Source organism: Dromiciops gliroides, chromosome 3 (assembly GCF_019393635.1).
Source record: "Dromiciops gliroides isolate mDroGli1 chromosome 3, mDroGli1.pri, whole genome shotgun sequence".
NCBI classification, from domain to species: Eukaryota; Metazoa; Chordata; class Mammalia; order Microbiotheria; family Microbiotheriidae; genus Dromiciops; species Dromiciops gliroides.
Genome location: NC_057863.1, coordinates 632,173,212 through 632,749,927, shown reverse-complemented (window position 1 = coordinate 632,749,927; position 576,716 = coordinate 632,173,212). Strand labels below are relative to the sequence as shown.

At 38.7% G+C, this 576,716-nt stretch overlaps 1 protein-coding gene and 1 pseudogene across 3 annotated transcripts; both read left to right on the top strand.

Annotated features, from left to right (window-relative positions):
* Positions 1–100,584: 100,584 nt before the first annotated feature.
* On the top strand, positions 100,585–101,387 carry LOC122750937 (annotated as a pseudogene).
* Positions 101,388–106,687: 5,300 nt separating this feature from the next.
* Positions 106,688–377,888, top strand: AJAP1 (adherens junctions associated protein 1). Of its 3 annotated transcripts, none has more exons than XR_006355763.1 (6): positions 106,759–107,967; positions 212,115–212,893; positions 354,618–354,705; positions 358,460–358,702; positions 361,386–361,517; positions 372,950–377,888. XR_006355763.1 is itself a non-coding variant. In XM_043997816.1 (5 exons), exons 1-5 carry the CDS (start codon positions 107,939–107,941, stop codon positions 372,969–372,971), a joined length of 1,161 nt encoding a protein of 386 aa, XP_043853751.1. In that variant the 5' UTR covers positions 106,688–107,938; the 3' UTR covers positions 372,972–377,888. The 3 variants fall into 3 exon arrangements, 1 of the variants encoding a protein (XP_043853751.1); XR_006355764.1 differs by lacking the exon at positions 372,950–377,888 and adding an exon at positions 366,341–366,359; XM_043997816.1 differs by lacking the exon at positions 361,386–361,517 and having other exon boundaries at positions 106,688–107,967.
* The last annotated feature ends 198,828 nt before the right edge of the window (positions 377,889–576,716 follow it).

The window sequence follows — 576,716 nt, the reverse complement described above, 5'->3', positions numbered from 1 at the left end:
CAAGAGTCTCCCTAAAATATTGCACCGAATAATACATAAAGATCTCCAGATGTAGTTTGGGCAAGGACAGCTGAGCTATCATCGACATCTTTCTGTACACTATTCTTGCATTAATATAGTTGTAGTAAGCTTTGGGCAAGCCCTGTTAGGACCTGATTAATGTATTTCAAATGAACATAAAAAAGAAACCCAAGGGTGGTGGACTTCATATGAATTTAACTAGGAGGGAGTAATGTTGAAAGCTATGTGGGAGGGGAGAGTCCAGAAAAATAAGGTTAGAAAATAAAGGAAAGAAGAAAATGTCAGAAAAATAAAGTTGCAAAGTAGGGGAGAGAGAAGACATTCCTCAAGTTATTGTTTTGACTAGCACTGGCATGAACACTTGGCTGATGCTGCATCTCACATTTCAAAATAAAAGCAATTACAGAAAGTGAGCCCCTTGGTCAACTCAGATCTGATGAGTCCTTCACTTTCTGTAGACTGCACCAACCGCTGTTGTGAATATAACTAAAATCCATATAGTACTTTGAAATTTCGCAATGCACTTTATGTGAATTATCTCCTTTGATCCTCATAACAACCCTGGGAGGTAGGTACTATTATTTATTTATTTTGGGGGAGGCGGGGCAACGGGGGTTAAGTGACTTGCCCAGGGTCACACAGATAGTAAGTGTCAAGTGTCAGAGGTCGGGTCTTTCTGAATCCTGAACTCAGGTCTTCCTGAATCCAGGGCCAGTACTTTATCTGCTTTGCCACCTAGCTGCTCCAGTAGGTACTATTATTATCCCCATTTTATAAATAAGGAAACTGAGGCAGAAAGAGTTTGAGACTCACCTAGGTCATGCAACTAGTAAATGTTTGAGGTGGGATTTGAACTCAGGACTTCCTGACTCCAGGATCCTTTGTATTGCATTACCTAGATGTCTCTATAGGGTGATAGAGTAGGGAAGGTAACAGAATTAGAACCAGAACCAGAATTATCAACATATATCCTTGCCCTGCGTTGATAACAATATCCTTAGATGCTAAGAAAGTATGATTTTTAAATCATTTGTCTGTCTCTGTTCCGTTGTTTACATGAAAGCTGTCAAAGAAATGGCCTGTGGGCCACATTGCACTATACACCACTCCCTGATTGTGACCTTAGTAATATTTAATAAAATAAATACCAATATAATAGCAAAAAGAAAAATGGCAACATGTGGTTTTCTAAAGCTGTTGTGCATATTGATTCCACAGGGATCCTAACTTACACTTTAGTGGCCCCCAATTCTATGTGAGTTTGACACCACTGATTTACACTTATCCTAATGTATTGGTGTTGTGGCAGCTAAATGGCACCATAGTGGATAGCGCACCAAGCCTGGAGTAAGGATCACTCATCTGCATGGGTTTGGTTTCAGCCTCAGACACTAACTAGCTGTGTAATCCTAGGCAAGTCACTTAACCCTTTTTCCTTAGTTTCCTCATGTGTAAAATGAGCTGGAGAAGGAAATGGCAAACCAGTCCAGTATCTTTGCCAAGACAACCCCAAAAGAGGTCACAAAGAGTCAAACATGACTGAAATGACTGATCAACAACAACAAACTTATAAGTCTTAGACAAGTACTAGCATCCTCCATAAGGCAACCTTTTATGATCGCCTTATCCCTCTCCTCTTTTTGGAGGAGGAAGAATGCCTTTTCACACGCTAGAATTCCCTTCCTTAATTGATACCAATTGCCTCTCTCCCACTCACTCTATCCAAGAAATGCTCACCATTCCGCAGACTAAGAGATATGGTTCTTAAAGGGTATTGTGAGAAATATGGTCTCCAGAGTCATATTCATTAATAATTCTACCCCCAAAATTTCTAAACTGTACTTGATCATTTCCAAAGGCTAGGAAGAAAGTTTGCTTTACAACATGGTTCTCTCTCTCTCTCTCTCTCTCTCTCTCTCTCTCTCTCTCTCTCTCTCTCACACACACACACACACACACACACACACACACACACAATTTTGTAAATTTGAGACCTTTTTTCATGATGGGTAAACCAAAGCAGATCCAGTCTCTTCTTCCTGCAGATTAGAGGTAAGAGTTACCCAGCAGAGAGGGCTGTGGAGTGTTGGTCTCTAGAGCGCTTTAGTGAGAGGACACCATATGTCCCACATGGATTCAACATTCTCTTGTCTGGAGACAGGGGACTGGACCAGATGTTCTCCTAGATTCTTTCTCACATGAACATTTTTATGACATTGGCCTTTCCTTTATTTTTGCAATCAACAGCTGTGGGTTTCAATCAACATCTTTCACTGGAAATTCAGTTCCTAGCAGGAAAGTGGAGAAACTCACCAATATTCTCTTCCCAGACTACCTGGGATAATCTAGGAGAGTCCTATACAAGAGGAATAAAGGAAGATATTTTGAATGCTTTTCAAACACATGAGTTTACAATCTGTTCAGTTGCTGAGGCCTCACCCTCTTGAAGGAAAAAAAAAAAGAATACAAAGCAAAACAAAGCTTTGATCCAAGGAACATAAATATCTACCATATGCACTCCTTTCCTTGCTAGTACCCCACTTCCCACTCAGCCCCACCTTTGTTTCATTCTCTCTCCATTTGAATGTGATTCTGATTTCCTAGGTTTTCTGTATTCACAGCATCCATATCCAATTTCTAGGCCTTTGTATAATTAATTCCTCTCCCTCCTTGTTCTGCTTCCCAGAATGTCTACCTTCCTTAGATTCTTATCTTGAATCACAGATCTACAAGATGTTCTTTCCTAGCCCACCAGTTGTTACAATATCACACCCTCAAAGTCACTTCTTATATATTCATTTTGACTCACCTCTGGATATGTTGGAAACCTCCAGTAGAATGCTGGAATCCCAGAATCTGAGGACTGAAAGGAACTTAAGTGGCCATCTTAACCAACTGATACTGTGGAAGGGAAAACATATTGTACTAGTATTCATCTAAACTCTGATCAAAGATCTCCATCCATGGCAGAGGAAGCCATTATCTCTTAAGATAATCCATTACACTTTAGGACAGCTCACATTATTAGGGTTTTTTTTTTTTTTTGGTCATCAGGTCAGTATTTTCTCTTTGTAAATTCCACTCATTTCTCCTCAGTCTTCCCACTGGGGCAAAATAAAATAGAACTAATCCACTTCATTCATGTGTTGTTGTTCAGTCATTTCAGTTGTGTCCAAATCTTTGCGACTCCATTTGGGGTTTTCTTGGAAGAGATACTGGAATGTTTTGGCATTTCTTTCTCCAGTTTATTTTACAGATGAGGAAACTGAGGCAAATAAGGTCAAGTGACATGCCCAGGGTTACACAACAAGTAAATATCCAAGGCAAGATTTAAGCCCAGTTCTTCCTGACTCCAGGCCCAGCACTCTATCCATGGTACCATGTAGCTTTCCTCATGCAGTAGAAATAGACTCTGCTCTGGGGTATCTATAGAAAAATGGATTTTCTATGAGTATCATAGGATCATGAATCTAGAGCAAAAAGGGACCTCAGAAGTCATCTAATATCACCGACTTATACAGATGGGGAAAGTGAGACCCAGTGTAGCTAGATGACTCACCCAAAGGTAAGTAACAAACACCAGAAGTGGGATTTGAACTTAGGTCCCCTGTTTCTTTGGACAGCTCTCTTTCTATTGGACTTCAATGGCTCCATATAAAAGCTAGAATTGATGCAAGTGAAGACAAGGTGCATATGTAGTAGAAGGGTATACCTCTAGGAAGTCATCAGAACCTTGACCTTAAGTAAGACCCCATCTCTACAAGATCCTAACATGGCTAGGTCCACATTGGTATGAATGACAATCTCATGAAGTGATTGTATTATTGAAATTTGGACGACATATTTCCATTCGATGGAACCATTGATCATATTTTATATAATTATAACTTTTAATAGTTCAATTTGGAATTGACCACAGTCACTGATTTCAAAAGTTATCATTGGGGCAGCTAGGTGGCACAGTGGACAGAGCACTGGCCCTGGACCTGAGTTCAAATATGACCTCAGACCCTTGACACTTACTAGCTGTGTGACCCTAGGCAAGGCACTTAACCCCAATTACCTCACCAAAAAAAAAATATCATTAAGTATTTATTTTGTCCTAGGCACTGTGCTAAATGTTGAAGATCTAAAAAGGCAGTCCTTGCCTTCAAGGAACTTAGGTTTTTCTAAGGGGATACTTGTAAAGGTGAGTGAATATAAGATAGTTCAAGGAAGGAGAAGACAATGACAAGAAGCAAAGACTTTTTTTGTGTGTGTGGGAGGTGACACCTGAGATGATTCATGAAGGAAGCTGAGAATTGTAACAGAGGAGTGAGTTGCTTCCAGGAATACAGAAGAGTCTCTACAATGGTATAGAGGTGGGAAGATCAGCGAAGTAGGCCAGTCTAACAGAAACATTATATATGTAAGAAGGGAATGTTACAAAATAAGTTTGGAAAAGTAGACTGGGGCCAGATGGGGCTTTAAATGACAAGCTAGGCATGTGGTATTTTAGCCAAGGGGCTAAAGGAAATCACTGAAGATTTGTGAAAAGGGGAGTGATGGAGTCGGCCATATGCCCTACCAAGATTACATACTCAGTGAAATGGACAATAGATCAGAGAAGGGAGAGGTAAGAAGTAGGATCCCATTTGTTTGCCCAAGAGAAAGGTAATGAAAACTGAATTGAATGGTGTCTGTATAATGGGAGAAAAGTTGGCAGAGGCAAGAGTATTAATGGAAAATCTAATATGTGTCCTCTCCTACACAAGGAGTATCCTAATTCACCCAGTTATTAGTGAATCTCCACCCCAATAAATCACCTTATGTTTATTTTGTAACTAGGTGGCACAGTGAATAGAGAGCCAGGCCTAGAGTCAGGAAGCCCAAAGTTCAATTTGTATTCAGACACTTACTTAGCCATGTGACCCTGAGCAAGTCACTTAACTCCCTTTGATTCAGTTTCCTCATCTGTAAAATGAGCTGGAGAAGGAAATGACAAACCATTCTACTATCTTTGCCAAGAAAACCCCAAATGGGATCACAGAAAATTGAACAAGACTAAGAAACAATACTTCTATTATTTCTAATAGAATGTGAGTGCATTAAAGACAAGGACTATTTCATTTCCCCCCACCACCTTTATATCCCAGTACCTGCTTATTGCCTGGAAAATAATTATTAAAGAACTGCTTGTTAATTGAAGTACAATCACTAAAACTTTGCAACTAATAGGGAATGTGAGTTGAAGGAGAAAGAAGTGTCAAGGGCAAGAGTGAGTCCAAGGTGACCTCAATGATGGAATTGCTTTTAGGAGAGACTACAAAGTGTCCATCCCTAGAATACTCACCCTCCTCATCGCCACCTCTTGACTTCTTTCAAGTCCCTTTTAAAACTGCACTTTCCACAGGAAGCCTTTCCCAATGCCTCTTAATTATGGGGCCTTCCTTCTTTGACCATTTGCAATTTATCCCTCAAATAGCTTGTTTGTCTATACTTGTTTGCAAGTTTTCTCCGCCATTACTTTATAAGCTCTTCAAGGTCAGGGACTATCTTCTGCCTTTCTTCCCCAATGCTTAAGGCAATGCTGGGTACATAGTAGGCATTTAAGGAATGCTTACTGACTGGCTAAAAGTTGAGAGGAGTTGAGAGCTCAGAGGCAGGAAGATAATGACCTCCATTTTGAACATATCGCATTTGAGAGGCCTAAAGGGCAAAGAATTATAGACCTAGAACTGGAAAGGATCCCAGGATCTATATAGTGTCAGCCCCTCATTTTATAAATGGGGTACCTGAGCCTTAGGGAACTGCTGATTTTCCCAATTGTGTACAGGTAGTGAACATCAGAGGCAGGATTTGAACTTTATCCTCAGGTTTGAGTCAGTTTTCTTTCCACTGAACCACACTGCCTTTAGGTAGAGCTATCCAGAGGGAAGGTGGCAGCTTAGGACTGGAATTTAAGAGAAAGATAAGAGATGCCAATAGAATTGTCTTCCTTCTTCTCTATCACTACCATTTCTACATTGTTCTGTATAACTCCCAGAGAAAAGCCCTCTCCCATATTGAGGAGAAAAATTCAGCCTATCCCTCTCTTCAAATCAGCAGACTTGTAGGTATTTCAGTGACTGCTGGGTCAGGGGGAGGACCCATGGGCTGGTCACTGCCCTTTAGGAAATGGACACAGATGAGTGGTTGTTTGGGAGATGGGTAAAAAGCTTATGCCATTTGGGTCTTTTTCTGCTGATGAGAATTTGAGAGAAATTTCCCATTATCCCAGTAATGTCAGGCTGGCTTTTTATATAACTGGAGGGGAAAAATCAGAATTGGAGATGAAAAGAAGGAGAGTGAATCACCATGGTAAGACTCGGAAATGATATGACCACAAAATGGTTCCAGAAATGGAAGCAGTAACTAAGTACACAGTCGCATTGCCCATCCTGCAGGCCATTCATATTTCCCAAAGAGTTATGCAGGAGAGGCCCCCTCTAACCCACATTGTCCTAAAAATTCTTACCAAGGAATCCTAGTGGGACAAACACAGGCACAATGGAGGTGCTCAACATTCTTCCTGCCTCCCTCCATTCCTTCCTGCCTTCTTTCAATCTCTCCCTTCCTTCTCTCCTTCATTTTTCCTTCCTTCCCTTCTTTCTTCCTTTTCTCCTAACTTCCTCTCTTCTTCACTCCCTTCCTAACTCCCTCTTTCTCTCCTTTCCTTCTTTTTCCTTTTTCCCTCTTTATTTTTTCTATCCTCTCTCCCCCTTCCTCCCTTCCTCCCTCCCTTCCTCCCTTCTTTCTTTCTTTCTTTCTTTCTTTCTTTCTTTCTTTCTTTCTTTCTTTCTTTCTTTCTTTCTTTCTTTCTTTCTTTCTTTCTTTCTTTCTTTTATGCAAGAAGCACTATGGGTCATTAAAAATGCCAGTTCATTTTTCATATCTTCTTGGAGCTTAAAGAGTCTAGTCCTCCTGCTTCCTGGATACCAGCATCATTAGTGCCTATCATCATTATCACCATCTTTACCACCAGGAGCGTATTTCTTCATTAGAATCTATATTTGTTCATTCATTCAGCAGATATTTATCAAAATCCTACTGTGTGCAGAATACTATTAAGATGATGGAAATTATATGAAGTTTAAGCAATAGTAATAGCTCACATTTAATGCTTTACATTTTTTTTAATTTAGTGAAGCAATTGGGGTTAAGTGACTTGCCCAGGGTCACACAGCTAGTAAGTGTTAAGTGTCTGAGGCTGGATTTGAACTCAGGTACTCCTGACTCCAGGGCTGGTGCTCTATCCACTGCGCCACCTAGCTGCCCCAATGCTTTATATTTTACAAAGGATTTTCCATATACTATCTCATTTGATGCTCCCCAAAACCCTGTGATATAGGTACTCTCAGCATTATTCTCATTTAACATATTAGTAAACCGAGGTTCAGAGAGTTTAAGTAAATTGTACTTGCTCAGACTGCTGGTCAAGTGTCTGGAGGTAGGATTGTATTCCAGATCTCCTGTCACTTTAGCCTTATTCCATATAACTGCCTTCCATGTACCTTTTTTCCAGCTAAAGTGAATCTAAGGACTTGTTCCTTGATTTCAACCTATTATTCCCCAAGATTCTGAATTGGGTCAGGCCATCTTCTGTGCCTAGAAAGTGTTCCCCCTCTTCCTTCCCCCATTTGTCAGAATCCTTTCTTTTCAAGGCTAAGCTCAGGTATAAGCATTAGCCTTTCTCAATCTTTTCAGCTAAAAGATAAAGCAGACCTCAGAGGCCATCTATTTCAATTGCCTCATTTTACAAAAAGGGGAACTGAGGCCTGGAGTACTGAAATTATTTGTTCAAAGGCCCACAGGCAGAAATTAGAGGTGATGATATTTGAATTTAGGTTCTCTGATTACAAACTAATGCTTTTTTGATTGTTTCAAATTGATGACCCCTGAGATTACCCATAAGGAGGCAATCAAACCTTAAATTGGGATTTGGGGTAAGAAAAAGGAAGGCTTTATGAGGGGAAGAAACTACAAATAGGTACACACAGAAGTAAGATAGAATTATTACTATAGAAAAAGAAACAATGAAAAAAAAGCCTCCCATCTTCCATACTAATGGTGTGTTGATAAAGATTAGGCAAGTGTATCCTGAAAGTATCCTTTGTGGCTCACAGCTTCTCAGCAGGAACTCCACATGGAATTCAAAGCTCCTCTTAGCAGGGACAGGGAACTACCTATGTGTTCAACAAGTTAGACTGAAGAATTTTTTTTTTAATAGCATTAATGCCCCACACCCTCCCAACTTTCTCCCTAAGTAAATGATACTAAAACAGTAGGAGAGTATGCATGTATAGAAATAGTGGGGAGGAGAGGCTCTTTAAGGCTCAGTGCTTGGTGGTGATGGTGGGAGAATAATTATATTGCATAATGCCTTGGACATAACCCCTAGAAGGTTCACACCTGTGCCCTCAGTTACTGATGCTCTTTTGAGCAATGGAGTCTGTGTGCAGGACCCCTTTAAAAAAAATAAACTTTTCAGAGACCTGCCCCCTATGGGATTGAGACATCCATGGCATCACCTGCCAAGTGTGGATCCCACAGGCAAGAAGCAAAGGGTTGATGCTTTCCTGACCTGTCCATGTCCTCTGGCAGAAGGCTGAGCTTTCTGGGAATGAACTTGAGCCCTCTAGTGGAAATCAAAACAAAAGAGACTTAGGAAGGAGAAAAATATATTTAGCCTCCTTCCTGCAGTACTGGGGGCTTCCCTGCTTCCCATTCTGAAGTTCTCCTCAACCTCCAAAGCATTTGTTACCTGTACCTAACAGTATTCTTCCAAGGCAGAAAAGAGAGACGGGGGCACACCAGAGGTATTTTACCATCCCTGGCCTCGGTGGAGAATTAAGCAAGTCCTAGTACTGCCTGAGGTGGAGATGGGGTCACAGTGGCCTTCCAAATACTCAGAAAACCTTTTGCGCTGACTTCATATCCACACTTCCAGATTGTGCTGGCTTGACGATCTATGATCAAAATGGTCTTCCCAATGTTTATTGCCTGTGTCACTTTGAACAAGTGATTTCAACTCCCTGGGCCTCATATTCCTCACCTGTAAAATGAGGGGGAAGGGCTAGATGGTCCATGAACTTCCTTCCAGCTCTTGATCTAGGACTGATGAGCCTGTGAAATCTACAAAATATATCAGGGGGAAGGAGTGACGGACAGCCAAGACAAGAGCTTTGGAAATGACATCAATGACGGCTTACTAAATGCCTTCGCTATATCTCACAGATGCTTCCTTCACTCTGAACACTGATAATGAGAAGTCCACTCAGCCAGGGATGTAGAGTCTGTGCATCAGAGATATATGTGGGGTAGGCATTAAGTACCATTGGAGATCAGAGTATGTGGAGTGGTCAAAGGGTTGCATTAGTCAACTACCATTTCTATCATGTGCCAAAATCCTACCTGTTCATCAAGGCCTAACCCATATACCAACTCCTCCGGATCATCTGCCCTGATTTTCTCAGTCAGAAGTGATGTCTCCACCTACATCTGGTAAGACAGTTGGATACTGACTCATAGATGAGTCAACGTGTGTTTATTAATCACCTACTGTGTGCCAGGTAGCATGCAAAAAATACCGGCCATACAAATACAAGCAAAAAGAAAGCCAGTCCCTGCTTTTAAGGGGCATATGTTCTAATAAAGGAAGGCCACAAATAAAAGGGGGCTGAAAAGCTTGGGTTGAAGGGGAGAAGAAAATAACCTCTTAGGGGCATGGTGAAGAAATAAATGTCTAAAGTCAGATTGGAAGAAACAAAGGAGTGATCACTTCCTTAATGTGGAGGTTTAATGAGGAACTGTCCAAATAGAGGAAGGACTATCAGGGATGATGAGATGTTCCAGGGTGAGAGGGCTGCTGGGGACTTGGTGGATTCAATTATTGGAGCATTTGTCCTCTCTCCTGGGCTTCTGCATGTGGTGCATGTTCCTTTTCCTGGGTGCAAACATTCCTCCTTATAGGATCTGTCTGCTCTCTGCAATCAATTAATCATTCAATAAGAATTTTTTAGCACCCAGATGCCAGGAATTTTGTTGTAAAGTGTGGAAACTCTATCCAGTGACAGGGAAGAGTGGGTGAGGTCATGGATTGAACACCAAATACTGGCTAGACTGTGAATAATTCCAGACCAGCACAAGGTAGCCAGGCCCAGCTTTCCCCAATCATCTTCTCTCCCAATCTTGGGAGGAAGGTGAAGAAGATGGGGGAAGGACTGAATCAAAGGGAATAGAGAAAACTATGAAGCCTTTCAGGTTCTAAGAACTGAATCCCAACATGCAAATATTGCCCTAAATTCCCTTCAGTTCAACATATGGCTTTCAGGTTGATTGCTTTGGAGGAAAACCCAGATTAAATTCTCATGTTTGGTAATTACTTGTAGCCACACAGGCATTGTTATGCACACGTGTGACTGGGTCTATATGTGTAGTGTGCTTTAAATACCCAACATAATTAATTAAACATGCCTTTATTAAGCACCTCCTTATTATCCATAAGGAGCTATGATAAGGATAGAGATACTAAGATTAAAAATGCCACAGTCCATGTCTTTGTGGAATTTACATAGTAAGAATAGATCACAATTATAAATGTTAATGTTTTCAAGGTATTTAGCATATATTATATCATTTGATGTTCATAATATCCCTATGAGGGTTCTTTATTTTACAGTGAGAAAACAGGTTGAGAAAAGTTCAGTGATTTGCCCAGGGTCACAAAGCTAGTAAGTATCTCAGACGGGGTTTGAACTCACGAAGAGGAGTCTTCCTGACTCCAGGCCCAGTGCTCTATGCATTATGGTGACACCTAGCAGCCTGTCTAAGGTTATCTCCCATCCACTCCAGTCACATCAAACTCAAATAGAGGGGCAGCTAGATGGCGCTGTGGATAAAGCACTGGTCCTGGATTCAGGAGTACCTGAGTTCAAATCCAGCCTCAGAAACTTAACACTTACTAGCTGTGTGACCCTGGGCAAGTCACTTAATCCCAATTGCCTCACAAAAAACAAACAAACAAACAAAAAACCTCAAATAGAAACCTGGGCCACAAAGCTGTATAAGATTCCCGCAGGGGCATATTGACTTAGAAAACCATATATTCACATAATCTAGGCTTTATTGTATTTTCCTTTATTTTGTTAAACATTTCCCAATTCATTTTTATCTGATTTGTGCTTCATTGGGAGTGTTGTTTCTGACAACCAGCAGGGCCTCATCTTTGATATGTCTGATCTACTCTATATTTACCCAGTATATTCTGATTTAAATATATCTTATCTCCTATTAGAATATAAGCTTCTTGAGGGCAGGAGGTGTTTTTTTTCTATCCTAGGTATCTCCAGCACTTATTCATGACATATAGTAAGTGATTAGTAACTGCTTGTTAATTGATGGATTGATAAATATGATGCAAGATAGGGTGTGATGGGCAGATTGTAGAGGTCATTTAGCAGAGTGAAAAGCAAACTAAATTTGGAATCACAGGGTTTAAGTTTGAATTCTGCCCCTGATACTTGCTTTCTGTTTGACCCTGCAAAAGTCATTTTATTTTCCTGGGATTTACTTTCCTTTTCTTTAAATGGAAAAGGTTGATTAGGTGAATTCTGAGACCTAGCTCTAAATCTATGTTCTCAAAAGGTATTCAATAGATCCATGATGATTTGAGAGACTCAGATTTGATTTAGTCGAGAAGGATGGTGTCCCTTTCTCCTGCTGGAAGGAGGGTGTGGGACTACACAGAAATAGCCACAATGATTGACAGATTCATGACCCTCCTTCCCCAACCTCTCTTGTCTCTGTACTTACTTATCTAGCTGGCCCCTGATGGATGTTTGCAGATACCTGGGATCTGATGGTGACTTTGGAAAAGGCTCTTCTTGCCTTCTTCAGTATAAAATAGTGTTCATTCTATCCATGATGGCTGCAACCTAGACTTTAGTACTAGGATGGGGGAGGTCTTTCTCCTGAGAAAATTTCATGTATGGTTTTACATCTTGCAGACAAGAAATAAATGAGAAAATTGGTTTACTAACATAGTAATTTCTTATATGTATCCTTGCATCCCTTGTATATAATGTCATTCATTCACATATTACTAATAAGTCCAAAGGGAAGCCACATTATACAGGGAGAAGCACACCAGCTCTAAAGGCAGAGGTCCTGGGTTCAAATCTGTGCTCTACCTCTTGTTGCCTGAGTGACCACAGCTAAGACACTTAACCTCAGTTTCCTCATCTTTAAAAATGAAGGGTTTGGACTATATGGAATCTGAGGTGCCTTCTAGTTCCATCCCATAAGTCCAAGTTTAAGGAGTGAGCTGCTGTTTCTAGTTTTTGAGGCACAGAGCTCAATTGAGTACCTCAATAACCCCTGAGGAGAAGAAATAACTTTAGCCAAGCATAGGTTATCAATGAAGGCTTCCTGGAATAGATAAAATCTTCATTAGGAGGGACTATGTTACAGGAATACACAGGTATAAATGATAGCAAATGCACAGATACAATGACAAAAACAGGAAAATAGTTGGGATCACTTAAAGTAGTTTTTTAAATTTAACTACTCAGGGCAGCTAGGTGGCACAGGGAATAGAGCACTGGCCCTGGAGTCCCTGAATTCAAATTCCACCTCAAACACTTATTAGCTGTGTGACCCTGGGCAACTTAATTAACCCCAATTGCTGCCAACATCTGGTGCCATCTCCAGTCATCCCGAGAAAAAGAGAGAGGGAGAGATGATAGAGATGGCGATATGTTATAGAGACAGAGATAGGGTTAGATGTAGATATAGATAGCTATAAATGTAGATGTAGACATAGATATAGATTTAGACATATAGATATACCTTGTCATTGGACCCAGGTGGCTCTGGTGGAGAGAGTGAGGTTGGTGACCTTGCACAGCTCTCCCTCACTTAAATCCAATTCACTATAAGTCATGACATCACCCCTGTGTCATGGTCCTCTTTGAGAACAAAGGACAAACATACATACCCATGGCATAGAGTGAATGAGAGAGAGGAGCAAGGAATAAGCCTCAAATACAAAAAGAAGCCACATTGGCAAGGACTATAAATGCTGGGCAACGTTTGCACTTTTTATCCTAAAGGCAACAGGTATTTGTTAAGATGACAAATGAGTCTTCTTCTTTTTTTTTTTTCTTTCCCTGAGATAAATTGAGCACTGATTCATAAGTACCTATGTACTAAAGCAATACAGACAATAGGAGACTTGGATTGATATATACAGGTCATCATGACTTTAGGAAGTCAGTATTGTCCCAAATAGATTTGTAAAAATCAGACATTCTGGGAACCAAATAATATTTTAAATTCTCCAGGACTCCTACTATTTACAACCTCTCTCCCTACCCAATTAGAGCAGAAATTCCAGTCACAGGAGGGGGGTTGGGAGGAGGGTGGGAGTGGGTATTCCTCATGGAAGACCAAAGCAAATCGGTCCTGCTCTGAATCTTATAATCTTAGAGCAAAGGTTCTTAACCTGGGATCCATGAACTTATTTTTTTTTAAATATGCTAATAAAAGTATTTCAATATAATTGACTTTGAAATCATATGTATTCTATTGAATATATTTAAAAACCATGATTCTGTTTTATTTTATATATTTGAAAACATGCTTCTGAATTTTTTAAAAACATGATTCTATTTTTATATAGATTTAAAACATGCATCTGAACAATTTTAAACATTTCTATTTTATTTTATATTATTTAAAAGCATGATAGTTAGAATTTTTAAAACATGATTCTATTTTAGCCAAAAATAAAGGTTGAAAACCCTTTGTTTAGAGAGTTGTTTGGGATATGAAGAGGCTACTTAAGTCACTTCACCAGAGTTACACAATCTATATATGCCCAGCAGAGGTAGTGCAGTATTGTTAGGGAGGGAAGAAAGGGGATTAAAAACTGTAGCAAAAAGCACTGGGTTTAAAATCTCACCTCTGGTGATAGTTACTGTGTGAGACCAGTGGGAAACATCAGAACTGGGATGGAGGTGAACTCTCACCCCTCACTTCTCTTCCCTAGGCAGTCCTATCTACTACCCACCTTAGGAGGACCCACCATTGTGATAATGAAAAACAAGCTACAGTAACAGCATCTGGCAGTTGATACACTTTTCTGTCCTTGTTGTCTCTTGCTTCCTAGCTGTGATGGGCAAGAGAAACCCTTCAGGCAGAGGGATGAGAAGATAAAGCATATTTCCAGAAGTGTTGGTCCATTTCTCTCCAAAAAAACAGTGTAACGATTGGAATGACGCCACCTGCTGGAGACTTACTGTAGAAAAGCTCCACCGTGAGGTGAAGGTCTCTGAGGGCAGACCATGTTTTTTCTTTGGAGTCAGGAAGTGATGATTGCTTGTGGGAGGAGGAAGGGGGAGCCTGGCACTCTGACTCGTTCTATTTCCTGTGGACTCTGGTGGAGAGCGGAACTAGAAATGTGCTCTCCCTTTAATAGGTAGATGAATGTAGGCCTTTCTCTCTCTACCAAATTCTTATTCTTCTTAATAAATGCTTAAAAGTCCAACTCTTGCTAAAGCTTATAATTTATTGGTGACCACTCATTAGATATTTTAGACAGACTAGCTAGAATTTTAGCCTTAACATCAGTCAAGTCACCCAGCCAACTCATGTGCTCCAACCCAGATTGGATCATCATGGCTACAAAAGCAGCACATAGCAAATTTCATGCTTCAACCATTAGGCAAAGAAATCACCCCTTTTTTGTACCTAGACAACAACTATGTCCTTGCCATGCTTCACATGGTTATCTTAATCTTGACTGCTTGACAATGAGTCTGCCATTAATAGTTTTGAAATATGAGACAGGGCGGGGATAAATCATGAAAACAATGAACAAAAAAATGTCATAGCTATTGCTTTTCTCTTTACTTGCCCTTCCTGTCTTATACCAATCACCATGGGTCCTCAACATTGGTCAGAGGCATCTAGTAGTCCTGAGAACCTGCCCAAAGTTTTATAAGATGGCATCACTCTGAGTAACACTTCAGTCAGCAACTCCTTTCCTGATCAATGGGCTAAGGTGTGACCACTCACAGAACTCAAGGTCCCAACTCTATATGAGCATCTAGGTTGCTCAGTGGATACAGCACTTGGCCTGGAATCAGGAAGACCTGAGCTCAAATCTACATCCAGATACTTACTAGCTGTGTGACCATGGGTAAGGCATTTAACCCCTCTTTGCCTTAATCCACTGGAGAAGGAAATGGCAAATCAGTTCATTATCTTTGTAGAGAAAACCCCATGAACAGTATGGTCCATGGGGTCATGAAGAGTTGGAAACAACTGAACAAGGCCAGGTCAGGGATGTACCTTTGCCAGTAAACCACTTCCTGTCCCTCTACTCCCCATTTGATTTGTTGAAGTCTTGCAAATGCCCATATACAAGGTCAGGTCTAAAATTTTCTGGAACAGAACCACAATTGAAGCATCTCTCTAACTGCTGGCTCAGAGTTCCACCTTTGAGAATATCAGACATGGCCCATGGGGTCAAGTTAAACCTGGAAAACCATTATGACCTCTTCACTAAGGCAGTAGCTTCACTGTTAGGATGCTTGGATCACTAGTGTGGTTCCCAGACTGCACTTTAATCACATCCCAGTCCTAGGACCAGGGCCACATTTACATGTTCACCATGCCCCAAACACTGGCTGATAGTCTCAGCTATGCTATTAATGGCATTGTAAAAGCAGGCTTGGGCAGTGTGTATCACCATTACTAGGCTTAAAACTCTTAGCCAGAAGAATAAATTTATCCTCTACTAATCTTGGAACAGGACAGGTAAGTAATATAGTGGATAGAGCACCAAGTTTGGAGTCAGGAAGACTCATCTTCCTGAGTTCAAATTTGGCTTCAGCCACTTACTAGCTGAGTGACCCTGGCTAAGTCTTTTAACCTTGTATACCTGTTTCCTCATCTGTAAAATGATTTAGAAACATCAAACCCCTCCAGTATCTTTGCCAAGAAAACACCAAATGGGGTTATGAAGAGTGGAACATGACTGAAAATGTCCAAACAACCACAAACATGGGACACAGTCACAGCCCTTTTTGCACCTTTCACATTCCTTGCCTCCATGACAAAGATCCTCTAAATAATATTCAAAAAATAAAATTTAAAGGAAAAACCTAAAACAAAACAAAATACTTAAATTGTCTCCATAGCACAAGCCAGAGGTTGTACTGGATACCATCACCAACATACTTTGATTCAACAAAAGTCACAACACAGAGACTTCAATGCTCTCTCAAAGCCAGATACCTTCATTGTTAGGCTGTGGGGCGGGGGGGGGGGGGGGAGAAAAAGAAAAAATTGGCCCTTCTTTCTAGACCTAATATCCCCTAGGTTTTGAGCACCAAGCTGAGGTTCTATTGTTTCTGAAACCCTATGATATAGCTTCTCTAGGCCTGAACTAATGAAGCTAAGCTATGGGGCATTGTAAAACTTCAAGTCATGTTTTCATTCTTCCTGGATCACCAGGCCAGAACTCTCCAGAAGGTTCTAACCACTAAGATGTCACCCCTGTCCTATATCCCTGACCCATTCTTCCAAAAGGTGTGGGTGAGTAGTATATAACTCAAGAGAATCTTGAACACTGGATTGGAGTTTTAATGGATCCCACAACCAAAAATCTTTTGTAGTTGGTTTGGGTATTTATAATAATCAAAATGACTTATTCACTCAAGAGAACTGAGTCAAATTTATCAGAATACAAGTCATTTCCCAATTGATAAATGGTCAAAAGATATGGGCAGTCACTTATCACATGAATAAATCAAAGCTATCTGTAAACATATGAAAAAATACGCTAAATCAGTATTGATTAGAGAACTACAAATATAAATAACTCTGAGGTGCCACCTCACACCTATCAGATTGGCTACTTTGACAGAAAAGGCAAATAATAAATATAGGAGAAAATGTGAGAAAATTGAGATACTATTGCATTGTTGGTATAGTTGTGGTCTGATTGAACTAGTCTGGAGAACAATGTACAACTATGGCCAAAGGGCTATAAAACTGTTCTTGTTGCTGTTTTTTTTTAAATGATTGCTACTAATTGCTATTTTATAAATTAATTACTATTCCTATATTAATGACTATTGCACCCATTTTGGCAGTAAGCATTTATTATTAAATAATATATATATACCAGTGAAGAATTGACCACATTACAGTGAGCACAAACAGGAGAAAACCCCAAGATGCCTTTTGTCTCTCAGAGAGACAGTACATGGACTCTAGGAGAGTTCAGAAACCCCCCAAAACCTGCACTGTCCTAAGAGGAAAAGTGGGAACCAAAGCAATAGCACTTCAGGCCAAGGGAGCAGGTCCAGTGAGCCAAGAGAGACCTGAAGCCTACTGTGGTCAAAGGTTTTATCCTCTTTTGATAGAGGCAGGTCACCATGCATCGATCAAAACTAATTCATTAGCATCATTCAATTCCATTGGTTGACATGACTTGAGAGTGGTCCAAATTAAAAGTAACTCAACTAGAAGACATAAGGCAGAAGTATGCAAAAGACCATCCCTAAAGGGCAAAGGTTAATTCCAGTATCTAGGTGTGGTTTAATCAGTTCACTGAGCTATACAAAAGAATCCATCATCATTCCTTTTGTTACCTTGGGCTTGTCCCAGACAAGATTTGCTAAATTCTCTGGACTTTTTGGATCTTGGGACAGGGAAAGGACTGAAACTGATCTCTGGGTCCCCCCAAGAAATTCATTATTAATAACTATTTTCTCACACTGTGCATACCCTTTGACCCAGCAATACCACTGCTGAGTCTATATCCCAAAGAGATCAAAAAGAAATAAAAAGGGAAAAAGATCTATTATACATTTTTTTAATAGCAGCTCTTTTTGTAGTGGCAAAGAACTGTAAATTTAGGTGATGACAATCAATTAGGGAATAGTTTTTCAAGTTGTGGTATTTGATTATAATGGAGAGTAAGATCTCAAATTCACAACAGTATCTCTCCCCAAAACCTCCAAATAATGCCATAGGACAATTCCTGGAGCAGCAAAACTCATAAAAGAACTTGCTGAGATCATTTTCCAACCAGACAGCTTAGAAGGTCAGAAGGAGGGGGCTGCTGTGCTGAGGAAGGAGTGGGACCCAACCCCACAGTCACACTAATGCAGATCCAGTCCCAGGCAGTCCAAGCCAAGAAAAGAGACCCCCAGAGTCTCTGAATCAGTTGCAGCACCAGTGTCATCTCCAACTAAGCTTATGGTCTGGTGAGAGGGCTGAGCCCTTGGGGGTGGGGGTGGGAGTTTATAAGGGTCTCTGCTAGTGCTGAGGAAGAACTTGGGTTTTTCACCCCTGCTGGCAACCAGGAAGTAGGCTTGAGTAGCAGTGGCCCAGTTTGGGATGGAACAGAGGCTGGTCGGAGCTAATAACCATAGCACAAAAGGTTTTGCTGTCTGGTTAATGAGCAAGGTGGACTGGGGTTATCCGCAGACCAGCGAACAAGCCAGGCAAGTGAAAAACCTGCCCTCCTTAAATCATACCACCTGGGATCCCCTGAAGCTTGGGACAGTGCAGCCTGGAAACAGTTCTCCACTTTAAGTAGCTAAAATACAGTAAAAAACAGGCAAGATGAGCAAACAGAGACAGGTGAGGACCATAGAAAGTTTCTTTAGTGACAAGGAAGATTGAGGTGTACCCTCAGAAGAGAATAGCAATGTCAGGGCTCCTACATCCAAAACTTCCAAGAAAAAATATGAATTGGTCTCAGGCCATAGAGGCACTCAAAAGGACTTTGAAGATAAAATAAGAGAGGTAGAGGAAAAGATGGAAAGAGAAATGAGAGCGATGAAGGAGGGTCATAAAAAAAAGGTCAACATATGTAAAGCCAAATTGGCCAAATGGAAAAGGAGGTACACAAGCTCTCTGAAGAAAAGCATTGCTTAAAAATTAGGATTAAGCAGGGGGCAGCTAGGTGGTGCAGTGGATAGAGTACCAGCCCTGGAGTCAGGAGGACCTGAGTTCAAATCCGGCCTCAGACACTTACCACTTACTAGCCGTGTGACCCTGGACAAGTCACTTAACCCCAATTGCCTCATGAAAAAAAAATAGGATTGAGCAAATAGAAGCTAATGACTTTATGAGAAATCAAGACACAATAAAATAAATCCAAATTAATTTAAAAAATAGAGGGCAATGTAATTGTAATGGAATACAATTTTTCTATAATAAATGAAGAATAGGAAGAATAGGATATTTTCTGAAAAACCTGGAAAGATTTAGATAAACTGTTGCAAAGTGTGAACAGAACCACGAGGACAGTAATAGCCATCTTGTAAAATGATCAACTGTGAATGACTTAGCTCTCAGCAATGCCATGATCCAAAACAATTCCTTCTGACTTATGAAAAATGCTATCTACCTCCAGAGAAAGAACTGATAGAATCTGAATACAAATAACAGCATACTCTTTTTACTTTATTGTATTTTTTTTAACTTTTTTATTTTCTGGTGGGGCAATGAGGGTTAAGTGATGTGAGGGAAAAATCCATCCTCTTCTCAATAATTCTCAGGAACTCAGCAGCGAGGTGACAAAGGCTTTATTTTCTTCTCATGAGAAGGAGGCACCCTAGTGTGCAGCTAGTGGGTTCCCTGATAGGGGCTCACAGGCCCTGTTTTTATACCCTAGTCCCTAACGCAAATGGACCCTCCCCTTTTTCATCAATGGTCCAATTACTCAAGGGTTACAATCTACACGCAAAAACTAGCTAATCGGAATGCAGTATTCCCACCCCTCTTCGTAGTATGGGCATAACTCAGGAGTGAACCTTATACTTCCTTATATGGACACAACTCTGAAGCAGACCTTATTGAGACCCAGGGCTCCTTGAACCATGTGACTTTGCAAACCTGAGGGGGAGGAGGGGATCTGAGACCTTTGTCCTACAAACAGGTCAGGGGGAGTATGGCTGACTGTTATATCCACATTGAGAGGAGACAATTAACCTTTTCTCACAAGTGACTTGCCCAGGGTCACACAGTTAGTAAGTGTCAAGTGTCTGAGGCTAGATTTGAACGCAGGTCCTCCTGAATCCAGGGCTGGTGCTTTATCCACTGCGCTGCCCAGCTGTCCCCTTTACTTTATTTTTTAATGTTTTTGTCTGTTTTGTTTCACAAGATGACTAATATGAAAACATGTTTCTGTGATTTCATATGTATAACCTATATTTGAAATCAAAATCTTAAAAAAAACCCAAATGTTACAAAATGTTTGTATGCAATTCAGGAAAATATCAGAAGATGAAATAATAATAACTTTAAACTAAAAATAATTTTTAAAAAAGAAGTCTCAGGGTTAGCTATGTGGCACAGTGGATAAAACATTGGCCCTGGATTCAGGAGGACCTGAATTCAAATGCAGCCTCAGAAACTTGACACTTACTAGCTGTGTGACCCTGGGAAAGTTATTTAAACCTCATTGTCCTGCAAGAAAAAAAAAAAAGTCTCTAATTTTTTCCTGAGAGAATCATCCTTTTAGAGTTGGAGGACACCATAATTCTAAATACATAAATCAATAAGTAAATAAGTTCGTAAATAAATAAGTAAATATGAATGAATTTTCATGGGGTGCAGAGCGCCCCAGAAGTTCTCTGAGGCACATCAAGGAAACTTCTCCTTGAAAAACTAAACCAGAGGACAGATAATGCCTAGAGAGATAAGTGGAACCAAATCAGACTGAGCTAGTTTTGGATCCCCACCCTTCATTCTGGTCTCCCTTACCCTGGGGAGATAAATTTGGGTGTGGCCTATGGCCCTTGTGTCCTGAAGAGGGATCCATAGCCACCCCTCACCCAATTCCCTCTAGTCACTACCCAGTGGGGGATGGTCCTCCCTCACTAAAGGAACTTTCCACAGTCAAATGGTCACCCCTTCCCCCATCAGTCTTCTATACAAGTACCTGCCAGTCTCCTGTTCGAGGAGATTGGTACCTCCGAGCCATGCTTTGTGCCTATCTCCCCATGAGAAGTCCAAGGATTTCTTTCATGGTTTCCCTTACCCCACCCACCTTCCCTTCCCTTGCCCCTAAATAAACTACCACCTTATTCTAACTACTTTTGTGTGCAAGAGGGTGTAATTCTTTAAAGAGGAATTCCTAAGAACCCCAACCCCTAACCAAACCCGTACCCCATTTCCCCCCATTACAGAACAAATGAATGAATGTTTTATATATCCAACCTCCTTATTTTACAGATTAAAAAAAAAAAAGAGGCACAGAGAAGGGAAATGAATTTATCAGGGTCACACAACTAGTAAATGTCTAAGATGGGATTTAAATCCAGGACTTCCTGATTTTAAGTTGTGATGTCTAAAAATCTAATGTGTGGTCGCCTCAAAATAGAAGCTCATAGCACCAGTCTTTGGGGCACTAAGCATTTATTAAAGTATTTAGAAGTTAGCAAATAGAGAAGAGCACATGTAGTTCAGAAGGAACCTAGCTACCCTGTGACTCCTCTGGGACCTCCAACCAAAAAGGAAGAAAGATTCCCTATACTCCCTGAGTGGAAGCTCCCTGCAGGCCCACCCAGGCATGGTCCCCACACAAAGCTCCAAGCTAATTGGTTGGTAACATTGATTGACATGACTTACAGGTGTTTCTATGAATAGATGTAACTTTTGGACACTAGTCATGTGTTTTTTCCTCAGGGTGGCACTGCCTTGGTTCTCACAATCTCTTTCTTAGCAGGGGGGGTGGCACTCTGAGTCTTACAAAGTTCAGCAAACTATCTACTATTACACATATGACAGTGAGAGAGGAGGTGGGGAGTGATGAGAGGAATAGGAAGGAAGGCAAGACTGGTTTGTCTTTTCTTTTTCAAATTAGACCTGCCCATTCCTCCCTAACTTGAAGCCCTAGATATTTTCTCATTCAACACTCTTGCTGTGGTCTTAGTGATTTAGACTCTCAGCTCCCTCCATCTCCATTAACTCCTTTCCCAGCCAGTTAATGAAAACAAACAGCATCTGAGACCCAGATTCATTTCTCTTATGTGGATTCAGTTGCCCTTTCAAATTAACATGTCTTTCCTCCCCTCTCCCCAGACCCCCTCCACTTTTCTTTTCTTTCTTAAACAAATAGACCAAATTACATCCTGTCTGATTCCTGATATACCTAATTCCCCCAAACTAATGGAGCCATTTCTATTCTGTTCCCATTAATCCAATCAGTGTCAGGTTAGTGTTTGGCAATGAGAACAGGAAAGGTGAGGTTCATACTCAACATGGCTCAGAGAAAGGTAAAGAGAAGGAAATAGGGAGTTTTTAGTGTCTTTCCCCATGGACAATCATTAGTAGCAGCTCAGTCATGGTTAGGTCCAATGCATGAAGAGGGTCCTGTTTATCCCATCCCTCTGACTCTCTTCTTAAATCTCAGGTAAGTTTTTCAATGAAATCATTAAACCTACAGAGACAGAGGAATAGAAAAACTGTAAATGTGCACCTTTTTGTCATTTTCCAGCAGGTGAGTAACTTGAGCCTGTGTTTGCTCTCTCTGGGCAGAGAAGGTAATCTCCACATGATTGAAACGAAGGAAGGTGAATTGATTCAGCAACAGATCTGACCCTTTCCTATAAGCATCCCTCCACCATAAACATCTGAGGAAATCCCCCCCCCTGCTTCTACCCTCTGGTTAACCAGTTAAATGGATCCTAAATCTTCCTGCAAGGAGGTAGGAACCCTCTTGGGATGGGAGAACCCTTATCCTTTGTAGAGCATTCTGAATACTTGGTAATGGAAAGTTGTCTTTCTGAGTAGTTCTATTTTGGATTCATTGTCTGATATTCTCTTCCAGAGTAGGAAAATGGGAAATTAGGCAGTATGGTTATTATCATCATCATCAATAATAAAATTATTCTCTCAAATGAATATTCATTGAGCATTCATACTCTACAAGACACTATATCAATCCAACCTCTACACCCCTGTGTAATGTCCCAAATCTTCTAACAAATACACACATGTTTCTACAGAGCAGACAGCCTGTGCTCTCCTTGGCCTGTGTTCTAAAGAAGAAGGACATATATAATAGCATGTGAAGAATAGAAATGCTGACCCTTTTGTGCAATGGTGCAGATGTCACTGACTCAGCATTGATTGTGCATGAGATTAGATTCCCTTTCCTAGGAGATGGCTTTGCATTGAGTCATTCACATTTTCTCTTCTGATCTATTCTTATATCAGCTCTGGTTAGTAACAAAGGGGACTGGGATTAGGGATATGTCTGTATTGATAGAACAAAAGTTGCCCATTGATCTACCCTAATACTAAATTCAAAAGATTATAGATTTAGAATTAAAAGAGCCTTGAGTGTTCATCTAGTTCAAACATCTCATTTTACAGATGAGGAAACTGGGTCTCCAATGAGGTTAAGTGACTTACCCAAGGTGACACAAGGTAGGGCAGGGATTTGAACACCAGGATTTATCCCATGCCCTTTCTTCTATTCCATGGTTTCTCCCCTTTAGACTCATTGGAAGTATTTGCCTAATGACCTCTAAGATTCCATTTACTTCTAAGGGACAGATAGGTGGCTCAGTGGATAAAGCACTAGCCTTTGATTCAGGAGGACCTGAGTTCAAATCCAGACTCAGGTACGTGACACTTACTAGCATTGTGACCCTGGGCAAATCACTTAACCCTCATTGTCTCACAAAAAAAAAAAAAAAGTAGAAGATTCTATTTACTTCTTAATTTTATTTCTGATTATAGCTAAAATTTACATAGCTTTTGAAGTCCTATGAATACTTGACATAAGTGTCATCAATCAACAAGCAAGCATTTTACTGCCTACCTTAGGTGGAAAGCATAGTTTCTAGGCACTAGGGTTACAAAGATAGAAGGGAAAATAGTCCCTGACCTCAGGGAGCATATAGTAGAAGCAGGAGACACAGATGTTTGCCAACACAGTAACTCAAGAATGTTAATATCTAAAAACTCAATTAAGATTGTTGGTATACATTGTATACAGGTATATCCAAATAAGTGCAAAATAAAGAATGGGGTGGGAAGCACAAACCTCTGTGAAATAGACATTTCTCAAGTTACTTTCCTTCTTATAACAGAAAAGAAAAATAAAACTCATGGAGGAAGTGGAGCCAAGATGATAGAGGAAAGACAACAACTCACCTGAGCTCTACCCCAAATCCCTCTAAATCTCTTTAATGCTATTAGACAATTCCTGGAGCAGCAAAATTCACAAAAAGAGGGAGTGAAATAATATCCCAGCCAAAGAAACTTAAAAGGTCAATAGAACAGGTCTATTGTACCAAGCTGAGAGTACACAGGCTGTGCCAGAAGAGAACCAACCCCAACAAACGAAGAGCAGGCCTTAGAAACCACTGAATCAGCAGCAGCAATGGCTGCTTTTTTGAGCTCTCAGCCCACAGACAGTAAGGCAGTTGAACAATTGATCAAAAGGAGATTATAGGGGTCTCTTTCCTGGTACTGAGGGAGGACTCTGTTGTTTTACCCATACTTGGATCCAGGTTGAAGTGCCAGGTCTGAGGGGGTGTCCCAGGGGAAGGAGGAGTACTAGCACAGCAGAGCTTGCAGCAACCACAATGGAACAGAGACCCTTATCACAGTTCCAGGGCAGAAAAGAGGGCTTCTGGTCACTCACAGACCAGAGCACAGGCCAGAAGAGTAGTAAATGCACATCTCCTTAGATCATACCACTTTAGAAGAACTGAAAACTTATAGGTCTCTAGAAGTATTTCTGAAAGCAGCTGCAAAAAAACCCTGAAGACTGGGACTGTGTGTCATCTACCCTGGAAACAGAGCCTACTTTAACAAAGAGGTAAAAATCAAGAGGTAGGCTGGGGAATGAGCAAACAATGGGAAAAAATATGACTATAGAAAGTTACTGTGGTGACAAGGAAGATCAGAAAACACTCAGAAGAAAATAACAAAGTCAAAGTTCCTACATCCAAAGCTTCCAAGAAAAATATGAATTGTAATAAGGACATGGAAGTGCTCAAACAGGTCTTTGAAAACAAATTAAGAGATGTAGAGGAAAAACTGTGAAGGAAAAAAAACATGAAAAAAAGCCAACATATTGGTAAAGGAGAAACAAAAAAATAGTGAAGAAAATAACACCATAAAACACAGAGTAAAAGAGGTACAAAAAGCCAATGAGTAGAAGAATGACTTGAAAAGCAGGATTAACCAAATGGAAAAGGAGGCACAGAGATTCACAGAAGAGGAAAAAAAAAACAAAAACAAAACTCCTTAAAGAGTAGAATTGGCCAAATGGAAAATGAGGTATAAAATTTAGAATGGAGTAAATAGAACCTAATGACTATGAGAAATCAAGAAACAATCATACAAAATCAAAAGAATGAAAAATGTCATTAGAAAAACAACTGACCTGGAAAAAAAAAATCCAGGAGAGATAATTTGAAAATTATTGGACTACCTGAAAGCTATGCTCAAAAAAGATCCCAGAAATCATCTTTCAATAAATTATCAAGGAAAATTGCCCTAATATTTTGGAACCAGAGGGTAAATTAGAAATAGAAAGAATCCACTGAGCACCTCATGAAAGAGATTCCAAAATCAAAACTTCCAGGAATATTATACCCAAATTCCAGAGCTCCCAGGTCAAGGAGAAAATATTAAAAGCAGCCAGATAGAAACAATTCAAGTACTGTGGAGCAACAGTTAGAATCACACAATATTTAGTAGATTCTAGATACAGGATTAGAGGGCTTGGAATGTAATATTCCAGAGTGCAAAGGAACAGGAATTACAATGAAGAATCTCCTATCCAGCCAAACTCAGTATAATACTTCAGGGCAAAAAATTAGGCATTCAATGAAAGAAGATTTTTAAACATTCTTTTTTTTTTTTTTTTTTTTTTGTGGGGCAATGAGGGTTAAGTGACTTGCCCAGTGTCACACAGCTAGTAAGTGTCAAGTGTCTGAGGCTGGATTTGAACTCAGGTACTCCTGAATTCAGGGCCGGTGCTTTATCCACTGTGCCACCTAGCTGCCTCCATAGGCATTCTTGATGAAAAGACCGGAGCCAAATAAAAAATGTGAGTTTCAAATACAAAACTCAACTATGAAAAGGTAAACAAGAAAAGGAAATCATAAGGGATTTTAAAAGGTTAAATATTTACATTCCTATATGAAAAGATGATTCTTGTAACTCTTAAAATCTTTCTTTTTTTCTTATTATTAGAGTAGTTGGAAGGAGAATTTATAGACAGATGGCACAGATGTGAGTTGAATATGAAGGTTGATGTCTAAGAAAAAAAATAAAAGTAAGGGCTGAGAATGCAATGCATGGGATAAATGGAAAGAGAGAGGGTGAGTAGGGTAAATTATTTTATCTAAAAAAGCAAAAAAAAAAAAGTGTACAGTGGAAGGGAAGATGGGAAAGGTGAGGGAGAGCTAGTGAACCTTACTCTCATCTGAATTGGATCAAAGAGGGAATAGCATACACACTCAATTGGGTATAGAAATCTAGCTTACCCTGCATGAAAGTAGGATGGAAAGGGTATAAGTAGGAGGGCTGGGTGATGGAAGGGAGGGCAGATTGGGGGAGGGGATAGAAGCAAAGACCTTTTAAGGAGGGACAGGATGAAAGGGGAAAGAAAATAGAATGAATGGGGGAGTGAATAGGATGGAGGGAAATACAGTTGTTGTGAAAAAAAATTGAAGCAAATTTATCTGATAATGGCATCATTTCTCAAACATATAGAGAACTGAGTAAAATTGATTTTAAAAAGTAAGATAAAAAATCTCCATTGATAAAAGATATGAACAGTTTTCAGATAAAGTAATCAAAGCTATCTATAGCCATATGGAAAAAAAATAAATGCTTTCACTATTAATTGGAAAGATGCAAATCAATTCTGGAGTACTACTTCATACCTATTATATTGGCTAACAAACCAGAAGAGAAAAATGACAAATATTGTAGGAGATGTGGGGGAAATGAGACATTAATGCACTGACGGAGTTGTGAACTGATTTAACCATTCTGTAGAGTAATTTGGAACTATGCCTAAAGGGTTATAAAACCATGCATACTCGTTGACCTAGCAATATCACTATTAGATCTGTATCCAAGTAGAGATAAAAAACAAAAAGGAAAAGGACCTATAAATACAAAAATATTTATAGCAGCTCTTTTCTGGTGGCAAAGAATTGGAAATAGAGGTGATGCCCATTAATTGGGAAATGGCTGAACAAATTGTGGTGTTTGATTATGATGGAATACTATTGTGTTGTAAAAAATGATGAAAAGGATGGTCTCAGAAAAACCTGGAAAGACATAAATTGATACAAAGTGAAATGTACTCTGTACAAAGTAACAACAACATTGTAAGATGATCAGCTGTGAGTGACTTAGCTATTCTCAGCAATACAATGATCCAAGATAACTCTGAAGGACTTATAATAAAAAAATGCTATCTATTTCCAGAGAAAGAACTGCTGGTGTCTGAATACAGATTGAAGTATATTTTTTACTCTATCTTTCTTGACATTTTTTTCTATTTTCCTTCACAACATCACTAATATGGATGTTTTGCATGACTACACATGTATAACCTATATTGGATTGCTTGCCTTCTCAAAGGGAGATGGGTGGGGGGAGGGAGAGAATTTGGAACTGAAAGTCTTAAAAATGGATGTCAAGGTGGCACAGTGGATAAAGCACCGGCCCTGGAGCCAGGAGTACCTGAGTTCAAATCCAGGCTCAGACACTTAACACTTACTAGCTGTGTGACCCTGGTCAAGTCACTTAACCCCAATTGCCTTACTAAAAAAAGAAAATGGATGTCAAGGGGGCAGCTAGGTGGTGCAGTGGATAGACCATTGGCCCTGGATTCAGGAGGACCTGAGTTCAAATCTGGCCTCAGACACTTGACACTTACTAGCTGTATGACCCTGTGCAAGTCACTTAACCCTCACTGCCCTGCAAAAAAAAAAAATGGATGTCAAAAATTGTTTTTACATGTAATTGAAGAAAAATAAAATACTAAATAAATAGGTAAGTAAGAAAATTGGCAAAGAACCGGAAGAACTGGAGCATACTAAAAAACAAACAGACAAACAAACAAAAAACATGGAGGAGACATAACTTGACCAAAGATACACAGCTAATTGGTGGAGATTTTGGAGTTAGAATGTATGTCCTCTGACTTGAAAACTCAATGTTCCTTTTATTATATAATATCTACCATTTAGTTTAGCTGATAGCTTGCTAACTTGGTGAATTAGGAAGACCTTGATTCAAATGTAATTTCACAAAGCTACTAGCTATTTGACTATGAGGATGTCTCAACATTTCTGAGCCTCAGTTTCCTCAAATTCGAAAGAAATAGGCTCACTACCTGTAGTAAAGGCTACAAAGGGTTGTTGGAAGGATTGCCTGAGGTAAATGCTTATCAAAATGCTTTACAATCCTTAAAATGCTTGAGGAATATTATAGTTGTGGTTCAGTCATCTTTCAAGCATGTATGACTCTTTGTGACACCATTTAAGGTTTTCTTAACAAAGATATTAGAATAGGTCTCCATTTTCTTCTCCAGTTTTTTTTACATATAAGGAAATAGAGGTAAATAGAGTTAAGTGACTTGTCCAGAGTCACACAGGTATCTGAGGCTAGATTTGAACTCAGGAAGATGAGTCTTCCTGACTCCATGCTCAGTGCTCTATCCATTGTGCATCTACATAAGATGATTATTAGCTATTTCCAAACAAGGTCATATCATTTGTATTTTCACTTGTATTTTTTTTTTTTGTGAGGCAATGAGGGTTAAGTGACTTGCCCAGGGTCACACAGCTAGTAAGTGTGAAGTTTCTGAGACTGGATTTCAACTCAGTACCTCCTGAATACAGGGCCGGTGCTTTATCCACTGCACCACCTAGTTGCCCCCTTTCGCTTGTATTTTTACAAATGCAACTACCAAATCTGAAAGTTGGAAGGAACTGAATTTAGATGGAGCAGAGGGTACTGGCTCAAATAATGATTATGCCACTTACATATTATTTGTGCATGAGTGAGAAAGTCACTTAATATTTCTGGGCCTTGGTTCTTCATCTGGAAAAATGCCAATGTTATACTATATGACCTTTGAGGTCCCTTCTAGCCTTAAACATATTATCTTGTGATTTCATGGTCTCAAAGCCATCTAGTCTAACCCATACCTCAAGAAAAAGCACCCCTAAGTGGCTATCCAGCTTCTGCTTGCAGATGAGTATAAGTTCCTGGAAATAGTTCTCCAATTAATACATATCAGGGACACACTTTTGGGGGAAAAAGAAAGAAAGAAAAAAAAGAGGCCTGAATAAGGAGATAAGCAACCAAGATTTAACTTTTCTGTCACTTGTAACATTACCCAAATCATTCACATATTTAATTATCCTTGAATGAGAAATTCAGTATCTCTCTTAAAGATAGAGACATCTTGCCAAAAAATCAAGCAAACTAAAATACAGTTGAATGTAATTAGATATATTAATTTAAAGTGGGCAAAAGGAACTGAAGGGAGTGAACAATTCAGGCTTTTATCTCTAGCTGTACCTCTGTGGTTGAACCTGGCAAAGCCATGGTTTACTGTTGGAGACCAAAGTAGTAGAAGCTTCATCTAGAGAAAGTTTGTGCTGGGGCAGCTAGATGGCACAGTGGATAAAGCACCAGCCCTGGATTCAGGAGGACCTGAGTTCAAATCCAGCCTCAGACATTTGACAACTTACTAGCTGTGTGACCCTGGGCAAGTCACTTAACCCCAATTGCCTCAGAAAAAAAAGAAAAAAAAGAGAAAGCTTGTACTAAGGAGACTTCCAGCTTAGCTTGAATGAAATTGACTAGGTTGTTTTTCTGGACAGCCCCTGGTGAGGATAAGATGTCTGGCTCACACGAGAGATAGAAAGGCCCTCAGAGGCCATTAAATTCCACCTATACAGGAACAAAAGTTCTTTCTACAATATCTCCAACAAGAGGTCATCCAGCCTGTGCCTGAAGAACCTCGGTGGAGGGGGGAGTTCACAACTTCTTGTATCAGTCCCTTCTGAACTAAATGTTAGGACGTCCCTTTGATGTTGCCCTCCATCTTAATATGGAGCCTAATTCTGCCTCTCTGAAGTACCCACCCATTATTCTTAGTACTCCTTGTTCTGCCACAGTAGCCTCCTCATGGCTGTTCACTCTGCCCTGCATATCTCCTCATTTTGGAAGTTCATCCCAGCCTGATAGCAGCCCCTTCCCCTGATTATTTTGTCCTTCCATTAGCTCCCCTTTTTAAGCAAAGCAACCAGGCTAGTCATGTCTTCATTCCTCTTGGATCTTGAACCTCTCTCATGCTATAAAACATATTGATATCATATGGCAGTAGTGGTATTGTAAGTGCTCATTGATTTAGAAAATACACAATGAGAAAAAAAGCTGTTATTAATCCAGCAAGCAACACTTTTCAATCCATTTGCACATTATTAATTACAAGAGCCTCTTCTTATATTTGAAAAATAGCAATACCTATATGTGTGAGACATGTTATTTATTCAGTCTACAGGAGTGTTTATTTATCATACTGGGTCACACTGCATATTTTGTTGAAACTAAATAAAGACCCAAGTGACAATCCATGCTGAGCATATAGAAGCAGGGTCCCCTATGTGATGATGCCTTTGTCCCTTCCCCGTATCCCAGGTATCCTGGGCCCACAGGTTGGAAGCCACTGCTCCTAATAGGAGATACCTGAGCCAAGTCTTCTGAAGGAAACTAGGACACATCCCATAGCAGACAGTGAAGTCAGTATTTGGTCCTCCCATCTGGCCGTACACCAATCTTCTGTCCCCTGGTGACACTTTACCCTTTTCTCTAGATTTGAACATGGCTTTCCATTGTTTTCCTTGTTACTCAGTTTGGTAAGTTTCCAATTGTTTTAAAGCAATCTTGTGTTTGAAGGGAAAACGGACAGGGCCCAGCGGTGCTATAAAATCCTGGATATCAGCTGGCAAAATGCAATTCCTTTAAAGCTTGAGAATTACAATTTCTGAGATGGCTCATGACAGAACCTTAACAGACAAAAACATGCAAAGGCGGCAGTAGGAGAGATATTTGTGCCATTATGCAGACTTTCAAATTTAGGTACGTGCTGTGGAAGGCTGGTCTGAGGCAACCTCCGAGTGGCCTCTGCGGTGCCCCAAACTCACTGTGTCAAAACACAGCTTTTCCCATCTTTCCAAAAGACAAGGATAATAAGAATAGCAATAATCATGATGGTGGTGGTGGTGTTGATGATGATAATGATGATAATAACAATAAGAATAATAACAAGGAGAACAAGAACAACAACAAGAAGAACAAGAACAAAAAAGAAAACGAATAACAAGGATGACAAGAACAAGAATGAGAAAAAAGAGGAGGAGGAAGAGGAGAAGGAGGAGAAGCAGAAGGAGAAGGAGGAGGAGGAGGAGGAGGAGGAGGAGAAGAAGAAGAAGAAGAAGAAGAAGAAGAAGAAGAAGAAGAAGAAGAAGAAGAAGAAGAAGAAGAAGAAGAAGAGTTTACTAGATATGTGATCAGATGCAACTCACTACTCTGGGCCTCAGTTTCTACCTTTGTAAAATGAGTATTATAATATTATCTACCTTGTGTAGAATGTCATTTGAGATAGCTGCCCTGAAGAATTTTTAAAAATAGGTTATAATTTCAAAATATAATAGTAACTTTAAAAGCCTGACTTTTTCTTCCCCAGATGTGACATTCCATTGTTCATCTTTGAGTTTTTTCCCTGTCCCCCATGACTGAAATTTTAATATTCTGCCCTGTCCAATATTACTTGACCCATCCACCTCCTAGTCTATCAAGCTTTCCCACATTCTTGTCCTGCAACATCATTCCACATCAACAATGTTAAAGAATGGTTTTCCAGATGCTACTATCATATAAAACTAGGTGAATGTAATGATTTTTGTTGGTGAAATGCTCTTAATATAACCTGCTTTTCTTTCTGCTCTTTCTCTTCCCCATTCCTCTTATTGCTAGCTTTCATCTCATTATGTATTTCATTCTCTCTACCCTTCCCTGTCTAATCATGCCATCACATACTTCAGCCTCACTTTCTTCAATTCATAGGCTGGATAAAGTAGTCAATCAGCTAAACTATATACATGTTTCTATACTTGAATCTGGGGTAGTTAGATGGTACCATAATGAATAGAGTTCTGGACCTGGAGTCAAGAAGACTCATCTTCCTGAATTCAAATCTGGCCTCAGACACTTACTAGCAGTGTGATCCCGGGCAAATCACTTAACCCCAATTGCCTTAAACATCTGGGGTCATCTCCAGCCATCCTGGAACTAGAAGGCTCTGGAAGAGAGAATGAGACTGGTGACTTTGTACAGCCCTCCCTCACTTAAATCTAATTCACTGCTAGTAATGACATCACCTTGACGTTATAGTCCTCTTCAAGAATGAAGGACAAACACAAAAACAATAAGCCTGGGGCAGCTAGGTGGCACAATGGATGGAGCACCGGCCCTCGAGTCAGGAAGACCTGAGTTCAAATCTGGCCTTAGACACTTAACACTTACTAGCTATGTGACCCTAGGCAAGTCACTTAACCCCAATTGCCTCACTAAAAACAAACCAAAAAAAAAAAAAAACCCAACAATAAGCCCACCTTCCTCAAAATTCCCCCCACCCACCCACCCACCCAGGCTCACGATCTCCATGTTCCTTAACTCTTCTCTTTCCCTGAACCCACATAGCCAATGGATTAGTCATCAAATCTCATTGATTCTAATTGTACAGTAGTCCTGAAATCCATCCCCCCACATATATAGCCAGTAGTTTTTTCTCACTTATGTCAAGATTTTCTTCTGAATTATTTCCCACTTTTACAGTCACTTGATTCTCCAAATCCATCCTTACATAGTAACCAAATTAATATTCTTAATGTGCAGGTTTGATCATGTCACTCCTCTGCACGAAATCTTCAATCCTATTGCATCTAAGGATAAAATACAGACTTTTCTGCTTGGAATTTGAAGCTCCCCACACTTGGCCTTCAATCATCATTTTAGACTTATTTTCTATAATTTTCCTTCACGAAATGTCCTTTTCAGCTAAAAAGGACTACTAGCTATTCCTCTTTCAATGGCTTCTATGTGGTTACAAAGGTCATGCCCCATGGGTGAAATCTACTACCTCCTTATCTCCTCTTCTTAAAATCCTTATCTTCCTTGGATGGGAAACTGAAATTCCATCTCCTCCTTGAAGTCTTCCATAATACCTAGAGATATTAGTACTACTGCTCTCTTTAAATTTCCACTGTATTTACTTATCTGTGTTCATGTTATATCCACCCTCTCCCTCCTCCTCCTCCTCCCCTTCTAGTAGAAAGTAAACTCCTTGAGGTCAGGGACTTTCAAAAATTTCAGTCTTCAGTACCATAGTCTCTGAAGAGGTAAGAGCAAAGGAGAGGCATGTGGTAGGTGTGAATAGGCTATACGGAATTGTTCCGAAGAAAGAGCAGAAAGGATGTCACCAGAGAAGAAATATAATCGGGGAAGGGGAATTTTTGTTACTTGTAAAGCAAGAACAGTCAATAGCCAGGGGACAAATTGGGATCTGTCTAGGGATCCACAACTTTTTCAGTTCCTGTATCTCTCGGATATGAGCAAAGCTTCCCATACCCTTTTCATCCATATTAAAGGAAATAAATTCTATAATTTACCCTGAATATACATATAAGAAATAAAAAGGGCAATTGATTAATATTAATAAGATATGACAATAATTTACCAAATAATCCCCTTATCAACCTTCTTGTATCCCAAGTGGAGAATACTTGATCTACAGAAAGGCCCTTAATATGGTGGATGGATTCCAAAGAGGAAGCATTATGAGAGATCACGGGCAGATAACAGGAAAAGAAGTCATGACCTTCAGTTTGTACCATGATAAAGAGTGCCCATGTAAATGGAATCAGAGATCCTCCAGTGTCTCAAAGTCTCCCGTGTGCCAAACACAATGCCTTCCATGGAGAAGGTTACTAGGAAAAAGGTTTTGAACTGAATTGAATCAAATTGGATCATATTGGGCTCAAAACACCACAGAGATGACCTAATATTGGCAAATTCCCATGTGCCTACTGACTCTTGGGATCAGAGAGAGAACCAGTGTTGATTATGTGAAGCAGAATCAGTATAGGAAGTGGCCCCCTGACAATGCTGCCAACCTAGATACCCACCCAATCCAAAATAATTCATGTCAATGTTAATTTGGGAGAAGGAGACAATCAGGAGAAACTGTCCCAATAGCCCTCTGTTCCCTTTCCTCTGCCTCTCAGGGGACCATCTCATTTCTGTAGATTCTGTGCAGAAAATGGGCTGAAAGGTAATGAATTTGAAATGTACACACAGACATGAACACACACATGTGTGCACACACACACATGATATTCAGTCTCTCAGCCATGTAAAATTTTTCATGACCCCATTTGGGATTTTCTTGACAAATATACTAGAGTGGTTTGTTATTTTCTTTTCCAGGTCATTTTACATATGGGGAAACTGAAGCAAAAAGGGTAAAGTGACTTGCCCAGGGTCACACACCTAGTAAGTGTTTGAGGCCAGATTTGTTTGAACTCAGGTCTTTGAACCAGGCCTGGAGTCAGGTCAGACCTAGTGCTCTATTCCCACAACACCTCTGTCTCTGTGTCTCCCTGTGTCTCCCTCACCCAACCTCCCTCGCTCCCTTTCCCCACCTCCCTCGCTCCCTCTCCCCACCTCCCACCCTCCTCTCCCCTTATCTATCTTCTAAACATAACAGATGTAGCAGCTCCCCACATCTGAGCTTTCCCTAGGGGTTGTCTGCAGTGTACAGACTTCGGCACACTACTTTTGTGTTGTTTTCTCAAATAAATGAGAGGCATTTCTGACTTGGAAAGAAAGCAGCATCATATTTTTCATGGAAGGGTCCTGTATGAATGTCAGTCTGTGTGAGTGTGAGTAGGGGTTTGTGTGTATACATTTGTGAAAGGGGAAATAGTGGGTGAGAAATTCCTGCTGGTCAAAAAATCTTAAATATTACCAACATGACATTTGAGGCAGAATTCTCTGCCTGATGCAGGAGGAGTGTTCTTGTAATGAAAAGATAAGACCTTCATGTTTGTATAGAAAATAACATTTCTGCCCTTCACTGAAGGACAGTGGCTCTGGTATTGAGAGCACTGGGGGATGTTGCATGCAACATGCAACCCCCAGTATGGGATGTGCCTTTTTCTTCACTGGCCCAGCCTCCAAACCTTGAAGTGGTGAGATTGGAATCATTAGAAACAAATGAGGAATTGACAGATACTCACTCAGGAGGCATGGGGGGGGGCTGGGGAAGAGAGAGAAGAGAAGGAGGGACAGAAGAAAAAGAGATAGAGAAAGAGGAAAAAGAGAGAAGAAGAGAGAAGAGAGAAAAGAAAGAGACAGAAGAGACAGAAGTAAGCAGGGAGGAAAGAGAGAGAAAAAGAAGAGAGAGAGGAGAATGAGAGAGAAGAGAGAAAGGGAAGAGGGAGAAGAGACAGAGGAGGAGGGAAGGAAGAAACTGAAAAAAAAGAGAGGAGAGAAGGGAAAAGAAGAGAGACAGAAAGAGACAGAGAGACAGGGGGGAAGAGAGAAGGAGAAAGAGAAATGGAGATGGAAAGAGAAATAAGAGAGGAGAGTGAGAGAGAGTAACTCTTTCTGCAAATGAATAAAGGGGTTTGATCATATGCTCCCTAAAATAAACAGGAATTAGAGAAAACATCAATGAGGCGGTCCTGAAATAGGATACCACAAGCCGAGGGTTCAAATCTCTCTTCTGACAATTAGTGCTATTTGGAGAGCAGTTTGTTGTGATTTCAATGATATAGAGAACTCCTGAATGTGGGACCACCCTCTTCCAATACAGATGAGCCCCCTCTCTGTGACTTAGAGAACTAGCTAGAACACTGAGGGGACAAGTGATTTGCTCATGGTCACACAGCCAATATGTTTCAGAGAGGAGACTTGAACCCAGGCCCTCTGGATCCATTGTCAGCTCTCTATGTATGAAGCATCTTTTGCTAGCTATTTGGCCATGGGCAATTCCCTGATCATCTTCCTTGGGGAGTTGTGAGGCTTTGAATGAGAGGATATATGTAAAAATCCTTGCAAATTTTAAAGCCCTAACTACATGTTAGCTATCTCTATTATTAAGGAAGGGAGAAGGAGTATATGGCTGGATTAATATAAGGAGCATTGAAAAGTGTTCTATTTTCAGCTCTGCTCACAACTTGCTGGGTGTCCTCAGGCAGGTAGCATAGCCATTCGAAGGCCTTTGTTTGCCTATCCATTAAATGCCCTTTTAAAGCAGCATGTGAAAATTAATAAAATTATGGGATTTATTTTCCTCTTTGAGCCCAGAGGCATCTTTTTTAGACAAAAAGGAGCCCACAGAAGCCAATCTCCTCTTTTTGCCTTCATCTGAGACTATGTCGTGGTGTGTCACCAGGAAAGGATGGGAAATGTACATTGTGTGTGCAACATCCACCCAGTGAAGTCTCCATTTTCTTCTGTTTGTCTGCTACAAGTAAGCTAGTCCTCAGATCTCTTAAGACCCCCGACAAGGGTCTTAAAGTCTGAGGTTAACTGTCTACCCACATTGACAAATTGCTCTGCCTTTTATAAAAATGGTAAACAAAGTCATTACGAATCCCCAGTAGCACTGAAGATTTAGGTACTACAACTGGAGGGAATCAGAGAAGGTCTCATGTAAGAGGTGGCATTTTTGTTGCTCCTATTCCTTCTTCTGTTTAGTGTGGATCCAGGGGCACAGCAGGTGTTCAGGAAATGTTTGTTGAATGCATGCCTGCATGAATGAATGAATGAATGAATGAGTGAGTGAATGATTGATTGAATGAATGAATGAATGAATGAGTGAGTGAATGAATGAATGAATGAATGAATGAATGAATGAATGAATGAATGAAATCTCCCAGGCAGACTCCATCCCTGTCCCTAACTTAACTAACTGCTCCACCAAGATTCCCACTCATATTTTTAAAAGGTTTTCCCTCTTCCTGTAACTCTGTTGAGTCACCCTCTGTATCTGTCAGCCAGGAGAGAAAACACAACTCTCTCTTTCCACAGTATTGCTCCCATCTGACAATATCCCCAGTCGGACTGTATTTGCCTGCATTCAATAATTGAAGCGGTAACTATATGGTGCACGTCCAGGGGGAGGCAATAAATGGCACTCTCAGTCCCCCCTACAGCTCTGCTCCATGCCTTCAAGACTGCCACTAATCAGGTGTTCTGTGCTTTGGCTTTGGAAGGGCCCTTGGAGACTCACTCCATTTCATCTTTTGTCCTGTCTGGCTTTCCTCTAAGCATCTGAAGGTGCTTTCCTGTTTTTTTTCTTTTTTCAAATAAATAAAAGAGTTCAGGGATGGATTGCAGCATCAGCAGGACTCAATTACAAGAGCCAGCACAGGCTTGGAGTCAAGCAGATTACTTCACACAGGGGAAGAACATCCAGGTTATCAATTTTGTGGGGATGGGGACCTGTAATAGGCGACAATAATTATGTGGTAAATAATGGGGTCAGTGTGGAAATGCAAGACAATCCCAAGGTTCAATGGATTACAGCTCTGTTACTGTCTATAATAAAACATTGGGTCCAGTTAGTTAGCCCAACCTTTTAGTTGAATATGTCATTGCCCTGCAGTGGGCAGGATGGATCTTTGGGATTTTTACCTGCCAGGCAATTTGTTTCTAGGGTATAAGAGGCAGCACAGCATAGAGGATATAATGGTGAACTTGGTGTTGAGAGCCCTGGGTTTGAATCTGACCTCAGACTTTTGTTACCTATAAGATCAAGGATACATTTGCCGCTTCCTCAGTTTCCACATCTATAAAATAGGGGATAGCATATTTACCTTATAGAGTTATTATAGGAAGATAAGTTTGAAGAACTAGTGTGTGGTGACTGGGGCTTTGTCCCAGGGCACATTATAGGGGCACACTTAGTCAAATGAGATAGAATGAGAGCATATTTAAATTGCTTTGCAAACCTTAAAGAATGTTACTGTTGTTGTTAACATCATTATTTTTACTATTTAATCTTCTGTGGCAATTATCTGATCCAGCATCTCAAGGTCCCCTCCCACTCCCATGTTATGTAGCTTTACCCATGAGGGCATCATCTTTCTCTGGAGCCTTTCCTTCTCCCCTACCTCAACCAGCTGCTTCCTCCCACTACTGCCATGTCCGTGGAGATCAAGGGTCAAAGTTCTTCAGCTAGTGCTATAGAGGCTTAGGGCACATCCAGGTGCCATGGACTGTCTGTCCTCTGAAAGCCTCCTTCCACCTCCCCCAACTCCCAACTCAACTGATTTTGCAGAAAGCTCCAGCACCCCTAGTTATGTAGATGTAGCTTTGCATGTCTTAATACTCTTGAAATGCAAATCCTCCCAGCGCACTCCCACAGCACCTGTACAATCAAGGTCAGAACCCTCTCAACAGGACACGTGCTTGTGCTACTGGAGTGGAGTGGGTAGGAATTTGGAAGGGAGTGCTTTAACATCTCTGGGTCACCATCCCAACCAAGGCACAGGTTCAGGATATGACTCACTTCTCTTTAATCAGCTCATGGCTTACAATTTGGCTGCAACTACAGCCAGGAAAGGAGAGATTCTCTAGGTGACCTCCCATGGGATCAAGAAAGATCAATTTCTCGAGATGAAATGCTCCTGCACTGTAGACCATTCCCCCATAGAGTGAGTCAGTCAGTAAGTATGTGTTAAGAGCCTACTACGTGTCAGACATTGGGTTATGTGCTGAGGGTATGATAAAAAAACAGACTTGAGGAGCTCAAAATCTAATGGTGAGACAACACCAAAGAAATATAGCCACATACACTATGTATATATATGTATATACGTGTGCATGTGTGTGTATGTGTGTATAACACGCACATATATACATATATATGTATGTATGTGTATATATCTATATACACATACATATATATATATACATATATATACATACACCAAAATACACACACATATAAGATAAAAGGAAAAAAAAACACATACAAACAGGAGAAAAAAAGGAAAAAACACAAAGCATTGAAATTAAGAGGGTGGGGAAAGTCTCCTATAGAAGGCAGGATTTTGGTTCTAGATGTGGGTTACTGCCCATATTTGCATCCATAGTTTTCAACAATGTCCAGGTTACAGAGAAATGCTGATCATTGCTCAGCTCTTAGGCTCATGCATTTTGATCTGGAAGAGATCTTAGAGGGTATTCATTCAAACCTCCCCATTTTATAGATAAGGATATAGGGACCCAGGGAGCCAATGTGAATTGTCCGGGTTTGATTAGGCAGAGCTGAGATCCAAACCCAGGTCTTTTGAAAAACCTACTTCTCCAGTGCCCTGTCTTCCCTGTCCTTCCTCCATATGCTACCCCAACCCTACCCCACCCTGCCAGGTTTCAGCTTGGCCCATCCCCAGGTTGGCCAGCTGCCTGGCTGCCAGTGAGTTAAAATGTCCTCTTTGGAGTAATCCACTGGATAATAAAACATGGGAGATTTCACGTGTTACTGGTTTTCATTCCTAATTCATTATGACTTTATCCTTTAGAAGTGTTCTCATATAAATTAATAGAAAGATAATATTAAACTCAGACACCAGAGGAAGGGGGGGAAAAGGCCAAATGAAAACACACAAATTGTCAGGTGCCCTCGTTGAGGCAGTAAATTAGCAGTTTTGCTGTAAATCAGGTTTATGCTTTGCACTTTAAAGGTAATTGTTAAAATCATTCCAAAAATAAGTAACCGATAAAATGAATAATGGGCCAATTTGCATCATTCGAGCTCAGTTAGCTCTGCAGCCTGACGTAGGCACACCTGCTCTGTCTCACACAGATCACTTGGCTATGACAGAGAAAACACATTTTCCCCAATTCTGGAATCTGCTGGAGGCAGGAGAGAGCTATATTCAAAGGTCAGCCTGGTGAGCATAGGATTCAAGTTCATTCACTTGGAGCTGCCTGCTGTGGGTCTGAGATGTTGGTAGGACAAGGGCAACTAGCCAGCAGAATCCACAGGCACAAACTGCTGCTGTGGTTTTTAGATCTTCAATTCAGTCTCTCATTAAATCAACAATCCTTTTCCACACGTATTTTTTTTAAGTCCCTATTGTGTCCTGGAGCAGCTATTTGGCACAGTGAATAGAAGGTCAGGGCTAGAGGTACGAAGACTCCTCTTTCTGAGTTCAAATCTGGGTTCAGACACCTAATTGTGTCCCTGGGCAAGTCACTTTACTCTGCCAAATTTACCTCATCTGTAAAATGATATGAAGAAGGGGATTAAAAAAACAAACAAACAAAAAAAACCACTCCAATATCTTTGTAAGAAAACCCCAAATGGAGGTCAGGAAATATCGGACACAACTGAAAAATGACTGAACAACTACAGCACTGTACCCAGAAAGTTGTGCTGAAACCTCAGAGAAATGAAAATATAGGAAAGACAAGATTCCCTATCCTCATAGAAGCATAAAATCATAGCCCTGGAGTTAGAAAGATTCTGAGAATTTGTCGAGTCCAACCTGTTCATTTTACAGGTGAAGAAACTGAGTCCCAGAGAAGCAAATTGATTTATCCAGGCTTTATTATTATTATCCTGTCTTACCTTATTATTGTCATTGTTGTTGTTGTTAGCGTCATTATTATTACTATTTTATCTTATGTGGCGATTAGGGTTAGGGTTAGGGTTCTGGTCCAGCATTTCAAGGTCCTTTCCCACTCCAATATCATGTAGCTTTATCCCTGAGGGTATCATCCCTCTCCGGGGGTTTTTCTTAGGATAGAGTCCTGGGTCTGAAGTCAAGGAGACCCGAGATCAAATTCAGCCTGACATGTACTAACTGTGTGATCCTGGGCAAGACACCTAACCTCCCTTTTTCTCAGTTTCTTCATCTGTAAGGTAGAAATAATAATAGGCACCACCTACTGGGGCTGTTGTGAGGATCAAATGAGTTCATATGATAAATTGTTTAGCATAGAGTTTGGCACATAGTAAGTGATACAGGAATATTAGCTATTGTTGTTGTTGTTGTTGTTGTTGTTGTTACCACCATCCATACTTTTATGGTAACTAAGGGCTATGTGAGAAAATAATTATTGATAATGAGTTTTCTTGGGGGAACTCAGATAAATTTTAGCCTTTTCTCTCCCCCACCCCCCCCCCACTTCAGAAAGGCCAATTCTTTTTTTTTTTTTTTTAGGCAATGGGGGTTAGGTGACTTGCCCACAGTCACACAGCTAGTAAGTGTCAAGTGTCTGAGGCCTGATTTGAACTCAGGTACTCCTGAATCCAGGGCCAGTGCTTTAACCACTGCGTCATCTAGCTGCCCCCAGAAAGGCCAATTCTTAGGAGGAAGTGTTAATCTTGTTTCTGGCCTGCCCAAGGGAACAATAGGAATGGAGATAAACTTGGACTTCTCTTGCCTTGCCTTTCAGTGATGGTTTTTTCCTTACTTCTCCATTAGGCCATGAGGTCATGGTAGAGTTCATTTTAATATGGACCACCCTTAAGTCATGCCAACCAATGGAAATGAATGATGCTAGTCAATTAGCTTTGATTAGTGTGTAAAGACCTGCCTCTATCAAACAAAGATAAAAGCTGAGATCACAGCAGGGTCACAGCTTCTTGGCATTCTTGGCTTCCTCAATGGGCTGTAGGTTGGTGAGCAGGGTAGGTTTGGAGGCCATTTTCTCTCTCTGATAGACAAAATGGCACTGGGGCTTTCTCCTGCTTGTGCTGAACTGCCATACAGTCAATTCTTAAATGTTAATTAATAATAAATGATTACTGCCAAGATGGATGCAATAGCCATTTTTATAGAAATTGACATATATATTAGCCACAATAATTTTGGAAAACCCATCCTAGCCATAATAATTTTAAAAAACACAGCTATGAGGGGGCAAAGTGGGTTTGCCTGAGTAGCAAGTAGACAAACAATGATAATAACAAAATAACAACAATCATAATAGCAATCATAATCATAGAAGCAGCCATAGTGAAAAGAGTGCTGAACCTAGAGTCAGGAAGACCTGAGTTCAAATCCAGCCTCACATGCTTACATCTGTGTGACCCTAAGCAAATCAATTAACCTGTTTGTTTCAGTTTCCACATCTGTGAAATGGGGATAATAATAGTACTTACCTTTCAGCAGCATCTTGAGGATCAAATGACATAATAATTATAAAGTATACATAGTAAGCTCTTTCTTATTCTTATTACTATTACTCAGACAGATAGTTAATCTGGAGTAGGGATTTGGATTCTTGTCACTTACTGTCTCTCTAACAATGGTCAAATCACATTACCTCCCTGAGATTCTGTCTCTTCATCTGCAAAATTAAAGAATTGGAGTAAATCATCTCTGAAATCTCTGATAGCTCTAGATACCTGACATTACGTGCCTAGGTGCTCTAACCCTAAGTCCGGCTTTCTTTGCACTGGACCCTACTGCCTTCCACATGGAATTTAAAGTCTAGTAGGAGGATCACACACACACACACACACACACACACAATGTAGTATCTGCACTTGGAGTCATAAGACATGGGTTTGAACTCTATCTGTTCCATTTAATTGCATGTATGACCTTGGTTAAATCACTGAACCTCTCTACACCTTGGTTTTCTCATCTATAAAATGAAAAAAAGTTGGGCTAAATGACCTCTAGAGTTTCTCTTGTGGCTCTAAATTTGCCATCCTTCCTTTAATACTTTATGGATCTCTGATTTCATTGGTTTGGGTAGTATTTTTTTCCAATGCAGATTTCAACCCTTCTATATACTGAGAGGTGGTTGTTGAGAGGTGCTGTGGTTGGAAGAGCCATCATCCTAGTGATGAGGGTCTATGTCCTTAGCTAGCTTGGCCACCAGATGACCAGATACAAGTCCCCCATTGGAAGCTGTTAAAGTTCCACAGGTCCTGTTAGAACCTATGCTCCAATGGATGAACCATCAAGAATTCAGGGTCACCTCTACTCTGTAAAGAGGCATCAGGGAAGATTTTACTAGAGGACAGAGAGCTATAATACACAATAACTCTTAAATGCATTAGCAGGATAAGGATAAATTGTTATACAAGGTCAGAGGAAAAAGATTTTCACTGATGACCTGGACTGGAGTAACTTCTCTCTCCTTCCTCACTCTATGATGCAGTCAAAATGTCCTTACCATTCCTCATACATAGAATTTCATCTCATTGCTGTATGTTTGCACTGGCTATACCCCACATTTGAAAGGCAATTCCTATTCATCTCTACCTCAAACAGTACATCTCTTCTTCCAAGACGCAGCTCAAGCACCAGCTTCTGCATAAAACATTCTTGATACCCATTTTTTCATTTTCTCTTTCTTTTGTGTTGTTAAAGGGGAGTTTATTATAAAGTGATTTGGCAGGAAATGGGAAGAACTGCTATGTTTGGAAGAGGCTTTCTAATTGTCTGAGAGAATTCTGGTATATGTGAATAGGGAAATGAGTTGGAGCCATAGGAGCCAGATCAGGGAATCCTAATTAAATTCTAAGTTGTTCTGGTGTGGGTGAGTCAATTCTCTTCTGGGACCAATGGGAACCTGGATGGTATTCCTTGGTTGTGTTACTTACAATATAATGTAATACCCTTGATGGAAAAAGCTTTCATTTTTGTGTTTGTATACTACTTGCCTAATACAATAGCTAGCACATTTATTTATTTAGACTGGAGCTATTATTTCATGAGTGAAAGATTTCTCCTATTGGGGGAACTTCTACCAGATGAGATCAGCACTTTCTCTATGACTTGGTCTTTGATAATAGCCTGGTGCACTGAGTGCTTAGAGGACTTGCCCAAGGTCACCCAGTAGGTCTTTTCACAGTGCTTTCTGACACATGGACAAATCCCTATCTACTATACCACACTGCCTCTCACTTGGAACAGATTAGGTGCTTAATACACATACATTGATTTGATAGGAATTGAAGGTCAGGGTTCATTAATAACTAATATTAGCATAATTCTTTAAGATTTGCAAAGCACTTTACATATGATCACTTTTCAATCAATCAATCAATAAATCATTAAGCATTTATGAAGTGACTACTATTTGTTGGGAACTATGTTAGTTGCTAGAGATACAAAGACAAAAAGTTAAAAATCCCTGCATCCAAGTGCCTTAATATTCTATTGAGACAAACAAAATGCACATATGTAAGTATGTGCATACAATACATTCAATAAAAACCATGGTCATTTTTAGGGTGGAGGAAAGGCAGTGAACTCTTGAACTCACAACACAATTGGTCCAAAGAACCTCCAAATAATGACATATGACAATCCCTGGAGCAGCAAAATCTACAGAAGCACGTGCTGAGGTAATTTTCCAACTAAGGATGGCTTGAAAGGTCTGAAGGAGGGAGCTGCTGTGATGAGACATGAGTGGAGCCCAACCCCACAGTCACTCTGACACAGATCCAGTCCCAGGAAGGTCTTGCCAGAGAAAGAGACCCCCAGAGCCTCTTAATCAGCTGCAGTACCTGTGTCATTTGGAACTAAGATCATGGTCTGGTGAGAGGGCTGAGCCCTTTTCAAGGGGGAGATTACAAGGGTCTCTGCTGGTGCTAAGGCAGAACTTGGGTTTTTCACCCCTACTGGGAACCAGGAGGCAGGCTTGAGTAGCAGTGGCCCAGGTATGGGAAGGGCACCGGCTTATCAGAGCTAACAACCATAGCAAACAAAGATGGTTGATTAGCAAGTTGGTCTGGGGTCATCTACGGACCAGGGAACAGGCCAGGTGAGTGAAGAACCTGCCCCTCCTTAAATCATACCACCTGGAATCCCCTGAAACTTGGGACAGTGTAGCCTGGAAAAAGTGCCCCATTTTAAGCAGCTAAAAGTAAAGTAAAAGAAAGGCAAGATGAGCATACAGAGAAAGGTGAGGACCATAGAAAGTTTCTTTAGTGACAAGGAAGATTGAGATGCACCTTCAGAGGAGGATGACAACATTAGGGCCCCTATATCTAAAGCTTCCAAGAAAAAATATGAATTGGTTTCAGGTCATAGAGGTGCTAAAAAAGACCTTCAAAGATAAAATTAGAAAGATAGAGGAAAAAATGGAAAGAAAAATGAGGGTAATGCAGGAAAGACATGAGAAAAAAAGTCAACAGCTTGAAAAGCCAAAAGAAAAGGAAATGCAAAAGCACTCTGATGAAAATAATTGTCTAAGAAGTAGGATTCAAAAAATGAAAGCTAGTGACTATGAGAAACCAAGACACAATAAAGCAAATGCAAATGAATAAAAAAAATGGAGGGCAATGTGAAATATCTTCTTGGAAAAACTGCTGACTGGGAAAATAGATCCAGGAGAGATAATTTGAAAATTATTGGACTACCTAAAAATCATGATCAAGGAAAGAGCTTAGACATCATCTTCCAAGATATTCTCAGGGAAAATTGCCCTGATATTCTATAAGCAGAAGGTAAAATAGAAATGGAAAGAATCTACAAATCACCTCCTGAAAAAGATCCCAAAAGAGGAAAACTTCCAGGAATATTATAGCCAAATCAAGAAGCAAATATTGCAAGCTGCCAAAAAGAAAGAATTCAAGTACTGTGGATCCCCAGTCTGGATAGTAAAAGATCTAGCACCTTCTACATTAAAGGATGGGAGGGCATGGAATATGATATTCAAGAGGGCAAAGGAATTGGGATTACAACCAAGAATTACCTATCCAGAAAAACTTAGTATAATCTTTCAGAGGAAAAACAAACTGGGACTTCAATGAAAAAGAGGACTTTCAGATATTTGTGATGAGAAGACCTGAACTGAATGGCAAATTTGACTTTCAATTCAAGACCCTAGAGAACCATAAAAAGTTGGAGTAAGGTGACATGTTTGGGATTGTGAAGTGGGTGGGTGTCTTCTGTCTGAGGCCACACTGGGGCTGGGGTCCTTCTGGGTCCAGAGTGGATGCTTTGTCCACTGTATCACATAGCTGCCCCATGATGACATCTTTAGGGTTAAATTGGGGGGTGAGAGGAATGCACTGGGGGAAGGGGAAGGGCATGGTAGCATGGGGTGAAACCCCACATGAAACAAACGCGAAAGGGCTTATGGAGTTGGGGAAGAGTTGGAGGAGGAGCAGGGTAGCAAATGAACTTTACACTCATCAGAATGGGCTTGAAGACCTTAATCTCATGAGTTGGATTAAGGAGGGATTAACACACACACCCAATTGGGTAGAGTAATCTATTTAAACTGGGCAGTAAATTAGCCTAACACTCATCAGAACTGGATCAAAGACCTTAATCTCATGAGAGTTGGCTCAAGGAAGGAATAACATACACACTTAGTTGAATGGAGTAATCTATCTAAACCTGTAGGATAATAGGAGGGGAAGGGGATAAAAAGGAAGGGACAAAAGAGGGGAGGGCAGATTGGGGGAGGGGATGGTCAGAAGAAAACCCCTTTTGAAGAGGAATAGGATGAAAGAAGATAAATGATAGAGTAAATATCATGGGGAAGGGAATAGAATGGAAGGAAACAGTTAACAATAGTAATTGTGAAAAAGAGAAAAGAGAGAAAAATTGTATAAAAATATTTATAGCAACTCTTTGTGGTACCTAAGAATTGGAAATCAAAGGAATGTCCATCAATTGGGGAATGACTGAAGACACTGGTATATGATTGTAATGGTGTGATGTTGTGCTGAGAGAAGTGACAGGCAGGATGATTTCAGAGAAACCTGGAGAGACTCATGAACTGATGTATATTGATGTGAGAAGAACTGGGAGGGCACCGTGCACAGTGACAGCAGTATTGTTCTATGAGCAATTGTGAATGACTTGACTACTCTTAGCAATGCAATGATCCAAGACAATCCCAAGGGACTCATGATGAAGCATGCTATCCAGTCCCAGTGAAAGAACTGATATTGATTAAACACAGACTAAACAAAAGAGCACTTGTAGATTGTACATATATAACCTATTTCAGATTGGTTGCTGTCTTATGTAGTGGGGAGGAAAGGGAGAGAGGGAGAAAAATTTGGAACTCTAAGTCTTATGAAAATAAATGTTGAAAACTACCTTACATGTAACTGGGAAAAATAAAATAAATGGAATTTAAAAAAGAAAACAACTCCCCCCCAAAAAACCAAGGTTATTTTAGGGAATGGGAAGGTTCTAATAGGTTCAATAATTAGCAATATATTAATGAAGAAGGTGCAGCTTGAGCTGAACATTTAAAAAGGGAATAGGGGATTATAAAGAAGCAGAGGTAAGCAGGAGGTACATTTCAGGAATCTTCAGAAATGACAAAGGCCCAGAGGTGGGAATTTAGAGAGGGTTATATGCACATGCTCTCTCTCTCTTTCTCTCTCTCTCACACACACACACAAACCCCAGCAAGATGAAGGTAATGTTACATCATTCAGTTTCACTAATATGGAAATTCCTCATTTGGAAACACTCTCCATTGATATAAAACTGAAGTTTTTTTTTCCATACTTCTAATCTGCAAGATTTAGCTGGGGTCATTGAGACATGAAATAAATGGCCCAGGGTGACTCAGTCAATATATGTGGGGAGAAGGACTCAACCCCAGATCTTTCTGACTCTAGGGCCACCCCTTTATCCACTATCCCCTGCTCACTTTTCTTATAGGCATTATTATTACGATTTTCCAGATGAGGAATTAAGTGACTTGAACAGGGTCACACAGCTAGTAAATGCCCAGTGTCTGAGGCCAGATTTGAACTCAGGTCTTCCTGAATCTAGGGCTAGTGTTTTATCCACTTTGCCACCTAGCTGCCCCCCTGAAGTAGAATTTCTAGTCTGATTCCTCCTTTTCTGAAGCCCAGAATTCTTATTTCATGGATGAAAAAAATGAGGCTTATGGAGGATAAATGACTTGTCCAAGGTCACACAGGTATTAAGAGACAAGAAAATGATTGGAATTCATGTCCTCTGACTCCAACAATAGCCTTCCTACTGTACTATTCTTCCAAGTCTCTTTGACTGACATCATAGGATCATAGATCTGCATCTGGGAGGGTTACCCCAGAGCCTACCTAGTACAACCACTTCATTTTATAGATAAGGAAACTGAGCCCCAGAGAGAGAAGGAGATTGACAAGATCATAAACAAGTCCTGAGGTCTAGCACTGGATCATTCATAGACCTTTTGTTCAAACTTTGACTCCTTCTGCAAACCCGCCACAAACAGCCCTGACACTCTGTTTGTTGATATAATTGGATTTAGCTGTAACAGCTGTCTCAGGTTATTTGTTCTCACCTGAGTAGCCTGTGTAGATCATGACTGATTAGCATTTCTTCTCCACCTTGTGGCCATTTTCTATGGACCCAAGGGCCAAGAGCTGAAAGCTGAGGGCAGAAGCTCTTTTTTTTTTTTTTTTTTGGCCAGGGCAATGAGGGTTAAATGACTTGCCCAGGGTCACACAGCTAGTAAGTGTCAAGTATCTGAGGCTGGATTTGAACTCAGGTCCTCCTGAATCCAGGGCTGGCGCTTTATCCACTTTGCCACCTCGCTGCCCCCAGAAGTTCATTTCTAAGCATCAGACCATAGATTTATAGCTGGGAAGTCATCAAGGCTAAGTCCATCAGACTTCAGAGATCACCTAGTCTAACCATTTGGGAGTTTGGACACTCTGGGGAAGCCTATGGCCCCTTTCTCCAAATCATGTCCTTAATGCACAAAATAAAATACAGAGAAGTACAGAGGAAATCAAACATGTTGAAATAGAATTACCAGAATATTTCTTTTAAAAAATATGTCTATGGGCCCCCAATTATGCATCTTTTATCTTGTCCAACTCCACCATTTTAGGGATAGCTAGATAGCTCCAGGGGGCACAGAGTATCAGGTCAGGAGTCAGAAAGACATGAATTCAAACCTGATCTCAGATCCTTGTTAACCGTGTAAGCCTGGGTAAGTTCCTTAAACTCTGTTTGCCTCAGTTTTCTCAACTATAAAAAAATGGGAATAATAATAGCACTTACCTTGTAGGATTCTTGCGAGGATCAAGTGACATAATACTTGTATAATGCTTGGCACAATGCCTAGCACATAGTAAATACTATATAAATGCTAGCTATTTATCAGTATCATCATTATTTTTTAAACATTTTTATCATCATTTTTTTCATTATTTATTCATCATTTATTCATCATTTATTTATCATTATTTTTTATCATCATTTTTAACAAAGAATACATTCTTTCTTTTGAGTTCCAAATTTTTCTTCCTCCCTCTGTCCTTCCCCAAGGTGGCAAACAATCTGATATCGGTTATACACGTGCAATCATATCAGTATTGTCTTTGTCATTGTCATCATGGTTGTCATTATTGATATCACTGCCATGGTGGTGGTGGTGATGTTGAAGATGATGAAGAGCAGGAGGAGGAATAAATAAACAGAAACCTAGGCAGCTAGATGGTACAGTGAACAGAGTGCAAAACCTAGAATCAGGAAGTCATGAATTCAAATTTGGCCTCAGACACTTCCTAGCTGTGTGACCTTGGGAAAGTCACTTAACCCTGTTGGCCTCAGTTTCCTCATTTGTAAAATGAGAAGGAAATGGCAAACCTCCCTTGGATCTTTGCCAAGAATACCCTAAATGGAGTCACAAAGAATTGAACAGGACTAAAACGCCTGAGCAACAACAAAAGGTTCCTAGAAAATGGAATTGACAAAGTCACACAAGGCTTAGCCAGAATTAGAACTCAGGTTCTCTGACTCCAACAGCAGTATGTTTTCCATTGCATTGGGCTGTCTCCTGAGAAAGGTCCCACGCAAATCCTATGGCCTCTGTGGCCGAGATTTGGAGTCAGACGCCCCATATTTGAATTCCTCCACTAACACTGGAAACAACACTCTTTCCATCGCTTTATGATGACCATCCCACAACCTTGATCGTCTCCCCAGGCATTAGTAAGGACAGAACTCTTTCCACATTGGGGTCTAAGGAAAGTATCAGTGCTGGTCTGTGACTCACTTAGGAGGCTGCTGGATCAGACAAGGAATTACAGCTCATCAGCTTTAGAGCCCAGAGGGACGCGTCAGCCTCTGCTAACGCAGCCACCCGACTTTGTAGGAAACATGAGACAAGGTGGGGATGGGAACTGGGCCTGCAAAGGGGAATCAGAAAAGCAGCAGCTTCCTCCATCTTGCCACACCTGACTCGGGCACCCGTGAGTCATTAGCAGAGTGTTTTGATTGGCTTGTTTCAAAGGGGTTCATTATTTTTACAGGGAACAATTTCTAACAATTTTACTTGTCACTCACGGTGGCTGCTGCTAAGTGGAGCTATGCAGGCCGTTATAAATACATTATCTGATACCTCCAACAAGCCTTTGCAGGTAAAAATAATCCTCTTGGCATTTACATTTTGTAGCCCAGATGTGTGCTTCCTTTTTGTTCTGATGGGAATGTTTGCATCTGTTTCTATACCTCTCCCCTCTGACCAGAGACAGAGACAGAGACAGAGACAGAGACAGAGACAGACACTCACACAGAAAGAGAGAGAGAGAGAGAGAGAGAGAGAGAGAGAGAGAGAGAGAGAGAGAGAGAGAGAGAGAGAGAGAGGTTGATAAAGATGGAAGTGGTTCCTGGATCTGTCTAGCTTCCTGGAGGAACTGGGTCCAAGGACTTAGGGCCTAGGACCATCCACCCCCATTAGCTATTACTACAGGGAAATGGAGAACTTCTCCCTTATCAAACCCAGCCTGACAATGAACGTCTCACCAAGGGGAGGCATGGACTTTCTTTTTCCTTCTTCAACTAACCTCATTGCCTCACTCTCAGCTTCTCACCAGGCTCACAATGCCTCTTGCCAGTCTTATGCTGGCCCATAGATCCCTGGAATCTCTGTTGGAAATAACACAGAGTCCTATTCCACTCTAATCCTTAACCCCCCTCCCATCGGTAGGGGACCATCTGCTGTGTCATGCCTCCCCAAGATCCTCTGGGCCTTGCCATCTGCCTTTCTTCCTTCCCTCCGTCAGTATTATTTGAATTGTTTCTATCTTCCATGACTAGGAATCATTCTTGAAGTGTTTTCTCCTCTAGTTAGAATGCAAACTTCTTGAGAGTATGGTCTATCTCAGTTTTCTATATATCCTCAGCATTTGGCACAATGCTTGGCACAAAATCAGTGCTTAGCAAATTGTTTTTGTTTGTTTGTTTGTTGATGGGGGTTCCATCCACTCTAGGGAAATTGACTTCCAGGATAAGTCAGGGGAACGCCTTTAGGTGTGCTTAAAATCCATTCCTTCTCTGGGCAGGAGCATATCATTACAAATGGATTTACAAAATGTGGCTTGATTTAGAATCCTTTGTCATCCATTCCAGCTCTAAATTTTGTGATTTCATATTTCCTCTCTGTAGCCTTGGTTTGAAGACCAGTTTGTGTGCCCTAGTGCTCCAAAGCCTACATTACATCAAGTGGTGGAAGATGAAACATAAAAGGCAAACTGAAGGGGAGGAGAAGACATTCAGCAGGGCTAGAGTAAGGAGAGGAGCCTAGAGAGGAATGAAGACAGGGCTGGCCTGGTCTCTTCCTTTACAATGGAGATCTGGGAGAAACACTGTCCAAGCAGGCAGTCTTAACAAGGTACTTCTTTATTCAAATGAGACAAGGCAAAGAAGTCTTTTACAAACTATCAAATGGTATATAAAGCAAGTAGTTATTATTATCAGTAATAATAATAATGGCTGGCGCACCTAGCTGTCCTTATTATTATGATCACAATGATTATTACATCATCATTAACATTCATTGTCTACTTGCTCCTCATGCATCCCCACATTGTCCCCTCACAGCTCTTGCTTACCCTAAAACATGTAAAAGCACAATGTCTTAATAAACACAGGCAGTTTTGCCAAGTGGATAGAGAACTGGACTGAACATCCAAAAGACGTAAGGTCAAATCTCACCATAGATGTTTACTGACTGTATAACCATTAGCAGATCACTTCATCCTTTTTTTTTTTTTTTTGGTTTTGTTTTGTTTTTGTTTGTTTTTTGTTTTTTTTGTTTTTGTTTTTTGCTGGGCAATTGGGGTTAAGGGACTTGCCCAGGGTCACACAGCTAGTAAGTGTCAAGTGTCTGAGGCCAGATTTGAACTCAGGTCCTCCTGAATCCAGGGCTGGCGCTTTATCCACTGAGCCATCTAGCTGCCCCCATCACTTCATCCTTTTATTTCAATATCCTCATCTGTAAAATGGGAGGGTTGGACTCAGTGGCCTCTAGGTTCACATGTAGTCTAAATCTTACAAAGTGATGAACAGATGTTCTTTTCCTTCTTTTCTTCTTTCCCATAGGAGATTGACATTAAAACTTTTCCAGGTGTGGTCCAAGGCCAAGAACTCCACATTAGATGACCAAATTGTCAGGGGCCAAAATTCTAGCTATACTGTCTACAATATCTAATGAGTGGTCACTGATAAATTAGAAGCTTTAGCAAGAGTTTAGACTTTTAAGCATTTATTAAGGAGAATAAGAATTTGGTGGAGAGAGATAAAGAGCCCTAGATTCATCTATCTCTCAAAGGGAGCATGCATTTTAGCTCCACTCTCCACTGAGTCTTGATGACAGAGTGAGAACCACCCCTTCTTCATCCCACAAGCCCCCTGTGAAACCAGGAGCATCCCATCCACATGCACACACATCTCCAAGCTAATTGGCTGGTAGCCTTGATTGACAGTACCCACGAGCAAACATCACTTCCTGATGCCAAGGAAAGGCCGCATGGTTTGCCCTCAGATGCCTTCTCCTCATGGCAGAGCTTTCCTACAGTAACTCTCCAGCAGGTGGGGTCACTCCAATCATTACAAAACAAAAGGAACAGTCAGGACTCAGGGTCCGGATGCCAGTGTCAGAAATACAGACTTCAGACATAATCAATGGAAATGCAGTTCAGGACACAGAATGAGTCAATTTGTCAAGCCAAGATCAAAGTCAAGAAGGGGCAGTAGATTATGCCATGGGCCAGGCTTATGGGGTAGGCAAGATCATAGAGGCAGATCTCCATCAGGGAAGAAAATACCATGATGGACTTTATTGCCCAGTTGTCCCTTTCGAGTTTTCCTCCTCATTCATCAAACATATCTAGAAATATGCATGAAGTATCTTGTATAATGTTATGCTAGATCTTTGCAGACAAAGACATATGTTCATTTTTGTTTGTTTGTTTGTTTGTTTGTTTGTTTTGCGGGGCAATGAGACTTAAGTGACTTGCCCAAGGTCACATAGCTAGTAAGTGTCAAGTATCTGAGGCTGGATTTGAACTCAGGTCCTCCTGAATCCAGGGCTGGTGCTTTATCCACTGTGCCACCTAGCTGCCCCAATAAATATGTTCTCTAAATAAAACATAGTCCCTTCTATCATGGGCTTAAGCTTGTAGGTAGGTTGGTACCTTCATCACAGGTCTTCGAGCAGAGATGACATAGCCTCTTGTCAAATGTTGTCTGCAGAATTCCATTCATGAATGGGCTGATGACCATTGAGGTCCTTTTCAAATCTCAAAGTCTCTGATTTCTTCTGTATCTCACCTGGACACATGCTGGGGTCAGACCCCAGTCACAAAACTAGGGTTCTCTGGAATACTGGCACCCCAATAAAAAACTAAAATCTGCACTCCTCATCCAATGCTTGAGAGTTATTTTACAGTTATGGGCTTTTGCTTCTCACATTCTGTACTGAGACTTCCCTCCCACTGTCACCACCAAGAGAGTAATATTCCTTGGGGAATGGCAGCAAAGAGGTAGCTGAGGAGTCTGGAATGATCACTTCCACAGCACCCTCCATGCAGGTATAAAAAATGGGGAAAGGGAAACATTTTGTTGGGTATTTAATTACTGCCCAGTAATGGAGTTACTAGATTCACTTAGTGAACTCCTGAACGTTTCTGCTTCCCTAGTAAAGAAACCGCATCCTCTGATCTATAGGAGCAAGTACAAACATCATTCTCATTTACAGAAGAAAATAAATCAATAGTCCCCTCAGGTGCACTGTCCGCAAGGCAGGCGTGGAGAAAGGCTACGGAGCCATTTGTCCAAATTACAAACGGGAAGGATTTCCAAATGCATCCAGGGCTGCTAATGAAGATGGCTTCATCAGGGGCCTTTCATGGGCACAGATGACATTAAACCTGGATGGAACCCAGTACAGCCTTCTACTGGAGAGGACTGGGGAAAAAAGAACCATGGTTAGGAATCTTGGCATTCCTAGTCAAAGTCAATTAGGCAGCGAGTCAGCAAGGACCCGCCATGTCTAGGATGGGGAGAGGGACAGCTTACAAATGAAATCAAAGACTCAATTTTTGTCCCCAGGGAACATCGCAGTGACAACTTGCATTGCACATATTAAATGCTTAATTTTCATTAACTCATTCATTCATTCATTCATTCATTCATTCATGGTGGAGGGGGTTGTTTATTTACAAAGCTCTTTTAATCAATCGATCAAAGGAGCATTAATTTAGAGCTGGAGGGTCCTTAGAAATTATCTAAATCTACTGATTTGTTTACAGGTGAGGAAACTGAGACACAGAGAGATTAAATGACTTGCCCAGAGTCATGCAGATATCGAGTGTCTGAAGTCAGATTTCAACTCTTGTCTCCCTGACTTCAATCCAAGGCTCTACCCAAAATGAAACACTTGCCACAAGCCATCTATGAAGTGCCGTGCACTGTCCTAAGCACTGGGGATACAAAGAAGCAGAAAACAAATAAAACCAAAAAATTGTCCACGTGTGTGAATGTGTGTGTGTGTGTGTGTGTGTGTATAAGAGAGGGAGAGGGAGAGGGAGGGAGAGAGAGAGAGTGGTAGGTTGTAAGGAGTATTGGCTTTGGAGTCAGAGGAATTGGGGTTTATCTTCTTGCTCTGGTTCATCTTTACATGTGGAGTATTGGGCAAGATATTAAATCTCTCTGGGCCTCAGTTCCTTATCTGCAAAATGAGAGAGAGAGAAGAGAGACAGAGACAGAGATAGAATCAGAGACAGAGATAGAATCAGAGACAGAGAGAGATTTTTTTTATATATATGTGTGTGTGTTTTTGTTATACACACATATATACATATACACATTATATATGTACACACATACATATATGTATGGGTTATACACATGGATGTATATTATATATATACCTCTCTCTATATTTAGATCTATTATAGGCACATATGTATACATGTATACATATGCTGTATGATATATATATATATATATATAATATGTGCATATTTCATGTATAGCATATATGTATATACAGATACATAGGATATATGTGTCTCTATACATGTGTAATATATTGAGTATATCTGGATATATGCATAATATAATATATGCATGCATGTCTATATGCAAATTTATACGACATATGCATGTGCATAAATGTACCCACATTTAGATTTACACACACGTGTGTATGTTATATATACACACATACATATAAACATGCATACATGTGTATGTATAGACACACAGATGTGTATGTATAGACCACACTGGATGCATTGTGTACAAGCATTATATATATGATAGTCTAGATTTCATGCATTCATATGTCTATGTGTATATAAGCAGGTATATGATGAAAAAATAAATTTAAAGTCACACAGGTTGGATGGTCCATTAGCAACTAAAGGAGTTAAGTATAGGCTTCCCATATAGAGTGGTATTTAAATGGAATTTTGACGGAAATAAGATATTTTAAGAGATGGAATTCAAAAGGAAATGTATTCCAGGCATGCAGGACAGTCAGTTACTAAGTCTGGCGATGGGGGATGAAAGGGCCAGGTAGGCTGAAAGAAAAAAAAAAAAAAACTGGACATGGATTCTGTGACAGGCTTCATAAGGCTGGAAAGGGGAATCAGGCCAAACTTCCTAAAATGGATATAGCAAGTTGAGAATGATATTATAGATGATGAAACTGCCACATGGGTAAATTAGCAGATGTTTCTAGGACCACAAAGTTTCAAATCCAGGTTTCCTAACGCAAATCAGGGCTGTTTATACTGCTCTTCATTAGATTGTAACCTAGAATTCTCCTTGATTGGCATACTCTATGTCAAACAAAGCGAGTTCAAGTAAATGGGAGGGTCAATTTTTAACCTAGAGAAGAAAAGATTTAGGGGGCCAGGGTCAGGATCATTGTCTTAAAGCTTCTGGAGTGAGGACATGGGAAGAGGGGTCAATTTGTTCTGGTTTTGGGCCCCAGGGTGCCTTTCTAGAAGCAATTACAACTAGGCAGCTGCCCCAGAGTAGAAGGAGTATCTTGAGAAGGAGCAGGCTCCCTCTCAGTTAAAATCTCAAATGGAAGCACAGGAGTCATGCAATTATTACGTGTCTGAAACCAGATTTTGTTTAACCCAGTCAGCCAGGACTTTTTACCACAATGCACCACTGCCCACAAACATTGATTAAGTGCCAGACTATGTAGGTGAAGGGTTCTTGGACCAGATTCCTTCCCTGAGATTCTATAATTCTGAGATTCATTCCAGCTCCTTGTTATCATTGATCTGATATGTTCCTTAGGATTTAGCACTTTCTTGGGGAGTTGGGGATTATCTATTTTTTTTTCAGGGAGGAAAATCTCCCAGTCAGTCCTTAAACAATCAATTAATAATCATTTGTTCAATGCTTACTAGCACTTGGAGATAGCAAAAAAGGAAAACAAAACAGAAGATTCGTCCCTGTGCTCAAGGTGCTCATGTTCTCATGCACTCATTGAGGAGCTATTTTCTGCCTAGACCTGTGCTAGTCTGGGCTGTGGGGCCTTCTGGAGATCAGTTGCTTGTCCCCAAGGTGTTTAAGTTCAATTTAGGAAGGTAAAACCTGAGAATTATAAAATACAAAAGGACTTGTGATGTCTCACAAGGATTGCTGAATGTACTTGTTCACTTAAAATCTGGGTCTGAGTCTCTGAGTGGGTATGCAGATACTTCCTGGTTCTATGACTTAGGTTGAGCCATTTATTGTCCATGGACCTTAGTTTAAGCCTCTGTGATCAAAAAATGATGCTCCTGTTCCCTGTGGGGTATGTTAGAAAGGACAATGCAGGATTGAGAGACAGATAACCTATATTCAAAGGGCAGCTAGGTGGCTCAGTGGATTGAACACATGTCCTAGAGTCAGGAAGACCTGAGTTCAAATCTGACCTCAGACACTTACTATTTGTGTAACCCTGGGCAAGTCACGTCACCCTTTTTGCCTCAGTTTCTTCATCTGTAAAATGAGCTGGAGAAAGAAATGGCAAACTAGTCCAGTGTCTCTACCAATGGAAACCCCAAATAGTTCATGAAGCGGTCAGGAACAGCTGAAATGACTAAACTACAATGACAAAAACTGTATTCAAATCCCAACCTGCCTACTTCCTGGTGCTGTGACCTTGGTCAAAGTATGATCTTTAGCTCAGTTTCCTCATCTGATAAAATGAGCATTGGATTAGATGGCCTCTGAAGGCTTTTCCAACTTTTAAATCTATGATATTATGATATAATAACTCATAAGAGCTGTGGGTAAGATCACACCAAATGATGCTGCTTAAGAAAAGAGGGAACTCCTATTAAAGCGTGCCTAAATAGAGTGGGCCACTTCAGTAGGTATAAAGGGTTTTTTTTCCATGGAGGTGTTTAAGGAAAGGGCTAGATGGACCCTTGTTGGTGGTAAAAGCTTGCAGGGATGTGGGCCAGAATTCCCCTCCATGTCCACACATGATTTGTGATGTCTTTGGATTTGCAATCATTTTGTGGGTAAATAAGTGAAAGTTTTTAACATATTTGGTTACGTGATAACAGAAAGACGCCAATTTTTTGAAGGACCGACCCTTTCAGGGAGGAGACCGTGACGAACCCCCCAGATCCGTCTGCTAAGCCGACCCACTTCCTGGGGTGCGAGCTTCAAAAGGCAAGGAGAGTATACGGAAGTGATGGTCTTTTGGTCGTGCTTCTCCTTGTCCGCTGTTTTGAGCCTGCTGCCACCACCGCCACTGCTGCTGAGGAGACTACCGGGCTTGAGGACGTCGCTTGAGCCACTGCAGAGGTGGGCCGGGGCTGGTAGCTGCATCAAGCATGTGCTGTTATGACAAACCGGGCTGAGTAGAACCTCAGTCAGCATCTGTGTGTGCAGCACAAACAGTGGACAAGGAGAGCCGACCAAAGACCTCACTTCCCTTCCCTCCTTGCCTTTTAAGCTTGCACCCCAGAAGTGGAGTGCTTAGCAGATGGACCTGGCGGTTCGTCAAGGTCTCCTCCCTGAAAGGGTGGTTCCTTCAAAAAACTGGCGTCTTTCCGTTATCGCTAACCGAACTGTTTAAAACTTCACTTTTTACCATATTATTATTGATAAAACCAGAGAGTCTTGAAGTTAGTATTACTAAATGGAAAATGATTGCACTAAATCATTACTCGAACACTGGACCCCTGACAAGCCACTCACTTCTCTTTGTGCCTTGGGCTATTCTCTATGTTGTGTGACCAGCTGCCAGGAAGTCTCTATTGGTTCGTTGGAGATTGTGGGATTTGAATCTGGTGTGTGCTTCCTGGTTGTATAACTTTGGTCAGGCCATTTGTCATCCCTGGGCCTCAATTTCATTCTCTGTAATGGGATAATAATATCTACATCTCCTGTATGGTATTTTGTTGTTGTTCAGTCATTTCACTCAAGTCTGACTATTCGTGTCCCCATTTGGGGTTTTCTTGGCAAAGATACTGGAGCGATCTGCCATTTCCTTTTCCAGCTCATTTGGCAGATGAAGAAACTGAGACAAACAGGGTTAAGTGACTTGCCAAAGGTCACATAGCCAGTACGTGTCTGAGACCAGAGTTGAACTCTGGTTTCCCTGACTTGCTATGCCACCCAACTGTCCCTCTCTGTGATATGGTAGAAAATAAATACAGGTTTTGGAGTCAGATGACTTTATTCAAATTCCAACCTTGCCATAAATTTGGACTAGATTTATGGGTCCATTTCTTTGTCAACATTCTGTGATTGTGTGAAGACTTGGTGGACATTGTAGGATTTGAACATGAGCTTTAGGGATGTATAAGAAAAAGGAAAGCGACAGTTAGATGCACAGTGGGTAGAGCCCTGGCCCTTGAGTCAGGAAGACCTGAGTGCAAATCCAGCCTCAGACACATCCCTAGCTGTGTAACCCTGGCCAAATCATTTAATCCCTTTTTTCTCCAAACCCTACCCCCTCCCTTTAAAAAAAAAAAAAAGGAGAAATTCATCTCTCCAATCCTCTCAACAGTACACAGGTCTTCAGGGCCCTAGAGCACAATCTGCCTGCCTCCCCACGCGCCCCTCCCCCCCCCCACCGCCCCGACAAGAATAGCAGTCCCCGAGTGCTAACTATTTAACACTGCATTGCTGATGTTCATAGATGGCTCATTATATCCTAATAAAGCAGGGGAAAATGGCTTTATCTAGGGACCTGCTCAGTTGAAACCATGGTTACTGCTTCCTAAGAGGATTGAAACCACATCACAAGCATCCTGCCTGGGCCCTCCCTTTCTGAGAACCTGCCCATGAGACTCTGAATGGACCATACACCACATCTGAAATGTTCTTGCTCCTCAGCTGCACTTTTGGGAAATTCTAACTCCCTGTGAGTTTCAGCCCCTGGATCACCTCCTCCTTCTCATTGTCCTCTCCCTCCTCAAAGAGCATGCCTTTGCTCTTTATATATATATTATATATATATAGATATATATATATATATATATATATATATATATTTATTTTTATACCCCACCAGGAAAGCAAGCTATAGGCGGGAAAGGGTTAGTTCTATTTTTTCCTCTCTTTGTTTTTGCCCCCTGGCTTGGTATAGTTCCTGGTCCATAGCAGCCAATCGACATATTCTAGTTTGTTTGGATTATATTGAATGAAACTTGCATGGAAAGTGGTAGTGGTGTCGAGGTGGTCCCTGTTAAAGACTGTCCAAAATAGAGTAGACTGAATAGAGATGGTAAAGATTACCCCCTTGCTAGCAACAAGACAGTAGATAGAAGGACAGGTTCAAGCCCCATGTTGTACACACCCTGACTGTGTGACCTAGGGTAATTCATTCAACCTCTCAGTGCAATGGGCAACTCTCTAGCACCAGGGACCTTAACCATTTTTGGTCATATATCTCTTTGGCAATATCCTGAAACTTATGAACTCCTCAGAATAATGCTTTGAAAAACATGAAGTAAAACAATTAGGACTCTAAAAGAAGTCTTTTTAGTTATAAAGATTTTTAAATGGACCCCGGTAAGAACTCTTCATCTAGCTCTACAGGTTGCAGAAAAGAATGCAATCTGTAAAGATAGAAGAAGCAAAAAGCTTCCTCTCATTGGGAGTTACCTAGATCAATTACAGACCTGAATTCCCCCTCCTTAACAAACAAGGAAAAATTAGAAGAGGAAGAGAGAGAAAGAGAAGAGGAGAGGAGAGAGAAGAAGAAGAGAGAGGAGGAAAAGAACAGATACAGAAAAAGAGAGACAGAGAGTCAACAAGCATTTATCACACAACTATTATGTGTCAGGCACTGAGCTAAGTTCTGGAGATACAATGAAAGGTAAAAATAGCTGCCGTATTCAAACAGTTCAAAATCTAATGGAAAACAGTAACAGCATTCAAACAGCTCTGTACAAAGAAGATGTATACCTGGTAAGTCAGAGAACATCCCTGAGAGAAGGCATAAATAAACAAGTAAAAATGCATGGTGCTTTGCACATAGTAGGTGGCTAAAGAATTCTAGCTGAATTGAACCGAGAGCGGGGATTCTTTCTTGTCCCTTCTCTCTCTTTTTTAATGCCCATCTTCTGGCACAGCACCTAATAAAAAAGAGGCACTTCTGTCCACTAGATTGTACTGAGAGAAAGATTTTGCCCAGCATATTTTGCTATTTCAGAAGGTCTGGTCTCTATCCTTGGGCCAGACTTTCCTACCACCCACATGGAAATGAAATACTTTCAAGCAGGGACTGACCACAGATCCTCCAGACTATGGGCTTTGATTCTGAGAATCTGTGATTTCAGATGGTGTTACCACCCTGTGGGGGCTTGAGACCGATTGTGACATGTCTGAAGGCCTCTCTGCATGGGTGGGGTGGGAACTAGCACATATGGCAGCCAACATCATTAGAAGTAGACTAGACTACCTAGACTAGGAAGTCTTATGTGCTGGAGCAAAGAGCTCATTGGGTCTCATTTATTACCCTAGTTATTGGTGCTTTAAAACAATAGGAAGAATGGTGGTCTTCCTTCCTTCCTTCCCCCTTCCTTCCTTCCCTCATTCCTTCCTCCCTCCCTTCCTTCCTTTCATTATTTTGTTCTTTCTTTCTTCTTTCCTTCCTCCATCTCTCACTCTTTCTTTTTTATCTTGCTACATTAAATTGAAATCACTTTATTTTGTAGGCCTGTCATCTGCTGGAGGAAATAAAACTTTGCTTGGGCGAGATCATTTAAATATGACATTTCAAGATGGGCGGGGACATACCAAGGAGTAAAAGTTATTCTGCTTTTAGAACAGATGGAGGGGAGAACTGATGATTCCCCATAACTTTCCATTTGAGGGTTTAATGTAATATGCCTGCTATGCATTGATAAATAGTGCAGCCAGAGACAGAGGGCCTCGGGCAATGAGAAGAGGTTTCTAGGAAGGGAATAGAACTGTGTCTGCATTGGTAAGAAGTCTTGCCTGACACTAGTATGGAAAATGAAAGGGAGATGGACCAGGGGAGGCCCTGGGTTGAGAGATGTTAATACAAATGTACAGAATTCAAAGTGCAAAGAGAGGATCTTCTGTCCATCCTCATTCCTTCAACACACATTCATTTATTATAAGTTACATAAAGGCCAGGCAGACTGAGTAATGTGTTGTCTGAAATTGAGTCTCCCCCAGTGTGTTGAAGGGTGATAAGTACACAGTATTCCAGTGGATCCATGATTTCCTAATCATAAATGCTTTCTCCCAATCTTGGTCATTGTGAGTCATCCATGAAAATCCATCTTCAACAACCCTTATCCATGTCTTCTCATAGGTTCAATCCAAGGGATCATCACTTTTGACAGACATCTTGAGCTCCCTCTCCGTTAGTGCTGACATTTTCTGTTCTAAGGCCTCTTCTAGCTCTAACATTCTGTGTTCTAAGGGTCCCTCCATAGGTCTGGCATCTGTTCTAAGGCTTTTCCCAGTTCTGATATTCTGTCATCTAAGGCTCTTCCATCCTAGTCAACATGGTAAGACTTCCCTTTCCCTCAGCTCTGACATTCAGTGTTCTAAGTTACTACAGAATTCAGGAATTCTCTATTCTAACCTTTTCTATTTCTGACATTGGAATGTCTCAGTTTCCAAGCAGTTATGATATTCTGTGTTCTCAGGTGGCTCTCCATTACCTTTGAAGTGCTTGATCCTAATGTCCTTAGCAGATATGATCATCTATGTTCTTGGGTCCTTCCTTTCTCTTGGTCCCATCTCTAGAGATATATTTTATGGATGTCCTTTGAATGGGAAAGTGGTATAGAGGAGTTACCAGGAAGTAGCTGCAAGATGTGTCAGGAGGACTTTTTAGAGCATAAAGAAAGAATACTGGGTTTGGAGTCAGAGGACCTAGTTAGAATCCCAGCTTTGCTATTTCCTGCCTGTGTGGCATTGGAGAAGTCATTGACCCTATATGACCCTGAGTCCTCTCCTCTGAAAATGAAGGTGTGGGACTTGGAGGAGGGGGGGGGACAGCTTTTCCAGTTTATAGATCTATAATCCCATTAAACATATCTGTAGGTGAATTATGGGGTGTATGCTCACAGAGGCTCAAGATAGGGATAAAGAAGAAAAGAGCATGCAGAGGATACAGAAAGAGAAAGGAAGTGTAATGGCAACTTAGCACAGGTGTTTGGCTCGGAGCCCAGCTAGCAACATTTCTGAACATTGCAGGCTAATGCAGTCTTGATGCTTTCAGAATATTTTTTTAAATTTTTTTTGTATGTATGTGTGTGTGTGTGTGTGTGTGTGTGTGTGTGTGTGTGTGTGTGGTGGTGGTGGTGGTATTGTATATGGCTAATTTTAGCCTCATCCATGAGATTTTTCCCCTCTCATTTTCCAATTAAGGACCAAATCTGTATCTTTTGGACAGCAAGTGGTCCTCTAGCCATTTTTCGTTTTCTTTTTAAATTACTGCCCCGTTCAGTCCTGATCTTGCACAGTAGGAAATCTGCATTTTTAATGTTCAGTGCTGCATGTATTGATTGAAATTATACCAATTTGCATTTTAGAGGTGGTCAGTGACTGGAGCTGATTCCCTTGCTCCCATTTTAAAGGGAGAAAACTAAAAGCCAGAACAATTAGTCGCTAAGGACGTGGAATAGGAAAGCAGCCATTTGGCCCCCTTTGAGTTCTCAGTGAGGCCTCATTAATACTAAAAAATAGGGAAGGGATGGAGAAAAATCAGAGTGGGAAGGGAAAAGTCTCCAGTGAAATGTTATGCCAACAGTGCCACTGAGGCCAGTGAAAAGCATGCTTAGAGACCCTGTCCAATTTAGGGCTAATCAAGTAAGGACTACATATGTCATTTTATATTTTTTGCTCTCTTACAGCATCAACATTCTGTGGTATAAGTTCCCTCCTGCTGGTTCTGACATTCTAAAGTCCCTTCCAAACTATCATCTATCTATCTATCTATCTATCTATCTATCTATCTATCTATCTATCTATCTATCTATCTATCTATCTAATCTATTTCTTCATGTTTATGTTTATAGATGTGTGTATGGATATAGATATAGATATAGATACAGACACAGGACACAGACACAGACACAGATACAGATACAGATACAGATTCAGATACAGATACAGATATAGAAATAGATATAGTTCTAAAGTCTCTCTCACCTATGTCATTCTATGTTCTAAAGTCCCCATCATCTCTAAAATCTTATATTCTAAGGTCCCTTCCAGCTTTTACAGAAACAGCATACCAGAATTTTAGAACTGGACTCAAGTGAACATCTCTAGTATAAATCACACACCAAAATGAATCCCCATTGTACCATATATGATAAGTCATTTACTCTCTATTTCATAACTTCCAAGGAGGGAGGGCAGAGTCTAATCTCATGATTTAGGCCATGCCACTCATATTTGGCATAAGGATTAGAGAGTTTCTCATAGTATTAAGTCTTTATTGACCTTTTGGCAGCCTGACTTCTTTCCTCTGGAACCAAATAAATCAAATGTAATCCATTTTCCATATCATGGTCTTTCAAATAATTGATGACAACTATCATATATCCTTTGGGTCTTCCCAAAATTAAAACTAAAACTTCTTCAACCAGCCCGCATGTAGCAATTACAGTATTGTCTAATCCACATTTCTCCATCTTTCCCACAAGGATAGCATGGGATTGATTCTTTATCAAAGCTTCATTAATATCGAGGTGAGTTATCTCTATTTCCCCAGATTATCAGTTTAGAGACCCTGTCAAAAAAGGAAATAAGGTTTGTCTAGCATGATCTGTTCTTGACGAAGACATGATAATACATTTTATTAATGGTTTCTTTTTCTAGATGTTCATTAACTCACTCTTTAATAATACATTACAGAATATTTCCTAAAATATAGTTCAAGCTCAAGGACTTGGAGTTGGCAGACTCAGTTCACTTCCTTTTTTTTTTTTTAATTGGGATATTTCTTTTCCTCCAGCCATGTGGTTCCTCTCCAATATTCTGATCTTTCATATATTACTGACAATGGCGCAGCAATCACATCTGCCTATATGTTGTTGTTATTACATTTTCTTTTCAGGAATCAAAGCTCTAATCTACCTAGGAAAGGTCACTTGTATTGACTTTATCAAGTAAAGCAAAGATCTGTTTTACTAATGCCTAACTTAACTTGGTTATAAACTCCCTATAAACGATTTTTTCCCTCTTTCTTGTCAAATATCATTCTCAGTTAGTTGGCACAGGGGACAGAGTCTGGAGTCAAGAAGACTTGTGTTCAAATCTGACCTCAGACCCATACTAGCTGAATGATCTTAAGCATGTCACTTAACCTCCTTTTTTCTCAATTTCCTTATCTTATGAGAATAATAATAGCACCTACTTTCTGGGTTCTTGTGAAGATAAAGGAAGATATTTGGAAGGAGGAAGAAAAGAAAGAAGGAAGAAAGGAAGGAAAGAGGGAAGAAAGGAAGGGAAAAGGAAGGGATATTAGGAAGGAAAGAAGGAAGAGAAGGAGGAAGGAATAAGGGAAAGAGAGGGATGGGGATATGGGGAAGAGAGGAAAAAAAAGAAGCAAGGAAGGAAGAGGAAACAAGCATTTAGCAACTTTGCCTTTTCTTCTTTGCCCATTTTCTCCTCCAGAAATTGCTCCTCATATCAATCCCACTTTCTCATTAATCTTCCACATTTCCCTGCCTAGCTGTTCATTTCTTACTGCCTTCAAAAATGCCCACATCTCTTCCATCCTCAAAAAAAAAAAAATCTCACCTGATCCTTCCATTTTTACTCTCACTCTATCTCCTCCTTTTTTGGGAATAAACTCCTTGAGAAAGTGATCTACAATAGGTTCTGCCACTTCCTTTTCTCTCACTCTTTTAACTCTCTACAACTTCCTAAGTCCCAACTTCATTACTCAATTGAAACTGCTGCCTTCAAAGTTACCAATGATCTCTTGGTTGCCAAATTTAATGGCCTTTTCTCAATCCTTCTTTCTTACCTCTCTGCAGCCTTTGACAGTCTTGATCACCTTCTCCTAAATACCCTTCTTTCTAGGTTTTCAGGACACTACCCTCTCCTTATTCTTCTCTTTTCTGACTAGTCCTGTGGCAAGTAAAATTAAATGTGGTCACCCTATTTCTGTCCCAAGTTTAGGGAAAATTAGCAGGGGTTTATCATATATTTGTTACTTAGAAATTAGAGGCTACTGCACCAGTTTGGGGGCATTAAGCATTTATTAAAGTATATTAAATATTAGTAAAGAGAGCACATATGGCTCTAAAAGACAGGGGAGGAGAGATAGTGGGGAACCATAGTGGGCTTTGTCTGCTCTCACTAAGTTCCAGGGCCAAGAGAGCAAGTCAATGTGTAAGCTTGCTGTGGGCAGGAGGAGAGCCCTCCCTTACACATTGCTTAAAGCCAAGCCAATTTGCTAGCATCATTCAAATCCATTGGTTTACTGAATTTGAGAGTGGTCTAACTGATATCAGAGTATGGAGCCCACTGAGGGGAAAAAGCCTTCAGGTAGGTATTGTTTTAATCCCTATTCACAATCCAAGGTCCAACCACATTTCCTTTGAAATTTTCTTGACTCTGGGCTGGCCACAAGAAAGGTCTGGCCAGGCTCTCTGGGTCTCATAGAACCCCAAAACACCCTGTTATTAATAATTTTCTCACAGTCCTCCATCTCCTTTGTTGGATCTTCATCCAGTTCATACTAGATAACTAGGGCTGTTCTCCAGGCTTCTGCCCCAGCCCTCTTCTCTTCTCCCTCTACACTCTTTCACTTGGTGATCTCATAGGCTCCCATGGATTCAATTATTTCCTCTGTAGCCATGATTCTCAAATCTACACATCCAGTCATGAATTCCCTCCTTACCTCCTTTCTCATATCTCTAACTCCCCATTAGACATTTTGAACTGGATGCCCTGTAGACATATTAAACTCCACATACCCACAATTGAGCTCTTAATCTGTGCCCCCTACCCCACACAAATCCTCCCCTCTTCCAAACTTCTCTAGTATAGTACCAGTCCTCTAGGCTAACAACCTAGATTTCATCCCATGGCTCCGCACTTTCTCTATCCCCATGTAATTAACTGTTTGCCAAGTCCTGTCAGTTTGCATTTTTAATATCTAGCAACCACCTCTTTTCCCTCCTTGGTACTTCTACTAGCGTGGTGCAAACCTTTACTACCTCACGACTGGATTATTGCTATAGCCTACAGGATCTCCTTCCTGTTTCAAGTCTCTCCCCTCTCCAGTCCATCTTCCACTCAGGAATCAAATTGATCTTTTTAAAGTGCAGGTCTGACCATGGGAAACCTGCCCCCCACCCACTTGATAAACTTCTGGCTCTTTCTATCACTTTCGCATCAAATAATAAAATTTTCTGTTTAGAGTTCAAAGCCTTCTTAATCTGACCCCCTTCTACCTTTCTAATCTTCTTACACTTTACTCATCCCCATATACTCTTTGATCCAGTGACATAAGTCTCATTATTGTGCCTCAAATAAGACACTATCTCAGAAGTCAGGCACTCCCTTCTAACCTCTCCCTCTTGGCTTTCCCTGACTTCCTTCAAGTCACAGCTAAAATTCTATGTTCGAAAGAAGTCTTTACCAATCTCCCTTAATACTAGTGCCTCTTGGCTCTAATTATCTTGTTTGTATATAGTGTTTACATTCTGTCTCTCTGATTAGGCAGAGAACTCTTTGAGGTCAGGGACTGTCTTTTTGTTTCTCTGTGTAGCCTCAAGTGCTTAGCAGTGAGCTTGGCACATACTAAGTGCTTAATGAATGCTTGTAGACTACTGACTATATCATCTTTCCAAACAACTGGTCCTGTGCCTGCTTTTATACTTCTATTTCTCCTATACAGCTCATCTGTGACCCCTCCTCTTCCACCTTTTTTTCCCCCACAGGGGACTGTTCTTACAAAGAACATTATGTGATTTAGTATTCCTGATTTTTTTAAGTGTGGGGGATATCCACAAACATATAATGTATATTTGTGTATGTGTTATATGCAGAAACATATTATGTGGATACGCATATGGACATATATGTGTGCACACAAGTCCATATACAACCATGACAATCATATATACAGACTCATCTACATATATTGTGATGGGTCTTCTACTGAAAGTTTAATCTCAAAGCCTTTAATTTGATGCCAAGTTTGGGATCCATTTAGATTTTTATACATTTAGCATAATTTGAAAGCTCTTTTAGTCACTCCCTCCATTCCTATATGGGAAGTCTCAGGCCAATATGTTTCCCTAAGGATGTGTCAATTTTTTTTTTATCTAATAGTATTTTATTTTTTTCCACTTACATGGACAGTTTTCAAATTTCATTTCTTTAAGATTTTGAGTTTCATTTTTTCTTCCTCCCTCCCTTCCCTTCTGATATAGGGTTAGATATGTACAATTACATTAACAGATTTTCACATTAGTCATGTTTTAAAGAAGAATTAGACAAAAGGGAAACTTAAAAAAAGGAAAAAATATATAAAAGAAAAGAATAGTATGGTTCTATATTCATTCAGAACCCACAGTTCTTTTTTTTCTGGATGTGTGAGAACATTTTCCACCTGAGTCCTTTGGAATCATCTTGGATCATTGTATTACTGAGAAAGCTAAGTCTATCACAGCTGATCATCACACAATGTTGCTGTGACTGTATACAATGTTCTTCTGGTTTGCTCACTTCATTGAGCATCAGTCTACTTAAGTCTTTAAAGGTTTTCTAAAATCTGCCTGCTCATCTTTTGTATAGAAAAATAATATTGCATTATGTTCATATACTACAACTTGTTCAAGCTTCCCCAATTGATGGACATCCCTTCAATTTCCAATTCTTTGACAAGGGGTGCATCAATGTAACACCACCCTCTCACCCTGGCCTCAAGCCAAAATAAATATTATCCAAAGAGGAATCCTTTGGTATTTTATATTATCAAAGCCCATTGTTCCCTTAAAGGGAGTATCTCCCAATTCATCATACCATTAAAGAATATATCATATTTTTAAAAAATAAAAAAAATAAAGAGAATACCATGTCCTTAGTAGGTTGGGGGTAAAGTGTCTCCAGAAGTGTGGGGGTAAACTTACCTTAACTCAGAGAATTTGAAATTGAGGAAGAAGTCCAATTTCTGGGGGCAGTCTTTTATGATGATATCCAGCAAAGAAGAGTTTGGAGTGTTCAAGGGAGTTTTTCGGAAAGGCTGTCCTCCTGGGGGTCAGAGTCCTGACTCAGCCTGGCTTGCTTTCCGAAACTATGGGGTAACGGCAGCTAGGTGGCACAGTGGATAAAGTACTCGCCCTGGATTCAGCAGGACATGAGTTCAAATCTGGCCTCAGACACTTGACAGTTTGATAGTTGTGTGACCCTGGGCAAGTCACTTAACCTTCATTGCCCCGCAAAGGAAAAAAAACACAAACAAACCTATGGTGGGTTAATCTGAAATAACTGAAGGAATACAGATTTAAGCTCCTGAGCATATCTATTTATTAAGTAACGCATGATGCTTGTGTAACAAATTGGGAGCAGGCCTTTCAGCTTGGGATTGGACCTCAATACAGAGGGAGACTAATTTTTATGCACTAAAAGAAAACACCAAGCGTATATAAACCAAAACACAAGATTAGTTAATCTGATTCTAATTGGAGGAAAGATGATGGATTTTCCAAGTTGGAAGGGGGGGAAGAGTGAGTTTCAGTAGAGCTGGAAGGGGATGAGTAGGTTTCAAGGTCTTTGCCAGAATTGGGAGATGCTAATTAATTGCATACACCTGCATTTATGAAACCATAGATGGCTTATACCATTTAGTTCCTTAAGGATTATTTGAAAATAACACTATGAAATATAATACATGTGGCCAAACAAAATCAGGTCAAAATTCATGAGATAGAATCCAAGTGGTTCTCTTGATTCCCACCCCAAACCAACTCCATTTTGTAACTGACCTTCCCTCTATCTCACCAATATATGTTTTTATACTAATCTATATTATAAAAAATGCATATACACATCTGTACAAATATATACATGCATATACAATGTAATATGAAGTATTTGTTAAGGGCCTACTTTGAAAGAATGCATATATCAGGCTATACATGGCATTAGTAGAAATATCGGTGTCTGGTATAGGGGGGAAGGACACTGAATTTGGAGTCAGAGGGGATTTGGGGTTCTATTCACACTACTTTCCCGGGGATAGGGTGGTTTTTGTTTTTATTTGTTTGTTTGTATTTGTATTTACTCTGGGAGCAAAAAGTCTCATTTAAGTTTCTGTCTGTAGCTATCAGAGAGAGCTTCAATCAATCACAAACATGGCACATACTTTATGCCAGGTTCTAGTACTATTTGAAGTTATCTAAAATTCTTGCACTGACACTTATATCCGTGTTGCCATGGACAAATCACTTTATTATTAATCAATCAAACATTTATTAGGCACCTACTATGTGTCAGGCAGGGAACACAAAAAAAGGCAAAAGATAGTCCCTGCTCTCAGTGAGCTTACAATTTAATGGAGAAGACAATATGAAAACTAAAATAGTGCAAAGTAAGCTACATAATGAACAGAGGAAAGGCAATAAAAATTAAGAGGGGATAAATACAGTTTTCAGTAAAAGATTAAGGTTTTAGTTGGGATTTAAAGAAAGTCAGGGAGGTCAGTAGATGGACTTGAGGAGCGACAGTTAGAGAAAATGCCTGACCAAGAGATAGAGTGTCTTATTCATGGGAGAACCAGGAGGTTAGTATTACTGAATCAAAGAGTACCTGTCTGGGAGTAAGGTGGAAGAAGACTGGCAAGGAGAGAGGGGAAGATTATGAAGGGCTTTGCATCCCGAAATTCAAAATGATAAAATGCATTTTGCATTTGATCCTGAAGTCAGGAGGAAGCCATTGGAGTTTATTAAGTATGGGACTGACATGATCAGACCCATACTTTAAGAAAATCATTTTAGTGGCAGAATAGAGTATGGATTGGAGTTCGGAGAGTGTTGAAGCAGACAGACAGACCAGCATGAGCTAATGAGTGTTTGCACTAGACTAGTGACAGTGTCAATAGAGAAGAGGGCATATACCAAAGATGTGCAGGACATGGCGAAAGATGAGAGTTAGGAGTCAAGGATGATACCTAGGTTGTGAAGCTGAGGGACTGGCAGGATGGTCTTTTCTTCTACAGTTATTGGGAACATGGAAAGGGAGTGGGAGATTTCTATGGACATTTAGTTTGAGAGATCTGAAAGGCAGTTGGAGATGATTGGAAGTCAGCACAGAGTTTGAAGCAGGAAAGGTAGATCTAAGAATGATCAAGGTAGAGATAATTAAATCCATGGGAGTTGATGAGATTTTCAAGTGAAGGGGCATAGAGAGAGAAAAGAGCCTAGGACATAACTCTGAAGGTGTACCTATGGTTAGAGGCCTTGATGTTGTGGAGGATCCAGTAAAGGAGACAGAAAGAGCAATTAGATAGGTAGGTAGCATAAGAGACAGGAAAGAGAAGAGAGTATCAAAGACAGAGTGATCAACAGTGTCAAAGGCTGAAGAGAGGATAAAATATGAGTATGGAGAAAAGCCACTGAATTTCGCAAATGAGAGATTATTTACTAACTTTGGAGAGAGAAGTTCCCAATGAACAATGTCAGAAGCCAGATTCAAGGGATTAAGAAAAGAAAGTGGAGGCACCTATTTAGATGGCCTTTACTATGCATACAGCAAGAAAGGACAAAAGGGATATAGGAAAAGGTAGAGGGGATGGAAGTATCAAGAGAAGATTTTTTTTCAGGTGGAAAGGAGACATGGGTCTTTGTAGGCAGTAGGGAAGAAGCCAGTAGACAGGAAGTATTGGAAATAAGTGAAAGAATGGAAAGTGGAAAGAATGGACATGGCAGAGAGTATAATGTATTAGAGAAGAGGAAGTCCCCAGAACTCACAAGGAAACTTAACTTCTCTATAGGACAATTTCTTTCAGAGAGAAGACAAAATAAGGGTGGTTACTTTTCTGGCTGCCTTTCTCAAGTTGTTTAGAAATCCCAGTCTACTTGTTCAGTAAGTCAATACACAAGTTCATAAGTTTTAGATATGTAAGACATCTTGGAAATAATTGAGTTCAACCTCTTCCTTTTTCACATGAGGAAATAGAGACCCTGTAAATTAAATAAATAAATATGCCCCAAATTATATAAGTAGTGAGCAGTAGAGCTGAGATTGATTCAGTCCTTCAAATTCTAAGCAGTAGTCTCTTCCAATTACACTCCGCTCTTGTAGTCAGAGTTGTAACTAGGGCAATTTGAATGGGGCTTTGTCCCAAGGTGCCTAACTTAGTGGGTACTGACAGTATATGCTTTTATTCAGCATCATAGCAACAGCAAGAATTTACATATAGTTAGCAAGAATATTTTGTTATAATAGAAACTAATTAACAAGTTAAAGTAAACTCTCCCTTTTCCTCCAACTTCCTTTCATGTTGCTTGCCCTGGAAACAGACTTATGTACTTGGCCAAGAACAAAAGGCTTCTTAAGGCTTTCTCTTTACCTAACTGAAAATTTCAATCTCTCTCTCTCTCTCTCTCTCTGTGTCTGTCTCTCTCTCTCTCTTATCTTTACCCAGAATAAAAGGGTTAGTTCCAGTGAGAAATGGAAATATTTATTCTCTATCTGTATATCTATGCATTTATATATATGCATGTATATGCATATATGCACATATCCTATGTGTATGTTTATATGTGTGTATATACTATTTTTTATATATTAAAATTTATTTTATATTCAGTTCCAGATTCTTCCTTCTACCAACCCTTCCCCCACCCATAGAGAAATGCAAGAAATACGAAACCATTACACAATATGGTCATGTAAAACAAATTTCTACCTTAACCAGATTACAGAAAAAAAGAGAAAAAAAGGCATATATTTCTCTCTCTCTCTCTCTCTCTCTCTCTCTCTCTCTCTCTCTCTCTCTCTCTCTTTCTCTCTGTCTCTGTCTCTCTCCACGCATATATTCATAGATAGAGATATGTAGATAGGGGCAGCTAGGTGGCGCAGTGGATAGAGCACTGGCCCTGGAGTCAGGAGGACCTGAGTTCAAATCCGGCCTCATACACTTAACACTTACTAGCTATGTGACCCTGGGCAAGTCACTTAACCCCAACTGCCTCACCAAAAAAAAAAGATATGTAGATATATGTGTGCATGTACATGCACAAATACATATAGACATCTATGCATATAGACATATACATACATATATTATTTTCAATGAGAAATTATTTAGCAGCTACCAAGACCTGTACTAGACTCTAGGGATATGATGATAAAGATGAACATGTTCCTCCCCTCAAGGAACTTCCATTCCTTTTGGAGATACAATAATTACAGACATAAGTATATGTAGCATACATGCAAAATGAATGCAAGATGACTTAAGAGAAAGGAGGGCACCATAACCTCTGGGAATCAAAAAAGGCTTCATGTAGAACTTATTGCTTAAGCAGACTTTTTTTTTTCTTTTGGTGAGGCAATTGGTATTAAGTGACTTGCCCAGGGTCACATAGCTAGTAAGTGTTAGGTGTCGGAGGCCGGATTTGAATTCAGGTACTCCTGACTCCAGGGCCAGTGCTCTATCCACCGCACCACCTAGCTGCCCCTTAAGCAGACTTTTAAAGGAAATAATGGTTTCTAAAGTAGAGGCAAAGTGAAAAGACTGGATGTTCTTGGTGCTGGTTATCCAAAAAAGCTTCTCCCTTGTTCATGGCATGATTGTATAGAAAGTTTCGAATGCCCAGCTCAAGATTTTAGAAGGTTTTTGTTCACCTTCCTATGCCAAGAATAAGTGCTTGCCTTCTTGAAAGACTAGTCCTACATGCAGGTGTATCTATGGTTCCTTTCCCTAAGGGAAATGGGAGAGGTCAAAAAGTCAGATGCTCACAGGCCCAGAAAAGAAGAAAAGAGAAAAGGAAACCCAAAACCGAAAGTCTGGTTCTCATCCTTTTTGCTTGTAACACATGAGTTCAGAACAACACCATCTCTGTTCTCTCAACAACTGTCACTCTCCTGGGATGCCGGGCACAGAACAAATCTTGTTAACTAGAGAAAACAAAGCAGATGTCTCAGACACCTGCAAGAGTTCAGGGCTTCTCTAGGGGGTGGGGAGGGGCTGCAGTTATTAGCTTTGCAGGTCGTGAGCTTGCTGGCAGCCACTTAAGGAACCCAGGGAGGAAGAAAGACAGGACTGGTTGGTCATGACATTTAAGTCAGTCAATGCTAGAGTATCTTCTGGGGTGTTTTAGCTCTTGCCAACCCTTCCCAATCCAATCCACATCCCCCCTTCCCAGTGTTGGGATTGTCCCCAGTGCATCTCTGTTTCTTAGTTGTCACTGGTTTACTCTGGGAAGAGTCATAACAAAGGCATTGATGATATATAAAAAAAAACACAAAGGTAAAAATAAATAGAGGCTCAATATAAACGAGTCTGTCTGAGAGAGGTGAATTCTCCTTGCTAGACCTCCAGCATCATTTCTTCCATGTTTCTTTATCTCTGGTCTTCCCCTTTGTCTGCCAGGCAGTTTTGGCTACTGCTGTGGGCGTCAGGCATCCACAGCTATTGTGCTTAAGGTTTAAAAAATAATGTTTCCAAAGCTCTGGGTAGAATAATTTTCTTGGCCACATAAAGGCAGTTAGTGAGAAACACAATGTCTATCCAGCATGTATTTCACAGAAGAGAGGGACCTGGGAAATTCTGACTGTAAACATGTGGGGCTTATCTTTTCTTCAATGAGATTCCCTTTAAAATATGCCACTGGCTGCAGCTTCTCTCTGGCCTAATTAAAAAGAGAGAGAGCTTCCCCAGGAAGGGTCTCTCTGTTTCCAGAAATATAAAACTACACTATGAAACATGACAGTATATTCCTCTGAGTCCCAAAGGAAGCACTAACTCATTCAGAAGGGTTTTGTGGCCATTTGCAGGTGGCAGAGGGGGATCATACCTTTAGATGGTATCAAGAGTTCTGGACCCTAGAGTCAGAGGGCCTATGTTCAAATCTAATACCACCTGTGTGTGACCCTAGGCATCACCTTAACCTCCCCCCATGTCTCAGTTTCCCCATTTGGAGAAGGTTGGCTTAAATGGCCTTTGAGGTTACTTATAGATCTATAACTATGATCTTATAGACCCAGTGTGAACCCTTCTCTTCAAACTGACCCTGGGCAAATTATTTTACTTCCCTGGGAGCACATTTTCTTCATCTTAAAATGAGAGGGATGGATGAGATAGTCCTTGAGCTCCTCTCCAGTTTAAGAGCAACAATTACAAATATCCCACAGCCTCTTTTTATCCAAGCTCTATCTGGTCACAATGTTGATTCAATATTTCATAGAATTCAAATTCAAGAATAACTATTGAAGGGGATAATTTGAATATAATGATTACATGGGTTTTGTTTATTTGTTTTGCTTTGTCCCTCCTCCGCATATTAAACCTAAATGTAGGGACAGCTAGGTGGCACAGTGGATAGAGCACCGGCCCTGGATTCAGGAGGACCTGAGTTCAAGTCCAGCCTCAGACCCTTGACATTTACTAGCTGTGTGACCCTGGGCAAGTCACTTAACCCCATTGCCTCACCAAAAAAACCCAAAACACTAAATGTGTTTTGGTGTACCCCTTGTACTGTCAGGCCAGTCAGAACAAGTAAAATCTTTCTTCCATTGGACTGTTCTTCAAATGATTATTAGATCAGAAAATAAGAAAAAAAAATATTAACAACTGGTGCTTTTAGCATTACAAAGAACTTGACAGATATGCTCTCATTTGATCCTGATAATGACTCCATGAAGTAGATGTTGTTATTTTCCCCATTTTGCAGATGAGGAAACTGAAGTAGACAGAGGTTAAATGACTTGCCCAGGGTCAGGACCTAGTAAGTGTCTGAGTTAAGATTTGAACTCAGGTCTTCCTGACCCAAGCCCCCAGCACTCTCCAACATACCCCCTAGTAGCCTTTAAGAAGTTTGTAGACTTAGAGAAGGAATCATGGAAATCATCTATTCCCACTCCTTCACTTTGCCCATGTGGAAACAGAGACTCAGAATGTTAAGTGACCTTCTCAAGGCTATACTGAAGACTGCTATCATGCCTTCCCTATGTCTATTTTTTTTTTTTTAGTGAGGCAATTGGGGTTAAGTGACTTGCCCAGGGTCACACAGCTAGTAAGTGTTAAGTGTCTGAGGCCGGATTTGAACTCAGGTACTCCTGACTCCAGGGCCGGTGCTCTTTCCACTGCGCCACCTAGCCTTATGTCTATTTTTAAGCTTTGCAAGCATCTAGGCAGTATAGTGGATAGCGTGCTGGACCTGTAGTTGGGAAGACCTGAGTTCAAATCCAGACTCTGACACTTAATAGCTATGTGACCTCAAACAAGACGTTTAACTTCTCTGTGCCTCTGTTCCCTCATTTGGAAAGTTGGGATAATAGCATCACCTACCTCATGGGATTGTTGTGAAGAGAAAAAATGAGATAATAGATATGAAGTATTTAAAGAGTACTTAAAATCTTAAAGTGCTTTGCAGTGTGAGTTATTTTTATTATTATACAGCCTAAACATATGTGTAGCACAGTGGATAGAGTGTTGGACATGAAGTCTGGAAGACCTTAGATTCAAATCCTACTTCAGACACAAGAACTGAATCAAGTCACATAGCCATTATCAGACTCAGTTTTTATGAGGTGGCTAGGGGTGCCACAGTGCATGGAGCACCAAACCTGGAGTCAAGAATACCCAAGTTCAAATCTGGGCTCAGACATTTGCTGTCTTACCCTGGGCAGGTCATTAACCTCTGTTTATCTCAGTTGCCTCAACTATAAACTGGGAATAAAAATAGCACCTGCTTCCCAGAGTTGAGAAGATCAAATGAAAAAAATTGTAAAGCACTTAGCACACTTTCTGTCACAGTAAACATTACATAAAAGTTCACCATTATAACTATTATTATTAACTCATCTTCATAGCTGTTTTCTATCCTTTTTGCCCTATGGGATAATCTTAATTTCCTCAATATCCTTCAAAAATATGCCACATAGGATTGAACACATTATCTTAGCTGTGGTTTAAATCCCAGCTTTGTAATTTACTACTTCTGTGACCATAGAGAATTTGCTTCATGTCTCTCCGCTTTGGCTATATTCTCAGTAAAATGAGGGGCTTTGATGGCTTCTTTTAAAATTTTTTATTTATGGAATAAAACAAGCATTTCCATAACATAGTATTTTTAAAAAAGTTTATTGTCCATGAAAGTTACAAATCTATTATGTACAACTTGCTATTCCTTTTAAATATATTAGAGTTAACATGTAAATTTCTTCCCCCACCCCTTTTCCCTCTGCTCTCCACCTAGAGATGGCTACTACTAGATACAAATATGTAGATAGAAAGAGAGAGATAGAGAGATAGAAAGATAGAGATACATGAGAGAGATACATAGATAGATGGAAGGATAGAAAGATAGATAGATAGATAGATAGATAGATAGATAGATAGATAGATAGACAGATTTTTAGGTAGGTAGGTGGATAAATGATAGATAAATAAACAGATGGAAGGATGGATGGAGAGATAGATGATAGATAGATAGATAGATAGATAGATAGATAGATAGATAGATAGATACAGGCTGACTTACAGACAGTCAAAATGACTTGTACACTGAGGTGTGTGGATTCTCAGGTTCCTTAGAACCAAATAAATAATTATTTGATTCTGTCTAAGCCAAGGGTTCTAAACCTGGGGTCCATGAATACATAAACACATATAATGTATATGTAATTATATGTATATCATGTATATAAAATACATATAATTTTATATGTGTGTATGTACATACATACACATACATATATGTATGTGTGTGTGTATTTCAATCTCATTGACTTCCTTTGTAATCTTGTGTGTTTTATTTTTTGAATTCTGAGCAGGGACCCATAGATTTTACTAGATTGCCAAAGGATTCCATGATATCAAAGAGGATTAAGAAGTGCTGCTCTGGGGGCAGCTATAAGGCGTAGTGGATAGAGCACCTGCCCTGGATTCAGGAGGACCTGACTTCAAATCTGGCCTCAGACACTTAACACTTACTAGCTGTGTGACCCTGGGCAAATCAATTAACCCCAATTGCCTCACACACACACACACACACACACACACACACACACACACACACACACACTAAAAGAAAAAAAAAGTGCTGCTCTAAGCCCTCTTCTGTGTAACAAGTTGTTAAATACTTTCTCCTTTCTATTAAGTCATGCATGTGTATGTGTCTGTGTGTGTTTTCAAGGTTGTTTAGGGAAATAGATGGTTTGTGGGGTCCCTAGACTACAGGAGAAAATACTTTGAGAATAATAGCCAAGTCCCGAGGGGCTCCATTATTCTGAGTTTTGGAGTGCCTAGTGCGCAGTCAGCTCATTGTATCAGATCTGGCTGATCCCAGCCATTCTTCATCTTTCTCCTTGGTTGTCTCCTTTTTTTTTCTTATGTTTATTTATTTTTTATTTTTTTAAAGTATTTTATTTTTTTTCCCATTACATGTAAAGATAGTTCTCAACTTTTGTTTATACAAGCTTTCCAATTTCAGATTTTTCTCCTTCCCTCCCCTCCCTCCCCCTTTCCCTAGACAGCAGGTAATCTGATTTAGGTTGCATATAGACCCATATATATATATACACACACACATACACACACATATATACATACACATGCATATATACATACACATACACATACATATACATACACACACATATATACATATATATATATATATATACACATAATAACATTAAACATATTTCTGCATTAGTCATGTTATAAGAGAAAAATCAAAGCAACGATGAAAAACATCCAGGAAAAAAAAAAAGAACTTTGGAGTAGAGATGTTGAATGAACCATACTATTTCTTTTGTTTTTGGTGCTGTTGTTTTTCTATTCTGAGGTTTTTCGTCATAGCTTGGTAATCTCCTTACCAGCCTTATCATCATGGTGTATATACCATTTGATTCCCCACCTACTCTGCCTCTGTTCCACTTTTGGAACCATGATAAAATAAATACTACCATTGTGACTTGAAAAGGCTGTGTTAATCTCGTCACCTGTGGATCCACTGATATACCTGTTCTTTTCCAAACCACTATGTACCTCTCTACCCACTATTCTCCTTTCTATGTTGTCTTCCCCTGTTAGAATGTAAGCATTTTGAAAATAGTAACTGTGTGTAAATTTTGTTTTGTATCCCTGGAGCTTTATAAAGTGTGCTTGGCACAAAGTAAAAATTCAATAAATACCTCTTCATTAATTAATTAGTTCATTTATTCCTTCCTCCCTTCCTTCCTATTCATTCACATAATCATTCACAACTCTAATATTAACTAATCATATGTCCTTGATAAGCCACTTAATTATCCTGAGCTCAGTTTTCCCCATGTAAAATAAGCATATTTGAACTACCCCCTTCCGTTCCAGTTCCTGCGGTCCCTTCCAGTTCTTATTCAATGGTCAGGCAAAATAGTCTTCCATATGTTCATCTTCCTTGAAATCATGCTTGTTCCATATTTCTTGTCGCCACAGTATTTGGGAAGCCATCATCTTTGACAACCAATCCTTGTTCCCACAATTAGCAGACACATATATCCATTTGGACTGATTTTCTGGGTGAATTCATCATGCCAGTGGGAAATCAGATTTCTTCCATTAAAATATGGGAAGCTGGGGAGCCAAGATGGCGGAGAGGAAGCAGCAAGCTGCTTGAGCTCTCCTTCTGTTCCCTTAAAACGAACATTAAATCAAGCCTCTGGACGGATTCTGAAACTACAGAACCTGCAAAGAGACAGAAAGACACAGTCCTCCAGCAAGAGATAATTTAGAAGACTTCAGGAAAAGGTCGGCCTGACTCGGGCAAAGGGAGGCCAGCGCAGGGGCAGCAACCCAGCGCCAAGGGGGGTCAGGGCAAGTCAGCAGGAGCTGCGGGCCACAGCCGAACAACTGAGGCCCCTGGAACCTGGTTCAAAAATCTGGTGGCCAAGAAGGACAGTGGAAAAAACCTACCTGCACTGGCCGAGAGGGCCACGAACGGGTCAGGTGGGATCAGACGTTGGGGTCCGGCACCTGGCTGGCCGAGCACAATCAGACAGGAAGTTCAGTGGCGGGAGATCTCCACACACCATAAAGGCCTCCAGAGTAAAAACCCGGTCACACAGCACCTATACCCCTGCACAAGAAGCCCAAAACAGGGACCGTGGTGCCTCCAGAGCAGACCTCAAAGAATAAATAAATAAGCTGCAATAATGAGTAAGAAGCAAAAAAGAGCCCTCTCCATTGAGAGCTTCTGTATCAATAGGAAGAAGCCAACACAAACTCAGATGAGGACAATAGCCTCAAATTGCCTACATCTGAAGCCTCACCAGGGAAGGTGAATTGGTCGCAAGAACAAAATGCCTTCCTGGAAGAGCTCAAAAAGGATTTTAAAAACCAATTGCAAGAGGTAGAAGAAAAAAATGGGGAGAGAAATGAAAGCAAAACAAGAAAACTGATGAAAAAAGAATCAGCAGCTTGGAAAGGAAGCACATAATTTCACTGAAGAAAACAAAGCCTTAAAAAACTTCACTTGGCCAAATGGAAAAAAAAGGTACATAATCTCACTGAAGAAAACAATGCCTTAAAAATTAAGTGGGACAGTTGGAAGATAAGGAATCCATGAGACAACCAGGAATCAGTCAAGCAGAATAAAAAAAATGAAAAAATAGAAGAAAATGTGAAATACCTCATTGGAAAGACAACTGATCTGGAAACAGATTGAGGAGAGACAATTTGAGAATCATTGGACTGCCTGAAAGCCATGACCAGAAAAAGAATCTAGAAACCATATTCCAAGAAATTATTAAGGAGAACTGCCCTGATATCATAGAATCAGAGGATAAAATCATCATTGAAAGAATCCACCGATCACCTCCTGAAAGAGACCCCAAAAGGAAAACTCCAAGGAATATTGTAGCCAAATCCAGAATTATCAGGTGAAGGAGAAAATACTCCAAGCAGCCAGAAAGAAGCAATTTAAATATCATGGAGCCACAGTCAGGATTGCTCAGGACCTGGCAGCTTCAACATTAAAGGACCGCAAGGCTTGGAATATGATATTCCGGAACACAAAGGAGCTTGGATTGCAGCCGAGAATCTATTACCCAGCAAAAATGTGCATTTTCTTTCAGGGGAAAAGATGGACATTTAATGAATTGGGGACTTTCAATCTTTCCTGGTGAAAAGACCAGAACTGAATAGAAAATTCGATCTCAACATACAAGACTCAAGAGAAGTTTAAAAAGGTAAACAGAGGGGGGGAAAAAAAAAAGGTTACCCTATTAGGTTAAACTGTTTATATCCCTACATGGGAAGATAATACTCATAACTCTTAAGAATTGTAAATGTATTGGGCAGAGAGAAGGACTTTATATAGAGGGTATAAATATAAATTGTCTTTGATGTGATGATACAAAAGAATTAAGGGGTTAAAAAGGGAGTCTATGGGGAGGAGAGGAAAGGGAAGGTGGAATGGGATGAATTATATCATATGAAGAGGTGGAAAAAAAACCTATTACAATAGAGGGAAAGAAAGGAGGGGGGAACATTATTTCAACCCTATTCTCATTAGATTTGACTCAAAGAGGGAATAACATATACGTTCATTGGATAAAAGAAACTTAACTCATGCTTTAGGGAAACAAAAGGGGGAAGGGAAAGGGGGGGGACTGATAGAAGGGAGGACAAAAGCAAGGGAGAAAAGGGTAAAGAAAAGAGAGGGGGGTGATAAAAAGGGAGGGCAGATCGGGGGAGGCAGGGGTAAGAAGTAAAACATCGGTGAGGAGGAATAGGGTAAAAGAAAGGGGGGAAAGTACAAAGGGGTAATAGAATGGAGGGGAATAGACAGTCAGTAATAATAACTGTGAATGTGAATGGGATGAACTCTGCTATAAAATGGAAGCGAATTGCAGAGTGGATTAAAAACCAGAACCCTACAATATGCTATTTACAAGAAACACATTTGAAGCAGAGAGATACACACAGAGTAAAGGTAAAATGCTGGAGCAGAATATATCATGCCTCAGCTAAAGTAAAAAAAGCAGACGTAGCAATCCTTATCTCAGACAAAGTGCAGGAAAAAATAGATCTCATTAAAAGAGATAAAGAAGGAAATTACATCTTACTTAAAGGTACTATAGATAATGAAGTAATATCAATATTAAATATGTATGCGCCAAGTGGTATAGCATCCAAGTTCTTAGAGGAGAAGTTAAAAGAGTTACAAGAGGAATTAGACAGTAATACTATACTAGTGGGGGATCTGAATCTCCCCCTCTCAGAATTAGATAAATCTAGCCAAAAAATAAATAAGAAAGAAGTGAAAGAGGTGAATAGATTACTAGAAAAGTTAGACATGATAGATGTCTGGAGAAAATTGAATGGGGATAGAAAGGAATATACCTTTTTCTCAGCAGTACATGGCACATTTTCAAAAATTGACCATGTATTAGGGCACAAAAACATCATAGTCAAATGTAGAAAGGCAGAAATAGTAAATGCATCCTTCTCAGATCATGATGTAATAAAAATTACATGTAAGAAAGAACCAGGGAAAAGTAGAATGAAAATCAATTGGAAACTGAATAATTTCATTGTAAAGAATGAATGGGACAAACAAAAAATCATAGAAACAATCAATAACTTTATCCAAGAGAATGACAATAATGAGACAACATACCAAAATCTATGGGATGCAGCCAAAGCAGTGCTTAGGGGAAAATTTATAGCTCTAAATGCTTACATGAATAAAAAAGAGAAAGAGGAGATTAATGAATTAGGCATGCAACTTAAAAAGCAAAAAAAAAAAAAAAAACAAATTAGAAATCCCCAATTAGACACTAAATTAGAGATCCTGAAAATTAAAGGAGAAATTAATAACATTGAAAGCAAAAAAACTATAGAATTAATCAATAAAACTAAGAGCTGGTTTTATGAAAAAAGCAATAAATAGATAAAATATTGGTTAATTTGATTAAAAAAAAGAAGAAAACCAAATTACCAGTATCAAAAATGTAAAGGGTGATGTTACCACCAATGAAGTAGAAATTAAAGCAATAATTAGGATATATTTTGCTCAACTGTATGCCAATAAATTTGACAATCTAAATGAAATGGATGAATATTTACAAAAATACAAACTGCCCAGGTTAACTGAAGAGGAAATAAAATCCTTAAATAAACCCATATTAGAAAAAGAAATTGAACAAGCCATTAATGAACTCCCTAAGAAAAAATCCCCAGAGCCAGATGGGTTTATGGGTGAATTTTACCAAACATTTAAAGAACAATTAATTCTGATATTATACAAATTATTTGGAAAAATAGGTGAAGAAGGAGTTATACCAAATTCGTTTTATGACACAAATATGGTGGTGATACCAAAACTAGGCAAAGCAAAAACAGAGAAAGAAAATTATAGACCAATTTCCCTAATGAATATTGATGCTAAAATCTTAAATAAGATATTAGCAAGGAGATTACAGCAAGTGATCACCAGGATAATACATTATGACCAGGTGGGATTTATACCAGGAATGCAGGGCTGGTTCAACATTAGAAAAACTATTAACATAATCAACCACATCAATAAGAAAACCAACCAAAATCATATGATTATCTCAATAGATGCAGAGAAAGCTTTTGACAAAGTACAACACCCATTCCTAATAAAAACACTAGAGAGTTTAGGAATAGGTGGAGCTTTCCTTAGAATAATAAACAGTATCTACCTAAAGTCATCAGCAAGTATTAAATGCAATGGAGATAAATTAGAGGCCTTCCCAATAAGATCAGGGGTGAAACAGGGATGTCCATTATCACCCCTATTATTTAATATTGTTCTAAAAATGTTAGCTTTAGCAATCAGAGAAGAGAAAGGAATTAAAGGAATGAGAATAGGCAAGGATGAAACAAAACTATCACTCTTTGCAGATGATATGATGATATACTTAAGGAATCCTCGAGAATCAAGTCAAAAATTACTTGAAACAATTAACAACTTTAGCAAAGTAGCGGGATATAAAATAAATCCACATAAATCATCAGCATTTCTATACATGACCAACAAAGTCCAGCAGCAAGAGATAGAAAGAGAAATTCCATTTAAAGTAACGGTAGATAATATAAAATACTTGGGAGTCTACTTGCCAAGACAAACCCAGGAACTCTATGAACACAACTACCAAACACTCTTCACACAAATAAAATCAGATCTAAATAATTGGAAAGATATCAATTGCTCATGGATAGGCAGAGCTAATATATTAAAAATGACAAAACTGCCTAAATTAATTTACTTATTCAGTGCCATACCAATCAGACTACCTAAAAATTATTTTATAGAGCTAGAAAAAATAATAACAAAATTCATCTGGAAAAACAAAAAAATCAAGAATATCCAGGGAAATAATGAAAAAAAATTCACAGGAAAGTGGGTTAGCGGTACCAAACCTGGAGCTTTACTATAAAGCGGCAGTCATCAAAACTATCTGGTACTGGCTAAAAAATAGAGTGGTAAATCAATGGAATAGGCTAGGCTCAGGAAATGCAGTAGTAAATGACACTAGTGATGTAGTGTTTGATAAACCCAAAGACTCCAGCTTCTGGGATAGGAACTCAGTATTTAACAAAAACTGCTGGGAAAACTGGCAGATAGTATGGCAGAAATTAGGCATAGACCAACATCTTACACCTTATACTAAAATAAGGTCAAAATGGATACATGATTTAGACATAAGAGGTGATACCATAGGTAAATTAGGAGAGAAAGGAATAGTGTACCTATCAGATCTTTGGAAAGGAAAACAGTTTTTAACCAAACAAGAGATAGAGTATATTATAAAATGCAAAATGGATGATTTTGATTATATTAAATTAAAAAAATTTTGTACAAACAGAAGCAATGCATCCAAAATTAGAAGGGAGGCAGAAAGCTGGGAAACAATTTTTGAGGCCAGTACTTCTGATAAAGGCCTCATCTCTAAAATATATAGGGACCTAAATCAAATTTATAAGAATCCAAGTCATTCCCCAATCGAGAAATGGTCAAAGGATATGAACAGGCAGTTTTCTGATGAAGAAACCAAAGCTATCTATTCCCATATGAAAAAATGCTCTAAATCTCTAATGATTAGAGAGATGCAAATTAAAACAACTCTGAGGTACCACCTGACACCTATCAGATTGGCTAATATGACAAAAAGGAAAATAATGAATGTTGGAGAAGCTGTGGGAAAATTGGAACACTAATGCATTGTTGGTGGAGCTGTGAACTGATCCAACCATTCTGGAAAGCAATTTGGAATTATGCCCAAAGGGCGATAAAGCTGTGCATACCCTTTGACCCAGCAATTCCACTTTTAGGTCTTTTTCCCAAAGAAATCATGGAAGGGTGAAAGGGACCCACATGTACAAAAATATTCATAGCTGCTCTTTACATGGTAGCAAGGAATTGGAAGTTGAGGGGATGCCCATCAATTGGGGAATGGCTACACAAGTTGTGGTATATGAATACAATGGAATACTATTGTGCTGAGCAGGAGGAGTTCAGAGAAACCTGGAGGGTCTTATGTAAGCTGATGATGAGTGAGATGAGCAGAACCAGAAGAACATTGTACACAGTATCATCAACATTGAGTGTTGACCTACTGTAATGGACTATATTCTTCTCCCCAATGCAATGGTACAGAAGAGTTCCAGGGAACTCATGATAGAAGAGGATCTCCAAATCCAAGAAAAAAAAAAAAACGAACTGTGGAGTATAGATGCTGATTGAACCATACTATTTCTTTTGTTTTGGGTACTGTTGTTTTTTTTTTTCTATTTTGAGGTTTTGCATCACTGCTCTGATTTTTTCTCTTGTAACAGGATTAATGCAGAAATAGGATTAATGTTATTATGTGTATATATATATATGTGTGTGTGTGTATATATATATCTATATGTATATGTATATAGATATATAGATATATAGATATAACCTATATCAGATTACCTGCTGTCTAGGGAAGGGGAGAGGGAGGGGAGGGAGGAAGAAAAATCTGAAATTGTAAAGCTTGTATAAACAAAAGTTGAGAACTATCTTTACATGTAACAGAAAAAATACAATAACTTATATGTAAAAAAAAATATGGGAAGCTGTACTTCCCAAGGGTACTTATTGCACAAATGCATAGCCATCTTCTTATAAAGTATTCTACTTTGAAATCCCTGGCTTAAAGGCACTGAGTACAAGTGATTGGTCTGATAATAATAATAACAGCAAAGAGAATCACACTAATGATATAAGAATGCTTATTTTGATGTGAGGGAAGGACCAATTATTATTGTCTGTATCCCTGCTTGATATCAGACATGGCCCTGCTTACACGCAGAAATGACACCATGTGGGGAAGGGACTGTCAGACAGAAATTGTCCATGGAAGAAAATAACTTATTCCTTGAAATCTTTGTCCTTGCTTTGCCTTCCTATATACCAAGGCCAATGTAAGGAGAGCTCCCTAAAAAACTCAGAGCACTATAAAATTATGCACATTAGCATCATCATCATTATTATTATGACCCTTCTTGTTATCATAGCAATTATAACCATAATTATAACTGTGGTTATGGTGATCGTGATGATGACGTCAAATATGGATACTGGGGTTTTGCTCTAAGACTCAATATTTCATAGATACCAATGCAGCATATGGGCTTTCAATTGATTATTCCCCTCATCTCATTGCTCACAATACATATTTGCTTTTTTTTTTCAGTCATGCATGGCTTGGCCAAATGGATAAATCATTGCACTTAAAGTTGGGAAGACCTGGACTTAGATCCCACCTCAGACGCTTACTTAGGTTCTGGACAAATCACTGACACTCTCAGAATCACAGCTTCCTCATCTCTGAAAGAAGAACAATAACACCTACATCACCAGGATGTTGTAAGGATCAAATAAGATAATGAATGAAAAGGACTTCGCAACCTAACAGTACAATCAAACTGTGTCATCACCACCCTCGTCATAATAAACACTATCTTGTTCTCAAGACAGAGAAGTAGAAATTTGTCCAAGAAGTCACTATCTTGGTATTATTATTTTCTATTTAATGTTCTGTGGATTATTATGGAGGTAGATTAAATGCTTTTTTTTGTAGTTGCACAACAGGAATGGGATGTAAGGAAGCTCATCTTCTGTAGAGTCACAGAAAGTACCCTATGGATATAGTAACATAGGTTTATAGACATGACACATATAATATGTTGTTCTCTTATGATTTTAATCTCTTCCATTAAGGCTGTATTTTGAAAGGTTTTCATTTCATATAGTTTAGAGACTTAGATAATTTGCTGTGTTATTATCTATTAAAAACACTTTTTTAAGTTTTTTGGCAGGGCAATGAGGGTTAAGTGACTTGACCAGGGTCACACAGCTAGTAAGTGTCAAGTGTCTGAGGCCAGATTTGAACTCAGGTCCTCCTGAATCCAGGGTCAGTGCTTTATCTACTGTGCCACCTAGCTTCCCAAAAAACACCATTCTTATTTTATTTTATTTTTTTACAGGGAAATGGGGTTAAGTGACTTGCCCAGGGTCACACAGCTAGTAAGTATCAAGTGTCTGAGGCCGGATTTGAACTCAGGAACTCCTGAATCCAGGGCCGGTGCTTTATCCACTGCGCCACCTAGCCACCCCCATTCTTAAATATTAACAGATAAAACTGTCTGAGTGGTAGCAGTGACCAATTTTGCCTTTATCAATGATCTGGTCTTGGTATAAATTTTTTCTTCTATTCTTTGGGATATTTTGAGTTCTATATTTTTTATATTTTCATATAATTGTCATATTTTTCATTAACTAACTTCTGTTACTTAAGGAATGGTATATTTCTGATTAATAATTTTGGTAATCAGGTCATGACTTGCTAGACATTGGATATGTACTATATATTTTTTTGCAGCTAGGAGGAGCTAAAGGGATAGCTTCACGGTGCACTGGATAGAAGTCTGGCCCTGGAGTCAGGAGGACCTGAGTTCAAATCTGATCTCAGACACTTACCCGCTGTGTGACCATGGGCAAGTCACTTAACCCTGTCTGCCTTAGTTTCCTCATCTGTAAAATGAACTGGAGAAAGAAATGGCAAAACCATTCCAATGTCTCTGCCAAGAAAACCCCAAATGGGTCACAAAGGGTGAAATGACCAAACAACAGCAACCGTTTTTGCGACCTAGACTAATAATTAGTGGAATTTTCTTTGTTGCTGTTGCTGCTTCTGCTTTTGTTATTGGCAGACCAATCATTCATGCTCAGTGTTTATTTTTTAATCCAGAGATTTTAGAGCAGAACACTCTAAGAGTAGATGGTGATACACTTGCATAGTTTGTATGATTTCCTTGTATGGTTTTCATGGATAAAGAAACTGGGACCTTCAGTGGGCAGCTAGGTGGCACAGTGGATAAAGCACCAGCCCTGGATTCAGGAGGATCTGGGTTCAAATCCGGCCTCAGACACTTGACACTTACTAGCTGTGTGACCCTGGGCAAATCACTTAACCCTCATTGCCCTGCAAAAAACAAAAACAACAACAACAACAAAAAAAAAACTGGGGCCTTTAAAGGTAACCTGTTTATAGTTTTTGATGTTGATCATGTGAGTATAAAAGCCCATCATTCAATCATTGTTTGACATTTCATTGTTGAAGTAATATTGATTGACTTCATGCAGATTTTGCCTCTGAAGGCCCTTGGATTCAATTTTTGAACTGAACTGATTCCTTGGCTCCATATAGAGGTAAGCCACTTTTTTGTTACATACACCCAGTACAGGTGTGCACCTATAGTTAAGTGTTACTGTTGTTTTGTGAAGTTATGACTGTCCAGAGTATTTCCCTATATTTTAAACTACTACTACCATAATCATTACCACTATGACTACTGCTTCTTCTTCTGATACTGCTACTACTGCTGCTACTGCTACTACTACTACTACTATTTATCTTATCCTCATTTTTAATATAATTCCAATAGAAACAGTTATGGCATAATCCCATTATTCTTCTACATATTTAGTCCTAATCTCTGAGGATTCCCAGCTCAGCTCACACTCACATTAATAGATCTGGTCTCCCAGAGCAAGGATACATCTTTTTCTCAACATTCTAGGGATATTCCTGAGGTTCACTGGGGCAGGGGGGGGGGGATGGTGGGAAAGGAGGATAATGTTCTAATGCTGTCAACTCAAATTTCCATTCCAATATATTTTCCCCATTATCATTTGCCATTTATGCTTAGTAACTCTCAGTATCATTGATTAGCACTCCAATATCATTAACCAATCAGCAGCAATTAGCTTTTACAAAGGCATATTTACTGAGAATATTGAGAAAGAATAGAACTACATTTTCCTCCAGCACCTGGGGATGTATTCTCTTCTATACTACTTTGTTCCTTCAGGAAGGGAGGCTCACACTTTATGCAGGTGCCCTACCAAGGTCACTTCTGAATGGGCCTTGACTATTGAAAAAGTGGTGGTTGCTACCTTCTGCAGGACAGGTTCAAACAGGTCACTCCCTCTTTAGAGCCTCTGCTGTAGCTCTGCCTGTTCTCAACCTCCATCAAACCTTGGCATGAACACCAGCTCCCAGATTTCTGACACTTGCTATTCTCATCTTTTGAAGGTCTCAAAGTCATAACCATCTCCAATACTCCTTCACTTAAATCAGGAAATCAGAGACAGAACAAAGACAGAAGCAGAAATAGCATCATATCTTCAACGACCACTTGGTTCGTGGCCTGTGTTGGGAGAGAAAGGTCTAAGGGAGGTCTTTCTCCCTACTGAAGATTTGCAGGAGTCATCTCCTCCTTGCTCAAACATAAGTAGCTGGGAAAGAGGAAATACTTTGACCAGCTAGTACTTTTGAAGAGATTCACAGTTCAGATGAAACAGCCAATCAAAAAAGCTTTTCTTCTTCATGTGGTAAAGGGGCCAGGAATATTCAGGATATCTTCAGATGCTTTGAATGTGAATGTAGGAACCTTCTATTACATATTATTGCACCTCTACAGAAATGAGGTCCCCAGACTCTTATACTGGTATAACCTGGAAGCAGGCAAAGCTTGGGGATATTCTCTGAAAATGGGTCCTACATGAAGTATACATTTAATGCCCTATGGATTAGTGCAAAGGTAGATAAAATGGCTGCTTTTATAATTGAATAAGAATACTGGATATAAGCTCATCTTCTGTTAGGCAGCATTGAAACAACTCCATTAATCATCAGGTATATATGGACCTCCTCCTGCTCACACACGGCTTTGTTTTCTTTTATGAGGTTCCTAGATTTTGAAAAAAAATGTCTTCCATGTAGTTTGGGAATTACAATTATTTGTTGTTGTGAAGTCTACTTATTACAAATATTATTAAATTTTTATGGTCAGTTATGACCATAAAACTTGTGATAAAAGCTTTATCTGCAACAATGTAGCAGTTTGATTGAATTTTATTTCTTGAATTTTCAAAGATAATTTAAAGTTCATATCCGTAGTATTCACAGAGGGCAGCTAGGTGGCACCATAGTACATAGAGTACCAGGCCTGGATTCAAGAAAACTCCTCTTTGTGAGTTCAAATCCAACCTTGGACACTTACTGTGTGACCCTGGGCAATTAACTTAATCTGTTCGCTTCTGTTTCCTAATCTGTAAAATGAGCTAAATAAGGAAATGGCAAACCATTCCAAAATCTTTGCCAAGAAAACCTGGAATGGCATCACGAAGAATTGGATATTACTGAAAAACAACTCAACAACAACAAAAATCCATAGTACAGGAATTTGTTTTTGATTCATTTATGAAGTGATAATTACTTTGGGAAGTTTCCAGTGTATAAAACTGGCCACTCAAAAGTGATTTTAGTTAGGATTAGAATTTAGCTGCTTATTTGTTTCTTTAATCTGCCATCATATATTGGGCAGTTTCAACCTTTCCTTGCACATTTTGCTGCAATAAATAAGTCTGTATCCTTTAAAGATAAATTTTATATCATTTCTGGTTACAACAGTTCAGTCTTGTATCACTGTCACATGGCCCTCTCCTTTCTGCTCCCCAGTTGTTTTCCTGAAAAAGTCCATGAACTCACCATTTGTTCAGTCTTCCTTCTTTGTGTGAGTTGGTGTGCTTATAATCCAAAGAGGCCCTTTGGGTTCTGCTTTTGGAATGTCATCATTTTGTAGGTTCACAGGTTCTGTGGTGGCTCAGTCTTGAGAGGACTTGTGGTGAATACTCAAAGCAAACAAAACAAAAGTTTCAATTAGGGGATAATGGAACCTAAATCCTGGGCTATCTCCTGATTTGTGTTTCCTTTCTTCATTTTAGTTGAATGAGGATCTCACCCAGGACAGATATATCCAATTGTGGAGTAAGCCTTCTAAGCTGGAGAGAGTCAGAGGTTCCTGATCCTTTTGATTGGATCTATCAGTTAGATAAAATATATCTGAGTAAGAAGGGGAAAATGACAACTTAATGGCCATTATAAGGAAATCTTTCATCTTATACAATGTCAATAAATATCCTAGAAAGTTGCCTTGGCTACTGGTGATATTAAATCATCCACTTTTTGGTGCATGTAGAAAATGGTCCGTTGAGTCAGAGACACCTGTCTTATCTGGCAAATCCTCAGCTCATCTTTAAACATCAGGGAACATACGGAAAGTTAAAAAAAAAGCTTTATAATTTTCGCTTGAACAATTGGGCCAATTACATTAAGATGCTCTCCTCTGTTTTGCAGCAGGCTTTCCTGCTTACAGAAGCCCTTCTTCAATTGTACTTTGAGGGAACAGAGAAGTAGACAATTGGACCAGGCTCATCAGATAAATCACAATATGTTTAAAATCAACAGATTGTTCTTGTGGAGCTCTGGAGGAATAAGGGTAATCTTGGAGAAAATGAAGGAAACTGGTCATTTGGGACCTTAAGACAATCTGCTACCATGAAACTCATTTATACATGTTCACCCTGTTTTCCAGACTTCAGAAGAATAGCTTTGTTCAGTGTGCAACATCTATTCAATGAACAGGTCATGTCAGGTGCTCTATAGAGCTTTGCTTCCTCGGAAGAAGAGGAGAAGACTAAGGTAAGATGTGAACACCGCCTTCAAGTATTTAAAGGACTATGATATGGAGGAGGGTTTCAATTGTTCAGCAGAGCCCAGAAGCACAGAATCAGGATTAGGAGAAGTAGCAGAGAGGCTAATTTGTGTTAAAAAAAAAAAAAAAAAGGCCTAATAATGATATTTGTTCTGTAACGATTGGAATGACGCCACCTGCTGGAGACTTACTGTAGAAGAGTTCCGCCCATGAAGCAAAGGTCTTTGAGGGCAAGACCAGGAGTCTCTTCTTTGGCGTCAGGAAGTGACGCGGACTAGTGGGAGGAGGAAGGAAGAGACTGGCTCTCGGTCTCACTCTCTTTCCGGAAGACGCTGGTGGAGAGGGGAGCTAGAAATGCGCTCTCCCTTTAATAGACAGGAATCTAGGCCTTTCTCTCTCTTTACCAAATTCTTATTCTCCTTAATAAATGCTTAAAAGTCTAACTCTTGCTAAAGCTTATAATTTATTGGCGACCACTCATTAGATATTTTAGACAGTTTAGCTAGAATTTTAGCCCTTAACAGTTCCAAAATGAATCAAATTGCCTCAAATGAATATGGTCTTGAGGCAATGGTTCAGGGACACTTCTCAGGTATGATGTAAAGGGGGTCCTTGATTCCTTATTATATACTATTATAGAGAAGCACAGACTCAGAAAGAGAAAAAAATAAACTTCTGAGCATTTGGAACAAATGAGTGAACTGTCTATTCTTGTGACAGTGGTCTTATATGACATTGGAGAAGCTGAATTCATGACCTTCTGGATACCAAAGGAGTCAGATAGAAAAGAAGATGGCTGATCAAAAGGATGATACGGAAACCAAGTAGAACTTTGATTAAATAGGAAATGGGATGTCAGAGAGTGGGGGTATTGGTGATGTGTTTAGGTTAATTGACATTTCTCAATGAAAGCCAGAAGCAATTTCTGAATGAATGAACCACTGGGCATATGACAGTTTAAAAGGATGGGTGTATGTATGCATGTATGCATGGATGCATGGATGCATAGATGGGTGGATGGATGGATGGATGGATGGATGATGGATGGTTGGATGGATGTATAGATGGATGGAAAAAATGAAAGAAAGAATGTGTGATGCAATGAATGTTTGGAAGGAAGGAAAGGATGAGGAAGAAGGAAAAGAGATGGGAAGGGAAAGGATTGGAAGGGAAGGGAACGGAGATAAGCTGAACCATTGCATAAATGAATCTGTAACATTTTGGACATCAATGTACATGGCTTGTTTAACTTTTGGTATAGAATTGTGTGTCCTTCTCAGTGGTTCCCAGGCTTTTCCAATGAGTGTTCCCTTTTAAACATTACAAATATTGCACAGATGTCCACATGATTGTAGTTTTATTCTTAATATCTGTTGATTGAGAAAATACATGATGACACAAAAGCTCCCATGAATTCACTAATGCCTATAAGTTAATTTGTATTTCCTCCATCGTAGCAACTGCACACATTGTTTATTCTGCTTTAGCAGGGTTATTCACTGGTTCACTTTATTGTCAGGCTTCATATTTTTCTAGAGTTAAATAAAGATGGAAATATTGGCTTACAGCAACTCCTCAGCTTCCCTAACCCCTGCCCCCAGCCCTGAACTAGAAACGAAGTTTCATAAGATGGGAGGTATTGCTCTAAGCTGTTCAACTTGAGTCTAAATTTGGAGACAAAAGGTAGAGCCAGCTTTCATTAAATATGGACTAGACATCATGATCACCACCACCACCCCATCTGAAGAGAATATTAAATCCATGTAAATCATTGTAGAATCTGGATATTGCTCACAAGTATCTATTCTCCTTGCTCCCTCAGTCAAGTGCAGTATGGGTAATATTCTGTTTTCTAACCAAATCCTGGTGCCCTGTGTTATCTCTGAAGTGTTCATTGGTGGGTCAGGAAGTTCTCTGCAACCTTAATGCTATTAATGATGATAGCTGAGGTTTCTATAATGCCTAAAGTTTCACAAAGTACTTTACATTATTACATTATCTCAAGATGCTTGTTCTTGATAAGTTCTGACAGGAAAAGAATAGGGGTTGTCCATATGTCCAGGGTTACTGATGACAGATGGAGATCGAGAGTACACCACTGGTATCTTGCAGATATCAGGAGAAGGCAAGGCAGGTCTTCAGTATGTTGCTTTGATAATTAATGGGAGAATATGAACAGACATCAAATAGGATGGTAAGACATGAAAAGTCTGTAATCTACCTCATTGGAGGAAACATTCACATAGACAAGATCTCAAAGCCACTGGAATAGTTTGAACTTTTGAAAATTTTAAAAAGCAGGTGGGAGCAAAGGAAGTGTGTAAGATTTGATGGCAGAGAATCTGGTTTGGGGTTCAGACTTTACCAATCACCTGTGATACCTAAGGAATTTAACCTTTCTGGCTCCCAATGACCTAATCTAAAATGAGAGGGTTGAACTTTGATGACCTTGAAGATGAAATTTAAATAGAAGATCATATCATGCTTGACAACAGCCCCATGAGGTATTTACCAAAGTTATTATTCCCCATTTTAGAAATGAGGACAGTGGGAAGGCCATAGTCATACAGCTAATAAGTATGGAATATAGATTTGAACCTGGGATTTTCTACCACTCTCCCTTTAGGTACCTACAAGATGCAAATGGTACTCCCTCATTCCCATGGGAGTAGTTTTTTATTATTCAATCCCTTTCCCTGTTGATAGTGGACAGCCTTGATGTAAAATGAGTTATCTTGCACAGATAATACCAGCCACTTAATAGCAGAGAATAAAAATAAATCAAATTGTCAACAATGTTATATACTATTAGAATGGGATTCTTCCCACTTTCCTTGGAGTTTTTTCTTCTTAAAATAGCTCTGACCTGTGGGTATTAGTGGTGGTGGTGGTGGTGGTGGTAGAGGTGGGAAGAAGAAGAAGAAGAAGAAGGAGAAGAAGAAGGAGAAGAAGAAGGAGAAGAAGAAGAAGGAGAAGAAGAAGAAGAAGAAGAAGAAGAAGAAGAAGAAGAAGAAGAAGAAGAAGATGGAGAAGGAGAAGGAGATGGAGAAGGAGAGGGAGAAGGAGGAAAAGAAGAAGAAGAAAGAGTCACTAAGTTACATTTCACATGCATTCATTTGCTTAAAATTCATTGATTTATTAGTATTATTAATGCCTACTGGGGGCATATAAGGCAGGAGAGACACTTTTCTTATTTACTGACTTCTCTCTGATGGGCAGATGTTTAGGTTTCCTTTTTCCTGAAAAAGAAAACAATCAGGAAACCATTTAACCTTAACATTGCTTAAAGCTTTCATCTTATATCTGTCTTCCTTTTCACAGTCCAACCCATAGATTGAAAAAAAAAAAAGCTATCTATGCATTCCCTGACTGCATTTCCACTCCTTTCCTCCTTTTAGTGTGGCTCCCATTCTCATTACTCAGAAAAATCTGCTCTCTCCAAAGTTCTCAAGAACTATTAAATTGACAAATTCCAAAGAGCATTTTTACAGTTTTTAGCCTTTTTGACCTCTTCTTGGTAGAAGGTTGGTTATCCTCCTCTCCCAGATCTTCCCTCCTCTCCGGTTATATTTTTTGTTTTAATGTTCCATTCTCTTAGTTTGCCTCTGAAATTCCTTGTTGCTTCTTCTCAGTCTCTTTGCCATTTCATCATCCATGCCCTACTCCCTAACTTTTTTTTTGGCTGGGAATTGAGGGTTAAGTGACTTGCCCTGGATCACACAGCTAGTAAGTATCAAGTGTCTGAGGCCAGATTTAAACTCAGGTCCTCCTGAATCCAGGGCTAGTGCTTTATCCACTGTGCCACCTAGCTGCCCCCCCCACTGCCTAACTTTTGATATCCCTGTCCACCAAGTCTCTGTTCTGGGCCCTCTTTTCTTGTCTGTCCATTCACTCTCTCAAGGTAATTCACATTAGCTCCCATTAGTTCAATGATCATCTCTATAGAGATAATTCAAGATCTATATACTGTGACAAGTAAACCTAAATGTATGGTTGCTTTAAATTGGAAGCTTTTAGCACCAGCCTTTGGGCATTAAGCATTTATTAAGGCATAGTCAAGAGAGAACACATGGAGTACAGGAAGTTAAGAAGAAGTCTATCTACCCTAGGGTTCAGCCTGTCCTCTTTCTTCTTCCTTTCTGCCAGCACAAGGTTCCAGCCACGGAAAAAAGACAAAGTCAGGGAGCCAACCTTATTTCCTATTTCCTGCCTCCCTCCCCTGAAAGAGGCTGTCTTTCAAGCTGATTGGTCAGATTGGTTCACTGGACTTGAGAGTGGTCTTGTTGTTGAGTTCAAATTCCTTAGCTTCTGAAAACATTATCCTATTGAGGGCTGGCCAGATGCAGTTTCAATTTAATTAACTTTAAGTGGGTTAATCAGCAGAGTCAGTTAGTGTCACTTAATTCAATCATTCTATATTATTCTGCTCTGGTTGGGGCTTTTGGGTGTTGACAAAAAGTCCATTATATCTTACATTCCCCCCTCTGCTTTGGAAGAAACATAATTTCCTTAATGAAGCAATAACATTATGGATAGTTATTACTAACAATGTAAAGGAAATTAAATGAGAGAAAAGAAATTCAGCAACACATTGACAGTAAACTAAAGGGGGCACTCCCCTTTAGTAGGTGGACATTACAAATATTGTATGAAATGGGAAAAGGAAAATAGGAAAATGTCAGTATAAGTCTTTGGAAGTCTTTTCTCAGATGATTCTTGGGATGTCCTCTGGGTGTAGTTGTGGAGTGAAAGTCTTTCAGGTGTGGATGCTGATGATTAAATAACAAGTCTCAGCTGGAGAGTTTTGGGTGTGGTTGTGAAGTCTCTCAGGTGTTTATAGATGCTGATAATCATCTAGAAAGTTTCCTACAAAATTGATCTTAACACAACTTTAAATAGCTTTGCCAATAACCAAATCAAACAATGAGAGTTCTCAAAAACATGTCTCAGGAAATTTAGGATATTTTAGAGCCATAATAAAAAGAAAAATTGAATCTTTTTTTAACCTAATATTACTGTAAACCCTTCTGTGGGGAATAAATTGAGAAGACAATTGTGATATTAATTAAGAAAATAATTTTATCTTTGTTTCATTACTTTTTGCATCATCTGCCTAATTATCTTCATGCCATTATGAGAAATTAAAGAATCTAATATAACTGGTAACAGATGTCAAGGCCAAATTCAGCATTGTGTTTATCATGACACCTGAGATAATTATGGGGTTACCAAAAAGGAACAGAATAGGAAGAGACATGAGCATTGCCAAACTTCATGGCTCTACATACAGCCAATGCAATATGAGGAAGGGAAACTGAGTCAGGCTTAATCAGCTCCATGGTATTGAGACATCCATGGCATTAGCATTATAGTAGGGGGAATCAGGCATAGAATGAGATGGCATAGCCTGGCTTTCTGGTGCTATGTGAGGGGGGAAACTAAACCAAGAAAATCTAACCTCAGCTTTCGCCAATAGCTGTTCTCTTGGCTCAGATTTCTCCCTTAGGTCAGGTAGGTGGTGCCAGTAATATAGTTGGACCTTGAATCGGAAAGAACTGAGTTCAAATCAAGCCTACTAGCTGGATTCAAACCCACTTACTAGTAGTGTGACCTTGGGCAAGTCACTTAAGCTCTGTCAGTCTCAGTTTTCTCAACTATGAAACGAGGATAATAAGGACAACCATCTTCCTGGGTTGTTGTAAGAATCAGATATTTATAAAGCACTTACACAGTATTTGGCAAATAGTAGGTGCTGTATAAATGCTCATTCTCTCCCCTGTCTCCAATTCAAACATCCAAATCCATCCTTTCCATTGCTACCAAAGGAATATTTCTATATCAAAAATCTGAATTTCTTATGGAGGGGTGGGGAGGGATGGAGGAAGAGAATTTGGAATGCAAAGTTTTTTAAAAATCAATGTTTTAATCACAAGTCTGAAAGCATCAATCTCCTGCTCAAAGGGCTCCAGAAGTTCCCTATTACCTCAAGGATAGAATATAATCCCCATTATTTAATCTCTTTATAATCTGTTTCCAGACTAACCTTCCATGTTGATTTCAGATTACTTGCCTTCATGTTTGGCACATTCTGGCCCAAGTGGCAGGCTTGTTTTTATTTGCACACAACATTCTTTCTTCTGTCCCCATGCCTTTGCACAGACTGTCCCCCATCCTCGGATTATACCTCTTAGAATCCTTTGTTCCCTTTAATGCTTGTCTTTAATGTCACATGCATAAAACTTTCCCTGATTCTCCCTTCACCCCTGTCTAGTACCCCTGCCCATTCACCCATACATAATCTATATGTACTCTATATCAGTAGATAGAGCATGCAATAAGGAGTCAATAACACATGAATTCAAATTTGCCTTCAGATATTTACTAGATGTGTGACTGTAGGAAGTCACTTAACCTCTCTCTGCCTCCGTTTCTTCTGCTGTAAAGTGGGCATAATAATAACTCCTCCCCTTGGGTTGTTGTAAGGATCAAGTATGATGGTATTTGTAGAGCATGTTGCAAACTTGAAGATACTATAACTAATAGCTACTATTCTGTCTTTAGGGCAGCTACAGAGCATTGTAGATAGAGCAGCAGGCCTGGGGTTAGGAAGACCTGAGTTCAAATGTGACCTCAGATACTTCCTACCTCTGTGACCCTGGGCAAGTCACCAAACCTTTTTTAACTGAATTTCTGCATCTGTAAAATGAGCTAGAGGAAAAAAAAAGGTAAACCAATCCATTCTCTTTGCCAAGAAAACTCTAAAAGGGTTCACAGAGTCAGATATGACTGAAAAATGACTGAACAACATTGTGTTATATGCTTAACATGCAGTTTCCCCTTATTGAATGTAAGATACTCGAGGTTACAGACTGTCTTGTTTTTGTCTTCGTGTCCTCCACATCTCTGATTTTGTTTGGCATATACAAAGTAAAATAAAGGCTGTTTGATTGATGGCTAAGACTGAGTAACACCTTTAGTGGAGTTGGTAACCTAGTAGAGCAACATGGTATTACATGGTAAATGCATATGGAGGTATACAACAAACTGCAGGTCTAGGGTGGAAAGGTCATTATTGGCAGGATAGATGAGGGAAAGCTTCAAGTGATCTTTTGAGTCCTCCTATGTTGAATGATGGATGGGGATTTAATAGTTATACTAACTTATATGTTTATAAATGTTAAAATTTTTCATAATGTTTAACACAGAGAATGAATTGGCTTGCTTCGCAGTCTAACTAAAATTACACCTTTTAGAGGAACCCTTTCCTAACTTGCCTTAGTTTGAGTGCTATTCCTCTGATTATTTCCAATTTATTTCACATATTGCTTCTTGTACAAAATTGTTTGCATATTGTTTTCCTCATTAGACTGGGGATTCCTTGAGAGAAGGGACTGTCTTTTTGCCAATCTTTGTATTCCCAGTACTTAGCACAGGTCCTGGTACATGCTATGTGCTTAAGATTTGTTTATTGATTCACTGACCAATTGTCTTTTTGAGCCTCATCACAGCCCTGTGAGTAAGGTAGTAGAACAATTGTTTTGTCTATTTTATATAGGAAGAAATAGAGTTGACATGACTTGCCCAAAGTGACACTATTAGTAAATGTGAGTGGCAGGATGTAAAGCCAGGTCTTCCTGCCTCCAAGTCTAGCATTCTGCCCATTATGCCAGACTATAGAAGATGAGGCAGAACTTTCTAGGAATGTGAAATGGTATTTAAAAAAAAAAGCAGGAGGATATATGAAGTATTCAGGAGATAGAGAGTTGTCTAGATCATTTGCAACACATAGGGGTGCTTCATATGGGATAAGGCTAGAAAGATGGTGCCATGTTATGAATAGTCTAGATAGGAGGTAAATGAGTTTGAACTTCGATAGGTAATAGGGAGCCACTGAAGATCTTTGAGCAGAGGAGGGGCAGGATAAAAACAATATATAAGAAAAATCACACTGGTAGGGTGTGAAATATGGCTTGGAGAGAAGAAGAGGGCTATTGTTAGCTCATTGTTATCATTATGTAAGGAGGCTATTGTAGTCATCCAAGTGGGTGGTGATGAGTGCTTGTGTTGGGGAGGTGGTAGTGGGAGTAGGGAAGAAGGGACACATGGGAGCAATGTCACATGGGTAGATTCTTACAGGGCAGGGTTCCAAATGAGTCTGCTTCCTTTTTAGGCACACCTGCTCATCTTGTGTTTGGGTAGTTTTCCAAGTACCATGTGTACTCAATTGCTGCTTGTTCCTATCAGACCTCCTTTGGGGTTTTCTGATTTGGCAAGGGTCCAAATATCATGTACACACATCAGAGACCCAGCTCAAATGACAGCAGATTCAGTGTACACTAAATTAAATATTGTAGTATCTAAAATAGCCAGCAAAACAAAGGAAAAAATCCCTCCTTCCAGAGGATCAAAAGGAACTTTGCAGAAAAGGTATTACTTTGGTGCATTAACCCAACTAGGAGTACAATGGAATAAGCACAATCCCATAGATATTGTAGAAGTTTATGACTCACTTCATTTCCTCTACAGGAGGGCTATGAGGTCCCCTTGCTGGATTGGGTCTTCAAGCAAATGATACAAGGATGACATTAAAGAGTGTATTCTCGATTTTTTTTTTTCCAGGGCGGCCTCAGCCATGGTGGACGGGCAGGTCCTGGTGATCAACGGGCGAGGTCAACTCCTGGGCCACTTGGTGGCCATCATGGCCAAACAAGTCCTCCTGGGGCGGAAGATGGTCGTGGTTTGCTGTGAAGGCATCAACGTCCAGGAAACTTCTACCGGAACAAGCTGAAATACCTGGCCTTCCTCTGAAAGCGAATGAACACAAACCCTTCAAGAGGCCCTTATCACTTCAGAGCCCCGAGCCACATTTTCTAGAGGACTGTTAGAGGGATACTTCCCCACAAGACCAAGCTCGGTCAGGCTGCCTTGGAACACCTTAAGGTGTTCCATGGCATCCCCCCACCCTATAACAAGCGGAAACGCATGGTTGTCCCAGCTGCTCTCAAAGTTGTCAGTCTGAAGCCAACTAGAAAGTTTGCTTATCTGGGGTGCCTGGCCCACGAGGTTGGCTGGAAGTATCAGGCAGTGACTGCTACTTTGGAAGAGAAGAGGAAGGAGAAAGCTAGGATCCATTATTGAAAGAAAATAAGCTCATGAAACTATGCAAGCAAGCTGAGAAGAATGTGGAAGGCAAAATACACAAATACACAAAGGTGCTGAAGAAACACGGGCTGCTGGTGTAAGTCCAAATAAAGTCTATCCTCTACAGCAAAAAATAAATAAACAAACAAACAAACAAACAAACAAATAAATAAATAAATAAATAAATAAAATTTTTAAAAAGAGTGTATTCTCAGGCAAGTATAGGGCAGCCTAGAAGATCAGTACCTTCCAATATTTAAATTCCATGGTTTTGTGGATTCCATTTCTTCTCTTTCCTTATCATCATCTGGCCAAATACTACTCTTCCTGCTTGCACTACTGCCCTGCTTGCATTCAAATTTTACCATATAACCCTTTAAATTTTCATAGCATCCATTCTTACTGCTATTACAGCAATTATTTGGTTATATTAATAGTGTCTGGATGGTACTCTCATTTTACAGATGAGGAAACAGAGGCAAACAAGGTGAAATGACTTGCCCAGGGTCACACAGCTAGGAAGTATGTGAGGCCAGATTTGAACTAAGATCTTCCTGATTCCAGGCCTGGTGCTTTATCCACTGTACCACCTAGCTGCCCCAGCTACGCCATGTTCTATACCATGATTAGACTTCAGAAGAGCATAATACACTGTATTCTAATTACTTACAGGTTTCATTTCTCCACTACCGAACTGTTAGCTCATTGAAGACATGGATCCATACCTTATTTGTCTTTGTGTTTCACCACAGAGTCTAACATAGTGTTTCATGCACAGGAAGTAGTTAACAAAGCTCTATTGAACTAAATGAAGGAATGAATGACCTTGTGATTTTTAATAGGGTACACACTCTGCCCCAATTTTCTGAATATTAGATATTAAATTACAATTTCATATTTTCTAATAAAAATTATGAAATACCTACTGTGTATAGAGCACATTTCTGAAGGAGCTAAAACCCAAACCTTTTGATTTCAAGAAAAGTTGCCTCATGAACCCCCATAGAGAAAGGGACTAAATAGAGGACCCACTCAGGGTAGACTTGATAATAATCCTTGTGAGGAAATTAGGAATGGTTTCCTCTCAATAAGAATATAATAGTCACCATTCAAATTATACTCCTCCAGAACTGTTTTAGGACAAAGGTCTCAGATCCCCTCCTTCCCCTTCGGCAAACAAAATCATATGGTTCTAGGCACCCTGAACTGGTCTGAATTAGGTCTGCTCCTGACCTATGTCCATATAAGGAAATATTAAAAAATTGTCTTTGTATCACCTCCCCCATTGGCTATGAACCCAAAGAATAATTATGGAAATTAGGGTTGGGAATACTGCTTTCCAATTAGCTAGTTTTTGCAAGTAGATTGTAACCCTTGATTAATCAACCAGTGATGAAAAAGGGGAGGTTCCATTCATGCTATGGTCTAGGGGATAAAACAGGGTCTTTGAGCCTCCATTCTTTGCACCCACCAGCTGGGTTGCCCATTCCTGCAAGAATGACATTCGTGTTCTTCTTTCTTAGAAATAGGGATATAGGGGCAGCTAGGTGGCGCAGTGGATAGAGCACCGGCCCTGGATTCAGGAGTACCTGAGTTCAAATCCGGCCTCAGACACTTAACACTTACTAGCTGTGTGACCTTGGGAAAGTCACTTAACCCCAATTGCCTCACTAAACAAACAAACAAAAAAAGAAATAGGGATATATTGGAAAGAGAAATGAGGGACTACCTAAGTTCGCATTCCCATTTTGAAACTTTCATTGATGTCACTACACCTTTGTTAATTCTCAGTTTCCTCATCAATAAAATGGGGTTAATAATGTTTATGATATCTATTTGGGAGCTTCCAATGAAGAAGGGGCTTCATAAGCCATAAAGAATTATAGAAATGGGAATTGTTCTTTTCAAAGAATAATTTTAGACAGTGGTAAACTTGCATGTTTAGCCAAAAACAATGGCTAGTGCAGACTTGAATTTAATGTTGTCTTCTATGCCCTGGGCACTTTCTGCTAGCCTTCAGTCACGTGATGAGTAGCTCAGCAATGGGAAACAGCTCTTTTTACTCACCAACACAAGTGGCCATACTAGTGGAACAATAGATGTACCCTGCCTCCTACCTGTCCCCAGGGGCATACTTTCAAGGTTAAGCCCCGTCTGGCCCCAGGGGTGCCCTGGGGTGGCCACAGATGCACAAGCCAGTTGCTTGCCTGTTCTCAGGAAAGAGTGGTCTCTTTATCCATCCATCCAATGATATAACACAGGCAATCCCTGTTACCGGAAGATGCCAATTGCTCTTTTTGTTGTTAACGAGCAAGTTTTCTGATGGGTAGTGGAAGCATTGAGTGTTTCGTCCATGTATTACAACTGTTGCATGAGTCACTCGGGTTGCTTACAAAGTGAGCCTGTAGTTTTGCCTATTTCTCAAAGTGCCATTTAAACTACAGCATCTTGATGCACTCAGCTGGGGTTTGCAGCTGTGGATTAAGGTCACCTGTGGAACAGCTCAGTGAAGGCCCAGATGCCACAATGGGGGATATTACCAACCTGTCTCACTCATTGATTGCAGTAGAGAAAAGTAATTGAATCATGCCACACCCTACCAACCAACTCCTTGGGTCTGTATGTTCATTCTGGAAAACAATAACAATGCTAATGGACACCCTCCATTCCCTGCAAAATGCAAGCTTAATCTTATAAATAAACTGTCTTCTTAAAGAGTGATTTATTTTTTTGGGAGAAAAATTACAACAAGATGGTGGATAATTTGGGCTTTGGATCAGATTTTAAAATAGCCAACTCTAAAAGGAACATGAAACACATGAAGAAAAATAGGAATATCATAAATGGGATCCTAGACATCCCACCCCTCAGCCATTGCATCTTATAGATCTGAGGTATATCAGGCAAAGAGAAGTTACATTACTTCCCAGGATCACTCAGGTAGCAAGACCTGAAATGTGATTTGAACTCACATCTTCCTGGATCTAAATCCAATCATCTGTCTATCACTCTACTGCCTGTTGGAAGGGCAGCTAGGTGCATCAGTGGATAGAGTATTGGCACTGGATTTAGGAGGACTTGAGTTCAAATCCTCTCTCAGACACTTGACACTATCTGTGTGACCCTGCTCAAGTCACTTAACCCCAGTTGCCTCAAACATCTGGGCCCATCTCCAGTTGTGCTGATGTATATATCTCTTCCAGAGCCATCTGGAAGAGAGAGTGATGATTTAGCACAGCCCTCCCTCACTTAAATCCAATTCACTTCAGGTCAATTCATATCACCTCCTGATATCATAGTCATCTTCAAGGAGGACAAACAACAACAGCAAGTAACTGTTGAGATGAAGGAAAGAGGGCCTCTCCTGAAGAGCTAACCTGGGGGTACTACGAGGAAAGGGGGCCAGATTAGGTGGCAAGGACTCATCTCTATTGCTTATTTTTCCCTTTTTGATGAAGATGGTTTGATTGAGGTGGGAGGAACTAAGGAATTGAGTCTGTAGGTGGATTAAAACATCTAGTATTTATATAGCACTTTAAGGTTGGCAAAGTACAGTGCTTAATTAACAGTATGGCCATAAGCCCTTTTCATGCTAAGAAAGTTCTTTGTTCTATAGAGGTAACTGTTTGCAGAGTTGCTTTTGGATTTCAGATCCAGATGTCCCCCCACCTTTATTTTTGCATCTCTGTTTCATAATAATAACTGGCAGTCATATAACCTTTTAAGGTTTAGAAAGTGCTGTTATCTACATTATCTCATTTGTGTCTCACAATCACCATGTGAATCGGGAACTACAGTTATTATTATACTTATTTTCTAGAAGAAACTGAGGCTCAGGAACTAAAGTGATTTATCACAGCTTGTTGGAGGCAGGGTTGGTGGCTTGGACCCAGATCTCTCTAGGCTTACATTTTCTACTACAACAGACTGGGATTCAAGGTGGGTAGAGGGATTTCATTGGCTTCTTATATTTTCTGGTTACTTGTTATTTATAACACATACTTGCTATTTCCCAAAGCAGCCACTGCCCCCGGCATGTGAATAAAGGGTATTCTAGCCAGCTAGGGACTTGCCTTAAATTTGGATTTGAGATCTTGCAGCCCATTTATGTGTTCTGCCTATACAGGTGTGGGGCCAACCAACTACTTGAACCATTCTCACTGCCCCGTAGTGCCCGAGTAAATGGCAACGTGTAACAATGCTAATCCTTCTTGGTAAGAGAGAATAAATAATCATGAGGTGATCACCTATTACCTGGCATTATAATAGTCTCAAAGATCTCTGTGAACAGCCTGGAGACTTGGAGCTGTGTATTTGCAGAAAAAGAGTGGAGGTGAAAGAAATTGAGACAATGAACTTATCCAAGGTTGTACAAAGCATCAGAGGGTGGAACGAGAACTCAGCAAACCTGCCACTGGAGGTTTTGCTGTGTATGTCATTTCTTTCTCAACAAAAGGACTATCATTCCCAGCCACACCTCTCTCTCTCTCTCTCTCTCTCTCTCTCTCTCTCTCTCTCTCTCTCTCTCTCTCTCTCACTGATATGTGAGCAAAGGCTAGTTAATGCTTCGGGGTAAGGCAAAGACAAAGAAGGATTGGTAGGCTAGAAGGAGTTAGAGACTACGAAAAGCTAGAGTCTATCTATGTAGTACTGTTGAAACCCTAGAGTTTGAGGGCCATTAGCTGAATCCCAATTCAGAGGCACTATAGGGTGGTGGCTGGGGATTATGTTTGTTTGTGTGTTTGTGTGTGTGTGTGGGGGGGGGGGGGATCGGGCTCCATCCTCTGGAGTAGTTGGTTGAGGAAAGGTCAAGGGCCTGGTAAAAGCCTCCAAAGATCAAAATAAAAAAGCCAGGCAAGAGCTAACATCTTAATCCTGGTCTCTTCCTTCCTGATCAGGTTATGGGATTCTACCAGGGGATGCCCTGTTCTGGCTAAAGGAAACTTTTCCCTGGCCCGGAGTCCTCTTTTATCGTGCAACCTATGCCTCACCTCTGGTTAGTCACCCCCTCCTTAACCGCATCTCCTCCCCCGCCCCCCAACACACCAGCATCCCTGCGTCGCCTGCTTAGTCCACTGCCCACCCGGGAACCGGGTCGGAACCTCGAGCTGCTCCACGTTCCATCCGGTTACCGTGGCAACACCATCCGGCGGAGCCAGGCGGTCCAATCGGAATCTTCCGTATCTCCGAAGCTGTGTCCAAGGTGGGGACGTGGGGGGACGAGGAAGGAATGAGGAAGGGGGCGGGAGGGGGATCTGTCTGTCAGGGGCGCTCGGACGATGCAAATAACCCCACTCGCCAGAGTCCAGGAGGACGGAAGAGGGGGTGGGGACCAAGAGCGGGGCAGGGGTCTCAGCCTCCTGTCAAAGGGGCGGGGGAAGGTCGAGTGACGCGAGACTGGATTGGAGCAGGCGGAGTTGGGACCTGCTTGGGGGAGGTAGGAGGGGGCTGGATCCAGAAAGAGCAAAAGGCGGAGAAAAGGAGGAAGGGAGGATAGGGCGGCTCACTGGGGCTGACGCTGCCCGAACGGCTCAGAGGCCCGGGAATCTCCGCTCCTCTCTAAGCGGAAAAGGCGCCCCCCCCCCCCCTCCCCACTCTCGGCTCTCTCTCCTCCTTCCTCTCGCAACGCAACTTCAGCTCGGAGCGCACCTCCCTCTCCCCGCCTCCTTCCCAGCCTCCCCAGGCTTAGATTGTCTGGAGAGCTCGCCCTCGGACAGACCGGGAAACTTGAGCCCCTTGGAGCGGCGCTGGGAAACCTGCCTCCTCTACCCGACGGGCGGACGCTGCAGTCTCCGAACCCCCTCTTTCCCCTCTTCCACTCGGACTCGAATTCGACTGTTCACTAGTCCGCGAGGAAAGTCTTTCTTCTCGTCCACTTTTGCAGGCGCAGCTGGGTCCCCAGCCTCGGCAGCCTCCCTAAGTCTAGGGGAGAAGGATCCTACCCGCTAGGGAAAGCTGCGAACTCCTGGAGCCAGTTCTTCGCGTCCTTCTTCCCTCCTCCCTCCGCCACGCATCTCTCTCCTCTCTACGTGGGGCTCAGGCTGAAACCCAGAACAACAAAACGCAGATCTCTCCCGACCGCTGCCTTTTCTCCTTTTCCCTCCCTCCCTCGTTCCTCTTTTTTTTTTTCTTTTCCTTTGGAGGAAAGATCCGTGGGCGCCTCCGAAACTACAGACTCTCCTAGAGACCACTTCTTCGGAGCTAAAATAGATTCAGAGACGTGGGGTCTTTCTCGTCTCTCCGAACCTCCTCCCCGGTCTCCAGCCAGCTATTGAAAGAACCCAAAACAACCCCTAGACAAACCCAGGACCGTTTCGGGGAAGGGAATGTGGTGGTTTTGAGAACGGAACCCCCCTTTCTAGCCCCCAACTAATCTATGCAGCTATGTCTTCATTTATAGGCGCTTCTGCCTGGTCTAGGCTTCCCAACAGCTGAGACGCGCCCAGGACTGGCATGGATCTCTGCGCGGCGACTCTCTGATCCTACCTCCAGGCTGCCCAGGGAGCTAGCCGAGGGAGCGGAGCCGCCAGACGGACCGCAGCGGGCGCGGATACTCGCAGCGAGTCGGGTTGGGGTGCTGGGGGTGGGGGGCGGGTAGGCGCCGATGGACGGGGAGATGAAGGTCTGAGGCTCGGTTCTGTGAAACGTGACCATGTGGATTAAACAGCTCTTAGGAATCAGGTGAGAAGTCCTGTGTGTGCGTGTGCGTGTGCGTGTGCGTGTGTGTGTGTGTGTGTGTGTGTGTGTGTGTGTGTGTGTGTGTGTGCGCGCGCGCGCGTTTGGGAGATCTTGGGCAGTACTTTAATTAATGATCCATAAAGACCAGGCAGAAGATCTCTCTGCTGTCTTCCTTCTTTCTTCCTAGTGTCCGCCGGGGGTTTCTCGGTTAATTTCTAACCAAATGGGGAGGAGGGGAAAGCAGATCACTGAAGAGCTCAGCCCTTCTCTTAGGGGACGCTCTAGACCTCTCTCAGGCTCGGCCAAAGGCGAGGAAGAACTGGAGCCTTTGGGGTAGCGGTTCCCTATTCTCCCCCCCGGCTTCAGCGCAGTGTCCTGGCCGTCCGCCCCAGCCAGACTCCTCTCCTGCCAGACCGGTGTCACCTACCGGAGGGTCACTTGCTGGCGGCCCTTGGGAGCTGGGTAATAGAACAATCTGGGCTGAGAGGCCAGGCTCCTTTCTTTCGGAGCGCACTCCAGAAGGAGTTACTAAATTCAACGCAAAATCACCAAGCACTTGCCTAGGCGGTCCCCAGACCCTAAACGGGGGACCGTTCCGTAGCCTAGCCTTGCTAGGAACAGAGGCTTGGAGCCTCCCTAGTTCAGATGAGTGCTCATAGCCGTGGGCCCTGGGAACCCCTCGGGCAGAAGGGCGAGCATCGTCAAACGTGCATGCAATCTCCCGGAGATAAATGGGACAGGGGGAAGCAAGTGCCAGGCATGCACGGCGTGTGATTCCCAAGCCACTCTTCCACCTGCGTGGACACCCGCGTAGGTGAGGGCGGGGACCTCCGCTAAGATCGCTGGAATTAGCCAGGGCTCGGAGGACCCAGCTGCCTACGAGTAGAGCCGCCGCTGCCTTCTGTTTCCGAGGCAAACTTTGTCCTATAGCTCCCGATGGCTGGCCTTGCCGCCTGCGCCCTGCTCTCCTGGGTCAGACTCTGGCTGCGGTGTATGACTCTGGTCTGGAGAGGCCAGGTCTCATCTAGCACCAAGGATAGGGCCTAGGAACGCGGTCGTAGCGGGCAGCCTTCAGAAGCCGTCGGTGCGGAGCCCGGAGCGCGCCTCTGAGCCAGGCTGACAGAGTGCGAACCCTGGCTGAGCAGGGCGGGGGCGGAGGCGGAGGCGGAGGCAAGCAAGCCAACTTGTCCTTCCGCAGTTTGTCCACTGGGATGCACTGCACTCCCGCTTTGGGAAGAATAAGAATGGGAAGGAAGGAGGCTGAGACAGGAATACTGCCCTTTCCTCCTCCGGTCCCCCCACCCCCAGGGCAACGGGGGGGGGGGGAAGGGGGAGGTGAGGAAGAGGGAGGGGGACTGGACCCCCTGTCAGGCTCTAATTTGAGACTAGAATTTGAAAAAAAAAATGTAAAGAAAGGGTTGGGATACTTCCCAAGCTATTCAAGGGACTCTTTTTATTTTCGAAAATCCAGTCTCCTACCAATTAATTTAAATGCCATCGCCTTCGTAAAAATAATATATTTAAATCCCTCAAATGTCACTATTTTCCTTCCTCCCAAAGCTTTCCTTCCGTCTTATCCCTCTGCCTAGTGCTCCTCCCAGGGGTCTAGGTTGAAGCAGGAATCTTATTTACTCACTTGGGTTTCAAAGGGTTAATAATGAAGCCAATTGAATTGAGTATTGGCTGGAAGAGGAATCAATACTGGTGGGACCCGCTAGATAAGGAGTCAGACATTGGGGAGGGCCTGTCCAGGGCAGGAGACACACTGGAGTTGCTTGTTTTCATCTCTCTTCTGTCCTCATTTTGCAACAGTATCCTAATTCATGGTTTATTTTGTTGAATGTTATACTTTCCGTCTCCTAATGGCTGAGGTCTCTTCCCAAACCTCAAAGGTTCTGGGTCTGGGGAAAGAAGCTCATTATCTAACCTTTTTCTCATTCACATTTTGTGTTTTCTGATTGACATTCGCTTACCTTATAATCCATGCATTTTTGGTTACATTTGCGAAGTTATTTGGAGTGAAGTTCTATTAGGATTGTTAAACTGCTAGATCAATAAACCTCTGCATTTTTATAAGGAAGGAAGGATGCAGCTACTGGTGGTGGTGGTGGTGTGTGTGTGTGTGTGTGTGTGTGTGTGAGAGAGAGAGAGAGAGAGAGAGAGAGAGAGAGAGAGAGAGAGAGAGCATATAATTGACTCCAACTAAGGGTCGGTCTATTTGTTTCAAAACAACACTTCTAATATATGTACTAAGTGATAAAAAATTGGGGGTTTTGCTTTAGAGAATGGAACTTTGGCATTGGTTTTTGAAAACATCTCTAAGGCTTTTTGAAATGATATATTTTCTTCCCAGTTTTATCTAAGGTATTGTTACTGAATTTAAGTTTGTGTTTCATCTTGCCTAAATGCTGACATCCTGAGATAATATAAATGCCATTTCCCCATCATCTTTCAGTGCACCAAGGTTTGCAATAAGCATATGTACCTATTTAAATACTAACTAGGACTCTATTGTGTGTCAAGGTCACAAGAGGCATTTTGCAGCTGAAATAGGTGTGTGGTCAGCTAGCTAACATTTTTGATCCCCTTTTCTTTGAAGGAATGCTTCTGCTTACCAGGCTAACATTGCCTCCCCCCCCACCACCACCACCCAAGTCCAAGTCAAGATAGGGCCAGTAAAGCATGGAGAGAGGCAATGAACTGATGACTCTGATGGATGGCTCAGCTCTCTCTGGACTGTTTGGTTCCAGTTTCAAGGATGGAGCAGTTTGAGGACTTGATAGGATTAGTTGGTTTGTGACCTGTGAGCTGAAGCAGAAGCACAAGAGAGATTCTGAAGGAGGAAGAGGGGGAGGAAGAGGAGGAGGAGGAGCAGGAGGAGGAGAAGGGGAAGGAGGAAGGGGAGGAGGAAGAGGTAGCCTGAAGATTGTCTTTCCAGAGCTAAGCTGTTTAAGTGTCACTGAAACAAAACACAACAAACAAACAAAAGGAAAAAAAAAACAACAACAACCAACCAAACAAAAAACAACCCTAGAAAGTAACTTCCCACCAATTCTAATCAAGCAACCTCTCTAGGATTGCTTGGTTACTTTTAATTTGATTTTGCATGCTTTTTATTTATTCACTCAATTTGGGATCAGAAGCTTACCGAGGGACTTATGAGCTCTCTGGGCCTTTGCTCTTATTTGTGAAGGGAATCTTTAGCTTTAGATGCCAGACAATTGAACAAACATCCTAGAACAGGTTAATCCCATAGCTCTTCTCCTAGACCTAGTCTTTCAGCAGGACACCTTTATTTTAGAATGGGAAGTGGCTATATTCCCCCAATATTTGTGCTCTGGAGAGCCAGATACTTTTCCGATGCATGCTGAATATCCATCCCAGAACAAGGATCCTTTCCCCAGGGGGAATTCCTGTGGAAAAACCCCTTTGGCTAACCTGTGGGCAGGAACACTGCTTTGGAGGTTCCTGTAATGACAAAATTAGAAACGATTGAGTTCTGGGCATCACCAATATTCTCTGTAAACCCAGACAGCAGCTGGCATTGTCAAGCTTGACTTTTAGTCTTTGAATCAAGTGTTCCTTCCATAAGCATCCTCATCCCAGTAAATCCAGGCTATCTCCCACTCCTAGCTGTTACTGATGCTGCTGAAGGTGAAATTGATCACAACTAGAATCTATCTAGTGCCATTGACAATGATACCTACCAGTGGACAATCCTCCTTGAACAAAGCTCACTTTCATGCAGCAACTAAACCTGATGCTAACACATTCCCTTCCCTCCTTGCAGCCCCAATCCTTCTCCCAGGGGCCCCACCTGGGAAATTGTTGCTAGGCAAGGGGGATGTAGCATTTTCTCAGGAGATGAAAAAGAGTGAAATTCCTCTAGGAGCCTCTTTTCATCTTCCTTTTATTAGATGGATTCAATAGTGGGATGAAGCTCCATTCAAAGGTTTTTTTAGATCTCTCTCTCTCTCTCTCTCTCTCTCTCTCTCTCTCTCTCTCTCTCTCTCTCTCTCTCTCTCTCTCTCTCTCTCTCTCCTCTCTCCTCTCTCCTGGTTATTGATATCATGGATGATAGTGGAACAGGTTTCATGTGTTTTTTAATCTGACAACTCTGACCTGGACTTCAGTAATTTGGCTTGTTATGGGTTGTAGATTAGATATTCAAAGATCTCCTTGAAGTATCTTTTGGGGAAAATAAGGGGGATATTGTATCTCAACCATGTCAATTAAAAATCTGTCCTGTATCATCCTGTGGGCAAATACAAAATTGGCTGTATCCAGTGGCCAGCCATCTGCTAGGCTTCTGTACCATGTTTGGGGTTAGAGAACAGTCATCTGTTTAAAATAAGTAGTTGCTAAATTTTCTTCAAAGGGTAACAAGTCAGCAGAGACCAAACTGATGTAAAGATTAGCACTGAAAGCCAAATATATCTTTGATCTAGATTTTTTGTGTGTGTCTGTTTGAAGTCTGACACGAGAGAGTTTCATCTTCCCTAATGCCAATTAGACAAAAATGTCATGGAGGCAAAAGAATTGTTGCTGGTCACCTGAAGCAATCCAACAACACCTGGGGGAAAAGAGCATTAGATTTGGGAGCCAAAGGACTGGGTTCTAATTCCTACTTTGCTGTGGAGAAGTCACTTAATAACTCTGGGCCTCAGGTGATGCAGTTGGTAATAGTCCTGGACATGAAGTCAGAAAGACTTGAGTTCAAATCCTGCATCACACACTTACTGTCTGGGTGACACTAGGAAAGTCACTTAACTTCTGTCTGATGAAGTTTCTTTATCTGTAAAATGGGAATAATGATATCACCTACACACCAGAATTGTTGTGATGATCAAATGAGCTAATTTGTGCCCTTTTCAAATTAGATATAAATGCTAGTTATTAGTGAAACAGAAAGTATGTGTTGGACTCACTGTGTGCATACATGTGTGTGTGTGCATATGTGTACTAATAAAATGTAAATCCCTTTATGTCTGGGACCTCTCCCTCTCTTTCCACTCCCCTCATCCTGTCTTTACATCATTTTATTCCAGTGTATAGCATAGTATCTGACACATATCATTCTCTTAATTAATGTTTCTTACTTGATTAGTCATTGAGGCCCCCATCAATAACTTAGTAGTTCATCCTTTAAAGAATTGCTTTAGGAACAGAGAGGTTAAGTGACCTGTTTAAGGTCACTAAAAACAGGGTTTGAACTCCAGTTCACTCTAAAATCTTGCTGGATATATGTGGAAAAAAATCCACAAAATTCAAAATTCCTTTTCAGGAGGGAAGAAACTGATGAATTAAAATTTCCTGGCCCCTAAGAGAATAAACTGTAGAGTCTCCAGCAGGGCACCAGTGACCAAATATGGTGATGTGTCCTCCACAACAGGTCTAGTAGGTATGGAGAAGGACAGGCTACCTTAGTCACTTCCTCATCTCTCTAGTATATTCTCTAGCTGTAACACAATATAAATGGGCCACTGTTTCAGCAGAGCTGAGTCCCCAAAGCCCTTTACAGATGAACCACTGAGAACACTCAGTTCACCCAGTGCCAGGGAGGAATGAAGCAGCTGCCTAACTGTCTTGTAGCGATCGGACTCAGCAGCAGGGCAGGAAGGGAGCAGGCTCAGCCTTAATTAGAACAAGGAGGAAAGGGGAAGGAGGCACAGTGAAGTCTCTCAGCCTAGAGTTTCTCTGAGGTGCCCTATTCCTCTTCTCAAGAGACCCTAGGGACTTTGAATAGCCAGACGACCAGTCTTTATCTATGGGTTTTAATGGTTAACAAATTTAAATTCTCCCAAATCAGTCCTGAGCAAGGAATTCTTACACATTGTTGATGAGGTGGAGTTGCTTCATTAGCTACAGGAAAACCTGCCCAGAGGTGGCTGGCATATTTAAGAAATCATGTGCTCTGCCCTTCTGCTTACTTTTTATTGCCTGGAGTCCTGGGGAGTTGGGGAGTGAGCTCCTGCAGCCTCCTTTCTTTTAAGGCTCCACTCCACTGAGCTCACTCTGAAAAACGCTGATTTAATCTGGGGCCAAGGAGATGTTTTTAACCTAGGCAGTCCTTTGCTATTAGTTTATACACCTTTATCCTAGGCTGCACCAATTTTAAATTTGCCAGTGTTTCCTAGCAAATGAGAACATGTAAAGGTAGGGGTCTTTCACCTCTTCTTTCCTCTTTATCCCTTTAATATATAATAGAAAAAGCACTGACTAGAATCATAACACAAGGGTTCAAGCCCTGCATGTAACACCTTTTTCCTATGAAGCCTTGGGACACATTACTCCAATTCCGTGGGCCTCAGATTCCTCATCTATAAAATGAAGAGATGTTAAGTACTTCTGTGGTACTTAACCAGCTCTGGATATGAGTCTAGGTTAAATGACTTGTACAAGAACGGGTAGAGCTGACTTTTTAACTCAAATCCTTTGATTCCAAATCAGATATTTCTCCCTTCACAATACCACATGATTAACCTAAATCTTTTCCCATCCATGAATGTCCTTGATGGTGTTTTTTTATACCACTTGTGATTTACAGGTCATTGTTTGCAATATCTGCATCAGTCTACTTAAAACTACCATGCCTCTTTCTGCTGGTCATTATACTTTAGTACTTCTGGGGTATATGTTTATATGCTTCTTCCCCTGCCCCCCACTGAGTGGTACAAGATATTTCTTGACCATTACAGTAAGAAACCTGTAACTTTTAGTAAATAGTCTTTGAGAGTTTTCATGGTGGTTTTCAAATCATCAACCTCCAAATTCATCCATCCACTTATCCTTCCTTCCTTCCTTCCCTTGTCTCTCTATTGCACATCATCTATCCCTCCCATTTTTCATCCTTTGTACAAATATTGATTACAGGCCTACTAGGTGTGAACACCAGATGCTAGGGACTATAGATATACATATGAATACAATATGACCCTTGTTTTTAAGGAGTTCAAAGTATGGTGGGAGAGAAGAGATGGAAGCAGAACGATGTAATAGAAAGATAACTAGATTTAGTGTGAGAGGTCCTTGGTTTATATCCTGTTTCTTCTGCTTATGAATAATGTGAATGTGAATAATCCCGTGTATGTATTGGAGGCTCATTTATAAAAAAAACAAACAAACACAAAACAAAACAAAACCAGAGGGTTAGACTGAATGTATTTCTTTTCTTTATTTCTTTTTTTGGGGGGCTGGGGGTGGGAATGATTGTGAAGTGACTTGCTGAGGGTTACACAGCTAGGGAGTGTCAAGTGTCTGAGTCCTGAATCCAGGGCTAGTGCTTTATCCACTGTGTTTCCTAGCTGCCCAGACTGAATGTATTCTGAGGTTCTTTCCAACCTTTATTCTATCATGAACTACTCCACAACATAGAGTAGCTTATGTCATATGAATATTATTTTAGAGAGTAATTGTTGATCTCAGAATTCTATAGTCTCAGATTCAGAAGAGACCTCAGAAGCCATTGATCCCAATCCCCAGAAGAATGAGGATCCCATCTACAATACACCCAGGCTCTGCTTGAAGACCTCAAGGGAGGGAGAGCCTATTACTTCCTGATTCAGCCCATTTCACTTTTGGAGAGTTTTAATTGTTAGGAAGCTGTTATTTTTATCAAGGCTAAATTTGCTTTTTTGTAGCTCCCACCCATTGTTTTTAGTTCTATATTTTGGGGCCAACCAGGGAAAGTCTAATTTCTCTCCCATATGAGAGTCCTTTAAATACTTCAAAATAACTTTCATGTCTGCTTGAACCACCCCCACCCCCCAGGCCTCCTGATTAAACATCTCCAATTTCTTTACTTAGTACACATCTAGCACAAATTCAAGTTCCTTCTCCAATCTGGCTCTGCTTTTCTGGATACTCTCTAGTTTATTAATGTCCATCTTAAAACATGTAATTCAGAACTGAACAGAATATTCTGGATTTAGTCTGCCTAAGGCAAGAGAACAATGGAACTACCTATGATCTCCGTTGTCCTAGACACTAGGCCTCTTTTAGCCAGCCTAACATTTATTAACGTTCTTAGTAGCCACCTCACATACTTGATGCTTCCTGAGCTCAAAACCCATTAAACCCCTGGGTCATTTTCAAATCAACTATCATTTAGCCAAACCTTCCCCGCATAATACTTTTGAGATTGATTGTTTGAACCCAAATGCAACACTTTCCATTTATCCATTTTAAATGTCAAAGAATGTCAGAGTAAGAAATTATATTGTCTAACTCATGCCTCAACAGGGACCCCATCTCAGCCATCCCAAACAAATGATCCTCTAATATTTGCATGAAGAATTTCAGGGATGGGGAGTGCACTCTCTCATAAGGCAATTCATTTCATAATGCTTGAAAAAGGCTTTCAGGAAAGCCTTCTTATATCTAGCTCAAATTTACCTCTCAGCAATTTAATAATGGTTCACATTTGCATAGCTTTGGTTTAACCTATGTCAGCTAAAGAGTTTAAGGTTTTCCAAGCTCTATACATATATTAGTTGACTCTCACAATGACCCTATTCATAATTATTATCCTCATTTTTCAGATGAAAACTTCAGAGAACCTATATGACTTATCAAAGGTCACACAGCTACTAACAACTCTTCTCAATTTCAAGTTTAGCATTCTATTCACCACATACTATGCTTCCCATTTGCCTAATAGTCCTAATTCTTCCCTTTGAGGTGAAGCAGAGCAAATCTAATTATCCTTCACACATCAGTGCCCTATAGTACCTAAAGACAGATAAGCCTTGTCCTGTCCAGGCTAAACAACCCCAGTCCTTTCATGATAGAATATAGTATCTATTTCTCTCATCATAGTCACTTCCTTGCCCTGGATATACTCCCATTTGTGTGTGTGTGTGTGTGTATTTTTTTTCTATATGGTTCTGTCCAGTGCTAAATGAAAGATAGATGGAGTCTGACAAAGGGAAAGAACTCTGAAATTCCAAATGAGCAAATTGAATCTCAGGAAAGTTAAACAATTTGGTCAGTCAAACACCCAGTATATGTTTATGACAGGATTTAAGCCTAGAACTCTCCTGATTTCAAATATCCAACTCTTTTCATTCAATATTGTTGCCTCAAGAATTTGTGAGTGCTTGCACTTCAGCTGTAAGTGCATAAATCAAATATTTAAATGAAAAAAAAAACAAGAAAAAAGGAAAAAAAGAAGAAAAAAACCCATTCATTGAGGGAAATATTTGCTTGGATGAAATAAATGTGTGAATACTCCTACAATGATAGAATTGGCACTTATAAGTAGCTTTAAAAGAGATGATCATTCTCTTTCAAGTTTGCTAATATATATTGTTTTTTGAATATCAGTAGGGAGAAGGCCTTGCCTCTCTTATGGAAATTTTCTATAAATTCTGTTGAACTGGCAAGATGATCTTGGTCTTTCTTATAATGGAGACTCCTATGTAAGAAAAATCTTTCATTTGAGTCATTCATCCAGCACCGGTAATAGCAGTGCCAAATACTTAGTGTGTCCTAGCTAATCATACATGGCTGCCCCTCCTCAAATACTCCAATGAATCTGTGATCTCAATGATTTGCAAATTTCCTCCTACTATAAACATTACAAAATCCCCAATGCCTATCCTTCCTGTGAAACATCTGAATTTCTTCCTATAAGTCCCATCAGTCTTGTAGCTTTCCTCACTTTGTCCTGATGTTTTTGTTTGTCCTTCATTCTTTAAGAGGACTGTGACATCAGGGTGATGCATGACTTGAAGTGAATTGGATTTAAGTGAGGGAAGGGCTTTGCAAGGTCACCAACCTCATTCTCTCCTCCAGAGTCATCTAGGTCTAGTGGCAAGATATACATCAGGATGGCTGGAGAAAGCCCAGATATTTAAGGCGATTGGAGTTAAGTGACTTGTTCATGGTCACACAGCTAGTAAGTGTCTGAGGTGTATTTGAATTCAGGTCCTCATGACTCTAATACCAGTGCTCTATTCACTGTGCCACCTAGCTTTGTCCTGATATTATGAAGTATAGAGTATAGCTTTCTCTGGTAACACCATTCAATCTCATTCTTCTTTGACGATCTTGATTTCTTCTATGTTATAGCCTGATCTCCCATAGCTTGAGCTTCTTATTGCCTTCTGAATGTTACTAATATTTAAATCTTAAGAGATTATTATATTATCTGATTCATGGCCATATTATACCAGTTACATGTTAATATTTAAAAAATGGATATTTGTTTCTAGGAGAAGTTTGAAGCTATCAAAAGAGCTGTATAATTTTATGAAAGTAACAAAGGCTATTGTCCTACTTAATTCTGAATCCAACTAATTGTTTACATGTAATATATATGATGTATTTTTATTATATCTATCTTCGATTTCTATCCATGTCTATATATGTATCTATGTCATCTCTACCTCCTTCTATCTATGTTATCATCACTAGTAACAAAATCTAGAATTTATACAACATTCTAAGGTTTTCAATTTACATATATTGTGTCATTTGATCATCTATCTATCCATATATTTATTTATCCTTTTATCTATCAATCTATCGATCTATCCTTATGGATGATTTCTGTGTTTTCCATTTTCTGGAAAATACTCATTGTTCATCCACTTGATTTTTTTTCTGTGTGGATGGTTAGTGTTAATTCTTTGGAATGCTTATCAATCTCTTTCCTGAGAATGTGCATCATTTTGAAGCTTAATGCAAGCAACAAAATGACATCTGAAAAGAAGAAAATACTAAGCATCCCACTTCTACAGGATAGATATTAGAACTATACATTTGTGGTATGAGTCTTTCGTTTGGGAAGTCTGTTTATGTTAAGAAGCAAAACCATGAATTCTCAGATAGCACACTTTAAATAACTGCATTTATGAAACTTTGAATTTGTCGCATTGATTTTAAAAAAGCTCGGATTCCTGTTTTAGATTTCTGTGCCCTACAATAAAGGAATTTTCAGGCTACAGGAGGCCAGGTGATATGTACTGGTAAAAAGTGATGTTATACCACAGCTCTATTAGACAATGCAAGGTATCAGGAAAAAGAAGGCTATAGATAGTAACCTGTCAGTTTGGATATCAGGTAATATTCTGACAGAAAGGGGAGAGAGACAAAGACACACAGAGAGAGAGAGAGAGAGAGAGAGAGAGAGAGAGAGAGAGAGAGAGAGAGAGAGAGAGAGAGAGAGAGAGAAAGAAAGAAAGAAAGAAAGTGTGTGTATGTGACAGAGACAGAGACAGACAGAGAGAGAGACGGAGACAGAAAGACAGACAGAGAGAAAGACATGCAGAAAGAGATAGAGAGACAGACAGAGAGAGAAACAGACAGACAGAGGTAAAGAGAGACAGAGACACAGATACAGAGACAAACATAGAGAGACAGAAACAAAGAGACACACAGAGAGATAGACAAAGAGACAGATAGAGAGACAGAGACAGAGAGAGGTAAAGATAGAGAGAGACAAAGACAGAGGCAGACAGGCAGGGTGGAGATAGACAGAGGCAGAGAGAAAGGCAGAGACAGACAGAAACACCGAGAGATACAGAGACAAAGAGAGACACAGAAAGAGACAGACACAAGGAAATGGGAGACAGAGAGACAGTGACAGATAAAAAAGACACAGAGTCAGAGATAGAGACAAAAAGACAAAGAGATATGTAGAGATAGAAGGATTGAGAGATACACAGAGACACAGAGAAAGATAGACAGAGGGACAGAGTCATACAGAAAAGAGACAGAGAACAAGAGAATGGCAGTAGAGAATTGTTATCTTCCTAGAGAGAGCAGAGGGCACACAACACTGATAGTAAAAGGGGTGTGTGTGTGTGTGTGTGTGTGTGTGTGTGTGTGTGTGTGTGTGTGTGTGTGTAAGAGAGAGAGAGAGAGAGGGAGAGAGAGAGAAATAATTTGGGGGGGGGTTCTTAAAGGGCTGACTCAGCTGACTCAACAAATCTTTCACATCTTGGCCAGGTTGCTATATTTTTTGGGGGGATGGAGTGGGGGGAATAATTCTTTCCACCACTCACAGCCTCTTGGCAGAAGAAGAGACCCCAGGGTCCATCCAAGATAATCCATTGCTTAAAAATAATTCTTCCTCCAATGAGTGGTCATTCAGACCCTGTTTGATGTCCTTTAGTGAGTGGGGATCTACTGTATCTCAAGCCAACCCATCCAATTGAAAGCGCCTTGATGATCAGGAAGTTATGCATTATGTGGAATCAAAATCTGCCTGTTTGAATAAATCTCATCTATCTTCTGGCAACAACCTTAAAAAAACTTGAAGAGACTGAACCTGAATTTTCTCCCACCATACTCCAGGCCACAAATATTCTCTAAGCTAAAAAATTCTAAAAAGAGAACATGAAACAGACCACATTCATAATACTTCCAACTTGGTTGAGGAGGCACTCAGAATTGGGGAATAAAGGCAATAATCTCTCTGTAGTGGATCAATGGTGAGGTCAACAATGGCACTTAGAAATAACCAAAGGTATTAGAGAAAGAACAGGTCAACTAGATCATCAATTTCCCTCTCCTAAGGTGGGTGTCACAGAAGCCTTTGTCCTAATGCTCTGTTTCCCTCCAAGTTCCTTTGACTCTGAGAATCTTAATAACTTAACTTGCTTTTGACAGAATGGGGCTGTAATTGCCCACCTAACTAGACTTTAATCAGAAGCACAAAGAAATGTTCATCATCTCACAGGATACAGAATAGCAAGGGGCCCTAGGTATCATCTAATTTCCAACAGTCCTCATTCCATAGATAAGGAAATGGAATATAGGGGGATTTGTTACCTGATACCCCATCCCCTCCTCTCAGTTCTTAAAATTCTCACTCTCACTAAATATCTTGCATTGACTTATCTGGATACAGGTTGTGCTCCTCAATAAAAGGCTAATTTCTAGAGAGAAAGGACTATATTTAATTTTTGTTTTTATATCATGGCCACCTATGTTAAGACATTGCACCTTATAGGTGTTTAATAAAATTTTGATGAATTTTATTATTTGAACTCATACATGCCATAAATAGCTGAGTCCACATCCTCTGGTTCCATCTCTTGTCTCTTTCCACTCCATGTATGAGGAGAAGAAATGTTACTCAGAAATATCTAAAGGCTGAAGCTCTCCTCATTCCCTTCCCCTGAGATGGCTTTTTTTGTTTGTTTGTTTGTTTGTTTGCAGCTATTTAGGAAATTGAACCTGGCAAAGAATAGACTCAGGGGGCATATGATAGCTGTCTTCAAGTGTTCAAAGGGGTATCATGCCTTGTTCTGATTGGCCCCAGAGGGCAGAACCAAGAGTAATGGGGAGAAGTTGCAGAGACAGATTTAGATTCCGTTTCACAGGAAATGAACAAACAAATAACATTCCTGGCAATTAGTGTTGACCAAAAGTTGAATGATTTGGTTCTGTAGTGAGTTACTTACTTACTTACTGGAATTCTTCAAGCAAAGGTTAGATAACTATTCATGTGGGATATCTTCTAGCTCTGAGAGTCACTGATTTTGCTGATGTAGGGTAGCAGTATCTTTTTTTTTTCCATTTTCCATCATTAAAAAAAAAAATGGAAGCTTTTGTGAATTCTCCCCAAACTAAATCTTGACCTATCTGCTTTCCTCTCACCCATATCTGGATCTTGGTCCTTGTATTTAATCCAGAGGAAATTCCTTAAAGCACAAGGAGTCCAGGACTCTGAAATAAAACTGTTGCTTTCCTGTTCAACTATGAAAACAATCTCTTACCACTTAGGAGGAAGCCCATTTAGGCAACTTCGGTAATATTACTAAAAAGTCACACCTCACAATCTCCTATCCTATCACTTTTTTCCTTCTCTTCTGGAAAGAGACAAGTTGAAACAACCAGCCACAGAGAAAGCTGTGTCTCCTGCTGAGAGTTGGGTGGCTTAGAGAACTATAGGATTCTTTAGGGAGCCAATTACTGGAGATGAGAAAATGTGTTTATTTTTCTGACACTGCATTCCAGAATCCCTGAAAATGTTGATGGAACATCTACATTAGAAAACCTAGCCCACCCTGGTATCTTACAGTAATATTCTTATACACCACACAAACACACACACATACACACACACACACACACACACACACACACACACAAACACACACATGCTGGGCCAGATTCCAGTGGCCATTCTGCTAGCTGCTTTATTAAGGCTCCAACAAAGGCCTAATTTACTATCCTTTACCACCCTGGAGGGCTCTCTTAATTCTCCTGCCTTCCCTAGTTCCTCCTTCCCTCAGCATTTTCAAATCTAATTTAGTTCTGTCCACAAGAAGCCTGATGCTCTATAGAAAAGTTAAGCCAGAAATTGCTTTAATTTAGTCCAATTTAATTCGATTTGTTAATAAAAAATAATGACTAACATTTCAATAGCATTTTAAGGTTTGTTAAATGCTTTACATGCTATTTCATTGAGTCCTTGTAACAACACTTGGAGGTTGTGTTACTATTACCGCCATTTTACAAATGAGTATGAAACAGATTGAGAAGTTAATGACGTGCCCAGGGTCACCCAGCTAGGAAGCAGAAGTAGGCAGATTTCAACTTAGATCTTTCTGACTCCAAGCCAGGCACTCTATCCATTGTCACCTAGTTGTTTCTTGATGTTCATATCAGTTCAACTTCAGTCAATTCAACCAACACTTGTCAAACATGTGCAATGTGCTTGTTATTTGGAATTCAAAGACATAATGAAGGGGGCACCTAGGTGGCGCAGTGGATAAAGCACTGGCCCTGGATTCAGGAGGAGGTGAGTTCAAATCCACTCTCAGACACTTGACACTTACTAGCTGTGTGACCCTGAGAAAGTCACTTAACCCTTATTGTCCTGGGGGGAAAAAGACATAATGAAATAACCCCAACCTTCACAGAGCTTGCATTCTAGGCAATAGATGTTGTCTATGCAGGTAAATAAGTATAAATTGTGCACAAAGTAATTTTAAGAAGGAAAGATTGAGGTGGGGCAAAAAAAGTCTCATACAGGATGTATTGTCCAGCCTGGGTTTTGAAGGAAGCTGGGAATTTCATGAGGCAGAGGTGAAGGAGGGCGTTACAGATGTAAGTGGAAAGGATCATTTGTGCAAAAGGATGGAGGTGAGAGATTCCATATCATATATAAGAAACCTCTAGGAGGCCAGTTTGATTAAAACAGAATTCATGAATGGATCTTTCCTAATATCCTGATTCTTTGGACCAATCAGACTCATGGCAACTAGGTGGTATAGTGGATAGAGTGCTGAATTTGAACTTAGGGAAATGACTTGAAATCCAGCCTCAGACACTTACTGGTTGTCTTACCCTAGGCAAGTCATTTAACCTTTGTCTACCTCAGTTTCCTTAACTGAAAAATGGGGATAATGATAGTACCTATCTCCCAGGGTTGTTTTGAAGATTAAATGCGATTGGATTTGTGTTTGTTTGTTTGTTTGTTTTAATTTTAATTCATTTGACAGGTAAGGGAATCTGAGATTTAGGCAAAGAGCTAGTAAGTGGCAAGACTAGGAATTGAATTTATGCTACCATAATTGTTAACCCTTTATATATTAACAAACATTTCTGCTAGGAAAGGAGTAAGGAAACCTATGCAAATAAATATGGTAGTGAGGACGGTAGATTTGTTAGAAAAATATAATGCATATTAACACTAAATATCATGCCACTTTGCACTTGTGTAGCATTATTTTTAAAGAATTTTCACATTTATTAATGAGATTGGATTTGTAAAACACTTAGCACAGTGCTTAGCACGTAGGGGACACTTAGTATAGGGTGTTTTTTTTTCCTTTCAGATTAGAGTATTTTGGGTTTTGTGCGGTGTCTAGACTTTAAGGAAGTTTTTGTTAGTGCCAGAAAATCTGGGGTATCTTTTGAGGAGTTGAAGATCAACATGGTTGTTAAATTTGGACAGATAGGAAAAAGTCCTTTTACAACAGTATGACTTCCCTGTCTGGTTTGATGAAGGTAAAGTAAAGAGGGGGAGATGCCTCTTTTTGATCTGTGTCTGAAAGAAAGGCAGAAGGGGAAGATGGAGGTGATTTTCCAGATAATCTAGGTTAAGCTCCCATATACACTGAAGGAAGCCAAAGTTTCTAGGGCACAATATTCTGCTGCCTTCATTACTCAACTTCTGAAACTTCCCCTATGCCACCATTCCTTCTTTTTTTAAAGGAAGATACTTTCTCTTTCCTCAAGGGCCTCACACAGCTTTGGCACATAGTAGGTGCTTCATACTTTCTTGCTGAATATAATGGAATGTGGGCAGACTTCAGGTCCTTTTTAATACTGACTCATGGGGGCAGCTAGGTAGTACAGTAGATAAAGCACTGGCCCTGGATTCAGGAGGACCTGAGTTCAAATCCGGCCTCAGACACTTGACACTTAGGAGCTCTGTGACCCTGGGCAAGTCACTTAACCCTCACTGTCCTGCAAAAATGAAGAAGAAGAAGAAGAAGAAGAAGAAGAAGAAGAAGAAGAACAAGAAGAAGAAGAAGAAGAAGAAGTAACTAAGTATTGTTCTTAATGACTGAGACACTTGTGACCCTGGGCAAGTCACTTAACCCTCACTGTCCTGCAAAAATGAAGAAGAAGAAGAAGAAGAAGAAGAAGAAGAAGAAGAAGAAGAAGAAGAAGAAGAAGAAGTAACTAAGTATTGTTCTTAATGACTGAGACACTTGTCTTGTCATCCTCCCTACTTTTCAGCCACATGTAATGGTGAAAGAGAGATTCTGTGTTAGCCACCCCTTCTGCTTCCTCTTTGCATCCTGCTTCCTGTACTCTCTCTTCTCTCCTCAGTCTGCTACTGCCCCCAGAAAATTCCCAGTGTCCTTCTGCCATCCTTTGGCTTCCCAGAGGCTCTCTACACAATCCTGAGAATGCCTTTCCTACTAAACAAGGCAATACCCATGCTCTGGGCATCTCCCCATCAAAACTTATATGTCCCGTGGTCCATTGTTTCAAGAGCTTGATCCTTCAACCATGCATTGTAGTGGAAAAATTGTTGAATTTGGAGTCAGGAGATTGTTTTGTCTCTGTCCTCTGAAATTTACTATTTTATGTAACCTTGGGTAAATTGCATAAATGCCCTGCCCCTCAGTTTCATCCACTGTAAAATGTGAATAATGCTTTGGACTACCTACTGAGGTTACAAGATAGGTAATTGTGTGTATTTGTGTTCATATATATATATATGTATATATGTGTGTGTGTTTATGCATGTTACCTTAATTTTTAAGCTATAGAAATGTTCTATTATTGATCAACCATTATTTATGATTCAGATGTAAATGTGGGATACTGATTCAGGAAAAAGATATTTGCATTGTAACAGGCATTTTTGGGCTCCATACTACCTTAAAGGAACAATGGCTAATGGGATTAATTCCAATTGCGACAATTTCAGATAAAATGGAGGGCATGTGTGGGAGAACATATTTACATTTGGTCAGGGAGTATGGAACAGGGGGATTAGTCATGTCATATACGTGGCCATCTGATTCATCTTTGGGTTATCCCTGCACTGCTTCTCAATAAAAGAAAAAGAATTTGAAATTTGTCTCCTCCAAATAACCTAGAAGGAGAATTGTTATAACATATTTTTGGTGAGGCATCAGTGGATTTGAAATTCATCAATTAACAAATCTTTGCCCTTTTCATCCATCAGCTTCCCAGTGATTCAGAAACCTTAATTAACAGAGACTCTTAACAGTCCTGTGAGGTCAGAAAATATTATTAACCTCATTTCACAGATGGGTAAACTGAGGCATGAGAAGGTTAAGTGATTTTTCTAAGGTCACACTGAAAGTCAGCAAAGGAGGATGCCCAGAATTTGAGGTGAGTTTTTCTCAGAGTGATTGCAATCTTACATTCAGCTTTTGTTACAGGAAAAAGGATCATTGCTAATGGGGTACTGGGTTTCTTTGTTATTGTTTTTGCTATATTATATGATAATTTTCATCTGTAAAAGGAGTAAATTGAAATAGATGCCTTGTGAATTTTCTTCTTGGTGTAAATCTAAGAACCTATCATCCTATGTGTTTGCTTTAATGATGTCTGGGTGCTTATACAATAAGAATATGACTTGTATTTATCAGGATGAAATGTGTGTGAGATGTTCAACTCTGGGCCAAACTTTCAAGTCAAAATTTTACTCAATAGCTAGAAAGACATGAGTTCATATCCAGGCTCAGACATGTATTTTCTGTATGACCCTGGGCAAATTTCTTAGTTTCTGCCTCAGTTTCCTCATTATTATGTTAATAATATTATGCCATATCAAAAATGATAATAATAGCTTGCACTAACTTATTATAGTAACAAAATAGTAACAAAATCATTCCCGTGCTTCTTTTCCAACTCCTCATTTTTCAATGTCATAGCTAAAGACTACATCTCTACTACTGGCCTATATGCACTTTGAACATAAAATGCCTTATATGTGTTATCTCATTTCATCTTTACAACAACACTTTGAGGTAGGTGCTATAATTATCCCCATTTAATATGATGAGAAAAAAATGGGCAAATCACTTCAACCTGTTTACCTCAGTTTCCTCATCTGTAAAATGAGCTGAGAAAGAAATGGGAAGCCACTCCAGGATCTTTGCCATGAAAACCCAAATGGAGTCATGAAGTGATATACACAAACAAAACAAAGGAACAATAACAAGAAAGAACAAAAACTGTACTAGTAAATGAGCTAGGTGCCAAGACAAAAATGAAGCAGTCCTAGCCTTCAAGGAGCTTATGTTTTATGGAATCCAATAAGATCATAAATCTAGAGTTAGGATAGGTAACTAAGGCCATCCAATTGAACCCCCTCATTTTATAGTTGAAGAAACTGACATCCAGGGATTTTGTGACTTGCTCAAGCTCATACTGGGAGTAAGTGTTGGAAGCTCTTGGACTTTAGGATTGAGGGACAACCTTCTTTCCATTATCTCCAGATTGTGAGGGATTTCAGAGGTCATGCCATCCAACCTATATATTGAATATATCCGCTCTATGACATCCAATGACATGTGGCTAAATAGACACTCCTTAAAGTACTCTTGAATTTTCTCCTGGCACTGAACTTTGATGACTCAGGGAGAGTGAGGCTCATGACTTTGTGAAATTCTTCCTCACTTAAATCCAATTCTCTAGGAAGTCAAGACATTACCCATCGTCTACTATTTTACCCAGACATCATGATTTTTTTGGCCTTCTTCCAAAAGGAAAGATGGACAGCAACTCAAACACTGCTAGTGATGGGCAGTGTGTTCCATTTTTGAAATACTCAAATGCTTAGACATGTTTTCTTTTCATTGAGTTTAAGGTTGCCTTTTTGCAGTATTCACTAATGGTTGCTACCCTTGAGACCAAGGAAAGCAAATCCATACTCTCTTAAAAATGACAGCTTTTGAACTTCATGTACAATTATTGTTAAGTATGATCTCATATATCTCCATCTATGACCATAAAAAAGGAGTTGGGAAAAATGAGTTGGGGGCACATAATATTGACACATTCCATCAGAGACTTAAACTGTCACAGTTGAAAATATTTCTAAAGGGAATTAGTACTATTTTAGGGTTAGTCTTAGGAAGTCCAGTACACTGAACAAAATCAGACCCTGAGTTGGCCGTGAAAGACACTATTTTAGGAAATTCATTCATCTCTCTTGTCTTTTTTCCCCTTCATGTATGCATGACTTACTGTACTTCTCCTTAGAAGACAGAACTAAATGAAAGGGCATTTTATAATGAGGTTAAGACCTCCAGTCAAAGGTCAGATAACTTTTCAGATTGAGATGGTCAGCAAGAGAAGGCTCTTTGTGAGAAGAGCCATCTCAGTTCTCCAGCCATTCTCTTTGTCCAATTCAGTCATCAGCAAACTATAGCAAGAAAGATTCAGATAAAACATCAGAAACCTTCCTTTGCTGTATGAATGAATAAGTAAATGTGGAAACCAATCATCCAGGGAAATGGGATTTTCCATTCCTAGAAAGCTTCTAAGAGGACGATCAGCAGTCATTTGTCATGGGAGATTTAGGTTCATCCTGCTTTGGAGAAGGGAACAAAACTGGGAGCATCTTAAAATTCCTTCTTATTCTAGGTAGAATGGAGGCTATCTAGTTCCTTCCTGTTACTTCTGATGGACTTTTTTTTAGAGAAATATTAGGCAGAATTGAGATAACAGACTTGACTCAGTAACATTTCTTTAAAAATATTAATATCCTTGCTTTTTACATCAGCTAGATTCTCCCCCTTCTTTTTGCATACTCCTCCCAGGAAGCCATTCCATAGATATGTATGTGTGTGTATGTGTATGTGTATATCTATCTATGTATATGTATATATGTATGCATGAATATGCATGTATATATGCATATGTACACAAAACACATGTGCATATGTATAAATATATATCAAAAGAAAGGAGAGAAAATAAATAAGCAAAGTGATCAGTACTTTAAAGAACACCTGATATTACATATAGTGTTCCACCCCCAAAGGAACCCTCCTGATTCCCCCTAACACAGCCACCCACACAGACACATGTATACATATCTTGATAGATCAGTCAATCAAATAACATTATTATGTGATCACCCGGTATGTTGCATTCAGGGTGTTGTGCTAGGCCTGTAGGGAATTCAAAGGCAAAGAAAGCTTTAATAACATGATTTTCCCCTCATCTTTCAGGAGCAAAGTATAGTTGTAGAGATAGAAATATGGAATGGAATGGAATGAAATCTAAGTGTTTACTGTGGGCCAAGGAAGATACCAGGGGAAAGTAAGGTACTACCAGCTCTCTAGGGTCTCACAATACTTTCGCTGAAGGAGCCAACCCAAATAGGAGGCTGCAGATACAGGGTACATGTAAAGGTTCAATGGTCTTTGGAGGGCAGCGTGGAGTGGGGAAGAAGAAAGAAGAAAGAGGAGACAAAAGAAGAGGAGAAGAGGAGAGAGAGAGACAGAGACAGAGACAGAGATAGACAGACACAGAGAGGCAGAGACAGATGGACAGAAAGAGAGAGACACAAAGAGGCAGAGAGAGATAGAGAGACAGAGACAGACAGAGAAAGAGATACAGAGACAGAGAGAGACAGAGAGAAAAAGAGAGACAGAGACAGAGACAAACAAAGAGACAGATGTGGAGAGACTGAGAGACAGAGACAGAGAAAGAGACAGAGAGAGAGAAAGAAAGAAAGAAAGGAAGGAAGGAAGGAAGGAAGGAAGGAAGAAAGAAAGAAAGAAAGAAAGAAAGAAAGAAAGAAAGAAAGAAAGAAAGAAAGAAAGAAAGAACATGGACAGAGAACTGAAAAAGATGAAGGTCTTTAAGTCAAGGCTACTTGACCTCTGGCCAGGTATGTAACTCAGATGATAAGTGTTCAGGTGGGCATATTAGGTGGCCTCTGAAGTTGATTCTATGACAATATTAACCAGATTTACTGATTCCTTCACACATGAAGGTTAGGCTAGATTTTACTCTATTAGTGGGAGGAGGCAATGCAGTATAATGCAAAGAACAATAACTTTGTTCTTTAAAAGTTTATATTTCATCTCTGCTTTTGCTATTTATTTCCTGTGTCACCTTGAGCAAGTCATTTCCACCCTTGGCCTTTGTTGGCTTTATCTTTAAAATGTAGAGTTGGGGGTAGGTGGCAGGGTCTGGGCTAGATAATCTCTAAATTCTCTTCTACAAAATTGTTTTCAAGCTGCCCTCTAAACAAGAATTTTCTTGGCTCATCTCCAATGCTTCCTTTTAGATAGCACCAAGTTCTCTACCACTGCCTTTGGTCAAGGGGCCTTAAAGTGAACAAGTTTTGTTTTGTTTTATTTTTTTTTTGGTGAGGCAATCGGGGTTAAGTGACTTGCCCAGGGTCACATAGCTAGTAATTGTTAAGTGTCTGAGGCTGGATTTGAACTCAAGTCCTTCTGAATCCAGGGCCAGTGCTCTATCCACTTCACTACCTAGCTGCCCCTAAAGTAAACAAGTTTTAAAGCTAAGATCCTTACATGGGGTCAGCAGTCCTAGACTTGGTGTAAGTACTTAATAAATGGGCACTATATAAATGTCAGCTACAGCAACAAAAACAACAACAATAATGTAAATCATTATATTCGTGGTATAATAATAACTATTATTATTAAAAAAGAAAGTAATGCATGTCTTTTTAAGCCATCTTAAGTACAGACTTTTGAAATCAGATAGGCCTTTCTGCCAAGCCTGGAGAATTGCCTAGATTTGCTCACATGATAATGCAGTTATCATGGTAATCCTTCATCTCTATCTGCCTTGGACTTAAGGCTTCTCCTTTGGACTGAGGCTTTGTAAATGACTATTGGAGATAACCTAGGAGAACTTCCTTCTTGGGTGAGTGAGGAGAAGGCATCCCACAGAGAGGACATGACTTGCCTAAACTCACATAGGCTGGTGGTGAGTCACAAGGCCCAGACTCTGGCCCAGGTCCTCCACCTTCTTGGAAGATCATGTTCTGTGGGAAAAGCTTAAAATTTAGAGTCAAATTTAGGAGGCAGCTACATGGTTCAGACGCTGAGAGTGTGGGATCTGGAGGCAGGAAGTTCAAATGTAGCATTGAGTACTTAACTAGCTCTGTGACCTTGGACAAGTCACATCATCTCAGTCTGTGTCATCTGTATTCTCATCTGTAAAATGGAGATAATAATAACATCTATCTTCCAGGGTTTTTGTAAAGATAAAAATGAAATAATATTTGGAAAGGAATGTGCAAAAGCAGCTATTATAAAATTAGGGCACCTAGGTGGTACAGTGATAGAGCACCAGGTCTGGCATCTGGAAGACCTGAGTTCAAATCTGGACCAGTCATGTCACCCTGTTTGCATCTCTTTCCTCATCTGTAACATGAACTGGGAGAAGAAATGATGAACCACTCTATTATCTCTGCCAAAAATATACCACAAATTGGGTCACAGAGATTTGGGCATTTCTGAAAAATAACTGGACAACAAATTATTAAACCACAGCTATACCTTCTACTGCTTTTGTGACCTTGGAAGAGAATCACATTGTGTCTTTGTATCCATTTCCATAACTGTAAAATGTAGGGAATAGGTGGGTTTGATTGCTTGTCAGGTCCTTTCCAGGTTTAAATCTGTGCTCTTAAATATGAACTCAGTGTTCTTCCCAGGTGGAAATATATAGAGTTTTGAAATATAAATTGGAGTGCAGAAAACTGATATGGCTTTGAGATATAGCCTTCCAATGGATGTGATTTCTTTCCCTCTGAGTGCCTCAGTATTTTGTTTCTACCTTGCTCAATCATTTTTAATTCAACTCTTTCTTTTTCTGCAAATAGGGAATATGAGGCACAGAGATAGAGGCAGTGATGTAATCAAAGTCACAGACTTTAAAAATAAGTTCATATTGATGTCTTCTGGGTCCATTTGTTTGTTCATTTATTTGACATCAGAATAATTTTCTTCTGTTTCCTTTTTGCTATGTAACAGAGACAGTTATTAGAAGATCTGGGATTTAGCAATAGAGCTTTTGTTTCCCGGACCACTTCAGTTTCCACCACCCTATTCTACCTCTTCTAGCCTCATATTACTTCTATCCTAAACAGTGGTGTGAGATTAAAATTGGATATTAGATCATAAATCTACCCTATTTAACCTTTCCCTTAATTTATCTCCCAGACTAGTAAATGGAAGAAGCTTCTGGTTTTCTAGATAGAGCTTTTATTGTATCGTAGTCACAAGGTGATGTTGATTAGAAGGATAGGAAAGTAGAAATACAATACAAATCATCTTAAGTCTAGGCTTAGTCTATATTCTGTATAAAACTCACCAAAAGCAGAAGGCCACCTTTAGGGCGAGAGACAGAGTCAAGCGTGTGCTGTTAACCGGGAGCCAGGCCGTGTCAAACTCCAGTCCGTGTCTGTCTGTGCAGCGCAGCCAGGAGACCAGCAGAGCAGGAAAAAAAGCCCCACTTCCATTCTCTCCTTGCCTTTTAAGCTCGCACCCCGGAAGTCGAGTGCTCAGCAGGCAATCTGGCGTGCGTCGCAGGCGGACTGGTGTGCGTAGCTCATGCTGTTGGTCTCCTCCCCAAAAGGGTGGTCCTAAGAAAAAACTGGCATCTCTCCATTATCTAACCGACTGTTAAAACTTTTTACCACAGTGGCAATACTATTCTCTCTAATATATCTTGAATTATTTCTATAATGTTGCAAATGAGAAGCAATGTTGAACGGAGTGTTGGGTTTGGAACAAAGAACTCATGGATTTAAACACTCTCTCTGATATAAACTGACTGTAGGACCTTGACAGACATTTAACTTTGCTCTAAGAAGCTCTCTAGGGGTAAGTTGCAGAGATGGTGTCAATAAGTATTAGTAAAAGAGGAATTCTCTATATCTGATGACATCATGAATGCACCAATCCATTGAAGCACTACATTCATGAAATGTTAGGTCCTCTTCATATTCTCCACCTTATGAGTATGATAGGAAGAGAAGAAGGAAGGAAGGTAACAGGCAATTATTAAGAATCTACTATATAATGAGTAGCTTAGGTGTTATTGTGCTTAGAGCACCAGTGCAGGAGTTAGGAGGACCTGAGTTCAAATCTGGACTCATATTCCTCATAGTTATGAGGCCCTGAGCAAATCAATTAACCCTGTTTGCCTCAGTTTTCTCATCTGTCAAATTAGCTGGAGAAGGAAATGACAAACCATTCCAGTATCTTTGCCAAGAAAACACCAAATAGGTTCACAAAAAGCCGAACATGACTGAAATTACTGCAGAAGAACAAATGTGCCAGGGAACTGTGTTGAGTAATTTGCTAATATTAATTCTTTTAACCCTCAGAACAACCTTGTAAGGTAGGTGCTATAGATAAAGGGAAAGTGAAGAATGAATGGGTGTCCTGCCCATCCCGATGCCTATTATTTTGCATAACTTTCACCTAATGCTAAAAAATAAGCAACAATATTTTAATGAGGATTCCATTTATTCATTATTTCAATCAAGAAATTTCCATTAAACATATTCTTTGTGTGAAGTGATGGAGAATCGGGGAAGAGTTTAGACTTTTAAGCATTTATTATAGAGAATAGGATTTGGTGAAGAGAAAAAAGAAAGGTAAAAATCTAACTATTTCTAAAAGACCCCATCATCCAATGTGCCATGGCGAGGTCAAGAACCAAAAGGACCCAACACTTCCTCCTTACTCCCAGAAGCCTCCTTTCAAACTGGGAACATCCCCCATCCATACGCACACACAGTTCCAAGCTAATTGGCTGGTAGCCTTGATTGACAGTACCCACCAGCAAATGTCACTTCCTGATGCCAAGGAAAAAGCCACATGGCTTGCCCTCAGACGCCTTCTCCTCATGGCGAAGCTTTCCTACAGTAACTCTCCAGCAGGTGGTGTCACTCCAATTATTACAGTAGTAAGATAAGACACATGGGGCAGCTAGGTGGCACAGTGGAAAGAGCACCAGGTCTGGATTCAGGAGGACCTGAGTTCAAATCCAGCCTCAGACACTTGACACTTACTAGCTGTGTGAGCCTGGGCAATCACTTAACACCAATTGCCTCAAAAAAAGAAAAAGAAAAAAAAAAGATAAGACAAAGTCCCAATCAGCATGGATTTCAAAAATTAGAGAAGGAAAGACACAGATAAATAATTCTAAAACAATACATATCGTACATATAACATAATTATATATATATATATATAAACAATTGAATAATGTTGTATTATTATACGAGTGAATTGCTTCAATGCATCGATGGATTCTTGGTGTTGTCGATATCCCCTAGATAGGTTAGTGTTCTTTAGGCATACTTTTTAGAAAAGACATTGATAATCTGACATCATACCGGATTAAGATGAGGATGTTGAGCCTGGAGAAGGGGACATTTCAGGGTAGAGGAGCTGGATGGTAGTGGAAGTATAACTTTCTTCAATCATTTGAAAGATCATCATTTAAAAGGGGGATTGCATTTGTTCCACCTGGCCCTGGGGGATAGAAAGAGAAAAACAGTTGGCAGGAGAAGACAAGATCTTCATTCTATAACTTCAAAAAGATTAATAACAATCATAGTTGTCCAATCAAGTGGGCTGCTTTGGTACGGCAGAGGGCTCTCCCCTTCCTAGAGGTCTTCAAGGAACTACTTCATGAACCACATCGGGTAGGAATCTTATAGACTTATAAAATAATTGTTCAGGTCTAGGCTGGGTTCAGTGATTTCTAGAGTCCCCTCTGCAGATGGGGTTTTGTGTTTTAGAGAAATGGAAACAATTAGGACTTTGTGAGGTCTGAGTGGAGAGAAAGCTGTTCCCAACTGGAGTATTAGGGACTTAATTGTCAAACCAGGATGATCATTTTCCTACTCCAGGAAGCATCAACCAAGCATCACAAGAGTCTGTTCTGTTGGAGGCCTCCAACTGAGCCCAGACATGAACTATGTGTTCACTCTCTGGGAGAGAGGGAAAGGGATGATTCAGGGGATAGGAACCAGGCAGGGAGGAAAGACAGTAAGGGCAGGGGTAGGTCAGAGAGAAGAGTCAATAGTCCTCAAATCTATAGAGTTTATAGAGCAAATGGAAAGGCCAGGATTGACTGGGAGGAAGAAAATCAGCTAGATTACAACAGGAGGTTTTGTGAAACTTTTAATGGCCCTAAGTTTTTATACTCCTTGAAACAGCATCCAATTTTTTAAACATTGATGTCCTTCTAGTGCTGTGATAGGAGCACAAGGTGTCAACATACAAAGGGCAATGGAGAGAAGCATGTATGTGTAAGCAGTTGACCAAAATGATTAACAATGGATGTCCTACCAAAAAAAAAAAAAGCATAATCCATATGATTGGGGAAATGTGTGATCAGAGAGGAGGCAGGGTCAGGTTATTTAGAGAGGAACAGCAAGCGATCAGGAAACCAACACTGATGTATCAAGTGCCTAGTGTGATCCTAGTCCTGTACTAGGTGCTGGGATAACAGATGGATGGATGGCTCACATGCTACATTGTCTTCGACATAAAGAAGGATAAGAAGAGAAATGTCTCAGCTTGTTGAGGGCAAGTATCTTGTGAAGAATTTATTTACTGAAAGATTATGGATAGTGAATAAGAAAGTGGAGGGTATGCTGCAATATGTACCAGTAGAAGGATTACCCATACCCATTAGATCAGAGATCCACCGAGGCTTAGCAGCCTTAAACTATGGAGTGTTAGCACAGATATAGTAACTGTTTGTCACTGGTGCCAATACTTATGTGACCCAGAGCAATGGGAAATATCTTAAAGGTACCACAACAAGAGGTTAAGTTGGGTCTCAGGAGAATTTCCAGACCTTGAAGACTGCAAGACCAATGATAGATTTCCAGTGATGGAATAAACCATAAAATGCCCTTTCTTGGCTATGCTTTCAAAGAACAAAATGGCTTATATCATCAGTGTACTTTCCTGGCAGGACACAAAGGCATAGATTAACTAGCTGTTGGCTCCCATTTTGCATTTGCAGGTGGGGCAGTATAGTAGAAAGATCAGTAGACTTGAAGTCAGAAGATCTTGCTTTAAGACTTGGGTCTACTGTTGACTGATTGGTACTTTTTGGTAGAAATTGTCCTAACTCTCAGAGTTTTAGTCTCCTCATCTATAAAATGGGGATAATCATATCAGCCATATTTACCTCACAGGTTTATGAGGATCAGGTGAGGTCATGTGGATAAAGTCCTACAAATGTCAATTGGGATATGGGGATAATGATGTTGTTGTTTATGATAAGCAGTATGGCATCATGGTCAAAGTTAGCTTCAGAGTAAGTGAATCGGTCAATAAACATCTATTTAGTGCCAGACACTGTGCAAAATATTAGGGATACAAATAGGACAAAAAAAGGAAATGCAGTCCCTACCCTCAAGGAGCTTACAATCTACACAGAGAAGGCAACACACAAAAGAAAGCTGAAAACAGGATGACCTGGTTTTAAGTCCTGCCTCTTAAATATCTTGGCTTTCTGAGCAAGGGTAGGTCACTAAACCTTTAAGATCCCCAGAAATATATTACAAAAGACTCAATAGTTTACTTGGGGGAGGGACAGGAAAGAATCGTTCCCCTAGGTACTCCCCAATGCCAATGAACGTCCAGGTGTAGATTTCCAAAAAAAGCCATTAAACTCCCACCAAAAATAAAGGAAACATAAATCACCAGCCTACATAACACTTTAATATACACATGATCTCCCCTCACCTTTTTGTGAGTTATATACTGAGTGTATTAAAGGCACTGGGATTCAGTGAAAAAATGAATAGACTGTTATCATAAGGCTTGAGTATAAATACTCTGTTGACCTTTGTGACTTTGAGCAAATTACTTATACTCTCTAAACCTCAGTTTCCTTATCTGTAGAATGAGGAGGTTGGTCAATGTGGTGTCTGAAGTCTTGTTTGATGCTAAATTTATTGCTCTAGGGAACTGGGTTCACACCTTTTATACTTACAATATCAGTATGACCTTGGACAAGTTACCTAATATTGGTCTCAGTCTCTCCATTTGTCAAATGAGGAGGTTGACCTAGATGGTCTCTGAGGTCATATCCAATGTAAAATCTGTGGTCCTCGAGCACTGGGTTCAAATTCTACCTTTGATGCTTATTGCGTCTGTGTGACCTTGGGCATGTTACTTAATCTTTTCTTTCACTCAGTTTCTCTATCTGCAGAATGAAGAGGTTAGCCTATATGGTTCCTGAGTTTCCTTGCAATGTTAAAAGTTTCACCCAATGTTATATCTATGAAGCTGTGGCACAAAGTTCATAAGCCCACCCTTAAGGCTTATCATACTTGTGTAATCTTGAAAAAGTCACTTAATCTCCTTGAACCCCATTTCTCCATCTATAAAATGAAGTTGTTGTTGTTCAGTCATGCCCAAATCTTTATGACTCCATTTGGGGTTTTCTTGGCAAAGATACTGGCATGGTTTTCCATTTCCTTCTCCAGCTCATTTGAAATATGAGAAAAGTAAGGCAAATAGAGTTAAGTGACTTGCTCAGGTTCACACAGCTATGAGGCCATATGTGAACTCAGGGAGATGAATCTTCCTGATTCCAGGCCTGGCACTCTATCCACTGAATGACTTAGCTGCCTTATAATATGAAAAGTTTGCCCTAGCTGGCCTCCCAGGTTCCTTCTAACTCTACATCTATAGCACTATATTGTTATAATGCTATAGATCAGGAAACTAAGTTTAGAGGGGTCAAGACACTTACCCATCACCCCATAACTGGTGAGTGTCTGAGGTTAGTTTTGAACCCTAGGTCTTCTTGACTCCAAAATCAGAGCTCTATCCACAGGGGTCTACTGCCTTCCAAAAATGAATGGAAGTTATTCTTGTGATGCCATAGTTCTGTGAGAGAGGTTTCCAGAATTCTGTTTCCCAGCCTGGAACCTGTGGGCAGTGTAGTAACTGGCAAGGCAGGTGACTGAGCATCTGCCCCTCCTCCACAGGGTTTTGTGGGCTTTAGAAGAAAGTTGCTATGCTAACCACCAGCATCATTTCATCTGGATGTGCCTATTTCTGTTCCGCTGCCTCCTTCTTTTCTTCCTTTTTGACATTCAGCGTTTTCAAACACAGACGCAGCTACTGCAGTGTGATTCATGCCCTGTGAGAAGTTCTCTTGGGTGGCACTCTCAGTGAGAACACAATCTCATCTTGACTTGGGTGTGTTCTGCCCAATCCTAGGAATGTGTAGCTCAGGTAGGGCCAGCTGGAAGGAGGGGGTGCTTGACTTGTGCTGTTGATTCAGAGGTTCATGGATCTTGTGCTAGAAGGAAACACTGTGGCCATCTAGGGCAACCCACTCATTATTTGGATGAGGAAAATGAGACCCAAGGAGGGGAATGAGTTGCCCATGGTGATGAGGGTCATGAGTCCAAAGGTCAGAGCTGAAAGACACTTTAGAGATCTAACACACTCATTCATTTTACAAATTACAAACTATGCCAAGAAGGGAAGGGGAGCTGTCCAAGGTTATGCAGTCATAGGTTCAGAGTCCTAGCTGAAAGGCACTTTTGAGATTATCTAGCTGATGACCTTATTTTGTGAATAAAGAACCAGATACCTGTGAAAGAAAGTGACTTGTATAAAAGTCACATAGTTCATAGGATCTTAGAATTGAAGCCAAAAAGGGATAGAGATTTAGAGCTTGAAATGTTAATCATCTTTCCTTTACAGTGGAAGAAACTAAGGCTCAGGGAGTTTTTGATATAAACAAGACCACTCAGATACTGACAGAGCTAGGATTTGATCTCAGGTCCTGGGCTTTCAAGTCCAGAACTCTATCTTCTGCCCCACATTGACCTTTTGTTCACTAAAAGTTTCCTTGTTTCTGCCTTGTTCATTTTTCACAAGACTAAACAAAATAGTCCCTGCAGAATCCAAATAATGGACAGGCTGCTGTTCAGTTGTTTCAGTAGTGTCTTATTCTTTGCAACTCCATTTGGGGTTTTCCTGGCAAAGATACTGGTGGCATTTTCCATTTTCTTCTCTAGATCATTTTATAAATGAGAAAACTGAGGCAAACGGGGTAAAATAACTTGCCTGGTGTCACATAGCTAGTAAGTGTGTGATGCCAGATTTGAACTCAGGTCCTCCTGTCTCCAGACCTGATACTCTATCCACTGTGTCCCCTAGCTGCTCATAACACACATGATCATAGTCCATTTAGCAATGATGATGATGGCTACAATGACATATATTTATGTAACGTTTTAAGGCTTGCAAAGTGCTTTTCAGACATGCACTCATTTGAATATTGCCACCACCCTATGAGAGACCAAATATATTGCTAACACCATTTTTTCAGATGAGGAAAGCTGAGGCTTAGAGAGTAAGTGACTTAATCCATAATCAACCAACTGTAAAGTGATAAAGGTGAGATTTGAACTCATTTTCCTGGACTCTAGGCCCAAGTCTCTTTTCACTCTCCCACTTTTTGCTACCTTCTATGACCCTTTGGCTCTGGATAGTTCTTCAAGTATGCCTATAAGTAGCTGTCTGAATATGAGGAGACTGCCAATACTTCAATGATCAAGAATTTCATCAATGTGGGCAACCTTTCAACCATGCAGCTTACAACTCTACTGTGTATAAGTTTGAGATTTTCTATAGCCAAAAATGTTCAAACAGCCCACATTTTCTCTTTTGACTTTTTTTTCCTAAAGTTTTTGTGCTCAATAGAATCAGCCACCGGAGTCTGAGTTGTTGACCTAGACTTCAAGTTTTGTCACCTCTGTATCTACAAGGCATCATACATAGAAAAAAAAAAGAAAGAGATGAATGGATAGATGGATAGATAGAAGGATGAATGGATGAATGTATGGATAAAGAAATAGAGATATGGATGGATAAATAGATGGATGGGAAGATAGATGATAGATAATAGATGATGGAGAGTTAAGAAGATAGATAAATTGATAGAATTGATAGATTGATAAAGATAGATTGATAAAGAGATAGAGAGATAGGTGACTGGATAGAGATGTATAGATGCATAGATAGAAAGATAAATTAATAGACAGGCACAACAGATAGAAACATGGAGATAAGTATAGATAACTATAGATACCTACATGTAGATAGATCAGTATAAAGATAGAGCTATATCTTGTTTATACATATTTATTTGTGTTGCCTCCCACATTAGATTGTGTACTCCTTGAGTGAACAGACTGGTTTTTTTACCCCCTTGGTATCCATAGCACTTAGCATCATGCATGGTACATAGTAGGAGCTTACCAAATGATCCCTGAATAAGACTTCCAAAAAGGACTTTTGGAAAGAGTAGATTGTTAGGGGCCGCTAGATGGTGCAGTGGATAAAGCACTGGCCCTGGATTCAGGAGTACCTGAGTTCAAATCCAGCCTCAAACACTTAACACTTACTAGCTGTGTGACCCTGGGCAACTCACTTAACCCCAATTGCCTCACCAAAAAAAAAAAAAAAGAGTAGATTGTTTCTATCTATTGAGGCTAGGATAAAACATGAAACATTTTCTCAGAAGAAAGAATAGGTCATGAGGGTAATGATATTTCCATAGATCAACTGAGTATTATGTAGGCAAATTGGGGAGTCTCTGAGAAGAAGCCAGAGTCAGAGAAGTAAGCATTTGTGTCAAAACTTGTGGGATCAGGGGCAGCTAGGTGGTGCAGTGGATAAAGCACTGGCCCTGGATTCAGAAGTACCTGAGTTCAAATCCGGCCTCAGACACTTGACACTTACTAGCTGTGTGACCCTGGGCAAGTCACTTAACCTCCATTGCCCCACAAAACAAAGCAGAAACAGAAACAAACAAAAACTTGTGGGATCTGTACTGGAAAACTGCCAACTTATTGCAGGTTCATAGCTAGGCTAAAGGCAATGTGGTATGGCAGAAAGTACAGTGGATTAGAAGTCTGGGGACCTGGCTTCAAATTCCATCTCTGTCACCATTTGTATGATCCTAGAAGTCACCTTCTCTATTTGGGCATTGGGATTATCCTCTTTCAAATGTTGATGTTTGATTGGAGGCTCATTCCAGCTCTGCATATATGATTCCATGACTTCTGCAATATTGGAAAGTAATTTAGCCTAATCTGATCCTTGCTTTTTTAAAATGTAAAATGAGGTCATTTGCTTTAGATTACTTGTGCCCTGCCTCCCAGCTATAAATCTATGGTGCTCTGTCACAACAAACCTTGGATTCTATGGGCTAGAAAGATGAGAGGAACATAGAGTTAGTCAATCAATAATCATTTATCTATCACCTACGATTTGTCAGGCACTGTGCTAAGCATAGGGGACACTAATGCAAAAAGAAAAGCTCCCTGTCCTCAAGGACCTTACAATCTAATGGAGAAAGACAATATGCAAAAACCTAAAATGGAGGTTGAGAAAGGTACCTGATTTGAAGGTGGGGTTGTGGCATGATTGAGAAATCCAAAGAAATGTTGGAAGGGACTTTAAAGTCTGTGGAGCACAACTGTCTTCATAATACAGTGGAGGAAATTGAGGCACAGACAAATGAAATGAATTTACCAGGGTCAGTAAACTAGTAATGACCTTAGGGGTAGATTTGAACCACATTTTCCTGATTCCTATAAGGCAACCATAGGTTCTCAAACACTCTCTCTCCTTTTTTTTTTCTTTTTGTTGTTGTTGTTTATTGGTCGATTTGGGGGGGGGGGGTTTGGTTGTTTTTTGGGGGTGGGCAGGGCAACGAGGGTTAAGTGACTTGCCCAAGGTCACACAGCTAGTAAGTGTCAAGTGTCTGAGGTCAGATTTGAACTCAGGTACTCCTGAATCCAGGGCCAGTGCTTTATCCACTGTGCTACCTAACTGCCTCCTGTGTGTGTGTGTGTGTGTGTGTGTGTGTGTGTGTGTTTTAAGGAGCCATTTTATGCTTTTAAGTATAGTGACTTTCCTTGCTAATGTAGTTTCATCTAGCTATTTGCTTTTTTTATGTGCCTACCTCTTCCCCTTATTTTGCTAGTGAACCAGTCAGAATCCAGTGCTTTCTTTTTTCCTCTCATATTCACTGCTTTCTTTTTAGCTAGTTAAAGAAACAAACAAGCAAAAAAAAACCCCAAAACAAACAAAAAAACCTCTTACTTGATATAAACTGGGAATCAGCTATGCCTGGTACAAAATAAGTAGAAACACTATATATTGACTTAATGGTGCCTGACGTCATACCCTGAAGTCTTCTTCTTTACCCTTTATTGTCGAGGCGAGCCTGGCTCTAGAATGTTCCACAAGGAGAGCCCAACTTCTGGAAGGTCCCATCAAGGTACAAAGGCTCTGGGGTCAGCTAGTGCCTAAGACTTGTCATGTGCCTAGGGAGGAGGCAGGCTATGTGATTGTGGTATGATTGGAGGATCATTAGAAAGGTAACACTCACTCCCTCCATAATCTCCCTTCCTTCACTGAAAATTGACCTTATACTTGGGAAACATGGCACCTGAATTTTTGCCATAAGAAATTATTTCTCCATTAGAATTTAGATATATATCTATATGTAATTTACACATATTTATATGTTCACACACGTGTGTATATAGCTCCACACTGGGTATATATTTATATGTGTATACATACACATATATGCACACATGTAAATATATGCACAGTGTGGGCACACATATATCCACATGCATGCAAATATACATATGTAAATTATATACATAAATATAAAATTTCTACTATACACACACAAACACAAGGGGGAGAGAGAGAGACAGACGGAGAGACAGAGAGAGACAGAGAGACAGAGGCAGATACAGGGAAAGAAACAAAGACAGAAGAGTGGAAGAGATGAAGGGGTTATCTAATAAAGTCTCCTCCTTTTTATTTTTATTTTTTTATGTTTGAGGATTTTCACAGCCGTAGAGGGGAAGTGATTATGAAAAGTCACACAGAATAATAGTATTAGGATGTGAACTCAGATCTTATGTCTCTTAAGTCCAGTGGTCTTTCCATTCCACCTTACTGTCTCCCTCTCTGATGGACCCTATATTTATTTTTGAGGACCAGTCTAAATACAGAGAATCTCAGCAGCAGAGATGAATCATGGTGCCCTGAAATGCTAATAAGTAAGATTTTTGGCTTATCATAGGTCAGGGTTTTCACCTTTTATCCCTTTACTAGTATTATTATATACTATACTTCCTGCTCAGTGATGGAAATTATTCTCTAACCATTAGTATATTAAAATCTGACACAAAAGTTCCATATTTCTGCTAATCTCTGCTTATCATTATCTTCTCCCTCAAACCCATCCTTTTTCCAAAGTCCCCATTTCTAACAAGGACACTGTTATCTTTTCCAATCATCCACCTTGGTAACCATGAAGTCATCCTTGACTCTTCCCTCTCTCTAAACCCCTATGTCTAATAAGTTGCCATGTTTTGTCTATTCCACCTCCATAATAGCCCTCTCTGATTCCCTTCTCTCCACTCACTGCCACTGCCCTAGTTCAGGCCCGATCACCTCTCACCTGGACTATATGAACAGCTTTCTAATTGGACTCCCAGTTTTCAGTCTCCTTTGCTACAGTCATGCAGCTGCCAAATGAATTTTCTTCTCAGTCAATCATGAATATAAGTGTCTGCTCTGTGCCAGGTACTGTGCCAAGCACTGGAAATGCAAAGAGAAAGCTGAAACAGGTCGTGCCACAAAAAATTTATATTCTATTAGGAGAAATGAGCACAGACCAACTATATACAAAACACAGTTCAGATGATGACATATCCCTGACTCAGAACATCAATGGCTCCCTCTTACCTTCTGGATCAAACACCAGGCAATCTGCCAGGCAATGAAAACCATTCATCTCTTGGTTTTAGCCACCCTTTTCTGCCTTATTGCGTATACTTCATTCAATACATATTGTACATCCTTCCCATACTCTATGTGCCAGCTATATTGTCTCCCATACCTGAAATTCACTTCTCATCTCAAGTTTTGAGATACCCTAGGTGCTTTCAAGAGGCATCTCATGGGTCATCTCTAGGAACAGTTTTTCCTGACTCTTCATGTAGCCAATACTTACTATTTTTTGCTACCCATATATAGAATATATATGTGTGTGTGTGTGTGTATGTGTGTGTATATATACACATACATATATCCACATGCATGAAAAATATGTATATATTGACATACACAGTATGTATATAAATACACCCACATACATACACAATTTGTGTATATACACGCATATACACACATATACAAGGGGACAGGGGGAGGGAGAGAGAGAGGAGTAACTGCTTTATATTAGACAGTATTGCATGCTATATATTAGAACATACTAACTTCACATATTTAATAAATTTATAGATATATGATTATATATAATCTATCAAATATATTATATCTAGGTATATAACTACATATTATTATATTAATAGTATTATATTATAAACATGAAATGCATGTATATGTATATTTATTATATGCAATATACACAATTATATATACTTATTGCATATGTTTTATAGGTATGTGTATATTACATAATACTAAAGGTTGGTCTGATATGTAGTTACATATATGTCATATAATATACAATTATCTATATATAAGAAAATGCAAAATCATATAAGAACTAATATAATACAATTTTATATTTATTCATATATACATATACATTTGTATATTTGTGCTTGTAAATAAAGTAGATAAGTGTATGTGTATATGTTTCTGTATAAGCTGTATGTTATATATATATATATATATATATACACACACACACACACACACACACACACACACACACACACACACACATACACCCCCCACCTGCCCACCCCCCCAATTATATATATAAATGTACACCTGTGTATGATATATAAAATGTATGTTATATACAGACTTATCTACTTATCTGTTCTATTCCCAATTATAACATAAAGTCTTTGAGGGAGAGTATGATTATAATTTCTTCTTGTATTCCTTTTGCCTAAGCCCATGGTATAGTGCATATTTGGTACTTAATAACTAGTTCTGGGATTGAATTGAACTCTAATACTCCAAGGGTATATATATTTAGAGGCAGCTAGGTGAGATAGTGGAGATAAAAATGATAAAAGTGGGCATGAAGTCATAAAAACCACAATTCAAATTCTGCCTTAGACACTAATGAGATATGTGGTCCAGGGCAAGTCACTTAATGGCTCAGCCTCAGCTTACTCATCTGTAAAAAGGGGGATCAAAGAGGGATATTGTAAGGATTAAGTGAGATAAGGCAGGCTACAAGTCTTAGAGCCTATGTAAATGGTAGTTATTATTCACTTCTCATGGAAGCTTCTTTTACAGATGCAGACACAACCCTTCTACCCCTTGGTAGATAATCTTCAGGAGTTATTGTGACTGAAGTTATATCCTCTGGTGGCTAATCCCTTTTTAAAGATGTTGAAATACACATCATTTAAGGAATAGTTGAGGCTCACATCTAATAAGGCTTGTGTGTGAATTAAAAAGAAAAAAGGTGAAAAAAAGAGCAGTTCACAAAGATGTAGCCTAGGAAATAATTGAAGAAATGATAAGGACATGGAAGTAGCCAAGAATGCATGATTGAAGCTGGGAACTTGTCAGGAAAGCAGCTCATTTTTCATTTGTTGCTTCAGGGAAAACATATCCTTCAAACAGTCTGCATTTATCAGTGTCGGTGCCAAGGATGCCAACAAGCAAAAATTGGCAACTTTGGTTTCTCAACCTTTCGATAAAAAGAGGGATGTCACAGTACTTAGCTTTTTAAGATGGGAGTGGGAAGGTGGGGTATCAGGGGAAAGCAGATAAAATACTTTGGGGTGCAGAATAAAAAAAATTAAAATTAGAAAATCCCACCAATATTTTATCAGTGGTTCGAGATTAATTAGGAATTCAATTCATTTTTTAAAATGGATTTATTTTCAATGATCCTGAATTCAAATCCTAACACTGGTACTTATGTAACACTGTTATCTATGTAACAATGGACACGTTTTTAACCTTTCTTAAATCATTAGTTTATCTTCACAATAAAGGAAATTGACTAGGTGATTAAGTTCCTTTTTTCACTAAATAAGCTGATTCTTATGAATTCAATGTAAATCAGTCCAATTTAATTTACATCTATCTCTATATGTATCATCCATCCATCCCTTCATTCAACCATTCATCAATGTACATATGTACCTGTCTGACTCTCTCTCTCTCTTAAAGAGTCTTCTTACTTATCTTCCCCTAGGAAACAATCTGGGATTGAAGTTAGAAACAAACAGACAAACAAATAACAAAATGTATTTAAATGCTTCCTTTGATACTTATTAGTTGTAAGAACTTTTTGCAAGCTTCTTAATTTGTGTGTTTCAGGAGACTCCATTTGATCTGTCTATCAATTCATAGATAGATTTAAACCTGCTTTAGTGGAGAGTGTGATACATTGGGACCTCTCCAAACTGTCTAAATTATAGATCTTTCCATTGGAGTCACCCAAGTTTCCATATCTTCCATTGGTAGTCTGGATGTACTGGGTAGCAGGAAGGAGTTAGAAAGAAGAGGGCCCGCTCAAATTTGAGGAGAGCCTAACATTCATAGAGTACTATCATCAGAAATAATTCATTAAGTCTCTACTATGTCTCAGGCACCATGTGTACATTAAGGATATTTACCACTACCCCACCAACCAAAAAAAGGGGGTGGGGGTAACAATCTCCACTCTGAGGGAATTTCTTTGAACTAGAATCAGCCTGGAGTTGGGTTTTGAATTCCTTTATCATGTATTCCTTTCTCTATAACTCCACCAAATGCCACCCCATTCCCAATGAGTAAGACACAGAAAGAAAGAGACAGAGAGAGACAGAGACAGAGACAGAGAGTGAGACTGAGACAGAGTGAGACAGAGACAGAGACATAGTGACAGAGAGAGAGAGACAGAGACAGGGGGACACAGAGAGAAACACACACACACACACACACACACAGAAAGAGACAGAGAGACAGACTGAGACAGAGACAGAGTTCAGAAAGAGCATTGTACAGTGGCAATTTCCAGGTTGGAGTGTCTGGGTTCAGGCCCAGTTACTGACACATTCTCTCTCTGTGATTAGAGCAAGATCTTTTAGCCTCCTGGAGCTTTATCATCCTCATGTAGAAAAATCCACATCTCACAGCACAATAATATTAAATATTAATGCATAATAACAGCATTATTAACAACCACTATAATTTCTATTATACTTTAAAGGTTGCAATGTGCTTTATGTATATTTTTTTATTTGAGTCACACAAAAAAGCTTGAGTCATCCTAACCTGGCAAGGTTGTCTCTCCAATATCCTTCTCTATCAAGGTAGTATGGTGCAGTAGAAAGAAGTCACAGGCCCTGGGTTCAAATCCTGCCTTTACTGTCTACATGGATAGTGCTTTTTATACATTTTCTATTTCCCCCAGGGCCTGGCACAGTGATTTGTACACAGTAATGGCTTAATCAGTGCTGCTCATGTTATTATTTAATCTGGTGCATAGTTGTTGTTCAGTCATATGTGACTTGGTGACCACTTTTGAGGTTTTCTTGGAAAAGATACTGGAGTGGTTTGCCATTTTCTTCTGCAGTTCATTTTATAGATGAGGAAACTGAGGCAAACAGTGTTAAGTCACTTGTTCAGGGTCATGTAGCTAGTAAGTGTCTGGGACTGGATATGAACTCAGGAAGATGAGTCTTCCTGACTCCAGGACTGATACTCTATCCACTGTGCCACCTAGCTGTCCATAGTAGGGACTTAATAAATATTTGTTAATTGATTATGGATTGAACCCCCCCTCCCATCCCTACATGTAAGAAAGTTGCAGGTCACCAGGGAATATTCTTGGAGTCAATCCCAGTGGGAAATCCCTAGTGCCTAAGCCCCTCACACAGCTATCACCTCCACTAACAGAAATATTTCTTCCTGTGCAGTCAACCCTCAGACCATGCTGCCAAAAGTAGGTGTTTTTATTTGTGGGACTGTTTAGTAAAGGATAGATTTAACAGTCACTGGCCAGGGGAATTTCCCCGCTCTCTCCAGAAGCCTTGGCTCTCTTCATTTCCCACTTTGCTCATCTCAGCAGAGGACACAGTAGACATTTCAGGATGGAAGGATAAAACTCTAGCAGGCAAAACAAGAGCTTGACTCATAGCAGACTCAAAATCTTTGTGGGAGGAAGAGAATCATTTCAATTTGGTCAGCAGAGATAGCAGTGAGGTTGAAGGGAAAAGGCATATGAGACAGAATGAGCTAATAATCTGGAATAAACAGACCTGAAATTCCAAAACTGTGTAAAGACTTGAGTCAGGAAAAAATAATAGCTAAATGTTACACAGTAGTGGATGGAAGTACAATCTGGCACTGTGTATGCAGAATCCCTCACGAGAGGGCATATAGAGACTGGAAGCTCCGTTTGGGCAGGCTCGGTCTCCTCATTAGAAGCAACACCATGTTAACAGAGGAATTTATACTCATAATACATTTTACACTGATTTATTTTTTTAAAAATTCAACAAATATTTACCAACAGCTATGAAAAGATGTTCTAAAGGAAAGTTCATTGAAGAAGAAGAACAAGAATGAGAAGAAGACGATGAAGAAGACAACAAAGTAGAAGATGAAGTAGAAGACAACAAAGATCATCATCTAGGACTTTCAATGAATTGCAAGCTCAATCTGAGATAAACATGTGATATGGCAGCTAAGAAAGCAATTTAGGTTTCAGGTTCTTTTACAGAAGCTTAATGTCTGGTATCAAGGTACTTAATGCAATATGTCCTATCCAGATCAATTCATGTCTGAAATGTCGTCTTCACTTCTGGATGTCCCATTTAAAGAAGGACAATGAGTAACTCTGGCTACCCATAGAAGAACAGCCAAGATGGTTAAGGTCCTTGAAGTCATATCAAGTGAGCAACAGCTGGGATAGAGAAGACTTGAGTGAGGAGGAGGATAGCTGTCTTCAAGTATCTGAATGAAGTAATTAATGAGAAAAATAATCATGGCTAGACTTTATATAGAATTTTTAATTGTGCAGAATGATTGACAATTATTATTTTATCCTCACAACAACTCTGTAAAGCAGATGCTGTTACCGCCATGTTTGAGGCAGGCAGAAGTGTAGTAACTTGTCCAGGGTCACAAAGCAAGTAAGTTTCTGATGCAGAATTTGTATAATAAGAATAATAGTTAACAGGTTATATACCACTTCTTACTATGCGAAGGCACTATACTAAGCACTTAAAAATTATCTCATTTGATCCTTACATAATTGTTGTTGTTTGTCCTTCATTCTCTCTCTCTCTTTTTTTTTTTTTTTAGTGAGGCAATTGGGGTTAAGTGATTTTCCCAGGGTCACACAGCTAGTAAGTGTTAAGTGTCTGAGGCCGGATTTGAACTCAGGTACTCCTGACTCCAGGGCCGGTGCTCTATCCACTGTGCCATCTAGCTGCCCCTGTCCTTCATTCTCAAAGAGGACCAATGACAACAGGAGGGCAATGTCTCAACTTGCAAGTGAATTGGATTGAAGAGAGGCAGGACTGTATCAAGTCATCAGCCTCACTCTCTCCTCCAGAGTCATTTGGAGTCCAGTAACAAAACATAGGTCAGGACTACTTGATCTTCACAACTAATCTGGAAGGTGAGTGCTATTATTGTCCCCATTTTACAATTGAGGAAATGAAGGCAAACATAGTTTAAGTGACTTGCCTAGGGTCACACAGCAAATAAGTTTATGAGGCAGGGCTTTAACAACAACAACAACAATTAACATTTATATAGTGATTACTATAAGCAAGACACTATATTGGGCTCTGAGGATATAAAGTCAAAAATGGAAGTAGGTATTTCAGTCTTTAGAACTTTGAACCTGGAGTCAAGAATACCTGAGTTCAATTACTCCATAAGATACTTAATGGCTGTTTGACCCTGGGCAAGTCAATTATCTTCTCCACTTTCAACCTGGTACAACAGACCTTTCCTGCTGACCCTCTAAGCCATCATTGGGCTGGGAAATGACCTCACCCCATCCTTTTGTGGGTTCTGCTGCCCCAGGAATTATTTTATGGCATTATATGAAGTCACTGCCTTTCCTCTGCCATCTTGGCTGTGTCCCACTTATCTTCTCTATGTCTGAGTTTCCTCATCTGTAAAATACGAACAATAATAATGCCTTCTCATCAGGATGGTTGTGAAGATGAAATGAGCTAATATTTGTAAAGTGCTTTGCACGTTTAAAAGTGCTATGTAAATAAATGCTAGCTATTATCATTAAAAACTGGGGGTGGGAGGAAATCCAAAAAAAAAAGTCCCTAGGTCATTTGATTTTGATCCTATGGACTAAGTAATAAAAAGCAGTTTCGAGAAGACAAAACCAGAGACGACTGAAATGGGGGAAACAGAGTTATGATTTAATGAGGAAGCTGGACATTCTTTGGGACAGAGATGAGGAGGAAAGGCATTCCAGGTAGATAGGATAGCCTACACAAGGGTGAAGAAGGAGCTACCTGTCTTTAGAGGGAAAATCAAGAAGTCCAGCTTGACTGTGTTGTTGTTGTGGTTGTTGTTGTAGTTGTAGTTATAGTTGTTGTTGGATCATTTCAGTCATATGGAGTCCGACTCTCCATCACCCTATATGGGGTTTTCTTGGCAAAGATATTGGAATGATTTGCCGTGTCCTCCAGTTCATTCTTCAGATGAGAGAACTGAGGCAAACAGGGTTGTGATCTGCCCAGGATCACACAGTATCAGACACAAGTGCCTGGGGTTAGACTTGAACTCAGGAAGATGAGCCTTCCTGACTCTGTGCCACCTAGCTGCCCCTGACTACTTAAGAAATGTTTATGATTTTTTCTTTCTTTTTTTGATGGGGCAATGAGGGTTAAGTGACTTCCCCCGGGGTCACACAGCTAGTAAGTGTCAAGTGTTTGAGGTCAGATTTGAATTCAGGTCCTCCTGAATCCAGGGCTGGTGCTTTATCCACTGTACCAGATAGTGGTCCCTGTGTTCATGAATTCTAGTCAAATGAATTGAACTGGCTGATGAGCCAGAAGGCTTGAATTCAAATACCATATCTGATGCTTATTATTTGAGTAATCTTGGGCAAGTCAATCACTTCCCCTCTCTGGGATTCAGTTTTCTCATATGTAAAATGAGGAGGTATCTTTCAGGTCTAGAGCTATGAGCTTAACTCTCCCCTATTCCCACAGCTTGCCATCACTCTACCTGATTCATTCTTTTGCCCTGGTATGGAGGCCAAACTCTTTACAAGACCAAACTCTTATTCTGTGGCATTCAGACTCAAGCAATTTTTCTCATTGCTGAGTAGCCTAAGCTTCCAGTGTAAGAGTATGTGGCTTGGGAGCCAATGGGTCAGCTGGGCTTTCCCTTTGTCAAGCAGCCTCGCTCAGGATTCCATAGCAGGGCCAGGCACCGGTGGCCACCTTCCAAGCCTTTCAGGATCTCTGTGTCTTCCCTCCGATGTACCATAGAATCAAACGCAGACGCTAGGGATGAGAAACCTCTCCCGCACATAAAAAATGTGTGGCTGGAGGTCCCCCCCCCCCTCCGCCCACTTTCTGCTAGCTCTATAGCTAGCTAGCTAGATATAAAATTGTTTCCATCCTGGTAAAAATCGTGAAGTTAAATGTAGCAATGCTACTTAGTTTCTGAGATTTGATCTCAGACAGCCTTTCCTTGGCAGTGTTTTTATATGGACTGCTCGCTGAAGGGGAATTGAAATGGACCATTTCTCGGCAGGATTACAGTTTAGTGTTTTATAACCTGCACGATATATGAGCTAAATAATAGGGCCTCGGCACTGGAATTCCGGTGGATTTGGAAATATTGCAAAGATAAACTTCTGGGAGAGTTCTGTTTGAACTGAAGTGTTCTCCGGCCCCTGTTATTGGTTTAAAATCCTGGGGGGAAGAGTTACATAAATCAAAGAGACAGGTGCAGTGTTTAGATTAAGCAGCCAAACTCATACAGAATCCCTTTGTCTAGACTGGACAAACATCGAGTGTGACTTCAGACAGTTTGATGAAATGCCCCACTGTGAACGCCCAGCGCGCTAAATGCCCGCAGTGTTTGGCGAGCTCCGTTCGGAGCCCATGTTTTCAGCAGCCCTGACAGCGGGCAAAATTGCCACAGACTGCAACAGAGAATCGTGTCAAAGGCCACGAACGGCCAGTGTCTCCCTCAGCCAGCCACAGGCGGGAGGAGGCAGGATGCTCACCAGAGTGTGGCTGAGACATGCCAACTCCATTCAGTCCCCGGAGGGCAGTGCCCCCGGGCGTTCCCAGGAGGTAGTAAAGAGTTTGGCACAATCTCCATATTGTTTCTGTTTTCCTGTGGTTGACAGAGATTGTGCAGGGGGGGAACAGCATTTCTTGTAGTGTGGGGCTCTGGGATTCTCTGTCAGCTCAGGTGCTTTTCTTTACATCTAATACAGAGTATTACCACTGACTTGTTGGTCATGTGAGACGTAGCTTGCGGCTTCAAGGAGAAGCTTACCATTCATTCCTTCATTCCTTCATTCCTTCATTCACAGATGTGTGTTAAGAGCCCATTATGTTAACAGCTCTACTATAGGCACTGAGGAAACGTTTATCTAGATTTTTGGTCAAATTTATATTGGGCGTTAGGTTCTTCAAAGCACATTATATAAAACCCTAAGTCAGGTGAAAGAAGATTCTTTAAAGTTATCTCATCCAATCCTCTCAATTTATAAGTGGAGAAACTGAGACACAGATAAATTCCTTGCTTACTGCACTCCTGATGCCTCCGAAAGAATTTCTTCACATTGCTAAGAAACCTCTTCACCATGAAAGCTCTTTTTTTTTTTTTTTGGTGAGGCAATTGGGGTTGTGACTTGCCCAGGGTCACACAGCTAGTACGCGTTAAGTGTCTGAGGCTGGATTTGAACTTAGGTCCTCGTGAATCCAGGGCCAGTGCTCCATCCATTGTGCCACCTGGTTGCCCACCATGGAAGCTTTTTCCTTCCCTGCACTCCTTCCCACATTGGAAGTATCCTCTGCTCCTAAACCTTCTTCCTTTGATTGACTGGTTCCTCTCAAGTACCTCCATTTTGAGGAGAATGGGGACTCTTGGACAACAATGTGCCCATTAGCACTTACTCCCTTTCATTTATTGTCTTCTCCCCATTAGAATGCAAGCACCTTGAGGGCAGGCACTTTTTGTTTTATTTATTTTTTTTTCAAATTGCTTAGTACAGTACTCAGCATATATAAAATGCTTAATAAATTTTCAAGTCCTTTACTTGACATGTGAAATGACTGGTCCAAAGGCCCATGGGATGCTGGACTTGAAGTCAGGAAGCCCTGAATTCACTCCTGTTTTAGTTACTCACCATCTGTGTGACCCTGGGCAAGTTTCTTCAACATTTGGAGCTATGATTTCATCATTTGGGGGGGGGTTGTTGTTTTTGATTTGTTAAAAATAATATTTTTTTTCAGTTACATGTAATGACAATTCTTGACATTCCTTAGAAAAATGTTCCTCATCTACTAAATAAGGGGATTAGACTTGATGACCCCTTGCATCCTTTCTTGCTCAACATCTATGAATCCATAAGTGGCAGAGATGGAATTTGAACTCAGTTCCTTGCACCCAATATCTAAAACTCTCTTCATTTTACCACCCTGCCTCTCCTTTGACTTCCCATGATTCTACAAACCTGCATATAATGGTTACCTGTGGTCCTGTGTGATATCCCCTAGTAAAAACATGTACGAGCCTTGAGGGGCAGGACCATTTTTTTATTATTATTATTCTTGAATATATCTCCCTCAGCATAGGGCCTTAGGAATCTAGTTGTTTGCTGACTGAGTAAGTGAATGGATGAATAAAGTCTGGATCATGGTCCTTAGCCTTGCCTATTTCTATCTTCTCCCCAAACTTTTGTTATTCAGACTTTTTGGCAGAATTAGCATGGGAGCTGGGACACTGCTTAATTGTAGGAGGGTTTGAGCTCTCTGTAGCACAAATATTAAGCATTAGAACAGACATGTGGTGCTAGAGCTCAGCTGAACTTGACCCACAGTTTTACCTTGCTACATTCTGAAGAGCTTCAGGGAACAGCTCTGACCCAGAAAGGAAAGAATAGAGGACAGACTCAGAGAGCCATCATGCCAATTTAAATGAGAAGGATCTGACAAAATGAACCCAATAGAGAATACAATTTTTATTGTTTAAGGGGAAAATAATACTACCTTAGTAAAAAGAAAAAAAATGTTCAATGTTCATGTTATAGTGTAGGCAAGGTTGGCCTTACAAGTAAGTGCTCATTTATATGATGTGAACCTGGGGGATTATATGAACAGTTCCCTCTTGTCCTCCCTCCCAAATCCCTTCTTCATTAACTACCCATTTATGTCACCTAGATTACTGTAATGGTCTCCTATGTTCTTTCCCACTCTCCAATTTTTTTTTTCTTCTTCTCTCCATTCCTTCTAAATTGAGATGCTTGAAAATACAGATCTGATCATTTCATGCCCTTATTCATATGCCTTAATGGCTCCCTAGTGCTACTGGGATAAAATACAGTACATGCCTGCTATGCAAAACTCTGTACAATGTTTCCTACATAGTCCTCTGAATTTATATTACCCCCTTTAATGAACTCACCGTTCCAGTTAAACATTTTTTTGTTTTGTTTTGTTTTGTTTTGTTTTGTTTTGTTGTGGTGCAGTGAGGGTTAAGTGACTTGCCCAAGGTTACTCAGCTAGTAAGTGTCAAGGGGCTGAGGTGGGATTTGAACTCAGGTCCTCCTGAATCCAGGGCCAGTGCTTTATCCACTGCACTACCTAGCTTTGCCCCACCCCCATTAAACCTTTACACACTCTCCACTCCAATTAAACTGGCTTAATAGGAGTTCTCTAGACACAGTAATCCATCTCCTGAATCTGTGACATATCTGTGACATTACATGATGCCTTCCATTTTCTCCTCTGTCTCACAGTGTCCTTAACATCTTTCAAAACAGAATTCAGGAGCCATCTCTCACACAAGACCTTTTCTATCACCTCCCTCTTCCATTAGTAGCTCTCTCTCTCTCTCTCTCTCTCTCTCTCTCTCTCTCACACACACACACACACACACACACATGCACATATACAATTATATTTTACTACTTTTATATATTCTATGTTAATTCACGTGTGCATATGGTATAATGTAAACTTTCTGAGGGCAGTGACTATTTTGTTTTTTGTCTTTCTAATGCAGTCCTACTATAGTGTGCTAGACATTAAGTACTTAATAAATGTTTTCTGACTTGAATTGCATTAAATTTTCATCTTAGGGATGCATTAATTTAGCTTATGACGTTGTCCTATGGAAGCTAGGTTGTACAGTGGATAGTGTGTTGGACCTGGACTCAGGAAGACTCATCTTCCTGAGTTAAAATCCCATCTCAGACACTTCCTAGCTGTGTGACCATAGGCAAGTCACTTAACCCTGTTTTCCTCAATTTCCTCATTTATAAATGAGGTAGAGAAAGAAGTGGCAAACTTCTCAAGTACCTTTGCCCAAAATACCCAAAAGCAGTTGCAAAAAGTCAGACATGACTGAAAAACTGAAGGGCTAAACTGATCCTCAGTCAGAATATAAAATGTCCTTGGAAGAATTAGCAAAATCAGCATTATCAGGCACACATATCTTAGTGTGATTGACTTTATAAGATCCTCTTGTGAAAACAGGATTTGATGATGGAAGGATAAGAAAGCCCATGGGTTCTGGTTACAATGGGAAGAATGAAGAAATCCATGCCTTTGTAAGGGGAAGAAGGGAGGAAAGTTGTGTCCCTAAAACAAAACAAAACAAAAAACCCCACACAGACAACACTTTTATTTTACAACTTTGCCACAGCTTGATCCTTTGTTGTATGGATATGATATGAGAATTTCCTCCCCATTGCTGGAAGTGTATGCACAACACTCATAGCTACATACTAACTTATTGTGTATTTTAAAATTCTAAATGTGGGTTCTAATCTCCCCTTCCCCCCACCCAGTTTTGGGGGAAAACTGGCTAAAATCACTGATAAATGAGTTTAGGCTTTTTAAGGGTTTATTAAAAGATATAAGATAGTAAAGAGAGAGAAAGATTGAGAACAGATTTCTTATAGCATGGAAATCCTAGCCTTCCTTATCCTTCCACTTGACATCCTGCCACCAAGCTGATGTATCCAACCAAAAGAGGAAGAAGTCCTCCGACAGCATCAATTTCCTCCTTCATGTTCTCCTCCCAGAAATGGGAGGTTCTTCAAGCTGATTGGCTAGTGTCATTCAAATTCATTGGTTCACTGGACCCAAAGGTTGTCATTCAAATTCATTGGTTCACTGGACCCAAAGGTCGTCTAGATGTAAAGTTCAAAGTTTTTAGCTTCTGAGAACAATACCTTCTTAAGGGCCAGCCAGAAGCACTTACAATCTAGTTAAGTGGAAGTAGGCTAATCAGCAGTCAATCACTCTCACTTAATTCAATCAGTTTACATTAATCTCCAGGTGGGCCTTTGAGTATCTGCTAAATCCCCTTATCTACCACATTCCATTATCTTGACACATTATGAAAAGAAAACCCAAAGACAACTGGGCCTGGAGAATGGACTCCTGATTTTCTTTCTTATAGTATTATTTCCTTTTCACTTCTATCCATAGATAACCTAAATTTACCCCAGATGAGCTTTGTGAAAATGATCAATCAATCAATAAATAAATAGTTGCAGCTTCATTTGCATCAATCACTAGAAAGCTGAAGTTTTCTAATGGAGATCTCTCAAATGAGCTTGGCCAAAGTGTTCATGTAGGGGAAAAAACATACAAAAAACCATAAACAAAACCAAAAGCAAATGAGTGAAGGATGCCCATTGTCCTGCTTGTGATGGAAAGTTGTATAGATGGTCTAGAGTGCTGGTCCATCAACACATACATCTGGGGTAGATACTGATGATGGATGATGATCTGGGCCGAGAACTGAGTGGGAGGAATAGAGTGGGCTAGATTACATTTGGAAAATTATACTGTGCTTTTGTGTCCCTGAGTTTCTGTGCGATGCAAAAAGTCACCTTTTTTTTTTAATACCAATGTTCTTCTGGCAATTCTAGATGGCTATGAATCATGGAATGCCACCATCTATGAGGAATCAAAAATTGAAGGTCATTCATCCAAAGTATAATGGAGAGACAGATATGTAGTGGGTGTAAATAGGCTGGAACTTATTACCAGTGATGAACCACGGACAAAAAGAAGAAAATAACATAAAATATATTCATAAAGATGTATGATGGGGAAAAAGTGGGTCACATTATGAGGACAAGGAATCATTGATGGACAGTTGGTAACCTTCATTGCCTAGAGACCAAGAGTAAAGTCTCTAGCATGTTCAGTAGCTTTTTTCTCCCTTGAGAGATTATTGGAGGTCATGGACAAAAGTAGAGTAGGATTATAAGGCAGGGGGTAGATAAGTTCCATATTAATAAAGGGGATAACAACATTAATGAGATCACAGATCCATTGAAGCACTTAGGTATGCAGTCAGCAAGTCTATTTTAGGGTGACTAAGGACAAAGGAAAATTTAGAAATATGGATGAAGATGAAACTCAAAAGAGATTAATTTAAAATTCTACCTTTTGCTTCAAAGTTCAATATGAAAAGTAGAGAAGAGACATCAATGCATGTGAAGAAACGAAATTATTAGGTATTTAGTGGACTAGAATACACAATATAAGACAACAGTATAGATTGTAGGAAAAAAAATAGATTAATGACTTCTTAAGCTACATTGGGGGGACTCTTGGATTCAGTTGATGTGTTGGTTAGTTTTTATGAACATTTTTACCCTTTTTTATTCTTTCTTTCAAGGGATGGTTCACTGCACAGAGCAGAGGATGAAATGTATTAGTAAAGGAAGGCATTGTCAAATGCAAAAGATAACCATCAAAAGAAAAGAAAAAAACAACAAGCCTCTCTTTTGCAAAAAGTGAGTCATGGGATCCAGAACACAAGAGTTGATGTCACACAATCCTCAGTCCTGATAGACAGCATCTGGAATACTATGTTAAATTCAGGGCATCATATATTTGGAAGGCCCTTGATAAATGGGAGCACATCCAAGAAAAAAGAACAGAAATGGTGAAGGATTTTGGGATCATGGCATAGAAGGAAAGGTTGAAGGAACTGAGACAATTTAGCCTAGAGATAAGAAGTACTTGATATACTTACAGGTATCATAAAGGCTGATATTTAGAAGTGGTATATATTATTAGTCTTACTCAGCTTGGCCTGAGGAAGCCAAACAGGGAGAAACAGAGAGAAGTTGCAGAAATGTAGATGGGCTTAATGCAAAGGAATGCTTCCTGACAAAATGATAGCTATCTAAGGTTGTAATAGTTCCTACTCACTATAATGCTTTATGCAAAGACTTAATGACCACATCTTTGGTAGGTTGTCCAGGGCACTAATTTTTGTGAAAGGGTTGGACTCTGAGGTCTCTTCCAATTCTGAGATTCTTTGGCTTAGATGAATTTGTATTAATATTCCACACTTTTATCTGGAAAAGTGTTTTTTAAAATGAAATAGTAATACATTAGACGTATATTATCCCCAGCATTCAGAGATGTGCCCATTTCAGAGAAGTCTTTGATCCATTGCCTTCCTTAGGAGATTGCATTCTTTCCTCATTCTCATCATATGACTGTGTTGTGTGAGATATTTAGTTTGAATTTAGTTCTATTTCAACAGTGGCCTTTTTTTTCCTATTGTGTCCCCAGGCTAGATTGGGGGCAAATACTATCTCCCTTATGTCTGTGTAGCACTGGCAATTAGCTGTCTGTCACATAGCAGGTGTTAAATGAATAATTGTTTATTGATTGACTGCAAGTTTTCATGCCTTGCAAATATTGAAATTCTTATGAGAATGACCTGGCTGCTTATTATATCTTCTGTTTTTTGGGCCACAGTTTCTGTAAAATAAGATTACATTGGATCAGAGGTTCTTAAACTGGGGTCTGTATTTTTTAAATTGATAATTGTACTCCAGTCGACTTTGTTTCTTTTGTAACTCTATGTATTTTCTTTCATGAATTAAAAAAAAACAACATAAAAAAAACAATCTTAGAATAGGTCCATTGGATGTAGGAGACTATCAAAGGGATCCATGACCCCCATGAAGCCTTAGAACCCCATGCACTGGACAATTTCCAAGGTCCTTCCCACTGCTAACTCCTTTCACCCCATATGGAGTGCATGGCATGACTTAGAGATCTGTTTTAAGAAGCTGATATGTTCATAGAACCTAAGAATCACAATGTTAGAGCTACAAGAGCCTAAGATCATTTTTTCCCCAATTATCTTATAATCACTTTTCAATTTACGGGTTTTCTCCTGGGTAGATGATAAACTCCTTGAGGGCAATCAATGCACAAGTGGTTATTAAGGGCTTGCTCTATGCCAAACACCTGCTTGATGCTGAAAATACAAATACATAAAGGAGATAATCCATGCCCTCAAGGATGGATATATTATATTCCACTTGAATATTTCTCCTTTTTGTTTTTGTTTCCCTTATATCTAGGGAGTACTTTGCAAACAATCAAAAGAATTTATACAACAAAAATAGCCTATGCCCTCCAGGATCTTATAATCTAAGGGAGGAAACAATTTGAAGACATACATACTTATTTACTTATGTACGCACATATGTATCTATGTATGTATGCATGCGCACACATGGATGTGTATGTAGACATACATATATACACATATGTGCTGAAACGCACATGTGTATGCATGTGTGTAGACATACATGTATGTTTGTGTGTGTATGTTATATATATCAAGATGTACATCTATCTACATATGTATGCGTATTTGTATATATAATAAACCCAAGTTAGTCTTATAGAAGGAACCACTCTCCCAGCAGCTGAAGGGAGTGGGAAAGATCTACTTTTGAGGAATCATCTGTCTGAGCTGTCTTAAAGGGAGTCAAGGATTCTAAAAGGCAGAGATGAGAAGGGGGGTGGGACATTCTAATTATGTGCTGGGGATAGAAATAGAGCCTGAAGTGACCTGTGTAAGGAATAGCAAGAAGGCCAGCAGAGCTGGAATATGGAGTGTGTGGAGGGAGAAATGTGTAAAAACATGGAAAAGATGGGAAGGGAAAGACTATGGAGAGGCGTTTTTTGTTTGTTTGTTTGTTTGTTTGTTTGTTTGTTTTTTGTGGGGTAATGAGGGTTAAGTGACTTGGCCAGGGTCACACAGCTAGTAAGTGTCAAGTATCTGAGGCTGGATTTGAACTCAGGTCATCCTGAATCCAGGGCCTTATCCACTGTGCCACCTAGCTGCCCTGTGGAGAGTTTTAAATGCCAAACAGAGCATGTTATTTTTGTTCCTGGAATTAATAAGGAGCCAGTGAAATTTATTGAGTAGGGGAGTGAGGTGGTCAGACCTATACTTTAGGAAAATCACTTCTGCAGGTGTGGAGGATGGATTGAAGTGAGAAGAGAGTAGAGGCAGGGAGAACATTAGGAGTTTATCATAAGCTTAGGTTAAAGGCAGCTAGGTTGAACAGTGGATGGGGTGGGGGTGGGGCTGTCCTCAGATAATTGACACAGTAGTTAAATGACTCTGGGCAAGTTGCTTCACACTGCCTCAGTTTACTCATCTGTAAAATGAGCTGGAGAAGGAAATGGCAAACTGTTCCAGTGTCTTTGCCAAGAAAACCACAAATGGGTGCAGAAAAAGTCTGAAATGACTGAATAACAGCAAAGGTTAGAGGTGATGCAAGCCCAAACGGTGCGTTGCTTGTGTGAGAGGACAGGAGGTATATTGGAGAGGTGTTGAAAAGATACAGATGACAAGATTTGGCAACAGATTGGCTGTATGGGGTGAGGCATAGTGAGAGTGTGGGATAATATCATGACTTTAAATAATAGAATATGAGTTTCTGGTCAATAAATACTATTCCTTTTGTTGTATACACCCAGAAATGAACACCGTATGCGATTAATAAGTACTTGTTGATTTATTGAGATTGATTGATTGATTAAGATGTTACTAGATGTTTGTCAAATTGAATTAAGTTAAACTGAATTTACATATGATGAGATTGAGGCCCAGAAAGGAAATATTTTATCCAGAATCACATTGAGTTAGTGACAGAGAAGGAACTAAGACCCAAGTCTCCTAACTCTTTCTTTCCAAGAAACTTTGTCTTTGAGCACCGTGGGGAAGTTACCTCTCCTCTCCAGGCCTCATTCTTCCCCTCTATGAAATTAGGGGGCTAGATTAAATGGTATCTAAGGTCATTTTCAGTTCTAAATTCCTTGATCCTTATCTGCTCTCACCGTTATATTTACTCAATTGGATCCTGAAAGAGAAATCCAGAGGTTCACAAAATATTATTTTTCTGTTCATGTCCATGAATGTGTCCCCAGCTGTTGGTCAGGCAGCTCTTAACCAGTTGATAATTTTCCTCCTAGGAAACCACATCTAATCCCATTTACTCTAACTCAGCAGTTCTCCCCAGTTTAAGAGTTCACAGGGGCAGGAAAGAATGAGAAGGCTATAAAAATTCTCTTTTGTGCCAGGGTTGAGAAAAGTACGTGGTCTACTTTTTATAAGATCCAGAATTCTGACTCATCCGGCAAAGGAGCTATTAAGAGTCAGTGATCAGAGTAAGGCTCCAGATGTGAAGGGAAGAAAACAGACTTAGCCTCCTGGGCAGCAGGGCCCAGAAGGAAGAGGAAGTGATGGGAACTTTTGTTGTTCAGTCCTTTAGTCATGTTAGGCTCTTTGTGATCTTGTTTGAAGGTTTTCTTGGCAAAGATCCTGGAGTGCTTTGCCATTTCCTTCTCCAGATCATTTTACAGATGAAGAAACTCAGGCAAACAGGGTTAAATGACTTTCCCAGGGCCACACAGCTGCTAAGTGTCTCAAGTTGGATTTGAACTCAGGTCTTCCTGACTCCAGGCCTGGTACTCTAATGGACTGTGGTGCTACTTAGCTGCCCCCCTAAACAAATATACTGCAGATATTTGTTGTTTTCAGTTAAAATAACATCTTAGAGACCATCAAAATCAACCCCTTCGTTGTAAAGATGAAGGAACTGAGGTGGAAAGAGATAAAATGACTTACGAAAAGTTACCTAACGGGGCAGCTAGGTGGCGCAGTGGATAAAGCACCAGCCCTGGGTTCAGGAGGACCTGAGTTCAAATCCGGCCTCAGACACTTGACACTTACTAGCTGTGTGACCCTGGGCAAGTCACTTAACCCTCATTGACCTGGGGAAAAAAATAAAAATTTACCTGAGTAGCAATTGGCTGAATTGGGATTTGAGGCCTGGTCTTCTGACTCATTGTACCATGTTGCATGTATATAATTCTCATTTATTATTATTTATGAAAGAGGAGACAACACGTTACTCAAGCTGTGAAGTGAGATGTCCAATACCCCCTGACTCTAATTCCATTGTTCCTTCCATTCTATCATGCTTCCCTATATTCTTCCTAGATCTCTTGCCTTTCTAGAACCCTGAACCTTAGAGGAAACTTGAGAATGCTCCTAACCCAATAATCAATCAGTGACTCAATCAATAAGCATCTATAAGTGTCTGTTATATCCAAGACATTCTACCAGCTGTTAAGGAAAGACACAAACACAAAGAATGAAACAATTCCTACTTTGAGGAAACTTATATTTTGACAGGGACACGAGATCATAAATAAACAAATGACTGACTGACTGACTGACTGACTGAATCAATCAATGAATTGATGATGGAACTATGTGGACAAATCAATATAGTTTACCCCTATGAGTCTCAGTTTCCTCATCTTTCAAATGAGAACAATAACCCTTAACCTCACAATCTACCTCTCAGAATTATGACAAAAGTACTTTCTAGCACTGTCTCATGCATATTAGGCACTTAATAAATGTTTCCTGATTGATTAATAAGCATTTATATACATATATGTTATCATTTATGTATATGTGTGTAAGATGTGATTGCCATCAGTGAACAAAAATAAGCATATTCAGTCCCAATTGTTTTTTTTAAATTTATTCACTTGAATGCTGTTGATTTCTCTCTCTCTCTCTCTCTCTCTCTCTCTCTCTCTCTCTCTCTCTCTCTTTTGCGGGCAATGCGGGTTAATTGACTTGCCCAGGGTCACACAGTTAGTAAGTGTCAAGTGTCTGAAGCTGGATTTTAACTTAGGTCCTCGTGAATCCAGAGCCAGTACTTTATCAACACCTAGCTGCTCCCATGCAGTTCACTTTAAAAACAAACGTATTTGTTAAAGTACTCCTGTGTGCTATCACTGCATTTAGCTCTGGGGATACAAAGGCATAAAATAAAAATTTTCCTGTTCCCAAAGAACTTTCATCATCTCTGGGGAATATGACATGTACAAATATCAGTAACTACAATACATGAGGAGAAGGGCAAGGATGGGGTGTCCAGAATCATGATTTCATTAATATGTGGGATTCAGTGCATTGAGTCTCCCTCCACTAAAACCTGTTCTCAAGAAGCTTACATTGCACCAGGGCAAAAAGGGGCAGCTAGATGGTTCAGTGGATAAAGCACCAGCCCTGGATTCAGGAGGAACTGAGTTAAAATCTGACCTCAGACACTTGACACTTACTAGCTGTGTGACCCTGGGCAAAGTCACTTAACCCCAATTGCCTCACCAAAAAGAAAAAAAGAAAGAAAAGTCATATGAGAATGTGCTATTTATTTTGTTTTGTTTTTTCTTATTTTAGTGATAAGGTGGTTAAGGTTGTGCTTGTGAATTCATTGTACAGGAAGCAAGATCAACTCATTTCCAACCTGGAGTCTTAGAAATGGCCACACATTAGAATATGTCAGAGATCAGACTTGAACCCAGGATTTTCTTCCTCAAATGCTGGCCTTCTATGCACTATACTCCTTCCCCCTACCTGTCACCATTACCAACTATGTGTGGAGTAAATTAAATTAATTCCAGGAGCGAGAAAGCACTAACACAGAGGAGACAGGGAGAATCTGAGGTCAAGAGGGCCAGACAAGCAGCCTGTCCCTTCCCTGGCTCCTCCTCTGTTTTGAGCAGGGCTCCCCTGAGGGAATCATTTTCATCGGGAAGCCAGCCTAGAATCTACTTGACATCAATGCTTTGTGGGCCCTGGCTGGGAAGGCTTGCCATCCTCATCCCATCCAGAATCAGCGAGTATGAAGTGATCCAGGCCCACAAATCACCCAGAAACAAGGACATAACCTTCCTTCTTTCCGCAATATCAATGCATTACCTAATACAATTGTGGACCAGGATCATAACTCCAAAATTCTATAAGGAAACTCGGCAGAGCTCTGCATTTTTAATGCTGCCTATAGAACCAACCAATAGGAACGAACTTGGGGTGATCAGCACTGAACAGGGAGAGACTTCTTTTCAATCGGAAAAGATACAGCCAGACAAGACACGCTTATGTTCCTAGGTCACCACCTCCTTGTGGGATTCACATTTAAGATCTCTTGGTAAATCTTAATGGGGGGATACCGTAGCAAATGGATGGCAAGCTGCTAACGGGTTGTATCCTGTGTTTTTTTCTGAGCCAGGCTGGCTCAAGTGATGCTACTTAATTGTTTTGACAGATTACCAAATTCTTAGCTATAAAGGCTAAGGGGATGACAAATGCTTGAAAAGATGAAAGGTGACTCTTTCCCAGGGCTAGAAGTCAAAACTCTAGTTTCAGAGCAAAGCCATTCCCCTGTAGCTAGGGATAGGTAGCCCTATGGAGAGACAGAGAGAGAATATCAGGGCCCTCCTTGGCCCAGTTTGAGAGTTTTGCATTCTTCTCTTCAACTATTTCCTATAATAGCGTACCTTTCTAGGAAGACCATCCTGTTCTTAACTTGAGGGTAACAGGGACTGACGGACAGTTTATCTGTTGACTAGGCTCCTCTGCCAGACCGAGGGATTTTGAGAGATGGCCGATGTTGCGGTAAGAAACTAAGAGATGAAATCCAAGGCACACTAGGAGGTGACCTCAAACTTCTTAGAGGACTTTCCTGGATCCCAGTATCCTGTGGGCAAATGTCTCCATAGAGTAGATACTCCCCCAAAGAAGGGATCATCTCTTTTCTTACATCCCCTGACAGTGTTGAACACAGACCTGGGCATAGAAGAAGGGCCTCAACTGAAATGGCATAATCAGTTTTCCAGGAATAAAGAAGGGATCATTGAAGTACCCCATGCCCTGGTCACACATCTGAGGAATTGTATTCACTTTTGGAAAACACAGTTTAAGAAGGACGTGGATAACTTAAAGGGCAAACAGAATGGGGATGAGAGGGGAATAATTAGCATGGAGTACTGGCTAGAAATTGCAAAGAAACAATTTTAGTTTTAATGTCAGGCAAATCTTCCTAACAATTAGAAAAAAATGGACTATCTTTTACAGTTTAGCATTTCCCCTCAATGGAGGTCTTCAAGTAAAAACTAAGTGATGATTTCAACCTTTCATGCAGATTGTTATCCTTTTATAAAAGTTGTAAAGGGGTTTCTTTGGGGGCAATAGGTTAGACAGATTGTGTCTGAGGGCTCCTTTAACCCTAACTTTTTAATGAAAATATAAGTCTCTAAGTGACAAAGCTGGTATGTGAACCCAAGGTCTTTGGCTCTAAAAATACTACTTAATATACTGTTATATCGTTTCTATTCAGATAGAGAAATTTATCACAGTGTCTACACATAGTAGGTGCTTAAAAATGCTTACTGATTGATTTCAAAGGTCATGCTCAAGGAAGTAGAACCCTTCTGGGTTATGGTAATTTCAATGTGGAATGGAAGTGTAGGTCTTGGGATTTGTGACTAAGGATGAGTAACTTAGAGAGACATGGATGGGACAAGAACACAAACTTGGAGCTGATGACCCTAGATTATAGACTTTGTTATGAAAAATACATTTGCATTCCCAATGTATCAATCCTTCTTCCCCTAGAATCTATAGCCATATCTATAGCTATTGAATCAATATCTATATCCATACTTATTCCCATACTCAAAGCTATATCTATATATCTATATTTATATCTATACTGATATCAGATTTATCTGTATTAATAAAACATTCCCATATTCAAACACATCTATATATCCATCTATCTAATCTTTACCTATATCTCTATATATACTTAAATCTATACCCAAACCTACAACTCTGTATCTTATATCTATACCTATATCTGTCTAATCTATCTATATTTATATTCTTACTCATACCCAGAGCCAAACATATCTATATATTTATCTATCTATCTATCTATATATATATATATATATATCATCTATAGCTACCTCTACCTATGCCTCTTTATCTCTACATCTTTAAATACCTACACACACATACACAAATATCCATATACCCATATATATGTGTATTTTTATGGGTATGTATATGTATGTGCATATATGTGTGCACACACATGTATAAGTATATGTTTATTCACTTAGGCAAGTACATGGCACAGTGTTAAGAGTACTAAGCCCTGAGTCAGGCAGACTTATCTTCATGAGTTCAAACCTGGCCTCAGAGAAAAGGAACTACCTTCTACAACTGCTCAGGGAACTTTTGCATCGTAGAAATTACTACACAGTTTGCATCCTTCAAGCCCAAATTTGCTTCCTTGTATCTTCAACCACTGTTCTCAGTTCTGCCCTCCGGGACCAAGCAGAATAAATCTCATCTGTCTTCCACATAATAGTAGAATGTCATTTGAGATGACAAATATTTGGAATAGAAGGTATTTTAGAAAGATTCATATGAGATAATATGAAGGGAAAAAAGCAGAACAAGACAAATACTCTTCACACTGACTATATATGAAAGGAAAAAATCTATACATAAATTCAGAAATGCACAGATCAGCAGAGGCTGTAAGGAGATACAGAAGAAGTAACTAATAAGTTCCTATGATCATACTTTATTTACAACATTCATTTTAAGAATAAATGGTCCTGGGGCAGCTAGGTGGCACAATGGATAAAGCACTGGTCCTGGATTCAGTAGGACCTGAGTTCAAATCTGACTTCAGACACTTGACACTTACTAGCTGTGTGACAGTGGGCAAGTCACTTAACCCTCATTGCCCTGCAAAAAATAAAATTAAAACAAATTTCAAAAGCATATTCAAAACAAAACAAAGGGCAGTTAGGTGGCACAGTGGATAGAGCACCGGCCCTGGAGTCAGGAGGGCCTGAGTTCAAATCCGACCTCAGACACTTAACACTTACTAGCTGTGTGACCCTGGGCAAGTCACTTAACTCCAATTGCCTCACCAAAAAAACCAAACCAAACCAAAACAAAACAAAACCACAAAAATAATAAATGGTCCTAAAAGTAACTTTCATTAGTTTTCTTGTTGTTTAAAGTCAAGTGTTTAGAAAATAAAATTTTTGTTAACATTATCAGATGTGTAGATTCGGTCTTCCTTTTGACAAAATAAATGGTTAGATACAAATTCATCTGAAAAATTATCTGGGGGCCTTAGTGATGTTAAGCAGATTTCACAGAGTGATATGACAACTCAAAAAGGAAATTGAGTTTGCATTAAGAAAAATAACATCCTTTAGGAATAGCATCTTCTTAAACTGGGCATTTCTTTCACATTAGCCTCAAAGATCTCTTTGAAATCTGAAATTCTGTGATTCTGTGCTAGACTTCCTTTACCATAATAAAGACCAATCTGGCATTTTCAGCTCTGGGCACCATATTTTAGAAAGGACATAGGCAATCTCTCAGAGGAGAGTGACAAGGAAAGCAAAAGACCTTGAGATCATATCATTTAAGCCTTTGTTTAAATAGTTGGTGGATGATTAGCCTGGAAAAGAAAAGATTTAGGAAAACTTGCTGGCTGTGTCCAGGCATAGGAGAGGCAACTGATTTGATATATGCTTGGATATAGAGGGCAGAACTAGAAGTATCACTGTGTAGTTTACAAGAGGTAGATTTTCAAATGAAATCAGGGGATAGATGACCTCTTATTTCTTATTGGGCAGGTTTTATAGAGGATCATAATGATGGGGCTAGAAGGCCTTTGGTTTTCTTCCAAACCTGTCATTTTATTACTTTGATTCTGAGCAAGTTAGATCTCATCAAAGGCTTCTAAATAGATTCCTAAGTTATGCTTACTCAGTGATGCTATCCTGGTCTAAGAATTTGATCTTGCAAATACTTTGGCAGAATATGTCATAGATGTAGAATTGAGAAAGGTCCTCACCTAGTTAACCTCATAATTTTAAAGATGAGATCACCGAGACCTGAAAGTTTAAGCAACTTGCTTAAGGAAACACCCAGTAGGTGGGAAGTCCATACTTATAATAATGAAGAAAAGGAAGAGAAGGAAGGAAGGAAGGAAGGAAGGAAGGAAGGAAGGAAGGAAGGAAGGAAGGAAGGAAGGAAGGAAGGAAGGAAGGAAGGAAGGAAGGAAGGAAAGGAGGGAGGGATGAAGGGAGGGAAGGAGGAAAAACAAACATTTGTTAAAATTAGTTCATCAAAACTAGCCATAACAAACAAATCTGGCTATATAAGCTGTGTTTCATGCTCATAGTTTCTTAGTTCTGCAAAGAAAGGAGGGAGGCACAGTTTTATATCCATTCTTTAGGTCAGAGTTGGTGATTACATGCAGGCTTTCATTGTTGTTCCTTCAGTCAATTCAACAAACATTTGTTAGATGCCTACTATGTGTTAGGCACTGTGTTAAGCACTAGGGATACAAAGTAATGGGGTGAACTCCTCTCACAGTCTGATGGGAAAGAAAACAAACAAATAATTATGTACAAGCAAGATATAAGCAGGGTAAATGGGAGATGATCTCAGATGGAAGGCATCAGCATTAGGGAGATTAGGAAAGGATTCTTAAAGAAGATAGAATATGAGCTGCGACTTGAAGGAAGTCAGGAGGCAGGATATGAAGAAAGAGAGTATTACAGGCATGAAGGCTAGCCAGAGAAAATGAAAGGAATACAAATATGGAATGTCTTGCTTGAGAAACAGCAAGGTCAATGTCACTGAATCATTGAATAAGAAGGTGGCATGGCCTGCTCCTGACTTGTGTGACTTCAATTGGCTTGTATGTGTGCCACTGGCTTGTTGAGAGAGTCCTGAGCGCCTGACTTTCTGGGATACATACTGTTGCTGGCTTGCTAAGGCCTGACCTATGTTGGATTGCACTTTACACTCACTCAGTGAGACATATCTTTCCTGTTAACCTTCTAAGTTGTCTTGGGATGGAAAATTGTTTCACACTGTTCTTTTGTTGATTATTCCCCTTCAGAATTTATTTTGAGGAATTATTTTAAAGTTGTTTGGAGGGTAATTTGGGCAAACTCAGGCAAGTTCTTGCCTTTATTCTGCCATCTTGGCTCCTGGGATTACTTTTTTTAATTTTAAATTAAATATTTTTTTTTTTTTTACAGAACTGGAAAGACATGGGCATGTCTCAAAGCAGGAGGGAAGTTGCCCTTAGTAAAGGGCAGGTTCATATCCATGTGACCCAGAGTGTTAAGCCATTTCTGAAATGATAAACATCTATTTGTTTCTAGTACTATGCTGCTACAAAAATCATTGCTTTGAATATTTTAGTATATATAGGGCCTTTCCAGTTTTTACCTCCTAGGAGTATACACCTTGCATTAATATTTCTGGTTCAGAGCATATGTAAATTCTGAATTTACTAAGGAGTTTTCTTCTTGGGATTTGAGCGTCATTTAATTTCTCTATTCTCTTGGCCAGTGGTATCCAACTCAAATAAAAACTGATCCCTGAGAGCCATGTGTTGACTCAGAAAACCGCACATTAACATTATCTACATTGTCTTATATTTTACTTTACTTTGTGAAATATTTCCTACCAACATTTTAATATGGTTCAACCAGATTATCTTGCTGGAGTCTGACTCATCAGCTCTTAGCAACTCTCTAAGACATAGTGTTGTTTAGAAGGCTTGAACTTCCACTTTTAGAGGTATTTCTTCATTTGGGAATATATCACAGAATCACAGATTCAGCCCCTATCCCTACAGTTTATAAATTTTTATGTATATGTCTCCTTGATAGAATGTAAGCCCTTGGAGAGTAGGGATGGTTTCTTTCTCTTCTTCCCATCTTGAGTGCCCAGCATAATTCCTAGTGTTTGATAGACCAACTGCTTCTTCTCTAGAAATCTTTTCTACTCTTTTTCTCAATATGTCCATGCATAAAATGAAAGAATTGTATAAGATGATTTAAGGCCCTTTACAGTATTATTTTTCTAAGTCATACCTTGTTTTCTCATGTTCTATTTGCATCACAGAGATGGGACTATTTTGTCAAGTAGCCCAGGTTATAGATGTGTATGTTCGTTGCTTGGTAAGTTTTAATCAAATTGATCTGTCAAACTCTAATACATCAGTTAAAAGGTCAGCTATCACATGCTTAGTTCCTCATAGCCTAAACAGTACAACCTTTTCAACTCATGAAACATTGCAAAGTCTCATTCAGTTGTGATTATGTCAGATAGCAAACAGAACGGGAAGGAGAGTCCCTCTATCTACTTCTCTGGTCAGATCACAACTAGATTATTTAAATTCATTTGCAGCAAGCCCATTTTAGGAAAGATGGTGATCAGCTGGAGAAAATTCCAAGGGAGGCAACCAGCACCTTTATTTCTTTTGATAGAGGGATTAGTTGAAGGAACTAAGGGTATTTTGTCTAGATAAGAGAAAAATGAGGGATGTGAGAGTTGTCTTTAAGTATTAGAAGTGTTATCAAAGGGAGAGAAGGGGAAAGACAGATTTGCTTTTCAAAGTGGGCAGTACTTGGAATCAAATTTAGAGGTTCTATAGAGCTGGATTGGTAGCCAATGAAAGTCAACACTCCTTCACAAGTAGAACTTACCCAAAATGCCCAGCCACTGGAATTTGATGACTCAGGAAGAGGGAGAGGGACTGATAATTTTACCCAATTCTGCGTGTCTTAAATCCAATTCACATGCGTATCATCACCTGTGATGTCATTGATCCTCTTCAAAAAAATGAAGGATGAACAATAACAACAACCCAAAGTGTTCTAAGCTGTCACAAAAAAATGGGTTCCCTCTCCCTGGGGGTCTTCAAGTAGAGGTTGATGAAGAAAGAAGAGGAGGAGGAGGAGGAACAGGAGGAAGAAGAAGAAGAAGAAGAAGAAGAAGAAGAAGAAGAAGAAGAAGAAGAAGAAGAAATACATTAATATCATGCTTCATGGTTGCAAAAGTACTTTAATTTTCATGAGCCTGTGAATTCAGAAGTTTGTTATTGTTGTTAAGTGTCATCATTTATTTATGTCAACACTGCATGACCCCATTTTTGGTTTTCTTGGACAAGATACTGGAGTAGTTTGCCAGTTCCTACTCTAGTTCATTTTATGGATGAGAAAATGAGGCAATCAGGGTTAAGTGAACTGCTCAGGGTCACACAGTAAATGTCTAAGCTGGATTTGAACTCAGGTCCTCCTGACTCCAAGCTTGATACTCTATTTACTGTTCTATCCACTGACAAAATTCAGAGGTACAATTTATTTATTATTGTCTTTTTACTTTGGAACAATCTAAGGCTTAGGGGCTACATGATGCCCATGGTTATATTAATTTTTGAGGTTAAACCTTGATGCCAGGTCCCTGAATTCCAGTCCTAGTGCTTATTCTTCTCTATCACATTGACATCCACATTGTATAAATGCTACTTATGTTCATTCTCTGAACAAGTAGAAATTGTTGTACTCCCTGAGGTCACAGACTCACTGGAAAAATCATGTACTATATTAATAATGAGCATCTTTAACAACAAAATGAAAAAAGCATAAGAAAAGAAAAAGGAAATCAACTATATGCATAAATATTGGGGAATAGTTGTGTAAATTATAATGCAGGAACATCATGGATTGTTGTTGTACCATCAGGAAAAATAAATTTGTGGAATTCAAAGGAACACAGAAAGCCTTCAATGAAGTGCTACAGAGGGAAGAAAACAGAGCCAACGGAACAATGTATACTATGAGGACTGGATGACAACTAAGTAAATAGAGACAACAATGATAGCAAGAAAACCCAATGAAATACACAGAAGAACCTCAGAAAGGGTTCACAAAAGCCAATGCGATGACTTGTTACTGCTTTGTTAAAGTTAAAATCCACATCTCTCTTTTTCTTTAAACTGGATTTGTGATTTCATCTTTGTGGAGAATTTCTTTACCAATCCGTCCCTTTTGGGTCACTTAAATCTCAGAGAGTTGTCTGTGGCACTGGGAGTTAAATGACTGGGTCAGGGTCACATAGTGTGTGAGAGAGGAAGGATTTGAACTCATCTCCCAAATCTGATTTCGATATAGCACACTGGGATGACCCTGTTCATTTATTCCTTTTAGACAAAGATGTGTAAATAGAAATGTATAGCTACACTTACACACACACGTAGAACCTTAGAATTTCACGGCATGTCAGAGGCATTCTACTATTTTTCTATTCCATTGTTTCTTTAGCATCTCATTTTTGAGTCACATTCCTCTTGTGCTCAATATTCTAGAAGCATTTGTACCTATGGACTATTACCGCTCCCTTACCCAGAACATTTTATATCTGCTTTCTGCAAATTTATTGTGAATGTCAGACCATGCCCACATTTCTTTCTCATCACAATACTTGATTCTAGAAACCCTTGCATAATATTCCTGAAAAATGATTCAACTTTTCCCTGAAGAATCCTAGTGAAGGGTGATTCTTCCTCAACTATTTCCCAAGATTGGATGGGAAAATTCCAAATCACAGAATTTAAGAAGTTGGTAAGACCTCTGTGAGAACCAGCTAGGCCAAATCATAAACAAAGGTATTCTCCTCTATCATATACAAACAATTGATTATCCAGCATCTGCTTGAAGATTGCCAAAGTGAGAAAACCCACCACGTGTGAAGGCAAATCATTCCACTTTTATATGACCACAATTGATTTTCATTTGCCCTTATTTCTTTTTTTGGTTAAGATTCCATCACCTATTAAAACTTTGGAAGGTATAGGATCTACCTCTCTTGAATGGTATTAAAGTGAATTTCTATTTGCTTTATGACAGAATCTTTAATATTTAGATTAAAAATAGATTTTGAAGTGTTTTTTTAATATGGGGAAACTTTCACCTTCTAAGACATCCTACTCCACTCTTGGACAGTTTTAATTGGTAGGAAATATTTTCTATATTTGCTTGTTTAATTGTTTTTTTTTTCCTGGCATTAATCCTAAATCCAGCTCTGTGCAACTTCTATTCCTTGCTCCTGGGTCAGCCTTTTGGGAGCCAGGTAGAATAAGGCTCTTCCTCATGGTGGCCTTTCAAAACTTTAAAGTCAGATATCATGGCCCTGATGAAATTTCTGTATTACAGGCTAAATATGTCTAAAATTTTCAAGCCATTCTAATTGGTAATGAATGCAAGACCCTGCACCATACTGACTGCTGCCCTTTGCACACTCTCCAGTTTACCAGTGGTTGTCTTTTTTTTCCTATTTGTTTATGTGTTTGTTTGTTTGTTTATTTATTTACTTAAATATTTATTTATTTATTTACCAATGGTCTTCTTAAACCATCAAGCTCCAAAGTGAAAACAATACCCCAGCTGAGGTCTGAAATGAAGAGAATACAGTGGAATACCTGGGGCTGCTCCTGGAATCTATGTCTTTCTTCACATAGTCCAAGATCACATCAGATTTTGACTGCTGACCCATGCTGACCTTATAGTCCACCAAAAAACCTCAGACCTTTGCCAGAATGGCAATTAGCTAACCATGCTCCCTCCCCATTACATTACACACATGAAATTTATTTTTTGGTATCTAAATGTAATATTTTAATTTATCCATATTGAATCCATTTTATTTGGTTGAACTCAGTGCTCTAGCCTCTCAAGCTCCATTTGGATGCTAACCCTATTAGCTCTCATTTCAGTCTGGTGTCAGCTGCATATTGATGGGTGAACTATCTGTGTCTTTTTCCAAATTGTTGATAAAAAAATATGTAAAATGGCACATGCAAAAACACAGATGTCTGTGATACTTCACTGTGGATCTCCTGTCACATTTGCATTAAACCATTAACAGCCATTCTTTGATTCTAGGCATTCAACCACTAATGAATCTACTTGATTAAAAAAAATGTTCCAGATGCCTCCCTCTTCACAAAAATTACATTCAATACTTTATCCAAAGCTTTCCCAAAATCTAAATGAAGTATAGCCACAACGTTCCCTTCATTTCCTAGTTTACTCATCCTATTCAAGAGAGGAATGAGGATAGTCTGGAATGGCTTGTTCTAGAGTAAGTTGTTCTTCCCCTTTGTACTCATTGCTTCTGTTTCTCAATCTTTGACAACTGTTTCTAACTAGTTTTTAAAAATATAATTTTTCAAATATTGCTGAGAGTGGCCTAAGGGATCACATCTATCAGTTCTTTCAGACCATGAGGATATAGCTCATCTGAACCAGGTGACTGGAATCTATGAAGGCAGGGGTTCTTACCCTCTATTTTTGTGTTAGGGACCCTTTGTGGGGTCTAGTGAGGCCTATGGACCCCTTCTCAGAATGATGTTTTTAAATGCATAAAATATAATGGCATTGGATTACAAAGAAAACTGGTTGTATTGAAATGTGATTATCCATCTACCGCATGGAAACATCACCTAACCATGTTTGCCTCAGTTTCCTCATCTGTAAAATGAGATGGAGAAGGAAATAATAAACAACCTCAATATCTTTGGCAAATAAATACCAACATGACTAAAAACAACTAAACAACAACAAAATCTATCTCATAGGCTTGCACAATATGTATGCCTACCTACATGAATGCATATATATATATATGTATATATATAAATTAATAAGCCACAAGTTAAGAATACTTGCTGTCAATTAAGTAGTGCAAATATTATTGTTGTTACTCCCATTTTCTGAACAAAGAGATTGAGGCCTCAGAGTGTGTTTCAATTATTCATTCATTCATTCATCCATTTCTTCATTTATCCATTCATTTGTTTATTTATTTATTTTTGGTGACACTCCCATTCATCTTTTCTGTACGTTTATTTAAGAAAAAACAAAATAACCCCCCCAAAACAAACAAACAAAAAGAAAACAAACAAACAAAAAATTGTTCAGTGAGTGGTGAGTTTTTTGTCTATCCAGATCAGTTACTTTTGACAATTCCCCTTTATCCTTTCCCTCATTGGAGTTGTTTTCCACAAGACACTTTTGTTTATCTAATTGGATCTCCCCATCTTATAGCTCTTTGCAGCTAATCTCCAGATGCCTCTTTTACCAGATACTTGACTCTATGATTCTGATAATGTTAAAAATAGAATCACACAACCAATAAAATGATTAAGTGCTAAACTGAGTGACAAATACTATTGGAGTTAAAGGGGGAGCCTGTTTTCCTGGGCTGGATTAGCTTTTGAAGGACTCAGTGGAGGGAGTGATAATTAATCTGCTCCTTGAAGGATGGCTTGGGTTTTAGTAGAGAAGACAGAGAAAGGAATAGCTAATAGTTTTGTTGTCATTTAAGTATTGCAAAATGCTTCACATACATTGGAGCTAATTCCCTTTTGTGAATAAATAAAGTCGCAAAGAAAGCTTATTTGACTTGGCCATCACCACACAGATAAGTGCTAGAGGTGCATTTTGAATCAACAAGGTCAGCCAGACTTTCATTCTAGCACTATATTCTAGGTCAGGGAAGCTAGGTGGTACCATAGTGCATAGAGCACCAGGTCTGGAGTCAGGAAGAGTCATTTTCATGAGTTCAAATCTGGTGTCAGATACTTAATTACTGTGTGACCCTGGCCAAGTCACTTAAAGTCAGTTTCCTCATTTGTAAAATGAGCTAGGGAAGAGAACACCAAACCACTTTAGTATCTTGGTCAAGAAAACCCCAAATAGAGTCACAAAGAGTCAGATACAACTGGAGTAACTGTACAACAACATATTCTAGGTCAAGGAGGACCCATATAAAGAAAGACTTGGGTGAGAAAGCAGGGTGGTTGGCATAGTTAATTTAGGAGTCAGTGATAAGACTGTCCAGTTAAACATTTTGTGATTACTTCCCATGGGTTTGGAAAAAGCTCAAAGCAGTCCCAAGGGTTAATCCCTCCATATACACTACTCCCTGGATGGACCATGTTCTGCCAAAGTATGTTAACTGAGGCCATATGCTTGGATTCCATGGTGTTCCTATGGGAAAGTTTTAGCTGAGCTTTTGCTCCTGCTGTTAAAGGCAAACACAGTAGCAGGAATTCAAATCTATTCTCATTTACTTCTGGCCACTGAAAGACTTAATCACAGCTGAGCTTCTTTCTTGAAAGTAAATAGATGGTTCACTTTGCCAAGAGATATTTAAACAAAAATCTTTAGTCCTTTTCCCCATGATATAGACATTATAAATGGATATACCTGGTTCATGGGGAGAGATTGGACATATGGTATCATGGGTAAGGAAATTTCCACTACTCATGCAGGTTAGTACCTCCTACACCAGATATAATAATGAAGAGGTCTCTAGATCACTGTGATGTTAGACTATTGGCCCAAAGAACACAGCCAATATTTGTCAGAAGTGGGTCTTGAACGTTTCTCTTCTTTGCTCTTGGACCAGCTATCTAACCACTTTACCACATTACCATTTGTGATACATGAAGCTCATATGTGGTTAAGATATCCATATAGAATAAATATTGTCTCCATTTTGCATAGTGGGTAACAGAGATCCATAAAGGTTAAAATGAGCTGTTCAACCTCATTTAAAAATCCACCTTGGCCATAATAAAGAAATTGAGTCTCTTTTCGGTGAGATGGCTTACTGTCCAAATGAACTTACCTTCTAAAATACATCCTTGTTTTAGGGTTTAGGGACACAGCAAGATTCCAGTCTTCTTCAGGAAGAGAGAATGATCTATAAGGCCTTTTCCCCAAGATGATGTCAGAGAAAATAGGGCATGTGGAATAGGAACTACCTTAGAATAAAATAAGAGGAAAACACACAGCATGCCATTCCTTCCCTCAAATAGATTTCCAAGGCTATTACCAAAAAAAAAAATTAGAATTGCCTGGCCAGTACAAATTCAACTGATTAGGGCAGTTAAATTGTTTTTTTCCTTTCCCAGTGAGTTGTTCCATTGACAATTGTAATACTGTTTGTCCAAACACCTATTTTCTGATTTAAAAGGGGAAAGTGAACCCATCAATAGCTCCTTGTTCTTTCTTCTCCTCCACTCAAAAAGGCCTACCTTCTCCTCATTCTAGAATGCTCAGCCTAAAGGTTATGGCTAGACCTTCATATCTCCCATAGATTGTGAGGAGGGGCAGCTAGGTGGCACAGAGGATAGAGTACTGGTTCTGAAGTTGGAAGGATATGAGTTCAAATTTGACCTGAAACACTTACTAGCTGTGTGATTCTGGGCAAGTCACTTAACCCTAACTGCTTTAAACACCCAGGATCATCTCCAGTCATCTTGTACTATGTCTTGTTATTGGTACTACTTGACTCTGGAGGAAAGAGAGAGGCTGGTGACTTTGCATAGCCCTGCCTCACTTAGATCCAATTCACTGCAAATTATGACATCACCTCCTGATGTCATGGTATTCTTCAAGAACAAAGTACAAACAACAAGATTGTGAGGAATATGTCCAACCTAGGATGTCAGAGCTGCCAAGGAACTGAGTTATTCCAAAAACAATGTAGTCATAATCGTCATCATAGTAGCATCAGTAGTAATATGTAGTATAGGTTCATAATTTTAGAGCTCAAAGGGAATTTAACAGTAATGTGTCCAATCTCTTCATTTTACAAATGAAATTGAGACCCATATAGATTGAATGCCTTGCCTGTGGTAACACATGTAGTAAATAGGAGGCCTAAAATTCAAGACTAGGTCCATCTGACTCCAAATTCCATGATTCTTCAATTATATCATGTTTATTTTTTTTTTCATTCTTTGTATTTTGGGGAGAGATGGAGCCAAGGTGGTAGAATAGCAGGAAGAAGTATATCAAGCTCCTCTCCAAGCTCAATTCCTCCAAATAGATCTAGTAAACTCACCAGATTGAATCCTATTTGGAAAAGAAAAGAAAAACCCCAGTGGATCATTTCCTTAGTTCAGGTCAGGATAAAGAGAAAGACAGAGTCATCTGCGGACACTGAGGATAGGGTTTGCCCTACAACATACAGTGAGAAGCTTGAAATTTACTATTCAAAAAATACATAGGCTTTGCCTCTGCAAAATAGTAGAGGGAAAGAATAGAGGCTTATGACCAAGAATAGCTCATCCAGACAAGCTGAATATAATCCCATATGGCAAATATTCGATTTACTGAATAATAAAAAGGGACTCAGCATTCCCGAAGAAAAGACCAGAGCTATGTAGCAACTTTAAAATGTAAACACAGGTGTCAAGAGAAAGATAATAGATAAACAAACAGGAATAAGCCTTTATAAGAGCCTCTATAAGGATAAACTGTTTACATTTTAATATGGGTAGATGATCCATGTGTCTTCTCTGAAACCTAGCATGGGGGGGGGGGAGTCATAGAGAGAATCTAATTAGGTAGAAGGCCTGGGAATGATTGTGTTCTGCTTGAAGAATCTTAAAAGAAGAATGGAAAGGGAAAGGGGGAAGATATACTGGGGGTGAGGAGGGAAAGGAAAAATAGGGAAATTATCTTAATTATAGTACCCAAGTACCCAAGTTACCAAAGGTAACTCAAACAAGGAGGAAAGAAGGGAGGTGAGGGTGGGGTTGACATTTAAACCTTACTATCATTTTAATTATGTGGAAAAACAAAGAATATACTAATTCTTTGTATCGCACCTAACTGTTCATAACACATAGGTCCTTCATAAATGCTTCTCAGTTCATTGATTATTGATAGTAAAAGTATAATAAAATAGTAGATGACAATAGTAAAAACTCACTTTTATTTTATATATTTTTTTAAATTATAAAAGTATTTTATTGTTTTCCAGTTACATGTAGAGATAATTTTCAACGTTCGTTTTTATAAGCCTTCTAGTTTCAATTTTTTCCCTCCCTCCCCTCCCTCCCCCTCCACCCCAAGACAGTAAGTAATCTGATATGGGTTATATATAAAAAACTCCCTTTTAAATTAGGGCATGCAAGCATGATTTCCCCCATTTTATAGATGAGGACACTGAAGATTGTGACTTGCTAAGGGTTGCACAGCCAAGTATCAGATCTGGTGCAGTAAGGATCAAGATTTGAACCTAGGCCTCCCGACCATAAGTTTACAGGTCTTAGATTAGAGGAGGAAGATTATTTTTATAAAAGTATCCACCACAAGATACCTAAACACAAGAGGGACAAGAACTCATCTACCTGCTCTTCAACGGCCGCCCTTCTTCCTAACTTTCTTATTTCCATCCGAGAGTAACACCCTTCAATCATATAGAGTCACAAGCTCAGCATCATCTTTAACTCCTGAGGCCTGGGGAAGAGCTTAATTTAGAAAGACCATGGTCATGTACTGTATCCCTGGCCATCACTACTCATCATGACTTTTGTCTTGTCACTGAACTTTGATGACTCTGGAGGAGAGAATGAGGTGGATGACCTTATACAGCTCTGCCTCACTTAAGGCCAATTCATGCACAAGTCAAGACCTCATCCTTCTGATGTCATTGGTCCTCGTTGATGAATAACAACAACAACAACAAGAACGACAAGACCTGTCAACCACCTGGCATGAACTCAAAAGGGAGGATGCATTTCTATGATGTTTAAAGGTTCCCCAAACTGCTTTCTCTAGGCAGAGGGAGGGCCAGCATGCACATAGAATCCCAGCCAAAGACTTTTTAAAAGATAACTTTCTTTTTATTTTCCCAGGAGACAGTTTCCACTTCATCAAAGCCAATTGCAATATTTACAATGACATTAGAGGGACTTTGGCATTGGGAAATGTTCAAACTTTGCTCAGTTAAAACAGATTTCCAGTCTCTTGCTTCACATGACCTCAGGGCTGCCTTTATTCATTATTGACAGCAGTTTTACTTAAAGGCAGCACTATTCCCTTTAGAGACCTGGAATGGAAAGGCAGCAATGTCTGTTTGTCCTCTTTTTTCTTAAAGATCATAGGCAGGGGGGCAGCTAGATGGCACAGTGGATAGAGCACCGGCCCTGGAGTCAGGAGGACCTGAGTTCAAATCCAGCCTCAGACACTTAACACTTACTAGCTGTGTGACCCTTGGCAAGTCACTTAACCCCAATTGCCTCACACACACACACAAAAGATCATAGGTAGAATATAGTGGCAGCCTCCCAGTTAGGCACTATAGAGGGAGAGTCTAATTTGGGTGGGGAAGGAGCATCTTGCATAAGTTTTTACATATATATCTATGTGTAAATATGTTAAAACCATACATATATACACTATATAAATTCATTGATATCTTATTTTTGGATCAACTCCATTTTCCAGTTATATCTTAGCCCTCTCCTCTACTTAGTAATCCATTCCTTGCAACCCAAAATAAATAAGAAATGCGAAATGAGGAGCATGAGTCAAGGTATCACCATTTTTGCATAATCCATATATTAATTGAGTTTGATATAGACTCAGTTTCCCCATTCATAGTCCCCTAATTCTTCAAAGAAAGAAGGGAAGTTCATTTTCTCATTTCTTCTTTGGGAACACAATTGGTCACTGGTATTATAGAATTTTCGTAATTGTCAGTCTTTCCATGTCCATCATTTTAGTCATCATGTTGTTTTTCTGAGTATTGACTTTGCTTGGCATCAGTTTATATGTTCTCCATTCTTCTGTGAATTTGTTATCTTCATCTTTTCTTACAGCCCCGTAATATTTTACTGCGCGCATGTACCACACATTTTAGTCATTATTCAAGTCCTGTGTGTCTTTTATTTCCAGTTCTTTGTTTCCACAAAGTGCTGCTATTAATACTTAAGTGCATATGAAACCTTTCTTTTAATCTTTGCCCTCTATGAGGGAATATACATACTTAGGATTTAAAAGCAGGAAAGGTTCTTAAAGACCCACTAGCCCAACATATATATTTTGCAGGCCAGGAAACTGAGATGACACCTGACTAGCCCTACATCACAATAACATTTGCATCCTTTTTTTTTTTTTTCTAATTCTGAATCTTCTCTCATGCCCTTTCCTTGAGCCCACATCTGGCTTCTGGTAGTAACCAACTTTTCTCCAATGAGCCTGATTTTGATTACTGTCAAAATTCTAGAATGTGTCAGTAAAGAGATGATTAGGGACAAGTTAAAAAAGGAAGCAGTCTTGGTGAAAAGGAAAATATGGCATCATCCAGAAGAGGTCATTGTAGACAAACCAGCTTTCCTCCATGAGGGAGTTATAGGCATGTAGGGTAGGGTAATATCACAAATAATGTTTACCCAATTTCAGAACACCATTTGGCCAAGTCTCTAATTCTCTTGAACAAGATAGAGAGATCAAAGTAAGGCTAAAATATAGTCATGTAGTTTGATCAAATACAAAGAATAGAATGAATAGTTTTAAATTTGCCTAGCAGAATTTCTCCAGGGTGTTGTGGTATATATATACTTAGCCATATGGTGTTTAATAACGTTTAGGAAAAGGCATGAACGGTGTCTATATAAAATGTGCAAAGGACACAAAGCTATCAGAGAGAGCTAATAGGCTGGATGACAGTCATTCTCTAAGGTGATATTGATAACCTAGAATACTGAACTGAGTGTCATATGATAAAACAGTGGAGTTTCATATAAATTTTACAATTGGATTCCAAAATTCAATTTCATAAGTATAAGATGAGAAAGACATGCTAAAGAGAAGTTTGGAAATTTTCTGAGTGTTTTAGTAATAATACCATTGATAGCTAGCATTTAAGATTTGCAAAGAACTGGAAGATAGATGCTATTATTATGTTTATGTTACAAATGAGGAAAGTGAGACAAACAGGGTTAAGTGATTTGCCCAGGGCAACACAGCTAGTAAGTGTCTGAGGTCTGCTTTCAACACAAGTTCTTCTTGACTGCAGGTCCAGCAATCTATCCACTGTGCCACCTAGCTGCCCATAATAGATAATAAATGGATGTTTTGTTGAATTTTACTTGAAACAACAGGCAGAATTTGCTGAGAAGTCCAAGCAAAACCTTAAAAGGAATGACAACATTCTCTTAGAATTGGCTACCTTAGGAGGTAAAGGACTCCTCTATACTGCAGACCTTTAAACAGGTTTAACTAGACTTTGCAATGTGGAAGAATATTGGAAAGTAAAATGTTGCTTACAGCCAAGTCGAACTCAGTGGCCTCTGAGGTTCCTTGCAAATAAGAAATTCTGTGATAGCAGACATTTATATGGGGAAATGTCCTCATCACCAAGTCACCCTTAACTGAGATATGTATGGGTGGGGCTAATGAGAAGTAAAAGTTATTCATAATAATACCTGAAATGCTGTACATCCTTTTCTCTTTTGAACTTCATTGCAACCCTTAGGGGTAAGCACTTCAAGTTTTATAATTCCCATTTTCAGATGAGTAAAACTGAGGCTCAGAGAAATTAAATGACTTTCCCATGAACAATATGTTCAGATTTGGAAGAAAAAATCTTGATTACAAATCACAGCTCCCACCCCCTTCCTCCATATTGTTGCTCAGAACATTCTAAACAAATTACCACATCTTAATGCCAGTAAATACTTTGCATTTTATAGCTGGACATTACTGCTTCATTTTGTAGCACCAAGCACTCTCCAGCAGAGAGTGAGATGTACTAGTGCCTTATCAGGAAATCCATATGTCACCAGGACACCTCCAGCTCAACAGTCCCTCATTCTTCTCCCCTTCTGTCCCTCCAACTTTTGTCTCTGTCTCTGTCTCTCTGTCTCTCTCTCTCTTCCCCTACCCCCTTCCCTCTATTCCATTTCACTCAATTCTCATCAGCTCTGTTTAACAACACTACTGTCTTGCACCATGGCAGAAAGTCAAGACAAGAGGTTGGGGGGCCTCAGTCCCATTCCTGTCAAAAGAATGGAGCTAAGAGGAAAAAGAAGAGAGGAGACCTCAGGAGAGAAAGAAGAATAGGGGGGAAAAGGAGGTGAGTTACAGCTGAAGGGCAAGTTCATCTTTCCATGTTTATGTTAATCCAAATATTTCTGTATTATTCTTTTTTGTCAGGAAATTCAACTCTAATTAGTGGCCCTATGTCAAGCTGCCTTAAGGGAAACATCGTTGTTGTTGCAGAAGTGAATTGCCCTAACTCCCAGGGAAGCATTTAAGCAGTTAGCAACATCGGATAGAGAGGGCAGTGAGGGGTATGCGTTGTCACATCACTGACTTATTGACGAACCCCCATAGAAGTCCTGACTGAGGGCACAGGTGGGATGGGCCATGTCCTCACCATCAATTTGCAGATTCTGGAAAGTGGATCTCAGCTTAGCACTCCTCATTGGAAAGACTAAGAGCTGGGAAGGAAAGGGAATCTATTAGAATCAATGAATGTGAAAGATGGAATGAGATCTTAGGATCACAGATCCTTCAGCGGAAAGGGACCTTCTAAGAGGAAGAACTTAAGTGGTTGTGTTCTACAGATGTAGACTCATCTAAGGTCTCGATGTGTTTGAGTGGCAGAGAAGGGATTGACCCCAGATTGGTCCTTGAACTCTAAAATCATTTTCTTTTCCACTATATCAAAGAGCTCATCGGGCCTGAATGGTTCTTAATCTGGGTCCTAGACTAACAAAAGAACCATTAAAATATTTTCATGGGGTCTTTGTACTTGACTGGAAAATCACCTCCAATGACAGGGAACTCACTATCTTTCAAAGCAATTCATTCAATCTTTTAGTAGCTGGTTCCAGTCAAGCTGAAATCTGCCTTTCTGCTATCTTCACCTCTACTTCTTTATTCTGTCTTCTGGGGGAAAGAATGAATCTGATTCTCTTTCTCTTCCTCTCTCCCCACTGACAATCATCCAAAGCTTGGAGAGAACTATCATTTTATGGGTACCAAGGTGGGGTGGTGGATAGAGCACCTGGTCTGGAATAGGAATACCTGAGTATAATTTTACCTCAGACACTTTCCAGCTTTGTGACCCAGGACAAATCATTTAAGCCCTATTTCTCCCTCAGTTTTGTCATTTGTTAAATGAGCTGAAGAAAGAAATGGTAAACCACTCCAGGATTTTTCCCAAGAAAAACCTAAATGTGGTCATGAAGAGTCAGACATGATTGAAATAACTGAACACAACACATAACTATCGTATTTCCAGGGAATCTCCTTTTCTCCCATCTTAAACATCATTAATTCCTTCAACCAGATACTTGTATGACATGGTGTCCCATCTCCTCATGCTCCATATTGTTTTTGTTAGGTTGCTCCTACAGCTTGTCAATATCTTTTCTAAAATGTGGTATGCAGAACTGAACAAAACACTGTAATCATGATCTGATCAGTGTTGAATGCAATGAGATGATCACCTTCTTTCACATTCTATTCTCCCCTTAAAGTAGCCTAAGAGAGTTTTTGGTCTTTTTTTGTTTGTTTGTTTTGCTTGAAGCTATAAAAAATTTTCCATTTTTATTACTATTATTATTATTATTATTATTGCAGGGCAATGAGGATAAAATGGCTTACCCAGTGTCAGACAGCTAGTAATTGTCAAGTATCTGAGGCTGGATTTGAACTCCTGAATCCAGGACCGGTACTTTATCCACTGTGCCACCTAGCTGCCCTTCATCTTTTTATTCTTAATATTATTTTTCCTTTTTTTAAGTATGAATTATTCACCACAGCATTCATACTATTTATTCATGAATTTACATGTAAATTTTCATGGATTTACAACATGTAAATATACAAACATCAGAAAAGATGTTTGAATATGAAAATGTGAATGTCATGTGAGGTATTTTGTTTTGTTTTAAGTATATTAAATTTAGCTAGGCATGGTAGAACACACCTATGCTTCTGTCGAGGCATAGAGGCTGGGTGGATACCTTCAACTTCAAAGTTCTGAGCAGCATGGGGGCTAAAATCTATTGAGGGGCCACACTAATTCTATCACCAGTGTGGTGAACCCTTGGTAGAGGAGAGCCACTGACTGTCTAGAGATGGGCAGACTGCCCCAGACTAGAAAAATAGAGCAGGTTAAAGCATCTGAGTGAATCAAATTTGGAATTGGAGTGTGATAGACCTTCCAGCCTGGATCAAAATAGAGAGACCTGGGCTCTAAAATAGTCTCCAAGACTTTAGAGACACCTTATATGTAGAATTTAACAAGGTAGTAACAAAGTTGTCATCGTTATGACAGTTACTGAACTCTTCAAATTTTTCTACTGAACTCTTTCTACTGTCTACTTCTATTTAGTTTTATGTTTGTTGTTCTTTCCTTCCTTCCTCCCTTCCTTCCTCCCTTCCTTCCTCCCTTCCTCCCTCCCTTCATTCTTCCTTCCTTCCTTCCTGCCTTCTTTAATTCCTCTCTGTCTTCCTTTCTCCATGTCTTTATTCCTTCCTGCCTTCCTTTTTTTCTTTCTATCATTATCTTTCTTCACCTCTGTCAAATATTAAATACTTCCAACCACCACCAGTAAGAAGAATCCTTCCTTTACAACAAATAAAAATAGTCAAAGTAACCAAATCCACACACATTCTGAAAATGTCTCTTTCCATAACTTCAGACTATCACCTCTCTTCCAAGAGGCAGGAACATATATTAACATCAGTCTTCTGAATTTATGATTGCTCACTAAGTTGATTATTTCTGAAGTCCTTACAAGTGCTTCTCCTCTACATTAATGTGCAATTTGTTCTCTTGGCTCTGCTCATTTCACTTTGGATCAGTTCATAAAAATCTTCAAAAGTTTCTCTGCATTCTTCATGTTCCTCATTTCTTACATCACAATAATATGACATTTCCCATGACATGTAGACACTATAATTTTTTTTAGCCATTGACCAATTGATGAAAATATATATTGTTTTAGATTCTTTGCTTAAAAAAAGCAATGATACTATAAGTATTTGTGTTTTTCTGGTTCCTTTTCCACTATCTTTGACTTCTTTTGGTCAAATTCCTATTAGACAATTACTAGGTCAAATAGTTGCCTTTTAAAGATTGTTTCTGGGGGGCAGCTAGGTAGTGCAGTGGACAAAGCACCAGCTCTGTATTCAGGAGGACCTGAGTTCAAATCCAGCCTCAGTCACTTGACACTTACCAGCTGTATGACCCTGGGCAAGTCACTTAACCCTCATCGCCCCCCCCCACATGCAAAAGAAAACCTTTCTCGTGGCCTTAAAGATTGTTTCTGTATTATTCTAAATTGTTTCACAGTGTCACCAATATTCAATCTAACAAGAATTTAAATGCTTTATGTTGAACACTGTGCAAGTTGTCCAGAATACAATGAAAAGTACAAAATAATTCCTGCCCTCAATAAATTTAAAATTCTGTTGGATTGGGAGTGTGTGTGGGGGTGAGATACATTGTCTACCTAGGTAAATAGACACATAATCTGAGAGAGAGAAAGCTAACAACTAAGAGTATCAGAAAAGGCTTTTTGTCCAGGAAGGCATGAACTTAGCCTTGAGAGAAGCTTGGGATCCAAGAAAAGAATGTAACATTTATATAGCTCTTTAAGGTTTGCAAAGCACTTTAAAAATATTATCTGAATTTATTCTTGCAATAACCCTGGGATATAGGCATTATTGCTGTCCCCATTTCAGACAGCCAGAGGCTAGGTAATCTGCCTAGGGTTACACAGCTATTAAATGGCTAAAACAGGTTTTGAACCCAAATCTCCTTTATTCCAAATCTGACACTTTCATTTCTGTCTGGATTTTTCAGGGACATACATGGAGATCCATGGGAACATAAATACAGCATATAGATGTGTGGTTTGAGATAGATATTGAAAGGTAGTTTTTGAGTAGAATGAACAACCTTCATCTTCTGTCTCAAGTCAGAGGCTAGTTTCTGTCTTGGTATGCACAATGGCTAGCGTGGAGTCTGGAACTTAATTAGTATGATTGTTAAATTGATTTGAATTGAATTGAGTTGGCATGAGATAGCAAAAGGATTCTGGGGGATCCGGCTTCAGGACAGCACCACAATCACTGTTGGACCAGGAAGCAGTGATTGAAAACATTAGAGCTATCCCTCCAATAGGCCCCAGAGTGGCCCTTCCTCTTGCAGGTAAACCAGACCCAGATCTCCATCCTTGATTCTCAGAGAGAGAGTTGCTAACTGCCTGTCAAAAAATGATTAGTGGGAGAGGAAAAACTGAGCATCATTCATTGACATCAGGGGGCAAATAAAGGAGAGTGAGACAAAAATGGAAACTGTTAACCTTTCAGCCCCCACAAGTATGGTTTATGAACCCACTGTCTTTGCTTTTGCTTGATGCTGAATGTATGTTTAAGGCAGGGGACTTAAAAACCAATTTTTTCTCTTTTCTTCTTCTCATGACTATCGATGTCAATGATACATCAAATTAATAAAAAAAAAACATTAATCACCATTTATAAAGTGCTTTAAAGTTTGCAAAGTTTTTTAGATCTATGATGTCACACGATCCTCAAAACAACCTAGGTTATGTCCATTTTACAGATGGCACCAAAACTGTGGGTCAGAATGGTTAAGTGACTTTTTTATAGGCCGATTCATACTAAGTACTGAGACTGGACTTTAATCCAGATCTTACTGAACAAAAGGGGTCCAGAACTATATCTACTCCATGTATCTTGCTCCTCCTTTGAAACATCAATCTGTCTTAGATTCTAAGAGGGTGGCTTGAAGTTGTCTTTTAGGTCTACCTTAGGTAGCGAGGTGGCACAGTAGATAGCACACTGATCCTGGAGTCAGGAAGATCTGAATTCAAATCCAGCCTCAGCCACTTATTAGCTTTGTGACCCTAGGAATATCACTTAAACTAACTGTTTTCTCAAATGCAAAATGGGGATAATGATTGCACTTTCCTCACCAGTACTTAGATGTTTGTTAAATGCGTATGTCCTGCCCTTGCCCTCTTCGGAGTAGCTAAGTTGTGCTTTTTGTATAGTATGTCAGTATAGAAAAATTAAATTTATTTAGAATGTCTAACAATAATTAAAAAAAAACCACAAATTCTAGAATCTCAACCAAATAGGATTCGACTTATCTTTAATTCTAGTGGGCCTGTTTTGCACTCCCAGTGGGAATAAAAGATATGAGACCCTAAGGTCAGGCCTGAAAAAGAGGAGTGAATCACACTGATGATTAGTGGGAAAAGCCCTGGATTATGAATCAGAAGATTTTGCCTTTTAAATGGTTCTGCCATTTAACTCTCTGTGTAGCCTTTGGGAGGCTGGCCATGTATCTCAGTTTCTCCATCCATCCAATGAAAATAGTAATCCCTATCCTGACTGATATTAAAAGTTTTGTGTGAAGTGGGAGCCTGAAAGCCGGGAGACTGACCTAAAGATAGTTCCTCTGTCATTCTCCAATATATTTGACCTACAGTTGGTACAAGAGAGTAGATTGAAAACCACAATGGAATTGTTTGGCTTTTTGGATTAAGGAATTGAAGAGGATATGTGAAGCAGAGCAGAGAAGGCTGATCACGTGGCTAACCTGAGTTTGACTTTTGATAGGCGCTATGCTAAGAGATCACAAACCTGACTAAATTGAAAAGATGAGGCAGATTACATGTCTGTTTTCTTGGAGATCAGCCAAGCTAAGTGATGGAAAGTTCTCTCCCCAAACTTGTACTGAACATGATACATACCTACATATGTGCATACATACATATGTACATATATATGTACAAACACATTTATATCTATATATCTTATCTATATCTATAGATCCTGATCTTTCAATCTCAGTCTCAATCTCTATCTTTATCTCTATCTATACAACAAATATATTTTTGGGGGAGGCAATTGGGGTTAAGTGACTTGCCCAGGGTCACACAGCTAGTAAGTGTCAAGTGTCTGAGGCTGTATTTGAACTCAGGTACCCTGACTCCAGGGCCAGTGCTTTATCCATTGCACCATCTAGCTGCCCCATATTAAATACCTTCTTAAAAAAAAGCCAAGGTCTCCCACTGCATTGAGGGTCATCTCTAGTCGTCCTGACTTATGTCTTGGCAGTGGATCCAGATAGCTCTGAAGGAGGACTCCAGGAACATCTATGGGAAGATGACTCTAGAGGAGAGAATGAGGCTGGTACCTTTGCACAGCCTTCCCTCACTTAAATCCAATTCACTTGCAAGTCTTGACATCAGCTTCTCAATGTTTTGGTCCTCTTTAAGAACAAAGGAAAAAACAACAACAACTATGTATTGGGTACTGTGCTTAGTATTTTACAAACACACACACATATAAACATAAATATATACATATATTCATATGTACACACATATATAAATATGTGTATGTCTATACATATTTACGTATTGGTAGAGAGAGAAAAGGAGAGAGGAAGACAGACAATATATGCTTATATATTTTATATATAAATACTTATCTGTATATTACATATACTTATATATGTCCATGTATAGTATAGAGAGCTGGCCTCAGAATTCAGAATAACTGCATTGAAATCCCACCTCTGATATGTACTGATTATATGACCATGGGCAAGTTACTTAACATTTCAATGCCGCAGGTAACTTTTTTTTGTTCGTTTTTTTTTTTTTTTTTTTTTTTTTTTTTTTTGGTGGGGCAATGAGGGTTAAGTAACTTGCCCAGGGTCACACAGCTAGTAAGTGTCAAGTGTCTGAGGCCAATTTTGAACTCAGGTTCTCCTGAATCCAGGTTGATGCTTTATTCACTGCGCCACCTAGCTTCCTCTCCCCAGGTAACTTTTTAAGGTCCAGAGAAGGTGCTGATCTGTACTGAGAGAACATTCCTCACTGTGACTTATCTACACCCATGAACGCACAGGTCCAGTTGAAAAAAAAATGTAAATGTCATTTAGCCTATTTGACTCTAAGCTCCTTTAGAGGACATAGAGTTTCTCCATATGTCTTTGTATTTCTAGAGTTTCTCATAGTGCCTAGCATACAGTAGGTGCTTAATGAATGCTTGTTGATTGATCCAAAAAAAAGAAAGGCATTAGGAGGTTGAGTGTTGGGCATTAAATCTGTAAGTGACAACAGCTATCCAATCATATTGACTCATTCTGAAAGGCACAGTGTTCTGCAGGCTAAAGGGAAAGCCCACAATACATGAAATAAAAAATGTTTGAGGCTTTGAAAAAGTAAATTCAGATTTGCTTCCCCGTAGGCTTCCTGGAATGATTATTTAGAATTCCAGATATTTCAGCACTAATTTTTCAGACATGAGAGCTTCTGGTAACACCTGTCTCATAGGATTGTTCTGAGATCAAATGAGATGTTTTGAAAGCATGAAAAACATTATACAAATGGAAAGTATTAATATTATTTGAATCTCTCTGGTCCCACTATCATCACAAGACTGATACCTGAAGGGAATGCAGCCTACTCTGTCTCAGTGACTGCTCTCTCTGCCCTTGATAACCATTTTTTTCCCCTGTATGGCAGTATCATGCTTAAAAATATTTTCCTGTTGTGTCTTTGTCTCACTGAGTTCTGTTTTTATGAGGACATGAAATTCTAGGTCTAGGGAAAGCAGGATAGTTTAATTCGAATACCCTCTGTAAAACAAGGGAATAGATGGTCTACAGGGTCCTATCAAGGTCTAAATCTCTGCTTTTGTGTCACCGATCCTCTAAGTAGCACATTTTGTTTTTGTTGGTCACTGTTTCAGTCATGACTGAATCTTATAACTCCATTTGGGGTTTTCTTGGCCAAGAAACTGGAGTGGTTTGGCATTTCCTCCTCTAGTCCATTTTACAGATGAGGAAACTGAGGCAAACAGGGTCAAGTGATTTGCCCAGGGTCACACAGCTAGTATCTTAAGACAAATTTGAACCCACAAAGATGACCCTTCCTGAATCCCAGCCCAGTGTTCTATCTACTGTGCCACTTAGCTGGGGAAACTGAGGTAAATAGGACTAAGCGACTTTCCCAGGGTCACACACCTAGTAAATGTCTAAGGGTAGATTTCAGCACAAGAGGATTAGTCTCCCTGGCTCTAGACCTGATACCCTATCCACTGTGCCACCTACTTCCCCCAAATATGACATTGGATTTCTTTCAGCCCTCCTCCCTACCTTCACCCCAACCCCTAACCCATTCCTCTGTTATTGCTGTTTTCAAGGCCTGGGCTTTGGACACCAAGAAGGGGAAAAAAATCCTCCTTTTTTCTTCATTCTTCTCTTCTCTGGCTGACAATGATTTCCTCTGTTCCCTACATTCTTCACATAAAGGTACCCCCTCCCACAGGTGGGAAAGGAGAAAGCCCAAAGTGAATATGTATAACATGATTGGGAAGCGGCACCAGTGAGAGAACCAATGTGGTCAGGGAATATACATGTCTGGGCCAGCTCACACCTTCAAGGCAACTGCCTGCCCTCCTTTCTGCTTTGGTGATGTCATCAGACCAGCTGCTTCCTTTGCACAACCGGGTCCACTGCTGCTCTGACAGGCTACTGTCCCACTGAAATTCAGAGCTGCTCTTCCCTTTCTCTTGCCTCTGCTCAGTTGCTGTTCTCTGCTCTGCTCAAGCGCTCCTCAGCTGTTTTGCAGGTTGTTGGGATGCTCTTTTACCATTTCTTGGTCTTTTGCTAAATTGCAACAGTCTCTCCCCATAGGGCTAAGTTCTTTTAACTATTCTTCAGTGCTATTGGTTCCAGCAAGGCAAGAAATCTCACTTAGATGAAGTTTATATATTTTTTAATTTAATATATTTTATTTGCCCCCAATTACTTGTTAAAATAATTTTAACATTCTTTTAAAGTTTTGGATTCCCAAATCTCTCCGTCCTCCCTCTCTCCCCTCCCTTCTCCCTGAGACAGTAAGAAATCTGATATACATTGAACATAGATAAAATCTGTCTTTTTAATGGTTTCCCCCTTGCCTGATGGTGCTGCTAGGATTCTCTGAGTCCAAACACTTATCTGGGTAAGGCAATCAAGAAATTCCTTTTAACATGTATCAAACCTTTATGTTGGGAGTCTTTATCTCTTTAAATCATTCTGTGGCCTCCTCTTAGAGGACTGCAAAGAAGCTGGAGGAGGGGAGTCAGTGAATTGAGGAGAGCCCTTTTAACCCTACAGCATACATGGACAGAGCATTGTCCTCCCACTCCCTTATCTCCACTGTGCTCTCCCGGAATGCTCCTGGAGATGTTGCCAGGGCAACTAAAACTTCTGAATGTCACTGTTCACACTGAGAGATGTTCTTCACATTGACTGCAAACACCTGTGAAGATGAGGGTATCGGCTAACACTGTCTCCAGTGGGCTCATTTCCCTGATGACCTCGAGTCCCACCCTTCAAAAGTCAAGGGGACAGACAAGAGGCTTTACTGTAACCAATAGGTGTAATCATATGACGGAAAATGTTTTAGCCACAGATCTTGGGTTCTAGGCTCTGGTTTAGGCACTCAAGGTTCACAGGGATGCACAACATACAAATAACACATAGGTATAGAAGTGGGTATTATCTTAGAGGTCTGGTTAGTCCAGTGTCCTCAACATGCAGAAGAGGAAGCTGACGCCTAGGAAGTTCAAATAACCTAGAATTCAAACCCAGATCCAACCTTCCTATTTTAAAATCCAGGGCTCTTTATACTATAACATCCTGCCTTTTAATCTTCAATTTGCATTTAGTCAGCCTGCTGGTCAATAAATAATTTTTAAGTGCCTACTATGTGTCTGGCATTGTGGTAAAAGGTAGGGATACAAAAAAAAAAGCAAAAAGAAATGTCTCTGCCTTCGTGGAGTTTCCAGTCTAATGGAGGAGATAATATGAAAACTACTATGTACAAATACGCTATAGACAGAATACAATGGAGATAGTCAATGGAAAGAAGACACTAGCATTAAGGGGTGGAGGGGAAGTGTTTACTGGTTTGTTTCATTGTTTTTCAGTCATATATGACTCTTTGTAATTCCATTTGGAGTTTTCTTGGCAAAGATGCTGGAGCGGTTTGGCATTTCCTTCTCCCACTCATTTTTCCAGATGAGGAAACTGAAGCAAATGGCATTAAGTGACTTATCCAGGGTCATACATCTAGGAAGTATTTGAGGCCAGATTTGAACTCATGAGAGGAGTATTCTTGATTCCAGGCCTGACTGTCTATCCACTGTGCCACCTGGCTACCCTGTGGAAGGTGGTGTTTTAACTGAATCTTGATGGAAGTGAGGAGGCAGATATGAGGTTGGAGAGAATTCCAGACATAGGGGACAGCCAATGAGTATGCCCAGATTTAAGCAATGACATCTCTTGTCTTCAGACCTTCATGTAGGTGAAGTAAGTTGCCTGCAGTCAAAGGGCTTTTAAATGTCCAGGCCAGTGCGTGCCAAGGCATAAAAACCTCAAATAACAATAAATTCTTTACAGTTGGGATTCAAACCCAGAACCTACTGATTTCAAACACAGTGATGTTCCCTCTGTACTGTGTTACTCTTAAATAATCTCATATTACTTTGTAGAAAGTAACTTAACCAATAGGCAATACTTTATTATTATTTTTTTTGTGGGACAGTGAGGATTAATTGACTTGCCCAGGGTCACAGAGCTAGTAAGTTACAAGTGTCTGAGGCTGGATTTGCACTCAGGTCCTCCTGAATCCACGGCCGGTGCTTTATTCACTGGATCACCTAGCTGCCCCGCATTTTTATCTTTATCTACAAATAATGAGAGTTTTTTCGTGTGTGTGTGTGTGTGTGTGTGTGTGTGTGTGTGTGTGTGTGTGTGTGTGTGTGTCTGTGTCTGTGTCTGTGTCTGTGTTTCTGAGTATAGGGGATGAGTCTCTTGTTCCCACGTGAGAAGGTTAGTTCCAAGTAGAATATAAGCTTACTGAGGGCAGGAACTATTTAATTTTTGCCTCTCTGTCTTCTGAACCTGACAAATATAGTTTAATAAATATGTGTTGTGTTGTTAGACAGATGGCATGTGCTTAAAAGATGTTTATTGATTGAATTGGTGTTTGACAGAGGGGCTGGTTTCCATACTGGGATCAATCAGTCACTATGTATTCATTAACCATTTAAGATCCTAGAATACTAGATCAAGAGCTGAAATAATTTCAGAGGTCGCCTAGTACAATACCTTCACTTTAGTAGCTATATGGCAAAATCAGTGGAGCGAGGAATGCTAGATAGGAATGCCCAATGTGCAGATATGAGGGGAACACAAATAGGTCAGGAAGACCTGAATTCAGATCCTGCCCCAGACACTTATTAGCTGTGTGACCTCGGGGAAATGACTAATTCTCTGAGCCCCAGTTTCTTGGTCTGGAAAATGGACGTAATAATCTATATTATATGGATTTATCCATACTTATCTCACAGGTTTGTTGTGAGGATCCAAAGAGATACTATGTGTAAAGCTCTTTACCAACTGGAAACCATGATACTAATACTAGCTATCCTTATCATAGGGAGGAAACTGAGGGCTACAGAAGCTGAGTTACCATAATCAGGTAGTAGTTTCATTCCCAAAGTGGGATTTGAATCCAGGTCTTGGGACAACTAGGTGGCACAGGTGATAGAGTGTCAGTCCTGGAGTCAGGAAGACTCCTTTCATGAGGTCAAATTTGATCTCAGACACTAGCTGTGTGACCCTGGGCAAGTCACTTCATTTGTTTGCCTCAATTTCCTCATCTGTCAAATGAGCTGGAGAAGGAAATGGCAAAAGACTCCAGTATCTTTTGTTTTTGTTTTTGTTTTTGTTTGTGGGGCAATGAGGGTTAAGTGACTTACCCAGGGTCACATCACAGCTAGTAAGTGTCAAGTGTCTAGGGCTGGATTTGAACTCAGGTCCTCCCGAATCCAGGGCTGGTGCTTTATCCACTGAGACACCTAGATGCCCCCCAATGACTCTAGTATCTTTGACAAGAAAACCACAGATGGGATCATGAAGAGTTGGACATGACTGAAAAAATGAGTGAACAACAAAACATGTGATTCTAATATCAGTGTTTCCCCCAGCCACTGTAGATATAAATACAAATAATCATGTAATCCCTACTTTCAAGTATCTGGGGTGGGAACCATTAACAAAATCTAGTTTGTTGAGAGACTATGTGAGGGTTGCCCAGCAGATGGTAAGGGTGGAATCAAGTCAGGCAGAGACCCACCTAAGAAGGAAGAGGTCCTTAACCTCCCGCAGGCTGGACAGAAAAAGGTAGGAACCTGTTGTGGAGGCTAAATGAAGAAAGAGGCTCAAAGTAATGTGGACCCATATCAAATGCTTCTCTGAGAAAAGTGGAGTGCTATTGGGATAAATGCTTCTTTAAAAAAAAGCCCCCAATTTCATTCTATTGCTTATCTTCTTACCAGAAATGAATCATTCATACTCTATTCCTTTTCTCTGAGTGAAGCATCATGGGTACTTCTGACATGTACTGGGGCTGCATTAAATGCTTGCCTCCTAGGTACTGCTGAGCTTCGTCCCCTAAAGGGAGAATTTTTGAATCACATTAAAGCATGAGAAAGGGAGAGGCTGACAGGTCATTGGAATGACATCGGGCCTGGGAATGCTATTAAAGTAAATCAGGCTTTAATTTTTTTTTTTTCATTAGAAAATTGAACCCGTCAACTGCTTTCCAGAAGGAAGTGAGTGTCTCCCTTTTGGCACCGAATTTAAGAGAAGGAGTCAGGGAGACAATTATTTTCCCTGAGTGAGGTGCGGCCTCTCTCTGCTCCCCAAATTCAGCAGGCAGCTTTGACGTGTGTCTCATTAATGATCTAGGATGAACAGGATAATAGAATGGAGCCAAAACTCCCCATGATGCCGTAGCAGTTTGGCCCGTTTCAAATATTATTTCTGGCCTGACAAAATTTTCATTAACTTAGATTGTTAGCCTTGAATGGGGGCATGTGAATCTCCCACCAAGCCTGGAATTAGGTATTTTGGTTTCTTTTAGTCTTTTTCCTCTTGGGGAAAATTATATTTTTCTGCAAGGAAAAGCCAATGGAAGGGAAATATGCATACCTGAAATTCTTTATGTGTTCCCAAAGGTGAAGGCTAAGCCATGAGGCCAAGATGAGGAGGAAATAGGAGGCAGTGTAGACTGGGAACTGGGTAGTGTCAAAAAAGTTAAATTCTAGTTCTTGCCCAGGAGGAGTATGGGGGAAAGGCCAAGAATGTAGACTTTGATGTCATTAGGCTCAGCTTAGCCCTCCTTTTGGAAGACAGAGATCTGAAGGAAAGGGAATCATTTAGAAACAAAGAATGTGAAAGATGGAAAGAGACAATAGGATTATAGATCTTCAGCTGGAAAGGTCCTTCTAAGAGGAAGAGCTTGAGGATGTGTACTATCGATGTAGAAAATAAGGTTACTAGTCTAAGCTTCCGATGTCTTTGAGTGGCAGAGAAGCGGTTTGACCCCAGATAGGTCCTCGAACTTTAAAATCATTTTCTTTTCCACTATATAACAAGAGCTCATCAGGCCCAATGATTCTTTAATCTGGGGTCATGTATGACTCTTTGTGATTCCATTTGGGGTTTTCTTGGCAAAGATGCTGTAATGGTTTGCCATTTCCTTCTCCAACTCATTTTTGAGTTGACCAAGAGGCCAAGATGAGGACATAATAGGAGGTCGTGTAGACTAGTTCCTGTCTGTAAGGAGTATGGGGAAAGGGCAAGAATTTGGTATCATTAGGCCACGTTCAAAGCCAATCTTTTTCAATTACTAGCTCCATTTGTCAAGTTGATTCCTCCATTTAAGCCTTAGTTTCCTCATGGATAAAATGAGATCCTTGGCCTTGAATGATTCCAATGTTACCTTCTTTAATCTCACTAGGGTCGAACAGTCCAAATTTTACCCTAAGGCAGAAAATTTCAAGGGTATATACTCTAATTTCCTTTCTTACCCTTTGCTTGGCTGTCTGCTAGAAGACCTGGAAGGTATAAGATTTAGAGCCAGAAGAGACCATAGAATCCATGTAATGCAACCCCCTCATTGTACAGATAGAATAATCGAGGCCAAGGGAATGAAAATGAGTTGGCCATGGTCAGACAGCTAGTCATTATCTGAGACAGGATTTGAACTTAGGTCTTCCTGACTTCATGTCCAGTGATCATCATCATCGCTATAACATGATCATCGCTTTAACATCAAATGAGATAGCATCTGTAAGTACATTGCGAAACTTAAAATTATCAAACTGATGTAGGGGTGGATTTAATTGATCAAATTGATCATGAGGCATGCCAAAGAATTACAAAACTCAGTGACTCAGTTTCCCAAGTTTTATTGAAATACTGTGAGTGACCACAGGGAGACCACCAGGAGGTGTCTCAAATAGGGGGATGAAAATGGTTATATTTATAGTGAGAAAAAAGTAGGTTATCTCCTAATTATCTTAATCTCCTTAAGGAGGTTTGTGGGAGGTCTTATCCTAATTTGGACTTCTTGGGGTCCTAAGACAACACCTGTGGTGGGTACATTTTTCCTTGGAGGTGTATTTTTTGGGTTTACACGTCATAAGGTGAACCAAAGGACACATTTGGCTTTTTCTGCCCATGTTCCTAAAGACATGCTCAAACTTGTCAGACCCAGAGGGTATCTGTGTTTATAATATTTCTTTACTTAAGATCTAGTTTCTAGGTGTCCTGCCATGTAGTGATATTAATGGCTATTAATGGTTAATTGTCCGTAGTTACTGTCTCTGTTCATAGTGTTGCTTGATAGGGAGAAACCCTCTTGGTTACTGTAAGAACACAAACCCGAGTTTCTCTATTAATTCTTTTAGGTACAACTGATAAGGACTCAAGCCTCAGTTTATCTGTTAACCCTTTTCAAATCTTAGCTAGAGCTCAGATCTTAGGTTTGTCTGTTAACTGTTTTTAGCCTGCTCCATCAGAACTGCTTGTCATTATCACTGCTAGATCATACTGCCTCTCCACAAGTATCCCTTTTTCTTTCATGTCCTTGTATCCTGAGTGCACAGCACAGAACCAGAGAGATAATAAACATTTAATAAAGGCTTGATGACGGTGATGAAAATAGGCATCATGTGAAAGGAGGAGGCCTTGCCCTATGAATAGTGATGGGCCTTTTTCTAATTTTCTCATGGGATTCAGAGCTGTTCATGTCACTAAATTCATATACTGACTAGCCATGGCAGACACAGTAACATCAGCAATGTTGTTTTCCCAGAAGACAAAGTCTGGAAAGATCAGGGCAAAGAAAATTGGCTTTCCAAATTGACCCAATGAGGCAGTAGGAGGACATGGAGACTCCATTATCTTTGTCCCTCTAGGGCCTACCACTCCCTTAAACCCATTTCAAGATATTCCTGGTGAAATGTGGGCATCTAGATGGCTTGGTCTAGAGTCAGGAAGACTCCTTTTCCTGAGTTTGAATCTGGTCTCAGACACTTAATAACTGTGTGACCTTAAGTCAGTCACTGAACTCTGTTTGCCTCAGTTTCCTCATTTGCAAAATGAGCTAGAGAAGGAAATGACAAACTATTCCAGTATCTTTGTTAAGAAAACCCCAAAAGATTTCATGAAGAGTTGAACATGACTGAAAAAAATGACAAAACAACAACAACAAAGTAAAATGTGAGGACATGGCTTGAAAAGAAATAGAAATTCTCTAGAGCTAATATTCTCTGAGATGTCAACCCTGATTGTATTATGGATGGAATATTGTGCTTTGAACCAGGAAGGCCTGAGTTCACATCCTGCCTAAAATAATTAGCATCTGTTTGAATCTGGGCAAGTCACTTACTGTCTCTTAGCCTCAGTTTCCTTGCTTGTAAAATGAGTTGGTTGGACTCAGTGGCCTCTAAGGTCCCCATTATCTCGAAATATATGATTGTAAACTCCAGAGAGTTTAATGACTGAATGTACTGAGTCCCAGAGGTATGCAAAGTGTTTTATATTAATTATCCTGTAAAGCCACCTTGGGTCCCTGAGATAGAGAGTACTATGATAGACTCTGTCCCCCTACTTCTATTACTACCCCTGTCTCAGGTCAGCAGATATGAGTTCAAATCCTGTTTTCTGAGACATCCTACTTGGGAGACCTTGGGCCTTCATGAGGTTACTCACAACTGTAAAATATGGGGTCATAGATTAGATAAACTGTAATTTCCCTTCTAGCCATGATTTTGTGAAACTGTGTGCATGTGCATACGAGTGTGTGTGTTGGGCTGGAGGCTGATTGTTGTTGCTGTTGTTGTTCAGTCATTTCATCCTATTTGACTTTTCATGATGCCATCTGGGATTTTCTTGGCAAAGATACTGGAGTGGTTTACTATTCCCTTCTCCAATTCAGTTTGCAGATGAGGAAACTGAGGCAAAAAGGGTTAAATGATTTGCCCAAAGTCACACAGCTATTCAGTGTTTGAGGCCAAATTTGTTCTCAGGAAAAGGAGTCTTTCTTATTCCAGGTCTAGCACTCTATCACACGTGCCACTGGCCAACTCTTTCCCCAAAGTACCATTTTTTGTTTTTGTTTTTGTTTTTGGAGGCAATAAGGATTAAGTGACTTGCTCAGGGTCACACAGCTAGTAAGTGTCAAGTGTCTGAGGCCGGATTTGAACTCAGGTCAGCCTGAATCCAGGGCTGGTGCTTTATCCACTCTGCCACCTAGCTGCACCCCCCCCACCCAGAGTACAGTTCTTAAAAGGGATTCTGGTATTTGGGGCCAATTCATTGGGTGGAGAAGTGGGCCAGCCTGGCAACCCTTACGAAGAGATATAGAGAACAGATTTCCCTTCATGCTATGGGCCCCTTGTTGCCCAGATTAGGTCCCTGTGTTAATCACAGGTAACGCAGAACTATAAAGCATTAGGGTAGCATCCTGCTGGACCATCGGGGGAGGGAATCAGGCCCCTTAGATATTTATAGCCTAGGTAAAGCCCTTTTCATACCACCCTCATCAGGATTCCATCCCAGACTTTATATACACTCTCATCAGAGTCCTGATTTCCCATCTCCTCTGGCAAATCTGATGCCAGCTACTTAATAGGAGCGAGGCAAATCTTGCAAAATCCCCACCCAGGGAAAGGTGGGGAACATTAAGTAGCTGAGATGTCTTTGTCTCTCCTAATTGACAGTGATGCTTCCTCTGAAGAAAATATACAGAAGGCAGTGAATTGAATCTCAACTCACTGAATCTTATTAAACTCTACTTGGGGAAAATATTTCAATAAAAATGTAAAAGGGAAAGAGCCCAGAAACCTGGAAACTAGAAAATAAAGTGGGACGGAACAATGGTCCCTGATTTAGAAGCAATTAGGAGAAGATGGCTAAGGGGCCCATTCTTCCTTTCAAGATCCATCTGCCTGGAAGTAAAAAAAAAAGAAAAAGAAAGAAAAAAAAAAAGCAAGAAGAGGGAGGGGCTGACCTACTGAATAATGGCGAGCCTCAGTCAGGGAAGTGCCACAGTTTTAACTGGAAAAGGTCATGATCAAGCAACATCTTCCTGTGCCTCTTAATGAATTCCTAGAAGGGAGAGAACCGGTTCTATAACAGAACTGTAACCAGAGTAAGATGTCTCTGACTTAGGCCCAGTATGCACAGACATAGAGGGGTGCTATTTCTTCACCATTTATTCCCAAAACTCCTGGCCTGTTGGGCTGTATAATCCTTCTCCCTTGTTTAGATCTTCCATGGTACCCTTCCACTCCAACAGCTAGAGGAAAAGAAGCAAGACTCTCCTGTAAGGTAATTGTACATGTGACCAGATTATTCACTGGCCCACTCTCTTCTGTTGATTATTCCAATTTAACCTTTCTATACCTTGTTTGAACAAGACTATTTGCATGCCATCTTCCCCATTAGAGTCAGAGCTTTTTGAGAACAGTGGTTGTCTACCTTCCTTTCTATGCCCAATACTTTGCATAGTGCCTGGTATATAGTAGGTACCTAATAAATGTTTATTGACTGGCTATTCTTTGAGCCAAATGGACTTTCTTCTGATGCATTTCCACCACGCCTACCTCCACACATTTGTTTCATCTAGATGAAAGGATTTCTAGTCAAAACTATTTGTTTTTTTTGTCTTTGTAGCTTCAACATCATGCTTGACATATAGTTGGAGTTTCACAAATATGATGGAGCAGGCTAAAAAGGGTTAACAGATAACCTATCAATAGTACCTAAAAGAGTTAACAGAAAAACTAAGGTTTGTATTCTTACAATAGCCAAGAGGGTTCATCCATGTCAACCTTTCTTTTCTTTTTTTTTTTTTTAGTGGGTTAATGAGGGTTAAGTGACTTGCCCAGGGTCACAAAGCTAGTAAGTGTAAAGTGACTGAGGACAGATTTGAACTCAGGTCCTCCTGAGTCCAGGGCTGGTGCTTTATCCACTGTGCCACCTAGCTGCCGCAACCACTACTTTCAACGGAAGTTTGTACAGTAACTAGGGACTATTAACCATTAATATTCATTAATATTCTTAGAGGACAGGACACCTAGAAAGCAGATCTTAAAGTAAAGAGATTCCATTAACAGAGATCCTCTGGCTCTGACAAGTTTGAACATGTCTTTAAGAACATGTGCAGAAAGAACAAATATGTCCTTAAGTTCATCTTATGATGTTTAAACCCACAAAACACACCTCTAGTGAGAAAGGTCCCGACCCTGGAGGATGTCTTAGCACCCCAGGAAGTTCAAAATAAGGTGTGAACTCCTCACAAGGAGGAGATTAAGATAATGAGGAAGTAATCTACTTTTCTAACTATAAATGTAAACATTTTCATCCCCCTTTTCAGGACACTTTTCTCCTTGGTGTCTCCCTGTGGTCATCACAGTCTGATAATAAAACTTGGGAAACTGACTCACTGAGTCTTGTAATTCTTTGGGGCACCTCATGATCAATTTGATGAATTAAATTCATCCCTACTATAGATACATGATAATTGATCAGTTTATTACCCTGGCACATCTTACTTCAAGAGTTGGTTCCTGGGGGTAGCTAAGTGGTGCAATGCATAAGGCACCAATCTTGGATTCAGAAGAACCTGAGTTCAAACCCAGCCTCAGACTCTTACTAGCTATGTGACCCTGGGCAAGTCACTTAACCCCCATTGCCCTAAAAAAAAAAAAAAGAAAAAAGAAAGAAAGAAAGAAAGAAAGAAAGAAAGAAAGAAAGAGTTGGTTCCTTCTACAAAAAGTGTCTTTTCCTTTCCTCCTTTCCCTCTGCCCAAGCCTCCTTTATGTATCCATGATAAGACATTAATATTGTAAGTAAAAAGCAAAAGATCAGAGGATCAGAGCTGGAAAGTTGGCAGGTGTGGGTTATCTAAGCCATAAAATGATCCCTCACTGTTTATTTTTTTTTCAAAGTCTTGTCATTATTTTTAAACATCTTGACCCCTCTTGTATTTGTATTATAGAGACATCGTGATGTGGTAAATAGGAAGTTGGTTTCAGAGCTGCTGGGACTTTGAGAGAATCCCTTAACATGTCAATGTTCTAGTCAACTCTCCAACACACAACTATCAGTTGTGGAAAATGTCCTACTCTGCCTTGGTAAAAAGGGTTTCCTCACATGGGAATTCCCTGTGCTAATGAAATAGCTGTAGGTTGGCTCCTACGGTAGATTCCTAAAATCCACCCTTTAAAAGAATATTCTCTTTAATTCTAAATAGCACATGGAGCTGGATGACCAAAAACATCTTTCACAGCTTTAATCTCCATTATTAAGTGATTCTGGAAGAGTATCCAGTCACAGTAATTACTGGATATATTTCTCCCCACCCCCATCCTACAATAAGCCCTGCCTTTGTACTAAATAAAAAGAGTTCAACAAAGCCAAGTGATAGAGTCCTCCCATCTTATGGTCCATGTGACCCAATGAATTCATGGTCCTTCATCTGCCGCCTAAATAGAGAAAGGGATGTATTTCTTGGTTTATTATTATTTGAGGTTCTAATAGCTACTCGGAACTTTCATTTAGTGTTTAATTCATTTCCAGCAGAAGTTCCTTGAGGGTGGGGGATTGTTTCTTTGTTTGTTTTAACCTATCTTTAAGTCTTTAACATTTAGCACAGGCTTGGCCAATAATAAATGTTAATTAATATGTGCTTGTTAACCTGACGAGTAAGAAAAATCATCATTTGAATTCAGGCCCTGACCACAAATTCAGTGATCATTCCACACCACCTATGCTGTTTTCTTCTAAAGCCCAGCTTCCCTCACTTCTTAGGCAGATCTCCTTCCCTGGCATTTGCCTATGAAGATGTGGACCAGACAGATGTATTTTCAGCCTGGGGGCTGTCCCTCCAATGGCAGTCTGAACTCCTTCAGGGCATTTGTTTCATGCCAGCCCTGATTATTTGTTCTGTCCTCTTGGCAGCTGTGGTGCCTTCATTCTGCTGACGTGTCGAGTTCTATTTCACTTTGTGAAATGGCTTACAGTACAACTAGCATCCTGGATGGGAAGGCGGTGGTAGGCTCTTCCAGAATCACTTAATCATGAAAATTAAAGATGTGATTCCTTTGGTCATTTAGTCCCATGTGCTGTTCAGAATCAAAATGAAGATCCTTATAAAAGGGGGATTTGGGGAAGCTGCTGGATGATAGACTGAGAGCTGGAAGGGGCATAAGACATCATCTCACCCAACACCCTCATGTTAGAGATGTTAAAAATGGAGCCAAGAAAGGGAAAAAAGATCTTTGCCTGAGGTCCCACAAGTGTAAATTCCCTGAGATAGGATTTGAAACCAGAGCTTTTGACTCCAAATCTAGGATTCTTTCCACAACTTTACCCAATTGGGTATTGTCATGTATAACAATAACAACTACCACCGCATCGATAGCTAGCATTTATATCATATTTTGAGGTTTACAAAGTACTTCGCAAATATCACAACAATCCTGGTAGGTACGTGCTCTTATTCACCCTATTTCACAGATGGGATAGATGAGATACAGGGAAATGAAGAAACCGCCCAGACCACATAACAGGTAAGTGCCTGTGGTAGGCTTTGAACTCAAGGCTTCTGATCCCCCTCCCAGTGCTGCATTCACTGCACCTTCTTGCTGCCTGATAATGACAACTGCAATGATTATGGACGAAAGATGATCATTCCTAAATACTGGAAGGAACTATGGTTTCATTCATGTGGAGATCTGCCATCACTAATAGAGATACTTGCCTAAGATTCAGAGATGAAAGAACTTGTCCAGCTTGTATCAGAGATAAGATTTGAACCCATCTCCTGCTCACTCTCATCACCATTATGCCATGCTACTGATAATAATACTAATGGTTGTTATTATTAATATTGATGACAGTACTGAGTAGAGTCATAATAATGATGATTATTATCATACTGATGATATTGACTATGGTTGGGATAGTGATGGTAATGATGATAAAAACCTCCACATGCACACAACCTATATTGACAAAGAAGCATCAAATGGTTAGCTGGGCCAATTATATTTGTTCATAGTAAAGGAAAAATTCACAAAAGTAGTAGATGATTCGATTACTGATCCTGGAAATTATGAAAATGATTATGAAGGAATAAGATTTATTCAATTAATCATTAAGATTTACTTAATCAATAAGCATTAATTGACAAGATTTATTCCTCAATGCAGATTGTGAAAGGATGGAGGAGAAATTGCAGTATCACTGAAGGTTGCAAATATTTAGCCCCTGATGACAATCTAAAAATCTAGGACTGGATTCCAGAATTATGCACCATAAACTCATCATGCTTCATAAACTAACTGATGAGAATCTCTATATTACAAATCCAGATTCCGTAAGAGCCTGGGTAATTCACCCAATTAACTGAATTAGAACTTTGGCATTATCTAAGACAAAACTGTTTCCCAGTAGTCACCCAGATATAAAACTTGCCTATATAATTTCAAAAACATTTTAATAGATGTTGTCATGCTGAATACCCATAATTCCCAAATTGCATGTAATGAAAAGCCTTGAAAATATAGAGACCTAACTTAGGAAATCAAAACCAGATGAAGGATGAAGGGAATATTACTGGAGTTGTCCTGGAGATGCATTTGATCATCCTACAGAAGAAGGTTGTTATACTGGTTAAGAGCATGAACTGAAGTCAAAAAGACCCCAGTTCAAATTTCTTCTCAATTAGTAACCATCTGAAATTTGTCAAAATACCTAATTTACGTTAGTCTCATTTTCTTCACCTGTTAGATAGGGATAATAATAGAACCTAACTCACATAGTTGTTAAGAGGACAGAATGGGATGTTATGTAAAAGTGCTTTGCAAGCTATAAAGTAGCGATAGCTAGGTGGTGCCATACTCAACAGAGCACCAGGCCTGGAGTCAGGAGGACTCATCTTCCTGAGTTCAAATTCAGACCCAGAAATTTACTATCTGTCAGACTATGAGCAAGTCACTTAACACTGTTTTCCTCAGTATCCTCATATGTAAAATGAGCCAGAGAAGGAAATGCCAAACCACTCCAATGTCTTTCCCAAGAAAATCCCTGGGGCAGGTAGGTGGCACAGTAGATAGAGTGCTGGTCCTGGAGTCGAGAGGATCTGAGTTCTACTCTTACCACAGACATTTACTAGCTGTGTCTCCCTGGGCAAGTCACTTAACCCTAATTGCTTTAAATGTCTGGGGCCATCTCCAGTCATCCTGATATATATCTTGCCACTAGACCCAGATGGCTCTGGAGGAGAGAGTGATGTTGGTGACCTTGCACAGCCCTCCCTCACTTAAATCCAATTCACTCCAAGTCATAGTCATGGTCCTTTCAAGAACAAAGGACAGGGGGCAGCTAGGTGGCGCAGTGGATAAAAGCACCGGCCCTGGATTCAGGAGTTCCTGAGTTTCAAATCCGGCCTCAGACACTTGACCACTTACTGGCTGTGTGACCCTGCAAGTCACTTAACCCCCCATTGCCCCGCAAAAAAAAAAACAAAAACAAAAACAAAAACAAGAACAAAGGACAGACCAAAACAAACCAAGAAAATCTTAATAGGGTCATGAAGAGTCAGATATGCACTACAACAACAACAAAAAGCCCTAAAGTGCTATATAAATGCTAGCTATTATTATTATTCAGTTGTTAAAAACCCATTTTTACATAAGGCACATAAGTTAAATAAAAAAGGAATCACAATTAGACATAAAAATATACTAGCAGGATATACTTTTGTCCCAGGATAATTTCTAGCTCAACTTTATTGAAAAGATGAGAATAACACAATGGCAACAATATTTATTGTCATTGAAACAGCAAACACAGAAGTTATATTTCTAAGTGCTTCCAGTCTTACAAAGCACTTTGTCCACAAACAGTCCCAGGAGGTCAGTCGAGCCAGAGTCATTCTCTGCATGTTACAGGTCTCAGGCTGGAAAATAAGTGAATCGCTCTAGAGTCCCACAGCTAGCAAGACAGAAATGGACTTTAATCCAGGTTTCCTAGTTCCAAAACTCATGTTCTTTGTCCTGACATAGTATTTTCAGTCATAATCAGAAAAGAGATTTTCCCTGGCCAGCCACCTGCAGCTACCATTATTTGACCCACACTTGACATGGCATTTGTCTCCATGGATTTGAAGAGGGTTTCCAATGGTGTGTTCCCTAAAATCTGGAACAGGCACATGCAGAACGAGGCCTTCTCTGTGCCAAAAAGCCTCCTGGCCTGCTGAGATTGCCAGAAGCTTGAGCAGCTCCAGATATAGCTGGATGCCCATGGTCTAGAGAGGGGAAACAAAACTGGGAAGGCCTGAAGACACAGGGCAGGGTTTCCAGGGACTGGGGTGCTTGATTTTCCTCCCTACCCTTTAAAACAAATAGCTCCTACAAATGACCTGGGGAGGTTCAGAGCCAACCAACTTTGTTCTCTTGAATCCTAGCCAGTGCTGTCACTCTCCATTCTGGGTTTGATTTCTCTTCTTGGGACAAGTCAGTTAGTTATTCAAAAAGAAAAGAAGCTAGTCTAGGGGGGAGAGTGGGGTGTTAAATAATCAAATTCACTGCAGTTGGGATCAGTCTTTTTCCCTCCTGGAGGAAAAAAAAAAACAGCTGGGTGATGTGGAAATGAGGAGTTTCTATAGTAAACCAATTACCACTGGTGATTGGTGAAATCTCACCAAAAAATATTCTGTTAGCAAAGTTTTACTGGGCAGGCCAGGAGGCAAGTAGACACATGTCTTGGCACTGGGTTTTTTAATTTCCTGGGGCAATATTTCCCATGGACTCATGTTGGGTAGTTGGGGGCTGAGCTTTTCGTGATTTTAAAGACGGCCATTAATTCCTGGTGAGCTGTCTGACTTCACCTGATATGCTTATGATCTTATTAGCATGATATCAACGCAGCATTCTTCCACTCTTTTTTTCCCCTTGCCTCCCCCACTCCATTCTGGGGGCTGGAGGGAATGTTCACTCGTTCTTGACACATCTCGGATCCTTACTGGGTCCATCCCCGCAGCCGAAGCTTCACCTCCCTTTGTGATGCAGCGTGTTGATGGGGGAATTTTCAAAATTGACCTAAATCTCTGGAAGGTAATGGATGGATGCTTATTTCTGTAAATATCAAAGCGAGTTTATTCAGACAAACAGAAGCTTTGCCCCTCCTCCCAAAACCTGATCTAACATCATTAGCATAATGGGAAATATCTAGTTTTTGCAACCAGGCATTTTCATTGTGATTAAAAAACCACAACAACAACCAGGAAGCCTTATTATTTGGGGATTAGTACCTTTTGGTAATTAGCTCTCATTAATACAAGTTTCCTTCTCTCTGCATCATGTTGGTGATGGTCTTCAGGGACATCCAAGCACATTTCCAAGCAGGAGAGAGGGAGAAGGAGACAGTCACCCCTCCCATCCCAACACTGGATTTTCCAGTTTTAATAGGAAATGAGGTTGAATCGAATAACCCAACATGAGAAAGATTTATTTTTAATTCACATGATATTCCAATGCCTCATAATGGAATGGTGGTAGAACATAAACTCTCTGTGGAATTTCCTGGCTGGCAGAGTTCAGCTTTTGGTGCCATCTCAGAAACCAAATCTTTTCCTCATGCTATCCTCTACTTCTCCCAGTCCAGTTATGTTACTCTCCATCTTGGAATTCCGTATATATTCTTTGGAGATATTGATTTTTGTTACTTCTCTGGGTACACATTTTACCCCTACTCCTGTGGAATCTAATCAATTAACCTCAATGTATTTAGTAAGTCTCTACCAGGTTGTCTGGGTGGTACAGGGGGGATAGAGGGCTGAGCCTGTAGTCAGGAAGACCTCAGCTCCAATCTGGCCTCTGACACTTATTAGTTCTGTGACTCTAGCCACTTAACCCTGTTTGCCTCATTTTGTTTATCTCCAAAAATAATCTAGAGAAGGAAATGGCAAACTACTCCAGTATATTTACCAAGAAAATTCCAAATAGGGCACAACTGCACAATAGCACGTGCCAAGTACAGAAATAGGTATTGGAGATACAAGTACATAGAATTTAACACTAGAATTCCTACTTACAATGAGCTTATAATCTAATGGGAAGACAAATGGAAAACATTATATATGCATACCTATGTATATTCACATATATGTGTGTAGATCTATATACATATATGTTTATGCATGTAGATATTTGTGTGTATGGAAAATAGACATCAAATGGATAAATATGCATTTCTACAAAATAGTTAAATACAAGGTACTCTGGAAGGGAGGGCACAGAACTGGGAGATCCAGAAAGTTTTCATGTCAAAGACTTAGCCTGAGCTACATTTCAAAATAAGGGAGAACTTCTCTAAGATGGAGGAAAGGAGGGCAGGTATTCATTTCAGGCATGGTGGATGGCCAGTTGATATGGCATAGGGAATGTTTTGTATGAGGCCAGATTGGCTGCATCTAAGAGTGAAGGTGGAGGGAAGGGAAGTAATGTCCAATGAATTTGGAATGCTAGGCCAGGTTGGGTTGGCCTCAATGGCATGCTCTATGGAAAGGTGTGTTTACTACTGTCCTGGCCTGTGCTCTGGTCTGTGAGCTACCACAAGCACTCTTTTCTGCCCTGGAACTGGGAACAGGTTCCCCCCCACCTCCCCGCTGTCATAAGCTCTGGTGTCCTCACCCTAGGACTGCCACCCAGGACTGAAACCTGGATCTGAGCATGGACAAAGCAACAGAGTCCTGCCTCAGTGCTAGAAAAGAGACTCCTGTGATCTCCTTCTGACCAGATGATTGACTGTCTGTGGGCTGAGACCTCCAGAAGTAGCCATTGCCACTGCTAATTCAGTGGCTCCCAAGTCCTGCTCCTGGTTTTTGGGAGCCTGGGATGTGCTGGCATGGCCTGGACTGGACTGTGCTCTACTCTCACCCAGGTGTATCCCACCTTTCCTGCCCACCTTCTAAGATGTTTTTGGCTGGAAAACCATGTGCTTTTGAGGGTCCTGCTGCTGCAGGAATCATTTTATGGCATTATTTAAAGTTATTTGGAGGGGTTTGGGGGAGAGCTCAGGCGAGTTGCTGTCTTTCCTCTGCCATCTTGGTTTTGCTTGCCCATTTTGGTAAAAGTGATTGTTATAATTTGTAATCCCTGTCTGTTTTTCTATGCATTTAAGAACATATTCCTGAGAAGACGTCTATAGGTTTCACTAGACATACACACACACACACACACACACACACACACACGCAAAGTTTTAAGAATCATAGTTTTAAAATGTCATGTAGCCTTCACTGGCTTATGAGACTATCTCATGTTTTGTGAATTTACTTTCAGCTACTTAGGTTACCCTGTGAACTGTTTAAGAGGCCCCTAGAAGCTAATTTGTCTAATTTCCTCATTGTGATCCCTGCTCACACCCTCTCTGAAACTCAGCTATTACTGAGAATAGATAGCATCACCTCTCAGATAGTCCACTAGAATTTCAATAGCATATTTAATGGGAGTCAAAAAGTCACCCCATCATTATATTGTCTGGTTTTTTAGGAAATAGGAAACTGAATGACACATTGTCCTCCGTTAAGTCTTCCTTGGAGTAGAGGGCATGGTTTATTAGTTCACAAAGGATTTATCTGCACTCCAAAAGGATCTGAGCTGCCAACAAAGCAAATACTTGAGCATAGTTGAATTTACACACACACACACACACGTATATATGTACATATACATGTGTGTATATATACATATGTGTGTATGTATATATGTATGTGTATGTTTATATATGATTTACTGTGGGTAAAGTCCATAGTGAATATTCCAGTGGCTATCCAAGATTGGAAAGTGCTAACATATTCCATATTAATGGAGAGGATCCTGATTTAAAACAGTCTCGGTGCAGGCAGTAATAAATAGTATACCTATACATGTAAGGGAGCTAGGCCTGGTGCCTTAATGCAGTCGGCCATGGGGTAAGAGCCAAGAAACCTACCTCTACCACTTACTAATGTAGGCAAATCAGCTAGTAGTTTTGTGTCCCAGTTTTCCCCATTATCCACATCATCCTTGACTCTAAGAAATACTGTGGGGTTAAAGGAAATGATGGATATGAATGTTCTCTGAGAGAAAGGGCATCCTCATATAGAGGATTTTTAAAAAATTAAAACAATAATGATTCAAAGAAAACCTTAAAACACTATGTCATTATTATTCTGCATTGGATAAGAGTATTGGACCTGGTATCAGGATGCACAGAGTTGAAACCCCATCTCAGATACTAATTAGCGATATGTCCCTGTTCAAATCACTTAACTGCTTTTTTGTGTGTGTGTGTGTGTGAGGTAATTGGGGTTAAGTGACTTGCCTAGGGTCACACAGATAGTTAAGTGTTAAGTGTCTGAGGCCGGATTTGAACTCAGGTCTTCCTGACTCCAGGGCTGGTGCTCTATCCACTGCGCCACCTAGCTGCCCCCACTTAACTGCTTTTTGCCTTAGTTTCCTCATCTGTAAAAAAAAAAAATGATGATAATAGCACCAACCTTCCAGAGTTGTTGATATTATCAGATGAAATAATATTTGTAAAGCACTTAAAAACCTTGAAATGATCTATAAATACTGGTGATCATAGTCATCATCATTAATCATCACTACTACTATAATTACTCACGACTACTAGGTTTGGAGGCAGAAGGATATGGATCCCAATCCAATCTCATACGCTAGTTGTGAGACTTTAAACAAGTCACCTGAATGCTATCAGCCTCAGTTTTCTCATTTGTAAAGTAGGAATATTTGTAAATAATAGCAACTATTTGACTTTGTTGTTGGGACTGCTAAATAAATAATATATGTATGCACTTTCATTCAAAGTCTATTTAAATGCTACCTATTATTTTTTTCTTATATACTGCCATGATGTTTAGAAAAATAGCCACAGACTCAGGATGACCTGGAGTCAAACTCTGTGTTTACCTGGATGACAGTAGGCAAGTCTTTTAACCCATCAATATTTTAGGCTTTATTCTGTAAGACTACTGGTTACAAAGAAAATGGCAAACTGTATTGGTGAAGGGAATTCTCTAACTCATAAGTTCCCTTTATGAATGCATGACATGTCCAGTCTTTATCCCCAATATTATCATTAGTATTATCTGAGGCAGCTTAGTAGCATGATGAAAGAGAGTGAACAGAACTTGGAGTCAAGAAGACCTGAGTTCAAATCCCATCTCAGACACTAGCTGAGTGACCCTATGTATAATCTCTATGTGCCTCAGTTTCCACTCCTGTAAAATGAGCATGTTAATAAATAGCAGCTATCTCAAAGGGTTTTTTGTGATGATCAAAGGAGTTAAATATGTAAAACACTGTAAACCTTGAAATTCTATATAAATAATGTGAAAAATAATAATCATTGAAATGCTAAGTATAAAAAGAAATACTTAAGCCAAATATAAATAAACAGATAAACAGATGGATAGATAGACAGATAGATATTTTTGAAGATAAATAAATAAGTTATAGGGGTAGGGGAGACAACTCCAAGCCTGGAACATAATACCTTCTTACCCCTGCTTCTTAGAATTTCTCACCTCCTTCAAGATATAGTTCAATAACTATTTCTATAAGGATAATGAAGTTTTTCTTGAATCTGCTCAACTGCTCCTGACCTCCTTACTAATCACCATGTATTATATTCTATGTGTAATTGTTCTCTCTCTCTCCATATATATATATATATATATATATATATATGTGTGTGTGTGTATGTGTATATATATATATACACACACACACACACACACACACATATACAGACAAACACACACATACACATGTTTTCTCTTCCAATAAAATATGTTACCTGGATAAATGAGTTATGTTTCTCTTGTTTTGTACTCTTAATGCCAAAAATAGTGTCTGGCATATAGTCAGCACTAAATAAATGCTGATGGGGGGATGGATGGGTGGGGGGATGGATGGATGGGTGGATGGATGGATGGATGGATAAATGGAAGGAGTGAGTGAGGGAGGAATGGATGGATGGACAGAAGGATGGATGGCTTATAATTCAGTTCATTACTCAAATTATTTTCTTCCTCTTTCTCTGATACAGTTCGATGTCTGTCCACTGGTCGGGTTGCCATATAGGAAGCCATGCTTGGATACTTATAGCCATGTTTCAACTAGCCATGGATTTCCCCACCTGCGAATCTCTAGCCCAAGGCCCAGAGTTCAGACTCTTGCCTCGGCCTTTCCATAATCCCCGGTTGTGGAGTTTTAAGAGTGGACTGGCAACGAAGATCCCCACCCCTTTATGGAACCTTCTTTCATTCCGTCCTGAACGTGCACATGGGCAAATGCGGACATATCATTCCAGAGGGACCCACAGAACCAGGGACCATGGGATCATCTCTTTGAAAAGTGGGCCATCAAAACATCCAGAAGCTGCCAAATTCAATCCTTCTATTCTGTCCTTGGTGGGAAGTGGGAGTATAGAACAGCAGACACCTTTGAGAAGGGACAAAAGGCACCTACAAGGGGGTAGTTTGAATAATTTTAACTTCAGAGGGAGCAAACCCACAGTGGAAACTGAATTCATTGCCTGGGGTCCCACAGGGGAAGAAGAATCTGTAGAATCTAGTACATCTCCTGGGATTTATGGCCCCACCACTATCTCCATTTTACAAACCAGAAAGACAACTGTGGCTACCACCACCACCACCACCACAAGTTATGTCACTCTACAGACTAAGGGATTCTCAGAATCCCTTAGTCCTGGGATTAAGAACAGCCCTAACTATCCGGGTAGGATTAGCACAACAGAACTCTCCACTGTCCCCAACAGCAATGGCAAAGACATCACACCTCCACGGATTCTGGGCGAGACCTCAGGTACTCTTATCTCTTTGTGGGTCAGAGCTTGGGAGTTGGTTTGTGGGACAATGGGTTGTTCTTCCTTCAGTGAAGGGTGTCTCTTTTTTTTTACCAACTCATAACCAGTGTGAGTCTAATTAGTATGAACAGCCAACCTGATGTGACTCTGGCTCTACTACTGGCAGAGTATGAAGGCGTGTGATTTTGGTGACATCTATGCATGCACATGCATTTGTATGGAAATTGATTCATGCTTTGGCCCAAAGTTTGATATTAGATCACATCTTCCTGGGATTACTGCTGAACAATGGGGGTTTCAGCAGTGTGTCTTTGGTCCATTTTGTCTGTCCACAGGGGCTAGTGAGGGACTAGAGTCATGGGTCCAGTGCAGGGAGCTGGGTGGGGAAGGAGGAGAGGTAATCATAAACCCTTAGATCTCTGGTTTTCTAGAATTCCAGACTTATAGACAGCTAGAAAATTCCAAGTCTCAGCAACTGATGTTAGATTTTATGGAGCCATTGAAATTTTCTTCAGATTCCCCGAGTCATGCCTTTAATGAATTTGCAACATCTCCATGCACCTTGACTCAGGATATGTCCACAGTAGCAGAGAAACCTGAGGGTAGGTTAAAAACAAAACTGAAACATCAAACAAACCCATTTCATTAGGGAATTTTCTTGCATTTTTTGCAAGGGCAAACACAGTTATATCATGCCAGAGGGGCTGACAAAAACAGGGATGTGGGTAGTTCTTTTTTTTTTTTTAAAGTGGTTCATCCAAACATCCAACAACTGCCCAATTCAAGCCTTTCACTCTGTTAAGAGCAGATTAAGCACTTGAATAAAAATGACTGAAGATGTGGAGTCTTTTTTTTCTCTCTCTAGGAGAGTCTTTTAAAAGCCCATTAACAATGTTATCAAGAGTTGAATAACAGGTAAACCCAGCTTAGGAGGAAGGAGATGGACTAGACTTTGGTGGGAGGTGGTTCTTGCAGACGTTAGCCTCCTATTTGCACTGGAGTAGCAACATTTTTAAATGCCCACTTGTGAAATTTTCTTCACTTTTCTCCCTGGTCCCTGGCCCCCATTTTTATGACCTTGCAGTTTTTGCTTTCTACTGGACTTTTCTGGCTTCATTGCTTGTTCCAAAAAGAGGCAAAAATCCCCTGAATTCTCTAAGGATAAAAGCCCTTTCCACAGCATCCAGAGCTATTTTGCACAGGGAAGGAGCTTGGATGGAGCTTAGAAATATCTCTGAGCTTCCAATTCCAGTGGGGCACACTTTGACTCTTTACAATTCATATCCAATTTTGTTTGCCTTTGTTAACCAGCATCAGTCACATACAGTGTAATGGCTTGGGAGTCCCTGGATGGGCACAGCCCAAATATATTCTATGTAAACAACAATTTTTTGTCAACCCTATAAAATGTAAGAATTACATAGCAATGCCACAAAATGGGAGCCTGCAGTTCTGATCCTCTCTTCAAAATGTGCAATTTTATATTGTTGGGGATGTCTGGGCCCTAAGGTTCATATTCTTCACTTGGTACCACCAGGAAGCCAAGAGATTCTGCTTTTCTTGGCCTATTTTTACACCTTGGCTACCATAACTCCCTGTCTGAGCCCCAGATCTTTGTTTATTGTTCTGAGATTTCAACACTTCCCTTCCTTCTCATACTTTAGATCAGTAAAGAAAGGATGGTTTTGGACTCCAAGTAACTAACCCTCCCCATACCCCCCCCATATGCTGACCAGTTTCCTTCCAATGCGGATGACCAGGGCATCTCAGTAGAAAGTTGGCACAGAACTCTCTGGCAACATGATCATAGATGTAGCAGAGATGATCTAGTCTAATGCCCACTCCATTCCATTTTACAGATGAGGCTTATTGAAGTTAATGGCTTACACAAGTTCATAAATTGAGTTAAGTAGCAGGAAATTGATTTGAATCTCTGGTTGGGGTTTTATTCAATAATCAGTCAATGAACATTTTTTTGATAGGCCAATGAGGGTTAAGTGACTTAGCCAAGGTCACACAGCTAGTAAGTGTCAAGTGTCTGGGGCCAGATTTGAACTCAAGTCCTGCTGAATACAGGACCTGTGCTTTATCCCCTACACCACCTAGCTGCCCCTGGTCAATAAACCTGCTATGTCTCAGGCACTGAGTTCATTGTCAGAGCCAGAGACAGGAGAGAGAAGTCAAGGAAAGAAAGTATTTTCCAGTAGAGATCTTGGAGGGACCCTCACAGGTTTGTTTTCCCACATATTGCAAACTCTCAGCAAGGAAGGAAGCCTAGCTGAGATTGAGGAATCTGGATACACACAAAGCCTGCAATCCATCATCTGTGTCAGATCTCCTGGAGGGGCATTCAAAGCATCTCCCCTCCCCTCAATAAACTCACAAGACATCATTGAAATAGAATTTAGTAGAGTATTCGTTTAATGTCATCTCCTCCATATATGTCACTTACTATAGGGACACGGATGAGAAAACAATTTCCCACTTATTCCAAATTAGATTTGTTATTACTAAAGTTAAACTGCCAGGGCAGTTTTAGAGAGCTTAGCAAATTAATTCACAGAACATTGGACATTACTAATCCGACACGACAGATGCTTATCTTGGAAAAAAGATTTATGGTTCTTCATAAAATAATCTGGTCTCAGATTAGTTTGTTTAGTGAGATGAATTCAAAAAGGGGAAGTTGTATATGTTTGCTGCCAAAGGAAAGAAATTTTAACAGGCCAAAGAGACAGCATCCTAGGGATCAGGTAAAAAGCTCCTGACAGGGAGCCTCATTAAAGGGGATGGGGTACAGTGGGGGATCAATCATTTCAGGGTAAGAAATCTCAGAAATTGACAACACAATTTGATGAGACAGGAACAGACCAAAGTGCCCCTTAGTCTTACCAAGAATTCTTACCCTACACTAGTTTCTGGGTGTTGCTTTTGGAAATTGGAACCTGAGTATAGCATCAAAGACATTTGAAGTCAGACACTAGGAATCCTTGACTGAGTGATTAAATCCGTTTTTTCTATTAGTCAATCAGCAAGCATTTTATCAATCGCCTAGTATGTGTCTGGCATATATTATTAGGCACTGAAGATACAACGATCAAAATAAATTAATAAATAAAAAATAAAATTATATGTACATATACATACATATATGCACACACACATATAAAATGAATGTTCAGCACAAGGACCATATACTACATAAAATCTTTCCTTAGGCTCCTCCTCTATGCCACCCCCAAAGACCTCATTATTTGCTCATTCATTCATTCATTGTTTCATTTTCTTTCTCTCCATACGTATGTGTGTGTGTATAGATTGTTTCCTTGTAAAGAACATAACCTCTTTGAAGACACAGGGAACAAACTTTTACTTTTTATTCATGAATTTATTTAGATGCATCCATCCATCCATATAAATACTACCATAGGATAGGAGTAAGTAGGGAGATACACTCAAGGTTTCAAGCCCCACCCTACTCCATCCTCTGACAATGTGACTTTGAACTTCTGTCTACTCTTAGCTATTACCCATGCTACTTTAAGTTCCACAGAAATTTGAAATGCAGAAGATCCTTAACAACTTGAGAAAGGGGGGTTGTGACTGGCATTATATAGAAGGTGGCACCTGAGTTAGTCCTTGAGGGAGCTTAGGATTCCATGGAATGCTGGTGAAGAGAGAGGATGTTTCAGTCATGGATTGCAGCTTTTGCAAAAGCAAGGTCCTATTTATTGAAAACATTTAGCAGAGTACTTTGCCTGGAAAATAGAGTTCATGAAGAGGAGCACTTTGAAGTCTCTCTAGAAAGGAAGGCTGGGAGCTTGGGTCTAGATTGTACAAGGCTTTAACTAATAATTAGAGGACCCCCTCCTCCCCCCCCCCCCGCCCCGGAAGCAACGGATAACCACTGAAGCTTTTTTATTTGGTAGGTGTTGTGGTCTGAGCTATATTTTCAGAAAGTCAGTTTGTGGAGGATGAATGAGAAAGGAGAAAGAATGAAAGTAAGGATTACAATTCACACACTATTACAATAATCCTAACAACCTAAACCAATGTAATGGCCATATGCTAGAAGGGAAGCAAATGGTTGTGAAGAGCATTATACAGTTAGTCTCTCTAAGACTTGGCAGGAAGTTGGACATTGGGGTTCATGAGAGAGAAAGAAAACTCAAAGATGAATGTTGAGATTGCATTAAATGTTCATCTCTGGGGTATAATAGTCAGAAAAATGTTTTTTTTACTTTGCTTGTGTTTTTGAAGTCTCAATCAACTCAAGAAGGGTAATGAAGGAAAGCAATGTAATGTACTAGTCCTGGCTTAGTACAAGGTTTCTGGTGAATCCTTCTAGTCTTGGAATTTTCTCTATCTACCAGGTTTAGATAGAGGCACATGGAACCAGACTATTCCCCACCCCTCAATTTTAATAGTATTTTATTTTTTTCACTTACATATAAAGATAGTTTTCTTTCTTTTTTGGTAAAGATAGTTTTAAATATTTGCTTTTATAAGATGTTGAGTTCCAAATTTTTCTCCTCTTCCTTCACTCCCCCTTCGCTGAGACAGACAGAAATCTGATATAGGTTATATATATAAAACCACATTAAACATATTTCTGCATTAGTTGTGTTGTGCAAGAAGAATCAGAACAAAAGGGGAAAACCTTAAAAAAGGAAGAAAAAAACAAAGAAACAAAAAAGTAGAAATAGTATGGTTCAATATGCATCCAGATTCTACAATTTTTTTTTTCTGCATGTGGAGAACATTCTCCATCATGATTCCTATGAAATTGTCTTTGATCATTGTATTGCTGAGAAGAGCTAAGTCATTCACATTTGATCATCAGATAATGTTCCTATTACTGTGTACAATATTCTCCTGGTTTTACTCACCACTCAGTATCAGTACACTTATGTCTTTCCAGGTTTTTCTGAAATATGCCTGAATATCATTTCTTATAGCACAATAGTATTCCATTACATTCCCCACAACCTGTTTAGCCATTCCCCAATTGATGGACATATCCTTGGTTTCCCATTCTTTGCCAACACAAAGAGAGTTGCTATAAAATATTTTTACACATATGAGCACTTTTCCCTTTTATTATTATTTCTTTGGGATACAGACCTAGTAGTGGTATTATTGGGTCAAAAGGTATATACAACCCCATAGCCCTTTGGACTTAGTTCCAAATTGCTTTCCAGAATGGTTGGATGAGTTCACAACTCCACCAACAATGCATTAGTGTTCCAATTTTTCCACAGCTTCTCCAACATTTATTATTTTCCCTTTTTTGTCATATTAGCCAATCTGATAGATGTGAGGTGGTCCCTCAGAGTTGTTTTACTTTTCCTTCTCTAACCAATAGTGATTTAGAGCATTTTTTAAATAGTAATAGATAGTTTTGATTTCTTCATCTGAAATCTTCCTTTTTATATCCTTTGACTATTTCTCAATTTAAATATGACTTGTATTCTTATAAATTTGATTTAATTCCCTATATATTTTAGAAATGAGGCCTTTATCAGAAGTACTGGCTGTAAAATTTGTTTTCCAGATTTCTGCTTCCCTTGTAATTTTGGCTACATTGCTTATATTTGTACAAAAACCATTCGATTTGATGAAATTAAAATCATCCATTTTGCATTTCATTATATTCTCTATCTCTTGTTGTGCCATAAATTCTTCTCCTCTCCATCAGTCTGAGAAGTAAAATACTCCTTCCTCTCCTAATTTGCCTATGGTATTACACTTTATGTTTAAATCATGTATGCATTTTGGCCTTATTTTGTTATATGGTGTAAGATGTTGGTCTATCCCTAGTTTCTACCATGCTATATTCCAGCTTCCCCAGTAGTTTTTTTGTCAAATAGTTCCTATTCGAGAAGCCGTAGTCTTTGGGTTTATCAAACAGTAGATTACTATAGTCATTTACTACTGTGTCTCCTGGGCTTATCCTATTCCACTGATTCACAACTCTATTTCTCAGCCAGTACCAAATAGTTTTGATGACTGCCACTTTATATTATAACTTCAGATTTGGTATAGCTAGCCCACATTGCTGTGCATTTTTCTCATTAGTTCCTTTGATATTGTTGACCTGTTCTTCCAGATGAATTTTGTTATATTTTTCCTAGCTCTAGAAAGTAATTTTTATTATTAGTAAGTGGATAAGTAAATTAAGTTAGATAGAATTGCCATTTTTATTATGTTAACTCAGCCTATCAGTGAGCAACTGATATTTTCCCAATTATTTAGATCTGATTTCATTTGTGTGAAAAGTGTTTTGTAATACTGTTCACAGAGTTCCTTGGTTTGTCTTCGGAGGTAGACTCTGAAATATTTTATATTGCCTACAGTTATTTTAAATGGAATTTTACTTCCCACCTCTTGCTGCTGAGCTTTGTTGGTCATGTATAGAAATGCTGATGATCTATGTGGATTTATATAATACCCTGCAACTTTGCTAAAGTGTTAATTGTTTCAAGTAGTTTTTTAATTGATTCTCTAGGATTTTCTAAGTATACCATCATATCATCTGCAAAGAGTGATATTTTTCCCCTTGCCTATTATAATTCCTCCAATTCCTTTTCCTTCTCTTATTGCTAAAGCTAACATTTCTAGTACAATATTGAATAATGGAGTTGATAATGAACATCTCTGATCTTGTTGCAAATGCCTCTAACTTATCCTCATTATATATATAATGCTTGCTGATGGTTTTAGGTAGATACGATTTTTCTTTTTTCTTTCTTTCTTTTCTTTTTTTTTTCTTTTTTTTCTTTTTTTTTTTTTGGTGAGGCAATTGGGGTTAAGTGACTTGCCCAGGGTCACACAGCTAGTAAGTGTCAAGTGTCTGAGGTCAGATTTGAACTCAGGTCCTCCTGAATCCAGGGCCTGTGCTCTATCCACTGCGCCACCTAGCTGCACCTTAGTTTTCATTTTAAGGAAATTTCCATTTATCCCTATGTTCTCTAAAGACTTTTTCAAGTACTTGAAGGATTATAATGTAGAAGAGAAAGTATACTTTTGCCATTTGTCCCTGAAAGGAAGAATTAGAAGTGATTGAGGATGGGAGCAATCATTGCAAAAGGATCTATTTAGACTTAATGTCAGAAAAAAAAATGAACCAACAAAAATCCTTCCGAACTTTTGAGCTGACGTAAAGGTAAAATGGGCTGCTTCAGGAGGTGGTGGATGCCTTTCTATTATAGCTCTTCAAGAAAGGGTGCATGGCTACTTTCTGAAAATGTAATTGAAAGAGTTGGTTGGCTATGAATTGTAATAGATGGCTAGAAGACCTTTTTTAATTATAATGTCCATTGATCATAGGATTTTCTTAGTTTAAAAAAAATATGGAGGGGGCCGGTAGGTGGTGGAGTGGATAAAGCACTGGCCTTGGATTCAGGAAGACCTGAGTTCAAATCCAGTCTCAGACACTTGACACTTATTAGCTGTGTGACCCTGGGCAAGTCACTTAACCCTCATTGCCCTAAAAAAAAAAAAAACAACCCAACAACAACAACAACAACAACAAAAACAAAAACCCCCCAAAATATGGAGATAGGTAAAATGTAGTATTTGTTTCTGAGACATCAATGGATGCCTCTTGAGTTCTCTGTATAACAATAAGGACCACCATCAATACTAGTTTTTGCCTCTCTGACAATGGAAATCAATTGGCATGAAAAATTGAGAAGGATCATAGTATGGGGACATATTATTGAAAAGCAGTTTGCAGAAATAGACTGACCTCCCTTGGGAGGAAGGAGAGGATTCCTCATAGGAAGTCTTCAACTACAGTTTGACTGACTATTTGTAAGATATGTTGCGGATGGGATTTTTATGGTAGACAAGATTCTTTTCCAGGAGCAATAGACTGACTTGGTTTTCTTTGTGGTTCCTTGTACCTGAGATCTATACTTCTCAGATAGCATTGTTACTTCTTCAAAATACTTCTGACCATATTTGGTAGCATAAACGAAGCAAATTAAACTTAGTAACTACCCTGCACATGGTAGCAAGGTTCTTTATCAGAAGATCAATGGCTAGACCTTTGATGGGACATGAAGAAGAGGAGAAGTTTGTGGACATTGTCCTGAGGTCATGAAACATGTGTTGTCTCTGTACAGTCTCACTATCTAAAATACCCTGGCATCAGCTTGCTCTTAAGATCAAGAGATCTCAAAGAATCTTGGATTAGTTTCTCACCAGATGGCTTGGAGGAGTAATGATCAAAATGAGAAGTAAAATTTGAAAGGCAATGAAGCAAAGAGCAAGGGTTTATTAAGCAACTACTATGTGCCAGGCACCATTAGATGCTTGGCATACAAAAGACAAATGTTAAACTGCCCCCATTCTCAGGGAATTTAACATTTTATTCTATCAAGGACAAGGCTTGCTTTTTCTCTTCCTCTCCTTTCCTCTCCTTTCTCTTCCTTCCCTCCTTTTCCCCCTTCCATCATTGACTCTGTCTGTTTTTCTCTATGTGTCTGTGTCTGTCTCTCTATCTTTCTGTCTCTCACTGTTTCTGCCATTATCTCTGTTCCTCTCTGTGTGTCTCTGTCTCTCTCTCCATACAGTCACAAAACACACACATGCACAAAATCACACATATACATATATGTATATATGAAACATACAAATCAAGGGCAGTCTTTAAAGTAAAAAAGAAATGGGTTCAAGTTCTGCTTCTGACATCTATTGTCTATGTAACCCTTAGGGGCAAGTCACAACATCTCAGTGCCCTGGGCAATTCTCTATAACTATAAATTACAAAACAGTTGCTGACCTGCACTGTTGGAAGGAATTCCCTTTAGGGGAATTCTCTACACTGATGAAATCACTGGTGTGGAACAAACAAAATAAAACAAAATAAAAACAACTCTACCTATTTATATAGCAGCTTAATGCTACAGATCAGTTTTACTGGAGGATCAAATGAGATATTTGTAAAGTGCTTAGCACAGTGCAAGGGACATAGTAGGGACTTTATAAATGTTTGTTCCCCTTTATTTCATCTGATCTTTCTGGAAGCCCTGTTAGATCAGTGCTACAGTTATTAATTTCTTTGCTTTACAGGTGAAGAAAAAGAAACTGTGACAATTTAAAATACTTGTCCAGGGTTAGAAAGTGAAAGAAATTACTATTATATTAATAACCAATTATTCATTTGGGATCCTGGTTTTTCTCATTTATTTCCTCATCTAAGGTCCAGCTTCTGTAAAAAGTCAATCTCTGGGGCAGCTAGGTGGCACAGAGGATAGAGCACCAGCCCTGGAGGACACTTACCACTTACTAGCTGTGACCCTGGGCAAGTCACTTAACCCCAATTGCCTCACTACAAAAAAAAATTAAAAAGTCCATCTCTGAAAGATAGGGCTGATTGATGAGTTTTTCCTAGCCCTAAAGGAAACATGCCTTTCAATCTTGGATTGCACCTCACCCCACTAGGAAACCTTACTTCTCTTAAGAGTATAAACAGAATCTATTCTAGGGTGAACTCTTACCTAGAGAAAGGGAGCTCCTGTCCTTGTATCCTTCATTAAAGTTAAGAGTGACCCCGGATCATGAAGAAAAAAATAACCAGAGTGGTCTGGATGGAGTTGGATTCCCCTGTCCAGATTGCTGGAGGTAGCTGAGTCTTGATTAAGCATGTACTCAGTGGGAGGAGCTGAAGACTTCGATTCCACCCTTTCATTAAAGATCCATCAATCAGGGTTGATTTTTATTTGTTGGGGGCATTCTCTTTTATAAAAAGCATTTAAGGTTTTCAGGCTCTACATGGTTTTGTTATCAAGAGGAAACACTGATCATCAATTTATTGATTATTAGCTAGCCTAATTAATACATCATTAATTACCCAGAAGCTCTGGCTCTCAGGCTTTTTCATTCATCACAAAAGCCAGAAAATCTCTGAGCAGGGATTTGCACCCAGGTCTTTCCAATACCAAGTCCAAAGAAACTTTTTTTTTAAACAATTGAATTGTTACAGGAGCCAAGGTACTTGTAGCAGATGACACTTAGCATTGACATTTTGGCCAGGGAACTAATTCTGGCAGCTTGGTAATGATTTCTGACAAGTGGGAATCTCTCTGAGCAATTCATGTTACAATGAATTCCTGCTTGATTTATCAACTGGTCACTTTTCCATGGCCCCTGTATAAACAGACACTTGTAGATTTCTTTCCATACAGTGGAAGATCATTCCTGAATATTCTAAAATACCCCTCTGCACTCCTGGGCTGATCAGTGGTTTGGAGTCAAAAGAAGGGGGGTAGTAAAGCTTATCTTTGACTTCCTTTCTTCATTGGCCACAAAAGGTCTTGTTGCTGACCTTGCCTCACAGCACGATAGCTTCTATGGTACCAGCCAATAACAGCATGCCATAGAAAGTCATTCTGGATTGGCTCTGATTCACTCAAGTCATTTAGATTAAATCTCAGATGAGTATTGGCAGCAGGTGAATGTCAACCAGGTCAGAGGCATTTTTTGGGTCCAGATGGAGAAATTTCCCATAACAAATCACTTCCTCTCTATGATAATGCACTCTCCAGTTGTGTTCAGAACCTGGAATGGCAGACTTTCCTAGAAACAGAAAAACACACACACACACACACACACACACACACACACACATACATACACACAAAATAAACTAAAAACATGAAGTTTTTTTCTTTCCAAATTGAAAAAGGAATGAAAGTTTCTGAGGAATTTTAGCCAACTGTTCCAGGCATCCAGGAGGCTCATTCACTCATAACTCAGTGTACATTCGCATTTGGATTCTGGAGACTTTCTAGTCTTACAGAGCACACATGGGTACTTTTCTCCATGGCTATCTATGTCTTACCATCCTGCTCACAGAGTGCTGAAAATCATGGTGATCCCAATGAGAACTCCTTACATCCTTGTAGGTGTTCGAGAGTATTTTTTGTGGTTCAGATACACCCATCACTACCACTGAATCACAGAAGAATCCCAGATAGAACAACCATAAGATACTCATAGACCTATACCTGAAAGCGATTTCATTGATTATCTATTCCAACATGCACCCTGAAGGAATTCTGCCACAAAAGACCCAGCAAGTTTTCAGCTATCCTCCACTTGAAGGAAGGCTCTCAGCAAGGGGGAACCCACCACCTTCCAATGCATTCTATTCCATTTCTGGACTGCTCTAATCATTAAAAGATTTTTTTTTCTCTTCCTGATATAAAGTTTGTATCTTATTCCTTAAAACTTCTACCCATTTGCTTCTGGTTTTGTATGACTCTGAACCCAAGAAGACATGAGTTCAAATCCTACTTCTGATGTGTACTAGTTGTGAGACCCTGAGAAAATTGCTCTGAGCCTCAGTTTCCCAATCTGTAAAGTAAGGGGTTGGACTCTAGACTCCCTTGTAGTTCTTATTCTATGATGCTGTGATTATCTTCTCACCTGATAGGTTTTCAAACACTTCAACACAGATACCCTGAACCTCTCTCCCCAATCTTTTTCAGGTCACACATCCCCACATTATTTGACCAATTCTCATATAGCATGAGGTGAAGCCCCTTCACCATCTCAACTGCCCTGCTTTAGATACTCTGCAGTCTGTCAATGTCCTTCTTAAACTGCTGTGTTTAAACCTGAACATGGTAATACAAATGTGTTATGATCAGGACATATGATGGAGGCACTCTCTGCTCCTTATTCCCAGAAGCTGGGCTTCTTTTCACATCACGCAGGATTGCATTAACTTTTGGGTTTTTTGGCTGACAAATTGCACTACCGTATTTGTTAGCCACATGCCACAGCTAAAAGATCAGATGGCTCAGCTCAAGCCAGATTCCTCCCTGCCTTGTCACTCAGGCTTTTCCCAAGGATGATTTCTCAAGTGGATTTGTTTTTGTTCACCAAAAATCTGCAGTGTCCCTTTTAAAAGGTATGCATAGGGTGACAAAAGACGAAGGCTGATAGAATCCATTAAGTTGGAGTCAATATGAAAATTTAATTGAAAGGTGAAAGAATCATTAGTGGGTGAAACAACTAAGAGGGCTCCTTCCCCTTCCTGTCTTAGGGTTGGATGGCAATCTGACTACTGGATTCTTTTTAATTATGTTACTGGGTGTTACCTCAGAGGGAAACAGTTTTTGTTGTTCAGATGTTTCATTTGTGTCTTACTCTTTAAGACCCCATTTGAGGATTTCTTGGCAGAGATACTTGAGTTCACATTTCCTTCTCCAGTTCATTTGACAGATAAGGAAACTGAAAGAAACAGGATGAAGTGACTTGCCCAAGGCCACACAGCTACTAAATGTCTGAAGCCATGTTAGAACTCAGGAAGGATGAATATTTATGATTCTACGCCCAGTGCTCTATCCCCTGTGCAAACCCACCACCTAATCTTTTTTAGCTAGGGGATAGTCAAAGGAAACACCATGCATTTTCAAAACCTTTAGGAGTCTTAATTTGACAGAAACCAACAAAGTAATGATGGGCACCCAGAACTTATCTGGCATGGTGAAAAATCACATATGATAGTTTTGCTCATCCTTATGCGCATTAGACTTTCAATAATAGTACTAGTATTAGTAAGCGCGCTAACTGTTTGTCAGACACTGTGCTAAGCACTTTTACAAATATTATCTCACTTCATCCTCATAATAATCCTGCATAGGTAGGTGCTTTTATTTATCCCTATTTACAAAGGAAAAAAAAAACTGAGGTATGCCAGAGGTTAAGGTGACTTGTCCAGGATACACAGCTTTTAAGTGTCTCCACCAGCTTTGTTCTCAGGTCTTGCTGAGATCAAATACTGTTCCACCTAATTCTTGAAGAGGAATCATGTCCTTATACTTCATATAGAACATAGGAGACAGAAACATCAATTCCATTCTAAGACTTTGAGTCTGACAGAGGCTAAAATAACTTTCCCAGAGTTTGTGTAGCTCTTAATTGTCTAAGGCAGGATCCCTTCTGGCTCTGTCCTGTGAGGCTGAGAAGGACCAGTCTAATCCATTTTCTAAGGGATTACCCTTCAGGTATTTCATGATGACTTCCATGTCTATTAGGGGCTCCAATCACACCTGTGTACATTGCCTGTGCACTGATTACTCAGTGAGTGATCCTCCAACCTCCACTTGAAGATGCCCAGTGGAAACCTCATTCCTCTGATCTGTAAAGGAATAACAAAGCCCTCTAAGTACTGCTCCGAACAAGTGGATAAACACCAAACTCATGAAATTAATAAGCCCTTTGACATGGAGTCTTCCTTTGCTCTCCTTTACAAATATTCTTTCTTCCAACTTATTGCTCTTATCCTTCTGGCCCAAAGCCCCATTTCCTTTTGGAGTGTGTGTGTGTGTGTGTGTGTGTGTGTGTGAGAGAGAGAGAGACAGATAGAGAGAGAGAGAGAGAGACAGAGACAGACAGACAGACAGAGACAGAGATAGAGATAAAGAGACACAGAGAGACAGAGGCAGAGAGACAGAGACAGAGATAGAGAGACAGAGAGGTAGAGATAAAGAGAAACAGAGAGAGACAGAGAGACAGAGAAACAGAGAGAGAGAGGAGAGGGAGAAAATTTGTGACTATCTTTAGGTTCATGAATCATTAGAGTGGGAAAAAAAAAACCCAACAGAACACTGACTTTGTCATCAAAATTTCTGAGTTCAAATCCAGCTTCAGATACTACCTCAATGACCTTTACAAGTCATATGACCTCCCAAGACTCTGTTTCCTCATATTTCTAGTGAGGGGGGTTGAACTAGATGGCCTTTGTGATCTCCTCCACTTCTAGATCTATGATTTTCTGACCCCCCACATCCCACTTCAGTTCTGTTCTGGGTAAAAGGAGGAATCTGGGATTTGTGGACTCCCAGCTCCATTCCATATCTAATTATGATGCTATGAATGAAAGTTCATGACTAAACCTACTTTCTTATCTAGACAGGTAAAAAAAGTAGGCTCAACTCTTCAAGTGATCCTTCTTCTCTTTCCAGTTTTTCACAGGGCTGCCTGACCTTTTTTTAAGCTTTCAAAATACATAAGATTTTGCTTTACAGACTTCGTTTTTAAATCATTCTTAAGGGTAACAGTAGAACCATGAAGCCCTCAAGCATGAGAAAACTCATAGAATGATTGTATTGGTGAAAGCCAAAACCAATTATGATTAATCAGAGGCTTGGCTGCTTTACAGAGTTTGTTTCCCTTTTCATTATTGTAGTTATGACATTTGTTGTTCTCCTGATTCTGCTTACTTCACTGTGTATCAATTCTTATAGTTCTCCTACGATTTCTCTGATTTTCTCTTTTGGCCTTTCTTACAGTGCAACATTCCATTATTATTCCATTATATCCACAGACAAAAATTTATTCAGCTGTTCCCTAATCAGTGCATACTTAATTCATTTCTAGTATTTTTTATATGAATATTGCTATAAGTTTGTGAGAGTATATGAAACATTTCCTTCTGACTTTGACCTTCTGGGACAAAAGACCAACAGTTGGATAATGAGATCAAAGGACAAAAATGAATTTAGTAACTTTTTATCATCTAATTTCAGATTTCTTTTCAAAATAGTTAGGCTCATTTGCAGCTCCGCCAACAATGTATTAGCATGCCTGACTTTCCATTGTCCTTCAACTTTTACTCTTTTATGATATTTCTCATTAATGGACATAAAATAGAAATTTCAGATTTGTTTTAATTTGTATTTCTGTCATTATTAATTCTTTGCAGCAGTTCCCCATGTGTTTGTTTTTATTTGTAATTTTTTAGGAAACTGTTCCAGCCCTTTGAACACTTATGCATTGGGGTTATTATCTCTTCTTCTGTGTTGAACATCAAAGTAGAAATCCTTTATATATTTGAATAATCATCTTTAAGTAGCTCAATACAAATGAAGAACCCACAGATTTCTTTCCAAAGGAAGGTTTTATTCCCACAAGACTCAGCCAAAGTCATGTCAGAATCATCACATGGTTAGACATGAAGTTGAAGCTTATAGTGTGTGTCCTTCATAAGATAGGAGGGTTACACAGATAGTTGACTCAGCAGATTGGGTTCTGAACTTGCAGACAAGACAACCTGAGTTCAAACTTGGCCTCAGACATTACTACCTGTGGGCCCTAGGCAAGTCACTTAATGTCCTCCCAGCCTTGGTTTCCTTTTATGTAAAGTGTGAACAACAACAACAACAACAACAACAACAATAACAATAACAACAACAACAATAATACCAACCTGATAGGGTTTGCGTGTGTGAGAGAGAAAGAAAGAGAGTGAACACTAGATAAAGAGTTTTGAAAACTTAAAAATGCTGTGTAAATGCTGGCCATTATTATGCTTAGAAGTAACTTCAGACACCATCTGGTCCAGCTCTCTCCCATTTGACAGAGGAGGTAAGTGAAAACCAGAGAATGGAACTGTTTTACATGGTAAAAGATGTGAAACATTTATCACATCCTCATGGCGTTCTATGTATGTATATATATATATATATGTATATATATATGTATATATATATATGTATATAATAGCAAGGACAGATAAGAAAAAAATTCCTTCTAATGGTAGAACTATTGGTGGCTGTATTTCCCTTGGGAACAACTAAGTTTGAATATATACCATTCCCTCACCTGCCCCTTCCCCCTGCTCTTTTTTTACATGGTTTCCCGTCTCAGGAAAAGTCACAAAAATGAAGGTCAAATTCTTAGTCCCAAATTATCAGAGGAACATCCAGTGTGTCTGCAGTGAAAATACAACACAGCTGAGCTGTTACAAGAGTCCCATTCACTTCTCATTGTGGAATTTGCAGGTGGATTTTAGAGATCAAGTGATATTTAGCTAAAAACAACAGCAAGCAAGGAAAGCAATACTTCCTTTCATGAGCTTGCACCTGTACTCATCTTTTCACCTTCTTTCTCTTATTCTATTCATGACTGAAATGAAGGAATGTTTACATATATGAATGGGAAAGGGTACTCAATTTGGATATTTATATTCAGGAGTATCCCCAGTGTTTGACAGAATGCCTTCCACATAGTGGGTACTTACTAGCCCCCTAGATTTAGAATTAAAGAGGGACCCAAGGATCATTTAGTTCATTTTAAGAGAGGGGAAAACTGAGGGCCAGGGAGATTAAATGATTTACTTAGAAATCCACAACTGACTGTCTGAGTATGGTTTAAACTTAGATCTTCCTGATCCAAATCCAGAGCTTTCTCTACCGTAGCATGCAGATCTTAATACATATTTCTTGAATGGAACTAAACTGATATGAATCATGTTTCAGATACTTTCTGGTTGTGTGAGCATAGGTAACAACAACAGCAGAGCGTTATAGCAGCAGTAAATATTTATATAGCACCTGCTCTGTGCCCAGCACCATGCTAAGCACTTTACAATTATTTCATCATTGATCCTCATAACTATGAGGAGTAAAAAAAAAAAAAAAACATATGTGTGGCCCTATTACTGTCACAAGTGTAGGGAAAATTAGCTGGGGTTTCTTTTTTTTTTTTAATTTTCATTTATTTTATTTATTCTTGTGGGACAATGAGGGTTAAGTGACTTGCCTAGGGTCACACAGCTAGTAATTGTCAGTGTCTGAGGCCGGATTTGAACTCAGGTTCTCCTGAATCCAGGCCAGTGCTTTATACACTGCACCACCTAGCTACCCCCTTGGGTTTTCTAATATATTTGTTACTTAGAAATTGAAGGCTACTGCATTCAGTTTGGGGCATTAAGCATTTATTAAAGTATATTAAGGATTAGTAAAAAGAGAAACACTGGGGTCAGAAAGTTAAGCCCTATCTAGCCAACCACCTTGAGTCTCAGGCAAAAAAGAGAAAGTTCCTGTGCTTGTGAGAGCAGAAGCTACCTGCAGGTCCAGAAGAGAGGTGGTTCCTACACACTGCTACAAGCTAACTGCCAGCATCCCTCAAATCTATTGGTTCACTCTATGCGAAGTTGTGCTGAGGTCATAGAACAGATCCTGTGCGGGAAACGAGGATTTCAGGTAGATGAGGTTTTGAATGAGGTGACTTCCTGACTCTGGACTGATATTAAGAAAGGTCAGGCCTGGCTCTCTCAGTGGCCTCTGGGGAGTCCCCCAAACCGCATTATTTTATCACACAGGAAGCCTGCCATTTAGATCTTTTATTATCCTCATTTTATAACTGAGGAAACTGAAACAAACAGAGGTTAAGTGACTTACCCATGGTCACATAGCTAGTTAGTGTGTGGTTAGATTTTAATTCAGATCTTCTGTTTGTTTTGTTTTCAGGGCATGAGGGTTAAGTGACTTTTCCAGGGTCACACAGCTAGTAAGTGTCAAGTGTCGTGAGCCAGATTTGAACTCAGGTCTTCCTGAATCCAAGGCCGGTGCTCTACCACTGCGCCACCCTAGCTGCTGGCTCTTCCTGATTCTAAGCTTGGCAATCAAGTCACTACAACTCTGAGCCTCAGTGTCTTAATTGGAAAATGTGAATAATACTCTAATAACCCTAGTCCTACTTCTCTTAGAGTAGGAATTCTTAACCTGGGATCCATGAACTTGTACATATCTATTGCATCTACATCTATCATTTATAGTATTTATCTCTATCATCTATCAATATCTAATAGATACTAATATCTAAAAGATAGAGATAGGTAGATTAATAAATAATAAGTAGAAGAATATTAATCAAGAGATAGATATAGATAATAAATAATGACATTGAAATATAACTGGTTTTCTTTGTAATCCATTACATTTTAATTCAGGCAATTAAAAAACACGATCCTACAAATGGATCAATAGGTATCACCGGACTGCCCAAGAGGCCCATAACACACAAAATCAGTTAAGAACTCTTGACTTCAAGGATAATGATGAACACTTTTATTTTTCATCTTAAAAGTTGAAAGAAAGAGCTTTGAGACTTGTGTTATTTTTTGGTCTACATCTGTGGGTTTGGCCAGAATGGAGGACTGCAGAAGTGGAAAATCCTCTTTCCAAGAAAGACTGGCCATGCATCTGTTGGTGTTGATAATGGAAATCCACCTATTTCTACTTGTACTGGGCAAGTACAAGCCTGGGCAAGTCATTTAACCTTATTCATGCCCCAGGCATGGAACTTAGGTTGCATATGAAGATTTCCATTTGTGGAACGAGTTTCTATACTAGAAGTTCTCTGAGCCACTGAAATAATGAGAAATATATAATGTATAAAAGCTGATATTTATAGAGCATTTTATTGTTTGTTAAGCATTTTACATGCACCATATTCTACTCCTTGTACTCCGGGGGCTCAGAGGGTAATTGAAGGGATAAGATGCATAAAAGCCCATGAAAATAACTAGAGAAAGGTACGAGACCAATGGAAATCTCATTCATGCGATGTTAGTGTAATGGGTGGTCAAAGAACGGGCAGGTTAATGAAGAGGATATAATCACATCTTGGCATGGATGAGTGGATCAAAATCCCTCCTCAAAACAGGTACTTATAGAATCATAGCTTTTGAGCTGTCAGGGGACCTTGAGGTCATATAGTCTAGGCCTGCTTAAACTTTTTTCACTGGCCACGCATTTCCCCTGAGAAATTTTATGTGACTCCAGGTATATCTGTATATAAAATAGGCAAATCAGCACCTTTTATGGTGCCAAAATTTTTCATGACCCCCACATTCAGTTAGGAGCCCACAATTTAAGTAGCTTTGAGCTAGTCCAACTTCCTCATTTGTTTAAGTAAATCAATGGAAGCACAGTCTGGTAGTTAGCTCAGAGTTCAGAGAACTATAGGGCTAGAGCTGGAAGGGGCATCCAAGGTCATCTAACCCACCACTCTCATTTTATTGATGAGGAAACTGAGACCCAAGGAGGCCACACAGTTTATCCAGTGTTACATAGTAAGTAAATCCCAGAGTCAGGATTGAAATGTAGGTCACCTTGATTCTAAATCCAGGATTGTTTTCATCAGAGTTGGGAAGGAAGAGATGAAAGGGAATACGGGAAACTAGAAATGGTGGGCCCTATTGATGGGGAGATAGGGTGCAAAATGGGAGACTCAACTTTCAAAAAAAACAACCATTGGGGGCAGCAAGGTGGCGTAGTGGATAAAGCACCGGCCTTGGATTGAGGAGGACCTGAGTTCAAATCCTACCTCAGACACTTGACACTTACTAGCTTTGTGACCCTGGGCAAGTCACTTAACCATCATTGTCCCACCAAAAAGAAAGAAAGAAAGAAAGAAAGAAAGAAAGAAAGAAAGAAAGAAAGAAAGAAAGAGAGGGAGGGAGGGAGGGAGGGAGGGAGGAAGGAAGGAAGGAAGGAAGGAAGGAAGGAAGGAAGGAAGAAGGAAGGAAGGAAGGAAGGAAGGAAGGAAGGAAGGAAGGAAGAAAAAAAGAAAGAAAGAAAGAAAGGAAGAAAGAAAGAAAGAAAGGAAGGAAGGAAGGAAGGAAGGAAGGAAGGAAGAAAGAAAGAAAGAAAGAAAGAAGAAAGAAAGAAGAAAGAAAGAAAGAAAGAAAGAAAGAAAAGAAGAAAGAATTTCTCAAATGCTTCCAGAATATTCTCCCTTCACTATTCCTGGAAATCCCCAGGGGAAAAAAAATCCTGAATTCAAATGTTGGCAGAATCATAAAATGAGAAAAGCAGGTAGGGGATGCCATGGATAGAGTACTGGGCATACTCAAGGAAGTCAAGAAGGCCTAAGTTTAAATCAGTTCTCAGATGCTTATTAGCTGTGTGATCCTAGGCAAGTTACGTAACCTTTGCCTGACTCAGTATCCTCATTTGTAAAATGAAGATAAGAATGGAACCTAACTCTAAGGGTTTTGAGGGTAAAATGAAATAGTTTGAAAGTGTTTTGCAAACAGTTGGATACAATGTAAAAACTAGGTATCATAATTCTCCTCCTCATTATCATCATCAATATCATGGCAGAGCTAAAAAGGACACTAGAGTCAAATAAGTATAACCACTTCATTTTATTTTATCTATCTGTCTACTTACCTATCTACTCCTTTATTTATTCATTTATTCATCTAGTCTTTCATTCATTCATCCATTTATTTATTTGTTTGTGCTCTTTATTTGTTTATCTATTTACTTATTTGTTAATTAATTAATTAGTTTTTTATTTATTTTTCGGGGGCAATGAGGGTTAAGGGACTTGCCCAGGGTCACACAGCTAGTAACTGTCAAGTGTCTGAGGTCGGATTTGAACTCAAGTCCTCCTGAATCCAGGGCGGGTGCTTTATCTACTGCACCACCTAGCTTCCCCCAATAACCCCTCAATTTTACACAAACTATGGTACAGGAACATTAAATGATGTGGCCCATGGGACACACAAAAGAGTGCTGATAAATGTTTACTTATCAATTAATTACTTATTCTCCAAAAAAATATTCGTGGTATACTTCTAAATTTAATCTGTATTATTAACATTTTTCTGTTGCTTTATTTCCATTGTGGATCTAATCCATCTACTAGCATTATAATCTAGTATGAATCTTCCCATCTTTTCCATAAGATTTTGTTGTGATATTTTGCCCAAATTTAGGTAAACTATGACAACATTATCTATATGTAATAATTTAGTAATCCTGCCACAAAAGAAATGAAGTGAGTCTGATATGACTTGTTTTTGAGGAAGCCACGATAACTCCTTGTAATTACCATTTCCCTTTCTAGATGCTCACTCACCATCTCTTTAATGATTCATTTTAGAATTTTCCCAGGAACCTAAATCAAACTCCCTGGCCTCTAGTTTATAGGCTCTATTGATCTCCCTCTTCCCCCCCTTTACCCTGAACAATATCTTCCTTTCTCCAATCTTGTGGTACCTCTCCCATTTCCACTGTCCTTTACTTATCACTAACAATGATTCAGCAATTCCATCTTCCAGTTTCTTCCAAGACCCCAAAATGTAGTTCATATGGGCCAGCTGACAAATTTGTCAAGGGCAAAGAGGGGAACTCTCTTACTATTTCCTGACTTATTTTGACTACTGACTCCCTGTTGGGCACTTTTCTTCTGTCATTTCTAAAGCAAAGGTTACTTTCTTTGTCAGTGTAAACACAAACAAAATTAAGATTTGAGGAGCTCCTGCCTTCTCTCGGTTGTCAACATTACATCTACTTTGAGCAGAGTTCCTATCCCTTCTTTATCCCATTTTTTCCCCTTCTATTATAGCTTTAAAAAACAATCCTTTGTGTTGACCTTTGGATAGAAGCAGAACAAATACCTTTATCAGACTCATGAAGGTCTTTGCAAACTAAGGAAAAGCAGACCTGGACTGGGCCCATGAGGGCCTAGGTGGGGATTATGAACACATCCTGTGAAACTTCAGGCCTGAAAGCCGGGGGTCTCCCTTGGTAGGTTTAAGAGAATGGCCCAGTGAATAGATTCTGTACCTGTCATGTTCTGCCATGATTGTCATGAGTCCTGCCAGATTCTGTCTCTGCCAAAGACATGAAAATATCCCAAATTGTTGTTTGCTCCTTTTCCCCGCCAGGGCAATGAGGGTTAAGTGACTTGTGCAAGGTGACAAAGCTAGTAAATGTCAAGTGTCTGAGGCCAGATTTGAACTCAGGTCCTCCTCAATCCAGGGCCAGTGCTTTTATCTGCTGTATCACCTAGCTTCCCCCTTTTGTTTGCTCCTTATAGAGGTATCCAGAGGGTACAGATAAGCTGATATTTGCACGAATAATCCTTACAAGACCTCCATGAAGGCACAGGTGGTCTCATTGTGACTTCTTTCAAAGACATATGCATGTAGTCCTCCTCTCATCATATCCTACTCCCCTAAGCCTAGAATGCCTACCCCCTTTACTTCTTTTTTTTATCAGAAATATTTTATTTTATTTTATTTTATTTTTTAATGTATAAGGTATTTTATTTTTTCCGTTACATGTAAAGATAGTTCTCAACTTTTGTTTATACAAGCTTTACAATTTCAGATTTTTCTCCCTCCCTCCCCTCCCTCCCCCCTCCCCTAGACAACAGGTAATCTGATATAGGTTATGTCTATATATCTCTATACATATAGATATAGATATAGATATATACACACACATATATACACATAATAACATTAATCCTATCTCGGCATTAATCCTGTTACAAGAGAAAAAATCAGAGCAGTGATGCAAAACCTCAAAATAGAAAAAAAAAACAACAGCACCCAAAACAAAAGAAATAATATTGTTCAATCAGCATCTATAATCCACAGTTCTTTCTTTCTTTTTTTTTCTTGATTTGGAGATCCTCTTCTATCATGAGTTCCCTGGAACTCTTCTGTACCATTGCATTGGTGAGAAGAATATAGTCCATCAAAGTAGGTCAACACTCAATGTTGATGATACTGTGTACAATGTTCTTCTGGTTCTGCTCATCTCACTCATCATCAGCTCATGTAAGACCCTCCAGGTTTCTCTGAACTCTTCCTGCTCATCATTTCTTACAGCACAATAGTATTCCATTGTATTCATATACCACAACTTGTCCAGCCATTCCCAGTTGATGGGCACCCCCTCAACTTCCAATTCCTTGCTACCACGTAAAGAGCAGCTATAAATATTTTTGTACATGTGGGTCCCTTTCCCCCTTCCATGATTTCTTTGGGCAAAAGACCTAAAAGTGGGATTGCTGGGTCAAAAGGGTATGCACAGCTTTATTGCCCTTTGGGCATAATTCCAAATTGCTCTCCAGAATGTTGGATCAGTTCACAGCTCCACCACAATGCATTAGTGTTCCAATTTTCCCACAGCCTCTCCAACATTTATTATCTTCCTTTTTTGTCATTTTAGCCAATCTGATAGGTGTCAGGTGGTACCTCAGCCCCCTTTACTTCTACTAGAGGAAATCCTTCCATTCCTCCTAGGCCCAGCTCAGGGCCTTCCTTAATTCTTCCCTGATGTTACCTCCTGCTCCTTCCACCCAAGTTTAAAAGTGTTCTATTCCTCAACAAATTTCTAATAGCACAATTTTAGATCTAGAATTTGCCCCTCCCCCCTCATCTTCTACCCATTTACTTAATTATGGACATCTGGTAGTGTAGCAAACTGAACAGTGTACTTGGTGTCAGGAAGACATATCCAAATTCATACTTGCTTTCTTTGTGACCTTTGCCAAGTAGCCTAACCTCTCTTTGTCTCAGTTTCCTTGTGTTTAAATAAGGAGGTTGACCTACATGTCTTCTAAGGTCCATTATAACCCTGAATCTATGAATCTATAAAGTGTCAGGCACTAGAGATATCCCAGAACATAAATACAAGTCAGACTACCTGTCTGTGCTTCAGCATTCTCATCTGTAAATGAGGATGTTGGATGCAATGGCCTCTACAATCCCTTCCAGATACTCTAAATCTATGATACTATGGTATTTGATCTCTTCTTCTTCTTCTTCTTCTTCTTCTTCTTCTTCTTCTTCTTTTTTTCTTCTTCTTCTTCTTCTTCCTCTTCTTCCTCCTCCTCTTGTTCTCCTTCTTCTTCATGTTCTTGTTCTTCTTCTTTGTTCTTCTTGTTCTTGTTCTTCTCCTCCTCCTTCTCCTTCTTCTTCCTCCTCCTCCTCCTCTTCCTCCTCCTTCTTCATCTTCCTCCTCCCCTCCTGCTACCCCTTCTCCTCCTCCTCTTCCTCCTTTTCCTCCTCCTCCTTCTTCTCTTCCTCATTATTCTTTCTAATATAGATGTAGAAAGTGCATATACAAGTCTGTAGTCCTTGAGAGTTGCCTACGGTACTGAGATTTTTGGTGATTTGCCTATGGTTATACCACCATTGGTGTCAGAATCAGGGCTTGAACTGAAGTCTTCATGACTTTGAGGATACTCACCCATTATTCAATTCTGACACTCAATATTACTTCCTTATACTTTAAACTTTGTGAGGGTGGAGGGTAAGCTGATTTTTATCACTATAGTCCTCGTTTGTAGTTATGGACCTTGCAAAAATATATTCATTTTTCAGTTTTTGTTGTTATATCTTTCCATAGGATTACACAATATTAGATTTGGAAGAGTAATCCTAACAGTCCTTTTACTCAGTCCATATACTTCTTCTTCTTCTTTTTTTTTTTTTTTTTTTTTTTTTTGTGAGGCAATTGGGGTTAAGTGACTTGCCCAGGGTCACACAGCTAGTAAGTGTTAAGTGTCTGAGGCCAGATTTGAACTCAGTTACTCCTGATTCCAGGGCTGGTGTTCTATCCACTGCGCCACCTAGCTGCCCCAGTCCATACACTTCTAAAGATTCCCCATTAAATATAACCTGGATTCTTTTTGAGCCTGGTCATACCAGAACCTATTGTTAAACTTTCAGTGTGAGCATTTACACCTCAGAAATTGGTAAATGCTACAAATCAGAGCTTGGCTTGTTTTGTTTTGTATTGATTTGTTGGGTTTTCTAGACTTAAGTAAGTGATGTAGAAAATTTTAACAATGCAGATTGAACTTACAAGTGTTTCATGGAAATATTTTATAGAAAGATCACTTTTAAGCATTTACCAGTATACCTCCAACTATATCTACTAAATGATCAGCGAGCTTCGATTTGAAATCCTTAAATGAAAGGGAACATATTACCTCCAGAGGCATTTCATTTTTTTGGATGTTTCTACATGTTAGGAATTTTATCATTTCTTGAAGCCTAAGGTTGTTTTTTTTTTCTTTTCAACCAGTCTACCCATTATTCCTTGTTCTACTTTTCAGATCAGATTCTTCTTCTACATGATAACATTTCAAATTCTTAAATAATGTTCACGATCATGGTCCCTACTATTTTTTCTACTTTCCAAGGTAAAGACTTCCATTTCCTTCAATTAATCATCAAATGACAGTCACTCATTGTCTTTCTAATTCTGGTAGCCTCTTCTGGATTAGTCTATCAACAGCTTTCCTAAATTTTGAGGTGCAGAACTGAACACAAACTAGGAGATGATTATCTGACCAGAGTAGAATACAGCAGGGTAATCTCTTATTCCTCTTACCTGTGTCTTTTTATTGCAGTCTTAGATCTCATTAGTTTTGTTTTTGTTTTTGGCTGCTCTGTCATATAGTTCACTAACACTGAGAGTCTGATCCACTGAATCCATTAGAACCTCTGCCATCCTATACTTGTGACGTGGATTTTTAGATCCCATGTGTATAGTTTTACTTTTGTCCCTTTTAAATGATACCTTCTTAGTTTCAGTACAATGGCCTTGCCTGTCCATATATTTGGCAAATGTTTATTTTTTCTCAGCCAATGTTTATTTTTTAGCTATCCCTTCAAACATCAAATCATTTTTAAATTTGAGGAAAAAAAATGATACCTATGATTTTAAGTCATTGATAAAATAAAAGTCTAAATGGCATTGACCCATTCATAACTACATCAGTTTCATGCATCCAACCAATGCCAATTCCATCTAATTGTCCTTTCGTCTTCTCCCATCTCTGTAGATTTTCCACGAGAATAGCCTGAGATACTTTTTCAAGCAGACTTTCATTAAAGTCTGGGTAAACATTCTCTATAACTTTCTTCTGATAGACCAATTCATAACCTTGCTTAAAAAAAGACTATAAGGATAGAGTGTCACACCCTGTTCTTGGTAAAATATAATTTTGCGTTTGTTTGTTTCTTTTGGTAATCACTGCTTCCCTTTCTAGATGCTTGCCAGGCATCTCCTTGACAGTTCTTTCTAGAATTTTCCCAGAAATTAAAGTCAAGCTCACTGCTCTGTCATTTGCAGACAGCGATACCTGCCTTTTGTTGGTGGTGGTGGTGTTAAATCATGATGCCATTTTTCCCTTTTCCAGTCTTCAGTCTATATTTTATTCTCTACTGTCTTTTAAATTTCATTGACAATGGCTCAAGAATCATACCAACTACTTTGTTGGGAACTGAAGGTAATAGGTATCTGGGCCAGGTGGCAAATTCATATCAACTAAGAGCTGTCTTACTGTTTTCTTATCTTGGGTAACAATTCTCTGTGAGCCATTTTTGTTCTGTCCTTTCTTGCTCAAAGATCATTTTCCTTGGCAGAGAGAGCAAAATAAAAATAAAAATTAATTCTGCTTTTTATCTGTGTTTTTTGGTTATCAGAATCTCATCCACTTTGAATACATTCTTATCCTTTAATACTCCAATGTTCCCCAATTATAGCCTAAAATACAAACAAAACAAAAGAAAACTAAAAAGAAAACATTTGTTTTCAGCCTTATCTTTCTTCCCCAGCTCAATCTGAACTTTAGCACTCATGACATTATTCTTATGATTGAGTCTTTCTTTGTATTCATCTTCTATACTTGTCATCGGTAGATCTTTTAGATAAGTTCTGCCCTTATTCCTCAATATATCAGTTAGTTTGGTGAGGTTTTGTGACATACAAGGGTCTCTTTTAAAGAGGCCTGTTTTTTTTTTGTGTGTGTGTGTATTACATATAGGTATTTTCAGAAAAGTCTCATTTTTATTTCTTTTTTCAACAGACATGTTTTTTCATTTTTCTTTTCATTTCTTTTCTTTTTTCTTTTTTTGTCTTTAGAACATAAGAACTTCTTTTCCCTCCTGGGCCAATTTGCCCTTTAGAATTTTAGTCTACAAGATCCTTCCTATCTTTTCCTTAACCTTATAAAAATTTCCTCTCTGAAATCTGAAGTATTGTGTCAGATTAAATCTTGTTTTTTTCTCCTCGAGCACAAACTCTAACAAAGTGGTGGTGGTGACTTCCTCCATGCTTTTGGTCATTTCCACGCTAGCAACTACTACTTCTGGTAGGGAAAATGAAATTTAGAGTACAATACAACTCCCTTCTGTTTATTCCTTGGATATGAAATCATATTGAAATGAAATTATAATTACATCATTCATATCTCTGTTTTGGGAGAGTTCCAGCAAAAAACAAGATAACTGAAGTCCTCCATCACCATTATATCCATTAGATTGTAATGGATATAATTTTACCCTTTACCCCCCTTTTATTAGCTCTATTTCAGAAATAAAGTATGGACAACAATTTCTCCATGTTTAAAATAGAAAAAAATAGTATCTATTTTACAAGGTTGTTCTGAGGCTCAAATGAGAAATTTGTAGAATGATTGGCAAACTTCAGAGTGCTTTCTAGGGTTGTTAATTCTACTGGGAATCAAAGATAATAAAGTGAAAGAGATTGCTCACAACTGGAGGAATCCAGAAAAAAAATTCCCTTAGATGAGATTGTGCCTGTATTTATTTTTGAAGATACTGGAGATTCTAAGTGGCAAAATTGAGGAAGGGGAGTATTCCAGGCCCATGCAAAGGTAAGCAGACAGGATATTGAATGAGGGATATGAAGTTGGCTGGTTTGGCTGGATTGTAGAAGAGAAGACGATAGGATCTTTGAAATCACATACTTTGCTATACTGGAAAGAGCTCTAGCTAGGAAGTCAGGGCTGGTTGCTAGTCTCAATTTAATCATTGATTCACCACGTGACCTGGGAAAGTATCTTTTCTTCACTGAGTCCCAGTTTCCCTCTCTATAAAATCAATAATTTGGCCTAGATGGCCTCCAAGTTTCCTTTGAGGTTCAATTTTCTAGGGTTCCTTTTGTGAAGAGCCAGACAATATGGCAGAAATAACCCTGGATCCAGATTGAGAAGCCTTGCATTCAAATCCAGGCTCTGTCACTCACCAGATACAGTAAGAAGTCTAACTCTTGGGTAAATGATTTGAACATATTATTGAGCCCCTCTGCCAAATGGGGATACCACACTTCAGAGTTGTTATGAGGAATGAACTTTGTAAAAATGAAAATGCTATAGAAATTTAAGTTATTTTAAGCTAAGAAGATGATTAAGGGACTTTTCAAGTACTCTTCATACTGTCAGCCCAGATTGACTTCCCAATTGCTTCCTCTTCTGCTTATAGTGTCATCTCAGGAATCTTTTTATAATGTTTTTGAAAAATGCATTTTAATTAAATTTTCCTTTTAAGTCACAGTTATTTCCATATATACAACCCCCAGTATCCAATAGCATCCATGGAAAAACAAAAGCAAGCAGGAGTTATGTAAAATAAACAAATATTGATCTTATCTGATATTATATGACACATGCTACACTTTTAGCCTCCTACCTTTCTGACAATATAAGGGGGTGGATACGTTCCATTTTCTGTTCTCTGGGACCAATATAAATAATCATGGCTTATTAGGAAATTCCAGTGTTGGAGTTACTGTGTATATTGTTATTCTATCTCATTTTCTGCCAAAATTCCCATGTTCCTCAGAATTCCTCATATTCTTCATTACTTATCATATATCAATATTGCCTCACATTACCATAGCACATTTGGCTCAGCCATTCCTATATGAGGTGCACTTACTTTGTTGCCAGGTATTTGCTATGATAAAATAATTTCAACCCATCATTCCACAATTAAGCACCTACTATGTGTCAGGCATTGTGCTAGATTCTGGGCATACAAATACAAAAGTGAAATATTCTATGCCCTCTGGAAACTCGTAGGACAGAATTAATCAATCAGTCCATAAAAACAAAATAAATATGTTTTTTTAATTTAAATTTGAGAGCTTGGGGACAGAATTTGGAACTCAAAATTTAAATATATATATATATATATATACATATATATAATGCTAAAATTGTTTTGATGGAATGGGGAAATAAAATATATTTTTAATTGAAAAAAAATTGGATGGAGAGGACATTAGCAACCAGGCAGGTCAGGCAAAGCCTCAAGTAGAAGGAGGGTTGTGAGAAGAAGTTTGATTGAAAAGAAAGATCAGCTGAAGCTGATCCGTGGGGATATATTCTAGGTATGAGGTCCAATCAATACAAAAGTAGAGAGATTGGAGATGGTGTATCATATGCGTGGAACAACAAGAGGATCTTTTGGATAGACTGTGAAGTGTGGAAAGGGGGGTAATATATATTAGGGTTGAAAAGGTAGGTTGAGAACAAATCATATTTGATCCTAAAATAATAGGGAGGCATTGATGTTTATTGAAGTATTAGGTAGAATAAAGGGGTTGTGACATGGCCAGACCTGTGCTTTAGGAACTTTACCTGTAGAGAGGACAGAAAGTGATGAGGAGCTAGAAATAATGTGGTGGGTGAGCTGTTTTAATTTTTTCAGCAAATCATTAATAGGACTTTGAAGAATTTCCATCCTTCCTTTTGAAGATTTTGTTCCCTCTGGATTTGGATTCTAAAGATCTGGGCTTGAATCCTGGCTCTACCAATTACTACATGCATGACTTTGGGCAAGTCACTTAACGTTTAGCTTCATTTCTCTTATATGTAAAACAAAGAACTACATACCCCCCCCACCCTTTCCCCAGCCTCTTATCTTAGGAAAACTTAGCCATGGATGAATGGCTCCTGATCTCATTTCTTTTTCTTTTCTTCTTTTTTTTTTCTTTTTTTTGGCGGAGCAATGAGGGTTAAGTCACTTGCCCAGGGTTACACAGCAGTAAGTGTCAAGTGTCTGAGGCAGGTGCTTCATCCACTTTGCCACCTAGCTATCCCCCGGTTTCATTTCTTACTGTCAGTTTCCTATGTACCTCAGCAATTTCATGGTGCAGTGGATGCAAAGGCCAGTCTAACCATGTTGCTCTCCTGAACAAGAAATCTCAGTATCTCCCTATTGCCTCTATTTATGGAGGGAAGAAGACTTGAATTCATGTCCTGCCTCAGCTACTTATTAGTTGTGTGACACTGGGCAAATTGGTTAACCTCCTTCTGTTTCAGTTTCCTCATCTGTAGGATTAGAGAACAATTACAACTACCCCCTAGGGTTGATATGAGGATGAAATGAAATAATATTTGTACAGCATTTTGTAGACCTTGACTTGGTGCATAAATGCTAGCAATTATTATTTAATTAGCAATATTTGATGTCTAAAATTATTTTTTAATTAAACCTTTCTTCAAATAGTGTTGGACAGACAAGTAAACTCGGAGTTAGATTACTCATGACCATAGGTCTTAAGGGCATTTTCCTTGAAATGAAGTTGAATTCAATATGATTCCTTGTTCCACTCAGATGGGGAATACAGGGTCCCTTCTAACGAAACATTTTGGTATCTAAAGAGTTCCCATAGAGACTACATATGGACAGATCACCAGTTTCTCAAGACTTGGAATACAGTAAAATTTATTTAATTCAAAAACTGTAGTGATAATCATTTAATCTTGTTCTGCAATTTAAAAAAAATGATTCATTTCAGCAAGTGTTTACTAAATGCTTATTATGTGCTGGTACTTGTGTCAAGGATACAAAATTGAAGACACAATTCTTCCTGCCCTCAAGGAGCGTGCCTTCTGGGGTGAGTCTTTGGGGTGCGAGGAGGGTATAGAGGGTACTCATACACAGATAAGAAAATACAAAGTAGTTTCTGGAGGCACAGAATACTAAAAACTGGGGACCTCATGGAGGAAGTGATACTTGAGCTGTGTCTTGAAGAAAGTTAGTTGTGGAAAGAGGATGAGATGACAAAGGAGTGCATTCTTGACATGAGGGACAGACTCTGTGAAGTCAAGGGAAGCAGGATATATAGTTTTATTATGTGTAAAAACAAATAGGCTTTTTAGCCTTTCCAGCCACTATTGCTAGAAAGTAGGATTTATGAGACCACTAGGGGGAGCCATAGTGCACAGAGTGCTGTGACTAGCGTCAGGAAGACCTAAGTTCAAATCCAGCCACACACTATGTGACTCTAGGGCAAGTCATTTCAGTTCTATTTGCTTCAGTTTCCTCAACTGCAAAACGGGGATAATAATACTAACTTCCTGGAAAGGTTTGTCATGAGAATCAAATGAGATAAAACTCGTAAAGCACTTAGCACAGAATAAACACTATACATCAAATGAAGTAATATTTATAAAGTACTTCCCACAGTACCTGGAATGGAATAGGTGTTATAAGAATGCTAGCTCTTGTTATGCATTTCCTCAACTGGAAAAAGGAGATAATAATAGTACCTACCTCAGACGGTTGCCATGAGGAACAAATAAGATATTTGTAAAGTGCTTAGTAGAGTGCCTAGCATGCAGTAGGTGCTTTATAAATATCAGCTATTGTTGTTGTTGGGAGCAATGTGAAATATGATTGGAAGGTTCAGTTGAAAAAAATCCTCCAGGACTCTAAATGCCAAAGAGATCGTTTCTGTATATATTAAAATAGAGGCAATGGGGAGACACTGGGATTTCTTGATAAGGAGAGTGACATGGATAGAATGGCCTTTAGGAAAATCATTTTGGCATTTGTGTTGAAGATGGACTGGAAAGAAGAGAGAGGACAATCGCTATGGGGTCAGATGACCTGAGTTCAAATCCTGCCTCTGTCACTAACTGTATGACCAAGGACACAGATCTTTGTAAAATGAGAGGATAGGTAAGCTTATTCACTCTTAGATTACTTCCAGATTGTTGACATGGTTATTTTTCATCTCTGTATCCCCAAATGCCCCAACTAAGACCTTTCAAATAGTAAATACTTAACCAATGCTTATTAGAGTATATTGAATTAATTTTAAACAGGGTCAGTTGTCAGGAGCTTATCACAGTACTTAGCACATATTAGGAACTTAATAAATGATAGTTGATTGACCGAATCTGTACACTTATGAAGAAGCAAAGTTTGTCTTCCATTCTCCTAACGTGGCTTCTCTAAGGACCTCCCCTGACCCCAGCCTTTTCTCTTCTATTTCTTCCCACTGATCATGGGAATCCTTAAAAATCACCCTACCGTGGGGTTATAAGCAGGACATTTTTTTACTATTATGACCTCTGAAAGAATAAAGGGGGACAAGTTTCAATAATTTTATAAAAATAATTCAACTGTTTAATACTTTGAGACACAAATTACCCAGCTAGACATAAATTCCCAAGGAGATCAAAAGCAGAAATTAAGCTCCCTATATTCACCAAAATACCTCCAAATACTTATGATAGAAAAACTGGAATAAAAATCAAGGCATAACTGAATAAACCAAGGTATAAAATATATTGAAATGTTATCATGTGGTATGAATTAGCAAAGAAGAGGAATTCAGAAAGATATTGGAAGACTGTATGAACTGATGCAGAGAGTGAAAAAAAAAAAGATAAAACCAAGAATGTAATTCTCACAGTGGCCACCATGATATAAATGAAAAGAACAATAAGGTCAAATTGAATGTTTTTCCTCTTCACCTCTGCCACTGTAATAATCAATATTTCCTTTGGCAATGAGCATTAGGAATATGCCTCTGTCCTTTTATTTGAGAGGTGACAGACTATAGATGCAGAAAGTTGAATATGCTGTCAGATACGACTTGTGTTTTGGCTGCTTTTACTTACTGTTTCTTGTCATTGAATAAAGGATTGCTGGTTCACAAAGGAAAATAAATAACATGCATAAATGAATAAATAATGGTAATAATAATAATGACTTGTATATGCATATACATATATATCCCTTCAAGTTTTGCAAATCACTTTACATGTCATATTATTTGATGCTCACAACAACCCTGTGAGGTAAGTGATATTATGTTCAATTTGTAGAGGAGAAAACTGAGGCTGAGAGAGGATAAGTCATTTTCCCAGGGTCTCACAGCTTTTGAATGTCACAGGCTGAAGCTGATGTCAGGTTTTCCTGTCTCCTATACCACCCAGGAACATCTGTTAACTTCCCCTTGGCCATATCCTCTCACCTACCTGTCAGAGACAAGGAGAGGGTCCTTTCCCATCTCTCCCTTCCCAAACCCTCATCTCAACAACTGCTGCATCAACCCCCAGGCCTGGGAAACAGTCTGTCAGCCTCCGACCGTCTGTCACCTTCTGCTGCTGCCTTCACTTGTTGAGAATCAGCTTGTTAGCTGCTGACTTGAGCGTGTGGGTCCAGGGACAGCATGTCAATAGTGCGACAGTGAGTTCAGTAAGAAGAAAAAAGCAGAGGAATAGAGACCCCTCTGGCATGGCTGAGAAGCTGATCGATCCTTGCGTTCTTTAAAGGACCATTTTGTGTGTTGATTGAAACTTCAATCTAAGCCTCCAAACAGCTGTGTCTGGGCTCCAGCTCATCACAAGAGCAAAGTGTTTTCTTTAACTGACCATCTCATTTTCCTCTCTATTTGCTTTGGGTTTTGAACAGACTCTTCAGCCAGCTATCCTGCCCCCACTCTGTTGATGGTCTAACTCCAAGCCAGAGTACTGTCAGATCCCATAAATGGTACTTAAAAGCTTGCAAGATGGACAGTTCTTCTGAGAATCTTCTTCCCTTTGAAGTGGACGCCTGGCCCTCAGGCCCAATGGCAGCAGGCCAGGGTCCAAGGAATGCTGTGGGTCACAGCCACTCAATCAGTTTAAGGCAGGGTGAGACAATGAGCTTCCTGAGACCAAAGTGCTTCCACATACTGCCCATTTTCTCATTCCTAGTCCTAAATTTCAGATGATTATTCCAATATGTTCTGGGGTTTAAAAATCATTAAAATAAATTATACATCAATACCAAGAGACTGATCATTAATGAATAAAATGCCATCTCTACTTCCAATCTCTAACTAGCACCTACAGAGAATGAATAAAGAGACTAAGATTTTTTAGAAGAGGATCTTCTTGACTACTTTTCCCTTTTCTTTGAGTGAAAACAATGAACCAGGGAGGGTAATCAGAGCATTGCCCCAGAGCCCTGAGTTAAGAACATGCTCAGAGATCTTGTAGTTTTTTATACCATATAAAGAATAAAAGTGGCAGAGCTTAGCTGCCTTTCCCAACTCCCTGCCCATCAAAGTCTCCCAATAAGTCGCTGTCTTCCCACTGCCTTGGACCCTTGCCTTATAGCTCCCCTCAACAGAGAATGTAGGGCTTATGTCATTTGCCGAAGGTTCAAAAAGTCCTAGTTATGACTCTGTTGAGAAGGAAAAAGTACTGGTTGATTTTTTAAAACCTAATTCAGTGACATTCATCAAATATTTATAAGCTCTTACTCTGTGGATAATACTGTTCTATTAGGATTACAAAGAAAAGTGTTGGTCCCTGTCCTCGTGTCCCCTCTGATGGGCAGGGTAATCAAACATATATAATAACTCTAGTGCAAGAGCAGTTTTACGAAGTGAGGCAGCATAGGAAGGAGAAAGGATTCTGACACTGAAATCAGAAGGCCTGGCCCAAATTCTAGCCTTGCTTCATTCTCCTTGTGTGATGTTGGTTATATCATGTTATTTCTCTGCATTTCAGCTTTCTCTCTCATGAAATTATAGTCTTGATCTGGATTGATCCTGAGGTCCTTCCTGGTTCTGAATCTTTGATCCTGAGTAGAGAAAAGCATAAGAAACCAACATATGGGGACAACTAGTTGGCTCAGTAGATAGAGCACTAGGCCTGGAGTCAAGAGGATCTGAGTTCAAATCTGGCCTCAGACACTTAATAGCTAATGTGACCCTGGGCAAGTCACTTAACACTGATTGTCTCAAAAAAGAAAAAAGAAAGTAACCAATGTATAGTGTATAATAGGAAGGTCACTGGTTTGAGAGGGAGAGGGCATTAATCAATTGGTGTACATTTATTAAACCCCTATAATGTGCCAGGCACAGTGCTATATGTTGGAGATTCAAAGGCCATAAGAAACGGTTCCTGCTTTTGATAAATTTAGATTTTATAGGGGAGAAAGCATGTGTATACACATACTCATATATTTATACACACACATATATGTATATATATATATATATATATATACACACACACATACAGACACGTGTATATGCATGTTATTTCCCCTAGTCTGTCTCTCTCTGTCTCTGTCTGTCTGTCTGTCTGTCTCTGTCTGTCTCTGTCTCTGTCTCTGTCTCTCTGTCCCTCTGTCTCTCTGTCTCTCTGTCTCTCTGTCTCTCTCTCTCTCTGTCTCTCTGTCTCTCTCTCTCTCTCTCTCTCTCTCTCTCTCTATATATATATATATATATATATATATATATATATATATATGAGATCTTTCTAATACTTTATATATTGCTTTAAGGTTTGAAAAGATTTCACCAAAATTCCATCACTTTTTTCTCACAACAACCCAGTGAGGTAGGTGCTATTTTTATGATGCCCATTTTTAGGAAAAAGAAAGTGAAAAACGGTGACTTGCCCAGGACCCCATTGCTAATTAGTATATGAGGAAGGATTTTACATGCCATTCTTCCTGATTTGATTTCAAATGCAACATTCTCTCCACTTCTGTCCACTTCCCAACTTGGAAAGTCCTCATATAGGAAGGGAGCTGAGGTGTGAAAGAGACTAGAGATTCTAAGAGGCTGAGGTGAGGAGGCAGGGCATTAAAAGGATGGTACACAGCTTGTGCAAAGGAATGAGGTAGGAAATAAAATGCTAAATACCCGGAGTAACAAGAAGGCCAGTTTGCCTAAACAGTAATAATTATGAAGGGGAATAATGAACGATTAGCCCATAAACATAGATTGAAGAGGAGTTTTAAAGAGCTTTCAATGATAGTACAGATTGGTTTTTATCCTATTAATAGGAAACCACTAAAACTAATCCCAGAAAACAGAAATTAGAATACTATCTCTGCCCCTTGATACCTATGTGGTCTTGGACAAGTAATTTCCTCTCCCCATGCCTCAGTTTCCTCCTTGGTAAAAATGAAGGTAGGGGAGTGAGCTCAATGACTTCCAAGATACCTTGCATCCCTAAATTCACTATCCAAAGGTGGAATAGTTGTAGTTTTTGCCCTTCACAGATCAGTAAGCCCATGTCCAACCTGGCAGTGGTTGTGAATGTGTTAAAAGGTGACCTTCCCTGTTTTCCAGTGTAGTGTATGACCTGTCCTGGTTCTTCTGCAGTGAACTGTGCTTTATGGCATTCCTGGCACTGGACCTGACTGTCAAGACATCCTGCCTTCTTACCAGCTCCATACTCTGCCAGGTCCCTTAATTTCTGCCAATTAATTATCTCAATACAGCAGCTGGAGGTGATGTGGAGGAAGAAGGAAAAAGAAAAAACCTTCCCATCTGTGGGTCTTACCTTCCCCTTCCCCCCGCCCCCCACAAACACACCTTCCCTGATTTCTCTCCCCACCTCCTGACAATGAATAGTGCAATACTCCTCCTTTCCCTTATGGAGGCTTTAGCAAACGTAATCATGGAGAACGTAAAGCCTTCTCCTTGGTCGCATCCTTCTCCTTAAGAAAATGGGAGCTGTGTGTTAAGAAAGGTCCAGTGAAGAGAATAAGGAGAAATCTAGATAGATAGAAAATAAATGCAACTTTTACTGCAAGAGATATTTATGTTTTACTCCAGAAAGAACAAAAAATGAAGTTTTGAAAAGTTTTCCCTGAATGGAGGCGGATTAAAAAAATGTCTTATTAGAAGAAGGGGTAGGAGGGGAAATGACTATCACCCTGTTACTTATTTGGGGCCCTGACCTTAGTGATGACTCAAGCAGTATTGAACCCAAGAACTGACAGAGATTGCCCTCATTTTGACCCCCAGGTGGGTGACCTAACCCCCAAGTGACCTGTTATAGGGGAATAACATTATTTCCCCACATTCCACTGGGACAATCCAACCCTGAGCTAAGGGAGAGAGGAAGATTGTAGTAAGAAGGACTTTGGATTTAGATTTGAAGGATATGAATTCAAATCTCACCTTTGGAAATTATTATTCAGCTGACTTTAGACAACTCACTTCTCTCTAGGTCTCTTTTCTCTTCTGTTAAATGAAGAGGGAGTCTTTTATTGTTCAAAATCTATAAGCCTGTTTCTGATGTTCCTAAAGTGAGTGTGTTGAATTTGATAACCTTTAAGGTCCTTGCTCATTCTAAATCTTTCACTCTATGCAGTAATCCTAAAAATGGTTGTTCTAACAGAAAAGGCTTCTCTCCTTTCCCTGATAGTGAGGCTACTTTAAGAACCCCTCCATTCCATCTTCTGTTTCTAAAGGTCCTCAAATTACTCATTTAATTTACCCAAGTGTTAGAGAGCTGGCCTTCCTGTTGTGTTGCTTTTGCAATGTTTAAAAAGTTTGAGAGACATAGTTTTTGGGTAATTAATAATTTCCTTGATAATTTTATCATTTTATCAATAAAATGGGTCAGTGAGATTCTCAAATGACAAAGAGCCTTCATAGAACTCCCTCAATGCTTATATGCCTTTGGAAGGGTGGGTGTTGCTGAGGTTGGCAATCAACTCTGATTAGTTAAAAAGAAATGAGAGAGAATGAATAATAGAATGAGAGGTGGACTTATTTCAATGAAGGTCTTAGAGTACTTGACAATGACCACCCAAATTCTTGTAAAAAAAAAGATTTATCAATATCCATATCACCCATCTGACAAAAAGAATTCATATTTTGCCAGACCTATGTGAGTAAACACAATGAGCAGGAATCTACCCATTTGCCTTAAATTAGAATTTCTTTACTGTCTTTGATTAGATCTTAGCATGGGTAAGTCTTTCCCCAAGGTATCCTACACTGGTAGATTTATGGATAAAGAAGAAGAAAAGGTGACAAACCTCGACCCTAATTTAATAATTTTTTTTATGTTTATGTATGAGGTATTTTATTTTTTCCATTACATGTAAAGATAGTTCTCAACTTTTGTTTATACATGCTTTACAATTTCAGATTTTTCTCCCTCCCACCCCTCCCTCCCCCCTCCCCTAGACAGCAGGTAATCTGATATAGGTTATATCTATATATCTCTATACATATACATATAGATAGATATATATATACACACACACATATATATATATATACACATAATAACATTAATCCTATTTCTGCATTAATCCTGTTACAAGAGAAAGAATCAGAGCAGTGATGCAAAACCTCAAAATAGAAAGAAAAAAAAAACCAACAGCACCCAAAACAAAAGAAATAATATGGTTCAATCAGCATCTATACTCCACAGTTCTTTCTTTTTTTTTCTTGGATTTGGAGATCCTCTTCTATCATGAGTTCCCTGGAACTCTTCTGTACCATTGCATTGGTGAGAAGAATATAGTCCATCACAGTAGGTCAACACTCAATGTTGATGATACTGTGTACAATGTTCTTCTGGTTCTGCTCATCTCACTCATCATCAGCTCACGTAAGACCCTCCAGGTTTCTCTGAACTCCTCCTGCTCATCATTTCTTACAGCACAATAGTATTCCATTGTATTCATATACCACAACTTGTCCAGCCATTCCCCAATTGATGGGCACCCCCTCAACTTCCAATTCCTTGCTACCACGTAAAGAGCAGCTATAAATATTTTTGTACATGTGGGTCCCTTTCCCCCTTCCATGATTTCTTTGGGCAAAAGACCTAAAAGTGGGATTGCTGGGTCAAAGGGTATGCACAGCTTTATTGCCCTTTGGGCATAATTCCAAATTGCTCTCCAGAATGGTTGGATCAGCTCACAGCTTCACCAACAATGCATTAGTGTTCCAATTTTCCCACAACCTCTCCAACATTTATTATCTTCCTTTTTTGTCATTTTAGCCAATCTGATAGGTGTCAGGTGGTACCTCAGAGTTGTTTTAATTTGCATCTCTCTAATCATTAGAGATTTAGAGCATTTTTTCATATGGGAATAGATAGCTTTGGTTTCTTCATCAGAAAACTGCCTGTTCATATCCTTTGACCATTTCTCAATTGGGGAATGACTTGGATTCTTATAAATTTGATTTAATTCCCTATATATTTTAGAGATGAGGCCTTTATCAGAAGCACTGGCCTCAAAAATTGTTTCCCAGCTTTCTGCCACCCTTCCAATTTTGGATGCATTGCTTCTGTTTGTACAAAAATTTTTTAATTTAATATAATTAAAATCATCCATTTTTCATTTTATAATATACTCTATCTCTTGTTTGGTCAAAAAGTGTTTTCCTTTCCAAAGATCTGATAGGTATACTATTCCTTTCTCTCCTAATTTACCTGTGGTATCACCTCTTATGTCTAAATCATGTATCCATTCCTAATTTAATAATTAGTCATAAAATAGAAGAGAGAAATTATCATTATTCTCACTTTCAATTTCTGCCCAATCACAGATTTTCTATCATTTTCTACTTTTCTCATTCTGACTTGGCTCATCATTTTTTGCTGTCATCTCATTTGGCCTTGTCTCCTACTTGTTATGTCTCACATACTTCACTGAGTTTACCTGCTGAATTATTTTGATTGCCCATCACTTTCCTGTGATGCTCCCAACTCTTCCTCTTCCTTCAACTTTACTGTTTGTTTCTAGCAGTGACCATGGTTCAATTGACCAGGCAGCTGCCAGATGCCACTCCAATTTTTCATTCCAAACTACAGCACTGTACTTTTCAAAATTGCCCATTGGTCATGCCACAAATCAAACTTTTTCCCTGACATACATACATACATACATGCATGCATACATGCATACATGCATACATGCATGCATACATACATACACACATACATACACACATAGTACACACTCATACCTTCCTATATATTATACACACATATGTGTATGCATGCATACAGATTTCTGCACCGTGTATATGTATATGTTCCCATACATGTTCCTGTGTGCACACATGCATATACACATGGTTATCCATGTAAACACATGTGTATGCATATGTATGGATGTGTGCGTGTGCATGTGCATATGCATATCTACAAGGAAAAATGAAAAACAGTCCAATAGCCTCATAGTCAGGGCCCAAGAGAGCAGTCGCAGGTACTTCAGAATCTAGGACTCCCTTCACAAATCCTGACATTTGCAGTTTGAGAAAATAAATTCAGGGGAAAACACATGCAAAAAATCACACACACACACACACACACACACACACACACACACACCGCACAAGCACACCTTCTCCCCTTTCCTTGAAACCTTTCACATTTTAAGTGTTTATAGTGGAGTGAAGGGGGCTGGAGGAGTGAGAGAACAACTATCAAAAACAAAAAGGCAAACTGTTGTTGCTCGCCATGGAGCAGGCTCTGTGGCTGCTGGCTTCCTGGAAGGCACAGAATCACTTGTGCTAATCCATTTGTCAGATGTGGGCAAAGAGCCTCCTTCATGTGCTTCCTGCTGGAGTGACCACAGGCCTTAGAACCTAGGTTTCAGGCCACATACCTGCAGAAAAGATGAATAACCCTCTTTAGCAGAAACACAGGCTACTGCTAAGCTATTTCCTGGAGCCCATCATTTGTTTCCCACAGCTACAGAGTCAAACTTGGTGGATGGAGGGGCTTAGTTATCATTTTTTCAGCATGTAGTTACTGTTTGTCTTAAGGGAGGCCTAACACTGGCTAGGCCCTGAGGCTAACACAACTGAAATAGAAAGAATCCAGACAGAACTATTAGGATCATGAATGGAAAGGACCTTAAAGATCATCAATAGAACTGCTTCTTTTTACAAATGAGGAAACTGAGGCACTAAGCAGTGAAATGGATTGCCCAGAGAGTACTGGGATTTGAATTTGGACCTGACTCTTATTCTAGCACTTTAGCCTGTATACTCTGCAGACTTTGCTCCAAAACAAAACAAAACAAAACAAAACAAAAAAACCCTACCCTACTCTGTCCCTTAGGCAGACAGTCAATAGAATTTATTGAGTAGATGTGATGTGTCAGGTACTATGCTAGGACCTATGGATGCAACAATTGACGAGGAACACTCTTTGCCCTCAAGAAACTTACATTCTACTTGAGAGGTGGGGATGGGGATGTGTACACGAAGAAGAAACCAATATGCTCTCTTAAGGCTAAAATTCTAGCTAGTCTGTCTAAAATATCCAATGAGTGGTCGCCAATAAATTATAAGCTTTAGCAAGAGTTAGGCTTTTAAGCATTTATTAAGGAGAATAAAAATTTGGTAAAGAGAGAAAGGCCTACATTCATCTATCTATTAAAGGGAGAGAGCATTTCTAGCTCCCCTCTCTGCCAGAATCCACAGGAAAGAGCAAGACAGAGCACCAAGCTCCCCCTTCTTCCTCCCACAAGCAAGCATCACTTCCTGATGCCAAAGAAAAGACGCATGGTCTTGCCTTCAAAAACCTTAACCTCATGGGTGGAGCTCTTCTACAGTAAGTCTCCAGCAGGTGGCGTAATTCCAATTGTTACAGCACTATTTACAAAATAATTATAAAGTAAAGATATAAGGACATTAAGAACTGGAGGAAACAGTCATTTGTATAGTAATAATAATAATAGCAATCATAACCATCACCATTAATAATAATAACAACAATAACTACAACAACAACGACAACGATGATGACGACGACGACGATGATGATGGCTAGTATTTATATAAAGTTTTAAGTTTGGGGAAATGCTTTAAAATATTATTTAATTTCATCCTCAGAATAATACTGGGAGGTAGGTACTACTGCTATTCCCATTTCCCAAAAGTAAACCCTACAAATTTAGGATGGGGGAGGGAAAATAAAAAGCTATCTAGGAGTTTTAGTGGGCTACAAAGTAATTATGAGTCATTAGTGCAATATGGAACCCAAGAAAGTTATTGTGATATTAGGCTGCATTATGGGAAAGAGAACATACAGAAATAAAAGGATGATAATCCAGGAATAGTCAGAAGACATCCGGAATATTGTGTTCCATCCGTCTGGTTAATGGGATAAAACTCAAAAAGAGGTCCCATGACTTGCCCATAATCTCATAGTTTGCAAATTCTGGGACCATATTTAATCTTGAGTCAACTTGAGTCCAGGTCCAGGACACTCTCTACTGAGCCACCAAGTTATAGGAGGTTTCTGGCACTTGAATGAGACAAAGGAAATTTGGGATTCTAAGAGATGAAGATGAGGAGGGAAAATATTTTATGAAGAAAGACTTCATAAGTAGCTGTCTTTCATTATCCTTTGGTTATCTTTACTATTGTTCCCAAATGTCCTGAGGTGTGATTGGATCCCACTATTTTAGAGTTGAGAGGAATATTAATATTCTATTATATTCCTATACCTAGAAGAAATAAAAAGCAGCAATGAATTTTTAAAAAAGGAAGAAAAGGAACTCAGAAGCTAACCTGTCCAACATGAGTGTGAAAAGGGCCTTATGTACAACCAAACTGACAAATGTTCATCTAGGCTGTCAAAGGATGTTAGAATTTAGAGCTGGAAGAGACCTTAGAGACCATCTCCTCCAACCCCTTCATTTTACAGTTGAGGAAACTGAGGCCCATAAAGTTAAAAGATTTGCTCAAGGTCACATGGTTAGTAAAGGTCAAGATAGGATTTAAAACCAAGTCCTCTGTCTCTGGTGCCGATGATCTTTCCACCATACTATACTGCCTTCCTTTCAATCAACATGTATTTAGTAAACTCATATTATATGCCAACAACTTTACTGAAGATCTCAAGTGAGGGGAAACCCAACAGTTCCTACAGCTTTTGGAATAGCTCTGATTATTGAGACTTTTTTATCTCAATACACACATATGTATATGCATGTTGTGAGATTTAAAATTGGATATAAGAGCATTAAGCTCCCCCTTTAACTTTTTCCTTATATATCTCCCAGACTACTAAGAAAAAGAAGGCTCTGAGCTTTAATCAGTGAGGGATTAGCTTTTATTGTTTGGGAGTTGATTAGACAACAAACAGGTGATACTGATTAGGGAAATAGGAAAGTAGAAATACAAATGAATAATCTTGGATCTAAGATTAGTCTATGTTCTTTTATAAAACTCACCGAATCCCAAAACTGCCTCTCAGGCTGAGAACCAGAGCCAATCACCAAAAGTATGCGGTGTCACCACTAAGCTGAGAAGCCAGAGTGTGTGAGACAGAGAGCGAACTTCTGGTTTTACTCTCAGTTTTATGTTGGCATCCTGGAAGTATGGCGTACTTGGCCACGTTCTCTGGGCAGCAGCAGGCACACAGCCGTTCCTCGTGGTCTCCTCTCCAAAAGGGCGGTCCTTCAAAAGCTGCTTCAGTAGCATGTGCTCAACTCTCAAATGATTCAGCTAAAACTTCCGTTTTTTTTTACCACAATGTGTATACATATATGCATGCATGCATATGTTTTCCTGACATTACACCTAAATTTTCCTCTTTTCAACTTCTTCCCATCAACTCTAGTTCTACTCTTTGGGACCAAGTAGAATGAGCTTAAATTCCTTTCCTCATGACTGACTTTCAAATACTAGAAGACATCTGTCTTCTTCCCCACCACATCTTCTCATCTCCAGTTGTCTCAAGCAAAAAGTAGCAAATGAGATATTTGTGAAGCATTTAACAGGATTATCATCCTTTTATTTCTCTATTTTTCTTATACTGCAGCTTAATATCACAATAACTTTCTTGGGTTCCATATTGCACTACTGACTCATAATGACTTTGCAGCCCACTAAAACTTCCACATGGTTTTTATTATGCCTCCCCCATCCTGAATTTGTTGGGTTTACTTTTGAACCCAAATGTAAGATTTTATATTTATCCCTACAAAATTTCACATTATGTGGTTTGGCGGAATATTCGTTTCCCACCTGGTCTTTCTGCATCCTCAATCTTTTATCCAGTGTTTTGGCTGTATTACTCCCAACTCTTTTGCCACTTGAAAATTTGATACAAATGCTATGGATGCCTTTACCAGATTTAACAAGCTAAGGGTAGAGTATGGATCTCCATGGCAGTCCACTGGAGGCCTCCCTCTTTTCTAAGTGACATTAAACCATTAAGAATTTTTTTTTTTAGTCTGACCACTCATTCAGTTATGAATTCACCTAATCATGCTAATTTCTAGCCAAATCTTTCCTTTGTTTCCACCAGAATAGCAAGAGGGAATTTTTTAAATACTTGGCTAAAATACAGTCAAGTTCTTATTTCATGCCTAGGCCAGATTACCTGAAAAGAAGGGAAGGATAGCTTCAAGAAAAGTTGCAAGGGCAGCTAGGTGGTGCAGTGGATAGAGCACCAGCCCTGGCTTCAGGAGTACCTGAGTTCAAACCCGGCCTCAGACACTTACTAGCTGTGTGACCCTGGGCAAGTCACTTAACCCCAACTGCCTCACTAAAAAAAAGAAAAAGAAAAAAAAGAAAAAAAAATGAAAAGTTGCAGACAATCTAAGCCTACTCTAAATATTCGAAATGTTTTAGTGTCTCAGTCTTTTCAGTCTGATTCCTCCACTGCCCAAATGATTGACATACAAGTTCTGGGGATTTCGAGTCAAAGGAAGAGTCAGGCCAATCACCTGCTGAAATCCATTGCATCCTATTCCAATTAGTGAAAATTCATGAAGTTTTTATACCATGTGCAGAACCCTGTGTTAGAAACTGGAGGAGATATAAATGCTAAGTAAGGTTCAGCTTCTGCTTCATGGAATTGATAGTGTATGGAAAAGACAAAGAATGCAGATATAAAACACATATATAACATAGCACAACATGCTCCTGATGAGTTCATGAGTGGTAGAAAGATTTATGTGAGGTATAGAAAATGTAAGTCCATTTCCATTTGTGGAGAGCCAGGAAAATTTTCTGGGAAAGGCATTTAAACTGGCCTTGAAGGTGAGCTAGGATTTAAAAAGTTATGTCAAGACACTTATGGGAGGGAGAAGGATAAAAGTGATGCAATTAGGGATGCAGGGAAGAGTTGGCAATATGGAGTGTTTGGGTTGATTATACAATGAAGAAAAAAATTGAGATAGGGATGAAAAAAGTATAAATGCAAGGCTAACTTTTAAGCCTTAAGTCAATAAGCATTTGGATCCCTCAAATAGTCTGTGGCAGGGAAGTAATATGCTCAGATCTCTGCATAAGGAAGATTTATATTGGTAACCCTGAGAGTGATTTGTTTGAGAGTAGAAGGGGGAGGCAAGAGGTAGAGAGACTAGTTAGACAGAGAGCCATGTCCTACACATGACATTCATTTTCCTTCTTCTTTACTTTTTTGTTTAAGCTAGCCCCCTCCCCTGGAATGCACCAGCACTCCCCACCCAGGTCTGTTTCTTAACATCCCTGGTTTCCTTCCTTTTTTTGTTTTTTTTTTTGTCTTTTTGCAGGGCAATGAGGTTTAAGTGACTTGCCCAGGGTCACACAGCTAGTAAGTGTCAAGTGTCTGAAGCTGCATTTGAACTCAGGTCCTCCTTAATCCAGGGCTCATGCTTTATTCACTGCGCCACCTAGCTGCCCCCCCCCAGTTTCATTTCAAGCACAACTCAGGTGCCAGTTGTTAAGTGTCTCATCATTCTTGTTATCGTTTTAATTTTGTATCAACTTTGTATTGATCAACTTATCTATGTGCATGTTCTTATTTTGGGTGGGGATACTGGACTTAGCCTTCAAAATATGGGGTAATATGAGGTGGAATATGATTTCATTCAGTCATTCGGACCCTGTGCTAAGAACTGGGGATACAAAGAAAGACAAAAGGTTCCCAGGGAGGAAATGATGTGCAAACCACTATGTAGAAATGAAATATCCACAGGATAAACTGGAAAAAATCATGAGAGAGAAGAAACTAGCCTTAAGCAGGATCAAAATGTGGATGGTAGCAAAGAGAACTGCCAAGAATGGTCCTAGGAACATGTGATGTTACAGTGAATGGCTTGCACAAAGGGATGAAAGCAAGGAATAGCAAGGGATACAGTGTGTTTGAAAGATAGATTACATGAAACAAAGTTACCTGAAATAAGGTCTTTGCTTGACTGAGGGCAGTTTTCCAGCTGGGCTTCTCATTAGCTCTGGGGTAGAGCTCTTGGTAGTAAGTAGGGTTGTGGGAACTTTATTCGGGGGTTTTGCCATCAGCACAGTTGGGTTACCAAAGGTAAAATGAAGCAGATGGCATTTTTTTATAAAAAGGACATTTTTCTCATGCTTGGAGACTTAAAGTTGAGAGAAATGGTACATATGATAAATTCAGGGAAATATAGGAAGACATATGATATAGAATGAAGAATGCACAACTAGCAGAAGATGTTATATATACAACATATATAACACACACATATAACATTAATAAATATATACATACACACATACATGCATATACTTATCTATATCTATATCTACATCTATATCTATATGACTATGGAAAGGAAATCAACCATGAAAGGCAATTATTCTCAGTATAAATGCAATGACTAATATTCAGTCCATGGGACCAGTGATGAGGTGCACTTGCTAGAGAGGTGGTCAAGTATGGGTACAAAATGTTTCTTCTTATCAGCAACAGTCACTCAGGATAGATAGATAGATATAGATAGATAAAATATTAATTCATCACTTCATATGTGTCAGTCACTGTGATAAGCACTGGGGATAAAGATATAAGGTTTTTTTTTAAAGGAAAGTTAGTTCCTACCCTCAAAGAGCTTCCATTTTAATGGGAAAACTCAACACATAAAAGGCAGCTAATAGGAGTTGGAGGAGATATCCACATGGGGACAAGGAACAAAAGTTTAGAGATTGCATATGTATAACCTATATCATATTGCTTGTTATCTTGGGGAGGGGAGAGGGAAGGGAGGAAGTGAAGGAAGGAGGGAGGGAAGAAAATTTAGGAACCTCAAAATCGTAGAAAATGAATATTGAAAACTATCATTTTGTGTAATTGGAAAAATTAACATGTAATTTACATAAAATACATTTTCATACTCAAAAAAGGAAAAGTCCAGAGAGTCAAGAGTGGGCCTAGGTTAGAAGTCAATATCATTGGCTTGAACATTTCCTCAACTCGAAATTCTGCAGTGCAGTATTGGATGAATTATTGCTTGCTTTTGAAAGGCAGTGGCATATGCTTTTCCCAAAAAGAAGTTTCACTGGGAGGGACACAAAGATGAGAAAGAAATGAGATAGTGGAAACAAGCACTGGGACTAGGAGGCACAGAACCTAGGTTCAAATCCAAGCTAACCTTGAAGGGAGTAATGCAAGATTGTCTCTGCACGGAAATCCAGTTCAAGTATCACAAAAGTTGCCCCAATGATGTTTGGGGACAAGTTTCACCGCCCCGTCCCCAGATTCCATGAAATCATATTACCTGAAGTAATTCCTTCCAGGACCAAAATTTGGCTAGCCTTAGAAATGTTTTAAGAAAAACACTAACAGAACAAAAACAATGAAAAAAAAAACCACACACACAACTTCTTTCAGTTTTGGGTCATGGTCTATGGACTTGTCAAGTTTTCATCCAATCGATAAATGATGGCAAATGATCTTCAGAAAACAATTTGTACATAGAGAAAAACTAAAAGGAAGAAACTATGTAGTATGGTAGAAAAAGTGCTGTACCTGTAATCAAGAAGACTTGAATCGAATCCTGATGCAAATACTCTATTTACTTATCTGTATGATGCTAGGCAAGTGGCTTAACTTGAAGGAGAGTCAGTTTCCTTACTCATAAAATGGACATAGTAATAAAACCCATCTCACAAGGTTTCTATAAGGACCAAATGAGCCAAAATATGTAATGTGCTTTGCAAACCAAAAAGTACTAACTGAATGACAGCTATTATTACAGCTATTTGGGAGTTTTAGGAAGAAAGGAAAGACAAGGGCCCACTCTTCCAGGCTGCGATCCTGGTAAGCACCTAATCTTATAAAACTTTAGGCAGGTCACTTGACCTCTCTGAGATTCAGTTTTCTTTTCTGTTAAATGAGGATTTAGAGCAACAGGGGACTTTGTAGATCAGTGGTATACTCATAAATTTTTAATAACTGGCTCTCTAGGAAAAAATGTATGCAGGATACACTTTTAAGTTTAATCTGAATTATTAACATGTTTTCCATTACTTTCTTAAGTCTCAAAAAACCACAAAACAATAAATCAAGCCATAATTTGTAGTAGCTGATTTCAAAGGAGTAAATTCTCACAATGATAATGTAACAGCAGGCTCCTGAAAACTGGTTCAAGTTGGTTCCAGCATACCTGTGTGTGTCTAATCTGCTCCACTCCCAGAATCCTTGTGTATCTAGTCCAGTCCACTCCCAACAACCGAAAAACTCATTTTATGACTAAAGCATGGAAAAGAACATAAGATTCCAGGATCACAGATTGAGAGAAAGAAGGGTCCTTCAAAAGTCATTTCTTCTAATCCCTTTACTTATGGATGTTTTTCTTTATTTCCCTTTTTGAGACTGAATAATTCTATCTAATCCAGATGGGCAGTATAGGAAGCCATTCACAATCCAAATTTCACTACCAATTGGCAGAGCTTTTACCTGCTCTGGTTTTTGGTTCACCCCTTCCTCAGCAACCTGGTGGCCCTCCACTCCTAGGTGCTCACTACCTTAGCATGGCAGCTCACAGCTATCCCCTTGCCTCAGCCCCCCCCCCCCAGGAGCAGAGACTACAGGTATATGCTTCCACACCCAGCCTAATCCCCTCATTTTAATAATGAAACTTTACACCAAAGAAATGACCTGACTTGCCCGAGGTTCCTCAGGTAACAAATGACAGGTTACATTTGAATCATAGTCCTCTGTCTCCAAAATTAGGAAAATTTCAGGTGTAGAAATTTCCTCCATGAATGTAGGTAAGCAACTTGACTTGTACTCTTAGAGATTTGCTTGGATGCAGTGAGAGTTTAAATAACTTTCCCATAGTCAGACAGCAGAGTATGACTCAGAATCTGAATCTGAACCCAGACCTTCTTATTTCTGAGGCAATCTCTCCAGTCACTGTGTGTACCTGCTGCTCCCACTTGAGATAATGCATGTAATATGCAACAACAGTTGTTGTTTGTCCTCTGCTCTCAAAGAGGACCATGACAACGGGGTACTGTCATGACTTGCATTGAATTAGATTTAAGTGAGGGAAGGCTGTGCAAGGTCACCAACCTCACTGTCTCCTCCTGAGCCATCTGGAACAAGTGACAAGATAGACATCACGATGACTAGAGATAGACCCAGATATTTAAAGCAATTGGGTTAAGTGACTTGCCCAGGGTCACACATCTAGTAAGTGTCTCAGGTTAGATTTTAACTCAGGTCCTCCCAACTTCAGAGCTAGTGCTCTATCCACTGTGCCACTTAGCTGCACCATAACATACACAATAGAATATGAATGAAGGATGGGAATTCATGAACTTGCATCTGAATATTTAGCAATTGCTAAGCATTATGACAAATACTAGACATAGAAATACAAAACCAGGACATTTCCTGACCTCAGGGAGGGTTCCTTTGGTTTGGAGAGTTTCAAGGATGGTGAGTAGAGGAAAAATTAATTGGAAGGTCCTTTCCAGTGGCAATGCCTGTATTAGTTTGATTCCAGTTCCCAAGTGGAAAGCAAGGTTGGGGCATATTTATGCCATGAGTGAATGGAAAAATTCAAAAGGTCTCTTTGGAAGCCCAGAGGATGACAAGGTAATGGCCCATGTGTCATGTCAATCATGGCAAGGGGTGGCTACATTTAGCTGGCTCTTTCATACATTCACCAAGCACTTACTAATATACATAATTATGGCATTATTGCTCTACATGATACCACTGAAGCCATCTAGTACAACCTCACTGGCTTATAGTTGATGAAACCAAGACCATAAGAGGTTAAGTCCAAGGTCATTCAGTTAGTAAACCTCAGAGGTGGAATTTTAATCAAGGTCCTTTGATTGAAGGGCTCTTTACTAGTACTATATAACTTCTATTATTTCTAAACACTTAGCATGTACCCCCACACACACACACACATGCACACTCACTCCAACATCACCATAGGAGGAAATTATGCCCTTTAGAGATAAAGACAGCTCTGATGCCATTCCTTAACCGATTGTATGGTCTTGGTAAAGTCAGGAAATGTCCACTTTGACACTTAAGATGTAGTTGGCTTCCCATAATTATGAGCTTTAACATGTGGGCTTTCAAAAAGCTTTAAAAAATGTTCTGGGCAATCTAGGTTACTATAATAATCTATCACCTTACTCAGGACCCCAAGAGAGCTGCTTCTACATGGGCTATCTATTGCTGCAAACACCAAGTGAAGGAAGCGTGGTCAAGGGTTTTTATCCTGTCCAATGAGTTGGTCAGAACAAAGATCAAGGTTCTCTACATCTAAGTGGTTTGGCAAAAGTGTTGGAAGAGGAGTAAAGGCTTGTCTCTGTTACCAGTGTAGCCAGCACTTTTATTTAGGCTCCAGGTGGTTGCTGGCTAGTTCTGTTAGTAAGAGCTAATGAGGCCAGGGCCAAGGGTTCAGGTCCTGTGAGGGAACATTAGCCCCATTCATTTAAGTGGCTATGTACTGTACTCATGAATTTAGCTGGCTGATCTCACTCCATCTGGAGGTGATCTGACCTACATCTGCTCTTACAGTGCTCTGTACTCCAGTTATCCACATATCAGAGTTTAATATTTCCACAGGCAAGTCATTTGCCTTTGGGTCTCTGTGTCCCATCTGTAAGGACCTTAGAGATCAAGAGAGCATCTAATGCCAACTTCTCAGACAGCATGTCTTTCTAATCCTCTCCTTACACTTGCTCTTCTGAATAGATTTTCTGGAATCTTCAGAATCCTTCATTAGAGCTGGGCAGGGTGGTTTTTGGAGATACAAATCCTTTTTTTTTATTCCCTCCCCAAATATTTTCTCTTGTCTGACCTAGTACACCAAATTTCTGCTAGTAAAGATGAAACATTTAACGGACTCATTCAAATAAATGTTACTTTGGAGGGGGAGAAAAATACAACTATTTTCGACCACAATATTTGAATTATGTGTTTCATAGTTGGGAAGGACCTTAGATATCCTCCAGTCATGCAATCTCTTTCAGTATTGGAGGAAACTGAGTTTTGGATGGGGGAAGTGGCTTACCTAATGTCATGCTTATGCCTGTATCATAATAAAGCTGAGACTAGAATGCAGGTATTCTCTCCCAGAGCCTTTTGTGCACATTTATTCAAAAACAAATATTCATTATGCATTGGAAGGCAGAAGAACATACATATGCATCAATGTACACATTTGTGTTTGTGCACAAAAATATGTAGAAATTTATACATGCATGTGTATATGTATATGCACTCCAGTTATGGCCAATCTCTGATTGCCCATCTCCCCAAATTGTCATGTATGTGTTTATACATACCCCTACTTGTTTAAGTTGCATCTCCCTTATTGGAATCAGGTTTCGTCTGTTTTGTCTTTGCATTCCCAATTGCCCAGTAGTGGCCGGAAGTAAGTAGTGCGGAGTAGATAAATGCTTGTTGTTTGATTGATTAGTTGACTTTTGAGGGAAACTGGTTCCTATTCTTGTGAGACAAACAGTAGAGGAAACCGGATGCCTTTGAGAAGAGCAACTATTCTCAAATAGAAGTAAAAATGGATTTGGTCCTGCAGGAAGTTCTCAGGTCACTGGTGCATCCCCAGGGTTTCATAGTCTCTGAGTTGGTATACTGGAGAATTGCCCTTAGGCAAGACATTTCTCCCTTTCTGAACTTCAATTTACTTCTCTAGAAGACGGGGATGATCATTCTGGCTGGATTGATATATTTTATAGAGATAGAGTGAAGAAAGTACTCTAAAACTGTCCAAATGCCATCAAAATGGGCTATAACTATTATTGTTATTATTATTAACATTAATTATTCATGAGTCTTCCTTCCCCCTCCCCTGCCAAGAAGAGAAAAGTAAAGGTCGCTGTGACTTGTGCCATTTCTCAGCCTGAAGAAGATTCTAGCATTGTGATTTGTCTGTGTCCCTGCCAGAAATAGAACGTAACAAGTTCTTGCTCTGATTTCTGTGTTCAGAATTCTAGGGCAAGACGCCCTTATGAAATGTGGATCAAAGGAGATAGAGGGAGGGAGGCAAGGATCAGCAAGGAAAATAAGAAGGAGGGAGGAGACAGAGAAAGAGAGGGGGGGCAGAGAGACAGAGGAAACAGAGAGAGGGAGAAGGAGAAAAGGAGAAAGGAAGGAAGGGAAGGATAGGAGAGACCAAGAAACAGAGAAAGAGACAGACAGAGGGGAAGGATGGAAGGAGAGAGGGAGGGGAGGAGGAGAGAGAACAAAAGATAGAGAAGAGGAGGAGGAAGATGAAGAGGAGAGAACCAAAGACATAGAGAGGGGCAAGAAAGGAGAGAGGGAGAGGAAGGGAGAGAAAGAGGGAGGGAGGAAGAGAAAGATATAGAGGGGAGGAGAAGGGAGAGGGTGGAGGGAGGGAGAGAGATGGGGAGAGATGGCGCATCAGTTCACATGAGGACTGTAAATCTTGCGTCTGAGTCCTTCCACTGTAGCTCCAATTAGCAACACTTTAGTTGATCACGTTTCAAGTATCAACTTTGCTTGGAAGAAAAAAAAATGAAATTTGCAAAACACCCCTTCAAACATGGCAATTAAAATCCAAATACAGATGTGAAAATCCACCATCCCTCAGTACAGATTCAAAGATGAAAGGAACCCAGTTAGATCCCTTAATTTCCTTGCTGGAGGGATTTAGGGGAAGAGAAGGGGGAGAAGCCATTAGCCACCCCCTGGAGAATGGGAAAATGGTTTGTTCTGCTCCCTGGAGTTCAGATTTACACGTGGGCATTAAGCAGGGCCAGGCGTATGTATAATTGTGTAGTAGGTAGACCGCCTTCCTGCTGCCACTTGAATAAAATAAAAATGCTTCTGTTTGGCATTTAAAGCCATTTGCAATATGCTGTCTACTCACCTTAGAAGGTTTATTATACAAAACTCCCCTTCGTGCATTCTACAGTTTAGCCAAATTGATCTGTTCCTCACATGAGACTCTCCATCTCCCATCTCTGCACCTTTGCATTAAAATATCTGGAATGTTCTCTTTCCTCACCTCTGCCTTTTGGAATCCCCCCCCACCTCCTTCAAAGTTCAGCTCAAAGGCCACCTTCCAATGAGACCATTCTTACCTCTTCCTCCCCCCAATATCTTGCTTTTACTTTGCATAAATTTTCTTTTAATATGCCTACTTGGGCATGTGTTGTTTTTCCCCAATATAAGATAATCTCCTTGACAGATTAGACTTTCATTTTGGTGTTTATATCCAGCATATCTGACACAGTGCACTGATAGAATGATTCTTCCCATCCAACACACACACAAACACCCCCCCCACACACACACACACACATACACAAACACACCATGCTCTCTCCCTTCTCACCAGGATCACAGCATGCCACAAGTGGAATTCCACAAGGGGAAAGGATTTCACAGACCATCCACTTCTAATGATACCTAAACAAGCATCTTTTCTAAAACATTTACAACAGGAGGTCACCAAGACTCTTCTTGATGGTTTCCAGTGAAAGTAAATTCTACTATTTCCAAAGGCAGGCCATTATAACTTCATAACATAGTTTTAGATTTGGAAGGTACCTTCAAGGCCAGTCAGTCCAAATCCTGTATTGTACAAAAGAGGAAATGGAGCCACAAAAAGATTAAATGACTTGTTGAGGGCCATATAGCTACTAAGTGTCTGAGGCGGGATCTGAACTCAGGTTACCTGACTTAAAGTTCAACATTCTAACCATAATATCATCCAGCTGCTTTTGTTGTTTAGTTATTTTGACTTATGTCTAATACACTGTGACCTCATTTGAGGTTTTCTTGGCAAAGATACTGGAGTGGTTTACATTTCCTTCTCCAACTCACTTACAGATGAAGAAACTGAGGCAAACAGGGTTACTTGCCCAGGGTCACACAGCTAGTGTCTGAGGCCAGACAATGTACTATGGGACTATCTCTTATCTTATCTATTTTTTTTGCGGGGCAATGGGGTTAAGTGACTTGCCCAGGGTCATACAGCTAGTAAGTGTCAAGTGTCTGAGGCAAGATTTGAACTCAGGTCCTCCTGAATCCAGGGCCGGTGCTTTATCCACTTCATCACCTAGCTACCCCCTCTTATCTACTTTTAATCCCAAACTGATGTCAGAACTAGTTTTCAAGTTCATAGCATCATAGTTTTGGTACTGGAATGGACATTACAGGTGAAATGATTGCAACTCCAGCATTTTACTGATGAGCAAAATGAGGCAAACATTACTTAAGTGACTTGCCCAAGGTAACAAAGCTAATAAGTGCCTGGGACAGGATTAGAATTCAGGGGGCGGTTAGGTGGCGCAGTGGACAAAGCACCGGCCCTGGATTCAGGAGTACCTGAGTTCAAATCCGGCCTCAGACACTTGACACTTACTAGCTGTGTGACCCTGGCAAGTCACTTAACCCCCATTGCCCCGCAAAAACAAAACAAAACAAAACAACAAAAAAAAGAATTCAGGTCTACCCTGGCTCCATCTACTCAGTTTTCTCATTTGTAAAATCATTAAGATAAATTGAAATTGCTTTTACATCTAAAATTCTATGCTCTGGCTTGCCCCATTTGGAGTCAGGAAGCCCTGGGTTCATATATTCCTCTGGCTTTACTAGCTAGAGGACCAGAGAAAAGTTACAGAAATAACCTCTCTAAGCTGGAAGTACCTGCCTCACAGGGGTGTGGTAAAGTGCTACTAAGATAAACATTGGAGAGGATTCTGCAGGCTTTTAAAGCACCATAGAAATGACAGTTGGATTTTTTATCATCATTGTTATCAACCATATTAACACAAGTCCCATGGGAATCTTCTGCAAACAACCCTTTCTTTACCCAGTCCCTTGCAGTCATGTCTGACTCCTTGTGACCCTGTTTGGGTGGCACAGTGGACAGAGTTCCAGGCCTGGAGTCAGGAAGACTCATACTCCTGAGTTCAAATCTGGCCTTAGACACTAGTTGCGTGACCCTGGGCAAGTCACTTAACCCTGTTTACTTCAGTTTTTTCATCTATGAAACAAGCTGAAGAAGGAAATGGCAAAGCACTCCAGTATCTTTGCCAAGAAAAGCCCAAATTGGGCCATAAAGAGTTGAACGTAACTGAAAAGAATTCGACAACAACAACAAAGTATAATCTAGCTCCATCACACCTTTGCTTTTGACCCTCTTTTATTGTTACATATGCCCAGGAAATGCCGTTCTTTAAGAAAAAAAAACTAATTTGAGAACTATTGCTTTAGAGAAAGCCTTGACAACTAGTGAGCTTAAGAAACTGGCCCAGAGTCTCTAGTCACACAGCTAATAATTAGGATCAGGGGCACGGCTCAAACACAACCCTTTATAGACCTCAAGCTCAGCTTTCTCTATATTATATTATGTGACCCAACGCACACTTAACGACTAGCTGTTGCTGGATTGAATGGTGGGCACTTGCAAATGTTACTCTCATTACATCTGAGCAGTGGCTGCCTTCTGAGGGTGACAGAATTGGAACCAGGAGATGCAGGTGGTAACAGCAGATCGGAGTCTCCAGTAAGAAAAGCTGTGCTCAAGGACAAGGCCCATATTTAAGTGTCGTATTCACCTGTCTCAACAAGAGGGACGTGAGGAGAAGGATAGTTCAGGCACCATTAATTCTGAAACACAAAATCAATACATGTCTTTAATTCCTGGGCAATCACCCATCAGAAAGATGGTTTCTGGGAGAACAAGTTAAATGGCATGAGAACTTAAGCCAGTGCTGCCTTTCAACAATTTGGTTTCCCTGGGGGACTAATGACCTCTCAAAATTGGATTTTGTTGAATTTTAAAGTATTTTAATAATTACAGATGTGGCAGGAATCATTTAGTCTCTAGATTTCTAGGGAGAGAAACTGAGACCTGGAGAGGAGAAGAGATTGACTTAAGGTCACCTTAGACAGTGTAACAGATTCATTTGCCTGAAATTGTATCTCTGCCTCTCTGATGGGGAGGTTATTTATTTTACTGTCCTCCTATTTTGTACTCTTTGGGAGGAAAAACAGGGGAAAAGATCTGCAGAAAGAAGATTAATCTCAGATCTCCTGTATCCTAGTCTCATGTCATATAATAATAACACTCAATAATAATAGCTAGATGTGCTTTCTCATTTGGTCCTCACTATAACCCTTGTGAGGCAAGTGCTAGTATTATATCCATTTTAAAGATAAAGGGTCTGAGGCTTGGAGAAACCATAGAATTTGCCGAGTGTCACACAGCTAGTTAGTGTCTGGGGCAGGATTTGAACTCAGATCTTCTTGACTGCAATTCTAGACTTCTAGCCACGGTACTATATATGATATCCCTAAGAATTTTATAAAGAGACAACACATAAGAGTGGAAAGAGTATTGGGTGTGGACACAAGATGATCTGAATTCAGATCTCCATTAACATGAGCTAGCTCTGTGTCCTTGTCCCTGTTACTTATCCTCCTTTAATTTCAAGTCCCATGATAAAGGTCCAATTTACAGAAGTCATCTGCTTGAATAGACTGAATTCCTAAGCCAAGAGTCTGCTTAAATATCAGAGGTGAGATTCAAACCTAGGTTGTATAAGTGGAAAGAACATTAGCTATGGAATAAGAGAACCTGGCCTTACGATATTAACAAATCAGTTGCAGGTTTAAAAAACATTACTATGACCTTACAAGAGGTGACTAGATGGTAGAGTACAATAGAGCTCTGGACCTGGAGTCAGGAAGACCTGAGTTCAAATCCAACCTCAGACACTAGCTGTGTGACCCTGGACAAGTCATTTCACCCTGTTTGTCTCAGTTTCCTCATCTGTCAAATGAGCTGGAAAAGGAAATGGCAAACCGCTCCAGTATATTTGCCAAGAAAACTCACATGGGATCATAAAAAGTTGGACATGACAGAAACCACTTAAGAGCAATGAAATCACCTAACAAGACATGACCTGGTGACAAGAGTTATACATGAGAATCTCATCATACAAGCAGGTCACAAACCCCCTTACTAGAAAGACAGACCTCCAAAAAGCCTTTAAAATTCAATAAATAAACTGTTCTGAAACCGGAGGATTATCACTGATAAAACTGTTGCTTCTATCATCACTTGGAGATACTATTGATGTATGCATACACATATATACAAATATCATACATACATACACACATAATATACATGCATACACAGATGCATGCATACATACACGACTACCATTTTAAAGCACCTACTAGCTACTAGGCACTGTGCTAAATAATGGGGATATAAGGAAAGGTAGCTAGTTTGGGGAGAGAAAGCACTAATCACTGTGGAGAACAGAAAACACCTCATGAAGATAAAGACTCAAGCTGAATTGCTGAGTCTTCAAGGATAGCAGGCATTAGAAGAGGTAACAGCAAGGAAAGAGTGTTTTCTAGTTAGAGGGGACATACAGCTGGTACACAGGCAGATGGGAGATGAAGTTCTCTGTGTGGGGAATAGCAAGCAGTTCAGTATGACTGAATTACTTTCCTATTTGGTTCATTTGCCAAATGAACCAAATAAAAAAGTCCATTCCTTTCAAATGTGGTTTGACTTTTTTTTTTTCCTGAGAAGCCCTTAAATCCCAAACTCCAATCAGTTCTGAGTTTTGCAGGAGATTCCTACTTCTTAGAATTATTTTAAAAATATGTACCTATGGGGCAGCTAGATGGTGCAGTGGATAAAGCACTGGCCCTGGATTCAGAAGGACCTGAGTTCAAATCCGGCCTTAGGCACTTGACACTTACTAGCTGTGTGACCCTGGAGAAGTCACTTGACCCCATTAGCCTCACCAAAATAAATAAATAAAAATAAATAAATAAAAAAAATATGTACCTATGAAGTGGGCTATAACCGTTTGGGAAGAGTTTCATTTGCCAAGAACCTAGAAGAAGCAAACTTGTCTCTTCCCTCATGTACCAGAAGCTTGGATGGGCCATGACATTACTTTGATCATTTTTGCCTCCTTACCTGGGGTCTATATCAAACAAACCCAAGGCTACTCCCACAGTACAATTTAAATGGGGGGGGCAGCTAGGTGGTGCAGTGGATGGAGCACTGGCCCTGGAGTCAGGAGGACCTGAGTTCAAATCCGGCCTCAGACACTTGACACTTACTAGCTGTGTGACTCTGGGCAAGTCACTTCACCCTCATTGCCCAACCAAAACAAAAAACAAACAAACAAACAAAAACAAGTTAAATGTCCATTGTGAACTCATGTCATCATGTTTGGAAGTATCTTTTAAACATAAGATTTCTTATAATTTCTCAGGATTACCAATAGTTTCTAGTTCAATGTCTGGGCAACATTTCTCCTTGCTAAGAATGAAGAATGGCCCAATGAAAGGCCCACTGGAATTTGAAAAGCAAGTTTTGATTCCAACCTCCTGGAATCTCATAATTCTCCCTTTTGGGGGGAGTATTAACTGGAAGTCTCATTCCTGACTTGATAGCTTTCCAGGGAAATAAGTCAAAAAGTTAATTTGATTTCGAACAGATTCTTAAATCAGTTCTCAAGAGGCAGAGATCAATTTGCATTTCATCTTTTCTTAGTCATCTTGGCTGGTATTTCACACTCAGAGTTGGTATTTTTCATGTTCTTTCACTGCAGAGAAATGACCCTTGCAGCATATTTTTTAAAAAAAAAGAAAGAAAGAAAGAAAGAAAGAAAGACAAAGAAAAAAAACACATCTGAACAAAGTTAGAAGGCAGCAGCTTCCCTGTTTACTTCTTTGGGGCTTGTGTTCACCCAACACGCGTCATGGTGTCCCACTGAAAGAGATTCATTACAGTAGGATTTCACCATCATTCCTTGTTATTTCCCTGTCAAGGATCGCTATCTGAAATTCAACACCACTGGATCATAAATTTTGAGCTAGAAGAGATCTCACAGGTCCTCAGTGCCAACACTTTGATTTTTTTTTTTAATAGATGAGGAATTTTGTTGTCGTTCAGTCGTTTTTCAGCCATGCCTGACTCTGTGACTACCTTTGGGGGTTTTCTTGGCAGTAGTACCAGATCACTTTGCCACTTCCTTCTCTGGCTCACTTTACAGATAAGGAAACTGAGGCAAACAGGCTTAAGTGACTTGTCCAGTGTCATCCTGTTGGTAAGTTTCTGAGGCCGGATTTGTATTCAGTTCTTTTTGACCCCAGGTCTTGCACTATCCACTGCACCACCTAGTTGCCTTGTAGATGAGGAAACAGATAGAAATGGACCAAATTACTTTCCTAAGGTCACACAGGTAATAAAAAGTGGGAGTATTGGGTTTTGAAGCCAGATCCTCTGATTAACAATCTATTAAATTTTGAAAATGGGGACACAAAGAGCTCACACAAGTTCATGGAGTCATAGGAATAAAGCTGAAAGGGACTCTGTAAGCCATCTTCCTCATGTTACATATGGGAAACAGAGGCTAGAGGAGTTGAGTGATTTGACCAGGGTCACGCAGATTGTGTGGTAGAGGTGGGTCTTCTCACTCCAAAACAAGTATTCTTTTCCACAAATCGACACTGACTCTAGTATGTGGCAAAGATAGAGTTTGAACCCAGGACACCGATGCCAAATATAGCACTGATTTCCATTCAACACATTCTCTCCATAATCGCCAGATTATGAGATTTTATTCTTTCCTTGACCAAAAGGGATAAAATAATTTCAGTTAAACCCTTCTCACTGGCAGTTCACCAGGGTGGAGATTGAATGAGAATCATAAACTTCAAGCTGAAAGGGACCTTAGAGGCTACTTTAGAGGCATCTCTGAAGATAAGGAAACTGAGGAAGAGATCAATTCAATTACTTGCCCTGGTTCACATAGTAAGTGGCAGGATTTAAACCTCATTCTTAATGACTCTGAAGCTAGTGTTATATAGATCTACTCCATACTAGATAGACATGGAATAAGGAATACCTGAATTTCAATCCAGAATCAGACACTTATTGCGTGACACTGAGCAAGTCACTTAACAGCTTCCAGTCTCAGTTTCCTCATCTGTAAAATAGGAATAATTTTAACACCTACCTCCCAGGGTTGTGGTGAGATTAAAATGAGATGAAATTTGTAAAGCACTTTCCAAACCTGATGATGATGACAACAAAGACAACAATGACGACGATGGTGATATGTTTACATACCAAGCAATGATTTTTAAAAATATATTTTTGGGAGTTGGGAAGGACATATCAACTCTCAAATCGTATCTCCATTGATAGAATTAACACCTCTCCAAATAAGTCTTGGAATACTAAAATACTTGGAGCTATGAGGGATCTCAGAGGCTAACTAGTCTACCCCCTTCTCTCTTTTTACAATTGAGGTCATTGCAGCTGAGGGGATTTAACTACCTTGCCTCACATTATACAAATAGACTCAGAGGCAGGATTTGAACCCACAATCTCCAACTGCTGAGTCAGTGCTCCTTCAATCATTGAACTCTTTATTCTTAAGAACGGGAGGATTCAGACATAGTCATAAACAATCCCATTCTTCAAGGTTCTCAGTTATCTAGGACTTTTTCTATTTTCTCTATGTGAATTTGGAGCTGCTCCTCCAGAAGAGAAAAAAGAAAAAAACAACAGCAACAACAACAACAACAACAACAAAAAAAAAAAAACAAAGCTTATTCTTTTTGAGGAATACTGGCTGGAAATAAGGATCTCTACCAGAATTTCATTGAATGAATATTCATTAAGCACCTACTATGTGCCGAGGTGCTATAATAGGCACTGGAGTTGTACAGATTAAATGTAACACTAGCCTTTCCTCAAGATGTTCTGGTCCATATTGATGTTGGATGCATATGACATGGCAAGGTAAGTGTGCTGCGTTGTGTGTTCCTGCATGTGTGTGTGTGTGTGTGTGTGTGTGTGTGTGTGTGTGTGATTCCAGAGAATTTAAATGGCCAAGAACTGGAAGTTTCCCTAAAGGGCTGCTTATATAGAATTTGTAGCCAGAGTGCCTGGGTTTTACCAACTGCTTTGCTACTTACAACCAATTTGATACTGGGCAAGTCAATTAAACTCCCAGGTCTCACTTTCATCATGTGCAAGATGAAAGGTCTAAGTGATCCCTTAAGTCTCTTCTGGCTCTAAATCAGTGATTACCCAAACAAATGCATTTATTTTATGAATAAGGAAATGGGGGCCAAGAGAGGCTATGGGACTTGAGATCATAGATCAAGAGTTAGAAGGGACTTTGGAGGCTATCTCATATTTCAGATGAGAAAAGTGAATCCCAGAAGGGTTCAGAGAATTGTCTGTAGTTACACAGCTTGCAAATGTCATAGCTTAGAATTGAACCTGGGTCTTTTGACTCCACAGATAGAATCCAAGCTGATTTATTACCCTGCCATTATTTGGTGGGGTGGGGCTGACTGGATTTTATATATCATCTTCCCTTTAGATTTTTGAGAAGTCTTTTTTTCCAATAGATGATGTCCCCCCTGCACTTCCCCCGAATCCAGACTTTAACTACAAAATGCTTTGACTTCAGGGAGTGATTTGTAAATCGAAGGTTGGGTTGGTTCAGCCCAGTCAGCAAAGGAGGCCTCTCCAATAACAACTCCTGACTTACCTACTCAGAATTGATTGGGAAATAATTGGCCTCCTGACTTCACTAATGCTTTCACACAGGCTCTGTTCTGATGATATAATTATAAGGGAAAGGAAGGCAGCAACTTTGCCTGGGCTATTAGAGAGAGAACTCTCCAGACTTCTAGTGCAATTCAGAGCAGGCAGGCTGAAGTCATTAGGTATTATTATTATTGAGGAGGAATCTGGGATTTGTAAAGAACAGTTTGGCAAATGAAAGGGGCCAGACAGAGAGAGAGAGAGAGAGAGAGAGAGAGAGAGAGAGAGAGAGAGAGAGAGAGAGAGAGAGAGAGAAATCCCTCTGGAAGAATTGGTGGGTGAGAGGCACCCTACTGGGGCTGATGTACTTCAGAAGGGCCTGGGAAGGGAGTCTTATTGACAAAGGAACAGAGAACAGCTGCTTCTTATAAAACCCATGCTGCCAGCTTGCTATTGTTCCCCCTTATTCAAGGCTTTACATTTGTTTGGGGTGGGGGATCAAGTCCCACTGTTCTGGAAGCTTAAAAATAACCCTGACATTCTCATGAAGCTTTATACTTTTTTTCAAAATATTTTTTTTCATGGTCTCTGGCAGGTAGACCTGAGGATAAGAGAAATTAAGTGACTTGTCCAAGGTCAACCCATCTATCTAAACACATTTTTCCCCTATAATTTTAGAACATGAATCTCAGAAGCTCAGAGTGGGAAAGGAACACAGTGTCTTTAGAGCCCAATCTCTTACATATACCAAATCCCCTCTATAACAAAAACAAATAAACAACGATATAGTGATGATAATGAAAGCCAGAATTTATATAAAGCTCATATTCACAAAGTCCTTTACGTGTGTTATCACCTTTTATCATTAAAATACTCCTGTGAAGAAGGAATTGTTGTTATTATCATTTTACAGATAAAAAGTTGAGGGGCAGCTAGGTGGCGCAGTGGATAGAGCACTGGCCTTGGAGTCAGGAGTACCTGAGTTCAAATCTGGCCTCAGAGACTTACTAGCTGTGTGACCCTGGGCAAGTCACTTAACCCCAATTGCCTCACTAAAAAATAAAGTAAAGAAGAAGTTGAGACAGAGTATAAGTGACTTTCTTAGGGTCATGTAAGGTAGTAAGGAAGGACAGATTGGAACTGAGATCTTCCTGATTCCTAAATCTACCACTTTCTCCATTAGGCCACCAATAATATGTGTATTAGGTACATATCTAGCCTTTACTTGCAGTCCTTAGAGGCTGCCAGTAAGGATAGGACCATTCACATGGAAGATGTCCCTTCTACTTTTCTATAGCTCTCGTCATTTGGGACTTTTACCATATCTCAATCCCAAATTTACAATTTTTAAGTATCTACTCCTTGCTCCCAGTCCTGGTCTCGAAGTCCATCAGAACAATCTACGTTGTTGTTTTTGAGTAATTTAAGTCATGTCCAAATCTTCATGACCCCATTTGGGTTTTTTTCCTGGCAAAGATACTGTTTGTTATTTATATCTACAGCCCATTTTGCAGATGAGGAACTAAAACAAACAGGATTAATTGACTTACTAGGGGTCACACAGTAAATAATTTTCAGAGGCCAGATTTTGAACTCCAGAAGATATTCTTCCTGATACCATGCCCTGAGCTTTATCCACTATAGCACAAAATGATTCATAGGATCATAGATTCAGAGGTGTAAGGGACATAAAAAATCATCTAATCCAATATGTTAATTTTCAAAGATGAGGAAAGTGTTCTACAGAAGCTGAATTATTTGTTCCAGGTCAAGTAAGTAGAATTCCAGGATTTGAAGCCCGGCCACATCATCATGGTTTAAGAGTTTAAAGAGAACTTAGACTTCATTTAGACTGATCCCTCATTTCATAGGTGAGGAAACTGACATCCAGAGAGTTTGAGTGACTTACCCGAGGTAACACAGGTAGTGACCCCAAGTTTAGTGACTATAAATTTAGTGGTTTTTTGTTTTGTTTTGTTTTGTTTTCCTTTTTTTTGTCCCATGCTTCCTCTTATTGTTTTCAGAAGGACTTTGTTCTAGATCCATGTGGAATCCTCTTTCTACTTTTGGAGAGAATAAAGGTTTATAAAAACTCTTACAAATTGGCTTACCCCAAGATGACTGGTAAAATAGAACTGGAGAGTTCTAAATTGAGTATCTATGAAATGTAAGAAGTTCCTCAGGACTGTCTTCCCATGAACATGCTCATAATTGTAATCATGGGTCCAGGGATGATGGGAAAAATAGCAAAGGAGAATTGGAATTATATATTACTGTCAGCATTTGGAAAGTGGGTAGAGGGAACAGATGGAGTGAAGGGAGAGAATGCTCATTCACTTTCCAGTCATTTCATCACATCCTTGCCTATGCTGGGGCCACCATCATTATTTTCAGCTTCACAAGTGCCCCCCTCCCAGTCTTCTGTATTTGATAGGTATGCTTTTGCCTTATTTTGCCCAGAACTATGTCTCCATGCCCTTTTTCAACCATATCTATATCATGCTGCTAAGTGAGAATCACCCACCACCACATTTTCAGTTCTCTTTTATATGCTATTTTCCCATATTAGAATGTAAGTTCCTTAAGGGCAGGAGGATGTCTTGTCATTTGGATTTATTTTGGTGTCTCTTAGCACAATGCCTGGCATAGTAACAAATGTTCTATCTATCTATCTATCTATCTATCTATCTATCTATCTATCTATCTATCTATCTATCTATCTATCTAATCTAATCTATTCACAAATCTTGTGCTACCTTCTCCCTTTCTGGAAGGTGTAACTTCTGAACTTCTATAGTAAGAGATATTGTTTCTATCACAGCTCCCTTCTTTCATACCCCTCCATGGGCAAATTCTTTGTTATCTCTCTTTCTCATCTACAGATGCCTATGAGACAATAATATCACAGCCCCAGACTCCACTTCAAGATCTTGTACTCCATTCCCCAAATCCAATTATTTATCAGGAGGTGGGAGAAGATCAGATTTTCTAAATGTGGAGAACTCTGTTCATGCATTTACCTTCTTATTCTGAAGACATTTAAAGAAGCCAATTCAGTTGTTGTTGTGATGTTAGTCCCCTGGACCAATCAGGTCTCAGAGATAATTTCCCCAACATTTTAAGGGAAAACTAGCCCAACCAATATGCCAGGATATTAGGAGAAACTAGCTGTGTAAAATGCCGTAGACACAAATACAAAAGGAAATAAAATCCCAGCTTATAAGAAGCTTACTTTACAATGGAGGAAACAAAACACCTTGCACAATAGTGACAAAGGAAGAGCACTATGGTCCAGAAAATAAGAGGATTGACAAGTAAGGCCACTAGGGCATTAGATTCCTATCTGATTTGAGAAAATAATATAAACTCCCCCATTGGAACATGAGTTCCTTGAGAATGAGGATTGGTTTTTGATTTGGTGTGGTTTTTGTCTTTCTTTGTATCCTTAATGCTTAGCACAGTGCCTGACACATAGTAGGCATTTATTAAATGTTTGATTGTTTGAATGGCTGAGTAGATTTAATAGTGATTCATAATTCCAGAAGGTGAAGGGAGAGAGTGTATAAACATGGTGGAGAGGTTTCTGGTAAGGGGGGTATGAGAGTAGTGGTCAGAGAGAATTTGTTGCAGTTCACATCTATGTTACAAGAAGGCGTCATCACTTTGAGTATACTGGTCTATGGAATTTCCAGAAGATGTTAAAAACTTGAGATGGGCCTGAAAGGATAGCTCACAGATGGAAAGGATTTTGAATGAGATGAAGTAGAAAGAACAGTTGGCTAGGAGGATGGATACTTAGCTTCCAGTCCTGGTATTATAATTCATGTTGTTTGTTGCTGTTTGGTCCTGTCCAACTCTGCATGACAAAGTTTTGAGTTTTCTTAGTGAGGATACTGGAGTGCTTTGCCATTTCCTTCTCCAGCTCAGGAAATGAATTGGAACTCAGATAAGGAAACTGAGGCAAATAGGGTTAAGTGACTTGCCCGGAGTCACACAGCTAGTAAATGTCTGAGGCTGGATTTAAAATTGGGTCTTCCTGACTCCAGGTCTTTGTACTCTATCCTCTGTGCCACCTAATTTCCTGTTATCACTGATGGGACCTTAGATTTTGGCTGGAAGCCTCAAGTCATCTAGTTCAGCAACCTTATTCTACAGATGAGAAAACCCAATGCATGCCATGACTACTCAGTGAAAGTGTCTTTGCAAAATGATTTCATCAGCTTTCCTTCCTACTGCCCTGAAAAGAGATTGGTACCTGAGTAACTATTTCATAGGAGCATAAATTGAGACCTGGAAAAGAATTTCTATGTCATCTAGTCCAACCCTCTAATTTTACGGTGGAGGAAACTGAGTGCCAGAAATATGAAATTATTTTCCCAAGGTCAGAGCGTTATAGGATTAGGTAGAATAACTGAGATTTAAACCCCGGTTTTGTCATTCCAAATCCAGTAATCATTTCACTGAAATACTCACTTGCCCTGTAGTCTTATGCATATCATTTGCTTTCCCTGGGCCTCTATTTCTTTTGCTGTCAGAGAAGGGACATAGATTAGATGAACACTAAAGGCTTTTCTTGTTTTGACATTCTAAAATTCTAGCACCCAGATGATATGACTGCTAGCTCTGTGCTTGATTGCCTTGCAAAATAATACAAGAACAACAACAATAAAAAAAAAAAAGATCAAATCAAACATACTTTGCAAACAAGTACTCTCTGTATTGAATAAATCACAAGGGAGCATGCAGCTGTGCCCACTACTCCCCATAACTAGAGCTGAAATTAGGATAGGAACCTGTAATCATGCTCTATAACAATACATAACAATAACACGGTACCATCAGACATTCTCCCAAATGCCTTGAGTGTGTTGGAGAATCTATGACGACCCTTTCCGAAGTTAATTGTTTGGAGACTCTTGAGCCTCAGCCTACCTGGAAAGTGGTAATCATAGAACTGTGTGTGCTGAAGGGCACTTAGGAGCTTGATGGGAGACTCTCTCAATGCTCCCAGGTATGCCAAGCATCTGCTATTTTCATGCTATCTCTGGTAAATCAAGGGCACACCTCCTAATGATGAGGAGTTTCCTTATGTCAAAAATCCCATACTCTCTAGTTCTTGCTTCTCATAGCCATTCAGCCATAAAGAGGATTTGAAGGAATTTGCTGGGAAATCAGAAAACCTTTGATTAGAAATATGTAAAATCCAGTGGATTTGAGGCTTCACTTTTGGAAACCAAGGCCCTTGGGGGAACGTTTTCTCTGGGGTTTTAATTAGGAACCTTCACTCACTCCTCACTGTTAATAACTAGGCTTGTATTCATGTTTGATTGCTACATACAACTGTGATTCATGCATTGATTTTCCCTTAAAAAAAGGAATCTTCTAAGTCCTGGGCATGCTCAGGAGTCAGAATGGTTTGTAGATTCTTAGGAGTAGAAAGACACAAGTAAAAATATGATATGGATACCCCTCTCTGTTCCCTTCCCAGGTTAAAAACAGCATGATAAAGTGGAAAAATTATGAAGTGATTGCCATATTGGAGAGAATATAGAAAACATGTTTTTGCCTCAATCTGGCTTCTATAAATGTTAATGGAGTAATAATTAGTGCGATTTTTCAATGTGTAAAAGGAATTGGGTTGGTCCCATTAAAAGGTCAAGAGATAACTCTGGTCTCCCACTGATACTGTGAAAAGATCTCAAGGAATGCCTGAAATTGTTGGAGAAAATTGTGGAATCTGTGAAGAATTGTGAGATTAAAGAGATAAAATGAGAACTGAATGAGAAGTCATCTGTCTGTTGTAATCTAGACCCTTGAAATAATTATCCTAATACTCCCCCTTTCTCTCTCTCTCTCTCTCTCTCTCTCTCTCTCTCTCTCTCTCTCTCTCTCTCCATCTGCACACACTACCCCCGCCCCATGGCTCTCTGTAATAGAATTATCTTCTACAACCCAGAGTAACTACAATGTCAAAAAATAAGACACTGTAGGAAGAGTTAAAGGATAAATATAATGTAAGCTTGTAAGTATACATAGATGTATGTAATGTATATGTAATATAAACAGTAGCACAAATAGTTTTATCTATACAATATAAAGTATATATTATATGCCTATAAAATAGATTTGTGTTTATCATATAGTCCGCATATTTTTAAATGAATTGTGATCTCATCAACGAAGGTGCTTCTGCTAAGAAATACCAACCACAACCTGCCTAGTCCTGCTTCTCCTCTGTGAGTCCATACCCCACTGTTTGTTTATCATACAGTATGCACTAAAAGGTTGCCGTAATTTATGTTTCAGTTGTGATGATTCTATCACAATTAAAGCATGCGGCCTACCCAATAGTTTTAGCTCCTCTTCCATATGGTCTGCCAAGCTTCTTCCACATTGCATATTCCCCAAAGGATTTTATACTTTGGCTCTTCTTCTGATTTCCTTATTTGCTACACATTGTAGCCAGCATATCTATGTGCTTCTCCATTCCTTTTGTGTGAAAAAAAAACAAAACATATACAAACAACTACATACACACACACACACACACACACACACACACACACACGTTGCTCAAACTCTCAGCTCAGTGCCCAAATCTGACACTGACACCAACTCTCTCTATCTTATCTCTCCCTGAGTTGAAGAGATACAAACCAAAAAGATGGAATAGTTTTGGGAGAGAGAGAGAGACAGAGACAAAGAGAAACAGAGACAGGGATACACAGACATACACAGAGAGACAGAAACTCCAAGAGATGGTGGGGGCGGGGGGGTAGACAGAGAAACAGAAACTGAGAGACAGAAACAGAGACAGAAAGTTAGAGACAGAAACAGTTATTAATTCTGTCTTTTTATATCTAATAATTCTTGGTTTAGCAGTTGGGCTTTCTCTGTCAATAACTCAACCTCACCTCGTGGTTATCAACCAAATTCAAATATTCTACCTATAATGAGATAAATTACATTTATCCTATAATAATTACACCGATTTGTTGTCTACATTTCTGTAGTCATTAACCTAGAAGTTGTAAAGGGCTAAAATTCTAGCTATACTGTCTAAAATATCTAATGAGTGGTCGCCAATAAATTATAAGCTTTAGCAAGAGTTAGACTTTTAAGCATTTATTAAGGAGAATAAGAATTTGGTAAAGAGAGAAAGGCCTAGATTCATTCATCTATTAAAGGGAGAGAGCATTCCTAACTCCACTCTCTCCCAGGGTCCCCAGGAAAGAGAGAGAGACAGTGCCAGCCTCCCCCTTCTTCCTCCCACAAGCAAACATCATTTCCTGACAACAAAGAAAAGATGCGTGGTCCTGCCCTCAGAGGCCCTCTCCTCATGTTGGAGCTTTCCTACAGTAATTTTCCAGCAGGTGGTGTCATTCCAATCGTTACAAAGTTCTCTGACTTATTACTAATTCACTTATATTCCAATCACGAAAGTAAGCTCCCATTCACTTCAACATTCTATAACTTGTCAATTACAAAAGAGCAATTTTTGGTTCAGAACTCAGAGTTAGGTCAGTCAGTCAATAAGTACTTATCAAGTAGCTAGGGATACAAAGAGAGGCAAAAGCCAGTCCCTACTTTCAAGGGCATAATCTAATGGATTTAACTCAGTAACTTCTCTTAGAATCCTGAGTTGGACAAATACCTCCAGACAAGTCAACTGTTAAAGAAGATTTAATTCAGCAACTAATTTCCTCAGAAGCAGAATAAACAACCCAAAGAAGTCAATTGTCAAAAGTCACCCCCTTACATTTTCTCCATGAAAAATTTTCAATCTCTGCAATTCAATTAGGATTAACTATAGATTTATACCACTGAATCCTAATACTATATATAGTTTCTATATGTTACAATATTACCAAAATAATGAGCCTTAGTATTTTATATAGTTTCTGGATGTTACAGAGTTTCTAATATGCAACATTCATAAAGCAACACATATATAGATTCTATGTATTAACATGTCACACATACCCCTAATAATAGTATGTTTCAAATATTGCATGTAAACAAACATAGCATTAGGTTTACAATGAAAAATAAACCATAATTCAAAAGTAGACATATATGGCATTGCAAAATATATGATATGATAAGAAACGTGATATAATTATAATATAATAAAATTAATATAATTATATTCGTTAATAGAAAACATTTTATATTTATATTTAGCTACATGAATAAATTTTTTCTGACTTACCTAGTATGTTCTAAGTAACTCTAGTCAGTTCATTGGATTCAGAGGCCATCTCCAGTAATCTTGACATATGTCTTACCTCTGGACTGCAATGAACGTGGAGTAAAAAGTGAGGCTAATGACTTTGCATAATGCTGTCTCACTTAAATCCAATTCACTTGCAAGTCAAGATACCCCCCTCCTGATATTATTGGTCCTTTTCAAGAACAATGTATAAACAGTAACAAGTCAATGCCTAAATAATTCTAATGCTCCTTGCCTGAATTTAATAAAAAGGTATTCAATGTTTAATTATTGCCCTTCTTTAATACTTATTCTGAGGTTATTAATGTATTAGCCTTTGTATTATATTGTCCCATAAATGCACCTTTTTCCTTAGGCCTCAACAACTAGAATACTCCCATAAAACATAGTTGCTTCTGGGGTTAGCAGCTGGACAATATTTTGCAACATTCTCATTACTCCCTTTTCATCCACTTTGAAATACACATTATTGAATTACCTAACCCTCTGGAGAAGATCACCATACAATTAGATAATCATCTTACCTGGAATTCTCTTCAGCTCTTCTCTCTCTCTTTCTCTCTCTCTCTCTCTCTCTCTCTCTCTCTATATATATATATATATATATATATATATTCTGGATGTTACAGAGTTTCTAATATGCAACATATGCAATATACATACATACATATATGTATGTATGCATATATATATGTATATATAATATATATATATTTATATAAATATAAAATATAAATATATAAATATATATATATACATATATATATATATATATATATATATATATTTTTTTTTTTTTTTGGTGGGGCAATGGGGGTTAAGTGACTTGCCCAGGATGACACAGCTAGCAAGTGTCAAGTATCTGAGGCTGCATTTGAACTCAGGTTCTCCTGAATCCAGGGCCAGTGCTTTATCCACTGTGCCACCTAGCTGCTCCTCTTCTCAATATTTTTAAGATGTCTCAATGTGATATCCAATATAAGCAAAATGCTTCTTAGCAATTCTCTTTGTGGATTAAGGGGAAAACACCTGACATTTAGTTTTCTTGCATTGTTGCTATAACTTTATTTCTGATTTTTTTTCTTTTTTTGCTAACTCATTTGCATCACTTGGGTTAGTTATATTTCTTTTAGACAAAACCTTTTTATTTTCTTTAATTTCACTATGCAACTTTACAAAAAACAAAATATCCTACATTTAAGCATTTATTTCTAAACTTTTTCCAATATTCTTTATGTAAGTTTCTTTTAAACTATCATTTTTTTAAAATTTCTTGAGTTTCCTCCTGCCATGTATTTTTCAACTTTATCATTTTTTCTGAACTAAATGATCATTCTGCTCTCATTTGCACTGAACATACTTATGTCAAGCTAATCCACAATTATAGAAGAAAATCATCTGTTTTTCTAATTATATGTTTATGATAGGATTTTGGTATTGAGTTGATGTGATGTAAATAACGATGAGACCATTCTTACAGTATTAGGAGTTCACTATCCCTCTATCCCTGCTTCTAGCTCATTCTCAAAGTCAATTTTTTTGAGAAACCAGCCTCTTCTACAGCAATTCTGCAGTCTTCTTTTCAGCACAAACACAATTCTTATGTCCATGTAAAGTATAGCTGTAACAAATATATTTACCATTCCTTTGTTTATTCTGTGCTGGAGATATATCAAAATCCCTGGATCTCTGCTCTTCTAATCTTGGATTGCACCAAGGAGAGTGGTCCTCTTTGTTTTCTCATCTTCCATAAGGATTGAAAAAATACCTGATCTTAATTCTGAATAATGCAATGTGAGCTTTTGCTTGAATTCTGTTGTCTACAACAGAAAAATGATTAAAGATGGTCTGAAGCCTGGCTAAGCTGAGTCTTTATCCCATTCATATTGATTTATTATTTTTTAACAATTCATCAATGACAGCTAGGTGGTGGAGTGGATAGATCACTGGCCCTGGATTCGGGAGGACCTTAGTTCAAATTCGGCCTTAGACACTTGACACTTACCAGCTGTGTGACCCTAGGCAAGTCACTTAATCCCAATTGCCTCACCAAAAAACAAACAAACAAAAAACAATTCATCAAAAGTGGGCAACATTTATGTACCACTAAGACAAACTGGATATACTTCCACTCTTGGAAGTGTACTATACTCTGGCCCATTTCTTCTCATCTAAACTCTTTGACTCCTTCAGGTATTGGTGCTTCTTTTACTATCGATCTTTATAGTTTACTGTCCATTTAAGTTATGAACTTAAAGGGTTGTTCCCATTTCCGCTGAATGATATACCTAATGAAATTAGCATACATTTCACTAGGTGTCTCTTAAGCATCAAACTACCTTTCTGGTCTCTACAAACATTTTGACTAGGTCATTTCAAAGGTTGGAGACTGCATACTTTGCATCATCTCAAACACCAGGCCTTTAATGATTTCTAAAAATTTCTTTTTCTTCTCAACTTTAGGCACTTGTTACTATTGTGATGCTCTATTTACATTTCTAGCCCAAATATCCCAGGTTTCTTCCCAGGAGACACTTGGCTCCTTCCTTGAGAAAAGTTCTAAATTAGGTCTCTGATTTCACTGAGATGTAATATTATATGCTATGCTGTGGAAGAAGGCTATTAACATCTCTAGTTGTTTCTAGACTTTCAAATAGCTTTTTATTCCAAGTTAATTCTAATAATTTATCTCCAGATACTCCCTAATTAATTAAAATCATTTTAACTCTATGAAGTATCCTCTCTTCCTCTCTAAGAGGTTTCACAATCAGACTCCAATCACTTTCTGAAATCCCTGTCCTATTAGGAATTTCATAATGGTATATAACCTCAGACAGTTGACAGAAAACAAATGAAGTTTTAAATTTTTTCTTCTTAAAACGTATTTGATGCTCCATATTTTCTTACAATTTTAGTGATATCTTAGAAAATAACCTCAATATGCATATTTCTTTTTTTTTATACTTCAATCTGTATTCAGATACCATTACTTCTTCCTTTGTTGATGGTTTGCAATTTTCTTATGTCTTTCTGCTCATCCTGCTCATCATTTCTTTCACAGTTACTATTGCTAACTGTATTACCTTCTATATTATTCCATCCCCTTGATATTTACTTTATTTTGTATCTTCCTTCACCCTATCCCTCTGTGTTTTCCTAACATTTCACTTGGCATATTTTTTCTGCCCAGTTCTCTGACCCTGTCTCTGTCTTTGTTTGGCTCTGTATGTGTTCATGTGTATATGCTTATATGTATGTGTGTGTGCGTGTGTGAGACTCCCTCTTTTCCTGGACTAAGGCTGATTCACATGCCAAATACACCCACCTCAATAGGTCAGGATAGATCTTGTTCATCCTTCATTTTTGAAAAGGACCAATGACATTATGAGTGATGTCTTAACTTGCACATGAATTGGATTTAAGTGAGGAAGAGTTATGCAAAACTGTCAGCCTCATTCTTTCTGAGTCATTGAAGTCCAGTGTCAAGAAAATAGTCAAGAAGACTGGTAATGGTCTGGGATGCCATGGATCCCTTTTTATCTTTGATGCCTGATCAAGTTCTAAGCACACCACAGTACTTGCTTCAGCCACCTTCGGGACTGTTGGAACAAATTGTTCTCAACTGTCTATAACACAGGGGAATGCCTTTATATGTTTGAAGTGAACATCCCCCAGGATGATACTTCAAAGGTGGCTACATAGCTACTATTCAGGATATTATTTCCTCAGGCCACTAGGAGTAGTATATAGTGACTATACCTATCCACAGAATATCACATGAGTCCCCATAAGTGCATTTTCCAGCAATAAATCATAAAATCTTAACCAAAATATTTACTAAACATTCAAAACAAATACATAATTTTACATGATATTTCACCCATAAATATTATTAAAAATCTCTTACAAATATGCATAGTATCAGTGGGAAGGCTGGATTCACACTTAATGTCTCATGTTAGCTACTTATTTAAGTAGGGAATACTATTTAATTTATATTTATTTAAGTAGAGGAACTCACAAACCTGAAACTGTATGTTTTGTTATTTTCTTTATACTTTTAGAATTTTTTATAAAAGTTCCCTGATAAGCATAGATTCTGTGTTCAGCAAATCCTCCCACTGGTAAGATTCCCACTGTGTTTTCCTAACATTTCACTTGGCATACTTTTTGAACTGGACCAATTGATTTACTGGGAGGTTTCACTGATACTTTGCCAATAAGCTATTCTTTTGCTCAATTAGACTTACTCTTCAACAGCAGCTATAGTCGTTCTAGCTTCAAGCTTAGCTAATGCCTTCAGTAGTGTTAAGTTGTGTGAGGAAAAGGCAACAACCTATATACTAAAGTTAACAATAGCTTCTCCAACTCTTTTTCAATTCTTAGGAACAATAGGTGACAACATAAAGAATTCTCTTCTGTCTTCTCTTGCCCTCCCCCTTCTCTTTTTTACTCTAAGAAATCACATATGTTCTTTCCATGTCTTCCGTTCAAAAAATTCATACATGTTTTCTGAGAGGATCTCTATGAAGCTAGGCTAGCTACTAAATCCTGTATGGAGAATCTCTTCAACAAGACCTTGATAATGTAAAGAGTATCACACTGAATCCAAGATGAACCTTTATAACACAGTCTACATGTAACATCACTTGTCATTCTACTGTTCTTCCTCTTCTCTGCTTCCTCTTCTTCCTCCTTTTCTTCCTTGATCCCCTACATTCTCCTCTCAGTGGAATATTTTCTATAGAGGAAATTGTATGGGGCAGCTAGGTGGCACAGTGGATAGAACACTGGCCCTGGAGTCAGGAGGACCTGAGTTTAAATTTGGCCTCAGACACTTGACACTTACTAGCTGTGTGATCCTGGGCAAGTCACTTAACCCTCATTGCCCTGAAAAAAAATGTTTCCCCCATGAGGCTGTGTGCTTCTTGGGAGAGGGGGACTAATTTTGCTTTCATCTGTTTGATTTTGTATCATTAGGATTTACTATGTGTTTGACACAGTAAGTAATTGATAAGTATATGTGGGTCCACTGCTTAAGGATTTCTATTTAATAATGAATTTGGAAGATATTTATTAAACATTCACCAAACTTAGATCATGGTGCCTGGAGATAGGGAAAATACAGTGTTTGATAAGACAACACCCATGTCCTCATGAAGTTTCTAGTCAACTTGAGGGATGTGAAATTGGCAGCAGTGATGAAAAATATTGCATAGAATAGATCATTATACTATAAATGCTGATATCTGATGGGGGCAAGCATCATTACTGACTGGAGTAGAAATGAGGAGTTATGGAAGGTTTCATTGGAGGATGGCATTTGAGATAGAGTATAAGAGATGACTTCACGGAAGGTAGTCCAAAGTACAAGCAGTGCAGCCAACTGTAAGCCTACCTTTTCCATAGCAAAATCCATCCCAGTTCATCAGTCTACTTTCATATTTTCAACATTAGGGGACAGAGATTGGACCTATGATTTTACTGCCAAAGTGAACTCCCTAGTGAGTCAGCAACCTCTATTAATGCATGTCATTATATTCTCTGCAACTTATCACTTTAGAAAATTGCCCAAGAGAACTGACAGGTCATTGGAACATAGATTTCAATCTGTAAGAGGCCTTAAAGGTCATCAATTTCAGACCTATTTAAAAATGAGTAAGTTGAGGCTTAATGAGGTTAATTGACTTGCCCAAAGTCATATAATTTTAATTAGGGATTTGAATTCAGGTATTTCTGATTCCAAATCTAGCAGACACTGTTCTCTACCACACTGGTCCTCAAATGACTGACCCTGGATCATATAACCAGTATATTTCAGAGGCATATTTTGAACCCACTTCTTGAATTTGAGTATAGATCTTTATCCCCTATACCATAGGTGTCAAACAACTAATCCAGTGGGCAATACTCTTGACTGTAGCCAAACATACAGTAAAATATAACTGGGAAATATATAACAAGTAAAACAAAAAAAATCCAATACAACATAAATAATGTTAATATGTGTTTAGTTTTTGTGTTTAGAATTTTATTTTCCAAATTACATTTAAAAACAAATTTTGGCATCAATGTTTTAAAACTTTGTGTTCCAACTTCTCTTCCTTCCTCCTGTCCCAACCACCATCCCTAAGAACTCAAGCAATTCAATATAAGTTTTGCTTTTTTAAAAAAGGGAAAAGGACCCACACGTACAAAAATATTTAGAGCTGCCCTTTTTGTAGTGGCAAGGAATAGGAAATTGAGGAGATGCCCATCAATTGGTGAATGGCAGAACAAGTTGTGGTATATGAATGTAATGGAATACTATTGTGCTATAAGAAATGATGAGCAGCTGGGCTGCCTGGGTCCAGGCCTGGTGTTTTGCTCACTGTGCTACCTAGCTAACCCATAATGACATCTTTAAAATAGGGGTGAGGGGTAGAAGGAATATACTGGGGGAGGGGGAAGGGGAAAGGTGTAATGGGGAGAGGTAGCTCACATGAAGGAAACAAGAAAAAAGCCTGTGGAGGGGAGGAGAAGAGGGGGAAGAAAGAGGGAGAGTGAGTGAACCTCACTATCATCAGAATTGACTCAAAGAGGGAATTACATACATACTCAAGCAGGTTTAGTAATATACTTTTGCCCTAAGGAAAAGTGGGAGGAGAAAGAGATGGGGGGGTGGAGAAGAGGGGAAAGGAGGGAAGGGAAGTTTGGCAGAGGGAGCTGTAAAAAGTAAAACACTTTTCAGGAAGGTGAAGATGTTCTGCATAACACCACATGTATGACATATATTGAATTGTTTGATTTAATAAGGAGGGTTGAGGAGGGAGGGAGGAAGAAAAATTTAGAAAACAGAATTATCTCAAAGGCCTTAACCTCATCAGAGTGGGCTCAAGGAGGAAATAACACACATACCCAATTGGGAAGAGTAATCTATTTAATCCTACAGGAAAGGAGGAGTAGAAGAGGATAAGGATGGAAGGGTGAAGGAAGAGAGGGTAGAGGGGGGCAGGGGCAGTAAGTAGCAAAACACTTTTGAGGAGGATTAGGGCAAAATATGATAGACAACAGAATAAATATCATTGGAAGGGAATGGGATGGAGAGAAATAGTTATGATGATTGACTACAATGTCAAAATGTATGGTAACTACTCTGCTGTGCTATACTGTGAAGAAAATTCTCTGTCAAGTTCAAGGTACTATAAAAAATTATGATGAGCAGGATGCTATCAGAAAAACCTGGAAAGACCCACATGAACTGAAGCAGAGAGAAATGTATTGTATACAAAATCATAGCCTTAGTGTAAGATGATCTGCTGGGAAGCACATGGTTATTTTCAGCAAAGCAATGACCCAATATAACTCTGAAGAACTTAGGAAAATTGCAGTCCATCTACAGAGAAAGAACTTATGGTATCTGAAAACAGACTGAAACACATCTTTTTTGACAATTCCTTAATCTGAAGTTTTGTTTTTATCTGTTTTCGCTCACAACCTAGATAATTTAGAATTGTTTGCCTTGACTACTCATGTATAATTTATGTTGAATTGTTTGAGTTCTTGGGATGGGGTTGGGAGAGGAGGGAGGAAGAGAAGTTGGAACACAAAGTTTTTTTTAAAAATCGATGTCAAAATTTGCTTTTACATGTAATTTGGAAAATAAAAGTCTACAAAAAAGAAATTAAAATGTCTTCACATTATTAAAAAAAAAAAAAGAAATGATGAGCAGGTGGATTTCAGAGAAACCTGGAAGGACTTACGTGAACTGATGCTGAATGAGATGAGCAGAGCCAGGAGAACATTGTACAAAGTATCAACAACATTGTGTGTTGATAAACTGTGATAGACTTGACTCTTTTCAATAACATGATGGCCCAAGATATCTCCAAAGGACTCATGATGGAAAATTCTCTCCAAATCCATACTATTTCTATTTATTTCCTGGTGGGTTTTTTGAGGTTTTTTTCCCTTTTGCTCTAAGTATTCTTTCACAGCATGACTAATGCAGAAATAAGTTTAATGTGATTGCATATATATAACCTATATCCAATTGCTTACTGTCTTGGGGAGGGGAAAGAGGGAGAAAAATTTGAAACCAGAAAGCTTACAAAAACAAATGTTTAAAACTATCTCTACATATAACTAGAAAATAACAAAATACTTTTATGATTAAATAAAAAAGAAAGTGTTCTACTTTTTACTGCCCCCTCCCCCAATCTGCCCTTCCTTCCTTTGCCTCCCCCTCTTATCTCCTTCCCCTCCCACTTTCCCTGAGGACAAAATATATTACTATGCCCACTTGAATACAAATGCTATTCCCTCTTTGAGCCAATTCTGTTGATAGTAAGGTTTACTTACTCCCCCACTCCTTCCCCCTCTTCCCCTCCACTCCATAAGCTTTTTCTTGTTTCTTCTATATGAACTACTATTCCCCAGTCTACTTCTCCCTTTCCCTTTCTTCTAGTGCATTCCTCTTACCCCTTAATTTTATTTTAAAGATGTCATCATGGTTTAGCCAGGTGGCACAGTGGACAAAGCACCATCCCTGGACCGAGGAGGCCCCAAGCCCAAATCTGGCCCCAGATATAAGCCATCCCACCCTGCCTGCCCCACAAAAAAACAAGGATAAACAAAAAGGAAATGCTTTACAGATATTGTCCCTTCACATACAGTTCAGACCTGTGTCCTCTGTCTAAGTATATTCTTTTCAGCTGCCCTAATACTGAGAAAGGTCTTATGAGTTAGAAGTATTAACTTCCCATGTAGGAATATAAATACTTTAATCTTTTAATATCCCTCATGATTTCTTTTTTCCTGTTTACCTTCTTATGCTTCTCTAGAGTCTTGTATTTGAAAGTCAAATTTTCCATTCAGTTCAGTTCTTTTCATTACAAATGCCTGCAAGTCCTCTTTTTCATTGAAATCCCAGTTTTTTCTCAGAAAGTTTATACACAGTTTTGCTGGGTAGTGTGACTCTTGGCTATAGTCCTGGTTCATTTGCTCTCTAGAATATAATATTCCATGTCCTCTGGTCCTTTAATGTAGATGCTGCTGAATCTTGCTTTATCTTTATTGTAGTTACACAGTATTTGAATTACTTTCTTCCAGCTGCTTGCAATATTTTCTTCTTGACCTGGTAGCTCTGGAAATTGGCTATAATATTCCTGGATTTTTCCCTTTTAGGATCTCTTTCAGGAAGTGATTGGTGGATTCTTTCCATTTCTATTTTACCTTCTGGTTTTAGAATATCAGGGAAATTTTCCCTGATAATTTCTTGTAAGATGCTGTCCAAATTCTTATTTTGGTCATGGTTTTCAGGTAGTCCAATGACTTTCAAATTATCTCTCCTGAATCTATTTTCCAGGTCAGCTGTTTTTCCAAGGAGATATTTCAATTTTCCTCTATTTTTTAATTCATTTGAATTAGATTTACTGTCTTGGTTTCTCATAAAGTCACTAGTTTCCATTTGTTCAATACTAATTCTTACATAATTATTTTCTTCTAAGAGCTTTTATATCTCCTTTTCCATTTGGCTTTTCAAGCTGTTAAGTTTTTTCTCATGACTGTCCTGCATCACTCTCATTTCTCTTTCCTCAACCTCTCTAAATCTTCCTTCAATCTCTCCTACTATCTCTTCAAAGTCCCTTTTGAGAGCTCCCATGGCCTGAGCCCAATTCATATTTTTCTTGGAAGCTTTAGATGTAGGGTCCCTGAGGTTGTTGTCCTCTTCTGAGGGTGGACCTTGATCTTCCTTGTTCACTACAAAAACTTTCTATAATTCTCAACTTTCTTTTCTTGCTCATCTTGCCAACTTTTTTGTTTGTTCGTGTGTGTGTGTGTGTATGTCTATGTGTGAGTCAATTTGGGGTTAAGTGACTTGCCCCGGATCACACAGCCAGTAAGTGTCAAGTGTCTGAGGCCATATTTGAACTCAGGTCCTCCTGACTCCAGGGCCAGTGTTCTATCTACTGTGCCACCTAGCTGCCCAATCTTGCTGTCTTTTACTTGACTTTTAACTCTCCCTTACAGTGAAGCCCTACTTCCAAGCTATACTGTCCCAAGCTTCATAGTTGCAGCTGCTTTGTTTGAGGGAGGGCAGGTTTTTCTCTTGCCTGGCCTATTCTCTGGTCTGAAGAAAACCTCAAGTCAATTTGCTAATTAACCAGCCAGCACAAATTTTTGTGCTATGGTTCTTGGCTTTGATGAACCTACTCCCCTCTCCCACCTGGGCCTCCCACTGCTCAAAATTTATTCCTCGTTCTCTGTTGGGGTAGGATAGCTGAATTCCTCCTTAGATCCCATAGACAATCCTTTATTCCCTCCCTGGCCAGCCACTCATTCCTCTCACCTGACTGTAAGCTTAGTTCCAGAAGACACTGGTGCTGCAGCTGATTTAGAGGCTTGAGGGTAAATTTCTCTATTGCAGCCTGCCTAGGCACTGTGTTGGCATGATCATGGGGTTGGAATCTTCTTCAGCCCAGTATAGTCCCTTCTAATCTTTCTTAGTATAGAAAATAATCTCACTCTCTCTTTCTGTAGGGTTTGTTGCTCCAGGGGTTGTTTTATTGCTGTTTTGGGGGGGGAATATGTCAGGAACTCTGTGTGTTTACTGTCTTTCCACAACCATCTACCCTGAATATGTGGGTTTTCTTAGTCATTGTGACCACTGGATAACCAAGTTACTGATCTCCTTTCCTATTTGAGTTTGATACCATTGCCTATATCATTTGACTGTTCTTACTTAACATTATTCTTCTTGATTCAGATTTTCCTTATAAACCTCTGCATGGCAGTAGTGGAGATGACTTTGTTTAAAAAATACCCTCTCACAGAAGAACACCATTTCTCATCAGTTCTGTCATGCTGCAAAGGCTTCATGCATGAATCCAGCAATTGGCAGGCTATTGTCCAAAGACCAGACCAATTGAGTTCATAATGGCTCACCACCAGATATTTAGCTTCAGAGATATGGATTTGTTTTGCCTGTGGCACCTTTTCTACAAAAGAATATCTGAGTGGTGCAGTGGATATAAAACTGGGCCTGGAGTCAGGAAGACCTCAGTTCAAATCCAACCTCAGGCAGTAACTTCCTGTGTGATCCTGGACAAGTAACATCCCTGTTTGTCTCAATTTTCTAATTTGTAAAATAAGCACAAAAGGAAATAGCAAACCCCTCAGTTTGTTTCCCAAGAAAATACCACAACTGAAACTACAAAAACAACAACAATCTTTCCCACAAAACCTACTCAGGTATGTTGTTGGAAATTCTACATCATGTTGCTTACTAACTGTTGTTCTACATTCTCTCAACAAGTGTCCTAGTTTTTCACAGTAACAACACACCTTAGGGTTTTTGTACTGATCTTTAAATGCCTGACCTGAAAGTGCTGGTGCCATAATGCTCTGTTTAGCCCTGTTTTTCTCATTTGCCTCAAATATATAGGTGGCTGCTTCCTTAATCTTTTCTACAGTCATATCTTTCCAGCATGGACACTGTGTTATAAAATATTTACGGATTTCTGGAAAGGATTGATGGACAAATGTATTAAGCACAATGTAGGAATCCTTTGAATCCAGTGGGTCTAGCATTGTAAATTGCCTAGCCGCTTTATAAAGTCTGTCTTAAAATATTAGCTTGTTCATTATGTTCCTGAGTGATATTTAAGAATTTCAGCCAGTTTTCACATTTTTTAGAACAAGATTCCATTCCCTTCAGTAGTGTTTCACTAGCATCTTTCAATTGTTGGAATTGTTGTCCATCATTATAATTCCAATTTGGATCCTGGAGAGGCCATTCTGTTGTAGTTTGTCCTGAGGCTACTAAGGAATTTCCTGCTGTTACAATACCTAAAATCTCAGTCAGGGATAGTATGATTTCCATAAGACAAGTGACATTGGCCCAAGTGGGTTGATGTGTATTAAATATAGACCTTAACGGTGAAATTACTAACTTCAAATTCTGATCAAATCTAACTATAATTTTTTTCCATGCAGTCAAATCCTTTGGGCTAAACGGAGTGTATTTTTTTTGTGTGTGAGGCAATTGGGGTTAAGTGTCTTGCCCAGAGTCACACAGCTAGTAAGTGTTAAGTGTCTGAAGCCGGATTTGAACCCAGATCTTCCTGACTCCAGGGCTGGTGCTCTATCCACTGCTCCACCTAGCTGCCCCCGGAGTATATTTTTTAAGTCGCATTCCTCTGTGTGTATGTTCTGTAACATCCTGCAGGGGGAATAGTTTCTGCTGATCTGATTCTAAGGATTCATCCAGATCTGTTTCTGAACTCAAGTCATTTCCAGTAGAGGGAGCTTTCCTAACATCTCTCTGAACAAATGGCCTACTATGGTCATATTCTTTTCTCTCCAGCTTCTTATGGGACAATTCCATGTTACAATAATGTTAATAGAGAGAATAAAAATTACAGTCATTTGAGCTATGATTATACTACTGTAATAAAGTTCAAATTTAGTTATAATGCTTCCAGTAATATTAGACTTGTGCTCAGTGAGGGGGATAGGTTCTCCTATTCCATTATTCGAAAGATTTCTTACTGTGTGGATGAGCAGAAAACCCATAAAACTATGATGAAGTACTGAGTTGGTTATTTGTTTGAGCCAGGGTATTATATAATCCCAAAATATTCCAATGAGGAGAGGCATGAGGGAAAAAAAATGTTGAATCATGGTTCAGTTTAAACTGGACTGGCTTTTCTCTGACCAGCAAGATAAGCACTAGTACTTGAGATAAGGCTTTCGGAGGCTTTTAAAAGCAAGGGAGAAAATGGCTAAATAAGGGAGGCAGTGGAGCGGGTTAAAGAGATTCACAAGGTTTGTTAGCTCCTAGCTGGCTTGCCATCTGTAAGGGCCAAAATTTAGTATGGGGAGAGTTAATTGGGTGGCTCACCATAATATTGGGCTAAGAAAGGAGATTAACAGCCTCTTTTCAATAAAGAAAACAGGGTTTATTAATGGGAACAAATTTAAACCACAAGTGAGGTTAATAAAGCTAGGGATAATGAAAAAGGGAATAGGGGAAGGAAAAAAATACAACCCGTCGTGAGATAAAAGGTTAAGTAGGGGAGATTTATGATCTAATACCCAATTTTAAATCTCACACCTTGAACTCACTACCTCCCAGAAACAGCTTCAAAAGAGAAAGAAGCTGCACAGCATCCCTCTCCCTCTCTTGCTCTCACCGAAGTGCACTCTCCTCCCTTCTCTCTCCCAGAAGCCCCCTCTCTCACAGGAAACAGGGCCGACCACACACACATAACCCCAAGCTAATTGGCTGGCAGCCCTGATTGACAGAACTAACAAGCCTCTCTACAGAGACGAGTTCTGGACACCACAGCCTACCTGACCTGTCCTCACCAGGCTTCAGGTCATGGTGGATTTGCCCTCATTTTAATTTGGCCAGGCCCGTGCAGTTGTTCAGATATCTGGCTGGAGGCCAGTGTACATGGGGGTGCGCTGGGGCCACCAATCCTAGCCATAGATGGGGGTCACAGAAACCCCAAATCACAACCAGTTCCTTACACTGTGAAACTCACAGCACCTCTCTGACCTTAGGTTTCATCTCTCAGTGAAGGGGCTTTACTCAATGATTTCTATAATCCATTCAGCTCTAAATCTATGATCCTGTGATCCTCAGTGGATATGAGAAATTGCACTTGATTTAGGGTCCAAAGACCTGAATTTGAATCCTGCTTGTGAGATTCACTTAACTTTATGATCTGGAACATGTCATTAAGATTAAATCCCACCTTTTCAACTGACTACCTTTGTGATCTCATCCAACTCTTTTATATCTCTGGGCCTCAATTTCTTCAACTATAAAATGAAGGAACTGGGCTCAATGGCCTTTGAGGTCTCTTCTAGTCCTCTATTATTGTAATCTCTGGCAATCTTCCTTAGGTGCCTGAGGCCTCAGTTTTCTCATCTATAACATGAGAGGTTTGGGCTTGATGGCTTCTGAGATCCCCTTCAGTTATGAATTATACTCTAATGATTTTTTGAAGCCTCCATGAACCCCTTTGCCAAATGAGGTTACAACTACACACACCATTCCTCTCAGGATTGTTAGAAAGAAAACTAGGTGGCACGATGGATAGGACATTGGACTCGGAGTGAAGAAGACCCAAGTTCAAGTCCTGCCTCAGACAATTACTAACTATAGGACTCTTGGCAATCCATTTAATCTGACTCAGTTTCCTTATTTGTTAAATAGAGTTAGTAATAGCATATGCCTTATAGGATCAGTGAGGATCAGTGTGTAAAGCTCTATGCAAACTGTAAATTTTCATATATATCCATTATTATTAGCTTTAAAATGCTATAGAAACCATGGGCTCCTATTCTCGCTGCTCTGTTATTACTCAAGACAAGAAAATAACAAGCTAAGATACACTCATTTATCTGACAATTAATTAATTTTATCTGATTCATTCATTAGCACTTGATGCCACCTGAAGAAGCAGGCAGTACAGAAAAAATATGCAAAGTGTTTTTAAATAAGCACTTATTAAACACCTACTAAGTGTAAGGCTAGAAGGAAAGACACTACACTGACTCACTGACATTTTTCAGTGAGGATATCTAGCTAATCGTTGTACAAAGGCATCAAGCTCTTGAAAATAAGGCCTAGATGTTGCTATTCAATGGATGCTGCCAGGGAGGCAGTGTTGTTGTCTTGACTCTTACCTGTGAACCTTAGACATCATGTGGCCATGGCCATGTTACTCTCCTCAGTTTCCTCATCAATAAAATCAGAATGATAATAATTGCCAGACCTACTTCACAGGATGGACTTGAGGCTCCATTTCATTTCATGTGAATGAAATAATTATGTTTAATGGGCTTTTAAAATGTAAAGCCCTTTATAGGTGCCAACTATGAATATTCTCCCCAATAATGTTGCCTGGGTTCAAGTGTGACTGGTTCTTCTGGCCTAATATGAAAGTTGAGGCTTGGCTTCTAAAGGCAATTAGAAGAGACAAAGTATCCCAGTCTGGGCCACCACAACTTCTTCTGTCACCATGCTCCCTCTGCTAGAAATAGATATGATTTATCTCCATTTCCTCCCTGTCTGTGTAAATCTGTCTTCCTTTTGTGCAAAAGAAGGGACAGTTGTGGGTAGCTGCTGTTGAAATAATAGGCACATCAAACTGGCACTAAGGATAGCTCCCACATAGAGAGAACTTTAAAGTATATGAAATGCTTTATGTAAAGGCAACTAAGTGATACGATGATTCTTAGAGTCCAGGGCTTAGAGTCAGGAAGACCCAGGTGCAAATTCTGCCTCAGATACTTACTAGCTAAGTGGCCCTGGGAAAGACACTTAACTGTGTCTGTCTTGTTTTATTCATGTTAAAAAAAAATAAAAGGATAATAATAGCACTGATCTGTCAGGAATATTGTGAGGATCAGACAAGCTAATAAATGTAAAGTGCTTTACACACCTTAAAGCCTTAGATAAAGAAAAGTTAGTTATCTATATGCATCATCTAATTTGAGCTTCCCCAAAATCCTGGGAGGCAGATGCTATGGGGATTATAGTATCATTGTTTTACAAATGATGATATTGTGGCTCAGAGAAAAGAAATAGCTCATCCACAGCCACACAGTGACAGGGATGGGATTCAAACCACAAGTTACTGGAGGGTGCTGTAGGAGAGTGACTTAGGAACCTCATCTACTCTCCTTCCTTGACTCATCCCCTACCAGGCATTAAGGAGCTTGGTAGAGCAGCTAATGGGAAGAGCTTCTCCCTACATACTTCCTCACAGTGCTGTTCCTTTAAGCTAGATACTGATGCCTCATTTCAAGTCACTCAAGAGGGAAGCTAGATTTCATGCTACAGTCCAGTCCTGGGACTGATCTTCCCCTTCCCAACAGTAGTGACTTATTTCCCTCCCTCCCTCCCTCCCCCCCTTCCTTCCTTCCTTCCTTCCTTCCTTCCTTCCTTCCTTCCTTCCTTCCTTCCTTCCTTCCTTCCTTCCTTCCTTCCTTCCTTCCTCCTTCCCTCTTTCTTTCATTTTTTTTTGTAGGGCAATGAGTCTTAAGTGACTTGCCCAGGGTCACACAGCTAGTAAGTGTCAAGTGTTTGAGGCCGGATTTGAATTCAGATCCTCTTGAATCCAAGGCCAGTGCTTTATCCTCTTTCTTTCTTTCTTTCTTTCTTTCTTTCTTTCTTTCTTTCTTTCTTTCTTTCTTTCTTTCTTTCTTTCTTTCTTTCTTTCTTCCTTTCTTCCTTTCTTCCTTTCTTTTGATTTTTGACTGTGCCAAACTATTATTCAGATTATATTTGCAGTGTGCCTATCCAAAAACCAAGTTTGAATTGTATAGGAGGCCCACATCCCTTCCTCTGAGCTGACCTATCTGTATATACCTTAATTCCAACACAAACTTCCTCCTGTCATTTGCATATTAATCTTTCAAAGATGGTCATAGGATTATAGATTCTTAGATGAAAGCTATACTCCACATCATCTAGTCAAAAATTACTTTACAGATAAGAGAGTCAAGACTGAGAGATAGTAAATAATTTGGCCTAGGGTACTATATGGCTGAAGAGCACCTCTGAAACCTCTGTCATTGTTCTTTTAATTGGATGAGTCAGGTACTCATAGCAGCCATTAGAGAAAAAGGTAGATACTCTGGTCAGAAAGGTAACAGGGAAAGTAAATGAAAATAATAAGGTTCCCAACAAGGCATAAGAAATCTTTTTGACTAATACATAAAATAAAAGTATGATATCGTTTAATTGTTATTAGTGCATATCCCCCCTTCACTGGAATAGCAGAGGAAGAAAAAATAAGGAGGGTGCTCCTTTATTTCAGATGTAGAGACATGTATCAGACTTTCAAAATTGTGAACTCATCTGGCACTTGTTACCAGAGGTCTTTCCTAATTTGAAGCCACATGTACCATGGATTTGTATCCAGGTTGTGCCACTCATGAGCTCTGGAGACTTTGGCAGCAGGAAATCCACAACTATATGATTCACCTAATTATCAGTGCCCAATCCCCCAATCATCTCATATATCTTTTGGTATACCTACTTAGTTATGATTATGCTGCATTTCAAAGGTTGATTGATAGCCTATGGAAGGAAGAAACTTTCCCTTTTGTCCTTTTGAGGACCTGACATTCAGTTGGTCATAAATAAATGCTTATTGGGGGCAGCTAGGTGGCACTGCAATGGATAAAGCACCAGCCCTGGATTCAGGAGAACCTGAGTTCAAATTTAGCCTCTGACACTTGACACTTACTAGCTGTGTGACACTGGGTAAGTCAGTAAACCCTCATTGCCCTGGAAAAATTAAATTAAATTAAAAAAGAAAAGAAAATTTCAATGCTGATTAGCTTTGATACCAATCTCTAGAAAGACAGAAGAGGAGAATTTAGTAACAGAGTCGCTGACTTCTGTGTGGGGGAGGAGGGACCAAGGAACTGCCGAAGCAGCAGAGACTAGGGAGCCATCTGCTCAGCACCCAGTCCCTGGCAGCTGAAAGAGAAAGGCAAAGCAATGAATTTCAATTTTGGGAGTCCTCAAATGAACAGCCCTCCCCCACCCCCAGGTCCCTTCCATCCCATTTGCTCTCCATGTGGCAGGTCCTTCTGTGGTTATCCCTTATGAATTACAGGCAAAAAACTTCAAATGCTGTCCAAAAACATCCAGCCAAGTGCTCCTCCCAGCCTGGCTGACCCTGCCATAGGGGGAAAAAAAGAAATGCCATCTGTTGTTAGACCATGGATTTCTCCATCTCGTGTCTCTTACCCAACTGTGGTATTGTCATATTCAATCACAACTGAATTCAGTTTATAAGTTCAGAAGTGCCCTCTATGTGTAAAACAGTGTGATAGGTATTGATGATACAAATGAAAATATGAAATAGTCCCTACCCTCAAAAACTTACTGGAGGATAAAACTTTTGTCCAGATAAAAAGGTGTATGATATCTTGAAAGAGAGGAGAAAAGAGATAGTACTAGGGACTAAGAGTATCAGGATGGATATTTTTCTTTCTTTCCTTCTTTCTTTCTTTCTTTCTTTCTTTCTTTCTTTCTTTCTTTCTTTCTTTCTTTCTTTCTTTCTTTCTTTCTTTCTTTCTTTCTTTTTGTTGGACAATGAGGGTTAAGTGACTTGCCCCCAGGGTCACACAGCTAGTAAGTGTCAAGTGTCTGAGGCCAGTAATGATTGGAATGATGCCACCTGCTGGAGACTTACTGTAGAAAAGCTATGCCATGAGGAGAAGGCCTCTGAGGGCAAACTGAGCGTCAGGAAGTACTGTTTACTCATGGGTACTGTCTATCAAGGCTACCAGCCAATCAACTTGAGGAGCCTGCCATTTTTGGGAGGAGGATATGAAGTAGTAAAAGGACACTGGTGAAGGTGTTCAGTCTCTTTTTGGTTCCTGACCTCGCCAAGGTGGGTCGGATGATAGGGTCTCTTAGAAATAGTTAGATTTTTACCTTTTTCTCTGTTCCTAATGCTCTTTAATAAATATTTAAACATTTAAATATTCTTGCTAAAGCTTATAATTTATTGGTGACCACTCATTAGATTTTAGATAGTATAGCTAGAATTTTAGCCCCTAACAGGCTGGATTTGAACTCAGGTCCTCCTGAATCCAGGGTCAGTGCTGCCCCCAAGAAGGATATTTTTTTTCTGTCCAAGAAGGTGTGTGATCTGAGCATTTAAGGAAGCTAGAATGAAGAGGAAAATACAGCATTTATATAGTGATTTAGGGTTTGCAAAATGCTTCAAAAGATTATGTAATTTTATCCTCATACATAACAACTTGAGATGTAGGTGCTAGTATTACCCCCATTTTACAGATTAGGAAACTGAGAAAAGAAGAAGTTAATGGCTTTCCTGGGGTCACAAATGTATTAAGTATTTGAGGTCATATTTGAACTCAGGTCTTTCTGATTCAAGTACAATTGCTTTTGTACATTGCACCAACCAACTACCAGGTGGATAAGAGTAGGCAATGGATTCCTGGTACAGTGTGCACAGGTGCTAAGATGAGGTGTTAAGATTTGAAGGGGCATTAAATAGGTCAGTTTGTGGCAAGTAGGTGAAAAGGAGTTATATAATAAGTCTGGACAGGCAGTCTATGCCAAACTATGAAAGGATTTAAACATGATCCTCAGGAGTTTTATATTTTATCTTAGAGGAAATAGATAGTCTCTTAATATTTTTGATTAGGGCTCATAGAATTAAAATTAGAACTGGAAGGCACTTTGGAAGTCTTTTGGTCCAACACTTTCATTTTTCAGCTATGGAAACTGAGTTCTAGCGTGGCTTAATTGGCAAAGATGAGGTTTGAAACAAAATCCCTTGAGTTTAAATCCATTTTTCCATTGTGCTATAATGTAGTCATAATTATTTTATTTTTTTTTAAATAATTTATTTTATTTAAAAAAAATAATTTATTTTATTTTTTTGCAGGGCAGTGGAGGTTAAGTGACTTGCCCAGGGTCACACAGCTAGTAAGTGTCAAATGTCTGAGGATGGATTTGAACTCCAGTCCTCCTGAATCCAGGGCCGGTGTTTTATCCACTGTACCATCTAGCTGCCCCCATAAGTACCTTTTGCTAAAATCATTTTAATGGTTGTGTGGGCAATAGATTCTAGAGGTGAGAGACTTGATTCAGCACAGCCTACTATGGGGTTATTGAAATAGAACAGGAATAGTGATGAGACTGTATCAAAAGCTACATGAATGAGGGAAGGGGAGGAACTGGATAGGGGAGATTTAGGAGAGGTAGAGTAGATAAGACTTGGCAATTGAGTCAATATGGGAGGTAAACACTAACGTATGAGGGATTATCTAGTCTAACCCTTTCATATAGCTAAGGAATCTGAGGCCCAGGGTAGCTAAATAGCTAAGAATGGATAAGCCTGATTTTCTCTAAGGAAAACATAATAGATTACAGTTTTAGGGTATTTTAAACAGGTACTACAGATATCAGACTTCAATAAATCAATGGATCAATTATCAGAGGATTATAAATTTAACTCTGTGAGAAACTCTAATAGTCCCCAGAGAGGTTAAATGTATTGCCCAAAGGTATTCAGGTAGGATTGTATATCTAGAGTTGGAAGGTACCTAATGGCCACCCAGTCTAATACCCTCATTTTACAAATGAGGAAAATAAAGCCCTGAGAACTTAAGTGAATTGAGGTATACCATGGTGTCATTAGCAGCATTTGAACTCAGGTCCTTTGACTCCAAGTTAAAGACTCTCTTCATTGCCCCCAAATGTGATCTCATTAGTGGAAGTTATCTTTTCATCAGTACAGGTCACAAGCCATCTTTAACTGTTCATGCTATGTAACTCGTTCTTTTTCCTGATAAGAACCTCCACAGATCTGTCCAATGTGCTGAAGTTTTTCCTACAGGTATTTTTGTATTCCATGGTAACTGGTACAGCTTATGTGCTAACTGCTATCCCTAGTACTGGCCACATGATCATCCCACCACATTTTCCAAACATATATTCTCTCACTGATATCCCACATGTCACGTTTTGTACGTAGGTTGTTGCCATTGGAAATGTGCTTTTGTATACCTGCACTCTCCTTTCATCACTACTTTTCAAACATCATCTTACTTATTTATAGATAAGGCTTAAAGGTAAAATGATTCTGGGTTTTATACACTAGATATGAAGTCTTTTGATTCCGAGTCTACAATACAATTAAATCTATCAATTAGTTAATACATATTAATTAAATTACTACAACTATCCAGTCAGTGTACTAAACACCAGGATATGCATAAAAGGGAGACTATACCTACTGTGAAGGTGCTTATATTTTACTTTTGAAGTGATGAAACTATTCATATATATGTGATTTTATTGGATAAATATACATTTTGGGGGGGCTGGACACTTACAAGTGGGGGAATCACTAAAAGTTTTGTGAAAGAGAAGACACTTGAAATTAATCTTGAAGGAACATAGAGGTGGCATATTTGGTGTGTGTGGAGAGAGGAAACATTTCAAGCATGGGAGAGCCTTGAATAGCCCCAGAGGTGGAAGATGTGATGCCATGTATCATATGGTAATTCCAACAGCTGGGAAAGGAGAGGACATGAGATAGAGCGACTGATGTATGATAATCCTAGAAAAATAGCATGAAAACAGTTTGTGAAGAACTGTAATTACCAAATGGAGTAGATTGTACCCAATCCTAAAGGGCCCAGGGAGTCAAGGAATTTCTTGGCAGGGGAATGGCATTATTTTGGAATATCAATTTGGAAGATGTTTGTTGGATAGATTGGAGTGGGGAATGACTGAAAGGGAGCTCACCTAGGAAGCTATTGAAATATTAAAAGTGAGAGGTAATGAGAGCCTTAATTAGAATGGTTATAGTGTGATTTGAGAAGCAAGAGGCATAGAAGAGATTTTGAGAAGGTAGAATACAGAAAGGATAACAACTGATTGGATATGGGAGCGTTTATGAGAAGGAAAAATTGAATATAATGCTGAGATTGTGAAGTTTGGGAGAGAAGTGGGTTTTGGTGAAAAGATAATGAATTCTGTTTTGGAGATACCTCTGTGATATGCATATAGACACAAAATGTCCAGTAGGCAGTTCAAGATTTGGGTCTGGGGCTCCAGAAAGAGATGAGAGCTGAATACTAATTCTGAAATCAGTTGTCTAAAGATGTTCTGTTAGTCCACAGGAGCTGTAAAGCCACCAGATAAAAGATTTTAGATGGAGAAGGGGGAAGAATCTAAATAAGATAGGGTCCTAGGGTGTGATTCACTCTAATTTGACAAGTATCTATTAGGCCACTGCATGTGTCAGACTTTCTGCCATGTGCTGATTATACAAAGAGAAAAAAAATAACCGTACTCATAATGAATTTACATTTGAATAGAGGAAAATGACATTTTATCAGATAAATAAATACCAAATATACACATAGTAAATTCGAAGTAATTTTATGGGGAAGAATTAACAACTGGGGAGAATGAAAAAAAGTCTTATGGGAAAACAATCATGTTGATGTTGTCCTTGAAGTAAGTAGACAATCTTGAGATGTAGAAGTGAGATCATAGTCCATTTGAAAATAGAAGACAGGGGCAGCTAGGTGTTACAGTGGATAAAGCACTGGCCCTGGATTTAGGAGGACCTGAGTTCAAATCCGGCCTCAAACACTTGACATTTACTAGCTGTGTGACCCTGGGCAAGTCAATTAACCCTCATTGCCCTGCAAAAGAAATAGAAGACAGGCTACAGTAAGACATGGGATTGGGGCGGGGTGGGGGGTGGGGGTTGAAATAGTATATACAGTCGAAAGAAATTAGCTAGCTTTGGCAGGAACATAGAGTGTAGAATGGAGAATAAGGTGAAATTAGTCTAGTAGGAGAATTTGGAGCCAGACTGCAAAGGCCTTCAAAATTCCAAATGCTCCAGTTTGTATTTCATGTAGAAACAATAGGAGCTCCTAAATTCTTTTGAGCAGAGGAATGACATGGCCATGTGACATTGTGAAAAGAGTCTTTAGTCTTACTCTGAATTATGATCTCCTCAGGATGTATTCTCTCTCCTCTGGTACAGATCACAATCCATCCAAACCTAACAGCTCTGTGTTGTTTCACCATATGGTTAAGAATAAGGAGTAGGGGGGCGGCCAGGTGGCACAGTGGATAAAGCACCAGCCCTGGATTCAGGAGTACCTGAGTTCAAATCCGGCCTCAGACACTTGACACTTACTAGCTGTGTGACTCTGGGCAAGTCACTTAACCCCCATTGTCCCACAAAAAACAACAAACAAACAAACAAACAAAAAATACTGGAGTGGTTTGTCAAGGGTAAGGAATAGATCTGAGATTATATTGGTATAAGAAAATTCCAAGTGATTTGACTCCCTCTACTAATGCCATGTCAGCACCTTTTCTGGAGTTTATAATCTCAGAGAGGTGGATCTCAAAATATTTAGTCTCAAGACCCCTTTACACACTTAAAATTATGGAGAACTGCCTCCCCCATGAGCTTTTATTTAGGTGGGTTATACTTCTCAATATTTATTGTATTAAAATAAAAACATCTTAGTATTATTATGAAAAAAAAAGTTTTGGCCTTGTATGTCCCCAAGAATCCAGAGCATATCTTGAGAACATCTTATTGTGTTGTCTTTAGTAGAGGTGTCAAACAAGTCACTGGAGTGCTATCTGCACTTATGATGAAATTGGAGAGGGGGCAGCTAGGGGGCACAGTGGATAAAGCACCTGCCCTGGATTCAGGAGGACCTGAGTTCAAATCCGGCTTCAGACACTTGACTCTTACTAGCTATGTGACCCTGGGTAAGTCACTTAACCCTCATTGCCCCCCCCCAAAAAAAACAAATAAGATGTATTTGGAGAATATATTCAAAAGAAAAAAATACAATGGAATATTGACAATGTTCACATGTGTTTTTCTAAGTCAATATGTGGCCCAAACAGATCCTTAAGTATTGTTTATTGCCCCCATTTCTATTTCAATTTGATGTCATGGGCCTTCTGTACTGTCAGGGTAACATAGCCATTTAGTGCTGAGGATGTGACTTGAACCCAGAGAAGTCTTGGCTTTGAGGTGGGCTCACTGTCCATTCTACCACACTGCCTCTATCCATATCCAAGCTAAATCCTCCCCACGGATCTCTATTGGTAGTTTTTAGTACCTCAGGATTATCTTGGTAGTCTTTAGATTGTTATTCTCTCATTTTCCCTAATTGACTGGTCCCCTTCTTTACTAGTTATCCCTGTTCTTCTATGTGTGTGTGTGTGTGTGTGTGTGTGTGTGTGTGTGTGTGAGAGAGAGAGAGAGAGAGAGAGAGAAACTTCTGTTAATGTGCTAGATCTTGTTTATGCTGACCAAATATCTTTCTACTGGCCCTTTGGTCACCTGCCTTTGTGATTCAACTGAGATTGTGATATTCCTTCATTTTCAGCCATAAAATTTGGCTGGGAGAAAATGCTAAAGAAATGAGCTTTTTAGAAAAACTAGAAGCTTGGAACCTCCTGAAACCACACTCCAAAATCAACTATGCAAATCTCCCTCTTATTCAATTCTAGGTCTCATTTTTTGGGGGAGGGGGTGAGGCAATTGGGGTTAAGTGACTTGCCCAGGGTCACACAGCTAGTAAGTGTCAAGTATCTGAGGCCGAATTTGAACTTAGGTCCTCCTGAATTCAGGTATGATGCTCTATCCACTGCGCCACCTAGCTGCCCTGGTCTCATTTTTTTTTTCATCCATGTACAGCACCTATTAAAACCAAAGGTTTGTGTGGTGGTATTCTGTTTACTTGAGGGGAATGGCAGGAAAAATATGAAATTTTCTGATTTAAAATAAAATCAACAACTGAGATATGAAGAATCATGGAATATCAAAGCTAACATCACCACAAAAATATCAAGCATAGAATCTGAGACCTGGGAGGAAATTCAGAACATCAAGTGTCAGAGTTGAAGGATGGTTAGATCATTGAATTTCAGAGTGTGGCGGGGCCTTAGAACATGTAATGGCAGATCTGGGAGGAACCTTGAGTGTGAAATGGCAGAGCTGGGAGGGAAGTAGGAATTAGGAATGTCAGAACTGAAATTGCCCATAGAACATAGAATATCTGAGCCTTAGACACCATCTCATCCAACTCCTGTTTCAGGAATTATCAATCAGAAAGATGGAGGGACTTATCCAAATTGACAGTGTCAAAGCCAAGAACAGATGCCCCATCTACTGTTATATTGATTTTTTCCAAATCTTTTACATTTTTCTTGTTTGTTGACCTCCTTCCCATTTTCACACTTAAGCATCCTTGGTATTATTTTCCTCGATTGGGTATCTTGCCAAGTTTTCTTTAAGTTGATTTATTTTGGCTGGGCAATAAGGGTTAAGTGACTTGCCCAGGGTCACACAGCTAGTAAGTGTCAAGTGTCTAAGGCCAGATTTGGACTCAGGTCCTCCTGAATCCGCGGCCAGTACTTTATCCACTGTGTCACCTAGCTGCCCCATTTTTTGCAGGGTCGGGCAATGAGGGTTAAGTGACTTGCCCAGGGTCACACAGCTAGTAAGTGTCAAGTGTCTGAGACTAGATTTGAACTCAGGTCCTCCTGACTCCAGGGCCAGTGCTCTATCCACTGTGCCACCTAGCTGCCCCTGGATTCTCCATCCTCTGATTCCTAGAACAACCACTACAATTGTATTTTCTGTCTGTAGACTTGGAGAGTAAAAAGTATTATAGGCCCTTCTTTGGATTGGCTGTGTAGCATAGCTCTTTTTTGGCTGTGAAAGAAATAGTAAATCCAAAATACAGGTCCAATGGGAAGCCTAAGCCATTTGAATAGAGGAAATAGAGAAATAGAGAAAGACCCGAGGATCTTTGTCTCTATGGATAGCGGCTAGATTTGTGACTTCATAGGTATAAGGGACTCTCATGGGTGGTACCTTCCTCTGCTAAGGCAAAATGACACCTCTTCAACTTCCAGTGTGAGAGAGTTGCTTAGAGACCTGAGAGTCTGTGAAGTACCTGCATATTTCTTTTTTTTTTTTGGTACCTAGTTATCACCTTTCTTTCTTTCTTTCTTATTTTTTTTTTTGGTGAGGGGAAATGGGGGTTAAGTGACTTGCCCAGGGTCACACAGCTAGTAAGTGTCAAGTGTCTGATGCCGGATTTGAACTCGGATACTCCTGAATCCAGGGCTGGTGCTTTATCCGCTGTGCCACCTAGCTGCCCCATTGCCTTGCTTTCTCTCCATTAGACTGTGAGATCCTTGAGAATAGGAACTTTTACCTTTCTTTGTATTTCTAGTTCTTGTCACATAGTAGGCACTTAATAAAAGTTTATTGGGGCAGCTAGGTGGTGCAGTGGATAGATCACGGGCCCTGGAGTCAGGAGTACCTGAGTTCAAATCCGGCCTCAGACACTTAATACTTACTAGATGTGTGACCCTGGGCAAGTCACTTAACCCCAATTGCCTCACTAAAAAAAAAAAAAAAAAAGTTTATTGACTAACCATCTGATACAGCCACTCTATGTCACAGGAAGAATTGAAACCTAGGTCTTCCTAGCCTGTGGGTTGGCTACTTCATAAAAATTTACATCATTCATCCTTCTTTTCATTTTATAAGTTAGGGGGTTGGGTTAAAAACAGGCTTTTGTAGTGTCAGCTGAGGAGACTTCCCAAATAATAATAACAGACATTCCTCCAGTGCACTAAGGTTTGCCAAGTGATCTCCATAAGTTTTTTGAACCTTACCGGAAGTCTGTGAGGGGGCAACTCTGGGCATTATTATCCCCATTTTGTAGAGGATTAAATGAAAGTTCATAGAGCAGAGTGATATTTCAATGGTCACACAGCTAAGAAATGTCAGTGGCAGAATGTACACCCAGTTATTTCTGACTCTATGTTCAGTATATGGTCCACTATGCCACACTTTCCAATCTAAATCTTTGTGCAAATGTTACTTTTGCCTGAAGAAAATTAATGCTGACTTTTGTTATAGGGAATAGTGTGACTTGGCCTTTTTGCTTCTTTTCCTCCAAATGGCATGTCCTTTACTTGCAAATTAGGGGTGGGAGAACAGTACTTTTCCCATGCCCAAATCTTCCTTGAAATTCACAGATTCTTGAATCTTCCATTGAATTTCAATATTTTGTCTCTCTTTATATGTCCACTGCCTAAATAGTAATTTACTTCTTCCTTCTAAAAGGTTTCTTACAAACATTTGTCAGAATGTTGGTAGGATGCTAAAGTTCTGGAAAGAACATCTGCTTCTTTGTCTGTTCACCTCTCAATCTGATTCCTGACTCCATGTCTCCCTGACTTAGAATGAAGGGTCCCTCCCCACTGCCTTGCAGCTAAGTCCTTGCTGTCATCCTGATCTTTCACCTTGTACATTGTGTGAGATGGGATGTCCAACAATGTCAATGTACTCATCCCATACCACATTAATCAATACATTTAATATGCAGAGATAATGTTCTTGTTACCTATCCTGCATGATTCCATGGACTTCTTGGCACATCTTAGTCAGATTAGGGTATAGCTAATCTCTTTTTCTCCTTATTTTGATTTCATCTCAGCAAAAGGAAGGGGTGCAAAATGCAAATAACCTCTACAGAAAGACTGAAACTTTGGGAACACAAGTTGTGTTACACAAATGGTTACCTTCCAGGCAGTTACTATATAGTAGAGGTTTTTAACCTGGTGCATGTCATTTTTTTTTAATTTATTTTTTACCTTGATGACTGAATTCCATTATAATTTATTTCATTTTTAACCCCATTTGTTTTATACATTGAAAATATTACATTTTAAAAGGGATTCATGGGCATAATCACAGACAACCAAAGGGGTGCATCCCATAAAAAGAGATGAAGAAGAGTTAAGAATTAATGGTTAAGAACCTCTACTAGATAAGATCATAAATCTAGAACAAAAAGGGTCTTCAGGGGCCATCCAGTCCAACTTCCTCATTTTATACATAAGGTTATTAATTCCAAGATATCATAGAATCCTGGGATCAAAGGATTTAGAGCTGAAATGTACTATAGGGACCACTGAATATAGGTTCCCCATCTTGTGGATGAGCCATGTAACGACCAAGTGTCTGAAGAGGCATGATTTAAACCCGTGTCTACTGGACCCCAAGTTTAATGCCTTTTTCCATTTTGTGCTGCTGATTCTTTAACATAATCCCTCTTGATCTGAAACTGGCTTCCTGTCCTGAATCTCAGCCTCTATAACAGCTTTTCCCGCTTGTCTCAGTCCTTTGGAGTTTGCTACTCTAAAGATTCTCTGGTACCCACACAATAGGGTCTTTTGGTTTCTGCATGTTCACCTTCTTATTCTGGTGCCAAATCTACTCACATGCACCAGCATCTTCCTAATCACCAACAACTGTTGGCCTTGCCTCATGCAGGTTGTAATAGTTCCTTCTTGGCAAGGTGCAGACCTTACCAATAATGTTCAGTAATGAAAAATCATATTTTATGCTATTTTTTTTGCAGGGCAATGAAGGTTAAGTGACTTGCCTAGGGTCACACAGCTAGTTAAGTGTCAAGTGTCTGAGTCTGGATTTGAACTCAGGTCCCCCTGAATCCATGGCCAGTGCTTTATCCACTGTGCCACCTAGCTGCCCCTTATGGTATCTTTTTTGATACTGTCTCTACCTCAACCATTCTAGAATGGCAGTGGTTATACATGGACCTGGTCTGATTACTGATGGTTATGGGAGCTTTGATCTGCTGTTTTCTTACATGGATTCATAAAGACTCTATGGGGAAACTGTTGCTCTTAGCTCTTCCACTCTTATCCTCCCCCAGCCCTTTTTTCTATTACAAGTCACACTGCAATTTCTCCAAACTTTCTGATCCTGCAGAGGTTTTAATGAAACACAGAGATAAGCATCTCCTTCCTGCTGGCTGCTAAAACTATTGGTGGATTTGGAAGGCAGAGAAGATTCGGAGGCCCAACTGGGCTCTCTTTGGAAGCTTTTAGCTCTGCAGTGATGAGATTAGCTTGGGTGCCTCCTACCTTCTCTTATGCTTAAATTTAACTGGGAATGTCAAATAGTAGAATGTCAGAGTTGGAAGACTTTCACAATCATCTAGTCTGACACCCTTATTGTACAGAGGGTCAAATTGAAGTTGATCAGAATAGTGGGGTATTGGCTAGAGTGCTACACTTGGAGTTTGGAAGACCTGGGTCAAGATAGCACTTCTGAAAATGACTAACATGGTCAGAATCTTAACAGATCCCCATAGACATATTGTTGTTCATGGTGGTGTTATTTGTCATATCCGACTTGCCAAGACCCCATTTGGAGTTTTCTTGCAAAGATACTATTTTGGCATTTACTTCTGCCATTTGTACTTCTCCAGCTCATTTTACAAATGAGGAAACCAAGGGAAATAGGATGAAGTGACTTATTCAGGGTTACACATGTAGTAAGTGTCTGAGACCAGATTTGAACTTCAGGAGATGAGTTTCCCTGAAAACAGGCTCGTTCCTCTACTCACTGTACCATCTAGCTATCCAATATTACTCTGCCATAATGAGACTTCACATGTTTTTTCTTCTCTCATTCTGATCAAAGAAATCAGCCTTTATTTATTTATAGAAAGAAAGGCATATACCCTCATTAGACCTATTGGTAGATGAAGCTGTCTTCCTGCTCAGCTTAGCTGTCCAAACTCCTTGATTATGATGACACCCAGTCAATAATAACAATAAGTTGGGCTGATATAACATTTTAACATCCTTCATTCCTTCCTTCCTTCCTTCCTTCCTTCCTTCCTTCCTTCCTTCCTTCCTTCCTTCCTTCCTTCCTTCCTCCCTCCCTCTTTTCTTCCTTCCTTCATTCCTCCATCTTTCTTTCTTTCTTTCTTTCTTTCTTTCTTTCTTTCTTTCTTTCTTTCTTTCTTTCTTTCTTTCTTTCTTTCTTTCTTCATCTATGTATCTGGGTATCTAGGTATCTAGGTATCTACCTATCTATCTATCACTCACAATGTCTTAATAAATTTGGCATTGTAACCCATTTTAAATGAGTTAACCAAAGTTAACTCCAATGAGAATGTGAGCCAAGGTCTCTGGATGAAAAAGACCTATACTTTTCCTACTATACTACCCTCTTTATTTCCTGGACCTACATTATAAAGAAGAGCTTATTCATAAGAATTAAGGCAAATGGGGGCAGCTAGGTGGTGAAGTGGATAAAGCACCAGCCCTGGATTCAGGAAGACCTGAGTTCAAATCCAGCCTCATACACTTGGCACTTACTAGCTGTGTGACCCTGGGAAAGTCACTTATCCCTCATTGCCCTCCAAAGAAAAAGAATTAAGGCAAATGGACAGTCATTAGTAGCAGGTAAAAGGTTCTATGAACCTAGAAATTGAAGAAACTACAGATTCTAATGGTTCCCTGGAACCATCAGCAAGATTGACTTCTTGGTGAATGGCTAGAGTTGAGGATCCTTAGATTTCCCTATCTAAAGACAAGTTTGATGTCTGGACCTGGGCCAGGCTTAAATCTATACTGTAAATTTTGATTAGGTGACCCATGATTAAGTGGTGGGAGGGATATAAATTCAGGAAATTAGGCCTTTACCCTTGGTTGAAGCTTGGTAAAGGTACAGTAAATTGGGCTGAATTGATGCAAGAGGAAGCATGCCCACTAGCAGGTTATCACCTACAGTTGTGACTGTGTGTGTGGCCTGTGAACTCTCCAACTGTAAAGCCTGAAAACATTAGGCTACATGAGCTGGAATAAATACCCGCACAATGGTAGCAGCAGGGCAAAAATCAATTGGCCATGTGTCCTAATTTTGTTTCTGGAAAATATGGTCATCACAGCACTAGGGGAATGTTGCCCTGCTTTCCTGGAGGGCAAATCTTCCCATAGTAAAAAAAAAAACGTGAATGGAATAACCTGCTAAGCAGAGGTTAAAAATAGAGTCTGCCCTGCTGATTGAAGCTGGCACTGTTGGTGATTAATATGATAACAGACGAGGCAGCTGCCAGATGCATGGGGGGCCAGCTCCTTTTCTCTGTCAGGTTGCTGGCTATCCCACCACATGGCTTGGCCTGTACATGTGTGCAGAGTGAAGGGCCTCTTCTCCATCAGAGAATCCTCCTATTGGACAGAAGCCATGTGAAAGTCACATCCCAGATCTACTCACCTTCGCAGCCTCTTTGATATGACTCCATTATCCCAAAGCTTACTGTAGCAGAAGCATCTCATCTTTTGTTACAATACCTGGATTGAATTTGGAGAAAAGAAAGAGAAGGGGCTCGTTCCCCTATGAGGGCCTGAAGCTCAGAACAACCTCTCTCCCCTCAATCCATCCCTTCCTCAAGAAGGGCAAGATCCTCAGAGAATAAAAGGACATATCTGTGCTGAGAACAGAAATCATTCTGTATTTATTTTGACCATGCCCTATGCTGACTTGCTGACTTCTTTCTCTGTCTTTCTATTCCATTCCTCCTCTATTTATCTATAATCTATAATCTATCTTTCTATCTATCTATCTATCTATCTATCTATCTATCTATCTATCTATCTGTCTGTCTCTATCTAATCATATCACTATTTACCTAACCATATATATATATATATATATATATATATATATATATATATCCATCCATCCATCCACCCATCCATCCATCCACCCATCTCTTTATCTCTATATCATCTACCTAGTCTATCCCATCAATAGAATGAAAAATTCTTATAGTCTGGAACTATCTTTTACCCTTTATTGTTTTTCTTCTATTCCCCAGCACTGAGTATAGTATCAGATACAGTTGATTTTTAATTATAAAGCCTTTTTAACAATGTTTATTGAATTAAATAGAAACAACAAATATCGTTATCAGGAGAGAAATCAAGGAGCAAACATAAAGAGGCAGGAGGGACCACTTTTAGAACTGCATTTTAACCTGGAATCTGTTTTTTTTTAAAATATTGTGATAACTGTATGTCAATATAATTTGCTTCCTTTATAATCTTATGCATTTTATTTTATATATTTTAAAAATATAGGGGCAGCTAGATGGCACAGTGGATAGAGCACCGGCCCTGGAGTCAGGAGTACCTGAGTTCAAATCCGGCCTCAGACACTTAACTAGCTGTGTGACCCTGGGCAAGTCACTTAACCCCAATTGCCTCACTAAAAAATAAAAAAAAAATATATATGATTATGACAAGGGACCTATAGGCTTAACCAGACTGACAAAAGAGCCTAAAGCATCCCCTACCCCACAAAAGATTAAGCAACCATATTTTAGAAGCTGCACATAGATTGAAATCTCATTATATCAGAAATGCTTTGGTTTCAGCTGGGTCTGGAATATATGCACTGTAAGAAAAAGAGACTGAGCATATTCAGATGTGATTTGTTTCTCCACTGATCAGGTGTTTTGGTAAGAAACTCCCATTTGCTATCTCTACAGTGCAGGGCTAGATGCTGAAGTTTTGTATTTGTGAATCTCCAGAAATACTTATAGGGAACAAAAGAATAAAGAGGGTAGAAACTACTCTGTCCCTCTTCTGCTTTCTACCAGTGACCTGAAGAGTTGAACTATCGATGGAACTCAGGAGAGTCAGCCTTGGTTTTAATCAGTTGCTAGATCAGCTGATTTGCTTAAAATACATAAAGGAATATGATACAGTAAAGACAGCCGTCATTCATGTGGCAGAGGACCTGTGTTTGAATCCTTCCATCCTTCTGATACTACCTGTGTGACTGTAGGAAAACAATTTCACCTCCTGGCCTCACTTTCCTCATCTGTAAAGTGCAAGGGATGGCCTAAATGACTTCTGAGATCCCTTTCAATGATAAATCTGAGATCTTATGAACCAATTCACAGTTAGCCTAGGCAGTGGCAGAAAACATAGACATAGCATTTTCTTTTTTCCTCTTTGATTAGACATGGGAAGGTAGTCCTGGGCAGTAATAATATTTGAAGGGAAATTTAGTGTTTATTTAATCCAACACATTCATGTTACAGAAGAGGAAACTCATGCTCATAGATTAGGAAGTCACACTGATAGTGAGTATCAGAACCAAGATTGAACTGAGGACCTCCAACACTAAGTCCACTCGACTATTCTGAGGATTCAGTTATAAACAAACAAGTTGCCAGCCTCCCACCTTCTACACTCATTGCTACTGTCCTTAGTCATACTCACTCATGTCTCCAGTAATGGTTGTTTGAGGCTACATTCTAGCTGTCCTTGTATCCTCAGTGTATAGCAAAGAGAGGACCCTCATATCACACTCACCAGACATAGATCATAAGTATAGGTAGGATTTGAACCCAGGTCTCCTGATTCCAATTCCAGGGCTCTATTCACAATTCCAAATAACTACCTCATGTCTTGGATGAAAATCTGTGCTATTATATTTGCCTTTTTTTTCAAATAATCACAAACTCCTTCAACCTATGGATTTCAACTTTTTATGGCTTCCCTTTATTTTTGTTACTCATGTATAATTTGACTGTAATGATTCCTGGCTCTATTCATTCAGTTACTATTTGCTGCACCATTGTGTCATGGAGTGCTGGGCCCAGAGAGGATTGGGAGGAGGAAGACAAGCTTGCATTGCCTTTGGAGAGGTTACAAAGTTATTTTAATGCCCCTAGGTTCTTTTCTGGAAAAAAGAAAAGCCCATATTTAAAATACTAGTATTCTTCTGGGATTGTTATGTGGCTGCAAATCATGCAGTAATATTGTCTCCTAGAAAATGATATTGAGTTTTCCTTAAAAAGCAATGGAGGGGGGCAGCTAGGTGGCGCAGGGGATAGAGCACCGACCCTGGAGTCAGGAATACCTGAGTTCAAATCCGGTCTCAGACACTTAACACTTACTAGCTGTGTGACCCTGGGCAAGTCACTTAACCCCAATTGCCTCACTAAAAAACCAAACAAAACAAAAAAAAGCAATGGAGGGGGCAGCTAGGTGGTATAGTGGACAAAGCACCAGCCCTGGATTCAGGAGGACCTGAGTTCAAATGCAGCCTCAGACACTTGAGACTTACTAGCTGTGTGACCCTGGGCAAGTCACTTAACCCTCATTGCCTTGAAAAATAAGCAATGGAGTAAGGGGCACCTAGGTGGCACAGTGGATAAAGCACCAGCCCTGGATTCCAGAGTACAAATCTGGCCTCAGACACTTGACACTTACTAGCTGTGTGACCCTGGGCAAGTCACTTAACCCCCATTTCCCCCCAAAAAAAGCAATGTAGTAGTTGGGGGCAGCTAGGTAGTGCAGTGGATAAAGTAACAGCTTTGAATTCAGGAGGATCTGACTTCAAATCCGACCTCAGACACTTGACACTAGCTGTGTGACCCTGAGCAAGTCACTTAACTCCAATTGCCTCACCAAAAAAAAAAATCAATGGAGTAGATCATGGAGGATGTGAGTGACTAGCAAAATATTGCTAACAAAGAATTATAGAGAATAAATGGGTTAAGGGATGTCATTAAGGGACTTTATCATCACACCATCATATATTTAGAACTGGAAGGTACTCAGGGACTCAGAGGTCCTTGGGTCCAGGTGTGCTTCATTTTGGAGTTGAGGCATTTGAAGTTGAGAGCCAGAATCTACTGGGTTCACAATGTTAATAAATAAACTAAGACTTGAATCGAGGTAATTCTTACTCCAGGGGGCAGTTAGGTGGCGCAGTAGATAAAGCACTGACCCTGGATTCAGGAGGAACTGAGTTCAAATCCAGTGTTAGACACTTGATACTTACTAGCTGTGTGACCCTGGGCAAGTCACTTAACCTTAATTGCCCTACAACCGCCCCCCAAAAAAAAAAAGAATAAAAAATAATACTTTAAATAGTTCTTTAGGGGACAGCTATGTGGTACAATGGATAAAGCACAGGACCTGGATACAGGAGGACCTGAGTTCAAATCTGGCCTTGGATATCTGACACTTACTAGCTGTGTGACCCTGGGCATGTCACTTAACCCTCATTGCCCTGCAAAAGAAAAAAAAAAATCTTACTCCAATTCCAACAATCTACATAATACATCACACAACCTTTTTTGTTTTTGTTTTTGTTTTTTTCTTTTTTGCAGGGCAATAACGATTAAGTGACTTGCCCAGGGTCACACAGCTAGTGTTGTGTCTGAGGTTGGATTTGAACTCAGGTCCTCCTGAATCCAGGGCCGGTGCTTTATCCACTGTGCCACCTAGCTACCCTCCAACCATATCCTTTTACTTTGTTTTTTTTTTTTTTTTTTTTTTTTTTTAGTGAGGCAATTGAGGTTAAGTGACTTGCCCAGGATCACACAGCTAGTAAGTGTTAAGTGTCTGAGGCTGGATTTGAACTCAGGTCCTCCTGACTCCAGGGCCGGTGCTGTATCCACTGCGCCAGCTAGCTGCCCCTGAACCATATCCTTTTAAAAGGTGTGTGAGAGGGGCAGCTAGGTGGCACAGTGGATAAAGCACCAGCCCTGGATTTAGGAGGACCTGAGTTCAAATCCAGACTCAGACACTTAACACTTACTACCTGTGTGACCCTAGGCAAGTCACTTAACCCTCATTACCCTGCAAAAAAAGGGATATGGTTAAAAAAATGTATATGGTTGGTTATATAGAGATAGTGAGAGATAACTGATATCCAAGGGATCTGTTATGTGTGTTATGACAAAGTGGATAGAGAACTGGGCCTGCAGTCAGGAAGACCTGAGTTCAAATCTATCTCTGTCACTTATTAGTTGGAGGATCCTGGGGAAGGAACTTAACCACCATTTGCTGAACTTCCTTTAGCTTCAAAATGAATATATTGGAATATATGTCTCCTAAGGTTCCCTGAAATTCTTCATTTTTTTCTATAGCTTGGGTAATATTAGCACCTACTTTATAAGATTATCAGAAGGGGGCAGCTAGATGGCACAGTCGTTAATGCGCTGGCCCTGGATTCAGGAGTACCCGAGTTCAAATCCAGCCTCAGACACTTAACACTTACTAGCTGTGTGACCCTGGGCAAGTCACTTAACCCCCATTGCCCCGCAAAAAAAAATAAAATAAAATAAGGTTATCAGAAGGATCAAATTAAATAATGGCACCCTGTGTATAAAGTGCTTTACAAAAGTAAAACACTTTATAAATATAAGCTGTCAACCTCACGGTCATCATTTTTCTTCTTCTTTGTACTTTTCTCCTTCCTTCCTTCTCTACTTCCTTGCTTCCTTCCCCCCTTTTTTCCTTCCTTCTTTTCTTCCTCCCTCCATCATTGTTTTCTTCTTCTTCTTCTTCTTCTTTTCTTCTTCTTCTTCTTCTTCTTCTTCTTCTTCTTCTTCTTCTTCTTCTTCTTCTTCTTCTTCTTCTCTGCCTTCTCTGCCTTCTCCTCCTTCTTTGCATTTTCCTTTTTCTCCTCCTTTTTCTCACAAGAATGAAGAAGGCTCCAGTACATTAGGTATTAGGTATCCCTATGGCATATGGGTCTGAGAATATGGAAAATAATTATGTAAGATAGACATAAATATGAGTTATGACCTGAAGCATTGTAGAAAATACCCACAATGATGAGATCACATCTATATTAATGCTATTTTGAGGTAGTAACTATCTATTTGCCTATCTATCTATCTATCTATCTATCTATCTATCTATCTATCTATCTATCTATCTGCCAGTCTGCCCATCTATCTTTCTATTTGCCTGTCTGCCTTTCTATCTATCTTTCTATCTATCAGTCTTCCTATCAATCTTTCTATTATTTTCCATTTTGTATCTTCATTCCTAACATTTAACTCAGTTCATTGTAAATTGTTAGCACTTAATAAATACTTTGCACTAGACTGGAAAGGAGTCAGCATATCCTGGGTTGTCTTCTCCTGCCTCTGGCACCTTCATTTTCAGAAAGATACATAGGCCACCATAACTTCATTTCTTTCCAAACTGTATTCATTAGAATTTCTCTATAATCCCCCTTTCATCAATTTACCCCTTCCAGCTCCCCTTTATGCATAGTCTTCCTCCAGGAGAATGTAAACTCCTTGAATGCAGGTATTATATGTTTATCTGCTTGTATTTATATTCTCAGTACATAGCACAGTATCTAGCATATAGTCATTCACAAATGCTTATTGATTTGAGTTAACTTCGATATTTGTTAATTGTCTGAGATTGGAACAGTTATTTTACCTCTTTGCAATACTTTTAGTACAGCTTTAATAGCCTAAAACCACAGGAAGACGTTGCCCATATTCTGTACTTCAACTACCCTCTGCTAATTATCTCAAATTTATTCTGTGTAGATCATGTTCATACACAGTGTACACATGTTTTTCTTTTTAATGTCCCCCATCTGAGGTCGGGGATTGATGGTGATTTTTGTTACTGTTGTTTCTTGTCTTTCTTTGCATCACCAGCATGTCACACAGTGCCTGGAATATATTAGGTGTTTAATAAATGTTTATCATTTTGACTTGAATACAACACTGCTACTTTCTGACTGAACTTAACATTCAATTAAAGAAGAGGTGAGAAGTTCTGGAATATTTCATTAACTAAAATCTAAAAGACTAGACAAAATCCCATAATCCACAGATGTCAGAGTTGAAAAAGCCTCCCAGGATCACCTATCCCACATAGCTCCTGAATAATAATCCCTCTTATAACATATCTAGCAAGTGATTGTAAAGACTTGGCCCAAAGACCTCCAGTAATGGAAGATTCCACTACTTGAGAAAGTGCCTCATGGCAATTTGGGCTAGCTATAGATGTTAGCCAAGTTTTCTTTATGGCAAGTGTAGATTTCACTTTTGCCACATTTATCTATTGTTCCTAATTAATAATAATATCTGGCATTTATGAAGCTTTTTGGAGCTTGCAATTCACTTAATAAACATTATCTCATGCAAGCCTCACAATTGCCCAGTAGACACAAGTGGCATTGCTGATGCTCCTTTTCCAGATTAAGAAATTAGAGCTCTGGGGGTAGCTAGGTTGTGTAGTGGATAAAGCACTCACCCTGGAATCAGGAGAACCTGAGCTCAATTCCAGCCTCAGACACTTGACACTTACTAGCTCTATGATGCTGGGCAAGTCACTTAACCCTCATTGCCCTGCCCAAAGAAAGAAAGAAAGAAAGAAAGAAAGAAAGAAAGAAAGAAAGAAAGAAAGAAAGAAAGAAAGAAAGAAAGAAAGAAAGAAAGAAAGAAAGAAACTGGAGCTCATAGAGGTTAAGTAAATTGTTCTTATTCACACAGCCAGTAGGGGGCAGAAGCAGGATTTAATCCTAGTTTGTCCTGACTCCCTCTTCAGAGTTTTATCTACCATACCATGTTGCTTGTGTATATCCACCAAGCTAAATCCCATACAAAGTAACTTCAGTATAGGAAGACAGAGTGGCAGATTCATCTAAAAGTTCATAGGAGATAAAATCCAAGAAAGAAGTCAATGTTTACAGCTATTACATCAATAATAAACTAGCATTGAAATCTCATTTTAAGGTTTGCAATGTCCTTTAAATATGTTATTTCATTGGATCCTCACAGAAACCCTATGAATCACATACTATTTTGATTCTCATTTTGCAACTGGGATAACTGAGGCTGAGAAAGTTTAAGTAACTTACCCATAATCACACAGAAAAAAAAAAAAAAAAACATCTCAGCTAGGATTTGAGCTTAGAACTTCCTGATTCTAGACCCACCAATCTTCACCGTACCAGTTAGTTGTTTCATGTCCGTATCCGGATGTACTAACAAACATGATGAATTGGCCTGGGGGATGTTCTCCTTGGCCTTGACCTTTTGAGCATTTCCAGACGATTTGTATAAAAACAGAGCTGGCCTCATTGTGAAAGTCTCAGGAAGGATCATTAATGTACTGGGTGAACAAGTCATGATACATCAAGAATACCTTGATAGTCCAAATCATTGAGTAAAATCAAATAAGATGAGATTTCACAGGAATGAATGGACAATCTTTCACTTGATTTTATAAAACTGAATTTATATGTTCAAGAGGAAGGGCACATGGATAGCAGTTCATCTAAAAAAGATCAATGGGTTTGAGCTTGACAGAAGGCTCAAGAGAGGGGTATTTCCATATGGCTTCAAAGTTTGTGAGAGTATTTTGTTAAATTTCCCAAAAAGCAATCCTTGATTTATTGTTTTGTTGATTATCCAGACTTGAGAAGGTGTTAATAATGCTAATTAAACTTGCAAGTATGTATACATTTCCCCCCACAGAGCCTAGTTGTAAAATATTTACCATTTACCAACATACCCCTGTTTTTCTGTAGTCTATAAATATTGCTTGAGCTGAACAGAAATCCAGTAGAAGGCTCAGGGAATTAATTTATCACCAGATTAGAGCCCTGGTAACAATAGGATAATATTAATGAGGAGAAGGAGGGAGAGGAAGAGAATGAAGAGGAAAAGAAGTAGGAGAAGAAGGAGGAGGAGAAAGACGGGGAGGAGAAGGAGAAGGAGGAGGAGGAGAAGAAGAAGAAGAAGAAGAAGAACAAGAAGAAGAACAAGAAGAACAAGAAGAAGAACAAGAAGAAGAACAAGAAGAAGAAGAAGAACAAGAAGAAGAAGAAGAACAAGAAGAACAAGAAGAAGAACAAGAAGAACAACAACAAGAAGAAGAAGAACAAGAAGAAGAAGAAGAACAAGAAGAAGAAGAAGAAGAAGAAAAGTTGATGATGGTGGTGGTAATGAGGATAAAATGTAATTATCTATAATGCTTTAAGTTTTGCAAATTATTTTCCACTCATTATTTCATTTGAACTTCATAACACCTCAACTTAACCTCGGGCATTGTAAGTGAAAAAGCCAATCAGATCTGAGGCTATATTAAAAGAGACAAAGCTTTAATTGAAAAAGAGATGAAAACTATGTGCTGTTGTTTAGTCATTTCAAATCACGTTCAGCTCTTCATGACCCCATTTGTGGTTTTCTTGGCAGAGATCCTGGAATGGTTTGCCATCTCTTTCTCCAGCTCATTTTATAGATGAGGAAACTGAGGAAGATAGGATTAGGTGACTTACCAAGAGTCGAACAGCTAGGAGGTGTCTGAGGCCAGGTTTGAGTCAATCTAGAGGAGAATTGAAATCAGTTCTAGGTACCACATTTTAGAAAAAGCATTGAGTAGCTGAAGAATGTACAGTGGAGTGTGACCAGCAAGGTAAATGGCCCCTAGTTCATGACAGGTTAGTCTGAATAATCTGGTGACATGTAGCCTGAAAAAAGAGAAAAGCCAAGATGAGCATGGCACATCTTTACATTCTTTGTGTCCTTAGAGGAAAGAATCTGAAGCAATAAGTGAAAGTTACAAAGAGGGAAATTTAAGTTTGAAATAAAGAAAAATTGCCTAATGATGACATTTAACCAAAAATATAATGGACTTCCACCATAGACAGTGAGTTCCCTTAAGTAGAGATATTTAAGCAAAGGTGGGATGACTACTTGTTCAATATGCTGTAGAAAGATTGCTATATAAGTATGAGATAGACTACATGTTTTCTCAGGTTCCTCATAAGTAGGCAGTTGGGTGATACAGTGGATAGAGTGGTGAGCATGAAGTTAGGAAGACTTGAGTTCAAATTTGGCCTCAGACACTTTTGTTTTATTTTTATTTTTTTTTGCAGGGCAATGAGGGTTAAGTGACTTGCATAGGGTCACACAGCTAGTAAATGTCAAGTGGCTGAGGTCAGATTTGAACTCAGTTCCTCCTGAATCCAGGGCCAGTGCTTTATCCCCTGTGCCACCTAGCTGCCCCCAAGTGTCTTCATCTTCATAATAGTTACAATAGTCAGGAGAGTTATGGGGATAAAATAAGTTCATATTTGTAATTTTTTGTAAACCATAGCATTGTATGCATTATTATTATTATTATTATTATTATTTATAATTCATAAAGTCTGCTGTTCTCAGAAATTCTGTAACTAAAGCATTGCACTTCCTAAAATATAGTGCATACGATTGAACACAGTTCTTCAGATGCATTTTGTTAAGAGTCAATTATAGTGGGCATATCACCTTTTTTTCTTTGACAATATCTTTTGTCACTCTCGGCCTCTCTATTTCTGTCTTTTGGTTGTCTGGTTGGTATCCTGATGTTGGTCACCCTCCTTTGGAAATCTCTGTGCTTTCCAAAAGCTCTGATCCTGAGATCTCTGTGTCTCCTTCCAATGTTCAATTCTGTACTCCTTATGGAGATGTCATCCTGCTGTGGCATTCCCAGCTGGATCAGAATCCTTATCTCCTCATGGGTGACGTTATATCCACTTGGTTCCATCTGGAAAATCCAATGATACTTTGTAGTTCTTCTTCTCTGACTGTGACTGGCCTCCTGGAGTGACCAACCAAGTAGTTGAAGATGCTGAGTATGAGGTTCTGTTGTGTAGTGACGATGATCTTCTCTCATTTTTTAGCACAGGCCTACACAAGTCTATTTAAGGCTCTGCAGGCCTGGGGGACCTTCATGGATCCAATTAGCTTTTGGTAATTTCCAAGCATCAGTGCCATTGTTAGAAACCAGACACATTGGATTTTGTTCTGAGTGCAAAGCTCCTTACCCAGTTTCTGCATTAATCCTTTCAATAGATTGAAGTGTTTCCAAATCCATTTTGGCATTATTAGATGATGATCCTTTTTTAGCAATGGCATTCAATATTAGTAATGTGTATGTGGAAGAGGAAAGAAGAAAAGGGATACAGAACCATAAAAAAGTAGGAGGAGGAACCCAAAAGAGTGACTGAACCACTCAACTTTGCAAAATTTCTAATCAATGTCCCACTACTCAAACATTCCAGGTTGTCATGGGACTCTAAGAGCCTCTGTCTCTATTACTGGTTTTTGCTTTTTACATAACAAATAGAAAACCTGCTCAAATGTTACAAGTTTCTGTGAAAATACAGCATTTGGTGAAACAATTGTGGAGAAGTTAGTTTGAAGCTCGAAGTGTTATGATCAATCAATAAAAACCCCAACATCTTAAAGCACCTAATATGTGCTAGGCACTATGCTGCACCCTGAGAATAAAAAATAAAAAATGAAGCAGTTTCTTCAAGAAATGCATGTGCTTCCTGTACTATCATTAGAAGGGGGAGACATGTTATTGGGAATTAATCAACAACCATTAAGTGCCTACTATGATACTGGGGCTATGCTAGGCTCTGGGGAGGCAAAGAAAACATGAACTAATTTCTGCCTTCGATGAGTTTACATTCTCAAGGGGGAAATGACACATATATACATGCTTACATGTATATGCACAAAGATACGTATATGTCTATATAATACATGAAGGTAGTATATGTGTATATGTAATATGATATTGTATATGCACCTGTGTATATTTCTGCATGTGTTAAATACAAAATGCATAGTACCATGCTACCTGCTTTCTGCATTTTGTATTTAACACCAATTCTACAATCAGAGAACTTTATTTTAAATTTTTTTCTGATGATTATTACCTATGTCATTTTGAATAAGCCATTTTACCTCCGTTGGTCTCAATTTTCTCATCTCTTAAAAATTGGGGGAGGTTCAAAGTAGATGGGCTCTAAAGTCCCTTCCAGCTATAAATACTGAAATAAATATAAGACAATTTTTGGTGGGAAGTATTAGTCATTATGGGGATCATGGACCATGTAAAAGATGGATGGCATTTAGGTTGAGTTTTGAAGGAAGCCACTGATTACTCTTTTAAAATGTGTTGTTTTTTTTTTTTGTTTTGTTTTGGGGGGCAATGAGGGTTAAGTGACTTGCTCAAGGTCACACAGCTAGTAAGTGTCAGGTGTCTGAGGTCAGATTTGAACTCAGGTCCTGCTGCATCCAGAGCGAGTGCTTTATCCACTGTGCCACCTAGCTGCCCCTAAAACGTGTTTTTTTTTTCTATGAAAGAATCCCTTCCTTTCTTCCCCATGCGGAAAACAACAACAACAATAACAATAACAACAACAAACAACCCAAGTCTTGTAAATAATATGCATAGTTAGACACAAAAATGTCCAGTGGTAGGCCCTTAGCTGCAAAGAAACTAGGGATTCTAAGAGACAGAGGAAGAAGTGGACACCTGGTATCAAGACATTCAGAGAAATAACTTAGACTCTCAAAGCCAACTGGTCTTTTCCTGAAGCCCTAGAAGGTTTCCTTGCATAGTAGGAAGACAGATAGATAATGAATTGGAGAAACTATATTCAAATCCTAGAACCTGTTTATCCTTAGGAATCATGTCAAAATCATTCCAAGTCTTGTTAACAGTCATTTACTTTGTAGTTACTGTGTACCAGATAGCATTCAAGGTGCTGGATGTTATAGCATGTGTTTCATCTCCTCAGCTTCTTCATCTATAAAATGAAGCAGGTGGATTAAATAATTTCCAAAGTCCTTCCTATCATTACATGTCAAGATCTTAGGGTACCGATGACTCATTAGTAAGTGTTGGGACCCAAACTATTGCAAAGAACCCTAAAGATTATAGCTGGATGTAGGATATGAAGGACAGAATGTGATAACATCACAGGAAAGACAGACATTTTCCCTTTCATGGGAAGAAATGTATAGTCTAAGATCTAAAAAGTAATATCAACTCACAATTATGTTTAGACAAAAGATAATTTTGTCCATGGCTAGAGAAGGTATATTTTATACCTCCAGGGAGTAGTGTGGTAAAAAGTCCAGAATCCTAGTTGGTATAATATGCAGAAAGGGTTGGGTAATTAATTTATACAGCCTAGAATTGTAGGGCAGCTAGGTGGAGCAGTGAATAGAATTCTGGGCCAGAAATTAGGAAGATTCATTTTCCTGAGCTGCAATCTAGCCTCAGATATTTAGTAGCTATGTGACCGTTGGTAAGTCACTTAACCTTATTTGCCTTGGTTTCTTCATCTGTAAAATAAGTTGGAAAAGGAAGGGGCAAATTACTCCAGGATCTTTGCCAAGAAAACTCCAAATGGAGTCATGAAGAGGCATACATGACTGAAATAAATGAACAGCAACAGTGAAGGGTGGTAGTAAAAATGCTGTATTCCCGGTTCAAACAACCTGGATTTGAATCCCATCTCTGCCTCTTACTACTTGGGTGACCCTAGGCAAAGACTTTCACTCCTCTAGGCCTTAATTTCCTCCTCTGTTAAATAAGGGTGTTGAGCTAAATGAATACAAAGATCCCAACCACTTCTAGAGTGGTCCAGTGATCACAGTGGGAGTCTTGGAGGAAGTTCAAGAACCAAGTCTCTCTGACTCTTCTACAAGACACTAGAGGGTAATCAATGGGACAGTGACTTAGAAATGGTAAGACTTGAGTTAGAAATTCAGAAAACCTCAAAAAATTTCCCTGGGTCCTTTCTTTCCCTTCATGCAATATAGAAACATTTAGCTATTCTGAATTGGTGGGTGGGATTTCCCATCCCATAAGGCAATGGGAGTTGCCTATATGAATGAACTCATGTCTGAAGACTGTCTATCTATTGACATATGTAAGTATATACTACTTTATATATGTTAAGCACATGTTTATTTGTTCATCATATTTATTAAATGGGCATAGTCTTTGATGGTTATTATTTTATATCATCAGCTGGGTGCAGTGGATAGAGCACAGGTCCTGGAGTTAGGAAGACTCATCTTCCTGAGTTCAGATCTGGCCTCAGACACTTACTAGCTGTGTGACCCTGGGCAAGTCACTTAACCCTGTTTGCCTTAGTTTCCTCATCTGTAAAATGAGTTGGAGGAGGAAATGAAAATCCAACTTACTATCTTTTCCAAGAAAATTCCAAATGAGATCATGAACAGTCAGACTTGACTGAAAAATAAATGTTATGTCAATTTTTTGAGAAGGATTTTATAAAGGAAAAATGATAATGGGTAGAACTTGCTACCTATGTGTCACAAGCAGAAATTTGAATTAAGAATTCCAGTATTGGGGCAGATAGGTGGCACAGTGGATAAAGCACCAGCCCTCGATTCAGGAGTACCTGAGTTCAAATCTGACCTCAGACACTTGACACTTACTAGCTATGTGACCCTGGGCAAGTCACTTAACCCTCATTGCCCCATGGGGGGTGGGGAGAATTCCAGTATTTCAGTCTATCTGTGATTTAATTGGTGTTGGTATTCCCTTTAAAAATTTTAGTAATAACCGCTCATGTCTGCCAATGCCTATTTTGTGTTATACTTGCCCAGAGGTGTCATGGAATATAAGATATAGTGCCGACCTTGAAGTCAGAAAGATCTGGATTCAAATTCTGCCTCTGACATATGCTGTCTATGTGCACATGAATATGTCACTTAACTTTTCAGTGCCCAAAGCCAACACCCTGAGACTATACAGATTACTAAATAGATTAGATGTCAATGTGAATTGGTATTAAGAGGTCAGCTTGGTGGCATAGTGGATAACATGCTGGACCTGGAGTCAGGAAGACTCCTCTTCCTAAATTCAAGTCAAGTCTCAGACATGTACTAAATATCTGACCCTGAGCAAGTCACTTAATCCTTTTTGCCTCAGTTTCCTCATCTGTAGAATGATCTGGAGAAAGAAATGGCAAACCACTCCAGTACCTTTGCCAAGAAAGCCCCAAATGGTGTCATGAAGAATTGGACATAACTGGAAAACAATTGAACAACAACTGAGATTTTCCATGTTGGGAATTAACTCACATAAAATAAAAAGTCTGGCTGCTCTTTCCTGACTTAATAAATATGTACTATCATAGATTTAGAGTTACAATAAACTTCACAGACCATTCTAGTCCAACATTTTCATTCTTGGAGGAGGAAACTGAGCCCCAGGGAGATTATGTAACTTTCCCTAGATAACATACTAAGTAGCAGAGATGAATTGTAAACCTAAGTCCTCTGCCTCTTTCCAGTATATTGATACTATCTCTATTCTTCTCAACCTCTAGTTTTGTGAAAGAAGACTTCTGAAAGTCCCTTGGGCAGCAAGGACATCAAATCTGTTAATTCTTAAAGAAATTAATTCAGACCATTCACTGTCAGGTTAAATACTGAAGTTGAAGCTTAAATAATTTGGCCACATAATGAGAAGATCGGAAAACACTCTGATGTTGGGAAAGATTGAAGGCCAAGGGAGAAAGGATGAGATGGATAGAGAATGGCAGGGAAAGATTGAACATGAACTTGGAGAAACTCCAAGAGAAATAGAAGGGTGTCCATGGGACCAAGAGTCAAATATAAATGAATGACTGAACAACAACTAAAATGAATACACACACACACACATATATGTATATATGTATATATACACATAGATATGTCTAATACAGAGCTACAGATATGAGGTATACATATGGATATAGATATAGTCATAAGTATAGGTATAGGCAGTGTAGGGAGCGACCAGTGAAGAAATGCTAGTAACAACACATATGTATCAAGACTTTTTCTACACATTATAATTTTAGAGAAATTTATGAGAAGTTAAAGCAACTTGTTCAGCATCTTGTATAGTATGTAGAAGACCTGGGACTTGAACCCAGAGCTTTTTTACTTCAAGACCAGTCCTCTATCCACCAAGCCTCTCTATTTCACATATACACATATAATATATGGCATATGTATATTTATTCTATGTATATTATGTAATTTTTCACCCATCATCTTCATCAAGGCAAGAGTAATGCTTATAATGATAATTTTATGAGTCAAATAAAGAGAAGCACTGTTGCTTAAGTAGAAACATACTAAAGTGAGAGTCAGGTGATCCAGATTCAAATCCTGGCTCCTTACACAAGCATGTGACCTTGGACAAGTAATTTCACTTTTTTGGCCCTTAATTTCCTTATCTGTCCAATAGAATTAAAATCCCCATCTAAGATTCATTTTCAGTTCTAGCTTTTTAAACTGCTTGTAAAGTCATTATAATCTTAGACAATTGCCAAGGCAGTGAGAGGTTAACGAATTCATTCAGGGTCACAAAGACTGTATGTGGAAAAGCTCACAAAAGCTTATAAGGGATCACTCTCTCCTTCCTGAACTAGAAGTACCGTACTAATTCTTCTGATTAATACTGGCTCTCTCATGGCCTACCGTGCCACACTGGGTGGGGAAGTGGGGGTGGGGGGGGTCAGTTCCAGTGAAGTGCCAAAGTAATGGATTTTGCTGGGAGGTCCACTTCATTTGTTGATAATAGTATCCTGAACAAAGTGCCATTCCAATTAGCCTTAAGATAAGAGGAGATCTTCTCCTGTTGGCATCCTGGCTTCAAGCCCTTGCATCAGCTGGACCACTGTTCACCTTCTGTAAGTCTCTGATCTTTCATTTAGACAATCACACAGTCCGGTGTGCATACTCTTATTTCCCCATAAAAGGGAAAGCAAAGTGCTAGTGGCATTTTTTCTGTGAGCATGCCAGATTTGGAAGATACATTGGCAGCATTCAGAGGCAGGAGATGTATAGAACAACTTTGAAATACTGCTACCATGAAGAACAGAGCGTCTGCTGGCTCTGCTCTAAAGGGATTGTTGTGAGCTTTGCCAGGCGCTTCGTAGGAGAAGAGTGAGTATAATAACTAATGTTAGTAGCTTTTAATAACTCTTATCTCTATACTGCCTTGATGTTTGCTGATCACTTAATCCCACTTAGAATCTCTGCTTTCTTTCAAGATTAAACTCAAAAACTAACTCCTATAAAACATTTTTTCTTACTTTCCTTCCCCCTGATATTCTCCTTCCTAAAATTCCCTTTTATTCATATCTGTCATTTATATATCTATCACCTATCTATTTATGATTTATATATCTAACATCTATTCTGTTGATGTTGAGTTATTTTCGTCATGCCCCACTCTCTGTGACCTCATTTGGGGACTTCTTGGCAGAGAAACTGGAGTAATTTGCCATTCCTTTCCGTAGTTTATTTTACAGATAAGGAAACTGGGGCAAACAGGATGAAGTGACTTGCCCAGGGTTACAAAGCTAACAAGTGTCTGAGGCCAGATTTGGACTCAGAAAGATGATTCTTCCCACCTCCAGGCTCAGGCATGCTATCTGTCCACTGAGTCAGCTAACTGCCCACATCTATCATTATATATTTAACATTTTATCCATTATCTATCATTTCTCTAACATCAATCCTATTATAAAGCTAACTATTCAATGTGTATATATATATATAAATACAAAAGCATATATGACATTTCTCTATCATATATATAACACACTATATATGCAGATGTACAATATATGTACATATATACAAACTTATACATATGTGTACATGCATGTATATATGCCTAGATGTGTTTATGTGTGTTGTATGTATGTATATATAAATACATGCATATGCATATGCACATATACCTATATATACACGCACATATATATACACATATATACATATATACACTTTTCTTACTGTACCCTTAATCCTTACCTTATTGCCAAGACATAGTATGCACTTTATAAATGCCTACTTTCTTGACTACTGATGTGGCCCCATAAAGTAGGAAATTAGAGACAGCTCATGATGTGATTAATTTGAGGAATTCTCAGATGATGAATCTCCCTTTATCAATGCAAATCAGAAACTTTTCTGTAACTTCCAGTTGTAGAGAGTTGCCTGGGGCACTGAGTGGTTGCAATTTTCCCAGGGTCACAACCAGTAGCTATCAAGACCCACAGTTGGGTCTTGAATCCAGGGCTTCCTATTGCTGATGGCAGATCTCTATCCACTGGGCCATTATCATCTCTCAGAGTAAGGAGTTCTAATATTAATATCTCAATTTTAAAGATAAGGAAACAAACTCAGAAGAGCTGTGTTTTGCCCATCATCATAAGACCAATAGAATTTTGACTAAGATCTTTGTGATTCATAGTTTTGCTTGCTATTTATTATATGATTCTCACTTCTCTTTTTTATGATTCTCACTTCTCTAATAAGATTCATTTCAATTCAAAGTGCATTTATCGAACATGAACACTACGTAGAGTCCTAGGAAATGGGGCTATAGATAGTAGACGATTGATAAATGCATCCTGGTGACAGCTAGGTGGCACAGTGGATAAAGCACCGGCCCTGGATTCAGGAGGACCTGAGTTCAAATCTGGTCCCACACCCTTGACATTTGCTAGCTGTGTGACCCTGGGCAGGTCACTTAACCCTCATTGCCCTGCACTAAAAAAAAAAGAAAGAAAGGAAGGAAGGAAGAAAGAAAGAAAAAATACATACTGAATTAATTTGATGGGTAACTTGATAGAATGGATAGCATGACCCTGAATAACAATAAGAATAGCAACAGCAACAACAATAACAATAATTACAACAATAGCTAATACATAGCACTTACTAAGTACCAAGTACTGTGCTAAGGGCTTTACAATTATGTCATTAGATCCTTGTAAGAAGTTGGGGAGGTAGGTAATGTTATTATTCCCATTTTGCTGATGAGGAAAGTAAGAGATTAAGTGACTTTCCCGGGGCTACACAGCTAGTAAATCTGAGGCCAGATATGAACTCAGATCTTCCTTATTCCAAGCCAAGTGTTCTGTTATTATCAGTCTTGATCCTTAGTTTTTGAAAGGAACCAAGGACATGATGAAGGCAATGTCCTGACATGCATGCAAATTGGATTTAAGTGAGGCAGAGCTGTGCAAAGTTGTCAGCTGCATTCTCCTCCCATTGTACCACCGTGATCAATTAATTTCCCTTCTTCTGGAAATTGGGAAGGTATAGATTTGATATTTACTCTTCTGTATGCTCAGCCTGCTTCTACCAATTGCTTATCTATAATGCATGATTTCTCATGTCTTCTTCATGCATACAAAATAGGCTAGCATAGATTTTAGGGGTTAAATCCTCAAAAGCATTCTTTCTTTTATCTTAATACCCAGGCTAGAGTTTTTTTCTGCTACCCATAGTCCACATGGAGCAGCTTAATGACACAGTGGATAGAGTGCTAGGCCTGGAGTTGGGAAGACTTGAGTTTGAATCCAGGCTGACACTGGGCAAGTCACTTAACCTTGTTTGCCTCATTTCCCTATCTGTAAAATGAGCAGGGAAAGGAATGGTAAACCATTACATATCTTTGCCAAAAAAAACCCTACTTAGGGTCACAAAGAGTCAGACAAAACTGAAATGAATTGACATCAACAGAAGTTCATGTACCTTTTGTATATGCATATATATATATACATATGTAGAGAGATGTAAAATATATTATTATTAGTCATTTATTTATTTATTTATTTGCATACAAATAGACATATATACATATACACACATACATGCATGTATGTATCTGTATATATCTACACATATATGCATGTATGTATCTGTGTGTGTATATATATATATATATATATATATATATTTAGCAAAGGAAAGCATCCCTTGTTTGGTTTGGCTTGGTCTAATGAAACTTTGCCCAAACTCTGAGATGGATGATCAACTTCTCCATCAATCTTCAGAGTCTGATCTCATTACAAAGCACCACAAACATAACCATAAAGCTCTAATGATTGATGTATAACTTGGTAATCTGCTTGTCCCCATCCATTATCCTGAGTATAATTTTTCATTATACGTATGACAGCTGAGTCCCAGATACGTTAGTATACAATGACAATTACCAGAAGCAAAAAGAGCCCTAAATACATGGGATGGATGATCTTTGTCAGGGAAAAGGAGAGTTAATCCCCACAGCACAGTTCCAAGATGTAATATTTTGCCTGAATTTCAAAATGCTTGAAATACTGGGTTTCCACATTGACCTTGGGTTTGGAAGTATTTATTTTGTTGATTTTTCTGTTGTTTTAACTTTAATGGATACGAAGAGAAGGTCATGGTACAGTGGAAAGCACTCTGAATTTGAAGTCGGTGAATATGGGTTAAAATATTAGCTCTTCTATTTACTATCTGTATGACCATGAGTAAGTCACTTACTTTCCATTTATAGATGTTTTTTTCTTCATCTGTAAAAATAAAGGATTTAGAGGAGAAGACCTCTGACATCTCTTCCAAATTTAAATACCTTGTTCTTTGTTCTGACTCCTTAAGATTTGGATGATGTGATATAACATTGACCTTGAATCTGAAATATATTTTGTTCATCTAACTGGGTAAACAGAGAGTGGCACAGTACTGTGAAAAGTATTCTGATTTAGTCCTCAGTGAATAAGAGGTCAAATCCAAGCCATTCCTTTTACTAGCTGTGCAAGCTTGAGCTACTGTCTTCATTTTCATAGGCCTCAGTTTTCTCATCTAAAAAATGAAGGATTTAGAGAAGATGACTTCTAAGGTCACTTCCAGGTCTAATCCCATGGTCTTTTGATCTTGTCCCCTTATTTGATAAAACTGTCAACTGCCAACTGTTGTTGTTGCAAGATGTTGTTCATCCTTCATTTGCAAAGAGGATCGATGACACCACTGGATAATGTCTTGTTCGTTATTTAAGTGAGACATAGTTGCACAAAGTTTTCACCCTTTCTCTTCTGATCCATTAAAATCCAGTAGCAAGACAAAAATCAGGGTGACTGCCAATGGCCCAGGATGCAGTGGATAAACTTGGCATCTTCAATGTCTGACCAAGCTCTGTGGCACAGTGCATATTTCAGTTGCCTTTATGGCCATTGAAACAAATTGTTCTCATCCACTCATTGCACATAGGAAGTCTTCCTTGGGTAGACATTCCCCCTAACTCACTGACTGGGTTAGTTACAGTTGGTTTTGAGCCTTTGTTCTTGAAGAGGATCATGGCATCAGGTGATGTCATGATTTGTGATGAATTGGATTTAAGGGAAGGAGTTCTGTGCAAAGTCACCAGCCTCACTCTCTTCCATTGTCATTGGTCCAGTGGATTGGTTATGGTACATTCAGCGAGGACTAGCACCTCTGGTGTTTGGGCTTACCAAGCCATTTTCAGGGCTGCTCATCAACTTTTGGTGTCCACAGCTTTCAAATGAGGCTCCAATAGGTTGTAACATATGTAGAGGCTAAACCCCAGTAAAACCTTCTTATCAGACAAACTAAACAAGGTAGAGGGCAACAGACCATGTTGCAAGATAATGTTTTTTTTTATGGTCAGTGGATTATTTAGTTCCTGCTGATATTGTGGGGGAAAAAAAAAGATAGAAGGCTTCACTCACTCTTCTATGAGAAAACCCTATACCTTTTGCTTTTTGTTCACGCCATCTTCTCTAGGTGAAATACTGTCTTTAATTCTGTCAGGAATGAAGAAGTGACAATCCCTCTCTAATCTCTATCAGATTATTTCTGAAATACTGTGTTTCTTTAAGGGAACTGCAATTAAAGAAGGACGCTGATGAGCTGGATTATGTTCAAAGGATGGCAGCCAGAATGTTGGAGGGACTCAAGTTTAGGTCACCTTGGGAAAAGTTCAAAGTTCTAGGGATATATAGCTGAAAAAGGAAGACTGAACAATTAAAGGGGGAAAGGGGACGGATGGAGAAACATGATATCTGCCATCAACTATTTGAAAAGTTACCTTGTGGAAGACAGGTGAAAGTTGTGTTTCTATATAACAGAACAAGGAGAAATGAATGGAAGTAAAGAAAATAATTTGTGAATGATAATGACTGAATTTTAGTATTAGAAAGCATCTCAGTATCCTTTTAGCCTAGCCAAAATTCCCAAAAGAATAATCATTATATAACATACCACAAGTCATCATTCATTTTCTGCGTGAAGAGTGGTGAGTCATGACCTTTGAAGAGATTCATTTCATAATCTCAGCCTGGCTTCCCAACCCCAGGAATCTTTTCTTATCAAGGGTCCCTTGATAGAGGCCTTGATAACATAGGACCTTCACAATAAGCAGATACAATGTAGGTCAATCCCAGTCAGGGATAGGATAGTGAACAAAAAGCTGGATTTTCAGCCAGAAATTTCACATTCAAATCTTTGTTCTAGCATACTTACTCCCAACATAATTTTAGACAAGTCACTTCTTCACCCCTGTGTGCCTCATTTTAATTATCTCTTTGAAAAGGGGGAATAGGCAAATTGTCCTTTGAGTTATCTTCTATCCCTATAGCAATGCTATTTTTATGACCACAAACTCTCAACGATTGTTGAATTCTTCTGCCCTTGGAGCATCTGAGTATGCATTATGAATGGCTGCTATGAGGAAGAATCAATCAATGAGCAAGCATTCATTAAGGGCTTAATCTCTGCCAGATATTGTAGTAGCACTGAAGATAAAAAAGACAAAAATAAAATAGTCCATATTATCAATAAAATAACATTCTAAGGAAAATATGTCATAAAAGGTAACAACTTCTGCTTAGGTAAAGAAACGCGCGTGTGAGCCAGCCTAATAGATGTTTTTTGTTTGTTTGTTTTTTATCATCAAACCCCATTTCTCCCAAATGGATCAAACTGCTTGTCTAGTCCTTACCACCTGAGACTTTGGAGAATTTGCTTATCAGCTATTCCCTTTCTTGTACATAATCTTATTGGAGCGTGCCTGTCACTGGTGTGATTTCATTCCTCTCCCTGTAAAAGATGTGCTCCTTGAGGGTGGGAATTACTTTGATTTTGTTGTCATATTCTCAGTATATAGCACAGTTCCCAGTACTCTGTAAGTACGTAATAAATACTTGTTCATTGAATTTTTGATTGATTAATCCTCAAGATGAAAAAGAGAACATACATGAACACATACGTAATCACACATAGTTTACTTCCTAAAAACAGCATTGGAAATGTCCAAATGAACCAGCCTCTTAAAGGTCATGTTAGATCCATCTATTTCAGCATTTAACTTGCTTCATTTACTCTAGAACCCTATTTTGTGTAGCCTGGAAAGGGAGTATCTCAGCTAGAAACTTAAAGCATACACTATTTTAGCAGTCTAATCAAAGTAACTTCATGCATAACACCCTCTCTGGGCTCATTGTCCCAATCCCAACTCTCACTGGTAGGTTGGGTCCTCAGAGGACCCCTGACTAATTTTCCTCTTAAGATGCTAGGGAAATGACTTTGAGATGGAATTTCTAATATGGTCACTCATTAGCCCCCACTAGTGTGCTTTCCAAAGTCATTAAACCACTTAGCATTTCCCCAAGATTAATTAGTCAATTAACATCAATAATCTTTGCAAGTCTACTGAGAAGGTATAATAAGGTCTGAAGTACAATACCTATTCCTTTCCCCTCATATCCATGATGTGAGATCTTCCTTCAACACAACCACTTGATCCCTAGGAGAAGTTTACTGAAAGTTAAAATATTGTTGTAAAACAACCCCTCCTTCCAAATCCTGCTACTTCTTTGTCCTGGGAGGGTTTTGTTTTTTTTTTCCCATTTGAGGAATTTACTTCTGGTGGATGGCTGAAGGGTGTTCAATTTGACTCTGCTCAGGAGGTCTAGTTCCTTGCTGGGAGGGGTCAAAAAAGTCAATCTTCAGGGTTTCTACAGTGGTGTCTTCAGCATACTCAGCCGATGCTTCCAACAACTCTGACTCTATTTTCTTTGAGACATCAGATGGTTTTGATGGTCTTTCTGGTTTCCTGGGTATTACCATCTCAGCATATTAATTCACTGAATATCAAAAATGATGAAATATACCAGAAAGAGATATAATGTGTTCTCAGACACATGGAGGCTTGGTAGGGAGATAAGGGATCCAAAGATGCTTCCTATAGGCTCGACCCTAGATTGATAGTAATTCATCCTCAAAATAACCATCAGGGAAAAAGAATAAGAGATTGTGGGCATGGGCTTTTTGTATGTACACTCAGTTCTGGCTCAGCAACCAATTAAAGGGCTATTTGCCATTTCATTGTTAGGGGATGCCTGTTCATGATCTGAAGTGGAAATAAGGACCTTTCCATTACTCACTAAGTCTCATGCAGAGTAGAACCAGGCAGGGCATATTATGAATCCCTTAAGTGATGGCCCTCATAGACCAGTTTCCTCATCACACTTAAAAATATGCCTAATTACATAATTCCCAATAGGATGGGAATAGGTAACAGAAAAAAAAAAGGAATGTTTCTCTTTCGACAGTTCTTCTTTATCTCTACTTCTTAGATGCTACTTATCCACTCCCCCCCCCGCCCCGTTTATGTACTCCCAGAACTTAAGAGCATCAGACAATATAAGTACTTAATAAATGCTCCTTGACTGACTCATTTGCTTCATTCTAGAAGCAGCTCATAGGTCCCCGCCTAAGATAAGCCTTTCATCATTCCCATAGATATTAATATTTCTCCCTCTTAAAATTATCTCATATTTCAATTATGTATTTATATATTCTATCTCCACAGTAGATTGTCAGTTTCTTGATGATGGGGGACCATTATAAATTTTCTCTTTGTATCTCCAACATTTAGCACAATGCCTTATACATAGTCGTTACGGAATAAATTCTTAATGGATGCAATTGACTTCACTGGCAGACTGTGTCTCTAAATAGCTTGGAATAGTCCACTGTTCTCAAGGGGAAAAGAAAAAATAATTTGCATGGGAAGAAAAAGCTTCGTCTTTAAAAATGATAAGATTTTTATAGATTGTGTATCATAAAAAAATATCAATAATTGCATCCAACAAATATGCATTAAGCACCTGCTGTGCCTGGAGCATTGATTTAGGCATAGAAATAATGTTCATGTTATAATTGAGTTTAAGGGTGGCATGCTTCTATCACTTAATCATTTCATTAGCTACTTTGACAGAAACCATATTGGGTGTTTATTTACTGCTGAAAAAACTGGGATTCCTTTCAGTCAATTATCACTAGAAATACATCTTTCCATTAGATTGGGAGCTCTTTGAGGGTAAGGATTGTCTTTTTGTTCCTTTTATGTCTCTACAGAACTTAATAAACCTTTATTGACCGACTTATCAGTCAGAAAACACTGTCAGGGGGCAGCTAGGTGGCACAGTAGATAAAGCACCAGCTCTGTATTTAGGAGGACCTGAGTCCAAATCTGACCTCATACACTTGACACTTACTAGCTGTGTGACCCTGGGCAAGTCACAACCCTCATTGCCCTATAAAAAAAAAAAAAAATTGCTGTCAGGTGGTGCAGATCAATCCTTGACTGTAGTCAGGAGTCCTGGCCTTGTTTGCCAATTCTGATGCTAATTATCTGATCATGGGGAAATTTTCATGCCGAAGTAGGAAGATGAAACCCCAGCTCTGTCCCATACTACCAACGATATCTTAAGCAAATTACTTAACCTCTTTGGGGCTCAGTTTTCTCAGGTATAAAATGACAATGTTAAGGGAGATGAACTCTGGGGCCCATTTTTGTTCTAAATCTTGAAGTTTTCAAGAGTTTCAGTTCCCTCATCTATAAAATGGGTACAATGATATGTGTACTGTGCACTTCATCACGTTATTGCAAATGTCATTGATGTAAGTGATTTACATGCATGAATTGCTTCACTTTTGTCTGGGCAGCACCAGCGCTTCAGACAATACCAAGTGTACGGTGTGAATTTCACATGCTAAATCAATGGAACTGGAGGAGAAATGGTTTAGAAACATCATAACACTTTATAAATATGAGTTGTTATATAGAAAAAGAAATTTTCTACACTTCTTGGGTAGAGGGAATCTATGCCAATTAACATATTTTAATTTTGCTCTTCCTATGTGCCTAGAATTGTGCTGGCACAGTGTCTGATATATTGTAGATGGTTGGAAAAAAATGATGATTGATTGATGGGAATTGCAGGAAATATTACCGGTTTAAAATACATATGTATATATACACGTACCACACATATCTATCTTTATATATGATATATGTACATATGCATGTATGTATCTACATGTACACACACATAGGGACACATCTATATATGCATATTCATCTGTGTTTATGATGTGTATGGATATGGATATGGATTACCCACAAATTTTCCCAAAGTACCTATTAACCAATAAATATATAGGCACTTATCCAAACATCTACAATACATCAGGCACTGGGCTAGGACAATGCTAGTCACACAGGAAGAGTGATTTGGTATTTTATATATAAAATACCAAAATATTTCTTCTATATCTGTATAGTGTGCTATACTGATGAGGACTGAATCTGTGTATAAGGACCTCCCTAAAGAAAACTCCATCTACCAGTACAAGTTGCTACATTGTCTACATGTTACAGTCTTAGAAAATTGTCTAGGGCACTGGAGAGGTTAAGAGACTTATTTGCCTAGTGTCATCCAGCCAGAATGTGTTGGAGTTGAAACCTTAACCAGGTCTTCCTGTTCTCTGAGGCATGTTGTAATAAGTAGTATTTTGGAAATATACATTGGAAGGTGTAGTTGTACGTGTCCTTGCAGTTGGAACTTTTCTGATTCTGGGACTTTTACCAGTTTTGTCACATTCTCCCCATGTACTCATCATAGATTTTATTTTATTGTGCAATTCAATTCAGGCATTTCTTTTATCCTTATTATATGATAGAAACTGTTCTAGCTATCACAATGTATATATGCGTGTGTATATATACATATATATATGTGTGTACACATATATGTATATACACATATGCATGCAAATATATATGTGTGTATATATGTATATACATACACATATATCCTACAAAAATGCCTCTTTTCTCTCTCCTCTCTCTCCTCTCTGTCTCTTTATTCTCTCTCCCTCTCTCTGTGTTTCTTTCTATCTCTGTCTTTGTTTTTTTCCTTGAGGTCTCCTTGAGGTCAGTGACTCTTTTATTTGGTTCTTGATATCTTCAACACCTGCCCCAGCAGTTTAATGAATGCCTTTTGAATGTAATTGAAAGTATGTTTTAGAATTTCAAATACTATATAAAGTTTAGGTACATGAATAGAAATGTATGTTCTAAAATAGATTTATTTGTACAGATTCTTCCCTACTTGCTTAATACACATTAATTGAACTCCTTGTACGTGCCCAGAATTGTGCTAGCTCAAACAGCATTTGTCTTATAGTAGGGGATATAATCAATGCTTGAATTGAATTATTTAATTAAAAATAAAAGTATTCCATAGTAGGTACATGGGGAGATTATTACAACAGTGGTAGAAGTCCGAGAATAATAAAACTTTGGATTGGAAAGGCCCCTACAACTACATTTTCTACTTCTGATACATGCTGGCTGGGTGACCCTAGGCAAGTCTCTTAACCTCTCAAATGCTCTAGACAATTCTCTAAGACTGTATGATGTAAAACAGGTAGCAACCTGCACTAATATATGAAGTATGCTCCTCAGGGAGTTCCCTAGAATCCCTATAAGTATAGCATGTTGAATAAATGACCATCAACTTGTACTTGAAAATATCTAATGAGGGGAAAAGCTGTGGAAAAAAAGACACCTACATCAATTAGGCTACCAGTATTGTTTAATTAGAATTCTCCCATTTGTATATTTGATATTGGCCTTTTAAAAAGGGCAAATGAAAGACTTTTGTAAAATGGTACCATCATGGACTGACTCTTTCACTGCTGGCATCAAATTAAACAAGCAGTGAGAAGTTCTATTAGCTTCAGCCAGCCTCCAGTTGTCCCAAAAGTGTCTCTCTGAAGTCACCCAGTAGCTGTGGCTTTAAAATATCAGCTCTAAATTCAAATGGCCTTCCTGTATTAGCACCCATTCTCTGGGAAAGCAGTATTTCTCCTGTTGGCTCAAGATGGAAATCTCTTACCAAACATAACCAAAAAAAATAGGAGAGGGAAAGGAATTAAATGATTTCCTGGTGATGCCAACTTCTAATTATTTATTAACAATTTCTCCCCATCAGATGATATCCAATGGAGAGGTAACATCTGTTTGCGACATTGTGTCTTTGGGAGGCAGCCAACAAAGTCATTTTGGGATGAAATCTGCCATCAGGAAACACATACGTATATTGGGCAAACAGATGTACAAACACCCCATCACAAAAACAAAACAAAAACAACAACAACAAAAAATGCCATGGCAGGCTCAGACATTTTGTGGGGAAGGAAGATTATGAGGAATAAAAAATGCTGCCTCAGGGCAAAGGGTATCATTAAGGAAGATCAAAGATCACAGATCATACAATTTCAGCAAAGGAAGGAGGCTCAGTGATGATGCCCTTGTCCATCCCTCACCTGAGAAACATCCCTACTATAATATACTAGAGTGGTCATCTAGCCTCTGTACCTCCAGATATTCAATTCAATCCAACAAGCTCTCATTAAACATCTATTATGTGGGGAGCACAGTGCTGGATGCCAGCAATACAAATGCAAAAACTACCATTGTCTTCCCATTCTCTTCCATATTCACAATAGACTACATTTTACAATTCAATAATTCAATTCCAGCATTTATTATATCCCTACTAAATGGGAAGCACTATATTAGTACAATTTATACACATGAAGCAATTTAGGTAGACTCTCTATGGAGAAACCATGTACAATTTACATTACTATATAATAACTAATATTGATACAGTGTTCCAAAATTTATAAATCACTTCTGACTCATATTCAACAAGCATCCAAAGTCCACATTATATACCTGGCATTTAGTTGGGCAATGAAACTAAAATGGTCCAAATAAAGCTATACTTGTACTCCACTTGCTTCCACCCAAAGGCATTCAAGATAATGGTATGAAACCAGTAGTGTGTTATTGTTCCCATTTAACAGTTGACATATCACTAGATAGCCCTTCAATTATTGATAGACAGATGCCATATTTTACCGCAAATCTTTTCTTCTCCCCTAGTTCTTTCTTTTTTTTCCTGATAAAAGTATTTTATTTTTTTTCCAGTTACATGTAAAGATAGTTCTCAACTTTTGTTTATACAAGCTTTCCAATTTCAGATTTTTCTCCCTCCCTCCCCCTCCTCTAGACAGCAGACAATCCAATATAGGTTATATATAAAATAACATTAAACATATTTCTGCATTAGTCTTGTTATAAGAGAAAAATCAGAGCAATGAGGAAAAACCTCAAAATAGAAAAACACCAGCACCAAATATGAAAGAAATAGTATGGTTCAATCAGCCTCTATACTCCACAGTTCTATTTTTTTCCCCAAACTTGGAGATCCTCTTCCATCATAGGTCCCCTGGGACTCTTCTGTACCATTGCATTGGTGAGAAGAATCTAGTCTATCACAGTAGATTAACACAACATGTTGATGATACTGTGTACAATGTTCTTCTGGTTTTGCTCATCTCACACATCATCAGCCCATGCAAGACCCTCCAGGTTTCTCTGAACTCCTCCTGCTCATCGTTTCTTACAGCACAGTAGTATTCCATTGTATTCATATACCACAATTTGTCTAGTCATTCCCCAATTGATGAGCATCCCCTCAATTTCTAATTCCTTGCCACCACATAAAGAGCAGCTATAAATATTTTTGTACATGTGGGTCCCTCTCCCCTTTTCATGATCTCTTTGGGAAAAAGACCCAAAGTGGCATTGCTGGGTCAAAGGGTATGCACAGCTTTATCACCCTTTGGGCATAATTCCAAATTGCTCTCCAGAATGGTTGGATCAGTCCACAGCTCCACCAACAATGCAATAGTATTCCAATTTTTCCTCAGCTTCTCCAACATTTATTATTTTCCTTTTTTTGTCATTTTAGCCAATCTGATCGGTGTCAGGTGGTACCTCAGAGTTGTTTTAATTTGCATTTCTCTAATCAATAGTGATTTAGAGCATTTTTTTCATATGGGAATAGATAGCTTTTATTTCTTCATCAGAAAATTGCCTGTTCATATCTTTGATCATTTCTCAATTGGGGAATGACTTGGATTCTTATAAATTTGATTTAGTTCCCTATATATTTTAGAAATGAGGCCTTTATCAGAAGTACTGGCCATAAAATTTTTTCCCCAGCTTTCTGTCTCCCTTCTAATTTTGGAAGCATTGCTTCTGCTTGTACAAAATTTTTTAATTTATTGTAATCAAAATCATTCATTTTGCATTTCATAATATTCGCTAGCTCTTATTTGGTCACAAACTGTTCTCTTTTCCAAAGATCTGAAAGGTATACTATTCCTTTCTCTCCTAATTTTCCTATGGTATCATCTCATGTCTAAATCATGTATCCATTTTGACCTTATTTTAGTATAAGGTGTAAGATATTGGTCTATGCCTAATTTCTGCCAAACTATCTTCCAGTTTTCCCAGCAGTTTTTGTCAAATACTAAGTTCCTATCCCAGAAGCTGGAGTGTTTGGGTTTATCAAACACTACATCCCTAGTGTCATTTGCTACTGTATTTCCTGTGCCTAGCCTATTCCATTGATCCTCCACTCTATTTCTTAGCCAGTACCAGATAGTTTTGATGACTGCCACTTTATAGTAAAGCTCCAGGTTTGGTACAGCTAATCCACCTTCCTGTGCATTTTTTTTTTCATTATTTCCCTTGATATTCTTGACTTTTTGTTTTTCCAGATGAATTTTTTAATTATTTTTTCTAGCTCTATAAAATAGTTTTTAGGTAGTCTGATTGGTTATTGCCCTGAGTAAGTAAATTAATTTAGGTAGAATTGTCATTTTTACTATATTAGCTCTGCCTATCCATGAACAATTGATATCTTTCCAATTATTTAGACCTGATTTGATTTGTGTGAAAAGTGTTTGGTAATTTTGTTCATAGAGTTCCTGGGTTTGTCTTGGCAGGTAGACTTCCAAGTATTTTATATTTTCTACCATTACTTTAGTTTATTTTTTAATTTTTATTTATTTATTTGTTTATTTTTTGCAGGGCAATGAGGGTTAAGTGACTTGCCCAGGGTCACACAGCTAGTTAAGTGTCAAGTGTCTGAGGCTGTCTTTGAACTCAGGTCCTCCTGAATCCAAGGCCGGTGCTTTATCCTACCATTACTTTAAATGGAATTTCTCTTTCTATCTCTTGCTGCTGGATTTTGTTGGTCATGCATAGGAATGCTGATGATTTATGTGGATTTATTTTATATCCTGCTACTTTGCTAAAGTTGTTAATTGTTTCAAGTAATTTTTGAAGTTGATTCTCTAGGATTCTCTAAGTATACTATCATGTCATCTGCAAAGAATAATAGTTCTGTTTCCTCCTTGCCTATTCTAATTCCTTTAATTCCTTTTTCTTCTCTGATTGCTAAAGCTAACCAGTTCTTTCTTTTAAAGAAATAACAATGCATATTTTTATTTAAAGTTTTAAGTTCCAAATCCTTTCCCTCCTTTCCTCCTTCCCTTCCCTCTCCTTAAGGTGGTAAGCAATCAGATATAGGTTATACCTGTGCAATTATGTAAAACATTACCATATTAGTTATTTTGTATAAGAAATCTTGAATAAAAGCAAAAAAAATAAAGAAAGTGAAATATAGCATGCTTCAGTCTGTGTTCTGTCAATATCAGTTCTTTCTTAGTCCTTTGGGTCCCTAGTTCCTTCTTTCTTCCTTTCTTTCTTTCTTTCTTCCTTCCTTTCTTTCTTTCTTTCTTTCTTTCTTTCTTTCTTTCTTTCTTTCTTTCTTTCTTTCTTTCTTTCTTTCTTTTTGTGGGACAATGGAGGTTAAGTGCCTTGCCCAGGGTAACACAGCTACTAAGTGTCAAGTGTCTGAAGCTGGATTTGAACTCAGATCCTCCTGAATCCAGGGCCAGTGCTTTATCCACTGCACCACCAGCTAAACCCTCCCCTAGTTCTTTCAACTATGCTTTCTATGAAATTATCTCAGTTCTCTTCCCCATCCTCATCACCTTCATCAGGAGAATTCAAATCTGTTTGTAAATACTGTCTGTGTGACCCTGCACATGCCATGTAACCCCCAAATTAAGTATGATACTCTAGATATGGTCTGGAATACCATATGAATATCATCACTCTGAAGCTGGACTGTTTCACAATGGAGCTCACCCTTAATATTCTTAGCTGCCCTATCACACTCGTGACATATATTTTTAGAGCTGTCCATCAAAGTCCCCAGACCATTTTCAGACAAACTGCCATACTTCCCCTATCTGGTATTTCTAAAAGTATTTATTTTCATTCCCCATGTTTATGGCTTTTCATATATTCCTATGGAATTTTGCCTTCATATATTTGGTCCAAACTTTGAGTGTGATAAGATTTTTTTTTTTGCTTCCTTTAAATTAAACCAAGATTCTTTATCCAAATGAACGTATATGTTATTCCCTCTTAGAATCAAATCTAATGAGAGTAAGGTTGAAACAATGTTCACCCCTCCCTTCTTTCCCTCTATTGTAATAGGTTTTTTTTTTCACCTCTTATGTTGTAATTCATCCCATTCCACTGCCCCTTTCCTCTTCTCCCTATAAGGTCCCTTTTTTACCCCTCAATTTCCTTTATGGCATCACATTAAAGACAATTTATATTTATACCCTCTGTGTATAATTCCTCTGTCTGCCCAAATGCATTTACAAATCTCAAGAGTTAAAAGTAGTATCTTGCCATGTAGGGATGTAAACAGTTTAATGGAACTGAGTAACTTTTTTTTTCCTCTCTTTACCTTTTTAAACTTCTCTTGAATCTTATATGTTAAGATCAAATTTTCTATTCAGTTCTGGTCTTTTCCTCAGTAAACCTTGAAAGTCTCCAGTGTCATTGAATGTCCATCTTTTCCCCTGAAAGAGAATGATCAATTTTGTTGGGTAATAGATTCTTGGCTGCAGTCCAAGCTCCTTTACCTTCCGGAATATCATATGCCAAGCCTTGGGATCCTTTAATGTTGAAGCTGCTAGGTAGTGAGCAATTCTGACTGTGGCTCCATGATATTTAAATTGCTTCTGACTGCTTGGAGTATTTTCTCCTTCACCTGATAATTCTGGAATTTGTCTACAATATTCCTTGGAGTTTTCCTTTTGGGACCTCTTTCAGGAGGTGTTCAGTGGATTCTTTCAATGACAATTTTATCTTCTGATTCTATAACATTAGGGCAGTTCTCCTTAATAATTTACTGGAATATGGTGTCTAGATTCTTTTTCTGATCATGGCTTTCAGGCAGCCCAATGATTCTCAAATTGTCTCTCCTGGATCTGTCTTCCAGATCAGTTGTATTTCCAATGAGGTATTTCACATTTTCTTCTATTTTTTCATTCTTTTGATTCTGCTTGACTGATTCCTGGTGTCTCATGGATTCCTTATCTTCCAACTGTCCAATTCTAATTTTTAAGACATTGTTTCATTCCATGAGATTATGCACCTTTTTTTTTTCCCATTTGGCCAGATGAATTTTTTAAGGAATGATTTCCTTCAGTCAATCTTTGTGCTTCCTTTTCCAAGCTGCTGATTCTTTTTTCATAATTTTCTTGTGTTGCTATCATTTCTCTCAACTGATTTTTAAAATCCTTTTTGAGCTTCTCCCAGAAGGCTTTTTGTTCATGAGACCAATTCATCTTCCCTCTTGAGACTTCACATGTAGGCAATTTGGGAGTTTGTCCTCATCTGAGTTTGTGTTTGCCTCTTCCCTGTCAACACAGAAGCTCTCAATGGTGAGAGGCTTTTTTTGTTTGTTTGGTTTTTGCTCACAATGCAGTTTATTTTATTTTTTATTTTTTAAAAAAGTTGAGGTCTCCTCTGGGGGCACCAGGGTCCCTGTTTCAAGCTTTTTCTGCTGGGATATAGGGCCTGTGTCACTGGCTTTCTACAGTGAGGTCTCTATGGCTTGTAGATTTTTCAGTGCCCTGGACTTCCTGTCAGAGCATGCTTGGATCAGTGGACCTCACCCTTGGCTTCCTGTCTGAGCTCCCTGGGATCAGTAGGCCTTCTGGTACCTGTCCTGTGGGTATCTCTCCATCTGCCAACCTGCCCTCTCGGCTGGTGCAGGTGGGTTTTGCCACTGTTCTGCTGCACCACTGGCTTCTTGTGCCAAGATCCAAGGGCCTCAGTTACTTGGCTGTGTCCCACAGCTTCCTGCTGACTTGCCCCACTCTCTCCCACACGCTGCACTGCAGTGAGCTGAGCCTCCCTTTGGTCCAAGTGAGACCAACCTTTTCTTAAGTCTTCTAAATTATCTACAGTTGGAAGACTGTTTCTCTGTCTCTGCAGGTTCTGTAGTTTCAGAATCTGTTTAGAGGATTGATTTAATGTTCTTTTTGAGGGAACAGAAGGAAAGCTCACATGATTTGCTGACTGCTCTCTGCCATCTTGGCTTATCCTTTAGGAAAATAAAAGGGGAAGGGGAAGGGGCAGACTTATAGAAGGGAGGGCAAAAGCAAGGGAGAAAAGGGTAAAGAAAAGGGAGGAGATGATAAAAAAGGAGGGTAGATTGAGGGAGGCATGGGTAAGAAGTGAAACTTTGGTGAGGAGGAATAAGGTGAAAGAAGGGGGTAAAAGTACAAAGGAGCTAAATAGAATGGAAGGGAATAGACAGTAATAATAACTGTGAATGTGAATGGGATGAACTCTGCTATAAAATGGAAATGAATTTCAGAGTGGATTAAAAAACCAGACTCCTCCACTTTGCTGTTTACAAGAAACACATTTGAAGCAGAGAGATACACACAGAGTAAAGGTAAAAGGCTGGAGCAGAATATATTATGTTTCAGCTAACGTAAAAAAAAGGAGGGGTAGCAATCCTTATCTCATACAAAGCACAGGCCAAAATAGATCATATGAAAAGAGATAAAGAAGGAAACTACATCTTGCTAAAAGGCACTAGAAATAATGAAGCAATATCAGTATTAAATATGTATGCGCCAAGTGGTATACCATCCAAATTCTTAGAGAAGTTAAATGAGTTACAAGAGGAATTAGACAGTCATACTATACTAGTGGGGGATCTGAATCTCCCCCTCTCAGAATTAGATAAATCTAGCTGAAAAAATAAATAAGAAAGAAGTGAAAGAGGTGAATAGATTACTAGAAAAGTTAGACATGATAGATATCTGGAGAAAACTGAATGGGTATAGAAAGGAATATACCTTCTTCTCAGCAGTACATGGCCCATTTTCAAAAATTGACCATGTATTAGGGCACAAAAACATCATAGTCAAATGTAGAAAGGCAGAAATTAGTAAATGCATGCATCTCAGATCATGATGCAATAAAAATTACATGTAAGAAAGAGCCATGGAAAAGTAGACTGAAAATCAATTGGAAACTAAATAATTTCATTCTAAAGAATGAATGGATCAAACAACAAATCATAGAAACAATCAATAAATTTATCCAAGAGAATGACAATAATGAGGCAACATACCAAAATCTATGGGATGCAGCTAAAGCAGTGCTTAGGGGAAAATTTATAACTCTAACTGCTTACATGAATAAAAAAGCAAAAGGGAAGATAAATGAATTGGACATGCAACTTAAAAAGCTAGAAAAAGAATAAATTACAAATACCCAATTAGTTACTAAAGTAGAAATCCTGAAAATTAAAAGAGAAATTAATAAAATTGAAAGCAAGAAAACTATAGAATTAATCAATAAAACTAAGAGCTGGTTTTATGAAAAAAACCATAAAATAAAATATTGGTTAATTTGATTTAAAAAAACAAAGAAGAAAACCAAATTACCAGTATCAAAAATGAAAAGGGTGATGTTACCACCAATGAAGTGGAAATTAAATCAATAATTAGGAATTATTTTTGCCCAACTGTACACCAATAAATTTGACAATCTAAATGAAATGGATAAATATTTACAAAAATACAAACTGCCCAGGTTAACTGAAGAGAAAATAAAATCCTTAAATAAGCCCATATTAGAAAAAGAAATTGAAAAAGCCATAAATGAACTCCCTAAGAAAAAATTCCCAGGGCCAGATGGGTTTACAGGTGTATTATACCAAACATTTAGAGAACAATTAATTCCAATATTATACAAATTATTTGGAAAAATAGGTGAAGGAGTTCTACCAAATTCGTTTTATGACACAAATATGGTGGTGATACCAAAACCAGGCAAAGCAAAAACAGAGAAAGAAAATTATAGACCCATTTCCCTAATGAATATTGATACTAAAATCTTAAATAAGATATTAGCAAGGAGATTACAGCAAGTGATCACCAGGATAATACACTATGACCAGTTGGGATTTATACCAGGAATGCAAGGCTGGTTCAACATTAAGAAAACTATCAACATAATCAACAACATCAATAAGAAAACTAACCAAAATCATATGATCATCTCAATAGATGCAGAGAAAGCTTTTGACAAAATACAGCACCCATTCCTAATAAAAACACTAGAGAGATTAGGAATAGGTGGAGCTTTCCTTAAAATAGTAAATAGTATCTACCTAAAACCATCCCCTAGCATTATATTTAATGTAGATAAGTTAGAGGCCTTCCCAATAAGATCAGAGGTGAAACAGGAATGTCCATTATCACCTCTATTATTCAATTTTGTACTAGAAATCTTAGCATTAGCAATCAGAGAAGAAAGATGATTTAAAGGAATTAGAAGAGCCAAGGAGGAAACAAAACTATCACTGTTTGCAGATGATATGATGATATACTTAGAGAATCCTAGAGAATCAACTCAAAAATTACTTGAAACAATTAACAACTTTAGCAAAGTAGCAGGATATAAAATAAATCCACATAAATCATCAACATTTCTATACATGACCAACAAAGTCCAGCAGCAAGAGATAGAAAGAGAAATTCAATTTAAAGTAACAGTAGATAACATAAAATACTTAGGAGTCTACTTGCCAAGACAAACCCAGGAATGCTATGAACACAATTACAAAACACTTTTCACACAAATCAAATCAGGTCTAAGTAATTGGAATGATATCAATTGTTCATGGATAGGCAGAGCTAATATAGTAAAAATGACAATTCTACCTAAATTAATTTACTTATTCAGGGCAATAACCAATCAGACAACCTAAAAATTATTTTAGAGAGCTAGAAGAAATAATAACAAAATTCATCTGGAAAAACAAAAAGTCAAGAATATCAACGGAAATAATGAAAAAATGAACAGGAAAATGGGTTAGCTGTATCATCAAAACTGTCTGGTACTGGCTAAGAAATAGAGTGGAGGATCAATGGAATAGGCTAGGCACAGGATACACAGTAGCAAATGACATCAGTAATGCAGTTTTGATAAACCCAGAGACTCCAGCTTCTGGGATAGGAACTCAGTATTTGACAAAAACTGCTGGGAAAACTGAAAGATAGTATGGCAGAAATTAGGCATAGACCAATATCTTACACCTTATACTAAAATAAGGTCAAAATGGATACATGATTTAGAAATAAGAGGTGATACCATAGGAAAATTAGGAGAGAAAGAAATAGTATACCTTTAAGATCTTTGGAAAGGAGAACAGTTTATGACCAAATAAGGGCTAAAGAATATTATGAAATGCAAAATGGATGATTTTGATTACATTAAATTAAAAAATTTTTGTACAAACAGAAGCAATGCATCCAAAATTAGAAGGGCAACAGAAATCTGGGAAACAATTTTTATGGCCAGTACTTCTCATAAAGGTCTAATTTCTAAAATATATAGGGAACTAAATCAAATTTATAAGAATCCAAGTCATTCCCCAATTGAGAAATGGTCAAAGGATATGAACAGGCAGTTTTTTGATGAAGAAATAAAAGCTATCTATTCCCATATGAAAAATGTGCTAAATCACTATTGATTAGAGAGATGCAAATTAAAACAACTCTGAGGTACCACCTGACACCTATCAGATTGGCTACTATGACAAAAAAGGAAAATAATGAATGTTGGTGAAGCTGTGGGAAAATTGGAACCCTAATGAATTGTTGGTGGAGCTGTGAACTGATCCAACCATTCTGGAGAGCAATTTGGAATTATGCCCAAAGGGCTATAAAGCTGTGCATACCCTTTGACCCAGCAATACCACTTTTGGGTCTTTTCCCCAAAGAGATCATAGAAAAGGGGAAACGACACACATGTACAAAAATATTTATACTTGTTCTTTATGTGTTAGCAAGGAATTGGGAATTGAGGGGTTGTCTATCAATTGGGGAATGGCTGAACAAGTTGTGGTACATGAATGTAATGGAATTCTATTGTGCTGTAAGAAACAATGAACAGGAGGAATTCAGAGAAACCTGGAGAGACTTGCATGAACTGATGATGTGTGAGATGAGCAGAACCAGAAGAACATTGTACACAGTGTCATCAACATTGTGTGTTGATCTACTGTTATGGTCTAGATTCTTCTCACCCAATACAATGGTACAGAAGAGTTCCAGGATTCAGGAGTACCTGAGTTCAAATCTGGCCTCAAATACTTGACATTTACTAGCTGTGTGACCCTGGGCAAGTTAGTTAACCCCAACTGCCTCACAAAAAACCAAACAAATGAAACATGACTAATGCAGAAATATGTTTAATGTTATTATGTATGTGTGTATATATATATATATGTATACATGTGTATGCATGTATATATGTATATGTGTGTATATATGTATATATATATAAAATTATATAAAACCTATATCGGATTGCCTGCTGTCTAAGAGAGGGGGGAGGGAGGGGAGGGATGGAGAAAAATCTGAAATTGGAAAGCTTGTATAAACAAATGTTGAGAACTATTTCTACATGTAACTGGAAAAAATACTTTTATCAGACAAAAATAATAAAAAAAGTAAACCAAGAGAGTTTCTCTCTGTAGTCTGACAAGCAAGAAGTACTTGTGATCAATAGTTGATTAAAAAGTCTCCATAATAACAAAAGAAGAAGGTTTTGGGGATATGGTTTTAAGGAGGTGATGGGTTAAGATGAAAGGGAGACTGCTAAGGAAGTAAGAGCTGTTCTCTGCACTTCAGGTTTAGACTTGTTGGCAGAATGATCCACTGCATACTCACATCATTGCTTACATGCCCCATCTCTGCCAAGGTTTCCTTTGTACATATTTGAAGTGGATAAAGTATTGTACTGAAATTGGAGCCATGTAGGCCTGATTTCAAATGTTGTTCAGATGCCTACGACTAGTGGGATACTGGACAAAAAATTTGCCCTTCCTCTGACTCAATTTCCAAATCTATAAAATGGGTATAATAATGATATCTACCTCTTACAGTTCTTGTGAGGCTCGCATGTGGAAATGCAGTATGTCCCAAAAGATTTTATGTAATTTTAGGTCCTAGATACAAACTACAAGATAATTTTGGGGTTCCTTTGGACATTAAAATATTTTACAAACCTTTAAGTCTTATAAAATAGTAGATATCATTTTTATTGTTACACCATCATCAACCCACCTGGAACACTCACTAGTTGTGTGAGCCTGGAAAAAATCACTTAATTACACCAAGCCTCAGTTTCCCCATTTTAAAATAAGATATTTGGGCTTGAGGGTTTCTATGGTTCTTTCCAGTTCTGGAATTTTATTCATAGAATCCCAGGTCACAGAATCACAGAACTGTAGAAATACAAGATACTTTGATGTTCTTACATGCCAATTTATATCCATAAAATAATTTCCATTATCTAATAAATGATTAAAAAGCCTTTAAAAAGGGAAACTTTCACTACCTCTCAAGGTAGCACCTTCCCAAATACTTTGGGAGATCTCTAATTCTTGATTTAAAAAAAATCCTGACATTAAGTCTAAATGTGCCTTTTTTGCAGTTTCTAGTCAATGCTCCTGGTTTTTTTTTCCCTCTCTGGGGCCCAATAGGACTATTCTAATTCCTCATGTACATGGAAGCTATTCATATACTTGAACACAATTTACCATAGGCTCTAATGTTCACTCTCCAAACCCCCATGCATATTTGTAAGCTGGAACACAGAGAGAAACGGGTTACTTTTTTCCTCAGATTCCTAGAGGTGGCTTAATTTGTGGGTAATGGGAGTTATCAAATAATATATTGCAAGACCTCCATCAGTGTTCTTCCCCTACTGATTAGCATTTGATATAAATTATTCGGTTAGTTAATTAGCTTTTAGGAACTTATATATTCTAGGGTTATATATTAACTATACCACTGTGTGAAACGGAGTGATATAGTTTATACAAAATATCTCCCCACCCCCTCAAAAAATCAAGAACATAGTCATCCCCCAAAATACATGTGAGATAGAAGGAAGAATGGATTCAACTTTAGAGCACATGTGTCAAAAAGGCTAGCTCATAGCACTGGAAGATTTTTTTCACTGGAATTATTTTCTTCCTCATTTCATGACCCTCTTTCCCCATTGTGCTGCTTAGAAATGGTGGAGTTTTCTGCTGGTCTCTTCATATAGTCTTAAAGTTCTCAGAGTTCTCTGTTCATTGAAATCATTTTGCATATGCTTTGAATTTATTCATTTGCTCATATCCCTCCATTCTAGTAAAATGCAAGTCCCATATAGATAAAGACTGGTTCTTTTTTTTCTTTGATTTTTTTCTTCGATTTTTTTTTCTTTGTATTCCCAGGAGGCCTTTTGTGGTCCTCCCAACTGCTAGTATCTTCTCTGCCAAGGTTAACAAGTCTCTGCCTTATATTCATCTTGTATGTACCTCTCTTTTTTCTCTCTCTCCCTCCCTCCCTTGCTCTACCATTATCTCTTTACATTCCCCTCTCTCTGTCACTCTATGTCTCTGTGTCTCTGTCTTTCTATGTCTTTTTCTGCCCCCCCCCGTCTGTTTGTCTCTCTGTCTCTGTCTCTGTTTGTCTCTCTTCAAACTGGCACTATGTTACTGCTCTGTAGCATACCACACAATATCCCCTGTACTAAGATTGCTTTCTAGTTCCCTGAAGTGCAAAAAATAGCTATGAGCTAACTTTTTTTGCCATATGTATTCGTTGCTTAAATCCACTTTCCTTAGGACGTGTGTGTGTGTGTGTGTGTGTGTGTGTGTGTGTGTGTGTGTGTGTGCAGACGGATAGGGAGAGATAGATGTGATATACATACATTGTTGATGTTCAGTTGTTTCTGACACTATATGACCCAATTCATTTTTCTTTTGGCAGAGATAGTGGAGTAGTTTTACATTTCCTTCTCCAGCTCATTTTACAGATAAGGAAACTGAGACAAACAGGATTCAGTGACTTGCCCATAGTCACAGAGCTAATAAGTATCTGAAGCTAGATTTTAACTCGGGAAGCTTAGACTTGCTGACTTTAAGCTTGGCATTTTATTCACTGTGCCACCTGGCTAGCAACTGAGTAAACATATACATATACACATGTATGAGATGCATGTGTGCACATGTGCCCTGTGTGTTTGTGCTGTGTGTGTTCTGTCTTCTATTTGAACAGTAGCTCCTTGAGAGCAGGGACTGGTTTCTTTTTTGCCTCTGGATCCTCCTCACTTATCCTGGTGTCTAGAACATAGAGAACATTTGATAAATGCTCATTGGTATATTAATTGAATTGTTTCCTTAATCCTGTACCCAGGGATACACAAAGTAGGAAGCTAATAAACACTTGTTGATTGGCTTTCACTTGATTGATGCCTGTTGCATTGAAACTGAATTTGAGTAAGAAGAGATTGGGCTAGAAATGAGGAGTCTTATTCAATACCCAGGGTTCCCCCTTTTCCACTACCCTATCTCATGGTAAAATGAAGAAGGTGAAGGCAATGAAGAAAAAGAGGTAATGGTATGAGCTGAAATGCTGGGTACTGGGAAAGGGAGAGTTTATTTGAATCAAAGCCACTGAAGCTAATGCTTTCCCAATGGCTTTGTGGGTCTTTGATCCCAGCATCATGCAGCAGGTATCCAACACTTTGTCCTTGAAAGGAAATCACTCAGGTGGCTGTCATCTTCTCTAATCTCCAATGTGACTCATAATTTCAGAGGGATTGGAAGCCTGACCATGAATTGTACTTACTTTTTAATTCTATTTTATTTTTTAAAACACATAACACTAAAGTACTTTTCTACCTTTAAAAGTTGACCTTACTTTTTTGCTCATTAATTTAATACATATTTTACCCCCTCCCCCATCTCTCCACATCCCCCTTTTCTTTCTTTCTTTACAGGTCTGGCTGTCCATCAGATAATAACCATCACTGTCTCCCTCATCATGGTAATAGCTGCTCTGATTACAACTCTTGTCTTAAAAAATTGGTAAGGACCATTTTGGCTTGGGGAAAACATTGTAGTGTGGCTTTATTGGGGGGCCCTGGGTCTTGTGGGAAATGTGTGCTAAACAGTTATTCAAAGACTGCTAGATATAGAGGTAAGGAAGACCTGTACTCAAATCCTTCCTCTGACACTTAAGTAGCTGGGTGATCCTGGGCAAGTCAATTCATTTCTCTAAGCCTCTGTTTTCTCCTTTGTAAAATGAGGGGAATGGACTGTATGTTCTCCTTTCTAGCTCCAGACCTATGAGAATATAATTTATTCCATTCTCCATTATGACACTTAGAAAAAACACAACTATCCTTACTACTACTACTACTACTACTACTACTACTACTACTACTACTACTACTACTACTACTACTACTACTACTATTTTCAGTTTCCAAATCACAGTGTTCTTTCCAGTTGATTCCCCTACATCTAAGCTTGTTGGCCTCCTATGCTATGACTCCTTGGACAAGTTATTGCATTTGAAGCTACACCTGCTATTTAGGGCAAATCATCCTGCCCCGTGGCTCCCTCAGCAGGAGCTTTACTGAGCACCAACCATATTCAAATAATTTCCCAGATGCCTTGCTGCTTATATTCCCAAACCCTTCTCTCTGATCCAAAAGCAACTTGTAAAAATGAGAACTAACCCAGTCTACCATTATTCAGTGGTTATTATTTCCTTTTCTTACCTTCCCTAGTGATTGTCCCCATACTTCCACTGGGATCCCCCTAGCATAGGACTCCCCCTCTGTTCTGTTCCCCTTCTCCTCCATCCTGTTCATCCCTGCCTTCCCCAGCACATGGGTCCTTCCTTGGATGATTTCATTCCCTTTGCTTGTTTAATTTACTCTCTGGTTTTCCCCTTTGACATCAGCTCTGCAAATAGTGAAATAGGTTAGTTCTTTGCTTCAGGCATCCCTGCTTTTGCCTGTTTTCTTATGGAAATTGGCCTACTTTGAGGTCAGATTTGCTAGGTGTTATGTATCTGCCACAATCACTCCCCCACCTGCATCACTGAGGAAACTGGGAAAACCACTGAGTAACCTCATTTTTCACAAAGACACTTTGGAAGCCCCTTTACTATCCCCCTACCCCCAATCTACAGGTAGTTATTCTTCCAGAAAATGTGCTCTTATTCTTGCTTCAAAGCTCAGTTCTGTTGTAATGTACCTAAATGAGCCCCTTGATATCTCCAGATAATAATCTCAAAGAATACTGGATGATGGGCACAAAGGGTATACAAATTCCCAAAGAACAGGAATGAGAAGGGATCTAACTGGTTATTCAGTTGATGGGATTAGAGAAGGCAGCAGCAGATATGCAGGGTATCACACTGCCACAGAGACCAAAGGTGACAGGGGAACTTTCTTGGTACCTTTAGAAAATCCCTTTGTCCACAGAGCATTGTCTACACACAAATGAAGGGTGGCCAAACAAAGATGTCTAACAGGGCCTGTTAGATAGGGGGCAGTCAGATTGGTAAGTCAGTGATGACTTGAGCTCACCTTCCTCTATAGATCTATGGGGGGTGGGGAGTTTTCTGATATGTGTCTACAAAGTGGCATCCATTGCTCTGTAAGTTATGTTTCACCAAAAGAAGTTTCCAGTGGGACTTAAGATGAGGCCCAAATGGAGCTGAGAAGTCTAATTCCATAAAAGGGTTTGTTTGTCACCTTTGGGTTTCTTTGAAAAGCCTCTTCAGAGCAATGGGGTGATGGCCCTAGGATTGGGAAGGGGGAGAGTATTGACCCAGGGAACTCCAGAATGGATGGATAACTCATCTGCTCTTTCCTGATGGATGTTAGTTAAGAGTCCTTACCCACCCATCCACTACAAATAAACTATATGAGGATTTTCATATTATTAAATGTGTCCTTTTAAAAATCAGCTTTAGGATAGGGAAAGTAATAGATACTCCTAGCTTAGGAGTAATGGATATTCCCCTCCAATACCTCTAGCACAGTCATATGAAGAAATAAAACCACTGAATAGTTTTTGACATTCAAGGAAAAGAGACTGCCTGCATTACTCTTGCCCACTTCCAACTTTATCCTTGTCCAGAGATCTAAAATCCAGATTGGAGAGCAGCAGCAGAATACCCAAGAGGAGGAGCAACCTTGCCTAATGGAAGGTGTTATGGCCCTGCAATCAGAGGACCTGGGTTTCGGTCAAGGCTCTGCTGCATATCTCTTGATTTTGGCTACTCAATTTCTCTCACCAGTTCTCAGTTCCTCATGTATAAAATGAGGAGTTTTTAACTCTAACCCTATGATCTATGGGTATAATATTGAAGAACATGTCCCAAGGTGGGTTCCATTGGAAGATATTACCTTATGCAGGGCAGTTACCTCCCTAGTGATATGTATTCTTCCTTTTCCCACTGCTGGGGGTTGCCACTATGGATGGGTTCTGAGAGAGTTGACAATTTTGAAAATGGTAGATGTAATTTATATTTTGCCACTCGCAGGTCTAATGACAGTTACTGTCTCTGTCTTGCTCTAGATTTTATATACTATGAAGGAGATTAGATTACAAACTGCCTACCTCATTTCCAAGATTTTTTTGAATTCTTTCTTATCCCTTCCTCCTCCAAGATGCTAAAAAGAGAAAAGGGTACCAGTTTCCATTTTATGAGTACAGATTGAGTTCTTTCCAAAAATCTTAAGACTAGGGTAAAGAGTCAGATATCTGTGCCATACAGATGTAATGCATGCTAAATTGGTAGAATGAAGTCAAGCTTCCAATTTGGGGGCTCTTAACCAAAAACAAAGGAATCCTAAGTTATAAAACATCTCCTAAGAGAAGCTAACAGATAGGAGAGGATGACCGGTGACTAGGCTCAATGGGCTATAGGAAGTAATCCTAGGCATGTGTATATGTTTATCCATGTCCATATACATGCATGCACGCACACATACAACACATGTGTAAACACACGTGCACATGTGTGTACATATGAATAGGCACACACATGAATGCATGCTTGTAAATATGTCCATGTGATACATTATGGATATATCTATATGCATGAACATATACATGCTATACATACACATAATGCATACATACATACAAGTTCATAAATATATTATCAATACTCACATCTAACATGTACGTATATGCATGTGTATATAGACAGAAACACAATTGTGTGTATACATATACACATATTTATACACACACATATATATTTGTATGTGTGCGTGTGTGTGCGTGTGTGTGTGTGTGTGTGTGTGTGTGTGTGCATGTGTATACATTTTTGGCCTTCCAGAGTGAATTGCTGAACACCTCTCATATTGCCTTTGGTGTTTTCCAACTATGACAGACTAATTTGGTGGCTAGTTATCTGTCCCAATTATCCGTCCCACTGAGGTATCAGAAAGGGTAAGCATGTTAACACCATTGTTCTTGCTGACACTCTTTGAGCAAACACAGCTCCAACTTCCTAATAACATGGCTAAACCACTCCTCTCAATAATTCTCCCTGCCATAATGGCTCACATTTAAAATTCAAATTTGATATAAAAAATATAGTGAGCTGATTGCTTGATTGTCATTGATCCTTCTGAAGAGCTTGGGAATTATAATTTAATATTAAATGATGTATAATTAATGCTTTCCAATGAAGGCCCTGTGTTCAAATGTTGATGATCTCTTTGTATATTTTGTTACCCCCTCGTTTCCTGTCTTCCCAATCCCACAATCCTGCACCCCACATCCCCAACTCCCCACCATTCTCACTTAGCTGTGCACAAAGTGGAAACACTCGGAGGAACAGCCACCAACGGAAAATCAATCAGCAAGAAGAGAGCTGCCAAAACCTGACAGATTTCACTCCTGCCCGGGTGCCCAGCAACTTGGACATATTTACCGCCTATAATGAAACCCTACAGTGCTCACATGAGTGTGTTAGGACCTCAGTGCCCGTGTATACTGATGAGACTTTGCACCCAACTGGAGAGTATAAAACCACCTTTAATGGAAACAGGTAAGCTTAGCCATGAGGCAAGCACAGTTGAGTTTTACAAGGCTCATGGGAGATCCCATGCCACATAGATGAATATTTGTTTGTGTTCTAAAAATATGACTCCAATGTTCATATTTTACAAAAAGGCTAGATTCAGTAAGTAGCTACTACCATGCTCTGCATATAGAGTTAACTATAAGAAGCATGGTTAGCTCTTTTTATCAATACCCTCCTCTCTACTCAAGAATTCTCTAATCAGGGACAGCTAAGCAGCACAGTGGATAGAGCACTGGCTCTGGAGTCAGGAGGACCTGAGTTCAATTCTGGCCTCAGACACTTGACATTTACTAGCTGTGTGACCCTGGGTAAGTCACTTAACCCCAATGGCTTCACCAAAAAAGTAAGAAGAAGAAGAATTATTTAATCATCTAGGTTTCAATCCAGATTCGAAAAATTAGGATTATATTAATTGACATTAATATAACACTTCGAGTTGGCAAAGTTAGAACACATTGGCACTCTCTTGGTGTGGTGCTTTAAAATGTGTGCTGTTGCCATCCCCTAAACTTCAAATGGCAGCCTTGGTCTTCTAGATAACAAGGTGTTATTATTGTTCACTTCCTAAGCCAAGAGCTGTGGGTCCCTGTTGAAAAGTTAAAATGTCAAGTACCAATCAGTTTTGCTTCCTAGATCTATCTTTTTTTTTCAAGTGACTTGCCCAGGGTCACACAGCTAGCAAGTGTCAAGTGTCTGAGGCCGGATTTGAAATCAGGTCCTCCTGAATCCAGGGCCAGTGCTTTATCCACTGTGCCACCTAGTCACCCCCTAGACCTATCTTTATTAAATGTTGCTTCTGTTTATTATTTACTTCTCCTACTTATGTATTCAAAAATATGCCACCTAAGCATCTCCAAAAATTCACTGATATTTCCTTGTTATAGATCTAAATTTGACACCTAAAGATTTAGCCAAAATCAAATTAAAATAGTAGGTAAGGGAAAATAGCCTGAAATTATTTATTTAGTTATCCTGACAGCTAGGGGGCAAAGGAGATAGAATGTTGGAATTGGATTTAGGAAGACCTGGGTTCAAATTCAGTCTCTGACAGTTGGTAGCTATGTAGGCCTCAGGAAGTCAGTATATAAGGGGATTGAACCTGATGGTCTCTAAAGGCCCTTCCAGTTTTCAATCCAGGATCCTTTGATCCCATGAGTCAATGATCCCGAACTGAGAGCATGTTAAGAGCCAATCTCCAGGATGATTGGTGCCTAAAGTATGGGCATTACCAGGGAAGCCCAATGCCTATGGAAAGTGCCTTCTGGCACAAAACCAGAAATTGTCCTATTGCTAGCCTTTTGCAGATGGTTAATGGCATGATGTATAAGTTGAAATAATACTGTTTGTCCATCCAAAGGAAAATCATTCTAGGGTGACTAACCGCTTGAGAGTTTCACAAACGTTGTCCCATATTTTGATGTGTTTCTTTGTCTAATCAACTCAAAAGAACGTTTTCTTTTCTTCCTTTTTTTTCTCTTTTAGTGGCTTCTTGCCACACACGTTCTTTCTCCTGTTTCTCTCCATGTTGGAGTCTCCATTATGTTCATTACATAAAACCTTCTTCTCAGAATAGGTACCTGAGGAGCAGCAGCCCCCAATCAATTGTTTTGCTAAACACCTTTTGAATCTCCTTCAGAAATCCAGGGAGCTTGGATTCTCTAAGACTCGCAGAGGGCTGAGTAGATAAAATAATTGGGAAAAAAAGGATTTTCAAACCATTTCATTGCATGTTGTGTGTGTGTTGAATCAGACATGGACTGCAGCCAACCAATGCTGGGGTCTCATGGGGTGTGGGGAAGAGATGTAGATTTTTTTGGTCTTGTTGTGTCCCAATGTCATTCTCACATCTGTGTTTTATCAAGCACATCATTAATGTCTCTGGTCTGCTTTGTCTGGAATCTCCTACAGGGGAGGAAAAACAAAATTGGTTGGAATAGAGTTCACTGCTTTTTTCCCCCTAGGGTAATGCTTTGTTGGACTCCCCACCCCCACCCCCACCCCCGCCACACACACACACACACACACACACACACACAAACACATCTATTGGCCTTGGGAAAATTTCAATGAAAAGTCACATGCCAACACAATGCCTGCCAACTGGCATACATTTGAAATACCTTCCACGTCCCAGACTTCTGTACTGCTGGCTTTTGCTTAAGGTACAAATTGAGGGAGGGAGAAGAGACTCTAAGAGCACTAATACTTGGGAAGATGATACAACTCTGATGGTACCCACCCTTTTGGACTATCATTATCCTAAATATCACAGGGTTCTTAGGTCTTTTACCCTTTCAAGTTTTTCAACTGGGATTTGGAGGGGAAATAGCTAACTTGTCAGGATAACCCTCTGCTCTGGGAAATAAAAGATCTGTCTTTGTTTCAGAAAAGCCAATGAGCCAACCCAAAGCATTACTTTTGAGGGAATTTTCCTTTCCTTTCTTTCTTTCTTTCTTTCTTTCTTTCTTTCTTTCTTTCTTTCTTTCTTTCTTTCTTTCTTTCTTTCTTTCTTTCTTTCTTTCTTTCTTTCTTTCTTTCTTTCTTCTAAAGAAGCTAGTTTTGCTTTTTTTCAAAGCAGGCCTGACCTGGCTTGCCTATTGTGTGTTATGTACCAGCACGCGCAAGCCTATTTTTCTGCTCGCTGCAGACCTTCTTCTTCTGATCGACATCTAATTCCCGTGGCCTTTGTGTCTGAGAAATGGTTTGAAATCTCCTGCTGACTGGCCGAAGTCTCTTTTACTTCCTGGGGGCAGGGCAGACGCCATGTGTCTATTTCCTGGTACGTACCACTCTTAAGACATTATTATGGTCCCTTTCCCCTGTCCCAAACCTCTTACTTTCTATGGCTTTAAGCAGCTCTCTACCCATGACAGAAGCCATACCCATATGACTGATCCTTTTCTTTCTTCCTCTATTAAACCCAATATAAATTCCCCAATAGGGCAGAATAGCAAATGGACATGACCCAATTTTTCATATCTATTATTGTTATTATTATCCATGGTGTTTCAGTTCCCAAGGAAGAGAGTCTCTTAAATGGTATGCATGGCAGGGGGAAATTTCTTCTTGAAACAAGTTACAATTACAGTTCTCATTTCCCTTAACAGAAGAAGATTAGGCCAGCAACTAAGTGTGCATGAATCTCTCCTCTATCACATGTCTTTACACTAGGAGGAAGGGAGGGGGGGGACTAAATTAAAATACAATTTTGAAATATAAAAATAAGAGATAAGGAAGAAAATGATAAAGAAAGAAAGTGAAGAGTAGAGACATATCTACTAATTTGAAACCAGGGACTGGTACCAAGACAGGATGAATTTTCCACGCTCTGCTGGATAAGAACATTTGGTTTGCTTTCGATGATATTAACTTTAATGCTAACGGTAAATTGCTTTCTTCTGTGCTGAATCTTCTGAACATTTGGACTTTGTGGTATAAACTGCATTTTACCTCTCTGACTGCACATGTTATATGCATAGTCTAGAGATACAATCAAAGGTTTTTCAAATGATTTGCATTTAGTGCATTTACAGCAGCAGACACTTTGCCTATAGGAAATCCTTTTTACAGTCACGTCACAACACTAACCATAAGAGTGCACAAATAACCAGAGACTTCTGCTTTTTATGCTCATTTTCGAGGAGAAGGAAGAGGGTGAGGAGTGCAGGTAGGTATTTTTGAACAAGAGTGATTCAGGCAAGGGGATGGAGTTTGCCAAGAAAGCAGTTTCTGAACATAACGAGGACCAGGCAAGTGGCATTTGTTATAGGCTGGGATCCAGACTCACACACAGCTTTCAGGAATAGGAATGAATTGGTCAGTCCCTAATCCCAGTTCTAATGAATCGCATATTCACTCCAAATCAAATTTCCAACCCTCATTCCTTGTCCCAGTGCCAGAATGGCCTGCTTAGCATGATGTTCGGCCAACAGACAAAGAAATGTAATGAGATTAGAATTGAAAGTGAATAAAATACAATGGATTTTGCTGAGTTATCTGTGGGCAGAGCAGGTAAGAGGAGTTCTTTTCCATATTAGTTTAATAGGGTCAGCTGCCTTGGACACTGGATATTCATCAGACTCATGTCACCCTTTCTCCCCTTTGTCAGCCCACTTTAATTAATGCCATTAAGACTGCAGAAGATGCTGCCTTTGTAGTCCCATCTCAGTTAGCAATGGACAGCCTGCTTACTAATGCAAAAAGCTTCTGTTTTGTTGTGGAGAACACTCTGGACCAATAGAGCCACACAGTTGCCAGTAGCTCTATTATGTTAAAAAACATTAAAGAACAAATACAAGAGTTTGAATGTGGTAAAATTGCAAAAGGGCAGCTGGATCGCAGAGTGGATAAAGCACTGGTTTTGGAATCAGAAGGACTCTTCTTCATGAGTTCAAATCAGACATCAGATACTTATTATCTGTGTGACCCTGGGCAAACCACTTAACTCTGTTTGCCTCAGCTTCTTCATTTGTAAAAGTAGCTGTAGAAGGAAAGGGTAAAACACTCTAGTATCTTTGCCAAGAAAACCTCCAAAGAGGTCACAAAGAATTGAACAAGACTGAATGACTTAACAATAACAAAGTTGCTAGTCTGGTGCTACATGAAAGTTCAGATGTATAGGTAGTAGGAAATCCTGGAAAGTGCTTGCTAACTCTCCAAATAAAGGAAAGTTCCCCAAGGGGAAGTAGGGACATTATATAAGGGCCTAAAATTCTAGCTGTGATATCTAAAATCTAATGAGTGTTTGCCTTAAATTGGAAAACGTATAGCACCAATCTTTGGGCATTAAGTATTTATTAAATTATATTAGGGGTTAGTGGAGAGAGAGAGAGAGAGAGAGAGAGAGAGAGAGAGAGAGAGAGAGAGAGAGAGGTAAAACAGCTTTCATCTAGCTATCTCTAAGAGCCAGCCTCCAACCTCCATTCAAGCCCAAGTCTGGAACCAAAAAAAAGACCCTCACTTCCCCCCAGCTTTTCCCAGAAGCCTCCTGTGAAACACAAAACAGGGCCATCCTCACACATAGCTCCAAGCTAATTGGTTGGTAGCACTGATTGACATGACTAACAGGCAGCAGAAATGACTTCCTGACGCCAATCTGACCTTCGAAACCCCAGAAAGGTCACTTCCGGATGCTGTCACATGCGTTCTTTTCATGGCTGAGCTTCCCTTTAATATCTTTCTCGACAGGTTAGTAGCACTCTAATTCTCACACTTATGGTAGTATTAACAGAGCTCTAAGTAGGATGGGATAACTAGAATCCTTGGTCCAAGGCCAGAACGTATACAGCACCAACTGGTACCATCCATTTCTCCACCTGTTGTCTTGAATCAAAAGTTTTTCTGACCTACTCTGACCTGGAAATTGCCCCTTCCTTACTTCATAACCATCAGTTTTGCCTTGCACAACACAGTTAAGTGCTGGCCTCATTCAGGGCCGCACTCAATCCTCTCCACCATAGACATCCCAGGTAAGCCTCTTTCTTTTCCTCTGACCTCCCACAAGGCTTATAACTGTCAAGTATGACCAAAAGCAATAGATCCTCTCTCAGAACTTCTCCTAGGTTCTCACATTTCTTTTATGATTTGCTGAAAGCACTTTCCTCACCAAATAAAACCATGGAAAAGCCCACATCAGTGTTCTTAAACCCATTCTTCAGATAATCAGGACTTTCTTCTCTGTTATACCATTGCACTGGGAGGAGAAGTGGGAAGCAAAACTAAAATGCAATATTGAAATATGAAAATAAGACATAAGGAAGAAAATGAAAGAAAAAAGGAAGAGTTGAGATCTTTGTACTCATTTAAAATTAAGACTAAACTGAAGAATGATTGACATAATAATGTAGTAAAGAGATAGTGAGCTTGGAATCAAATGATCTAGATTCAAAACCTTGGTCTGCCACTTACAGTGTGACCGCATTGTGCAAGTCACTTCAACATCTCTGTTCCTCCATTTCCTCACCTGTAAAATGAGGGGGTAGACTAATTCCAATGTCCCCTCTGGGTTGAAATTTTTGATCTTATAACTCAGAGATGTCAAGTTACTTGTACATGGACTAGTAAGTATCAGACTAGGGACTCGAATCCAGTCTCCTGATCCATATAGGATCAGAGGGCCTGGTCTCAAATTCTCACTCTGCCACCTACAAACTCTGTGAAAAGTCATTTTAGTCTCCCTGGGACTTGGTATCCTCAATTCTAAAATGTGAGGGTTATGGCAGGTAACCTGTGAATTCCCTTTCAGCTCAGGGTCTCCGACTCTGTGATTGAAGACAAGTATCTTTTCTAACTATTGAGAAAATGAGGTGGGGGAAAAGGCAAGGCATCATTTGTATTTAAGTTGAATTCATTTTTAATCAATCAGTGCATGAAAAAAGTATTTAGGAAACCATAGGGGCAGCTAGGTGGCACAGTGGATAGAGCACCGGCCCTGGAGTCAGGAGTACCTGAGTTAAAATCTGGCCTCAGAGACTTAACACTTACTAGCTGTGTGACCTTGGGCAAGTCACTTAACCCTCATTGCCTGGCCAAAAAAAAAAAAGGAAACCATAGACATTTATTAGTTTATTGGCCCTGGGCAATTCATTTAATTCCCTATGACTTAGTTTCCTCATATGTAAAATGGAGTGGATTGGACTCAGCTCTAAGTGCCCTTTTATTTATTTATTTATTTTTAGTGAGGCAACTGGGGTTAAGTGACTTGCCCAGGGTCACACAGCTAGTACGTGTTAAGTGTCAGGCCAGATTTTAACTCAGATCCTCCTGACTCCAGGGCTGGTGCTCTATCCACTGCGCCACCTAGCTGCCCCCCTCTAAGTGCCCTTCTAACTCTACATCTATGACTCTATTAGTTTCAGACCTAATACCAAGCACAAAAGGGACTTTTCCCATTCCTAAATATCACTTGAGGGATTATGGTCTCATTGAGAATAGTTTCCAAAATCAAGACGACTGTAGTCCCACTTTCATTTGCCCTAGGTATACCACATATGGAGTACATTGTTCAGTTTTGGACATCAGGTGGTCTGACTAGTGCAGAGTACAGATGGGCAATTTTTCCTGTCAGAGATATATATCATTTAAAGAATATAAACAATGGGAAGTTAATAGAATTGTAGTTTTAGAGACAGAAATGACCATAGAGGCTATCTCAACATCTTTATCTTTTACATGAGGAAACAGAGGAAAATAGATGACTCTTAGCAACTCTTCCTTGGCCTCATTTTCCTCATTAGTAAAATTATCCAGCTGGACCTGGTGAACTTTGACATCCTGTATAGCTCTAAATATATGAATAAGGGATACAAAATTATAAAGCTATTTTAATTTCTATTGGTAGAGTGAGTACTTATATACAGTGAAATTCACAAATCTTTGAATTAATGAAGAATTTCCTGAGCTTTGGTATTACCAGTGCCCCCTTTGTAAGAGTTGCCTATACTTATGAGTGTACACATGTGTGCATGTACATATACATATGCACACATACCCATGCATACATGCACATACACATTAGCCCATGAAGAAAGGAAATACTCTTCTTGATCGAGGGATGTTTGTAGAACAATGCCTTATATTGACAATAGTTTCCTTTCTCCCAAGGCTTCTGGAATTCTCTACATTTTCTGTCTGAGGTCCTGGAATGTGGGATGCTCTGTTTGTTGAAGATGTGGATTCCATGGCCGAGAGGGCCAATTTTGGAAAATTGTGAGGTTATGAAATTTGTGGCACTTGATATGAGTTGAGATGAGAGGGCAAGATACTCCCAAGGACTAGAAATTCTCTTTTTTTTTTTTTTTTTTTTTTTTTAGAATCTCAATGGGGGCGGCTAGGTGGTGCAGTGGATAAAGCACCAGCCCTGGATTCAGGAGGACCTGAGTTCAAATCCAGCCTCAGACACTTGACACTTACTAGCTGTGTGACCCTGGGCAAGTCACTTAACCCCCATTGACCCGCAAAAAAAAAAAAAAAAAAACAACAAAGAATCTCAATGGGATAGTGCTCCTCACTGTCCATTCATAATGAGGGAGGAAAAATCTCTCATTCCTACACAGAACCAAAGGACAACAATCAGGATGGTAAATAATCATTGAGTCCACCCTATGTGGGATCTGGAGCCCTATGCATGTTAGGCCTTGAAAAGAGAAAACTTAGGGATTACGGTCTTTAAGTATTTGGACTACAATCATAGAAAGGATGAGATAGACTTATTTTGTTTGACCACAGATATCAGGACTATGAATAATATATAGAAATCATAAAGAGACAGATTTATGCTTGATTGGGGGAAGAAGGAGAGTTTGACAAATAAGAGCTGTCCAAGAGTGGAATAGGGTACTTATAGATTTGCCACTATCCCATTCCCAAGTGGAATCCTTTACATGAATACTTATTAGATATATTCCAGAGGATGTTCTGTTTGGATACTGATTGGACTCTTCATGGGTCATTAACTGTTTTGTTGTGTTATGGATCCAAATGACAGTCTGGAAAAGTTCATGGACCCTGTCTTGGAATCAAGTTTTGTTGTCTAAATAATTAATTATGATGATAATTAATATTTTATAGTGCCTTAAAGATTTTAAACTCCTCTACACATACTATCTCATTCATGTATTTACATTTGTAATTGTTGGATATGCTCAATTTCAGTTAGAGGCTGGTGAAAATGGATGTAATTTTTCTTCTCCTTTAAGTTCATGAACCTCTGGAAGGTATCCACAGAACCCAGTTTAAGAACCTCTGAGGGGCGGCTAGGTGGCACAGTGGATAAAGCACAGGCCCTGGATTCAGGAGTTCCTGAGTTCAGATCTGGCCTCAGACACTTGACACTTACTAGCTGTGTGACCCTGGGCAAGTCACTTAACCCCATTTCCCCATAAAAAAAAAAAGAACCTCTGAATTAGACTATCTTGAGATCCCATTAATTCTGGCTAGCATGATTAGAGATTCCTAGAAGCAGACTGAGCTGCATCAGGTGAAAATAGGTTTCCCTTCACTGGAAAGATGGGTGATCACTTGCATTGTAGTGGGTATTCTATTTCAGTTATGACTTGCACTAAATGATTTCAAATGCTCTGTCTATGAAGGAATTCATTCTGAGAGTTTACAAAAACCCAACTTCAGGTGGTTTATGAATAAATCATAGAATTTTAAAAGAGTGAACTCAGACACCATTGAGTACAACTCCACCCAAGAGCAATTCCTCATTCTAAAAATCTCTAACAAGTAGTCATCAAGTCTTAGGTTGAAGATTATCCAGTGAAGCAGAACTCACTACCTCCTCTCATGGGAGCCCATTTGACTTTTGTTCCTCTCTACTTGCTAGAATGACCCCTCTATTATTCATTTTCTTCAAGCATGGCCGGGCATTATTCCTGGAGTTTACCAATTGTGTTTATTGTCATCATGCATTAAGTGCAAGGAATAATGTATGTACAGTTTATGTATACTATTAGTACCTATTTGATGTCATGAAATCTAAAGGAAATCCTCAATATATTGTTGGATCTCTGCTAGAAATTTTGCAACAACAAATACCCGCACAAAAAACATGAACCTCTTGTGTTATTAGAGATGGTGAGGTATTGTATTCATTATTGGCGTGGTTACCTTGTTGATGGGATCAGAGATTTATGGAAACACCTATTTTATAGACAAGGAATATTCTGAATGAGGTCTAGTGTTTAGATGATTTGTGTGATATCATAGACTTTCAGTGACTGAGTTGAGTAGAAACACAGACCTCTTGATCCCACGAGCCTGGGTATCTTTCCTTTAGACCAGAAAGTGTTAGACTGAACAAGAGCCACGATATATAACTAGAAAAAAAGCAGAGTACTTCTATTCTGTCATACTTTCATTTTATTTTCTTCTTTTATGGAAATAAACCAGGGAGATCTATGCAAACAACCCTGTTAGTCCTTGATAAATGTTTAAAGATTCAGTTGGTGTGTTTCTGACATGCAGTTTATCATTTACCGGGATGAGAGAATCTGGGCGCAGTGTGGTCCCTGATTCCCCTGAACAATGCCTGGGCATGAGCGTTAATGGAAGACTTGCAGAGAGACTGCTTTGATTTACTAGAATACTTATTGTTCCTTAAATAAATAGCAATTAATACTAAAACATTTAATTAAGGTTTAAGAGCTGAAGGAGATATTTATTTCTCCCACTGCCATTAAGCCTCAATAAATGCATTTTTAATGATGATTTAACAGTCTGGGATGACACCGTCTTGCTACTTTGATCCTATCTGAAACACAGATTTGAAATGACTAAGATCTTCCTAAGGCCCACCTGTTTTGTTTTGTTTTTTTCACATTGCACCTTGTGTAGCACTGCTAGATGACTTCCATTTACAGTCAAACTCGGTTTTTTGTTTGTTTGTTTTTTTGAGGGAGATGCAGATATTAACACTAATCTATCATTGGTTGGCAATGGGTACCCTGCCTTGTGGAAAGGCAAAAAAGGTTTTTGAAGGACCACTAAGAGCAGGGGGATAAGGGGATGAAAGGATTTCAATTGTTAGCCTACATATAAATTCTTCTTCAGAGGCAGCTAGGTGGCCTAGAGTCAGGAAGGGCTGAGTTTAAATCTGGCCTCAGATACTTACTAGCCGTATAACTCTGGGCAAGTCACTTAACCTGGTTCACCTCAGTTTCCTCATCTGTAAAATGAACTGGAGAAGAAAATGGGAAACTACTCCATTATCTTTGCCAAGAGAACCCCAAACGGGCTCACAAAGATTAGGGCATAACAGAAACAACTCATCACAACCACCGCTATTAATACCACCACCAACACCACCACCAACAACAACTGCTTAAATCAGCTTTCCACTTGTTTTCCTAGGCTATTTAAACTTTAGCTCTCTTCCTCTCATTTCATACAGTTCATTCAATGGCAGATTTGAAATGGAGAAAACTGGGATCACAGATTCAGAGTTCAAAGGGACCTTGGATGCCATTTCATCTAACTCCTTCATTTTACAGATGAGGAAACTGAGGTTAAGAAGAATTAAGTGATGTTGGTAAAGTCACATAGGTAGTAAAGGAATGAGATATTAGCTAATTTATGGTGCTATGTCTTGAAACACAGTGACTATTCTTACTGTATCACAGAGAACTGAGATTTTCAAGGTTGTCGAAGTAGTAAAGAGAAGAGCTGGGATTCCAGATAAGATCTGCTGACACTGCATGTTCTGGCTCATAGGGATGTTGTGAAGCTCAAATGAGGGGTGATTTGTTTGGGTGATTTGTTTTCGTGGAAACCTGTGACTTTATCAGAAGAGGAAATTTTAGTCTGGAAACTGTGTCTACCAATGCAGACATGTTACTCAGCTCTAACATAGTATCTTAGAGAATTGCCTAGGGCACTGAGATGTCAAGTGATATGCCCAGGGCCACCAGTCAATACTGCCAGAGGGAGGATTTAAAGCCAGATTTTCTTGACTCTGAAGCCAACAACCACCAAAGGTACTTTGTCCACTGGGCAGCTAGGTGGTACCACGGATGGAGTGCTAGGTCTGGAGTCAGGAAGACCTGAGTTTAAATCTATTTTCAGCCACTTACTAGCCATGTTTCCCATGGCAAGTCACTTGACCACAGTTTTCTCATCTGTATAATGGGCATATTAACACAGCTTTCTTACAACATCATTATGAGAAACTAGTGAGATAATACTTATTGTACATTGCCCAAAACTTAATAGGTACTTTTAAAATACATATTCCATCAAATTAAATTAAAGCACATTGTCTGACCTAGAGCAGGTTCTTAAAAATATTCATTCCCTCCTTCTCTTTCTCTTCCCCTCCCCCCCTCCCTCCTCCCTTCCTTCCTCTCTTCCTTCCCTCTATTTTTCTCTTCCTTCCCTCTTTCCCTCCTTCCCTCCCTCCCTCCTTCCTTTCTTCCATCTTCCCTTCCCTCTTTTCCTTCCTGTCCTTCCCTCCTTTATTCTATTCCTCCTCCTCCTCCTCCTCCTCCTCCTTCTTCTTCTTCTTCTTCTTCTTCTTCTTCTTCTTCTTCTTCTTCTTCTTCTTCTTCTTCTTCTTCTTCTTCTTCCTCTCTCTCTCTCTCTCTCTCTCTCTCTCTCTCTCTCTCTCTCTCTCTCTCTCTCTCATCATTGCAAGAACTCTACACCACATAGAAGAGGCCAATGATCTATTACTTGGTTTTATCCTGGCTTAAGAAGCTAAACTGGAAGATTGAAAGGCCTCAGCCTTTCTTTAAGGATGAGTGTAAGATACCAGATTTTAAGCAGTTGAAGGTCACCTAGTTTGACCTCATCTTAGAGAGGAGGAAACTGATCCCTCTAGAGGCAATGCATTTGGTTTGTCAAAGGTCACACTGGTAGTAACTAGCACAGTTGAGATCTGAAAATAAGTCCTCTGATTCTAAATACAGAATGCTTTCCACCCCACTCCACGTCACTTTATAGATAAGGAAAATAAGAACCAGTGAATGGGAATGACTTGCTTAGAGTTACACTGGTACTAAGTGCCAGGGCTCAGAATGTAACCCAGGGCCCCTTACTCAGGAAATGGCAGATCTGACCTAGAGATGAGATTGTTGTTCAATTAAGATAGTGGCATCAACTTGGATTAAAAAGAGAATAGCTTTCAGACTACTCAGATTTCCACCCCACTGGCTTATTTCTCTTCATTTGGGGATTATTTTACTATTCTTCCAGTATTCCTGATTTTATTACTATATTAGCACATGTTTTATCATCACTATCTTCTTTAGTCTGTCTTTATAAGTGTATACTTGTTAAGGGAGGCCAGATGAAAGTACAGTAAAAATTAAAAAAAAAAAGAATCCTTAGGGATATTATTGTAATCTTATCACTTTTCAGTATGGGGAGCAAGCGCCATGTAACTTTAGCCATGATAACTTGGTTGCTCTAGTATATTTCAGATAATCTCTTTTTTACTGGTCTGACTACAGTGACTTGCTAGGAAATATTAAAGACACATGACTGCTATCCTTTACTGTCCTAGGAGGTCATATTCACTCAACTTTCTTATTCTCATTCTGAGCCCCCAAACCCAATGGCTTTTAGTCCCTCCCCCTTTTCCCTGAGGTACATAGTCTTGAGGATATAAGCTGAATATGATTTGCCAGTACTTTAAAAATAACTATGGTAGCCAGCTGACCTGACCCAGACATATTTGCGATTCCAATGCTCTTCTCTTCAGCAAGATCACTTCTCAGACAGATACAGGAGATGAATTTTCTAATGTAAGTCATTAATCTCTCCCAAGTCCTAGGCTTCAGGGAAGCCACAGATGACTGGATGGTTTAAATGGACTCAGTTTCCAACCAGCTATACAAAGAAACTAGCATTGGTCTGACCTTCATGAGAGATGGTGTACATCAAGGAGAGGGGAAAGTGAATGAATATTTTAAAGAGGGTAGGCAAGTAGCATGACATTCACACTGGATGCAATAACTCATGAAATACTATAGGCGGTGGTTCTGAGCACTTTTTTGTACACAAATCCAGACTTTGAAGTTAAAGTGAATGTTGCCTCCCAAGCTAGAGTTACTATTATTAATATATACAGAGACTAAGACCTCATGTCAGTTGAATTGCTAACAATTCATCTTTTGAGAATCAATCTTCTATTTTTGAACACTGGGAGTGAACTCATGAAGGCCTATGGAAAGAGAGGAATCTAAAAGCAGGATAGAAAAATATTGGAGCCTTGAATGTGGGAGAGTGAGGCTGAGATAACACAGAGGCTCCAGCAACATATAGAAATGCAACAATTCAATGCAGCAAACATGTATTAATTACTTAATGGGTGCTAATCATTGTGCCAGTTGCTGGTGATATAACGAAAAAATATTCTTTCCCTCAGGGAACTTATATTCTACTTGGGTAAGAATGGGGGAGAGATGTAGCATATTCAAAGATGAAGAGCTACAATGTATAGACCGGATAAATAAAATGAAATTTCAATACTAATAACTGACAGAAAATGGAAAACGTAATCTAAGAGATGGCAGCTGAAATAATGAATAGTACAGTAGAAACTCATTGATGGCAAGATATGCTTTGTTTTTCTTTGTTTCCTTACTACCTAAAACTGTGTCCTTCAGATAGTAGGTCTTTAATTTTGCTTGAATTGAAATGATTTGAACAGACAAGTCTGTCCATTTTTCTGCTGCCATGTAATCTCTGTGTTGTTTTCTTTCCATGCAGGATTCCGTTGGTGAACCTGTAAAAACAAACAAAAATAAACAAACAAAAAAATGAAAAAAAAAAACAAAAAATGAAAACAAAAACAAAAACAAAAAAAGCCCTAAGACTAAAATTAGGGGAGAATGTCCCCAAACCTACCATTTCTGTTTGCCAGTGGAGAACTCATGGAGCAGAACTCTATAGGCCAAATATATTTTTATATAAAAAAAAATGAACGTGCCTATAGGCAACCTTTATTATCCCCAAGGAATTTTTTTTGGGGGGAAGAAGAGAAAAGTTTCCAGAAATAAGGGGGAAAATGATTCTCTGAAGACATAAGGAAGAAAATGAGACCAAGTGCAAAGGACAAGATGGACCGCCTGGAGATGAGGATTTGGACAATGATTCTGAACCTGTGCCAATAACACCATTACGTGCCATGTACTGAGCTGAAAGATTTTGTTTCAAACATGAAGCTGAGTTAATTACACATAGAAATATTACAGAAAACAGGGTTGGGGGTTTCTCTTCTGAGACAGTCAATATTTCTGGTTAATATACATATATAAATATATAAATACATACATGAACACACACACACAAAGACACCTTTTTGTACTGTAGCAATTTTTGAAGCTCTTAAATGTTCCTTTTTAAAGAAAAATGTGTCATGGGTTACAGAATCTGATTTATTTAACATGCTTAGTATGGACTAAATAAACTGGTGTTTTTTACTTCGGCAACTTGCCTCTCCAACATATATCTATATACATATATATTCACACAAGCATATATATGATCATTTAGAAACATTTCCACTAGTGAGCAGTATTCTTCTCAAGACCCATTATTTTATCACCATCAACTCCAGGGAACAGCCTTAGTCAACACCCTGGAATACTCATTGTAAATGTGTTTACTTACCAGCAGCCACTATCTAATGCTTCTACTTTAGATTGGAAGTACAGTGTCCTGGTTCTATTTTTGTTATTGTAGTTATTTTTTTTTAATCATTTGGTTGTTTAAAGATACTACCTAAGAGCCAGAGGCACAATTTTGTTTGGTGACTGGCTATTCTTGAAGAGGACTATGGGTAGTATAATGCTGGAGGGTGAGGGGTATGTGTCATGGATCCTTGGAGCCTATGAGTGTGGCGTAAAGATAGAATGATGAGTGAGTCTCAAAATTAAAATCATTTATACATGTGTATCTGCGTGTATGCATGTATGTGTGTCTAGAGCTATTCCAAACTGGATGGGTCAGATTCAGGAGGTGGTATATTCCCAATTGAAGATCTTCAAGTAAAGGCTGGATGACAGGTATGTCATAGAGGAAATGCTTTTTTCAGATATGTTTGTCTAGATGGCTGCTGATGTTCCTTCTAACTACAAAATTCTGTTACTGTGCATGCATGTGTGCGTGCATGAGTGTGTGTATGTATGTGTGTGTGAGAAAAGCACTCAGAAAAGTTGTTCATTTTATTCTCTCTGGAAATCACAGCAATTTGATCCTAAAATGACCCAGGAAGTTCACACTTGAACAGTGAATGTGCATATCCAGCCTGCGCAGAAGTCACCTCAAACATTCCCCTAAATTAGACTTATACTGATAAAACCTAAAGGGGACTGAGGGTAAGTTTCAATCTACATCATGGGTCTGAACTTCCATTTCTGAGAACTGTGAGAATACTTCCATTTATTATTTATTAATCCAGGATCCCTTCATTGGGGTCAAGTACCCTGCAAATCCTCTGACAATTCTTGGTTAATGTAAACACAAACCAGAACACTGTAATCAATAGCTACATCCATGCACCACTACCAAATATAATCCACACCAAATCTGCCAATACACCAAAGGAATGGATGGTCTCAGTGAGGGTCATGGACTTGGTGCCTTGGTACCATGCAGAGGAAAATACCATCTTTTACATAGGAAGCTGAATGAATGTCAGGAGTAGAATTTCTGATCCTGGAGGCTCATGCTTAGTCATGGAACTGGAATGTCCTATGGATATGCCATCCACACTGTCCCACTTGGTCCTCCTTGGGGCTAAGTACAAGCATTTGCCACATGGTTGACCAAGCCCAAGGCTGAACTCTTGTTTCAAGATACAGTTTCAGACTATGGAACAGTATTTTTTGTGGGAAGCTAACTGGTCCCTGTAGGGATTAATCCTGTGACCTTTTGTCTCATTAACACTGTGCTTCAACCAACTAAGCTGAATGCACCCAACAAGTGGATCATTGACTGAATAGGCAGCAATTCTTTCCACTTTTTTTTTTTTGCCTAAACCATTGAGACATAAATATAGATGAATCCCTGACTCTTTAACCAGGGCAATCCTCACCTTCAAACAAGTGTAAACTTGAAAAGTAAACTTTTTTCTACATTTAGAAATGAGGAAGGAAAAGAGGAACTTTTTTAAAAATATTTTTTTAGCAACTTCATTGCTTTGTCTGTGTTCTGTTCCTTCTAAAGGGTGGGTAAAGAGGACCTTAAATAGTCTAGTAAAGGAAGGGATGACGCATAAGAGATCCTTCTACAAATTGCTTTTGGTCATTTGATCGTCACCTCCGCTAAGGAAAGGTAAACTATGTACCTCTTATAAAAAAAATATCCTTCAATATCCAGATATTTACATCCAAGTCTTGGGAATCCCTCTTGAGAGATCACTGTTATTGCTGATATCTATGCAGTCAAGTTGGGTTGCCTTTGGCAGCCTGATTCTTTGAGTAAATGAAGCTGGAGGTGATCACAAGTACATTCTGACTCTGAGTCTGGATTCCACAGCAAGATGGATGGACCACCTGACTTGTGATCTTAAATTGCACTCATAGGTGCAGTTTTCCCTAGATGAAGAATTTCAATTCAATATAATCCAATTCAAGGCAATCTGAACCAATTGAAATCAAGGCATGTATTAAGCACATGCTCTATGATGGTTACTCTAAGAAGACAACCACTTTATGAATTTTCAAAGGAGACAACAACACAGTATCCACATTCTTGAGTACACAGAATCTGAATGGATGATGGTTTTCTCATGTGCATGCATAAGTGGAATAGTTTTTTGGTTTGTTTCTTTTTCTTTGTTCCCCACCCTTGGCCCGTCCATTGCCCACCATTTCATTTTTTTAAATTCAAATCAGAAGCAGAAAGGGAGTTATCTTCTTCCAGGGCAAAGCAGCTGAATTGTCAGTACTCATTTCCTGCTAGTTGGAAGGAGTTGATGGATTTTTTTAGATCATCTCCTAGACACCTTCTATAGAAAGATGATATCTGAGTATGAAAAGGATCTGATGGAAAATAAACAGATTTATAAAATCTAGTAGCTTATTCAGATCAGAGTGTAAAAAGAAAAGTATTAATTGTACTATATGGACTATCACCACCCATTCATTTAAGTGAATACCTACTGTGTACAAGGCATTGCTGATTTATGATTTTTCCCACAGTGATTAGATTTTAATTATATAATCTTAATGAGACAATCAGCCAGAGATGAATGGGACAACATTTGGGGTGTGATGAGGCTAACAATTTAGCTCTGGATTTGGCCTCACTGAATATTAGTCTTAGCAATTCTGTATCTGCTTTGAGCCAATACATTCCCTTCTACCTTCTATAACCAACAATAACACCCCACAACTTTTGTCCTAGTCTATTATCCAATGTCTTTTCATTTCCACAGTTTCCTTTGGCTCTTAGGAAAGGGATACTAAGATCAGACAGCTCATCTTAAAGCTGAGAACTTTGCTCATGTCCTATTAACATTTCTCCTCTAAATAAGAGGAACTTTACCTTGTTAGTATCATGGCTTTCCTTGGCAGTCTACTGAAGTTTATGTACCATTTCTCAGACTAATTTTTTAAATGTATAAAATGGAATACAAAAGTTTACAAAGGAAATAAATTTTATTAAAATGAAATTATACATATTTGCACACATACAATTTCTGCATATGTATACACACATGTATATACATATGAACATGTTTACATTATATATATATTCATGGACCCCTAGTTAAGAACTCCTGTTCTATTGCAAATGATCCCAGGATTAATGGAAATGGAATCATCATTTTAGTAATTTGCTTAGTAGATTGAAAATTCACCTGAACATCTGATTTGGTCTTTGGGTAGTTAACTAAATCTTGATTTTGTTTTTGGAAGGACCTAAGCCAGCAGAGTGACCTCCCCATTTGATGCAAACTCACATTGATTCTACGTTTGCCCCCATCTCTTTATTAGGGTATGCTTGCTCTTATAATAATACTTCCTGAATTTTGATCAGAGATTTCCTCTGACATATGCAGAATAGCTATGAAGTTATCGACTCTACTGCCTCAGAGTCAAAAAGAAAGCCATATTGGTTATTGGGTCTTCCTGTACTACTTCCTGGTAGTTCTGACTTCTTGACTCCTTACACATCAGAGTAGGTGTGGCCATACAATATGCAAAAATACCCCTGTTGTGCTCCAGCAGATAAAGAAAGCAAGTCAGAAATCCAGGTCACTTGATGCCCATTTTGTAGCCTTGAAGGTACGTAAATGTTACATCTTATATGAGATTAAAAAGAGAGAAGTGATATTTTAGCCATAATTCCCATGATGTTTGATCCACCTAGCCCCCAGTTTTTATAGACTTATTGAGTTGGCTGACATATTTGTTGCCAACTGGACAATCTAAACGATTATTTATAGATTTCTATCATCACCGAACCTGGATACCCACTGGCTCTCTATCCTCAAACAGTCATAATGATGCTGGTGTCCATGGGCACATTGATTTACTCACAACCACCTGCTAGCCTAAAAAGACTGTTCCTCTTTCCACTGCGTTTTCTTTTCTTCTTTTTGGTAAGTCTTTCTACAGGTATTTTCTGTCTCTGTCTCTATAAGTCTCTGTCTCTCTGCCTCTCTCTCTTCCTCTCTGTCTCTGTGTGTCTCTCTCTGTCTCTCTCTCTGTCTCTGTATGTCTCTGTCTCTTCCTCTCTGTGTCTCTCTCTGCAACTCTGTGTCTCTCTGTGTGTCTCTCTCTTTATCTCTCTCTGTCTCTGTCTTTCTGTTCCTATGTCTCTCTCTCTGTGTCTGTCTGTCTGTGTGTGTGTGTGTGTGTGTGTGTGTCCCTCTCTCCCTCCCTCCAAATTCTCCCCTTATCAACCAAACACCAAGTGTAAAATTAACTTGATTTCAATTGGACAAGTGTCCATCACTGCAGCTTCAAGAAAGGGATAATTACAATGTTCTTCTATCCTGTTTTCTGAATTTCTAATAGATCTAATTAGAAACTTGGATTGCTGGAATTTTGTGGTGGAAACGATACTCTATCTGTGGTTAGAATACCTGACTCTGAGTTTCAGATTTGATGTTCAGAACCTGTGTGATACTGGGCAAAGTACTGACTCCTTTGGACCACCTTTTGGTCCTCTATTAAAGATTAAAGGAGTAGATTAAGCTAGATGACCACTAAGGTCCCTTCCATCTGTAACACTCATGAATCCTTGATTTAAGAGTGAGTTTGAGTTCAATTCACTATATTATGCTACCACTCACACATAAACCAGTAGTGTAATTTCACCTTGGAAATGCCAATAAGCTGGAAAGATATCAACGATTTAAAAAAGTACTAATCAGGCAATGTATTGGGGGAGGAAGGGCTGGGGAACTTCAAGCTCCTAGAAAATTGAATGTTTATACATCTTAATAGTGATTCAGAATCAATATGCTTTGAAAAAAATGCAAAATCTGTGTTTTGTTCCTGTCCAATATCTTCAATCAAGAGGGTCTCCTTTGCTATTCAGTTCCCATAGAAGTGTAGTGGAAATGAGATATAATTGCATTTGAATGACTATCCCAAAGTCAGCCATAGTTAAGGATCCAGTGATATTTTCAAGGTCTCACTCAAAGTCAATGACAGAACATTTTATAATCCCTGGTTTATGGTCCAGACTATGATACTATCCTTTTGTAAATTCAATAATGTTATCAAATATTTTTTTCATGAATATCATCAGGGAAGGAACCCCATTCATTTACTTTCCTTGAAATAGCAGAAAGGGAAATGATGGTTCCTTTCAGAACTTCTATCACTTTCTTCTAGGAAAGCCCTTGTCTAGCTTACTTGGAAGGGAAAAAAGAAAAACAATATTTCTACCTCCTGAATTCCAAAATAATGGTGTGTTATTTATAGGTTTTACCAAGCACTTCTAATTGCTGTTCTAAAACTACTCTTCCCTCCCAAGCCTTTCAACTACATTGATACTTGGGATTCTTCAATTCTTTGTGGATCCATGATTTTGACAGTGTAGAACCCACCTCCAATTATATAGGTCACAATTGGTCAAAAATTAATCATAAAATCCTCCTGAATTTCAACAGTTGCAACATGCATTACCCAACTCTGTGACTGAAACTGGTAATGGACCTTAAAACACTTAAAGAGACCAGACATTGGATGATATAAGTGAATCTAAACATACTGGGCCAGTTTTGACTTTTACAAGTCAGTTGATACTGCCAAGACTTATACTGTGCTAGCTGACTTCATAGTCACCTCCATGTTATGAATGGGTATGAGAGAAATACTTTATTGGAACTGACTTGGAATATTAAGGAAAAAATGAATGGCTATAAAAGGGATCACTTTCTGATTACAAGGTCATCTTGTGTTTCTTACAATTCTGTTTATGTACTTAACCTCTGGCTTCTCACAGTGTATCCCCATTTCCACAAAAGTCACCATATATATTAAATTATGCTGTCACAGTGATGATACAGCAGCTAGGTTTACAAGGAGAGGTGTAGGAAGAAACATTGAGTAGATTTGAGAGCTACTCACCTAAACCAGTGAGACATATCATTGGGATGAAGCTGTCTTCTCCAAAAGTCATTCTTGAAACTAATCACATTTCCCAAAGCACTTAATGAGCAACGTGCTTCCAAGGCCAGAGGTGATACCAAAACATTCATGATCAATGTAACTTGGGAGAGGTGAATTTGGTGTGATTAATAAGTTTGTGATAGAACATGGTGACTGTTGAATTGGACCAGTGTAAGCAGTGCAGCCCACATCAATGCCCATGTACTTACCATCTGAGCATCTTTGATTCAGTTTACTTCCATATTAATTTCCCTTGTTTTGCATTGATGTGTCTCCTAGATAAAACAATTGTTATGTTCTATTCAGCAACATTGACTAACTGTGTGTATGTTGGCTGCACTGAGTAGTATTTGTGGATTTTGCAGTGTAATCTTCAATGACTGTTCAACATTATGAAATATGTTACTGACTCTTCCTTCCAAAAGGTTTGATGTGTGGTTATGTATTTTTTGCTTGCCTCTGGATTCAAAAAGGTTTTGAAATGGAATGGTGAAAAAAAAAAAGTAGAAAAATCCCAGCTCATGGTGGTAAGTTTCCATCATGCTGTCCACATGTGTGCATAGGTGTGCACACACCAACACACACAAATTGATACCTCTGACTGCAGGTCACTCTTGAAGATCAATTAATCAATAAACATTTATTAAGTATCAATTATGTGCCAGGCACTGTGCTAAATACTGGAGATACAAAAAGATACAAAAGACAACCCCTAACCTCAAGGACCTTACTATCTAATATTTCAAACCACAAGCCACACTCTCTAACCAGAATCAGAAGTCAATACTAGTCACCATGGGATCCAAAGATCCCAAAGCAGGCCACCAGACTCGCTGCACATTTTCTTTTTCTGTAAATGGACCAATAAAATGCACTACCCCTTTAAGAAGAAATGTCCATATTCTTCTTCAGGTCAAGCAAACTGAATATCTTCTACATTGCATGAGTCACCTGAGAAGATAGGCATGCCTTCATCAAGTTGAGGATATTCTATATCTCTTTGCCTTTCCCTTAGGGTTAAAACAATGTGCATTTTATTCACCCCTTGTGAATAATCTCAGTCAATGGATGTCAATAGCCTTTATCAAGAGAAGGGTAGGAGTGACAGATTTTTCTCATTTATGTCTTTTGGCAGTAGTACACAAAGTATATGGTAGGAGAGCTCCAATTCTATCTGTATACACAGTACTTAATTGATATTATGAATGTAAAAATGCACAAGCCATTCTCAACACACACCCAGAGAGAAATGTCTCCTCATTCAGATCATTTCTCTTTGTATTAGTCTTAGAGTTCAAAGTCCAAATAAAAGTCTTTTTAGCAATGGCACAATTATGTATTGAAATGGATCATCCTTAAACAAATTACTACATAGAGAAGCAGGGACAAGGTATATCTGACACCAATCCCTGCTTGTTGTTAAGATACCGAACCAAGAAAGTCATGTTTTTCTTTTTCTTTAAAAGAGACAACATTCATCAATTTTAACATGTACATCCTTGACACTTGAAATTGACATATTGAGATGGGTAATAATAAGTTCATACCATTGGTAGATAATGATATCGGAATATATAGATCTATGGTAAGTTTGCCCATGATTATCAAAGAAATTCATTTTTATATCATTTGAAGATTAATATCAGTATGTGTTATAACCATAAAATAGATTGTATATTGACCCCAATTTCCCTAGCTCCTATGCTAAAGTCTGGTTGTGAATTTTACTACTTTGGGATCTTCTTGTGGGCCTCTAGGGTACTTCAGAGAAAATTAAAGCAAGAAATAGGCACATTTTGTCTAAAAGTCTGAATAATAGTTACATTTATGTGGTACTAGTTGGACTTCCACTATGTAGACCTTTCTATCTAATCTATCCATTCATCATCTATCTATCTATCTATCTATCTATCTATCTATCTATCTATCTATCTATCTATCTATCTATCTACCCTTTTACCTTTTTACCTGTCCATACTTCCATCTTTCTATTTATTCATCCATCCATCTATTTATCTATTTACCCATTTTAAAATCTCTATCCTTGTATTATTTATTAAGACAAGACCTATAAGTGATGAAGAATAAAGATATACATGAGCAAGTCAGACTATTAATTACAAAAGATCTCTGAGGCAAAGAGCTAACTATTTAACCCCAAAGTGGAGGGAGGGGTAATTACATCAAGAATGATTAATACCAAAACAATAGTCAACCCATTCTATCTCAAATGTCCATTACACTTAGCTTCAATGGGAATGAAAGATCCTTAATGGGTACATTCTACATATTGATATCTAGGCCCTTCTCGCTGACAAATGATTAGATAGAAAAGGTTTTTAACAAGATCTTTTTTTTGCAGACTTCACATATTTATAATCAAGGGCTAACTCTGACATGGATATGCCCTCAGTCTGATGATGTCTCAGTCAGTATGCAGCCTCCTGTCATAATTTATAGCAGCTATATTTTTACAAATAAGTCCATTTATACCCATAGGGCCATATTGAGTTTGCCAGCTAATTAATTTCACTCAAGCACTACAAGAGAATCACAGTGACTACATTGACCAAAATTCTACAACAATGCTATGTGATTCTGCAGGCATGAAACCATCACAAACGATAATTGTCATTCCATATTCAACTTAGGTATCCCCCATCTCAAAATTATATTTATTTTGTGATTTTGTTGGTTGGAGTAAAATGGGGGTGCTTCAAAATAGGATCCATTAAAAACAGTCATGTTCCTCCAATGACCAAAAATCTCTTAATACCAAGATGTGATTTGGAAGGCTCATGAATCTGGGAAATTTCCAGTCAGCCTTATGAAAGATGCAATCTACAATAGCCCAGTCTTACTAGGGCTTAAATCCATTGTGTCATTTTTAACCTGATATATTACATGCATTATTTTCCCTAGGCATTATGTGTTTTAAATCTACATCTGAGAGGAAAAAGGATAAAAGATCCTAAGAAATTGTCCTTTGAGATTGCCAACCTAAATGGTACTCATGGTTGTTCCTCTCAGTCTGGGAAGTGCCCTTTATGATTTAAGCTTGAATGAGCTGTCCATTAGAAATGTTACCAATTCAATGGGAACAAAGAGAGCAAAGAGGTCAGGCCTTTGTCATTTACTCAGGCTTCCAATTAGTTATGTGGCCTGGGCCCCTTAGAGTTTGAATATGCAGATGTTTTAAAAATGTAATGAAACATGGGTATTTCCAAAACAAATTGAAATCATCCATCCTCTATTTGGGAGCTCTGAAAAAAAAAAACCCCAAAACAAAACCAAATCATACCAAAATTTTGACCATAGTAATAAGTCTTCCTCTTCACAGAGGAATCAGATTTTGAAAGCCAGTAAAACTATTGACACATTTACCAGATATTCTCCAGTGCAACCCTGTACACATCTACAAGATATTCAGCTCCAATGTAACAAAGGTAATTTGGAAAAGACCATTGAAAAATTATCAAACCCATTTCCAGTTGGTTTTTAAATTCATCTATCCTCTATATCCTTTACCTATCTTTGGCACATTGATGTAGAGATGGAGATACATTCTCCAGATACTCCCAGTAAGCAAATTATATACTTAAGGAAATCACATTCATTCCTAGAGATGGCTTAAATATCATTAAGATGATCAGAAATAGCTAAGATAATAATATATGATTGCACTATGAAAAATGAAGAATGCCGTAAGTATTTTGTTTTCTTTTCTTAGTTTAGATTATTTTTTCATTACATGAATAATAATTAAATATATGTCTTACATGAAATGAAGTCAAGCTCAGAGGCTTATTTAACAGTATGGACTGATCTACTAAATGTTTAAGTGTGGTTAAATGATTCTTAGATACCAGAACAACGTTTAGAATATCAGCCAATAATATAGAGATATACTAATGCTATGTAAAGGGTTCTGGATCTGGAGTCAAGGGCTGGGACACAAATCCTTGCTCTATTCTTGACCAAGAACATGAACTTGTACAAGTCACTTCAAGACTCTGTCTGTTACCTCATCCCTACTAAGAAGGGATTGAGTAGGGGCAGCTAGGTGGCACAGTGGATAGAGCACTGACCCTGGAGTCAAGAGGACCTGAGTTCAAATCTGTGTGACATCGAGCAAGTCACTTAACCCAATTGCTTCACCAAAAAAAAAAAAAAGAAGGGATTGAGTAAAAGAAATTCCTAGCTACAAATCTACATAAATTCTGTAATTTACCTTGTCCAAAGTCAAACATGAAGAGCTTCGGAAATATCTAGATATTTAAGGCCTCAAAGAAAAAATGAAAGGAGGTACACAGTAATTGATGAAGTACTGGCTTTGAATTTTGGAAGACCAGGATTCAAATTGTGCCTGTACAGTATTCTGGATAAATGTCCATATAATAGCTAAGATTTATATAGCACCTAATATGTGCCTGGCCCTGTGCTAAGTGCTTTACAATTATTATTTCATTTTATACTCACAATAATCCTGGGATAAGTGGTGCTATTATTACCACAATTTTATAGATGAAGAAACTGAGTAAGAGATAAAGCTTCTTGCCCAGGGTCACACAGTTAGGATCTGTGGCTGGATTTGAATTCAAGTCTTTTTGACTCCAGGTCTCATGCTCAAACTACTATGTCATCTAACTTCCATTTAAACTCTCAGTGTTTCAGACAACTATCTAAGACTATAGGTTACAAGGGAGTTGCCAATCAGAATCACTGGATCTTCAGGATTTCTTCACTACTATGTAATCACGGCACCTGTTGAAAATACAAATCAATTGAATGATATTTCCTGGAATTCCTCTGTTCTTCCAGTTTCTATGCTATTCACTAGTAGCTACAAGGATCCAAGCAAAGTAGGCCCTGCCCTCAGGGAGCTTGCATTCTATGTGGAAAATTAATTTTTTAAATAAGGGGTACATGTAGAAAACATTCCACTTATCCTAAAAACATAAACTAGTTGACTGAAATCTTCGTGATACATTCCCACTTTAGGGTTTTTGGTGAATTTCTTGGACTGAGGACATTACCTTACTGTGTCTCTGATACACGTCACCACCTCAATTTACCAGCAGACCTAACTCTTCATAAAATAGGAAATCTCTCAATAAGATAAATAAGAACAAACAAGGTCTCAAGGGCATATTTTATTTTTAACTAAGCACTTAATCAAAGGGATTCATTTATTTTTCTTTCCTCCTTCTTTGTAGGATGAAATTGGGTTTATTTTCCTTTCTTCAGAATATTTTCAGATACAATAAACCAATGGATCTTTGCTTCTACTTTGACATGGATCATGAGTCTTTTTTCATGCACAAAGTAAAGAAAAGTAAAGAAATCTTCCTCTGTTTGCATGTGATGCATATATCTATAAGGCATTCATTTATGGGAAGTACATCATCTATGAAACTTTTTAAAAAAATCTTGTCTATTTTCCTTTATACTGCTTTTCATTATCACATCAATAAAGAAACAAAACCATACATTGATAATGGAGAGGGGGAGTAGGTTGTTGGGTGTGATTCCTATATAGGTGGACTTTTATTACAAAATGACTCTTCCTTCTTTCCTTCTCTCCTTCCTTCCTTCTGTCCATCCTTCATTCCTTCCTCTACCTTTTCTTCCCTTCTCCCCTTCCTTCTCTCCCTCCCTTCTTTCATTTCTTCCTTACTTCTTTCTTCCCTCCTTCCTTCCTTCCTTCTGTCCATCCTTCCTTCCTTCCTCTCCTTTTCTCCCTTCCGCTCTCTTTTCTTCCCTCCCTTCTTTCCCCCTTTCTTTCCTTCCTTCCACCATTCCTTCTCTTTTATTTATGTTTTTTGTAAAACAATGTAATTGCCATATCTGCATGAGTTCCTTTTTGGTATAACAATTTAAAATAGTAGCACAAACAATAATACCACAAAAACTTATCTTTGACATGCCATTAAGCCTAGAAAAGACTTTTGTTTTATCAAAGAGTAATGACTAAAACTTATGATTCACTTCATGGATGGCAAAAATGTATTTATGTCATCCCATTTGATACCCGCAAAATATCTTGTGAGGAAGGTACTACATGTATCATCACACCCATTTTACAAAGATAGCAACTAAGACTCAGAGAGGTACAACTGATTTCCCCATAATCCCAAGCTCAATAAATGTTAGATTCATAATAAATCCAGGTCTTTCCTTAAACATATTTCTCCACATATTCATGATCCCAGCTCTTTAACATTTAGTATTACTTTAACCATTAACAAGAAAGGAAGACATTGTCAATTTTAACTGTTTTGCCTGGGATTTGTATAACACCAAGAGATATTTTTAGTATTGAATTCTAAAGCACAAACCCTGTGTCTGGTTACCTTATGCTAACAGAAAGGTGGTATGTGTAGTGACAGGGCTAGGCAAGAGAAAGAACTGAATGTTCTCAAACTCTTCTGCTAACTGATTAATCAAAAATAATTTATTGAGTGTCTCTAATATGTCATTCATTGTACTCGATTCTGAAAATATAGAATCAAAAAATGCAATAGAGTCCACATCCCTAATGAATTTCCATGAAATGTGGGTTTGAAAACAAGAGTTTAAGCAGAGGGAGAATCTCAGTAAAGAAAAAAGAATCAATTTATATTTAGTCTGGTTCAGTTCAATTTAACAAGCATTTATTAGGCTCTTACTATACAGATAGCTAGTGGCTGCTGTTGCACAGCTAAGTGGCACAGTGGATAGAGTGTTGGTACTTGAGTCAGGAAGGCCTGAGTTCAAATCTTACCTCAGACACTAGATATGTGACTCTAGGCAAGTCACTGAACCCTGTTAGCCTCCATTTCCTCCTTTGTATAATGAGTTGGAGAAAGAAATGGCAAACCATTGCCATATATTTGCCAATAAAATCCCAAAAGGGGTTGCAAAAAACTGGACATGATTCAAAAAGAACTAAACAACAACTTTGTAACAGCCAGTGTTCTAAGTAGTGAGAATTTGAAGACAAAAATGAAAAAGTCAGAAAAGGATAATTACTTGGGAGCAGGTAGGAAAGGCTTTGTTTTGCTTTCTGTTTTCTTTCCCTTAATCTTCTAATGATTAAATAACAAAGGGGGAAGCAAAAGTTTCTACCATTAAGCTATTGCATTGGGGATACCTTTTTGAGATATTTTCCAATTGCCAATCCATCCATAGTACAGGAATTCTTTTACTGAAGATTTGGAAGAATGAGATTGGAGAATGGAAAAGAATAAAATATCTGCTATAGTTATTTGTTAATTACCTAGGAGGTTTCAGAATAAGTACCAGCATTTGAGTATGGACAGAATGAGGTGAGGAACATCACAGGAGCAAACCAACCAGTAATTCTGCAACTTGGGGCAAAAAATTAGAAGGTGTCCTTCATTTTATGGTATTGTATAACTCAAAGGTAGGAAAGAGATTTATGGTGAGGTTAATATACAAAATTCTGTCAAACCGGTTCAGAAATGGGCATTGATTCAACTTTAGCTTTAAGAATGCGGGCTTTAAGAATGTTAATTTGGCCAAATAGTTGATATTTGTCAATAGATTAGAAGACTAAGCCTACACTGGAGAAAACTGGCCTTGGAAAGAATTCTTTTGGGTAAGACTCAAAAAAGTATGAGTAGGTAGGTAATTTTAGTGTTGCTTAAATACTTAGTTTCTTTTTACATCAGATATAGTAATAGTTTATCTCAGTGAACAGTCGGATACTTTGTCTTCCATTTTTTGTATATCAGGGTTTAGTATGTACCATTAATTTGTATAGTACAGGTGGGGTAGGGTGCCTGTCTCTGTCTGTCTCTGTCTCTATGTCTCTCTGTTTCTCTTTCAGTCTCCCATTACTGGCAAAATATCCTCATTCATTCTTATTCCATGTTCTAAGGTAGCCAAGATGTATGTTAAGATAGTAGGCAAAAGTTGTCATGCTAACCATCCCATTTGAGAAAGAGTATATAAAGAAATGAAAGAATGAAACTGATGTTGCTATGGCCCTTTTAAACTTTATCAGATTACTTGTGAGTAACAAAATGGATAGGGATCCCACATCAGAGTCAGCAGACTAGAGTCCAAGTTATCCCTATTAGACATAGGAGCTGTGTGACCTTGTGCAAGCCATTTTTTCTGTGTCCAGGAAACCATCAGAAGGTAGTTTGCAGAATAGTGGTGGATCTGAATTGGTAGAAGGAAAGTCCTCACCAGGGATTTCCTACACTTATGGTATTATAGGTCCAAATAACACAATAGAAAGAATGAAAACTTCAATATTAACCATTTTATTTAATATATGAATAGGCAGCTTGTCAAAGAAAATAAATCTTGGTCATCAGGGAAAAAAGTAAACAATTGACCCCTTCCTAGCTGTTCAACTCACAATAAGTCACTTAACTTCTCTCAGCGTCATGATACTTTCTAAAGCAGATCTCGTAAAGCTAGAGAAAAGAGTTTTCTGAGTTGATAGAGGGAAAACATCACAAATTTCTGATGTATATAATAGATGTCCAACCATATGGGATTATAAGCGTGGGGCTTAAAGAGATCCTGGAGGTTATATATTCCAATCTCTTCATGTTATAAACATGGAAACTGATTATCAGAGAGGCTATGTCCTTCCCAGTGTGACCCAAGTAGTAAGCAGTAGATCAACGATTCAATCTCTAGCCCTCTGATTTCACATCAAGTATTTTTCTCATTCCAACTTGTGGATTTGTTTATGCCTCCTCCCCTTAATATTTGAAGATACTGTGGCAGAGAGTGTTTAAGTGACTTCCCTAAGGCTACATAGTAATTACAGAAGTCATATTTCTTAGTTTGGCTGGCTAATTTTTTTCCTTAAATTGTCTTGCTCATTATGAACTCAAAAGATGTCAACAATTTTGAGCATCTCAACATATATAGAAGAAAAGAATACTGAATAGGAAACTCTGAAGTGCGATACAATTGGATTTTGTTTAGTTTATATTAAATTTAACACATTGTAACAAAAAACTGGCCTGCTTCTCCGTCTATTCTTAAGCTTTTTCTGTTTTCCTTTCTATATTTTAAATGTTTCAATGAAACTCTATTTATGTTTTTTATGTTTTGTATCACTCTAAAGAATGCAAATAACATTCTATCCCCAAACCCCCCCTACCATAGGCCTTGTCCAGATATACCTTCTAGCAAATAACTACATTTCAGGAAACCAAACCAACACATTGACCATATCTGAAAAAATAAATGTATACATGTGGGTATGCATGTATGCATGCATGCATGCAGTGAATACCTGTATGTATAATTATATATACACACGTGTACACATGTTCATATCTGTGTTTCAGTATATATGCACATGTACAGGTGGAAGACTAGGTGAGGAATGAACATTGAATATGTGTGCATATGTAATCAATGTTTATGTCTGTGTATATTGTGAATATGTATATAGATGTATTTCTATACACATATATGTATACACATGTTTGTATATATATATATATAAATATATATGCATGTATATGTATTTGTACCAATGATTCCTCATATATCTATTAAGACATGGAAATCAAGCTTAATCACTGGCCTATTGAAGTCATAATTGGTCCCTGCCTTGCTCAGAGATTTTACATCTTTTAAAGTTAATTTTCTTTTCATTTTCACAGTCAGGACTCTATTTGAAGAATTGAAACAGGGCCTGATGTTTGCCAATGACAGAGCTCAATTGAATTACAAAAGATGTCCTATATTATTATTTCTAACCTTGGAAACCTATTTCTATATACATCAGAGAGGAGCTCTTTTTATTTTTCTTGTTTATTTGAGAAGGATAGATGGTAGCCATATTTGTCAACATCTTGTCTTCAATGAACACAGACATTTGAGAATGGTCAGAACAAGGTGAGCAACATCTCTATAGCAAACCAACCAGTGGTTTTGCAATTTTGGCCAAGAAATTAAAAGGAATTCTTAATTTTATGGTACCAGAGGCAGGGAGGAGCTAAGTATATACAATTCTGGTAAGCTAGGTCAAGGATGTAACTCTATGACTTTCATTTTGAATGAACTTCTTTGCCTATAGAAAAGGGTCCATCTTCTCTGCCCACATATCCAAACAGAGTTTTCCTCTCCCATTCCTCAATGGATAAAGCCTGGCACCTGACTAAAGTAGCCACTCTCTCCCTGGGGAGTTTTCTTAATCATGAAAGTGCCTTAATGCACTCAGATTGATGAATGGAGTGCCTAACTATTTCTAGCACACATAAAACATGATGCTACTTTGACCATTTGCAAATTTAAACAAATCAACAACCTAGATTCCAGTGAAATAAGCTTGCTTGCTTACCAGGGTGAGGGGTAAATGAAAGCTAATATCTATTTGGAAGCATGCAGAGATCATTTCTTCTTATTAGAACCCAGAAAAAAAAAAAGATCTGTTTGATTGTAGCTGAATCAATTAGGATCAGTTGCCTATGCCTATGTTGTTTTGCTCTTTTGTTTCCCCCTCAAAATGAACAAATTCAATAAATATCTCCACCTCTATGAGGGCTATGTTTTTCCCTCTTACATAATCAGGTGTAGTTGGTGTGTGCTCCTAAGATATACAAAAGGGTTATTTATGGACAAAGCTGGATTTCTATAGGATGGGGATAAGTGATGATTATTCTATTTTCCCCTCTATATCTTGAAGAGTTTTCTTTCTAGGTATATAACAAGGAGAAGTAGATAAGTGGCACAATGGTTAGAATTCTGGGCCTAGGGTCAAAAGACACCTCTTCCTTGATTTCAATCTGGCCTAAGATGCTTACCAGCTGTGTGACCCTGAGGACATCACATAACCCTGTTTGCCTCAGTTGTCTTATATGTAAAATTAGCTGGAGTAGGAAATAGTAAATCATTCCAGTATCTTTGCCAAGAAAATTCCACATGAGGAAAGAGTCAGATACAACTGAAAAAAGAGACTAAGTAAGAAAATATCACAAAGAAGAACACAGAAGGCAGTAACAGGGAGAACAAAAGCTCCCAAACCTGAATACTTTTTCCCATTTTTTTTAGTTGCATAACCAATTCATTCATTTCCCCTTTCTCTAATTTATTCATGTAAGCATTTAGAGATAGAAAATTTCCCCTAAGAACTGCTTTAACTATATCCCATAAGTTTTGTATGCTATCTCAATGTTGTCATTCTCTTTGATGAAGTTATTGATTGTTTCTATGATTTGTTTTTTGACCCACTCATTCTTTAGGATTAGGTTATTTAGTTCCCAATTAATTTTAGTCTATCTTGCCATGGCACTTCACTACTTGTATTTTTAATGCATCATGATCTGAAAATGATGCATTTACTATGTATCTCTTTCTGCATTTGACTGTGAGGTTTTTGTGCCCTAATACATTGTAACTTTTTGTGTAGGTACCACGTACCACTGAGGAAAAAGGTATATTACTTTCTAACCCCATTAAATTTTCTCCAGAGGTCTATCATACCTAATTTTTTCCTAAAATTCTATCCACCTTAATTTCTTTCTTATTTATTTTGTGTTTAGATTTATTTAGTTCTCAGAAGGTGAGTGGTTGAGGTAGAATTCTTTTTGAGTTGAATGTAATTAATAGTTCCAGATATCAAAGAAACTATACGGTCAGTTGTGGGAAGCCTCCCTCTGATCATAAAAATAAAGGAATTGACTTTTTACGACACCTGACCTAATCCAATAATCATTTTTAACCACTTGCCATATTCAGGGTGCTAAAGGTACAATATTTTTTTTAATTCCATTGAGGGAAATATGTAGTCAGCTATGTAATGATTTCAAAAGTTAAAGCACAATAACAAAATATGATGTGTTTCCTTCAAGGACATGGCAAATGAACTGAGTTTTAAAGGAAAGCAAATGCTATAAGAGAGAGAGGAGAAGAGGGAGTACATTCCAGATAAGTGATACAACCTATGCAAATAGATTGCAGGTAGTAGATTGATGCCAGAATTGAGAATTAGCAAGTAGGCTAATTTTTCTGGTATTGAGAGTGCAGTGTGCTAAGGGTAAGATAAGATACAGAACAAGAGTCAAAGTCATGAAGAGAATAACCTATTTTGGGAGGTGACAATACTTCTCTATGTCATACTAGCCAGTTTTATCTTATTTTTGTCACTTTGAAAAATATATACCACTTATACTTCCCTGATGGTCATTACATGAATTATATTCCTTGGATTTATAAAAATAAAACAGGAGTTAAACTTAATTTCCCTCCCTGTTGTCCAAGAAAATATATGAAGGAATTGTCTATTTTATTCAATTCTACCAACAATTAACAAGCATCTACTAAGTACAAGATAAATTACAAAGTTAGCAAGATACAGAATATAGAGTCTAGGGTTTAGACCCAGGAACACAAGTTCAAATCCCATCTCTGACACTTATGTGTAATAAATTAGGCAACTCCCTAGGATGTATCTATTAAGTTACATGGAATTTGTTGAAGGACTTCTCAAAATGAAAACTTTCAAAAATATGAAAGTCATAGCTCCTTCATACATATATATACATGTATATATGTATATATACATATATTTGTGTATTATATTTATATATTATTTTATTCATAGCATATATACTCTATATTTATATTTATATGAATATATTATATTATGTTTCTATATTTAAATGTAATCTTTTTATTTATGCATTTATATTTATGTACACATACACATATATACACATGCCCCCCCATATATATATATATATATATATATATATATATATATATATATATATATAATGCCTGCATATAAAAGGTTTAGTGAAGCAAGGTTGCACAGTGAATAGAGTTCTGGGCCTGGAGTCAGGAAGACACATTTTCCTGAGTTCAAATCCATCCTCAGACATTTACTAGCTGTGTGACCCTGGCTAACTTAGTTAACCCTGCTTGCTTCAGTTTTCACATCTGTCACATAAGCTAGAGAATGAAATGATTTGCCACCAAAGCATCTTTGCCAAGATAACTCTGAAAGAGGCCATGAAGTGTTGGAATAACTGAACAATACAAGATTTATGCATAAAAACAGCTCCCTCCTTTTCACTGTACTCTCCTATATCACTGCTACTACAGTTCTCATCCTGAAATTCCATTGGAGAATATTCATTAGAAACATGGCCAATGGGCAGCTAGGTGGCACAGTGGATAGAGCACTGGCCCTGGATTCAGGAGGATCTGAGTTCAAATCCAGCCTCAGACACTTTACACTTATTAGCTGTGTGACCCTAGGCAAGTCATATAATCCCAATTGCCTCACCAAAAAAAAAAGTAAAGAAAAGAAAAGAAAAGAAAAGAAAAGAAAAGAAAAGAAAAGAAAAGAAAAGAAAAGAAAAGAAAAGAAAAGAAAAGAAAAGAAAAGAAAAGAAAAGAAAAGAAAAGAAAGAAACATGGCCAAGATTGCCTTTCTTCAAAGCCATTTGAAAATGACTCAGAATTTGTTAGTTCTCATTAGAGAGACTAGACCAGACTTATGGAATAGCATGTCTAAAAGAAGCCTTATATATAGATCCTTTCAAACAATCTATATCTGAATACTTTTTTTTTTCTACAGCATCCCCAACAAGTGGTCATCTAACCGCTGCTTGGAAACATATTGAGAGAGCATCTGCTACCTCTAGAGTCATTCCTTTTCCCTTTAAATTTTTTCTCCCTTTGGTGTCACAAATATGCATACACATAATATCATTCTTCTTGGAAACCAAATAGATATAGAGATATAAATAGAGATATATACAGATACACATATACACATATATGTACATACATACATATACACATACCCATATATATATAACTGACCCTCTTGTCTCCCCTAACATATATATATATACAGAGAGAGAGATGCCTTTCTCTCCCTTAATAGAATATGAGCTCTTAAAGAGCAGTTTCCCTTTTATATTAATATCCCCAGCACTGTGCACATTTCTTATCACTAAATGGATATTCAAGACAATTTATTTTTCTCAGTTGATCAGTAGAGTTGAATGCAAACTCATTGAGGGTAGAAACGGTTTCCCTTTTTCTTTGTATATCTAGCATTTAGCACGATATCAGGCACAGAATCGGGCTTAATAAATAATTATTCATTGACAGATTTAAGAATGAAATTATGGGGCAGCTAGAGTGGCACAATGGATAAAGCACCGGCCCTGGATTCAGGAGTGCCTGAGTTCAAATCCGGCCTTAGACACTTTACACTTACTAGCTGTGTGACCCTGGGCAAGTCAGTTAACCCCCATGACCCGGCAAAAAAAAAAAAAAAAGAGTGAAATTATTGGCCACTAATATGCTCTCTGTCCTTAGAAAGCTTCAGGAAGAGGTTAGATGAACACTTCCCAGGGATTTCCTAGAGGATATTCTGCCTACCAATTTTTTTTTTTTTTTTTTTTTTTTTGCAGGGCAATGGGGGTTAAGTGACTTGCCCATGGTCACACAGCTAGTAAGTGTCAAATGTCTGAGGCCAGATTTGAACTGAGGTACTCCTGAATCCAGGGCCGGTGCTTTATCTACTGTGCCACCTAGCCACCCCCTCTGCCTACCAATTTACCACAGTAGTATAAACCATCATGAAGTTAGAGATAGTTCACTCTTTTTCTTTGTATTCATGGCTTTTAACACAGAACCTGACAGATATTAAATATTAAACAAGTATTTGTTGACTTTTATATTGATTTTGAGTGATTAATTCCTCTTGCATATGGCAGGCCTTTGTAAATTGAAGATAGTTTCAGGTTCCTTCCCCCCCCCCATCCTTTCTTCTCTGTGCTAAACATTTTTATTCTTTCAATGAAACACCCACTTCTACCCCATTTTGAATTTCACCCAACACAAAGGCTTTAGGAAGCTATGGTGGTTCCATTCCCTCTGACCCCTGCACTGTTAGGAAGTGATGTCATGAGCTGTGACATTATCATTTTCTAGTACCCAGGCAGCTGGGCTTCTCATGGAAAGCCCAGCTGGGCTTTAAAAGGAAGCAGTTTCTTTTTTAAATGACTGTACTCAGAATGGCATTTTTGCTTTGGTTTCAGGTTGCCAGAAAAAGGTGAAGCAGCTGCTGTGGTTAAATTCTGTAATAAAATTTTATGGAGGGGGGGTAAAGGGGGAGACTGAATACATAATTCCCAACACAGAGCAGCTGCAAATATAAAGATTGACTCCCCCTCCCAGTTTTGCATCTGTGATTCCTTATTTCTGTTTCATTTGTTCCTTGGATTTTTCAGACTTCCTATCTGGCTTTTGCACACTTCTGCCTGCAGCAACATAATGTGCCCCTAAGCTGGGATCTGCTGCATTGCTAAATGGAAAGGGCCTGCTAATGCTGGCCAAAGATCCGGTGACATTTGTCAACTTCATTGTAAAATTCAGCATGTTCCTTCCAGGATTCATACACCATCTATCTTTGTCTAGAAGATCTCAACTGACCCTCTTGTCTCCCCTAACATATATTCACATCTCCCCTTTTCATATCTACACACCTTTGATATTATTGATAGAAACAACATAGCATTTTTAAAAAATCTTGACCTTTGACAGTTAGAGGTAGGATGATAAAGTGAAAAAAAGGCTAGATTTATAGTAAGAGTAACTTGGCTTGAATATCTGCTTTTCTACCTATGTGACCTTGGATAAGTCACTCAACTTCTATGAGATTGTTTCTTTTTGTCTTTGAAATGAGTAAGTTGGACTGGATGTCATCTGAATTTCTCTTTTGATCCAAATCTAAATAAAGCTTGGTTTCTCCATTGATTGAAACATTTTTGGAGATGGTGCTATATTTATTAAGGCAGGTGATAAGTTACCAGCTTGTTGACAGGGACACAATTGCACTTCATTAATGCTGCAGGGACAATCTGGAGTCCCAACAGCACTGGCTGATTGCAGCCCTGTTGAAACTGAATTAGTCTCAAAAGAATTTGTGGCATCATCAGCCAATGGCACCTGAACTCTCCATGGTGCTGAAGATGGTAAGGGTGGTGCACGCCCTATCATTGTCAGATGAGCTTATTTTGATGAGAGGCACTTTGTGAGAATCCCGCTGATTGCTTTATAGGCAACTCACCCAGAGTGTGGTCTCAGAGAACAATTCCAAGCACGTAATGAGTTCTGGAAAATTACAAGTTAATTGACTTTTTGATAACTGGCACTGAATTAGGTAGCAGCCCAAGGCCATACCCTTGTGGGGCAACAAACAACCTCAGAATGACTGTTCCCATTAATACCAACTGGCCTGTGGGTGTTTGTCCTCACCCACATTAGAAGCACACCCCAAGAATTATGAAAATTATTTGCCTTTGTTTTGTCAAAGTCATTCATTGAAGCAGCTCAGTTTGAGGTCTGGGCCTGTGTACATCTAATATCATCTCCCAATCAGCACAGAATATATAATTATGTGAGAATGCTTTGGATTTGGGAGGAAATATACAATATGAGTGAGGAAATAATATGGTAACTTTGCTAAGTTTATTTCAGTTCTGAAGAAAGTAAATCTCTTGTCTTACACCAGACCTTATTCCCAGGATATTAGAGATCCTCCAAACTCCTAGTCAGGGAATCAAGATGCATTGGACATGGTGGATTCTTGGAATGTGAGATTAATGGCAAGAGCATAATCATCTCTCATCCCATATATTTATATATGATAACATTATGCAGAAAAGTAATGAGGACCAGAGAAAGATGTTACTCACTCTGGGATTGAATTGAAACTTAAATCAACCTGACAGTGGGCAGGGGGCTCATGGGATGAAATTAAATAGGAAGTGGTATATCAACGGGGATGTTCTGAGTACTTTTCAAAGTGAATGGGACTGCACCCAGTGAAATACAGCCGTAGGTTCCCATTCCATCCCCTGTGATTTATCTAAGTTGAAGAGGCTTGTTTGAATTATACTGAATGTCACTTTCAAAGAGCAAATGAAACATTTTATTCTGGAATCAATGACACAGGAAAGAGACCTGGGAGAATCTGACACTGAGGAAGTGTACAGGAAGCACATTTTGTCCACATTCTGTCCTCATTTATATTTAATTCCATTTCACAGAGATTCGAAGAGGCAATATGACAGAGTATGTGCTGTCCTTGAAGACGGAAAGATTTCCATTCAAACTTCACCTCTGGAACATACTGACCATGTTGACCCCAGGCAAATCATTAAGACTACTACTGCAGAAATGTCGCCACCTTGCTATAGCAGAAGTTTCCTCACCTAAGATGTTTTCTAAGTCAATGAAACCACAGTTCTGATCTCTATCACTAAAAGTGAAGATCAGAGAATTTCATAAGAACCCAGGAGAGGAGTGAAATTCCATTCAACAAATAGCAGGAAAAAACAAACACCCACTATGTACAATATATTATACTGCAATGAACATATAGCTATAAAATAAAATGTAATTCCTACTTTTGAGCATCTTCAGTTCTAGTGGGAAAATAGTCCAGACATAGTCCTATTCAATAAAATTTAGAATTTAATCAATGCAAGGAAAAGTTCTAGTCAAAGCTTTATAATAAGAATTCCTAGAAAACAAAGGCAAAACAAAGAAAGCAAGGGCAACTTTTACCTGAGGGATCAGGAAAAGCTTCAGGGAAGCTCCTGAGTTGTAACTTGAAACAAGGGAAAGATTTTGAACAGGTAGATGGCATAACAGGTAGAGCACTGGGCCTGGAGTTGGGAAGACTTATCGGCATGAGTTCAGATCAAACCTCATAAACTTACTAAATGTGTGACCCTGCATAAGTCAATTAACCCTCTTTGCCTCAGTTCTTCATCTGTCAAATGAGGTGGAGATGGAAATGCCAAACCACCCCAGTATCTTTACCAAGAAAACCTCAAATGGGGTCATGAAGAGTCAGGCATGACTTAAAAACAACTGAACAAGAACTGAAAGAGATGAATGGAGAGAAAAAACATTAAAACCATGGACAATGACATGAGTAAAGGCTGAAAGATCAGTGGGTGAGCAGTATGTAGAGGAGAAGCAGCTTGGAAAATTGGATAGAGTGATGGCTATGAAGTTAGGAAGACATGAGTTCAATTCCTCCATCTGACACAGATTGGCTTATGTAAGGGGTAAAATTCTAGCTATTTTGTCTAAAAATATCTAATGAATGGTCGCTAATAAATTATAAGCTTTAGCAAGAGTTAGACTTTTAAGCATTTATTAAGGAGAATAAGAATTTGGCAAAGAGAGAGAAAGGCCTAGATTCATCTATCTACGTTTCTAGCTCCCTTCTCCACCAGAGTCCTCAGGAAAGAGAGCAAGTCAGAATGCCAGCCTCCCCCTTCTTCCTCCCACAAGCCAATATCACTTCCTGACACCCAAGAAAAGCCACATGGTCCTGCCCTCAGAGACCCTCTCCTCATGTTGGAGCTTTCCTACAGTAAGTCTCCAGCAGGTAGCATCATTCCAATCATTACACTTGGTTACCATATGAGTTACTTAATTTCAGTACCCCAGGAAACTATTGAACAAGAAGCAACATAAAAGTAGATGACATGTGTGCATGTGTGGTATGTGTGTGTATATGTACGTGTGTGTGTGGAGGGAGTTCTCCACACTAGTAGTTGAGTTCTTTTTATGTTCCCTTCCCCTCAAAAAATATCATGAGAGGTAGTTTAGAAATCAGTGGGACCCTAATTGCCAGAATAACATAAAAAAAAAAATAATACATTCTCAACATTTTCCCTTTATAATCTAAGACAATTGTTTTTTGAAAGGCCAGTGTGGTGTAAGAGAATTAATAAAAATTCTTGATAACTGACCATTAGTGAGAAATAGGCAGAGGGTGGAATTTCCTTCTCCTTTAGGAGTTTGCTCCAGAAACTTCATTATTTCTAAGGCAATTTTCTGAAGTTTTGTGGAATCAGGAAGGGGGTGTATATGTGTATGTGTGAGTGTGTGTGTGTTTATAATATCTTGCTAATATCTGTGATTTATCAATGCAATATAGTTGGTGCCCTTCTTTAGTAGCATAGAGAAGTTAGATAATACAAAGAGCAGTTACTAAGAGAAAATAATTTTCATTTACATTTTATGGGAATCAATAGAGGAAAATGGGGATATTTAAGATAATATTTTTTTGAGGCAACTGGGGTTAAGTGACTTGCCCAGGGTCACACAGCTAGTAAGTGTTAAGTGTCTGAGGCCAGATTTGAACTCAGATCCTCCTGAATCCAGGGCTGGTGCTCTATCCACTGTGCCACCTAGCTGCCCCTTAAGAGAATATTTAAGGGAAGAGAACTAAGTGGGGAAGAGTGTGTGTGTGTGTGTGTGTGTGTGTGTGTGTGTGTGTGTGTGTGTGAAGAATATCCATTTTCAAAGACTGAAGGACTTTCCTGTGAAGGAAAGAGTCTATTTCTTATGCGTATTCCTAGATGATAGAATATGAAGTGATGGGTGGAAGTTGCAAATAGATCATTTTAGGTTTGAATCAAACCTGCCTAGGTGACATAGCACCCTGGACCCAAAGTCGGGAAGACCTGGGATCACTAACTGGAATCACTCACAAGGTGTGTGATCCTGGACAAATCACAGAACTTTTCTCCGTCTCAGTTCCTTCGTATGCAAATATAGAGATGAGAATAGCACAGAATCAGAGTTTTGAGGAACAAATAAGTTAATGTATGTAAAGTCTTTGTAAATCTTAAATATCGTTTCTATTATTATTTCAAGGTGTGTGTGTGTGTGTGTGTGTGTGTGTGTGTGTGTGTGTGTATGTAGGGAAGAACTTCCTAAGAACTAGAACTATTCTGAAGTGGCTTGAGCTTGAGCTTATGGAAATGGTCAGTCAGTCAGTCAATAATAATTTAAGTAATTATGGTGTTTCATGAATAGTGTCAGTTGCATAGAATACAAAGAAAGGCAAAATCGTCTCTGCCCTCTGGAAAAGGGCATTCTAATGGAAGGGGCAATATATAAATAACTAGGTACTTCCACAATGTATTCTCCCCTCTGTTTGAAGTATTCAAATACAGGTTGTAAAATCACTTGTCAGGGATTTTATAGAGAGGTCTATTTTTTTTTTCAATATGGTCTAGACTGGGAGGCCTCAGAGATACTTTCCAGTTCAATGAGTCTGTGCCCTTAATATTTCTAGTACTTTCTTTCCTGTAATGGAGTTCAATGATATTTTCTTCCCATTTTGTTGTAATTATTGTTGTGTAGATATTATGAGGTCACTATCAAGTCTGATCATCTGAATAGGTGGAAACACCATGTAAGTTATTAAGAAGACGTATCTAGGAGTTTAGCATTAAATCACAGGAATATCAATATTGTGGCAAATGAAAAATTGTAACAGGATTGACTTGAAATTAAGCAAAACCTCTTCCCAGGCCCAAAGTAGATAGATCTAGGTATATTGTTAACAGAATTAAAACAAACTAAAGGGTAAGGGGTTAGGGAAAAGGTTGGTTCGTGACAATTATCTTAAATTATTTGAAGGTCTTCAACACAGAAATATACAAACATATATAAATACACATATACATATGTATAAATATATACATATATACACACATATATGCATATATACATACATACACACACACACACATATATATACACACACACATATATTTCCTCTTTCTTGTCCACTACGGGCAGAATTAGAATCAGTATATAGAAGTGGCAAGAAATATGGGCCCAAGATGATCAATAAATAAAGCAATCAATTATGATTTAATAAGATCCTATTATATTATATGCCAAGCACTATTTTAATACTGGAAAAAATAAACAAAAAAAGACAAAAGACAGTCCCTGCCCTCAAGAGCTTACAGATCTCCTACATTCCTGATACTGACTCTCTCTTTTTTTTTTTTTGCATCAATGGGGGTTAAGTGACTTGCCCAGGGTCACACAGCTACTAAGTGTCAAGTGTCTGAGGCTGGATTTGAACTCAGGTCTTCCTGAATCCAGGGCCAGAGCTCTATCCACTGCACTACCTAGCTGCCCCAATACTGACTCTCTTGGAGCAATTATAATCAACACTAGTGAAGAGATGTGCCCCCCAACTCCTTGATTAAATTGCTGATCCATGAAATACAAGCACATATACAATTAGACTAAAAATCTTGTTGTTGATTCTCAGTGATGTCTGGCTCTCTGTGACCCTATTAGGGGTTTTCCTGGAAAATATACTGGAATAGTTTACCATTTACTTCTCCAGCTCATTTTACAGATAGGAAACTAAGGCAAATAGTGTTAAGTGATTTGCCCAAGGTCACACAGCTACTACATGTCTGAGACCAGATTTGAATGCAAGTCCTCTTGAATACAGGGACATTAAGTAACCTCACTGCCCACTCACTAGAAATCTATGAGTTGGAAACGGAAGTACATAGTATTCCTATAGCTACCAGAATTTGTGGGTTTCTAGGAACCCCACCCCAACTCCAACAGGAACTTTAATATAATAATAATACACAGTCATAGAAGCTGAAATTTTCACTTTTTCTTTATGTAAATTTTTGTTTCTCATGTTAAAGTCTTTTTAAACTTATTATATCATTAATTGAGATATCCTTTTTCCTGACATTACTTTTTTTAAGTTAAAAGGAGGTGATTAAGAAGAACAAATTATGCAAAGTCATGGTGTTAACAAGGTAAGTAATATTACCTACCATTCCGAAAAAAAAAATGAATACAGAACACCTTGCTGGGAGAGGGGCAGATCATTTGACTCTACAGAGCGAGCCACTCTGACTACAACTTGGAAGATGGATTCAGAGAGGATGGATGGATGGATAAAAACATTGTCAAGAACACATATGGAATCTTATGTTCAGCTTTGTCTAGACTGAAGCATGTCCAGAGAGGGGCAACCAGGATCAAGCAGCCTAGATGTTTTCCCATATAAAAATCAGTCAAAAGAATTGTGGGTGCTTAGCCTGGAGAAGAAAAGACTTGGGGTGGGGGGACATGATAATTGCTTTTGTTATTGTTGTTGTTGTTGTTGTTTGTTTTTTATTTTGCACGCAATGAGTTTTAAGTTACTTGCTCAGGATCACACAGATAGTGTCAAGTGTCTGAGGCTAGATTTTAATTCAGGTCCTTCTGAATCTAGGGACAGTGCTTTACTTACTGCACCACCTAGCTGCCCAGATAATTGGGTTTTTAAAAATTATTTAGAGTACTTTCACATAGAAGAGAGATTATTTTTCTTCACCCCTGAGGGCAGAACAAAGGCTACTTATTGGAGGCTGCAAAGGCAACAGATTTAATATTTTTAATGAAAGGAAAAGGAAAAAGAAAAGGAAAAAAAAACCTAACAATGAGAACTATCAAAAAGTAAAAGACTCCCTGAAGCATTAGTGGATTCCCTCTCACTGAAGCCCCAAAGAACATGACTGCTTGCTAGGTATGTTGCAGAAGGCAGTCATATATATATATATATATATATATATATATATATATATATATATATATATATATATATATTTAATCTGGATGATCCCTAAGGCCTTCTGCAGCTCTGAGGTCATTTGGTTCCCCTATCAAATCAGAACACTCTGCAAGGTGCTGAGAATACCTAGAGGCAGAGGACACAATCTGTCCTTCTGTGGGGCTCACAGCCTAATTGGAAGTGAAGAAACCTAGACATTAAAAAATATATCAGTTAGCTAGCATATGCCAAGACCCAATTGAGGGGATGCACACACTTATCACCATGGAAATTCATAGGAGGAAAAAATTATTAGCTGAAAGAGCAATCAAGGAAATCTCTGTCATCATGCATAGGTAAAACATTCATGAACAAAGAGTAATGATGACAGAAGCTTAAAATGGACCATTTTGATGATATACAAGTTAAAAATTTTGTGTAAAATATCTAATAAAGCTAATATCAAAATGGAAACAATTAGCTATGCAAAAATATCATTGTATCAAGGTTCTCAGAGATAGGTCCCATGTCCAAGATATAAAAGAAACTGATTCAACTTTACAGTAAAAACATCTATTTCCTATAATTAAATGCCACAGGCATATGAATAGGTAGTTGTCAAGAAATTCAGGCCATGTATATTAAATGGGGAAATTAATCCAAATCAGTGCTAGAGACATGCAAATCAATGCAATTCAGATAGTCTACCTATAGTCATAGGATGGGAAAAAAGTAAAATAATGATTTGGGGCAGGGTGCTGAGCTCTGGTAAACAGGTGCATTCATTACTGCATTGTTGGTGGAACTCTGAATGGATATTACCATTCTTGAAATCCATGTGAAATTATACACAAAACATTACCAAACAGGGACTGCTATAGCACTGCTTGGCTTCTACTGAGAAGAAATCAAATAAAGTCAAAGGTCTTATATGTACAGGATGCCTATCAATTGTTCAATGACTAAACATGTTGTGGTATATGAATGTGATTGAGAATCATTGTACAGTGAGGAATGAAGAAACATGATTTAAAAAAAAAACATGAAAAGTGTGAATTGAATCATAGTGAATTCAGTACAAAGAGAAAAAATTATACTATTATGTCAATATTATGGAAATGAATAATTTCAGACTTTTATACACTTATGAGGAAAGAAAATAGCAAAACTAAAAGAAAAATGTTTAATAAAAACATTAAAAAAACAAATAAATTTGAATGATGTGAGAACTGGGATCAGTACCATAACCAAATTGATTCCAGTGAATTAATAATAATTGTTAGATAAGTGACAAATATTTATTTTGCAGAATTTATACATATATAAGGTGAACATACGTACACACATATGCATTCTACAAATACATATGCATTTATTATAGTATAATATATGTGTATACATAATGTGTTGATATATGTATACATATTTATACATATGCATATAGGTGCACACACATGCACATGTATGCATATATACATACACATGCATGCATGTGTGTGTGTGTATAATTCCTGCACTCTAAATCCATAACATTTTTTTTTTGGTGAGGCAGTGGGGGTTAAGTGACTTGCCCAGGGTCACACAGCTAGTAAGTGTCAAAGGCCTGAGGTCGGATTTGAACTCAGGTCCTCCTGAATCCAGGGCCGGTGCTTTATCCACTGAGCTACCTAGCCACCCCCAATCCATAACTTCTTAATGGATATCATGCTTCATCATAATTTTTCTCTACATACACATATGTGCATATTATATAAATCTATTAAAGAAATGTATTTTACTATGAATATTTATTAAAATATATTTTATTTTTTTCAATAGTGGTTGGGAGTAAAGGAGAGAGAGTGAAAATAGATTTCTCTAAGCTAAAAAATAAACCAGTGGGCTATGGGTTGTTGCAGGTACTCATTGATGAAGTCACTCTATTATTAGTTTTATTTATTTGGCTTTGTCATAAGAAACCTACTGCAAACTGGAAGTAAAGAGTAAATATTTGTACTTTAAAAACAAAATGTAAAAATTAAAGTTAAATCAAAAATCAATTTTAGTGGAACAAAAGCGACTTAAGTTGGACTTTGAAGGAAGGAGGAGTTTGAGTGTTGAGTTGAGATTGTTCATGTCATTATAAAATTAGAGGATGGGTTAGACTTCCTGAAAACAAATTATCTGGATGGGTGGATGAGATACAAACTGGATGCATGGTCTGATGATTGAGAATCACTAGCAAATATAGGTGGCTAAGAGATATAGTTCCAAATAAGTCATCAAGTAACTGAATTGAGCCATAGGGTCCAAAAGTCCAAAATGGGTGGATTAACTACTCCAGGGAGTTTGGCCCTGGATACTGAATCTCTATGGTGCAAAAGTCCAGATGTGATATTCAGGTTAGGGTGCTGAGGTAGATTAGGAGAAGCAGAGTAGCTAAGATGAAAATATGGATGAGTAGATGACTGGATGTATAATATGAAATTGCTCCAAATTATGGACAGACTTCAATACCTGGCTAAGGTATTTCTATAGACAATGATGGATTCTGTGTAACCTAATAGATGCTATGAGAGAGAGCCATATTTGGGGAAAGATAGCCTTTGTGAATTGGATGGATGAGAAGAATATCTGGCCAACATTTATCTCCAGAGGATCAATAATTATTGAATAGATAAGGGTCCCCTATCTGGGAAATACTCAAGTCATTTGATAGATCCAATCTAGAAACAAGGGACAGGCCAGGCTAAATCTTGGAGCTGTTTATACAACTGTCTATGCCATTTGCCAGGGAACCAGATGTCTCCATGGGAAAAAATACTTCCCTTACAAGAATACATGGAGCCTGAGAAAGCCAGCTGGCAGTAGAGCATGGGCAAACCCTATTGATCCATAGGAGAAGGGCTGGGCCAAGTCAGCAAGGCATTAGAGAATATTGTGCCTGAGTGTTCATACTCTGGTAGGAGAAGCCTGTTTCCAAGCATTCCTCCCCTCCAATACAGAGAGCTGGAGTAGTTTCCCTTCTTCTTGAGCAACTTTCTATTCTGGAAACTGCTGCTCCCAGAACCTGGCATTCTGTTGTTTCCTTACTTTATGCCTTTGCCCATGTCCACAATGTTCTCTCCACTCACCTCTGCCTCCAAGAATCCTTAACTTTATTAAAGGCACACTTCAAGAACCAACACTTCCTAGAAGTATTTCCTTATTCCCCTAACTATTAGTATCTTATCTTTCCTCAAATTAAATAAAATCTGTTGATCTCTTTGCATATTTTAATCTTCTAGTAGAATGTCAATTCATTGAGGCCAGAAATTAGTTTTGACTTTGGTTTTGTATCTCCAGGATATCTAACACAGTTACTTGAAGATTTTGGGGAAGGGAGGGTGTTTCTCAGAGCTGTGATTGCAATGACCTGGGCAACTCCTTCTGACTGATAATTCTTCTGTAAATCATAACCTTACAGTGTTATTTAGAAGTGCAAAGAAATTAAGTGATTTTCCCAAGGTCACATAGCCACCATGTAGAAGAATTATTTGAACCCAAGTCTTCCTGATTCCAATTTCAGTCTTTTATCTGTTACATTACTTTATGTCTCATCTTGAACATAATGGGTGCTACAGTCATGGTGGGAGTGGTGGTGGAGGTGATGAGTGAAGGGGTAGATAGTTTCCTTTCCTTGACATGGGTAATACCAATTTAAAATGAGATTCCATTGCTGTGTAAATGAGCTATCATGTTCAACTCCTGTGCTCTGTCTTCCTTTACCAAAGATCTAGGGCAAGGACAGCCAAAAAACAAACAGAGGCCTTCCCGGGAGAAAGCAGACCTTCTGCCAAAAATAATGCTTTTTTATTCCAGGCCATAGTCTGGATGCTTTGGTTGACAACAAGAGTTACACCACTTTGCCCTGATTCATTCAAGTGTATGTGTGGATGTGTGTGTGTGTGTGTGTGATTTTGTTTTATACCTACACTTCAGAATATCAAACTTCCAGCTCAAAAACCACCTCCATCAAAGAAGGTCAGAAATTCAACTGCAATTTAGAGTAGAGTCTGGGGAAAGATAGGTCAGGTGACTAGCCCAAGGTCACACAGCCAGTATGTGTCAGAGACAGGATTGAAGTCAAAGCCTGATGCCAAGACCCTCTATCCACTAGGCCTTGCTGCCTCTCTGAATTAATATTGAGTTTCAGAGTTTTTTAGTGTACCCTTATGACTTTCCCTCCCAATGAATACTCACAGAAACCCCAGATAGAGCAGACCTAACTTTAAAAAATAAAAAAAAGGCAAAAAAGATGTTAATGGTTGTTATAAATCATTAGAGCTGAAAAAGACCTTTGAAACTGAATCCAACACTCTTATTTTACAGATAGGGAAACAGACCCCAGGGAAGGAAAGGGAAAAGACATAGTATTGGAGAAAGAAGAGGGAATGATGTTGTATTTTTTTTTCTTGTTTCCAAAGTCAATATAGCATGGGGAGTTAGTGGAACAAGTTTAGACTTCAAGCCCTGATCCCTTTAGACCATATTAACCAATTCTTTTCACCTAAAGAATCACAGAACCTCCTAGGTGGGAGGAAACTAAAAGATGAACTAGTCCATCCTACACTTGAATGAGAATCTTCTCTTCACCACTGGAAAGGACATTGGACTTGTAATAGGGATGAGCTACTTTCAATACTTGCCTAAGACCCTTTTAAGTGCAATAGCTCCAGTCTATCTCTTGGCCTCTCTCTTTCTCAGTTTCCTCATTTATAAAATAAGATTGGATTTGAAATTCTCTAAGCTCCCTTCTATTTTGCAAATTCAGGTTCCTCTAACCTATGATCAGTTTCCATGATAAGGGCATAAGGGCATGGCTCTTCTCTGTGGCAGAAATCCAGTGAAGGGAACCAGCTGTCTCCTGAGGCAACTCATTCAATTTTGGGGCTACGCCAACCTATAAGAAGTATGTTTTTCCCTTCAACCAACATAAAATCTATTCCTTGAACTATCATCCAGATTGTAGAAAAGAAGCACTACCTAAAAGACACAAGAAAGGAAATATCACTAATAAGGAAAGACAAATAAACAAACCAAAAAAACAAACTCTAATTTCTTATTTGCTATGTTGTTATTCTGTCATTTTGTTCACGTCCAATTTTATGTGACATGTGACCCCATTTTTGTGTTTGCTTGACATAGATCCTTGAATGGTTTGCCATTTCCCACTCCATCTCATTTCACAAATGAGAAAACTGAGGCAAACAGGGTTAAGTGATTTGCCCAGGGTCACGTAACTAGTAAGTATAAGAGAACAGATTTGAAATCTGGTAGATAAATCTCTTTGACTCCAGGCCCAGCACTTTATCCATTGCACCAACTTAACTGTCCTTTCCTGTTCACTATAACCACTCACAAACCTCGGGTTATAAAATACGTCATCATAATCCAGATCTCCATCCTTACCCTATTACTCAGGAGGATGAGATATATTAGAGCCAGAACTAGAAATAGACTAAATGATGATGACAAGAAAAGCAGGATGACATAGGTCCCTCTGTTTGATAAGAACATCAACATCAGCATGTTCAAGCCAAGATTGTTTCTCTAAAACAGGTAGGATGCTCAACGTAATTAGAAACCTCCCAAAGCTCATGTCTACAATCTTTGTGTAGCTCAAACCTTTGGCTATATATGGCTATATATCCAGGCTATGCTACTCATCATCAGAGTGTTATAAGGAAAGAAGGATGTGTTTTCTCCTCCTCTCCCAAAACCAATCCCCCTCAACTCATTCAGTTGAAGCAGTCTTAGAAGTCCAGGGTGCTATCCCAAGGTATTAATGATAACATAAAATTACAGGAAAAACATACATGACTGATATTCCTTAACTATCAAGGTGGGATTGCATCCACACAGAATTATACCTTGACACCAAGGCGAATTGCTCTCTGGGATATTGGGTTAGGGGTTCAGCCAAGAGGTAATGCTTCGTTCTCATTGGCCTGGTTTTCTCTCTGTGTTCAGGTAGTCAGGCCAGGGTTCTAGCCAAGTGATCTGCTTGGAAGAAATCCAAATGCTATCCCAGGAATCTTCAGTTTACATCTCTTTAAGTCAAAGTAGCTTAATTCAGATCAGAAACACTTCTATTCAAAATGAACATTTTCCCTCTATTTCCCATTCTGGAGAAATCCAAATGCATATTAACAATACAGTCAGGAAGAAAAGCCATTGTAGTATTCATTTTTGCTCAGAATCTCTGGTTATAATTTTATGCTAAACAGGCCAAACACTTTATTTAGATAATAGATGATGCATAATAGTAATAGCTGACACTCATATCCAGGCAGCTAGCTGATGCAGTGAATAGAACATTGGCTTAGAGTCAGGAAGATCTGAGTTCAAGTCCAGTTCATACACTTACTAGTTGTGTGGACAATTCACTTCACCCTGTTTGTCTCAATTTCCTCATATGTAAAATGATCTGGAAAGGAAATGGCAAACCACTCCAGTATCTCTACCAAGAAAACTCCAAATAGAGTCACAAAGAGGTGGACACAAATGAAATGACTGAACAACTACTAAAAACATTTATATGGTGCTTACTCTGTGGCAGGTACTCTTATAAGTGCTTTATAACTATTTTCTTACTTGATTCTTAAAACCCTGGAAGGCAGATGGTAGTATTATCCTCATTTATTATCTCCAGTTGAGGAAACTAAAGCAAATGGAGATAAAATGGCTTACCCAGGGTGACACAGCTGATAAGGGTCTGAAGATAAATTTGAACTCACATCTTCCTGATTCCAGGCCCAGTGTTCTCTATGTACTGCATCACTTGATAGAAAGATGATAAGTAGATAAATAAATATATATATATATATATATATATGAGAGAGAGAGAGAGAAGAAGAAGAAGAAGAAGAAGAAGAAGAAGAAGAAGAAGAAGAAGAAGAAGAAGAAGAAAGAGGAGGAGGAGGAGGAGGAGGAGGAGGAGGGGGAGGAGGAGAGCAGGAAAGGGAAGAGAGAAGAGGCCAGAGAAGAGAGGGAGGGAGAGACAGAGACAGAGAGAAACACACACACGCAGAAATTATTAAGCATTTCTGGGTCAATCTTTGCATAAAATCCCGAGAATACGTATAAAAACATAGAAGTGAACAGGCTAGTCTCTGACCTCTCCTAACTCCTACCCTCCAATTTCCAACTTTTGATCTGGGCACAGTAATCAAATCACCACTATTCCTGTTTCTGGAAAAGATGTATCAAACAACTCCCTGAATAATTACTATACTTGCAGGTCCTTAGACTAAATCTTCCTTCCTTGGCTCCCACGACTCTATGTAAATTCTCTCCCCCATTAAAATATTATGGATTTGAATACACTTTGTATCTCCAACACTTAGCACAGTCCCTGGCACATAGTACTTAATAACGCACTTTATTCATTCACTCATTCATTCATTCTGACATGGACTATTGTCCATGGTTGTTAGATTGGATTAGAGATGGCACAGTTTAATGGAAAAAGCAATGAATTTGCACGTGGAATGTATAAGTTCAAATTCTTCTCCTCCTTATATTAGCTTGAGTAAGCCTCTCAATCTCCCTGAGCTTTACTGTCCTAATGTCAAATGAAAGGGTTGAACTAGTTGGCCTCAAAGGTACCTTTAATCTCTAAATATATGGTTCTAGAGAGTTTTTTTTTCCTGAAAAAATATTATTTCTAGTTGGTATGAATTATGTTTGAGATGCCAATGCTGAAACATCAGGAGGAATTGTCCAGGATTCAATAGTCAGGTGGAGGGGCCAGAGTGGGTTTGTGCAATAAGAGAAAGACCAGCGAAAAACAATATATGTAAAGACCCCTGTGTTGTGACTACTAGGGAACACTGCTTTCTCTTCCCATCCACTGCATTACAGAATGACGCCAGCATAAAGACAGTCCCTACTTGGCATATTTTCTGTATTTTCAGGAAGAAAAAAAAAAAGCCCCAACAACAACAAAAAGCCCATCGTTAGCCATTATCTAAGCCTAATGATTATAATTAAGCCAGAGAGGAGCGTCTGTGATATTTTAAGCATCAGTCAACATATCATTTTGAAAAATGAAGTACTAAATTAGGCAGCCACAGGTACCAGCTCTGTATATAGGATAATAAAGCATTAAAAAATAATAACTATTTTGACACCAACACTTTTCTCTGTCTGTTTCCCTTTATCCAAATTCAAGGCAACAGTACATTTCTTTCTCCTATTGCTACCAAAAACTAAATAAATAAGCTAAATGTGTACCCCTCCCCCACATGATGTCTTTCTAGCAGTTCATAAGTGCACAGCAGGAACCAGCTACCCCACATTCCCTCATTCTCTTCCCTAGCCCCCTTCCTCCCATTCTTTACCCCTCCCCTACCTGTGACAAATTTCAACTACCTCCTCTTTATAAGGGCACTGGAAGGTGTCGGAGACTAAATAATAAAGGCAGCTTAGAAGAAGGTTCCATGCCTGTTCTTGGGATCTTTGGTGCCTATACTCATGAAAGGTAAATGAATTGGACTCATTTTTAGACACAGAGCATATCCTTTTTCCACGCTAGTTTCCTGTTATCTTGCCCACTAAGAGTATGCTTTAAAAATTCTGGACAATATATAAAAAAACTAAAACTAAAACTAAAACCAGCTATCCAACTTACTTCTAGGATTTATGTCTACCTCTCTGAAGTGTGTTTATTCCTTTCAGTAAATTTAATTTTCTTTTTCTTATAACTGCTGAAATAATGAGTCTTAAATTTCAACATATCTCTCCTCTCTGTCTCTCTCTGTCTCTGTCTCTGTCTCTCTCTCTCGTCCTTTCCAGCTTTTGGTTGGCTTTGAATTTTTCATTTTCATAGGAGCCAAAATTAATAAGAGACTGTTGTTTTAAGGATAAAACAGGAAAGGAGCAAATAATATCTGACTGACACCTACTGGAGTATAAATGTCAGTACAGCAACATTTGGAACAGTGATAAAGCTATTTATGAACTCTAGAAGTATCTAGCATATACTTTTCTACATTCTTACACATTTATTCATTAATATGAGAATATGAGTGTATGAAAATGCATGTACAAATGAATACACCTGTACATATGAGTAAATATGGGGGGGGGGGCTAGACATGTAGTTAATAACTATTTTTTCTATTACCTCTGTGATTTCTTTTGTATAGGCAGCTCCCAGTAAGTAAATTCCATCTGCCAATGAAAACAAGAATCTTCTCTGCATCCCACAATCTTAGGGAGTTGCCTAAGGCACTGAGAAATTAATCATTACCCAGCATTCCATCACTACTATGCTTCAGTCAAAGATGATAATACTAACAATTTGTTGTTCAGTCATTTTAGTCAGGTCTGACTCTTTGTGACTCTATTTGGAGTTTTATTGGCAAAGATAGTGGAATAGTTTGCCATTTCCTTATCTGGGTCATTTTACAGATGAGGAACTTGAGGCAAACAGTGTTAAGTGGCATGTGTAGGGTCATATAGCTAGGCAGCGCATAAAGGAAGATTTGAACTCAGGAAAGTGAGTCTTAACCCTAAGGATTGGGAAATGTTTAGCAAAATAAATCAAATACAATATACATGTTACATTGTGGTTTTCTAAGTAAATATATGATATGAAAGGATCACTTTCCTTTTGAATTTTACACCCCTACTGTTATCCAAAAGACAGCTAGATGGTACAGTAGATAGAACACTGGGTTTAGAGTCAGGAAGACCTGAGTTCAAATCTGGTCTCAGACACTTACTAGCTGTGTGACCCTGGGAAAGTCACTTTACCTTGTTTGTTTCAGTTTACTTATCTGTAATATGAGCTGAATAAGAAAATAGCAAACTACTCCCCAGTATCCTTGTTAAGAAAACACCAAATGGTGTCACAAAGAGTTGGACACAACCGAACAACAGCAGCAACAGCAATGATATTAGCTAGGACTTAGAGGATGCAAGGAGACAAAAACAAGGTGGGAGAGAATTCCAGGTAGAAGGGACAGTGAATGGAAATGACCAATGTCAGGAGATTGATTTTCTTGTGAGAGGAACAGCAGTGAGACCAATTTTAATTTAATTAAATTTAATCCCATTTTTGATTAACCAGGTGAGGGTCACAATGTTAATAGATCATATTTATATAGCATTTCAAGGTGTTCCATGTGATACATATATATGTATATATGAGCTCATTTAAGATTTATGAGTCCTATGAAGAAACTGAGATAAGTACCCAGTGAGATAAATATCTCAGATATTATTATTCCCATTTTAAAGGAAGGAAACTGAGGCTTAGAGAAATTGTATGACTCACTCAGGATCACAAAGTGTCTGAGGTTTGTATTCATAAACATGTTTATTTAAAGTTTTGAGTTCTAAAGTTCATCCCTCCTTCCTTTCCTCCCCTCACCCTCCATGAATTGTTAAGCAATCAGATATAGGTTATATATGTGCAATTATACAAAACATTATCAAATTAATCATTTTGTATAAGAAAACTTTAATAAAAGAAAAAAATGAAATTAAAAAATAGCATGTTTCAGTCTGTGTTCAATCAATATCTGTTCCTTCTTTGGAGTCGGATAGTATGTTTCATCAATCTTCCTTTGGGATTGTCTCAGATCATTGTATTGTTAAGAATAGTCAAGTCTTTCACAGCTCTTCATCAAACAATATTTCTGTCACTGTGCACAATATTCTCCTGCTTCTGCTCACTTCACTATACATCAGTTCATACAAGTATTTCCAGGCCTTTCTGAAATCATTGGCTTGTCATTTTTTGGTAGCACAACAATATTCCATCACCATCATATACTATAGCTTGTTTAACCATTCCCCAGTTGATGAGCATTCCTTTGATTTCCAATTCTTAGCCACCACAAAAAGAGCTGCTAGAAATATTTTTTGACAGATAGGTCTTTTTCTCTTTTTGTGTATGTCTTTGGGATATAAATCTAGCAGTAGTATTGCTGTATCAATGTGTATGCACAGTTTTATAACCCTTTGGGCATAGTTTCAAATTGCTCTCCAGAATGGATGAATCAGTTCACAACTACACCAACAGAAGATTTGCATCCAATTTTTCCCACATCCCCTTCAACATCCAACATTTTCCTTTTTTGTTACATTTGCTACTCTTACAGGTAAACCAATAGAGTTGTTTCCATTTGCACTTATCTGATCAAGAGTGATCTAGTGCATTTTTTATGACTATAGATCACTTTGATTACTTTGTCTGAAAACTGCACGTTCATATTCTTTGATTATTTATCAAGTAGGGAGTGACTCGTATTTTTATAAATTTGATTTGGTTCTCTATATAATCGAGAAATGAGGTGAGGCTTGTATTCCTACATGAGATTTTTTTCTTATCTTCCCAGTTTTTAGACACTTCCCTTGGCAAAATTACATTTTTATTCATTGTATAAATTTTGTACTGAATTATCTGATACTTCTCCAAAATATAATGTAAGCTTCCTAAGGGCAGGGGTTATTTATTTATTTTTTTTGTCTTTCTATCTCTCTCATCTGATACAACCTCTTACATTCAGTAGGTGCTTAATAGCTAATCATTGAATGAATGAGTGAATAAAGGAATAGATAACTTCTCCATATCGTCTCATAAATTTTCTCTAGAGTATCCACCTAAACAAGTTAATGGAGATGATTTTCCTTGATTTCTGTTCAGTGTTTAGGTATCAGTGGAATACGTGGGCTGGCTGTTGGTTGTCAGATTTTTAATACAGATATTAAATCAGACAAGAGACTTTTGCAAATTCCTTCTGTCTCCCCCTATCCTTCCCCCTTTTTCTATTGCTCTAGCATTTGTTATAGTGTTCTGTTTACAGGCAGGAAGCCAACTGCCTTCTATATGACAGTGTTCCAACCCTGTCCAATTTGGATTAATATTGACAATAAAAATTATGTGAGATATCATCAAATATTTTATGCATCTCTATATATTGCATCAACTGTATCTAATCATTGTTTTTTTTTAATCCTTTTGTGGAAAAAAAAGCAATGAAGTATTTCTGGCATGATAAATTCTTTGTTATATCACTTCACTTATTTCTTTTGATTCTATTTTCTTCCAAGGGGCTCACATTTTTCTCCTCAATTATCCCATTATTTTGCTTGCTTAAAAGTATTTTGTTAAATAATTCCCACAGGGGGCGGCTGGGTGGCGCAGTGGATAAAGCACCAGCCCTGAATTCAGGAGTACCTGAGTTCAAATCTGGCCTCAGACACTTGACACTTACTAGCTGTGTGACCCTGGGCAAGTCACTTAACCCCCATTGCCCTGCAAAAAAAAAATAATAATTCCCACAATCAGTTCTTTCTATACCTCTTGGAGAAGCTGGTTCACTATTCAAGGTTCTTTATTTCTGAAGTCCCTCCTTTCCCTGGGAAATTGAAGGCAAATGCTTCTTTCAGTGAGCAACTTTGCTACTGGGTCCTAGATTCTATTTACTCCTTGATATAGATCCTCTTGTTACATTGGTGGTTCTCCAACATTTTAAGTAGAAAAGTTTTTGTTTAATGTGCAAAGGGATTTCTACAGGATGATAAAAATAATTATTAAACCTATATATCATATAAAAGTAAATCTATTGGGGCAACTAGGTGGCGCAGTGGATAGAGCACTGGCCCTAGAGTCAGGAAGACCTGAGTTCAAAGCCAGCCTCAGGCACTTAACACTTACTAGCTGTGTGACCTTGGGCAAGTCACTTAACACCAATTGCCTCACCAAAATAATAATAATAATAATAAAATAAATCTATTATCTGAACTGAACCACATGATCATTGTCTGTCATTCTCAAAGAGGACCAAAATTACATCATTATGCTGGAGTCAAGGTTCGGTGTATCCAATTGTGGCTGATCTGACCAATAAGAGCTTGGAATGCTCTACCACAGGTTAGGAATGAATAGTCCATAAGAACAGTTGGGTGATGTCTTTAAATGTGTGCATCTATTGTTTCTTTTGATCTACTATAATTCTTCTTTGTTAATCAAGCACATTCCCTTCTTTGATGTAGGCACACCATGTTTGGAAATCCTTTGCAAGCATCTCCCATGTCATACATGGAGCTAGGTGGTGCAGTATATAGAATGCTTAGCCTGGAGTCAGGAAGGCACATTCATCTTCCTGAGTTTAATTCTGGCTTCAAATACTTACTAACTGTGTGAACCTGAGCAAGTCACTTAGCCCTATCTGCTTCACTTCCTCATCTGTTAAATGAGCTGGAGAAGGAAATGGCAAATCCTTCTAGTACTTTTGCCAAGAAAATCCCAAGTGGGGCTACAAAGAGTCAGACACTGCTGACAATGACTGAACAACAGAATGGCTATGAGTAAAACAATATAACCAAATACATGTGATCTTTCCTAACACAATAGACAAAGATTTTTATCCTTTATTGAGCCAGACAACAACGTATTGAAGTTGGCATTGTTATCCATGTTTGATAGATGAGGACATTGAATCACAGTGACAGTAGCATAATAGTACAGTGGAAAGAACATTGGAGTTGGGGTCAAAGGACCTTGGTTAAAGTCTTGGTTTTGCAACTTACTTTATATATAAACCTGGAAAAGTCACTTAACTACTCCAAGTCTCAGGTTTTTGAATGAAAAATTGGGGGGAGTCATCTAAAGTAATAAATAGTTCCCCCAAGATCTATTTCTATAGCCTGCAATTTACCCATGGTCAGACTTCTACTAATATCAGAAATTGGATATAATACTAAGTCTTCCTGACTCCAAACCTAGTACTCCATCTAATAGTCCATATGGTAATAAGAGAGAGGGAAGGACTGAGGACATTAGGGTATTATTAACAGTTTAGTATAATATATATTCATGGACTATTATATTACATATATGTACATATTTATGTAAATATACATACATATATCTTCAAGATTTGGGAAGAATTTTACATATATTACATTATTTGTGAGAAACAATAAACCTAGGATGTCAATATTATTATCATCTCCATTTTACAGATGTGGAAACTGATGAGAAAGGTTAAAGGACTTTTCCAGAGTAACAGAGCTAAGTATTAGTCTGAGGCAGGATTCAAATGCCAGTCTTTATTTTAAGTCCTTTCTTCTAACTACTACTCCACCTAGGTGCCTCCACTAGTATTACCACTACCCACTGATTGAAAAGCTAATCTCCATGAAAGTAGAACTTGTTTCATTCTTTTTATTTATATGTCCAGCACTTTGCACAGTGACTGATGCAAATCAAGCATTTTATAAGTGATTTTTGGACAGTTGTTTGGTATATGATGATAAAAATCTACCTTAACTTAATCCATATTAATACATTCTAAATAAGTTTATATTCCATTAATCATAATGACATGTAAACGTATTTGAAAGTAGTAACAACCCTATTAGGAGACAAGGGAAGCAAAGACTTGTGTGTAAGGGGGAGCATGATGACTTGTCAAAGTATTTAAAGGCTTATAACTGAGATTAGACAGGTCAGCTCCATGAGACAGAAATAAGAAAAAAAGACATAAATTTAGGGCTTGATATAAGGAAAATGCCCCCAAAATTAGAGCCATCCAGATCAGGAATGGACAGCCTAGGTAGGTCATGTGTTTCCCGTCAGCACAGGTCTTCAAATCAAGGTTGGATGACCACTTAGTGGGTAAATTGTGGAAGATTTTTATTCATTTTCATGTTGTACTTCATGGGCTCTAAAATCCCTTCCAACTCTGAAATGCCATGGCTCACTAAATCAATAAAATACATATTTCTTTATTCATTATACCAAGTAACATTGTATATATTATTTCCAATGAGGAAACTATTTCCTTCAAAATAAATCTGCACCTTTTAGGGAAATTTCAGTCTTGGAGAGCTCCTGGGGCTGGCGGGGTGGGGGGGGGGGGAAGACCATTGAAATATTATGTGAATTGTCCAAGGTCACAAACTCATTATATAACAGTCTAGATTTGAAACTTGTTCTTTCTGACTCTGAGGTTGTATCCAATCTAATCTATATTTAATTCTGCTCCATAAATTGCTGGAATTAAATTAAGATCAACATGGCACAGCAGCTAGGTGGCACTGTGGATAAAGCACTGGATTCAGGAGGACCTGAGTTCAAATCTAGCCTCAGATACTTGACACATACTAGCTGCATGACTCTGGGCAAGTCACGTAACTCTCATTACCCCCACAAAAAATAATAATAATAATAATAAAATGGCACTACTCAGGGAGTTAACATGAATTAGGTAAACTCTTCTTCTAACTTTGAGCCTCCCCATATCCTGCCACCTTAGGTACATCAAAAGTTTTGGGTCACTACATACTTCTGTAGTGGTGATTTCATCCTCTTTATCATTACAAATCTATTCACCCACTGCTAAAACAAGAGCATTGTCTCAGAAAAGGCACCATAGAAAAGGTGGCTGATTCCTAACACCACCTCTTACTCAGACAATCTAGAAACAACTTGTGTCAAAACATGTTGCCCAGTAAGGCAACTCATCAAGTAAATGGTAATATGAATAAAACTAAACAGAGATTTCAACCCGGACATATTTTAAGTGCCTATTATGTGCTAAGTAGAAGTTCAAATAATACAATCCCTATTTGTAATAACTTTATTTTTTTTTGGTCAGGCAATGAGGATTAAGTGACTTGCCTAGAGTTACACAGCTGGTAAGTGTCAAGTGTCTGAGAGTGAGTTTGAACTATTGTCCTCCTGAATCCAGAGTTGGTGCTTTATCCTACTGTACCTTCTAGCTGTCCCAAAATAATATTTCTGATAGGAGAGTTTAGATAGATGATAGAAAAATAGACTGATAGATAGATAGATTGATAGACAGATGGATGGATGGATAATATAGGTAGATATGTATAGATTGATACATAGATATAGATAGATATATGCTATATATATATATTTAAAATATTAATATGTAAAACACACATATAAATAAATGTGAAGTAGGTTGTTAGAAAGGATACTACTAGGTGGGAGAATAGGGAAGAAAAGATCCATAATGAATACGGTACCTAAGCCGTATCTTATTATTTTTTTTTGGGGGGGGTGAGGCAATTGGGATTAAGTGACTTGCCCTGGGTCACACAGCTAGTAAGTGTTAAGTGTCTGAGGCTGGATTTGAACTGAGGTCCTCCTGAATCCAGGGCCAGTGCTTTATCCACTGTGCCCCCTAGCCACCCCCTAAGCTGTATCTTAAAAGAAGAGAAGGGCTCCATGAGCCAAAGATAAGGAGGAAGTAAATTCCAAGAATGGGCTATAAGCTCTCAAAACAAATGGAGATAGATGGTAGAAGAGTGTCAGATTTAAGAAATAGGGAGAAGGCTAGTTTTCCTGGATTACTGAGTGATGAATGAGTAATGTCCTTTAATCCTGGAAAAATAGGTTTGAACTAAGTTGTGAAGGACTTTAGGAACTAAACAGAGGAGTTTATACAGTATCCTGGAAACAGCAAGACACTACTAGAGTTTTTTGAATAGGGGAATCACATGGTGAGATCTGTGCTTATGTAAGATGACTTTAGAAGCAATATATAATTTGACTACAATAGTGAGAAAATCAAAATAATGAGATCAATGAGTAAGTCATTGGGACACATGAGGAAAGAGTTGATGAGGGTCTTAACTAAAGTAGCTATGTGAATGGAGAGAAGGAGCAAGATGTAAGTCATGGTATGAAGGAACAAAAGCAAGATTTGGCAAATGGCTGAGGAAGAGTAAAGTATTCAGGATAAGGGTGATATTATTAACCTGAAACAATAGAAAGATCGTGGTGCCTTCATCAGAAATAAGAGAGTTTAGAACACAGGAGAGTTTTTTGAGGGGTAAGTTTTAGATATGTTGAGTTCTAAGACATTTTGGGGCATCCATTTTGAATTGTCTAAAGACAATCAGTGAAGCCCATGGAAACCAAAAAGGTTTCCAAGACATACAAGACATAATCCTCTCAAACATTCACATATGATAGGAATGATTTCAGTTATAGCTCTAGTCCTTAACTCGACTCAATCAATAAATATTTATTAAATATAATTAAATAAAATAAACATTAATTAAATCCCCACCATTTGCCAAGAATTATAAAAAGCATAGTGATCTAAAGAAAAGCAAAAGATAGTCTGTTTTCAAGGAGCTCATAGACTAATGGGGGACATGACATATAAAACTATGTACACATGACCAAGAAAGTCCAGCAGCAAGAAATAGAAAGAGAAATCCCATTTAAAATAATGATAGACAATATAAAATACTTGGGAGTCTACCTGCCAAGACAAACCCAGAAACTCTATGAACACAATTACAAAACTCTTTTCACACAAATAAAATCAGATCTATATAATTGGAAAAATATCAATTGCACATGAATAGACCAAGTATATTAAAAAAGTATAATAAAAATGACAATTCTACCTAAATTAATTTACCCATTCAGTGCCATACCAATCAGACTTCCTAAAAATTATTTTACAGAGTTAGAAAAAATGATAACAAAATTCATCTGGGAGAACAAAAAGTCAAGAATATCAAGGGAACTAATGAAAAAAAATGCACAGGAAGGTGGGATAGCCATAACAAGTTTGAAGCTATACTATGAAGCAGCAATCATCAAAGTTATTTGGTACTGACTAAGAAATAGAGTGGAGGATCAATGTAATAGGTTAGGCACAGGAGACAGTAGCAAATGACTTTAGTAATCTGCTGTTTGATAAACCCAAAGATTCCAGCTTCTGGGATAGGAACTCAGTACTTGACCAAAACTGCTGGGAAAACTGGAAGATAATATGGCAGAAACTAGGCATAGACCGACATCTTATGACTTATAGAAAAATAAGGTCAAAATGATTTCAATATTTAAACATAAAAGGTGATAGTATAGATAAATTATGAGTAGAAGGAGTAGTTTACCTTTCAGATCTATGGAGAGGAAAACAATTCATGTCCAAATAAGAGATAGAGAATATTATGAAATGCAAGATGGAAGACTTTTTTTTTTTTTTTTTTTTTAGTGAGGCAATTGGTGGTTAAGTGACTTGCCCAGGGTCACACAGGTAGTAAGTGTTAAGTGTCTGAGGCCAAATTTGAACTCAGGTCCTCCTGAATCCAGGGCTGGTGCTCTATCCACTGCACCACCTAGCTGCCCCCTGAAAGACTTTGATTACATTAAATTAAAAAGTTTTTTGTACAAACAAGCAATACAGCCAAAATTAGAAGGGAGGAAGAAAGCTGGGAAATAATTTTTAAAGCCAGTATTTCTGATAAAGGACTCATTTCTAAAATATATAGGGAATTAATCAAATTTATAAGAATGTAAGTCAAGGAGCACCTTGGTAGCACAGTGGATAAAGCACTGGCCCTGCATTCAGGAGAACCTTAGTTCAAAGACGGCCTTAGACAATTGACCCTTACTAGCTGTGTGACCCTGGGCAAGTTTCTTAACCCTCATTGCTCTGCAAAAAAAATAAACTAAATAAAGTACTTCCCCAAATAAAAAATGGTCGAATGGTCAAAAGATATGAATGAACAGTTTTCTGATTAAGAAATCAAAGCTATCTATTGCTATATGAAAAAATACTCTAAATCACTATTGACAAGAGAAATGTAAATTAAAAAGACTCTGAGGTATTATCTCACACCTAACAAATTGGCTAATATCACAAAAAAGGAAAATAAAAAATGTTGAAGAAGCTGTGGAACATTAATGCATTGTTGGCGGAGCTATGAACTGATCCAACCATTCTAGAGAGCAATTTGGAATTATGCCCAAAGGACTATAGGACTGTAAATACCCTTTGACTCAGTGGTACTACTGCTAGGTGTGTATCCCAAAGAGATCATAGAAGAGGGAAAAGGACCAATATGTACAAAAATATTTAGAGAAGCTCTCTTTGTGGTGGCAAAGAATTGGAAATCGATGGAATACCCATAAATTGAGGAATGGCTAAACAATTTGTGGTATATGAGTGTAGTGAAATACTATTGTGCTGTAAGAAATGAAGAGCAAGAGAAGTTCAGAGAAATTTGGGAAGAATTACATGAACTGATGCTAACTAAGAGGAGCAGAACCAGGAAAACATTGTACATAGTAACAGCAACATTGTATGATGAACAATGGGGAAAGACTTGGCTCTTCTCAGCAGTGCAATGATACAAAACAATGTTAAAGAACTCGTGATAGAAAATGTTCTCAACATCTAAACATCTAGAAAAAAAGAATTGTGGATTATGAACACAGATTGAACCATAGTGTTTCTACGTTTGGGCTATTTTTTTTCCTTCTTTTTTGAGGTTTTTCCCTTGTGTTCTAATTCTTCTTTCACAAGATGACTAATGCAGAAATATGATTAATGTGATTGTACACATATAACCAATATCAGATTGCTTTCTGTCTTGGGGACAAGGGAGGGAAGGGAGGGTTGGAGAAATATTTGGAACTAAACATCCTATAGAAACAAATGTTAAAAACTATACTTATATGGAACTGGAAAATAATAAAATACTTTTATTTATTAAACATAAATCAAACTATGTAGAAAAAAGGTTTGTATGTGTGTGTGTACAAACACATAACATACATATACCTATAGGGGTTGTGTATATATGTATAACCATGCAGATCCATAGATGTACTTTTATCCCCACACATATACATATACATATGTATATGTATATATATGTATATGTATATATATGTATATGTATGTGTATATATATATATATATATATATATATATATATATATATATATACACACTGTGAGAAAATAATAGAGTTTTGAGAATGCCAAAAGGTTCCCCCCTCAAGGGGATTGATTGGATTAAGATTGATTGGATTGACTGACTTCACTGATTAACTCACTTAAAGTTAATTCAATTAAGACCACACCTGCCTGGCCCTCAAGAGGGTGTGTTTTCAGAGGGTATGAACTCTGACCTCAACACAGTACTACCCTCAAGTCCAGTGAACCAATGGATTTGGTTGATACTAGCCAATTAAACAGTGTGTGAAGAGTGCCTCACTTCCAGACCTATAAAAAAGCTTCTACATGCAGTTACTCTGAGATGCTCTCAGAGGCACTCTTGGGGGCAGAGGACTTGGAGGAAGAAGCAGGCAAGGCTGAGCTCTATTTTTCCTCTGGGCTAGAAGGCCAGGCTGAGCTCTATTTTCTTATATAGGCTAGATAGGCCTTTTCTTAATTTTCAGAGACATGTGCACTCTCTTTACAAATATTTAATATACTTTAATAAATGCTTAATGCCCCCAAACTGGTGCTAAAGCTTCTAATTTATGAGTAACAACTACATTAGAAACCCCCTCTAATTATCCCCAACTTGGGACAGAAATAAGATAACCACATATAATTTTATTCATCACAACATACATACATACATACAGGATAAATTAGAAATATTTGATGGAGGGAAGGCATGGGCAACAGTTTTCTGTGCCCAAATATTTAAATCATTCTTCACGGGGGATGGGATTCTCAAATTATTATGTGACAAATATCTGGGGAATTTGGAAACACTAGGAGTTTTGTGGAGCAAAAATCTGGATGGTTACAATGTTCATACAGATTCTTGGATGCTGTATAAAAATGATCACTGCAGGTACCCTTGTCTTTGTATTCCCAGAATTTAGTAGAGTGGATGACCCATGATAGGGGCTTAATAAATCCTATTTGATCTGTTCATTGTGAAGGTGGAGGGATGTCATTTTTCTTTAATCTCCATTTCTATTAAATTTTGATGGACATGTCAAGAATAGAAGTAAGGCAGATTATAAAACACTTCACAAACAAAGTCCTGGAAGGTGATTCATTCCTGGAAATCTCAAACCAAACTCTGTTTTATAGAGAGAGGCCAGTGTAGTTATGTATTTTAGTCACTAATTCTAACGTGTGTTCTTTTCCCTGTACTGTTCCTCTGAACTCTGCTTTGAGAACTTCCTTAACTCATTTGAGGAAAGAGGTGGTACACATGTAGCCTTAAGGGAAAATGAAGGAAGTACATAAGGGGCCCTTCAAATATCTAAAATGTCTTCTTTCCTTCTTGTTTGGGATGCAATGTGTTAGGTGGCCCTGTTGGCAAAAGGTGTGCTCCTATTCAACAACTAATGTTGAGAAAGTGCTTGGTGGAAAAGGTAATTGGTTGTAATAAGCCACTTCCACTTGCAAACTCTCTCACTTGGGATTTCTCTCTGGCAGAGGCTCATTTAAGGGAAAAAAATAACGAAGGTCTCGGAGCAAAAGAAAATCAACTATTTTTTTTTCAATTGGTCTTCATCAGAACAAACCCATTTTTAAGAAGTGTGATTGGCTTCATGTCAGGCATTTACATATTTTTTCAAGTTCTTAGCCAGAGAAAAATCTTGAGGTGTCAGGTTAGAAAACTTCAAGGCTGTTCCCATTCTCTTCAAAATAAATGAAAGGTGCCACTTTTAATGAAGGAAGAAAATTAAAAGATGACTTTAATCCCTTCCCTACTCTGCTTCCCTCCCTCCTTTAAATTGGGAGCCCTTTAGCCATACCACCATCAAAAAAAGGGAAGTTGAAATCATCTTGAGATGTCAAAGTGAGGCTCATTAATCTTTTCAAAGACTTCTATTTTCAGAATTTTCGTTTGGGTGGGACAAGTGGGACTTGTGTGCAAGCCATGTTTATGCTATATATCAGGGCCTCAAGGAGACTTCCAAAAACTTGTGAAGTGCATTAAGCATATGACGTTCCATGAAGCCGTCATCCTGGACATCATTATGTTGTGTAGAGATGACCTTGGGTTTTCAGAGACCTTGCTAATATAACATAAGCACTGGTTATTGTCCAAACTACAATCGGTTTCATTTGGCTCATCAGTAATTTGTCTTCTCGGTGATGAATTTTTCACCCATAATCCCCTGTGAAGACCATCCTTGAATGCAGTGATTCCAATAATTCAAAAAATCATATTTCTACCAGTTTTTTCTCTGAACTGCCCCACCCCAGGATGTAAGATTTGGTAGGGGTTTTCCATTGGTTGCAATTTTGTTTGGTGCTTGTGGTTGTAGTATAACTGCCCTGGGGAATGTGTACTTGGCTAACAAAGGGAAAGATCAGAAGTTTGCACAAAAGAGGAATGGAGTAAAATAGAAAAGTATTGGATTGTACTGGCAAATGAGTAGGGATGGCTGTGTTGGAGACAAGTTTCTTGGTGGGATTTTCTGTGGAGGGTTGAATATGACCTGTCTTCCCCCTCTCCAACTGGCTGATCACAGCTCATGTGATCAAGACACAACCCTTTTGACCTCACACCATGGTTCCCATTTTAGAGCCCAGTGCTCTAAGATGTTGAGAGTTTATGATCTGTACTGAGGTGGAGTATGCTCTTATGAATAAAATTAAAATTGAGGAAGTATGATAGTAGTAAGGCTTCTCTAAGGAAAATCCCACAATCAGCAACCCTACCGAGAAAATCTCCAAGTGCATAAGCTAAGCATGTTCAAGCCACACTCCCACAGGACTATAATATAAATAGATCTGTAGCTGTAAGGGGCTTGCAAAACCCTTTAGTCTGAACCCCTCAATTTCCAGATGACACAGAGAAAATTGCTTATTCAGGAACATAAGAGGTAAAGTCAAGATTCAGACTCAGATCCAATGATTCCATGGTCCACATATGTTCCTTGGCAAATTGTTGCCTTCCCCTTGAACAAAAATATACTGTTCAACATATATTGCTAGTGAGTATCCAGACTTCACTTGAAAATATCCAATGTAGGTCTATCGATTCTATCCTAAGGTATTCCATTCTGCTTAAAGATAACTCCATATCATTTAAGGGAGCTATTTTTTTGTTTTGTCCTTATTGTCTTCATGATCATCATAATTATTTTTCGCCCTCTCACATCAAACCTTAATTTCCCTCATTATATCTTACAGCTCCTATTTTTTTGCTTTTTAGGGAGAAGATAAACAACTCTCAGCCCTTTAAATACTTGAAAACAATTATTATGTCCCATTTAAGTTTTTTCTTCTTAATGTTAAGTATCCCCCATTTCTTCAACCAATCCTCATATGATCCTTCACCTTTCCGACTATTCTACTATAGTCATTCTCTAACTAATCAATGTCGTTCCTGAATATCATGCTTGATCATCCAGATTGGATTGGACAATAGGAAATGAGAGCTAGGGGTGGTCAACTGAATTTTCTCATCTTAGGAGGTCTTCTACACTAAGTCAGATGCTTTTTATGGGAACTCATGAAGCTTGGAATATTTCCAAGACACATGGCGCTGACTGCACATCTTAGTCTGAGTAGGTCAGGGGATTGCTTTTAATTTGCAAATGTTGGCAAGATGTAAATTGTAATGGCGGGGGGCAATGTGCAACCTTGCACTTTATATCATGCTCACCAGCCCTACTGCAATCATTTGGGTTAGCAGACCATTGCAGCTACAAATGCCATCTTCATTATTGCCCTCTGAAGTGGCCTCTTGAGGATCATCCTTTCAAAAGGAAGCACTCTGCTAATTTAACACCCACCCCCATCCACTCTCTGTTGTATTTAGGGATGCAACTTTGGTCCACTATGCACAAATGAAAATAGGAAGGATATGTTCTAGACTCAGTCAATAAGTAACTGGTAACATTCAATATTATACAAAGGAAGAGGGGAACATGGAAATATCCCAGATCTGTAATCACCTGATATGATGATCATATCAGCAGAAGGGAAGGAATCTTAGAGGCCATCAATTGCAATCTTATTATTTTACAGATAAGGAACCTGAAACTGAACGGATAAATGATTTGCTTATGGTCACATAGTAACATGGGGTAAGGCTTGAACTAATCTTTCTGACTCCATGACCAGAGACACCTAGCTGCCTAGAATGGAAATATTAATGATATTGAGAAGGTACTGAATAAAAGATAGAGCGAATCAATTGGAATAGAACTTCAGGGAAGAGAAAGTAGTCAAATTTCAGAATAATCAATGAAAAGAAATGTTATGCAGATTGTTTTTGCCATGTTCCTCCATGATAGTGATGATGATAAATACCCTTTGTATAGTACCTACTATGTGCCAGACACTGTGCTCGGTGCTTTATAAATAGGATCCCATTATATCATCACAACAACCTTAGGAGGGAAGTGCTATTATATGAATGTTACATTAAAGAAAATGAGTCAAACAGAGGTTAAGTCACTTGCTCAAGTTCACATAGCCAGTATGAGTCTGCTATCAAATTTACATTCAAATCTTCCTGCCTCTAAACGTGGCACTGTACCACCTAGCTGTTACATACTATATAGTAATGTATTCTATATTTAATTCAACTTTGTTTATTGCTTTTCAGTTCAATTCTTGATGACCCTATATGGAGTTGTGTCAAAGACATTAGATTGGTTTGCCCTTTCCTTCTCCAGCTCATTTTACAGATGAGGAAGATAAGGTTAAGTGACTTGTCCAGAGTCACACAGCTAAAAAGTGTATGAGGCCAGATCTGAACTCAGGGAGATGAATATTTCTGACTCCAGGCCCAGAACTCTATCCACTGTGCCACCTACCACTCCTCAATTCATTTAACACTTATGCACTTCATACATGTCAAGCACTATGCTAGGTTCTGAGGATATAGAAATACAAATTAAGGAATCCCTGATTAAGGAACATATATTTTATAGGCTTTCAAAGATCATAAAATTAAATTTCTTTATATTTAAATATATTCATGGTTATGTAAACATTTTATTGGCTTCATTTGAGGGGAGCATCTAGGTGGCACAGTGCATAGAGTTCTGGTCATTGTGTCAAGGAGACTCATCTTCCTGTGCTCAAATTTGGCCTCAGAAACTAACTATGTGACCCTGGTCAAGTCATTGTTTGTCTAAATTTCATCATCTGTAAAATGAGCTGGAGAAGGAAACTACAAACCACTCCAGTTTCTCTGGCAAGAAAACCCCCCAAAGTGGTCATAAAGAGGTGTACATGACTGAAAAACAACTGAAAAATAAGACATCATTTTTATATCACCTTCATTTATAAATATACCTCCCACCCCACCACCTATTGAGCCATCCATAAGAAGAAATTGTAGAAAGAATGAAAAATAAAGGGAAAAAGAGCAGTTCAACAAGACTAACCAATACATCAACTGAGACTCAGGTTATGCCTAGAAGAGATAGTTACATTTTTATCTCTTCTTTGGGTCAATATTGCACCATTATTTTTATACAGATTAGGGAACTGAGGTCCTGTGAGTCTAAATGGATCATAAGCTCATAGGTATTTAGCTGAAAGTGACTGAAAAAGCTTCCAATCTACCTTACCTCATCTAGGCTACTTAATATTGCTCAAATTTATGCTCTATCACTTCCTTAGTTGTATCTCATGTTTTCTCTTCAAGTATAGAAGAGATATATCTCATCTTTTCATCTTCAACCATTTGAATCCTTCTCTTCCTTCAAGTACACATTCCAATTCTGCCTTCTCCATAAAGCCCTTCCTCCTGCCTCTCTAATAGGAGGAGTAATTTCTTCCTCCTCTGAGTTTTCATTTCACTTTTCCCATACTTCTCTTATGGCCTATACCACTTCCTACTTGGAATTATAGTGACTGTATTTGCCTTATACTCTCTATTAGAGTGGAAATCACTTGATGTCAGGAGGAGCAGTGTCTTAGCCACCTTTATTTTTTCCCAAGTGACCTCAGCAAGCAATTTAAATGCCTATAAAATGCTGAATGTTCAATTGGCAAGTCAAAATAGAATAAATAAGATTGTATTCACAGTCATGTGATCTGCATTTATATCCTGGCTCTGTTAATTTTGCCTTGTGTGAACTGTGGGAATTATTTATTTATTTATTTATTCCATCCCTCAAATTCCCTCCCTTGTAAAATGAAAGGATTAGAATAAAAGACACCTAAGGTCCCTAATGGCTCAAAAACTTTGAACAAAGAAACTTTTTCTCCAAGACCATATATGTCTGAGGCAGTTAGGTGGCAGAGTGGATAGAACTTTGGCTTTAGAGTCAGGAAGACATCAGTTCAAATCCAGCCTCAGACACTTACTAGCCATGTAACTCAGTTAAACTCCCTCTGATTCAATTTTTCCTTCTTTAAAATAGGATTGATAATAGCACCTACGCCTGCTCCCCAAGATTGTTGTAATGTTGAAATGAGATATTTCTAACATGTTTTCCAAACCTTATCATGGTATATGGATGCTGATTGTTGTTGTGGTTCTTATCTGTGATTTTATTGGTATAGAGAACTTCCAATGAAGAAATTGTTGCTACCAATATTGAATAGCAACAGTATTTCAACTGAGCATCTTAGAGAGCTTAGGGTCACTGAGGTGTTAAATGACTGGCTCAGTGTTACCCAGCCATTACAGATAAGAAACAGGACCTGAGTCCATATCTTCCTTACTCTGAAGTTGATTTTCTAAGTACCATTCCATTCTTCCTCTCTAGAGGAAGATTCTGTCTTTAATGCTTCAAGGACCTGTGATTCCATTGGTGAAGCTATGTCTTCCTTCTACCAATTTAGATTTCATCTTCTCTGAGATGAAATAGAAAGTCTTGAAGAACAGCGGTGGTCAAAGAAATACATCTACAAGGGAGCATAAATTCCACTTAACCCAGTCTGGTAAGTAGGGTTCAAATGGATGCAAACATATATTTCCCTTAGGTCTCCTCCTTTGTTCTCAGTATTTTTCCAGATCTAATATAAGCCATAAAACTCATAAAACTCCAATGCCAATCAGTGCATTCAGTTAGTTATGAGCAATTAGCAAAAGAGTTAATTGACATTAAGATAAATAACTTTTAAAATATTTTTCCCTCTGAAAATGAGACTTATTGGAGGTCAGCCATCTTTAATTTAAATCAACGAATTAAAACAAATGTGATTAAGTGTTCACTCAATGGAGAGAAAAAATTGAATGCTGTAATCTACTCATTTGTGCTAATAATGCAAAAAAAAATCTGAAACATATTCTCCATGAAACGCAGATCAGAGATGCCTCAGCTTATCAAGAAACAAACAGCCACATATGATCATGGACTATTGATAAACATTAATTCATAGGTGAAATGCAGATAGGACAGGTTCAGCCATCAATTACAGATAGAGATGAATAGATGTATAAATTTAAAAAAAAGATAGATACATAGATAGATGGATGGATAGAGATAAATAAACTGAGTAAGTGTTTGCTATGTGCCAGGCATAATCAGTTCCTCTTCCTCAAGTTCTCTGGTGCAAATCTTGGTGACCAAGCATTATTTTTAGTCTGAGAGAAATGCACAGCAGCATTTATTTTCCTCCCTTTTTAAATAATTAAATAATTAATTTATTTGGACTTCTTTTATTTTTAAATTTTGCTTTCCAAATTCTCTCCCTCTCTCCCACCTCTCTTTCACCCACTGAAAATGCAAACAGTATGATAACAATAATACATGTGAAGTTATGCAAAACATATTTCCATATTAGTGATATTACAAAAAAGGAAAAAGAAAATAAAGTGAGAAAATTATATTGCAGTTTCACCCAGAGTTATTCTTTTCTCTTGCTGGAAGTGGATAGCATTTTTTCCATCATGAGTACTTCAGAACTGTCTTGGATCATCGCATTGATCAGAGTAGGAAAGTCTCAGTTGGCTATCATTACAGTGTTGCTATTACTATGTACAATGCTTTTCCAGTACTTCCTACTTTGAATCAGTTAATAAAACGTTTGTCATACTTCTTCCCAAACCATCCTCCACATGATTCCTTATAGCACAATAGTACTCCATCACAATCATATGCCAAACTTATTTAGCCATTCACCAATTGTTGAGCATACCTTCAATTTCCACTTCTTACCCACACAAAAAGGGCTTATATAAATATTATTTTTTAATATGGGTTCTTTTTCTTTGACTTCTTTGTCATAGAGACCTAATACTAGTATTGCCAGGTGAAAGGGTATAGAAAGTATGTATGTATACACACACACACACACACACACACACACACACACACACACACACACACACACATATATATATATATATATATATATATATATATATATTTCTCTTATCCTCCATCATTTGTCATTTCTGATGGGTGTGAGGTGGTATTTAATTTGCATTTGGACAATCAATAGGGATTTAGAGCAATTTTCATATAGCTACAGATGGTCTTGAATTCTTCTATTGAAAAATGTCTCTTCATTTCATTTGACCATTTATCAATTGGAGAAATGGCTCTTATCTTTATAAATTTGACTGTTATACATATACTTGAGAAATAAAGCCTTTATCAGTAAAAAAAAAATTAAAAGTTATAAAAAAAGGATTATTTCTTTTTGTTTTTGATTTGTTTGGTTTTTGTAAGAAACATTTGTTTTATTTTTTCTAGTTAAATGTAAAGGTAGTTTTCAACGTTCATTTATATAAGATTTAGAGTTCCAATTTTGTTTTCCATCACTCCATTTCCTCCCCCCTCCACAAGACAGGAAACAATCTGATATAGGTTATATGTACAATCCACAAGTGCTCTTTTGTAGTCTGTGTTCAACCAATATCTGTTCTTTCTTTGGGAGTAGATAGTATGTTTCATAATTACCCCTTTGGGATTATCTTGGATCATTGTATTGCTGAGAGTAGTCAATTCGTTCACAATTGCTCATAGAACAATTCTGCTGTCACTGTGCACTATGTCCTCCCAGTTCTGTTCACTTCACTATACTCAGTTCATATGACTCTTTCCAGGTTTTTCTGGAATCATCCTGCTTTTCATTCCTTATAGCACAATAATATTCCATTATACTCATATACTTCTTCAGTTATTCCCCAATTGATGGAAATTTCTTTAATTTCCAATTCCTAGCCACCACAAAGAGTTGCTATAAATATTTTTGTACATTTTTTTCCCTTTTATTTTTTTCACAATTACTATTGTTAACTGTTTCCCTCCATCCTATTCCCTTCCCCATGATATTTACTCTATTATCTATCTTATTTCACTCTATCCCTCTTCAAAAGGGATTTGCTTCTGTCTGTCCCCTCCCCCAATCTGCCCTCCCTTCTTTTCCCCTTCCTTCTTTATCCTGTTCCCCTACTACTTTCCTGTAGAGTTAGATGGATTATCCCATCAAATTGAGTGAGTATGTTATACCCTCCTTGAGCCAATTCTGATGAGATTGAGGTCTTTGAGCCAATTCTGATGAGTGTTAGGCTCATTTACAGGCTTAAATAGATAACTCCTCCCAATTCGGATTGTGTGTTAATCCATCCTTGAGCCAACTCTGATGAGATTAAGGTCTGTGAGCCTATTCTGATGACTCATCCCTCCCCCCACTCCATATGCCCTTTCCTATTTCTTTCATGTGGGATTTCACCCAATGCTACCTCTCCCCTTCCCCTTCCCCCAGTGAATTCCTTTCACCCCTCAATTTTACCCTAAAGATGCAATCAGGGGCAGCTAGGTATCACAGTGGACAAAGAACTCATCTTGGACCCAGGAGGACCACAGCCCAAATCTGGCCTAAGACACAAAACCCTCACACACTTCACAACCCCAGGCATGTCGCCAAACTCCAACTGCCCCACAAAGATAAACACCCCTGCTTGCAGGGACATTGTGAGCTCTGGCTTGTAAAGAAAACATGTGATTTCAATGTCCAGAAGTTCTGTCTGCCATCTGTGGGTCCTCTCAATCAGTGCTACCAGCCAATTAACTTGGAGCTGTGTGTGTGGATGGCCCTGATTCCTGTTTCACAGGAGGCTTCTGGGAGAAGCTGCAGAGGAGTGAGGGCCCTTTTGGTTCCAGACTGTGGCCTGGTGGGAGGTTAGAGGCTGACTTTTAGAGATAGAAGAAGGCTGTTTTACATCTCTCTCTCTCTTCATTGAATTCTAATGCACTTTCACAAATACTTAAAAGGCTAAACTCTAGCTAAAGCTTCTAATTTAGGGCAACACTCATTAGATTTTAGACATCACAGCTAGAGTTTTAGGCCCTTAGAGATTGGCATATCTAATGTTATTGCTTCATAAAGGAAACAATTGTTTCTTTTCTTTCCTTTTCTTTTCTTTCTTTTGTTCTTTCTTTTTTTGGTAAACAGTTGTTTCTTAATGAAGCACAGAGGGAGAATGTGATAAAATAATGGGATTTGGAAGATGCCCATGGGTCCCACCTGAAGACCATCAAAATCAAGACCACACTTGGCTGGCACTTAGTGTGGTGTTATTCTCAGAGTTGGTGTACTACTGACATCAGCAAGAGACCACTCTCAACCAATCATCTTGAAGGACCTCCCATCTGGGGGAGAGAGACAGGAAGTAGGAATGTCAGGCTGGCTTTCTGGATCTTCCTCTTTTGGTCTGCTGTTTTGGTGTGGAGGCAGAACTTCATGTGGGCTGCTAGAAAAGGATGGTCCTTCTTTTGTTTGGTACTTTGACTTGGAGGGAGACAGAGAGAAGGTGGACAGAGAAAAAGAGAGGAAAGTAGATAGAAAGTAGATAGACTTTTCTGGCATTACAGGATCCCATGTGTTGTCTTACTCTTTAATAAATCCTTAAAAGCCTAAACTCTTGCTGAATTTATCAGTGATTTTAGCCAACTTCCCCCCAAAAAACGGGGGGGGCAGATTAGGACCCACATTTAGATATCAGCAGATATCAGTGTTTCATAATCAATTCCCATCTGTGCCCTCTGTTTAAATTTATTTCTACCATCTACTCTAATACAGAAAAGGTTCTTATGAGTTAGCTGTATCATCTTCCCATGTAGGAGTATAAACAGTTTAACCTTTTAACATCCCTCTTAATTTCATTTTCCTGTCTACCTTTTTATGTTGCAATAGGGTCTTGTATTTGAAAGTCAAATTTGCCATTCAGTTCAGGTCTTTTCATTATAAATACCTGAAAGTCCTCTTTTTCATTGACTTCCCATTTTTTCCCTGAAAGATTATAGTCAGTTTTGCTGGATAGGTGATTCTTTGTTGTAATCACAATTCGTTTGCTTTCTGGAATATCATATTCTTTGCCCTCCAGTCTTTTAATGTAGAAGCTGCTAGATCTTGCCTATCCTGTCTGGGGCTCCACAGTACTCGAATTCTTTCTTTTGGGCAGCTTTCAATATTTTCTCCTTGACCTAGAAGCTTCGGAATTTGGCTAATATTCCTGGGAGTTTTCTATTTGGGATCTCTTTCAGGAGGTGATAAGTGCATTCTTTCAATTTCTTTTTTTACCTTCTACTTCTCGAATATCATGGCAATTTTCCCTGAAAATTTCCTGGAATATGATGACTAAGCTTTTTTCTTGATTATGGTTTTCAGGTAGTCCAATAATTTTCAAATTATCTCTCCTAGATCTATTTTCCAGGTCAGCAGTTTTTCCAAGAAGATATTTCACATTGCCCTCTATTTTTTTTATTCATTTGCATCTGCATTATTGTCTTGGTGTCTCATAAAGTCAGTAGCTTCCATTTGTTCAATCCTAATTCTTAGGCTATTATTTTCTTCAGAGAGCTTCTGTACCCAATTTGCCTTTTCAAGCTAGTGACTTTTTTTTCTCAAGAATTTCCTGCATCACTTTCATTTCTCTTTCCATTTTTTCCTCTACCTCTCTTACTTTGTCTTCAAAGTCCTTTTCTATTGCCTCTATGGCCTGAGACCAATTCATATTTTTTTGGAAGCTTTGGATATAGTTGCCATGGCATTTCTATCCTCTCCTGAGGGTGCATATCAATCTTCCTTGTCACTAAAGAAACTTTCTATGGTTTTCACCTTTCTCTATCTACTCATCTTGCCTTTCTTTTACTTAACTTTTAGCTCCTTAAAGTGGGGCACTGTTTCCAGGCTGCACTGTCCAAGCTTCAGCAAGTCTCAGTTGGTATGATTTAAGGAGGGGCAGACTCTTCACTTGCCTGGCCAACTTGCTAATTAACCAGACAGCAAAACTTTGTGTGCTGTGGTTGTTAGCTCTGATGAACCTGTGCCTTTTCTGCACCTGGGCCACTGCTAATCAAGCGTACTTCCTGGGTCCCAGTAGGGGTGAAAAAAAACCAAGTTCCACCTCACTACTAGCAGAGACACCTCTAAGCCCCTCCCTTTCCAGGGGCTCAACAGTCTCACCATACTGTAAGCTTAGTTCCAGACAACACTGGCAATATATCTGATTGAGAAGCTTTGGGGGTCTCTTTCTCTGGTGAAGCCTTCCTGGGACTGGATCTGTATCAGCATGACTGTGGGGTTGGGCTCCACTCCTCCCTCAGCATAGCAACCTCCTCCTTCCAACCTTCTAAGTTGTCTTTGGTTGAAAAATGATCTCAGCATGTTCTTCTGTGAGTTTTGCTGCTCCAGGAATTGTCCTATGGCATTATTTGGAGGTTTTCTGGAGTGATTATGTTGTGAGTTCAAGAACTCACTGACTTTCCTCTTTTGTTTAAGATTCTACTTTGTAATGATTGGAATGATGCCACCTGTTGGAAAGCTACTGTAGGAAAGCTCTACCATGAGGAGAAGGTGTTTGGGGGCAAGCCATGCAATTGGGTCCTTGGCATCAGGAAGTGACATTTGCTCATGGGTCCTGTTGATCAAAGCTGTCAGCCAATTAGCTTCGAGCTGTGTGTGTGTGGACAGGACATTTCTAGTTTTCATAGGAGGCTTGTGGGATTGAGGAAAGGGTGTTTTTTGCACTTTTTGGTGAGGACTCTCGTGGAGAGTGGAGCTAAAATGTGCTCTCCCTTTGATAGATAGATGAATCTAGGCCTTTTTTCTCTCTCTTCACCAAATTCTTATTCTCCTTAATAAATGCTTAAAAGTCTAACTCTTGCTAAAACTTATAATTTATTGATGACCACTCCTTAGATATTTTAGACAGACTAGCTAGAATTTTAGCCCCTTACAGCTGGCTGACCACAAAGAGGAAAGCTGAACCTCCATCTTCTGATCTTCTGGTTGGGTAAGAAATTTCCCCTATCCTGTCCCTTTAAACTCTAAAGTAGCGGCTGTTTCCCTTTAAATTTTCAAATGGATTTTTTCAACTTCCTGTGGTAAAATATGAAAGTTTTAAACAGTCGGTTAGGATAACTGAAAGACGCCAGTTTTTCAAGGACCACCCTTTTGGGGAGGAGATGAACAGTCCGCCTGCTGCGCATGTCAGACTGCCTGCCGGGTACAGTCCGCCTGCTGCGCATGTCAGACTGCCTGCCGGGTACAGTCCGCCTGCTGCGCATGTCAGACTGCCTGCCGGGTTTTTTGACTTCCGGGGTGGAGAGAAATTGAGGTGGGCCAGAAAACTAGGCCATGTGCTTCAGTGCTTTTGCCTGTGGAAGGAAATGCTTGTTAAATTTTAAGGTATTTAAGCTGCTAGAGTTTGGGGTATGCCACATTGTTTTAACTGGTTCCCCAATTCTCTGCATGCCAAAGTGGCAGGGGTTTCTGAATTGTCATTGATCTTTCTAATGCTGTCATAATGTTCTTTATGGTAGAAAATGTGGAGTTCTCTAGCATCAGTTTTGTCTGTGCCACTGATTTTCAATAAAGGCTGATTTAATTGATGAACCACAACATTCAGCTGATACTAAGATGTCATCAGGAGGAAACTGGATTCTGGTCTGGAAAACTGGATTCTGGACTCTGGTCTGGATTCTGGACTCTGGACTCTGGTCTGGAAAGCTGGATTTCTTCTTTAACTGTTTGAATTGCTGTATTTTTTTTTTTTACTAAACCTTAGCATAGCATTTTGCAATCAGTAACACTTTTTACCACCATGTGTCTGGATCAAAGTCAAATTTAGTATGTGTTCATGACACCTGAAAATGTTATGGAAAGGTTATCATACCATATCTCATGGTTCCGAGACAGCCAGTGATTGTGCTAGGCCACAGGTGAATTCAACTGAGTGAGATAAAAAGATAAGTAAGTTCAGTTAAATTAGGTTAAATTAGGAGGGAGAGAGGATGAATACTGGACTGTGCCTAGTAATTGTGCTCTACATAGTCACCATCATAAGCAAACCATGGACTTATGTATACCTGTCTCTCCTTTTGTTGCACATATATTCTCTCCAGGGCCTGCATCAGAGTTCACAGCAAGTTTTCCAGACCAGAATCCAGTTTCCTCCTGATGACATCTTACCACTTCAAGAAGACAAGAGAACTCAGAGACTTTATATGAACTGTTTTGCTTTATTAGCTTTTACTATCTCCTTTCTGTTATATACTATCTGTAACATGTACTCTCTGCAGAGGCTCTCCCTTTGCAAGACTAATGTCAAAGCGTCGGTTCATGTGTAAAAAAAAAAAAAAAAAAAAAAAACTTTCCTCTCTTCTTTTTCTGTATTGTTGTTCGCATATTATTAGTTAGCAATAGTTATTATATTCTTTTTACTGTTCCGTCAAGGAAACATTCCATTTCTTGAGGAAGCAAAGGGGGGAAATGTGGTAAAATATGAAAGTTTTAAACAGTCGGTTAGGATAACTGAAAGACGCCAGTTTTTCAAGGACCACCCTTTTGGGGAGGAGATGAACAGTCCGCCTGCTGCGCATGTCAGACTGCCTGCCGGGTACAGTCCGCCTGCTGCGCATGTCAGACTGCCTGCCGGGTACAGTCCGCCTGCTGCGCATGTCAGACTGCCTGCCGGGTTTTTTGACTTCCGGGGTGGAGAGAAGCAGAAGAGGCCTTTTTGCCTGCTTGGCGGGACTCCTGGCGGGGCAGCACAGACGGTCTCCCTCACTCCAAAGGTGGCCTTTTTTGGTTTGGTGAGTTTTTATAAGAAATATAGACTAAGCCTAGATTTAAGACGATTTCTACTGTATTTCTACTTTCCTATCCTTCTAATCAACAACACCTTATATACAATAAAGGCTCTATCTAGAAAACCAGAAGCTTCTTCCATTTACTAGTCTGGGAGATAAATTAAGGGAAAAGTTAAGTAGGGGAGATTTATGATCTAATATCCAATTTTAAATTTCACATTCCTAAGTACCCTGTTTCTGATTTTAGTCTGTTTAGTCTGACAATGGTAATGCTTTGTTTTTGTGGATTTTCTATTTTTCTTTTTCTTTTTGTTAGAAGAGAAAGAAAGGTGCTCACACAAGGGAATATAAAAACCGCCCCCTCTCCCAACCAGGACTTTTCAGAGAAACCTCTCACTCCTGCATTTTTTTCAAATCCTAATACGTCTTTTGCATGCCTGGAGGCAATGTCCCAACTGCATATAGAAGCAGTGGGGGGAGGGGAAATCAGGCCTGAGTTGGAAACCAAGCCTGATTCAAATTACCCTGGTCCTTCCCCTCCTCTCAGGACCCCACCTCCTCTCCCTCCTATGGTGCCACCTCCTACTCCTCCCATGACCAAGCCCCTTGATCCTCCTGCCAGGGAAGTCCAGAGATCTAATCCATCCTCCTCAGGTCCTGATCTTGTGCATGTACAGCTTTTTCTATGTGAATTTGCAGCTTCTACTCAGTTGCTGAAGCAGTCAGCCTCAGCCATTCTCCAGCCTGGCTGCAATTCTGACTCGACCTGCTGTGGTTCTCCAAACCAACCTTAGAAAATCCTTTAAATTCTAGATATGCTCATTTTGTTCATAATTTTGTTAATATGCTTTTGTCTTTAATTAGTAACCTTATAAAGCATTTGTATTATGAAAGGACTGACAGACAATATAGAGAGGTTAAAGAAGACAACCTTTACTTCTGTTATTTTTGACTGTTCCATCAAGGAAACACCCCATGTTTCTTGAAGAAACAAAGGGAGGACTGTAATGATTGGAATGGCTGGAGAACTACTATAGGAAAGTTCTGCCATGAGGAGAAGGTGACTGAGGGCAAGTCAGGCAGTCAGTTCCTCGCATCAGGAAGTGACATTTACTCGTGGGTACTCTTGATCAAAGCTATCAGCCAATTAGCTTGGAGCTGTGTATGTGGGAACAGGACATTTCCAGCTTTCATAGGAGTTTTATGGGATTGAGGAAGAGGAGGTTCACGCTTTTCCTTGAGGACTCTCATGGAGAGTAGAGCTAAAATGTGCTCTCCCTTTGATAGATAGATGAATCTAGGCCTTTTTTCTCTCTCTTCACCAAATTGTTATTCTCCTTAATAAATACTTTAAAGTCTAACTCTTGCTAAAGCTTATAATTTATTGACGACCACTCATCAGATACTTTAGACAGACTAGCTAGAATTTTAGCACCTTGCAACTTTACTGTCTATGGTACCTTTTGGCAAAATGTAGTTTTGTTGATTATCTCTTTTAATTGTCTATGTTTTGCTTTTAGTTTGCCTGAGATCATGATTGTCAACCCTGCTTTTTTTTTCCTTAACCTCAGTTGAAACATATTACATTCTTCTGTCATTATGATTAATGGGATATAAATTTATTTAGAATATATTAATATGGAGGATTAAGTTAAGGTAGATTTTTCTCCAACCTTTTATTTTAACTCTGTATGTGTCTTTCTGCTTCAAGTGTATTTTTTGTAAGCCACATTATTATTGGATTCTGGTTTCCAATCTATTCTGCTATCCATTTTTGCTTTATGTGTAAGCCCATCATATTTACACTCACAGTTATGATTACTGTGTATTTCTCTCCATCCTATATTCTTTTCTTTATTCCTCTCTCTCTTTTTACCTTGCCCCTTCTCAAAAATATGTATTCTGTATAAAAACTATCTTCATTAATCCACCCTCCCTGTTACTACCCTCCTCTTATTTTATGCCATTCATTGCCAGTTTCCCTATTGCATAACATAAATTTCAATACACACCTGAGTGTTTATACATATTCTTACTTATTTGAAACAATTTGCATGAGAGTGAGGTTCAAACATAGCCCATCCCTCCCTATGTTCCTGCACATTATAAAAGCTTTTCCTCATCTGCATTTTTTAGGTGAGAGGTGGACTGGGAAGAGGTAGTTCAAATGAAGAAAACAAAAAAGCATTCCTGGTGAAAGACTGGGCCTGAATAGAAAATTTGACATTCAAAGACTCAAAGATTAAACTACTTATATTCCTTTATGGGAAAATGGTCCCTGTAACTACTAAAAAGTTTAGCATTATTAGGGCAGTTAAAAGGAGTTTACATAGGCAAAGGGCTCAAATGTGAGTTTATAAAGTTGAAATGATCTCCAACAATATGAAGAGGTGAGAAAGAAGGGTAGACTGGAAGAAGAAAAGCCCATCCCGCCCTATGTTCCTGCACATTATAAAAGCTTTTCCTCATCTGCATTTTTAGGTGAGAATTTTTTTCCCATTAGAGAAAAGAGTAAAGGACAGCTTTCATTAAGAGAAGTAGTCCTATGACATCCTAAGTCCTTGATACCTTCAGGATGACCTATAGAGTACCATTAGCACGATTCACATTTTCAAGAAATTCAGTTTTATTGAAACTTGGGAGAATCCAAACTTATAATCCACTCAAAAAAGTTTACAAAGAAATGGGCAAAGAGAATAGAGAAAAAAGAATAAAATGAAATATATTATGAAGCCCTTTGGGTATTACAATGGCTAGAGCACTGGACTTACAAGTAGGAAGGACTGAGTTCAAATCCAACATCAGAAACTCACGAGCAATTTATTCTTGGGGCAAGTTTTTCAACCTCTGTCTCTGGTTCCTTATATGTATAATGGGGATACAATTCCACCTACTTCCCAGGTTTATTGTAATGATACAATAGATAATATTTTAAAGTAGATTGCAAATCTTAAATCACTACACATAAGTAACTATGGTTGTTATTATTTTTCTTTATAAACAACTAAATATACTAGTCTTTATTTTTTGTAAGATTAGTGTAGGCTTTTTTTCCTTTGATAGATTATGGCAATTGAATATATAGGTCTTTATCAAACCATGAATTATTTTTCTTGCTTATATGCAAATTTAAAAACATATATGAGAATAAATTAATTGAAAAATACTTATCTTTGTATATATGTGAGTGCATGCATGTCTATATCTATATATACCCATATATAGTCTGTCTATGTTCATAGACACATATGTATGCATGCACACATACATGCATCTATACACATATATGCATCTATAATACACATAGAGTATGTGGGTATATGTATAAAACAACATATTTGTGTGTGTGTGATTTATTTATTTAATTATTTTTGTGGGGAGGCTTAGTCTTCCTACTTTTCCCAGCTTGAAAGTAGAGTGTCATGGGAACTTTGACTTGCTCTGTTTCTGACTTGATTTAGTTCTCCGCTCCTTAGGCAGCTTCAAGTGAAGTCAAGTCAATAAGCATTTATTAAGTTCTTACTATGTGTCAGGGACTATCTTAAACCTTGGAGACATAAACAGTTACAAAGAAAGATAGTCCCTGAACTTTATTATAATGGAGGAAGAAAACACTTAAAAGGGAGCTGAAAAAGAAAGGGAGGGGTTGAAGTTATCTGGGGACATTAAGAAGAAAATCCAGGAGAGTTAGGGGTATAGCCTGGAAGGGAATAAAGATGTGGCTGGTCTGGACATCCTGTTTAAAATGGAAAATCTGGGAGGAACTAGTCAATCAGAAGGAGAGTTTGAAAGTATGGAGGATACTTCCATTATATTAAGTCCGGGGTAGAGTAATCTTCCATGGTGAAGTTTTTTTTTCTGGGTCATTATTATTTTTTGTCCTTTCTTTTCAAATAGAACCAATTCATGCCTTACCTCCTGTATGAACTACATGGACTTGAGTGAGCCAGTGTTGCTCAAAGTCATCAGCCTTACTCTCTCTTCCAGTCATTGAAGTACAGTATCAAGACAAAAGGCAAGATGACCAGCAATGACTCTGGTATGTAGTGGATGACCTTCCTGTCTTCAATGTCTGACCAAGCTTTCAACACTCCATGGCTTCTGTTTCAGTAACTTTCATGGCTGTTGGAACACACTGTTATCATCCACCCATTCCTTCAGGTTAAGTCTTCACCCGCTTGGGGCAGACTTCCCCCAATTCACCAAGCCCAGGACCTGTTGATTACACTCAACTTGGTAAAGCTCATCTGCTGGTGGTTTGCCAGAGTATAGCTGCTGTGCATTGTACAGCTTCTTGGAGACACAGGTTAGAGTTGATTGTCAGGTGGATACCAACAGACCTTAAAAGGACTTGGCAAGACCATATACCAGGGGTGCTAGTGCTCTTTGAAAATACCATATAGCATCATATAAGAAAATCCAGAGGAGTCAGAATTGTAGCCTGGAGAGGAATGACTGTCATAGACTAGAAGGGACCTCAGGGCATACCCACTTAGCTTCCTTGCCCCAGAGTTCACTGCACTGGTTCCCCAATTCGCATGAATATCCAATAGACTTTAGCCCCTTTGCAAATCTGGACTCCTGAGCTCAAGTGATCCATGAGCCTTAAGCCTTCCCAGAAGCAGCTGGGAATATGCCAGCCTTCCTGGCTGAAAGACAGGATTTACAGTTATAGGCAGTGGAGGGGATAGAGGACTGGGAAAGAGAAAATGATGACTCATCTTCTTAAGTTCAAATCTGGCCTCAGACATTTACTACCTGTGTGACCCTCGGTAAGTCATTTCACCCTTCTGGCATCTGTTTTCTCATCGGGAAAACGATCTGGAGAAGGAATTGGCAAACCCCTCCAGCATCTTTTCCAAGAAAATCCCAAATGGGGTCATGGAGAGTCAGGCATGGCTGAAATGACTGAACAATAGTTATGAGAAACCTTAGAGATTAGCTAGTCTTGTCTTTCTGTTCCCCAAACGAGAAAACTGAGCTGAGGCAGGATTTCAATAGAGATCTTCTCTGTCTAAGTCCTCTGCCCTCTTTTCATATTTGTCCAAAACAAAATATTCTCTGAGGCATGTTTGATGATGCACATGACCAGGATCTTAAGCAGTCAGCAAGTTGTAAACACTATCTAACTGGAGAACGTGGAAATTCAGATGCAGTAACCTCATTAATCTCTTATGGGCCAGATTTTCTAGTGAAATGACTTCATAAAATGACTTTGAATTCCATTCCCTTCCATTCTAATCCATGTTATCTATTCCATTCCATTCCATGTAATTCAAGTCAATCCAATAAAATGCAGCACAATGCAATTTAATAAATTTTATTAGGTGTCTACTAGGTGCAAGGTGCTAGACTTTGAGGATGCATGACAAAACAAAATTCCGAAAGAAGTCACAGTCCCTACCCATAGGACTTTACATTTTTACTGGCATTATGTAACATGGGCATTGATACAAAATGACAAATGTTTTCTGGAAGGAGAGAGCTCTGATTCACAGAGGTATTGGAAATACTTTTGTAGAAGTTGGCAACTTCATTGAAGAAAGCTAGAAATTTCAAGGGGCAGAGGTGAGGAGGGATTGCATTTCCAGCATAAAGGGAAGGCTGCCCAGTGGCAGGAAGATGGAACCACCAGTCCTGAATATGAAACATTGAGAAGAAAAAACACTTTTCCCAAAGAGGTGGTAGATTCTTTAGACAAGCAGCTGGAACTTTTGAATTGGAATGGGACCCATTGAAGATATTGATCATTCCATAGAAGAGGTTAACTCTAGTCAGACCATGACTTCAGAACTCTTTCACCCCTGAATAAGACAATGGTCCTATATTTCTAATCAGAGAAACAGAACATCAAAGAGGAGAGTGATCTAGTCCAGTTCTCTGTATAACAGATGTCATAAGATATCATCCTGCCTTGACTTAAAGAAATCCACTATCTCCTGATTCCACTTTAGCATACTTAGATTGCTAGGTATTTCCCCTCTTTACATTAAAATTTAAATCTGCCACTCTAAAACTTATGAATACTGCTCTTAGTTCTAATGTCTGGAGCCAAGTAGAAAAAGTCTAATTACTCTTCCTTCCCGTAGTCCTTAAAATAATTTAAAAAATCATCATGCTCCCAAGTTTACTCTACTTCAGGTTAAATATAACTTGCTCCTAAAATCTATCAGCATTCATGATCTTGAGAGCCTTCTTGATCCTGACTTCTGTCAGCTCCTGGATTCTCAAATAATCCAAGTCAAGAGATATTTATGAAGTCTGCATTATGTTAAAAAATAAATCCATTTTGCTAGTTGCTGGTATTATAAGGAAAAAATTCATATCTTCAAGAAATTCATATTCTCCTGTATTAACAGAAGGAGACTAGAATATGACATATAAGCAGATTAATACATAGTAATTTGAGGAGGATAGGAATACTAATTACTATGAAATAAAGGAAGTTTGCAGTTGGAAATAGCACAGGAGTTGAGTTCTGGATGAAGGTAGTGATTCTAAGTGGTAGAAGTAATGAGAGTGTATTCTATGCTTGGGGGACAGCCTGTGCAGACATGGATAGGAGAGATAGAATAATTCCAAATTTGGCAAAATAGTAAACATGACCCTTTGGCTAGAATGTGTGAAAGTTAGTAATGTGATGTAAGCTTAAAAGGTAGAATGGAGTCAGTCCATCAATTTATGTAAATATAAAATATTTGCCTGGTTTGTTGTAAAGGAGATAATATATAGATATAGGATGGGTGTGATGTTCTAAGTTATTCTATGATTCTAATTGATAAGAAATTCAATATTTTATCCACCTGCTGTGCTATTTGCCATGGTTTTAATATAATGGTTACAATAGCTCCAAGAAGGTGGTGCTACAAGAAATTACAAGAAAATTAAATCTCCCACCCTCAAAAAACACTGAAAACATGGATACATAGCAAATCTACTAGAAATTATCACAAAAAAATAAAACATCACTTAAGTAAGCAAACTGAAGAAAAAGGACTCTGATATGATATAAGATTCTGATGGCCATGAGTGAAAGGGCTAGTAGACTTTTCTTAGTTTCTAGAAGTTTCTTAGGTGGCTTCATTTCACTAGCTTAGCTTTATACTTTGACTGAGAGAAGTTTATGGGAAAAAGAATCAGAGGTTCTGTCCTTATTGTTCTGTTTAGTTGGATACCTACTATGCACAAGGCACTATCATAGGCACTGGGGACATGGAGACTCAAAAGGAAAATGCCCCTGTCCTTAAAGAGCTTACATTGAGAAAGAACATGGGGATCTCCAGATGAGGAAGAGAAGGGGATGTGAATGAAAGTTATGGTATCAATCCACAGGGTACCCTCTCACCAACTAAGGTTGTATCAAGGCATGTGGAGGAGATGTTAGCAAGGGCCAGATACAGAGGATAAGGGCAAAATGACGATCAATGAGATGAATGTCTGGAGCACTGAATCTTAAAGCAGTCCGAGGCTGAAATGAAAATTGTAGATATTTTCTCAGTGCATAGACCCCTTGGTTGAATGGGAATTCTCAAGTTAAGAAATCCTCCTCCAGTTAAAGTATCAAGTATATATAATAATATGACAAATATTTATTTTGTGTCAGACTGTGTCCTAGATGATGAAGATACAAATGCAAAAAAAATGACACAATCACTACTTACAGGGCATCTAGGTATGATGGTGTTGAGAAACTAGCTTCTTAAACTGTGGAGTCACATCACTGAATGTATGGGTCATGAAAAACTTGGCAATAGTAAAAAAAGGTTATGTATACCTATTTTATATACCTATATACCTTGGGTCATATAGAAATTTCTTGGGCCAAAAGGGGCCATGAATTTTCCACTCAAAAAGTGTAAGAAGCCCTGCTCTAAAGCACTGTCAACTAACACTTCCTAGCTGTGCAACTCTGTCCAAGGCACATAACTGTCTACCTCAATTTCCTCATCAGTAAAATAAGGATAATAGAGAGCAGCTAGGTGGTGCAGTGGATAAAGCACAGGCCCTGGATTCAGGAGTACCTGAGTTCAAATCCGGCTTCAGACCCTTGACATTTATTAGTGGTGTGACCCTGGGCAAGTCACTTAACCCCCATTGCCCCGCCCCCCCAAAAAATAAAGATAATAATAGCACGTATTTCCTAGGGTGGTTATCAGAATAAAATGAGATAATGCATGCAAAGTTTTTGCAAACTTTAAAGTGTTAAATAAATGCTAATTATCAACACCACCATCATAATCATTATAAGTTTACAGTCTACAGGAGGAGACAAAATATTATATGTAATACAATATAATTTATATAGGATGATATGATATATGATACTATGTGATTAATTATATCTGTGGTTGTTGTTCAGTTTTTTTTTTTTTGTGGTTGTGTTGGACTCTATCACCCAATTTGACATTTTCTTGGCAGAGATACTGGAGTGGTTTGCCATTTCCTTCTCCAGATCATTTTTCAGATGAGGAAACCGAGGAAAAGAAGGTTAAATTATTTGCCCAAGATCACACAGTTAGTAAATATCTGAGATAACATTTGTACTTAGAAGATATCTTCTGATTTGTTTTTGTTGTTGTTGTTGTTGTTTTTTTGGTGAGGCAATTGGGGTTAAGTGACTTGCCCAGGGTCACACAGCTAGTAATTGTCAAAGTTCTGAGGCCGGATTTGAACTCAGGTCCTCCTGAATCCAGGGCCGGTGCTCTATCCACTGTGCCACCTGACTGTCCCAATATCTTCTGACTTTAGCCCATATACCGCATCCACTGTGCCATTAAGATGTATATAATACGATATGATTCAATGCAATGTAATGCAATACAATACAGTACAACACAACACAGTATATGATGTAATATGATAAGATATGATACGATATATGTGATGTGATGTGATATGATATGATATATGATATGATATATGATATGGCATGATATGATATGGCATGATATGGCATGGCATGGCATGGCATGGCATGGAAACTACCAAATAAGGAAACTGACCATTTCAGATTGGTACTTTCTCTGCAATTTGTAGACTAGGAGAGATGCCTAGATTATTTTAAAGGTTCAGTAATTTGCCAAGATTTTGCACAGCTAGGATATATCTGAGATAGGACATGGGCCCAAGTCTTTTTTGGTTAGTTTTTTATCTCTATGACACAACTACTTTAGAATAAATATGAAGAGAGCAAATGCAAAAAGATGTAAAGTAACTAACCATAAGGTAGTTTGGGAGGGAGGACACTGGTGGTAGGAGGGATGGGGGAGATCAGGAAAAGCTTCATGTAGAAGGAAGTGCTTGATTTGCCTTTTGGAGGACATTTGTGGATTCTTCCAATGTATACTGTTTTTCCCGTTTTCTGTAGTTGTAAGCAGGTTACTTGCATTCTTTCTTGAATTATGGCATTCAGGATTTTTGATTCATATTCTTCTGGAAGACATATACTCTTTAAGCTGTTTATATTCATTCCACCTTCTAGATAAATGTTTTTGGTGGGTTTTTTGGGGGGTGGGGGTGGGGCAATGAGGGTTAAGTGACTTGCCCAGGGTCACACAGCTAGTAAGTGTCAAGTGTCTAAGGGTGGATTTGAGCTCAGATCCTCCTGAATCCAGGGACAGTGCTTTATCCACTGTGCTACCTAGCTGCACTTAAATAATTTCTTGTATGAAGATGATGCTTTTTAAAAATGTTCCTGCATTTTATTTCTCTTTTTCTAGATTGTCCTTCACTTTTATGTATTTATAACCCAAATCATTTATCCTTTTTTCTTTCTTTCTTTCTTCCTTCCTTCCTTCCTTCCTTCCTTCCTTCCTTCCTTCCTTCCTTCCTTCCTTCCTTCCTTCCTTCCTTCCTTCCTTCCTTCCTTCCTTCCTTTCTTTCTTTCTTTCTTTCTTTCTTTCTTTCTTTCTTTCTTTCTTTCTTTCTTTCTTTCTTTCTTTCTTTCTTTCTTTCTTTCTTTCTTTCTTTCTTTCTCTTTCTTTCTTTCGGTGAGATTTGATACTATGGATTCAAGATTTTCAATTATGCCTATTATTTCAGCTTGACAGTCCATAATTTCTTATTTTTCTTTTAAGTAATTCAGGAACATTCTACTGTGGCTTTATGCTCTCTAGGGAATTCATAGCATCCTGGGTCCCAAGACTTATTGATTCATTTTCCTTTTTCTTGCAACAGTTACTCATAGATATCGGGACTCTTACTTATCTGGAGGTCAAATTCCATTCTGTTATTAATAGCTTCCCTATTGCTTTATCTGCTTATGCTAAAGGTTATGCATATTGCTCTTGACATCTTTGGTAATGCCAGTCTCTCCTTGCCCCCTTATGTTCTCTTATTCCTCACTTTAAATCTCTTTTTTCCTGTAATAGTGATTCTCTGGGGACTAGATCTCAAAGCCACCTCATCCTCATTCCACACTAGGAAATTCATGGTTCACTACCCTAATTCTCTCCTCAAATTATTTATTATTATTATTATTATTATTATTATTATTATTGAGGGACAGTGAGAGTTAACTGACTTGCCCAGGGTCACACAGCTAGTAAGTGTCAAGTGTCTGAGGCCGGATTTGAACTCAGGTCCTCTTGAATCCAGGGTTGGTACTTTATCCACTGTGCCACCTAGATTCCCCCTCCCTGAAATGATTTCTAGAGGGAAACAATTGGTCCCAGATTTGTGGTGGACTCTTTCCCTCTAGTTTAGTGAATGCCTAGACAGTCATATAGGCTATGGTCCTGTCCAGGTTCCTTCTGTTTCTCAGTTTTCTGGATAAGCTTTGTTGGCAGAAAACTTAAGTTGCCATGTTGCTGTTGCAAGCAGAGCAAGCTCCTACCTTTTGGATATGAACAGGAATGGGGCCAAAGGAAGGTTCAGTTCAGTCCTAATGTGAAACTTTGAGTTGGCTTGAGCAAATCTCCTCAAGCCGGAGCTTGGTGGGCAGTGATATGGGAGGGAGGCTTCTGAGGGAAGACGTTTAGCGATAGGCGTTATTGGCCTTCTGTTTTGTTAGCAGATCCAACTGTTGCCTCATTTTGGTTCCTTGGTATACTAAACATGAGAGGCAGCTGAAATTACTTTATTGTTTGCACATAATTTCTATTTGGGAGAGTTCTGAGAGGTTATGAGGATTGGAGAAAATGTCAAGTCTTTCATTTTGTTGATCCCATCACCTGGAAGTCTTGAACTGTGCTTTTAAGGAAGAGAGAGATCACATGAGGAGTAGGTAAAGAAGTGAATCCCAAAACACGGCAAATGGCTAATACAAAGTCAAGGTCAATGGACATGGAGAAGGATAAGCAATATTGGGAGGTGGGTAAGGGAAGGCAACTAGCTGGTTCAGTCCATAGAGCTCAGGACCTGTAGTGCAGAGCACCTGAGCTAAAATCTTACCTCAGATACTTACTAGCTGTGTGATCCTTGGAAATTCACTTCACCCTGTTTGCCTCAGTTTCCTTATCTGTCAAATGAACTACAGAAGGAAATGGCAATTCATCCCATTTTCTTTACCAAGAAAACTCCAGACGGGGACAGAAGAGTCATACAAGACTGAAAACTATTAAACACATACAAAGGGAAGAAACAAAAAACAAGCAAGAGACATAAAAACCAATTTCCCTTTGGACATCAGTTGCTTCACCTGGAAACTCACAAGATTAGACTCTCACCATACCACCCCAAGATATACACATACCTCACAATTAGTGAGGCTTAGTAATATTAATTTGTATAACCAAACCTCCCTTGAAATTTGCAATGTTATTTATATAATCCCTCTAGGGCCTATGAAATTAGCTGCCCCTGGTAACATTATTTTCCCTAACACTGTGTTTTTATAGAATTAATTAGCAACACTAGGTAGGAAACAACTGCCTCTATGGGGAAACTTGCCTGGATTCACATTTTCCCTGAGCTATATCTGCCCCCCCATCATTTATACACACACAGACACATACAGACACAAAGACTAGTGTCTGCATCTATATGTATCTACATATGGAGACATATGTATATGTGTATATATATATGTATATATATACACATATGCAGAAATACACACAAGTATATGTGTATGTGTATATATGAGGATATAGGTGTTTGTGTGTATATTCATATGTGTATGTTCATGTGTGTGCATATATCTGTGTACATTATGTGTGCATGTGTATGTATATGTGTACATATATGTATTCTGTATATTCGCACACATATATAGGAAGATCTCTGTCTATCATCTATCTCTGTAGTAAATCTCTATATAATTTCTGGTCATTGTTTTCTATTTTTTTTTGTGAGGCAATTGGGGTTAAGTGACTTGCCTAGGGTCACACAGCTAACAAGTGTTAAGTATCTGAGGCCCGATTTGAGTTCAGGTCCTCCTGAATCCAGGGCCGGTGATCTATCCACTGTGCCACCTAGCTGCCCCATTGTTTTCTATTTTAAAAATAAATATTGTTGAACTCCAGAGCATCCCAGCCATGCTTCCTGCATGCACTTGCCATCCACAGCTTTTAAAAAATCCTGGGTTTTTGTTTGTTTGTTTTCTAAAGAAATGACTTTGGTGCGAGTCAAGTGGCAAAACGATCCAACAGCAGCATCAATCCCCAGCTCATTAAACTAGCAACATAAAACATTATGTGACCCAAGATCTCCCCAAGGAGTCTGGGGGAAGAAAAGGAAAGAAAGTAGAATGCACAGTCAAGTCTGGTCCCAGGAATAGCAGGTTAGTGAACCTCCCATATCAGAGAAGATGCTGATTAAGACCTGTTTGTTGCTCTTCTTTGAAGTCAATTTGGTAATCATTAATCAAGGAGACATTATCCTTCAGCTTGATGTGCCATTCAGCACTTAGGCATCCAGGGAGACACCTCACCTGCTCTCTCTAGCCCTCTTCGGTTTACTGTATGATGGAGCCAGGGGATCATAACTCACAGGCCAACAGGGCATTTTTTTTAAAAGCAAAAGTCTTCTTTGCTGTATATATTACAGGAAAACATAAGGCTTTAACAAGTCTATTTAGATGTAACAGAATGTAGAAGGAAACCTTACTCATTGTGGAATTTCATGGAGATTGATGGCAATTAGGAAGGCCTTTGCCCCTTATTAATTCATGTTTATAAACACAGACAAAGAACTAGGCCTAGCATTACAATTCTAGAGACAGGGACATAGGTTCTGATAAAACTAGACTTGACACCAAGGTATGCTCTCAGACAATCAAAGCCTGGGGATTGGGAGAAGCCTCTTCTTCCCTGGACAGCTTTGGAGAATGCATTGCTGGCTTCAACTAAGCAGAGAGGGTATAGTTACGCCCAACAGCAAATACAGGATTGTGAGATCATGGATTTACATCCAGAAAAGACATTAGCCTGGTAGGTATAATGGACCTGGATTCCAGAAGACCTGAACTTGAACCCTTCCTCAGACACTCATTACCTTTATTACCCAGAACAATTCACTTAACCTTTATAGCCTCAATTTTTCATATGTAAGTGGAGATAATAATAGTATCCACCTTGCAGGATTGTTGTTGATCAGTCATCAGTACTGTCTGACTCTACATGATCTCATGGATTACAATTCTCACAATGGGGTTGTCTTGGTAAAGATACTAGAATGATTTGTAATTTTCTTCTCCAGCTCATTTTACAGATGAGGAAATTGAGGCAAACAGCATGAAGTGACTTTCCCAGAGTCATACAGCTAGTAAGTATCTGAGGCCATATTTGAACTCAGAACTTCTTGACTCCAAGCCTGGTACCCAGTGCCCAAGTCTACTGCACCACACAGGGTTGTAGTGGGGGTCAAATATGTGTATATATGTGTATATATGAATCTATGTATAGATACACACAGATACTATATCAGAAATATAACTCATAATATTATATATTGCCATATAAATGTTTGAGCAGCTGAGTGGCACTGTGGCCACGAGTCAGGAAGTCCAGAGTTCAAATGCCACCTCAGACACTTCCTAGCTTTGTGACCCTGGGCAAGTCACTTAAGGCTGTTTGTTTCAGTTTTTCTGTAAAATGCATATAATAATCCTACCTCGCTTTCAGGATTGTAGTAATAATTCAAATAGATGATATGTGTAAAATTCCTGGCATTAGTCTTCATAGTGATCTTCACCACTGCCATCACCATCATGATCATGATCATCACCACCACCTCCACACTGCTAGGGCTTTCTCTTTGTGATTATCTCCTTTTCCTCCATCCATGTCTTGCTTATATTTACATTTTGGCACTCCCATTCGGTTATGACTCTTTGAGAGCAGGGACTTTTTGCCTTTCTTTGTATCCCCAGTGCTTAGCACAGAGCCTGCCATATCTCTACATGCTTAATAAATGTGTATTGACTTGACTTATTGCAACATTAGAGATCTTAAAATGAACCTCAAGAACCACTCAATCCAACCTGTACCTGAATAAGGACATTTTCTAAAACAGCTCCATTAAAGCTTTATCCAACCTTTGCTTGAAGACCTCCTGGGGTGAGGAATTTACTCCCTCTAATTGTTTGGGTGTTGTTGTTGCTGCAGCTGCTTCTGATTACGAGGATGATGAGGATGGTGACCTCAAGCTTAATTACCCTTTTTAATCCTTCTGGAGTCAAGCAGGGTCAGTTGGTTCTAGCTTTTATATGGTAGCCTTCTAAATTCTTTAGTTCTTGTTGTTGTTCAGTGGTCTCAGTCATATCTAACTCTTCCCCATCCCTTTTGGGGTTTGCTTGGGGACAGCAAAGATGTCCCTCCCTATAGCTTCCCCTCTGCAAGCTAAACACCCCCAATTCTTTCAACAAATCCTTGCATGCCATTATTATTTCTAGCCCTCTCACTATCCAATTCTGGATCCACTGTCCTAGCTAATCTGAATTTGCATGGAATTTATTTTTTGAATTTCATGCCACCCTGAGGGATGACAAGATCATTTGTGGGTGCTGTTAAATCATCTTTTACCACTGTTTCTTTTTTTAAAGTTTAAAACAGTTACTTAACAACAACCTTGAATCAACAATAACCCATCTCAAATTTTTACGCAAGATCCCTCTTCTACCTTCCCCGCCTGGAATGCCTTCTTTTCTCACCGTCTACTTCTTAGCATACCAAGTTTTCTTTGAGGCTCAGATCAGGTGTTACAAGCTTTTTCTGATTATGTTGGTTGTTCATTCTCCCTCCTCAACTCATCATCTCTGGTACTCTGAGGCAGTGTAGAAGAGTCAGAAGACCAGAATTTAAATTCTGCTTTAGAGGTTTACTACTCATGTTACCTGGATAAGTCACTATACCTCCCTAGTGGTAAGACTAAATATATCTGATGTTCCTTCTCTAAATCTTTAATTCTCTCTGTGTCACTCTCTTTCTTTCTCTCTGTATCTCTCCCCCCCCCACCCCGCTCTCTCTCTCTCTCTCTCTCTCTCTCTCTCTCTCTCTCTCTCTCTCTCTCTCTCTCGCTCTCGCTCTCGCTCTCGCTCTTGCTCTCTCTCTCTCTCTCTCTCTCTCTCTCTCTCTGTCCTTCTCTCTCTCTCCTATGTATGGATATATGTCTGTATGCATATGTGTGCATTTGTTGTTTTTCTTAATCACCAGAACTTAGCATTGAAGGTAGCATATTATGTGCAGTTTTTAATAATGTCTTAAATTTTAATGAGTTAAAATATGTAAAGTGCTTTGCAAACCTTAAAGTGCAATGTATGGCATTATCATTGTTGTTATTTAGAACTAGAATAGCCTGAAAAGTCATCTATTCTTCCACAATTTTACAGTTAAAGGAAGGAAACTGAGTCCCAAAAAGTGAAGTGACTTGCCCAAGGTCATACAGGTAGTAAGCAGAACATAGAAGTGAACCTGCAACAAGGAGCAAAGATATAACCCTCTTCTCCCATGTCTCAGAGAAATAGAATTACCAAATATTATATCTTCACCACCTCATGTAATGTGGTTATTTGTAACTTTAATATATGTCTATAAAATTTTGCTGATATATATTCCTTTTCATTACCTTCACTTCTGAATATAGCCTTCTCATTTTTACTACCTAGCAAATCTTCCATTGTAAAAATAATAATTAGGAGAGAGAGACTGAAGATGAAAGAGACAGAAGAATATAGATAGAGACAGAGAAATATTGAGAAAAAGTGACAGAAAAATATGAGATACTGACACAGGAAACGAAAGAGTCAAACAGACAATGGCTGGACAAGTTGGTGTTGGGACAGGAATGAAGAAGAGAAATGAGAATAGTTAAGGAAGAGAAAAAAAGTTCCTAAAAAATTGAATATGATAGTATATGCAATGTTACACACTCATAGTCCACCACCTCTACAAGGAAGAGAGAGCAAAAAGTATTTCTTTAACTCTTCTCTAGGAAACAAGACAGGTTACTCATTTCCCTAAATCAAACTTTCATTGTCCTACCCACCCCAAAATGTGGACAATAGTCAAAATAAAGTTCTTCATTTAAAGGGACTTCTCCCTAATCTTTCTCCAGTGATATCTGAAAAGTCAGACAGCAACCCCACAAAAAGGAACCCATTTTCTGAGTTTCCCTGTTGCCAAGGCAACCTTGGTTGGGTCTGATATGCAAATGTTGGCCTCCCTTGAAACCTTTAAGACAGAGATGCTGAGTAGAAAAATATGGAACTCGGTGAAATGGGTTTTTAACTTTTATTTGGGGACTGGGATGAGCTCTACCTGGTAATTAATTAGGCTCAAATGCTCAGAGACTCAGCTCAGTTGAAGTTTTTACAGGTAACAGCCCTTTTAAAAAATTAAGAGTTGTCGGGAGCTTGTCAACTAGGGGATTCCCCCCCCAAAAAACAGAATGGAAAAAATATTTAGAACCAATTCTGCAGGAGGGTAGCAATTCTAGCACCCTAGGGACTAGTATGTAGGCTTTCCTCTTGGCCTCATTAGTGTTCAGATACAGTAGCAATGACAGAAAAGGGATTTTTAAGCATATTGGCTTGTCTAGTCAGCACACCAGTGGACAGTTTATGGGCCTACTCCCAGGAGACATTTTAGAAAATGAAAAAATGATCCACAAATAACACCCTTGCTACTCAGCTAATGTCCATCATAAGAAAGTTTCAATATTTAATGGTTCGCAAGAGTATTTTAGTTTATTTAATGTTTAGAGAGAATATTATCTACTTGTGTCAAAATTAGTACAGGTTAGAAAAAGAGCAGGCCAAAACTTTGGTGCTTATCAGCAGTGGAATAGGACTACTGGGTGATTGCTATGCTTTAAGCCTGAGAAAGGAGGAGACCCAGTTTAAAAATATATATATCAAAATAACTTGGCTTCTGGTCAGCTAGATGGTACAGGGGATGCAATACCAGCCCTAGAATCAGGAGAACCTGAGTTCAAATCATACCTCAGACAAATACTATCTGTGTGACCTGGGGAAGTCACTTAACCCCAGTTGAATCCATCCCCTCCAAAAAAAAAAAAATGACTTGGCTTCATGAACTTCCTTTGATACATGCTAGCTATGAAATCCTAGGTAAATCATTTAACTTTACAAATTCTAAGACTCTGAGAAACCAATCTGCATTGGTAGAAGGTGTCCCCTTATATGGTCTTCTCTATACCAATGAACCCACAAGTCTGGTTTAAAAACAAATAAACAAACAAAAAATCTACTTCTCTGGTTTCTTGAGTAGGAAACTTGAAGGTGAGAAGGATGCCAGCCTAGGTTTCTGAAACAATGCAGAGTATGCTTTCCATGAGCTCCGTGCTGAGTCTCTGAGCCAATCCTCAGGGGTATTAAGGTGACTGGGGACAAGACTCAGGAGCTGCTGAAAGAGAGATAGGAGGCAGCTGAGCTCATAGGGGAATCAGGGGACTCTGCAGGGTGAAGAAAGTTTGTCAGCAGTCTTAAAAAGAGGGAAGCAGTGAAGGGGGAAATTGGAATGTTAGGGGATAGAACGGAAAATTAGGCACAGATAATGGCATAAATAGGGGAAGTATTTAAAGTATACTCAGAACCATCGGGGGAAAAAGCTCTAAAACCACCACCTTTGGGTTGATGGCAGCAGCCGCAGGCACCAGATTTCTCCAGCAGGTCCAGTTCAGTGAAGTGAGCAGTGCAACACCATGGGGATCTGCCCATGAGCAAATGCAGAATGTGGGGACCACCCCTGTCTGACAATCAGGGTGTGTGCTCATTCTAGAGGAGGAGGGTGCCTGTGAGCCTGTTGGCTGATGGCTGTTTTAAGGGAACCAGAGAGAGGACAGCTTCCTGAGCCATAAAAAGAGACAGAACAGGGAAAAAACAAACAAAAAACAGATGGCCAGATGGAGCAGGGACAAACAGAGATTACAGAGCAGTAGGGACAGAGGAATGAAACAGGGCATGGGGGAATGGGAAGCCAAAGGATGGGGAATATGGTCATCGCTAGCAGGGAAGGGAATGTCTTCATACACAGACCCCTAGGATCTAAGATATAAAACTGGAAGGGATGCAGAGGCCATCCCTCATTATATAGTTGGGAAAACTGAGGTCAATGAAGATGAAATGATGTCCAAAGAGCTTCAATTTGATGGAAAAATGGAGGAAAGAAAACTCATATACATCTAAGTACATATAAAACATCCTCACAGGTAAATTATGTTTCAATTGGCAGAGAGACTCCACTGAGTTAGGAGGGGAAAAATGTGACCTCCCCTTAGGACCAAGCATTTTGGTGGTTCAGCCTACACAGGGAAATAGGTGATAGGTGGAAGATTTGAATCTAGGTCCAATGGCTCTCAAACCTACTGGACAGTGCTGCCTAAATCACTAAAATATTTGACTCTGTGGGGATGCCATACTTCCTTCTCCAAACCCACCAAGGTTTCTGACTATTCAAATATATTTTGCATATGCTGATATGTGAACATATTGTTTAACTCTCTAGATAAATTGGTGGCTTATACTGTTGGACTTGGAGTCAGGAAGATACAAATTCAGATGTTGCTTCAGGTATGTACTAGTTGTATGACCTTGGACAAGTCACTTAAAGAATTTCAGCTCATCACATGTGTAGAAATAATAGAGAAATATTAACACCTACTCCCAGGGTTGTTGTGAAGATCAAATGAGATAACATGCAAAGTGCTTTATAAATCTTAAATTGTTATATAAATGCCAGCTGTTGTTACTGTTGTTGTTGTTCCCTTAAGAGAAAGGGCTTTTTCAATTTCCTCTTTGTATCCTCCCTACCTAGTATGTTTGGCATAGAATAGACACAATTATTAGTTGCTGATTAAAGGACAAAGACTCATTGGACATTATTATGTTGCTTTGGACAATTAATAGCCTGGGGTCTTCTCCCTGTTTAGGTGTTCCCAAAATACAACTGTGTAATTTAAGATTCTAAATGTGGGTTCTAATCTGTTCCCCCAGTTTTGGGGGAAACTGACTAAAATCACTAATAAAATGAATTTTAGGTTTTAAGGGTTTATTGAAAGATAGAAAGAGAAAAATTGAGAACAGGATTTCAACAGCATGGCAATCCTATCTTTCCTCAATTTTCCTGTGAAGTCCTCTGCCACCACCCCAACCACCCTCAAGTCAGGAACCAAAAAGAGAGAGAGCTCTCCGTGCAGGCTCTCCTTCCTCCTTCCTGTCCCTTCCCAGAAAATGGGAGGCTCCTCAAGTTGATTGGCTGGTAGCCTTGATAGACAGTACCCATGAGCAAACATCACTTCCTGATGCCAAGGAAAAGCTGCATGGCTTTGCTGTCTGAGGCATTCTCCCCATGGTGGAGCTTTCCTATAGTAAGTCTCCAGTAGGTGGCGTCATTCCAATCATTACACCCCAATCACCTAGATTTCTAAGGTCTCCCAATTTAGGCTCAGCAAACAAACTGCCAGCCTTTAACTGCAGAACCTCAAGACTCAGATAGGGATCTTCCAGGAAACGGATAAGGGAGTTTTACATGGAAATTCCTTGAACCTAATGCTTCTCCAAGTAGATGAGCATGGGTTGGTTGAGTGAGCCTTATGGGAATGGCTTATGCCAATGAGTGCATGGAAAATGTGATATTGAATAAATAGAGGAGGCAAAAATGTGATAAAAAATGTTTCATCAAACCAGATAAAATTCTCCAAGGAAGAGAATGTAAGGGAGGGGTATTCTCCTAGATCAATATGTACTTAAAAGGGATATAAGAACAAGAAAAAGGATAAAGGAGGTATTCTCCCCTCTCTGGTAAGCCCTAAACCTAACATGTTTATGTAGTAAATTATTCTTTCACTTTACAGAAATACTGAATAGCTTTTAAGAAATTAAAAAAAAAAAAAACAAAGTCTCAGAGATGGATGGAACCCAAAAAGATAATTAGTTCAATTGATCCATAAATGCTATTTCCCCGACAATATACCCAAAATGTGACCATTCATCTTGTGTCAGAAGATCCAAAGTGAAAGGAATCCCACTGACTCCTGAGTAAGTGAATTCTGCTTTTTGACAAGTCTAATTGTTAAATTAGAAATGTTATCTTATTTGATCTTCACAGCAACCCTGAGAGGTAGATGCTATTATTTCCCCTATATTTTTTAAACATGAAACTGAAGCTGAATTTCTTTCAGTGACTTTCCCAAAGTCACATTACCAGTAAGTTCCTGAAGCAAGATCTGAACTTATATCTTTCTGACTCTAAGTCCTATTATTATTATTATTATTATTATTATTATTATTATTATTATTATTATTATTATTACAGAGCAATGAGGGTTACCTGACTTGCCCAAGGTCACACACCTAGTAAGTGTCAAGTGTCTGAGGCTGAATTTGAACTCAGGACCTTCTGAACTCAGGACCTTCTGAATCCAGGGTCGGTGCTTTATCCACTGTGCCAGCTAGCTTCCCCCCCAAGTCCAATTTTTTAATGGTTCTTGATGTCATTCTAAATTTACCTCTTTATGATAACCATCCATTGTTCTTTGTTCTTCCCTCTTGGGCCAAGCTAGTCAAGTATAATTTGTCTTCCACATTACTTTTTTTTTTTTTTTGAGGCAATTGGGGTTGTGATTTGCCAAGGGTCACACAGATAGTAAGTAAATCCAGCTGAGGCCCGATTTGAATTCCAGTCCTCCTGACTCTAGGGCCATTGTTCTATCCACCATGCAACCTAGCTACCCCATTCTAGTTACTTTTGAAAATAATTATCATGTATTTCTGGAGTTTTTTCTTCCCCTAAAGTAAATATCCCAATTCCTTTAAACAGGCTTCATACAGAGTGAACCAGAAATCCTTCAACACCCTTTTTACTGTGTACTATGTTTTCCTAGTTCTGCTTACATCACTTTGCCTCAATTCATATGTCTTCCAAGGTGTTTTTGAAATTCATCATTTCTTATAGCACAATAATATTCCATCACAACCATAAACCACAACTTTGTCAGCAATTCCTCTATTGATGGGCATCCCTTTAATTTCCAATTCTTTGTTGCCACAAAAAGAGATTCTCCATATATACATATATATGTACGTATATATATATATATATATACATATATATATATATACTTATATATATATTAATATGAGTCTTCCCTTTTTCTTTGATCTCTTTGGGTTATTGGCCTAACAACAGTATTGAGGTTATAGTTGAACTCAGATCTTCCTGATTCTATCCACTGTGCTATTTGAGTTCACTGACTCCCTAAAATCTACCTATGAGCCCCTTTAGGATCCATGGACCCCAGGTTCGGAACTTTTATCCTCATTAATTTGTATATCACATTCTAGCTCTAATATCTCTACTACAATTGGATTTAGTTATGATGACTAATGATGGTTAATTTAATTCCAATTAATGCAATTATCAAAAGATGGCCATTAGTCTTTCTTTTGAAATTGTTTTCTTATTCTTTTGGGTCTTAGTGCATAGTTGAGAGAATTCTGGACTAGAAGTCAGGAAAACTTTAGGGTTGTAGTCATAGAGCTTGAAGGAATATCACAAGTCATGTGTTCTAACTCAATCATTTTAGAGATAATAAAACTAAAGCAAATAGAGGGGAAGTGATTTCCCACATATTCCAGAGAAGAAGGAAATGCTAGGGGCAGGATTGGACCATAGGTCCTGAGCTCATTTTATTTTCCCTCTAACATGCTACATCTCAGAGACCTCCCTCTGATACTTCCTAGCTTTGTGGATAAAGGCTGATCACATAAACTCCTTGAGCTTCAGGCAATGCTTATAAGACTTCTCTGCTATGTTATGAATGAGTTGCAAAGGTCTCTGATAGGTTATAATGATGAAATCCCAGATCCTTGATGGTGAGGTCATAATGTGACTATATTTACCTCATGTATAGAAGAAAGAACACCAGGTTTGGATGCAGGAGACCTGGATTGTAATTCTGGATTTGCCACATTCTAGGTGTGTTATCTTGGGCAAATCAGTTAAATTCTCTGGGCTCTAATTTCCTATTTGGATTTGACTGAATGATCTCCAAATTCCCTTCCAACTCTAAATTCTATGATTCTCATTGACTCAAAAGGGGTGAAAGCTGCTGAAGAGTGGCAAACATCGAAAGACCATGGGAGGAAAGGAAATCGACCGACATTCCACAAGAATGAACATCCTTAACTCCATGTATTCTGAGAGGATATTGCTGAAAAGTATGTGTCTTTTGATCCAAAGCATGCCCATATAAAACACTGTAGCCAATAAATTAGAGCTATGTCTGCAGGGGAATTGAGGCTGATAGATTGTTTAGTGGGTAAAATTCATAACTGGAAATGCACACAGATGAGATTACAACCTGATTGGCCACAATTTGGTGAATTTAGAGAGTGTGCCAATGCATTGGAAAGAATGAAGATGGAGGGGAAGGCATTTGTTTGACAAGCTTTGAGTTCTCTGAGAACAGTAGAGATATTTTCTGTGGGACTCAGTGTTTGGCTAAGTACCACTGATATTGTAAAGTGATAACTTCTTGGGCAGCATCATGATTTATCATTTTCAGACTATGTTAAAAAGTGAATTGAAAAATCTGGAGGCACCAGGAAAAAGAAAAATAACAGGGATATTCAAGCCTGGTCTTTATTTTGTCAAGATGGTTCCTCAGGGGGCAGCTAGGTGGCACAGTGGATAAAGCACTGGCCCTGGATTCAGGAGGATGTGAGTTCAAATTCGGCCTCAAACACTTGACACTTACTAGCTGTGTGACCCTGGGCAAGTCACTTAACCCTCACTTCCCACCCCCTCGCCCCCCAAAAAATAATGGTTCCTCAATTTGTCTTAGGTCTTCTTTTCTTTTATCTTTATATTCATTTCTCTCTCTCTCTCTCTCTCTCTCTCTCTCTCTCTCTCTCTCTCTCTCTCTCTCTCTCTCTCTCTCTCTCTCTCCCCTCTCCTCATTGGGTAAGCAAACTAGGACATCTTTTGCTTTATTTCTTACCTAGACTTAATCAACGAATGGACATTGCCTCAGAAAAGCTGAAAACTGGGAAAAATCTTAGCTTATAAAGGCCAAGGTGTCCTATTTCATCCAGAGTCATCTCCAGTCATTCTGATCCATATCTTGCCATGAGACCCAGATGGCCCTGGAGGAGAGAGTGAGGCTGGTGATTTTTCACAGTTCAGTTTCACTTATGTCCAATTTACTTGTTAATCAAGAAATCACTTTCCTGATGTCATTGATCCTCTTGGAAAATGAAGGACAAACAATAATCTTTGAGTAGTAATAACTGCCTCAGTTGGACAATGCTCCTTCCTTCCTTCCTTCCTTCCTTCCTTCCTTCCTTCCTTCCTTCCTTCCTTCCTTCCTTCCTTCCTTCCTTCCTTCCTTCCTTCCTTCCTTCCTTCCTCCCTTCCTTCCTTCCTTCCTTCCTTCCTTCCTTCCTTCCTTCCTTCCTTCCTTCCTTCCTTCCTTCCTCCCTCCCTCCCTCCCTCCCTCCCTCCCTCCCTCCCTGCCTCCCTCCCTCCCTGCCTCCCTTCCTTCCTTCCTTCCTTCCTTCCTTCCTTCCTTCCTTCCTTCCTTCCTTCCTTCCTTTCTTCTTTCCTCCCTCATTCCTTCCCTCATTCCTTCCCTCTTTCCCTCCCTCCCTCTCTCCTCTTCTTCCTCTGCCTCTGTCCACATAGAGAATCATACCCTTACCTGTGGGAGTTCTGTTCAAATTAATATAGATATTAAGTGCTAAAGCTTCACAGGATGTCTTGGGGTTTACAGGGTAGATTTTTTTCTTCCCTACTTATTTATTCTATAATTTTGTTTTTGTGAGGCAATTGGGGTTAAGTGACTTGCCCAGGGTCACACATATAGTAAGTGTCAAGTATCTGAGGCCAGATTTGAACTCAGGTCCTCCTGAATCCAAGACCGGTGCTTTATCCACTACGCCACCTAGCTGCTCCTATTCTATAATTTTTAAGAAAAGAAAAAAAAACTGGGAAAATTGATTTGTTTTCCCCATGTAGTTTCATTTATATTTTCTTGAAATACAGAATTGAAAACAAGCCCATAGCGATTCAAGTGCAGCTATTTGATTATGCCTTAAATCCAAACCACTTTGGCTCTCACTGACTAGCCAACAATAGGTCTCAGCCCAAACCTCACTTGGTTACTGTTTATTTTGATGGCTCAGAGTGAATGTAAATAGCAATTGTTTCTGTTTTGACCAGAAACCCTGAGTACATTTTCTTCCCGGATGGATTTTTTTGGAGTAGGTAAAAGAGGCCTTTTTTTTTTTTTGCCTCATTTCTTACTTAGCCTTAATCATGAAATGGGCATGGCCTCAGACAAATTGAGAAATGGGAAAGACCTTAGCTCAAAAAGAATAAGGTCTCCCATTTCATCCAGGGCCATCTCCAGTCGTCCTGATCTATATCTTGCCCCTGGACCCAAATGGTTTTGAGGGACAAAGTGAGGCTGATGATTCTGCACAGTCCTGACTCACTTAAATTCAATTCACTTGCAAGCAAAGACATCAATTTCCTGTTTTCATTCGTTCTCTTGGAGAGAGAAAGACAAACAACCACTAGCTAGAGTTGGATGGAGGAGCAGGTTAACTCAACCTTCAGTTACTGAGGTTTTGAAATAAGGATGGAGAAAGGGGGAAAATCTGAATTTCCCCAAATTATTATTGTTTTTTAAGAATCATTGCTCTCAACATCTAGTAGAATTCTTTCATTTTATTACAAATGAAAAATCTGAGGACACGGAGGCTAAATGATGCTCAAGGTCATCACATGATGCTCATGCAGTAAGGACCACAAGTGATAGTTGAACCTAGGTCTTCTGCTTCTACAGGCTATCCACTTTCTTTTGTAAATTTTGATTTAATTAATTTTTAATTCATGGAATGAAACAAGTATCTGTATAACATAGGATAATAAAAAGATGATTGCTCATGAAACTCAAATCTACTATGCAAAACTTGCTATTTCTTTCAAATATACAACAAAATTCTGTAAATTTATTTTTCTCTTTTTGACCTCCCCAGAAATGACTGTTATCAGACACAAGTAGTAATATTTCTGTAATATGTATATGTATAATAATGTAATATATATAATATGTAATATATATGTGTGTGTCTGTGTGTGTAAAGTTATTCTATACGTCTATTTACCGGTTCTTTCTCTGGATGCAGATAGCATCTTTTTCATATATCATTTATAAGTAATTTGCTATTTCTAATACTCAAAAATGACTATTTGCTCAAACTTGTTCTTAAAGCAATATTGCTATTACTACATACAGTGTTCTACTCATTTCACTCTATATTATTTCATGCAAGTCTTTCAATTTTTCTAAGATCATTGAGCTCATCATTTCTTATAGCACAGTCATTTTACATCACAATCATTTACCATAACTTATCTAATCATTCCCTAATTGATGGACATCCCTGCAATTCCCACCACAAAGAGAGTCACTATAAACATTTTAGAACATATAGATTCTTCTCCTTTTTCCCTAGTCATCTTTGGAAATAGAATAAGTAGTGCTATTTCTGGGTCAAAAGGTATAGGTAGTTTAAGAATTCTTTGAGGGGGCAGAGCCAAGATGGCAGAGAGGAAGCAGCAAGCTGCCTGAGCTCTCCTTCTGTTCCCTCAAAACAAACATTAAACCAAGCCTCTGGACGGATTCTGAAACTACAGAACCTGCAAAGAGACAGAGAGACACAGTCCTCCAGCCAGAGATAATTTAGAAGACTTCAGGAAAAGGTTGGTCTGACTTGGGCAAAAGGGAGGCCCAGCGCAGGGCAGCAACCCAGCGCCGAGGGGGTCGGGGCAAGTCAGCAGGAGCTGCGGGCCACAGCAGAACAACTGAGGCCCCTGGAACCTGGTTCAAAAATCTGGTGTCCAAGAAGGACAGTGGAAAAAACTACCTGCACCAGCCGAGAGGGCCACGAATGGGTCAGCAGGCAGGATCAGACGCTGGCGTCCGGCGCCTGGCTGGCCAAGCACAATCAGACAGGAAGTGCAGGGTGGGGGATCTCCACACACCATAAAGGCCTCAGAGTAAAAACCCGGTCACACAGCACCTATACCCCTGCACAAGAAGCCCAAAACAGCGTCCCTGGTGCCCCCAGAGCAGACCTCAACTTAAAAAAATAAATAAATAAGCTGTAATAAGGAGTAAGAAGCAAAAAAGAGCCCTCTCCATTGAGAGCTTCTGTATCAATAGGGAAGAAGCCAACACAAACTCAGATGAGGACAATAGCCTCAAATTGCCTACATCTGAAGCCTCACCAGGGAAGGTGAATTGGTCGCAAGAACAAAATGCCTTCCTGGAAGAGCTCAAAAAGGATTTTAAAAAACAATTGAGAGAGGTAGAAGAAAAAATGGGGAGAGAAATGAAAGCAAAACAAGAAAACTATGAAAAAAAATCAGCACCTTGGAAAAGGAAGCACATAATTTCACTGAAGAAAACAAAGCCTTAAAAAATTCATTTGGCCAAATGGAAAAAAAAAAAAAAAGGTGCATAATCTCACTGAAGAAAACAATACCTTAAAAATTAAAGTGGGACAGTTGGAAGATAAGGAATCCATGAGACACCAGGAATCAGTCAAGCAGAATAAAAAAAAGGAAAAAATAGAAGAAAATGTGAAATACCTCATTGGAAAGACAACTGATCTGGAAAACAGTTCGAGGAGAGACAATTTGAGAATCACTGGACTGTCTGAAAGCCATGACCAGAAAAAGAATCTAGACACCATATTCCAGGAAATGATTAAGGAGAACTGCCCTGATATCATAGAATCAGAGGATAAAATCATCATTGAAAGAATCCACTGATCACCTCCTGAAAGAGACCCCAAAAGGAAAACTCCAAGGAATATTGTAGCCAAATTCCAGAATTATCAGGTGAAGGAGAAAATACTCCAAGCAGCCAGAAAGAAACAATTTAAATATCATGGAGCCACAGCCAGGATTGCTCAGGACCTGGTAGCTTCAACATTAAAGGACCGCAAGGCTTGGAATATGATATTCCGGAAGGCAAAGGAGCTTGGATTGCAGCCGAGAATCTATTACCCAGCAAAAATGTGCATTTTCTTTCAGGGGAAAAGATGGACAATTAATGACATTGGGGACTTTCGATCTTTCCTGATGAAAAGACCAGAACTGAATAGAAAATTCGATCTCAACATACAAGACTCAAGAGAAGTTTAAAAAGGTAAACAGAGGGGGAAAAAAAAAGGTTACCCTATTAGGTTAAACTGTTTATATCCCTACACAGGAAGATTATACTCATAACTCTTAAGAACTGTAAATGTATTTGGGCAGAGAGAAGGACTTTAAATAGAGGGTATAAATATAAATTGTCTTTGATGTGATGATACAAAAGAATTAAGGGGCTAAAAAGGGGGTCTATGGGGAGGAGAGGAAAGAGAAGGTGGAATGGGATGAATTATATCATATGAAGAGGTGGAAAAAAACCCAATTAAAATAGAGGGAAAGAAAGGAGGGGGGGCATTGTTTCAACCCTATTCTCATTAGATTTGACTCAAAGAGGGAATAACATATACGTTTATTGGGATAAAGAAACTTAACTCATTCTTTAGGGAAGCAAAAGGGGAAGGGAAAGGGGGGGACTGAGAGAAGGGAGGACAAAAGCAAGGGAGAAAAAGGGTAAAGAAAAGACAGGGGGCTGATAAAAAGGGAGGGCAGATTGGGGGAGGCAGGGGTAAGAAGTAAAACATCAGTGAGGAGGAATAGGGTGAAAGAAGGGGGGAAAAAGTACAAAGGGGGTAAATAGAATGGAGGGGAATAGACAGTCAGTAATAATAACTGTGAATGTGAATGGGATGAACTCTGCTATAAAAAAGAAGCAAATTGCAGAGTGGATTAAAAACCAGAACCCTACAATATGCTGTTTACAAGAAACATATTTGAAGCAGAGAGATACACACAGAGTAAAGGTAAAAGGCTAGAGCAGAATATATTATGCCTCAGCTAAAGTAAAAAAGGCAGGGGTAGCAATCCTTATCTCAGACAAAGTGAAGGCAAAAATAGATCTCATTAAAAGAGATAAGGAAGGAAATTACATCTTACTTAAAGGTACTATAGATAATGAAGTAATATCAATATTAAATATGTATGCACCAAGTGGTATAGCATCCAAGTTCTTAGAGGAGAAGTTAAACGAGTTACAAGAGGAATTAGACAGTAATACTATACTAGTGGGTGATCTGAATCTCCCCCTCTCAGAATTAGATAAATCTATCCAAAAAATAAATAAGAAAGAAGTGAAAGAGGTGAATAGATTACTAGAAAAGTTAGACATGATAGATGTCTGGAGAAAATTGAATGGGGATAGAAAGGAATATACCTTTTTCTCAGCAGTACATGGCACATTTTCAAAAATTGACCATGTATTAGGGCACATAAACATCATAGTCAAATGTAGAAAGGCAGAAATTTTAAATGCATCCTTCTCAGATCATGATGCAATAAAAATTACATGTAAGAAAGAGCCAGGGAAAAGTAGAATGAAAATCAATTGGAAACTCAATAATTTCATTCTACACAATGAATGGGCCAAACAAGAAATCATAGAAACAATCAATAACTTTATCCAAGAGAATGACAATAATGAGACAACATACCAAAATCTATGGGATGCAGCCAAAGCAGGGCTTAGGGGAAAATTTATAGCTCTAAATGCTTACATGAATAAAAAAGAGAAAGAGGAGATTAATGAATTGGGCATGCAACTTAAAAAGCTAGAAAAAGAACAAATTAGAAATCCCCAATTAGACACTAAATTAGAGATCCTGAAAATTAAAGGAGAAATTAATAAGATTGAAAGCAAAAAAAAAAAACAAAAAAAAACTATAGAATGAATCAATCAAACTAAGAGCTGGTTTTATGAAAAAAAAAACAATAAAATAGATAAAATATTGGTTAATTTGATTAAAAAAAAGAAAGAAGAAAACCAAATTACCAGTATCAAAAATGAAAAGGGTGATGTTACCACCAATGAAGTGGAAATTAAATCAATAATTAGGAATTATTTTGCCCAACTGTATGCCAATAAATTTGACAATCTAAATGAAATGGATGAATATTTACAAAAATACAAACTGCCCAGGTTAACTGAAGAAGAAATAAAATCCTTAAATAAACCCATATTAGAAAAAGAAATTGAACAAACCATTAATGACCTCCCTAAGAAAAAATCCCCAGGGTCAGATGGGTTTATGGGTGAATTTTACCAAACATTTAAAGAACAATTAATTCCAATATTATACAAATTATTTGGAAAAATAGGTGAAGAAGGAGTTCTACCAAATTCGTTTTATGACACAAATATGGTGGTGATACCAAAACCAGGCAAAGAAAAAACAGAGAAAGAAAATTATAGACCAATTTCCCTAATGAATATTGATGCTAAAATCTTAAATAAGATATTAGCAAGGAGATTACAGCAAGTGATCACCAGGATAATACACTATGACCAGGTGGGATTTATACCAGGGAATCCAGGGCTGGTTCAACATTAGGAAAACTATTAACATAATCAACCACATCAATAAGAAAACCAACCAAAATCATATGATTATCTCAATAGATGCAGAGAAAGCTTTTGACAAAATACAATACCCATTCCTAATAAAAACACTAGAGAGTTTAGGAATAGGTGGAGCTTTCCTTAGAATAATAAACAGTATCTACCTAAAGACATCAGCAAGTATTATATGCAATGGAGATAAATTAGAGGCCTTCCCAATAAGATCAGGCGTGAAACAGGGATGTCCATTATCACCCCTATTATTCAATATTGTCCTAGAAATGTTAGCTTTAGCAATCAGAGAAGAGAAAGGAATTAAAGGAATTAGAATAGGCAAGGAGGAAACAAAACTATCACTCTTTGCAGATGATATGATGGTATACTTAAAGAATCCTAGAGAATCAACTCAAAAATTACTTGAAACAATTAACAACTTTAGCAAAGTAGCAGGATATAAAATAAATCCACGTAAATCATAACCATTTCCATACATGACCAACAAAGTCCAGCAGCAAGAGATAGAAAGAGAAATTCCCTTTAAAGTAACAGTAGATAATATGAAATACTTGGGAGTCTATTTGCCAAGACAAACCCAGGAACTCTATGAACACAACTACCAAACACTCTTCACACAAATCAAATCAGATCTAAATAATTGGAAAGATATCAATTGCTCATGGATAGGTAGAGCTAATATAGTAAAAATGACAATACTGCCTAAATTAATTTACTTATTCAGTGCCATACCAATCAGACTACCTAAAAATTATTTTATACAGCTAGAAAAAATAATAACAAAATTCACCTGGAAAAACAAAAAATCAAGAATATCCAGGGAAATAATGAAAAAAAAATTCACTGGAAGGTGGGTTAGCGGTACCAAACCTGGAGCTTTACTATAAAGCGGCAGTCATCAAAACTATCTGGTACTGGCTAAAAAATAGAGTGGTAGATCAATGGAATAGGCTAGGCACAGGAAATGCAATAGTAAATGACACTAGTAATGTAGTGTTTGATAAACCCAAAGACTCCAGCTTCTGGGATAGGAACTCAGTATTTGACAAAAACTGCTGGGAAAACTGGAAGATAGTATGGCAGAAATTAGGCATAGACCAACATCTTACACCTTATACTAAAATAAGGTCAAAATGGATACACGATTTAGACATAAGAGGTGATACCATAGGTAAATTAGGAGAGAAAGGAATAGTCTACCTATCAGATCTTTGGAAAGGAAAACAGTTTTTGACCAAACAAGAGATAGAGTATATTATAAAATGCAAAATGGATGATTTTGATTATATTAAATTAAAAAAAAAACTTTTGTACAAACAGAAGCAATGCATCCAAAATTAGAAGGGAGGCAGAAAGCTGGGAAAAAAATTTTGAGGCCAGTATTTCTGATAAAGGCCTCATCTCTAAAATATATAGGGAACAAAATCAAATTTATAAGAATCCAAGTCATTCCCCAATTGAGAAATGGTCAAAGGATATGAACAGGCAGTTTTCTGATGAAGAAACCAAAGCTATCTATTCCCATATGAAAAAATGCTCTAAATCTCTAATGATTAGAGAGATGCAAATAAAAACAACTCTGAGGTACCACCTGACACCTATCAGATTGGCTAAAATGACAAAAAAGGAAGATAATAAATGTTGGAGAAGCTGTGGGAAAATTGGAACATTAATGCATTGTTGGTGGAGCTTCGAGCTGATCCAACCATTCTGGAGAGCAATTTGGAATTATGCCCAAAGGGCGATAAAGCTGTGCATACCCTTTGACCCAGCAATCCCACTTTTAGTTCTTTTGCCCAAAGAAATCATGGAAGGGGGAAAGGGTCCCACATGTACAATAATATTTATAGCTGCTCTTTACGTGGTAGCAAGGAATTGGAAGTTGAGGGGGTGCCCATCAATTGGGGAATGGCTGGACAAGTTGTGGTATATGAATAAAATGGAATACTATTGTGCTGAAAGAAATGATGAGCAGGAGGAGTTCAGAGAAACCTGGAGGGTCTTACGTGAGCTGATGATGAGTGAGATGAGCAGAACCAGAAGAACATTGTACACAGTATCATCAACATTGAGTTTTGACCTACTGTGATGGACTATATTCTTCTAACCAATGCAATGGCACAGAAGAGTTCCAGGGAACTCGTGATAGAAGAGGATCTCCAAATCCAAGAAAAAAAAAAAAAAAGAACTGTGGAGTATAGATGCTGATTGAACCATACTATTTCTTTCGTTTTGGGTGCTGTTGTTGTTTTTTTTTTCTATTTTGAGACTTTGTATTACTGCTCTGATTTTTTCTCTTATAACAGTATTAATGCAGAAATAGGATTAATGTTATTATGTGTATATATATATATATGTGTGTATATATATATATATTATATATGTATATGTATATAGATATATGGATATATAGATATAACCTATATCAGATTACCTGCTGTCTAGTGGAGGGGGGAGGGAGGGGAGGCAGGGAGAAAAATCTGAAATTGTAAAGCTTGTATATACAAAAGTTGAGAACTATCTTTACATGTAATGGAAAAAATAAAATACCTTATATGTTTTAAAAAAAATAATTCTTTGAGCAGAATTCCAGATTGCTCTCCAAAATGGTTGGATCATTTTACAATTCCACCAACAATGAATGTGTCCCAATTTTTCCACATCCCCTCCAATATTTGTCACTTTTCCCTTCTGTCATTTTAGCCAATACGGTATGTGTAAAAGGATATCTCAAGATTGTTTTAATTTGCATTTCTCTAATCAATAATGGTTTAGAGCATTTTTATATCACTATAAATTGTTTTGATTAGTTTATTGGAAAACTGCCTGTTTATATCCTTTGACCATTTATCAATTGAGGAATGACTCATTCTCATAGATTTGACAAAGTTCTTATTTTTTTTTTTAATATGAGACCTTTATCTGATAAACTTTCTATAACACCTCCCCGCAATATTCTGCTTTCCTTCTGATCTTGGCTAGGTTTTTTTTTTTTTAGTTGTGAAAACAAACAAAACAACCCTTTTCATTTAATGAAATTGTAATTACCCATTTTACACCTACTTTGGAAATATGTGACCACCTAGGTAGAATGTAAGCTATATGATTATAAGGGCAAGTTCATCTTTGTCTCTGTATCTTCTGTACCCAGTGATATGTCTGGCACATAGATGGGATTTAAGAAAGGTATGCTGATTGATTAACCAATTCCATTGGATGATACTTTGTTGTTGTTGTTGTCATATTTTCAGTCATGTATGACTGATTGTCACCCTATTTGGGATTTTCTTGGGAAAGAAACTTCAGTGGTTACCATTTTCTTTTCCAGCTCATTTTACAGATGAAGAAAATGAGGCAGGCAAGGTTAAGTGACCTGCCCAGGGTCACACAGCTAGTATCTGAGGTCAGATTTGAACACAGGAAGATGAGTCTTCCTGACTCCAGGCCTAACACTCTGGGCTATAGCTTTACTTATCAGCTTTTCAGCAAAGTGCAAGACACTTGGGATTTGGAGGTACTGGGGTTTACTTCATTTTGGTTTTGAATCCTCAGTTCCTAGCACAGCACATAGGGTGTGTTTTTATCAGGGCTCTTTGTTGAACTTGCACAGTGAAGCTTATCTTTCTGTCTCCTTCTACCCTGTTCTACAAATCCATATGCCTACCTTCCCTCCCCCCAACTATTTCTTTTAGCTCATGCACCTTTTGGTGGCCTGAGCTCCTCTGACCAAGCAGTAACTTTATTCAATAAATTAACCACATTAGAGAAATCACTGTGTGGTTCCCTTCCTGGCTCTGCTCCTAACTTTACAGAGCATGATTCATTTAAAGGCTCACCCAGGAAACTCCCTGCCTACCTGGGGCTATCTCAGCATGGAACATCCATTATTCTTCATGGCCTTCTCACTCTGAACTATCCATCTAATAGGCTGTCACCTATTCCCCGACTGAGGAATTGTTATGAGGCCTCTACTGTGTGGATGAGCCCAAGATAGCAAAACTTCATTCCTTTCCTGACTCTTTTCTTAGCTTTCTGGATTTTCACATTGCTATAGTATCATTGTTGCTATTGTTGTTGGTTTAATCATGTCTGAATTTTTGTGACCCCATTTGGAATTTTCTTTCCAAAGATACTAGATTGGTTTGCCATTTCCTTCTCCAGCTCATTTTATAGATGAGGAAACTAAGACAAACATGGTGAAGTGACTTAGCCAGGGTCACTCAGATAATAAGTGTCTGAAACCAGATTTTAACTCAGGTCTTACTGATTCCAGGTCCAGCACTTTATCCACTGAGCCACCTAGGTGCCGTGCTAGAGTCTTAGCAAGTACTTAATGTACCATTTATTTGCCACCTTGTTTGTGTGTGTGTGTGTGTGTGTGTGTGTGTGTGTGTGTGTGTGTGAGAGAGAGAGAGAGAGAGAGAGAGAGAGAGAGAGAGAGGAAAGAAAGAGAAAGAAAGAAAGAAAGAAAGAAAGAAAGAAAGAAAGAAAGAAAGAAAGAAAGAAAGAAAGAAAGAGAGAAAGAAGGAAGGGAGAAAGAGGAAGGAAGGAAGGAAGGAAGGAAGGAAGGAAGGAAGGAAGGAAGGAAGGAAGGAAGGAAGGAAGGAAGGAAGGAAGGAAGGAAGAAAGAAAGAAAGAAAGAAAGAAAGAAAGAAAGAAAGAAAGAAAGAAAGAAAGAAAGAAAGAGAAAGAAAGTATTCTAATGTAAAAGAAAACAGGAGAGAAGTTATGAGAATACTTGATTTTATGTCAGAGGAACTGCAGGTGAATTAAAGACTATTCTTTATTACCTATAAGACCTTGGGAAAGAAACCCTTTGGGTTTCAGTATCCTCATCTTTAAAATTAAAGAAATTGGACTTGATGACTCTGTGGTTCTTTGTGTTCTAAATCTATAGCCCTCTGATTATTCTATTAACTGTAAAATGAGAAGGTTCAACTAAATTATCTCTTAGGTCCCATGCAGTTGGAAATCCTGATTCATCTCCTGGGTAACACTAGACATAAAAGAATGAAGCACAAATGGCAAAATGTTTGATGGAAGATCTAGTTAGGGGATATTATCTTTTTTGTTTTGTGGTAGATACTTCCTGGCACCCCTTAAATCATCCAACACAACTAAGCACCTGTTCAACCAATGTGTAAAGCTGACTCTAGAAGCATTAGCAATAAAAATCCATGCCAAATATGGCAGACAAGTATATTTTAACTCAACATCCAATTTTGCTCTTTTCCACCCCCACCTTTTAAGCCTTCAACCATGAAATCATACAAGTAGAAGATGTTTCAAAGGTCACCTTGTCCAACTCATCTTTCATCATGAATTTCCTCTATGTTTATGGCAACCTTGAGAAGTGGCCAATCAGAATCCATTGAAGGACTTCCAATGAAGGAAAATGACCATCTCATGAAGAATCTTATGAAGAATCCCATTCCACTTTGGGTTAGTTATAATGGTAAGAAAGGTTTGCATATTTTAATCTGAAATAGAATTTTCCTGCATTGTCTAGTCACACTGAATTTTTTGATATTCCATCTTCCACCTTTGGGTTATCAGTGATTGTTCCTCAAGCCTTGAACACTCTTCTTCCTCATGTTTGCCTCCTAACTTCCCTGGATTAAATTCATATCTCAGCTAAAATTCCATCTTCTGAAAGAAGCCTTTCTCAATGCACTATTAAGACTAGTGTCCTCCCTCTGCTACCCCACCCAATCCCAATTTGCCCTGTCTATCTTGACTAACAAGAGATACCTTGTTTATACATAGTCCTTTGCATATTATCTCTTTCATTAGTCTATGAGTTTCTAAAGGACAGATACTATTTTGGTTTTCTTTTTATCCCCAATAAATAGCACAGTCCCTGACACATACTAAGTGCTTAATATATACTAGTTGAGTAACTGACTGTTTCTAGTACTTCCTCCTAGGTAAAACAGTATAAGTCTAATAAAACTTTAAATGACAGCCTTCCAAACATTTGAAAATCATTGCCATCACTCACCCAAACCAGTCTTCTCTAATCAGCCATTCAATCATTAAGCATTTATAAGCACCTACTAGGGATTGGGAATTAAAAAAAAAAAAAAGAATGGTCTCTTCACTCAAGGAATTTACAATCAATATCATGGAGATAATTTGGACATGTAAAAGATATACAAAATAGATACAATAGGATTGGCAGATTTAAAATATCAGATTAATATGGGTGTGAGGGGGCACTATTAGTTGGGGCAAGGTGAGGGATGAGGAAAGGCATCATGCAGAAGATGGGATATGAGCTGAACCTTGAAGGAAACTAAAGATCCAAATATGTCCATTTTATTCAAATGATCTATGTTCAATTGTCTTCTTGAAAGGAAGAGGTAGAGAGGACACATTTCATTACTAGCACCTCTAACAGGGAGAAGGGTGAATTCCTATAAATTTCTTGATTTTTAAAAATTTTTTGCTTACTTCTTGTGTGAAGAAATTTTACAAAACTTGGGGATATTGGTGGGATTTGTAGAGGTCTGGAGGACAAAAATGATCCAACGCAGAGGAAGAGAAGAAGCAAGTTTTCACTCCTTTTCCTAGAGGTGACAGCTTTATCTGTGAAGAGAAGAAAAAGAGGATGAGAATAGTTATGTGGAAATAACCCAGTTTTACTTCTCCCACACATCTGCAGTTGGTTCCGACATTTGTATTTGTATATTTCCTTTTGTAACTTCCTGATATGCATGTGAAATGGGACAGCTCTGATGGAGGTAGCTGGGTAGCAGATACTGTTGCACTTAAAGTAAAGAAGAGCTGAGTTCAAATGCTGCTTCAGACACTCATTAGATCTCTAACCATGGTCAAGTCACTCAACCATTCTCTGCCTCAGATTCCTCTTCTATAAAATGAGGTTATAATTATGCCTGCCTTACAAGCTTGTTGTAAGGATAAAATGACATAATAATTATAAAGCACTTATCATGATGCCCAGCACATTGCATATTGGAAAGAGTATATAAATGTTAGCCCATCAGTCCCTGGGGCTAGGCTCTCCCTGCATCTTTGACACTTGCCCTAGGCTACCTCAGCAGGAAGAAAGAAAAGGTGAGGAGAAACACTACAGTTGAGCCAGCCCTCAAGAAATCAAGTCATAGCCCTGTCATACTTTGAGTCCCTCCCTTTGTTCATTGGATAGAGGCATCTCCAGTTAATTCATCAATCTTCTTGACCTCTTCAGCCCTGGCTCCATTTTGTCCCTTTCTTTTCTACCAATGACTGCTGATGATATTCACTTTGCTCAGAATTGGCCCTACCAGGTGATTCCCTTTGATGGTTATGAGTACCATCTTTTGGGAAGCTAGGGTTTCACTAACTTTTTCTCCATTGTGTTTTGTTTTTTACTAATTAATCTATCCCCTAATGACCTCAAAAATTGCCAAGTCTCTCCAAGAACAAAATCATTTTCCCTTGTCCAATTCAAAGATGTTCTAAGGTAACCCAGAAAAGATATCCTCTGACATTGCAGTTCCATTCTCTAACAATATCCCTTCTGTAGAGAAGGCAGATAGCCTGGAATTGACCTATGGCAGATTAAATCCTGCTTAGCATAAATTTAAATCCCATTTAAACAAGTGTATGTCAATAATAGGTGAGGTAGTGATTTAGAAGAACAAATTGAAATGAAAATGAGGCTTAAGGAATCTCCATTTAGAGTGACTTTCTTCTTGTGCCCACAGTAACTTCTTCTCTATTCTTTATTTTATGCAAATATCCTTTTTTATGGAAGACTCTGGCTTGCTTTCCTGGGGATATAAAAAGAATAAATTCAGATGAAGTGTCTTAAACTTTTTTTCTCCCTTACTTTATAGCAATATGAAAAAAAATTCAATTATCAATTAGACATGATAATGTTTTATGGACTCTTCTCTTTATTGGTACAATATCCTCATTATGGATAATATTAGACACTGATTTCTGGGAAATTCCTGGGATTGTATTTTTTCTGGGCTCCATTGTGTAAAAGATGGGTGGTTCATGCCTAAGTTTGCAAGAGTGTCCAAGATACCAACTTTATTGCTTTTGCTCACTGCAGTAGCTATTGCAATCACACAGCTAATTCTAATGCTTTCCTTGCTGCAGAATTTCTCTTGTGTCATTGGATTATACTTGATAAGCATCTTCACACACATACCCCATTTTTTGTTTATGTTATTTGTGTACTCTCTGTTTCTGTCAAATTGGCATGCTCCCCATACCCTTTGTGTAACATCTAATCTCTTGGGTTGGATGCCTTTGGAGACAGAGGTAGTCCCCGACAATTTAAATGCACTCCCTCCTGTCTCTTTGACAATCTTTCCTCTTTACCAAGCTAACACCAGAACAAGTAAGTTCTACAAATGTAAGGGTAATTTTATATTTGTGTTTGTACACAAACTCCCCAGTAGCTATGATAATGCCGTATAACCCATTCAATCTCAAAAGTCAAATGGATCCGTGGGCTATTTGATTTGGATATTCGTTCCAACTGTTAAGGGTAAAATTTCTAGCTAAACTATCTAAAATATCTAATGAGTGGTCACCAATAAATTATAAGTTTAGAAAGAGTTAGACTTTTAAGCATTTATTAAGGAGAATAAGAATTTGGTAAAGAGAGAGAGAAAGGCCTACGTTCATCTATCTATTAAAAGGAGAGCTCATTTCTAGCTCTGTTCTCCGCTAGAGTCCCCAGGAAAAAGCCCCAGTCAGAGCGCCAGGCTACCCCCTTCTTCCTCCCACCAGCAAACGTCACTTCCTGATGCCAAAGAAAAGAATCCTGGTCTTGCCCTCAAAGATCTTCACTTCATGGCGGAGCTTTTCTACAGTAAGTCTCCAGCAGGTGGCGTCATTCAAATCATTACACAACCGTGCTGATAGCAATCCATTGTAGCTTCTCCATCCTGTGGGACACTTGCCCATGTTATCCCACTGTGTTGCCACAGGGAATTCATCCAACAATTCAGTATAGATCATGACATCACCTCATGTCATGATCCTCTTGCAGAACAAAGGACAAACATCACCAACAACAATCATCTACAGGTGCTAAATGCCTCCCTTGATTTCTCTTGATATTGGGAGGGTTGAAGTAGGGCCCTCTGATCATCCATCATGCATTGAAAAAATTCACATTGAATTGAAAAATAGCCTATCTAGCTAACCGATACATAATTAGGTAATTCAGCAGTCCCAGTACACATTTTTGACTTATGGGTTTTAATCACTCTCTAGCTCACACTAAAAGTACCTGCAAATAAGTTAGCAAAACCAGGAGGAAGCCAGCAGCATTTATAGCTTTCCCACCAGCACTTCTGATATTAGATAACAGAAGCCAGCCATTCAGGCATGAGTCATCAGCTAAAATCACAATTCACATTCCCATGAACCCATCAGGAGGCCCATATTAGTCAGATTCAATCTGAACAATCTGCCTCAGCCTCCATCTCCCAGCATCATCCAGAGCCACTGTCCATCCTCACACCTGCAATTTCAGGCAGGGCCAGGGCAAGCTTTAGAGCTGGCTTTTCACAAGGACATTGTGAAGGTTGAATTCAGTTCTATGCCATAATCCCCCAAGTAAGGAATAAAAATGAAAGCTTCAATGAATGCCAATAGTTCAGACCAGCCAGAGACTCAGAGATGGGTGGGATCATGGAGGTCACCTAGGCCAACCACCCCTTCTTTTACCAATGAGAGAACTAAAGCCCACAGAGGGTGGAGGTGACTTATCCAAGGTCACAGAGGTAGTATGTACCAGATCAAGGATCTGAGCCTAGGTACCCTAAATCTAAGTGGCTAGGAGGTACAGTGAGTACAGTTAGACTTGGTGTCTGGAAGACATTATCCATTCAAACACTGCCACTGCCACTTACTAGATTTGAACCTAGTCCCTCTGCCTCTAGAATGATAGTGGGGCAACATGGCATACCAATGAGTACCATACAAATAACTTAGGAGATCCTGAGTTCAAATCTTGCCTTTTATAATTACTAGCTTTATTGCCATGTCACTTCAACTCACAAAAACTCAGTAATACTGGTAGCATTTACTTTCTTGAGGTTGATATGAGGACACAAAGGAGGCAACATGGGCCAGGTAAAATGCCAACTTTAATTCTATAAATGCTAGTTATTAATATTTCCAACATACCATATTCCTAGCCTAAGACCCCTTGCTTCTCGAGAATTTTCTCCTTTTACACAAGAATTCATTCAGGGCCAGAGAAGTGATTGTAGCCTGAGGGCTTATACATTTAGATCTGAAATTGACCTTACAAGTCAAGTTAAGTTAAAAAACATTTAGTAAGCTATTGTGATGGTCCAGGAACTAAGCTAACTATTGGAATAAAGGGATACACACACACATACAAATCCCTGTGTTCAAGCAGTTCATAATCTAATTTGGGGAGACATTTGTCAGTCTGTCATCTGTCTATGTAGTTTATCTATCTATCTATCTATCTATCTATCTATCTATCTATCTATCTATCTATCTATCTATCTATCTATCTATCTGTCTGTCTGTCTGTCTGTCTGTCTGTCTGTCTGTCTGTCTGTCTGTCTGTCTGTCTATCTATCTATCTATCTATCTATCTATCTATCTGTCTGTCTGTCTCTCTGTCTGTCTCTCCAATTGTCCATCCACACATCTGTCCACCCACCCACCTACCCATCCATCCTTCCATTCTATCTATCTATCTATCTATCTATCTATCTATCTATCTATCTATCTATCTATCTATCTATCTATCTATCTATGCATGTATACATATATATGTGTATATACAAAGTACAACTCCAATGGGCTGGTCATGTTGTTTGAATGCCAGAAAATGTTTTCCTAAACAACTATTTTATGGAGAACTAATACAGGGTAAGCACTCAAATAGTGGTCAGAAAAAGAGATATAAGGACACTCTCAAGTTCTCTCTGAAGAATTTTGGAATTGATTGCATGACATGAGAGACACTGCCACTGGCCTGCCCAGCATGGTGTGACCTCATCAGAGAAGGTGCAGTGCTCTATGAGCAAAGTAGAATTGCAGTAGTCAAAAGAAACTCGAGATGCAGAAATTTAGAGAATCCTTCCCAAAGGTTTACATGGTTTATTTGTGCTGGACTATGGGGGAGCATTCTGATCTCTCATTGGTCTGATCAGCCACAGTGGAACACACTGTAATATGACTCTAACATAGTGAAGTCATTGTGGTTCTCTTCAAGAATGCAGGACAACAGCCAATCAATATACAAAGTATGTATTCACACAACACATACATGTGTACATGCTTGCATGTCCACAATACACACAATCATGCATGCATACACATACAAAGCACATGTATATGTGCATATGCATGTGTTTGTGTGCAGGTGTGTATGAACTCAGGTGTGTATGCATATATAAAAGTGTGTATGTGTGTATTGGCATAGGTCGGTGCATATTTGCATATTGTGCATATATGTGTATATATATACATATATTAAAGTGTGTATATGTGTATTTGCATATGTAGGTGTGTATATACACATATACAAGTATATGTATGTATTTATTGTGTATCCTCTCTATTTCTCTATCCCTCTCACTCTTCTCTCTCTGCAAAGGGCATCTGGGGGTAAATGGGAGGTAATCTATTACGGAAGGTTCTTGTACAATGTTGTAATTTTACAGATGAGGGGCCCGAGGATCAGAGATTTTAAATGACTTGCCCCAACTCCCACAGTTCTTTGCATCTGAGATAAAATGTAACACAGTACAGCTTCTGAAGAAGTTTTCTTCTGAATCCATGGATGACAATAAAAAGAAGTTTTGCTACCTTCATTATATTCTGGGTTTCCCTAAGGCCAAAGTCACCAATTTTGCTCACTTTTCATTTCCAGAGAGAAAGTTTCAGAGAGTGTTCCTAAAGGATCAATAAAGGGAAGGCCTTTGAAGAGCCCATTAATGATGCTAAAGTGTCGGAAAGAGGTTTTCTGTTTAGAAGTGGGACTCACCTTGTCTGCCTTAGGAGATCCAGGATTGGAAGCAAAGGCATGCAGGAAGAAAGAAAAAAAATAGGCCTCATCAAAGCACTTTTTTTTTTCTTAGGACTCAAGCATCATATTGCTCACTCAAACCCAATTAGCTTAGGTCAGCAAAGCATTTCAAAATCGAGCTGACCTGCTTATTATCTCAAGGAAATAAATTTGTAATATTATTGTTCTTGTTAATGGTCATAATAACAATGATAATGATAAATAAAATAATAAAAATAAATCCTACAATAATTGTAAATAACAATTATATAAAAATATGATAACAATCATAACCAGAACTTTCTTTCATTTTCCTTTTAGGGGAATGTATACCAAATGCTTCTGAGATCTGGTCCCTTTGGATATTGAAACCTGAAACAGGGGAATGACATTGTGCTGGGCTTGGAAGTAGTGCCATTCTGTAGCCAGTAAAAAAAAAAAAAAAAAAAAAAAAAAAAAAAAGGCAAGGTACTTAAGTGGAATAAACTGGATTTTGCAGGACTGAGATTTGGAAGGAATTTGGGCCTACTCTTCCCTCTTCTCATTTGACAAAGGAAGAATCAGAAGGCCAGAGAGAAATACTTTGGGGAGTCAGCAGGGTAAGAGGGAAATAAAATAGAGGTGAGAGTCAAAGGCCCCAAGTTCCAATTTTGCCTTTACAAGCTTTGTGATTTGGGGCCAGGTATCTCCCCTCTCTGAGCCTTGGTTTTTCCTATGTCAAAATGAGTAGTTTGTACCAGATGGGCTCTGAGGTCCTTTCAAATCCTACTTCTACAAGCCAATATGATAACTTGAACCCAGATCTTCTGAATTCTAAACCAGGGCTTTTTCAATTCTACCATGATTAGGACAACAGAATTGAGGGACCTCAGAGGTTTGCTAGGGCAGTCCTGTCATTTTACAGAGGAGCAGAGATGAGGCCCAAAGAATTTAAATGATACATCCAAGGTGATATTAGTAGGAATAGCAGACCTAAGAGTTGGGTGCTGGTGCTCTGAGTCTAAATCAAAGTATCTTCCTGCCATACCACACTACCTTAAATAGTACAGGCATCCATCCGGCTCAGGAGATCAATTCAGCAATCAGGCATGCACATGATTTTTCTAATTTTCCCTAGAAAAAGGTTTTGTTCCATGAAAGGTTCTCTTCTAAATGATACATTACTGGCAGGCAGCCTTCATGGGTGGGTGGGCACACCACATGGACAAAGTGATTTTCTATACTTTACCAGAATATCTTTATCCTTTAACAATTAGACAATAAATCTAGAGGTAGACAGTACCTCTGAGGCTGTCTAGCCCAACCCTTGATTTTTATAGATAAAGAATCTGTGGGGCAGCTAGATGGCACAGTGGATAGAGCACCGGCCCTGGATTCAGGAGTACCTGAGTTCAAATCTGGCCTCAGACACTTACTAGCTGTGTGACCCTGGGCAAGTCACTTAACCCCAATTGCCCCGCAAAAAAAAAAAAAAAGAATCTGAAGCCTAGAGAAATTAAATGACTTAACTAAGGTAACACAGAGAAGTAAGATTCATTGACAGAATTGAAAGGGGACTAAGGAAGGTATCCCACTCAAAAACTATCCCCCATTCCCTAAATCTCCTCTGTCTGACCCACTGATGGTGTCATCATTGACCTTAGAGTCACAAAAACCTATATTTTTCAGACATTTTCTGAAACCATGTTTGATCCTTGGTAAAATATCAGAGACTTACTTTCCTTATCCTTAAGTGATGTTAAAGGTCAACTTTCGGGGAAGCTAGGTGTTTCACCTAGATAGATAGAGCACCAGCCCTGGATTCAAGAGGACCTGAGTTCAAATCCAGTCTTAGACACTTGACACTTATTAGCTATGTGACCCTGGGCAAGTCACTTAACCCCAATTGCCTCACAAAAAAAAAAAAAAAGAAAAGAAAAAAGGTCAACTTTCACCCATTTCTCCCTATTGTATCATCTAGGATCAAGCAGACTATGTTCTTTGCATGTTCTATATCTTACCACTGGATGCAGATGGCTCTGGAGGAGTGAGGTTGGTGACCTTGCATAGCCCTCCCTCACTTAAATAAAATTCAGTGCATATCATGGTCCTCTTCAAGAATGAAGGAGAAACACCTATCTCTCTCTCTCTCTCTCTCTCTCTCTCTCTCTCTCTCTCTCTCTCTCTCTCTTTCTCTCTCTCTCCCTATATATATATATATATGCTGTGCATAGCACATTCACAAGCACATGTGCATATATGCACAGACATATGCATGCATATGTGTACACATAGGAATATGCTCATAAGTGCATATACACATGTATGTGTGTACATATATGTGTATGTCCATAGAGTTATATATATATACATGTGGGTATGTGTATATATAGAGACAAAGAGAGCCAGAGAGAGAGAGAGAGGCACCAATAATTCAATCAAGAAGCCAATAATTCAAAGAAAAGACAGTGAGGCTGAGGGAACACATTCCAGACATGGTTGGCCAGTAGAGCTTCACAAAGCCAGGGAAAGGTATGGGTGCATAGTCAATAGCCAGTGGTCTGGTTTGGTGAAAACAAGGAGTGTGTGAAGGGTAATGATATTAAGTGAGACTGAGTAGGTTACTGGGAGCCAGACTGTGGTGGGCTTTAAATCCCAGGCTGATTAAATTATATTTTATCCCAGAGCCAACAGAGAAGGACTGAAGATTTTTGAGGGATAGGGAGGACAGGGTATGGTCTGAATTATAGGAATACTGATTTCAGATGAGGGGTAGGGGATCAGAGATCCTGCAGTTTCAGACTTTGTTTACACCAAGCTTCTGTTCCCACAGTAGTGCCAGTGCCTAATATTTTAATTTTAAGTGTTGTACTATAAGCCCATTACTGCAGCCTGTGAGCTATAGACCTCACTTAAGGCAATTGGAGAGAGCCACATATATCACACATCAGCCCACAGGAGAATGGGCACAATTTGTTTTCCCCTAGTCTAAAAAGGACAGGCAATAGACTTCTTTTTCTTTTTAATATTGGGCTGACCCCCCATTTTCCTTTCCTTCCTTGAACACATTTGCTTCCTTCAGCTCTACCAATTTTCAAGGGAAATAATTCTACATTATAGCGGATGCACCCATTAGAAACCTTTACTCCATGAATGGCCAGGCAGAACTTAAGGACATTCTAATTATTACAGGTGGCACATTCAGGACTTAAAGACTGGAAAAGTGCTTTTCATGTATCATCTCATTTGAGCCTTGAAATAGCCTTGAGAGCTAGGTTCTACAGGTTATCATCACTCCCATTGTACAGATGAGGAAAGTGAGGGTCAGATTCAAAGAGATAACTTTTTTAAGGCCACAAAGTTCATGAGAAGTTGAGGTAGGTTACCAATCCGATGCTTCCTGACTTCAGGGTCAAAATTTTATCAACTATAACACACTGACTTTCTTTCTTTCTTTTCCTTCCTTCCTTCTTTCCTTCTTTCTTTCCTTCTTTCTTTCTTTTTCTTTCTTTCTTTCTTTCTTTCTTTCTTTCTTTCTTTCTTTCTTTCTTTCTTTCTTTCTTTCTTTTTTTCTGGGGGGGCAATGAGAGTTAAGTGACTTGCCCAGGGTCACACAGCTAGTAAGTGTCGTGTCTGAAGCATAATTTGAAGTCAGCTCCTCCTGAATCCAGAGCTGGTGCTTTTTCCACTCACACTGCCTTTCTAAACCCATTAGCCATGACCAAATTTCACTAGGTAAAGGGAAGAAACATTTAATAAACACCTACTATGAGCCAGGTACTTTGCTAAGTGCTTTACAAATAATATCTTTTGGTCCTCAAAACAACTGTGTGAGCTAAGTGCTATTCTTATCCCCATTTTATTTTATTTTTTAAAGTAATAAACATTTTGGGGCAGCTAGGTGGCGCAGTAGATAAAGCACCGGCCCTGGATTCAGGAGTTCCTGAGTTCAAATCTGGCCTCAGACACTTGACACTTACTAGCTGTGTGACCCTGGGCAAGTCACTTAACCCCATTGCCCCGTAAAAAAAAAAGTAAAAAAAAAAAGTAATAAACATTTTTATTTATAGTTTTCCATTGCAATTTTCATCCCTTCTTTCCTCCCTCTGCTCCCTGCTCCCTGAGGTAGTAAGCAATCCGATATGGGTTATACATGTATGACTATGTCAAACACCTCTATATTAATAATTTTGTATAAGAAAACTTTAGTAAAAAAATGAAAGTGAGAATTAGCCTCCTTCTGTCTGTGTTCCATCAATATCAGTTCTTTATTTGGAGGTGGATAGTATATTTCTTCTATAGTACTTTCTTATTCCCATTTTATAGATAAGGCAACTCATCTTTAGGTTAAGTGCATTGTCCAGAGTCACAGAGCTAATAAGTTTCTGAGGCCAGATTTGGACTCAAAGCTCAGCATATTATATACCACGCCACACAGCTGTCCACTTCTCAAAAAGGTAGCTGAAGCATAGTGTCTTAGAATCTCAATACTAGAAGGAAATTCAGAGAGTACTCAGTGCCATCCATAACCAAGCAGGAATAGCTTATACAACATCTGAGGCAAGGATTTATCTAGCCTCAGCTTGAAGAATACAACTGATGAGCAGCTTACTCTCTACCTAGGCAGTTCACTTCACTTAGGGTAAGATCTCAATTGTTAAGTAGATTTCGTTATCATTGTTTGCTTGAGTTGTCTTCTACCTTACTTAGAGCTGAAAGCTTCCTTTCCAACTTCTAGGCATTCTTTCTTGTTCTAGGGCTACATCGCAATCCAGAAAAAAAAGAAAAATAATTAAGGAAATGTTAAGTAATTGTTAGAACAGAGATCATAGCTCTCACTTGGATCAGTTAAGTACATTGATCTTAAAAGTGATTCAAATCCCATTTCCCCCTAAAAGAAATAATAGTTGATATTTCTATAACACTTTTAGGTTTGGAAAAAAGTGCTTTCCATACCTCATCTCTTTTGATTCTCACATCAGCCCTGTGGAGTAGGGGTTATCGTTATCTCCATTTTAGAGATGAGAAAATTGAGACTGGGAAGTTACCTGACTTGCCAGGGCAATCATGAATTTAATGAATGTTTAACATGGGTCTCAAAGCCCCATCTCCCTGGAGGTAGGGCAAAGAGGACTCATTTAGAGTCCTGAGTTTGAATCTTGCCTCTCTCATTTGTGTGGACATCAGGAAACCACTTAACCTTTCTGTGCCTCAGGCCTCAACTGTAAAATTAGAGGGTTGGACTGGGTAACCTCTAAGGTCCTGTCTAGCTCTCTATATATGATGTTCTGAATCCAAGTCTCTATTTACTAGTGTTGTCCTGCAAAATCATCCATATATGCTAGAAAAATCAGTGGCTCTTTTTTCTATCCTTCAGCCTTGCTTTGCATTGGTAGTAAAATGAATCAAACATTTTTGCTACCCGTTTGGCAAGCAGGCCTTTTGCCCCAGTAGGTGGGAAAATGACTACATTCAAAGCTGTCCTTAAAGTATCAGCTCAATGACAGAAACCATTGATGTTTCAACCTGTCCCCTGGACTTATACTTCCAAATGTGAAATATTTTCCTGACATCCATTTGCAGATTTTTGGTGTTTCCGTCCAATCCCCCCCTCCCAGAAAATTGCCTAAGACTGCATCTTCTACTTAATGATAGACTCTGTGAAAACCCTGAGATGCATCTCCCTGAAAGAGATCCAGGTACCCCTATAGCCTCCAGCATGGCCTTATTACAAGCCCAGTTCAAAGACATCCACCTGTGGAGAAGCTGACTTCTCAGAGAGATAATCTGCTGGGGAGTAATGGGACAGAGAAGACTTTATTATTTATACTAAAAGTCTAATTTCTTAAATCAGGAAGGGGGAACAGAAAACCAATGGGCATCCTAGCCCAGCCATGTTTCCAAGCCTTATCAGGTGTGCTAATGCTGAAGGAAGGAAAGTGTGCTTTCTCTCTCTCTCCTTCTCTCTCTCTGTCTCTGTCTCCTCTCTCTTTCATTCCTTCTTTTTTCTTTCTTTACTTTCCTCCCTTTCCTCTTTCTTCCTTCCCTTCTTTCATTCTGCCTTCCCTTTTTCCTTGCTTCCTTGTTGTTTTTTTAATTTCCTTCCTTTCTTCTCTCCTCCCTTCCTTCCCTCCCCTCCCTCCCTCTGCTCCTTCCTTCCTTCCTTCCTTCCTTCCTTCCTTCCTTCCTTCCTTCCTTCCTTCCTTCCTTCCTTCCTTCCTTCTTTTCTTCCTTCCTTCTTTTCTTCCTTCCTTCCTTCCTTCCTTCCTTCCTTCCTTCCTTCCTTCCTTCCTTCCTTCCTTCCTTCCTTCCTTCTTTTCTTCCTTCCTTCCTTCCTTCCTTCCTTCCTTCCTTCCTTCCTTCCTTCCTTCCTTCCTTCCTTCCTTCCTTCCTTCTTTCCTTCCTTCCTTCTTCCCTCCCTCCCTCCCTATCTTTCTTCTCTTTTTTGTTGGCTGCTTCTTGGCCCTTTTAAGCCTTTAGGCCTCCTGAAAGTAAATGTGCCCTCAGAAAAGAGCAGACTCCTTTCTAAGACAGTTTTATTTTGTTTTTAACTGAACTACATCTTTTCTTGTTAAATGTTCCAACATGATTTCTTCCTGCTCTTTAGATCAGATGCGGTTCTTTAGCCCTGCCTCCCTCCCAGGTAAGTCACTGCGAAGTGACATGTAGAGCTTGTTACAGGATATTTCTACCTGGATTTTGAGAAAAAGACCCTTGGGCGTCTTTCAGGCTATGTTGTGCATTGGCTGGTATGAACTGACGTATATTTTTTCACTCCACCATGGATTTTTCCCATGTTTTTGTGTCATCTTCCTTTTTGGCTGTCTAGTAAAGCCCATGGAGCCTTTCTCAGAGGTTCAGTGAGGGTGAAGGCAGGGGAATCATGCTCTTTATAAATTTTTGTTTCAAATAAAATTCTTAATGAAAGGAAATGCTAAACTTCAGTTAGAGGTTATTGAAAATGTTTTTTTTTTTCCCTGTCCAGGTTCACAGATCACTGGGAAACTATCCATGAAACTTAAGAATCCCCTGCACTAGACCTTACTTTTCTTAACTGTAAAGTGATGGGGATAGGTCTTTTCCAGCCTCATTAACAAGGCTCTTCTTCAAAAAATCCATGAGCCAATAAATGTGGATTTCTTGCTTTTCCTCACATATACCATTGCCTCCTATCTCCACGATTGGCTGTCTCCACGATTGGCTATCTCCAAGAGCTTAGATGCTCCCTTTCCCCTCAGCCTCTGAAGCTAGGAGTCTCTAACTTCCTTCCTGATTCAACCTTAGTACTACTATTTGCAGAAGAAGACCTTTCAAAGGCAGCTAGTTGGCACTGAATAGAGCAATGGGCCTTGAGTATTCATATTTAAATCGCTAGTCAGATATTTACTAGCTAGGTAGTCCTGGGCAAATTATTTAGCCCGTTTTTGCCTCAGTTTCCTCATTTGTAAAATGGGGACAGTAATAGCACTCACCTTCCAGTGTTGTGAGAATTCAATAAGATAACATATAGCAAACTTTAAAGGACTATGTAATTGGAATTATTATTATAATTTAGAGGATTGAATATACTGATTCTGACAGTTGGTATCTGTAGTTTAGTCACTTTCCTTCTTGAAATGAGTTTATATTTGTAGAGTGATTAAAACTGTATCTTAACTGTAATAAGTACTACTCCATAAATGTTAGATAATTGTAATAATAACAATAATAACAATAATGAATCTATTATTTCTGACCTGTCTCCTCAACTTCTAGTGCCTTCCCTGCTAAGATTGCCTTCTATCTGTTTTGTATATATCTGTACAAGTACATGGTGTCTCACCCATTATAATGTGGGCGAGGTAAGAATTGAGGGTAAGAATTGTGTCACTATAGTCTTTGTATTATCAAAGTCTAACATAGTGCCTGGAACCTGGTAAGTGGTTATTAAATGCATGTTGATTGATCAATTATTTCTTTCTTCTTATGTTTTCTCTTTCTTTCCTTCCTTCTTTCTTTCTTTCTCTATCTGACTATTTGTTTATTTAATCATTCATTTTATTCAGCCATTCATTCATTTATTCACTCATTCATTCATTTATTCCTTTATTTTCTTGCTTGTTTGTATATTTTTCTTTATTTATTTTCCCAAATTACATGTAAAATCAAGTTTTAACATTGATTTTTAAAACTTTGTTTTCCAAATTCTCTTCCTCCCTCCCTACCCCGCTTAATAACTCAAGCAATTCTTGATGTGCTAAATCAAACTATATGTGTTTGCCTTATTTCTCTCCCAAGTTTAGCGAAATTTAGCTGGGGTTCCTAATATATGTTTTACTTATAAATTAGAAGCTTTAGCACCAGTTTTGGGCATTAAGCATTTATTAAAGCATATCAAATATTAGTAAAGTGAGAACAATTGGCTCAGGAAGTTAAGAAAAGGCTTATCCAGCCTAGAGCTAAGCCTGACCTGCTTCTTCCTCCAAATCCTCCACCATGAGCCTGTCCAAGAGCCAAACTCCCAGTGGAAACTTCCTCTGGGTTCAGAGGAGAGATGGTCCTTACACACTGCTTCAAGATAATTGACTAGCATCACCCAAATCCATTGGTTCACTGGACTTGAGGGTAGTCCATGAGTAGAACGTGCTGTGGTCAGAGTTCAGAGAACACACCCCCTGAAGGCCAGGCCTTCAGCCAGGTGTTGTTCTGATCAAGTTAACTCCAAGTGAGTCAATCAGCAAAGTCAATCTAATCAATCTTAATATAATCCCCTCAAGTGGGGCCCTCTGGGTAATCCAAAACCCATTATTTTCTCACATTGATGGATCAATTGATGGCTTGTAAGGGTCCTTCTCACTCTAAAATCCTATGGTATCCCTTCAATACTTTTACCTGAATAAAATCTGAATTTAATGGAAGATAAGCTTTGTTAATGGAACTGGAAACTTTAGGGTCAAGATCAGAGCTCAAGAGCTTAACTTGACACACTTATTAATAGCCTATATGCTGGGTACTTTGCTGACCACTAGAGATAAACAGATGGAAAATGATGAAGTCTTTGTGCTCAAGAAGCTTATTATATAAAGGATATGGGAGTAGATGAAGAAAAGACATGTGTATAGATGAATATTATATGAGCTACAATGTGATAGGTACAGAGGAGAGGTCCAGGAAAAGTGATGGCAGAAACTTTGAAAGAGGAAAGATCCCTTTCAGCTGGGGAGAGCAGGGAACACTTCATAGACATTTAGCTCATTAAATAAGATGCTTCAAGGCTCAGAGAATGCAAGGATGGCAAAACAAAGAGCAATGGAACCATTAAGCTTGTTCCTGGCCTGATTTTCTTACTTAGCTCAACTCTCCTCTCTCAGTTTTCAGACTCAAAAGTGTGCAATAGGAGTATTAGCACATCAGCTTCCCACCCCTGAAGGATTTTGTTCAGTGCTTCATATTGTGAGGATGGATTGCATTTCTGAACCAGATCAACCTGCAAATCACAAAGGTGATAATAAAACAAGTATTCTACCATGCCCTGTCCTCTCTAACTAGGGAAGCTTAGATCAGGGCAATATTGCTGGTGGGGATGGGGAAATCATGATTTAGCAGGTGGATGGAGGTGACAAAATAGTGCAATAACGAAGTTGACCAAGTTACATTGAATGTAGAGTTAGGGAGACCTGAGTTTGTATCCAGCTTCAAGCATTTACCAGCTATGTGACTCTGAACAAGTTACTTAGACCCTCTATGCCTCTATTTCCTCATCTATACAATAAGAATAACATAATGTAATATGATATGACATGACATGACATGACATGATATGATATGTTACACTATGACATGACATGATATAACATAATAAAATATGAAATAATACAATATAATATAAATTATAGCATCCACTTCACAGAGTTGTTGTTAGAATTAATTAAGATAACATATAGAAAGTGTTTGTAAAATTTAGAGGACTATATACCTGTTGTTGGTTATTATTATTATTATTATTATTATTATTATTATTATTATTATTTAGTGGATTGAATATACTGATTCTAATATGGATGCCATCTTTGGTTTAATTACTCTTCTTCAGCAGTTGCCATGCTACCATATATGCGCATATAGATAGTCACAAGTTATTTTACCCTAAATTCAGTATCAGTTATCCCTCCCTCTCTCTATGTGAACAGTCCATCTTTTTTTCCTCCCCATTTATACATTCTGTTATCATTAATTATACACACCCTTCTACTTACTGAATTGCAGACTGCTCATGCCCACCATTCCCCATCTTCTCCATTGCTCTATGATGATCTTTATTTATTTTTTTTCAGACCACTGCATTCCATAATTCATATCGATACGGCATCTCAGGAAGAATGCTAATGTTTAAAAGATGGGGTGGTCTCTTTTAAAGGGAAAGTTGGGACCATTAGAACTATATTTCCCAATGTCTTTGTTTCCTAACTGTAGAGATGCAATCCACTATTCTTCTATTCAATTTTGGGCTCAGCTCATTGCCCATTTGAAATGTCTCTCCAGGATGTATTTACTGATGAATGAGCTCAGCAAGGAAAGGAGCTTCCAAATATGCAAACAAATAAACCAGAGGCAAGCTTTGTTCTCTCCTTTGCCTATGCCTTGGACTTTACACAAAACATACATTTATTCAAATTTGGTTACTTGACATTTATTTCTCACAGGTAGGTAATTTAATGATTGTCACATCCTTTTTGCAGATAAGGAAACAGAATATGAGAAAGAGAAAGTTGTTTGCCTAGGAAGCTAGAGGGAAGATTTGAACACAGATGCTTGAATTGGATATGTTCTACTACCCTGGGAGAGCATTCCCACTGACACTTTCCCTTAATGGAAAGGATGGACTTGCACAATTCTACCATGTTCTATGTTTGCTTATCTTCTCCCACCTCCCTTTGCCATGCATCTTGTGATCCACCATACCAACCAAATAATGCTACTGAGAAATCACAACATCCCAAATCTTGTGTTCTACAGCTGACTTTTCACCTTGTGCGAGATCACCTTAATTGTAAGGTCTGTGGGCAATAACAGCTGAGTGATGAAAGATTTCTCTTTGTTTGTCTGTTTGTTTTTTCATATGCCAGATGATTGCATTCAGGTTATTTATATAGTTTTATCCAATTAAATTCAGTTAAAAAGCCTTTCCTATCTAAAGACAGTTTGAAAGCCAGGCCTCTTGGTCCCTCCCTAACCCTGCTGGAAAGGGTTTTGTTAGCAGATATGTCAAGCTGATGTTAGCAGAGATGTGAAGCACCACCCTTGTCCTACTGACATTCTGGCAAAAGGTGAAGGGGCAAAGCTTCCTAAGGACAGGGAAATTGACAAAGCTGATGAGTTTAAGGGCCCATTGCCATGGATTCTTTAATGTCCAGGAGAGATGTTTAAACAATAAAATATTAAAAAAAAACTTTCCTTTCCTCCTTCTTTCCATTATTTCTTTCATTCTCTTGTTCTTTCTTTATTTCATTCTTTCTTTAGCTCTTTCCTCCTCCTCCTCCTCTTCCTCCTTCTCCTTCTCCTCCTCCTCCTCCTTCTTCTGCACCTCCTCCCTCTGTATTTTTTTTTCATACAGGCCCATGGTTATAAGAGATACACCTCTGTATTCCATTACATGACTGTAGAAAAGAAAAATATAATAAAAACATCCTGGGATCTTATGCCTAAGTAGCATAATAAAAATTTGTATCACAGAGAGAGTTAGGTCATGGAACACAATTTTTTCTCTTAAAGGTTAAGTAGAATCATAGTAGGTCAAACAAAACAAAAACAAACAAAAAAAACCCCATGATGTATAATGCTTATGCCTCTGGGAAACAACATGATTGTGCATACTGTAAATAATGAGTGAAAAGAGACAGCAGCTGCTTATATTTGATACAGCCAAACTAGTCTTCTTCTAGTCCCTCACCCCTGATATCTCATATCTTGTCTAAGTTTTTGTCTCCTAGGGCATGAATATATAATTTCATTATTACTTCCTCTTAGATCATCTGGTTTCCTTCCAAACTCGTCGCAAGTCCTTCATTCTACATAAACATAGCAGAAGGATCTTCTAAATCACTGGGCTGAGCAGAGTTAACCTTGTACATGTGCAGCACCTCCAGGGCAACTTGCATTATGTTCAAGGAGATATGCTAAAATTTCCATGTGCCCCCAGTGTTTCCTCCACCAGTTTTTCCTGATGCAAAGTCCAATTAACAAAGACTATAGCCATGTACAGATTTAGAGATGGATACAATTATCTCTGAATTATCTGTAAACTTTTCACAAGGCAAGTCCATGAAGCAGAGTTTACTTTATATGAGATGAAATGAGATAATATCTGTAAAGTGCTTAACAGTGTCTGGCACATGGGAGGTGATTAATAAATGCGTATATTTCCCTTCCTCCTCCCCACATCAGAACTGCCTTGTTATCTGAAAACCAACTCGAAGAAGCAACTTTATGTTTAAAGCAACACGTGACCAGATTTAATCAGTTAAAATGCAAATATCTCTGGAAAGGAATAAGCACATGCCTCCCAACAGAGAGAATAGAGTGATCATTTGGAAACAGGAAGAACAGAGTTGAAATCCTGAATCTGATATCTATTAACTATGTGACCAAGGGAAAATGCCTTTACCTATCTGTGTGTAATGCTCATCATCTGTAAAATAACGTTAATAATAATTATAATATCTATGTCACAAGACGGGTTGTAGATCACAAGAAAGATTTGTAATTCATTCATTTTAGTCTTATTAACTATTAAAACCCTATTTGTGTGTGTGTGTGTGTGTGTGTGTGTGTGTGTGTTTTAAAGATACTGGAGTGGTTTGACATTTCCTTCTGTTCATTTTTCAGATGAGGAAACTGAGGCAAAGTTAAATGACTTGCCTAAGGTCACAGAGCTAGTAAGTATGTGAGGGTTGATATGAACTCAGGAAGATAAGTCTTTCTGCTTTTTGTCCAGGCACTATAACTATGCCCCCTAGTTGCCCTAGAGGAGAATTAATAAATGTAAAAGGTTTTGCACATTCGAAAACATTATAAACACATAGATTTAACCTCATCCCAGACTCCCTCTGAGTTATTTTCATTTTGGACTGTGAGCCAGGACTGAGAGATCCATGAAGCAGGGCTTTTCTTTTCCTTTTTTTTTTCTTTTATCTATCCCCATCACTTAGAACAGATCCTGCCAGATAGTAGGCCTTAATAAATGCTTACTGACCACCCCATGACTTCATAAAATCAAAAGTAATAGTAAAAGAATATTTCTCAAAATATTTTACAATCCTTGTTTCACTGATTGATATGTTTCAAGGCTTCAATATTTGAAATGGATCTCTGTGATCTCATTTGGGTAAGCACCTCTACCATGGTACAGATCATTCCTCACCTCCAATCTGTGCTAGTCTTGTTTTGGGTGCACCTCTAAATCCTCTAAAAGGGGGTCTACTTGATATACTGGAGGGTTTGTTCTACATGTTTTGATGACCATCAGTGAAGCACACATGCTCTCCATATCATACTACTCACTATTTGTTCATGGTGCTTCCATGTCCATTTCTGATTGCACATTGATACCATTTGGTACGCGAAGTTCTGAGCTCTCTTTTTTGTTGGTAACATTTTGGACATTATTTATGTCCACCTGGCATGAGATTGTGATCTCTGTTGATCTATTCCCCAAAAAGTATCATGGGAAGGTATGTATATGTGTGTATGTATATATGTATGTATATACACATATATTTCAACATACTTGTTTTTCCTTTGAAAGCCACTTTGTTTTCTTCATTCAAAAACATGATTCTGAGAAGGGATACATAGGCTCAAAACACGAGAAAGATGATGAACACCCAAAAGAGGAATATTGGTATTAAAAAGATAGGTTTTAATTTCAGGGAGGTCAGGAATAAAAGAAAATCCTAAACAACAGCAAAAGAAAGGATGCTATTTCATGTATGCCCATTATACAGACAAGGAACCTGTGAATCAGAGAAGTAATTCATCCTTTAGCTTGCAATCATCAGAGTTGGAAGCGCAAATAGGGGTAGAGTGCTAGATAGATAGATAGGTAGATAGATAGATAGATAGATTGATTGATTGATATGGTATATATAGATATAAATATAGAGTATATATAGATATTGAGTATATATATATATGGATATATAGATATACTCTAGAGTATAGATATATCTATATATACTCTAGAGTATATTAGAGAGTTTTATATAGAGAGAGATATTGAGTATATAGATAGATAGATACTCTAGAGTACATATAAATATGTAGATATGTGTACTCTAGAGTATACATATACATATAAATACAAATACATATACTCTAGAGGATAGATAGGGAGTACACACACACACACACATACTCTATTTCTCTATATTATTATTAGACTTGACCATCCTAATAGATGTTTTTACTTCATTATTTTTCTTTCTCACTTTTTCATTATTTTTCTTTCTCATCACGAAAAGTTTAATCAAAATGGCAGAAGCTTTCATTCCCCTAAGTGGTAGGGATGGAAAGATGTTTTTAAAAATCCTTTATGTGGTGGCAAGGAATTGGAAGTTGAGGGGTTGCCCATTAATTGGGCAATAGATGAACAAGTTGTGGTATATCAATGTAATAGAATACTATTCTGCTGTAAGAAATGATGAGCAGGTGAATTTCAGAGAAACCTGAAAAGGCTTACATGAACTGATGCTGACAGAAATGAGAAGAACCAGGAGAACATTGTACACAGTATCAAAAACATTGTGCGATGATCAACTGTGATAGACTTGATTCTTCTGAGCGATAAAATGATCCAAGATAGTTCCAAAGGACTCATGATGGAAAATACTCTCCAAATACAGAAGAAAAAAAGAAATGTGGAATCTAGATACAGATCGAATCATACTATTTCTATTGTTTTTCTTTTTTAAGGTTTTTCTTTTTTGCTCTGATTCTTCTCTTATAACATGACGAACACAGAAATTTTAAAAATCAGTTTTTAAAATTATCTAGTGTTACCTCCATGACATTAGGAAATATAGAACAATTTGGGTAGAGAGTTGTTTTTGTTTGTTTGTAGGCAGATACGCAGTTTAGTGAATTTACCATGAACATCCCCAGGTTCTTCAAGTGCCGTTGTTCAACATTTATGGATCAACACAAAATAATCAAATCTCTGAGTTGGAAAATTCCTTATTCAGTCCATTACATACCCAGTCTTAGAATTAGGAAGATGAGCTTGACTCCTGTCACTGACCACCTGAGTGAACCCAAATATCTCTCTTAACCATTCAGCCTCAGTTTCCTCATCTGTATAATGGGGATAATCATAACACTCCCCTCACACATTTATCATACAAATCAGAGATAAGATATGTCATCTGATTTGTGAACCACAATGTGCTGTCTACATGTTAGATATAATTGCTATTATTTCGACAAAGAAGCGAGTTCTTTTTTGAAGTCTGTAGTTACCACATCCCACTCACAGCCATGATTAGCAGGAGCTAATCTACTCACTTCACTTTGCCCTGGATCAGGGAGCCAAAGGAAAAGACAGTGATTTATAAAGATGTGGGATTTAATGAGGACAGAGTTACCAGGAGCCCGTGCTTGGATGCCACACATAAAGAGCAAATGAGACAGTGGCAGGAAGACCCAGAGATTGCAACTGGTGTTTTGTCCATCAATACTAGTTAAATTTAATAGTGGGGTCTTATTGGATATAAGTGTCTTAATTACCAGGAGGAATGACCCTGTCTGTTAACGGCAGAAAAATGATCAAAACTGAAACTGCATAAAGTTAAATTGTTTGCTTGTCCTTTTATAAATAAGATTAATTGGGCTAAGTGAAGCCTGTGGGATAAAACGGATAACTAACAATTCTTTCAGACAATCGCCTCCCTACCAGTCACAGACAAATAGATGGGGAGGTTTTCATGGGGAAACATTCATCATGGGATATTTTTGTTATTATGTTTTAATGGATCTTTTCTGCAAAGCTTTCCTACCTTGGTGTTTTGTGGGCCTGGGGCGGGGGGGGGGGGGGTGGGCAGTGAGGATTCCGATATCAAGGTAGCTTAATAGGTTCTGAAATGGAAAGTTATGACTCTGGAATCTGGATGATTTCATGATGACAGGCAACAGGTCTCAGTGGGAGACAAAAAATAGCCCCCTTTTTCCCTTTTTCCCCAACCACCCTACCCTACACAGAATCACTTAAACCTTACAGAATCTCCAGGCAACAAACTATGCTCACATTTCCTGACAGCTCCTCTTTTGGAGATAGCCCAGCAAGTATAGAAGATGCACCATTCATTTTTTTTCTGTTTTTTTATTAAAAGAAAAAAAAAGTTGGATTTCTGAATTCTGTGTGTGTGTGTGTGTGTGTGTGTGTGTGTGTGTGTGTGTGTATGAATGTGTTTATCTTGGGATTTCAGACCAGGAGGGATCTCTTCAAGTATCATTTAGTCATTGGATCTTGGGCCTAGAGCTAGATTGAACTTCAAAGGTCATCAAGGCCAATAACCTTATTTTTAAGGAAACTCAGGACTATACAAATTACCCAAAGTCACACAGATGATATGTATCAAGGGCAGGATTTGAATCCAATTCCACAAACTCAAGAGCTAGTACTCTTTCCCCTGTACCAGTCTAACCATTTCCTTTCAGAGTTGAGGCCAGTGTTATACAGTGAGCACACAGAAGGGTCAGGCCTCAAACCTTCCTCATTGCATTGAAAAGCCAGTTTTGTTTGCATAGCTTCACATTGCCTTCAGCCAATTTCATGAAAAATGATGAAATTTGTTCTTTAGGGATCTTATTTTAGGGCGAGGTTCCCCTCCTACATAGCCCACATCCAGACCGCCTCATAATCTCTCTGATGAGTTTGGCATATCGCTTACAAGCAGAAATTCACACATTCAAAAAAATGTGTTAACTCCTCGGTTGCTATGAGACCCTCAGAATCACAGTGTCTCTGAGTCTCAGAGTCTGAAGGGAACTTAGAAACCATCTCAGCCAAATGGCACTTATGCAGGAATCCCTTTAATAAGAGTCCTAACAAGTGGTCATCTAGTTTTCTCTTTGAAAGCTGGAGAGGGAAAACACCACCTCCCAAGCTGTCTAATTCACTTAGTTTTCCTTCTTCTTGGTGACATGCACCCACTCCTCCCAGTTCTGCCCTCTGGGGTCAAGCAGAACAAAGATAAAGGAATACAGTAATCCACTCCAGCCCCCACCTCAATCTTTTCTTCTAAACATATATCTCCCTAGTTCATTCCATCAACAAACACTCATTAAATTTAAATTAAAATATTCATTATGAAAAAAACCATTTATTAACTGCCCACTTTGTGCCACATTATGGGCCAGGCACTTGCTAAATGCTGGGGACAGGGAAAAGACAGTCCCTGCCCTCAAATAGCTTACCCTCTAATGGACAAATTCAAGTTGACATTCAAATAATAATAATACACTATCAGAGTTGACTATGATGTCAGTGGTCATTTAGTATAGTCCAACTTATACTTGAGTAAGAATCCCATTTGCAAAAAAAAAAAAAATCCAATATGGATTTGCTTGAATCCTTCCAATGGCAGAGCACTCACTGTGTTCCAAGGCAGGCCATTATTCTTTGGCTCCAATTCTTCAAAAGCTTTTCTGGACTATCATGTTTCAAGTTCCATTTTGTTCCTACTTCTAGCCATTGTTTGTATTTCCGTCTTTTAGGACCAAAAAAATAAAGTAAATTTCTCCTCCCCCAGAAAACTCTTCAAATACTTGAAGACAGCTAACACTTCCCACCTGCTACTACCAGTCTTCTTTTCTGAAGGCCAAATATTGCCAGTTCCTTCAAGTGACCTTATTCAATGTATACAAATCCATGCAAGAATTATCAAATCCTGGAGTTGGAAAAGACCTTATTGGCCATTCAGTATAATACACACCTAAACAATAATTACCCTTACCATGTACCTAACAAGTCATCATCCTATTTTGCAAAGAAAATGTCCATATCTCTAGGATTCAATTTGACTGAAGAAACCTATTTTAAGTGCTTAGTCTATAAACACACAAAACCATTACATCTCAGAGTTGGAAGGGACCTTATTTGCTACTGCAGTCTAATGCATACCTAAAGAAGACTCACTCTTACAATGTATTCAAGAAATCATCATAACATCTTTGCAAGGAAGATCTTTAGAACTGAAGAATTGCATTTGATTTCATAACTTCCACTAAATGTCAATTAAGTGTAAGGAATGGCCTCCATATATAGCAAGAGAGAAGGAGACAGGGATTACACATAAGCAAGACCTAAAATGTAGTGAGGTCCATCTATGGTCATGACTATCCTTGCATGTCAATCAAAGAGAAGGGGGATAGACATCTATAGCCTCTTTTCCCCAACAATATTCTCACTTTCATTCCATCCTGGAGGGGAGAAGAGATTGGGGCAGGAGGCCATACTGATCTCCTCAAAGAGAAGGCTAGAATTATGTCTAACTGCTCCCCTTAATATTGTTCATGTAGGCAATTTGAGCTAACTTCTGATTACTCTGTCATTTGGGGAGGGAAGGAACCCCCACGTTCAATATCCAAGATTTGACCCCTTTCCCACCAAATACCTGTTACACAATGAACACGCATAATGAATGGCAAAGCAATCCCATTTATCCAGAGCAAAGTAAAACAGAAATTTAAGAAGGTATTTATAGGTGGATGGATATATATATAGAAAATAGAGAATAATGGAGCTCTCCAATTGGGAGCAAGGTAATTGAGCTCAACCAAGAGAAAGTGTCCTTTATTTCCCCAAGTCTATAGTGTAGTAAACTAGAGATAGGGAAATGAAGAAGACTGCTAGTTTCTCTCATATCTCAGAGTCTTTTCCTTCAGCAAGCTCAAGTGGGCTTCTATATTCTCTCTAGAAGCTGGAATCCTTAATTGCCCAAAGTGACTCATTATGAGTCCAAAAGATTTGAAGCTTAAAAAATTCCAAAGGAGGACTTGAGAGGGCTGTAACTCTCTTACCTTTCACCAACTCCACTCCACCTCTCACCTAGGGTAGGGCATACATCTCTACCAATAAAGAGAGTGTCCCAAACCAAGGGGCATGGGTTATATCTGTATATATCTTTTATATACCTAATTAATTACATGTTTTCTCCACCAATGGACATGCAAATTTCTTGAGGTCAAGGAATTGTTTTTACTTTCTTCTTATCCTCAGCACTTACCAGAGTTCCTGCACATAATTGATGCTTGATATATGCTTCTTGGTTGCTGAGTTGATGAATATTGAATAAATATAAGTTGATTGACTCACAAATCTTAGGAATTGTTCTAGGTGTTAGGGAAACAGGCAAAAAAGAAAGTCTGTGTGCTCAAGGAGCCACATTCAAATAAGGAGAGAAGAAAGCACATGATTGAGAGGCACATTAATGTTCTTGACAATATCTAAGCAGAGATTTCAAGACATTCAACTTTTTAAGGACTCATACATACTATGCTATAAAAAATCCTAGTGAATTATGGTGCCTCAAACCAACCAAGATTATTGTTTCTGGGTCTTTCTCTCTTCTGACCTAGAGGTGAAGAGAAGCCAAATGCCTCCATCTGAGTCCTAATCCTTCAAATACTTTTCTGGTCCATAGCAAAGTTGCATGACATTTTTAAAGCATGAAAAATATTTTCAGCCTTAATTCAAAGCATTGTATTTCAAAGAAAATTTAATAAAGAATGTTTTGCAGCCACATGGAAAGCTGCTCTGTATAAACAGTGAAGATTCTTGTCTGAAAGTAATTCTCTTCCTACTCCTTAGGCCACCAAGGGAATAAAAATCAAAAGATCGGCAGTGAATCTGAGCTGATCATTTGTCATCAGCGAGCTGTGAGCTGAGCTCCCGACTTTTGTGTTCTTGGCTAAATTTAGATAATAATACCTCTGGGTTTCATATGCCATCCAGGACCCCCCTTCGCTCCTAGTGAGCAGATTAGCAATAATGACAGCAATAAGAAGTCTTGGTACTTTTAGTTCCTTCCTTCAGATTAGTTCAAAGAACTTCTCAACCCAAATTCCCTTAGATCTATGATACTCCAGAAAGGCAGACAGAGTGATAGGGTTTCCACTGTTGTTTGACAAACAGGGGACTGCAGGTATAGGAAGAGATTCTTTTTTTTTTCCTTTTTGTTCATATGGCAACTATGTGTTGGTACCTAATAGGCAGCATGGTAGAGCTGAATGAGTCCTAGATTTGGAGCCAGAAGATATACATTCAAATACTGGCTCTACTATTTCCTTCATGTATGACCTTGGGCTATTAAGTCCTTACTATATGCCAGGAAATGTGCTGAGTGTTGGGAATGCAAAGAAAATGCACACAGACATAGACACACAAAATAGTCCTTGTCCTCAAGGAATTCAGTCAGGTGCAGATTACAGAAAACATCCAACATATATAGATTGCATGTAGTCAACATTCACCAAGCATCTATTAAACACGTAGTATGTAGCATGAATGGTGCTAGGTACTGGGGATTTAGGGGAAAGCAAAAATATGATCCCTTCCTGTAATGAGCTCATAGTGTATTATATACATGGAGTGATTTTAGAATGAAGTTATAATGGAGGGGGAGATCGACTGTAGAAAGTGGAATTTGAGCAAAGGGAAGTCAGGAAAAGAAATAATAGCTAGCAGTGGCATAGCACTCAATTTTTTTTCTTTTTTTTTTTGCGGGGCAATGGGGGTTAAGTGACTTGCCCAGGGTCACACAGCTAGTAAGTGTCAAGTGTCTGAGGTCGGATTTGAACTCAGGTCCTCCTGAATCCAGTGCCAGTGCTCTATCCACTGTGCCACCTAGCTGCACCTTAGCACTTAAATTTTTGCAAAGCTCTTTTAAAAAAAAATCTCATTTTATGTGCGTGACAATCTTGAGAGGCAGGTGATATTATGATCCTCACTTTACAAATGAAGAAATTGAGGGCAGATTGCAGTGAAATGACTCACTCCATTCTATATAGCTAGTAAATATATGAGGCTGGATTTGCACTCATGTCTTCAGACTCTAAATCCAGCGATCATCCATTTCACCACCTAGTTGCTATTTGTTTGTTTGGTTTTTTTGAGGGGCAATTGGGGTTAAGTGACTTGCCCAGGGTCACACAGCTAGTAAGTGTTAAGTGTCTGAGGCCGGATTTGAGCTCAGGTACTCCTGAATCCAGGGCCGGTGCTCTATCCACTGGGCCATCTAGCTGCCCCCTAGTTGCTATTTGTCAAAGAGACAGAAATTAGGAGAGATATTCTTACTTGTAGGGATGGAGGATGGAGTGTTGTCGGCAAAGAACAGCATGTGGGTCAGGTAGTTTGATTGTTGGTTATTGGGACAGAATAAAGTGTGAAAACACTTGAAAGATAATCTGAGGCCAGGTTATAAAGAGCTTTAAGTGACATGGAGTTTCTTAAGTAGAAGAGCAGAACATTATTATTTTCTTTATTTGGATGAGAAACACAAGATTGAGCAATGTAATCAGAATAGGGTTTTTTTTTTCCATTTTTTTATGCTTCTCTGAAAAGGCCTTAGGGTTGTTTGGGGTTTTTTTGTTTGTTTGTTTTGTTTTATTTTGTTTTTTTGAGGGGCAATGAGGGTTAAGTGAATTCCCCAGAGTCACACAGCTAGTAAGTGTCAAGTGTCTGTGGCTGGATTTGAACTCAGGTCCTCCTGAATTCGGGACTTGTGTTTTATCCACTGCACCACCTAGCTGCCCAAAGGCCTGATTTTTTTTTTATGGTTCTATGACAAGGCCTAGATTTTTATGCTTCTATCACAAGACATGAGTGAACTGATAGTGGCAAGACTTGATTGTCTTCCCTCACTATTTACTATTTATAAGCCCTTGTTCATCAATCAGTCAGTTGACAAGCATTTATTAAAGTGTTACTATGCATCAGACACTGTACTAAGAGGTTTTTTTATTTGTTTTTAATAAAGACAATCTTATTTGAACACGCAAGAAAGTCTTTGAGTTAGGTGAAATCAAAGAAAGTGAAATGCCTTCACACTGGACATCTATTAATATGTCCATTTTGTAAAATAAGGAAATTGAGGCAAACAGAGGTTAGGTAACTTTCCCAGGATCAACAACCAGTAAGTACCCGTGGCTGAATTTGAAATCAGCTCTTTCTGACTCCAAGTCCAGCGTTCTACCCCATGCGCCAGCAGCTGCCTCACTCTACTAGGTGTCAGGGATACAAAGACAAAATAAAACACTTCTTGATCTCAAGAAGTTTACGATGATACATAGAAATTTTCTATCTAAAGCTGGAGGGGACCTCACAGGCGATCTGGGCCATATTCTCATTTTACACATGAGGAGACTGAGACCCAGTTAAGTTTAATGTCTTGGGCAAGTTCCCATAGGTAGTGTCAGAGGAAGCATTTGAGCTCAGGTCCTCTGATTCCAAAGTCAGTGCCTTTCCAGGGGACAAAATTGCCTGAAAGAGAGAGAGAAAGGGAGAGAGAGAAAGACAGAGAGAGAGAGAGAGAGAGAGAGAGAGAGAGAGAGAGAGAGAGAGAGAGAGAGAGAGAGAGAGAGAGAGAGAGAAAGGAATAAGATTTCTCAAAGTCCCTTAATTACATTCTTATAATACATAACTCTTTAAACTTGAAGGCTCTGTGATACAATTACTAAAACAGTAAGAAGATGGCAATACAATAAAGATAGACACCAACATATCAATGAGAGTCTCAAAATATGAATGAATGAAGGAACTGATAAATTAATCAGTTAATTTATTAATTGACAAAAAAGTAAGTGCTGATACTCTGGTAAGAAATGTGCTAATTGATCAGAAGAGAAATTGAAAAAGTGATGTAGTCCCTGCTCTTAAGAACTCACACTCTAATTTGGGAGAGACAGCATGTAAGAGTTCAGTTAGAGAGAGGACAGGAATTCTGAGACATCCTAAGGTACATGATAAATTCCAAGGATCGTTAAGGCCCGTCAGAATGCCAGAAGACAGGGTCTGGAGGAAGTAGAAAGAGAATAAGTGGGACAGCTAGGTGGCTCAGTGACTAAAGTACTGGACCTGGATTCAGGAGGACCTGAGTTCAAATCCAACCTCAGACATTTGACACTTACTAGCTGTGTGACCTTGGACAAGTCACTTAACCCTCTTTGCCTGTGTGTGTGTGTGTGTGTGTGAGAGAGAGAGAGAGAGAGAGAGAGAGAGAGAGAGAGAGAGAGAGAGAGAGAGAGAGAACAAATGTTAAGACTTTGAGAATAAATGACAAGGGAAATTTATTACTGGAAAGTACTTTTGGTCTTCCAACTCACTGGAAGGATTATCCCCAGATCATACAAGCAGCATGAGGAGCCATGGGACTTGAAATATGTACAAGTGAATAACATGGCAAAGAGGAAGCCAAGAGGAGTGCTGTATCGCCCCACTACGTAAACACTTGAAAAGGTTTACGGTGAGCCAGGCATTAGGGGAGAAGGCCAAGTGAAAGCAAGAAGGAAAGTGTCTCACCTCCTGATTCATATGGTGGTGCCAGTGCTCTCACCAGTAGGGACACCTTCCAAAATTTCCTTCCCGTTACTACCTTCCCTACCCTTGGGGGACAGTCTTGGTTCTCAATACAGAAATCATTTTGTCCAGTGTTAGAGGTCACAACCTTTATGTGCCCTCTAATTGTTTATAATTATGTCAACATCCTCCCAAAGGTTAAGGATATCCCCCTTGTTCTCTGAACATGGGTGAGATATGACTGGAGCATATTGTTGTCTATCACCTATGCCTCAGTCTCATTATATGACTAGGGCAATTGTTCACATATGATGAGATCCTTGTTACTTCTCTCATTAATTTCAAAGAATAATCTCTTGCAGTCAACTCTCATCCACATTACTCCTCCCCATTACCATTAAATATTCCTTCTTACATCATTTTTTTCTTAAAGAACATTCTTTAAAAAAAAAACATTCTTTTTAAATTTATTTTAGTTTTCAACATTTGCTTAGATAAGATGTCAAATTTCAAATTTTCCTCCCTCCCCCCACCCCTAGACAGCAGGTAGTCTGATGTAGGTTATATAAATTTTATATATATATATATGTATATATATATATATATGTATATATATATATGTATATATATATGTATATATATATGTATATATATACACACACATACATACATACATATATATGTATATATATATAAATAATAACATTAAACACATTTCTGCATTAGTCATGTTACAAGAGAAGAATCAGAGCAAAAAGGAAAAACCTCAAAAAAAAACAGTGCCCCAAACAAAAGAAATAGTATTGTTCAATCAGCATCCATATTCCACAGCTCCTTTTCTTTCTGGATTTGGAGAGCCTTATCCATCATGAGTCTGTTGGAACTTTCTTAAACCATTGGATTGGTGAGAAGAATCTAGTCTATCACAGTTGATCAACACATAATGTTGATGATATTGTGTATAATGTTATTCTGGTTCTGCTCATCTCACTCATCATCAGTTCTTGCAAGTCCTTCCAGGTTTCTCTGAACTCCTCATGCTTATTGTTTCTTACAACACAATGGAATCCCATTACATTCATATACCACAACTTGTTCAGCCATTCCCCAATTGATGGACCGCTCCTTAATTTCCTATTACTTGCCGCCACAAGAAGAGCAACTATAAATATTTTTGTACATGTGGGTCATTTTCCCTTTTTTATGATCTCTTCGGGAAAAAGACCCAAAAGTGGTATTGTTGGGTCAAAGGGTATGCACAGTTTGATAGCCCTTTGCACATAATTCCAAATTGCTCTCTAGAATGGTTGGATCAGTTCACAGCTCTACCAACAATGCATCAGTGTTCCAATTTTTCCACAGTTTCTCCAACATTCATTATTTTCCTTTTTGTCATATTAGCCAATCTGATAGGTGTCAAGTGGTACTTCAGAGTTGTTTTAATTTGCATCTCTCTAATCAATAGTGATTTAGAGCATTTTTTTTTTCATATGACAAGCGATGGCTTTGATTTCTTCTTCAAAAAAATGCCTGTACATTAATTTAGGTAGAATTGTCATTTTTATTACATTAGCTCGGCCTATCCATGAGCAATTGATATCTTTCTAATTGTTTAGATCTGATTTGATTTGTGTGAAAAGTGTTTTGTAATTGTGGTCATAGAGTTCCTGGGTTTGTCTTGGCAAGTAGATTCCCAGTTATTTTATATTATCTACCATTACTTTTAATTGAAATGTAATTTCTCTTTCTATCTCTTGCTGCTGGACCTTGTCATGTATAGAAATGCTGATGATTTATGTGGATTTATTTTATATCCTGCTACTTTCCTAAAGTTGTTAATTGTTTCAAGTAATTTTTTAAGTTGATTCTCTAGGATTCTCTAAGTATACCATCATATCATCTGCAGACAGTGATAGTTTTGTTTCCTCCTTGCCTATTCTAAATCCTTTAATTCCTTTTTCTTCTCTGATTGCTAAAGCTAACATTTCTGGTACAATATCATATAATAGAGGTGCTAATGGACATCCCTGTTTCACCCCTGATCATATTGGGAAGGCCTCTAACTTATCTCCATTACATATAATGCTTGCTGATGGTTTTAGGTAGATACTACTTATTATTTTAAGGAAGGCTCCACCTATTCCTAAACTCTCTAATTTTTTTTTTTTTAATTAGGAATGGGTGCTGTATTTTGTCAAAATTCTCCCTGCATCTATTGAGATAATCATATGATTTTGGTTAGTTTTCTTATTGATGTGGTTGATTATGTTAATAGTTTTCCTAATGCTGAACCAGCCCTGCATTCCTGGTATAACTCCGACCTGGTCATAGTGGATTATCCTGGTGATCACTTGCTATAATCTCCTTGCTAATCTCTTATTTAAGATTTTAACATCAATATTCCTTAAGGAAATTGTTCTATAATTGTCTTTCTCTGTTTTTTCTTTGCCTGGTTTTGGTATCACCACCATATTTGTGTCATGAAACGAATTTGGTAGAACTCCTTCTTCACCTATTTTTCCAAATCATTTGAATAATATTGGAATTAATTGTTATTTAAATGTTTGGTAGAATTCACCTGTAAATCCATCTGGCCTTGGGGATTTTTTTCTTAGGGAGTTCATTAAGAGCTTGTTTGATTTCTTTTTCTAATATGGGCTTATTTAAGGATTTTATTTCCTCTTCAGTTAACCTGGGCAGTTTCTATTTTTTAAAAAATATGTATCCATTTCATTTAGATTGTCAAATTTATTGGCATATAGCTGGGCAAAAAAGTTCCTAATTATTGCTTTAATTTCTACTTCAATGTTGGTAAAATCATCTCTTCCCTTTTTGATACTGGTAATTTGGTTTTCTTCTTTCTTTTTTTTTTAAATCAAATTAACCAGTGGTTTATCTATTTTACTGTTTTTTTTTCATAAAACTAGCTCTTAGTTTTATTGATTAATTTTGTAGTTTTCTTGCTTTCAATTTTATTAATTTCTCCTTTAATTTTCAGGATTTCTAATTTAGTACTTAATAGGGGATTTCTACTTTGTTCTTTTTCTAACTTTTTAAGTTGAATGCTCAATTCATTGATCTGTTTTCTCTTTTTTATTCATGTAAGCAGTTAGAGCTATAAAATTTCCCCTAAGCATTGCTTTGGCTGTATCCCATAGATTTGGTACATTGTCTCATTATTGTCATTCTCCTGGATGAAGTTTTTGATTGCTTCTATGGTTTGTTCTTTGATTCACTCATTCTTTATAATGAAATTATTTAGTTTCCAATTGATTTTCAGTCTACCTTTCCATGGCTTTTTATTACATGTAAATTTTATTGCATCATGATGTGAGAAGGATGCATTTACTATTTCTGCCTTTCTACATTTGACTATGATGTTTTTGTGCCCTATTATATGGTCAATTTTTTGAAAATATGCCATGTACTGCTGACAAAAAGGTTTATTCCTTTCTACCCCCATTGAATTTTCTCCAGACATTTATCATGTCTAACTTTTCTAGTATTCTATTCACCTCTTTCACTTCTTTCTTATTTATTTTGTGGCTAGATTTGTCTAATTCTGAGAGGGGAAGATTCAGATCCCCCACTAGTATATTATTCCTGTATATTTTCTCTTTGTACTTACCCCCCCCATCTTTCACTCTATTCATCTTCACCAACATTTTGCTTCTTACCCCTGCCTCCCCCAATGTGACCTCAATTTGATTAGCCCCCTCCCTTTTCTTTGCCCTTTTCTCCCTTGCTTCTGGCCTCCCTTCTATCAGCCCCCCCCCCTTTTCCCCTTACCCTTTTAGTTCCCTAAAGAATAAACTAAGTTTCTTTATCCAAACGAACATATAGGTTATTCCCTCTTCGAACCAAATCTAGTGAGAGTAAGGTTGAAACAATGTTCAACCCTCCCTTATTTCCCTCTATTGTAATAGGTTTTTGCACCTCTTCATATGATGTAATTCACCCCATCCCACCTCCCCTTTCCTCTTCTCCCCATAAACTCCCATTTGATCCCTTAATTTTCTTTATATCATCACATCAAAGACAATTTATATTTATATCCCCTATGTATAATTCTTCTGTCTGCCTATCTATGTATCTATCTATCTATACACACACACACACACACACACACACACACATATATATATATATATATATATATATTTCTCAAGAGTTACAAATATTATTTTCCTATGCAGTGTAACGATTGGAATAACGCCACCTGCTGGATACTAACTGTAGAAGAGTTCTGCCCATGAAGCGAAGGTCTTTGAGGGCAAGACCAGGAGTCTTGTCTTTGGTATCAGGAAGTGACGCGGACTAGTGGGAGGAGGAAGGAAGAGACCCGCGGTATCTATGGGGCCCTTAACAGTAGAACATTCATTTTTACTCATGCCTGATGCCCCTGTAAATTTATTAGGTCGTGATCTCCTTTGTAAGCTTAGAGCAACCATATCTTGTGCTCCAGATGGGGCTGTCTCCCTACAATTGCCAGAGGATACTGTTCATTTATTACCAATTTTACTTACAGAAGCTCAAGGAACAGCAGGGGAGGTATCCAAAATCCCCTCTGACATTCCTGAGTCTTTATGGGCCTCATCCCCTAATGAGGTGGGGCTCCTTAAGTCTGCCATGCCTGTTACCTTTAAAGTTAAGGGGGGACCACCCCCCTCCATTCCACAGTATCCATTGTCTAGGGAAGCAATAGAAGGGATCACCCCTATAATTGAGGCTTTGAAAAGCCAGGGTATTATTATTCCATGTCATCACTCTCCATGCAATACTCCCATTTTGCCACTTAAAAAACCCAAGCCTGGGCCAGATGGTAAACCTGTTTATCGCTTTGTGCAAGATCTTAGAGGGATTAATAATTATGTTATTCCTAGACATTCTATAGTCGCAAATCCGGCTATGATAATTTCATCAATTCCCTATGAATCTACATGTTTCACAGTGGTAGACCTTTGCTCTGCCTTTTTCTCCATACCAGTACATGAGGACTTCCAATATTTATTTGCTTTTACCTGGAAAAATAGACAGTGGACCTGGACTAGACTCCCACAGGGATTTGTAGACAGTCCCACATTATTTTCCCAAATTTTACAGCAGGATCTGGCCTCTATTACCTTTCAAGCCTCCACACTAGTACAATATGTTGATGAATTACTTTTGGCCTCTCCTAATGCTGAAATTTGTCAGGAAGATAGCCGTCACTTACTGCTGGAGCTGCACAAGAGAGGACACAAGGTTTCCAAGACAAAGGTACAATGGTGTTTGCCCCAGGTAGAATATTTAGGATTTATTTTGGCTGCTGGAACTCGCTCTGTCTCTTCTAAGCGAGTCCAGGCCATTCAACAACTCTCTGCCCCCACTACTAAGAGGCAGTTGAGAGCCATTCTGGGAGCAGCTGGGTACTGTAGACAATGGATACCCTCTTTTGGTGAAATTACTAAACCCCTCATAGCTCTTACAAAAAGTTCTGTTCCAGACATTTTACAGTTGGATCCCCAGCATCTCTCAGCCATAAAAGAATTAAAACGGGCCTTGTTATCAGCACCTGCCCTAGGACTACCAGATTATAGTAAGCCTTTCACTCTCTTTGTGCATGAACAAAGGGGGGTGGCTTCTGGAGTCCTGACTCAGTCACTGGGGCCTAACCAACGTCCTATAGCCTACTATTCAATTCAGCTGGACCCTGTAGCGGCTGGAGCACCACCTTGCCTTAGAGCAGTGGCGGCCACAGCGCTTTTGGTAGAAAAAGCCTCTGATTTGGTCCTAGGTAACCCTCTAACTGTGCAATGCCCTCACGAAGTGGAGGCTCTCTTACTACGTCACAGGACACAAGCCTTTTCAGATCAAAGGCTGGCTAAGTATGAAATAACCCTGTTAGGTAATGAGAATATCACTTTAAAACGCTGCACAGTTCTTAATCCAGCAACACTACTCCCTAATTTACCATTCTCGGGGGAACCGTTGCATGACTGTGCTTCTTTAGTTGATATGGCTGAAAAAACCCGTGATGATCTTTTTGATACACCTTTAGAAAATCCTGATCTTGTCCTCTATACAGATGGTTCCTCATTTATGAGAGAGGGAACCCGTTTTACTGGAGCTGCTGTAGTTTCTGATTATGACACCCTCTGGGCAGCTTCTCTGCCTTCCCATTTTAGTGCATAGGCTGCTGAACTTGTGGCTCTTACACAGGCCTGTAATATAGCTAAAGATAAGAGTGCCACCATTTTTACTGACTCGAAATATGGCTTTGGCATATGCCACTTTATTGGTATGATTTGGCGTCAACGAGGCTTCCTAACATCCTCAGGCAAGGCTATTGCCAATGGGGACCTTATCAAGGACCTCTTAGATGCCCTAAAACTGCCTTCTTCCCTAGCCGTTGTACATTGCCCTGCCCACACAGGGAATAGTGACCCTGTTTCAAAGGGAAATGCACGAGCCGATTCTGCAGCCAAGCTTGCTGCATTAGAAGCTCCTGAACATGTATTTAACCTTTCACCTTCTGAGGATATTCCTTCCAACCTAACCTATGACGATTCTGAAGTAGAAAAGTGGAAAAAGAAATTTAAGGCGAAACAGATCAATGGCATCTGGGTGTCTCCGGAAGGTAAGCCATTTCTTCCCCGGAAATTCTACCACCAGGTATGCCTCTCTGTTCACAGAAAAGGCCATTTTGGTACACAAGGCATTGTAGACTCTATTAAGAGAACCTGGATAGCACCAGGTGTGACTAATACAGCATCTCGAATCTGCTCGGGCTGCTCCACATGTCAGTCTTATAATCAGTATGCTTTTAAGGCCAAAGCTTATGGAGGGCGTCCTCTAGCATATACACCTTTTGAGCACTTACAAATTGATTATATTACTATGCCAAAAGGAGGACATTATAAATTTTGCCTTGTTATAGTTGATCAGCTCACTCGGTGGGTGGAGGCCTTTCCCAGCCCCCGAGCCACAGCTGCCTTTGTTGCCAAAATTCTTCTTAAAGAGATAGTACCTCGTTTTGGCCCACCAGCCCGCATCGATTCTGACAAAGGCACACATTTCACTGATTCGATTTTAACCCTTGACAGATGGCTGACCACGAAGGGATAAGCTAACCCTCAGTCTTCTTCTGATCTTCTGGTTGGGTAAGAAATTTCCCCTCCCTCTCCCTTTAACTGCTAAGTACTGGTGTACTGGCTGTGTTTTCCTTTAAATTTTTTCGAATGGACCTTTTAAACTCCCTAATTATCCTATTTTTGATTTTAGTCTGTTTAACCAGACAAATGGGAGATAAGATCATGTTAATGCTTTGTTTTTGTGGATTTTCTATTTTTCTTTTTATTTTTGTTAAAAGAGCCACTCACACAAGGAAATATCTCTCCCTCTCCCAACCATGCTTTTTCAGAGAAACCTGAAGAGATTCCTGCAGCTTTTCCCAATTCTAACACTAATTGTTGCTCTAATTTTGCATGCCTGGAGTCAATGACCCACCCTCTAGAAGCTTTTAATCCCCTAGCACCTGGAGGCAAAGTGGGGGAAGAGGAATCCAGGCCTGAGTTCAAAATCAAGTCTGATTCAAATTGCGCTGGTCCCTCCCCTCCTCCCCAGACCCCACCCTCTACTCCTCCCATGGCCAAGCCCATTGCTTCCCCTGCCTGGGAAGCCCAAAGATCTAATGCGCATGCTCAACTTTCTCTAACTACATTTGCAGCTTCAGGCTCAGCCCTTCCCCAGGCTGGCTGTGTTTCTGAAACAACCTTAGAAAACCCTTTAAATTCCAGATATGCTCGTTTTGTTCATAATTTTGCTAACCTGCTTTTGTCTTTAATTAGTAATCTTATAAAGCATTTGTATGGTGAAAAGCCGGACAGACAATATAGAGGGGTTAAAGAAGAAAAACTTAAGCTGAATAAGAATGACAATCAACATAGTTCAAGACTCTGCTTCTTTTGCCATGGAAGGGTATATATTTTACAGAAATGTAGAAGTAAGCAGCAAGGTATTGATATGAGTATTGGGGATTTTAGATATCGGAATCAAAAGTGTTCTGAATTCACTCAGAGTAATAGTATCAGTTCAGAGGTTACATAGGATTTCTATGCTATTATATATACATTTTGAAATTAATGGTATGGGTTTATTTTCATAGAGATTTTCATGCTTTTGAGATTGTGTTTTATACTTAGTTTTTAAAACAAGGAGAATATTTGTAAAAGCTTTTATAGTCATGTGATCAAGTTTATATTTTGTAATACTCTTATTAATATTAAGTTCATATTCATTTAGATTTCCCTAGTTTGAATTTCATTGTCTTTTATTATTCCACGTGTATTTTCTTCTATTCATTCATCTATCTAATTTTGAAACATGGTTTTGATTTCATAATACAATGTTAATTCTAGGAGTATTGTGCTCCCATATTCTGAGTTATTTGTTTTTGCTATTTTTTCTCAACTGATTATTTGATCAAACTCTTTAAAGCATTTCCCTGGCAAATTGTTTGCCATGGCAAGTGTAAATTGATTCTAGAAGTATTATTTTTGATAAGCATATTCCAAAAAAAAAAAGAGAGGAACATTTGTAAAAGTTGTCTTTGAGATTGTGTTGTGCTTTAACTTGTATTCAAATATGTTCTGATTTTTCACAAAAGTAATTGTATACTAAGTAAAAAAAAAGGGGTATTATTTGAAATTGTTGCATAATTATATATTGTGTTCTGAGTCAAGATGTATTCGCATTTTTTGCAATCATTTATTATCCTCAATTTTTAAATCCATATGAGACTTGGATTATGGGAACTTATCATTTAAGACATTAATTGCCTTTATTCTGAGTTATCAGATGCCAGTTGGCCAAGATGCCATCCAATCACAAGAGGAATACATGCAAGAGCAGACACTGAACTGTCACATGAGGGGAGACATGCATGAAGTCAAGGTATGGCCGAGGGAACGGCTTTTGACAAATGTTGAGGTTGGATTCTCTTGGTTTAATATTTTATTTTATTTTTCCCCACAATATTGTACAGATGGCTGGAAGTATTGATCCCACCCATCTCACTTCTACACCTGGCTTCTATGCTCCCTCCTATATGCCTGATGCCATGGACATCTAAATCCCATGCATCTGATTAAGTCTGACTCAGTTTCTTCCAATATGTTCGGTGGCATGGACATATATTCCATCCACCTATTTTAGACCTGGCATACTGCATGGGCAGTATATATTGCTCAAGTGTGGGAATGCTCATATCCCATCATTTCTCTGTTCTTTTATGGTAACCCCCATAATTATCTCAGGTGTCATGATAAATAACAGTGTTGAATTTGGCCTTGACATCTGTTACTAATTATATTAGATTTTAAATTTCTCATAATGGCATGAGGATAATTAGGCAGATGATGCAAAAAGTGATAAAACAAAGATAAAAATTATTTTTAAAAATTAATATCGCAGCAATTGTCTTCTCAATTACCCTCCATAAAGGGGGACTATAATAATAATATAATTTTAAAGAATGGTTCAATTTTTGTTTTATTATATGTTTCATGTGTAACAACTAAGATTATGAATTCCCTTAGACATGTTTTTGAGAACTTTCATTGTTTGATTTGATTATTGACAAAGCTATTTTAAAGTTGTGTTAAGCTCAATTTTGTAGGAAATTTTCCTGGCTGATTACCAGCATCCACACATCAACCCCTGAAAAGACTTCCATTCCACGACTACACCTAGAGGACATCTGAGAAAAGACTTTCAGAGACTTTAAATGAACAGTTTTGATTTGTTGTTTTTTTTCTCTTTCTGTTATAATATACACCATCTGTAATATGTATTCTCTGCAGAGGCCCTCCCTTTGCAAGACTAATGTCAAAGCGTCAGTTCATGAGGACAAAAAAAAAAATCGCCCCTCTGGACAAAACTTTCCTCTCTTCCTTTTCTATATTGTTGTTCACATATTATTAGTTATCAATAGTTATTATATTCTTTTTACTGTTCCGTCAAGGAAACATTTTGTTTCTTGAGGAACAACAGGGGGGACTGTAACGATTGGAATAACGCCACCTGCTGGATACTAACTGTAGAAGAGTTCTGCCCATGAAGCGAAGGTCTTTGAGGGCAAGACCAGGAGTCTTGTCTTTGGTATCAGGAAGTGACGCGGACTAGTGGGAGGAGGAAGGAAGAGACTGGCGCGGAGTCTTGGGTCGCTTTCCTCTGGACTCTGGCGGAGAAGGGAGCTAGAAATGTGCTCTCCCTTTAATAGATAGGAATCTAGGCCTTTTTCTCTCTCTTTACCAAATTCTTATTCTCCTTAATAAATGCTTAAAAGTCTAACTCTTGCTAAAGCTTATAATTTATTGGCGACCACTCATTAGATATTTTAGACAGTTTAGCTAGAATTTTAGCCCTTAACAGCAGGAATGTAACAGTTTAACCTTATTGAATAACTTCCCCCCACCCCTGTTTGCCTTTTTAAACTTCTCTTGAGTCTTGTATGTTAAGATCAAATTTTATCTTCAGTTCCGGGATTTTCATCAGGAAACCATGAAAGTCCCCTATTTCATTGAATGTCCTTCTTTTCTCCTGAAAGAGAATGATTCTTTTTGCTGGGTAATAGATTCTTGGCTGCAATCCAAGCTCCTTTGCCTTCCAGAATATCATATTCTAAGCCTTGTGATCCTTTAATATTGAAGTTGCGAGGTCCTGAACAATCCTCACTGTTTCTCCATGATTGATTTTTAAATTGCTTCTTTCTGGCTACTTGGAGTATTTTCTCATTTACCTGATAATTCTGGAATTTTGCTACAATATTTTTGGGGTTTTCCTTTTGGTGTCTCTTTGAAGAGGTGATTGGTGGATTCTTTCAATGATGATTTTATCCTCTTATCCTATAATATCATGGCAGTCCTCCTTGATAATTTCCTGGAATATGGTGTCTAGACTCTTTTTCTGATCATGTGTATGCATTTACATATACATACATATATAAATTTAACACAATGGGTATTATGGCATGATGGATAGAAAACTGCCTTCAGAGTTGGGAGCTGGGAAGACCTGGGTTCAAACCCCACCTTTGGTATATACTGCCTATATGATTCTAGGGAAATAATTTAATCTCTAAGTATTCTTACATTGCTCAAGGAAGTTTGGATGTGAATGTATAGCATGGAAATCACAGGTCTATTCTCTATTTCCTTACAAGAAAATAGTCAAATGATTGTATTAAAGTCCTCTTTTGTTCAATTGTTAAAATCTCTTCTTGATGTTCTTTTTCATGTTCATCATCCATTAATCCACAATCCCTCCAACCCTGAGTTGAAGCTCTGCCATAGAAAAATGTACATATTCAAATCAAATAAACCACCCATAGGCCATACCTGAGAATATATATCTTACCCCCACCTCTAGTTCATCATTGTTCTGCCAGGCCTTGGGAGGTATATTCCAGCATCAGTCTTTTGTCATCATGACTAGACACTGCTTTAACTAGAACTCTGAGGTTCACCTTAATCATAGTTTATATATAACTCTCTGACTTTGAAATGAAAGCAATCTTGAAAGTCATCTGCACTAAGCTCCTCATTTTACATAGGGATAAACAGTTACCCAAACAGAAAGTGACTTACCCAGAGATACATGACTAGAAAATAGCAGATGCTGTTTGAAGTCTAGTTCTCTAACTTCCCTGTTCACCTGAGTACTCAGTATAAACAGCTTGATAACTGTCACTTATCACAGAATCAAAGAATCTGAAAGTTGGAAGATACCTTTAGGCCATTTAGCCTCAAACTTTCTATCAAATGTTGAGTTGAAACATCCCTCACAGACATTCCAATCGTGTTGAAGTCAGACACCCTGGACACCTTATTAGACACTCTAGGAGACTTTCAAGGTCATTGCAAAGAACTTGTGATTTTAACACTCGGGATTTTGCCCATACTGGGTCACCTAATGTTAACAGGACTACAGGCAAAAGACCCAGCTCTCAGGTAGAGATGCCAGATAATGTTATCATCTCTTTTGCAGAAATGTAATTATGGAGCATGGTAATTGAAACGTGGCTCATCTCAGCTGCTGTCAATAGACACTCTTAAAAAAAATCTGAATGGGATTCATTCTCTCTTTTGATAGGTTCATGCCTCGAGATAGTGGCATATTACCCAACAATGAATCTAATTCTTCATACTGTCTGACAGTAGCAATTGTATCTCTAAAGTTTCTTGTCTCCCCACAGATTGTAATATTAACACTTTATGAATACCCTGCTTGCTGTATTTCTGAGTGCTCAACATGGAAACAGAGACATACTAAGTCCAAGGAAAGCTGCTGCAATGAAAAATTCCAGGAAATTATTAAAAAGAAAGAAAAAGAAATAAGATTCAAAGCAAAAGAAGGAAAAATATAAGAAAAGCTTTGTGATCCCTCCAACCTTATTTCTATGAACAAGGTCTTAAACTCAATTTTAGAAAATCAACTTTACAAAGATAAGATGGAGAAATAGTTGGACATGGATTCACTTTGGAAGAAAAAAAAGATCATGAGGTCTTAGTTGTCTTTAAGATCAGCACTGTGATTTGGTATTTAAGAGGGCTAATGTGATTTTAGTCTACATTAAGAGAGGCATAGCACATATAATGAAGAAAGTTATAATCTTTCTGTATTCTGCCTTGTTCAGAACATATCTAGAGTATTGTGTTTAGTTCCAAATATGACATTTTAGAAAACATGCATTTGATTTTCAAAAAACTCAGGCATGTAGGTGCTTTAATTATCCCTATTTTACAGGCGAGGAAATTGAGCCAAACTTATTAAATGATTTGTCCAGGGTCCCAAAGACAGTAAGTGTTGAAAACTGAATTTGAAATTAGGTTTTCCTGACTCCAGGAACATGCTCTCTCCACCACATCATTAAGCTAGAGAGTATCTAGAAAAGGACAATCAGGATGAGGAATGCCCTCAGGTTGATATTCCATGTGAAAACAAGTGTTTTAGCCAATGGAAAATGAATTTGAAAGCTTGTCATATGTAAGAGGGTTTAGATTTGTTCTTCTTGTTCACAGAGGACAGGCCCTGTAGCAAATGGGAGATATTAGCAAAGAGATAGACTGAGGCTTGATAGTAAGAAAATCTAGAGGGCAGATAGGTGGCTCAGTGGATAAAGCACTGGCCCTGGCTTCAGGAGGACCTGAGTTCAAATCCAGTCTCAGACACTTGACACTTACTAGCTGTGTGACCTTGGGCAAGTCACTTAGCTCTCATTGCTTTGCCCCCCCCCAAATAAAGTGAGAAAATCTAGCAATTAGAGCCATGAAAAGTAGACCAGGCTGGGGGCAGCTAAGTAGTGCAGTGGATAGAGCAATGTCCCTGGAGTCAGGAGGACCTGAGTTCAAATCTGGCCTCAGACACTTAACACTTACTAGCTGCGTGACCCTGGGCAAGTCACTTAACCCCAATTGCCTCACCAAAAAAAAAAAAAGTAGATCAGGCTGCAGCAGGAGGAAATGAATGCCCCTCATCCTTGGTGGTCTTTGACCTGAAGCTGTACTGTTATTTCTCCCATGTGTAGTAATATGTTATAATATATATAATAAATGTTTTACTTTTTTGTTATATGGATTGGATTAGATGGCTAAATTCTAATTCTAATTTGGCTAAAATGAAAAATTCTCCATTTCTGGGATTCCAAAAACATTTTATTCTCTCTTGATTTTTATTAAAGTACTTGTTTATTTCCCTTGCTTCTGTCACAAGACATATCTTCTTTCATTCTTATACATGTAATTATGTATACATGCCATTAATATACCACTATGCCATTGAAAGTCAGGTCTTTAAAGAAAGGAAGCATATTTTTGCTGTTCTTTTTAGAACCAAAGCTTGTGTATATAAATATGAAATAAACATTTATTGAATTTGAAAAGACCTTTTTTCTTTCTCAAAGTATGAAGATTCTCTACCTCTATTTTCCATGTTCACTATTCATTTGTTTATATGGCTACATACTGACTTTGTATAGGTTGTTATTGTTGAGTAATTTGAATTTTGTCCAACTCTTTATGACCCCTTTTGGAGTTTTCTTGGCAAAGATACTAGTTTCCCATTTTCTTCTCTAGCTCATTTTACATATAAGGAAACTGAGCCAAAGATGGTTAAATTGCCCAGGGTCACAGAGCTAGTAAGTGTCTGAGGCCAGACTCAAACTCAGGAAGATAAGTCTTCCTGACTCCAGGCCAAGAAGTCTGTCCACTATGACACCTAGCTGCCCATACAGATTGTAATAATGATAACAATGTAAAAAGAAATAAACACAAAAATAAATGTTGATGATGATGATGGTAATTACAGCTGGCATTTGTGTAGCCCTTTTAGTTTATGGATAGTACTTTACAAATATAACCTCATTTTCTCCTGATGACAGCCTGGGAGATAAATGCCATTATTATTCCATTTTACAGATGAGGAAACTAAGGCAGATTGAGTATAAGTGACTTACCCAGGGTCATGAAGCTACGAAGTGTCTGAAGCTAGATTTGAATTGTCTTCCTGACAGTTGTTCCAATTCTTTATTCACTGTTTCTCCTCACTGGTTGATCAGAATATAATCTCCTGGAGGCCAAAGACTGTTTTGGTTTTCTCTTAATATTTCTAATGTATAAATCCTGGAACATAGAAGGATTTGAATATTTAGTTAATTGAATTGAACTGCAATGAAATGAATTAAGTGGAAAGGAATAGAAAATGATCACAAAGACAACACATTTATTTCAGTGACATTGACTTTGTTGAAAACTAATTTAGACTAGTCAGCTTTTTACCCAGAGCATTGAAATCTAGTTCCCAAGGCACTCAAGAAAACCCATCTCATTCCATAGAGACATATCATTTTGAACTTTTACCCAAATAGAGTATGATACTAATTCTGATTGTCCTGGTGTTTTAAGTTTACAATGTGCTATCCATAGTGAATGCAACCAAGCTTTCTCCTATGTTATTTAATAGACTTGGTTCAGAAGGAGTTTTGCAATTTCTAAATATTAATTTCATCTTGAAATGAGTTACTGACATCTCTAAGGTCATTTTAAAGCATTTTGCCCAACCTCTGCTGGAAATTCCTAAAGAAGAGATCCCTAAATGACCTGAAAATTGCAACCTGAGTGACTGAAGTAGTAGAAAAAGGAAAGGGAGAGATCAGTGTTTACCTTTCCAAGTAACTACTTTGAAGTATAATTTGAACTCTTTGAATTCAAGTATTATTTTGTGCTTCTATCTGAGAATTTAGTAATGTGTCTTGTATGCAATGGGAACTTAATAAGTGTGTATTGAATTTAAAGTTAACTTTGAAGTGGACTGCTCAGATTTTACATAGGAAGCTTGTTGATTCAGTATTTACTGAGAAGAGGGACTAAGTTAATCAGTTCACTTTAAGATGGCAGAATAAGGAGCAATAATTTTTTTTAAGAAGGGACTTTTTTCTCATTTTGTATTTAAATTTATTTTATTTTTTCTATTTTCTTTTTTATTTCTTTTTTAAATAATAAACAATTTTATTTATAGTTTTGAGTTCCAAATTTTATCCCTCATTCTCTCCCTGGTAGTAATTAATCAGATATGGCTTATACATGTGCAATTATGTAAAATATTACCTTATTAGTTATTTTGTACAAGTAAACTTGAATAAAAGAAAAAACTGAAAGCAAGTGAAAAATATCATGCTTCAGTCTGTGTTTCATCAATATCAGTGCTTTCTTTGGAGGTAGACAGTATGCTTCATCATTAGTCCTTTGGAATTGTTTTGTATCATTGTATTGCTGAGAATAGTTAAGTCATTCACAGTTCTTCAAACAATATGAGAAATGGGTTTTGAAGACGCAGAGTTCAATTAGGTGTCAAGAAGAAAAACAAAACAAAACAAAATAAAAACTATGTTCCTCATAATTAGAGTTATCCCAAAGTAGAATAAATGGGCAGCCTTCAGAGGGAGGTTTGCTTCTATTTGAGGCCTTCAAGCAAAATCTAGCAAAGTGTTTTGGGAACATCATGGAGAAGCTTCAGAGTCCTACCCAACTTGGACTTGGGGCCCTCTGGTTCTCCTTCCAGCTCTGAGATTCTGTGGGACTATGAGATTGAAAAATATAAATCAGCTCATAATCTCACTTTTATGGACACCAAATTCAAAGTTCATGGGTCTAGAGCTGGAAAGGATTTCAGAGGCCAACTGTTCCTGGAAAAGAAGGAAACTTAAGTGCAAAAAAAGGTGAATGACTTGTCAAAGCTTACATAGATAGCCACCAGCTGGAGCACCATTTGAAACCAGGCCCTTTGACTCTAGAACCCAGACTCTTTCCACTCTAACATGCTGCCTGTCCTTAGAAACACTGCTCCAAGTTTTTAATTATGGTCCTCTCACTTCCTAGAATCAACCAGCTACCTACCTCTTCAACTTCATTTGAATTTTCCAAATACAGATGAGTCCTTCAAGGACCTGTGACTCTGACCACATGAGCAAACCTTGATCAGTAGTTAGACGGGTGGTACTGGGCCACTCACTGACCAATTTGACTTCAGAACTCTGACCTGATGCCGAAATGTGGTTCATTTGAAAGTCTTAATATTCAGATTATCAGACCACAAATGCCCTGTTTGGCTATTACACATTGCCCCTAAGGACCAATTCAACTTTGGCTAATGAGGTGTTTTTTTTTTAATTTCCTTGGCATCACTTTTCTTGATGTTTTGACAGATTTATGATTCATTGTGGATTTTAATATTCATGTCGGCCTTATTGTAGATAAATTGGCCACAGAATTTATTAGTGCTTTAAAGCAATTAGGCATTCCTTCTCTGGTTACTATGAAAATGTAAGGTGAAATTCATTCACTGGAAACCCCATTCCATGACTACCAACCTCTGGAGAGCCCTGCAGGTAGCCACTAGTAGCACTCACTGGAGAGAAAGCCCTCACCTTTGCAGCTCAGCTCTATAAAGGGAGAGGGGGGACTCCATGGGGAAGTAGGTTAACACTTGCACCTGTTGCCATGGACTTCCAGACTTGGAGCTTTTATTGAGATAGTAAATAATACCTTGCAGCTGTAATCACCTATGCCATTGTTAGAGAGTACCATGTCTGGGGATTTTGGAAAGGGAATAAAATTGATGGATGCCCATGTTATCTCCTGCTAGCAAAGGAGGGTAAGGTGGATATACTTTGTATTTATTTTGTGCTTAGTCCATAAATGCATCTACATATAGATAGATATACATGTGTATTGTATATGTGTATGTACATACATACTTATAAACACATGTATTTACATGTGTGTACACACACACACACACATATATATATATATATATATATATATATATATATATATCATGTATTATTCATGTATATTAAGAGAGAGAGGGAGACAGAGACAGAGGCAGACAGAGACACGGACAGAAAGAAACACAGATGCTTTCTCCCCCACTAGACTAAATAGACTATAAGCTCATTGAGGGAATATGTTCTAGGCACTGTGTCCTAGAGATACAAAGAAAAGCAAAAAATAAACAAACAAGCAAACAAATAGTCCCTGCCCTCAAGAAGCTCACCGTGCAATGCGGAAAGCAACATGTAATTATATGTACAAATAAGATATATACAGAATAAATTGTAGGTAAACAATAGATAGAAGGCACTAGAAGGTGTAGGGAATAAAACTAAGGAAGATCATGAACGGCTTCCTGTAGGAGGCTAGATTTCATCTGGAACTTGAAGGAAGTCAAGGAAGAAGCTGGGAAGCAGAGTTAAGGTCCCTGTTTCAAGTACATCATTCTGGTTATGATCATTCATCCAAATCTGGAAAGGATCTCAAGTCCAATTCACTAATTTCACAGATATGGTAAATTGAGGCCCAGAGAAATGAAAGTAACCTAAAGTCACACAAGTGGTAAGCTGCAGAAGTGGGATTTGTCTCTGTTCCTCTGATTCCAAAACTATTGTTTTTTTTCCATGATAACTGAAGATCTTTCAGTCACTTTATCTTGTTCCCAATCCTAGTAGACTATAAATTCTTGAAGGCAGAAACTGTGATTTTTCTTTTTTGGCGGGACAATGAGGGTTAAGTTACTTGCCCAGGGCCACACAGCTAGTAAGTGTCAAGTATTTGAGGTCAGATTTGAACTCAGGACCTCCTGAATCCAGAGCCAGTGCTTTATCTACTGTACCACCTAGCTGCCCGCAACTGTGATTTTTTAAAAAAACTTATTTCTATATGTATCTAGTGGTATAGTGGATAAAACACTGGACTTGGAGTCAGGAAGACCTGAGTTCAAATTGTTCCTTAGAGCATGCTAACCTTGTAACACTGTAAGTCACTTCACCTCTGTTTTCCTCAGTTTCCATATTGTAAAATGAGGACTATAATATCACCTACTTCTCATGGTTGTTGTGAGAATCAAATGAAAAATTTCTTAAAGCACTTAGCACAGTGTCTGGCATAGAATAGGTACAATGGAAATATTCCCTTGCTTCCCCACCTTTCCAACCACAGGACATTGCCGTCATTCAAAATACCAATAGCAACTCTTATTTTGGTATAGCAAGTAAGATTATTTGTACCCTACTTGGTTTAAGCTAACTCTGAGTTTTTGTGCTTTTCTGACTATGGATTTTAACTTAGACAAAAGCATAACCAAGCAAAATTGAACCTGAGGCAAATTCAATCAATGGGTATGTGGAGGGAAGAAGACAGTTCCACAATGAGAGAGGGATGATAATTCCTCAAAGAGTTTCAGCCATTGCTCTCTCCAAGGATAGAAAAAAAGTAAAGATATGTGCCATAGTAATCTGACTGTGGGGTAGAAATGAAAACCAAGGACAGTTCTTTAGTCTTTGCAGGACCTTAGGGAACGAGGTAGCCCTCAGGATGAGAAAGTATGGAATCTTGCTCTCCTGGGGAAAAATTCAACCCTCTCTCCACCATATTCTAGAACCAATTATATCTCTGATCTTTGATGTATACAGAATGAATAGGGTAGCTTCTAGTTCAACATTAAACCATATGGTTTCCTCCAGAATGGATAATCAAGGCCCTTTGGAGACATATCATTACCAGAGTCCAAGGGGGCAGTCTCTGGGCTACTTCTGTCTGTACAAGAGAAGTCAGTTCCCTAGAGCTGGGCTTCAACCTTTATTATTATTTTGTGCTCAATCTTTTGCTATGGCTAACAGGTCAAGGAGGTTACTTTTATTTAACATACTTTGCATTTTTAAATTGAAGCAAAAAGATCTCTGAGGTCAAGTCAGAGACTTTATTAACTATTCACACCTCTCTGACTATCCAAGCACTGTGTCTTTCTTTCCAACATAATTATAGGCATTAGAAAATGCATTAAATCTTAAAAGTGCCTGGTTGGCCTCATGATCTTTACATTCCTTTTTTATTCTTTGTTGATCCAGGGGATTTATGAAACCTGTCAAAATCGGGAGGGCTGAGGAAAGATTGTTACTAATCCTAGGCTCTTGCTGACCCAGTCAAATAGAATACAAAATATAGGAAGGCATGCATGTTAAGGTGAGAACATTTGAGAATCCTGTGTCATGTAATTGTCTATCCATGCTATGTAAGTGTAGCAATAATACAGCCTTTGAAGCCATTCTCCCCACCAAGAATCTAAGTGGCAACTCAGGTTGCCAGAGCTCAGTTGTCTACATCTTTCCCTCAGGGACCTAGAGGTAATTCTGAGAGGTTAAGGCATACTTATCTCTATTTTCCATGAGCCCCCATCCAGGGTTTCCTCCCATTATCAATCAGCAGTACCAGTTAGGATCTCACCAATATCTTCCTGTTACTCTCTCCTGCAATGTTAATTGCCAGCTTATTTCTCTTCAGTAACAATTTATTCTGTTAATACAACTTAGCTTTAAGAAATACATATTTAATAAGAAGGTATAGTAACCTCCAAAGTACAAAACTCTGAATCTGGGGTGTGGACTCAGAACTACAATAATTTCTATAAAAATATACCTCATTGCATTCACTTCTAGAGATAGCAAAGCTGATGGACAATTTTTTTCCTTGATTGTAAGACATATGATCTAGGGATTCAATGCTGGGTTGAGTCAAGCAGGTTTCTTTTCTGAATTGATTTAGGGATTGTGACTCCCAGTAGATTTTATTAAGGACTAGAGTTACTGTACCTATGGTGATCTTTAGACCTTTGAATGTTAACAAGACCTAAGATGAAGAAAGAAGAAACAAAAACAAGAGTTAGCATGTGTTCATGTCTACTAAGGTGATAAGATGGTGAGGTAAGGCAGCCACAGTACTTTTGTTTTGCTTTTGGTGGGGCAATGAGGGTTAAGTGACTTGCCCAGGGTCACACAGCTAGTATGTATCAAGTGTCTGAGGCTGCATTTGAACTCAGGTCCTCCTGAATCCAGGGCCAGTGCTCTATCCACTGCACCACCTAACTGCCCCAGCCACAGTACTTTTGATATTGGTACCACCTCTTACCCAACCAGAGAATCAAACTCTCCCCTTATTCTAGAGCCATAAGGGAAAGAAGGAGGAAAGGAGAGAGAGACAGAGACAAAGAGACATGAAAACAGAGACAGGAAAACAGAGAGAGAGAAAGAAAGACAGACAGACAGAGAGACAGATAGGCAGACAGATTTTTGTCTTAGCAGCCAATAAAAGGCTTTCCTTCATGAAACAATAAACTCAGGCATGGTTTGGCAGCAGGCAGTGTATACTGTGCATGTTCCAAGGGATTGCCCATATTGACTAGTCCCTGTTCATCACAGAAGAAGGCAATATGGTATAGCGGAAAGGACACTAGACCTTACATCATAAGACTTTGGTTTAAGTTCCAGTTCTGAAATCTATTAGGTGTATGATTTTGGGCAAGTCACTTCAACTTTCTGATGCTCAGTTTGCTCATCTATACAAAAGGGATATTGATAGCTCCAGACCCTACCTCTCAGGTTTGTTATGAGGAAAGCATATTGGAAACATTAAAATGTGGTGTCAACATAAGCAACAAAAAGAATACTTCAACCTAAGTTTCCTGAACCATAAAATAGAAATAACAATACCTGTAACACCCAACTCACAGGGTTGTTATAAAAGATCAAATGAAAGAAATGGATACTAGGTTTCCTGGGGAATAGGAGCTCAGAACTTGGAGTCAGGAAGACCTGAGTTTCTGTACCTCTTTTACCATTTGGCCTAGTCTGTTTTTTAAGATGAATTTTATTCAGTGTTTTCTTGTTTCTCTCTTACCTAGCTGTTAATTATTTTTTCATGATTTGCTTGAACCATTCCTATTTGTCTTCACAATTTTTTCCTCTACCTCTCTTAATTGATTTTTCCAGAATCCTTTTGGAGCCCTTTCATGGCTTGAGACAAATTTATATTTTTTCTTGGAAACTTTGGATGTAGGAGCTTTGACTTTGTTACCTTCTTCTGTGTGTGTGTTCTGTTTTGCTCATTTTTCCAATCTATTTCCTAACTTTTAACTCTTTGTTACTGCTTCCACAGTAGGAGGAGAACTGTTCCAAACTTCAGGGGTTTTGTGCAGCTGTTTACAGAGATACTTCTAGGGGCCTATAAGTTTTTAGTTCTTCCAAGGTGGCATGATATAAGGAGAGGTGTGTTTACTACTCTCCTGGACTGTACTCTTGTCTGTGAGAGACCACAAGCCTGCATTTCTGCTCTGCAACTGTCAGGAAGTTCCCCTCTCCACTGCACTCCACTCTCACTCAGATGTACAGCCCTTTCCTGCTGACCTTCTAAGTTGTCTTTGGGAAATTATTTCACCCTGTCCTTTTGTGTGTTCTGCTGCTCCAGGAATCATCTTATGGCCTTATTGAAAGGTATTTGGAAGGGTTTTTGGAGAGAACTCAGGCAAGCTGAGACCTTTTCTCAACCATTTTGACTCCACCTCAACCTGTGTTTCAACCTCTTCTCAGTTTATTGCTAGCTGTGTGAGTTTTGGTAATTCATTGGCCTTTTTCATTTTTTTTCTTTTAATTTTAGGGCAATGAGGGTTAAGTGACTTGCCTGGGTCACACAGCAATAAGTGTGAAGTGTCTGAGGCTCGATTTGAACTCAGGTCCTCCTGAATACAGGGCCAGTGCTCTATCCACTGAGCCACCTAGCTGCCACTCATTGGCCTTTTTCAGCCTCAGTTTTCTTACCTACAAAACAGAGAAGGAAAAAGGGAAGGGAAAAAGATTTGTTAAGTACCAATTATGTGCTAAGCTCTTTAAAATATTACCTTATTTGACCTTCCCAACAACCCTGAGAGATAGGAATTTCTTTGATCCCCATTTTACACTTTAGGAACTAAATGTAGACAAATGATGTGACTTGCTTAGTGTCACATAGCTACTAAGTATCTGAGGCCAAATTTTAATTCGGGTGTTCCTGTTCCCAGACAGAGTACTCTATCCACTATACCACTTAGCACCCTCTATTTTAATACTACTAGTACTACTACTATTACTTCTAATAATAATAATAATAATAATAATGAAGTATTAAGATTTATAAAATTGTCTTATTTAATCTTCACAAAAATCATGTGAGGTTGGTACCATTATTAAACCCATTTTATGGATGAGGAAACTGAGACTGGGAGAGATTAAGTTTACTTACTCAGGGTCACACAGCTTGTAATAAGAGATACCAATAGCATAAGTTCAATAAAATAAATTGCAGGTAGATGTCTTTCCTTGGAATTGGATGAAGCTGAATCCCATCTCTGATGCTTCCTAGCTCTATGAGCTTGAATAATTAATTTGACCTTCTTCAGCCTCACTTTCCTTCTCCCTAAAATAGAGATCATAATAGAATCTACCTTATCGAAGTTTTTTGAGGCTCAAAGGAGATAATATATGTAAAATGGTTTTCAAGCCTTGAACCACTATATAAATGCTAGTTACCATTATGATTATTATTCCCATAAAGTACTTTGCAACCATCAAGCTACTATGTTAGTGATGATGCTGAAGACAATGATGATGATATTTATTCCATCTTACTTGACAGTAGGGCCACTCTGTTCTATGCTTCAAAAAATGATTTCTCTGGATTGACAAAGATCAAATGAAAAAAAAAAATGCCTGCTAAGTTTCCTGGTGGATTCCAAGAGATGGAAAGGTATTCTTTTTTTAAATCAGGATTCAAGAAAGGCTGTTAAGTGGTCAGATCTCCCCAAAACAGGAGCAGATTGTGAATATTAGCAAAAGAAAAAAAAATTAAAAGCTTATATTTCTTGTCCTTTTCCTTCCTTTCCAATGGTTCTCTTCCCCCCCCCCCATAGTCATTCTTCACAATCTCCCTTTTCCTGCCACATGCTTAATAATTAGTTTTAGCAAGGAACCTGAAGGGCTCAGGGACAGGATATTAGCAGGCAGGCATATGCAGTATTGTAATAAGGAAACAAAAGTCCTATTTACCACATTCCTAAAAGGAATCTATATTAGACTTTTCCCCCCTTTATCTTTGATCCCAACATGCTAGAAAGCAAACAGCCAGTCTATTCTTATATTTAAAGTTCATGCCAGTTCATATAGGAGGTGGCAATTTCTCATTTTCATATATGAACAAATATACATATATTCTATCTTTCTATCATCTATCAATCTATTGATCTATCTGTCCATCCATCCAACTATCTATCTAATGATGATAGAAAGACAAACTGTGACTAGCTTGTATGTCTTCATACCAGACAATTTTTCCATTAATAAAATTTTTGAAATTATCATAATTATTTTCTTTTTGAACTTTTTTTTTGGTTAGGCAACTGGGGTTAAGTGACTTGCCCAAGTTCATACAGATAGTAAGTGTCAAATGTCTGAAGTCAAATTTGAACTCAGGTCCTCCTGACTCCAGGGCCAGTGCTCTATCCACTGCAGAACCTAGCTGTCCCTTTGAACTTATTTTCAAAATGAGTTAAGCCTCAACTTTCAATCATCTTACTTTTCTCCTTTCTGTTTTCTCTCTTTCACTCTTTCTCTTTCTCCTTCCTTCCTTCCTGCTTTCTTTCTTTCTCTCTTTCTTTCTTTCTTTTTCTCATTCTTTCTTTTTCTTTTTCTCAATCTTTCTCTCTCTCTCTTTCTTTCCCTTGGATTTTTACAAAAACTGTGACTAAGAAGTAACAACTGAGGTTTTACCACACTCCATTAAGATTTAGAAGGTACTCTAGATAAGTAGGAAGAGATAAAGGGAGGATGAGCTTTGAATATGGGGATAACAACATTTGTATCTGTTGGGGCCTAGATAATCTTAGGAGTTATCAGAGGGATAGGGACAAAGAGCTCCATATACCAAACACTAGTGGCTTATAGTTCTTTGTTTCTTCTGTCTCATTAATTATACATTTTTTTTCTAATCTGAGCCATCTTCCAAGGACTTCTCTTTCCCTCCATTCCCCACCCACCCACCCACCCAGGCAGACTAACTTCTTTCTTGCTCTTTCCTCAGTTATCCTCCACAGTAATAATCTTACTGTTACTTCTTCAGTCCTCCATACTAAATATGGTGAAAGGAAGAGTATCTGATGAAGAGACCATACAAACCCACACTCCCATGGAATTAATTAAATCCTGGGGTTTCTCCCAATTCTGAATTTAGTCTTTCAGATCATGATCATAATCATTTCTCCTTTCCTATCAAATGACTTTGTCTAAAATTACTTATTTCATTCTAAAAATGAAAATCAGAGTGTCATGATAGAGTTTCTTTTTGAGAAACAGAATGATTAAGTTTTAAGCTCTGCCTCTGATATACGTTGGCCATGTGATCTTTGGTGAGTAATTACACCTCTTTTGACTCTACACTACCCTCGAATTCTCTTGGTTGTGGAGAATGTGTTGACCTATCTTATAAAAGTTTCCTAATATGGGTGGTCTCTACATATAAATACAAATGCATGGTCCCTTATCTATGTTCTAATTTGAGAAACATAGTTTACAATTTTTTGTTTGTTTGTTTGGTTTTTGAGGGGGGCTTATTTTTTGTTGTTGTTGCTATTCTTTTTCTTCTGTTCTCTGGTCACCAAAATGATGTCTGTCGGTACATATACATACACAGGCACTAACTTACAAAAATAAAGCAAAACAAACAAAAATATCAGAAAACACACACATATAGATCAGCTTCTTCATAGAATGTGTCTTTTTCTCATATTATATAATTTATTTCTACTCCATACCTAATGGTTTAATATAGTACTTTAGGGCACAAAATAAAGTTTCCCTCTACTTAGGTAGGGAAGAGAAGTTTTAAAAATGGTTCCTTGTTACAGGGGGTAAAAAAAAGCATGAAAATATTCTAAAGATTTCAAGTATACAAACTACCTAAGTGAAATTGACCTGATAGAAGATAGCAATTTATTATGACAATAACCTATATTTAGAATGTTAGATCCTCTTTAGGTGCTTTCATTAATAATTCCCATTTTGAATCCAACACTTAATATTATTTACATAAGACCTCTTAATAACCACACCAAGATAACTAGCACCCCTCATGGGGTCAGTAACCCTGGGTTTGAAATCTCCTTTAATATGTATTTCCCAAGAAGATTACAAAAGGACCTCCATGGTCAATAAAGCACATTCTGCAAAGCTGCTACATATGCATTTCTGCAATAGACATTTTTATAAATGTCCATAAATACATATTTATGAGACACAGATAATGTTCTCTCTTGTTCTTCACTCCAAGGAAGCAATTTCCTGTGAGGGTGGGTTGGGGGGAAATATGTCAAGAAACTTCTCATTCAATTTAGAGTAGGTAGCCCGAACGAAAGGACGATCTAAGTTTTGGGAGTGGGAGGTAAGGGTGATTATATTATGACGAATCAAAGTCGTAACTAAGGTGCAACAACTAGGGATATAGCCCAGGCCATTGAAATATACTGACAACACTGGAAATACTTGTCTGTGATTGTACAATAGAACTTATCAAGGACCTATCACATATGCTTAATTAAAATAGGAAGCTGAGGGTAGCTAGGTGGCACAGTGGATAGAGCATTGGCTTTGGAGTCAGGAGGACCTGAGTTTAAATCTGGCTTCAGACACTTGACATTTACTAGCTGTGTGACCCTGGGCAAGTCACTTAACCCCCCACTGCCTCACCAAAAAAAAAAAAAAAAAAGGAACCTATCACATGGCAGACCCCTCCCTGCTCCACTTCCCAGAAGCCATACACCAAATGAGCTTACAGCCCATTAGTCCAATGCTCCCTCCCCATTCTCCTTAGACATATTTGGAGACCCATGTGTGGTACTTTTCATAGGGGAAAAATGACTTTTAGGACACTGGAGGATCATTGTTAAGACATTACTGTGTTCAGGAGGTCCCATTGGCCTTCCCATTCTGGCCAAAAGAGAACTAATATGAATTTGTCACACATGTGGTCTAGGAGTTAGGCAAAGTAATAGGGGAGAAGCCTGGCTGCATGGTAATGATTCATCTGGGAATAAAGGAGACAACTTCAGCTTCTGGGGCCCATCAATCTGACAATTTACCCAACACTAAATTTCCTTTTAGAGCAAGGCAAATATTTTAACTTTCTCTTAAATATATATATTTAAAGACCTGACTTTAAAACCTAAAGGCCCAGGAAATCCAGTGCTTGGGCTGAAATTCTTTTTGCAAGCAGGTCTAAGGCAGTGCAAATGACATGAATTATATTCCCCATTACCTCAAGATACACTGCTCAGAGCTGGCATAAAATCGCCCATTTCCTGTGGTGATATAAGGGGCCTCATTCTTGACTCTAGGTGGATGTCAGAAACGATTATTTCTTGCCTGACACATCGGTCATTTTAATCACTTCTTGCCTCTATATCTGGGCCCTGCCCCACTCAGCTCAGACTGTGTTTCTGGCTTAGTCTTGGACATTTCCACTGGTTGAGTTCATCATGACGATGCACATGGGTTTGAGGAATGGAGGGGGCATCCATCCCAGTAATCCATGAGAGGAAAATGCAAGGAAACTTTGGAAGCAATCATCATAAATTAGGGGGGAAGAAAGCAAATTCATGGCCTTTGGAAGTCCAAGTTGAGAAAGTTCAGTGAATTTTATACGTGCAAAAAAAAAATCTAATCCTATTTAAAATAATTCTTTAAGCACCCACTGCATGGCATTGTGTTTTGGAATAGAAATAGAAATGACAGGGAGTCCCTGACTTGAAGGAACTTACATTTTAATTGTTAGTATTGAGTCCCTATGTGATGCTTTGAGATCCTATTTGGAGTTTTTTGGCAAAAATATTGGCATTGTTTACCATTTTCTTCTCCAGTTCATTATATAGATGAAGAACTGAGACAAAAAGGATTAAGTGACTTGTCCAGGGTCACAAAACTAGTGTCTGAGGCCAGATCTGAACACAGGTCTTCTTTATGCTAGTGGCTAGTGTCCTGTCCAGTGCACCATCTAGCTTCCCTTTACATGCTAATAGGGGAATACAACACATAAAAACAAGATGAATAAAGGGGTGAGAAATCAAGTTAACCTATTGAGGGAATAGGAGAGCAAGTCCAGAATGAAGCCTGAAGAGAAATGAGACATGGGTAGACTGGACCACCACCTTAAATGGATTTTCTTGGAGGAGACATGCAATCAAAGGTGGAGGAAAACTTGAATCTGTGACTTCTCAGAATACAACTAGAAAACTGGTCTTGAATATTAGTTCCCTCATTTATAATTTATGTGTCCTTGGGCAAATGAGTTCACCTGTCTGAGTCTCAATCTCCATAGATGACACAGTTAGGTTAAATGTCCTCTAAAGTCTGTCTCAGAGCTGCCCTTCTGGGATGATGGGATGACCTCTTGGTAACTTGTCTGAGTTTATTTTTTAAATTAGACTCAAAAGATAAAAACAATATCTAAGATATGCACATAATGACACTTGAATGAGTGACCGGGGACAGAGGCAGAGTATGATGAAAAGGAGAACGAATCTAATTTCAGGTGACAGAAGTAAAATGAGCCATCTTTAAATAAATATATTTTTTACCCACTCATCCAACAAGTCCCCCTTTTCTATTCTGTTCCCCCTAGACTCATACTCTATTTCAATCCCTTTCTCTAGTGCAATCTCTAACTCACTCAGCTAGTAATATCAACAGCAATAATTAAAATAATAATGATAATAACACCAATAACAGAAGAGGACAGTTATTTAGTGCGTTGACAGGTAACATAGCAGAGTGTATAGGGGCAAGAATTGTCATTTCCTTGATAGAGGGTATGTCTAAGTGAGGAAAATTTCTGCATTAATTCATATCAGCATTTTCATTTCAATTGGGTTCTTGGAAAATATTCCAGAGTACTGAGAGATCAGGTGACTTGCCAGGGTCATAGTATATGTCAAAAGCAGGACTTGAATCCAGATGTTTCTGGCTTCAAGGACAGCTCTCTGCCCACTATGCTATTCTGTCTAAGAAGAAATAATCACATTTGTAGTTGAGAATACCTGTATTCAGATCCCATGCAAATATTCTGACTGCAGAATGCTATAAAAATCACTTAATATATTAAGTATATTGTCTCACTGGAGGCTCACAACAATGCTATTAGGTAGATACTTTTATAATTATTTAATTATTTTAAAATTAAATTTAGTTTGGTCTAAGCATGTTACTTCTTTGATTGAGGGAATGACTTCTGCCAAAGTAGGTTGGCAACTCTTCTGCAACAGAATGTCTTAAAATTCTGCACATTGTATGTAGAAGCTGACTCTGGAGAGTTTTATATCATAGCTGAAGAGAAAATAAGTACAAAAGGATTCTTGAGAGCCGTTGGCTGCTAGGAACATTGAATGGTGGGATTGTGTTTCAAAAGTGAGAAGTTTCTGGTAGAAATTATCTTTTTTCATAGCTAAAACATTTTAAATAGTTATTGACATCTTTGTTTTATAATTTATCACACTCTTAATAAATTATATCACCAATAAATTTCATGTTGATATAAAACTAGGGAATTTCTGGGGTTTTATATACAGAAAAAATATGGGGAATTGCATTTTGGGAAACTAGCTTTCTCTCATTTATTAAATAAAAAATACTGGATAACCTAGTATGGGGACTTGAGGTCTCATAGCATGCGTTATCAGTGGGGTTGGAACCCATATCTTCCTGATGTTTTGGCTGACATTTTTTCAAATATACTACTTGGTCTCTTGAGATAGATATTGAAGGGGTGTGTGTGTGCATGTGTGTGTACATACACATATATACATAGGAATAAATTGGACTGCGTGACTTCCAAGATTCCTTCAAGATTTACAGATTTATATATTCTATGATCAATAGACTTACTAGCTGTATTTACATGTACAATAACTTGCCTTAACTTCAGTTCCTTCAGGTTAAATGACTTTAGGTCACATAGCTAGTAAGTTTCAAAAGTAGAATTTAAACATATGTCTTCATAAGGTCATGACCTTGACTCTTCAAAACATGACTGCTTTTATCCTATGGAAGACTATTTGCTCCTATGACATAACTGTGTCATAACTCTCAAAGTTGTGTAATTTTCCTAGCTCATTCCAAAGAAAGATTTTTACTGTTTCCTCATGTAGTTTCTTTGGATTTGTGTAACGTTAATGTAATTCAATAAGAGATATAAGGGAAATTATTTTTATGGAAGATATCACAAGATTAAGTCTTATTATATTAGATAGCCCGTTCCAGCATCCATATCCTCAATTATTTGAGAAGCTCTCCAGTTAAGATGGGCTCAGATTTCCATCAAAGGTAACTATCACCTCTTCAGTTATTTACTCTGAGTTCCAAATCCAGAAAAAAAAAACCAAAAAACTGTGGAATATGAATTCAGATTGAACCATACTATTTATTTTGTTTTTGGTGCTGTTGCTTTTCTTTTTTGAGTTCTTTTTCCATTTTGCTCTGATTCTGCTCTTATAACATTACTAATGCAGAAATATGTTTAATGTTAATATACATATATAAAGTATATCAGATTTCTAGCTGTCTTGGGGAGGTGGGGAGGGAAGGGAGGGAGGGAGAAAAATTTGAAACTAGAAATCTTATATAAACATATGTTGAAAACTATCTCTGTATGTAATTGGAAAGTTACATACAATACAATAATTTTATAATTAAAAAAAGAAGAAGCCGTGGGTAAGTGTCAAAATTTTCTGCAAAATGTGGTTCTTGAGGAAAGTCTTAAAAGCAAACCAGGTATTCTAAAAAAGCAATGGTGAAGAGATGGAACATTCTATACATGGGAATAACTAATGAAAAATATGCATGCAGTTTTAGTTTGGCTCACCATAAAGGGAATTAAGTGAAATAATGTGCAAGAAGATGGGAAAGTTGGAATGGGGCTAGGATAAGAGTAGATTGAAATGAAAAATATATATATTTTTAATTTTGGAAGCAATGGGGAGCCACTATATTTCATTAAGTAGGAGAGTGACATAGTCAGAACTGTGCTTAAGAAAAGCACTTTGGCAGTTGTGTAGAGGATTTATCAGAGTGGGGAGAGATGAGGCAGTGAGATAATTATGAAGGCCATTGAAAGAGTCCAAGTGAGTTGTGATGAGCAACTGAACTAGGGTATTAATTTTTTGAGTAGAGAGAAGAAGATAAGTGCAAGAGATAATCCAGAGATAGGAATTGTAATATTTGGCAACTGATGGAATACAGCATATGCAAAAAAAAATCAAAGTGATTTGAGATAGAGGAGGGGGTTTTCCTTGAGGGAAGCTAGGGATTCTCTAAGGGGGAAGTGAGGAGGGAGTGAACTTCAGGAATGGGAGATAGCTTTGGCAAAGGTTGTTGTTTTTCCTTCATCTCCAAAGAGGACCATGAAATCAGGGTAATATCATGACTTCCACTGAATTGGATTTTAAGTGAGGGAGGGATGTTCAAGGTCACCAACCTTACTCTCTCCTCCAGAGCCAGGATGGCTGGAGATGCCTTTGGGCATTTAAGGCAATTGGGGTTAAGTGACTTGCCCAGGGTCACACAACTAATAAATGTGTGAGATAACATTTGAATTCATGTCCTCTCAGCTTCAGGGACAGTGCTCTATCCACAGTGTCATTTATCTGCCCCTGGCAAAGGTCTAAATATCAAAGACAGAATACCATCAATAGATCAACAAACATTGAGTAAGTCTTTAATGTGGTGCTAAGTGCCAGGGATATAAATACAAACAGAAAGTCAATTCTTGATCTCAAGAAGCTTGTATTCTAATATATGAGAGAATGTAACCAAAATGGTGGCCTTATAGGTAAAGTCTGAGGCTACATACAGAAGAGTAAGTAGTGAAGCCTTAAGTGGAATGAAAAGATGACAGGGGTGGGCTTCCTCAACATAAAGCTTTTGAATGTTATCAGCCAAAGGGAGAAACCTGACAGTATTGGGTGTACTTTCAATGTGTAAAGTTCAGTTCTGGAGTGAGCTACCAAGGGAAAGAGGTTTCTGGGGTGATGTAGAGAAAGTCTGGGAAAGTCAGGAGTGCAGTCTGGAGAGGAAAGGTAATATGTGACAATAAATGGTTCCCTTTGGCTAAAACATAGATTATGTAATGGAGAGTAATATCAAAATGTCTGGATTGCTACACTAGAGCCAGATTATGAAGAATACTAAATTGAAAACAGAAAACTTTTTATTTTCACCTAGAACAGTAGGGTGACTTGTTGAGAAAGGGAAACAAGGCCAGATTTGTGCTTTAAGAATTACACTTTTTCCTTAGGTGTTAAGAAATCAATGTGCAAGGGAGTCCATAGAAAGCGCTAAGCAGGCATAAACATCATCGATGGAGATCATGTCAAAATATGCTTCGTTCATACTTTTAATAATGACACAAAGTAGAAAATGACTGTAATTAAATATTTTAAAAACACAAATTACTTTGAGACATGTCAAGGGACTAGATTATGAAAAAAAATGACAATGAAGTTGATTTCTTCTGAGCATTAAGGGAATGGAAATGAATTTTCAGAGGGGTAGATGTGAAGGAGGAAGGGGAAGAATATAATGATTGAACAATGGACATTTTCATAGAATCATAAGATGTCAGAGGTGCAAAACAACTTAGAAACCATCTAGTGTAATATTAAACCCTTGAAATTCATCAATAAGTGAAGTAGGAAGTACAAAGATGAGAAGTTTTGACTAAGGTCTCCTAAGACTTTGATGAAATTCAGATATGACAGGTCTAGGTAGATTTTGGAAATGGGGGCAGAGCAAAGAACAGAGTAGAGAGAAAATTTAGAAAGCCAAAAAGAAAAAAAAATGAGTCATTGATAATGAAAGAGGTTATATTAGAAAGTCAGGGGGGGCAACCTATTTAAATTTTTGCTACATGTCTTGCAGTTTTATCCTGTGGGTGTATTTCTTACATATATGTTAAGCTGTACATATGTACATACAAATTAAGAGACTGGGGAACAAAAGTCTATATAAAGAGCATAGGTCTCTGAATTGTACCCTTCTTAGAGATATTTACCTTTTTCAGTAAGTCTACAGAGAGATGAAAATTCCTTACCTAGCACATTGATTCTTTATTCATGTAACTTCAGATTATTGAAAGAGGTGTCTGTACATAGAGACCCTTAACTAAACCCCTTACATCCTATTTTGAGAACAGGTCAGTGCTACATAAACTACTTCATGGTCTTCCCCCAACCTTCCTTTCTATATTTTGTAATGAGTATTACATGGTACTCCCTTTCCTACACTCCCCCTTACAAAACAGTGACCTACATGTTTATCTTAAAGTTTAGTATTCATCTCTTTCCTCCAGAGTGCCATTATTTTAATGCCTAGAATATATACCCTTCTCATCTTGGATTCAGAATCTTTCTCTTTTTTTTTTTTCAAAGCTTAGCTCATATGTTGCTTTCTGAATGAACAGTAGTTGGGACTATTATATAAGGGGCTGAGTGGGCTTTAAATGAGTGACCCATGAGATACCTCCTGTATCTTATTTTTTTGTGATTTTAATTTAAATGGACAGCCTTTCCTGATTACCCCCAATTTTTTTTTATTTCTGTCTCTCATAAAAATATCATGCATTGACTTATCTATTTTTAATTCTTCCTTCCTCCTATAGAATGTAAGCTCCTTGAAGACAGGGACTGGTTCTCTTTGAGTAATTGTAAAGTTAGGGGGGAAATCTAGGAGCTTTCCACCTAGTAGGGGCTGATTGAGCTGCTAAACTCCAACAGAATTGAATCTCCCCAAAGTCTCTGCCCAGATAGAACACACTTTGCCTCCTTGGAATATCTAGCCCAGAGAAGGTGACAACAGACACCTTAAATAGGTTGCTACTCCTATCTTAGCAGCAACATTCTCCATTAACTGCACATCAACACAGAATGAACATTCAGCATCAGCTATATCCATGACTCCATATAACACAGCTCTGTCATATCTTGGAACCAGGGGAGTCATTCTGGTGCAATTAAGAAGAGAATTTTGTCTAAAGGTGAAATTGTCGGGCAGGCTTGGAGCTCTCAATGATGGGAACAATGCAGAGTGACTTCTAAGCGTTTAATGTTTGTATTCAGCTGGAAAGCCACTGTCAACTCAGCTGTGAACTCTGTTCACCCCTCCCCCCCAACCTCTTCTCAGCAATGGAAAATGAAACCCAGATGTAATATCCCTTATAATGTTATTGCGGCAGCCTAGCTGGAGCAATTGGGGTTTTTGATGTGAAGTTGAAATACATAAAGAGATAAATGGTTTAATTTGAATCAATATTAATTTGGGACAATTCACTTTTAACTTGCCTTTTGCAGCAAATACAATTTATTCTGCTCAGACATGAACCAAAAATTTGTTCTCATTCAGAAGCCTGGGAGCAAAATGACAGAAGTGGTTGTGGGCCTGAAACATGGTTTTTATTGTTGCAGCTTTGATCAGGCCCAATGGACTAGATGATAAATGAGGGGAAAAAAACTCTGGCTGACCAGTAAAGTTCATCTCTGCCACCTGTCCATCAGAAGAAAAGATGATGAAAGGGAAGATGTATGGAAAATATCATAGACTGGGTATCACAGGGTTATAAATCTAGAGTATGAAGATGCTCCTGAGACCATCGATTCTGTTCCCTCTTCCCCATCATTTTATTTAGGAGGAAACTTAAGCACAAAGGACTTAAGTGATCTATCTCATGTTACACAGGTAGTGTCAGAGTTAATATCTGATCCCCAGTCTTCTAGCCCCAGAGCTGCTGTTCTTTACATTATTAGTGGAGACTTGGATTCAGTTTCTGCCTTGATTCTCATGAGTTTGACCAAAGACAAGTCATTTAGACCTCAATGAGTTTGTTTCCTCCCTGATAAAATGGATGTAATAATGCCTATAAGTGTTATTGCTGTTGTTTCAGTCATGTCGGACTCTGTGACTCTATTTGGGGTTTTCTTGAAAGATATGTAGAGAGGCGGAGCCAAGATGGCAGAGAGAAGACAGAAAGCTGCCTGTGCTCTCCTTTGTTTCTCTCAAAAAGAACATTAAATTAAGCCTCTAAATAGATTCTGAAACTGCACAACCTACAAAAAGACAGAGAGACACAGTCTTCCAATCTGAGATAATTTAAAAGACTTCAGGAAAGGTCAGCAGGTGGAGAGCACAGCGTACCTCAGCACAGCACAGCATGGAGAGGATGGGAGCAAGTCAGCGAGAAACTATAGGACTCAGCAGAACTGAGTCCACTTGATCCTGGCTTTATGGGCTGGTGGCACAGCGGGCCAGTGGTGAGATCCACCAGCACCAGCTGAGAGGGCAGGCTGCCAGCTAGGGGGCTACCCACAGGACAGGTATACCAGACCTGGACATCCTAGAATGCCTAGAGCAAGCACAGAAAGCAAGCCCAGGGTGGTGAGAAATTCACAACCCATAGAGGCCTCAGAGTAGAAATCCAGTGACACAGTCCCCTTCTCCCAGCACAAGAAGATTGAAACAGTGACCCTGGTGCCAAAGGAGTGGATGTCAACTTAAAAAGAAATATACTGCAATATGAGTAAAAAACAAAAAAGAGCTCTCACCATTAAGAGCTTCTTTGTAAACAGGGAAGAGCCAAACACAAACTCAGATGAGGACAATGCTCTCAAATCGGAACACTAATGCATTGTTGGTGGAGATGTGAACTGATCCAACCATTCTAGAGAGTAATCTGGATATATGCCCAAAAGGCTATAAAGCTGTGCATACCCTTTGACCCAGCAATACCACTTTTGGGTCTTTTCCCCAAAGAGATCATAAAAAAGGGAAAACGACCCACATGTACAAAAATATTTATAGCTTCTCTTTTTGTGGTGGCAAGGAATTGGAAATTGAGGGGTTGCCCATCACTTGGGGAATGGCTGAACAAGTTGTGGTCTATGAATGTAATGAAATTCTGTTTTGCTATAAGAAATAATAAGCAGGAGAAGTTCAGAGAAACCTGGAAGAACTTGCATGAACTGATGATGAGTGAGATGAGCAGAACCAGAAGAATATTGTACATAGTGTCATCAACATTGTGTGTTGACATACTGTGATGGACTCTACTCTTCTCACCAATGCAATGGTTCCAGGGGATACATGATGGAAGGGGATCTCCAAATTCAGAAAAAAAAGAACTGTGGAGTAGAGATACTGATTGAACCATACTATTTCTTTTGCTTTTGGTGCTGTTGATTTTCTATTTTGAGGTTTTTCCTCATTGCTCTGATTCTTTTCTTATATATATATATATATATATATATATATATATATATATATATATATATATATATATATATATATATAGTTGGGAAAATTTTTAAGTCCAATGGAAGAACAAAAACAACAAAGTTTTCCAGGCGAAAGCAAATAGGTTTATTGAGAGAGCGTTAGTCCCCCAACAAAGCCAATAGGTTTATTGAGAGAGTTTTAGTCTCCCATTAAACCCAGTCATCCAGGCGTTGGACCTGAAAGACCCAGAATTACAAAATCCATGGGTTTATATACCCTTCAAAACATTACACTTGTACAGCATTTTATCATTATTTGTGCTTCTAAAATTAAAACATATTCTTAGGAAATAGGAGGAACTACCTAAATGACTATAAATGTCAGCATTATGATAACAATAGGGAGGGTCATTGTTAGGCCACTGGTCAGCAGCATGAACTCTTTATAGAAAAGTATGTCACTCATGATTATTAAAATATAACTTTGCTGACTACTAGATCTTGTGATATTACATAATGTTTGACATTGGAAAATTAGGAAATATGAGGAAAGACTTAACCTTTTGACCTTATGGAATCTAAATATAATAATATCTAAATATAATAAATCACAAGTTTTAGTTAATATATTGATTATTGTCTTAATCCAATCACTTATAACTATGGTGAACCTCTTATAACTAAGGGAGGGGAAAATCTCACTCACTATACATATATATATATATATGTATATATATATATATATAAAACCTATGTCAGATTACCTGTTTGGGGGAGGGGGGAGCAAGGGGAGGGAGGGAGAAATAAGCAAATATGGAGAAGTATTTTTGCATGTAACTGGAAAAAATAAAATACTTTTATCAGAAAAAAGAGGACTGCTCTGATATTAAAGAATCAGAGGATAAAGTCATCATTGAAAGAATCCACCAATCACCTCCTGAAAGAGACCCCAAAAGGAAAACCCTAAAGAATATTGTAGCCAAATTCCAGAATTATCAGGTGAAGGAGAAAATACTCCAAGCAGCCAGAAAGAAGCAATTTAAATATCATGGAGCCACAGTCAGGATTGCTCAGGACCTGGCAGCTTCAACATTAAAGGACCACAAGGCTTGGAATATGATATTCCGGAAGGCAAAGGAGCTTGGATTACAGCCAAGAATCTATTACCCAGCAAAAATGCGCATTTTCTTTCAGGGGAAAAGATGGACATTTAATGACATTGGGGACTTTCAATCTTTCCTGTTGAAAAGACCATAACTGAATAGAAAATTCGATCTCAACGTACAAGACTCAAGAGAAGTTTAAAAAGGTAAACAGAGGGGGAAAAAAAAAAAAGGTTACCCTATTAGGTTAAACTGTTTATATCCCTACATGGGAAGATAATATTCAAAACTCCTAAGGAATGTAAATGTATTTGGGCAGAGAGAAGGAGTTTACACAGAGGGTATAAATATAATTGTCTTTGATGTGATGATACAAAAAAAAATAAGGGGTTAAAAAGGGAGTCTAAGGGGAGGAGAGGAAAGGGGAGGTGGAAGGGGATGAATTATATCATATGAAGAGGTGAAAAAAAAACGTATTACAATAGAGGGAAAGAAAGGAGGGGGGAACATTGTTTCAACCCTATTCTCATTAGGTTTGATTCAAAGAGGGAATAACATATACTTTCATTGGGATAAAGAAACTTAACTCATTCTTTAGGGAAGCAAAAGGGGAAGGGAAAGGGGGGACTGATAGAAGGGAGGACAAAAGCAAGGGAGAAAAGGGTAAAGAAAAGAGAGGGGGTGATAAAAAGGGAGGGCTTATTGGGAGAGGCAGGGGTAAGAAGTAAAACATTGGTGAGGAGGAATAGGGTGAAAGAAGGGGGGAAAAGTACAAAGGGGGTAAATAGAAGGAGGGGAATAGGCAGTCAGTAATAATAACTGTGAATGTGAATGTGATGAACTCTGCTATAAAACAGAAGCAAATTGCAGAGTGGATTAAAAAACAGAATGCTACAATATGCTGTTTACAAGAAACACATTTGAAGCAGAGAGATACACACAGAGTAAAGGTAAAATGCTGGAGCAGAACATATTATGCTTCAGCTAAAGTAAAAGCAGGAGTAGCAATTCTTATCTCATGCAAAGTGCAGACAAAACTAGATCTCATTAAAAGAGATAAGGAGGGGTAGCTAGATGGCGCAGTGGATAGAGCACTGGCCCTGGAGCCAGGAGTACCTGAGTTCAAATCCGGCCTCAGACACTTAACACTTACTAGCTGTGTGACCATAGGCAAGTCACTTAACCCCAATTGCCTCACTAAAAAAAAAAAAAAAAAAAGAGATAAGGAAGGAAATTACATCTTGCTTAAAGGTACTATAGATAATGAAGTAATATCAATATTGAATATGTATGCGCCAAGTGGTATGGCATCCAAGTTCTTAGAGGAGAAGTTAAATGAGTTACAAGAGGAATTAGACAGTAATACTATACTAGTGGGGGATCTGAATCTGCCCCTTTCAGAATTAGATAAATCTAGATGAAAAATAAATAAGAAAGAAGTGAAAGAGGTGAATAGATTACTAGAAAAGTTAGACATGATAGATGTCTGGAGAAAATTGAATGGGGATAGAAAGGAATATACCTTTTTCTCAGCAGAACATGGCACATTTTCAAAAATTGACCATGTATTAGGGCACAAAAACATCATAGTTAAATGTAGAAAGGCAGAAATAATAAATTCATCCTTTTCAGATCATGATGCAATAAAAATTACATGTAAGAAAGAGCCAGGGAAAAGTAGAATGAAAATCAATTGGAAACTCAATAATTTCATTCTAAAATATGAATGGGGCAAACAACAAATCATAGAAACAATCAATAACTGTATTCAAGAGAATGACAATAATGAGACAACATACCAAAATCTATAGGATGCAGCCAAAGCAGTGCTTAGGGGAAAATGTATAGCTCTAAATGCTTACATGAATAAAAAAGAGAAAGAGGAGATTAATGAATTGGGCATGCAACTTAAAAATCTAGAAAAAGAACAAATTAGAAATCCCCAATTAAATACAAAATTAGAGACCCTGAAAATCAAAGGAGAAATTAATAAGATTGAAAGCAAAAAAAACTATAGAATTAATCAATAAAACTAAGAGCTGGTTTTATGAAAAAAAAAACAATAAAATAGATAAAATATTGGTTAATTTGATTAAAAAAAAAGAAAGAAGAAAACCAAATTACCAGTAACAAAAATGAAAAAGGGGATGTTACCACCAATGAAGTGGAAATTAAATCAATAATTAGGAATTATTTTGCCCAACTGTATGCCAATAAATTTGACAATCCAAATGAAATGGATGAATATTTACAAAATATGAAATGCAAAATGGATGATTTTGATTGTGTTAAATTAAAAAGTTTTTGTACAAACAGAAGCAATGCATCCAACATTAGAAGGGAGACAGAAAATTGGGAAAAAATTATAGCCAGTACTTCTGATAAAAACCTCATTTCTAAAATATATCAGGAAGTAAATACAATTTATAAGTATCCAAGTCATTCCGCAATTGAAAAATGGTCAAACGATATGAACAGGCAGTTTTCTGATGAAGAAATCAAAGCTATCAAGCCTTATGAAAAATGCTCTAAATCACTATTCATTAGAGAGATGCAAATTACAACAACCCTGAGGTACCACCTGACATTTATCAGATTGGCTAATATGATAAAAAAGGAAAATTATAAATGTTGGAGAAGCTGTGGAAAAATTGGAACACTAATGCATTGTTGGTGGAGCTGTGAACTGATCCAACCATTCTGGAGAGCAGTTTGGAACTATGCCCAAAGGGCTATAAAGTTTTGTATACCCTTTGACCCAGAAATACCACTATTGGGTCTTTTTCCCAAAGATATCATAAAAAAGGGAAAGGGATCCACACATCCAAAAATATTTATAGCTGCTCTTTTTGTGGTGGCAAGAAATTGGAAATTGATAGGTTGCCCATCAATTTGGGAATGGCTGAATGATTTCTGTTATATGAATATAATGGAATATTATTGTGCTGGATGGACTTTCATCAACTGATTATGAGTGATATTAGCATAACCAGGAGAACATTGTAAACAGTATCAACAACACTGTTTGTTGACCAACAATGATAGACTTGATTCTTCTCAGCAATACAATGGTCCAAGATAGTTCCAAAGGACTCATAATGGAAAATGTTCTCCAAATGCAGAAAAGAAAAGAACTATTGAATCTGGATGCAGATTGAACCATACTATTTCTATTGCTGTTGTTGTTGTTGTTTTTTCTTTTTTGAGGTTTTTCCTTTTGTCTCTGAATCTTCTCTCATAACATGACTAATGCAGAAATATGTTTAATGTGATTGTACATATATAACCTATATCAGACTACTTTCTGTCTTGTGGAGGGGTGAGGGAGGGGAGGAAGGTAGAAAAATTTGAGTCTAGAAATCTTATGCAAACAAACGTTTTAAACTATCTCTAAATGTAACTGGACAATAATAAAATATTTACATGGAATGAAAAAAAGAAAGATATAGTAGAGGAGTTTTCCATTTACTTCTCCAGCTTATTTTATTGATGAGGAACCCAGGCAAACAGAGATAAGTAATTTGTGAAGGGTTATATAGCTTGTAAGTGTCTGAGGCTGGATTTGAAGTGCTCTATCCACTGTGCCACCTAGCTGCCCAAAATACCTGTAATATTGACCTTAAAAAAGTTAGTGTGAGGATTAATCAGTCAGCATTTATTAAATACCTACCCTGTGCCAAGGCCTTTAATAAATACTGAAAATATAAGCCAAACACAAATCAAAATCATCCTGTTCTTAAGGAACTTAACAGTAAGAAACATCGTATATACCTGCAAGATATAACCATATGGGGAATAAAATTGCCCCATATGCAATAAAATGGACTGAGACAGAGTTCTGAGACAATAGCACTTTATTAAAGGGTCCATGGCCCCTTTCTAATGAAGGGGATCTTAGATCTCCCTCATGATCTGATATGTCCCCTTCTTCCAGGGCCTTATCTTTCTAAGATTTGATACCAGTTTTGATACCTGACCATTCTAACAAGGCTATACAAAATACAGAATCCCTTTTGTTGACCTTGCTTTGTGGGTAAAAATGATACATCAGCTAGAAATGACACATCCCCATGGGGGTCTCAGGTCACCATGGGCATCTCCACTAAGTGGTCATGAAATGGTCAATTGCTTATTCTGGGCACAAGAGAGTGGTTAAGAGGTATAAACACAAGTTGGAGGACTTTCCATGTAATTGACAAGGAAAGGCAACAGCAGTATTTGAACCTGGGTCTTTCCTCCAAATCCAGTCTTCTTGACCTTGCAATATATTGCCATTTGGGTCAAGAATCTGGCAACTTGGACACAGGAAATACAGATGCTCTACTAGCTGCTGTACATAACCCTGTTTAAACTACAATTAAGATAAATCTCAATCTGCCTACTGTTTTTTTCTCATTGATGCTCACCATCCTCACAGAGAACTTTGGCTAAGCAGCAAGGGACCATAAAACTTTGAGCCGGAAGGGACAGAACCACAGGAAATCTGAGATGGAAGAGATTTGAAGCCATCTCATCTGACCTGTCTCACCCTCTCCATGGCAGGTGGACCTGCAGGTTTCACTTGGACACCTCCAGGAAGGGGAGAATATACCATCTCATAAGACATCTTATTCCTGTTTGGAACATCTCTAATTCTTTTGAAGCTTTTTTTTCTTTCCTCTTTACCCAACTCTACCTCTTTTAAATCACCTCCCCTTACTATTAGTTTTCCCTCATGGGGTTGTGTAGAATAAGGACAATCCCTCTTCCTTATAACTTCCCCTCAAATACTTGAAAATGCTAAACTTTTTCAAGTCATCTTTTATAAAAACCCAATAGCCCCATTTCCTTCGACTTATGCTCATGTGATTCCTGCTCTTAGTCTTACCTGCTAAGAAAAAGCAAAACAACTTAAATGCCTTTCCTGCATAGTGGTTCTTCAAAAACTTTTAGTTCCATATCTACAAAAAATCTTCTCTTGAAATATCTTTAAATCATCATCACCACCACCACAATTAGTATTTACATATTGTTTTAAGTTTTGTGCAACACTTCATGTATGTTATCTTATTTGATCCTCACAACAATCCTGCAAAGTAGGCATTATTTTTTTTTATTATTTATTATTGTTTTTTGTGGGGCAATGAGGGTTAAATGACTTACCCAGGGTCACACAGCTAGTAAGTGTCAAGTGTCTGAGGCCGGATTTGAACTCAGGTCCTTTTGAATCCAGGGCCAGTGCTCTATCCACTACACCACGTAGCTGCCCCCCAGTAGGCATTATTATTATCCCAATTTCATAGAAAGGGAAATGGAGGCTGGCCGAAGTTAAATGACTTGTTTATAGTCACAAACCCAGTAAGTATATAAAAAAATCTGTATGTGCGTCTTCCTGAATATAGCATCATATATAGTATAGTAGTAGGCCTCCACCAGTCACAGATGATCATGGATCAGTGCCTTGAAGAGCCACAGGCCACAGTGTGGCTGTGCAGTCTGATACGGGAGCCACAGCTCCTGAGTGACAGCAACATCCCGTGTTGTATCTACCCCATGAGGATTAGCTGAAGTGTCCTCTCCAGGGCGCTGGCCTGGGCAGATCAGTATGGAAAACAAGCTGTTGATATATACATATATGGATAGATAGATAGATAGATAGATAGATAGATAGATAGATAGATAGATAGATAGATAGAATATAGCATAGTTTTCTCTCCACTATTTTGCCTACCTGCTCCAAATGTGCAACATTTGGTTGATCAATATACGACAAGGTTTTTAACTTTTGAGTGTGTGTCTGTGTGTACATGTGTGACAGACCTTTTTTGGCACTCTATTGATGCCTATGAATGGCTTTCTAGAAAAATGTTTTCGAATGAATTTTTTTAAATACCTAGAAATACAAAGGAACCTAATTACTGAAATGTAGTTGTTTAAACACACACACACACACACACATACACATCTGTTCATGGATAATAAGTTAAGAACTCAGCATATGCGGGATGATCTTGAGGTTCTTTATTATGCCTGGTACACTTCTGTGGATATCTTCCTGCTTGTTAATATCTTGTGTTCCTCTTCTAAGCAGAATCCTTTCTTAGGAGTGATGTCAAGGGGATGTACTCTCTCAGATTTAAAAATGAATCACAAAATCAGAGAATTTCCAAGTTGGGAAGAAATCCAGGGCCCATCTAGTCCACCCCATAGGTTAAAGGAGTCCCCACTATAACATACCTGGAAAGTGGTCACTCAGCCTCTATCTGAAGATTATGTAAAGTTGACTGCTGGCATTTCTGTCTCTGGACTCAAAGGGTCCTTCCTCTAGCTGCTATTCTCCTTCCTCATGAAGAATGGAAGAAGAGCCTCATTACAGAAAAGCTTTTGAAATTTTGTATCTTTTGATTCCTTTCTAGGTTTAAATAGTGAAGCCTGCTATAGATGTTCACTTCTTTCAAAAAGACTGGCATGGGCATATAATAGAATCATAGAAACTTACAGAATTTCATAGAATTACAGATATAGATCTAGGGGGGACCTCAGAGGACAAGTAGCCCAACCCCTGCATTTTATAAATGAAGAAACTGACTCCCAAGGAGCTTAATGGACATGCCTAAGATCGCAAAAATATTGGAGATGGGATTTGAATGCAGGTCTTTTGATTTCAGAGCCAGTGTTCTTTTGTCTATGTGGATTCCTCCCTTTATCCCTTCTCCTGCACCCTTTGTTTCAAGCAGTAGAGAGAATACTGATATGTATCATTCAAATCAAATTCAATCTATAAAATTGAAAAAAAAAAAAGATGACAAAGTAGGAAACTATTTACATGTAGGTGAAGTTCAAACCTTTGAATACCAGGAGTCATTAGGATAAAAAGGCACATACATGTATTAGATGCCAGAATTTATTGAGAAAAATATGATTTAGAAATGGTATAAGATAACAGGCAAAATGAAAAGGAAAATGTTGTTCTGGAATCAGTGAGTGTAGAGAAAGGGGATGGTCAAATATGGGGAAAAATCTAATAATTCATAGGAACTGAGAAAAGGGGAGGAAAGGCCTATGTATTAATTCTGCAGAGTAATAAATGGGGGAAAAGGGGAATAGTTGGAATTTCTCATTTCATGTATGTAACTAGCTACCACCCATTTAGTTTCCAAGTTCTCTCTGATATAGCAAGAGGTAAATATTTCTTTCCATATGCATATATTCATATATACATATATGTATATACATGTATGTGTATTTACACATACATATGTGAGTACAAACAAGTGTTTTCCTTTTATTTTTCTTTGATTTATTCTTTTTTATGGGGAGGAGCAATGAGGGTTAAGTGACTTGCCCAGGTTAACAAATTGGGTCACTGGGAATCCAAAATTTGGTAACTTTCTAGGCATAGTTCCAAATTGCTTTTCAGAATTGCTAGACAAATTCATATCTACACCAAAAGTGAATTAGTACAACAATTTTCCCACAGCCCTTCTGATAATGATCAATTTCCTTCCCAGAATCCTTTGCCAATCAAATGGGCAGCAAGTAAAAACTCAAAGTTATTTTAATTTCTATTTTTAAAATTCTATTTATAGAATTGTTGGTTATTTTAATCTATTGAGAGCTTGGATTGCTCCCTTTGAGAACAGAATATTCATTTCCTTTGACTGTTTCTCAATGGAAAAATTGGTATTTTTCTTATATATTTCAACAATTTTTCATTTATCTTATGTATCAGACCTTTATACAGGAAAATTGTGACAAATATACTTTTTTTGTTGTTTTTGTTTTTTTGTGGGGCAATGGGGGTTAACTGACTTGCCCAGGGTCACACATCCAGTAAGTGTCAAGTGTCTGAGGCTGGATTTGAACTCAGGTACTCTTGAATCGAGGGCTGGTGCTTTATCCACTGCGCCACCTAGCTGCCCCCGGAAAATATACTTTTGATCCTCGAATTATAGGTGTGTTAGTTTTGTTCATGTGAAAACCTGAAAAAAGTAACGTTCTATGTAATCAATATTATCTATTTTTTCCTCTCAGATACTGTCTATGATTTCTTTAATCTTTAATTTTTCTCATTTTCAAATTTGTTAAATTAATTCCTTTTCTTGCTCTTTAAATTTATTGTGATTTTTAATATATTATATATTTTATATAGATATATGTGTTTAATATGCTTCTGTATGTATGCATATGCATATATACAGAGAGGTAAACACATATATACACGTGTGCACGTATATACAAGTACATACATGCTTCCATTTATGCATGCAAACACCCATATACATCCATTTGAAACATAACTTAGCAGATCGTGATGCCGGTCTTCACTTAATTTCTGCCTTTTTCTAGTTTTCTAAATACTTTTGTCATATATTGAGTTATTACTACAGTATTTGGGAGAAGGGGTCTTCAAATTTCTACAACACTAAGCTTTATGTCCATTAATTTCTGTATGTTGTATATATATTTTGTTCTACTGATGAACCTTTTGCATTTTAAAAGTCAATAAGAACATTTTTTATGATTAATAGTTTACAGCATTTTATTACCTATAACTGCTTGACTTCCTTCCTTGCCACTTTTTTTCTCTTTTTGCATAATTTCCCTTGAGATCCTTGATGATGGGTTCTCTTAAAAGAACAACCATATCAAGATCCAATAATCCTTTGGTAGTTTGATTGGTATAGTTTGGATAAATATTGTAATTTTAATCATAGCATCATGGCTTAATAATGAGTAATTTCCCCCATTTTTTGCATTTGTTTATTTCCATAAGTAATGTTTTGCCCAGAGATGGCACTGCTAGGCATATACCTCCAAGCAAGTTGCTCAGTAAAGGAAAAGCTTGATATTCTCCAAATATTTATAGCAGCAATTTTTGTAGTAAGAAAAATCCTATATGATAAAGTAGATGCCTATCAATAGGGGAATGGCGAAACAAATTGTGGCATGTGATTATAATGGAATGTTACTTTGCTGTAAGAAATGAGCATGATGGATACAGAGAAATCTGGAAGGAATTACATGAAGAGATGAAAAATGACATTAAATGACAGGAAAATAATCTGTACACTGTGAAAGTGTAAATGGGGAAAAATCACTATAAAATCATCAAAGATGACTATTGAAAAGTAATAAAGAACGAACTTGGTCCCAAAGAAGATCCATAACAAGACAACCATTACCCCCCTTTCAAGACGTTATGAGAGTCTATATTAGAGTGAAGACTATGAGAATGGAGAGAGACAATGTATTGGAGACAAGGCAATCTATGTAAGAGATGTTGTGGAGGAAGATGGAATATAAAGTATTTTTTCTAGTCCTCACAAACTGTCAAAACTCTTTGAAATATGAATTGTGTGAAAAAGACAGAATAATTTTAGCTGTCTCCACCATCTTAGATACCATGAACTGAAATGAGGTAATAATCTGATGAACAGAATAGAGAAGAATAATATTGAAATCTTTAAACATTTCATCAGAACCTTCTTTCTCCCACCATTCTTGCTTTGGCAAAGCTGAACAAGCAGATGCACAGATTGGTAACAGAATTCAATTCTACCCACCCCTTCTTTTCTCAGTACCATAGAAAACCAAAAGACAATAGCTTGCTTAAATTGGGACAGCAGCATGACAGCCCTCTATTTTATGATACTGCTCAGCCAAACAAATGGGGATCAAGGAGAAATAGGAAATAATATGTCTGGGTGGCTATGTGGTACTTCACTATTCCTGAGGGAAAGAGAAAGACCTAAACATCCAGGTATGACCAGTTACATATCTCCAGAAGTCACTTAAGGCAGAGAGTGAGTCTGGGGAAATGTGAATTGCCCAGGATGAGAGAAGCCTGAAGCATTTTTGAAATCCATCCTTCACTTCCCACCCTAACCATCCCATGGAAATCACCATTTAAAGAGGAAGGAGTCATAACATGAGCAATAGGGGAACATAAGAAAAATGATATAGAAATTATCAAATATCTCAGGAGCAAGGAAGCTCAGTTAAATACCTTGAGTATAAGGAGATATACCTAAAGGGAAGATATTATTAACAGAAGGGGTTATCTCCTCTCAATCAGCTAACAGAGTCCACGTTTAAATACGTGTTGTAAAACAAAGGAAAATAAATCAATGCCTAATGAGCCAAATGAACCTGTGGGTTACTAAGAGAGCATGGAACCACACTAGGATTTTTCTGAATGGTTCAAAAGATAAAATTTGTGAAAGAAGAATGTATATATTGCACAATGGAAATGATTGACCAAATAGAAAAATGTGAATGCATGATCTCAAAACTTATGAAAGAAACTATAGAGGGTATAAGTAATTGGGAATGTGAATACATGGAAGTAATGGACAAACTGGATGAAGAGAGGTAAGAAAGAAATAATATTAATAGAAATATGAGGGGCAGCTAGGTGGCACAGTGGATAGAGCACCGGCCCTGGAGTCGAGGACCTGAGTGCAAATCCAGCGTCAGACACGTAACTTACTAGCTGTCAGACCCTGGGCAAGTCACCTAACCCCAATTGCCTCACAAAAGAAAGAAAGAAAAAAAAAGAAATATGAAATCCATACAATCATTTCTTTTTTTGACAGGACACTGACAGTTAAGTGACTTGCCTAGGATCACACAGCTAGTAAGAGTCAAGTGTCTGAGGCCAGATTTTAATTTAGGCCTTCCTGAATCCAGGGCTGGTGCTTTATCCACTGTACCACCTAGCTACCCCCAACAAATTCATTCTTTACAACAACCCTATGAGATTAGTGTGATTATCTTCAATTTACAGAAGAGGAAACTGAGACTATGACATGTTGTGACTTACATAGGTTCACACATCTAGTAAGTGTTAGAGGTAAGATTTAAACTCAGATCTTTCTTACTCCATCTATTGCTTTGTGCACTATGACACTTTGTTGTTGTTCATTCCTTTTAGCTGAGTCCAAATCTCTGTGGCCTTATTTGGGTTTTCTTGGCAAAGATCTTGTAGTACTTTGAAATTTCCTTCTTGAGCTTGTTTTATAGATGAGGAAACTGATGGAGACAGAGTAAAGTGACCCGCCTAGAGTCACACAGCTAGTCTGAGGTCATATTTGAACTTGGGAAGATGAGTTTTTGTGACTGCAAGCCTGGTACTCTATCCATTGTATCATCTAGCTGCCCCCTATGATGTCTATCTACTCCTAACTTAGTAGACTATTAATTCTATGAGGGAAGTGACCCTCTTGAATTGTATCTAGGCTTTGTGGTACCCTTTACTGTAGGGATAGCATTCTTGAAGTAGAAGATGAGTATTTAATATTTCTTTAATATTGATGAATGAATTCCTCAAATTGTATTTTCTTCTTTTCTTTGCTTTTTTGTCTTTAATTTAGAAGGAATACTTCAACACTAATCTCAAAAATACACCCATAACCACAAGTGGTCTCATAAATGTCACCTCATTTCTCATATTAAAAAAATACTTCAGTAGCATTTGACTAGAAACTTGGGGAAAGTTTAGGGTCAGTAGATATCTAACAAAATCTGATGCATCCCTTTCTAATTAGCATCCCGAGATTCATAAACTGGGTGGACGACTGATTAGAGGATATAATCCTTTCTTCCTTAATATTTTATGTTGAAAGTTGATGGAACCAAATTTAAACTTCCTGAAGCCTGACAACTCGTTTGCAATAAATTCTACACAGGAAAAATAATTACTCTGCTGTGTCACCTCTATCCTATTCTTTTGCTATTTTTCCTGCTCTTTTCAGACTTTAGTGATAGAAAAAAAAAGAAGTATGTGATAAGACATGGTGCGAGTGATGTCTGTGGAATAAAGAGGGGTAAAACATTACCACATCACCCTCCTTTTGAGGGTTGAATGGACTTCCTTACTGCAAGGAATTCATCTTCAGGGGCTGAAGATGTATTGCTATACTCTATCTGTTCACAAGCCTGTACTTTCTATTAACCAACATGATTGAGAGAGGTAGGCCCCTTAAGGAATTCACTATCATTCTGAGCCCATGCGGAGAAGAAGACAGCACCACTGGGCCATTCTTTCTAAGCAGACACATTGGAGATAATATACTTTTTTAATTATGCCTAGCAATGGACATCTTAACGCTTTTTTTTCCAGATATCATTTCAGAAATTAAATTAGGCTCTATTTGTACAAGAATTTAGTAGAAACTACTCAATATGGATTTTTCCCTACTTTCTTCTCAGTCTTTGTATAATTGAGGGAAGGCAGAGAAATTAGCAGAATGAGAGAAAACATGAGATAGGAAGCAAGAAATGGGGGAAAGAATTAACAATGAAAAAATGAGATTTATGAAAGCATCCTAAATTTTTTGTTAATTTAAATACTTGACCTGGTTCTTAAGATCATAGTTTTAGAGCTAAAAGGGCCCTCAGAGATCATGTAGTTCAATACCCTCATCTCATACATGAGGACATTCAGGCCCATTGAGATTAAATGACTGCCTAGATAGTAGAAGTCAAGAAGGGATTTGAACCTAAGATTTGATTCTCTTATTCCACAGCTACTATACCACTGATATGAACATGATGGGATTGGCAAAGTTCAGGGAACAAAGGATGGAAGGTGGAGTTCAAAATAAACAAATGTACTTAGAGTTAGAACTGAGTTTGAAATATCCATGTAATCTTAAACAAATAAATTCATGTTAAATAAGAGGATTTGAACAGTTAATTTTTTGGGGGGGAGGGGCATGGGAATGAAGGTTAAGTGACTTGCCCAGGATCACACATCTAGTAAGTGTCAAGTGTCTGAGGCCGGATTTGAACTCAGGTCTTCCTGAATCCAGGGTCGGTGCTTTATCCACTGCACCACATAGCTTCCCCCTGACCAGATGATTTCTAAAGGTTTTCTCCTCCTCCCAGACTGGTTCTGGATTTTATCCTGAGGCAACTGAATCTCTATATGTCCCAGTGTTATGACCATTGTGAGAGTTGTAACTTTTTGAGGGCAGGAACTATAACTACATTTCTTTTCTTTCTTTCTTTTCTTTACTTTTTCTTTTTCTTTTTTTTTTTTTTGCAGGACAATGAGGGTTAAGTGACTTGCCCAGGGTCACACAGCTAGCAAGTATCAAGTGTCTGAGGTCAGATTTGAACTCGGGTCCTCCTGAATCCAGGGCTGGTGCTTTATCCATTGTGCTACCTAACTGACCCTCTATATTTCTTTTGTGTCTCCCCACATTCTCTGGCACAGTGTTAGACACATGGAAAGTACTTGATAAATGCATGTTGGACAAGTGACTGGATACTGTTTAGAGAAAGCTGACTTAGTGGAAGTGAATGGAAACTGTGAAAGCTGAAATGGAGCTAATTAGGTGGACATCCTAGAATGAAAGACATGTAGTAACAAAGCTTTCCCTTTGCTGGAAAGAGAGTGTGGTATATGGTGAAGGACCCTGGTTTGAAACAGAGTTCTGGCTCTTGATGTCACAGATGAGCTATGTGAGAGTAAGAAAAGTCATTTAAACTTTCTGACCTCCTTTTCCTCATTTGAGAAATGGAGATATTGAATTAGGTGATCTCTAAGGTGTCTTGAAGTGCTGCCATGCTCTGTTCTATGTAATTTTCGCCTTCCCTATGACAATCTATGTTTCAAGGTCAATTTTGCTGTCAGTCTTTGTGCCAAAATATTTCCCAATCTTGATCTTCTGGGTTTTATGGAACCTCCTTCCCACTCAACTCAGATTTTAACATTTTGTGTTCTAAGGTCCTTGTAATATTGAAAAATTTTATTCTAAGATCCCTCCCAATTCTGAAATTCTAGTATTTAAATTCCCTTTTAATTCTGTAATTCTCTATGCTAAGACCTTTCTCAGTTATAAATTTCTCTGTTCTAAAAGTCCTCACGGTTCTAACCCCATGGTTAGAACTTTTCCAGCTTTGGTAATCAATGTTCTGAAGGCTTTCCTAGCTCTAACATTCTGTGTTTTAAGGGCCTCCCCCAGCTCTGACATTCTACATACCAATGGCCTGCCCAGATTATGTTCCAAGGGCCAACCAAGCTCTGAAGTTCTGTATTCTAAGAGCCCTCCCAGGTCTGGAATTCTATTTATTTTTAAAATGGAAAATCCATAAGAGAGTTAAATTCACTGTGTTAGGGATCATTCTACCTTCAATGCTATTCAAAATATCATATTATAAAATATAAGTAATTGGCTATATCTATCTACTTGGAGAATTCCTCTAGATTCCCATTTCCTGCTAAGGAGTGAAGGCCTAAAACATTCTCAGAATGTAAGCTCTGCTTTGGAGCTCAACCTAAGTTGACCTAGATAATAAATCCTCTTTAGGATTCACAAGTATATCCTTGTCCCCCTGTTGGGTATATCTAAAAGATATTGAAGAAACAAGCATGTAGGTTGTGTCAATGCTATTCTTGGACTAGAATTCAAGGCCCTTTGACATTTTCTGATGAAAGAAAGGCCCAGTGCCCCAGGCTGAATCTGGGATGTGGTCTTCTCCCTGGGAAACACACGGATCACAAGGAGGTCGAAAGAGGCTATGTGAGTAAGAATACAATTCAAGGAATTGTGCCTTTTGGGGAAAAGAGGTCCCTGAAGCACAAAAAGGAAGATAAATAGGATTTATATAGCATGTTAAGGTTGGTGAAGCACTTTTCTTAAGTTATCTCATTTTATCCTAAGAAAAGGGAATCAAGGAAAAGCTAGGAGTTAGCGTGAAACAGGCAATAGGATGGTGGAGTAAAGGAAAGAAAAGCATAGGCCTTGTTAGAAAGCATGGTATGTTGTAATAAAAGAAAGGTACCCATAGATTCAAAATTGCTCTAATTCTGAATGGATAGGCCCGATTCTGTGAGCGTCCGAGGAGATTCTAATTTAAAGAAAATAAAATTCAAAAAAAAAAAAAAAGGAAGAGGTAGGAGCCTCATCAATAAAGTGAGTGAGTTGGACTATGTGATTTCAGGTATCTTATATTCAAAGTAACTGATCATAGGTGACATGATGAAGTGATGAAAAATGAACAATGATGGTGGGTTAGTAATAATGACACCTTTCAGGATCCTAGCTCTCAGAAAACCTGAAATCACTTTATATATTTCACTGGACTCAGAAATTCCTAGGGGGCCACTCTGTTTGTATATATGAAACTGTCAAGGCAGAGCACTTTTCATGCAACCTAGTAGTAGTAATTGTAGTAGTAGTAGTAGTAGTAGTAGTAGTAGTAGTAGTAATAGTAGTAGTACTGGTGGTGGTTGTAGTGGTAGAAGTAGTGGTGGGGGGATAGTGGTGGTGGTGGCAGTGGTAGCAGCAGCTAGCATTTATATTGTCTTTTATTGTTTGCAAATTATTTTTTTCAAATGGTATCTCATTTATACACACAACAATACTGGAAGGTATATCTTATTTTACCTATTTTGCAGATGAGAAAAATGACACAGAAAGAGGTTAAGTGACTTGTCCAGGGTCACATAGCTAGTTAGTGTCTAAAACCAGATCTACCTGCCTAGCTAGGTGTCTTTCAATATGTCCTAAATATATACAGCCACTCCCTAAATTCCTTGGGTGATGGGTAATCAGTATCCATTACAGAATGAATTCAGAAAAAAAGGAACTAGTTTTCTTTTTGGCTTGCACATATCCATTTGATGTTTCTATATTTCCATTGATCGTTTACTGATTAATCAAGTCACCTCAGCAAGATGTTGAAAAAATGAAATAATAGGATTGTTGTTATTCAGTAATTTTTAAGATCATATCTGACTCTTTGTGAACTCAAAATATAGAACAGATAAGTTTTAATTTGAGTAAAGGAAAAGATGTGACCTATTTTCAATTAGTTTTGAGTTAAATTATTTCTATGTAGTCATGTAATCTCAGATTTGGAAAGAACTCCAGAAGATCCATCTTGTCCAACCCATAGTTACCCAGAAATCCCACTCTATCACCACAGTGAGTGGATTAGCTTACCAAGTATTCAGGAGAACAGTGATGCAACTTCAGGGGCCATTTACTTCAATCTACTCTCTATAACAATCCAACTAATGGTTTAATGATCACATTAAATTCAGTCCACCAGTCAGTCAACAAGCATTTATTAAATGTCATAAGTCTCACATCTGCCAGGCACCGTGTAAGCATTTGGGGGAAAAGAGAAAAGAAAAAAAAAAGACATGCTGTCAAGTTGCTCATTGTCTACTGGGAGAAACATAAAAATGACTGTGTGTAAACAAGATAAATAAAGGAAATACTGAAAATAATCAACAGAAAGAAGGTAGTATTCATTTGTAGTATTAAGGAAGATCAGTAAAGTCATTTCACAGGAGGTGGTATTTTAGCTGTGTCTTGAGGGAAGCTTGGGAAGCCAGGAGGGAGAGATGAGAGGGAGAATAAGCCAGGCATGGGAAACAGAAAGTGAAAATGTCCTGGTGTCAAAAGATGGGGTATCTTGTTCAAGAAACAGTAATGAGAGCAGCATCATGGGATTGCAGAGCACATGTAAGGTGGGTAAAGTATAAGACTTGAAATGTGTGTGGGCAGGGATCAGGTTATGACAGTCTTCAATGTTAAAGAAGAATGTGGGGTGGCTAGGTGGTGCAGTGGATAAAGCACCTGCCCTGGATTCAGAAGTATCTGAGTTCAAATCTGGCCTCAGACACTTGACACTTACTAGCTGTGTTACCCTGGGCAAGTCCCTTAACCCACATTTCCTCACAAAAAAAAAATGTATATCTGATTCTGGTGATGGAGAGTGACTAGTTTATTGTATAAAAGGGTGATATGATCTACCTGAACTTTAGGAAGAACTATTTAGGAACTGAGTAGAGGTTGGATTAGAGTAGAGAGAAGTATGAAGCATAGACACCAACCAATAGCCTATTACAACAGTCCGGATATGACGTGTAAGTGCCTATACAAGGTTGGCGACAACACCAGAGAATGGCAACAGGTACATCCCAGAGATATTGCAATGGCAGCATTGGCAGCACGTAGCAACAGATTGGATGTGAGAAGAGACGAGGAGTCAAGGATGACATCTAGGTTATGAATCAGAGTGACTGGAAGGATGATGATATCCTCAACATCAATAATGAAAGAAAAAGAGGAAGGATTTGGAGGGAAATTTCAGTTTAAAATATGAGTTTAAGATGTCTATGGTCTAAGATGCCCAATAGGCAGGTGAAGATTAGAGGTCCAGATAGAGGTTAAGACTGGATAAATAGATCTGAGAAGCATCCACAAAGAGAGAATAATTGAATTCAATGAATATTCATTAAGCAATTACTCTCTCTGAAGTAACAAAGACAAAAACCAAAGAGTTTCTGTCTTCTAAAAAAGGTAGAATGTTCTAGGGCCATAGAATATATAAACAAATATGTGCAACATTAGAAAAAATGAACACTAGATAACAATTTAGTTGAGTAATTAATTAGGTCTAATAATTTAGCTTTAGAAAACTAAACAAGGAATTAAATGATTCAAGATTTCACTGAGGAATTGACAACTGAGTTGAATCTTGAAGGAAACCATAATTCAATTCTAAGAGACTTGATTTCAGATATTGAAGACATCTATGCAAATTCATGGAGGTGGTAAATGAAGTTTTGGGTTTAAAACACAGCTGGCAATCTATTTTGTGGGTAGCAGTGATTGTGGGTGAGAGTAAAATTAAAGTAAGTTGGGAAAGTTCAATTGGGGACAGACCATCAAAGGCCATGTTGCTAAGCCAAGTAGCTTGCATTTAAACTGTGAACAATCTGACACCATGCAAGTCTTTTTCTTTAAAAACAAAATAAAACAAAAACAAAACAAAAAACCCAAAACAAAACAAAAGCAACATGAAAAAGAAGCCTTTGTTTTTAGCATCACATGCATTTCCCTTTCACTAGAGTGAGCCTTCCATTGAGACAGACAGATAAATCAACCAATGTAATGACCCACCTCACTGTATGCAGTTCCACATTCATAGCACTCCACTTCTCTGAGGAAATATATTGAATTCAGCAAGCAATTTTTTCAATGCCTATTATGTGTCAATTAATATGTTAGATACAAAGACAAGAAAAAACACCAAAACCATTCTGCTTTCGAGGTGGTATAATGAAAAGAATCTTGATCGATTTGGAGTCTGGCTGATCTGAGTTCAAATTCAGCTTCAGACACTTGTTGACTGTATGACTCTGGGTAAGTCCCTAAACTGCTGTTTGCCTCAGCTTCTTTCTATGGAAAATGGTGATAATAATAGCAGCTTTTCCTCTGGCTTGTGACAGTAAAATGAGAGATTATTTTTAAAGTGCCTTGCAAAATTTAAAACAGATACAAGTTGTTATTGTTGTTATATTGTTTTCATTGTACTGCTGACTACTCCCTTTATTCATCCACATGTGTTTTCTGTTGTTTCTCTGAATGCAATAATTCAACAAGCATTTTTTATATAGCAGGCTCTGTTTTAAGTGCTAGGGATATGAAAAAGTGAGATTCAAGGAATAAGTATTACTTTAATTCTAACAGAAGAGACTTTCAATACTGCTCCAGGTCATACCTGCTACCTGGGGGTGTCTTTCAGATTTCTGTCCTAAGGCTTCTCTCTTTCTTCACTTTTACTTAATAACCTCATCAGTTTCCATTAATTCAATCATCATATTTATTCTGATGATTCTTATATCTATTTCTCTAGCCCCAATCTTTCTTCCCACCTACAGTCTCCCATTGTCAACTGTCTATTGGATGTCTTGAATTCAATATCCCATAAACTTTGAGTTAAGTTAAACTCAACATGTCTAAAACTAATTTCATTTTCTTTCCTCCCAAATATTTCCTCTTTTGAATTTCCCTATTGTTCTTCAGCTGTTTCATCATTTCTGACTCTTCATGACCACATTTAACATTTTCATGTCAGACATTGGAGTTGTTTGCTATGTACTTCTATAGCTTATTTTGCAGGTGAAGAATTAAGAATGTTAATTGACTTTTCCAGAGTCATTGAGCTAATCAGTAGCTGAGGCCAGATTTGACCTCATGAAGATGAGTCTTTCTGATCTCAAACCCCATGCTGTTCAAGATAACACCATCCTTCTAGTCACCCATGCTCACAACCTAGGTTTCATCCTCAAATAATTCCTCTCTATTGCTTTCCATATCCAATCAGTTCATAATTTCCATTTATTTTACTTTTCTAAGAACTCTTCAGTACTCTCTCTTCTGACACTGCCACCAGCTTGGTGCAGGCTCTCATTCCCAGTTGCAATGACACAACAGTCTGCCTGTGGGTCTGTCCTCCCCAAATATCTCTTTAATTCATTCTATCCTCTACTAAGTCATCAGAGTAATATTACTAAAGTATAATTCTTATTACATCCCCAGCCCATCCAATAAACTTCAGTTACTTTCACCTCAAGGATCAAATAAAATCCTTTTTCTGTGGGGGGGAGGGCAGGCCAATGAGGGTTAAGTGACTTTCCCAGAGTCACACAGCTAGTAAGTGTCAAGTGTCTGATGCGGTTTTGAACTCAGGTCCTCCTGAATACAGGGCCGGTGCTCTATCCATTGTGCCACCTAGCTGCCCCCTAAAATTCTTTTTGGTATTCAAAGTTCTGCCTAACCTGGACTTCTCCTATATTTCTGGTCCTCTTAAGTTTTATTCATCACCAAGTCCTTTGTGATCAAGTGACTTTGGCCTCTTTGTCATTTTTTCAATGAAACTATCATCAAACTTCACCCATGCCTGAAATGCTCTCCATGTACACTTGTGCCTTCCAACTTCCCTGACTTCCTTCAAGTCTCACTTAAAATCCCTCCTTCTGCAGGCTACGTTTACTGATCCACTGAAATGCTAATGCCTCTGTGGATATTTCTAATTTCTCCTTCATGTAGCTTGTTTGTCCATAGTTATATATTTCTTGTCTCCCTGATTAGACTGTTTTCTCCTAGAGAACATGGATTATCTTTTGTTTTTCTTTGTATCCCCAGCAATTAACATTCATGGCACACAGTAGTTGCTTAAAAAATACTTGTTGACAGACTGACTGTAATATATGCAAAATAAATATAAAGTAGTTATGGGAAGAATGGCATGAGCATCCAAAGGGATCAATAAAGGATCCATGAATTCCTTACTTCTGACATTTCTTATAGCATAATAATAATAAATCTTATTGGTATACCCAATTGATATCCAAGTGATCACTTGAAAAATGTATTCCTGACCTACTTAATGTTAATCTGCATTATTTGTATTTTTTCTATTACTTGCTTAATTTTAGACAACAAAACAAGAAGTCAAACTCTGATCTGCCATATTTTCCAATTTCCGAGGTTTAAGTGCTTACACAGAAAATGCAATAACAGACTCTCAGGGGCTGGTTAGAGCTGGCTCCAGCATACCCCTGGGCATTTCCCAATCAATTGACAGTTTCTAGTATTGTTTTGCTATTGCCAAGTGTGATGCTACACATATTTTGGCATATATAGTGTCTGTCTATCTATCTATCTATCTATCTATCTATCTATCTATCTATCTATCTATCTATCTATCTAAACTCTTTAGAATGCATAACACTGAAGGATTATAAACAAATATGTGACAGGATCTGAATTATTCCTTTAGGATGCTATATTTCAGTCTGTGTTGAAGATAGGTTTAGAGGGGAGACAAAGAGACAGAGAGAGAGACAGAGAGGCAGATAAAAACTGACAAGACCAATGTCTGTGGCCAAAGCAAGAGACAATAAAGGTTGTATGCATTAAAACAAAGGAATAACATCAAAAGATGTTAAGGTCAAATCAACAAGTCTATGGCTATGGGCACTAAAGGGAATAGTCAAGAATGATTCCAAGTTTATGAACCCATGTAAGTAGAAAGATGCTATTTCCTCCTCACCCTGGACTTAAAGCAGGAAACTTATGACCTAGCCAATGCCCACATAATTAATTCTTAAACTGTCCTTGATGTAGCCCAGTGGTAGCAAGAATTGTGCTCCTTGTTTGAGAAATATGAATTGGACACATAGAGACTAAGTGACTTGTCCAAGGTCACACAGTAAACCCATAAGAACAGAAATCGGTGGTAAGGTAGGGTATGGAGGCATTAAAATAGAGAGTGATGAGATTTAGAGTCAAGTGTAAGGTACAAACTTGTTACCAAGAGGCTTCCTGTAGCTCTAAGAAGAAAGTATCTGATTCCAAATGCCAGGCTATGAATCTCCAAAGACTGCTGAGCTAGACTCATGGAAGTGTTTGTGGAGAGAATGCTGATGTTCAGGGAAGGGCTTGGTCCCTGAGTTCATTAAGAGTTTGGAGTTGCATAAAATGGGCAAGAGTGTGCTTCAGAGTAAGGCAACAGATGGTCTATTCCTTCATTCTGCCTTTACCAGCTTGCTAGGTTCAGGAGAAGAAATATATGTGCTTTCTCCAGTGGTAATGGGTTCCTCTTAAGCTTGAGGCTTTTAAAAATAATTCATGTTTCTTGGTCTTGGACTGGATGGCCAAGCAGATCACTTTTAATTCTTGAAATTCTAGGGTAGGTCCCTTAATCAACACTATACAAACCGCTGGGCTTCCTAATGCTGGGAAAAATGTAAAGGCCTAGAGATAAGAGATGGAGTGCTGTGTGTGAGGAATAGAGGAACAGTTTGGCTATAATATAATATGACAGAAGAGGAATAATATATAATAATGCTGCAAAGATAGAGTGGAGCCAGGTTATAAAAACTCTAAAACAGGAATTTCTATTTTTTTTATTTGAGGCAATTGGGGTTATGTGACTTGCCCAGGGTCACACAGCTAGTAAGCATTAAGTGTCTGAGGCCGGATTTGAACTCAGGTACTACTGACTCCAGGGCCAGTGCTCTATCTACTGTGCCACCTAGCTGCCCCCAGGAATTTTTATTTTAACCTAGAGATAACAGGGAGTGACTGAAGTTTATTGAGCAGGGGGATGGTCAGACCTGTGCTTAAGGAAAATCATTTTGGCTCCTTTGATAAGATCGATAGAAAAGTAGAGAATTTGAGGGAGAGAGAAAATGTAGGTGTTATTTCTGCTTCAGAGGACACTAAACCTACGGCTTTGGTGGAGATTTGATTCTCGATTCCATTCTTGATTCATCTTTGAGACTCAAAGGGCAATGCCCAGAAATCACCTTCTGACAAGAATCTCTCAACTGTCAAACCTTAGTTGAAGGGATGCTTGACTGGCATAGTGTCTCCAAAACGATTTAGCATTCAGAATCATGGTTCTAATTTCAGCTCTTTTCTGACCCCAAGTACTCTGTCCTTGTACTTATGAATGTTCCAGGGACCTCTGACACACATACTTTTTTTTTTTTTTTTGTCCTTTTAAACTACTACATTGGAATGTATTGGTATAATTCTCCTTCTGTCTTGTTCTTAGCAAGGATGGATTTTTGAATAGTCATTTGGTTATGTATAAAACACAGCATTTATCCTTTAAAGAAATCAGTAAGGGCTTTGAACATTGATTTCTACCTTGGGGCTGAATGTGTTTCTTTTGGGAAATGATGGCAGAATAAAGAATGGTTTGATCTCTCTTGCTTTAGTCGGGTTTGGTTTTGTCTGTGGCATTTTTCTATTTTTTAATAAAAATCATGCACAACTTTTGATAGCTCATTTGTTAAATGTTCCTTTCACTCCACCCCTATCCCCATCCTTTGGATAAATAGAAAATCAATTGTGTTGTGTGGTGGCTGGATATGGAAGGAAGAAGACATGAGTTTGAGTTCTGCTTCTGGTAGTTTCTAGATATATGACCCTTAACTTCTCTGGACCTCAGTTTGTTCATCTGTAAAGTGGGATAATAGTAGAAATAATTATAGCAACAACATTTCTAAAGAGCTTGAATGTTTGCAAAGCATTTTTTAATATATTATCTCATTTTATCCTGACAACAATCCTTGAAGCTAGATATTGTTATCATGCCCATTTAATAGATGGGGAAACTCCAGAGTCACATAGATAATAAGTCTGAGGCAAGATATGAACTCATATCTTCCTGACTACAAACCAAGAGCCCTTCCCACTACACCTGTAAAACCTGGCCCATTCATCTCAAAGGATTGTCATTAAGTCTCAGATGAGGACACACAGACACAAACACATGTCTGTGTGTTTATACATATAAACACATATATGTACATATATATATATACATACATGCACATATACCCACATCTCTATCTATCTATCTATCTATCTATCTATCTATCTATCTATCTATCTATCTATCTATCTATCTATCTATCTATCTATCATCTGAAAACACCTGGACGTGAATCCCTTCTCAGATGCCTATTAGATATACAGCCCTTGTTGGGCAAGTCATACAGGCTTGTGTTATGTGTTATGTATAAATAATAACTCATTTCATGTTTATATTGAATATATGGCCACTATGACCACTTCTAGCTCTAAATTCATACAATTCTGTGAAGTCATGGACTCACTGAGCCTCAGTTCTCTCATCTGAAAATGGGTACAATAATACCATCACCCTTTCAGTGTTATTTTGAAAATTTCACAAGTAGGAGCAATGAAAGAGGTGAAAATTGCAAAGCAACTAATGCAGGTGGGTGTGAATTACAATAACAAACAAACCAATAACAAACAAAACAAAACAAAACAAAACAAAACAAAACAAGAAACATAATGTAGCAATGTGATTCCTATACAAACAAGGGTTGATGACTGGGCTTCCACTTTCATTGGCATAGGGAGCTCCCAGGTGAGGGAATTCACTTTACCTGTGCAGGTATTAACCTTCTCTGCAATTGTTCATTTTACCTATATAGCAGTGATAGGTTAAGTAACTCACTCGTCGTATACAGGCAGTCTTGGAGATAGGATTTGAAGGAGGGTTTTCCTGACTTTGAGCCCATCCCTTATACCAGATTGCTTCTCTGCTATGGAAATATTACCTACCAATCCCATTCATGTGGTTCTTTCTGACTATTCTAAGCCAAGTGAAGGCCCACACAGCTGCAATCAACTTCACAAGTACAAGATGGGGAATATGTGACTAACTAGTACTTTAAGAAATCGTGGGCTTGGAGGAAAGTAAGCTAAATGTTATGAAGTTACAGCTAAATATGCTAATGTGATATCAGTATTAGGAGATGGATACAGAAAAGGATATGTCATGAGCCCATTGAATTCTACCTGGGTCTGATCAAATCGGAAATTTTGTGTTCAGTTCTGGATGTCATTCTTTTGGAAGGATTCTTAGGGAACTGGAGAGCACCCAGAGGGTGATGATGGGGAACCTGAAGGGTCTGGAGGTCAAATCACGTGAAGATCAGTTAAAGGACGTGTGAGTTCTTAACCCCAGGAAGAGAAGACTTAAGTAGAATATAATAGCTATCTTTTTTTTGTAATAAAGTCATATGGGGAACAGTGGGGAGGGTGGGAGCAAATATTAAAATGAAACCCCACACTTCCTAATTATTAGAGCTATCCAAAAAATGCAATGGACTGCCTCCAGAGATAATGGCCCTCCTGTAGTTTAAAGATGATTTAGGCTTCTGGTTTCTTTCAAACAACTGCTTTTCAAAACACCCTAGACCTGCTATTATTCCCTATATTGAATCCCCTAGAGATGGAGAAAATTAACTTATAGTCATTTTGATCTGAAGTCTTCAACTGTATGTAAAAACATATGCATGTGTATATGTACATGTATATGTGTATGCAAAGTACATGTAGACATTTATGCAATATATATTGTGAATATATATACGTGTGTTGTGTACATGTCAATATATGAAAACACATGTGCATACATCTATAATGTATATCTATGCACATCTGCAGTGTATATGGTATATATATAATGCATCATATATGTCTGGGTACATGTGCATGTGTATTGTATATACCTGCGTGCATATGGGGGTACATATAGGCAGCTTTGTTTACAAGTACACATTATGCACTTGTATATATGCACATACCTATACCTATATATTATTCCAATTATTATCTTTTAAAATGTTTTTGAATAATAAAAGAAATAATTGGGGCAGATAGGTGGCACAGTGGATAGAACACCGGCCCTCGATTCAGGAGGACCTAAGTTCAAATTTGGCCTCAGACACTTAATACTTACTAGCTGTGTGACCCTGGGCAAGTCACTTAACCACAATTGCCTCACCAAAAAAAAAAAAGAAAAGAAAAGAAAGAAAGAAAGAAAGAAAGAAGGAAGGAAGGAAGGAAGGAAGGAAGGAAGGAAGGAAGGAAGGAAGGAAGGAAGGAAGGAAGGAAGGAAGGAAGGAAGGAAGGAAGGAAAGAAGGAAGGAAGGAAGCTAACTGGGTCTTCTAAGAAGAAGGTTTTAGACATATAGAGATGGGCTGGTATGAAACACAGGGAGCAGGTTGGTCTCTTGGACGTTGTCCCAGTTAAGCAGACATGCTGTTTATTAAGGGAATGGTGATTATGTAGATTCCACTCTATTAATAATCAGAGTAATGTCTTGTCTTTAACGCCTTTCTAGAGCACCTCATGGTCTCTGTGTCCATATATTAATTACATGTAGCCTCCATGTTTATAAAGAGAACTGTTCCCCACTAGTAAGTTATAGCCACCTCAGTGGGAACATAACATGGTGCTTAGAAGCAGACCATGATGACAACCAAGAGCTTATAAAAGAAAGAAAAGCAAGCTGCCTTCTTCTAGCAATACTAGTATACATGTGCACTCCCAAATAGACATATTGACTTTGGTCCAGGAAACACCCAAGAGATGCCTACTTCTTTCATAACAATAATGTGACTTTGTTTTTTGGGTCCCTCCAAGTCCAAGTCTAAATCATTGTTGTTTTAGCTGCTTCCTATTTTAGAGATTCAACTGTAAATGCTTACTCTGGGATCCTCATCAATTTATCTTGTACAGTTACATTTATAGACTTAATTAATTCAACAATCAGTTATTATCTACTATGTGTCATGCAGACTAAGTCATGTGACTTAGTAGATAAGACATCAGCTTGAGAACCAGGAAGAGATGCATTCAAATCTCACCTCTGACATATAGTGGGTGCCCAAACCCTGGGCAAGTTGCAGAGATGCGGACAACTCACTAAACTTCAAAGTTATTTTCCACATGAAACCTGCCTTTCTAGGGTAGAAACTGAAAGTTGGAGTGGACCAGAATGCCAAAATCTCATCCTATGAAGAAAGAAACTAAAGTCTAGGTTAAGTGATTTGCCCCAAATCATGTGATAGTAAGTTATAGACCTGAATGTTAACTCCAAGCTAATTGCATTCCCAATGTTCTTTGGACAATACTGCACAGTCTTCTCTCATTTCCTTTTCCCTTGCTGGATTTCATTCAACAAGACTCATGCTCAGGGAACTGGCTTTTTCAAACCTGTTAAACTAAATCATTAACACCTTGGCATGACTTCTTTGAGGGATCTTTATCAGTGTCACTTCTCCTATTGCTTTCTTTCCTTTCTCTCTCCTGTGTCATTTTTTCTCAAGACCCCACCAAAGTGGTGGTCTTGTCAATCTCTGATAAGCTCATGCTAAGGTGTTAATGCTTTATCATGCCACCTCTCCTGAGGTGGATTGATACAAGGGAAAGAGACACAACAATGGGAGCCCAGACCAGCCAGGGATATGCTATAGTAGTCTGGAGAATTTTTTGGAACTGGGCTCCAAATGGAAGCAATGGAAAGAAAGGGACAGGTTTCAGGAAACTATGGACAGAAATAGGCCTTTCTTGGTGATTGATTCTAGATGTGTATATACGTGGGGAAGAGAGTTAAGGAAGGGTCAACAATGACTTCGGGTTTTTTACTTTCTTTACCAAAACTTTTTCTTTCTACAAAATTAAAACCAGAATCCCAGAATTCTTACTACATTAAAATTGTCATTGGGGCAGCTAGATGGCATGGTGGATAAAGTACCGGACATGGATTCAGGAGGACCTGAGTTTAAATCCAGCCTCAGACACTTGACACTTACTAGCTGTGTGACCCTGGGCAAGTCACTTAACCCTCATTGCCCTGCAAAAATCATCATCATCGTCATCTTCATCACATCATCATCATCCTGTTAGCATTCAAAGATCAATGAGTGGTCTTTAACACAGAAGACCTATGGAAAAAGAATTATTCTACATTCTGGTTATGAAAAGGATAAAATAAAATATTTTGTAACCTTAAGGAATTTACAATCTACTAGATAGACCACATGCATTTTGCTAATATAAAATATAAATATGAAAACAGTAATTACCAATTGATATTTTGGAAGATGTTAAGAACTAGGGGAATTGATAAAGAATCCATGTATTTGGGAAACATTTGAGCTGAGTGTTAATGGGAGCTAAGATTTCAAAAGGGGGAGACAAGGAGGGAGAGAATTTCTAGTATATGGTTCACTGGGACAAAGACAGAGAGGCCAAGGGGAATGACATCATTCTACCATGCACTTCAACTTGAGTAATTGTAGAATCATAGCTAGAGAAAGGAAGACACTTGACAGGACATCTAGTTCAAAACTCTAATTTTATTGATGAGTGAAATGAGGCCATGAGAGGTCATATAACTGGAACAATGGCAATTGGTAGTATGTAGACCAGTCAGAATTCCACCTAAGTACTTCTTATTGAAAATCATTTGCTCTTTCCTCAATTTCATGCTGAATTCATTAGACACACATATATACATGCAAGAATGCATGAATGAATGCATGAAAAGATGAATGAATAACAAAGCATTTGATAAGCATGTATTACTTACTAAGTCCCATGTTAAGTGCCATAGATACAACCATAAAAGACAAAAACAGTCTCTGCATTCCATTAAGAGCTCTTATATGGAAGGTGTTGTGCAATGCTCAAAAAAATGTGAAAAAGTTATGGGGATTTTGAGGTAATTGGCACTGTCCATCCAGGAACAAAGGCAGAGTTACTTTTATCATGCTTCATGGTTCCAGACCTTGGATAGAGGATAAAATAGAGGAATAAAAAGTGACCTGAGGGTCTCATGTGAAAATTAAACAGATGGACAGAGATTCAAGAGAGAAATGAAATATGGTTGTGACGTTTCATGAAATAGTAGTATAGAAGGGGCAGTCACCAATAAAGAGACAAAGAGAATGGTTTCAGGGCAGAAATTTCTATAGGAAAGAAAGGCAACTTTAAAAAAAATTAACTATATCTAATCTTATCTGAAAAATTATAGAACTATACTTTAGTGAAAAATAATAATTATATGAAAATTTATCAGTTTAGAAAAATTACAATTGGACCGTAAGTCCTTCTGTGTTTGCCATTCAAATGTGGAAATATTTTAACTGACTAGGCCTAATTTGAGTGGAATAAAATAATTGCAGGGCCTAATCTTACTGGAGAACTAATCTGGGGACTTTTGACTGGCTGGCCATCTGACTGCTATTACTATAGTATGGGCCATTAAAAAAATTTCTCCCCACTGCTCTGCTCCCAAATTGATAAGCAAAAGATTAAGAAGCCTCTTAATTAAAGAATCAAAGCAGAATTTATTTACAAAAATTAATGTAAAGTATAAAGGTAAAGAAATGCATATACTACCTGTCTGGTTTTAATAAGGGCCTTTGCAGCCTCTTGCCTTAGGGTATGCTCCAGCTTTCTCCAACTTTCACTCTTTTTCTCCTTCACTCTAGCTCCCCTGCTTCACTTTCACTGTTCAGCTCCTTTCATCTAACTCCAAGCCCCTTTCACTTTTTTGACCCCCCCCCCCCCGCATCTAACTTTCCTCTCTGTACTGCCATGCTGAACCCCTGCGTCTCTCTCTCACAGACCTCCTTGCATTCTCCTATTTGCTCTTAGCTTTTTCTCCATCTACCCCCTCCTTATGTAGGCTCAGTCTAATTCACTAAAAAAACCTTTTCTCCATACCATTCTTTCTCTGTCTGTCCTCTCCATCAGTCCTCTCCCCTCAGTGTCTCTAGCATCTCTGTATCAGAGCCCTTTCTTGCTTTCTCCCCATTGTACCATCTCCTTCTGTTCTCTTAATCTTCCAGCCTCCCCTTCACTGTCTTCTCCCCTGTATATATCAAAACCTCAGGCTCCCTGCACCCCCATACATGCCAAGCTAATCCGCTGGCTGCACTAGGGATTTGCCCAGCAGAGATCAAGAATCCAGTGCCCCATGCTGCATGCCTGGGACCTCCCCACGAGCTAAGCTAGGGCCTGACAGGACAAGCCTGGGATCTCCGGGGCAGCCCCCCTCGTGGTGTAGGGAGCTGGGGCATTTTCCCCCAGCCATCTGACCTGGCATCCCATAAAGCCCACGAGGCTTTTTGTCTCAGCTGAAGTGGAGGGTGAGGGGCACCAGCCCCTCTTACACAGAAAAATCCCCTGAGGGCCGAAGGCTTTTTAATCTCAGCCCAAAGGCAGGGTCCTCAAGTCAAAATAAATTCCCACACAACTATCCAGACTATGGAGGAAATCTTTCAGAAGCAGAAGCAGTTTGCAAGATCTTCCCCATTGTTCTTGTGACAGTGTATAGAGTGGCAGCCCTAGAACAAGGAAGACCTGAGTTCAAATCTGTCTTCAAAATGAAAGTGGGTCATTTCATTAGGTCATATATGCCAAACCTATATGAACTGATGAAAAATGAAGAGACAAGAACCAGGAGGTAACTATGCACAGTAACAACAATGTGATAATGATGACAAACTGTGAAACTTGACTGTTGTAATCAATACAATGATTGAAGACAATTCTAAAGGACTCATGATAAAACAATGCTATACATCTCCAGACAGAATTGATGAACTCTAAGTACAAACTGAAATATTATTTTCTTACTTTCTTTTGATATATGGCTAATATGGAAATGTATTTTGCATGATTTCACATGTATAATTGATATCACATTGCTTGCCTTCTCAGTTGGTTAGAGAGAGGATGGGAGAGGGAGAGACTCTGGAATCCAAAATTTTAAAAAAGAATGCTAAAATAAATTAAAAAATTTAAAGAGTTAAAAAAACTGTCCTCAGATACTTTCTAGCTCTCTGATCCTGCATAAGTCACTTAAATGCTGTTTGCCTCAGTTTCCTCATCCGTAAAATAGGCCTAATAATAACATCTACCAAAAAAAAAAATAATAACATCTACCTTGCAAGGATGTTGTGAAAATCAAATGAGATAATAATTGTAAAGCACTTAGCACAGTGCCTGGAACAAAGTAAGTACTATATAAGTATTAGGTAATACTGTTATTCTTATTCTGTGAACCCTGACCCACAGCTGTGTATTCTAAGTGGGGAAGCATCTGATCAGTCAAAATCTAGGCCATATTTCAAGAGAACTCTTATTTTACTCTGAGCTATGGGATAAGATTTTTTTTTCTTGGGGAGGGGGGGGGAGGAAGAATCTTCCAGCTTATCTCTTTTCCCTGTTCATAAGGGGTGAGCATATACTAAAAGACAATAGAGAAAATGTGTCAGGAAATACATAGCTCTTTGGCTAACTCTGGTGAGGCCTTCCTTTTCAAAGGAATCTTTCATAGAGTTAATGCCTCTGGAAAAAAAAATGAAAAAAGAATAAGTCCTGAATACAAATTGAACTTTATAGGGAGTAAAAAAATAAAAAAACCCTAAAATATAGTGTGTGAGAGGCTTGGAAAGACCTGGGCCCTATCTGGGAAGTAGCTGTAGATTATATTAGTGGAATATTTATGATTCCATCACATTTCTCTCTCATTCCATACTAAATTCTTCATGTTTTACTCCACCTCGTGCTCCAGGAGGGACTTTTATTACTGGCAAGCAGGTAGTGCATAACAATGAGAGGTTTTTAATATTAGCTGATCAATGGTCCAGTTAACAGACCAGACGGCTACATGGTGTCTTTCAGAAATTGTTTAACATGGATGGCGGGCTGTGCTCATGGGAGAAGGGCTTTCAGCAGACATAGGAAAGATAAAAGAAAACCCGTACTGCCTCTCCCAACCTCATGCCTCTTGAGCTTATATAGCAATAAAGAGCTGTGGGAGGTCTGTTGGTGAACAGAAAAAGGAGGCTGATCACAGACCATCCATGAGGACTGAGTCTTACTTCCTCAGTCCCTCCATGATAATTACCCTGGGACAGGATGAAGGGGCAGCAAAGACCTGTTAAAGTTTATACCTCTTAGGCAAAAAAAGGGAAGAAAACAAGAAAATAACCCCTTCCAACAATGGCAGGTGCTTCTCTCTGTGAATCTCTCTCTCTCTCTCTCTCTCTCTCTCTCTCTCTCTCTCTCTCTCTCTCTCTCTGTCTGTCTATCTAATATCTCCCTCTCCCTCTCCCTCCCTCTTCCCCTCCATTCCTCTCTCTGTCTCCATCTCTCTGTCTCTGACTCTGGTTCTGTGTGTCTGACTCTGTGCCTGATGTTTCTCTCTCCCTCCCTCTCTGTCTGTCTTTCTGTCTCTGTCTCTCTGTCTGTCTGTGTGGATCATGGCAGGGGTAGAAGATGGAAGGGAGTGGACTTCTCTATTTGTTAGTCATTTCTCAGTCATGTCTGAGTTTTCATGACCCCATTTAGGGTTTTCTTGGCAAATATAATGGAGTGGCTTGCAATTTCCCTCTCTACCTCATTTTACAGGTGAGGAAACTGAGGTAAACAAAATTAAGTGACTTATCCAGGATCAAATATCTAATAAGTGTATGAGGCCAGATTTAAACTCATACAGATGAGCCTTCCTGACTCTAAGCCCAGTACCACCTAACTTGGGCATACTTAAGAAATATTTGGCACCAAATTGAACACTCAAGAGCACTGGACTATAAGCATATAAAATTAAATATATTGGTTGGCATTTTAAACCCCTGAACTTGCCTCTTGTATCCCCTTACATTCTTTTAACATTCTCTCCTTCCCAGGTCACCTAAGTTGACATTAAACTCATCCTATCTTTTTTTTTTTTTTTTTTAGTGAGGCAATTGGGGTTAAGTGACTTGCCCAGGGTCACACAGCTAGGAAGTGTTAAGTGTCTGAGGCTGGATCCGAACTCAGGTACTCCTGACTCCAGGGCTGGTGCTCTATCCACTGTGCCATCTAGCTGCCCCAAAATTATTATTATTATTATTTTTGGTGAGGCAATTGCGGTTAAGTGATTTGCTTAGGGTCACACAGCTAGTAAGTGTTGTGTCTGAGGTCGGATTTGAACTCAGGTCCTCCTGACTTCAGGGCCAATACTCTATCCACTGCACCACCTAGCTGCCCCATTCATCCTATCATCTTGCTTATTTTATTAGGAACATAGTAGCTTAAAATATCCCTAATAGATACTGGAATTTTAAAAGACAGTGGTAGAAAGGACAAAGTTTATAGTATCTTATGGCTGAAAGGGACCTAGTAGGTCATCTTACACAATACTCATCCAAGCAAGAATGCAGGTTCACATCCTAGCTGATAGTGAGCACAGCTGGGGCACGGGGTCGTCCCAAGCCACTCTGAGGCTTCAGCCTGGATACATGGTGTGGAGAGGCCCTCCCAGCTTAGCCAGCCTCCAGATCCATAGCTCATCATCCTTTCCCAGTCCATGTCCTATATCACCCCTACCTCAGTCCTGTCTCTTGTCCACCTTAGTATCATAAGTTTCTCTGTGAAGAGAAGGGAGAGATGGAAGACTGACTGCTGGTAGGGAGAAGTAACATAAATCAATGATGGAAAGATAGAGTAAAACCATAATGTATAGGAATTTCATAAATAAAAGAAATTTATTTTATCCTGGAGGTAATAGGAAGCCACTAGCATTGGTGGAACAGGGGAGTCACACAGTCAGAATTGCTTTGATAACAGTTTGTATAACAAACTAGAGTGGGGAGGTACTTGAGGCAGGGAGACTTGGAGACTCTTGTAAAAATCTAGGTAAGAGGTGCAGCTAGGTGGCACAGTGGATAAAGTACTGGCCCTGGATAGAGAGGACCTGAGTTCAAATCCTGACTCAGGCACTTAACTCTTACTAGCTGTGTGACCCTGGGCAAGCCACTTAACACCAAATGCCTCACAAAAAAAAAAATCTAGGCAAGAGGTGATGAGGGCATGAACCAGGGTGATTAGTAGCTAGCCTTTTGTTGTTGTTGATTAGCCATTTCAGTTGGATCCTACTTTTCATGATCTCATTTGAGCTTTTCTTAGCAAAGATGCTGGAGTGGTTTGCCATTTCTTTCTCCAGCTCATTTTACAAGTGAAGAAACAGACCAAAAGGCTTAAGTGACTTGCCCAGGATCCCATAGCTAATGTCTGAGGTCATATTTGAATTCAGAAAGACAAGTGTTCCTGACTCTAGGTCTAGCACTCTATTCACTGTTCCACCTAGGTGCCCCTGTAGCTAGTTTTAGGGACAGACAAAGCCTTCATAATGTAGAAGCAGAGAATTTAGTATTTAATGAGATCTTAGAGATTAATAGAATCTCCTTATTTTATTTAAACATACTGAGCTTGTGAGAGATGTGGTGGCCATGCAAAGTCATTAATTCTTCATTTAAAGGGAATCGTGCATCCAATGATGTAATCCATAGTTCTATTAACTACCCTGACCATCCCTTTGAGCATTATGTTACTTGGCCTTGGCAAGAAGAACCACTTATTTGTTAGAGACTACAAGCAATAAGGAGAAAATGGTTAGTGATGTCAGGATCTTTGGAAATGAAAAGAATGAGGAAAAAAAGAGTTCATGTTCAATAGCCTTATTATTTTCCAGTAAAGAAACAGACAAGGTCCTCAATTTATAGAGAGGGGGAAAGGAAATGTTGGGGTTTGAGGAAATAAGAGAATCTAAAAGGCTCTCAGGCAAAAGGGAGATCAAAGTTCCCTATCATATTTAATGAAGAGGGGAGTGAATTTAAGATGGAGGATTAGGGCAGGATCTTCTAGACAGGCTGCAGAAGAGATGACATCTAAACTCAATCTCCTTTCTTCATATCTTTACACTGGCTCTCTCCTGCCTCTGAGATGCACTCATTCCTTAGCCCTGCCTCACAGGGCTTATTCTTCCTTGAAGATGAAACTCAGGAAGAGAAGTATTTCAATAGGTGGAGACAAAGAGTAGGTCCATTTCAGCATGGGAGATAGTTTAGGCAAATATACAGAGGTAGGGAATGAGAGTATATTAAATTCAAAGGTCAATTTTTTTCTCAATGCAACAAACTTTTATTTTATTTTTTCCAGTTACATGTAAGGGTAGTTTTTGACATCCATTTTCATAAGATTTAGAATTCCAAATGCTTCTCCCTCTCTCCCTTCCCCCCCCCATCTCCACAAGGCAGCAAACAATATGATATAGGTTATATATGTACAATCCACAAGTGCTCTTTTTATCAGTTCTTTCTCTGGGAGTGGATAGCATGCTTCACCATTAGTCCCTTGGGACTGTCTTGGAACATTGTATTCATGAGAGTAGTTAAGTCATTCACAATTTCTCATTGAATAATACTGCTGTCACTGTGTCCAATGTCCTCCCAGTTCTGCTCACTTAACTGTATGTCATTTCATATGAGTCTTTCCATGTTTTTCTTGGATCATCCTGTTTGTCACTTTCTATAGCACAATACCATTCCACTACAATCATATACCACAGCTTCTTTAGTCATTCCTCAATTGATGGACATTCCCTTGATTCCCAGTTCAAAGATCAAGTATTGAACTAGTTCATCTGGAATGTTGAATAATATAAGAAAATAATCTAAAGAAAGCCTGGAAAGATAAGTCAGAAATTATTAAACTCCATGAACCTTTTGACACCGTGATATTGCTTCTGAATGTATACTCTTAGTAGGGAAAAATCTCATACATATTAAAAATATTGGTTGCAGGGCATCTAGGTGGCGCAGTGGAAAAAAATGATGACCCTAGAGTCAAGAGGACGTAAGTTCAAATCCAGCCTCAGACACTTAACACTTACTAGCTGTGTGACCCTGAGCAAGTCGCTTAACCCCCATTGCCTCACCAAAACAAAACAAATCAAAACAAAACAAAATATATTGGTAGCAAAAATTTTTTGTTATTGTAAAATTGTCAAGTGAGCGTCCACTGGTTAGGACTGACTAAATAAGTTGTGGTGCATGAATGGAATGAAATATGTTGGCTGTGATCTGAGGGCAACATAAAGTTCACAAGGTTCCTGCCCACCAAGGGATTAGAGGTGTGCTGGAGCCACCTGAAGCTGCAAACAGCTTGTAAAGTTTGCCAAGGTTGCATTGTTAAATTTTCAGTGATAGCATTTAGATCTCAGAAATTGTTGATTGCTACGAACCATGGCTTGGTTTTTTTTGTTTTGTTGATTGTCTAGCTATAAGAAAATAATGGAGGAAATATTAATGATACAGATTCAATTTAAAAGTGGCTTCTTAGTTTTCAGGGAGCTGGTTGTTAAATATAAACCAGCAAGCATGCCACTGCCACAGCCCAAGCACATGTAAGGTTTTCCTTGGCACCAAGTTACTTTTTCATTTACATATTATGAGGTAACAACTCCAGAGCCCACAACTTCATCAACCACCTGAATGCTGTCTTCTGTTCCACTGACATCCAATTGATCCCATAAGTCACATTCTTCCATTCCACTGGCATTGACAATCTGAGCTTTGGTGGAATTTAATTTATGATTGGCCCCATTTTAGCAATGGATTTCCAAATCAGATGTTTAATTTGCTTTATTCAACCTAAATTATGTGTCCCCATCTCAGAGCTTAATGGTCTTCTGCTGTGATGAGTGATGCATCCAAATGAATTATTTGGATAGTGGTTTCTATCTGATGAAGTACAACCAAAGTGGTCATGCACATGAAATAAGTAACCATATGGCAAATGGAAGACAGGAGAATTCCTTCCACTTTATAACCATGTCACAGAAATGAAATTTGTATAGGACAAGAATCCTTTTAAAAAAAATGGAATTGTAGTACATCGATTTCCTGGCAGAGGAATAGGAGGCTGGGATGCTTTTGATTCAGGTTGGTGTTTTGTGGTAGGCAGACTATTGCATTTGGAGTTAGAAGAGAGATTACAACATCCATAAGACACACAGATGTTAAGGGTCTGGTCTAGGGACATATTACTAATAAGTGTGAAAGAAATGAACCAAGGCCTTCCTGACTCTAAGCACTGCAATTTCTCTCCATTGCCTTCCAATAATTCTAGCATCTGTGTGTGTGTGTGTGTGTGTGTGTGTGTGTTTTTGGTGGGGTAGTAATACACATGTTACTGTGAAAACAACATTATTTATTCAGTCTAAAGAAGGTTATGTTTTCTTATTTATCATACTGGGTCATGGTACATATTTTCTTAGAGCTAAATTAAGATCAAAATGGTAATGTTTGGCACATTGATGGATTCAGGGAATCTTCAGGAGATTTCCTCAGCTTCCACCCACCTCCATCTCACACCCCAAGTGTCTGCAGGTCAGAGGTTTTGGATCACTGTTCTAAAAGAAAACAAAAATTTTTAGCACTCAAAGGTAACAAAGAAGGGTAATTCACTGTCACTCTTCCCTCTGTACAATGATGTCAGGACTGACACTGTCAAATTTGAACAGTCCCTTGACTACCTCACTACAGCTGGACTTCACATTTCAAAACAGATCTGGGAAAGGTGAGAGATAGACAGGCAGAGACACAGAGACAAATATACAGATACAGATGGAGACAGAGACAGGCAAGGCAATACAGAAGAAAGACAGTTACATTGAGATAGAGACACAGAGAGAGAAATACAGAGAGACAGAAACAGAAAGGAGAGAGAGACAAAGATAGAGAGACAGAGACAGAGATAGACAGAGACAAAAGATAGAGACAGATAGAGACACAGAGACACAGAGAGATACAGACAGAGACATATGATGGGAGGAAGGAAGAGAGAAAGAAATGGTTAGATAGATGGATGGATAGGTAGATGGATCAATGGATGGATGGAATGATGGATGGATGGATAGGTAGGTAGGTAGAATATTTCTCAAGCACACTCTATGTGCCAGATACTGGATTTAGCTCTGGGGTTACAAATAAAGGCAAGCAAAATAGCCCCTGCCATTCATAAGGAATTTATAACCTAGTGCAGGAACATAGCATATACAAATGAGCCAAAAAAAAAAAACAAAGAAAAAAAAAACAGGGCAGCAGGAAAAGAAGAGTGCTGGGGAGGGCAGGAAATTAGTTGGTAAAGAGGAGGAAATGAAGTGCAGAGATGTGAGTGGAGCATTCTGGGGGGCTCCCTCTTGAAACAGTGTTCCAGGCACATAGTCACTGTTTATAGGAGTGGTCCCTCAGGGCTTCTCTAGGGCTATAAGATGGTTGGGGAGGAGGAAAGGAAGTTGATAGAGTAAGTTCGAGACTTAAGGACACAAAAGGATCCAAGCAGTGATTTGTCTCGTTAATATTGGGCTTCTGAATTTAGTAGGAGAAAAAAATCTATGATGATATTGGCCTCATGAGTGCATGTTCTATCTGTGCTTCAGGAAAAGTCAGGCAG

Excerpts from the sequence above, each read along its gene's own strand:
- AJAP1 (XM_043997816.1), top strand. The coding sequence starts at position 107,939 with ATGTGGATTAAACAGCTCTTAGGAATCAG. Across the intron at positions 354,706-358,459 it reads ACTCTTGTCTTAAAAAATTG|CTGTGCACAAAGTGGAAACA; the intron begins GTAAGGACCATT and ends ATTCTCACTTAG. Across the intron at positions 358,703-372,949 it reads ACCACCTTTAATGGAAACAG|GATTCCGTTGGTGAACCTGT; the intron begins GTAAGCTTAGCC and ends CTTTCCATGCAG.